The sequence below is a fragment of the Phalacrocorax aristotelis genome, chromosome 3 (assembly GCF_949628215.1).
Source record: "Phalacrocorax aristotelis chromosome 3, bGulAri2.1, whole genome shotgun sequence".
In the NCBI taxonomy this organism is placed as follows: Eukaryota; Metazoa; Chordata; class Aves; order Suliformes; family Phalacrocoracidae; genus Phalacrocorax; species Phalacrocorax aristotelis.
This window is the reverse complement of record NC_134278.1, coordinates 21,133,847-21,710,562: the sequence shown is the minus strand read 5'-3', so window position 1 is coordinate 21,710,562 and position 576,716 is coordinate 21,133,847. Positions and strand designations below refer to the sequence as shown.

The 576,716-nt window shown below is 38.4% G+C and overlaps 2 protein-coding genes across 2 annotated transcripts; both read left to right on the top strand.

Annotated features, from left to right (window-relative positions):
• Positions 1-247,638: 247,638 nt before the first annotated feature.
• On the top strand, positions 247,639-431,484 carry SNTG2 (syntrophin gamma 2). The gene is made up of 17 exons (XM_075089724.1): positions 247,639-247,710; positions 255,400-255,537; positions 275,175-275,231; positions 275,328-275,385; positions 295,089-295,132; positions 295,246-295,287; positions 321,916-322,003; positions 329,301-329,392; positions 344,838-344,965; positions 362,714-362,843; positions 371,024-371,062; positions 383,781-383,897; positions 392,822-392,893; positions 397,455-397,664; positions 414,710-414,802; positions 419,380-419,490; positions 431,280-431,484. Exons 1-17 carry the CDS (start codon positions 247,639-247,641, stop codon positions 431,409-431,411), a joined length of 1,623 nt encoding a protein of 540 aa, XP_074945825.1. The 3' UTR covers positions 431,412-431,484.
• Positions 431,485-461,653: 30,169 nt separating this feature from the next.
• TPO (thyroid peroxidase) lies at positions 461,654-504,830 on the top strand. The gene is given in 14 exon segments (XM_075089838.1): positions 461,654-461,747; positions 461,928-461,978; positions 464,176-464,257; positions 471,012-471,181; positions 472,787-472,919; positions 477,583-477,712; positions 480,311-480,517; positions 486,768-487,283; positions 493,820-494,078; positions 494,591-494,761; positions 496,299-496,536; positions 500,356-500,564; positions 501,071-501,241; positions 504,539-504,830. Coding segments are annotated over 14 exon segments (2,592 nt in total). The 3' UTR covers positions 504,700-504,830.
• Positions 504,831-576,716: the final 71,886 nt, after the last annotated feature.

Sequence of the window (576,716 nt, the reverse complement as noted above, 5' to 3'; positions counted from 1 at the left end):
TTTGCACTCCCTGGATTATAAAAGTCTCTTGGTTTTCAGTCTGGTAATACTAAATTGAGCTTAAAACACATGGGCAGAGTGCATGGCCTGTATTGATTGCCTTACTAAAGAAAACATTTTTATCCCCTGAGAATACGCCTAACCTCATTTTCTTATTCCCACATTTTTCATAGTCCCATCCCTACTCCTGTTCTTTCACAGTTTTAGATCAGTACATGCCTTCATACATTATATACATTGCCTTTATAAATTTTATACATTTTGCCTTCCCCTCCCAAATCAACAAAAATTAAGTAATTTTGGGAATATATTTTAAAGAAGACCTTCAGCTAGAGTAAATAACTGGTGTCAGTGGAACTACGCTGATTTACATGAAACAATGATCGTATCTGCTCTGGTTACTGTTCAGGCAGGGCACAGCCTGCGAAAGGCAAGCAAACCTGAGGTTCTTTCTGGGGAAACTGTGGTACAACTTGTCTTTCTGCTAACTAAGCATTTCCCATTTCCATTCCAACCATCCCTAAAAAGTAAAGAAAATCAAAGTTATATACATAAAATGGAAAAGTTGCTCATAAGAGCACAGCATGAAGTAACTGGCTGGTTAGTAATGTGCTTTGATGTGAGGAGTTACTTTGGTTTTCTTTTAGGAGAAATCAGTATATTTGGGAGAAAAAATGGTATGAATTCTTCTTAAACAGGAATGTAGGAGGTTCTGTCTGCATAAAAGGGAAAACTTTTTACTGTGAGGCTGACTGAGCACTGGTATGGGTTGCCCAGAGAGGTTGTGGAGTCTTTATCCTTGGAGATATTCAGAAGGTCCTGGCACATGGTCCTGGACAACCACCATGAGCAGGGGGCTGGACAAGATGACCTCCAGAGGTCCCTTCCAACCTCAACCGTTCTGTGTTTCTGTGTAAAGTTTATGATCTGAAACAAAAGTAGAATTTGTTTTGATTTAGAATGGGTAATTTTTAATTGACATATTGTTTTTTTATTCCATGTAACTATTTTTTTTCTATCCAAACTAAATTTTTACAGGAGGACCTGTTCTTTAAAACAAAGTGAATTAATATCTTTCATATTAATTTTCCTAGAAGTCAAGAAAGTCAATAATTAAGTCCCTCTGGCTTCTGTAAACTTGTATTTTTTCTCACCTACTAAAGTCTGTAAGATGGCAAGCACCAAACCACTCTGTTCAGTGTAGTCTGCATTAGCAAATACGCTATTCAAACACAATACCCAGTAGACAGAAGTTCCCTTTGTATACAAAAAAAAAAAAGGTGTGAAATATAAACAAAGTGGGAGTTCTGAAACATATTAAATTGAATGAAACTGACAAATCAATCATCTATAGCAATTCTAATTGCTTTGTCTGAGACAGTTGAAAATACTTCTTACATATCTGGTTCATAGTCAAGGGAATCTTTTAGCTTTTTGTCAGACAGTAAGAAGTGAGCAACTCAAGAGCCATGAAGATTAATTTTTCATCACATTCTGATGCTGGGACAAAATGTGTACCTTGCAGTGAAATTCTGTGCACTCAGTGGACTTAGAATGCCAGCTCCTCAACTTTGGCTAAGTGGTGTAAATGAGGTAAGGACCATCTTGTTCATTAGCAGAAGAAAATGTCTTAGGTCTAAGTTAAAATACAATTTATCTACATCGAAAAGACATTAAATGTGTCCCTGTGGCACCTGAGAAGAAAATTCCTCTGCACTCTCAAATGCTGCTCTTAGCAATGATGTCATTAAGAAAATGCATTTAAGAAAAAAAAATCCTTTTTTTACAGTGATTCTCCAAGACAGCTCTTAGAATCAGTAGTAATATCAGTGGCTGAATGTCATGTTTTGGTTTTGCTGCAAATATTCAAGATAAAGCAAGACGGGTGGGAAGAAATAAATGACAATGAAATGACAAAAATAGGGAGAACTTACCATGTAGATTACTTTGATTCATTCCACCACAATGGCAGCAGAGGTTATTCAGAGATGCCATTTTGAATCCATTTATGAAGGCTTTTCAGTACTTATCTAAATCATAAACAACTTAATATGCTTCATATGGTTCATTGCTTAAAATATGAATACTCTAACAAATCCTCAATTCCTTTTTGTAAAACTCTTTAAATCTTATTATCATGGTACACACATATTGAATGCCATTCTGAAGTTTTATATCAAACTTCTTCTCATGGTATTTAAGTGCTTTCCAGCAATGATTGTTGCTAATATTGTCACAATAACAATTCTTTTAGCCATTCCCCGTAACATATATGAACATTATAGAATTGCTGATGCTAGTCAAAATATTATAAAAGCTTTGTAAGGATAATATTTTCCAGAATTTTCAGGAACAGTATGTTCATATTTGGTTCTTTTTTAAAGTTAGCTAAAAAAAAGCTATCGTGTATCTCTCCTTAAAAATGATGTTGCTTTATTCCAGATATTACTCCTGCCTTGTCAGAAGAAAGAAGGTCCCAAATACAAGTTATTTTATCATAAAATACAATTATATGCCCCATATCTGTCTTAAAAATAGCAAATTGAGATAAGGCAATAAAGTCAATCTGATAAAATACCAAGTTGTGACCAACTTGCTGCTGATACTGTATTTCATGGCATACAGTTATCAATACCCAGGCCCTCTGCAGTAATATGACATTCAGAATTATGCATCTAACAAGGTTGTGCTCTGTCAGTGAATAGCTGTAAACCATGCTGAGATTCAGTGTTATGTTTTGATGTTTATGAATCAGGTTCTCCTCAGAGATATCACCAGAATACATCTCAGACAGGGACCTAGAAAACAAATTATGAAAACCTAACTGACTGAAAGCAGTTATTTCTTCATCACAGTGATAGTAAGACACAGCTGTTCTTGTATTAAGCAGAGTTGAAATTTAAGAGTTCTAAACCAATAGTTAAAACATGTTGCAGTCCCTTGCACAAAACATATAAGCTGTCTAAAAATACAGCAGGCAAATAACAATACACTTTGGTAAAACAAGATAGTGACCAAAGAAAAAGACTGAACTGTGCTGTTATGTGGAATGCTAGTTTTAATTTAGTAAGTTTTAATATTGAAGCTGTCATTTAATAGGAGAATTGTCCATTGCATTTGACACAGAAAAAAATTTCTGATTTATTAATATGAATTACATACTGAGGTTCATCTTACCATATCTGATATGCCATGTATTTATAGGTTATGAAACAACTTTACCCTTAAAAAAAGCTGAAGAAGAAAATGTCATAGACACATGAAAAATACCACAAGTGCAGTAGCATAACCAATGAATATTCCATCTGTCATCAGTGATGATGAACTTCTAGTGGTTGAACACTTTACTGTCTCTACAGATATGATACTTAAGTCACAACCGTTAGAGCTACTTGCCCTTAATAGCAGAACACTTGAAAGCTCTGCATGCTGTACTGGTACAGCATAAACACTGAGAAGAACCAAATTTAACTACAGAAAAATAAACATTCCCAAAAATACAATGATTACCAAACCTGGAAACGTATAGGCAAATAGAAGTAGACCCAGACTGATTGGTAATATAGGCAGCTCTACCCAATACAATCAACACCTTTTGAAACACATATAAACGGATTTCAGTCATTAAAAATATTGTGAGGACTTAATCAGCTGTCAAAATGTCTGTTTACAGTTACTTCTTCAGGAGTCTGTGGAGTTAATGCAATTATGTTTTATCAACAAGTATGCAGTGCTCATTTCATTTGCAAAATCCACAATGCCACATTGTGCTACAAAAATGTCACCGTGGACTTCATTTATATCTTATAAATACTCCTGGGCTGTGTATGATATAAAAACACACAAAACATCCTTCATGGTAGCAACTGAAATTGTATATGCAAGTGCATGCATATGTAAATATATAATAGTTTGAAAATATTTCAGAAGTTCACAATGGCTGTAAGTATACATAGTCATTTTATGTGTCGCTTATCCAGTTAATATGGGAATTATTTTAACCGAATTTTTTAAATTATAGAGCTTGCTTTAGAGTTATTTTTTAAGGAAGAAATCCTCAAACTTTGATGATATAATTGTACAATCATGATGCCATTTTGTGTCATTCTAAAAGGCTTATAAGTGGTAAATCTATTAAGGCATGTGACTCTATGAGATTTAAAGCTTCATAATTTTAACATGAAACCTATATAATGCTGACATAAATCTTCTCCACTGCTTTGTGGAGGTGGATTAATTTTGTTCAAATATATTCAGAAGACAACATTGAAATTTAAACTAAGATTTCATTTCAGTCCTACTGAGTAGGAAGAAGACTGCAAAAGGAATCTTCAAGACCCAAAAAATGCTTTCCTCTGTATTCTGAAGTCTAATGTTTCAAACAGTTTCTGTAAAATACTTTTTATTTTGGACTTTTGGTTTTGGATGTGGTCCAATTCTGGGACTTTTTTGGAATTTTTTGTGAGGGAATCCAGCATTACCAACTTTAAGACTTCAAAAATGAGTTCAAAGGATTTCAAAAACCAATCATGCCTAAGAAAATCACAAAATTTGCCACTGGGGAAACGGGGAGGTTCCATTTTCAAGTTTGCCTCCCTGGCATTACCAAGCAGCATTCTGTTCTTAACCGATACTCTGTCTAAGAGCTGAGATCCTAGTCCCTGGGAGTTTAACAAAAACAAGCAGTTCTATGAGGTGGAGCCTGCATTCACAAGGAAAAGCAATGTTGTTTTCAAAAATAACACAGACATCTTGGAAATGTTGAAACTTCTTCTGTAAGACCTGAGGCTCTAATACCAAAAAGTATAATTGTAAAATGTAAGCTTAAAACTCATAAAAAGTCTATAAAACCCACAGGTTTGCAGAGTTCTTGAAATTCTTTAGTTTTACATAAATCAACGGAACTTGAAATTATGAAATCCCTGTCTCTTGCTGCCACTGTCCACCTCTGTTTATCCACACCCTTTAACAAAGAACTGTCGAAGACCACACTATTAAGAAGGGCTATTTAATGGTTTTTGGTATTTTCGTTTGTGCAGGATGGGAGCTGAATGTTTCATACAAAGATATTCACATGATAAATTATATTAAAAAGTTGTCATATGTTTTTTTTTCCTGAGGACTGATGAATATCTAAGCAGTGCATATAAAAATACTGATACAGGTGGAACACATTGTGATAAGCAAAAAATGTATGGGGAGTGAAGAATATTTACAATTTCATAACTTAAAAGAGAGAGGAGCTTTCCAGTTACATCTTTGCTGTATAAATTTTACTGTCCATTTAGATCCAAAGAGGAGTAGGTTTTTAGGAATGAGCTAAAGAGAACAAAGGGATAGAAAATACTATTTAATACAATGAAGTGAGAAGAATGGAATTTGGGAACTGAGGACATACAGTTGGTCTTCCATTCACAGAAAGTGAAGAAGAACATGTCCAGTCACTAATGAGTGGTGTTACTGCCCTTTAAATATGAAATAAAAGAAATTATGGAGGTGTCAATTCCATGAGGCACTGCATATTATGTTTCACAGACAGATGCGAAGATACTATCAAGTCTTTACTTAGAAGGACTCTGTCACTGTTCTAGACCCACAGTACAAAAGCAGTTTTAGAAGAAGCTGGCAGGAAAACAGCAAATAGATTTCTAGGGAGCCTGAAATAAAATGTGACTTCCCACTCACAGGTCATTGGCACACATTACATACAATTAAGACTACAGCATATCTGGCATAAAGAGCTGCAGGCATCCCAGAGAAAGAAATATGACTGGATCACAGTTGTATCTTGGCTACGGCAAAGAAGGGTCAGTTTCAGAAGGCGATAAATTCGAACCAGGCTTGGGACTAAAAGTGGCATAGTAAGAATTAATTTGGTCCATTTTGTGGAATTCAAAGGAAGGTAGGTGGATCATACAGCCAATTCTTCCCCTGCAGAGATACATTCATACTTGGAATCCAAGCCTAGTCCATAATCAACATATTTTTTTGCTGACTCGGTGACAAATTTTATTATAAATATGCAAAAACTTTACACAGTTTCGTCTCTATCCTTATAGCACCTTATAGAATGCTAAATGAATAAACAATGTTTAATCAAGCTATTTGCGTTATCTCAAGATTTAGCCAAAAAGTACTTCTTCTTTTTATGAGATTGGTTATGCTCATTTCCCAGCACAGATGTTTTTGAAGATATTTAGAATTGGATTGTGAGGCATGCATAGTTCTACAGTAATACTTAAAAAATATTTTTCAGTGCTAGGTATTATTGTATAAAAATACTTTTTTCTTTTCCAGAAATATAGAACGCTTGAGAAAAGAAATGATTCATAGCTTTCAAGAGGAACACTTTGCATTCCTTCACAGGCAACTTTAAGAAAGATACCAGAGTTCTACACTCTATGGGGAAAAATTCCAAAATAGCTCCGTCAGTGGGAGTAACAGATGAAAAATGTTTTTGAAGCATCCATGCCTGCCATCGTAAAACCCTGGCAGCAAATACTGCTTAAGCCATTGACCACTGAAAAGAAAACCATGGATTTAGACCATGGCTGAACTACTAAGCATCAGAACCAGTGCAGATAAGGAAGACATCCGTTCAGCTTCAGACAGACATCTTGCAACTTATAGACACCTAGAGCAGTTCTTAATACCATTTACATATGAAAGGACAATGTAAAAGATACTTGTTTTACTAAATCTCTCCCCTTTTGCAGTCCACCCCTTGAGATAAATTGACTAAATAAATGAACAATTAGACAAAACAGAAAAAACCCAGACTTCTTCAGTCTGGGCTTTGGGAGCTGGATTATTTCTCCCCCCTGCCCCAACCCTGCATTTTAACAGAAAAATGGTCTACAATAACTGGATGAGATCAAAGTCTTTATTTTGGATTATAAGACCCTCAAGAATACTGCTGTCTTCCTGTCTAATATGATCTAAATCTGAATTGAAAAAGTGGGATTTAGGCTGATAAATAAAGAGAGGCAGATGTGTGTTCTGAAGGATTGGTTATGCACCTGTAAAATCAGTAGATTTTTTTTTTCTAAAACTCATTTTAATTTTCTTTCTTGCTTTCTTGCTTTCTTGCTTTCTTCCTCTCTTTCTCTCTTTCTCTTTTTCTCTCTTTCACTCTTTCTCTCTCTTTGTCTCTCTCTATCTTTCTTTCACATTTTTAAAGGTGCCTTGAAATCCCTTTTCTCTTCTTACTTTCTCCTAGCATCTTCAGTGCTGCATTCTCTCTCTAGGAGACAATATATTCATGAAGGTAATACTGGATTACTGCAGCACTCACACTGATACTTCTGTAAACTCCACGTGGGTGGAAATCTAATTCTGCCTAGAGCACCACTGACTTCATGGGACGACAAAGCTGTAATATTCTAAGCAAAACAGAAGCATTGCCAATGATGTGCAGCATTTCCTTAGGCTTTCTGAAAAATGAGGACAAAACCTGGTGTCTGAGCTTCATTTGGAATAAGTGAGGCTCATAAGCTTTCTTTTCTGGATCTGTGTTGATGGAGGATAAGATGCATAGAATCACCCTTGCATTTGTTTATTGCGTGGCATTTCTAGCCCCAGGCTGCCATAATTTTATACAGGGTTGTATGAAATAGGTGCTTTCAGTTCTTTGAAGCTCTGAGGACCAAATAAAGCAAATGAAGCAAACTGTATGATGGCTTAGAAACATCCAGATTCTTCAAAAGGTTATCAGTTCATGGCATAGAGTAATATATTTTTACTGTGCTAATTTTTCATCAAATACGACAAGCTCTTTTACACTGTCTTTTACACTCAGCCCCCTGCAAAAATGTAATCTTGCAGGAACAGTAAATTATTTGAAAATTAATTTGCAAAGCACCTGCTAGTAGAAGTATTTATGTTCTAGATGCTCTTACACTGCTGTAATTATCAGTTGTCTTTAAAGGGGAATATAACATTACTTCTTCCGGGCATTTTTTTTCTAGAATTGAATTTGATATTAAATCTCATCCAAAGAAACAGTAGATCTTAAGTCATTTTCTTAAAATCTGGAAAGGGGTATATGCAGGGTTTTTTTTTAAATGAATCCACAAAAATCATAATAGGCCACATCAGTAAGAAAATTACCAGTTTTGAAAAAAAAAATATTGATAGAATCACATTTTAGACCACTGTCTGTGTTCCTGTGGTGTAGCACAAACTTTTCTATACAAAGGAACCTGTAATAAAGAGCTCCACATACCAGGAAAGGAAAGCTCCAATTCAAATAGAAAAATGGCTTAATAGCTTTCCTGGTTATAATTAAAAGGAGTATTGTTCAACTCACTGTCCACAGTCCATGTAATTATCACCTGAAATAACATTTCAATAAAGTGAACTACATAATAAAGCTCCTTTACCCTGATAATTAGCAAGGTTAAAAGTCATTTCTGTGGCACAGAAAAATTATTGTTTAAATATATCCCTAGTGAGATTTAATCAAACCAGGAGAAATAATCAGCAATAGAAGCATTTATTTTATGCGTTCTAATTTCCATGTAAAACAAAAAACAAAAAGCTTCCACATATTTCATAAGGATTTTCATAATCATATGTACTTAAAAAAAAAAGTGTTAATATAGAAAAATAAAAACAATAAATATTTTTCAATAACAAGATTTTTTTTTTTCTCTGTGCTGTATTTAACACTATATACAAGTTAATTTCAAATAAAAATGAAAAATGCTGATGCTATGGCAGATAAACTGTGAATAAAGTTTGCTTTTCCTCTTACAGTACAGTATTACGGTATCAAATGAGTTCACATTATTCTTTTACTTCAGATCTTAACAGTCTTTGATGACTCCCGTTACAGTCCTTTTAGACATCCTCTGGTTGCATGAATAACTTCTACTTTGAGGAGGAACTATTTTCCCAAAAATTAAAATTGTGTCCCAGTACCACTGCTGCTTTCTCATTCCCACATCTATTTATTAACCATTCATCTTTTTTAGAATCTGGGTCAAAAAATAACCCTGGTCCTCTGTGATATATCATTAAAGCTATCTTTAATTAGTTTTTATATGGAAATTTTTTTAAGTTATGTAACAATTTGACAAATAAAAATAAGGTTTGATTTTACTAGGATATTATGGCTTAGCCTTCAAAATACAGGCAAATGAATAGTCCTAAATGTTTGATTACAACTGTTTGTATACGGATAAACATACCCACAGGTTATTCCCTGGATCAAGGTCAGTTCCTCAATATTTTACAGAATTAAATGCAAATTTCTAAATGAGGGGTTTTAATCTGTAAAACCTAAAAATTCACATGAACTGCGGGACAGTGTGTATGTTTTCATGCATTGTGGGATGTTTATGTATATGCATGAACAACAGGCATGATTTTAAAAAAATCACCTTTGGATTAAATTCCATTATTTATATAGTAGTATATAGTAGTATATTTCTGAGAAGAAACCAAAGACTTTTTTCCAAAGCCTAGGTTGGAAACCAAAGTCCTGAGTGAGGAACTCTAAGGGGAAACCTAATAGGCCAAATGAACTTTGAGAAGGGACAATTTCCAGAAGTCAAATTCCTGAAAAATGAGGATTCCTCTATCCAATCTACACATCCACTTGCTGAGGTGATTGATAATAAAAATTCCCTTTTAGATTTGAAGAACTCTGTATTGCATGGCTGACCTTTCCAAAAGTGGGGAAGTCGTCTAGGTTAAAACTACTAAGGCCACCCTTTCCCTTACCCTGGAAGAGCAGTGGCTTTAATCTTGGCTTGCAGACACCTAAGAAATTCTGAGTTTGGTCAAGCCACAGAATGTTAAAAACATAAAACTGATGCTAGTGTCACTGAGGAGGTGTAAAGTCTGATCAAAACATGAGGTCATCTAAGGACTGCTACCTCCACAGTGTTATTGCTGGTGGCCAGAGGATCGCTGACGTGGAGAAATGAGGGGTGAAACCTCACAAAGCAATCCTGGAAACAGTTAGTAGCCCAGCCAGACACTCTGTGCTACTTTAGCCATTAAATGAATTAAATATTCATTTTCAATGATAGTATACACCCATCTTCCTTCCTGTAACAGAAGAAACTTGGTGACAGCTAAGATATGGAAGAAATTCAGGTTCTCACTAGAAATTTTAAGTGAAAATTGAAATTTAGTATTTGTGGAGGTAAGGGCTTCCTGAAAGGTGGCAGGCATTTTTTAGCAATTTCCATTGTGTAATAAGTGTCAATATATTGGAATGTGATGTACATGTATTCCAACGTATGGAACACATGATAATTCAGATGTATTTTTAGCCATTTTAATAATCTATCTATACTTGGGGTCCAAAGAAGAACAAAAAAATATTAATAGTATTGAATAATCGAGTTCAGCACCTCTGTAAAAAGAATCTCTTTTAACCAACACTAAAAAAGTAATTAGCAAAAATGTAAGCACTTTCAAATGAGGCACATCAAAGACACAGCAGTATTTCTTCAAGTAAACCAAAAAAAGACTGCTCTTAACTATGGAAGTAGCTGTTATTTTAGGGACTAGGCCTGGAAGATGCTGTGTACCATGAGTTTGGTGATAGGCCTCTTCAGCAGAGGAGTCCTCCTCTACTGACACTGTGTTAATTACAGCATGTTTGTCAGATTTGATGAAAGCAAATAGCAGTATAGGAATGAGTTGAAAAGTCAGAGCTTCTGCCTTCTTATAATTACAGTCTAACAAAAGCATTTCTGTGTTCCAACCACATCTTTACAATCCTTTTAAATTTAGTTTGCGCTACTAGACAGACAGCTTTTCATGTAAACATTATGTGCAAATGAAATGAAAATGGTAAATAATGCAAAAAGTAAATTTGGTAAGCTTGGGGAAAAGTCTATTTATGTCAGACTGCAATAACAGAGTGTGATATATTGTTTTATCAATGTTCTTCCAAAAATGAAAAAATGTATGCTGTCAGCATATGTGCTTTCAACAACGATGGTGGCAGCTGGGAATAAGTTAGCCTATACTACCATGTTTAAAAAATATATTAATTTAGCTATATTGTCTGCCAGATGTGTCCTATGCTAGAATGTGTTGTGTATTAGGTCAGTTATTATTAGGTCAGTTATTTAAGGGTTTTAATTTTGACATATTACTTAGCAAGCTAATGCAGAGCTAAACTTTTAATTAAAACTTACACAATATCTCTGTCACACCATGACCCAGGCACTGGCTACCATCTGTGATATCATGAAGTGGTCTGAAGAATTAGATAAGAATGCCAGCACTATGAATCGAAAACTACTGTAAAAACTGGCTGATCTTTAAAAAAAAAAAGGTTTTTTTTACACTATTTGTGTACTTTTAAAATAGACAGTTTGCCTAAGGAAACCTGTGTCCTTTTTCATTCTCCAGAGATATCTGTTGTATCTTTTTCTACTCTTCTTGCTAGATTTTTTATGAGAACATAATCAAAATAAAATGTCTCATCTGTTTGGGTTTGGTGATTTTTTTTCCAACACTTCTAGACAGAGCTGAGCTAGCTCTGACTAGAAACAAGAGTTTAAGCTATTTGTTGTTTATCACACACATTATTTATAAGACACTCATCTATGGTGCAGATACAGAAGGTAGGCATGTCTCGTATCTTGTCAAAATGCCACATTCACTGTCAGTTGCATGAGCTCTCATACCTTTTGTGAAGGAATGGATCACATACCTGAAACCAGGACACCCTGATCCTGACAGTTCAGCTGGGAACATTTATATTCACTGATTGCTGCTATCACAGCATCTGCTTTAAAGACATGCACACAACAGACACAGAAAAAGCTGTAAGACTAACCTACAGGCATGACCTGAGCCATATGATGACTTATGCCTGCTTATCCAGCTAATGGCCTGACCTGAAATAGCAATCAAAGAATATTTGTTCCAGGGATTGACAGCTTATAAAATGTTCTAAAAATGTTCTATATTTTTAGCCTGTACAATTGATCAGACGTTTAGAGAATTAGCAACATGGAGCATTTGAAAACTGGGAGTTATTCCTTGAAATATCAGGTGTTAAACTAATTTTAAGCAAAATGCTCCTTTTTGTCATATGATAAATTAGGATATCTTAAGCTCTTCAAGATTCCTCTTGCAGCAACAAGGGAATGGGAAATCTGCTTTATCTTAATATTTTAAGAGAGAGCTGAGATTATGACATCATTGTATGATTTCAGGAGCGAGGGATTTAAATGAGATTCCCCAAACTGTAAGAAAATTGGACAGTTATAAAAATAGACAGACAGTGAAAAGGTAGAATGAAGAAAAATCTATCTCTTTTCATTATTAGTAGAACCAGTTGAGGAAGTTAAAAAGGGGATGAATTTTTCTTATCAGAGGAGGAAGCAGAAGGTGTGAGTTCAAGCTAAGGAGGCAGTGCCAATGAAAAGCTGCACAAAATAAAATTATGAGAGACAAATAAGTTGTCATCCCTATCATAGACTTATAGAATCATGGGTTCATTTAAGTTAGAAAAGACCTTTAAAATCATCAAGAGCAACTGTTAATCTAGCACTGCCAAGTCCACCACATAGGCACTAAAATCCTGCAAGAGGGTGCTATGGGGCACATTTCTCTCTCTCTCTGCGACATCATCACTGTGCTGAGCTGCCCTGCTTGTTAGGGGACAGCAAAGGCACTGTAGCAGAGCCTAGCCCTTCAAGCCTTACACTGCTACCATCACACCATCACCCAGGACACCCAAAACACACAATGTCATTCCGTCCCCAACCAGTCATGGTCCCTTGGGACATCTCCAGACTGTTTAATATAATTGTCTGCTCAGCAATTACGAATGTTTTCTGAACCTCCATGCCCTTCAGGGGGTGGCAAGTAGAGAGAGAGGCCAAAGAGAGCTCTCCATGAGCTGTACAGGCACCCACCTGAGTGTGCAAAGTTACTGGCCTTTGAAATGCATTCAAGAAATTAATGAAGAGTGCTTTTAATTTATTAGACATATTCATAAATAAAAGGTTCCCATTAGCTAGATGGTCAGTCAGCTAACCTTCGAAAAATAGGAGATGCCTGTAATCCTACAATAGTGTCCCCACTTCAAGACCTTGTGAGAGACATGCTCTAAAATCCCACATGGCAATTACTTCCAGGTCAGCTGCAGGGACAGGGTGCATCAGGAGGCAGCTGGAGAGGTGCAGTGGCAGTTTGGAGCAGGATGAGGATGGGTTGCAAGTTTCCCTCCCATGGCCCCCCTGTAACTAAGCTGTTAATGGCAGTTTGGTTGCCACTGAGCAGAGAACCTTCTGGAGGGGCAGGCTGGAGCGCCCCACGGCAATAGCCAATCACCAGGTGCCACAGAAATTTCAGCCAATCAGAACCTGGGTATTGGGTGTTCTCTGCCCAATCACAAAAGCAATAGGGTCTTGGGTTGCTGGGGGACCCCAGCAGAGATCCCGCAGGAAGTGGCCTCAGTGTCCAAGGGCTCATGGCAGAGGAGGCCAGAAGGCCACAGCCCTGCCTGCGGGCCACGACCCCTGTGCTGACTGTACTGGCACCCTCCTGGGCTGTCCCATCCCCATGACAGGGAGGTTGCGTGGGAATGCCTGTGCTGGCTTCTCTCCTGGAGTCAGCATCTCCCCCAGTGTAGGACCTGGATGTTGAGTCCGTTGTCAACATTAAACATATCCATGACTAAGCGTGCTTCGGTACCTGAGCCCATCTAGTCCCCACACTGTCAGTTCAGTCTCAAACCACAACAGATGCCAACGTCACAAGGCTTGGAACAGGCACTGCCACAGTGATGCCAGGGTGCTTGTTCCTGCCATGCCAGCAGTTCCCTTGCTGGGCAGGGAAGCACCCTGTCCCGTGGCACTATCTGTAAATTCTGTCAGTTTCTTGCATGGTTAATGTGTCACGTCTGGCAATTTCTTGTGTCATTCCTCATTGTATCTTATGCCCTGTTCGTTTAGCTTAACCTTAGACCAGAGACTAGTCAGTGTCTTAGTCACCTCCCTGCAGGCCTAACAGTACACATATCCTAGTTTTCGCATAAGAAAAAAAAGGTGGGAAACTGAATTACACTAGAGGTTCAGGAAGACTCTTGACATAAAAAAATATTGCAATGATTTCTATCAAGAAATTATGTCTATCAAGGCATGGAATTATGTATATTTGAGTCACCAGTCTTGAAAACTAAAATAAAAAAATATTTTATCCATTGCACTTGAGTGAGTGTGTGAAACTGACATTTAAATGACAAATAGATACCTTAGTGCAGTTGTGGAAATTTGTCTGTTTATTTAAGATGCGTTCTCTTATAGATCCTGAATCTTACAGTATAGGCAGAACTTTTTCCATCTCTACCATAAAACTGCCTTTCTTTAATATTTTTAAAGCCATTTTTAAATATTCACTTTCATAATTAAGCATAATTGTTGGCCTGCTGCCTTCTATCGAACCACTTACCATGTATTGCACCTTCACGTTTATTTTTTCAGCATGGGCAGACTGACAGAGGTGAGCTGTTCTCTAGCAAAGGTTTTATACTGATGCCAAATAGCCTCTCATTTTGACATTAAATTTTCCTATATTTTTCCTTATCAACAGCTTTTTTTCAGTTTGCCTGCCCTTTATTACTCTAACCCCAAATCACTCATCTCTTTTACTATATATTATTCTGTCTTATATATGGTTGGATATATTTTATTTAAATTGATAAAAGAGTGGATGTTTCTGAAAGTTACTAGTTGTTTTTTTCCCAAGGTGCTGAGTTAAAATTCCTCACATTTATTCTAAAACCAGTGTTCCCTACTAAAAAGAAACTAAATAAAGGGAATTTGTACTGTATTTTTAAAACAATTTCATTCATTAAACTGAGTGGGAAGGGATCTACTAACATGGATAGAGGCTTGTAATTGGAGTGGAAGCATGTTCTGACAAAAAAGTGCCCATCTTTGCTGGAGGAATATGGTCAGGCAGAGGTCTATTTAACCATTAAGACAGAAAAATCATTGAGTTACAGGGCCTTGGCAAGTTACTACACTTATAAAATGAGTTACAGTGACTCCAAAGTCATCTGAGAGCCAATAATTGTGTGCAAACTCTTATCCTGTCCGATAGATATTATTGCCCTTCACCACAAAACTTGAGTAGCTGACACATGAAATTGATGAGAATAGGACTTTCTTGCAGCCTCTTATTTTCCATAGGTGAGGCTCTACCAGGGCTAGTATTTTTAAATGTAAAATGCTTTTTTAGATTTCTTTAAGGCTTTTTTTTTTACTTTTCTTTCACATACGTTGCTACTAACTGTTTACTGAGTAGAACTAGATAGCAATGGAGAAGCAGAAAGACCTTTCTCAGCTAGTTTTACAAAGAAGTCCTTCAGAGGCTGGTCTGGCTCTGATCTTGAATTATCTTAAGAGACTTCATCTTCAGTTTTGTTCCATTTTTTATAAAAGTAAAGTACAAAGTAAATTTCTTGTTTATCTCGGAGTAGCACTCTACCTAGAGATGGGTAACAACTAGAATTTCTCTGGGGTCCATCCTGGGACCTGTCCTATTTAATGTCATCAGTGACCTACAATGGAGTGGGCAATGGCACTGGAGTGCACTCTGATCAGGCTGGCAGAGGACAACAGCCTGGGGCACGCTAGTGGCACTCTGGAGGGCCGGGCTGTCAACCAGACAGCCCTGGAGAGGCTGGAGGAACGGGGCAATGGAAACCACATGAAATTCAGCAAGGACAAATGCCAGGTGCTGCACCTGGGAAGGAAGAGCTGCTGGCAACGATGCAGACTGGGGCCTGCCTGCCTGGGGAGCAGCTCTGCTGAACAGGCCCTGGGGGTCCTGCTGGGAGAGAACAGAGCATGAGCCAGCAGTGAGCCCTGGCAGCAGGGATGCCCAACAGCATTCTGGGCTGTGCTAACAGAAGCATGGCCAGTAGCTTGAGACCATGTGTATAATACTACAGCCAGTTTAGGCCACACAGTTCAAGAAGAAAGAACGTTGATAAACAGGAGACAGTTCAGTACAGGGCCACCAGGATGGTCAGATCCTGGAGTACTTGCCCTTTAAGAAGAGGCTGAGGGATTTGGATGTGTTCAGCCTGAAGAAGAGATAGCTCTGGGTGCAGCCGCCCAGTACCTACAAGTAGGTTATCAAGAAGACAGAGCCAGACCTTTCACAGTGGTGCATGGCAGCAAGCACAAATTGCCACAGTAGAGTTTCCGACAGGACAAAAGGAGAAACATTTTCTCCATGTTAACACTGCAGCAGTGGAGCAGGTTGCTCAGAGCAGTTGTGCTGAGTCATTCCTTGGAGGTTTTCAAAATGAGACTGGACAAAGGCCTGAGCAACCCAGTCTCATCTCATAGCTAGCCCTGCTTTGCACAGCAAGCTGGACTAGACACCTTCTACAGCCACTTTTACCCTGAACTATCTTATGATTCTGTGATGTTCTTGTGAATAAAACAGAAACCCTTAAAATTGCCAAAAGCAAAAATTAAAATGGTACAGGCATAGTCAAAGCGCAGTTCAGTGTTAATCATATACATCCCTTGGAGGATATTTTATTTTACTTATCCAAGTAGTATTCTTGACTATCATCCTTTGTGGCTACATTAGAAATACCGTAAAATCCCTACTGGGTCTACTTACCATTTAAATACAGGATAAAATATATGTAACTGTCTTGGTACTGGTATGTTCCTTGGCTGCTTTCCAGTGCTGAATTCAGTGCTTATCACAATTTTGGCTTTGTGCAGCTCAGAGACCACCCATATAACGAGAGAGCCCGATGAGCCAACCTTGACGGTTGAAGCAGCCATGAAAGGCATCAGCCTGATCTTCTAGAACAAGAAATATTAGGCTGAGTGAGATCAGTTTATCCTTCTGGTTACCTTGCTCATTTCAATGAGCAGAATAAGGCTTTAATAGTCTCAGCATTAGACAAGACAAAAGATTTGTAAGTGGAGGTTACACCTACTTACAGAGGTAGCCAAACCACCTGTTACATACAGAAAAAAAGAAAAGCTTTTGCGCATATATCCTTTTAATACAAAAAAAGAAATCTCATCTTTCCCTACAAGGTGTCTTTTGCTATCTTCAAAGCCCATCATGCTTACAGAAATGTACTACTGCTTAAGTATTATTCCATTTTGGAAATAAAAAAAGAAATATTATCTACTAATCCAAAATACAGTGTTTTGGAATAAAATGCCATTTCTCTAAGGTTTGTAAAACAAATCCTGAAAGGATTTATTCTACATGTGAATTATTAGAAAGAGCAAATCTTTTGTTCCCTGAATTTTCTCAGAGATTTGTAAACTTAGCACTGAGACGTTAAGACAGCACTGAATTTTTAACAGAAGTTTTACATAAATTCTCCATAAATGCAGTGTGAAGCCCCGCACAGGTACAGTCTCTCTGGGACTGAGATCTAAAGACACAGCAACTGCATCAAAATGCAGGCTGGAGACCTCAAGAGCTGGGTAGGAAGGTAAAGGGCAAGTATTTGTGGTTTGCCAACGCACACCAACAAGCCAGTGCTGGTTTGCATTTTACCTGAGTATGGGCAATCATACTACATCACTATTAAAAAACAACACTCTTTCCTGGGGAACAACTGAAAAATGCTTTGTGCCACAAAGCCACCTCTATTATAATCTTAAACATACAAAAATATGGCAAAACACAGGCATTGGTGTTTTTATAGTGTGTAGATAAGGAGACCGATTAACACGTTTGTATTTCAGTTCTTGCCTGAAGTTTTGAAAGCACTAAGCTGCATATTTTTTGCAAGCTATGAGGTCTTGAACGTTGCCTGTTCCTTTTGCACTAACTGTAAAATCTTATTTATAAAAAAATTTAAAATTAAAATGAAAATTAAACCAGATAAATTATTGCTTTGTAGTTAGGCCTTTTGTCTATCAACAGCAGTAAAAGCATCTCAGGAAAATTAAAGATGTAATTTTGCCTAGAGTTATTGTTAATGGCAGAGGGAGAGAGTTGAACCAATAGAAATAAATACTGTATTTTTTCAAGCAATACAAACATAATTTCTTTCTCCCCTCCCCCCCTCACAGCTAAATATTTCTAAACACGTATGTATAAAATGTGTCCATTCTTAATAGAATAAATATACACTCACATGGCAGCATCTTTCATCACTTTATTTTCACCCTTCTTTTTGAACACCTAGAATGTAACAAAACTTTCTCAAAAAATTAATTGCAGAAATTTTTTGAAAGCAACAAGCTCTACGTATTTTACCATGAAAAAAGAAGACTTTTTTCAAGAATATTAAGAAGACAAAAACATTTTTGAAATTTTGAATCTTAGAGGTACACAAAGGAAAAAATCTTTAGATATGAAATGTAGTGGTTATGCAGCTAGAGGCTGAACTAAGCAGTACATATTCCCTCAGGAAATATAAAGAGGCTTTTAAAATTTCTGTATATAAATGGATTTCCTATCACATTTTTCAACATTAAAAAAAAAGCTTTTTTTAGCACAAATTAAGTAGAACTATACAGAAAATCTATTTAATGCTATTTTCTGTCCACAGAGGCATACAGAAAGAAAACCAAACTGTAGAAAATCCTTTGTCATAACCTGCTCTGTGCTTGATTTCTAAAGGTCATCTGCATAAGTGAGAAAAATCAGAATTTTCTGTGCCTGTTGAATCATTTTTCTAAGAAAGAAAATCTATCTCATAATGCAAATGACAGCACGTGACTTTTTTTTTTAAATATCTTGGCCAGTCAGAAATGGAATAATATTACAAATTCGATTGTATATAAATGACACTACTATGATCAGAGAGTAAATGCTGTTAATATATACTGACCAGAAGGGGTTTTGACCTCTTGCTGAAAAGTTCTATAAATCCTTGCCCTTCCCCAGGCTCTCTTTATTCCTTTTTAGTTTTCCAATGGCAGTGTAAAAATGAAAACCAGCATATTAATAAAGTTCATCTTTTTCTTCCTCTGTACACTTATGCAAATATACATTTTTTAAATTAGTGGTAAAGCAGAGGTGGAAAAGTATGTGATCATATTTTGAGGCATCTCAATTCAAGTGTCCATCTAATGCAAGAAGTATTTGGAAACAAAATTAGGTTTGGCTGGTAAACTGCGATGGAGACGTTTCTAGCTGAAACTACAGAAATGGGATAAAGTCACTAGTAGCAGTTATGTCAAAGCTCATATAGGCCAGCAAAGGAAGCAAAGGTCAAGAAAGTCAATATCAGAGACAAAATGTTTAGTTGACACTGCCTCTTTTACTTAGAAATGCCTTACCATTTTAATGACATGTTGGCATGTTAGCACTCTCTTGCTTTACTAAGGTTTAGGTTTTCATCTGTCTTCAGTGACCACTAGTACAGTTATAAGCAGGAAAACTCACCTCTTTCTCATCACAGAATCTATGCTCATAAATTGTAAAGTATGACTTAACATGTGCCGTATTGAGACTTTGGGTCCAAATCTATTGTGACTAAATGACCTGCTGGAATACTGCATATCCTAAACTTCCATATTAACAGCTAAGGTTTCTGGCATACTGCAAGCAGCACCCTTCAGATCAAAGTTTTACAACAAAATACTACCTACAGAGTGAGCAGATGATACGCAGAAGGTTCATAGGTGAGATCTGTCCAGAAGGAAGTATCTTTTCTCTCAACTTGAGAAGAAAAAACCTTGACTTTTGCAGCCTTTTACTACTGATGCTTAGAGATAAATCGCCTTTGGTGTGATGGTTCTTCTGAATCCTCTCCTGAATTGTAATTAGTTCTCTAAAGCTGCAGAGATCACAGCAAGGTACATGCGAGTCTAATGGAATCTGTGGCAGAACTCACATTATCTTCCACAGATCCTGACAGCCATATTCTTACTCTGTTACAGGCGTGGTCATTAGTTCTCCCTCTGATCTTACTGGAGTCTGAATTTGGCCCTTGGACTTTAAACTGTATGAGGATGTGTGTGACAAATATTTACTTTATTTCTAATGAACTAAGAAATAAGAAAAAAACTATACCCTTGGTCTAGTATTTTTAACTGCACTGCAGAAAGGCCAGAGCTCTGTGTCCTTGGGAGCCTTCTTCAGGAAATGTTATAGCTCCTTGTCAAAGGTATGTTGGGCTCCATTCACCATGTGAAGAAGATGCATTGAGGATATGCTGTCCCTAAGAAGCTTAGCCATCTTTTCTATAACAACCTTTGCCAAGCTAAATTCTGCCACATTGTTGGCAAAGTAATAAGAGGAGATTCTGAGCAAAAGGCAAGATGCCCAAAAGCAAGAGTATGTCAGATGAGCAAAGATTATTTGGCCTCAGAGGCAATCACATTAGCAACTGCCAGAATAGATATACTATTCCGAGTTAAATGAGCTGGGATACTGGATTGTTGTGTTTTAATTTGAGAAATGCACACAAGAGTCACCAGCCAGAGCTTGTCCACTGGCACGTCTGTCTCCTCTCTTATCTCATTCAGTTGTGACAAATTAGACAAAACCATTGGCAGGGACAGCTATAGAGTCATCCAGATTTTTAATATGAGTCTGACTTCATCTGGGTTCAAGTGGTTTAACTTTAAATCATTTTTGAACTAAATAGGTGTAAAACACATATTTAGACACTTTCATTCCGTATCAAGAGTAATGTATTCTGATTCATTTAAAAACTTTCTTAAATGTTCTAAGATAAACTAAAGGAGCCTTAAAAAAAAAAAAAAGAAAAAAAGAAAGTGAAAAAATCTACTTGTTCCAGGCACAGACTTACTGCAGGATTGAAAGATTATGAGGAAGGTGTATTAGAGTGGCTTAGTCTCTATTTTAGCATTGCTGGTAACTGATAGTCACACAATGAGACTAGTCACTCACGATACTGTGCTCTTTGGGCATTAACGTCAAGGCTACGTCCACACAAAAGGATTTCTGTTAAATGTGTTTGCAGCCTGTGTTCCTAATGGAGAGATATGAGAATACATGCTATTCCTCCCTCCCCCACCCTGCCTCCACTATTCCCCCCACACTTTTAAAAGATGGGCATTCATCCCGTAACTTTTTCAGAAGTGAATACTTAGATTCCCTCCCTGCAGGAACATTGCAGGTTGTCTCTTTCCTCTTCACAGTGAATGGCTCCCACACAGCAATTCCCAGTTCGTGCTGAATTCAGCAGGAGCCATAAGAGCTCAGGGAGGCAGTAATAAAGTTCAAAACTCAGCAGGAGTCTTGGACTCTCACAGAGTCAAACAGACTCTTCAAAATGCAGCCCTTCCTGGTTTCCAACTCCTGCTGAGTGCCATGAAAGCCCACCTCTTGCTAAGCTGGAAGCCATTACCCCATCTTTTTGTTATCTCAAGCTTGGCTTAGAGGTATTTCAATACTTACCTTCACTTCAGCTATAGCACATTTCTTGTGGTTAGATTTCTCCAGGTAGGAATGGGAACAAGGCTTGCAAAATACTGCATACATTGGTCTTTGCACTCATATTTAACAATAACTTTCTCATTTATACAGCTTTAAAGCCAGTAACTGATCCCAAAGTATGAAGCATAATATAATTGCATATAAAACTGAGAGAGGGGAGAAAAAAAAAAACAACCCAGAGCAGAATTTCCCTTAATGTGCATCTGTCATTCTCCAATTCACAGTAGAATTTGTCTTTTAGTGTTTATACATTCCAGTCAGGGTTTGAAATAAACAGTGTTATGTGTTCTGGTGGTGGATCTAATATAACATTCTAATCTCAACTAGAAATGAATTTAAGAGAAAAGAGCAAATCTCTTTTTTGAGACAGAGGAAGGGGATTTCAAAACTAATTTTATTCCTATGTTACCAATGTTGGGAGAAATTGTATGGCACCACAGTAGCAGATACTCCCAGATCTTTGTTAGTATCTTTCTAGCCTCAGAAGGAAATGTTCAGCCACTAGGTTGAAGGAAAAGGATGTCTTTTAATGTCATTTTGAAGTAATGAATAATAGGATGGAATCCCTCACTCTAAAAGGCTCAGAGCTACTTTAAAAAGGTACGATAGAATCATGATCTTCTCATGAACTGCATGCAAATTCACTCACATGAATAATCCATCTCCTGCTGATGTCACTTTGACAGGATCTGTACATAGTAGTTTCACCAAACTATCACATGCAATGTTCAACAAGATCAGAGACATTGAAATGCTAAGTGTGATTTGTAAATCAAATCCAGATGGTATGATGACATGATACAAATGTTTTTTTCTATCCTGAAATTCTATCATGTCTTCTATAATCCATCTGGCATAGAGACAAGTTTTTGATAACCAAATCTGATGCCACACATTTAAGATCAGACTAAGCTCCAAGTTTTTCACACGGATCCATTTCATTGTTACCAGAGCTCTGTGGAATTTTACTTCAACAGGTGGCTTACGGTGAAACACTGGAAAAGATTGTCTATTCCATTCTTAACAACCTCCAGAATCTCCAGAAACACATCTGTCAGAAGTAGCATCATTGACACTGTGCTGAAACAGAATTAGGATCCAGACCAAGCATTAGGTAACCTTCTGAGAGCCCTTCAGCTCTCCAGTTCTCTTCTTATATCTAAGGCAAATTCTTATACCTAAAGGAACTGATGTAACAGTCAGGACCTTCATATGTGATCTATAACAGCTGTGCAAAGTATTTTCTGCCAAGTAAAAGCAAGAATTCTTTATTGTGTGTATGAGACAGGGACATAGAATCACGCTTCATAGTAAGAACTCAAGTTCATGGTTGAATTTTTTTTTATGCCCCTTCAAAACCTCTTTCCCAAGATTTTTCCCTTTCCAGGAGCTTCTCTACTTTCCTTTCTTTATTCAACAGAAGCTCATGTTTTCTAAGAACCATATCCAGTACCTGGAAGTTAGAAAACCCTTTGTTTCTACTGTTCAGCAGTTGTTTTCTTGCAAGCCGTTCAGCTTCAATGCCCAATCCATTCAAATACGTTCTCAGTGGGATTCTAGAGTACAAAGCAAATTCTACATTTCGAAGTTGTAAACTAGGATGTTTTTCTTGCAAGATCATATTAGCACCAGAAAAATTGAAAACTTGTTTCTTAATAACTAACTAAAAAAAGGTTTCCCAATCATACCAGTAATATTATCCCCTTCCAAGAACAGAAGGTAGTTTTAGATTTATGCCTCTACTATCTGTCTTCTGCAACAAACATTAAATTAAATTAAAAATTTCCACCCAAAGTCTTACTCAAAGCAGAGCATAATAGACCAATCTAAAAAGTAACACTAAGCTGGGCTGACTGATTTGACAGTTGGACTTGATGATTTTAGAGGTCTTTTCCAACCTTAATGATTCTATGATTCTATGATTTCACAGTAAAATGACTTACGTTAGTCAACGTTTTTCTTTCAGAACATAATATGTTTAACAATTCCAGGGAAATTCAAGTCATCCTGTCAATAAGACACAACTGTTTTGTTATAAGCTCCTTTCTATTATGACATATTAAGGAGAATAGCCATTGCTCTGTGATAAAAAGTTCTCTTATTTCATTAATACCTAGACGATTAACATATGATTCACGTGAAAGGGATTTAGATAAACCCCTGTGCGTCTACAGGAAAACATTTCTTATAGCCATGATTCTGCCAGTAGCTCAGCATAATTTTATTTCAGGTATGTGAAAAGTTTCGCAGACCATGGTGCAAGATCAAGAACTAAATGACTAACAGCCAAAGATAAACTCATTTGATCATAAAAATTAAAATGAATTATTAAAATACTTTCTAATTAAATTATTTTTCGTCAAGCAAAATGAGGAGGAAGACCTAAACTTATCTCATTTTTATTAATATGAAATATAAAACATTGAATGTCCAGGTTAAAATGCACATAGAAATATTTTCAGCTTTTAAAGTATTCACAAAATAGCACACTTGCAATTAGATTACCTCATATTGAAGTATTTTAAGAAAATATTTGAATGAAAGATCATTCTTACCTCCAAGCTGTATTGCTGTGGCAGGGTAATCCCCACTTTCATACCTTAAACAGCCAGTGAGAAAGCTGTATTTTTAAAATGTTGGTTTACATTATTTTTAATGGTGTGTCTTTAATTAAATATTTTTCTTTGATGTTATTTGAAAATTTGTACTACTGTCTGGCCATGTTTCTGGACAACAGACAAAAGCATCACCATATAAAAAGAAAATTAATTTGTATCTCATTGTGACTGTAACTTCACTACTGCCTGAAAAGCAGTAAAATTATTCTGATTTTTGTAAAAGAACCACAGACTAGCACAAAGCTACTGAAAAGATTGAATTCAATGTATGGCTTACTGAATTCACTTATATAAATCTTACTTGCACTTTTTTAAATACTCAGAGTATCAATTCCTAAAATTTAGTGGCCACTGCTAGCTCTTCCTAACACCACCATCTCTTTTCTGCACATTTATGTCTACCTCAACAGTGTCAAATCCACTTTACCAAAATATACAAGGACTGATGAATGTTGATTAAGTACAGTTCCTGGGCTACAGAGGTAATAGAAATAAGAGAAATAAGGAAGGTGTTCCAAAGACAGTAAAGACTTATTGATGCCCACAAACCTGTTTTACTAGACATTACACATATAGATTAAAAAATAATCCAGGTTATTCCCATTTACATATGTTAGCAAGGTAGGGGGAAGCATTGTATTGTAACACCACAGAGCTGCACAATAATGTGTAAATTCAAAATCAGTGAAACTAATATGTGCATACACTTGTGCAACTGAGAAGAATAAGACCCTGCAAAAAACAATAAGCAGTTTACCATAATCTGTTGATCAAAGACAGTGCAGCCACAAAAATTAATTTCACTGTGATTCATGAATTTCTGTTCAAATCTGACTCTTAACATGCCCTGCTTGTTTGTGTTGTTATTCCGTCATCACAGATGGCTTCAAAAGGTTACTCCTTATCCTACTGTTCCTGCCTGGACAGTCCCTGTCAGGTGTTAGCACTCAGCACAAGCATCATGCTAATGCTTCCTGCTCCCTCTGGACCCACGTGCTGTTGAGAGGAATATTGTAACTTCTAAATAGAGTATTTACCAGAACAAAAGTGAGAGATTGTTGCCAATAATTTTTATATTTTCCTTGGTGCGGAGCTGGGTTTTTTTAGGAAAAAGCTGCAAAGTGAAGAAACTGAAAAATTGTGTGCCAGCATCTAGGCAACTGAAGATGTAAGAGAGATGTGGCTTCAGCCAACTTTACCTAGAATGACAAGAGGTTACGGCTGAACCCTCTACCTACCATCAGCTATGCTCCCTACACTGGCTGATATAAAATCCTCTCTGTCTTCAGTTCCATCAGGAGGATTTAAAAGCTACGTGAAATGAGGCATTCAGGTTTTGCAGCTTTTTTGCCCTGCATTGAACTCTTTCCTCCCCCTTCCAAAGAAAAAATAAAACAAAAACCCAACATGAAACAGAAAAAAGACCCATTATTCTATCCCACTGAAAAAGACCAGTCAAAAATATATTATCACCTCTGAGTGAAGGGTTACTAGTCCCACTGAGGGGACATAGTAATTCTGTAGATGTAGTAGTCTGTAGGTACCAAATGTTTGGGTAGGAATTCAGGTCCCGATCAGAAACTGTACTCTAGAAACAAATTATTGCCAGCATTAAACGTAAATCAATGAAATAGCAAAGGAGTTCTGCTTCCGTGTTGTATATCTGAGTCAAAAATCTTCCCATGCTAGTCTTGCCTCTGTATAGCACATGTACAACCCCTTCCTCACAGCTGTACTTAGAAAGCATTCTAGCCAACAGTTTTATGACTTGTCCTAGTCCACATTCAAGTATCTGTTCAATCCTCATCACCACCTGCACGCAGCCTGTCAGAGGCATTTTTTGATTATAAGTGGAAAATTGAACTCATTAAAAAAAAAAAGAGCAAAGGCCAATAAGATGTATGCAATGTCCTTTGGAAGGGTGTTGTTATGAAGATCATGTTGTCAGTATTCCTTAAGCTACATCTCTTCCGTATTGTTTGAAAGTCCAGATGGTGCCTGTTTGAAGCATCTGACACCTAGAAAAATGGAGGGATAGCATCTCTTTTGGTATGCCCTTCTAGCACTAACACTGTCTTAATCAGACCATGCTGAACTGCTTATTGTTCATTGCAGGGTCTTACTCTTCACAGATGCACAGGGGTATGTATGTATGTACTAGTTTCATTGATACTAAATTTACAGAGGTGCAGGAGAGCAATGTAGAGCTTAGCCTTTAAAAGTTTTTCCTTCTCTGAAACCTGTAACCAAATTAGAAGCAGGCATTTTCCTGTTTTCTGGAGATAATATCTCACCCCTCATTTCTGCAGTTCAAGTCAAATGGAAGCTTAAATAAATGTCAATAAAATTTGGAAAAGTGCTATGTAGTTTCTAATTAATGAATGTGGTTTGCACTAAAATACCTTAAGACTGCTGAGGGTATAATTCAATTATTGTCTGTTCAGTATAATTTTCTGCCTCTACATGATTTGAAGGTTTTTCCCTCTTTAATATAAAGTATAATATTTTAGGCAATGAATTTTAAAATCCAAAAGTCCTACCTGTTTTTTCAAATGCGTACCCTAAACCAGCAATAAGGACAAAATTTTATTTCTTGGCAAAAGCAAGTATTCTCATTCCCTGTAGCTAAAAGATAGGTAACAGGGATTATAAAACTTCAGCATCTTTTCTGTCTTATTCTGGAAGTAACAGAGCATCTGTTACAGCTGAAACTATCTTCTGGCATGCCCTGTGATATACAGCTCTGTGAAAGAGTAGAACACTGTCTAATGGCCTTACTGACAAATATACATTCCAAAACTTTATTGCCTACTAAGGAAAACACTGGCTAGGATTTAATTACATCAATACACCCTATTCAACATGGAAAATAAATCTTAAAGAACTGTCTTTTTAAGGACACGATTGTACTGACACATACTAATGGAAATACTTACAAATTTTAAGAATCATCCATCTCATGGGATTAGTGCAGTGGCCTCTACGTTCTGGAAAACTGAATACCAATCACAGGTAAAAATAGGTTTGGTTCCATACATTTGCTGCTTACTTCAACAAGCTACTGTTGGACTGTATTCCCAGAGCACTATCACTATTAGTACCATTGACAATACTGATTGGTGAGTGCCTATACATTTCGTCCGCAGATGACTGCTGATGAGGCAGTCTGAAGCACACTTTCACCCACTGCAGTGGTCGGTGGCAGGGCAGTGGTGTATACAAGCAGTAGGCAAGAGCACAGCTCTCATGCTACAGAAACCAGAGGTACAGCTGGGATGAGATGGGACAGCTCACTTTACTGCAGTGCTGGATGGATGGATGGATGGATGGATGGATGGATGGATGGATGGATGGATGGATGGATGGATGGATGGATGGATACAAGCTCTTCAGAAAGGACAGGATGGGAAGACAAGGATGGGGCAGTGGTTGCCCTCTATGTGAAGGAGTAGCTCAGACTTATGGACATCTTATATGGGACTAGCTGAGCAATAGCTTGTGGGTCAAATCAGAGGAGGCACAGGTGAGGGTGATATCTAAGAAAGTACATTACAGACCACCCAATCAGTGTGGGGAAGTGCATGAAGTCTTTTTTAAGGAACTCAGCCTGGAGAAGAGAAGGCTTTGGAGACTCCTTATAGCAGCCCTCCAGTACCTATAAGGTGGTCATCATGAAGATGGAGTCGGACTCTTCACAGAGCCTGTTGTATGTGCTGGAAGGATGTGTGACAATGGGTGCAAGCTGAAACAAGAGTTTCAGACTGAATATAAGGAGAAAGTTTTCTCCCATAAGGACAGTCCACCAGTTGAGCAGGTTGCTTGGAAAGGTTTTGCAGTCTCCATTTTGAGGTCTTCAGGAACAAACTGGATGAGGCCCTACCCTGAGCAACCTGCTCTGATCTCATAACTGACCTTGCTGTGAACAGGAGATGGGACTAGAAACCTCCTGAGGTCTTTTTCACCCTGAATTACTCTATGATACTGTTTCTACAGCTCCATCTACTTCACAATTGTGGAAGCCTTTGCAGTAATGATCAATAGGAATATGACACATATGATACTTTTTATACACCTTCTGTATCATACTTGTCAACATAGGAGACTAGATAATAGAAAACTGTAGCTTCAAAGACACAATTACTACAGATGTTATTCCTAGGGAGACTAGAAAACTTTTTACAGGATACAGAAAAGAATACATGAACGATATACAGTGGTCCAGAGCACCAGGGTTTGCAGTGTTTACCCCAAATGTCAGAAAAAAGAGCTAGTCTGAATGTTGTGTAGTGTTATGCTTTCCTGTAAGGTACCTGTGTTTACTGAAAGGCCTATTATTGGCACAGAAAGATCAAAACCGTTTTTGGGGATGTAGAAACTGCAAAACAAATCAAAGTCATTGCCTTTTCTTTTTTTCTGGTTTCTCCACACTTGCTATTTATCTGCCTGCAAAGAAAATGCAACTCAGAAATACAAAAAGAATTCGTCTGTTCCCATAGAGGGTTTCAAAAGAAAAATTTCTTTTAAAATGTAAATCAACTACTGTGTTATTATGAAGTGAAAAACAGGTGGGAGGAGGCAAACACACACACACACACAAGATTAAAATAAAATAAAATAAAATAAAATAAAATAAAATAAAATAAAATAAAATAAAATAAAATATCTCTTATCATTAGCTAAGATAGAATGCAAAGGGATCAATAGATACGTAAATATGCGGTATACAAATTCTCCAGCAGGTTCTGATCCTCTGGTGAATAGAAAGCTATGCCTGGTATTTCTGAAAAACGTATGAATAAATCAGATGTCTCAAGTTATGTAAAAGTAATTTATGAATCTGGGAACCTGTTGATTGATACACAAATAATGTATGCAGTAAAACAATCTGCCTATTATTTATGGCTGTAATTGGGGACAGAAAGAGGGAAGCAATGTTTATTCAGACCATAGCACAAAGCAGTTCTGGGTAATGAACCTTAAAAGTACATATGGTTGTGATTTTCAGAAATGACTGTAATAGAGGCATAACTACTATTAATTTTAATGAGTACTGAATGTCTTAATGATCCTAGACAGGTTTTAAACTCTTACATATCTTTCTCCTCTCATCTCTGACAGTTCATAACAAGGCCACACAGGTAACTTTAAGAGTTTGCAAGTAAGAAAGTATCCTCAATGAAATTGTGTTCCCCTCTTTCCCCTGATGTTTTTTAAATACATCAATCAGATGAGGTGTTTCGATATTTGAGGATTTAGGGGAAACTCTCCTATTTAGCAGCATGAACAAGAACGTGACAGAGGCAGTGAGAATCTTGAAAAAGAACAAGTGAAAGCATGAAACCTGCGGCAGCAACAGAAACTTTGTCAAATGGCTAATATCAACTAGCCAACACAGATGTAGGTGCCTTCAAGTCCATGACCAGATCACGCCTTATTCTAACATTGCAAATGATTGAGAAAAAGATATCTGAACACTCGGAGTACCCACAGAAAAGCTAAAAACACTCCCAGTGCTCCATGGGCTAGAGCTGCTGTTCATGTGAATTAGCAGAACACCACTGAACCCAACAGAGTTACCCCAGTTTACTCAGCAAAACAGCATCAGTATAAAACCAGGAGTCAATAACTAGGAAGGCCATGGTACCCACAAGACCCACAAATAACCTGTGCCTGTAGCACATGACACATAGATATAGAAAGCAGCCCACATGTTCTCTTAAGGAGCATTAACACTACCTGTATTTTGCCATCTATCCTTTGTGCCTAAGGCAAATCTCCCACTGTGGTCAGCAGAGAGCAATTAGCTCCTCCAGAAGGCAATTCAGGTAATGTAAGAGGTCTTCTGCCCTAAACTGGACTTTCGAGGTGCAGCCTCCTCCTCTGTGTGGCTACACACTGGTGTTACTGCAGTCTCCTGCCCTGGGTTCCCAAAGTTATATTCTGTCACTCCTCACCTTTCCCTGCTGGAGTGCACAGATGGCGTCATAAGAAACTGTTGCCCAGCATGATTTTCCTTAAACTCACAAGCTATTCTTCACCCTAATCCTTCAGAGCACTACTGCACAGTATTCAGCTGAGAAAATTCCACAGAGTCAGCAATCTCCTTTTGTCCTTCCTCACACAGATTTTAAGCCATACTAATAGGTCTTTCCTATTTTTTTAATACTACACAAAAAGCCAAAACAGACTAAATTCACTGAAGGTTTCTTGAAGAAGGATGTAAGTTTTATATTTGGAAAAAAAAAAAAAAAAAAGGTTGGAGAAGAGTAAATGGAAGGTATGTGTGGGAGGGATAAAGAAAAGGGAAGACTATTAAAAGGTTTGCATAAGTCTGAATGAGTATGTGAATCTGTTGATGCTAATTCAAACAGAACTGCTTAAAGTTTGTCCCAGTGCAGCTGGGATGGGATATGGTGGTTGTCAGCAAATTTGTGATCAGAATGTTACAGGCTTCTTTGAATGACAAAGAAGAGAGAAAGGGAACAATAAGGAGATAATCCAAAGTGTAGTATGGGATAAACCATGTCGGCTGCTGCTGAAAAGAAAATAAAAGGTCTGGTCAATTGAAAGCTATAAAGTAAAAGGACTTTTGCTTATTCCTATTAAAAACTTATTCAGGTGAAAAATGCACATATTTTTCTCAAATCTGAAAGAATCTAATGTTTCAGAAGAATCACTATTGGCAGTGGTGCATATTGTAAATACTTATCTGTTTATTTATTAATTCCTTGAGTAGCAAGAGGAATGTGCTAGCCTATTTAAAATGGCAAGATTTTGGAGAATCACTGTCTTAGGGATACAGGACAAAGAAAATACTTTTATTTTTATTTTCTTTTTCTTTTCCATTTTCATGGCACTGTCACAGTTCCCACTAAAATTACACTTAAAAGTGACCCCCTCCCCCTAACTGTGCAAGAAAGAGGTAATTATTGGTTAAAAAAATACTCCTGAACACTCATACTGTACATAATCCATTGATTTGCTAATGAGATATTTTGCCAACACCCATGCTTTTTTTTCCAAATCCTTACAAAAAATTATTTCTGCTTTTGCTTCTCCTTCATATAAAGCGAAACTACCCCCCCTTATTTTTTCCCAAACAGACAATGACATGAACCTGTAAATTTCCAGTATTAGGTCCCTCAATCAAGTTTTAATTTCTTCTTCCATCCTGCAAATATAAACTACCTGCAACCAGAGATGGATAAGCAGCTGATCCCTGTGCCACTGTGGATATATTTATGTTAGTTTTCAGATTAAATCATGAGAACTGTGTGTTTACCTTTACTTTTAAAAACAGTTAAAAGAAATTCTTCATAGCAAGCTACCCAAGAAACACCTTTCTGTTGTCCTTGATGAGTCTCAAGGTCAGTATCACCAAGTAAGTTCTCTGTTCACCCATGCAATTAATTTAATATGAACAATTCTCATTGCTCCTGTACAAAAACAACTTTCATGCATCACTAAAGTTTTTTCTCAGCTTTCATGTATTATATCAAACCTTCATACTCAGATTTTAGTCAGAGACTGTTCCAAATAGTAATTTGCACAATTTTGCATACTTGTGTAAAACTGTATGCCAGGCTTCATTTCAGATTTTGTAAGGGTTGTTCAAAGTCAGTCTCTAAGGTATAGAAAAATGAATTTACTAACAATCTCTACCATCCACCATTCTATGATGATCTGAGTTTATGAAACTCAATCACAATTTTTAGGCAGATCTTCCTGTACTTTTTTCTTAAAGTAAGAACACTTGCAACAGCACAGGAAGCCTTTAATACTGAAAGTAGGTGTGATTAAAGCAGTAACAAGAGCAAGTTTTCTGTAACACAAAAAGCCCTCAGAGTCAGATACAACAGAAAAAAAACCCAATGTGGATATATTGCTTCCTTGTAGGTGAAATATTTTCTGGGACATTTACATTCAGAATTTCAATATTCTGGTTGCTCTTAATCATCAATATTTCAAAATAAAGCGGTCAGCTACCTCTACTAAAAGAAGTCTCGAGTCAAACTTAGCAGATGTTGGATTTCTCTTCATTTCCACTGTTTCTTAGAGCCTTTCAGAAGATGTTCCGTCTGGGTAGAGCTGAGTAAACAGGTAAGTAAACATTGCCTAGACAAATAATTCTGAACATATTTTCCTTTTAAAAGCATCCTTTGAAATCTGTGAGTCTTTTATATTTTTAGTGCTTCTGAGATAAGGAGCGCTTTTTATATCAGAAACTTTCGTGTCAGTGTCCACCAAGCAATTATTTGAAGAATATCTCATACTGTGAATATTAATATTCACATGACTGGTAAAGAAAATTTGTAGATTCTCTAGGGCATTCCCTAAGTGTGTGAGTCTCAGCTTCACAACCCTAAGTCAAATATTTGGCATCATGCCATCCCTGATCATCCTGCTGTTGTACAGTACGAATTTCATCCAATTTTCACTGAATTTGTCTTTTATTTTTCTAATCTTTCCAACCCACAGTTTTTGAAGTCTCATCTATGTACTTGTGTGTGTGCAGTAGCCTGAAGTTGAAATACCCATCCAGAACAGGCAATATGGACTGCAGTGGTAGGTCAGTGTTATCCTCCTAGCCTGAAAGAGTCACAGCTTTGAAACTCATGTTTCTTGGATGGCAGTATGATAATAATGGAGGAAAAGTACTAAATACCTTCCTCCTTCTCATACAGTTTTTGATCATTTGTAAACAACAAAAGATCACCTTTGTGTGTTATTACTTTTTACTTTGCAGTTGACTGCTTCTGTGCATCTTCTGATGTTCTTGAAGAGAACGGTTCTTTTACGAGTTCTCAGAGATCTCATAAAACCATTGAGCTTGCAAAGGAGCAATGTCACTTTTCCTAAGTTTCTGGAAACAGACCATTTTTGCAAATAAAAGTAAAGTCCTGATAGCTTTTCTATCTCACTGTCATCTTAATTTCCTTGGAGCGCTTGAAAGACCTCATCTCACCTAAAACAGACTTTAGCTATTTAAAAGTTACATTTATAGTCTAAACTAAGCTTAGGGAGTGGTGTGTGTGCGTGTCTTTCAGCAACCAAGACATATTTTTTTGGTGAAATTAGTTGCCTGATGGATGAGTCTATTTCTAAAGTGAGCACAGGAAGTACGGTTAAGTATGACTAACTTAGACAAGATGCTTAACCTTAGGTGCTGAAATTAATATTACAAGCAACCCAATAATGCAGTCAGACAGCATGTACTGAATATTAAATATTGTCTTTGGAGCATTATGCTCTATAGCATCTTTGAAAAAGAGAGAGTTGACCAACACAGATGTATCTCAGAAGGAAATTCTAGAATCCGGGCTCTGACATGTCACTATCATGCCAAACCCTTTTGGTCCTTTGGAAAGCAGCACAAGTAACCACCAAACTGAGTTTGACCAGAAACTCCAAAATAATATGGTGAGTCTTGAAGAGGAACTAAATGTACAGTACCTACTAAGCGAAAACTGAAGTCTGCTGCTTTCTGATGAGGCCAGTAAAAGCTTGGAGGGAGGGCAGTACTATAACCGCTTTGATGATACTCACAGGAAATTGACTAGAGAGAGAATTAAAAAATGAATGCTACATTTGTCCTCTACCCAAAGTGAATCTTTCTGCTGGCATAGGTACTGCAGCATGTTTGGGGAACTCTGTTTCTGTTTTTCTGGTCAAATAAGCCCAATTTCTTTTAATTTTAGATTGCAAAACTCAAGCTGAACTGTGATGAGAATTTCACAAATGTCTGACTGTTTTGAAAACACATCTCATTGTCATTTTAGTGTATCTGTTTGTATATAAGTTTATAAATAAAATATTTAAATACAAGTAGTTTCCAGGCTGAATAGCCTGTGCAGTAGACACACAAATGCTTTGTCATTGATAATGCTTAGTAATGACAATAGAAGGCAAATGGGGATTTAGACATGCAGCTCCTGTTACTGTCACTGAGAAATGTATATCAAATTGTAACACACTGTGCTGAAGGATAATCTCCAAGAATCAGATGTTCTCCCTCCAGATAAGTTTATAATAGAATTGACTTTCATACCTAGCTTGAACAAAAAAGAAAACTTGCCAATGAGAAAAATTGCATTAAAATTATTAGCAGCGTCACTCAGGTTAATTTGATTACATTTGTTATCCAACTTTTTCTGTCATTTTTACTTTTCATTTCTCTTTTTCCACTACACCCCCAGTATTCTGTTGTATGATGTTGTTACCATCCATATAAGTACAATAGATAACACCCAAAAATAATCGTTTTCTCCTGGCATCTGTCTGTCTAAGAAGTTTATATTATGAAAAGTTCAGAGAAGGGCAGGCATGGTTTTAGGAAGTTTAAGTAACAGACCTGATAAGAAATAACAGAAAAGAGGCAATACACACAAAAACTAAGAGTATTTTACAAATATTTAACCTCATGAAATTCAACAACAACAAGTGCAGGGTCCTGCACCTGGTGAGAAACAACCCCAAGCACCTGTACAGGCTGGGGGCTGAGCTGCTGGAAAGCGGCTCTGTTGAGAAGCACCTGGGGGTGCTGGTGGACAACAAGCTGACCATGAGGCAGCAATGTGCCCTTGAGGCCAAGAAGGCCAATGGTATCCTGGGGTGCATTAAAAGGAGTGTGGCCAGCAGGTCGAGAGAGGTTATCCTCCCCTTCTACTCTGCCCTCATGAGACCACATTTGGAGTGCTGTGTCCAGTTTTGGGCTCCCCAGTTTAAGAAGGACAGGGAACTGCTTGAGCAAGTCCAGCAGAGAGCTATGAAGATGATCAGGGACTGGAGCATCTCCCATATGAGGAAAGGCAGAGAGACTTGGGTTTGTTCAGCCTGGAGGAGAGAAGACTGAGGGGGGATCTTATCAATACCTATGAATATCAAAAGTGTGGGTGTCAGGATGATGGGACTAGACTCTTTTCAAGAGGCCAAGGGGCAATAGGCACAAGTTGGAACACAGGAAATTCCAGCTAAACATGAGAAAAAGCTTCTTTCCTGTGAGGGTGACAGAGCAGTGGAACAGGCTGCCCAGGGAGGTTGTGGAGTCTCCTTACCTGGAGACATTCAAACCCACCGGGACATGTTCCTGTGCCCCCTGCTCTAGGTGTGCCTGCTCAAGCCGGGGGGTTGGACAAGATGATCTCCAGAGGTCCCTTCCAACCCCTACCATTCTGTGATTCTGTGATTCTGATAGAAATGACCAGATAACAGAAGAAGCATTTAAGGTATTTGATGATGATGAGCCACATCAGGGTTTGATAGTCAATAACTTAGATATTTTCATAAAGCTTTTTTATTTATATCTTGTAAGTTACAAAAAAGACAACAGAACCAATAGACTCAAAAAGTCTAGATGTCATTAGTGTAAATGTGTAATCTTCTCTACTTTGACCTTCTTGCATGTTTGAGACCTATAATAGACTGCTGAGCCATTATTCACTTCTACTACATTACCTGTAAATTCCTGATAAATACTTTTATAGCATTAGAAATGTTAAGCCTGTTGGCAGTGGACTAAATTTGTCATTTTCTCATCCCATTTTTGTCCTATACAACATGTATCTCTTTCTTTTTCAAATCCTAGACCTTTCTGTTTTTCTTAGATGTCACAGTAGACTTTCCTGATTTTGAAGTCTACCCATCTTTGAAATGTAGAAAAATACTAAATTTAAAATATCTATGTATATACATTAGTACTAAATGTAAGATTAACATTAATATTTTTACTCAAAGTGTGACTTTTCAGTTGATAACGTCATGCTAAAAGTTATTTTAAGAAAACATTAGTTGTGAAGTAAATGAAAAAAAATATTGCACATTGCATATTTTAAGAAAAAATATGTCATGACTTTTTAAATGTAGATGAGATTGGTTACGCAAATATAATGTGGAAACCAGCAAGAGCACCTTTTGACCTAGTCCTTTAAGTAACGACCTGTTTTCAAAGGCTGACACACAATTCTTTTCTCATCCCAGAGCTTCCTTAAGCTGCTTGTGGAATGATAGATTAATATTGGAGGATTCTGTCTCATAAACATTGAAAGCTAAAAATGTTTGTGTAGTAAAACATGTAGGGATTGTCTTTGGTATAAGTATTAGCCTGGATTCAGTATATTTGAGTGACTACAGCCTTTGTGTGTGCAAACTCCACAAAAAAAAAAAAAGAAAAGAAGATGGACGAATCTGAAAGCAGGGTAAGAAGATAAATTAATTCCATTAAGGTTATTAAAGCCAATTAAATTTAATTTGATATAATTATAGGCAAAAACATTTAGCACATTGTAAAACTGATTCATCAGTTACAAGAAACACAAAATTTAGACAAAGTTTAGACAAAAGGTTAGTGCAGTAAATTAATAAAGTGAATGTAAAGTAACCGTGAAATAGACAAGTCAGGGCCCTCAGGGTACCACCAATCCTGACTGCCCCTGGCCCCGGCATGGGGCTCCCTCCACCCTACCCATGGCCAAGGACAGCATTTCAGCCCCCTGGGGCTGCCAGCCCCTGCCCCAGCAACACCACAGCAGAACTGGTCTCCAGCTCCCCACAGCCTGGCCCTGCCTGGCTATGAGCCCCACTGAGCTGGGCCCATCTATAGGCCCACCTCGTCCCATCACTAGTCCCCAGGGAGGTACCCAGAGCCTGGGGCTGGAGCTGCCCCAGTGCCCCCGCCTGCCCCACTCCTGGCTGGGGTGGTGGGACAGGTCCTGGCACCCAGGCCCTGCCCTGCTGCCCCAGGGAGCCTCCACTGCCCCCTGAACACTGACCTTGGGGAGCTGCCAACCTGCGCTGCTCCCTGAAAATACATACAGGGAGAAAACTGCAGTGTAAAACTTTAGAACCAAATAAATAGTGTGGGAGCTAGGAGCTCACGCTCTTGCATTACAACCTTATAAGAATTTGCACGTGTTCCTTATATCATTCACCCAGAGAAATATGAGAGCATGTCGCAGAAATAAATACCAGACCTTCCACCACAGTCACATACTGTTGCCAAAGTGCATGCAGACTCTCTCATCATCCATAAATTCTTATGGAATTTCAATCTACAGCTGTCAGCACAGTGGTAAACAGCTCCATTTTACTAAGAATTCTGGGAATGACAGAGATTACTGGCTTCTTAAATACTTGCATCTTTCAATAAGCTTTTGCATTTCTTCTGTTATTAGAGGGTGCGAATGTGGGAAAAGGCTTTAAATTCTGTGTTTAGGAGAATACAGTACAATTTTACAATACAATACAAAAAATTTTATTGTTTCATACAATAGAAATACAGCAGTTTCAGAAAACTTAATGATCGACTTGAGCTGTAGAGCTGTTGTTCTTTATCATAAAGTTTTAATGAGTCAACACCAAGGATTCATTAGCTGTTGGTATTCAAAGATGGCTGTACTATGACAATGTAAGTTTTTCATTACAACAGCTATTCTGTCAACATATTGCTGATGTTTGTAGTTAGAAGCACTATCGTGTGTTTCTAATCAGTATTCTCATACCCTTTTATACACCAAAGGGCTTCTGCAGGTTGCTTGTCAAGACTGGACCAACTTCACTGAAAGTCTACTTGCACTGGAAATAGTGATAAATAGCCATCTACTACAATCACTTATTTCTGTGGGTGGACATTTGGGTGCTTTTCATCTAACCTATCTTTAGATATCTACTGCAGAGATACCTACCTGTGACCTTCCCCCTCTATGATCCCTTCATAACTAGTAGAAAGAAACAGACACTGTAGGGCATGATTCATATGACCTACTTTAAGCATCTACTTCAAGGGGAGATGAATCACACCCTAGAGGTGTCAATCTCTCCTTTGGTTATAAAGAGAGTTTTAGATCGCTAGCCACATGTACAAAGAGAAGTTTAAATTTGGCCAGATGAATCTCACCCACAGTGACATGACTGAATAGGGTCTGAGCCAGGCAAGCTTTCTCTGAACGCAGCATAGACTTGGCAGTAGCAGAACTGTAAACCATTAATGACCTTGAGACATGCTGTTATTCTAGTCCAGTGTAAAAAAAAAAAGGATGTTTGTATTTTTGCAGTACTGTGTGCATTTTAAACCTTTTCTGCCAGATTAAAAAATGTATACGAGAGTTATTGCAGAGTATAACCCACCTTTTTTCTTTGATCATATTTTCAAAAGAGCTGCACTCATAAATCATATAGATCTTGTATTATGTACTGGTTTAATATAGTAATTATTTGTATTCCTGTCAACTTATTTTTTTTCTTTAGAGTGAGTGTGGCAAAGGTTTTTTGATGTTGTTTATGGTATCTTGTGGTTCTACATGTCATTTCACCAGTTACAAACTTTCTACTGACTAATACTTTGTTGAATGCAAAATACATTTTATTCTGTACAATTGCAGTTTCCACTGAGTACATATTACAGCCAATTATTCCTCATTACAGTGTAGCTGTCTACTTATGTCAGACCTCATTACTGTGTCTTAGAGTCAGAATACTGGTACCCAGGAGTTTAAAATATTTGAATACGAAGTAAGAAGCCCACAGATCAACAATTGTTTGTTTATTTTTAGTATGTCATTTTCATTAGTCTGACATTTTAAAAGAACTTGACTCCAGGACCTTGACTTCCTCACTCTTTGATAGTTGGATGCTAGTGTCATGAAAGAAAGTATAATGTTTACTGATATTTTTTGCAATTAATTTGGTGTGTCAGGAAAGTCATTCATCAGATTAAGTCAAATGAGACTTTTATAGGTTAAAGAATAAGAACAAAAATCATCCTGATCATGTTAAAAAAATACTACTTTGTGTCTTACACTTCATGACTACATAAAAATACTGCAGTAAAATGTATCCCGGGAACTGAGACTGAATTATTCTTGAACAGTACAGATCCAAATATCATGTAGGTACTTATGTAACTAACAGGTTAGGGAACCAAGTTCAAAAATTCCTTTTAACCTAACCTACCTTCTTTCCTGAAGAGGTGTCCTGGTTTCAGCTGGGATAGAGTTAATTTTCTTCGCAGTAGCTAGTATGGGGCTGTGTTTCGGATTTTTGCTCGAAACAGTGGTGGTAATGCGGCGATGTTTGTTGTTAAGTAGCGCTTACACTGGTCAAGGACTTTTTCAGCTCCCCATGCTCTGCCGGGTGCACAAGAAGCTGGGAGGGGGCACAGCCGGGACAGCTGAGCCCAACTGACCAATGGGATATTCCATGCCATATGACGTCATGCTCAGTATATAAAGCTGGGGAAGAAGAAGGAAGGGGGGAACGTTTGGAGTGATGGTGCTTGTCTTCCCAAGTAACGGTTACGTGTGATGGAGCCCTGCTTTCCTGGAGATGGCTGAACACCTGCCTGCCCATGGGAAACAGTGAATGAATTCCTTGTTTTGCTTTGCTTGCATGCACAGCTTTTGCTTTACCTATTAAACTGTCTTTATTTCAACCCATGAGTTTCTTCACTTTCTCTCTTCTGATTCTCTCCCCCGTCCCACCATGGGAGAGTGAGCAAGTGGCTGTGTGGTGCTTGGTTGCTGACTGGGGCTAAAACACAACAAGAGGTAACCTTCTTTCTCTCTTGAAGGAGAGATTCTTGAGATCTCTGAGTGTTCCCATTTTCAACACTCTTGGTTTCAAAGTACCTCAAAGTCTGCTTCTGGTCATGCCCAAGAGTACCACAGAGTACTGCTGTGCAATTAGTCAGCTAGGAAAGGACCCACGCAAAGCATAAGGGTATTAGCAGTAGCACTTAGAGTGATTTTAGGATGTGAATCAAAGGATTAATCCAAATAAAACTGGGATTTCACCAGAAAACTAAATTGCACTAACGTCTGTAGCTTCCTAAGAAGTCTGAGATTCACAAAGACGACATCCTTTCACCTAAATTTTCTGAGAGATCTTCCAGTAGATGTTCTCAGGGAATGCATAGAATGGTGTTGGCATCCTTCTGATCTGTACAACACACATTGACTCAAAAACAGGACTGGAAGATATAATACTGACTTCAAGCTTTTGCTATGGAACTAGTTAAAGCATTTACCCAAGAAGGAAAAGTTATCTTGCAATTTATCTTTAAATGCATGTCTCATATTCCAGGACAGCGTCAGGTTGTACAGTTCAGGTTAAGCAGAAGGCACAGCACCTCTCCTACTGAAACTGGGCAAAACCACAAAATTCATAATATGGGAGGGAAATCAGGCAAAAAAAACCATCTGGTTTTTATGGTCAAATATGTTTAGTCTACTGTGACAGAAGGAACCAGGGCTGGGTTCATTAACTATTCATTAGCTGAGTACCACATAACACAAAGATACTTATTTTATAACTTCATCTATTTTGACTGCAACAGAGGTTTCTTTAGTTTTAGGCACCACCCTATGTTGGTTAGATTAACAATTCTTTAAAAGCTTCCTTTTCATTTACAGCTGTGAAGTACAAGTTACAGCAAGATCACTTGACATTGCTTTCTCTGCTAAAATTTAAACTGTAATCTCAAAGCCTGCTTACTGAATACATGACATACACAAATGGAATTGCAGTGTGTAACTCCTAAGTATGATAAAATATAGCAGTGGTAAAGATGGGCAATGATAATGGCTTTGCTGTTCCTGAAATGCTGTGCTGCCACGGAAAGCCAGTATGTATTGTAAGATCCAGAGCATCCTCTGTTCTGGGGAAGAAACTGTGGTGATGATGATGGTTTTTCAGTACAATAAAATGAAGTGATTTCTTAGCCCTATTTAATTAATTAAACCTCATTAATACTTTTGTCCTAATTCAAGTTTATAATTTGAGAAAAGAAAGGAGAGAAAGAGGAACTGAAATATTAAAAGTAACTATGGAATGTGGGCAGAAACTTTTATACCATGCAGCTTTAGCCTCACTTCTAACTATCCAGAGACAGCTTTCCTCTGGGCTTTCTCATTGCTCCTGCTGTATGCTTCAAAGGCCCAGTTGAAAATTCAGCTCTTTTAACAAATCAAAGCATGCTGTCAATCCCACCATGAGTCAGTAGATTCTCAACTTGGTCAAATCTTTTCATTATCATACAAAACTGGTGCTGACAGACCTGTTTTTATTTACATAGGTTAAGTGTATCTGCTGATGAATTTCCTAAAAGAAACCTGAAGGCAATTACAGATATTTAATAACTCAGTCCTTAACAAATCACCATGATACCAAAGTACCTTGAATAGTCTAAAGAATTAATCAGTTCCACTATTAATTGTAATGAAAATTATCTTTTATTTCACTTTTTTATGATGTAGAATTACTTTAATCAGCTCTTTCACTTTTGTTTCTTACTTCTTTGGTCTGCTTTTGAGGTTTTTTGTTGTTACTATTTATAAAGAAGAAAGACAAGATAGCTTTCAATTTAAATATAAATGCTTAATAGATTAATCACAGTATCGATATGAATATTTAATTTTAGTTTAATGCTTTCTTCTGAATGCATACAGTAACTTTGCAAAATAATTGCTGTATATCAAGAAGCCCAAATGAATAATAAATTTTAATATAATATATGTATTAACACATACAGTTATTCTAACATTCATTCCTCATATGTCACTGAAAATAAGTTTGCATTAGTATATTGATCATTTTCAGGGCAACTCAGTTCAAAGATGCATATTTATACTTAAGACTACTTAATTTCTAGCTGTCTAGCTACCTACTACTATCAAGCTTACTACAAACCAGATTTTGTTTTGGCTTTCTGGGTATTTTCTGCCTTGCTTTAATTTGTAGGTGTAGAAAAAGAAATAGCTTGTTTCAATTCCTGTTAGGGTTAGCACACAGCTGAAAAAACAGATGTATAGACACCAGCATATGCATTGAGCTAAAGCTACAGAAATTATGTAAAAAAAGGTTTCAAAATTTAATTTTAGTGACCGCTTATGCTTATGACTATGTGTGGATGTGTAGATGTTTATACACATGTGTATGTACATATGATATAGGTATTATACAGAGAGATATAAGTTAAGGAAGAAATTAATGTTTGTGGAGATCTAAACCACAGAATCTCAGTGCAGTCACTGTGCATTGATTAGCTCGTTATTGATTACTGCACTTTGCCAGGGTGATCCTGGCAGTGTTCCATCTGGAGGAAAAACGTTCCTCCACATTACTCACTGGTGGAAGGGAATAGATGTTTACTTCATTACCTACCCTGTGAATAAAAGCCATGGATATAAAATATTAGCTCTTCACAAATTGTTGCAACAAATTATTTATCTCTAAAGCTCAGTTTTAACACTCAAAATCAGCAGCTTGTGATGATATAAGCTAACGAGGTCAGACTAAAATCTTGAAAAAACACAAGCTGCACCAAGCACAGGAGCCTGATGCTGCCATAACTAAAACCACATGGATCACACTAACAGCTGGAAAATGCTGGAACAAGGATTTGTAACTTTCTGAACTTTGTTTTCTGTGATAGCTAAAGGGATCTGTGGGAAGATGCCCCCTTCCCTCCTGCTCACAACAGGAGCTCTGTAGGTGTTTGTGGTGTAAAGTCTATCTCACCCTGAGGTACCTCAGCAAAATAGCAGCTAAAGGAAGCATTAGTTGTTTGCTTCAAAATACTAAAAATAGCACTTTTAAGTGTCAAAAGAAAAAGAAGCTGCAGAAGATAAGAGAAGAAACAAGCACTGAATATATCAGTCACAGTGTACAGTCAAGAGTACATGCTTGTTCAGTGAAACACTTTGAATGGAAAGCAAGGATGTAATCGTATATTACAATACTGTCACTCAGCTGGATGTTGTACACCTACGAGTAGTAACACACCTGACTTCTTGATGGTTTTGGTGCTTTCCTTTCTCCTTTTATTTTCCTTTTAAGTTTTCGTTTTCACAGCTGATTTCATTTTTATACTCTGTCTCTACATTTCTCATTGTATGTTTATTTGCAGGTTTTCCCTGGTCTTCCCTAGTTAATCTCTCAGATGCTCTGCATCCAGCTATCTTCAGAAAGGATGGAGGTGCTGCATCTCCCAGGAGCCAGTAAACAGAACGTTAATAGCTGTCTCAGGCAATGCTGCATGTTCCATATTTTCACTCAGAATAACAATTTTACACTCGCTGCTCCACTTAAAGCCATATCACTGAGACAGATCTGACATCTCTCCAGCAAAAAACGCACAAGCTTACAACAACAAGAAGATGCATAGCACTATTGTCCTTAATATTAATAAGTTTAGTGTGCTGGGAGTGCACAAAGCACCTGTCTCTGGGCAGATGGGTAGAGTGTACTGCTACCCTGGAGTGCCAATATGAGTGGATGGGGAGAGGAACCAGACAAAGCTCTGAGCAGAAGAGTTAGATGAAAGTAAAAATAAAAAAAAAGGGGGGGGGGGGAGGGGGAGGGAATGGAAAAAAATATTGTTCTGGTAAGCTCCCTGGTTCAGTTTCAGATTAAAAAAAAAACCCAAACAAAACCTCCAGTGGTGGTGGTGTATCATGCACACCTTGCGGAGCCATTGCCCAAGTTACTTGCTTCCTTTGGAGTCACTTCTGTCTCCTTTGCTCAGAATGCAGAAAGGATTTTAGGTGAGCTATTCCCCTCGGGCTAAAAAAGAAAAAAAAATACTCAGAAAAACAGGGTGCCTGAAAATCATTGCTGATATGTTGTTAGTTTCATTACAAAACATTTTAGCACAGTTTTAAACTATTTTGTCTGATTATTTCATATTGTACAAACAAAAAGGAACCCATGTTTTCACTTAGCAGTGTGAACATTAATCCTGCCGTTTCCTACTTTGTTTTATTTTGGCAAGTTCTTACCACTTCCACTATTTGCCTGGAGGCTCAGTATACTGTTAACAAAAAAAAAAACCCTCATTTTTTAACTGCTTACATTTATGGTGATTAACAAGTTCAGCGAAATATTATTTTTTTTAATAGAAGAACTTCTTGCTTTACGACAAAGATTATAAAACTCTTAATGCTATGAACCCACTCTCAAGATAGAAGAAATATGGACTATTACCCTTTTATATTTTTCTAAGGATGGATTTTGCTACTGAAACATAGAAGTGTTTATATTTATATATGTAAAAAGTACTTTAAAATGAAAATCACATTTGTTTTAATCTAAGCCACAACAGGATCAAAATTAGTGTATAGTTGTTAAAACACTCCCCTAGGTGTCAGAATGGTTTTTCAGTCACAGACTGAGCTTTTTTATGCTGGTATGGCTAAGGCAAGAACCACTATATTTAATTTACACTAACTACTTCTCAGAAGTAAAATATTTTCCTTCAGACAAAGTGGGAGACACTCCCCCTTCCCCTCATGTCTTTACAGAACAATCTATCAAGTGAACATCAGAGCACTTTCTGCATTTTTTTCTTCCATAAATTTGGGGTCTTCACTTCTCTCTCCATTTAGCTCATATGACAATGAAGTTCCAAAAGATTTCCACAGTATAATCATATCTATGCTCTTGTACAGTCATGATTACTGATATCATTATATTTTGCTGATTCCTGACCCTGAGCACAGTATGACTCTATAAAAATTAAGGTTGAGGCTTTTAGTTTTGGTTCCTCCTCTTTTTGGTTCCTTACAAGAGGAGAATGGGAAGAAGAAAAAGATCTCCCATGGTGGTCTTTTGCTAAAGTAGACAAGCTCCTTTGACAAAGTGAATGTATTCCAAAGAAAATCCAGACTCTCAGATTGACAGTGACCAGTTTAAATCCTTCTGAAGACAACTTGACATGCTCAGTATGCTGTCACTCTTACATACCCTAACTTTACTCTGCATCTTTAAGTGCTAATACACATTTTCACCTTTTTGACCAACAAACGCTTTTTTCCTTCCCTTGTCTTCCTTTCCCTTGCATTCCTTTGCTTTGCCTTGCCTCCTAAGAATTTTGTACTCAAACCCAACAAAAAGTATTGGCAAAACCCTCCTGGAAAACATGCTTTATTTTATAAGATTCTGTGTGCATGCATAAAGTTTATGCCATTCTTGTAACAAGATTTCCAAACAAATGCTAGTATCACATTTTTTCCCCAGTGTTTGAATTCAAAGGATATGTTAAAAATAGTGTGAAAATATGCATGTGAAAATCTTCACATAAATATCTCATTAGGAGGAAATTGGTATCCAACCAGTTACAGAATTTGTACTGATAAAATATTAATACTAACAGCATTGTCTACAGGTAGATCAGTTAGCAAGGGGTAAATCTTTATGGGCCAAATACTAAAACCATATTACCTATTATCTGAAAATCTTATAGCAGCATGTTTTTTACTTCTGCAAGTTGTCGTGGCTTAGCCGGCAGCTCAGCCCCACACAGCCGCTTGCTCACTCCCCACCGGTAGATGGGGGAGAGCATCAGAAGAGTAACGCTCGTGGGTTGGGATAAGAACAGTTTAATAATTAAAAATAAAAGAAACAACAACAGAAGTGCGATGTAAAGGAGAACAATGAGAGGCGCAAAGCCCCGGGGTGGGGGGGAAGGGGGGGGAGGAAACGAACCGCCGGAACAAACCGCACGCGCCACAGCCACCCGCCGACCCGACGCCGCGCCGCAACCGCCCCCCCTTCATCTACTGGTCATGGTGTCACGTGGTACGGAATGAACCTGCCATTGGCCAGTCGGGGTCAGCCGCCCCCACCATGGCCCCGCCCCTCCCAGCCCCCCCCCGCCACGCGGCAGAGCGAGGGAAGCTGGAAAGGTAGCCGACCCCCTCCCCCACGGTGAGGGGAATTAACCCCTTCTCAGCCAAAACCAGCACACAAGTATTTTAGCAAGTATTTCACTTATGCTAATGCCTAATTACTCTCATTTTACCTATTGTAACACACTTGGTATTCTCATATACATTGAGTTCTGCTGAGACTAATTTACTGTTCACTTCTACTGAATAAGACATATCATCCTCATGAGAAGATAGTGTCTTTGTTACACTTAGTGTTATTTCATAATTTTCATACAAATAACAATACAATTCATAAAATAATTTTCATACAAACTGTGTGTATTAACATCTATGGTGTTACTCATTTATCATAGAATCATCGTAGAATCATAGAATGGTTTGGGTTGGAAGGCACCTTTAGAGGTCATCTAGTCCAACCCCTCTGCAATGAGAAGGGACATCTCCAACTAGACAAGGTTGCTCAAAGCCCCATCCAACCTGACCTTGAATGCTTCCAGGGATGGGGCATCCACAACCTCTCTGATCAGTTATGAAGACCATGAACTTACTACAACAGAGAATATTATACGATAAAGAGAGTGAACTTCAATCTCTTGAAGAGCTCAAAATATGAGATAAAAATTCCATCTTTTAATCACTGAGTTTGCTGATAATTTTGATAAAATATAAGCAATAAGTTACTTCTTTGTTCTCTTAAAATACTTGCAATGCAAATACAATGATAAGACTGACTTGCAAAATGGTCTTGAAGATCCATAATCAAGGAAAATAGTCCTACAGGTATACCTTTGCAACAATATCATACACTGAATACCAGAAAAACCAGAGGCAGTTTATTTTCTAGGCCAGATATTGCAAAGGCCTTCATTTTACACAGAAATTGTTATCCACGCAATTAATAATTTCCATGGGCCCTTAACACAAGACGGGAGGTTAATATATGAATTGTATGTTAACAAATCCCTTATCAGCAGGTTTCTTTGTTTAGAACTTTTACCATGGAAATAGCTTTAGCTGAATTGAAAAATTATATACAGTTCTTTGAAAACAGTTTGGGAAACAAAAAGAATGCAGCAAGTTTTACAGAATTACAACTTTCAATGTTGGAGGTACCACAAAGATTCTTCTTCTCACACATGTTTTAAAGAGATAATGTTGACAACATTTATTATGGAAACTGAAGTGTCTGATGTTACTAAGAGCCATTTATAGTGCAATCACATGTCTAGTTTAAAGAAAAGTCATCTTCATTCTCCACTGCAAGAGAAGAATATTAATCATGTCATAGAGTAGCCTAACAAGATGAGAGAAAAATAAATACATAAAATGCCAGTTTGAGCTCCTCACTTAAATCATGACCATCAGAAATTATGTTAGATCCATCAGAAAAATGGACACAATATACTGACTTTATAATTCAAAGTGCTGTTTTTGTAGAGCTTGTCAGGTGCTTGTTATCATAACAGGGAATTAGAACAAAACCAAGTTACAATAGGTTTTTCATAGCATGTTCACTGAGTGTAATGAATCAACCTTTGCAACAGATGTGATAAATATAAACTCAGTATAGGTCAGTGACCCCACTTTTACTATTTCCATAAAACATGATAAAAAGCTTAATGATATATCAGAAAAATAGTCTCTCTTCAGTGTTTGAACAAAAAGTGGAATAATCCTACAGTATGAGAAGTAAAATCTTCCAGACTAGATTACCTAAAATAAATCTCTTAAAGGAACTAATATTTCAGAGAAGAGGGAACTGTTCCAGTGTTTTATTTCAAAGATCACATATATGTTTTTAAAATAAGTTTTACAGATAACAGTGAAGGAAAATGTGCATAGATAATATACATGACATTTCAAGGGAGCTATTGCTATAGATAAGATACATATAAATATTCTGTAAAACTGTCTTACGCAACATTCCATAGATAGTTTTAATTCAAAATAGCCTATCTACTTAGCAAAGAATTATAGGTGGACTACTACGACTACTATAACCAGTAACGATATACAGTAGGAGGAAGAAATGCAAGTTTAAGATAGAAGGGAAAATTGCTAAATTATTTAAATACGGTATAATTAACCAAAATATGACAAACCATGGTGATCTTGAAGGAACATTTTGGAAGATTTATGCAAGAACAATTTTGAGGAGCCAAGAGCATGAGTAGATAAGTCATTAAATATTCAGGGCTCAGGCTGAATTTCAGTAATGGGAAGAAAGACCTTATTCTAGTTGCGTAACACTTATAAATTGAGGCATACCTTGGATGACTGATCAAGGGAGGTGGATAAACACAAAATCAGGTCAATGTAAGAATTTTGAATTTAAGGTTATGCCGGTATTGTTCATTCTAACAGTATATATAAAAGATTTTGAGGGAAAGAACAAGAATTTAGTAATAGGCAGTATGAACTTCACTAGACTAAGCCCAAATTATGCACAAATTAGAAACTCACTTCTTACTGCATGCATTGTTGTAAATGTTCGTTGATGTGACCAGATGGGATCTACCCGAGGATACTGAGGGAGCTGGCAGAGGAGCTCGCCAAGCCACTCTCCATCATTTATCAGCAGTCATGGTCAACCAGGGAGGCCCCAGACGACTGGAAACTAGAGAATATGACGCCCCTCTACAAGAAGGGTCAGAAGGAGGATCCGGGTAACTACAGGCCTGTCAGCCTGACCTCGGTGCCGGGAAAGGTCATGGAGCAGATCATCTTGAATGCCATTACAGAGTGCATGCGGGACAACCAGGGGATTGGGCTCAGCCAGCATAGGTTTATGAAAGGGAGGTTCTACCTCACTAACCTGGTCTCCTTCTATGATAAGGTGACCTGCTTAATGGATGAGGGGAAGGCTGTGGACATTGTCTACTTGGACTTTAGTAAGGCCTTTGACACTGTCTCCCACAGCATTCTCCTGGAGAAGCTGGCTGCTCACGGCTTGGACAAGCGCACTCTGCGCTGGGTTAAAAACTGGCTGGACGGCCAAGCCCAAAGAGTTGTGGTGAATGGAGTCAAATCCAGTTGGCGGCCAGTCACGAGTGGTGTTCCCCAGGGCTCAGTGCTGGGGCTGGTCCTGTTCAATATCTTCACTGATGATCTGGATGAGGGGATTGAGTGCACCCTCAGTAAATTTGCAGATGACGCCAGATTGGGTGGCAGTGTCAATCTTCTGGAGGGCAGGAAGGCCCTACAGAGGGACCTGGACAGGCTGGATCACTGAGCCAGAGCCAACGGTATGAGATTCAACAAGGCCAAGTGCTGGGTCCTGCACTTCAGTCACAACAACCCCATGCAACGCTACAGGCTTGGGGAGGAGTGGCTGGAAAGCTGCCTGGAGGAAAAGGACCTGGGGGTGTTGGTTGACAGCCGCCTGAACATGAGCCAGCAGTGTGCTCAGGTGGCCAAGAAGGCCAATGGCATCCTGGCTTGTATCAGGAAGAGTGCGGCCAGCAGGAGCAGGGAGGTGATTGTGCCCCTGTACTTGGCACTGGTGAGGCCGCACCTCGAGTACTGTGTTCAGTCTTGAGCCCCTCAGTACAAGAAGGACATCGAGGTGCTGGAGCGTGTCCAGAGAAGGGCAATGAAGCTGGTGAAGGGTCTAGAGAACAAGTCTTATGAGGAGCGGCTGAGGGAGCTGGGGTTCTTTAGTCTGGAGAAGAGGAGGTTGAGGGGAGACCTTATCGCTCTCTACAACTACATGAAAGGAGGATGTAGTGAGGCGGGTGTTCTCCCTAGTAACAAGCGATAGGACGAGAGGAAATGGCCTCAAGCTGTGCCAGGGGAAGTTTAGGTTGGATATTAGGAAAAACTTCTTCACCGAAAGGGTTGTCAGGCATTGGAACAGGCTGCCCAGGGAGGTGGTTGAGTCTCCATCCCTGGAGGTATTTAAAAGAAGGGTAGATGTGGTGCTTGAGGATATGGTTTAGTTGTGGACTTGGCAGTGATAGGTTAGCGGTTGGACTTGATGATCTTAAGGGTCTTTTCCAACCTTAATGATTCTATGATTCTATAATTCTAAATTCTTATTTTAATTTGTAACTGTTATTTTCTATTTATAGCTTTCATGTTAATGACCTGGTTGGTTTGATCAAGTTCAGCTTTTGGGGGAAGTATTAAATCTGAATTGTGTCCTCTTCCACATCACATGCAATATCATTTTGTTATTATGAAATCCTAATTTAAATATAATTAAATCTTAAAAACCACACTTACAAAATGCAGGGGACAATTATGCTGTAAATTTTAGATATTAAAACGACTAAACTAAAAAGTAAAGAATTTTTAATATTTCCTAGTGCACTCTCTGAGGGTCCATTTCATTCACATGAATATGGAGAGTAGTACAACCAGACCACAGAGATGTTCTAAATTTTCACTTGAAACTTTAAAAAGGGTTTGTCTTCACAGTTCATTTTATTTAGATTTGCTTTCTTCACATGGAAGAGAATGGTAGATTTGTCAGACTGATTTTAAAAGCTAGTTAAGCTTAAAATGAAAATATGTTTTGACTGAGAAGGAAGAGGTTAAGTTTCTGAACATTTTATAAGATTATAAAATTTGGAAAATTAGAAAAAGGAAATATAAAACAAAAATTATATTGATTTTTTTTTAATCCTTAGCCTTTGGATTTCTCTCTAGTTGTTCCAACTTTCCACAAACATAAACTAATGTGGAGTGCTGTCTGTTCAACAGCACTCTTACCCCCATAGCACTTGACCTTTCTTGACTCTAGGGCAGATAAACTTGGGGAGCATTCCCTCATCTTACACCTTGTACTCCCTTTCTCCAAGGCAGAACTCTTGCTGTCTTCAGGCCTGTCTTCCTGGTCCCTTTATCATAAATTAGTGCAGGTTCACTAACACAGAGCACTATTAACACCCCTCTTTCTTCATTCTTTCTGGTGCATGACAAACTGCTGGTTTAGCAAGCAGAACTTTTTGTTCTTCTTGTGGGCTTCTCAGTTCCCTCTCGTGTCTAGTAATTACTACATTCCTTTCAACTTTAATGAGCATAAGATTTGATCTCTGTGCGTATCTCTTTCCGAATTCATAGTTTCTGGCTTACGTTGAGATTTTTACAAAGACCATAAATGATGTGTCAGTAAGAAAGTTGTACATTGAGGGTATTTTTTCCAGTTCTACTTTGTACGTTTTGAAAATTTTAGGAATTCCTAATATCAGGGTTATCTACATAAAATGTATCAGTGGCTACCCTGAATCCCAGCTTTATCAGTTCTCGTCAGGCTAAGTGATATTTAATGAATAGAAATGCAAAAATTAATTAAAAAAAATTACACTGCAAACTGTTTCAGATTTCCTGAATTAATAATAATACATTTTTAAAGTGACTAAATGTTTTTATCAATTTTGTGTATTCTGATATTTGACCTAAAAATAATCCCTAACTTTCAAATTACAACATTAGGAAACTCAGAAAGCTGAAGCAGAAACCAGAATAACTAGGGAAAAAAGTTAAAACATGGTTATTTTCAGCTTCTCTGTTGCCTGTTGTTTCAGATGGCAGTGGAAAATCACATACTGCTACAATAAAACATTAGGTGACCCTAAAGAAGGCATTGGATCTCTTTTTTAATGAATTTCTCATTAAAATTAATAGAAGAAAAGAAATGTTCTTTGAACCCAAGCTATTACATCTGTCCAAAAAGGCACAGAACAAACAGCTCACCTTGATACAAAAGCGTCAGCAAAGCAACGTGCACTCTGCTGGAGCTCTGAGGTAAAAGAAGCTGTAAAAGCAGGCTTGATTCCAGAGGGCAGAGCATCACTAATTTTAAAAATTCCCTTGAATGAAAAAGTTATCCTTTATATGCTAATTAATCCAGTTCAAAGAGCAACTCAGTTGTTAAAAGTATGAATAAAAAAAGAAAATCGGGGGTGGGGGGAATCATAACTGGCTTTGTAGAAAGGAAGAATAAAAAAACTGTCAAGGAAAATGCTACTCAATTCTCATTAGAAAACCCTTCTCTCAGCTACTTTGGCTTGAGGGAGGGTATCCAATGGAAGAAAAGAAGATTAGTTTTTGTCACCTCACTGATCATGTCTGACAGACTAGTTTGTCAACACAAAATGTGAAACAGTAAACATTTTAAGGCTTATAAACAACTTATACATGGCTGCTGCAAACAATCTTTCACTCTGAGGGAGCTGGGAGTTTAATTTCTTGTTGTGCCCATGCTTCTATTTTCATTCAATATCAGAATTTAAGTTACCTATACTCTATCTGTTGTTGTGGCAAACAAACAAGCCCAGTTAGGGTTGGGCAGCCTTTCAAGTGTTAGTAAGTATATTGACATACACTTTCACGGGCATTGTAATGTATACTATCCCATGGATGTGGGAAGTTTTCCCATCCCAGGAAGTATTGAAAGAACTCACCTTATGGCAGTGCTGCTTTTGTTACTCCTCTGGGATGTGGGAAATCCCAGACCAAGTCCTCTCTCTGTCACTCTCCAGCATCATGGTACCATCTGGTCTCACTGACAGTCTCTCACACTGCAGTTTCTCTGTTCTCCATTCAAAAGTAAAAGGAGGCAGGGATGTAGATACCATCACTTTTATCAGAGGCAGAGTGAGCTTCTGTGTGCCACTGAATATCTAACTATTATGTTTATACAACAGAACATTTCCAAAATGAGAGAGAGAAAGGGAGGGAGAGAAGGAGAGTGCCTCTTGTACAAGGAATATGTTGCTTAAATATTATTGACTTGATCTTATTTGCATCCTGAACATGCCTCTCCCATTTGCTGGATGGGGAGCCTACTATTAAGCTAGTAATTACTGGAGTGCTATGCTTTGCCATTTGGATGAGAAAAATCTATCCTGAACCTGAGAAATCTTTCTTTACTTGATTGCTGGTGAAACTGTCATATTTGGAAAAAAAAAAATGTTTTCATTATGTCAGCTTGGCATTTTATCACAGAAACTGGCTGGGCAAAAAATTCTTGACAAGCTTTAAATGGAATTCGACATAGTGCAAAAGTTCAATATTTTCTGACTAGCATTGCTCTAATAATGAAGGTTTAAAAGCTCCCTAAAACATTTTAATACCCTTCATTTTTTGATATAGTAAGAGGAAAAATCTACGCGAGCTAATGCAAAAGAGGAGTATTAGATACTGCACTTATTCAGTGTACCCATCTTGCTCCTGATCCTTGGACTGTCCTTATATGAGATGATAGAGGTGGAAGGGTAACACTGGGCAGATTTAAGGGCTGGATCTTCTAAGCATTTGATCACTAATGGCATTTGTGGGAGGGGAGGCACTCAGCATTGTTCAGGATGAAGACTTTTGAAACATGGGATGTTCAGAAGAAAGATAGGGCACAGGTTACCCAAACTGGTATTGTTCCACTGACATCAGCAGAGCCATGATAACTGGCAGAATAAAAACATGACCCAGACCTAGCATGAGCTTTCTATTGTATGAACTTGAGATCAGATCTATGCATGACAACAGAGTGGTCCCATGCAATGGGTAGGCTGGGGAGAGCATACCAGGTATGTCACTGGAGTATCAACCCTCCTTTCCTCTAAAAGGCTCAGGACGCTGCCTCCGCATGCCTCCCAGTAGCATCCCCCTCTCCCACAGTTGCTTCTGCTCCCAAGCACCTGGGGTTCCTCACTTGTCACTGATTACCCTTCACCAGGAACATCACTGCTGGATGATGCTGAACACACAAAAGAAGCAGAAAAACTACATAAGACTTCTTCCATAGTCAATTCAAACGTTGTACATCAGGAAAGGCTTTTTTGATGGTTTGCTGGAGTACACTAGACAATTCTGAACAGGGATAGCTGTCAGAAGTTTGATTGGGCAGGTACAGGTGAAAATGTTTGCAATTACTGCAATGGCATTCAAAGACTACAAGCAGCTATCCTGGCAATGACAGAAAATAGGATGGGTGTCCGTTAATGAATCACTTGGAACAGACAGCTGATGTGTAAACACTGGTCTCATCTTCTGACATGGGAAAGTGATCTTTAGCTTATGTACTATCAGCTTTTTGTTATAAAGTTGGAGTTTCTTAGACTCATTTGGCAGAACGAAACCGTGCTGTTCCCCAAATCCAGACAAAAAAGAGTTTTGTTGCATTATCACCAACATGCATGAAGAAACTGCAACATGAACAGTATTTATAGCCTCAGATCCCTGAAATCAGAGACCAGATGAAACATGCAATTTAAGAAAGGTGAATTATCATCTTTATGACTACAGAAAAATGGCTGAAACTTCCCTTCCTTTAAGTCTTTGCAGCAGAGGTTAACTAAAGGCATTGAAATGAATTATATATTAAAATGTCAATATCCATAAGCAAGCCTTATATATTAAAAACTGTAGTTCTTTTTTTTTTTTTTACTGGAACCAGTGTTACTGACTTTTATACTTTAAAGACACTCAAAAAAATACCTGTCATGGTAAATTATAATTTGCTTTTAACAAAAAGAATTTGTTTATTACCAAGATATTTCTTATAAGGGGAGAGCTGTAAAAATATCTCAGACAATTAACTCCTGCCTAATTATAATTAATTATTGTATTACAGTAGAGTAGATATGCAAAAGCACCTCAGCGATCCATTGTACTGGGCATTCAATTCACACACTGGCCCAGAGCAAGAAACAGCCCGTGTCAGGCAGAGATTATGATCTGAACAACACAGAGAAACAGAGGGTCAGAGAGATGAGGAGTTTGTAAAAGTCACATAGCAAATAGGCACTGGACCAGCAACCTGAATCCCAGTTCCTCTTCCATGCAGCCTTATCATTTATGTACAATAATTTATAAGGACTTTTCTCTGGACATGAATATTTCCATTATAAATAGATCAGTAAATGCTGGTCCATTAGTATAGACGAATGGAAAAAATGTAAAACCATGAATGTCTTTTTTTACCTACATCTTTTTGTGCATGCTATTTACCAGTTTAAAGGACAGGAAATGAGGCTGTAGTGAGCAAAGTAATCATTACACTTTTATACAGTGTCGTGTTGAAAAGGTGTATCATATCAATGGCTTTCAATAAGGGTTATACAGGCAACTTTGAAGACTCTATTGCAAAATCAGACCCATCACAGGACAGTAAGAAAAAAACCAGGGTTCTGTTAGGAGAAACTGAAATGCTGACTTGCTGTAGTTTTCAAGTGAAAAAATATTTCATATATACAGAGTTTCAAAGTTCTTGTGTGAAGGAATTTATTCAAGGGAATCATATAATTTTGCTATCAAAATTGTAGCACCTTTCTTATAAAGAAAAACAGTAACATTTATCATTTGCCTTAACGTTACATTGATGTAAACTCCAGGAGGATCATCAATCTCTAGAGGAAAAAAGACTGATTTATCAGGTGGGAAATAATAAATGTCAACACAAAAAATAACAAGGCAATTATATTTAACAGTCTGCTGACACTGATTGGCAGAAATAGTGACAGAGATTCTTATTTCGTAATGACTTAAGGGTTCATTTTAGAAAGCACCATTTCAAAAACTCAGGGTTTTTGTCTCATCAATTTATAGCAGTAGGAATAATGAAGTTCTTGTTCCTTGTAATAGAAATACATTCAATCCATGTTCAATGATGTGTGGCCACTGTATCTTTCCCCTTGGAGAAAGGCAACTTCAGCGATGTGAAAACTTCTATTTGTTGCTTTCTCACCACAAAGAGCATTTTCTGTGTGTATTTACAGCAGGGCTTGTGGGTCCAAGGTGATTGTTAATAACACCTCTTTCTGCTTAGTGATTCTTAACTGGTAATGCTAAGAGACAAATTATTTGCTATGGTAAGAGGGGCGATTTTCACTTCTCTTATAAATATCTATAGGTATCTCACAGCAGGGCCAGCTACAGGATGGAGACCAGGCACCCACATCTGTAAAGAAATTGCTGTATTCTATATAGTTCACAGGAAGTTAAGAAGAACAAAATATGCAGCCCTTACATGAACCTCTCAGAGAACCTCTACATTATTTTCCAGAGCTTAATGTCTGGTTTGGCAGACTACATCTTTTGTCAATATTTTAATGGATTATTTATTATGTACTTCACATTCATGCTATAGTTTCTATTGATTGCAAAACATTTTGTCTGTTCTTCCTTCCCTCAGGATGATTTTGAGAAAGTTTTCATTTTTTCCAACAAAAGTATAAGACAAACTTTTACATAATAATTTTAAAATAATTTTATTCATTATATATATGCATATATATTCTGTTAGATTTCTAATGACTTTTTTTTCCTTTGAAGGCATTACGTATATTTCCCAGAAAGGGTATAATAAAATTTACTTCTGAAACAAGTTTCAGTGAAACTTTTCAAGGTTCCTAATTTGAACATGCTATTTTTAAAATTGCAAAGAGTAAATACATGTATTTTTTTAAAAAATGAGGTGTGAGCCATCTGTTAGACTGGGAATAACTTATGAATAAAGCAGAAGAATTGTAAAAGATCAGAATTCCCCTCCTCATTATTTCTCTTTAATAAGAAATGTAAGCAAGCAAATGCTGCAGCGTTTCTCAACTGAGACCGTAAAATTTATGGCTTTGAAAACCCCTGAGAACCATTTATCTATGAGCAAAAACAATATCAAAATACCAGCTTCAGACCTATTGTGAAGTTCAAAGCCTTTTGAGGCCTTTTATTGAGAGATATAAAGCATTATTATTCACATATATTATTAGCAAACATATGTTATTGCTTTAAACTGTTTTTACTTTAAATGATCAGAGCAGGTAAGCATATGTCTACTAAAATGAATGTTTCTCACACGACCCGCCTTTTTCTTTGTCAGACAGCTCTGCACTATAGCATGAAAAATACCTATCAAGATACAATGCCACTACATCTGACAAATGCGAACACACCATGTTTTCCAACACACCACTGTTCTTCTGCATTCTAAACTTGATCTGGAAACTATTTATTTTACTTAAAATCTGAAAGAAGACATTAGAAAATACACTAAAAAGGGTCAGATTGACTTAAGTTGTCACGACTCTACAGTAGGTATTTACTGAAATAGAGTTGGTATTTACTGCAAAGAAGCCTTCTTTCCTACCTACGCGTCTATGTGTACAGAGGTATTTTCTCATCGTGTTGGATTATTTAACTCTCTTACCCTTCTATTACCTGAAAAGCAAGAAAATATTTCTATTTTGCATAGATGGTAAAGGCACCCTAGGTAAGCCAGGTCATTTGCCCTAAACCACTGAAAAACAGGGTGAAAGTGCTTCTGTGATCAGGGAACTATTGTGCTCAGAGCACAAAACGAGAACTTGCCTTGGGGAATGTACAGAACTTATCCTAGATGTAAGCTAGATAGAGGAGATGAGTCTCCAGAGACCTGGAGCACATTATGCCAGACAGCAAGCTAGTGGCAGAGAGAGATTTCTTGTATTCCTGCTTCATTTCAATCGACATCTTATTTTCCTACTATATTTCACTGGACTGTCACCTTGTAGACTTCCTGCACTGTTCCTTTCTGCTCCTGTACGGCACCCCTGGCTGCTGCCGTCTCCTCCACACCTCCCAGCAAAACCAATGCATTGCCTAGCAGAGTTTATTTGGTTTGGCTCATCTCAATGGTACACCTATCATTCAAGTTGATTTGCTTCATCAGAAAATAATTACTGAATTAACACTTTTCCAACCTTACTTACTTGTATACAGGCTATTTGTCCATTTTTATTGACCCCATGGGAAAACAGGAAAAGTGGTTGGAGACTGCTACCTTACCGATGCTAACCTGACAGTTGTTTTTACCAACTCTTCCTGGAAGATGCACATACACCACCTAACTTGGAAATATACTTAGTGTAGGAAACAGTTCTGGATTTAATAAAAATGCTATTGTCTTTCTTTCAATATTGGAGTGGAAAAAGTAGGCTTGTTATTTTTAAAACACCATATATAACCATATGGGACAGTAGGCTTTGAAAGAAGAGCAAATTTTGTTGAAAAGATCAAACATAATATCAAACTACAAATGTTTTAAACTGTTCACTTCTACTATTTCATACACGTAGTTTTATTTTATGAGGTAGAATTTACTAACTCCTATTACTTTTCTTTCCACACCTCAGGCTACTGGATAGTATAAATAAAGTTAACTAGCATTTTTTAAGAAAGCATATTTCTATGTTACAATTTGTATTATTTCAGAAATAAATTGCATAGTAGTGGAAAATGCTGTGTTCCTCCTTTCCTCCTCCTTCTTTTGATTTATAGTACCAGAATGGTTTTTTTTTCTGAAAGTCCTTGATCTTAAAGCATGGAAAACCAGACAATGCTTCCTGCAAATCAGTTTACCGGGTTTGTCTTCTTACCTCACCGTAGAGAATAGATTCTTCCCTTTCCAACATTGTCATGCTCAGAAGGAATATAACAAATATATGTAATTTGTTATTTTTCATCATATTTTGACTAACATCAATTTTATTCTTAAACTGGTTGAAAAGAGAAACTTCCTTGGTTAGGTACATTGTATTGAATAAATAGTTGCTCATCACTTTGTCTGCAGAGCAGTTAAGCTCCTGGATTCACAGAATATTGTGTGAAAACTTGTTAAGTCATTATGGCTTTGAGTTTCCTTCAACATTACTTGGAATTACTGTTTTTAATTATTATTGTAATTATTAATTTTACTCTAGAGAAGACCTTTCTGGAAGTTTTGTAGACCTAGCTAAGTGAACAGGACTTGGTGATTCCCTTGTGACATGAATTCCGAGATATCACTCACAGAGTGTATCTGAATGACACAGAAGGGGACAATGGGTGTAAATAATTGCTTTTTGATGGCAAATATGCATGGGAAGAGTCTGAGCAGGAAGGAGAGACATGCAAACACGTTTTTTTTCAGATTATTTAATGGTCAAACAACATTACAAAAGTCTACTATTTTTTTATCTCTTCCTTCCTATGGGAAGCTACACAGGTTCCCACTGACAGGTCTTGCATTGCAAAGCTTGTATGGCAGGAGCAGGTATGCTTAGATTTCCCAAGCTATGTCTTCCTTCTAGGATTTTAAACTAACAGAATTCACATCTTCATGGCCGCGTCAGTATTGTAAGACAAAGGGCTACTCTAGATAACTGAAGTTTTTCATCTCTAACCTTGGAGCCAGATTTACAGTGCCCTCCAAAGTTCATCGTATTACTTCAGAACAATACCACACAAAACAAAATTTTTTTAAAAAAACTTCTTGCATACAGCAAATATTTTCAAAATCCTTTCTTCTGCAAGTGTTTATGACTTAAGGTTCTTATCAGAGAGGTATTCAACAAACTTAAAGCTTACTCAGGTATGGTATTTTAACTTTACTTTCTATAATAGCTGACTCTTCAATTTGCTCTGCTGTAGTTCGGGGCTCATTAACGTTTTCATTATAAACCTTGATTAATCCAGGTAAGAATATCAGCTGTTACTAGCAGCATATCTGAAAATGAAGCAGATTTTCAGCCTTGAGTGTATTTTAATGGATTATTAGGAAATTTTAAATGGTTGATTGGTGAGAAAAAGTATTTTATCCAAGAACAAGATGCACTGATTCAGGTTCAGTGAAATGTCTAAACTGCTTTTCATAGTATAAAAGCATTCTTTTTAATCATTTCTAACTAAACAAAGTTGGACTGTGTAGATAAGTATGACCGAACACTATAAGGAAAATATTAAGTGGCCCTTAAAATTTGTAAGAACACAAGAAAGGCCAGAATAAATGTTCATGTGATCCAGGATTCTGCCACTGATGAAGGCCAAAAGATGCTATGTGGATCTATGTGGCACATATATGTGGATACGCTCCATTTCATCACTGCTGGAAACCACTGCAAACATTCAGTATCAGGGATACTTAAATAATTTCCTTGTAAAAAGACATATTTTTTAAATCCTCATAAATCTTAAGTAATTGCTTTGTCAGGCATGATAAAAACATGGACTTATGAAGGGGAAAATCATGCTTGACCAATCTGATAGACTTCTATGATGAGGTGAATAGATTGGTGGATGAGGGGAGAGCAGTGCACGTTGTTTACCTTGAGTTTGGTAAAGCCTTTGAGACTGCCTCCAGTCATTTTGCACGGCCTCCCTTAAATAACATCATAGACAAACTGAGAAAGTATGGGTTACATAAGTGGACGGTTAGGTGGACTGAAAACTGGCTGAACAACCAGGCCCAGAGGGTTGTGATCAGTGGTACAAAGTAAAGTTGGTGGCAAGTCAAAAGTGGTGTACCCAAGCAGTTGATACTGGATCCAGTACAGTTTAATATCTTTATTAATGACCTGTGCTATGGGACAGACTACACCCTCAGCAAGATTGCACAATACGAAACTGGGAAGAGCACCACATGGTTGTGCAAAGGGACCTGGACAGGCTGGAGAACTGGGAAGAGAGGAATCTTATGAAGTTCAATAAGGGCAAATGAAAAGTCATGAACCTGGGGCGTAATAAGCCCATGTATCTATACACACTGGGGGCTGACTGTCTGGAAAGCACCTCTGCAGAAGACCTGGGCATCCTGGTGGACAACCGGCCATAAGACAGCAATGCACCCTGTGGCAAAAAAAGGTCAACAGCCTTCTGGGTTTCATTAGGCAGAGTGTTGCCAGCAGGTCAACATTGTTGTAGGTCAGGATTCTGACCTACAAAGGTTTAGAGGTCACAATTTTCAGAAGTGTCTGAATTTGCCAAAATGAGTTTTATTATTTTATTATTTTAATAAAAAGCACTTTAAGCTATTTACAAAGGTCTGGACCAGCAATTTTAATCAGGCAGCTGGTCTTCAGAGTCATTCTGGGTATTAGTCCTTAGAGTGCATTAAAGCTGCAATTTAGATGGAGATTTTCTACGCTTTTTTTTTTTAAGTTTTGTGTCTCAGCATGCCACCTCTTTAATATTGTAATGCTTAAAATTTAAAACTCCAATACAATTCTTTGCTGGTGTTTCCAAGTCAGCAAATTAGCAGTACAACACATGTTTTATAGGGAATAGCTCAGCAACACAATCAAAGCCCCTCAGCATCCTCCTTTTTTAGATTTATTCTGGCTTACTCTGCTGGGTGTGAACCAAATGACACATCACACACCTCAGAGAATCTTTTGCAGCTTCTGCTCAGACTGGATATTTCCATCTGTTCCATTAAGGATCATTAACAACCAGGAAAGTGTTTCAAACAGTTTCTGTAAAACCTAAAAGCCAAAATTACAACATTATTATAATTAGTTGTGTTTTTCTCATTCAACCAGAATAGCTTTAATCAGCAACTGGCTGAGGAAAACTCCATGGGACCCAGAGGCAGAGGACCTCATTAAATCATATAAGGAGGATTCTGCACGTTCAGCTGATGGTGAAAGGTATATGCTGCTATAGCAGTGAATTATCTTTGGCATCACAGTATAAATTGTTACATATTGCATTTTGAAGAAGTAAGTTTTTCCTATGAGGAGAAAAGTGAAAAGCAGAAGGAGACTGTATAAATTAGGCCTGAAGAACTAGCAAACATACCCACAGAGCATTCAAAATCACACATTATAATAATGATTTATAACTGTAGGACCTGAATGTAAAAAGCTCGTATTTACCTGTTCTGAATATGTCTCCACTTCCTCTCCTATCCCAAGCTAAATTCTGTAACGAGCTCCATACCACCTTCCAATTGCACACACTCAGCTTTTCACATGGAAGTCACATACACTTTTTTCGAACACATTTGAAGTTAATATATTTCAGATGGTGTAATATTATTACCTGAATACAGTGTTGTCAACACTTTATCATCTCAAAGCTGGGAGACTCAATCTTTAAAATTCTAACACAGTATTTATGCTTCCTTTTAGTGCAAACCTACAGACCCACTCCTACAGAATATATTAAACAAGTCGGTATCTCTGAAAATGGACTGCATGGCCAAGATCCTCCTTTCCAACACCAGTAGCCATTTGTTAAGTCTCTTAAGATGCAAGACTGAGTCAGGAGGAAGCAGGATAAGGAATATTGTGCTGTTTATGTACACCACATAGTTTATGTTAGGTAAGTTAACAGTTTATAATTTTATTTATTTGCCAAACAAGTATGCAACTTCCTCCATGCTATCTTGTGAATAGCATATACTTCAAGAATTAGAAAATATTTGAATCATAAATAGTACTTCAGAGTAAAAGGAGCAGCATAATTAGTGTTATCAGTTTAGTTATGGTCAACTTACTGGTAAAACTTATCATTTCAGCATGAATTTTTAATTATTTATTAACTTCAAAAGAGGCTGCAATTCAGTAAATCTCAGCAGGGTTTATCACTCAAGTAATTCTAAGTCTGTACAATAATACATCTGATTAACATTAAATATCTTACCCTCCTCATCCTCAAAAACTATGAAGAACAGATTTGTAGCTGTGACTTGTGAAGGAATCATAAATATATAGTGATGCTTACATGTCTCTTTTGGTTGTACTGATAGATGTCGATTAATTTTTCAGTGATGATGGATTTGTAAGATTTTCAGTAGAGAAAAATTCCAGGGTTTTAGGAAGAGTGTAATAGCAAATGGTGGTGAATGCACTCTCTTGCTTTCACTAACATGAAAGTGATTAATCCATAATTGTCCTAGAGTTATTCTTGTTTATACTTACCTAAGTGTCTGTATCTCAAAAAAAACCACAAACCACTAACTTAGAACACTATTATATTGTCCTACCGTTCTCTACCATATGCAATCACTTGTTTACATCTCTATATCTAAAGAGTTGATAGTTTTTCCATATATGTTTAGGGATGTAGCCACCTGAGACGAAAAGGAAAGGAAAGGAAAGGAAAGGAAAGGAAAGGAAAGGAAAGGAAAGGAAAGGAAAGGAAAGGAAAGGAAAGGAAAGGAAAGGAAAGAAGGAAAGGAAAGGAAAGGAAAGGAAAGGAAAAGGAAAGGAAAGGAAAGGAAAGGAAAGGAAAGGAAAGGAAAGGAAAGGAAAGGAAAGGAAAAGGAAAGGAAAGGAAAGGAAAGAAAGGAAAGGAAAGGAAAGGAAAGGAAAGGAAAGGAAAGGAAAGGGAAAGGAAAGGAAAGGAAAGGAAAGGAAAGGAAAGGAAAGGAAAGGAAAGGAAAGGAAAGGAAAGGAAAGGAAAGGAAAGGAAAGGAAAGGAAAGGAAAGGAAAGGAAAGGAAAGGAAAGGAAAGGAAAGGAAAGGAAAGGAAAGGAAAGGAAAGGAAAGGAAAGGAAAGGAAAGGAAAGGAAAGGAAAGGAAAGGAAAGGAAAGAAAGGAAAGAAAAGAAAAGAAAAGGAAAGGAAAGGAAAGGAAAGAAAAGAAAAGAAAAGAAAAGAAAAGAAAAGAAAAGAAAAGAAAAGAAAAGAAAAGAAAAGAAAAGAAAGAAAGAAAAGAAAAGAAAAGAAAAGAAAAGAAAAGAAAAGAAAAGAAAAGAAAAGAAAAGAAAAGAAAAGAAAAGAAAAGAAAAGAAAAGAAAAGAAAAGAAAAGAAAAGAAAAGAAAAGAAAAGAAAAGAAAAGAAAAGAAAAGAAAAGAAAAGGAGAGGAGCTTAGTAATAAGATGTAGGCTATCTGTTATTACCAAACATAAACAATGAAATAAGACTTGGTCTTCTAGAAAAGCTAAAATTTCCTGGAAGTTTTACTATCTAAATTGCATAATTCTAAATTTCAAAATTTACTAATTTTAGAAGTATACAATAGATAAAATTGCCTGATAATTCATTTACATTTAGATTTCAGAATGTCCTATGCAAATTCCACAGAAATTTGGAAAATGTCCAAATGGAGAATACTTTCAGATTTGGTCCTGTTTATAATGAAATTAAAGCCAGGTTTACATGATGAGCTATGACTATTAGATAAGGACAGTCTAAAATACAATGTATTCAAACCTACGGGGCAGCCAGCTAAAAATTAACTAGGAGCATCGTGAGGGAAGCTTTTCATGCCATCTTTAGATTCAAGGTATTGAAGGAGAGCTGTAACAGAAATAAAATGACCGAACTTCACTGACCAAAATCGGACATTGTTTATGCTGACTGTAAGCTCACATCTTCAGCATTTTCTCTACTCAGCGGACTGAGTCCATTCCCTCAAAGAAACTCACCCTGCTTAAGCAGGCTGGGGATTCTTGTAAAAAGCAATCAAGACCCAAGAGACAAGCTTGACAGTTTTCCATCTCTACTTCCTGGAGACAATTCAAGTTATAGATCAATCTAAGGACTCCCATCAAGTTACTACGTAAAATATGACAGGTTTCTCAGTTGGCATTGATAAGCAGTAACCCTCTGCTAAAAGTCTCCTCTTTCTGCTCTGACCTAAAGGACTATTAGCAATCTCCTAGGAATGTCCTTTACATTGTTTCTGCCCAGGTGCTGTGGCTCAAGAATACCCTTTCTCTGCAGCTGGTTTGAGAGCAACGGGCCCTGAGCTCCCATCAGAGAGCTGCAGCTCTATGCCTCATGCCACAGTGGGAAATGCTGTCAACAGGGGTTTGTCTGGGCTTCTCGGTAGCTACATCTCTGATAGTAATCTGCAGAGAGCTAGGACAGAGATTGAAGCTATGATAAGCTGTTGTCCATGGCAAGTCGGTATTGCTTTGGAGGAAAAAAGCAGTTGGCTGTATTCTATAAACCTTCATGAGCAGGGAATCATGCAAGGTCCATTTTATTTACTAGTCTAAGCTCATGTTGTTTACAAATACAGCACAGCTGGTGTTCATGCTGTAGGTCCAGCACCTGGTCCAACCCAGCTGATGTCTGTCTGGAGCCCTGGCATCACAGCAGGAAGATTGGGAGCTGAAGCACAGCTGTACCATCTGAGCCCCCCCAGTTTTGCAGTCACACTGGCAAACCTATCCTGGAGGCATAAATCCTGATGTGCCATCACCAGATGCACTGTTTCCATTGCAGGGCTAAGGTGGTTATGGGGTTCCTCATCTTCGTGCGTTTGGCCAGGGAGTCTGGGCAATTCTGTCAGAAGCCCATCTGCCCCTCAGCTGAAGTGTGTCAGACCCCAAAGGCTCAGACACAGCTGACATTTCTAGGACAAAACTTCTTTTCCTGGAAATTTTTCAGTCAGTTCTGTTCAGGACAATTCTCTAATTCTCTACTAGACCACTGATCACTGCAGCCCATGGGCCCTTATGGGGTATCAAGAAGAGAGAATGCCTGAAGGCATCATCGTTTGGGTGGGATGCCTTCTGCTGTCCCACTGCTACCTTCTGTCCCTTGGTGACACAATATGCTCCTGCACATTCAGAGCAATGGCCCTGTCCCTTCGCACTGGCTAGCAAGTCACAAAGGTGACTCAAAACTGATTTTGATTTAGTCTCCATTACAAATAGAGTGTCTTTAACAGAGACTTAAAAACAAGTATAGTTTGTGGCATAATGGATTAAAAATAAAGGTGGGGGTTTTTTTGGTTTTCAAATAAACAAAACATATTCAAAGATCCACTGGTCCATATAATTAGTTCTATGCCCCTTGTTTTGTGATATAGAAAACAGTATACTGTAATACTGAGATTGACAATACTGAGATTGATTATTTGTGATGCTGGACAGCCACAGCCTACATTCACTTGATATATAATTGATAATGCTCACTGCTTCAGGAAGCCAGATATAAAGTGAATAAGCCTGTGGGGCCATGTCAGTTTTTGATTTTCAGTCATGTTGAAGAGTGTATGCATATCACCTCTTCATTAATTAACTGAAATGTTTACTGTGGAAAAGTTTAATTATACTTTTTAAAAATTATTTTATCACACTGAATTACAAAACAAATTAACAGAAGACACTGAATAGTATAAAGCATAGAACAATTCTCAGTAACAATATTTGATTAAAATTAATAAAACTTCACATACTGATCCAAATGAATGCCTGTTGGTCATTCATTATATTAAGAAAAGGGATGCACACACATCTCTTTTCTTCTTACACATGCAAAACTTTATGAACTCCTGATGTATAAAACTATAATTGTAATTCAAAAAGAATTCTTTCCAAGTGGGAATAGGAACTCACCTAGGTTAAATAAACAAACTAGTTTGAATCAAATGGTCGTCATTTGACCACATCCAGTCAGGTTCTGAATACCTCCAATGATGAAGACTCCACAACCACTCTGCACAACCTGTGCCAGTGTTTGACCTTCTCACAAATCAAAGGAAAAGGAAAAGGAAAAGGAAAAAGGAAAAGGAAAAGGCAAGGGAATTTCAGATGGAATTTAATGTGTTTTCATTTGTGTCTATTGCCTCTTGTTTTGCCAGTGGACACCACTGAGAAGAGTCTGGTTTCCTCTTCTTCATTCCCTCATATCAGGTATTTATACACATTGATGAGATTCCTCTGACTTCTTTTATCAAGGCCAAACAAGTCCCAGCTCTTTCAGCCTCTCCTCACACAACAGGTGCTCCAGTTTCTTCACCACCTTTGTGGCTCTATGCTGGACACACTTCATTAAGTTCGTATGTTTCTTGTACTGTAGAGCCTAGGACCAGACACAACACTCCAGATCTGAAGGTGGTGGATGTCTGTGCATGTACAATTTCAGGTTTTTAACATATCACTGGGAACTGGGTCACCATCACAGTGGCATATCACTATGTTTTGTCCATGTTTCATGTGCATCAATTTATATAATTAGGACTGACATTACTTTTCAATACAAAACATAATCTTCAATGAATTTATTTCTGTCAACCTGTTAATAATGTCAGTGTGCTATAACATGGGCCATGTAGAGTGAGCCCTTTTAAAGTAATACAATACACTTACGCAATAGAGCTTTGTACCCATAATATATGTTGTGATTCAGCCCCAGTCAGCAACTAAACACCACGCACCCGTATGCTCACTTCCCCCACCCCTGTGGGATGAGAGAGAGAATCAGAAGAGCAAAAGGAAAAAAACTTGTGAGTTGAGATAAGAACAGTTTAATAATTAAAATAAAACAATAATTATAACAATAATTATTATTATATTAATAACAATAATGATAAGGCAATAAAAAGGAAAAGGGAAAAAGAAATCACAAGCAATACAACTGCACACCACCCGCCGACCGACGCTGCCCGTCCCTGAGCCACGACTGCTGCCTCCCTCCCCCAGCCAGCTCCTCCCAGTTAACATACTGGGCATGACGTTACATGATATGGAATATCCCTTTGGCCAGTTTGAGTTTGTTCTCTTAGCTGGGCCCCCTCCCCTCCCGGCTTCTTGTGCACCCGGCAGAGCATGGGAAGCTAAAAAAGTCCTTGACTAGTGTAAGCACTACCTAGCAACAACAACACTGGTGTGTTATCAACGTTGTTTTCATACTAAGTCCAAAGCACAGCACTATGCCAGCTGCAGTGAAGAAAATTAACTCTATCCCAGCTAAAACCATGACAACATATTACATACCCACTGATTTCATTAACACCTTCATCAGTTCCACTAATTAGCTTCTTTCTATATATATTGAGTCTTTTCATTGACCTTCGCAGAATGCTACAAACTCATTCAGTTTCTTAATAGACCATATAGCCAATAGCTCAGTAATTTCTTCAACCTGTAAGGCATTGCTCCTTGACATTATTGCCCAGTTTATGTACTCAACATAACAAATTCTCTTTACTTATAATAAACACTAATCAAATAGAAAGGCATTCTGGCAGTCTGCTCTGAATATTTAAGATTTATGTCAACAAGATTAACTTTTATAATCCTTGCTTGCATGGTATTTAGACATTGTGTAGATTAATGGATCTCACTCCTACAGCTGTAGATCTCTGAAGTTCCTTCACAATGAACTTTATTTCCCTTTGGCTTTAACTAATTGATGATAACTGCTCTACATAACTGCTCGTGGAATTAGCTGTGAAAACTACCAGAGTCAGACAAGGGGACAGTCCTTGTTTGTCAGGGACTTGTGTGATTTACCTCAATGATGTAATTGGTAGATATGAACTAAACCCACAATTTTATGAAAACACATTACAAAGTTGAAATGTACTGTCAGAACAAAACACAAAACAAAGCAGTACTTTCCCAGATTTACTGCAACACTTAACAGCTAGAGCATATGTCACTGAGGACATCTCATTGGTGAAGATACATGACATGAAGACAAAGACCATTATAGAGCTGAATAAAAAAAGCTTTAAGGACAAAGTACTTTGTTAAAAAAAGTTCCTTTCTTCAATACTAAGGATTAAACGAAGCAGGAGAAAGCACATTTTTTCTAACAAGCGTGTTCTATTATCCTATCCAACCTAATATAGTTCCCTGTGTGCTCCATCAAAGTTATCCACATCTAATCAAAGAAAAACTTACTTATCTACTGGGTGAGAGTGTTGATCTGCTCAAGGGTAGGAAGGCTCTGCAGAGGTTGGATCGATGAGTTGAGGCCATTGTATGAGGTTCAACAAGGCCAAGTGCTGGGTCCTGCACTTCAGTCACAACAACCCCATGCAACGCTACAGCCTTGGGGAGGAGTGGCTGGAGAGCTGCCTGGAGGAAAAGGACCTGTGGGTGCTGGCTGACAGCCGCCTGAACATGAGCCAGCAGTGTGCTCAGGCAGCCAAGAAGGCCAATGGCATCCGGGCTTGTATCAGGAAGAGTGTGGCCAGCAGGAGTAGGGAAGTGATCGTGCCCCTGTACTTGGCACTGGTGGGGCCATGCTTTGAATATTGTGTTCAGTCTTGAGCCCCTCACTACAAGAAGGAAATTGAGGTGCTGGAGCGCGTCTAGAGAAGGGCAACAAAACTGGTGAAGGATCTGGAGAGCAGGTCTTATGAGGAGCGGCTGAGGGAGCTGGGGTTATTTAGCCTGGAGAAGAGGAGGCTGATGGGAGACCTTATTGTTCTCTACAATTACCTGAAAGGAGGTTGTAGTGAGGTGGGTGTTGGTCTCCTTTCCCAAGTTACTAGCAATAGGATGAGAGGAAATGGCCTCAAGCTGCATCAGGGGAAGTTTATATTGGATATTAGGAAAAATTTCTTTGCTGAAAGAGTGGTCAGGCACTGGAACAGGCTGCCCAGAGAGGTGGTGGAGTCTCCATCCCTGGAGATATTTAAAAGATGTGTAGACGTGGCAGTTTAGGGCATGGTTTAGGAGGCACGGTGTTGGGCTGAAGGTTGGACTTGATGACCCTAGAGGTCCTTTCCAACCTTAATTACTCTATTCTATGATTATTAACACAGCAAAGCAGAAATAGGAAAGATCAACTTCCTTTCATTTGTCACAGTCTAAAAGAATACACATGAACTTTTTGTCATAGTTATCTTAAAGAATGATCTTTTTTATAGATGATTGCAACTTGATTGCTGGGTTACAGTTTCATAAGTTCATTAATTTTTAATTGCTATAAAATGAATCTCTATGTAATCTCCCATGTAGGTCAAGATATGTTTATCATCATCACTATTAGAAACTATGCCTTATTTTTTTTAGTACTGCCTTGGTTTACCATTCTACTATTATCCCCTGTGGAAGGCCTTTTTCCAGATTAAAGAACATGTAAACACAAGAAATGCTATACTGCCTTATGACAGCTGTCCTTCTAGCTCAGTAGTCTGTCCATGGCAGAGGCAACAGGGGATGTTGCTTAAGGAGGACCTTGCCAGTATCTGTGGTCTATTCCTGTCTTATTCTTCTAACATCCATTTTTAGATTCCTGCCCAAACATTTTGATTTCTGACTATTCTATTTAGTGACATGATGATATGTTATCAAAAGGCCCTTTTTATGTGGAATATATTGTCCATAAAAAGCCACATATTAGATTTTGAACTGAGCATCTTAAGACTGTCTCTGGCCTTCCCCACTTTTTTCTCATACTCTTTCTTCTACCTGTTTTGAACCCTTTTGAATTTTTCCGAAATCTCTCCAACTTTAGCCTTCAGAACTGTATGAAATAACAGTTGCACTGATGTAACTGAAAAAGGCAACATTACCTATTTCTTCCTGGTGTTCTTCTGTTTACTTAGTTAATTCTCCTGTTCAGTCTAGCACCATAAGGGATATCATGTTCAACTGGTGTCTACTACTAACTCCCAGCTATCCCTTCGCAATGGAATGGCATGCCAGCCTTCATTCATTGGCATCTATGTACTGCTATACCACAGTGGGATGCAGACTAAACCGATTTTGCTATGTGAGGTGTACTTTTTATAGCATATTTCTGCTTCTTCTCTCTAAAGGGTTTATTTACTTGCATTGGGTAATTTTCTTTGTCTTTGAGATAAGATTGGTTAAGGGGTAATTGTCCTTTCCAAGCTAAACTGTCACTTTATTCTTCCAGAACCTAACTGTTAATCATATCTCATTTCTGTACTGCAGCACACTAACATAAGACAGCATAAAGGTACCTTGTCTCCAAGGCACAGGCATCTTTGCATTTGTCCCATTGATTTTTCAGTTTTCCATAAAAGACAGATATTTCCTAGGACCCTAACCAATTCAAAAAACAAATCTATCACCTTGATAACTATTGGACTTAACTGTTAATCGGTAGCTTTGTTAATTAAGGAACAAAAAAGGTTGAGGGGATGTGTACTGTTGTCTTAAATAAATTGTTTTAAAAGTAGACAAACAAATGCGCTGAGACTGGCATGAAGGTAGTGCAGGCATTCTAGGTAAAAGTAGTAATTATTGGATGTTGTATTATTGTATTCCTAAGCTTAATAAGATTCCTCTCTGTGCTAACATTGACCATTACTGAAATACCTTGTCATTGCCAGCTTGTAATCTGATAAACTCATGTAATGGTGTTATTTAGGTATGACCTTCTTCCTGATTTTCTCTTACATGATATATTGCTTTCAAATGTCCTACCATCAAAACTACCTTCTGCACAATATTTCATTGCCTCCACCCATTTTCTGCCACTTTCCAACTGCCCTTATTCACTTTGCCAAAGAACCTTTCTGCACCCTACACTTAGCACTAGCGACTTTTCCTTGTCAGTCCTTCACTACACAGATCCCCTTTCTCTGCCATTCCCAACACAAGGAATGCAATAGAGAAGGAATATGCTCAGAGGTGTTCAGAGTTCTGACATAAACCAGATCCAACATTTCTTGCAAGGGTTTACAGTAGAGGTAAGTAATGAAAAAGCCTCAGCTGGTATTTCCAGCTTCAGAAATTCTTCCTCCAGCAATTTACACCTTGTTGCCTGGAATTGTTCTAATATGGGCTTGATGTGAAACCAACAGAACTGGTACTCTCCCCTTTCTTCATTGCTTCCTTTGTCATTGTAGTGGGGAGAAACACTGGAAAGGAAGCAGATGATGAAAAAGTCAGACTCCAGCTGCTGAAAGGCACCCTTCTTTCTCCCAGTTCTTCAGTGTCTCCTCTGGCTGCATAGTGGACAGAGGAGAAGATGGCAAAGGCTACGGCAGCAGAGAGTGCGTGTGTGGTGGGGGGGAAGGGGGTGTCACTTTACCTTCCTCTCTGTGACCGGATGGGCATCCTCTGTTATGGCTTTAATTTTATCTTTGACACCAGACATTCTTCCTCTCTTCTTTTAAATCATAGTGTCATACATTTTATCATTAGTACTGTATAGCTCACTCCATGTTTAATGCTCTGTTTTGTCCTAATGGAGGAGGTGGTAGGACTGAGTCTCTGGAAAGATTAATCATGGTAAACTTGCCCTTAGTGCCCCATAAGAGCAACATCAATACCAACTGCAGGCTACTAACTCTGAAAAAGTCTTAATCCACCTGCCTTCATGGTTTCCAAAGAAGTTTACATTCCTAATTCCTTGAAATTTTTATTAACAAAAGCAAGGAAATATTTCCTTGCTTATGACACTGTCACGATCCACTGTTGGGTTGCACAATTTGGCAGAAGTTAAACCCACTTGCTTTCTAACCAACCTCAGATAATTCTGGGTGGCTAGGGGCAGCTGGGTTTAACTTTTGAGTGATTGGATGTTTTATCGTGATCAGGTTTAATGTATTCTCGGCAACAGAATTAAGACTCAAAATGGAGTCAAGTGCCAAGTCACTTTATTTGACCAGCAGGTACGCAAGAGAAAAGGAGAGAAAGAGAAAAAAAGAAAAAAGAGAGAGAGAAAGAGAGAGAGATGCAATAGCTTCCACCATGGATCTGTGGCATCCCATCAGTCCGATATATCTTCAGTCCGGTGGGGGAACGTTCCAACTGGTCTCTGCTGGTTCTGCCTTTTATACATTGCCCCGCTGCATAGTCAGTGAGCCGGTTTGCATGGCCACACCTCCCGCTCGGCAGTGGGGTGCACGCAAAGTATTGTCACTAGAGAGCGCTCGACGGTTCCAGAGGGTTCCAGGGGGTCCGAGCCCCCCTCCCATATGTTGTAAGATGACCCTGGGGCCAGGTGCATGTGCAGAGGACTGGGCCTATCTGCTCTGAGACAACAAGATATAGAGATGTTCCTGCTGGGTAGAACTTCCTCAGTTGCCATCGTGGTGAAGCCTTGGTAGTCAAGCCATTCTGCCAACAATGTTGAGACAAATTTCTAGTCCCTTACAGACACCTATCACATATTCCTCATTTTGCTGAGGACAGTAAGATCTGACATAGCACCTCTGCAAATAGGAGCAACATAAGTCAATGTATAGTAGTCGTAAAGCACTATTAGTGGTTGTATATGCCGCCTATCCTAGCTGATACTTTTCATCAATCAACTGTTCTTCCTTTCTGCCCTTTATATATGTTCTTTACAGCATGCTTGTATGATCTAGAGAAGGCTTTCCCTCTCAGGTGGAGATAATTCTATTGAGATATGAAACATCTAATACTGTGCAGCAAGAGAGGCTCATGTATCAAGGATGTCATTTCTGTCTAACCTGATCCTTAATTCTCCTTAGATTCTTATAGATAGTTGAACCAGACAAAAACATTAAGTGACATGCTGAATTTAAGCAGTATACACTTACATTCGGTTTCTTTTTGTCACCAACTTCACATTTTCACAAGCCATAACAAGATCACCTGTTACACAACACTAGCTGAACTGATAATTAGGGAGACAGAAATACTGAAGAAAGAGCAGTATAATTTTAATTGTGCAACCTGCTCTGGCTGTAGCAGTGGAATGCCTGTATAAGACAGTGTTTACTACACCATATCACATTAAAATAAAAAAAAAAGCACTTGAAGCAATTAAGATATTAATAGATTTGTTAAAAAGCTTTGTGGAAAGAAAAAATTTAAATTTTTTCACATCTCTGTTCGACAAAGGCAGAAAGTGCCAAGCATGGAAAAACATCATAGGCCTGACTACCCTGTGTAATATCTGTCTTTTGTATCCATGTGCATCTTTGGTCCTTAACAGCAAGCTTTTCTAGGCAGTCCTTTTTGGTACATATTCATTGTTTAGTAGAGGATATAAACATTATTAGTGACATTTTGTTGAAGTCTTTTGAAAAATCCACAACTTCATACAACACCTCTGTGCAAACCATAGAAGGTAAGTACTGCTTCTCTGAAGGACTGAACTTCTAACTCCTTTCACTTTAGACTGGACATCTATGGATACTGTTCAGTGGCTCCACACTTTTCTCCAATGTCCCTTTGGCCAGAAACTTTGCCTGTGTAATTGCAGTGACATAGCCAGAACTGAATTGCAGTAGAATCCGTAAGAGTTTCCCAGATAAACACTTACTGTTTCCTTAAACAGTCTGCCTAGGCCAAACACAGGGAAAATGCCTCTCAGGAAGGGTAGGTAGCCATATGCCACTGTAGTCATTGTTGCCTATATTCACCATTTGCTTTTCCACTTTTGTTTCATTTTTTTCCCCTATTTTTCACTTGATTCCTGATCTCACTATTGTAGATAGTTGAGCAGGAGAGAGCCCTTCTCGGAAACGTTTGGCTGTGAGAGAACTCTGAGATCTTGGAAAGCAGTGCCTGGGAGCAGAGGTACACATGGATCAGAACAGGGAACAGAGGTGAGATTACCTCCACAGACCCCAAAATTCTACCCCTCACAGAGAGCAGGTATTTCATATGTTGAAATATTGCACAATCTATCTGGTAGATCCCCATTTAGTCTCATATTCACTGCAGGCAGTAATTGCAATCATGGAAGTGATGAGAAAGATGTTTTAACTGCTTAGTTTGTCTTCAGTTGTTGTCTGTGCAGGGTGAGACTTTGAAAATTTCTGCTCATTAGCAGTACTGAAATTGAAGAAAGTGATCATCTTTCAACATAGCCCAAAAACCAATTAAAATAAAATAACAGCTAAGATTTGGTAATTACAGAGAGTTTTTAATCCTATCTTCAGAAAAAAAAAACCCACAACCTTTTAAATTCTCATAGTAACAATGAATTTAATTTTGATGTCTGAATTGCCTTTTTCAATAGCAGCTGATTCTTTTTTCTTTAAAAAAGTGGTGAAAAGAAACATCGCACACACCATCATAAGAAGTGCACCATCTTCCTGCATGCCCTTCATTAACTTTTACCTTCATTATCCCATTGAAGATAAAATACTACTGGATTTGAAATGAAGGTGGACACTGGACATTCTTAAAATTAATGATGAATTTTATTACATTCTCACTGAATAGAGAACATTTATACATTTTTATCCATTTTCCTCACATTTGTATTATCCCTGTCTGCGATGTGCAAGCTGGACCGTATATTAGTAGGCATTATCTATTTGTTATGAAAATAGTACAAAAATCTTTGAACTGAACTAGAAATGTAGCATTTCCTTGTTTCTGCGTGATGAGAATATATTTCTGAGAGTACAACACACTATTTGTTTTTGAAAGTTAAAAATAAAAGTCTTCCTATCTTTCTCTGAAAGTATTAATGTTGTACTGTCAGGAAAGATTACTGTCCAGAATTGAGCAGATGTGTGATTTATTCTCTGCAGATATACCGTAACATTTGGTTATTAAAGAAAGGCAGAGCTTCTGGAGATGGAGCATTATCTCTGCTTTAAATATGTTTTGTCATTCTTCTTGCTTCTTAAAGTTTATTTTTCCTTGAAAAAAATAGAAGCAGAACTGAACATTCTTAGACTTCATTTACATAGAATAAACACTATTATAAAAATAAAAGAATAACACCAATTAAATCAAATTCTGGTATAAAAGAAATAAATTTATTTCATCATTTTAGACAAAAATATATTCCAGTTTATGTAGTATGTCATGTATGAAAAAGTATATAATGAAAGTTATTTTAGTGTATTATCATGCAAGGATAGTTCATGTCTTATATCAAGTTAGTACCTTTTTTGGCAATGAAGTTCAGAATTAATATATTTTAATGGATTCACTATGTGTCCTGAAATCATTTGTAGAATCCAAATCACATTAAAAGGTCATAAATATGAAAAACTTTTTTCCCATTAGGTTTGTTTGACTTCTGTCTTTAAAGATGGTAACATAAAATGAATCATCCAACAATGTAGCAATCGTGAGATTACAGCCATATTACTAGAAAATATCATTAACAAGAAATTGTAATACTTATAATTAAAAACCATTTCCAATGACAAAGGGTAGATAGCATACTTAATACCTTTTCAAAATAATCTAGAGTACTTATTTAGATGGAATTCTTGTCTTGAAAACTGTGGAAAGAAGTCTGAAATTAAATTCTAGATAATTAATTTCAACGCAATTTTCTAAATTTCCACTGTTACTAAAATGTTCTGATTGGAGAGAAACATCTGCAAAGTTTTTCAAAATTTTTTTAAAAGTTTGGAGCAGTAGAAATTAATTCCATACAAGGTGTCTGTAAGGTGTCATGTATATGTTTCAGTCAAAATTTAAAATTACGCATTTTGAGAAATTACTAAAATATCACTTATTTCATTAATAGATGAAAATTATACATAGGCCTTATTATTTGGAGTCATTGGAATTATTAATGCAAAAGAATACATAAAATTATTTTTTGCCAACAAGCCTCTAAATTTGCTCCTAAACAACAGTTCACTTTATAGAACGGTTACTTCATTTTCCACCTGAGACCGTTCCATGAAGCTGTCACAAGCAGTAGTCACTTCCCAGACTGACCAGTTTTCCTAAGAAGAGAACAGTTTTTATATGTGCTGCAGGGTGGGTAAGCCAGAGATATTCCAAGTCTGTTTGAATTTTATTGCTGAAACTCAGATCCACAGAATCAGTCTCTTTTGGTACCTCTCATTTCTCCAGGGTTTCATAGAATACCTCTGAAGATGAGAAAAAACAATTCTTCCCATTGTCAATGTCACCATGGAACTATTCCTGGAGCTGACCCTAGAACCCTCTTCCATTATAAACTATTCAGGTAAAAGGAGGTAAAAGATCTTCTGAACACCATGAGACCATGCTGGAATCATTAGTTTTAGGTACCTTATCATTTCACATTTAAAGATAAATCCTTTGATTTCTCCCAGTCCTCCAAAATATCTCAGTAAATAGACCTGAAGTAGGTTAAAAGTAGCTCAAAGATCTAAAGGCATTCCAAAGGGGGAGGTTTGAACCAAACAGCAAAATATTTATTAATTTCTTTACTTTCTAACCAGTTGGGACAAATGACCAAGAAAAATAAAAAGCAGAAAGTATACTCGGAATATATTTGTGTACAATAAAGATCCCAGAGGGAAAAGAGCCAAAGGAAGAGACCACATTTGGAGTACTGTGTCCAGTTTTGGGCCCCCCAGTTCAAGAAGGAGAAAGTAGTATTGTAAAGCAGGATTTCTCGTCTTTGTGAAGTATGCAATATTTACTGATAGTTTGGCAAAACCGCTTTCTTAATCTTGTTCTAAAAGATGCCTCCAGAACAGCAACTTATAAAAACCCACTTCAAATGTCAGTACTCCTGTCCATACTTAAGGCTTTTTACCTCCAGAACAGTGTAAGTGCATCAGTTTTACATTGTCACTTGCCCTTCAAATTCCTGTTGCTGTCCAACAAGCCCTAATAGCTCTCCAGCTAATCCATATGTACCTCCACACTTACACTGTGATCCCTGGCTTCACTTTTCTTAGAACTGCAATCCAGCACGATCATATAGCAACCCACAGATACTGTTACACCAACATGACCACCAGAAAGCAATAAATCCCAACATAGGGGCAAAGACATGATTCCAAGTACCCTGCTCCTCTCAGAGGCCATGAAGTCTTGACAGGGACCAGATACAGACTTTAGCCAGACATCAACATCCACAAAAGTTAGACCTGAAACATCTAATATATTATTGAACAAACTGATGGAATAAAAAAACCTAGAGAGTTTAGCATCTCTGCTTTAGGGCTCCCTGAACCCCACGTCAATGGATTTTATAAAAATATCCTGGGGTGTTGTGGGTTAACCCCATAAGCAGCTCAGCCCCATGCAACTGCTTGCTCACTCCTGGCCTTCTCACTTTTATACTATTTTGGAAGGGTAAAAGTGAGAAAACACGTGGGTTGAGATGATAAGGACAGTCAAATAGGTAAAGCAAAAGCCGCGCATGCAAGCAAAGCAAAACAAGGAATTAATTAACTGCTTCCCATGGGCGGGCAGGTTCAGCCATCTCCAGGAAAGCAGGGCTCCATCACACGTAATGGTGACTCGGGAAGACAAACACCATCACTGCAAACACCTCCAGATTTAATTGCTCAGCATTAATTCATACGGTGTGGGATATCCCTTTGGTCAGCCAGGGTCAGCTGTCCCAGCTGTGTCCCCTCCCAAATTCTTGTGCAGCCCCAGCCTGCTCGCTGGCAGGGCAGTGTGAGAAACAGAAAAGGCCTTGATGCTGTGTAAGCACTGCTCAGCAATAGCTGAAACATCAGGGTGGCCACAAATCCAAAACATTGCACCATACTAGCTACTGTGAAGAAAATTAACTCTATCCAAGCAAAAAACAGTATATGGGAAAATGGTACTACATGCTTTTATACCCTTCCAATATATTTGCAACTGGCCACAGTGAAAGCTTGTAGAGATGCACTCCTGTATGACTTAGCATTGCCATTTTTATATAATGTCTTCTGACGGTTTTAAACTGTCACTACCAATACTTTTCATAGAACCAAAGAATCCTCTAAATGGAATATTCAACAGAGGATAGCCAGTTTTCATATGAACAACGTCATGAACCTACTCTAGAATCTGCCAACAAACCTGGAGTGTAGCACACACTATTCAAGCCCCTTTTATTATCCAGATACAGATTTTCAGAATCTTGCAGGTTTTAAGATTCAGAATATTATAGTTTGCAGAGACCGCCATGTACCTTCTAGACAAACAAAGTTCTTTGCTTTACTGCACCTCTTCATTTGTATTACGAAATCGACCATCTGGTTAAATTCTTCAGGACGTTAAAGCAGCCCTACATAAAGATATGCATCTTGTCAGATTTGATCCTGGCGTGCGAATGTAGATGATGACACAGTACTTTGATAATAATCACATCTCTGAAACTGTATGCAAGAGGGGATTTATTTCTTTTTATAGATTTTTTTGTAGAAATGTTAATACTTGCTATAGGATTCAGATTATTTTTCACACTTTAAGAGTGAATGAGAATTGTTTAGAAAAAGTTTAAGACTAACTTTAATACTATATAATATAATAAAAATATATAATAATATAGAATTTGCTATAATAGGTGCAGTAATGATAAAAAAAGTATCTTAAATGTATTTTAGCAAAGCACTTGGACGTATAGTCACAGAATCACAGAATCACAGAATGGTAGGGGTTGGAAGGGACCTCTGGAGATCATCTCATCCAACCCCACTGCTTGAGCAGGCACACCCAGAGCAGGGGGCACAGGAACGTGTCCAGGTGGGTTTTGAATGTCTCCAGGGAAGGAGACTCCACAACCTCCCTGGGCAGCCTCTTCCACTGCTCTGTCCCCATCAGAGTAAAGAATTTTTTTCTCATGTTTAGGTGGAACTTCCTGTGTTCCAACTTGTGCCCATTGCCCCTGGCCTGTCACTGGGCACCACTGAAAAGAGCCTAGTCCCATCGTTCTGACACCCAACCTTTAGATATTCATAGGTATTGATGTAATCACCCCTCAGTCTTCTCTTCTCCAGGCTGAACAAACCCAGGTGTCTCAGCCTTTCCTCATATGGGAGATGCTCCAGTCCTCTCATCATCTTGTTAGCTCTCCACTGGACTTCCTCAAGCAGTTCCATGTCCTTCTTAAACTGGGGAGCCCAAAACTGGACACAGTACTCCAAATGTGGTCTCACGAGGGCAGAGTAGAGGGGGAGGATAACCTCCCTCAACTTGCTGGACACACTTTTTAATGCACCCCAGGATACCATTGGCCTTCTTGGCCACAAGGGCACATTGCTGGCTTATGGTCAGCTTGCTGTCCACCAGCGCTCCCAGGTCCTTCTCAACAGAGATGCTTTCCAGCAGGTCAGCCCCCAGCCTGCACTGGTGCTTGGGGTTGTTCCTCCCCAGGTGCAGGACCTTGCACTTGCTCTTGTTGAATTTCATGAGGTTACCCTCGGCCCAGCTCTCCAGCCTGTCCAGGTCTTGTTGGATGGCAGCACAGCCTTCTGGTGTTTCAGCCACTCCTCCCAGCTTGGTATCATCAGCGAACTTGCTGAGGTTACACTCTATCTATTCCTCCAGGTCACTGCTGAATATGTTGAACAGGGCTGGAACCAGCACAGACCCCTGGGGAACACCACTAGTGACAGGCCTCCATCCAGCCTCTGCTCCGTTGATCATGACCCTCTCAGTTCTGTTGTTCAGCCAGTTCTCTGTCCACCTCACTGTCCTCTCATCCAACCCACACTTCCTTAGCTTGTCTGTGAGAAGGCTATGGGAGACAGTGTTGAATGCCTTACTGAATTCAAGATAGACAACAAGCACTGCTCTCCCTTCATCGACCCAGCCAGTCACACCATCATAGAAAGCTATCAGGTTGGTCAAGCATGATCTTCCCATGGTGAATCCATGTTGACTACTTCTGATAACCTTCTTGTCCTCTACATGCCTGGAGATGACCTCCAGGATGAACAGCTCTATCACCTTTCGGGGGGTGGAGGTGAGGCTGACTGGCCTATACTTTCCTGGGTCCTCTTTCTTGCCCTTTTTGAAGATTGGAGTGACATTTGCTGTCCTCCAGTCCTCAGGCACCTCTTCTGTCCTCCACGACCTTTCAGAGATGATGGAGAGCGGCTCAGCAAGAACATCCACCAGCTCCCTCAGCACTCGTGCATGCATCCCATTGAGGCCCATGGATTTGCAAGGATCCACTTTGCATAGGTCATCTCTGACCCAATCCTTCTCAATTGATGGTAAGTCTTCCTTTCTTCTAATTTGTCCTCTCTTCTCTGAGGGCTGGGATGCCTGAGGGCCAGCCTTAGCAGTAAAGACCAAGGCAAAGAAGGCATTCACTAACTCTGCCTTCTCTGCATCCTGCATCACCAGAGCCCCTTCCTTGTTCAGCAGTGGGCCCACTGTATCCCCAGTCTTCCTTTTACTCCTGATGTATTTAAAGGAGCCCTTGTTATCTTTGACATGCATTGCCAGATTTAATTCCAAGTGGGCCTTGGCCTTCCTGGTTGTGTCTCTGCACACCCTGACAACATTTCTATATTCCTCCCAAGTGGCCAGTTCCTTTTTCCACATACTGTGAACCTCCTTCTTCCATCTGAGTTTCTCTAGAAGCTTTTTGCTCATCCATGCAGGTCTCCTGGCTCTTCTGTCTGACTTATTCCTTCCAGGGATGCACCAATCTCAAGCTCAGAGGAAGTGGTCCTTGAATACTGTCCAGCTTTCTTGGGCCCCCCTGCCTTCCAGAGCCCTAGCTCACAGGTTTCCTCCTAGCAGGCCTTTGAAGAGGCCAAAGTTGTCCATCTTGAAGTCCAAGGTTGTAACCCAACTCGTAGCCCTGTTTCTACCTCGCGGGATCCTAAACTCCACCATCTCATGGTCACTGCAGCCAAGGGTACCCCCAACTCTCACATCCTCAACCAGTCCTTCCTTGTTTGTGAGGATAAGGTCAAGCAGCACATCTCACTTCATTGGCTCCTCCACCACTTGCATCAAAAATTTGTCCTCGATGCTCTGCAGGAACCTTCTGGATCATGCATGGCTCGCCATGTTGCTTTTGCAGCAACTCCCCCACCTCACCTGGCTGGTCTGTCTTTCCTGAAAAGCCTGTAGCCATCCATGACCACATTCCAGTCATGCGAGCCATCCCACCATGTCTCTGTGTCGACATTACTAAAGACACATTTAAGAAACTTACAGGTTCAGATACATATTAAAAAAATATCTGAGAAGATCAACTCAGACTAATATTTTTTCAACCTATCCGTATCTGTTTGACATTTCTCATTATCTTGTTACACAATATGCTATACTATTGCTATTACTGTTACTGTTCTATACTATTATACTACATATACTTGACTCATATTCTGATACCATACCTCTGAATGTATCATTTACCATCAAGGCTTGTGGATTCCAAAAAATTAAAAATGAACCAGAAAAATAGGGCTGGAGAATTTTGCCCAGTGTAAATGACCCATCATTAAATAATGATCCTATTCCTTTTCTTGATTCTGTCATATGGTTATCTGGTATAAAGATTCTTTAAGGAAGTAACTTAAGATATTTTTATTCCATCAGGATACCAGCATAACTCCAGGTGTAATCATTAAGGTCTTTTTTTGTGGTTGCAAAAATGTTGTAAGCTAGTTTATACACGGTGAAAGTTAAATTTTCATACATGTAAAAGAAATTATACTAAAAATTTTAGGTCAAAATTCAGCTTACACGGTGTATTTATGAATAATAATTTATGCAGAAATATTGAATAACTCAAGTGCACTGATTACGAGACAGCTAATGATATCTTTTGATGAGATATTGATTCCTAGTTCATCCAAAGGTCCTGCAATGTGTGCAAGATATTCCAGGAACTGTTTCTGACCCGAGATTGCTTAAGAAGAAAATTGTAGGGTATGATGACATTGTTTTGATAGTAGATGTGCACTATCTTTGTCTGTATTCAAAGCCAGGAGACAACTCTGGACTGCCAAGTATGGAGATGTGTAAGTAACGAGTCTTAATATAACCTGTTTCTCAGGGTGGATTAGTTACGCTCAGCCACTGACAAGCAGCTTCTCATTTTGAGCTGAATCTTGACTTCAAAGCACAGCAGCCTGCTTGTATTGGAGTAATTTTAGTTACATACCAGTCATAGAATCATAGAATCATTTAGGTTGGAAAAGACCCTTAAGATCTTTGAGTCCAGCCATAAACCTAACACTGCCAAGTCCACCACTAAACCATGTCCCTAAGCGCCGTGGCTACATGTCTTTTAAATAACTTCCAGCAATGGTGACTCAACCACTTCCTTGGGCAGCCTGTTCCAATGCTTGATAACCCTTTCGCTGAAGAAATTCTTCCTAATATCCAGTCTAAACCTCCCCTGGTGCAACTTGAGGCCATTTCCTCTCATCCTATCACTTGTTACTTGGGAGAAGAGACCGACACCCACCTCACTACAACCTCCTTTCAGGTAGTTGTAGAGAGCGATAAGGTCTCCCCTCAGCCTCCTTTTATCCAGGCTAAACAATTGCAGTTTCCCTCAGCGGCTCTTCATAAGACTTGTGCTCTAGACCTTGTAGCTCATAAAGCTTACCAAAGTATTATGTATGTCTGTATCATCTAACAGTCCGCTACATTTGTGAGGTGAGCTATTCAATGACCCTTGAGCAAGGATGGATGTATGATTAGAACAGCCTAATCGAACATCAGTTATGTCATCAGCAAGTCACCTCTTAAAGGCTGTATAAGGAAAAATAGGGAGTACGAAAGGGACCCCAAAATGTACAAGGACAGGATGATAGTGGTGGCCATGAAAGTACAAGTACAGGATACCACCAGAGGCCCTAAAGATGTAAGTCTAAATTGCAACTGATCAATTATTTATCACTTAAAAAAACCAAAACAAAACCTTTGATGCCTGAGTAGGACCAATTTTAGGGCATAAATTGAACATGTACAGAATTGGGTAGTAACCAACTGCTTCCCATGACTCATAGCATAGGTAGATCCATATTTAGATTGACAATAATGAAAGCTACTGGTTATGCAGGTGCCTTGTTGTGGTTTAGCCAGCAGCTCAGCCCCACACAGTCGCTCACTCACTCCCCCACCGGTAGATGGGGGAGAGAATCAGAAGGGTAACGCTCGTGGGTTGGGATAAGAACAGTTTAATAATTAAAAGAAACAACAATAGAAATGCGATGTAAAGGAGGACAACGAGAGGCGTAAAACCCGGGGTGTGGGGGGGGAGGGCAATGAACCGCCGAAACAAACCGCACGCGCCGCAGCCGCCCACCAACCCGACGCCGCGCCGCTCCCGAGCCACAACCGCCCCCCCTTCATATACTGGTCACGGTGTCACGTGGTACGGAATGAACCTGCCATTGGCCAGTCGGGGTCAGCCGCCCCCGCCATGGCCCTGCCCCTCCCAGCCCCCCCCCCCGCCACGCGGCAGAGCGCGGGAAGCTGGAAAGGCAGCCGACCCCCACAGTGAGGAGAATTAACCCCTTCTCAGCCAAAAACAGCACATGCCTTAATTCAGAACTGGCTATGCAATACTGGTCACTCTCGTATCTAGTGTTGGTACACATATAAGTATTCTTATTATCATCAAAGGGAAATATATATTCTATTGGTTCTGTTTGGCTTAGCCTTCAATTGCTTTTGTTTGATCTGACACCCTGTGTGGAGGTATGGCTGTAATTTTTATACTATATTCTACAGATAACCCTTAAAAATGGTATTATGGGAGAAGGTAATAAACTGTCAAGACAGAGTATTATGCTGAAGGTTGATGAACAAAACCACATTTACACATGAAGGAGAACAGTTTTCTTCTGTTCTAAAAGGAAAATCATATGTGGCCATTATGAAAATAATTGGTCGGTGTTCACCATATTACATAGAAAGAAAAATGTTATTTTTTTAATAGTGGATTTTGGCTTGCTGAAGAGTGAGAAAGCAAGATGAAAGTGAGATCTGCAACAGGAAATTCTGCTCAGTTTTGCCAGAAAAACTATTCATGAAAATGAGTTTCCTCTAGTGGTTCTGAGTGAGTAAAGGTCCCTAATCTAATGACAATCCATATACTAGAAGACTTAGCCTGGAGGCTGAACATGGTGAGAGCACTGTATACTAAATTTCTTTTTACTCAGTCAATTAATAAGATTAGTCCATGTCACAGATTAGATCACATGACATTACACCTGTTTCTGACTTTGTTCAAAGTAGTTTCTTCCTCCCTTTCTCTATTTAGCATTTGATTATTCAGAAACTGTAGCACATAATTTTAACTGCTTAAGAAGTCCAATGTAATTTAAAGCTGCTATACTGAAATATATTACATCAGCTTAAAAATTGTTTTAAAAACAAAGACCTCTTTTACAGTCTGGGGGGTGGGGGAAGGCATCTGGCTATGGTGTCCTGGGTCCTGGTGGCAGCAAATTGAACACGAGCCAGCTGCAAAGAAGGCTGATGGTATCCTGGGCTGCATTAGGCAAAGTAATGCCAGCAGGTCGAGAGAGATGATCCTTCCCCTTTTTTCAGCACTGGTGAGGCCACACCTGGAGTACTGTGTCCAGTTTTGGGCTCCCCAGTACAAGAGAGACATGGACATACTAGAGAGAGTCCAGTGAAGGGCCATGAAGATGATCAAGGGACTGGAGCCTCTCTCCTCTGAGCGAAGGCTGAGAGAGCTGGAACTGTTCAGCTTGGAGAAAAGAAGGCTCAGGGGGAACTCATTGATATCTATAAATACCTGAAGGGAGGGAGCCAGGCTGTTTTCAGTGGTGCTCAGTGATAGGATGAGACAATAGGCACAACCTGAAACACAGGAGGTATCATCTGACGTTTAGGACGCACTTTGTTACTGTGAGGGTGACCGAGCACTGACATAGTTTGCTCAGAAAGGCTGAGGAGTCTCTATCCTTGGAGGTGTTGAAAAGCCATCTGGACACAGTCCTGGGCAACTGGCTGTATGTGGCCCAGCTCGAGCAAGGGGGTTGGGCCAGATGACCTCTAGACATCCCTTCCAACCCCAACCATTCTGTGATTCTATGATTTTGTGTTTCTAAGAATTTTGTATCCACACTGAGACAAATACCCTTGAATAATACATTCAAATAATATTTTTCTGCAAGATCTTTCTTGATCCTGTGCTAATTTCATGAAGAGTTGCAATATAATTAGTCATAGAAATACATTTTGTATGTAAAATGTGGAAGAGATGATAAAACTCACAGGCTGAGTGACACGAGCTTTCCATTGATGGCAGAAACCCTAATTCCAGACTGAAGACTAATGTCTTTTTGAATTATTCATTTATCTTTTTTTCTTAACTGGCCCAGTAGAGAATCTGTGTGACTGAAGTAAGCTTAAGTATACAGCATCAGGAACCTTCTCTCACCTGAAAAATTAGTGATAATGCCAGAGGTGATTGCTCCTCTTTTGGAGGTGCAAACCACCTGAAAAGGTCAGTGCTTCCCAGTGTACTAACTCTCGGAAGAGGACATCTTTTATTTTCTCTTTTCAGCTGTAAGTCTTTAAGGGAAGTAATTGCAGCATGTATTCCAACATGCTTGGTATAGCAGGGCCTTCATTCCAGTAAGAATTACATTGTACTACCACAATATGAATAACAATAACAACAGTCAGTGAAGCCTTATCACATATTCCTTAAGAAAGACCCGAATGTGAGTGAAAGGCAATTTCTGGATACCAGCTATTGGTTTTACTTGCCATAAATTGCCCAAAGAAATAATGCTTTGTAAGTTGCTCAAAAGTTTGCAAGTGTGCATTCCATAGATACAGGAATAAACAAGCCAGGTGCATAATTTTCTGTAGCAATTCAAGTAAAAACTTAATTTCTGCACTATCCTGAAGGGAAAAATGAGCCAGCCTTGTGTATGAGTCAAGAACAGATTATCTAGAAAAGCATAAGGACTTGAAAACTCTAACCCTACCACAAAGATTCATGTAGCAATATACAAAGTCTGTGCCTTTGCTGTTAAAATTTTCTCAAAGGAGAAGAAAATCCTCCCTCAAAATGTGCTTCATAAAAAGTAGAGTGGCATTGCTGAAATTTCCATGTTTTTTTGAAATGCAGCACTATTTCTAGAAGAATTTTGCAAATACAGAACTAAATTCATGCTGGGATTTGTGTAGGTCTCAAATTTCAGACATGAAGTTAGTCTCAGTCAATACGTCTGTGTGTACAGAAGTCAGTAACTCTGTTATTTTGCTAAATTTGGGTCATATAACAGCAAACTAACAAGAGCCCAGGCTTCGGCAGATCTTAACTATGAGCTCTCTAAGAGTTTATACTGCTGCTACAGCTGGCAGAGACAACTTAGAAATTGAAAAGTCGTTAATTAAAAAACTTTTTTTAAAATAAAATTGAACAAAATCCCTAAGGCAGATAACTGTGGAAACCTTCACAAAACAAGGAGAGCTGAAGACATGGTTCTGTTTCATCACTAAGGACAGCAGTAAAACTAGAAGCCTTATGCTGGTATGGCGTAGCATAATATAATAAAAAGAATTCTAATGCCTTTTTCTCTTTCATCTTTTTTTCATGCTTTCAAAGATAAGCACTGTATGAGATTAATATTAGAATGATAGGGACACTGAATTGGAAATTCATCATGGGTTTAAACACCATGTTTCAGGATTTACTGAAGGCATGGGGAAAATAAAACAGGAAATGGCATATTCAGTGCAGTGGAGTGGTGAGCTGCTGATATATTGCCATTTAGGTTGAAATAATAGGCAAAACTAAATAGACGTTAATAGTAGAAAAAAAGGCCTACTAAAGGGCCTTTTAAATTTTTTATTTACTTTAGTAGTAATTCTAGGAATCTTTATACTCATAGAAAAATTAGAACAGTGGTAATAATTCAAAGAAATGGAAGAAAGGCTTACAAAGAAATCAGAAATGTAGCTCGCCTTTGAGGCGGCAAGTTTGGCTTTTTCTGTAGGTAGCCATAGTTCAGTATTGTGCAAAGTTTCTTGAACAGTTTTCATAGGAAGAGGCTATTTTAGAAACAGGAAAAAACCAAGAGCAGTGGAGGAAAAATGAATGGCGGGGGCAGATAGAGGAACATATACCTTACTGTATAAGACAGCTCTTGAAACTGACTTTGTGAGAGGCATAAGAATGCAATAATCTGAGCCATGCTCTGCTGTTTGTAGATAGTTAACCTTTTTCATTCTAATGCCTATCAGAAAACAACCAGAAACTCTGAAGGTAACTCAGCTTACAAACACCTCACCTCCTGCTCATGATCATCAATAATTTATGGCATTCTCTCTGCCCATTCTGCTGACTTACACTGTCTATAATATATATGTGTAAAAATATGCTCACATATATTCAAGAACTTTGTTATTGGAGTTTTTTAAGAACAATATTTTGTAACCAGAGCTTTGTAGGCTTTTAGATAGGAACTAGGAACTCTTTGCCAATGACAATAGGCAACAAGTAAAATGAAATATGAAATGAAAATAACAAAAGCTGAAGCGATATATATATTTCATGAATATATTCTGAAGGTATATAAACATACATATATGTGCACATATGCAAGCATATGTTTTGATAATGTTTGAACAGACAAATGTGATACTGAGGGGAACACACTTCACTGAATTACTATATACTACAATTCTTCAGGTGTCATTAGTGCTGCCAGTTGAATTATTCTCTGGAAACCAATTCTTGGCTGAACGTAAGTCTTCTTTTTTGTTCCTGTTTATAAAGATTATGCAAAACTACCCTCTCTTTCTGGCTTATGTATTAATTATTCACCCAGATAAAATGAACACTTTCTCAAAAATTTTCCAGCTATGCATTCTTTGCAAACTCTTTACATTGACTGCTCAGCAAGTGTGATGTGTCTCATAAATCAAACTATATATGCATTTTCTTTAATTAGATGACTGAAACTTCTAAAAACTAGAAAATAATAAAGGACAAGTAGTGAAGGAAAACAAAAGACAGCTAGAATGAGTTCTTGATACACCCTTGTTTATGCTTAATTTTGTAATGCTTTAAGGATTTATGAATATTTTACTGAATAAATCACCAGTCATAAATGACAAGTAATATGACCTAGCATATAACAGTAGAATGTTTCTTTAGTATAATAGTACAGAATTACTTCTTTCTGCATATGACCAATCCAATCTATACACAAAAACTGGAGCTTAAGTATCCCAAACTCTTAGGCAAAAGCTATTAAAATTGTTGACTGTGGCATCTGAGGAAAGTTTGGCATGATAAAAAAGACTACTTTTTATTTTGCAGATATTTCTACTGTAATTTTTAACGTTTTAAAACTTCACATTCAAAGTTGATAGCACAAGAAGTCTTTTCCAAGGTACTTTTAACTAGTATATCTGACCATCTTAAAATCTCCATTAAAAAGTTGACACAGTTGTCACTTTGGCTTGTTTGCTGTTTGTGATGTTCTGGGGGGGGTGGTGGTGTTTGTTTTTTTTTTTCTTTAGAATGTGAATCGCTGGACTACATAGGATGATACCTCACACCTATTTTTGAATTGCTGGGTCAAAAAATAGCACCACTTTCACAGATGGCGTAGAAGTAACAAAGGAAAAGTGTATGTTTGTACAATGCAGTTCAAAGATTGAGTTCTCCATGGACCGGTCTCTCACAACTTCAGAGATCGCTTCTCTTTCCATTCAGCTGTCATTGCTGGCACAGGTGGAGAGGTCAGCCAGTCCTGGGAGGCTCATGGGCTTCTGAGGACATTCTCATTGTGGACAGGAACTGATGCCCACTGATGCAGCAGATAAGAATCACTTAAATTTTAACATGCCCTATAATAAAAACAACTTTTATTTCTTTCACACGTTATCTCCTTGTAACTTCCTGTCACAGTAATCAGGCTGCGTCTCCTTCAGAAGGGAGATAAGAGAACAAAAGCAATTAGGTATGTTACTTTATTTAAGTATTTGGGAAGCGGTTAAATACTAAGATGATGACAGCTATATGAATGCTTACACAGATAAATAGGTGATACTCTAATGTGTACGAAAAATAACAGATTTTTTCATTAGATATGATTATTTCTTTTCTCTTTAATAATAATACTACAGCATTCCATTCTATGAGTTATAGATTGAAAGTGTGGTCTTCAGATCCTGAATCCAGGTTAGCGTAGCTTTTTGACCTCAGAGTAAAATATTAATGTAAGGTTTTCAAATTACAAGCTGTCTGCTAAGTAGGCATAAAAAATGATCAGAAAAATACTAAAAGGAGAATTAGGGACACAAAAATACGCTAATCATTGACTTGCAGAATGGTTTCCAGCTAATAATAAATTGTTCTTCAAATATATTTACAGGAGACTGAAGATAAAAAAGAAAATTTCTCCACTGAAATTATAGCTGAAAAGGGATAGAAAGGATAAAAGAACAGATTTGCTGAACTGGTACTTTACTTATGTCTTTTCAGAGGAAAATGAGGATGGAGTGCAAAGAAAGACAGGAATCGTATTTCTTGATATAGCCAAGAACAGAGGTATTAGATACAGTGCGGATAATAATAGAAATAGTGTCAGATATAAGACAGATAGCTTTGCAATTGGTAGTTTAATAGTTTTCTTTTTGTATAGGCATTATATTTGTAAATACATTTTGTCTTTTACTTGTCACCGACCGTGAAAGCCTTCATTAATTTAAATTTGATAAATATTTACACCTGGAATAACAGTTAAATTAAAAATGTTATGACAATGCTGCAAGTATCCTAATGAAATTTTACAAAAATAAGAATGGTATTAGCAAAATTCCAGTTTGTTATTTGAAAAAGTTTGCTTATATATTCTATTTGCCGGGATCAGAGTAAAAATGCACCTGCATACAGTTCAGTGTAATGCAGTGTAATCCTGGATTCTTTGTATGACTGATTTGTTGAATTTAAACTGCATCTTATTTTGTGTGCAATGCTACTATTAACTTATTTTTCTGACAGAGAGTAAAAACGTGGTTTTGCTATAAACTTAACGAATAACATGTAAAATTGAACTGGCAATAATATCTTCCTGCTAATCAGATAAACAAGGGAAACCGAGATTAGGCCTCTTCAAAGGAGTACATAGTTTCAGATACAGAAAATAATCACTGTATAATTTTTAAATATCTTTTTCACTGTCTTTGCCCATTTTTATTATTATTATTTCTTCTCTGCTAAAATGAAACATGAAAAATATGCTCTTGGTTGGGGAATAGTGTCCTAAAATTCAGTCTAGGCTTGCAGAAGAAAAACTACAAGTACACAAATAAAAGATGGTTTCAACTCCCTCATTCTCAGAGAAAAGTTTAGGAAAAGGTAACTTATTTAGACCCAAAACAGAGGAACTTGCACAGTGTAATCAGAGACATATCTACTTGTATTATGCTTACTGATAAGATAGCCTTTGATTTGTCTATGTTGTAGACATATATGGTACTATTAGACACTCTCAGAAGCAAGCACAGAACATCTGCCATTACACTTGAGTTCTGAACTTGGTCAGATCATGGGTAAGGCAAGATACTTCAGACTATATATAACTGAAACAGGACATTGACCGTGAAAACTTTTGAAAGTTTTAGTTTCAAAAGAATAAGCATTCAACAGAGGGAAAGCAAACGCCTTGAAAAGACAAAGAACAAAGTGCTCTTCAGGTAGAACTTGTACAAATGAGAAATGTCGCAACCAAGAAAATGGGTGGCAGCATCCATTCATTGTCATTGTGTGATTTTGAACTGCAGAAGCTTAGTATCAGTCACAAATAAATGCAATTATGTGGTTTCTGGTTTGTAGCTAGTTCAGATTGTGAGACCAGCTCCTCATCTACTGTTAAAGAACTGTGCCATCACACACTATAATTCACTTCTTAAGCAGTTCTCAAACAGTTCCCTGAATGTGTTTCAAAAATCCATTGTATACTTAGATTGCTATTTGTGCATTCAATGTGAAGATGACAAAATACTGCACACCAGTGCAGGTCTGGCAGCTTAGAATTTTAATTTTCAGAAATAGAAAATGCTGGATAACAAGAACTATGATCATTGAACCAAATAACCTCCCTGGAGATCTAGATGCTGTAACAAAGACTGACTTCACCACAAGACTTTTGAAACTATAAAGTCATTAACCAAAAAGCAGATCCAATGGACACAAACTAAATGGACTCAAACTTGGGAGGAACACCAGAATGCTATTAACTGTAATTACAGAGGGATATTTACTTTTTATCTGAACAAGCTGATAATGGACAGTATTGACAAAAAATATCAAATTGCAGAAAACCAGCTGAAAGCAACCAAATCACAACTTTCCACACAGTTTTGAGATTACATTAAAGTACAAAGTGTGAAATGAGCTGTGGCTTCCTCAACCCTAAAAATTCAATCAAATTTTACTATCTGTGTCTGCTTCAGTCATCTATTTTCTTCACAATGTTAACAGTAAAATATTCAATAATATGCATTTTCTCACCATTTTTTAGGAAGTCATTAATAGACTTGGCGTTTACCGGAATATTCAATATACTGGAATATTCCGGATCTTATTTATTTATATTATTTATTCTGGATCTTAGTTATTCGATACAGCCCTCTGCCTCCAAAAATTAGGTTCAGCTATACAAGGTGTTCAACCCCACCAAAAGGTTCACTTCCAGGTGCACACTTTGATAGAACAAGACAATCCTGACGTACATGACGAGAAAAAACACTGAACTTCATAAAGGGGACAGTTGTTCAGCCTTCAACCATTTGCTCCACAATCCAAAAAGTCTTTAATTAATCTTTCGGTGAGTAGAGCAGAGCATAATCAACATTATACCATTGTCAATGCCAGAATACAGTTACAGGGTTGTCCTCCAGTGTTATAGATAACAGAAAGATTTTTCCACCACTCCAGTGCTAAAGACAAAAGGAAACCTTCGTTGTTTACAGTCAAAACACTCCAGATCTGGGGCTGTTCAGCTTTCTGGTCTGCAACAGTACCTACAAGATTTGAGACTGGAACCCATTTATTGAAAACATCTGTACAAAATAAAATTCCACGGAGGCAGCTGCAATGGTCTTGACCAGAAGCCTATTGTTTATGGCTGATTTAGTGATCCACATAGCAGTTAACCTGAGTAGGTCTGTGCTGCACCTTCAGCTTGTGTTGTGCTGCACAAATCCCTTGGCTGCACAATAAACTCAGCAGACACCTTATAACAGAGGAGCCTGCGAGCAGCTCCCACTTGGTACCAGCAATTATGCCACCTCTGTAGTCCTGGCTTTATCTAGAAGTGAAGGAAGAAGTTCTCATGTGAACATTTTCTATTAATAGAGTTGTTTTGTTCTAAGAAAATCACACAACAGCCCAAATGACCAAAAAGATCGACGGACAGGATCTGCAATGTGCTGTGGGAAAATCCATCTGGGGTCCATCTGATGCTGTACGAACACCAGGTGCCCAGCATCTGAAGGGACGTAAGATTTATTTGCTATCTATATTCCTCTTGTTATTCTGCCTCAGTAGAATGGTTACCTTAAGCCATTTGTTGCTGAGCCTTTCTTACTGAGATCCAGCAGGAATCCTACACCATCTCTCTCTCTCCACTCCTGCCCCAATGCAGAAGAGCTTTATGATGTCTAATAGGTGCAGATCACGCAGGCACTAAAATTAGTAGCATAATTTGTTTGATTCATCAAGTTCCTTGTATTTAGGCAGCACAAATACTACACTGAAGTACCACAATGTGTTTCAAATACTCAGAATGAACGAATTTTGTGTAACTTTGCATCTTCTCTCTGCTCCTGGGAAACATTTCCAACATGCAGGTTTCTTTGTGTTATGTGTAGCATCTGGGAGCATTACACAAGGATCTGTCTAAAGGTTAATGGAAGAATATACATACAACCCAGCAGTCAGACTCTACAAAGTTCAATACAAGGTACTTCTTAGATTAACATAGAAAGTTTTTTCCATGGGATAATTAGACTGCTGATGTTACTGTCTTTGAAGTTGCACTTAAATAATTGTGATGACATCTGCTGGGTGCATTTTGAGACAGTCCTTTATAATTAATTACTCATTTTCATGAATCATGCATCCATCCGAAGTATACCTGTTACGAGTAAGATGGTGGTAATGGAAATTTAATAGTATTTGTAGGGTTTTTTTAGTGCATTGTGGGGTTGAGATTTTTGTCCATCTTTGGTGGACATATATATCTGAGTAATTTCAGCTAGACACCCTGCAGCCTTGATTGCCTGGGCCGTATCTATACCTGCTAAATCATTGAATGGTCAGACACTGGCAAGGCTCAAGTTGACAGAGATTCACAGGCTGCAAAGCTGTAGCAACTTCTTTTCTGGAGAAGGGATGTACTGTGTGCAAACTCACTCCTGAGTATATGTGAAAAAGGACAAGAATTACGGTACACTCTGCCAGTGTGCATAGTACTTCTAAAACAGTTTCAATTATCATATTATTTTCATAGTACAGTGTGAGTATATATATTTTTGTATATTTGTGTTTGCTTCTTATTTTTAATAAGAATCCAACCATTGGAATAATCTCCCCAGGGAAGTGGTGGACTCGGCCGTGTTGGACACCTTCAAGAGTCGGCTGGACAGGGTGCTGGGCCATATTGAATAGACTGTGCTCTTCCTAGAAAGGTTGGACTAGATGATCCCTGAGGTCCCTTCCAACCTGTGACTCTGTGATTCTGTGAATTCCTTTTAATCCATAGATATAAAAAATTTGTCTTAAAATTAATATAATGTTTGTTTTATCATGCTATAAGTATGCTTTTTCAGATAGGAGAATGATTTGTTAACAGAATTATTACTAGTGCACTATCACTACTGAGCAGCAGTATTTTATATAGAAGGTTATCATATCTAAACTAAGTCCTTAGCTATATATATCTTCAAAAAGCAACATTAGAACTTTGCACCTAAGGGGTATCAATAGGAGAAAATTCTGGCTTCGGCTGACTGACTAATAGCTATGTTTGGTGAGGTGACACTACTCTTTTTCATTTTTAAGTGGTATCTAGGTCTCCCATATTTCTCCCTTACCTCCCAGTCTAATTTTTTCTAGATGTAGCCTTCCAGAGCAGCCTACTTTTTACTTTTTGTCTTTTTGTCTTTTTGGATGTAAGTGGACTAACGGGAAAAAGGTAGTGTTCTGGCAACCCTACCCCAGAATCTTTGGCTGTCAAGAAGGAATTTGAAAGATTATTTTGCCCTCATCATTTATAGGCAGGGTAATGCCTGAACAGCAAATTCCATAGGATCTGGGGCTGAGACACACATTCTGACAAAGGCCAAGGAGCTACTTTACAAATATAAATTAAAAATCTAAGGAGTTGCAGTTATTGCAATACAACAAGGAATAAATACCTATGCAATCAGTGGTATCTTACTGTGGTTTTCATCTGCCTGATGGGAGGATAGAGAGCAAAAAGGCAGGTACTCCTTGGAAGCTTGTAGCAATGTGACAGGGGGCAATGGACACAAGCTGCAGGTAGATTTTCCCCCCACCGAGTAGTTGAGCATTGTGACAGACTGCCTAGAATTCTTGAGGGGTCTCCAACTTTGGAGATAACCAAAGCTCAACAGGACAAGGCCCTGAGCAACCTGCTCTAGCTGACCCTGCTTCAAGCAGGAGGCTGTACTATATGATCTCCAGAGGTCCCTTACAAGATAAATGATTCTATTATTCTGTGAGGCATTCTCTATCCTTTTCCTTTACCATGAAAAAATTTGGTCTGAGATTCAGGCAGTTTTCTTAAAAGCTACACAATCAGATAGTTCAATTTTAACTAAAACGACAACTCTGGGAAATATGTTAATGTTATGTTGTGTTTTAAAACACAGAATCATAGAATCATACACTCACAGAATCATAGAATCATTAAGGTTGGAAAGGACCTCTAGGATCATCAAGTCCAACTGTCAACCCAATACCACCATGCCTCCTAAACCATGCCCTAAACTGCCACGTCTACACGTCTTTTAAATACCTCCAGGGATGGCGACTCCACCACCTCTCTGGGCAGCCTCTTCCAATGCCTGGCCATGCTTTCAGCAAAGAAATTTTTCCTAATATCCAATATAAAACTCCCCTGATGCAGCTTGAGGATATTTCCTCTTGTTCTATCGCTAGTGACCTGGGAGAAGAGACCAACACCCACCTCCCTACAACCTCCTTTCAGGTAGTTGTAGAGAGCGATAAGGTCTCCCCTCAGCCTCCTCTTCTCCAGACTAAACAATCCCAGTTCTTTCAGCTGCTCCTTATAAGACCTGCTCTCCAGACCATTCTCCAGCCTCACTGCCCTTCGTTGGACACACTCCAGCAACTTGATGTTATAGTATTTTGTATTATTGTATTATTTTTGTATTATTTTAATTAACATATCCTAAAGACCTCACTATAAATACCTTGTTACTCCATAAGGAATAATGATATTTGTATAGATAGTAGTACAGATTTTACACTCCTGAAATTCTATTTTAAATTAAATCTAATGATCTGGAGACATCACTCATTTTGGTGGCATGTTGCAGATGCAGAAGATTTAATGCCATGCCTAAGCAAGTTGCAGTTGAACTGTCCAGAAATTTAATTTGGTTGCATGAAGAGGGATAGTAGCCAGATTTTGTACTGTAATTCAATTCATGTTCATTCTTTTACTGTGTTACAATTATCATCAGTAGCTAATATAAGCTTATCAACAAATCATCAGTAACTTAATTTATACACATATTTTAAGGATGTACAAGAATAAAAGTTTGATGGTGAATAAAATTTTTGTTAACAGGAGAGGTTGCACTGCCAACTGCTATGCAAATTAAAGTCACTGAAGCATTGTTCAAGGTTCTTGTGCAGATCAATTCAGTGCTGCAAACATTTAGATATTAATATTTTTTAATTAATAAATTAGTGCTGCTTTTTGTATGATTTTTTTATGTACTTCTGATGTGCACCAGAATCATAAATCCTGGCACAGCTCATAAGCGTAGGAAGATCTCCTCTAGGACCTAGTACCACTTTGGATTGAGTGCAAAATAACTGATGCCTCGATAGTGCTAATATTACCTTGACCAATTACAGTGACTTAAATAACTGTACAGATGTTACAAATTCACAGGAATCACGTGGGTAATAATATTTGAAATCAATCTGGATAAAATCCGGCAGATAAAACAGTTTAAAAGGATGGTAACTATTAAGAGTTAACTATTAACTATTCCTGTTGGTGAGCAAAAGTAATCTCAAGTAGAAAGTTAATCTTCACCAGTATGGGGTAAAATCTGTGAGAGTAAGTGGAAGTTATTTTTGGTATTGGCCAGTAGTGACAGCTGGATTCCAAATTCCTCTTAGCCAAATGACTATATGACAATGTAAGTACTCAGTGGCAGCTCACCTACGTCCAGCTGAATGAGCCTGGAAAGTATAAATTTTTAAAGCAGAAACTTGAGTCCCTCTGCTTTTGCTTCTGTTCTGAGGCAGGTGGCCCATCAGCATTTCCTCTGACTCATGTATTTCCATTATCCTTCATTTCTCAGTTCTCCTGCTACAACTGTTGGACAATGCCTTCCTTGCAACATCCTTAGTTGTAGCAGGAGCTACATGAACTTCAACAATTAGGAATTAGGGTTGTATCTGATGCAGACAATATTAGACAAATTAATATTATTTAAGTTCTAAAACCTGAAACTACTGCTGTGAAGATAATGTCAGCAAGGGTGGTCAGCACTACAGAGCAGCCTCTATATGGGGAAAGTCCATCAGTGAAGCACAACTCTGCACCTTGAAAAAAAAAAAAAAGAAACATTTTGGGACACCAGGAAAATATGGAGGAGGAAAAACATGAAGAGAATATTTATTTTTTTGTCATACAGGAAGTAGGTGGCACCTGAATAAAAGGTCATACAGTAGGTTTAAAACCTGCAATTGATATTGTGTTTGCTTGTTTTTTTGTTTTTCCGAATTGTGCATGATTAAATTGTAGAACTCATAGCCACAGGATATCAACCAAAAGTATGCACACATTTAAAATGGACAGGATGTTCATAAAAGATGGGACTTGGTCATGTCTCTGAAGTCTGGTGGTCCAGAGGAACCTCCGGATTATGTATTCACTAAAAAGCAGAACTTGTTCAAAGACACAAAGGTTTATTGAGTTCTAGATTTCACATAGCTCTTATATTCTTTCCCTAAATATCTGCTGCTGATTACTATCTGAGGTAGGATATTGAGTTATTCTGTATGGACATTTGATCTACATGTATAGGACAAAGGCTGTAGCTAGAGAATATAACTGGAGAATGTAGCTAGAGAAAGCCTAAACCAGAGAGATTTTACTTCAGTGCCACAGATATATACTGCAAATTTGTAGCCCTAGGATTCTACAAAAGCAATTAATTTTTCCCCATTTTTCTTAAAATAGAAACATATACTTCTATAAATACTGGAAACAGTGTGCTTGATTTCCATTAGAGTTGTGCCTGCTGGTTAAATCTGAACTTAGAAAAAATATTTGCCATGGTTATGGCCTTATAAGGCAGCAGATCATTGATGTCTAACTGTCCTTCACTTACAGCAGTATGGTTACTTTTCTCTATTCCATTCTAAATCTGTTCATTTTTTAAATTTTTAATTGTAATTGAGTGGCATACATAGAAATTGAAGAGGAAGTTTAACAAGGCCAGGTGTCAGGTCCTGCACTTCAGTCACAACAACCCCATGCAACACTACAGGCTTGGGGAAGAGTGGCTGGAGAGCTGCCTGGAGGAAAAGGACCTGGGGGTGCTGGCTGACAGCCACCTGAACATGAGCCAGCAGTGTGCCCAGGCGGCCAAGAAGGCCAATGGCATCCGGGCTTGTATCAGGAAGAGTGTGGCCAGCAGGAGTAGGGAAGTGATCGTGCCCCTGTACTTGGCACTGGTGGGGCCATGCCTTGAATATTGTGTTCAGTCTTGAGCCCCTCACTACAAGAAGGACATTGAGTTGCTGGAGCGTGTCCAGAGAAGGGCAATGAAGCTGGAGAAGGGTCTGGAGAGCAGGTCTTATAAGGAGCAGCTGAAAGAACTGGGATTGTTTAGTCTGGAGAAGAGGAGGCTGAGGGGAGACCTTATCGCTCTCTACAACTACCTGAAAGGAGGTTGTAGGGAGGTGGGTGTTGGTCTCTTCTCCCAGGTCACTAGCGATAGAACAAGAGGAAATATCCTCAAGCTGCATCAGGGGAGTTTTATATTGGATATTAGGAAAAATTTCTTTGCTGAAAGCATGGCCAGGCATTGGAAGAGGCTGCCCAGAGAGGTGGTGGAGTCGCCATCCCTGGAGATATTTAAAAGACGTGTAGACGTGGCAGTTTAGGGCATGGTTTAGGAGGCATGGTGGTATTGGGTTGACAGTTGGACTTGATGATCCTAGAGGTCCTTTCCAACCTTAATGATTCTATGATTCTGTGAGTGTATGATTCTAAATATAGGGAAATACTTAAATATGTGCACCAGGATTGTATAAAGTTTGCTCTTTCAAGACATGAGGCTATGGCAGTCCCTTCTATGTCCTCTGCCCTTGTTTTCCATAGTTATCTACAGCAGCTGCTTAGTGACATGTTTCTAGCCTTGTCTTCTTCCATTTGAGTGTTCACAACTACTACCAGTTCCGGCTATGATGACCTACGAAATATCAAATATTCTGAAACTATTCTACCCAAATAAAATAGAAAATGTGATCTTATCAAGCTTAAGACAAAAGAGTTCAATATTAAATGACATTGATTTAAAATTGATTTGTATGTTATATTTCATCAACTTGAAATATGCTTTGAAATTATTCTCTGCATTTAGTAATTATGCGGTTTTGATTAAATCAAACTACGTACATAAACAATACTGGCAGTGAATCTGTCACTATTTGTTTTCAGAGTTAGCACACCACTGAGATGAATACAGGAGTATCCTAACTTTCAGCTACATCTTTATTCTTATCAAAGACTCAGAAATGTTCAATTCTATTTTATGAATATCTGAACAATATATGGGGAAAAAGAAAGAAATAGTCTTATTTTTAGTGTGCTCCCAGGCAGATTTGGCTCACAGATTTTCATCCTTCAGGGATGTAATTTGTAACTTCTTTCCCTGCCTAAACCATGATGATTCTAAAATTTGTGAGAAGTTATACTTCATAAATGTAACTTATTCTACTCTTTGTGCTGGTTTGGGCTGGGATAGAGTTAATTTTCTTCACAGTACCTGGTATAGGGCTACGTTTTGGATTTGTGCTGAAAACAGTGTTGATAACACAGGGATGTTTTCATTACTGCCGAGCAGGGCTTACACAGAGTCAAGGCCTTTTCTGCTCCTCACCCCACCCCACCAGTGAGGAGGCTGGGGGTGCACAAGAAGTTGGGAGGGGGCACAGCTGGGACAGCTGACCTCAAATGACCAAAGAGATATTCCTCACCATATGACATTGTGCTCAGCATATAAAGCTATGAGAAGAAGAAGGAAGGGGGAAATCCACAGTGGTGGCACTTGTCTTCCCAAGTAACTGTTAGATGTGCTGGAGCCTGGCTTTCCTGGGGATGGCTGAACACCTGCCTGCAGACGGGAAGTAGTGAATGGATTCCTTGCTTTGCTTTGCTTCCATGCGCAGCTTGTGCTTTACTTATTAAATTGTCTTTATATTAACACACGAGTTTTCTCACTTCTACCCTTCTGACTCTCTCCCCACATCCCACCGTGGGGAGCGAGTGAGTGGCTGTGTGGGGCTGAGTAGCTGGCTGGGGTTAAACCATGACACTCTTATATTGAAGCCAAGATAAGTAAGATTGAAAGACAGCCAACAGTCTTGCTGAAAGAACTGGTTTTGGTAGAAAAATATTCCATTTTTTCTTGCAGAAAACTCTACTTGTGAATAAATGCTCAGCTAGTTTTGTACATTCTTGACATGGACACATACATTTGCATAGGCACACAAACGTGGTCAGAAGGCACTAGATGTATAAAAGATAGTAAATATTATGAACAAAATCTGCTTTCAAAGATGATCTACTTCAGTGTTAAATATATAACCTTTAATAGCCAATTTTCCTCAGCTATATTATGGTTTTGCATATTTTAATTGACTCTTCATGCTCCCCTGCTGGTCCAAATATGAGCTTCCCAGATATTTGAATCATTACTGCATGGCTTTTTAGGTACTTTCCATGGTGCCACATAAGTGGAGTCACAAAAGCAACAGTAGAAAATAATCTTCTTTTAGCCTAAGTCCACCTAGCTCTATCTGAGAAAGAACTTTCTTAGACCTCAGACTGAGAACAAGAATTTTGCTCAGAAGGCTTGCTTCATCCATATGGTTTTTAGCACCCTCTGAGTGTTTGCAGTGCAGTTGTTATACTACTAATCATTCAAGACCCATGTCTAGACCCATGAATCCCAGCTAGTGAATTAATTTGCAGTAAATCCACAGTGAGGCTAAGCTGGCATTGATATGTCCACTCACTTGTTGGCTGCTCTCCACTCACTTGAGAAGAAAGCAGAGGCAAAACTTCCACCCCACCTACTCTGACCAGCTGAGGTACAACCTTGCTTGTGGGACTCCAGACAACACAGTCAGGGCTCATAAGCACCACTGAGGCTGCTCACTCCTTTCTAGCGATCCCTGAAGGAAAGAGACTTGGGAGGAAAAGAGCACTGGGTGCCTTGGTAACCTACAGCCATCCTTGTCCAGCCAAATTCCTTTCTCCTGCAGCTTGGCACTAGCAGTACCACCTTTATTCCCTGAATCTGATCCTTCAACTCCAGCACTTCCCAATGAGATTATAATTCTTAAGGTAAAATTATAAAAAATTTGCACCTGAGGCTGGCTGTTAGACAAAAACTCATTCCCTTGGTGTGAATAGGCTGTGATAGAGACAGCTGTTTTAGACTCCAGAAATGAGTGAAGACCTCTTCCAGCATGGCTTTTTCCAGCATGGCTTCACTGCTGCCATTCTGATGGCAGCTGAGTAGGTCATGCGCACCTCAAGGAAGCTGAAGAGCAGAGACAAGGTCAAGCTTTAATTTCCCCAGACCTTTTGGTTCCTTTGCTGTTACTGGGCCTTATCAGCCCTCCATCATCTTCTTATGTGCTGGTTTTGGCTGAGAAGGGGTTAATTCTCCTCACCGTGGGGGGTGGCTACCTTTCCAGCTTCCCACGCTCTGCCTCGTGGTGGTGGGGGCTGGGAGGGGCGGGGCCATGGCGGGGGCGGCTGACCCCGACTGGCCAATGGCAGGTTCATTCCGTACCACGTGACACCATGACCAGTATATGAAGGGGGGGCGGTTGCGGCCCGGGAGCAGCGCGGCAGTGGGTCGGCGGGAGGGTGCGGCACGTGTGGTTTGTTCCAGTGGTTCGTTCCCCCTCTCTCCTCCCTTCCCCTCCCCCCCCTCCTGGGGGCTTTGTGCCTCTCGTCATTCTCCTTTACATTGCATTTCTATTGTTGTTTCTTCTATTTTTAATTATTAAACTGTTCTTATCCCAACCCACTAGCGTTACCCTTCTGATTCTCTCCCCCATCTACCGGTGGGGCAGTGAGCGAGCGGCTGTGTGGGGCTGAGCTGCCGGCTAAGCCAGGACATCTCATCACAGTACTTGGCATAGCAAGATCAAAATAAATCTATTAAAAATGCATATAGACTAGAAAAAAATTATCCTGAATGATCACTGGAAAAATAGCACCAATATATGCAAGATGGAGCCATAGATGATTACATTAAAGCAGTTGTTTCTGTAGACACAATGCAACTTTAATTAAGATTTTTTTTTCAGTCTTAGACTATATGTTCAGAGAGGTAACTATTTCTATATCTGACCTCTGAGATTTTTAATAAGAGGTGGTGGAGAAAATGTTTTGTAAAAACCCTGGAATATGTAGTTTGCACTTTTAAAATTGAAATTCTAGAATTTTAAACAATTTTGCATTAAAATGGTTGTTGGGTAACTATGGTAGTCATAGTCCACCACAGAAAAGAAAAGTTGTAAGGTTTAAGAATAAAGTCCTTCTTCAAGTCTGAAGCTAAATGGGTCCAAGTTCAGATTTGTTTTGTGAATTAATTCCAGAGCATGCAACTGTATTTATTATTGCAGACCACTGACATATTTGGGAACTATTTGTTTCAGTAAGAAATAAAAACTACTTTGGCATAGTTTAGCAGGTCAGCCAGTGAAGCAGCAAGCTTGTGAAAAGCCAGAACTGATGAAACCTGCAGTGATCTTGGAAAAAAGTCAGGTAAGTAATTCTCTGCACTTCACTCTGCCACTGAATTAATTATGTGGAAAAGGACAAGTTCTCCCTGACTGACTTCAATCCTTATCATGAAACTGGGACCAAATGCAGTGGGTGAAGCCTGCTGTGCTTTCTAGCCTGTGTTCCCTATGTCCATACTAGTTCCTTGCCTTGCATAAGCCCACAGCTTTTCGGAACATGTTCTAAGAAGAAACTTAGATGACTGCTTTGCTTAACACAAGGTTGTTATGCAAGCTGATCGGTTGTTCAGGATTTTTTTGTTCAGACTTCAGTTTTGCTCAATCCTGTTCCTTCGCAAAGCAGTGATGCAGCTAATTAATCCCTATTTCAACTGAGGTGCTATCGTCATTTTGGCTGTGTTTTCTTGCCATGATGAAAAGGAGGACTCCGTAAGCAATAAGATAGGAAGTTATTTATTTATCTCTAAAAACTGTCACCAAAAGTAATATTGGCATGTATAGCATACATTTATGGATTATGTTGTAGTTGAAGAGAATAAAATCAGGCTTGCTTTTAAAATGGGGACCAAAACCAGCTTTCAAACTTGCTTTTATGGAACACGAGAATGTCAGTCTTACAATGTGATCTAAAATTTAATTTCAGCTTCTTCAACTGTTCTATTTGGCTTGTTATATTGCAACAGTTTAGAAAAATAATTTTTAAAAATTCCCAGGAAAAATATAGCTTAACCATAAAACCATTTTGTACAAAAGTCATGCTACCAATCTGAATTTAATGTGGCAGCTGGACATACAACAGTGATGTAAATAGAACTGTAAGCTGGGCAGAGAGTGGGATGGCAATGGCAGTGGTCTGCAGGCAGGGAAAGGAAGGGGCAAAGCACATGGACTAGTGTGGGAGAAATGAGGAAGCAGTACATAGAACAACAGAAGGAGAAGATATCAGGTCTCAGACTTGGAGGCAGAAAGATCACAGATCACTTATTAGGAATAACGCATTCTTTTCAGCTTCTATTGAGATGTTTTCCTATTTCTTTCTATGTATTTGCTGCTTTTCTGTATTTCTGCTGCCTAAAATAAGTGTTCATAGCCATTTCTTGTGTGCTTTATTTTTAGAAAACTAGCAGTAGGTAGGAACTGCTTTACACTCACATTTCTGAGTTGCTACTTCAGGTTTAAGTGTTCAGCTGTGAGCTCTATAGTTTGAAAATTTGCTGCTTTCACATTGCTCTTTAAAGAAAATCCCATTACTGAAAACAGAGATGCTTGCAAAAATTAGCCAAGGGCATTAACTGAAAGAAGTTGCTGTTTAATATTTCTCTATAAATAGCATCAATCACAGTGTTTCTCTTCTCAAGAGACCAGCTGTTCTGTCTGTTTAAGAAATACACACCTATTAGACAAGAAGCTGAATAAATAAGTGTTGCTACTTATGTGAGAAATATAAAAATGCAAATATATATGTAGGTTTATATATATGTATTTGGAATATGTTCAATATATTTACTCAATTTGAGATACATATATATATTTCAAGTATATATAAAAAATATATTTGAAATATATGTGTGTGTATATATAAAAATATATAAAATATATATATTTCAAATTTGGTGTTTAAAGGATTGGACTGATGTTACCACAGCAGGGCTGTTAGCCTCTCTCAGAGTTGTACATGTTAGATAGAAGCAGTCCCCAAATACTTTATTCAGAATCATTTCTCTAGGGCTTCTTGGAGTTAGGGTAGTTTCAGACTAGATGCTTATTCTACAGCTGATCTTCCCAGAGAAACTGCTACTTAACATTAGTTTCAATGGATAAATTTAAAAATACAAATTTTTTTTTTGCTGCATGTAGAGCCCGGGCAGTCCAGGAAGTAGGCTGACCTCAGCTGTTAGACAGATGTTATTCAATGACAGTGTGCTTATTGTGGTAAAGTAAGTTGTAATGTAAGCTATGTGAGCAATTCCCACAGGTTTTGCTTGGTACTTTCCCCTACTTCCAGAACTCATTATCACTAATAATAGTGAGGCAACATCAGGGATAAAAAAGGTAGCCTAAAAGCACCACTTATTTTGTTTCCTAAGTAGAGGTTAGCTGTCTATGTCACCAGAAAATGTATTTCACTGGAACCTCCATGGCTATTTTTGTTTTTTTAAGAAACTCACTCAGACGCAGGGGCAGTTTGTATCTAGACAGAAGTGGGTCCGTCCCCACAGGAATTTCCTAACCCTCAATAAAATTTTACTGCGTTTTGTTTTTCCTCCTTGCTAAGCATGGATGGCACATGTCAGCACTGAGCCCAGCACACTGACATACCAGGACAAGACATACACGCTGCCAGTAGATAGCACTGCCCAGTGGGAATTCCCACCAGCTAAAAACTGCTGGAGCCACATTTTGAGTGATATTTGCGTCATTGTGATTAGAATTATTTCACTCTTTCAATTTAAATCCCTATTTTTACAATTTTTAATATTTGCATCTGCATTAATTCTTTGCATGTGACTAAATGAGCTGCTGAAACATCTGAGCTCACACTTTATCCTGCTAAACCAGTATTGCATGTCTGTACAACTGTTGCATATAACAGATTTCTGAAAGTAGATGCTATCCTGCCATCTATAGCTTCTTCAGAAAGCTTATAGCTGTCAAAGTGGCCTCCTGTTAGCAAGGATCAGAGGAGTTCTGGAAAGTATATCGTAAAATCTCTGAAAATACCAGATTCAGCCACAACAAAATTTCTACGTTGCACAGCCATGTGGCAGTCCTCCTAAGCAGGTGGTTAAACAGCAATGAAGAGACTGATGTGAATACTTCCTCAAAGCCAGGAAAGAGCCCAACACATTTACAGCAGAATTAATTCCTGTTTTGGGATTGTGAGGTCACCACACCAGAAAATATGCCAGGTCACTGAGTCTCTGTATAGAGTCAGTAGACAACCAGCTACCAGACTTTGGCATATTTTTTGTCCAGGTCAGGTAACAGCTCTCCCACAGAATTAATGAGTATTTGAAAGAAGAGTGCCTCTCTTGTCCCCCCTCCTACTTTTACAGCTGAACTTTTAATTGTTGCTTGCTAACAGCCTCAGTGCCAGAGAATGGTACTTGGCACATTTAATTTGCTATAACAAGTATTGTCAGAAGTAGAGCAGATTTCAGACGTCATCTGAACTACTGTGATTCTTTGAGCTTATAGGGATTGTTAATACACACAGTCAATAATTAAATGTAAGAAAACCTGAAATATGGCTTGCAAGCATTCTACTGATTTATTTTAAAATCTATATATGTTGATTAGAAACCAGAGGAACACAACTCTGAAGTAAAACAAAGTAAAGCACAGTAATTCTGCAGAGAGTTTTTTTTATAGCATTGTAAGTACATATCCCACATATCATGCTCAGGTTCTTAAAGATAAGATTCTAATGGTACTTTAGCCAATGAATTATTTCTAACACAAACGTAAAGCAATAACAAAAACTGCAATAGGCTTACCAATACTTACAGCTTTAATTTTCTGGTAAAGGAATGTAAGACCATTAGCGAGCTCAGAACACTGTCCCTCTGGAGCAAAATAAAATGGCTTAATATTTTTGGATCTGCTTAAAGCATAGAGCTACTGTATTTTCACAAATTAAAGTATTTTCATTTCATTGTGCTGAAGAAATAATCCCTCAAGTATTTATAATGCATAGATATATAACAATTGGTACTTTTGTTTAATAGTGCATAGAAAAAAAGGATAATGGATTTTTGAAAAGTAAGCTTCAGCAGCCTCAGGGACCAGAGGAGGTGATATGCAGCTGATGTGTTCAAATGGCCTCTTAAAATTAGTTTCTTGGTTTACACAAGATGTAATATGCAAAGACAAGGTCCGCCGATCTTACCTCTCCATTTTAAAATATTGCTACCCATGTCGGTAGCTTAACTGTTTGTATATTACAGTCTTTTTTCATTCATACACACCTCAAAAAACCTCAGTACCTGTGATGTTAGAGGAAAAGTGGAAAGGGCAGAACTAGAAGAAAGCGTCTTGAAATGTTGGTACAGAAGAAAAAGCAATTACAATGTGGAAGCAATTTAAAATTCAAACACAGTACTGGGAATGCAAGTGAAATGAAGACCCCCAAAAAAACCCAAACCATTGATCTCTTCATGAAGGTGAGAGGACTCACAAAAAGCAATAGCATAAATATATTTTTTTTAAATAAATTGCTGTCTCTGAAACATTTAACTACCTTTAATTAAGTCAGAAAGAACAAGTTATCAGACTGTGCCACAGGAGTTTGCAGATCATTGCATTCCTAACAAGGAGAAAGCTTCTGTAAGATCCTACTTTCATTTCATAGAGCAGGAAAAGGTAAGAAGCATTTGAAATATTTAAAACAGATTTTCGTGTTCTTGAGTTAAACATCCAGTTTTGATGAATCTTTAGGCCCCACTTGGGATCAGATATTAATGGGCCTTGCTAGCCTAAGACTAAGAGAGTGACATTGGAAGAGGTTGATGTAAGTTCACTGTGTACCACAGTGAATTAGAAGCCAGAGCAATTCACTCAGCTCGCATTGCGTGTTCTGGCATGACAAAAAGGAGGAGTATGCTGCGCAACAGAAACTCAGGCTCCCACACAGCCATTTACTCCAGTAACTGCACAAAATACTAACAGCTTAGCTTTTTCAGCAAGAGGCAATTAATACAGTAGATATGGAATAAAACACCGTTTCAGCATCCTGCCTTTAAATAGAACTGCTGTAAGGAAGATTGTTGAAATGTTCAGACTGGAACAGCATACAAAGAAGCAAAGCGTAGGTTTTCTGGAGAGAAGAAGCAGCTCCACACAGAACAGCAGCAGGCTGCATAAAGATGGCAGCAGCTGCAATCAAGGGAACTTCTGATCACTAGGAATGATTTTAGATGCGTCAGCATCAACAGCACTTCTTCACAAAAGTGTTCAGGAAACTTTCAAGGTTGGATATCTCATGTAATTTTAGGCATATACTTGCCACACTCTGAGATGGTCCCCCTCGTTACTCAGGCAGGCAGTATCAGAGAAATAGCTGATCTTAAAACATAACTCCTTTGACTCCTTCTAAATGTCTGTTTTAAGAAGAGATGAACTCCACCTTATAAATTACTTTATTTCCATCCTTGCATCAACTGCAAAAGTCCATACGAATCACTCAGATGTCGGTAAGCTGTATAACATGAAGTCAAATGTGTTCTAACTCAGGCATCACAAATGCTCGTGAAGACACAAACAAAAGACGTACCTAGAGAAAACAAAAATGTGGTTTAAGAGAACAAACTAAATGAAAGTATATTAAGTGAAAGAAATTTAAAGCCTAAAAATAGAAAGAGGGAAGACAATCCCAAAGCAAATAAGTTAGTGAGATCATACTAAAGCCCATGATAAAGAAGAAATATCAGAATCTCAGAAGTCTTTGAAAATGTATTCAAGAAATGTCACATCTATCCTGCAAGTTTTGCATCATTTTATTTATTTTATAATTACACCCTGCTTCTGGCTTATTGTTCCCTTTACCTTTTATTGTTTTAGGGAGCTGAAAAAACAGCTGTTGAACAAGCAGGCCAGTGTGTAATGTTGATACCTACTAGACATGGATTCCAACTTTGATAATGAGAGGAAATAAATCACAATTAGATTGTTAAGAATTTAACTATTTCGCAAAAGAGAACGGGTTTAAGCACAGCACAATGGTTGTGTCCGTATCAGCAAGTGGGAAGCAGACCCACAGGAAAAATTTTGGTGCTCAGGACCTGCATTCACTCTATAACCCTTCCAAAGCACTCTTACATAAAAGCATTAAAATCGCTACACAGATTTTGGAGGAAAAATGAGTTTGGGCCAGCTGAAACAGACTGTGGTTGCTGGATCATTAATCTTGCATGCTATTTATATAATATTGACTGTGAAAGATACTGTCATACATCTAGCTGTGATCAGGCATTTGTCTTGATAATAAATAGATGGTAGTACATGTATATGCTGCATATATGAATAGAAAAGTGTAGGTTTCCATCTTTCTTTCATGAGAGGCATCTTTATGATTGAGAGGTGATTTTGCATTACTAAGGCTATTTTCTGCTATCTGCTACAGAATAACTTAACTCTGTGCTTCTGAGCAGACAGCTGGGGCTGTCCTCCCTGCCGCACACCAGTGGATAACGGAGCGAGTGTGCAAGTGTGCCAGTGAAGTGTGTGAGTGAAGAAGTGCACGTGCTGTGTGAGCAGCTGCCTGCCACTAACAAGAGCAGCTTGATTTTATTAATAACACTTAACGACTAAAGGGGGTTCTAAGAAATTCTGGTTGTGTGTTTTCCCTCAGCTATCACAGAAGGGAGATTACAATGATATGTCCAACCTACCTTTACCTATCTCAGAGCAACCACCTACGGTCCCTGTGAATACCAGACAAACATAACAACATCTAAGAAGTTTCATACCTTTGGCACTCGCTGTCTTTTCCTCCTTTGACTATCGAGAAGGCTTAGGTAGGCCTGGACTAGATACCGAGGTTTTAGATGGTTGAAGCAGGATGAAACCTTGTCACAGTGGTCAGTGGTGCCAAAATAATATGTAAAACCCTTTCGGTGAAGTTACTTCCTCTATTGTGGAGACGTGTGCATATCACACATACACGCATTACATCCAAAAATTACTTCTTAGAGAGTTACATACCTTAGAAGATTTGATATTCCCTTGTGCACTGATAAAGAACAAAGGAAGTTTTGTTAAAGGCAAGTCATATTGTGAAACACTGAATGCTCTAAAATTAGAAATCCCGAGCACCCCAAACCGCTTAATTGTACATAATCCTCAGTGAATGAGTCAACTGAGAATAACATTTCTGTTATATTTAAAATTACATGATGGCATCCCTGGATTTTAAAATCTTTTTGACTAATAAGAGGCACCGTACAACCATGAGCATAGTCAAAAATATCAGGTGAAACATTCACTTTGGGTTACTCACCTTTGAATATTAAATCTGCTTTGAACCTTCAAACTTTTTACACTAATGTTGAAATTTGCATCTCTCAGTAGTTCCAGTGGAACATAACATTAAAAGGTGCCATGAAATTGCACAGCTTGACCTGTAAATCATGGCCTATTAAACCTTCACTCCATTTCTTCTCATTTAGGTCTAATAATACACATTTGAACTAAACAGCACTTGTCTTTCACTACTCAGCGCTTCTAATCTGATACTTAAAACTAAGTTTGTGACAATTTTTTTCCAGGATAAGGACCAATAGGAGATTAGAGCAAGCTGGTGGATAGAGAAGGTAGAGAGCAGCTAAACATTTTGAAAGGAATGGAAGGATAGCTCTTGTGTGTTTCTTTCAAGCCTATTAAGCTTGCTGTCATGTTCAGACTTACTGGTTTGTTTGTTTTTTTAAATAAAACTGCCTATGTCATTCTATTTACTATATCAGCTACAGCAGAAGGGAACTAAATTCAGTGACTCATGGGTCTGTTGCAGTCCTAAGAATACTATTACTAGTAATAGTAATAAAAAGCAGTCAAATTTAAAAATAAACAGACAAAAAAATATTAATGTACTCTCTGATGGGTGCATTTTTCATTGTATTTAAGAGTTCTTGAGTTCCAAATATTTAAACAGATCACCTCAAAAATATTTTTCATTTCCTAACTGTGTCCAAAGTAGTAGAAAAATAATTAATTTATAAACTCAATATCCTTAAAGTCTTTACGCTTTTCAGTCTGTTGTTTGTGATTTCTCTTACCCGTTTTCCCCAAAGGTCACCTGTGAGCCTGTTTGCTTTCATGGGATTACAAATACAGTCTGGTCACAGAGCAGCAGTAGCTACATCTCATCTTTCTTTTCTAATCCATTCTGTTTTTCTCTTCTTGGCATATTCTCTGGGGATTTCATGCTTCTTCTTGCTGCATCACTGTTATAAAACTAAAAAATGCAGGTTTTTCACAGTGCTAATCTCACCTTCCTCAATTTTTTTTCTTATCTTAAATCTTGTAGTATTCTGAACATTACTATAGTCTCCCCAGCTCTGAGTGTGAGCCAGTGTGACAAAGAGCAATAATCTCTTGCATGGCACCTATCCCAGCGTGAGTAAAGGCATCCCATTGCTGAGACACTGAGGTTAAAATGAATTCACATTGATAGTGCTTTATTATTACTCTTTTAGGTTATTTTGGTGATTTTTTAATTGTTTCTCCTTCTCTGTATCCTCAATTGATGATAGGTACCTCTACATGAAACTATTTATTTACATGAAAACTTGAAATAGTTGATCTTATATTTTTAAAAATTAATACTGTATTTAAATCACTTCCTTAAATAAAAATTTATATTAGTTTCAGATCATAATATTCTTCTTAGCTATTCAAATATTCTGTTACAGTAGGCTTTAGGGTTTTACAAGTTACAGACACTACTTAATCCATTGTCATGGTTTTGGCTGGGATAGAGTTAATTTTCTTCACTGTAGCTGGCATAGTGCTGTGCTTTGGACTTAGTATGAGAATAATGTTCTCCCCCTGACTGGGGCTAAACCACAACAGCCATTAAGAAATTATTTCATTAGCTTTCTGATGTATTTTACATAGGGAGGAGCTGATGCCTCCAAGATTAAGAGTTTCACCTTTGCCTTAAATGTGTTAGAGCTAATTTTGTAGGCAGTTTCCTCTGAGATCCAGCCCTCAGGATATCAGCACAGATGCCTGAAAAGGTTAGTGCTTGCAATCACTTCAGGTCAATAACTGATTCATATATATGCGTGTGTTATGTGTATGGAGATATAAGAAACGATATTAAGAAAATGCAAACCCCTTTGATTGTCAGTTTATTCTCCAGCAGGAAAGAAGAACTGCAAAGAGCCCCAAAGATTTTACTAACTGGCGGGCAGTCATTGTTTGCTACAGGGTCAGATTACAGGTCAGGAATATAAAGGCTGGTTTTTCTAGTCCCACTGCAGGTGTACAAAGCTGCCATAAACCCAGCTGAGTTTATGTTGAAGGATTATCTGGGAATAGTCTTCTAGTAGCTTCTGTACAAGATCTTTGTGACTTTTATAGGTCATGTGGCCATGAAAAAACGAGATAAGGATAGCACCCATTTAACTTTAGCTAATGTCATACCTATAATGCATTAAGGACAGCTTGCACCTGACAGTGAGTTTCCAGATAATATGTGAATTATATTAATAGTTTTCCAGTCTAAATTATAATTTTAATGTCTGTTGCAAAGCTTGGGTATACTTCACTACTTTTTTTATCCCTCTGTTTAACCTTAAGGAAATTGCCGCATGTGTAATTTCCAAACATGCATAAGCCTTTCACTATTAATGGACTTCTTACCCTAAGTCAATTAAAAGCTTATTGAAAGTTCTGTCTGCTAAGACTTTTCTTCCCAAGTCTGTCTGCCTTTTCTCTACATTTCAAGAGCACCATTCTTCTATATGATGTGTATTAAAACATGCCTATGTATAGCATCGGGAGCTTCTATACACCACTGTAATACAAATAATTAAAAAAAAAATCTTAATATCCAGATTGGACAAAGTTACATTGTGGAAAGTCTTTGTGCTCAGAGCTGGATAAAAGTTTATAACTCTGATTACAAAAGATAAAAATTAAACTTGTACACTTTTAATTAAAAGGGTATTAATTCCCTTACAGTAAGCATTGCCCCTAACAGGACTTTCAAAATTAGAATGATGAAACATCGTTGTAGGATTTAGCAAGTATCAGCACACTATTCAAAACTGACATGCAAAAATTTTCATTAAGTATTCAGCACAGAAGTGGTCAATGGCTTCCACATTCAAGGTCTTTCACTTACTTAATACACTTCTTAGATTCACATATGTTCTCATTCATTCCAGACCTTATTCATTAAACACTACCTGTGCTTGAAGGAGTAATAAGAACACAGCTAAAGCGGTTTGTACAAGTCACACATTCAAACAGCTACTTGAAATTTTTGTATGTTTTTGCTGAAATATTTCAACTGTCTTACAATGCCAGATGCACGCAAAAAAATTAATTCCAGTCAAGATATGTCAATGAATGAAAAGTTTTGAAATAAAAATCTTGCCGAATAACACTACTGAGAGGAAATCCTTATTAATTAAAAACTCTCATTAGTGCTGTGGTATCTATGTCATTTTCTACCCCTACCTTTGTAACAGATATAACTACAATATATTTTGAATATTGTCTCAGGACCACATTTGGTATCACAGAAGTAGCTCTGAAGGAAGCCTATGCTTAGGCAGAGCCTTCAGGTGAATTTCTTCCTGTAACAGAGGAAGAATACCTGGATTCACTCTATTTATCTGAAATAGCTGCCCAGGCTTGGTTTGTGTGGGCATGCTTGCAGACAGCTGCCAAGCTCGGAGGCATCTTCAGTGGGGGCCCAAGCTCCCGCGCCATAAGCACAGAAACTATTCCCACTGAGAGGGAACACAAGGACAGTTATCATCGATGGAACTCCCAAATTACACAAGGGTGGGGGGAGCAGAACGACAGCTCTGTGAGTTTTGAGGCTTCCTGGGAAAAAGAAAGCTTTTGACTCCGGTGCTGCAGACCTCATAGTCTGCATTGCAGTTGATGGATTTTCTTTGACAAATGCTACCAACATCTGAAGTATTTCCTCAGATCTATGCACCTGCAGAATACATTTCATTATGCAGCACAGAAGATAACCTTCATATAGTACAAACCTAGCAAAAATGTACACAGTAAACCCATTGACATAGTCAGTATGTGATTTGTGAACTCTCACAACTTGGTCAACTGAAAGCAAATGTTTACCAGAACATGCAGAGGCACTTTTCTACAGCAAGAAGTCTTTTCGTGCCAAGTTTCAGCACTTGATACCAGCAGCAGTGGAAGTAGTTCTGTTAAAAAAAGTTTAAACCAGTTTTTGTTTTATTTGTTTTCCTCTGTTTTTTAGTGTGAGAGAAACATATTTCAATCTTCTTTTTCACAGTGTTCTAAAAATTGGTTAATTTATGTTTTAAGAGGAAGAACAAGCCTGTGGGAAGAGATTAGGTCAAGGAAACTGATCCTCAAAGTTTGAAGTTTAGGAAACTGATGGGCAAGTGAAATACATGCTTTGAGACTATATTGCAGTTACAGCTTTCTGCAATGAAAAATTGAGTTTCAGCAGACCTTTCTGAAATGCATTACAAGTTCTGAAAGTGTAAGCAAATCCACGGATTTTACTTCTTTTATTTAATTTTCAAATAATCAGAGTTTATTTAAATATTTTGATCTTGATTGACTCACAGCCTATCCTTGCACTTTGAGGGATCTAAATACAAAGAGGTTGGATTTTTTGGTTTATTCAGGGCACACTGGGGAATCTGTGCACAGAAGGTCAGATATTACAGATGGTCTTTACTTGAGCCTCTGTGTACTGAAGGGGAAAAATAAACTCCCTGCAAATCTTCTCACACACAAAAATATGTATTTTTGCTACACTGGAGGGCAGGCTGAAACTAGAGAAAAACAGAAATGGTTTTTAGTTAGCTGACCACTTTTACAAGATTTTAACTAACTCTAAATCCACCAGATGAGATAGATTTTAAATGGCTGTAAGTCTGCAGATATAGAGGCCTAAAATTCTTGTCACCAACTGATACTATGTTCATCATTATGCATCTCTATTTGCAATAACACTGAGAAAAATGTTATTATGCTGCCAAAAAGATGAAGTATTATCAGCAGCAGCAGAAGCAGAGGCAACATCCCATGTAAAAAGGAAGAAGAGAAAACTCAAACATCCCGGTGTTTTCCACTGCCTTTCTCCCCTACTAAAATGACAGTGTTTTTTAAAAGGTGTTCTGACACAGTGAAAGACTGCAAGGCTTAGGGATTGCACACGCATTCTCTTTTTCAATCCCAGTTTTACTCATAGCTAAAACTATAGTTATGATTCTACCTGCATATATCAAGGTGCCATGCATTCCCCAAGGATGGAGAGGAGAAAGTCCTTGGAGGAGCTGCAATTCTCTTTGTCAAGTCCCTTGGCCAGGCAATAGCAACTAGATGGGGTACTGTCTTCATACAAAATACCTGCCTAAATAACAAAAGCAATCTCGCTTAGGGTGATTATTCAGCTATGCTAGCTAATCCAATAACAAATCATGGTGGGTTTTTTTATACCATGTAGATTGTTTTAATATTACATAATTTAGTGGCCTATTTGTAATTTTCTGTAAGACACATTATTTTCAGTTTATTCAAATTAATACACTCTTTCAGCTGAGGCAGAATACGGAAAATGGAGTAACGATGACTGGTCATTACATTTTAAATCTAAATTGTAATTCACATTGAACTGTGATAATGTCAGCAAATGAACACAGAGGCCCAAAGCTATTTTTCAAAAATAACACTGGAATTTCAAAGGAGGAGCAGCCTTTTAATACTTTTTTTTTTTTTTTTTACCATGAAAGGTCTATTTCAAGATAAGTAGTAGAGAAATCATAAGAAATTTAAATATTAATGCAAAATGCATTATCTAAAGCATTATACCTACACTGGGTTTCCAAACACAGCTCCTGGAAGGTTTTTCTGACCAACATCAGCACTTACTCAAAATAGTACTAGCACAAATTCAAACAGAGGTACTATCAATGGTACACACAAAACTGGGCTTGCAAATTAGAGACTAATTTTTAAAATTTGGCCCATTTCAAAACCTGATCATAGTGGATGAGCTTGATCAATTTTAGTAGAATGGTCTAGTATTACTGGTTTCTAGTATTGAAGGAAAATATCCGATTCCCCAAAACTTTTTAAAGTAAAGAGAATAGCAGCTGATTGTTGGCTTCAGATTTTACTTTTTACTTCTTAGTGATCTCAGTGAGGCAAAAGTTGGATCCTTTGACAAATGAGAACAGCTTCAAATAAAAAGAAGTGGGTTAGGGAAACAAAACTTAACAATTTTATTTGTAGTTTTCTTTAAAGTTCTTGGATTTAAATGATCCTGAAATACAAGCAGGGTAAAAGCTCATGAACCAGGTTACCATACTATATGTGTTGGAAATAGTGTTGAGCTCTCATTCTGTGATACAATGGAGAAATACACTTGACTCTACTAGATGTCTTTACATTAAAGGAAAAATGTTTTTTGTTGTTTTTGTTTTGTTTGGTTTGGTTTTTTTTTTTAACAAAAGCACCTGACCTTTCCATAAGAAGACTTTCTTGATGTTGTGTCTTGAACTTTCTTTAAGGATATACTGAGGCCCCTGTTATGCTATAAAGAATATATTTTTGAGATCAAAGATGTACTCAGTATTTCATAGTTTTCCTTAGTTTAAAACCAAGCAAATGCTTTTTGAGCATATCAAATCACTTGGCATACCTTGGCATCAACTCTTTTGGGTAAAATATTTACCTAATAGATTAATTATGAAAGCACTAATTATTCTATATTTCTGTAAGGCAAACTGTTCCTTTCTGGAAAAGCTTCAAAATTCTGACCTAGTGAGGCATTTCTGTCAGGCACTAGAAATTAACATACACATTTACTGAACCACCAGTGAACTTTGATGTTTTAATTCTTTCTGCTATGAAATAGGATGATCTTTTATTTCAGGAGTAATCTTTGATGTTGGCAGTTACACAAATAAATTAGGAAAATCCCAGTGACAGGAAAAGTGTTGATGAATTACTGCACTGAACTAATAGATTCTTAAAAGTGCAGATGACTGACTGACTACAAATAAATGCACGGTTCAGGTATTTTCCTGCTCAATTGACCTGGACAGATATGTTGCCTAATCAGTACCTGGCAGCTACTGCACAAATGTATGGAGAAGTAGTTTTACAGACATAGTTCTTTAGGAGGTGACTTGTCATTTCTTCAAAGTGATGATATCTGTTTCATTCAATGTGGTGTCGTATTTTTAAACTTGTATGGAAGAAAACACAGGTTGCAGATAATATAGAACAGAGTAGCAAGATTGTTCAAAATCTTTTTCTATTGGGTGACTGAAAGTCATAGCCCAACACATTGACCTGGCTTCCAGCATTTTCATTAAGTTGCCCAATATTTATAGCCCTTAAGTAACAGAATCAGTCCATTTCATTCTTCCTATGAAACACTGCAAAAGTGGAAATGGCCTATGGTCAAATGCCATAATGGTGAGAGAACAGAAGGCAGCCTCCTCTGCTCTGGAATTCTCTTCCTAGTCAGGAGGAGAGCACAAATCTGGCTTTTAGGTCATTATCCAATTTCAGACAAGCTAGGAGGTTTACTAATGTATTTTATATTTATCAAAGGTCTTTGCACTGAGATGATATTGAGCACAAACTGTTAGTTCTCACTGTTGTGCTGTTTACGACACAGAGTTGTTCTTGTGGATCTTCCTTCCCACCTCAGAGGAAAGCCCTAAGCAAACTGCAAGGTCCTTTGATACTTTCTCAGGAGATAGTTGGAAGAAAAAAAGATGTATCTACATTAGAGTTTTAGTTTGGATTGACTTCTGAAGTGAATATTCTGACTTACCATGCTTGCGTCGGCACTGTGGAGTGGTCTCAGAGTGCTTAAACTGCTTTTGGATATTCATCCAGGATGATGATGTGTTGGCTGGAAATAAATTGAAAGGTGCTCTCCAACAGCTGGAGTGTTTAGCTCAGGAGACCAGCCAAAAATAACTCTCCTTGAAATATGTATTGTGTAGGCATAAGCTCCTCACGCTGGTTTTATTACTGTGTATTACTACCTGAATTGGAGCCTTTTTTGTTGTTCTTCTTTGGAGGAGCATAGAATTGAACTTCACTTTGTTTGGCACTTTGGAAAAGTCCAACCTATGTATGGTTGGAGTGTCTGGGTAGATCTTCTTGAGCTATTTAGTAACCCAGATTGTTTCCAGAGTTCTTCAGTTCCTTAAACATAATATTATAATATTTCATTTTTAATTCAGATACCTCTTCCTTGATGCTGTTTTTCTCTGGGCATAATTAACGGTAGTGTCTTTGGGGCCAAACCACATTTGAGCTTTTGAAAACACTTTCCCTTCTATTTCCGTCACAATGATAATGCAGATAAACATACCACTGCATTCATTTTTAAATATTGCAATAGAAGACTAAAGTGGTTCCTTAATTTATAGAACCTAAAATAGAATAGTTTGCTTTCAAAGGAGAAGAAGCAAAATTAAATAGAATGAAGAATGCCAGAAGCAAGTAAACAAACAAAATAGTGCTGTCAACATTTTTGCAGCAGCTTTTTTTCTGCTTACTATACAAATAGCAATCCATACAATCCACTTTCATTCTTCAGTAGACTAAGTCAAAATGAACCTTATTTATATTAATTACCTTCAGCCCAAATGATCCTCTTGCATAAAACATTAACAACGGCTTTTGTAACATATCCTTGGTGAGCAGAGAATTCTTCAGCTCTCTGATTTCCTGTTTACAGAGTATGGTCTATACATATATACCAAATTGGATTGAATTTCAGACCCACCTAAAAACACAAATTCCAATTGGTATCAAAAGTAGAAGGAGGTTAACTATTGGTAAGAGGCCACAAAAGTAGATGATGATTAAAGAATAATTAGAAAAAAATCAAGGTCATGAGTGATCAATTAAAGTGTATATAAAACAACAGATAATAATAATATGCAGGTTATTTTAACTAAATTACTGCCCCTTGCTTAATGAAAACTACATCTGAGTGTACGGACAAGAGGGCACTGACTTGATCAGAATCTTAACAGCATTTTTACACAAAGTATGACATTTACAGCTGGATCTTCGTCTCACTGAAGCTCACTGCAACATCCCTTGGACATAAATGTTAATAAGAATTCAGAGTAAACAGCTCACCTCTGACAGAAAGTAGCAATTGAATCAGTGGCTAGTTTTATGTATTGTCATTCAGTACATTAAAACAAAATTGCTAAGAAAATCTGAAGGAACTGAATGGAACAAATCTGTTATTGAATATGTCAGTTTTGTAAAGGAAATCACAGAAAGGTGGGGGCAAAAAAGCAAGTAACAGGATTATAGACGTGGTTCTTTATATATGTTAAATTTAGAACTTCTGCTGTGATATGCACTCAAAATTGTATCTAAGCCCTTCCTCTACTGTTTAAATCCCACTTGGGATCTAGAAAACCCATACGGTTTTACATTCCTCATACAGGATATCTGTGTAGTTGCAGCATATTGGATATAGGTCTCACACTTGAAATGGTAAAAGTCTGAGAATATCATCTCATATAAAATACCTTGAATTTGAGAGGGCCCTTTCTTCCCCTGGTACTCTGTCAAAGTTGTTTCTACTTTAGTTTTGGTTGAAAAACTACCTTCACTGAGCTACTGAGAACATTGGGACCATACTGGGCCATACACTATTTTTAATGCAACTAAACCAGATGCCATCTTGCTTGCACGTAAATTTATTTTGGTAGCTCCATGCCTGCACCCCCAATTACTACTAGTACAAGACATTTTAGTGTCTTCAATTGGCACCTAGTTTTTTGGTCTTTACCTTACTTTAGAGAAAAATCCTGCTCTCCAGAACAAAAGTCTTCCCCCACCCCCCAAATCAGGACTGAACCGGGCCATCTCTATGTGCTTGTGTGAGTGTGTGTATGAGACAGAGTGAATCTCTTAGAAGCTTCTTCAGAAATACTGATCCAGCAGTGTTTTATTTCCTCTTCTATATGGTGGAAAGGGTGGTTATCCCTTTGAGGTTTATTCCCCCTGTGTACATTTTATTCCCTCTATAGACCTAAAGGGTTTCATTTCTTACCTCTTTGAGCTTCGTTGCCTCCTCTATAAATTCAGAGCTCCTCTCCTCTAAGGAAGATGCAGAAGACCCTGCTCCTTGGCCAAGGACATTTAAAAGGGGTTCTTCTGATTACTCTTCCTCATCAGCGAACCAAAGACTTCCCACAGCTCTCTCTCTGCTCTCTCACCCTCTCAAAATTTCAGCAAGTCTTTAAAAGTTTGCTGACGTTGCCTTCATACTTCATTGCATTAAACCACAAGCAATTTTTTTTGGCTTAACAGAACGCTCGTCATATGCAGAGCCATGAATTTATCAGTAGTCTAATTAGTGTCTTGGCAGCCTAATGCAACAGAGACATATATTAATCCAGTTACAATGATCCTAACACATGTATTCCAAATTATCCAATTATTGTTAATCCCCATTAATTTTACTCTTTCATTTATAGGCTGACTTTCTACAATCTAACTCTATCTCCTAGTGTTACGCTTATCCTTCCCATGACCTTCGGGATCCTAAAATCGATACTGCCAGCCTCACTTGAGAAGAGGAAGAGTTTGCATTGGGTCACCAGTGACCTGAGTTCTCTGCTGGGAAGAGTCTGTCTTGCTTTTCTCTCTACTCTTGGGTCTGCTTAGGGTTATTTTTATACAGGTCTCTTTGGCCACCCTGCCTCTTCTTGTTCCCCTGAGGTTAGTTATGCAATGACCACTTATTTTTTTTCATCGCTATACTTACTTAGACCATACATTTGCAGTCAGTGTTAAGCTAAAGCAAAACCAATCTGGGCAATAGCCTCCTAACTCTTAGGTAACTTTGCTGTTACAGACCCATAATCACCCAAGACAACTGCTGAAAAGTCCTGAAGTTAGTTATTAAGTTTATTAAAAAGCCTGTGGTCAGCTGCTCACAGTACAAAAGTGTATAAAAAACACAGGTTGCTTTTGTTTAGGTTCACTTAATCTTTGCATTTAATTATTGTGTAATGACAGGAAATAAGCTTAATCAATACTTTATTTGTCCATTCTATGACTATGACTGAATAACGTAAAAGTAAAATAAAATTACAAATAACTTGGTGAAGGAAGCTAAATGTCTTTGTAAAAGTCATTTGGTATGAATATTTGGCACATTTTTTCCTATATCTTAGAAGTATGACTCTAAACCTTAAAGCTTAAAAGGTACAGAAAAATTGGATTTTTAAAAAAATAAGAATATATTGTGGTGCCAGAGCATATTGCAAATTTTTGCACTGTTGTAGAAAGATGAGCAGGAAAGGGATATTACCACTGCAATGAACATTTTCTTTTATTTCCTATTTTATTTTGCATGGGGAGTATTAAATATAGACTCCCCTAGCACTTTTCAGGCAATAAAACCAGCAGTAAAATTCTTACTGTCTTCTAATTGTTCACTTCTACTTTTCTTTTAACAAAACACGTTTGTCTCAAATGAAGCTGCCGCCACTTCTTTGAAAATGAGCTAATTGATTCAAAAAGGTATGGTATCGTACGGTACTGTATGGTACGGTACGGTATGGTATGGTATGGTAAGGTAAAGTGAAGTAAAGTAATACAGCTACTTGAACAATTCAAGGAATGTATTGTGCCCTTGATTCTGCTCATGAATTACTCACAAATGAATCAACAAATCCATAAAAATCATGTCCATCAGTACTAAAATTATTCAACATACAAGGCTATGGAAGTAGACCATGAATTATGTAGTCGTAAGCTTCTATTTGATTTATTTATTGGTCATGCAAACCACATAACATTGCCTCTGTTCATTGATTATAACTTACCAGTGCTTTGACTTACAATCAAGTTTACTTTCTTTGTGAAACACATTTTCTTTCTTAACTAAATGAGTCTTGGCTACTTGTGTATATTCATATGATTGAACAGATTTTGGACAAATACTGTTGAAACACAAATAATGACCCTAATAAAACAAACTATGTGATATGAAAAATAGCTTGCAATTAGGCTTATACATTGGCCATCACATGTAATAAGCAGAAACCTGAGTGAAAGAGAAAGCTTAAAGGAACATCACACTCTACCACAGTGACACAGGCACTGCCCAAGCAGGAGGGTTTTCTATATCCTAGCGCCTCTTCTCAGAACTGTTAATTATTTTGGTGCCCAGCAATCATTAGATAAAACTAAGTAGTGGCAGTAGGTTTCCAAAACTCAGCTCTTCCCCACCTCACAAGCTGAGTATTTGTTTGTCCTTTCTTTGGCCACAAACTACAGTATTCCCTCTTGCATATTGGTATAGATTCCACAGAATGTCTTGGCAGGCTGCTGTCTGTAGAGAACCAGCACACACAAAATACTACAGTTTGCAGAACATTAGCTCCTCCGTTTGGTAATATAAGGCAGATTTCAAGGACAAGCAAGTAAAAAAAAAAAGTGCTTAAAAAGGAGTATTTTATCAGCAGCTTCAAGAAACAGGACTAAAATCCTGCTTGGTTCCACAGAGCCATTTAGCCACTTGTTTGCCACTTACTATTTGCTTGTTTTCCTCAGTTGGTGATGAGCAATGGAAGTCTACATTGATGTTTTCAGTGTTAACCACAAGTGTCTGATTTTGAAGTAAGAATACCTACTGATTGGTCCAATATCCCTCTATAAACACCCATTGGGAATACTTCTTTCAGACATCCAGTTGTTCAGATACCCATTTCTGATAGTCTTTCATAATAACCTGCTCAGGACAGCAGTAACAAGTTGCTCTCTTGAATAGCCTGGGATGTTGAACTCCTGATTGATGCAGTCAATACTCCTTCCTGCAATAGCGACAGCCAAAATAGTACAGGTTTGCCCTAGTCAATCCTTGACTTTGGCAGCGGGGCGCCCTGCTAAGGTGTGCCTGTGCCTGAGAAAGGGCTCAGAAGCTGGGAAGGATGGTTTGGCAAACTTCCTTACCGTCTCTCCCACCCCGCTGCTCAACCCGTCTGCCATAAAAGCATGAGGTGCTTATTTCAACCACCCTTTCTCAGTGAACAGTTGTTCAAGGAAAGTTTTTGTTTGTTTTCTTGAAGTACAGCAGCCTCCTGCTTTCCATTGATGTTACGGATATTTTTACTGCCTCTTTCCATTTTGCTATTGCAGTACATACAGCTACAGTTTCTTATCCTATGTAGTGAACTGAGGAAATTTCTGGGATAGCAAGTTACAGGGTATTTGATGCACATTAAAGATTTGTGAGAGCAGGGAAGTGTTTGTCTTTTGAAGCAAAATAACATACCTGTGACATTTTAATGATTTATCATTGTATATTTTAAGCAAACTCTGGCACATTACCGTGCTCCAATGGGTGTTGTTACTCCCTGTAATTTGCCCCTTACTCAAGAGCTATAAATACACAATAAAATAAACACGGCAAAGTGAAGAGTAGATTGAGATAGGGGTTTAATGCTGATTCTCAGTGTACTAGTGTCATCCTTACTCCTTCTCCTAAATTGGGGATGGTTAAATAGCAGCCTCCTCATCAAGACAGGCAGCAGTTTCCTTGGGACATGTGTCATTTTTACCTTGCCTTACGTGTGATTTTCAACTAAGAAACTTCTAACTTGCATTCCTTAGAAAAGCATGCTCTACTTCCCCATAGCTTTGATCTCTTCCCACAACACAAAATTAAATGAAGGAGCATTTACTTTGGTAGTGAAATATGAAGTACAATGAAGTTCACAAAGCAATTAAATTTTACAAAAGAGCCTTCTTCCTGATGAATACTGCAAATACTAACGTATAAAAACTAAAACCGGAACATCTTCAAGTTTTGGAGTTTATATTAAAAAACAACCTGACTTCAGTGGCTTTGTGAATGTTTTTGTATAGACAGAGAAATTTTTTTAAAGTCTGCATAAGACATTTCTTGCAAAATCTAATTATACTCTTTCATCCACTTCACTTTAAAAGCCTTTAACCTTGACATCTATTTGGCTTAGTAAAATAAATTATTTATTATTTTAGTCGTAATAACCCTCTGTTTCCATTCTCTAAGCCAAGTGCCATCTCTGGGCGTGTATTTGTATGTACAAATGCAAGCATATGAACGAAACCAGAAGGAAATAGACAGGTCTGTAATATGATGTCTTCCAAATTCAGCAGTTCACACCTGTTTTCAAGAATACTGAATTTATACAAGTCTTCTGCACAATTTGCAACTTCCTTATTGTCACCTAATTCAGATCTTGAAACTTTTTGGGCATTATCTAACATAACACCCGAAATCATGAGTTAGACTTAAAATCATACCCACCCAAACATAGGATTTAATGTAATCCAGAAAAATAAAACCTGTCATCACTAAAAGATCTACTTGACAGCTAGCTTCCATTTGTTACATTTTAGGAATGGTAAAAGCAAAACCTTTTGCAGGATCAGCGATGCAGTGAAACTGAAAAATTAAGAACAGAGGAAAAAGAAAAATGTTTTTCACTAGTAACAAACTGAACAAGGCATCAACTCCTAAAAAGCTCATAGGTTTCTTAAGCTATTAAACTTGAGTGTCCCTTGAAAATAAAGACTTGAAAATAAAGATGACCCTATCACAAATTGGCTTAGATCAAATCACATATGAAATAATGAATTTATTTTTCCTAATCCTCCCCCAAATCACATGTACTCACTTACTTTCAGTACAGAAACACTATAGGAGAACATAATTTCATGAAGTATAGTCATTAAAACCAAAAAGAACTACATTAGTAGTCCCTTGGGTGCCTGACGTTATCCAGTTTTCAGTGAATTCCATAAATCATTTAGGTAATTGTCAATGCTAAGATAAGCTTCTCAGGAAGTTATATATTATGGGCAAGGCTTATTATATCCAACTGACAGACTTTTAAGTTTAGAAAGTACAGCTTTGTAGATAATAGAAACATTCTGAAAAGTAAGGACTTTTATTCTACTTATCTCTGTAAGTAATTTCCCATATATGTTCCCTGTACATTATCATGCTGCTATGCTATTTATTTTGTATTTACACTAACTAGCATCTTCACTTTTTAATCCCTGCTTATGCACCATATTTATGAAAGAAGAGCATGAAGAACCATGAGAGCAGAAGCTGGATGTGATAACAAGCTTTTAATCACAGCAAAACTATTGTCCATACTAGCAAATATGCATCAGGACAGCTGCTGTTACTTGCTAGTTCCTGGCAACTCCCATCCCTTGGAGCCTGGGGCAATCCATCTCTAAACAGGTTGCAGCTCAGATGTGCGGCTTTGCTTTCCTTGTCTTTAACCTTTAGCAGAAAGACTCACACCTCCCACAGCATCAGCACACTCTGTGTTTGTACGGTCATGTTAGGCTGAGGCCCAGAATCACCTCCTCTAACACTGCACACTGCTAGTGTGTTGTCACACACTTTTCTGCAGGCATGGAGTGAGAGTGGCTTTTTTACACACAGGATGGATTGGCGCAGGTTGGCTTGAGTGCGAGCTCCACATCTTTAGGAGAATGGCACCTACATCTTGCTGCATGGCAAACTCCAAGCCTCCAGGCACGACAAAGAAAACAACTCAGGCACAGACGGAGGGCTCCAAGCACCCCTGGAGAACAACTGAAACCCCATAAACCTGCAGAGCAAACTGCCCTCTTGTCCACCTCTCCCCGTCTTCTGCAGGGCTCTGGTACGTGCAAAGATGAATCAGTAGGCAGAGATGGCAAGTGGCATTTGCTTGTGGCAAGATGTGGTTTTATGGAGAAGTCAGGTGTTTTTGGACAGAGAGACCTGAGGAGGGAGGAGTTCATACTACAGTAAAATATAGTAGTGGCAGGCAGTGTTTTGTATGGAATTACCCCCAATTAGATGACGCACGTTTCTTTCCCGCTTAATTCTTCTGCTACTTTTACAAAAGCTTTTGCAAAAAAGAAAGTAAAATTAGGTAGAGAAGATCTTTCAAATAAGCTCTGGTCAGGCCCCCTCACCCTTTTTTTGTGCTATATATTTGTGTGTAATAGCTTCTCATCTTTGCATGACAAAGCAGAGGCTTCAAAAGGGAATAGAGGCGTCTTTTCAAATTCCACTTAGATAAGAAAACAGAAGGGTATGTGCGTGAAACACTGGTCTTAAATAAACTGCTGCGCAAAGTTAAGAGCTTTCCCATTCCTCCCCTCAGAGAAGAAAAATACATCTAATAATAGAGTAGTATGCCAAGGACCAGGCTGAACCTCTTTTCCTTAGGATCGGCCTCAGCGTTGCCACCACAAACCTACCAAAAGTTCCCCCAAAACTGACGGCCCAGGCCATGGGCCGTGGTTAGTAACTTGGATGCAAGCCAAAGATCAACCGAAGAGCAAAGTCCAGTGGTAATGTTCACGGGCGGGGACTTCTCCCGCAGAAAGACAGATTGCCCTGTGTTATCCTATGTCAAGGGTACCAAGAATACTCGAGGGATGTCAAACCGCTCTCGGTTTTGATTTGGAGATCCATGAGCGAGGGCCTGGCGCCTTACTGTGGCGGAGGCTCTGTGTGTGGAAGGGTGCGGGAGGCCGGAGCTCAAACCCGCCCTTGCCTCGGGCTGCCGCCCCGTCGGGAAGCGGCGCCGGTCGGGAGCCCCGCGGGGCGGCGCGGGCGAGCCCAGCCCAGCCGTGCCGAGCCCAGCCGTGCCGTGGCGGAGCGCGGCAGCACTTGTAGCAGCACCCACAGCCCGGCTGTCGGGATGCGGCCGCAGAGGGGAGGGGAGCGAGAGCGGCGGCGCCTTCCCCTCGGAGAAGAGCGAAGTTAAATAGTCAGGCACGACTCCGCCGCCTTCCTGTCCCCTCCTGGCTCCGAGCCTCCGGCGAGTCCCCCCGCCCGAGCGGCGGGGCAGAGCGCGGAGCGGTGCAGGAGCCGGGACGCCAGCGTTGCCGGTAGGGGCGGGCGTTTGGGAGGTCGGTGCCTGAGGCGCCGCGTCCCACCGAGCCGCCCGTCTGAGAGGACTACGCCAGCTGCATGGGAGGAGATGAGCGTGGCGGGGAAACAGCCTCCTCCAGCACCGCTCGAACGCCCCGGCAGCCTCCTCGTCCCCACCTGGGCAAGTACCCGCTTTCCCCTCAGCCCGTCCCGGTACCAGCTCCCGCGGCGGGGCGGCGGGGTGGGGAGGGTCCCGCCGGCGGCGCTGTCCGGAGGGCGGGAGGGAGGTGCCTGCGTGAGGGGCGCGGGAAGCGGGGCGGTGAAGGCCGGGTCGCCGCGGCGGGCTGAGGCGGGGGTAGCGGCGGGACCACCGGTCCCCTCGCCTCAGCCTGCCGCGGCACCCGGCCCGCCGGCCCCACGCGACGCCGAGGGGCTCTCGGAGGGAGGAGGAGGCAGCTGCCGAGGCTCAGCGCGGCTACCTCGGGCGGGACGCCCCCCTTCCCGCGCTTCGCCCCCTCAGCCGGGCACCGGCCGCGGGCGTGAGGAGCCGGGCAGGCACCGAGCGCGGTCGGGTGGGATTCGTCCCCCGCGCAGTGGGGTTGTACTTCCCGCGATGGCGATTTTCAACCCTGTGTGGCAGGTTGCAGCCTAAGGGTCGAGTTTCCCGGGGGCAGCGTTGAATCGCTCGGTTTATAACCCAGCTGCAAGCCTGTGCTGACAAAAAAAAAAAAAAAAAAAAATCAGATACTTCGACGTGTTTAGCACCTCACGCACTTTTAAGAGAAGCCCGTGGGGGAGTTGGAAAACAATTTGCTACTTCACGGCAGTGCACTTGGAAAATCATTTATGAATGATGCCCTCTGACGGCGGTTCTCAGCTGTCCCTCTTTATATAAAAAAATGTAGTAGGTATGCCCTGCGTACCTTTTAAAATCATTACAGACTCTGTGGTTTAACGTGCCACTCTTTTTGGCATGTAAAGTTGTTTTCTTGAAGTGTAATCGCAGTGTTTTTCAGTCACCATTTAAAAAGTTATTAATTGCATTTATAAAAAGCAGTTTACCAGTGCTAAAATAAACATCCCTTTAATTTCTTTTGCCCTCTCCTTCGAGCTATTTCTGTGACCACAGCCTTGCAATTTTTAAAGGAAAGCTGTCTTATCTTCCTCATATCTTATCCAGAGTGCTGTTTAGGAGTCTTCTTTAAGCTGCATGAAGGATAACTTAAAAATTTGTTGCCCCTCACAGTGAATTCATAACTGCTTTGAGCCTCTGTAATAGTAAGACTGAGAGTAAATGTTTGTAGATGTAAGTGTAGGAGCAAAGGGTAGAGGATACCTGACATGGTAAGCATGTACGACAACTGCGGGGAAATCTGTGGAAACAAACTGTTGTCTTGTCCTAGCCAGCTTTTGCACTGTGTGCGTTGTGTATTTGCATCTCTCTTTTGACTGTGTGTGAAGAGATGCAAACATTTATCCTTCGGGTTTTTAGAATTTCTGTAGTTCAAAAGGAAGTAATTGAATTAAACTTACTGTAGAGTCCTCTGTGTTTTAAAGCTGTTCCGCAGATCTTAATTTGTAAGACCTGTTCCTGAACTGCAAAAATAATCTGTGCAGCAATTACCTAAAATGTTAACAGCTGAGTAGGTTGTATGGCAGTTCAGAATATTTCAGCATTAAAGGTGAGGGATAATCACTATCATTAGATGAAATTTATGACTGGTGTTCTTGTAATTGTGTTAAATGTATACATTTAAGGCCAATAGGACATGCTGTTCCTGCTCATACTTGTGGGACTTCTGCCTGGGGCTGAACTAGGTGCTGAATGAATGGTGAACTGACCTTTTGGACAAGAGCGGTAGGAACAAAAGGCATGTGGCTATGTAGTTTTCCGGGACCCTAAATGGGAAACAGTGCCATGAATCTAAAGCTTTGGCAAGCTGTCAGCTTCCAGTAAACACAGAACAACTTTGCCTCACTTTCCAGAGTATTTTAAGTAGAGGTGTATGATTGAAAGAAGGCATGTATATATAGCTTTTAAAAAAAAAGCCGTATAGACTCAAGTTCAACAGGGACATCTTATGGCAGATATTTATTTAGATGAGTTCATGACTGCCTGGCTCCCCAGTGATGCCACATACTCAACCTCTACAGAGAAGTATGCTCAAAACATCTTAAAAAATAAGGACTTGCTTTATAATTAACAGTGGTAACTGCTTGACTTACATCTTCTTGAGTTATTTAACAGTATTGGAATCTAGGTCTGTTCACCTTGCTAAAAGAAAAAACTTATGTTTTAATATCAGTGTATCGACTGTGTCGGTGCACATTTTTCTCAGAATTAAGATATAATAACTCTAGTTACCATTTAACTACTAAATATTGCATGCTGAGTCCAATTCATTGTTTGGGATTGTGGTACCTAGGCAGTCTTAATGCTTAAAGGTACGTTGTTTGTTTTTTTTTTTAATCCTTCAGAAGGATGACAAATAATATTCATCGGAAAGTAACTCAGCATACTTTTAAATTAAAGACAGCATGATAAATTTGAAATACAATACTAATATATTTTGTACGCTTGTATTTTTAACACTAAGTCTTTGAAGAAATGTTTCTTGCAATATATCTATAAACTTATTGAAGTGCAGTTATGTTCTGTTCTATAGATCTGAAGTTTCAGTCAGACCTTGTCTCTAATGTTCTGTCAGTCCTAGTCTGCCTTCCTAGTGTAATTTCTGATACTTATTTCATTTGGGATCAGACATATACTCTTACTGAGCTGATTTCAGAAAGCGCCGTATGTTCATCTGTAGTGAACTTTTTGCTCTGATTTCTCATATAATTCTTCCCCCTCTTTGCCCTTAGATATACTCAAGAGGTCAAATCCCTTAGGAATTGTTATCTTGTATGTCAGTGTGCCTGTGTCATGATTTTACATGGAGTTTATGGTCTCGTTGATCTAGTATGGATTAGGTGCTGTGGTTTGCATTATGTTGCTAGAAGTAGGGAAGGGAATGATAGCCTTATGGTCACTCGTACTGTTGATATGCCAGGATTTTAAATGAAAAAATAGAAGTATATAGCTCATTGCTATGTAGAAATAAACCTTGTCACCTTGTCACTAGTTTGTTGTTTGTCTGGTGGGGTTTGTTGTTTTTTTTTTTAGAATAGGGACTATTCTCTTAAACTTTTGTTGTGCATGTTATATGCAGTAGACCCAGTTTTCTAATAACCTCCATACACAACCACAAAAAAGCCATCAGTAGATTTTTTCTTTCAGTACAAACCCAAAGGAAAAAGACAATGTGGAACTTCTTTGGATAGTGCTCTTTTTTGGAGTTACCCAAATTGTGAACTCAAGAAGAGGAGGAAATGCAGCACGTGCAGATTTTCTGTTCCTTTCCTCCTCTTTTTCTTTCACTATGTCTGTGTAATATAGATACTTGGAGAGAGATACTAATGTAAATATTTACCTTTGTTTTTTTGAAAGCAAGTCCTGGCACATTGATGGTTTTTCAAAATTTGGCACCCACCAATACAGAAGCTTCCTGAAAGTGAACGCTAGGTGTCATGTTACCACAAACATCAGTGTCTTGCCTTTTCCCTATCTGTCTTTTCAGGGTCAACATTTAATCTTGCCATTTTCCTAAAACAGATGACCACCATTAATATTCGACACCAGTATTTTGGTAGGCTTGGACTGCATTCAGTCACTCTGTATGTGACTGTAAGAAGCTTCAACGTTCGTATGTTTTTTATTAAAAGTTGTATCAGCACTTACGTGGCATGGATTTCAAGGTTCTTTCCAAGATCTGTTTATGCCTCAATACAAATCAATAAGATATACTTATTAATTGAAGCTTTTCCTCCTACACACTCAGTTTCTGTTAAAACACTTTGCTGGGCAACAGCTGATTTCAGAAACTTTTGTAGTGAAGAGAACAGAGTTTGTCTTTTGATTTGGGGATGGAAAACACAAGAAAACAGATGGTGGGGCTTCCTGACAGGGAGGGGATGTCCATGTATTCCATTGTGTGAAGCCTGATAATTTCCAGTGTAAATTTTGTTGACTTCCCACTAATTTGGGAAGATTTTTTTTTCCCCTAAAAATCTGTGAAATTAATGGTTTCAAGATCCTATTGAAGAAATTTACCAAGCATTTACTAAAAACCAGAGTATTCAAATGTTTCATGTTTCTTCACTTGGCTTCCCTACCATCACAAACCAAATCTGAATCTTGCTTCTACCGGTACATACCTCCATGGAAACAGTTACCAAACCGTTAAAAAACATGTTCAAGATTATGACTTTAATATCTTAATGGAAATAAGTCTTGTGCCCACCTGCTGCTCTGAAAAACAATGTCTGATCTCAGAAAAAGAGCTGCGTTGGTATTCTTTTTACACCTCAGATCTGTGTTTCATATCGTAAGCAATTTTTTTTGTGATGTTTTAAACATTTTATGCAATGACTATAAATAGAGTCACTTGCACTTGGGAGTGCAGAGACTGCTGAGAATAGAAATGGTAGCAGAGCTCAGCAGAAGGAAGAGGGCATGACCGTGTTCCTACAACACTGACACCTAATATTGCTTGTCAGTGGCATAGAGACAACAAACACAAATCAGACTCATTCAGTTTGAAGGGGACCTTGGGAGGTCTGCGAGCCTAACCTTCCCCTGAAAGCAGTGACTCTGTTGAATTCAGCCTGAGTTGCTCAGGTCTTTTCCCATGGCATCCATCCTTAAAACCTCCAAGGATGGAGAATGCACAGCCGCTGTGGGCACTGTGCTCCCTGCTGGGTTGTTTTCAAAGTGAAGCAGGGGGTTGCTGTTAGCTCCCCCCCAGAGCCACTTCTTTAGGTTCAGGCAAGCCCAGGTTACTCAGCCTCTCCTCACAGGGGAAGTGCTCCAGCCCCCTGACCATTTTGGTGGGTATTGATTGGACTCTCTCCCATTTGTCAATGTCTTTCTTGTATTGCGGGGCTCAAAACTGGATGCGGTCTAATGAGTGCCAAGTAAAGGGAAATGATTACATGGATCATGTCTCTGTTGTTGCTGATGCAGTTTACCTTCGTGCCTGGCAGCGTGGACTGGTAACTCTGTATGGCTTTCTGTCCATCAGGACCGAAGGATCCCTGGTCCTTTCCAGTATTGCTCCCCATCCCTATGTCTCAGAGAAATCTTAAGATCCTAAGCAGTGAAAGATTTTAAAAAGCAGATGGCTAGTAAAAGTGCCTTTTCTTTTCCTCCATTAGTTAAGAATTAAAGTGTTACTCATGGGGAATTTATCAGGTTATTGTACTTGCTTTTTTGCGTGCTGCTTTGTGTGCTTCCATCCCCTCCCTCTCCCCCCCCAAAAAAAAAAAAGGGATAGGCTTACACTGACTTTCATCTGAAGGTAAGATTAATTTGCTCTAAAAACTGCATGTTAAAATACTTGGAACAATTTAGTGGATTTTTATCCTTCATATTACTGATGAAGCTGACAGTTAAAGCCAACAGAGGCCCAAGATGATGCTTCACTCGAGACACCCTTTGTCAGTAACTCTTGTTTAATACAGATATGATCTAAACTTTTTTTGGTCTGTTTTCTTTGAAAAAGGCAGGCTGATTGTACAGTTTTGAACTCCTCTGTACCTGCTTGTCTGAACTTTCTGTCTGAAGAACAGTGTGACTCCAGCGAGAGCTGTCATACTGGAACCCTTCTGTCACTCTTTATTTATGTATATCAGCAGGCCGATTTCTGTAATGAGATTTACAAACTCTGTAAAGGATATAACCTTGAAGAGCTGGAACCCTTTAGCACAATCTAATCAATATTATCTCATTTATCATCTCCTTGTGAAGTTCAGATTGTAGTAGGGACAAAATGCGTTTGTAGTATTTAGAGAAGTTCTGGGCAGGAAAATCAATGCAAAACCTCGGTTGTTTTGTACTGTATTTAAAGAGGCATAGTACGTGCTCATACTGTATGATACTGTAAAACCGTTAGCCTTATAATGCTTCCCTCCACGATGCCAAACTTGCATGACTGTTTTATGCGTCTTGTTTTGGGATTTTTACCTTTGCACAGTTTATATGAGACTTCTAAGTCACCAGGTGAATAAAAACTGAGGAGAAACTTCTCCCCTGAAAAGACAAGTTCTGTGTAATGCAATCTGCTGTGCAAACTGCATCCAGAGTATCTTTTTCATAGGCAGTTATCATCTGCACTGTAGACACGCTTCCCAGAGTCTGAGTAGCCAAGTCTCATAGCACTTAGTCGATCTAAAGCAGTACTGACTTCTGCACTTTGCTTTCAGAGATGTGTAGCAGAGAGGGATTAATTGATTTGTTGAGGACCGCAGAAGCAGTCTTATCCAGAGATGGAATCAAAGCCTTTCAATGTCAAACCTTTATCTTCAGCTCTTGATGGTTCTTTCTTGCCACAAAATGGAAATTTGCTGGTTGTACATTTTGATGGGAATTCCCCTTCTATGCCCAGTTTTACGTGAGGCCTGACAACAAATGGGAAGGGTTCAAATGGGACTCGGGGTAGCTCAGCCTGCGTTTTGTGATGTGGAAAAACAGTGCGTTGGCTGCACTATGCATGCTTGCATAGTGCTATTATTGTGGTTCATACTAACAGTTGTTAGCATCTGTCTGTACACTGGATAAACTGTAAATAGTAGTGTCATAGTACGCCGTGAAGTAGGTGAGCATTATGGTTCCAACTTTACCAGTGGAGAAGCTGAAGGAAAGAGGTTTGAGTTGAGGTTTTGAGGGTTTTTTTGGTAAATTTGGGTTGAGTAAATTGTCTTTCAGTATGTTACATTTTCTGAATACATGATGAAACTTCACCAAACATTATGTAGGGAAAGTTTTTCAGTTTTAAAGTTTTCTTGCATATCTCAATTAGATTTTGTTGGTGTTTCTTTGGTTTTTTGTCTTTTTTTATTTTTCTTTCTTCAGTGAATCCTGCACTATCCTGTCCTATCCAATAATGGATGCATACTTATTTGGAGAATACTTATTCATTTAACTGATGAACACAAACATACTTGCTTCTGGTGCTTGTGTAACTAAGGAGTAGTACGTTTAGAATCACCATGCATATGGATATATTGCATTATGTAGCTTATATAATAGCTAAAAAGTAGCATGAAAGAGAGCAGAACAAGCATACACATTCAAAACAGTGCTAAATGATGTGGGAGATAGTAATGAATACATTTTTTTCCTCTATAGAAACTGTCTTTATCTTCCAGGTGTATGTAAAACTATTAATTTTATTGGAGGAAAGTGTCAGTAGAATTGATCTTGTATTGGATGTCGCGAGGACGCATGCATATTTGCAAACTGTTTGTCACAAGCATGTGTTGCCATCTTCCTCTCCAGCAAAGGCTGTTCAATCAACAGGCAACGAGATAGATTTTTCATTTGTTTCACTGGCTGCAGCTGAGACATAGATACTGCAAGGAAATTCATAGGCACATATCTTCCCATACAAATCCCATCTAACAGGATTAAGTCATGTTTTTAGAAAGGCTCAAGGAATTACTCATAGATGGTGTGTGTTAATAAAATGCAAGTTTCTTCTTTGCAAAGAAAATATTCTACTTTCTCCAAGCAGGCATTACCATCTAGTTTTATATGATGTGTCTTTTCCGCTATTTTTTTCCCAACATATCCTGCTGTTTTGTGCAGCATTTTTGTAAATGTAACATTTAGATGTTCTTCTGCCACCATTCACGAGCCCTGACGGAATAGCAATATAAGGATATACAGTAATCTGTGCTGTGTGCTCATTTTCAGAATACAGTTGAAGCATAAGTAAGCATATGTTGACAGTTCAGTCTGACAGTCTTGTTTTGTGATGTAGCTAATGCTTTTTATAAAATCTTTTCCTTTTCTAGTTTTGTATTGTCTATGTAGTTATCAGTTCCATCAACACACTGTTTTATGCAACTATTTATTGTACTTTTCGTTTAAAAGATGAATTAATTACTAAGGCATCTGGTGCGCCATATGGTGCATATGCTGTATGTGCTAAACAGAATAGTAGTTTTTAAACAATAAGAGAAAAATGACATTACATAAAAGGATTAGACTTTTTAGAGTGCTTTGAAGTACAGTAACTTTACTGTTCTAATATCTCCAAGTCTGTTATTCAGGTTTTTGTGATCATTAAAGGTATCTTTGATTCTACTGGGATAGAATAGGTGCATACCTCTGTATGTCTGTACATGTAGTATGTGAAAAATAGGGGGGGGAAAGACACTGTTTTCTGGTAAGAATGTTATTATACATGGGCTAGTTACATGAGACTTCTTCCAAGTGATAATCACAGAATAGGTTATGGTTAGTGCCATTTACAACTCATATGGCAAGAAATTGTTATTCTTACTGTCTGTAGAAATTATATATCCCCCAAGGTTATCAAAGACTAAACGAAGACCACCTCAGTCTTCAGATAACTTGTAGGTAATAGATACATTTCAACCCACTGTATCTAACTCCACACAAACCACCAGTTTCCTGAGTGTACTTAAGAAAAACTTCACACTCATTTTACATTAGAAAATTACTGAAATCTACTGTAGCCAAAATTAGCAACTGACACCAGTTTAAGGTTGAAGGACTGCTTTGTTACATTGTGTCATCTCCAAGGGAAGGATGGCAGAAATTGGATATGGGCCAATTTATTCACTGTTTACAGTTATACACCTTTGCTTCCAATCAAGTGAAATTCGGTATGTATCACCCTTTTTACCCATAAAGTTTCAGAAGATGAGGCATAAATCTATCCAGTGTACCTTCCATTTAAAAAAAAAAAAATTCCTCATTGACATTAGACTTCCAGCTGGTTTTTTGGTTAAATGGGCCATTAACAAAAGCATGGCACCGTCACAACTCAGTTTAAGCAATCAAGGTTGGAGATATAGCAGGACGGTCTCAAAGGACTTTAAAAAGCAACGTGATCTTTTCAGAAAACATACTGAATCCAACAAGAAAGCAGTCTGCTTTAAGCGTATCCAGTTTAGGAATATGTGGGTATTCCTAAAAGTAGATGGTCCAGGAAGCATGTCTGAAGTCTGAATTGTCAAAATGCTACCACAGCAAGCTACTGGTGAGAATTAATGAACTGAAATTGTTTAGATCTGATTTGCATACACAACCCCGAAGAGCTTTTGGTTGTTTATGACAGTCAGCCAAAATAAATTGCAGCTTGGAAGAATGCTTTCTTCTCGTGACTTTTACTACCTGTAATTGAACCTTTAGAGTCAGAAAAAAAAAAGTTAGATTTGTATTTCTTTCCAAGGGCAAACTTGTAGCAGTTGGAACCATCTTAATACTTAATTACCTTGAGGGACTTAATACCCTCAAGAATATTTCTTTCACATGTCAGGGAGGAGGAAAGAATGGGTAGTCTTTTACTGAGTCCGAGTCAGGAAAAAACCCAAATGAACCACAATTCACAATCTGATTCAATTGGTTTTTGTCACCTCTTCATTTTTTAGTTTATTGTGTGACTAATTGTGTTTATGTACCTCTCTACTTCTGTACCTCACTTGTTTCTGCTCCTTTTTTATAATCCTCACTTTACCCCTAAAAACCAAAAAGATTTTCAGGTGTTCTTATTAGGAGAACATGTCCATTTCACAGTTTAGCACACCAGTTGACAAGAAGTAAATAAAAAGGAAGACAGGAGAAATATTTTTTTCTTTTTTTTTTTAAAGAACAGAAACCTTATAGGGTAGTTATTAAAGGGAATGGATGTGGAAGGAGTGAGTAGGCAGACAGGTGTTACCTAGGCTTCAGGGAGCACTGGGTTGTTGTGTCTGGGTGACTTGCATCTGTGTGTAGTAGGGAAAGTCAATACTTCAGTGTCTGCTCTCTCTGTTTCTTCTTTTCAGCTTTCCGCAGTTTGACAGACTTTCGTGAATATCAGTAAGGTTAACTTAATGTCTATTGGCTGTAGTTGTCATAGCTAAATATAATTAATATAGTAAACCTGCCTGAGTTGGCTCTGCAATTCTCATAATTCTAGTGTCATTTTAATCTGACCAGGGTCAATCTAATTCTGTTTCACAAAAACATCTTGCTTCATCAATTTATAGCATAAAATGAAGACTTAATCTTTTAAAATTTATAAAATTTCCCCTCTATTAGTCCAATATGTGATTCATTGCCAAGTGCCACAAAAAAAGTGTGAAGAGTTCTTCATGTGTATTTTTTCAGGGATTACTGTTAGGGCTATCTGCTCTGGGAGAACTAAAAAAATACTTTTATATTTTGTAAATTAGCTCCAGACTATGCTGCCTTACAAAAGTTATGACTTAGCCCAGCATATCTAGCAGGACTAAGATAAATAAAAGTAAAACAAACCCACCAATCTGTTGCCATGGTTTATGGCACTGAGGTGTGAGATGAACATAATGCAGTTCTAGAAGTTCCTCTTGGATGGAATTTATAAATGGTAAAAAATAGATTCTTTTGTAGGGCATCATTATTTTTCAAGAATTTCTGTGAAACTTTGGCAAACAGACGCTAGTCAAGAGAGTATTATCAATATAAATTGACAAACTCCCGTCCTAGGGAGAAGGGTGTCCTGGTTTCAGCTGGGATAGAGTTAAATTTCTTCATAGTAGCTAGTATGGGGCTATGTTTTGGAGTTTTGCTGGAAACAGCAGTGATAATGCGGAGATGTTTTAGTTGTTGCTAAGTAGCGCTCACACTGGTCAAGGACTTTTTCAGCTCCCCGTGCTCTGCCGGGTGCACAAGAAGCTGGGAGGGGGCACAGCCGGGACAGCTGACCCAAACTGACCAATGGGATATTCCATACCATATGGCGTCATGCTCAGTAGATAAAGCTGGGGAAGAAGAAGGAAGGGGGGACATTTGGAGTAATGGCGTTTGTCTCCCCAAGTAACCGTTACGTGTGATGGAGCCCTGCTTTCCTGGGGATGGCTGAACACCTGCCTGCCCATGGGAAGGGGTGAATGAATTCCTTGTTTTGCTTTGCTTCCACGCGCAGCTTTTGCTTTACCTATTAAACTGTCTTTATCTCAACCCATGAGTTGCCTCACTTTTACTCTTCTGATTCCCCCCTGCCCCATCCCACGAGGGGGGAGTGAGCGAGCAGCTGCGTGGTGCTGGGTTGCTGACTGGGGCTAAACCACGACAAAGGGATCTTTTCCATTTAAACTAAGTAATCAAAACATTCTCCAAAATGAAAGATGAAGGAACATTATTTAGGGCTAAGGATAGAGTTTCTCTGTAACTGACTTGTCTGACTGTGAGCTCTGCTTTTGTTTGTGGTGTTGATGTTTCATTAGGAGGGCTTCTGCTCACTGAAAGCTAATTCTCTATCATAGGTTTAATTGGATGTGGCTTAAAAAAGCAATCCAAGCAGTAGTCTGTGTTCTGTACATATAATCCGCAAGAAATACTAAAAAGTATTTTCTTTCTTAAATATAATGGAATATTGTTGTCTTGAACATTATGGCACAGAGTAAAAATTTAGATACCCTAATTGTAAACTGCAATCTAAATAGTGTCTCGTTAGCTTGCTTGATATTTACAGATCAAATATCTTGCGGAACTGGTTTCATGTTCTCATGTGAAATTAAGGTGCTTTTACTCATGAGCTCTGCAGATAATTTTTATGACTGTTTCAGTTAATGGGAATCCATCAACTTCTCTTAGTTTTTCAAGACTTAAAAGTCTTCCAATCTCTCCAGTGGTGGTACAGGGTAGCTGGTGATTTAGAGGTACAGCTATACCTTGAGGTTTGGGAGTTTTGTTGGATGTCGTCAAGTAACTGCTGTAGAAGCAGAATAATACTCAGTTCAGATCGTACCCTTCTGAAGATAGATTTTGGTATCTTTTACCTTCAGTAGGTGGGAATTACTGGCTACCAACTACACTAAGAAGGCCATGGCATAGCTCCAAGCATTAAAATGCATTTCATCATACTGTTAAACTGTTAGCATTTTCCTTAGCATAATTTTGTCCTAGGCTAATTAGCAGCCTTCCAGACAATATCCAGACTGTGACTTGGGACTGTTCCTGTGGGCAGCATGATTGTGTTTCATGTCTTCAGGGAGGGCAAAATCGCTTAGATTCAGTGATACATGCTGTTGCCACTGACCTCGAGGCCCTCAGCTGCTTTATTTGCTGGTATAGATGCTACTCCTCAGACTTGTCCTCTTTGCTGTAGCTGTCCCATTTGTCAGTGATACTAACCTGATGTGCTCAGAAGTATTTGAGACTTGCTGACGCTTTTATTGAGGGGGATTTACCACCAGTGAGCTGAGGAAAGGACTTGCTTTTTTCAAAACAAACAAATACTTACATACTCTTGTCACTTGCAGAACAAAGCATAAAACGGTGATGGAAAATATTCCATTACAGAGAGTCTTTATGTCATCCTAGGGCATGTGCATTAGTATTTTACTTTCGATTAGGAACATGGTTTTCAGGTGAATCTCATTATCATCCATATTTATTGCCGTCTAGTCTGTGTTGTAAGGTGATCTGGAGTGCACCAAAGGTACATTGTATGTTGGTAAGTCATCCATCTGAATACAAATAGATTTGTGGAGTAAAACTGAGGGACTGAACACTTGCGCTATATGAATCTCTGGGTTTTAATTTCAGATTAGCTCTAGCCTGATCCTGTGGACTGAACACCTGTTACTGGTTGGGATCTGTAGGTTTGCCCCTGGAGCGTACCTCCAGTTGTGTGGTCTGAAACCACGCTACAATGCAGACCACAGTGTGAGAAGTGGGAATGATTGGGGGAGATTATCTTCAAAAATCTACCTCTGCTGTGAACTGAAATGCTGATACAGATGAATCCAAGCTGAGTGTCTTCCAGGTGGAACTAAACTGAAAGGTGTTTCACAGGTGCACCTGATTAATTGTGTCCACTAATGAGGGTTCAGACCATGGGACCATGCTATAGCAAGTCAAAATTAAAACCTTCCCGGAACACCTACGGTAGGAGTGATGCGTCCTTGACAAAAGCAGTTTTACAAAGATGGTTGGACTTGACGATCCTAGAGGTTTTTTCCAACCTTAATGATTTTATGATTCTACTGTGCAGATCTACTTCTCCTGTAAGGCATTACTAGTCTGTCTGGATATAGGCTCAATAAATTCCATTCTATGTTTTCATATTCCAAATGTGATTAAAATATGTATCCTTCTTATTATCTGTGCTCTCTCTCCTCCTCCCTCTGCAGTAGTGTACAAATGAGGAGGGTACCTGTCTTTTCCTTCCCTTCCCTTCCCCTACTAAACCCCTACTTTCTTTAGAATATTTAGGCTCTAGTGTAATGCGTAGCACTGTAAGATCAGGCTAAAAGAATAAACGTTGGCAGCTCTTTCTCATCCTCCTTCTTATACTCCTTCCCAATTTTCTTACATTTGAGAGGCTGTGATTTGGAGTATTTTTCTCAGATGTGCTATGAGAAATAATATGGAAAATATTTCCTCAATTTGCAAAGTCCCTGAGTTACACAAGCTGAGGAACTCTGTAGAGGAAAGAACTTCTGTTGCTTGTTTTGTTCTTCTTCTTCATGGATTGCAGAGTACTCATCATTACTTGGTTCTTTCAAGAAGTGAGGCAGAGCAGATTAGTGAAGAATATTCCAGGCAATAGACATGGGTGATTATTGAGTGTGCAAAACACCATCTTTTTTGCTAGGGGAAATTATTCTTCCTACTAATTCATCAAGAGAAATTCAGAAATAAACTACAGGTTGGGGGGGGATTAGGGTTTAAAAAAAATATTGAAAAGACTATTTCAGGTGCTTTAATTCTGGTTTAAAACATCCTTGAGCAAGAGATAACAACCATAACCTAGCAGCAACTTAGAGCTTTTTCTGCCTACAAAAAGCAATATAGAAATATGACTGCAGTTCCCAGTGCCCTAATGACTTAATTCTCAGTTATTCTCATTTCCTGTTGCAGGTTTCCAGGTCTTGCCAGTAGCTTGATTGTTAGTCTGCAAACAAGTTGATTATAGTGGTAGTTGAGAGACGTGAGTATACGACATGAAGTTTTCTCATTATGGATCAACCGAGTGGCAGGAGAAAAAACTTTTCTGATTTGATCAAGTTTAAGGAGAATATACATGTCCCTTCTTCATGCATTACCTCTGTCTGTTTATAAATATTCCTTGCTATTTTGTCAGGTTTGAGATTGTACTTCGGCTGGCACTTTGCTCTACTTTTCTTGCTTGTGTACTGTGGGACTGCACTCCTCGTGGGTAAGGACACTACCCCTGCCTCCTCACAGCCACCCTGAGCTCCCTGCTTACCTTCCCTGGTGGAGCAGCCCACTTCTGCTGCTCCCTGCCACCTGGAGACCCAAGTTGATCAGGATCAGATTGAGTTCATTGATCTGCATTTCTTCTCTCCTTTGGTTTTACCCCTTTTTTTTTTTTTTCTGCAGTTGAAGTCTGCCGTTACTTTGTCTGGTCTTTGCAGTAGGATATTTGCTCTTTGCAGCTGCTTTCTATATATCTGAAGACTGTCAATATATCTTCTGTAGTATAAGCAGCATCAGTCCCCTCACTCTTCGAATCGTGCATTTTGTTTGCTATCGACTTTTTTCACTTGGCCCATATCTGTCTGTAAAAATTGTTCATGGGACTCCAGCTGTGGCCTGGTCAATATTCTGAATTGAGCAGGATTGCTCTAGACATATCTTATGAAGTACTCATAATTACACATCCTGGAGCATGAAATAGATGATTGACTTATGTTTGGCTTGTGATTTTCCCTAATCCTCCAATTTTTTTAATGAAAAAAAAATAGTTGCAGTGTTTTTGTAGTTACTTCTTTCTGTTGAAATGGTTTTGTGTGCTTGACTGTGCTGTTTAGCATCCAAATTTACAGCCTTTTTAATAGCAGAATCCCTTTATATGATTGCAAAGTGAACACTGTTCTGTGGATAATCACCATATTCTGGGTATTATTAACAGGTTCACAACTGAATTGATCATGAGAAAGTTTAAATACTTATTTGAACATTAATTCTTTTTTTTTGTAGCAGTGATAACCAGTTTAAATGTTTCAGTTGGAGCTACTTGTGTGATTTCTGTATAGCATGTTCTATAAAGAGTATTCAGAGCCATACACACCAACCAAGTCCACAGATCTACTACTACTCATTTGCTTGGTGCATGTCAGAGGAACAGGATTATTAATTGCTGTTCAGTTTATTTCATTAATTGTGTGTGAGAATTATTCTGCTTAAATTGCTGCATAATTTCTCTGCAGCAAAGTAAACTGGGGAATTTGTGATTCAGGAATCTGTAACCTAGATTTTTCTACTTTGCCAGACTGGAGCTAAGTTTCAGCTGGAGCTGGGAGAGTCTGCCTCTTTAAGACACCTGAAACATCTAGCTAGTATGTGAGATCATGATTCCCAGATTCGAGGTTCAAGTGTAGATTTGGTGGAATCTCCATTCTTAGAGATGCACAGTCGTCTGAGAAATCTTGCCTATGTAGCGTCATGGTGAAGGTGTTTTTCATTGATTGCAATTGTAATTCTAATAATTATTTCTAAAAAGAAAATGAAGATCCACAAGCAGACGAAAGCCACCTTTCACAAGTTGAATTATTTGTTTTACCACTCACTGTCCTCCTCTAAAGGAGAAAATCTGTAGAAGAGTACAGTTTTGAGTTTATGAAATGTTCTTAACTCTCTTCTTCTCCAGAGTTTTTTGACTATTAGAATTACTTTGTGAAGCAGAATAAAGGAAACCTCAATTACAGGCATTTTTCAAAGTATATTAAATACAGATTTGGCCATTATGTTCATCTTTTTGATCAAGGAAACTTCTGGATCTAAGTGATGTGAGGTCTTAGTATATCTTTATACTAGTAAACAAAGAGAATTGTATTCTGTCTTGCTGTGACTTATTTTGCTGCATGAGATTACTTCTGTAATGGTGAAATCTGTAGCTAGGTCCAGCCGTCTCTCCAGCCAGAGTGGAATGACGGACTAGAAACCTTCTCCATGAGCAAGAATGTTCGTCACCATACTCAGGATGTCAAGTAGACTTGGCAGATTAAAAGGTTGAGTCACCATCCCTGGCAGTATTTAAAAGACAGGTAGATGTGGCGCTTAGGGACTTGGTTTAGTGGTGTACTTGGCAGCATTAGGTTAACAGCTGGACTCGATCTTAAAGGTCTTTTCCAACTTAAATGATTCTGTGATTCTGTGATTCTACTTGATGCTTTCTTTGCCTCAGTTTTCAGCTGTCAGATGTCCCAGGCCTCTGCTTTTCGGGATAGTTGAAGGCGGAGAACTACCAGTAGCGGGTGAGGGTCAAGGCAGAGTTTCCTTGTAAGAACTCCATGGGACCTGACGGGCTATATCCAAGGGTGCTGAGACCACTGGCTGATGTCCTTGCAAGGCCACTCTCTATCATCTTTGAAAGATCATAGACATCAGGGGATGTCTCTACTCATTCCGTAAGAGTAGGGAAAGGCAGGTGTTGCACTCATTTTAAGAATGGGCCTAAAGGGTGATATGGGGAAATACAGGCTGGCAGCCTCACTTGGGCCTTCACAACATTGTGGAGTGAGTCCTCTTGAACTGTGTGAAGGAGGTTTCATGGGCGCATGAAGAAGGTGGTGATTGTGAACAGTCGGTGTGGACTTAGCAAGGGTAGATGATGCCTGACCAACAATATTGCCTTCTATGATAAAATGATGGGATTTGTGTACAAGGGGAGAACAGCAGATGTTGTTTACCTGTACTTTAGTAAGGCTTCTGAAACTGTCTTCCACAATATTCTGGTATCAAGGACACAGGTACATTATGGTCTGGATGGGTGAACAACCATGTGGGTGAGAAACAAACTGAATGGCTGGACTCTGGGGATAGTGGTTATGAGTCAAACTCTATGATCCTGCTTTGAGCAGGAGGCTGCACTAGAAACCTCCAGGGGGACCCTTCCACCTTCAGTCATACTGTGATTCGATGAGTCTGTGTGGTGCTTCCACGAAGTGAAATATGAGTAAGATAACCTGGATGGAATTACAGAATTAATGTCCAGTACTTTCTTTTCACTGATTAGTGTAATAATGTTTGATTTTTGTCAGTATAAAACAAATAATTGCCATGTTAGGTTAAGGCTCTTGCTGCTTCACAGGTGCTGGAAATAAAATGAATTAGGACAGAAGGGGATCTAATCCCCAGTCAAAACATGGGAAAGCCACACAATAAAATGGCTATTAGTCCAGAAATACCACATCAAATGGACTCTGTGTTATTAAACAACAACTAGGAATATTTTGTTTTCTAATATAAAGATTTAACTTTATGGTTATATGTATCAATGGGATGGAGAAAGTATTTTCTAGGCATCTTTTGAAAGCTAACGCTTTAATTTCCTTTTTTTATAAGGTGAGATGTATGATGCTCCTCTACAGCAATTAATTTATTAAAACTTTGAAAATGCCAGCATTCAGTAATGAATTTTTATTTTCATGTTAGTAATTCAAGGCAGGCAAAATTTATTGAAGGTGTATTATTGGGGACAGACAGCTACATTTTAAATTCAAACCCAGTTTTGCTGTTACAGTTGTTAATTACTTAATATCAGATGTTTTAAAATAGTAGCTGAGAAGGTGATATAAATGTGGTGTGCTGTTCAGGATTTTTATTATAACAGAAGTACTCAAATCATGAACTGGCTGAATAGAACTTGGAAACTCAACTTTTCTTTTTTCTTTTTTTTACCCAAACCAGGACAGAAAACAACAAACCTGGTTTGTAACAATGGAGAATAATTATATGCATTTGAAAAGATGAAAAACTAGCTAAAACGTACAGAGATGTAAAAAGAAAGAAGTGGACTGGGTGAAATGCAGAGGGGAAATAGCAGAAAAGAACAAGAAGTGAAACTTATTATTTTCACCAAAACTTTTTTTTTCTTCTGCAGCTGTGGTTGTACTGATTTCTAGATATAACTGAAATATTTTATTTATGTCAAGTGGTAAAACACTAAGCAGATCTCTTTTCAATATGAACTGCTGTGTAGAAATCCGAGTAAATAACATTTGCAGTTATTTCACAACTTACATTAACAACTAAAGCTTAATTATTTACTTTTTTCATTTTCATCCTTGTAATACCTATCACTCCACATGGGTTGTTACTTTTTTGTGGCAGTTACTTTAGATCCACTGGATCTCATTAATGTAAATGCAATTTCTATGGTATGCATTAACTTCAGTGACAGGTCACAGTATATAAATCTGTATGTTTGTAAATAAATTGTCAAAGTTAGGCCTGGGTCTTATTTTCCTTTGTGCATGAGCGTGCATACGCATAGTTTGTTTCTTTCCTGCCTGCCTCACCCCTCAGTAGATCTGGAGATTTACAGAGACAGATTGTGCTTTGCATTTATGAAGAAATTCAGAGAACATGCATTCATGTTCCATGAAACATAGATTTCATTTGTGATGCATATGAAGGCTGAATGTAAATACTTTAAAGAAATGTATGAGAACAGCTTATTTTCTGTGCTGTTTAGTCCAGGGCACAGAAGTAAACAATACCCAACAGATTCTGAAAAGTTACTTTTTTCCAAAAAATGTGCAATCCAGATTTTTTCCTCAAATTACTCATATTTTCAAAAAGGAAAAGAAATACATTTTTTACTGTTGCAAGTGATGATAATTAATGCCTAGCGTGTTTGGAAATTTTCTTTCATTGCATATGAATTTTACAAAACTCATTAGTTCCATATAGTGAAATGTATATAGTAAAAAGTTATTTGTGTGATCATTATATTCCTTTAATCTGTAAATGAAATAAATAAAAACCCTGTTCTTCCTGTTTCATGGGGGTTTTAAATGTTCTATGAAGTGCTTCTCTGTAAATCCTAGCTGAGAGGGGAATTGTGGATGATCTTAACATTTTTAGGATAATTTTAATGTTTTTCTGTACCAGGAAAAAAGATAGTGCTGTGTAGATTTGGGTAGGTACACTGAGTTTTAGAGCTTCTCATTGTAGATGTGAGCCATCAGATCAAAGATCCCGACTGACCGAGGACAGCAATGACAGTAGGTTTACTTCAGGTTCAATGACCTGTTCATTTCAATGTTGCATCATTGTAACCTGAGCTGTAAAACTGAGGATATGTACAAATGTTGTTTCTTATTATTTGGCATTCCTCTAACTTTGCATAACAGCTACTGATTTTTCTAAACTTGCTGTTCATGAGGCGGGCTAATACTCCATTAGCAGATTCATCAGCTAGTTTTTGGGTTTTTAAATATAATTTACATTTTAAAATCTGATTGAAAGTATTTAGAAAATGAAACAATTGTTGACTTACTCTCCCTCCTTCATCCGCCCTTTCAAACATTTTGTATTAGTTTACTCTTAAGATTAAATAATCTTTTTTCCCCCAACACCTGTGGTTTTGACGTTGATCCTGATCTGACATTGAAGTGCCAGATTTTTTTCATATGTTTGGGCTAGAATGTAACCAAAATAAACTATTCACTGTATTTATAAACATGAGATGAGTATTTATTGGTGTTCAAAAGCTCTGAACTGAAAACAGATTTTGAACCAGTGGAGGTAGTCAGTGACCACCAGTGTCTGTCTATATTAACTGTCCCTTTCTATGGGAACCTTTTCCTTGCTGGGGATTAGCATGCAAAGCTTTACATGCAATGGGTTCACACTCTCAAGTATTAGATGAAGTCCTTCTGTGTTGGACATCAGAAAAGGGAGCTTTACATGAATGAGTAACAGAACCCAGAGGGCCATGATCAACAGAACAGAGGTTGGATGGAGGGCTGTCACTAGTGGTGTTCCCCAGGGGTCTGTGCTGGGTCCAGTCTTGTTTAATATAATCATCAGTTACCTGGATGAAGGGATAGAGTGTAACCTCACCAAGTTCGCTGATGATACCAAGCTGGGAGGAGTGGCTGAAACACCAGAAGGCTGTGCTGCCATCCAGCGACACCTGGACAGGCTGGAGAGCTGGGCCGAGGGGAACCTCATGAAATTCAACAAGAGCAAGTGCAGGGTCCTGCACCTGGGGAGGAACAACCCCAAGCACCAGTACAGGCTGGGGGCTCAACTACTGGAAAGCATCTCTGTTGAGAAGGACCTGGGAGCGCTGGTGGACAGCAAGCTGACCATAAGCCAGCAATGTGCCCTTGTGGCCAAGAAGGCCAATGGTATCCTGGGGTGCATTAAAAAGTGTGTCCAGCAAGTTGAGGGAGGTTATCCTGCCCCTCTACTCTGCCCTAGTGAGACCACATTTGGAGTCCTGTGTCCAGTTTTGGGCTCCCCAGTTTAAGAAGGACGTGGAACTGCTTGAGGAAGTCCAGTGGAGAGCTAACAAGATGATGAGAGGACTGGAGTATCTCCCATATGAGGAAAGGCAGAGAGACTTGAGCTTGTTTAGCCTGGAGAAGACTGAGGGGCGATTTCATCAATACCTATGAATATCTAAAGGTTGGGTGTCAGGACGATGGGACTAGGCTCTTTTCAGTGGTGCCCAGTGACAGGCCAAGGGTCAAAGGGCACAAGTTGGAACAGGAAGTTCCAGCTAAACATGAGAAAAAACTTGTTTCCTGTGCAGGTGACAGAGCAGTAGAACAGGCTTCCCAGGGAGGTTGTGGAGTCTCCTTCCCTGGAGACATTCAAAACCTACCTGGACACGTTCCTGTGCCCCCTGGCTCTGGGTGTGCCTGCTCAAGCAGTGGGGTTGGACAAGGTGATTTCCAGAGGTCCCTTCCAACCCCTACCATTTTGTGATTCTGTGAGTATGTTGCTCCTGCATTCTAGGAAGTTTGTCTGGCATCCAAGTGTGTCTATTTACCAATGTCAAACGTACCACCTTCCAAACTACATTAAAAACAGATGTTAGCATTACATTCTAGATTCAATATATGTTTTGACACTTGCATTTGAAAATGGTAACTGTATATACGTTCATACAGCTTCTTATTCTGCAGCAAGTCAAATGCTTTCTGATATACATATGACGGTAAGTCAAAGCAAGTTTTGGGTTTTTTTCAGTGTGTTGCACCTAATAAGTTTCTTTTTGTCCATTAATGTTGTACAGACAATGTCACAAATCTTTTCTATTTTGGCTATTGCATGGACCTGCTCCTGCGATGTAATTTATAGTAATTGGATTATTGAATGACTATAATAGTTACCAAGAATTGAGGTAATAGATATAGGCAGAGTAATTTCATGCTTTTCAGATGAGATTATATTAAATTTAGGATAGGTCACAAATGACTCCATGATTTCACCAATACTAATTAACTTTAATATCTAAGAAGAAAAAAGAACGTTGCTAAATTTTCAATCCTTGTAGCTTTCGTTGTTATTTTACAGCTAGCAGTTTTCTGTGCAAAAGATTTTATCTTTTGATTTTTTTTACATATTTCCTTTTCATGGTCTTTTCAAAATGTTATTCTGGGCTGTCCTTGAAACTGAAGTGGGTGATCTGCTGGACCGAGATCGATTCTTCGCCAACCTGCCAATCACTTTTCTGTTTGGGACAGGACTGGAGTTGAAGCTTTGATGCATGTATTTTGCAGTTTTGTCTGTGAAAGCCTGATGTGCGACCTCATATCTCTGTAATAAAATTGCTGAGTTTTAGAGTTAAATGCCAGGCCTAATATTCCCTCTGCTAAACCATGGAAACTTGCTGATAGGCTGTTCTTGTGAAGTAGGCAGTGTGGTGCTTGTGACTGCTGTAGTACCAGTTACTGCCCTTGCTAATTTCTTTCCCCCTAAATTAACGTATGCATGCCACTAAATTTAATATTTTCACAGCTCTAACTTTTTTCCTTCTAGACTTCTGTGTCATCTACTTAAATCACTAAAGCATGCAGGAAACCTCCCAGCATGGCAGAAGTCTGCAGAGATGCTCATTTTTGAGAACGACCCAGCTCTGTACTATAATGTCTGTGCCATGCTGACAGAGGTTACCCCTGTTGTACTGAAACAGTTTAATTTTCACATTTATCAGGCCATTGTAAATAGAACTTACTTTAAAGCTGGGAGAAAGAGCAGAATGTAATATCTGAGTTACAGTATGGCATGTCACAAAGCCCTTGTGCCTTCAAAATGAGAAGCAATGCATTTTGGTGGTGGGAGTAGAGTTTCCGAACCCTGCGAGCACCACTGAGCTGCAGTGTCCCTGCCCAAAGCGCAGGAGCCCCGTCTGAGCCTGGCCTGGCGCCCCCATCCCCACCAAACCATGCACCGGCTGGCGCCAGCTTTCCTCCTGACTTGTGTTTTGGGTTTCCTGACTTGTTTTTTGGGTTTCCTGGCTTGGCCTTGGCTTGCACATTTGCCTGTTGCTTGATGGTCTGTCACCAGGACCACCCTTGCTGCTGGCTTGCTGCCCCCTCAGGAGCACACCTTCCTCATGCTGCTCCCCGACACCGAGTGCCCACTGTGCAGGAGCTGCCTGTGGCAGCTGGCTGGCCACCATTGCTTCAGTGGTTGCCCAAGGCTGCATTTAGCCTTGTACCACCTACTGTTTTTCCTCCTATAAGAGATAAAATGGGATAAATGGCAATCAAGTGGTATTGATTTTGTTTACATGTATAGAAAATATATGCAAAAAATACAACAGAAGGGATGTTATTTTCTGCCCCAAACAGCATTATATTCTCCAAAGTTATGATTTTCAAAACAGTAACAGAGTAAGTGAAGATTTATAATGAAAAGCTTTATTAAATACACTGTAAAGTAATCTTTCAGGGGGGTTGTTTGTTGTAGCAATTCTCATGTTCATTATTACTGACTATACAAAATAATGCAGATTGTAATAGCAAGTAATTTTTGTAACCTAATAAAAAAATTTCAATTTTGGAATGTGTTTCTTCTGGAATTTATGGACAACCCATTACCACTTTGGCAGGACAAATTTATTATTTCTGGCTCCTGATAGGTGTCGTGTTTCAAGTGATAATGAGTCTGTAACTTCACTTGGCAGTTTGTTTAATGATCTGGTGACTGTAATTTTTTCCTCTGGTAGGGATGCTAATGGACTCTATTGCAGCTTGAAGTGTTGCCTCTTGTTCTGTCATTAAGAACAAATGAAATTAAATTGGTTCAGATTTTCTTTCAAATCTGTAATGGTACATTATAAAATAGTTGTCAACTCTGCCGTCAGAATTTTCTTTCTAATATGTCTGTGCTGTCCAGTAAAGGGTCTGATAAAGTGACAACAGTAGTTGGATATAAGGAGTCAGATGAGGTATATTTCATCTTTGTGTTTCCATAGAGAAACAATATTCCTGATGGCAAATCTCCTGTATTCTGGAGGAAGCTTGACCAAACCATAGGAAAAAGTAGCCTGTGTGTTTTTCTGTTGGGTTTTTAAAATTTTATTTAAATAATGGAAATCGTTATTCATTGAAATTTGCAAATAATACAGCATATCTGTTTTGATTATTTCAATTAGTGTCTGTATACACTAACACTTTGAATTGAAAATTTGCAAGTTCATCATGAAGTTGGGAGATGTCAAATGCGGATGAGAAAGATTAGGGCAAATGTTTGGTTTTCATGGGAGCCCAAGGTTAGCGTTGCAACTGAGGACAGTGCTATAATGTGTAATCTTAAAATTTTTAGCAGGAAATTAATTCTGAAACATAGTAACGTTAGTGACAATCTTGTATTACTAACTACCCTCCCACTGAGATGAACAGTGATTTGAGTACATGCTTGTATGTTCTTTTCAGACTTCTTTTTTAAGTCTGTCTTGTGATTCAAAGAGCATCCACAGTTGTCCTGGACTGACAGGTGTTTCTTAGCACCGTAACAGACGTAGTGTGGAAATCTTGAATCTCAGGCCACAACTGTTCCATGCGACTGCAGTGCCTGAGTGTCAGCTAGCGGTGCAGAGCTCCCAAGAAAGTCTCACTGGGTAGTAAAATAATTATTTTATTCTATACAGTCCTTATTTTAATGTTAATTAATATTTTGAAATCTGTTATGTGTAAGTATGAATAATATTTCCTGTTATTGATAATACAACTTTATGTTACGCTGAGCTTGTTAGTGTTTTTCATAACCTTCTGTGGTCAATGAAACATGGTTGGATACTCAAATGAAGTTTTTTTTTTCCTATCTTTTGTCAGGCTCGTATGGCTTTAATATTAAAATAAAGAGAAGAAAGTAGGAAACAGCTACAATAGAGGAAAACTTGAAAAACTTGAAGCTACTGCTCAGGACTTTTGCAATAAGTGGCAAATAAAGGGATTATATCTCATTTTTGAAGGGTACACGTTATATTAGCATGGCTCTGCAGCCATTGTATTATTAAAAGTTGAAGACTACAGCCAGTGCTTCGCATGTAAGGCATCTGTAGTACAAATGAGTGTCAACTGGTGGCTCTGTGATGACACTGAGTTGAGGATTTGGGGATTACTGTCCCACATGTTGCATGTAAAAAAGACGACACAGCAAGGAGTATGGTTAAGTAGGTGCAGGTATATTGAATGCATCTGAGAGAGGTCCTGCGAAACTCCTCAAGTGAAGGTGATTAAAGAATGAGAAAGCATTCTGACTTGAGTCTTTGTGTAGACCCCTACCCTCCTTTCTTCAACTTATTTACTTCTTTTATAGCATCATAGAATCCTACTGTCTTTATTAAGTTTCAACTCAGATCAATGGTGTTATCTGTTTCCTCTTATTCAGTATAAGACAGGACGTGGTCTCTTTTGGTTGTGGAATTTTCTACACTGATATGAAGTGCAGTGGTGCAATTTTAAAATACTGCTGCCTTTTAGCTGTGTTCTAAGAGCAAAGCTGAAGTTGCTAAGTTCTTCTGTCATGTCAATGGCTGAATACTTTATAGTGTCTGTTGAGTCCAGGAAGAATTGAAATGGCTTCTCTTTGGGTGTGTTACAGAATGAGGTCTTTATATCAGAATGTTACAAAAGAATTTTACAGCATGAATGTTTCTTAGGATTTATTTTTCTTCAAGAATGACATATTTTGGGGACTAATCAGTTAGCCAGTGTCATCTTAAAATGCCTGATTCATTTGAAATGTGAATCAGTCCCTCATTTTGAGCCTTAATTCAGATTAACTGTAGGTTTGAGGATATACGCTTGAGTCTCTCATTTAAGCTTTTAAAGATCAAAGAGTTGCTGTCTAGCTTCAAAGTGTGTTACTAAAACCCTACAGAAGCAATTAAAGCTGACTCAGTGTCTTTGGAGCGAGACTCCTTAACATATGTACAACATAGTAGTTAACACAAAATTAGAGGTATCTTATGGGATGGTTGCAGTGCTTATATTTTGTACTTATTTGCAGAATAGTTGCAAGTTTTACTAACAGAATTAGGTAACAGCTACTGAAGGGGACAAAGTAAAGTTGATAAGTAAAAAATAATTTCTTAGGAATACAGTCAGGCAACTGAAGCAAGATTTCACCTTCTTCTGTTTGCTTTCTGTCCCTAGTGAGTTCCTGGGTAATTGCATATGCTGTAGGCTATCTGAAAGAAGCAGGGCATCTTTTTAAGCTGTGCTTCCTGGGAGCTGTTTTAATTTCATAATGCACATAGCTGAGTTTGACTTGATTAAATTGAGTAAATGTATATCCATAGATTAACTTTATTATTCATGTCATGGAATAGGAATGGGTTGATACAGTCATTTTGGAACTGTACTCTCGGGGGGGGTAGCATAAAAAAGAGAATAGTTTTTATTATAATGGTAACATCAGTTAAAGCAGCATTTATATAAGCCCTACATGTACTTCCTATTTAAATGTCTTGAGACACAATTATGACACTTTATTCCCTTCTGTCTCAGTCATGTAATCCTAATTTCAAAAAAAATTATATCTGATTTAAGGTGATATGCAGCAAGCTGCTTCTATTTTGCTGTCAGGTATTCCTCTGTTATTAGTGCTTATTGAAAACCTCCCATGTCAGCTATTTCCTCCTGTCCTTGCAGGACAACTCATACGCTGTCAGGACTGTCCTCACTGTTATCTCACGTTGACCATGTACAGCTGCATATTTTTCACCTGTTGTTGAAGAAATGTCCTGTAGACTGTGGTTGCATTAGGTGTCTGAAGACGCTTCTGTGAGATACAGACTATCACAGGGAGGTCCTGTTCAAGGCCGCATGAACAGCCTACGTTCTCCTGGTCTTGTGCACAGACAGTAAGAAACAACAAGGACGTAAGATGTACATGTCTCCAGAAAAGATTTCATCTGTTTGAAACACTGAAATAACTGTTAATTCACATGAATTCACATTACTTTGAGAACATCGTGAATACTGGTATAGTGATAATTGGTATTAATGCTATGAAAAACATAATTTTTGTGATACTGTGATGCTGTGAAATGACCCAAATTCAGAAATGTGTGGGGTGGTCGCCAGGAACTGTTTTGTTTACTGCAACCTGTGTGTAATGAAATGGCCTGCCACTGACTTGCATGCAGCATGTTTAAGGCACTGTCACTCAGGGATGGTTTTTCCACTAGCACAGAGTTGGTGCAGGAGAATGCCTGGCTTGTTGGGCTTCAGCCTGTATATGACAGAGGCAGCGAGAGCAAGAAGCTGCACAGGAAGCCTGGGGTGATGGCCAGGCCAGATGATGGTTTTTTTCTGACTCACTGCCAGGAACATGTACACTTTCTGTTATCGGAGAGGCTTATAAAATGATGCATTTTGGTTTTGCATTTTTCTTATCTTTCACTGAAACACTGATTAGTAGGCACGGGCTATTCTGAGATATGCACTTTTAAATTCACATGTGGTGTTAGCTCATGAGTTCAGATGGTATTTTGTTTAATATCACAGGGGCAGACTGGTAGTCACTTGAAGTTCAAGAGGAAAAACCAGAATCTTAGGAAAGTTCAATGTCTGTTTTCTCCTACTGTGAGACAGTCCAAAATGGTTGTTACAGCTTTGGAGAGAATATATATTTTCTTCAGCCTCTTATGCAATCACTGTTACAAAAGTGTGTTCCTCACTAAAAGTGCAAATACAATTAGTGCTTAAGCAGTTAGTTGTGGAAGTAAATGGTTTATGATACCTTTTTTATTTAATTTTTGTTGTCTCAATGGTAAGTTGCTTTTTCAGCCACTGTACATGTTTGGAAATAGGGTATCCACTGTGTGAAGATTACAGACGAAGATATGGTCAATGAGAAAATTTTGATAGCTAAAGCTTTTCTATGTAAAATACCATGCAGCCAGCTTAAATGAAGCTTCAAACAGATAAGAATGTCATAGGTCTGTGCACACTGACTCATGCCAATGCCTTCTGAAGAGAAACTCATACATGAGTTTTTTTTTCAGGTCATCCTGTTTCTAAATCAATTAGCTACACCACTGAATTCTCACATCCTCCCTTTGGGAGGCTCAGTTGCCATTGTTTGGATATACTGCAGATTTGGAAGACTTCTGCAGTGCCTCATGTAACTGTGCAGATCAGACAACCACATGTAAAGCTGTGCTACTGCAAGAATGCTCAGCAGAAAATGACTTCTCTTCAATCTCCATTAAAATATGTAGAATTTTCATTTCATGTCTCTGGTACTGGAAAAGCAGTTGGCAATGGAAATACCATTCCTGGGTACTGCTGTTATATTGAAAAAGAGAGTTGATTAAGGAAAGATAAGAACTTTTACTTGTGTGTCTAAGACCATGGAATGTATGAAGAAACCAAATTAACACTCTTTCTCTTTTTTTTTTTATTCTTATAAATATTAGTTAGCAGGTGTCTGAATCAAAGAAATATACTGCTTAAGAAAAAATATTACATAAGGAAAACCCCATGTTTGAAATGTTTAAGAAAGTCATATTTATCATGTTCAGGTGCCATAAGTTACTAAATATATTTGGCTACTTTAACTGTTATTTGGACACCAGATTCATTTTAAGGTTGTACAGTGTGGCTATCTGATATTTTATACAACTGCTGGTGGTGAATAAATAAGGTGAACAACCTTACTGTAGCTGAATTCCTTCCTTAATTTTAGGTAAGCTGCAATACTCTTATGATCAAACACCATATTGCAGGTGGGGATTTGCTTCTCCTTATCTCCCATACTTTTTCTGGAAAGCTGCTGTATCATTTTTTTGATTAGAAATATTAGTATTTTTAGCCCAAAACTATTTTATGCCTATTAGTTTTGTGCTGATAGTGGGGTAGAGGAGAAATAGAAGTCACCAGACATGGAGCAGATCTTTCTTGTGTATTTGTGGAGAACAGCCAATTCACTTGTTTTCCATTTCTTAGGCTAGAAAGCCAAGTCTTTTCAGATTTGTGTGAAACACTGTTCTTCCTCCTATCCAACTTCTCTATCTGTTCTAATCTGACTTCAGTTTTCTTTAATATAGCCAAAATTTTGACATGCAGATGACATTTTACCAGTGTTTATTGATCTGGCTTTCATCCTTGTCTGATATTACAGAATGATATTTGGGTATTGTAGCTTCCACTCTCATAATATTACTTTCTTGTCCAATGAGTAAACTTAGAGAAGAAATTCTTTGTCCCTGCTGTATGGCCCTGCACTGTGTCATAATGAATTGTGTAGGCTACCTTTTGTACCAGTCCCCAAGGCTGTTAGTGTCTTCCTGGAAGGCCCTAACTGGTGGTAACTGTAGATTTTACATCATCAATAGGTTCTATTAGTGCTTTTAGCATTTCTGCGGTCATCCTATTCCTCTTTCCTTTCTGATTCCTGAGATGATTTTGTGCAGATAGCTGCTTGTTTGGAGGAGGGGAAAAAAAAAAAAGAAAACAAAAGAAAAAAAGAAGCAAGTGAAAATAGAGATTTGGAATAAAAATGCCTCATCCTTTAGGATTAGCCTCTCTATAGTGATATTGACATGAAAGATTTTAAAATAATTTTTTTTTGAACAAAATTAAAGACAGAGTAAACATTAAACCTCATATCTTTTACTTAAGAAATCTTGACTTGTAAAATTGGATTTATAGCCCTCTGGAACTTGTGATCAAGATTAATGTGGAGAATAAATTTTCAGCTGCCATTACAGACATCAAAAAAAAAGGTTTGTATGGTTAACCATTGGTGCCCTCCTCTCAAGCATTTTGCCTGTCTTATCAGAACATGTGACTGAGATAAAGCAGCCATGAATATCTGATTAAGAGAGGTGAGCAGTGGGAAAAGTTTATGCACAATCTGTGCAATCTTCATTTAAGTGGAATTGAGTGAACTGATTTTTGTAGAAGGAGAATCAAAACATGCAAGTCAGTGTCTCTTGTACAGTTGAGAATTCCAGTATTCCTTGAATATAATTTCTGTCAAACTATTTGGGACAATGCATATCCAGTTATTCACACTGAACAGTTGTATCAGTCAGCTGCTTACCAATTGTATGTGTCTGAAAATCATGCAAAACAGCTTTAAAAATCAAATCTAATAATAGTTGTGCAAGGTTCATGAGTCTTTCCACTTAAAAGGAAGTGAGAGCGTTGTCTCCTTGGTGAGGGCGTAGCCTTGGGTACTTCAGAGAACTGTGAGTTAACTGCTTTATTCAGCACAGGTTATTTTTCTTAACAAAGCTAAATTTTAATGTAGATCTGTGTTAGCCCTGGCACTGAAACCATGGTTATTTTGAAGTGTGGGAATGGCTCTGAGGTTAGCTACATGTGTACCATTTTGTGCTTGGAACTTGCATGTGGTAGGTCCTTCTGGAGCAAGGCAGAGAAGGCTCCCGTCTGACTGCTTAGTAGCCGGCAGTCATGCCCATCCTTTCCTTCCTTGTCTAGGTATCTACACAGCCAGCTAACAGTGCTCTGCCTCACAAGTCTATTGTGTGTAATGCTTTCAAGACTGTAAAACACTTAAACGTTGTGTGAAAGGGGGGTTTATGAAGCACCCTACATGAGGGATTTCTGATGTGTAATGCGTTGGTACTTCACATATTAAGGGAGACAGTATCTTTCGTATTGATTTTTCTATCTCTTTTGTCCTTTTAATCAGAATTTTTTTTGATTAGTGAACTGTCCTTCTGATGTTGCATAGACAGAAAAATAACCAAGTGCTCAGGTACGCGTCTTAATCAGCTTAAAATAGAAAAATTTAAATTAATTTTTGATGGGTTAGTCTTACTTTTCCAAGAAGATGAAAAATATGAATGTTTCAATTTTTGTAGTGCTATATTATTGTGGCTGTCACTCAGACTTTTCTTGCTAATCCAATGAAAGACTAATGTGTTATGATTAAGTACAATACTTCTGGCAATCCTTTAAGGCCGTGTTATGACTAAAAGTAAATTAGTTATGAAAATATTCTGCTTTATTTTAATAAAAAAGCATTCTGTTTTATTTAGAAACAAATACCAAAATCTCTGTAGTGAGGAATACTTTAAATAGACTTTCTTTTATATTTAAATTAGTTTTTGAAAGAGAACATCACAATACTTTTTGGGAGAACAGAGCAATAAAATCTTAGTGCAACTTGTTATGTAGTTAATATGCATCTCAAAGGCTTGTGAGTTATACTATAGATGCTTGTAATAAACAGCATTTTTGTATTGTTTAATAGTGATAAAATAGAAAAATGCATGTTTTATAGAAGAAAAGTTATATTCACACTATTAATGTTTTTCATAAAGAAATATTTTGGGATAATTTGATAACAATTTGCTTTTGACAAAATAGGCAGTTAAAAAGATGCATAGCCTAATTCGTTGCTCTTCTAGTCTTCCATCAACAGAGTTTTTACAGAGATGGAAGAAAGGCAGAGTATATGAAATAATTCTTGGTTCCTGTGCTGGTTTTGGCTAAGAAGGGTTTAATTCTCTTCACTGGAGCACCTGTGGTGGACGGGGACCTTTCCAGCTTCCCATTCTCTTCCACGTGGGCGGGGGGCTGGGAGGGGCGGGACCACGGCCGGGGCAGCTGACCCCGATGGGGCAATGGGATGTTCATTCCAATCACCCTGATTACAGAAATGTTGATTTTATTTCTGAGCTTAATAGAGAGACTCTTGATTCACATTTACAGGAAGTGAGTTGTGACTGCCATGATCAGGACTAGAGGGGCCCTGCCTCCAGCCAGGTGGAGGAAAGGGACAACTGGGCTTACTGGACTGTGTGGATCCGATGGCCTGGCACATCCAACCCACAGGAGTATAAAGCTTTAGTGGGCACCGGTGCACAGTGCACCTTAATGCCATCAAACTATATAGGGGCAGAACCCATCAGCATTGCTGGAGTGACAGGGGGATCCCAAGAGCTAACTGTATTGGAGGCCGAAGTGAGCCTCACCGGGAATGAGTGGCAAAAGCACCCCATTGTGACTGGCCCAGAGGTTCCGTGCATCCTTGGCATAGACTACCTCAGGAGAGGGTATTTCAAGGACCCAAAAGGGTACAGGTGGACCTTTGGTGTAGCTGCCTTGGAGACGGAGGAAATCAAACAGCTGTCTACCTTGCCTGGCCTCTCGAAGGACCCTTCTGTTGTGGGGTTGCTGAAGGTCAAAGAACAACAGGTGCCAATCGCCACCACAACAGTGCACCGGTGGCAATATTGCACCAACAGAGACCTCTGATCCCCATCCACGGGCTCATTCATTGACTGAAGAGCCAAGGAGTCATCAGTAAGACACACTCACCCTTTAACAGTCCCATGTGGCCAGTGCAGAAATCTAATGGAGAGTGGAGACTAACAGTAGACTATCGTGGCCTGAATGAAGTCACTCCACCGTTGAGTGCTGCTGTGCCAGACATGCTAGAACTTCAATACGAACAGGAGTCAAAGGCAGCCAACTGGTATGCCACAATTGATATTGCTAATGCATTCTTCTCAATCCCTCCGGCAGCAGAGTGCAGGCCACAGTTTGCTTTCACTTGGAGGGGCATCCAGTACACCCAGAATCGATGGCGCCAGGGGTGGAAACACAGTCCTATTATTTGCCATGGACTGACCCATAATGCACTGGGACAGGGAGAAGCTCCCGAACACCTTCGATACATTGATGACATCATCATGTGCGGCAACACAACGGAAGAAGTTTTTGAGAAAGGAGAGAAAATAGTCCAAATCCTTCTGAAAGCTGGTTTTGACATAAAACAAAGTAAGGTGAAAGGACGCGCACAGGAGATCCAGTTCTTAGGAGTCAAATGGCAATATGGACATCGTCAGATCCGAATGGATGTGATCAACAAAATAGCAGCCGTGTCTCCACCAACCAGCAAAAAGGAAACACAAGCTTTCTTGGGTGTTGTGGGTTTTTGGAGAATGCATATTCCACATTACAGTCTGATCGTAAGCCCTCTCTATCAAGTGACCCGGAAAAAGAATGATTTCAAATGGGGCCCAGAGGAACAACAAGCCTTTGAACAGATTAAACAGGAGATAGTTCATGCAGTAGCTCTTGGGCCAGTCCGGGTAGGACAAGATGTAAAGAATGTGCTCTACACCGCAGCTGGGGAGAATGGCCCTACCTGGAGCCTCTGACAGAAAGTGCCAGGGGAGACCCGAGGTCGACCCCTAGGGTTTTGGAGTCGGGGATACAGAGGGTCCGAAGCCTGCTATACTCCAACTCAAAAAGAGTTATTGGCAGCATATGAAGGGGTCCGAGCTGCTTCAGAAGTGGTTGGTACTGAAGCACAGTTGCTCCTGGCACCCCGACTGCCAGTGCTGGGCTGGATGTTCAAAGGAAAGGTCCCCTCTACACATCATGCAACTGATGCTACATGGAGTAAATGAGTTGCACTGATCACCCAGCGGGCTCGAGTAGGAAACCCCAGTCACCCAGGAATCTTGCAAGTGATTATGGACTGGCCAGAAGGCAAAGATTTTGGATTATCACCAGAGGAGGAGGTGACACGTGCTGAAGAAGCCCCACTGTATAACAAACTGTCAGAAGATGAAAAGCAGTATGCCCTGTTCACTGATGGGTCCTGTCGCCTTGTGGGAAAGCACCGGAGATGGAAGGCTGCTGTATGGAGTCCTACACGACAAGTAGCAGAAACTGCTGAAGGAGAAGGTGAATCGAGCCAGTTTGCAGAGGTAAAGGCCATCCAGCTGGCCTTAGACATTGCTGAACGGGAAAAGTGGCCAGTGCTCTATCTCTATGCTGACTCCTGGATGGTGGCAAATGCCTTGTGGGGCTGCTTACAGCAGTGGAAGCAGAGCAACTGGCAGCGCAGAGGCAAACCCATTTGGGCTGCCACATTGTGGCAAGATATTGCTGCCTGAGTAGAGAACCTGGTTGTAAAGGTACGTCACGTGGATGCTCACATCCCCAAGAGCTGGGCCACTGAAGAACATCGAAACAGATCAGGCTGCCAAGATTGAAGTGGCTGAGGTGGATCTGGACTGGCAGCATAAGGGTGAACTATTTCTAGCTTGTTGGGCCCATGACACCTCAGGCCATCAAGGGAGAGATGCAACATACAGGTGGGCTCGTGATCGAGGGGTGGACTTGACCATGGACGCTACTGCACAGGCTATCCACGAACATGAAACATTAACTGCAGTCAAGCAAGCGAAGCGGGTAAAGCCTCTGTGGTGTGGGGGACGATGGCTGAAATATAAATATGGGCAGGCCTGGCAAATTGACTATATCACACTCCCACAAACCCGCCAAGGCAAGCGCCATGTGCTTACAATGGTAGAAACAACAACTGGCTGGCTGGAAACGTATTCTGTCCCCCACGCCACTGCCTGGAACACTATCCTGGGTCTTGAGAAACAAGTCCTGTGGCGACATGGCACCCCAGAGAGGATTGAGTCAGACAATGGGACTCATTTCCGAAATAGCCTCATAGACACCTGGGCCAAAGAGCATGGCATTGAGCGGGTGTATCACATCCCCTATCACACACCAGCCTCTGGGAAAATTGAATGGTACAATGGACTGTTAAAAACTACACTAAGAGCAATGGGGTTGGAACATTCAGGCACTGGGATACACATTTAGCAAAAGCCACCTGGGTAGTCAACACGAGGGGGTCTGCCAATCGAGCTGGCCCTGCCCAGTCAGAAATCCTACATACTGTGGAAGGGGATAGAGTCCCTGTAGTGCACGTAAATGTATGCTGGGCAAAACAGTGTGGATTCTTCCTGCCTCCGGCAAAGGCAAACCATTTGTGGGATTGTTTTTGCTCGAGGACCTGGGTGCACTTGGTGGGTGGTGTGGGAGGATGGAGAAATCCAGTGTGTGCCTCAAGGGGATTTGGTTTTGGGTGAAAACAGTCAATGAACTGAATGGCACAATGTGAACTGCTATATAATACTGTGTGTCACCTCTGTGTTGTATCAATATCATAGTGCAAGCTTCCCAACCCATGGAAGGTAAACTGTGAAGCAAGCAAAGTGCAGCAGTGATGGAACGATGACTGACTCGGTATGCAGCAACCCAATGCCACACACCATCTCTCCCACCCTGAAAGACTGATACGACAGATGGAGCCCAAAGTCATGGACTGGGTGAACTCAATGGACATTTTAATGGACATTTTACAGGGAAGGTCCATAGACTAAGGGAATTATGTCTGTGTATTATGTTAAAGGATGGGAAGGGGAGGGGTGGTGGTTGTTGAGGTATTGGATGGTGTGGGACCTGGGCATGGTGTAAATGGTATGGAATAACGGGTTGGAGAATGTGCTGGTTTTGGCTAAGAAGGGTTTAATTCTCTTCACTGGAGCACCTGTGGTGGTTGGGGACCTTTCCAGCTTCCCATTCTCTTTCACGTGGGTGGGAGGCTGGGAGGGGCGGGACCACGGCTGGTGCAGCTGACCCCGACTGGCCAATGGGATGTTCATTCCATACCATGTGACACCATGACCAATATATTAATGGTGGCAGTTGGCACACAGTGGGGCAGTTGCAGCTTGTGGGCTGGCTGTGTCAGGTTGGTGGGTGGCTGTGTCATGTGCAGTTTGTTTTGGTGGTTCATTCCCTTTCCCTCCTCCCTTCCCTCCCTGCCCCGGGTTTTGCGCCTCTCATTGTTTTCCTTTCCATTGCATTTTTGTTGTTGTTTTATTTTAATTATTAATCTGTTCGTATCTCAACCCATGAGCGTTACCCTTCTGATTCTCTCCCCCATCCCACTGTTGGGGGAGTGAGCGGGCGGCTGTGTGGGGCTGAGTTGCCGGCTAAAGCACGACAGTTCCTAATTGACAGAGGTCCTGGATGGCTACTCCAGAGCTAAAAAGGGAAAAAAAAATATGTGGAGAAAAGCTGATATATATGTGAGTTGTTACCTGGGAGAGATATAGTTTCACTAGGGTTAGTCTTGTTCCTCCTAATGATGAGAAGTTCTGTTCATCCCTGTAGCACACCAGCGGGGACAATCCTGAAAAATTAGTGCGGATACTCTTTCTCATAATCACTGTCAAGGGTTGGATTTGTGGTCTTCCAAGTTTGTAAACAGAGGTATTCAGCACAAGTCAAAAAGCTATTATCAAGGCCTGTATTTTATTCTAGCTGTTGGCTGTTTGCCAGAGAATTTCCTCAGTTAATGCACACCAAAATACTGCCTTATAACATGTTCTGAATGTCAGGAGTAACTTCTCATGATATTTTTGGTATAGAAACCAGTACTTTTATAATTCTTTGACAAGTTTTCTGTTTCTAAACCTACTTTAGTTCATGCCAGCAAGTAGGCTTTGAAGTTTTTGCATGCTTTTAAAAACTAAGCTTTTTCTCAAACAGTAACAAAAAAAGATTTATTTTTTTTTTAGTCCAGCTCTTTTAGGAGAATGACATGACAAACAACTTGTTGTCAGTTCTGTTCCTTTTTCCTTCTAGAAAGGAAAGGCTTTGTCAGTTTAGGGAGGGCTCTTGTCAATTTTTCTTTCTTTAATGGTGAATTAAAATTAGCTGAGGTAGCTCCTGCGTTAAGTCACATGAAACTTCCTGAAAATATTAAACTTTGAGCTAGAAGAGAAGGTATGGAGGGATTTTTGTTTGTTCTGTGTGACTGATGTATGACTTTGTCAACAAAATGCCTCTAAAGGAAAGAAATTTCAGGAGTATCTTTTTCTCATGCGAGGCAGGTTTTGGGGTTGCTTTTCTGTCCACTTGGACAATTCCAAAAGCATTTATGTTAAAGGCTGTCTAAAGAGGAGAGTTTAGTTTTATTTTTGTAGTTTCTAATAAACTTTTATTTTTATAGAAGACAGGGAAAGCATGTGTAGCAACTTTCTGCAACTTAAATACTGTAATTTTTTTAAGACTGCAGATTTATGAGAAAAACAATTTTTGCTAAGGTGCTCACTAACACCACTGAATTCGATTTCAGGGTGGGAGTTTGGATGTGCTCAGTTGTAGTTTAAAAAAACTGAAACATGCAAAATGCTGTTGCTTGATGGATATGGGGTGAATATTTTATTGGTCAGTCTGTTTTGAAAGAAAATGTTCCTTTAAATTCATTTTAAGTCCATTAAAACACAGTATTGCTGCACATTCCACTCCGCATTTTGTAGATTTAGATTAAATCTTTGAAAAATTTTACAGTTCTACCTGGCAACTTAAAATATAATATTACCAAAGTTAACATCTTCTTTTTATTGTCTCTCCCCCCCCCCCCCCCCCAATATATGCTTATTATTTTTCTGCTTCCTATAGACCAGTGGTGTTTTTCTGCATCATGAGCTACAAAGGAAAAAACAAGGTGGAACACCAAATGTTCTAATTTTCACAAATCATTACGTTTAACTTTAGGATTAGATATCTGAAATTGCTGATGCTTAACAAACTTGACATTGCAGATTTGGTCTAAAGCCAGTGTAACATCAGTATAAATCTGCCTGTTAACTCCAGTAACCATTGAATTTAGGTTTTCAGGAAGCATAGGTATATACAGGTGTTCTCAAAATGGTTTCTGACTGGGTGAAAAGGGAGGAAAGTTGGCCATCTGGCTAGATGTGGAGGTTTCAGATAGGGAACTTGACTATTCTGAATGTGCATCAGATCCACTGGAGCATTAAACCTTTCAGTGCATTTTTGTGTATCAAATGTCGGGAAGAATTCGTTAATGTATGCTGCTATGAAATCTCGAGAGGCCTGTATAAACCCATTAATGTATCATTACACATTACATGTAAAGACCCTTGTGACTTTATCAAATTCTCTAAATATAATTGTGTGGGGTTTTTTTCATATTATACTGAATAAATATGCTCAATACGCAATTGAGCAACTGATGTACTCAACTTCTATTTGTCGTTTTACTTTTTACATGCCAGTTTAGCGTATCTAAAAGTCAGCAAGAAATAAAATGCAACCAGGAAAAGTCTTTCTGCAGTGTTGGGGAAAGAGCATGTGGTCTCTGTTTAGTTTGTTAAATGATGAAAATATATGCATTTGGCAGAAACTAGTTAATTTGCATTTGTCATATTCCCACTCTATAATTCAGACACAATATTCAACATCTTCATTCTTTCTAAGAAAAGATTTCACAACAGTGCTCTGCTTTTAGGTCTTCTGTTACTGACTTTTCACTATTTTATAAGATAGATATTCACCAAAATGTGACTGCAGAATATAACCAGAGATAATTAAAACCAAGAAGTAAATTCTCATGTTACTTTACAATTTTTCAGAGTTTTTAGGTCAATCTGCAGCTATTTTAGATTGCATTTAAGCTGAGTTATTGAAATATATGCATATTAGGCAAATAAATTGTTCTAAAATGAAAGTAGGCCAGATTTCTGGAAACTCTACACTTAACTTTGAGTTCGAGTGACTTCTGATTAGAAGATTTTTTGCATCCAGATACATAATGAATGCTTATTCCTAACTATTCATTTGCTTGTATTACTTGATTTATACGCAGCATCTTCATGTTGCTTGTTCAGCAATATTTTTGTTCAGATTTTGTCTTGTTACCTTTTAAATTTTCTACATATAGTTTCTTTATATTCAGAACACATAAACATCTGATCTTCACTATCAAATTATATATTCGCAGGTTAGAATTTATATTCTAGTATGGAAAGAAAAATTGCTCATAATATAATCATGGAAATAGTTATTTTTTTTAATCTTAGTGGCCTGTAAACTAAACCTTTCAAGAAGACAAAGGTGAAAAGGATGGGGTAAAGTCGAAGGAATTAGAAATGTAGAAAGAAAAAAGACATTTGAACAGAAGCTCATTGGAGCCAATGGAGAGACAGTGCAGTGAGGTTTTTCAGGCAGGCTGTGATTGAGGTTCTGTCAGACCTTAAGAGGCACAGAACCACTGGGGTGGGAAGGGACTTCTGGAATTCTTCTAGTTCAACCCCTTGTTCAGAGCAGACTCAGCTGGAGGAGGTTGCTCAGAGCCATGGTCAGTCTGGTCTTGAATTATCTGCAAGGCTGGAAACTCCACAGCTTCTCTGGTTAACGTCTTCCAGTGCTTGACCACCCTCACAGTAAAGCTCTTGATGGTACATCTCAGCATGACCAAAAGTAGGGCCAGAGCAATTTATAACTGTACTTGCTACTTACCTTATACACAGTAAGCCTTTTCCTTACCTACTACATTCAGCTGTAGTTTAGGTAGAGGGCTAAGGTGTGGTTTTACACACTCCTGCATTTTTGTTTTTCTTTTTCTTCTAAACAGAATGATGGTTTCTCTTCCACGTGTCATTGGAATTGCTTGGCTTTATTGCAACGGTCCTTGCAAATCCTTATAGGGATGACAGTGTTTTAGATTAGCGCAGTGTCTCATGCTTGAGTTCATGTCCGCAAAGTGATTTCAGTAATGTAAAACTAGTCAAATATTCCTGGTCATCGACAGAGGAGAACAGCTGTGCCCAGAAAGCCCTTCTTGTACATGGTGGATGGTATAGGAAAATGTATGGAGACTGCTTTGTTCTGTTGGACGCAGTGTTGGACACCTTCAGGAGTCGCCTGGACAGGGTGCTGGGCCATCTTGTTTAGACTCTGCTCTTCCTAGAAAGGTTGGACTAGATGATCCCTGAGGTCCCTTCCAACCTGGGATTCTGTGATTCTGTGTGATTCTTGTTGCTGGTGCTCTGGCAGAGCAGATCAGAGCAGGAGGCTGCAAAGAAGTCTGAGTGGCTAAGTTTGTGGAAGAAAAAAAATGAGGACTGTAAAGAATAAGGACAAAATGTTTATACTTCAATGAAAAAGGAGTTTGGAAAGCTTTAATGTTACTTGGAAGTCAGAATGAAAGGAAAACAAGAACCTTTAAACGGAGCGCTTCTAACATGCTTGGGGGAAGGAAGTTGGGTGCCAAGAACCTCAAAAAGAAAGAGGGCTGCAATAATCATACTATATAATTATCATGGCTCGGATAGAAAAGACAGAAACTTGCATGCTATTTTTGTATGTTTTCAAGTATTGTTCATATCCCTGGGGCCTCCTATAAAATCTTACCCTTCTCTGCAAGAAGGATAATGGAAAATGTTTGACAGGATGGTAGTTCTTTATATTTTATTTCACAACTTTCACACTGTAAGGGACTTTCCAAAAATATCAGTTTTCAAAGCTCTGTTATTGTTAAAGAGCAGCTAATCACAAAGGCGAGTGGTATAAGAAAGAGCATACCTGTTATGTACCTACTTGTAAGCCTGCTGCCTGGTTGAAATACCGATTAAGGTGAAATTCAGCTAACCTTGCTCATACGGTGTATGTTCAGAGTTTCAGATATACAAGGTTTTTTTGAAAACCAGAATAAAACCACTTTTTTTTTTCCTTTTAGCATGGGAAAACTTTTGTGTTAAGAGGGTTGCAGTGGAGGTGGGCAAACCTGTATATTGCCTTTTACCTTTCAGTGTTATGTGGGACAGTTGTGAACGTATGTAGTATTGAAGTAGCTGGGAGAGCAGCCTCAAAGTGACACTGAACATGACTACAAGGAAAATACATTCTTGATCTGTTCTTGGGATTTGAATCTGAATCTCTGAGGATCATCTGTCTGTGTTTAAAATGTTATTTCAGTGTGACTTTGAAAGAAAGAGATGATTGAAATTTAGAAATTTTTAGTGTCAGTTGTTGAATGATATTGCCCAAAGTAATTACAGTGTTTTTGATTGACATAGTTTTTAGCTTTTTATGTGAAATATGTTCTCAGTAAGAAAGTCTGTTTGGTATTTTCTCCCACCGCTTTTATCCAAATTTCATTGTATGGCTAAGCTGTTATTCTGTGTCCAGACTTTTCAAGCAATCCTAATGAAAAATATCTTATTTAATATATAAATTTTGTTTTCATTTGCATTTCTCTTCTGAAAACAGTCAAACCTGCAGAGAGAAGAGCAAAATTAGTGTATTAGTAGTCTAGGATTTCTACATGTAACAGACTGAATGAGATACAGCAGTGTGCTATTCTTTCAACTATTCTTGGCTGCAAAGTAAGACTGAGAGTACTTAATGGGGTATGCTTAACACTGTATTGTAGTACCTAAAAGGAAGCTGTGGCTAATAAGAGACAGAGAATGTACAGAGAATGATAGTATAGATACAAATACACAGAGAGAATAAGCATAATATTATGAAGAAAGATGTTAAGCTGTTATGCTGTACTTTCCCTTTCCAAACAAAGAATTTTTATTCTCTTGTATTGTATAGACCCCTTATTTATACATACAAAGGATGTTGAAGAACATATGCAAGAAGAATAATATGCATTTAAAAAGAAATTCTAAATAGGAACTTAAATACACAATAGTATCAAATTATATACCACACAAAATCAATAGAATAGTGAATGCTGATTCCCAGAATTCTCAAAAATAAGCTCAGTCATATATAAAATTGGAAACGACGAGGATGACTGCACCATGAACAGCTGCATCATTTTGTACTGGCTGGATGAAGACCCTATTCAGTATGGCAGTTCTAAACAAGCATACAATGTGCATGGTTTTGTATGACATGGTTGGGAGTAGATATGATAATGAAATTAGTGACTTCAGGACATGTTTCTTTCTATCTGGAATACTATAAAATAGGTTAGTCCTAATAAAGGAGCTGGACTATATTTGGGTACAGCTGATTTGAGGCTGTAGTAAGTGAAAAGATTTTTGCTAGTTTGAATTGGTTTGTTTGAACAAATGATTAAAAATACACTGCAAAGTTGATTAGAAACACACACTTACTCTACGTGTGGAAGAAGGATAGAGAAAATCTTGTCAGTAAGAGAAGAGTCAGTAATTCAGTGGATAAGATTGTTATCACTGATTTGGGGGAAAGTGGTTATTTGAATTTTCGTCTGGATGTCAGATAAAAATATGAAGATCAGCATGGTGGAGAGAAAGGAAAATGATAGTGAAAAGTAGATAAGAGAAGTAACTGCGGAGAGATAGAGCTATCACTTGTTAAGTAGAAAAATGGTTGCTTCCAGGAGAAAAATTGTTTTAGCTAAATAATTTTTAGTCTGCATCTATGTGAGCATATGTTGCACGTCCATGTATTTAAGGTTAAGATTTTTATTTCCACCAATTCAGAACTGTGTGTTCGATATGTTACAGACCGAAAGCTTTCTTCTGTTTTCTTTTGGGATCAAAAGATTCAGTGTAATTGAAGATAGGAAAAGGAATTATGAAGGTTGAAAATGATCAGGCTTTAGGGGTGGAATAGTCTTTCACATTTATTTGTAAATGTTAAAAAACACCCAACATTTTCCAGCGTCTTGGTGTAGCTGAGCAAAGCTGGTCTGGACTCCACTTCTGAAGAATTTTTGATGGAAGGGAAGGCAGTTTGCTGAAGAGATACCTGGTCTAGCCAAATCAGGTATTTTAGGCCCCAAAGCAATACAGATGCATTACTGTCCTTCAACCAATTATCCCTATTGAGGAATAGGGATATTGAGGGTAGTACTTCAGCCATTTTGGAGCCACTCTAACATTATGCTGCTTCTTACAGCCAAGCTAGCTCAAGTACCTCTTTACAATTCCACTGGGAGCCTAAGCATTGACTGCCGCTCATTCCAAGGCACTGTTTTTGGCTAGAATACAAAATACCTGTTTTTAAGGGGCCTACATTCAAAACCAGGCCTTGGATGCTTAAAATGTGTATTTTGGAAATCTTTTCTCAGTTAAGCACTTATGTTACTCTCTATAATTATGAAATTAAATTGATTCCCTGGGATATATTCCAACAGAGCAGTCATTAAAATCAAACAAATCCTACTTGACTGGCATGTAGAGTTTTAACTGTTTTCTGATCTTTATGAAGATACTCAACAGAGTTTGCTTTTGAGCAAGTTTGCAGTAATAGATTATCCTGCAGAGCTTTAAGTGGGCTTTGCTGTCATTGCAGCTCGGTGAATTTTTTCCTATATATAGCAGGATTATATACATGTTTTCTGAGTTGACTTCAAAACTGAAAAAATAAGAAAACAAAATGCAAAGAAAAAATGATTTATTGAAGTATTTGTCTTCTGCTCCTTACATCCCAACACAACTGTGAGCTGTATCGTTGTTTTCATGTAGACATCCAGATACCTTGTCTGTGTCAGATGGATGCATTTTTTGTTGAGTTCACACATTAGTATGATATACTGATGGTTTTAAAAGGCATGAAGAGCGCATGTCTGCTTGGGTGTTGATGAAGGTATGGCCAAACTTGCTTTCATGACATGTTTTAGTCTGTAGAATGTGTCGGTATGGAAGACTGTCATTGGCTGTATATTTACTTTTATACTAGTGTTTTGGTTTTTTAAAATGACTAGTCACAATGATTTTGGTCTTTAAAAAACTCTGTAATAATGACTACAACTATTTTATTATTTCTAGCTAAAATACGAATAAATTATTTTTTATGGTATGTTTGAAGTTTGCCAGTTTTGGTTATTCCAAACCAATGCAAATCATTCAAGATCGTCAAACCATTTCTATGTCTGTACTTGTGACAGTATCCCTGCCTGGAGTACTGAAATAACTCTTAGCTCAAAAAACAGATTGTGATGTATTTTACAACATCTAAGATCCCAAACTGAGATCAGGTGTTATAGCTTGAATGTGTTAGTCATATACCCCCTATCATAGCAATATAAATCCTCTGTCTCTCTTAAATTACATAGTTTCATGAAAAAAATATAATGTCCCAGGAACTGTTCTGTAAGATCATTATTTCTTGTTGCTGTCTTCCAAAAACTTGATTTACTTCATTATGTATTTCAGCTGTTACCAAACATTTTTTTTCTGAAATTAATTAACAATATGTTTAAAATCAGATTTAAGATATGTTATATTTTTATTTGGAAGTTTATTCAGGATTATTACTAAAGACAAGATTTGTTGTTCCATCATGGTTTAACTTTCCTGTTTTGAACTTTGATCTCCATTGCTTGTTTGCCAAAAATATTTTTTTAATGTGTACCTTTGAGATTTGGTATTCATTGCTGTCATATAAAAATTCTAACGCACTGCAAAGTCTATCTGGCCCACCCCTGACTGTTTAATTCAACAGCTGTGTTTTCATGTAGGGACTATATTTCCAAATCAAAATTTTCCAGCACACAAACAAAGTTTACATTGCCAGAATATATGGGGTTGACTGCTGCTGTGGGACTCAGTGCTGTGGATGTAACATGAAATTGTGGCCACTCTTTGGATAAATATGAGCTGTCTTGTTCTTACACTCTCAATTTGAGATAGACTGAATATTTAGTCTGAAATGTGGTTTTGTCTTCCCACTCATTTGGCGTACCTGCTTGGTTTATTTTTTTATACTCATTATCCGTTGACTATAAGATTTAAGTAGATATGCAAATATGTATTCCATAATTCTTTACAGTTAGTTGTGTGAAACTCTTGTTAATATGCAAACCAGGACTGAGTTACAGAAAATATTTAAAAAAAGAAAAAGACACCAACTAAACACATTTTAGGAGGAAGGATTTTCACAGACAAGTGCATTGTTTGCATTTGAGCTTTATTAAAAGTGGGGTGGCGAAACCAGGTGCTTTTCAACTCTGTGGTTCATGGTGAAGTTCTCAGTGGTGCAGTTACATTAGGCAGGAGACAAGAGACCACACAGCACAGACGTGGAGGCTGAGGAGAGGACACCATTGCAACTCCAGGGTAGGCCAGGACCCAGGGATGGCGCTCCCTGAAAGTCCAGAGCTGGAGTTAGGGGCAAGTCTCTCCTTTTTGGATTCATTTGATACTGTATTTTAAATGCCCCTGTGTAAGGATCTGTGCATGCAGGAAGATCAGGACAAGCTCATGGGATTACTTAGGCTGCACATCTGCACTGGTGCCAGTTTCCATCTAAACCTGGGGCCACGGCCAGGCTGGAGAACTCTGCCTTCCCCAGCTGCCTCCTGGGAATGGCCCCTGGCCCGTGTTCACCCATTACCCTGTCCAGGGACTAGCTGCTGCCAAGGCTGACTTGTCCGGTTTGTCAGACCCTGGCTGTAATGGTGATTCCAAGTTAACCTGGACAAGTGGGGCAATGATAACCGGAATGCTAGATGATGACAAGCACAGCTAAAACAAGCTCAGATAAGCTCATGCCAAGACAAATCCAAACACTCAGAAGAGCAGAGACTCAGCACCATCAGGTCAGTGCAGACTCTGTGACCTTTTAAAGGAAAGACAAAAGCCTATTTCCTGGACTGTCCCAGAATACCTCAGCATTTTGTCATCTAAGTATCTTCTAGAAGCAGGAGACTGAAGGCTGCTTGATGGGTCTCACATGTGGGTGGACTCTGGTGCCATATCCATGGCACAGTGAGGGTCTTTTTTTTGTCCTTCTACAGCTTATGAGCTCTAAGTGCAGTGGGTCAGGACCAGAGAACAATGTTGTTCAGCTGGTGATGCCATCTTACCTGGATGTGAAGTATCCTTCTTTCCAAAGCCCTGTCTGTTTCAAGCCTTATATATGGCTAAGTGCTGCCTTTTTAGGTATTTACTTTTATTTTAATACTGACTCAGTAATAAAGGTGCCATAACCAAAGCACCAAACAGAATGACAGTCAAGGGTAAAAATGTAAGTTAGAAGCTTTGTCAAGTAAGGTCCATTTAGGCTTTTGCTTTTTTCGTGTAATAGTGTATGCAGAAGCAGCATGTTGGTATCTTGCCGAATTATACACACCTTTCTTCTCGCTCGGGTATAAAAGTACAGCATCTTGCTATAGCGGTAACCATTCCAGGGCATTGCACCTTGATAGTCTGCACTGGGATGTCATCAGTATGAAGCCTAGCCATGTTTCACCTAAACCAACTAGTGCTGACCCAAACCCTCCTCAGGCAGAGTCACAGGTTAGTAAGAGCTGGAGGAGTTTGGGTGAGGCCCCTGTGATTGAGACAGAGAGCAAGAGCTTAATAGTAGGGACACAGGCTGTGTCTGCAGGGCCCCAGGCCAGAGGACAGTCCTGGCACATTTAGTTCATGAGTCTAGACATAGTTTTTGGACTGAAGCCGTACTCGGGGCAGCAGCCAGCACAGTAGATAAGGAATGCACGGACCACAGACTTCTGCAATGTCAATCCTGTTTCAAATGAGAGCTGGCTGTGCTCTTCACCTTGTGAAGTACTTTATTTCGTTGCTGTGGAAATGGAGCAAGCGAACTCCTGCTTGCTGAACATGAGTGCTGGGCAGTGGTGCACAGCAGTCAGCCAGCTGGGAAGCCAAACACCATCCTTTTTCACACAGTAAGTTTCTCTGTAACATGTCCTGGGGGCGTGCTTATCACTGGTTAAAAACTCTTGTGTCCTCCCAGGGCAGGGGTAGAGATGCTCAGGTACCTTTCTAATGCCATAATCCTGCCCAGCTCTCCTCTCTTTGATGGTATGTCCATGAAGAGACAGGGCTGCTGACTATGTGAGGTGCTATTTTAATATCAGCTGTTGCTCATTCCAGCTCAGGGAGAAAGAGAGTTGGGCAAGATAATATATAAGGTCTGAATAAGGAGAGGCTAACTTTATCAGCTGTAGATAGTAGACTGGCTTTTCTCACAGGCTGGGGGCTCAGGCCTTCTTGTGAGGAGATGTAGCAGCTGCTGACGGTGCCAGGAAGGGGGATGGATGATGGAGCAACTTGAAGCTGGGACGAGGAAGGACTGGGAGGAGAGCCTGGAAAGAATGGTGGTGTTCTGCAGTGATCAGCTCTGACATTGATCATTCTCCAGGTCCCTTGGCCCAGCCTGGCCAGCCACCCAAGACAGGTGTAAGTGTGCCTAAGGGAGTATTTTCCCTTGAGGTCTGCATATTTCTCTTGTACGTTAGTCAGCCATTCACAATAAAAGTACACTGGGTGTAGCTTGTTCTTTGGGTAATACAGTCTTTTCTTTAAGATGATGTGGGCTAAAGGTATTTGTAGGATGTTCTTAGAGGTCCTTATGAATGTGCTCGCAAATTATTTTCTGAGGCTGGTACTAGGAACAAAAATAACATATTTCTGGGTTTTATAATCCCTGCAGCAATATGGTAAGGCTTTTCTATGTTCTGCACTTATAGTGAAGGTTTAAAGTATTAGAGAGGTCATTAAAGTGCCATTCTCTTTGCAGAGCTGAAAATTAAGGAAGATACAGCAGATGATAATGGGAAAGGGAGGAGTCCTATTGAGTTAGGTAACAGTCTATACTAGATAGTATAACATAGTGATGGGAGAATGATATATTAGAATGGCAACTCTTCAGGCATCTGTAATATACATAAACAAACATGTAGTGCTAATTAGGAGCGGCATTACAGTAAATTAAAAAGTTTGTATCTTACTTTAATGGATGCTTCATTTTATTAATTGTTTTTCTGCAGGAATAGAATCATAGTATTATTTAGGTTGGAAAAGACCTCTAAAATCATCAAGTCCAACCATCATCTGTTTCATTAATTTTCTTTATTCTTGGAAACATAATGCCTGTGCCATATGTTGCGCTGTCTTGCTCAGATAGTACATAGGCAAGGAAGATTTCTATGTTTTGCTTAGATTGCAAATTCCACTATAGTTTTATTTTCTTAATAATTGGAAGGGACTCTTTTGAAAGCCTAAGACTGATGGGGGAATTTGTAATGTATTTTGCGTTATTCAGGGTACAGAAATGGAATTCTTAGTTCCTTTGAACTAAACAACTCTAAAAGAAATGTATGGGCTTCATTAAAAGATCTTAATAAATATTTTGTAAGGACTGCCTGAAAACATCCACAGAGTCAGACTAAAGGATGACAGAATCTAGGTCTTAATTGGCAACGGGACACTGTGGATAAACTTTTGCACAGCTATTTTGCAAGCTGAATTCCTTTCTTGTCAAAATATGCCCATCTCACTTTCTTTGAGAACTAGAAAGTAATCCTTGCTTACAAACTGCTCTTAAAACGAAATGGAAGATGGGGTTTGGAATTGTCCTCAATAAACCATTAATTGCAAATGAAGCCAACACGTGCCAATGCGTTTTTCTAGCTTGACTCTTAGTTGCACTTTTGAGGCACGCATTTGCTAATTGAGTATGTTAAATGTTTAGCAGTCCAGATCTATGGTGACTTTAGAACATTTGGCATATAGTAATTAACAGGGACTGTGTTTTTGAAGAAAAATTTGGGAGCAATTAAAAATGCAAGTGAATTCTGTTTTGACTAGCATTCTGTGGTTTTTGGATTGTTTTTTTTTTTTTAGCTTTGGGTCCTGCTATGTCTCTTCAGGGCATATTGCTCGTGCTGATATTTTAAAATTGTTTGGTAAAAAGCATTGTGTTAACTTTTATAAGGTTTAAGCGTGATATACTTCCTGAATATGTTGCAATGAGATTTTATATTCTCTGATGTCATTGTTGTCTAACAAGGCCTTTTTATAAATAAGGAGCATATTGTTTGTTAACATTTAATGTATATGCTAAAATATAAATATTTAGTGAGCTATGCATCATACTAGAGATTATAGTACCAATCTACTTCCATTACTGCCTCATAGAAGGGCAGTGCTCCCAGTATTTCATAGTTGTGTTTGTTGTTTTTTGAAATAGCAGTTACTTATAAAAATTTGGGAAAAAGGGTAAATATCTCTGCAATTTATTAAATGATTAGTGCCTACTTTCAACTTAAACTTTCCATTAAAAATAAAAGATGGTACATCTAATAGTTCCCGTCTCATGCTTGGGGTTAATGCACCTGTGTGGCTGAATTTTCTAGGGTTATGAGGTGCAAGTGAGATTATGTACTGACCAAAGAAAGCAGGGAGGAAGGGGTGGAGAGTCAATGCTGTGAGGATGCTACCCAAGGACAAGTGACAGGTCACTTAAAAGCAACCAGTTTGTTTTCTGCCCCACACATAGCACCCGTTAGACCCAGTCTTTCATCAGTGCTGTTTTCTGACCTGCTGGGACGCTTGCTGAGGAATGGTAGTTAGCACAGGCCAAATGGTGCTGAGGAATAAGCTGACATGGTTCATTTATTAGAATGGATATGCTTTGAGAAAAGTAATAGATTTTTCTTAGATTTTGTCATCACTTTTAGCATGTATCTGACTCAGATTTTTTCAGACTGTCATCACTGATACTAAATCCTTGTCCATTAAAATGAAGGGCCTTCTGTAATATACTGAATTTTTGCACTTTGAACATGCTTGCTGTTTATATGTTCTTAACATGCAATCTATTTTTTCCTGAATTCCAACCAAATCTGTAAGAATTGTTTGGGGAGGTGTTTGCTGTGGGCTTGTTTTTTGCAACTCAAATTATGGCTCTTTAATAGTGTACAAGGTAAATGCTGTTCAACATGAGAAAGATCTGATAGCTATAAACAACGATGATATAACTGGAGTAGTGATGCCTGATAAGAAATTTATAATCTAGACATTTATTCACTTTATTGGTTTATACATTTATGTCCTTATTGTTTCCAGCAGATTTGCATTTAAAAATGGTTATATGCAAAAGAGCAAACTCTCTTTGCAGATATAACACTCCAACATCTTTTAAGGTCTATATAACAGAGGATTTCAAAAGCAGCAACTGTAGAGTTCATTTCTGGCATTGTGATTTTTTTCAGAAAGGCTTAGATTGCAAGTACCAGCAAAATATTTTTAATTAATAATTTATATGAAAATATTCATAGTGAATATAAGAAGTATGTGTTCCACCTCAGAATAGAGTAGGTACTGTAGTAAAAATCATGCTTCCAGGTCCAAAGAAACTACTGCTTCTAGCTTAGGCATAATAAAGTGGTAGCAGACAGAACAAACACCTACATAATTGCAACGATCACAGAACTGTTCGGGTTTGAAGAGGCTTCTGAAGGTCATCTAGTCAAACCCCTCTGCTCAAAACAGGATCAACTACAGCAGGGTGCTCAGGGCTGTGTCTGGTTGTGTTTTGAGATTCTCCCACTGTGGAGACTCCACAGCCTCCCAGGGCAATCTGCTCCAGTGTTTGTTCAACTGCCCTGTCAGTAAAATATGTTCTTTGATGTTTAAATGCAGTTTTCTGTATCTCAGTTTGTGCTCATTGACTGTTGCTTGTCTGGATGTGTCTGGCTCAGTCTTCCTTACTGTCCCCTTCAGGTATTTCTATACATGGGTAAGATCTCCCTGGAGCCTTCTCTTCTCCGGGCTGGACAGTCCCAGCTGTCTGTGTCTCCTCATGCAGTTCCCTGCGCTTGCTCCAGTATGTCCATGTTACACTTGTGTGGGGAGCACCACACTAGAGCCAGCACTCCAGATGTCTCACCAGTGCTGAGGAGAGGGAAAGCATCACTTCCCTTGACCTGCTGGGGACGATCTTCCTCATGCGGCCCAACCTTCTATACCACAGTGGCATATTGCTGGTCCATGGTCCTTGATCATGCTCAACAGGGTGTCCACCAGGACCCCCGGATCTTTTTCTGCAAAATTGCTTTCTAGCACCAGTTGCCCAAGGCCTCCATTGGTGCATGAGGTTATTCCTTCCAAGTGCAGGACTTTGCACTCTCCTATGGACTGAGGAAACTCCAATCAATATCTTTCTCCAGCCTCTCAAGGTTCATCTGAATGGCACACAAACATCATGTGTATCACCCTTCCTGCTTGTTTTATGTAGTCTGCAGGCTTGCTGAGGGTGTACTCTGTCCTGTTGCCAGGTCATAAATTACAATGTTAAACAGTACTGGTCTCAGTATCTACCTCCTGGGTATTCCACTAGTGACTGGCCTCCGGCTGGTTATCACGCTGCTCATCACCACCCTTTGAGCTCAGCAGTTCAGCTGTTTTTCAGTCCACCTTGAAGTCCACTTATCTAATCAGCATTCTTGCCTATTCTTCCTTTTGCTGCTGGTATTTCAGTATTTCAACTTGTGGTCGTTGCCTCTTGTCTGTTCTAGCTCTGTCTGGGTCAGTCTTCCTTACTGCTCCCATCAGTATTTATATATGTTGATAAGGTTCCTCTGAGCCTTTTCTTTCTGGGCTCTACGGTACCACTTCTCTCAGCATCTCTTAATGGCAGGTGTTCTGTAGAAGCCCTTTGTGTTGCTCTTCACACCCCTGACTGGATTTGGCTTCAGATGGGGTTTGGCTTTCCTAACCCCATCTCTGCACACTTGGACAGTGTCTATTCCTTCTAGATCACCTGTCCCTGCTGCCACCTGGATGCTTCCTTTTCCTGTCTCAGTCCTGTCAGGAGCACCTTGTTCACCCATGCAGGCATCTTGCCACCTTTTTTTGACTTCTTACTTGTCAGGATTGACTGTTCTTGAGCTTGGGCAATCCTTGAAAATCAATCAGCTGTCCTGGACTTCCCTTGCCAGGACTGTATCCCATGGGATTCTTTTAAGCTGATCTGTGAAGAGGCCCAAGTCTTCTTGCCTGAAGGCCAGTGTTAGCACCCTGCTTTTTGCTTTCTTCCCTCCTTTCAAGATCATGAACTCTACCACCTCATGGTCACTTCAGCAAAGGCTGCCTGTGCCCTGCGCATGCCTGACTGGAGCATGGTTTTTACAGAGAAGTTCTGAATAGAGCTATAACAGAAGTCAGTTTGAGCTAAAGCTTACTAAAAGTCAATAAAAATAATAAAAAAAAATGTTAGCATAGTTGGATGTAATTATAAATTGTATATCTCTGTAGAGATTTTACTAAGTTGTGTTTACCCAGAGATTTAATTATTTTTAGATTTTTTAAAAAATAATTTAATCCATTGTGCTGGACGCTGGTAAAAATAATACTATTTTTGACAAAGTTATTTCATTTGTTAAATGCCTGATATATAGTGAACTCTCTCATTTTGGTAGCACAAATACAATTCACAGGTAGCTGTCCTGTAACAAATTCCTTTGACACTGAAGAGGAGAAAGTATGCCTTATAGGAGAGAAGAATCTTTCCTTCACTTTATATATTTATGTGTTTTTTAATAACCAGTTAGTTCAGTGACCACTAGTGTAAGATGGACAGCAGATTCCTGTCATTACGTGACAGCAACTTCTGGTTTTGGGGAAAACATTGAAAGTCCTAGAGCCTTTGAATCTTGCTGGAAACTAAGTTCTGCTCTTACTGCTACCAGTTACAATGAAAAACTACTGAAGATGGTATTGCAGGCGATTAATGTTCATTTCAAAGAATGGGTTCTAAACAGCACTGAGTATTTTATCAAAAATGTCTCAAGTGAAGAATATGATTTCACAGGTTTCGATATATGGAAGGAAGTGGTCCTAAACTCCTTGAGAGTTGCACTTGGTAAGCAAATAGAATTTATAAAAAATGATACTACAATTACTTGTGTACTGTAAAAGAAGTTCCACATTAATTTTCTGTTACTAGTGGAAAAGATTATTTCTTACTACAAGCTTGGGACTCAGGATCTGCATGGCAAATTTAACTTCTTTTCAGTTAATATCATTGTGTGTAATTCTGCACAGCTAATCCTTTTCATTGTTGCCCCTGACCAGACCAGTTTGGGCCTTTTACCTTATACTTTAAAGGATAATGGAAATACATCGACTCAGCAATAAAATCTTCCAAAGTCCATGAAGCTCTATCCAACGATCTCTGCAGCATTTTTAATAGGCAATGGTCCATATGGATTATCTCATCTTAAATTTTCTTGCATCTTCCTCTGAAATATTTGGTTAACTTTCAGAGTAAGGATGCTAGTGCAGATAGTGTGCAGATCTGACTTAGTACGAGACACAGACACATAGTGTATTAGCATTGTTTCTGGCTATTTTTGGAGGTGAAAACATTTTGAATGGATATCTGAATGTTCTGAGCTAGGTTTCTGTGTTGCTAAAATGGCCAAAAACAGACAGTGAAATTTCTCAAATGAAGCCTTTTTTAGTTGAATGACAACACCTTTTTCAGTCAGTTTCTCAGAAGAGGATTGTAGTCTTTTAAGTCAGTTAAATGCTAGTTCCCTTACGAAGGTTTGTCTGGTTTAGCCTATGGCTCTGCAATACTGGTGATGCTCAGGCATTGATTGCAGATTTTGTAACGTAGGAACATTCTTATTTAATTCCTGATACTGTCAGGTGTCTTACATAGCACATGCTGGTGCTACATTTTGATACCTGCATCATCTAATTTGTGTCTTAATAACTGTGAGGAACTTGAGGCAACCACTGAACTCATTCCAGAGTGAGGTCAGCATATCTAAATGTCTTCATAAAATCTTCTCTTGCTTCAAACATACTTTTGAAACTTACACGTTTAAGAAATAAAATGATGTAAAATCTGTTTTAGAAGTCCCTAGATCACTTCTGAGGAGAGACATGGCAATTCTTTGAAAGATCAGATTTCAGTGTTTCACTCAAATGTTTTAGTACTCAAATTTGCTTATGAAATTAAGAAAACAATTTGAAGTACACTGGGAATACAGGTAAAGTTCTTCTAACAGCTGGCATGTTTTCTAAACAGCTTTCCTTTAGACACATTAAAACATTGATCAATTTCTGCCCAAGAGGTAATAGATTCAGAATGTTCTGAAAATTTGTGTGTAATAAAAATTCCAAACTTTCAAGTCTTCATGTTGCTCTCTTGGAGATGATAACCTCTATTTTCAGTTTGGAGATTTGTATGCATGTATATGTGTATAGGGGTTTGAAAATTGACGTAATCACAGATGTGTATTTTACTAATGTCCTGTATTTGCATCGCTGCTTATCAATACAATAGTGCAGTGACAGTCTACATTATACTAGTAAATTAAACAGTGCTGGGACTTAGACTGGAGATAATTCTGAGTTTAGGAGTCGGCATTGGCCAAAGGCTTCTACTCTTGGTGGTTTGGGTGTGCCTCTTCCATTTTGGAGGCTGAGAGGTTTTGGAGAATCAGCTCTTGCCTCACCATGCCCTCTGGTGTCCTTTTCAGAGGAAGGCCCTTGGAAGGGTTTAGTTTACTACTATAGAGATAACCTAACATTTGGTTGGCGTTCCTTAAGGAATCAGCTCTTGCTGGGAAAATATGAAAGTTTTTGTGATTTATTAAGGTAAATGATCCCGTGTTGATTTTAGCAAAGATGGGAGGGCCTAGGGTGTAAAAAGACCAATCCTGTGGGGAGCTGGAAAAGCAGCTCAGCAGGAACAAAAGATTGAACTCATGCAACAAAGTTTGTTGCATTTCTGTCAGTGAAGTCAAACCCTAGGAATACATGAGAACCTTTTGCCATGTTATGTGGGGAATGGCGCTTGCTCATAGAGAGCTGGCTTAGATGAACATTTGGGACTTTATTTGACAAAGTTTTTGCATGTGATGGGAGAAGTGAAACTTTGAGAGGATTTCTGTTTAATTAAGGGATAGCCCTAGTCTCCGTATTTGCTTTGATCTTTCCCCAGAGTCTGTCTATTGCCAAAGTCTAATTCAGTTAGAGTGTAACTGTGGACAGAAAATGCCTTTTAATATTTCTGAGTGAAAAAAGATAAAGAAGCAAGCACAGAAAAATAGGAGCGTATATGATTTAATTTCAACTGAACTCATATTCTATGGGGGAAGGTGTTTTGCTGGTGAATGATGGGTGTGGAAATACAAAGAGATCTTGCAGTAAGAGTTCAGAAGGCAGACTACTCTCTATACTGTCAGTGCTTTTCTGTTTCCAGTTGAAGAAAGGAACAAGAGACCAGGAGAGGATGAAAAGAGCTGTATTAGAGAACACTCACTTGTTATTCCAGATTTGATAGGAGGTATTTATAAATCTTAGAATCATAGAATGGTTTGAGTTGGAAGGAACATCTAAAGGTCTTGCAGTCCAACTCCCCTGCAGTGAGCAGGGACATCTTCAACTAGATCAGATTGCTCAGAGCCTCTCCCAGCCTGACTTCGAATGTTCCTAGCGATGGGCCATCTACCACCTCTCTGGGCAACCTGTGCCAGTGTTTCACCACTCTCATATAAAAAGTCTTCCTTACATGTAGTCTGAATCTACCTCCTTTAAGTTTAAAACCATTACCCCTTCTCCAATCGCTAGAGGCCCTGCTGAAGTCTGTCCCCATCTTTCTTATAAGCCCCCTCATATTGGGTTTTCCTGGCAAGGTTTTGGTAGCAGGGAGCTACAGGGGTGGCTTCTGTGAGAAACTGCTAGAAGCTTCCCCCATGTCCAATAGAGCCAATGCCAGACAGCTCCAAGACTGAGCCGCTGCTGGCCAAAGTGAAGCTGATCAGTGACAGTGGGTAGCACCTCTGGGGTAACATGTTTGAGAAGGAGAGAAGGAGGGCGGGGCAGGAAATTGCACAACTGCAGCCAGAGAGAGGAGTGAGGATATGTGAGAGGAACAGCCCTGCAGACACCAAGGTCAGTGAAGAAAGAGGGGAGGAGATGCTCCAGGCAGCGGAGCAGAGATTCCCCTGCAGCCCATGGTGAAGACCATGGAGGCCCACAGTGGAGCAGGTATCCAGATAGCAGATATCCACCTGCAGCTTATGGAGGACCCCACAGTGGAGCAAGTGGATGCCTGAAGGAGGCTCTGACTCCACGGGAAGCCTGTTCTGGAACAGGCTCCTGGCAGGACCTGGCAGGTTTGCTGGTAGGACTTGTGACCCCACTGGGGACCCGAGCTAGAGCAGTCTGTTTCTGAAGGACTGCTCCCCTGGAAGGGACCCACGCTGGATCAGTTTGTGAAGAAGTGCAGCCCGTGGGAAGGAACCGTGTTGGAGAAGTTCATGGAAGACTGTCTGTCACAGAAGGGACACCACACTGGAGCAGGGGAGGAGTGTGAGGAGCCGTCCCCATGATGAGGAAGGAGCGGCAGAGACAATGTGTGATGAACTGACCGCAATGCCCATTCCCCGTCCCCCTGCGCTGCTCGGGGGGCAGGAGGTGGAGAAATCAGGAGTGATGTTGAGCCCGGGAAGAATGGAAGGGTCAGGGGAAAGTGTTTTAAGACTTGGTTTTATTTCTCATTATCCTACTCTGATTTGATTGGTAATAAATTAAGTTAATTTCCCCAAGTTGGGTCTGTTTTGCCCGTCAAGGTAATTAGTGAGTGATTTCTCCCTGTCCTTATCTTGACCCACAAGCCTTTCATTATATTTTTTCTCCCCTGTCCAGCTGAGGAGGGACACTGATAGACCTTCTTTGGTGGGAGCCTCGTGTCCAGCCAGGGTCCATCCACCACACCCCTTTAAGTACTGGAAGGCTGCAATAAGGTCTCCCCACAGCCTTCTCTCTCCAGGCTGAACAACCTCAGCTCTCTCAGTCTGTCCTCATTCCTCATGGCAGAGGTGTTCTGGCCCTGGGATCATTTTTGTGGCCTTCCTCTGGACCTGCTCCAACAGGTCCATGTCCTTCCTCTGCTGAGGGCCCCAGAGCTGGACATAGTACTCCAGGTGGGGTCTCACCAGAGCAGAGGAGCAGAATTGCCTCCCTCGACCTGTTGGTCACGCTTCTTTTGATGCAGCCCAGGATATGGTAGGCCTTTTGGGCTGCAAGCACACATTGTCGGCTCATGTCCAGCTTTTCATCCACCAGTACCCGAGTCCTTCTCTGCAGGGCTGCTCTCAGTCCATTCATTCCTCAGACTGTACTGATACTGGGGATTGCCCTGACTCACGTGCAGGACCTTGCACTTGGTCTTGTTGGACCTCATGAGTTTCACATAGACCTGCTTCTCGAGGCTTTCGAGGTCCCTCTGGGTGACATCCTTTCCCTCAGGCGTGTCAACCGCACTACTCAGCTTGGTGTTGTCTGGAAACTTGCTGAGGGTACAGTTGACCCCTCTGTTGTTGATGAAGATATCAGACAGCACTGGTCCCAGTACAGACCCCTGAGGGAAACCACTTGTGACCGGTCTCCATCTGGACATCAAGGTGTTGACCACTACCCTCTGGATGCGACCATCGAAACACTTCCTCATGCACTGAACAGTCCACCCATCAAATCCATATCCACACAGCTTTCTCCATCTGTCATCCTGTACATGGGGCAGGAGTTCACTGGGATGGGTGCTGTTCCCAGTAGGCAACAAGTACGTTTTCTTCCTCTTCTTAGGAGTAAAATAGGTTGGCACGCTGGACCTGAGCTGTTCCCTGCCATTTGGCCTCAGTGACAGAGGATGATCGTGGGCTCCATCAAATTCATATGGTTTTTATCCCACTGTGTCTGTTAGTTTTCTATGGGAATAGTGGGGAGATCCTTGACAGCTTTTACTCTTTTTGCTTAGGGAGATGTCAGTACCACAGTATTTATGTTTAACCTGTTTTATGGTCTGTATGATCCCCCTGATGAGTATAACAAATCTTAATAGTATAACAGAAATAGAATTTTCCCATTGTTACATTGTTTGTGTTCCTGAACAGAAGAGTTGTGATATGAGAGGGTATGTGAGAGCAATACTAATTCACATTATTGCCTTCTGACAACTGTTGTATCCAACTGAAGAATTTGATTACACTGGTAAAATAACAATTATTTTCCCAGTAGGTTCTGAACTGATCTTTAGTCATAATGTTTATTGAAAATATTTGCAAGCTGTTAAAGCCTTATTTCTGTGCTAAGCAGATTTTTGCTGATACACAAGGGTGATGTATCTCTGTTCACATTAAAATCCTCAATTTAATAGCCAGAAATCTAAGAAGCCAGTTTGAATTACTGGTGCATTTGTTTTCAGAAGAAAACAATTATGAAAAAGTTGTACCCCACCCTGTGTGTGCTGCTGGCTTCTTGACAGCAGCCTTGCTCTCTAGGACAGTTTAATTGTCCAGAAAGTTTAGAGGATTACATTAACTGGTACAGGATTATTGGGTTCAAACAGAAAATACTTACATGCTTTATTTTATTCCAATCTTAATTTTAGACCCTGGCATCCCATAGCACAGCAGTAGGGGGAAAAATGTCTGCCCCTTTTGTCTTTGTGGGACTTTTTACAGACACTTAATTGGTGCTCAGGGGGGGTTCTGCGTTCATGCCAGAATGCCTTGGTCCTGGTGTTACCTTATTTTTCTGGAGAAGCAGTAAAGTCTCTTGGACTTGAGTTAATTCTGTGCTTCCACAAGGCATACAGTGTAATAGAAATGATAAGAAAATTATGTTATTTAAGAAATAGTAATATTGGAATCTCATCTATCCTTAACTCAATATAAACAACTCTTATATTCTGAATTGCATAGATGGCTGAATGCATTTAAGAATCTAAAACAGCTAAATTCAAGTATCCATAACAAGCTGGTGATGCATTTTTGCAGTCTTAAGGAAAAGTGGTGTTTGGTTAGAGAGGTTTTGACTGACTAACTGTATCAGTTAATTACCATGATTAATGCAGTAATTGGTATTGCTGAGCTACGTAGACTTTATGTAGAACTTTGTAGTAAACTAGAAAATGCGAAACAAAGCCTTGAAATAGTTCTTCCTAGAGGGGAAGTGTAGCATATCTCCTCTATGGCAATTATTCTGCTTATATGGTTTAAAGTTTCAGATGTAAACAGTATACAGGTGTCCCTTATGATGCTCTCAAATCTCATATATCACATGAATATTGTTCTGTTTGGCAACAAGATTCAGACAGTGAGTTCAGATGAATAATGTGATTGAGGATTTATCCAGTTTATGTTTTCCAGTAAAAGTAATTTAATGTCTCTACTTTTTCTCAAAGATACCAGCAACTTGTTATGTTAGTGACCCAAACTTTCTTAGTTTCACCTTCTGCTGAAGTCAGTAAAAATACACTAATACAAAAGAAAAAAAATAATATTTACTATACTTCTAATTATACACTATCAATCATGTATTGTGATTATTGCCAACTTCTATTTTGTTCTTTACAGATGAATTGGGATTAGTTTTGGTAGAATATCTGAATCTTATTTCTCCTTGTGAATTTCAGTTCTAGTTCTGTAATTTAAAAACTTCTGGTCAACAAGAAGGATGTGAAAGCATACTAATATAATAAATCCATGCCAATTTTGTGTAGGGGAATTGACTGGTGGGGATGCAGAAGATGAGAACAAATAGAACTAACTGCTAGCTAACATTTATTCCCAGCTCCTTCAGAAAGCTTCTCACCATAGAAGAGATGGCTGCAGGATCACCTCCCCCCAACTAGGAGTGGCAAAATGTCCTAGAATAGCGAATACTAGAGTCCGTGCTGTACAGATTCCAGTTTTATCTGGTGGTTCTAGACTTAGTTATAAACCATATAAATAACCTTCTCATGAAAAAGAGAACCACCGCCAAATAAAATTTAAGAAAAATCCTTTTCCCAAGCTTGTTTGTACATGCTACATAGTTGATCCCATATTAACTTGAATTACATAGCCAGCTCAGATTTGGAATTTTTATCTTTAATTAAAAACTGTTTTCAGCATAAATGGTCATTTGCAGTGAGTTTACAGAGTGTTAATTATATTACAGTAATTAATTCTACCTCACTTTGTGACAAAGACCCTGAAATATGTGCCAGCATAGCAACACATGTGCCGAGTATTTTGTTTATGCCTTGGCAGAAGTGTCCTCTCCCTCCCAAAAAAGAAATTACAGCTCTGCTTTAGATACATCTGCTACAACTACTAGTCCAACTCTGTGCTGTTGCACTCTTCGGTAAGCTTTTCTACAAAGTTTATAGTTACATTTTTTAATGTTAAGTCTGTTTATCTCAAACAATTCCTTTATTTATTTATTTACTCCTTTTTACTTCAGAAAAGCTACCAGTGACTCTAGTGGAAAAGACTGGCTGAAGGCTTTACTGTCTCTGTAAGGTACAACCTTACCCTAGCAGCAGTGAAGAGCTGCATCCTTGCAGAGGATCTCAGGAGAGGCTCTTTGCAAGGTACCGGAAATGAGCAAAAGCTTCTCCAGGGTGGAGAGAGAGCTCACCAATGGAGACGCAGCCTCTGTGGCTGGAGAAAACTGTTCCAGTAATTAACTCGGTGTGTAATCAGCTCAACCGTCCAGTATGTATACCCATCTGCTGTCATGGTTCATGTAAAGCCTCCAGTTACTCTGCTGTTTGTCATCATGTTTTCAAATGACTCTGGCACAGATCTCTTCCAAGACTGTGCAGGCTTACTGAGAGACATACATACCTTTCTTTTTTTGATTACTTTGGCTGTTAGACTCAGTGTAGAAGTTTCCAAATCTTTATAAACAACTTGTATGTTCCCAGGCTGGTACTCATTTAAGGTTCTGAAGGGTCTAAATTCAGATTTCTGGAAAATATTGGTTGTGGTGCTTTTGTACTTTTAAACAGTAGCGAAGGCAAAGCAAAAGGGTTATCTAGTAGCTGCCTACAAGTATTTGAGGGGCAATCACAAAGTTGATGGAGCCAGTACCTTAGTACTGCCAGGCACTGTAAGGGCACAAATTGCCGCTCGGGTTGAGGGCTGGGGAAAAAAATTCCCTCTGGTGGATGGGGTAGTGCAGCACTAGAGCAGGTTGCTTAAAGGCTATGAAACCTCTTTCCAGGAAGGTTTTTCAAGACTTAGCTAGACAAACCAATGGTTGAACTGGTGACTTTGTGCTGACATACTCCCACTTAAAGCTTGAGGTCAGACGAGACCTTCAAAAGGTCTTTATTATTGACATGATCCTGTATCTTAGTTCTGAAGTGGACCAGCCAGACCCCAACCACGTGGTCACTCAGTTCAGCCGACTGCACAGTGAGCTCCTGTGGGAAGGAGTAGGCCCATCATGGTCATTCTTCACCTGAGCCATGTATTACCAGGCCCTCCCATAAGACGCCTGACCTTTAGAAGCATACAATGTTTCCAGTGGAAAATAGGTGTTTTAACTATTTATTTTCAGTTTACTAATGACCTGGTCTGACTTTCCCTTGGTTGGTAATGCCTGAGCAGTAGCAGGAATGTGCAGGTAAGGCAATACTAGGCTTTTAGATTGGAAAAGTCTAGTCTTGGAAACACGATGTAATTATATGGGGGGGGAGGAGGGTATAAACACCGTTCTTAATATAACTCCCCCTGTCTCTTGGTCACTGGCAATTAAAATTTTGAGCAAAATATCCTTCACTTGCTTAGGAAAGTGTAAGTACTGAAGAATCCATTTACCTAACCAGTAGCACGCAGACATGAAGGGAAGACAGGTAAAGAGAAGGCATCAAGGAAGGACTCATGTTTATTTTATGGTTGGATGGTATATGGGCAGTGCAGTCAAATTATGGCTCCTGCTTACATCAGCAACATCCCCAAATCAGAATAGAAGACAAGATTGAAAAAGTAAATCCAGTTGGGTGAAAAATAAAAAATCTTTTACTAGGAAAATGTTTTTGGGGAACAGCAAGTTTTAATTAGTCTTGAAATCTGACAAACTATATGTGCTTTCATGGAATCCATATCTACTGGCATGCAGTACTCGCACATCACAAAATTAAGACTGTCTGCCACCCATTTACAGTTTCTTTTTATAAAGTACTGGGAAGATGCTTGTTTTGGGAGGATGTAGTTTTTCAATGATCTAAAGTCCAGGAAGGGTGATACCTGGGAGAGAAAGTGCTTTTGCTTTCGTGTGGAGTAACACACAAAGTTAAGCAAGTTTAACATCTCCCAAAGTGCCTTTTTTGTTGGAGATTATTGTAGTGTTGGGCATGGGAACTGAGAGCAGGAAGGCTGTCTTCTATGCTAGAGGAGAAGGTTATAAGGTCATCTGATCATCTGAAGAAATAGATTTCTAATACTGAAAACATTTTTCTCAAAAGAATGTAACTTTTTTTCAGACATTCTGCCTTTCCTCATCCAAATTCATGGACTGTGCACCTTCCCAGAGCCCACTTTTGTCTCACATGTGATGGTGCATACCACTGACTACTAAACAGTAACTCCTCTGAATAACAGATAAATATAGAAAGGCTTCAGGCATTCAGTAAAATACATTTCATTTTATGCTGAAGGAAAGAACTTAATCCTTGGCAAGCTGCATGGTTCTAACAGATAAAATTAAATTACTTAAATATTATTCTCCTTGTGAAAACCTGCTGCATTAAGAGCAGCCTTTAAAAATTATTTTCTGGAACAGTATTTTGTGTGGGAGTATGATCCATTTAGCAGCTGCTCATGCATGTGATTACTGACCTAGTAATTGATCGCTTAAAACTGTAAGTTTATAAACATGTGTATGTTTTAGATTCGTAAGTGTATCAGCTGGCTCTTTTGGATAGTTTTAAAAAATAATCAGGTGTGTGGATCCAGATATTTTTATTACTTTGCTTTTCTTTGAAGACAGAACACAACTACTTTAAAAATGGAGTGTGGATATTTAAATGATTCAGAACAATAATCTCTTTGAAACAAATTTTGCATTCCTTGCAGACCAATCTGTCAGTGAATTAATAAGATTTTGGCCAATTTGCTGTGTGTAGAACTAGGTTTCTGTTGGATCCCTTGTTTCCAGTTCAAATAAGTACTCATTTATTTAGAAAAAAAGGTACATTGCTTCTTTAATTGAATGATTTAAAAAAAAAAATAGAAAAAGGCCAAAATCCACACAGCAAACACTATTGGTTTTCAGCAGAGGCAGCGTGGGGAACTATGAGTTCTGGATACTTCTGTATGTAGAAGAATATGTAGGTGTCTTATCTGCACTTGAAATTTTCCATTCTTGTCTAATGGTGGCTGCAAAATAGGTATTTTAGTAATTTTTGCCACGTAAATGGCTGAAGGCAAAGAAGGGCGTTCTTGTGTTACTTTCTTTTGAAGAAACAATAGACATGTTCATCTCCCATAGCTGATTTCTTTTTCCACAAGTCTTTCCTGTTGTCAGCCCTTTCCACTGAGAATAGGGAATGAATTAGTATTATTAGTAAAGAAATGTGACGTTCTGTCTGTTTGGCAAGAAATATTTTATCACAATTGATGTGGCTGGTTTGCTCACAGTCAGGTACCTGGCTAAAAGGTGAATCAATCCAGAAGACGGAGAGGGTACAAAGGGCACAGGAAGGGACCCTTGATTATGGAAGTATTCCTATTTTAAGCATTAAAACCAAAAAGAGAACCTGATTTATAACTCCTTACTCTGGCTGCTACTGGAGATTCAAGTTGGAACTGGTTGCTAGGAGCACAATAAATAATAAAGCATAAAATAAACGGCATAGTTTATTTTTTGTTTTATTTTTTAATTGGCTGAAGAAGTGTATATGCACCCAGTGGCTATGGATTGGTATGCATCCAATTAAGTACACCTATGAGACATACAACTGCACTTCAGTGTTAAAAGTGGATAGCACTGGTTTTGGCCAAGCGGGATTGTCAAAAATCTATGGTGTTATTTTCTGTGTTTTCACTGCCTGCAGATCAGCCATTTGCAGTCCCACAGCTGCTGGTTTCAAACTAGGAACCCTACTTGGGTAGCAAACTTGTCCCTGTATCACAAGAAATATTTTCATTATCCATGATGGGCTACAGGCTTGTCTTACCTCAGTTGGCTTCCTGACAGGAGCTTGTCAGGCATACTTTGAATTTTTTCTTAGACTTGCCTGCGGCTCTGTTACAGCGTGTTGAACTGTAATAGGAATTGCATAATGACCAGGAATTTGTTTCCTTATCTGTTTTGGTTTTAGTTTAGTTTCGCGGGATTGTGTAGTGGAAAGCCTTTCTTTTGCATAGAATTTCATACAGTTCTATGACTAATGATGTAGAAAGAATAAGTTGCTACTCCACATAGGTGAACTGCCTGTGACCATAGGAGAAAGGTGTAGCTTAGAGGAGCAGAGGCATGGAATGACAGCAAGCAAATTAAATTGCAAGTAAATTGTGAGGATGATACACAGATCCCAGGGCTATAAACAGTTCACCAGTTTTCAACAGTGATCATGGAGGGACTGAACTTCTTGGGATAAAGGGGAAAAAAAAAAGGCATCCAAGATAGAAAACATAGTAAAGTGTACCATTATATTAAAGTTAAATGGTATGTGGAATTGCAGACGAAAGAAAAAGAGATTTTGGTTTTTTATCTACAGTACTTCATGATCTAAGTTTTCCTCTGTTTGAGTTGGTTGTAGTTCATTGCTTTCTCTGTGGAGAAAAGAGTAGGAAAGATGGCTGTGCAACAAGATACTTGAGCAAAATTCAAAGGCAGGAGCTCAGTCTTGGCTTAACTTCAGCAGGACTGTGTAGGTATGTGCCCAGACATAAAAATTAAGGTGAATCTGCGCATGAGAGTGTAGTCTCTCATTCTGTTTTCTTTGGCAATAAGGGGAAATTGAGTTCCTGCTGACCAGTTCTTTTCATTCTAATTTACAGCCTAGACCCATAAAGAATGGTGTTGAAGTAACTGAAGAGACTGCAGACTGGGGGATGGGAGAATTGGTTTGGATTCTTACATTGCCTTTGCCACCAAACAAGTTATGATTAAATATTGAAGTCCTGTTTACCTAAGAATGTCCCACTGTAGTGTGTAAAAAGAGTGCTTTTAAAATGAGTACGTATACACATTACTTCTTCACCAGCTTGCATTTGTATAGGGCACAACAGTACCATGTTTTTTCCAAGTGTTTTAGCTAATAATCTACCGGTTTTGCCTCTGTCTGCATTGTGTAGTAACATCAAAATAATTTCAATAAGTATTCATAAATTATAACTGTTACCCATCTGTTAGGTAAAGCTTACAGGAGGGCTTGTAAACAAAGTTCTTATGATGCTACATCTAGGCTCCCCCTTTTTTCCCCAGGTTCCTTTAGGCACCTCTATCAAAGACTGAGAAACAAAATATGAAAAGATGTTTATGATGAAAGAAATTTCATGGGAAAATGCTTCAGTTTTTCTTAAAGGCATTTTTTGGGCCAAGTCCTTGTAAAAGTCCAGTGTGTTAGGCAATCCAAAATAATGTGTGCAGCAGTTATGTCTAGTTACCTTTAAGTAATATCTGTATGACTGACCATTTCTAAATCTGCATCATGTGTTTTCTGCCATATAGTAACTGATTAAAAAGTAGTGTTGATTTTGTGCACTGTTATATGTTCCAAACAGATTTCAAGTTGGGTATAGTCCTGATCTGATTATCTCAAAAATAAAATGCTGGAATACTAGAAGGTGTTTTGATAAACAATTGAAGTCTAATATTGCAAAGTGTAACTGCTTTCACTAAATTAATTTAATTATCGGTATATATTAGAGTTTATCTAATTCCAGGTGACTGGCAGGACAGGCCAGCATGATCTTTATTTGACAGCATCTTCTCTCTTGCTACCTGAAGATACTAAGAGTAGTGCAGGCGTTTGTGATGATTCCTCTGCAAGGCAGGCGAATCTGGACAAAGTTGTCTCTAAGGACTGTACCATAAGAAAATAAATAACAGGTAGTTGAAGACATAGGAAAGGTGTGCAGTGGACATTGCAAGAGCTTGTTAGGGCATGGGATAAACTGGAAAATACAGTAAGGAGGGAGGGAATTTGAAAAAAACAAAAAGAGACAAAATGGTTATCAGATATTTAAAAGAAAAAAAAGTGGGAGTTTGCCTAAAGCTGCTGGTTTAGGACAGAGGTTATGTGCATGAAATTGTATGCCTTAGTAGCATCGTAGTTACTTACTTTGGGTTCAGTGCAGGCTATGTATTGGAGAGAAAAAAAAAATAGTAGCTTGTGTCCCTGTGAGATTCCTGAGGTTTTGTCTTGTAGCATTGTAGCATTCTGTAGCTGAAGGACAGCAGATATGTACTCCTGCCTATGTTCCATATGTCTTCCAACAGTTACGTGGCATATTGACGTTGTGATGTTAGTGACTATAGGATGTTTGATGCCATGAATGACATGTAGGATTTTTATAAGTTGTCTGCAGCTGTACTCGTTCCTGAATATTTTTGGTTGATTATGTGTGGCAAGGACTAGAAAAGAGGTACAATCGCAAAAGTTTCAAGTGAAGAGGCATCGTGTGGCAATGGTGTGCTTGCTAATAGGTCACTTGTAAGAGGGATGGAAATCCTTGCAGGCAATCTCTACATGGTATAATTAGCATTGTTTATGAAGTCAAATGTAGTGGAAAATGTTTGTTATGGGGTGTGATAGGCCTCATGGGCACTCTAGTATGGTCTTCTGTGTATTCATTATTAAATTACAATATTGAGCCAGAATGGGTATCTGCAGAAACCTCTCTGGAACCTTGTAGAGTCTTGCATTTATAACTGAGTGGAGCTTGACAGTCAGTTTTCTGACTTTTTTCTTCATCTTTAGGTTTGATCTCTGCTTCATTCCTACTGGCCTTTAACATAGCTGCTAGCTTGGTGGGGGAATGAGATATCACTTCTTGGTAGTACAGATTGAATGCTAGTGCAAGTAAAACTCCTTGTACCATAAGTATTTTATCTCTACATTTATTATACATGTTGGCCATAGTGTGCTTTACAGTAATTGGAAAAGAATAATGGATTTGGTAATGTTACTCTGAGTTAATGACACCATAAATATACTTTTAGGAGGATAATACACATAATATGCGGGGCACATAGTATGCAACTTGTCAAAGCAAACTTCAGGGAGAATAAAATGACTGCATAACATCTTTATTGCTTCAATGGAACAAACGGGGATGGGAAACAGTGTCCTCCAGGGCTGGAATATTTGCTGAGGAAGGAAAGTAATCTGTGCTCTGAACACTCTCAGAAGTTTGAATTTCTGAGAAAAAGAAGAAATAATCAATCTTCCTAATGACTTAATTGCCACAACCTGGAGTTACTGCGGAGGCTTTGCAAAATGGACTACAAATAGGAACAAAAATCTAAGTACTCATACTACCTCTAACTGAAAAAGAGAGTTTGGCATTACACTGTATCCCCCAAGCACTAACTGAAATAGTAAAAAATGAATTTTAGAGAAGGGATGGGCCATTGAAAGGTAGTGAATTCATAGTCATTGGCTCTGTCACACAGCAGTACTAGAACAATAATACATTAGCATAAGCTGCCTTTAATAAGCGCCTTTGTTATTGACTCTGTTCTTTTTCTGATGTCGTCATGCAAAAGCTCAGAAACCTTTCCTGAATAAAGTCATCTTCAATCTGCAGAGATATTTCTTTCACGAAGGGACTGTTGCAGAAAATGGTATACCTCACAGATTTTATCTAGCATACTAATAATGGCTTGAAAAATTATATTCTTCAGTGCTGAGGACAATATTCATATTTCTCTTGCATTATTGGTTGGTTTTCTGTTTGTTTGTTGGTTTTGTGTTTGTGGGTTTTTTGGGATTTTTTTCCCCCGAGGAGTCTTTGGATTGCTTTTTAGTTTAGTCAGCTCTCAGATTCATACATAGCTTTTCCAGAATAATAATCAATATGAACTCAAATGTTTTTAATGGGACCATTTTCCATACTGAATCCTTTGGAGCATAGGAGGTAATTTTTATCATTTCTTCTAAATATTTTACTTTATCTGTGTTGTACTGATCGCATCAACATTTAATTCTGTTCAACCCACAGCAGAGAAACTGGCACTTTTTGCTGTTTCCCACTGTCAGGAGGCTTTTGAATGTCATAAGCTTAGATTTTTAAAGGAATTAAGAATGTAGTGACTACATGAGCTTTTTCAAGCCTTCATCTTTGCAGAGGTTTGGACAAGAATCAGACTATTCCTATCTTCTGTTGCAATAATGCCCTAAGATAAAACCCTAGAGAGAACACTTTTCTGAGACTAAAAAGTAATCTGACAGGACAGCCTGGAGAACAGATTAAGGATCAAGATTTGATACATAGATTTCCATGTGAGGTAAGGTAAAAAAATGCATAATATGAATGTGTATACAAATAGATATTTTTCCTGGTTTTTTCCTGTTTTTCCAGCATTTTCTGCTGTTTCAGACTTTAGCCTCTGGTGCACAGGGTTCCCACACGGCTGGTGAAATGACCCCTGTGAAAATCGTTTGGAGGAGAATGCGGAGGATTCATTGTTGTGGTTTAACTTGACGGGCAGCTAAACACCACACAGCTGCTTGCTTACTGCCTGCCCCCCCAGTGGGATGGAGGAGAGAATCAGAAGGGCAAAAGTAAGAAAACTCATGGGCTGAGATAAGAACATGAATAATAATAACAAATTGTAAGGAAAACAATGAGAGAGAGAAACAAAAGCCAGGAAAAACAGTGATGCAGCTGCTCACCACCCACTGACCCATGCCCAGCCTCTCCCCGAGCAGCGATTGCTGCCCCCTGGCCAACTCGCCCCACATTATATGCTGAGCATGATGTCATACGGTATGGAATATCCCTTTGGCCAGTTTTGATCAGTTGTCTTGGATGTGCCCCCTCCCAGTTTCTTGTGCACCCGGCAGAGCATGGGAAGCTGAAAAGTCCTTGACTTGTGTAAGTACCACTTAGCAACAACTAAAACATCAATGTGTTATCAACATTATTCTCATCCTAAATCCAAAACACAGCACTATGCCAGCTCCTAGAGAGAAAATTAACTCTATCCCAGCTGAAACCGGGACATTCCTCTGAGCTGGTATAACACCACCAACAATTGCAGTTAGTTGCATCTATATGCAAGTTAGAAGATAATTTGTCACGGATCACAAAGTACATCTCTACAGTACTGAGGTGGTGTTTTTAGGCTCAGGCAAGATTGCAGATAAGATGCCAGTCTCCGCTGTGGGCTGCATAGTAGGATGAAGTCCTTCATATAGTGCTGCTCAATTCTTAAATACTGTAATAAAGTGAGTCCTGTAGGGCCTTTCTAGCAGTATCCCTACAAAGAAGGCCAGAAGTCAAGGATGGAAAAATTATTTTTGTGTACTTAAGATTTGCAGTACCTATAAGTATGCTTCAAACATAAAATTAGAAAATAGAAGTTAAGACTAGAAACAGAAGAAGCTTCTTACTGGGGTCGGAACAGCAGTCTATTGTAGTCCACCAGTCTGTTTCAGGCAGTGGCAGTACAAGGTGGTGTTCCATATTCTAAACAGTTTCTTTGGAAACTGTTTTCCTTTAAATTATCTAATTCCTGTTTTTGCCCTGATAATGCTGTCTGCCTGGAGAACCCTTGTGATGACAGATTCCCCAAGTTCACTACCCACTGTTGAAATGAGGTATTTTTGTTTGTTTTAAAAGTGATCTAGTTGATGCTGAGTTCTGGTATTGCACAGGGCTTGGCAAAAAGCACTGCTTTCATGATCTTATAAACCTTGCTCATATTCTCCCCAGACTTTCACTTTTGAGAGTTCCAAATTCTTTAACTTCTTTGAAGGGCAGCTGCTCCACTCCCTTGGCTCTACACTTCTAACCTCTGTGTCTTCCCTGAGGTAGAGGCTGGAACTACACATAGGACTTGTGGTATGGATGCACGGAATTTTATCATTAGAAGTTGAAACGATTGGTGTAGTTTGTTGTGCACCTTATGGTATAGATACCCAGCAAATAGGGGCCAGAGGATGATGTTAAGTTTGGTATTCAAAAGTACTGTTTCTCTATTTGAGAAATAAAACACTTCAGATTATGTAGTAGAGACTGTTTTCGCATGCATTAATTTCAGAACAAGCCCAAAATCAGAGGACGTGGTACACCAGTTCATTCCCAGCTCAATAGATACAACTTCATGAAGGAGTAAGTGTAGAACCTTATACATGCTTTTTGGCAAAACTAATTTTATTAATTTCTGTTGAGAACTCATCCGGGGACTTCTTACAAGACAATCACTCGTGTATGGTAGTTTCATATCTGTTACTTTCATATTTTCAGCAGAGAAAATCAATGTAAAGACAAATACACTTTTCATTGTAATGCTGTGGAATTATTGCAATATAAATTAAAAGTTTGTTTCAGTGACAACTAAGGTGTTAAAGGTTTTGAGGCAGTATGTATGCAAAGTTGAATTAAATAATTTTGGAGTGAAGTATAGCTGAAAACACTACTTTTTAAAAAGACTGTTATATTCAAGAAAGATATCAATGCAAACAATATACAAAAGCATAGTTGTTGTCTAACTAATTGTATTAATTAAATTTATTTAACTAAATATTTTTTGAAATTGCCAGGCAAAATATTTCTCTTTTCTATTACAATAACAACCTATTGTATATTGTACTTTATTTAGGTTTACTATGTTTGATTCTTTGGGGTTTTCTCATCTTTTTAGGGGTGTTAGTACCTTACAATAAATTAAGCTGAGTTTATATGAAGCCACAATTTGGAAACTTGAAATGGTTGTTTGCATCTAGGTTTAGTAGCTTAAAGAACTGAGGCTTTTTGTCTTGTAGAGACAAGTGATGTCGGCTCAGTAGACAGCAGTTGCCAATGGAAGCACAGCAATTTCAGTGTATTTATACCTCTGAATATTATCTCTTTCTATATCTTGGAACAGCTATTTCATTTACACATCTCTCTACCAGCATCTCTGTCATTTGATTATGCATATTCATATGTCATAAACAAAGGTGCTGTGAACGTTTAAAATATATGTGTGTGTGAGTGTGTATATATATATATATATATGCGCATGCATGCCGACGACTATATCTCCGTATGGCTGAGCAGAGGAGGAAAATTTTATCCTTCATTTCATGTACTGAAATGAGTCTGTTAGGTACTTGTTGCAATCATATAAATAATACATGTAATACTAAAACATAGATTTTTTTTTTTTTTGATAATCAGTCTGACCAAAGTACTTAGAAATTTAGTCCCACCTTTTATATTGTTAAAAGAATAATCTGAATTTATTTCTTACCTTTCAAGTATTGTTTTCTATGCAGGCAAAAATATTCAGCATTTTTAAGTTCAAGTTGCACAACATGGCCTTTTAATTCAGAGTTTCTCTCTGTATTTGTATTTTTATTTTTTTAAGTGAGAAGGATTTAATTTGTAAATAAACATTTCTCAAAAATACACTTCAGTGAATGAGTTCAGAAAAAATGGAAGTTGAGATTTGAAGCATTTGAATTACTACGGTACCAAATTTCAAAAGAGAAGTTCTAAAAGGTGGAACAAGCCTGTAAGTTCCCCTGTCTGAACAAGGTAAGACTTTGATACATGAAAATTTTCCATTTTGCAACATTATCTTATTAGTTTTGATTGTTCTTTGACTTCTCTGGACAACGTTTTGCCACAATTTTTCACAAGAAAAATCCTTTACCATTCCTTATCTCTCCACTTCATATTCCACTTTCAGTCACTTCTTCCTGTTCTGCCCAAGGGGTTCTGGAAATCAGTGTCGAGTTTGAAATCTGGAAGTATCTGAAAGATAGTAAAGTTTTTACTGGGTTAGTGAAGATTGGTGACTGGTAAGGGAGGGAGAATAAAGTTAATTGTCTTCTGCTTGGATGGCAGGAAGACCTAAAGACTTTTCTTCATGCTGCTTGAGAAAATCTGACGGAGCAATCATTTAGTTTTTTAAAAAAACCTCTTTTTTTGAGTAGAATGACAGATGGTGAAATAAAGGCGAGAAGTGGCAAGGTAATGAAGAAGGATCTGGGTTTATGGTAAAAAAGTAATAAAAAAGGCAGGTAATGAAGGAGGATCTGGTCTGCTTTCCTGAAGACCAGGTCCTTTGGCCTGCTCAGGGACCTGCTGCTGAGGTCCGGAGTCAACATGGGGTGATCCGTCCCATGGAATGCCATTTCTGGAGAGAGGAGGGATTCAGGAGAGCTGGTTGCTTTTCAGGGATCACCTTCTCCAAGCTCAAGAATGGTCTGTCTTGACACAGAAAATAAAGCAAAGATTACAGGAGGCTGTTGGCAGAGTTGCTTCTCACTAAACTCAAACATAAAAAGGAGTTGTATGAAAGGTGGGAGTGGGGGCAGGTGACCTGAGAAGAGTATAGGAACACTGAATATGTAGGGACAGGGTTAGGAAATGCAAAGCTTATTTGGAGTTGAATCCAACAATGGCCATGAAGGGCAACAGGAAGGACTTCTACAGCTACATAGAATCATAGATTGGTTTAGGTTGGAAGGGACCTTTAGAGATCATCTAGTCCAACCCCCCTGCAGTGGGCAGGGACATCTTCAACTAGATCAGGTTGCTCAGAGCCCCGTCCAACCTGACCTTGAATGTTTCCAGGGATGGGGCATCTACCACTTCTCTGGGCAACCTGTTGCAGTGTTCTGCCACTCTCATTGTAAAAAATTTCTTCAGCAAAAGGAAGACTAGGGAGAATGTGGGCCCAGTGCTGAATGGGGCCAGGAACCTGGTGATGCAGGGCATGGCAAGGGCTAAAGTAGTCAGTGCCATCTTCACATCGGTCTTCCCTGGTAAGGGTAATCCCAGGTCCCTGAGACAAGAGAAAAAGACTGGAGCAAGGAGGATTTTCCCTTGGCTGAGGAGGAACAGGTTAGGGAAAACTTAAACAAACCGGGTATATGCAAGTACATGGGACCTGTTGGGATGTACCCACTAGTTCCTGTGAGGGACATGGCCAGTGTTATTATGGAGCTACTCTTTTTCTTTGAAAGGTTAGAGCTAGTAGGGGAGGTTCTTTTGAACTGAAAGAAAGCAAATGCCACCCCTGCCTTCAGGAAGGGCAAGCAGGTGAATCTGGGAAACTACAGGACAGTCAAGTTCATATCCTTTCCTGGGAAGGTGATGGAGTGAAAAATCCTGGAACCACTACCAAACATATGATGGACAGGAAGGCGACTGGGAGTACTCAGCATTCATTTATGAAGGGTCTGTCCTTGGGTTGGTCTGGCCTTAAAAACCTCATAGCCATGACTGTCTCAGTGGGTGTGCGGTTAGGACTGGTGTTTTGGGTTTTCCTGGCAAGGTTTTGGTAGCAGGGAGCTACAGGGGTGGCTTCTGTGAGAAGCTGCTAGAAGCTTCCCCCATGTCCAATAGAGCCAATGCCAGACAGCTCCAAGACTGAGCCGCTGCTGGCCAAAGTGAAGCTCATCAGTGACAGTGGGTAGCACCTCTGGGGTAACATGTTTGAGAAGGAGAGAAGGAGGGCGGGGCAGGAAATTGCACAACTGCAGCCAGAGAGAGGAGTGAGGATATGTGAGAGGAACAGCCCTGCAGACACCAAGGTCAGTGAAGAAAGAGGGGAGGAGATGCTCCAGGCAGCGGAGCAGAGATTCCCCTGCAGCCCATGGTGAAGACCATGGAGGCCCACGGTGGAGCAGGTATCCAGATAGCAGATATCTACCTGCAGCTTATGGAGGACCCCACAGTGGAGCAAGTGGATGCCTGGAGGAGGCTCTGACTCCACGGGAAGCCTGTTCTGGAACAGGCTCCTGGCAGGACCTGGCAGGTTTGCTGGTAGGACTTGTGACCCCACTGGGGACCCGAGCTAGAGCAGTCTGTTTCTGAAGGACTGCTCCCCTGGAAGGGACCCACGCTGGATCAGTTTGTGAAGAAGTGCAGCCCGTGGGAAGGAACCATGTTGGAGAAGTTCATGGAAGACTGTCTGTCACAGAAGGGACGCCACACTGGAGCAGGGGAGGAGTGTGAGGAGCCGTCCCCATGATGAGGAAGGAGCGGCAGAGACAATGTGTGATGAACTGACCGCAATGCCCATTCCCCGTCCCCCTGCGCTGCTCGGGGGGCAGGAGGTGGAGAAATCAGGAGTGATGTTGAGCCCGGGAAGAATGGAAGGGTCAGGGGAAAGTGTTTTAAGACTTGGTTTTGTTTCTCATTATCCTACTCTGATTTGATTGGTAATAAATTAAGTTAATTTCCCCAAGTTGGGTCTGTTTTGCCCGTCAAGGTAATTAGTGAGTGATTTCTCCCTGTCCTTATCTTGACCCACAAGCCTTTCATTATATTTTTTCTCCCCTGTCCAGCTGAGGAGGGGGAGTGATGGAGCAGCTTGGGTGGGCACGTGGCACTCAGCCAGGGCCAATCCACCACAAGTGGGTGGTGTTTATATTGGCTTTAGGAAGTCTTTACCCACTGTCTCCCATCAGATTGTCGTACCCAAACTGATAGATATGGATTAGATAAGTGGACAGGGAGTTGGGATGAAAACTGGATGAACTGCTGGGCTCAGGGGGTTGTGATGAGTGGAAAGAAGTTGAACTGGAGAGAGTAATTGACTGCATTAGGAGCAGTGTTGCCAGCAGATTGAGGGAGCTGAACCTTCCCCTCTGTTCAGCACTGATGAGACTGCACCTGGAGTCCTGTTCCAGGCTCTCCAGTACAAGAGACACAGGCATACTGGAGAGGAAGGACACAGACATACCAGAGTCTAATGAAGGGCTACAGAGATGCTGAAAGGAATGGAGCATCTCTCATATGCGGAAAGGCTGATTGAGTTGGGACTGTTCAGCCTGGAGAAGACCTGGGGGGTTCTTATCAATCTGTATAAATACCTGATGATCATAGGGTATCTCAAGTTGGAAGGGACCCATAAAAATCATTGAGTCCAACTCCTTGCTCCTTGCAGGCAGGGCTACCTCAAACTAAATCATACGACTAAGAACATCACCCAGATGCTCCTTGAACTCTGACAGGCTTAGCGCCGTGTCTATTTCCCTGGGGAGCCTTTTCCAGTGAGTCTTAGTGGAGAACCTTTTCTTAATGTCCAATCTGAATTTCCCCTGACACAAGTTCATTCCGTTTCCATATGTTCTGTCAGTGGTCAGGGAAGGCAGAACTGGGCTCTCTGCAGTGGTGCCCACTGACGGGCAACGGGCACAAGCTGGACCACAGTATATTCTGTTTAAATATAAGAAACATTTTACTGTGAAGTTGGTCAAACCTTGGAACTGGTCACGCAGAGAGGTTGTGGAGTCTCCATCCTTGGACATATTAAAAAGCTGTCTGGAAATGATACTGTGCATCCTGCTCTAGTTTTATCCTCCTGTGAGTAGGCTGAACTAGGCAGTCCTCAGAGGTCCCTTCCAACCTTTGAGCTCTGGCTAGGTTTTCTTTTTCCTTACCAAGCCTAACAACCTCTCCTGACCCCATCCTGCACTGCCTTGTTCTCTTGCCTGCTTTCTCAGCTGCTTTCCACATCCTTTTAACTTGTCCTACTCTGTGTCTGAGATATGTCTGAGCACATTGCTGCTTGGAAAAGTGGGCAAAAATTGCTGTCTGTGAGCCACTCAATGCTAACTGCCACAGTCCTCCAGATGCTTGTCAAGATTTAAGAAACGCTGCTGAAGTACAAAGAGAACGGAAGCTCTCTGGGAGAATTTCAGTAGTAGTGGATTCTTCACCATGTGAAAGGCAGTCAGTGTTAATTTTCTTCTGTCTGAAATGAAAAATGGCAGTACATGGTTTGATACAGTTAAAAATGTCTCTGTCTTTCATAGTACGTTTAGCCTGTAGTCCGTTTCTATTTTATTTTCTTGTCAGTTAAGCTTTCATTTTCAAAAATAACATCTAAAATTTCCTAAGGGGTGTTGACTTTAATGTCATTTTAATCCACTGTTCTGATTGGCAATAACTTGCACAAATAAAATAGATGGGTTTTTTTCCCCTGATTGAGTAGGAGCATGGATTTTATTGGAGAAAGAAATGGTGTAAATGATTGCTATCCTTTCAAGTTTAGTAGTTATGAAAAAAACATGTTGACCCTTTAAATCACAGTTTGTATACTAGCTACTTTATTGTTTTCTCTTAAGTTATTTTTTAGCATTCTAAAATGGCTTCAGTCACACGTTGCTATAATTTCCAGTGCAGAAATCATAGCAAAAATAAAATAATAATTAAAAAAACAACTTTATTTTTTGTTTTTATTGTTTCATATCAGTTCAGTATGTCTACAAGCAAAAAAGAAATGTAAAACTATTTATTTGTGGAACAATGAGCTTTATTCTTTCTAGTTACTAGTAGTAAATCCTAATTTCATCTTTCCAAGTTTACTTCAATGGTGTGGCTGTGTGCTTTTAATATACTGAAGTAGGGTTTTGTTAATAGAAGGAAAAAAATCAGTTTAGAAATTTGAATGATGTTGCGTTGCTCTAAAAGCCTTCTCAGTTTTGGAAGAAAACCCTAGTTTTCTTGAGGTCAGGTGGGTTTTTTCTTTCTTTTCTTGGACTTTACTGTAAGTTTGTGCTTTTCTTAGTTTTAGTATGGAGATTAAATACCTTGCTCTTGGGAGTATATTTGCATAAGAAGCATTGATAGTAGTATAATATCAGATGTTTTAAAGTACTATAATATATTGAATGTATAGAATTGAAGCAATTTTCAAAGCAAGGTGGTAATATTTTGTTAACTAAACTTAAATATTGATGATCAGGAAATGCTTGAAGAACACAGGAGTGAAGCTTGGAGCTTCTGTTTTATTTTGTCATTTCTAGCATCCACGAATATGTACTTAAATTTTCTCTCTATTTTTTTCTTAAGCTCAAAATACGGACTAATAAATTATACTTGATTTATAAATTGTTGGTAAATAGTTTCCAGTTATTCTGTATAATGTTTTATTTTTAAAATTGGTGTATTTGGTGTTGCCTACTGTTGCATCTATTCAATGTCCATATATACTAGTTCATTAAAATGTTGCTATCAAATGTTTTCTGTCAAAAAATGAAACTTCTGTCTATTAACAGATGTTGCTTCTTCCTGTTAAATAGTAACTGCCTAAGAATGTTTACATTGTGGTTGTACTTAAGTCAGAGAAGATGGTGGAAGTAGGAATATATATTTTTGTTCATTTGGGATCAGTTCTCGTTGTTCACATGAGGAGAATACTGGTGAAACTGAAGAACTCCAAAAACAAGTTTTGTTAGAATAAAACCTTAAACGAATCCCTTAAAGCCCTCAGTCCCACATACTGCTCTGCTTGGCTCCCAGACAGCTAGTGGAATTGTTGAGATACTTCTGTGTACTAGAGGCAGATCCGTTCCCTGCCAGGGCTTATAAAAACTGCAAGGAAGTTGACAGTTACAGTTTGTGTTTGAATAGGTAGGAACATCAAACACAAGGAAACTTTTTGGGTCCTCTTCTGTTGCTGCTACTTATGAGTTGGACAGTGTTGGTAGGTTGTTTATTTTTTTAGAAATAGGGTGGGCTGCTTAATTTTGCTTTTTTGAAATCACTTGTTCTGATGAAAATGCTGCCTTCAGTTCTTGCATGTTCCCTCAACCTGAGCAGTGTGTGACATCAATCCTATTGTTTTTCCTCTCCCCTCTTCTTACTGTGCAAAACAAATTATTTCCTTGTAATGGTCTTATATTTAATTCAGTCCTCCTTGAACAAGAATGACTAGAATTAAGCACAGTATTTCAGTGTTGAATCTTTGTGCTTCAGTTGAAATCTCCTTGTGACATTTGTCTGTGCTCTGGCTATGCTACTTTGATGGGTCAAAGCAACTCTGTGCAACATTCCTTCTCTTCCAGCCATGGAGATCTTAATGTTTCTAGTCTTGACATTCATACCCTTAACCATGCTACCAAATCTTAATTATTTCCTTAAGGAAGTATAGTCCCTGCTCTTCATATTTTAAGCCTTTCTTGTACTGACAGTATCTCCTACCCTTGTGCCATTATCTTTCTTTTAACAGACTCCTATAATACATTATAAATGCAGCATTAGGTACATTTGGATGGAACAGTATCCTTTGGGGAATCCCCCAGGTAGCCTCCCTCCAGTTTCATTCCTTTTCCCTTCAGTGCAGTGGATCATTATTTTCTTTACTTGTTTCCTGCTTTCTATTTTCTTGATTTACTGACATCTAGGCAGGTTAGATCTATCAAAGACTAGAGGTAAAATGCTACCATCTAGAATGACAGAGTAGATATTAAATTAAGTTGTATAAGGTAGTTTTTGTTATAATGGTAATGTGTCTTATCATGTTCTGTGTTACAGTGTCCTTTAATTATTTTAATTTATGCTTTTATGAATTATACTGTCTCCTTGCATCATAAGTGAAGTCAGAGCAAGATGTCATCCTTGCCCATTACCTTCCTTCCAAAGGTAATATAGATTCTTTACATACATGGTAGTCTCCCCAGTCTTTTTATAAAAGAAATAAGCTTGCATGGGTACCTGTAACAGCTAAGCTCTGTCTGTACAAAGAGAGAGGAGTATAAAAGATTCATATGGTAACATAATTTGTGTTGCTTGTAATTATTTTTTATAACTGAAACATCCCACAATAATGCAAACTTGCATGCCAAAAGAGCTGTTGATTATCACCTATCTAGCCTTGGGAAGGTGCAGGTGGAGTATAAGTAGTAAAGAGAGTTGGATAGTCTTTTCAAATTTCTTGGATAGTCTTTTCAAATTTCTTGACATGGAACTTAATTTACATTACACTGTACTGACTGAGCAAACATAACTAGAAAAACCTCAACCCTTCTGCTTATTAACACTGCCATATATATATATGCATACATACATATATATTTGTGTGCATATGTAAATATATGATAGATGTGCCTAGAAATACATGGATACCAATTATCTGAATTGTGTCCTTTTATTTTTTTTTTCTTACCTCACCCCCTTTTAAAGTTACCGGGGAGAAAACATAAGCCTTATACTGCTCTGTAGGAAAGTATTCCCCAGAGCTATGCCTTTAGTAAATAAAAGGGATGTGTAAGGACCCATTGCAAGACTGGGAAAGCAACATTCTGTTCCACTAAGTAGAAACAGAAATTTTGTCCTTCAGCACTCCCTGACTGTTCCAATCACTGCCCAGTTCATCTTCCTCAAGGCTTGGAGCCTCACTGGAGTACGAAACAGGAAGATGACGCACGTGTAGGGAGAGAATTGAATACACTCGATAGGAAACAAGCTTTTACCTACATGAGTGCAAAAAAGGAAGCATTAGAATAAAAGAAGTCAGATTTGCATCTGAAGTGTGGTTTTACGCCTTGACCTTACTGGCTTTGTCTGCCCTGAGGATGAGTAGGTACTGCGAAAGTAACGTTGTATTGGAAAACATATTTATTTGCTTAATGCCTTTTCTAATTAACTCTTTGGCTACTTCAACAGGTTACAGTACTGAACTAAGCTCAATATCTGATTCTTCTTCCTCATTCAGAACACTGTTATGAAACATGGAGCCAGGAGGCAGTTTGTATATTGGGCTCCAATAGGGTGCACTGTTAGAAAAAATACATAAATAAAATTGAGAGGTGACACAGCTAAAATCAAGCTCTCTAAATCACTTACTGTGTGCACACAGGCCAATGATTTTATAAAGTCACATTTAGCAGATAGGTATAAATGTGTGTTGCTATTATCTGTAGTCTGTGCCACCAAGAGAGAGTCCAGCTTTGTTGTGCAAGCAGTACAGCTTTGTTAGCAAGGAACAGTTTCCAGTTGGCTGAAAGGTTTTGAGTACAGTACTTTAGTAAAATAGCCAAATGCCCTCCTCAGCCAAGGTTGGCTGCTGTCTGGCTGTCTTGGCAGATGAGCAGAAAAATAACCCTTTGTGCTTGTAGAAAAATCCTAACTCTCTTGAGTGTAATTAAAGGGAACACTAGGACTGGACAAGTAAGTGCTTCATCAATTATGATGATGTTCTTGTAATAAAGGCCATTTCTTTTAGCAGTTTTGTAGCAATAGAACAGTCATTTACATTGATTCAGAAGCACGGGTAGTGAGTCCCTAACGTGGAACACTAGCTTCCTGTAACAGAAGTTTGATTTGCATTCACAAGTAGAAGTTACCTGATACTCTGCCGAACTGCCAGCCATTAAAGTTCCTGTGCTATAGACTAGTAATTTAGGAGTGTATCATGTATTGATTTACTGCCTGACTCCTGTCTAGGAACATAATACGGCTGATGTATAATGGGGATTTTTAGTGATCAAATTATAGCAGGTGAATATCCTTATAATAATGTTCAAGAACTATGTTGTAGGTTATGATAACATGAGTGAAAGCTGAGTTTGATAATTCACACGAGGAAATCCATAAGATGGAGTAGGAATGTTACAGGGAAAATAAGAAGTAAGTAAGAGTACGCAGAAACAACATGACTCAGGATAATTGATATTAAATATACTGTGAATTAAGTGAAGTTCATAAGCAAGTTGAAGAGGTAAGTTGATTGTGGTTACCTGCTTCAATTTTATTTGTCATTTATAATTGAAGTTCAGTATTGAGCAAAATTTGAGTGCTGAAGTATCTGAGGCTTTTTAGGTGAAGAATTAAGTGATGGATTATCTTCCAGTGCATATATGGGTACAGGTCTAACTGCATATGATGTTTTAAGAGCATAGGACTGATTCTGTACGGAACTTGGGATTGTAAAAGTACTCTCATCTTTCTTAGATAAAACTTGCAAGTTCAGAGGTATGTGTTTTGACAATGTTTTTACTGAATTACCTCACAGGTGATTGTATAAAAACCAATGCGTATGTCTAATTACCGGACAGGAGTTAGATGTTAAATCAACCTATATACCGAGGTATTTCTTCTGTCTATTAGAATCTCTGTGTAAATATACTTCAGCAGAAAGCTTCTTGGGGCAGAATGTTTGTACTTCAAAATAGGTTATTTATAGTAAGCCATTCCTGCTGCAAGTATATATCTAGTGAAGAAATGTTGCATGTCTGACAGTAAGCAATAATAAGAATTGTTTGCAATCCTTCATTACGTTGAAGAATTATTTCCAGGGTTTCATAAATGTTCTGTGGAATTGTATCAATTTATTTACTTAGACAGCATGACTTAGAGATAAAAAATAAAGTGAGACATGTTGCTGATGCTGAGTATTTTGATTTTAAAAACAGGGAAAGACGATTGTTACATTTTGGCCAGTACTCTCTTGAAACAATGCCAAAAAATATTTAAGTCCTAGAAGACTTAAAGAACAAATGTTTCAAAATGGAGTTCCATTAAATATCCCGTTACTAACAACACAAGAAAATAATCCATGAAAAATAATTCTCTGTGTTTTGAGAAGTTTCTTATTGTTTCATTCGAACATGATGCTACCTCTTGAACTGAAAATCTTTCAGACTGAGCGTGAACTAGAGGTACCAGTTTTCTATTCCATGTCCTTTGGGAAAATTGTGTGGGACTAAACAGAGGAAAGTAATGCCTCATTTTGCTCCAAATAAATTTGTTTGTAATTCTGATTCAGGCATCTAAATGTGCTTTTTCTACAGCTAAACGAATCATCCTGTATACCTTTGGAAGATGCATTGCCATCTGTGAAAACAGATGATCTGCCATCTCATCCTGCAGTAGGAATATGAGTCTCATTTTGTATTGGTTGTGTTAGCAGCTGTAGATATTAGGATATGGGATACATTCCTGTCCTGCATAAATTCATGTAATTTTTCCTTAATTTTTATTTCTTAAAGCAATTGAATTGTTTTAAAAGAAAAAAAAATGACACTATGATAACTTTAATCTAGATTCCGAGAATATCATATCTCATTCAATGAAGGTACTCCCTATTTTCAGAGATCACTATTGCAGTCAAGCTGTACAACTTCTTGTTGACCCAGTCTAGGGCATTTGTCTGGGTGAAAATTAAACCTAGAAAAGCATACAAGTGTTCTTTCATCAGTCTGATGCCAAAGCAGTAGTGTTAGTGTGAACGAGGGTGTGGAATAGGCAAGTGGAAGTGGAATGCTTTAGATATATTTAAGCTGTTATAGAGCCACAGTTGAGTGTTCTGAGATGCATTTTCTAAATAATACAGTCAAAAGACTAGTTTTAAAGAAGCTCTTTATTTCTAGAGCATTGAGAAACCGGAGGAGGCCAGGTAAATACAGTTAGTTCAAATTCAGAGGAAGATGTCAGCCTGTAGGCAGAGGACAAGGGCATCTTCGGGATGAACTGCTGCCTTCTTCTGGTGGGGAGAAACTCTAGCTTCTTAGCTAATTGTTGATTGGGGTGTCTTAGGCTGTGCTGTGTGTGGTGCTCTAGGATAAGAGCCTAATTTATAAAACATGTTTAGTATGTTACAGCTTTCATAAGTTCACTGCCTCTTTGGTCATTGGCACTTTGGCTCTTGTGTCTGCCTCAGAAGCAGTTGAAAACTTTGAGGCTGTAGCATTAGTGGAAATTACAGGAAAACACACATTTTATAAAGTTAAATTGTTCGCTATTCTTCTTATATTTAAAAGTAAAATTATAAGCTGCATGCAATTTGAATATTTATAGTTCATGCTCTTGCTTCTTTTGCCATAGTTGAGCAGTTGCCATGGTTCCTATTATACTGTCTGCTTTAGAGGCAAACTTCATAAACAGACAGTAAATGGAGCTGGGCTTCTGAAGTGTACTACATTTGTAGTGCCCTCAGCTGCATCTGGAATTGATCTGTATTTTCCACTGGCTCCCCTCAACAGCGTGGAATAAGAGGTCAGGTCTCACAAGAATTACAGATATTAATACAGAATATTAATCCCCTTCATCTGTCTTTTACCAATAAAGAGCAACAAATTACTTGATTAGACCGTTAGGGTGTGTATTAAGAAGTAATTAATTAAAAAAAATACTGAGGTTCAGTTAAATGTGGGTGACAACATACTCGATAGACATAATATTTCAACCTACTCTGCTTTGTGCAGGGCCTACTCTTCTTTCCAAAGGGAAGTGAATGGGGTAGAGAGTTAACATAAATCTGTTTTGCAAGGGTGAGAAGACTGGGGCAATTTGCAAGAAAACTTGGAAAAGGAGCAGATCTATTTGTCCTGTTACTGTGTTTACATCCTGTGTAAATGGTAGGTACGTGGAAGTATCCACATACCCACTCAACTTCTCACAGAGAAATTAATGGAAATGCAATATTCCTGTGAACTCCTGAACCAGTACACACCTCAAGACCGGGCTATGACATGAGGGAGTGACTCTATAAAGACAACAGACACATTGAATCCGGGATCAAAAAGCAGAATCTTTCAACATAGTTTCTCAATGGCTAGTATAGTAGCTGATTTTTTAGTGATTTAATTTCACATTAGTTGCAGTGATTTTTCTTTTCTGTTTCACTGCATTTTTGGCCGCAGTCAACTTGATCAGCTGTCCATTTCTGACTGGAATATATTACTAAGTTTAAGTGCTGGAATTCTTAACAAAAAAGACTGTTAGATGCTGAAGGTAAATGAATTTAAATAAGAAATAAGTTGCAAATGGTTTCTTTATACGTCTTTGTATGAAAGGGGTTAATGATGACTAACCCTCTTGGATTTGTTATAACTTCCAGTGTTTTTAATTTGAACTGAATTGTCTTCATATAGTATGCTTCAAAAATTGCTCAGGGAAGTTGGTGATTTTCATAAAAGGCTGCTTTTCAAACAACTACATGCATGTGAATGTGTTTTGGAATTAAATAGTATGGTCTGTGTTATTCAGAGAAAGCTAATTAGTATAATGGCTTTGTTTTGCATCTGTAAGAATTTATGATGAAAAGAGCAGTGTACTTTTTTTTTTTACTATCAGATGCTTGATATTTGCCTATGTGTTTCTGTGTGAGGATTTCAAGGAGACTGCTTCAGTCTGTGTGTTTGAAACAAGTAGTTAGGAACAGGATTGAATATGGCTACTACAATCCAGGAAACACCAAGGGGCTTGAGAAAACAGTGGAGAAGTAACTGGTAGGGGAATCCTTCTGGCCTTGCTCAGCCAGGCTGGTGAGGTTTGTTCTCTCTAGGTTTGTTCCAGGACCAAAGAGGACAATGAAATCTTTAACATCGGTGATACAGAAATGAGACTAAGCAGAGTGTTGCCATGAGGGAAACAATGAAAGACGTGGAAGTAGGAGTGCTCCGTTGAGCTGTACTACCATAACACTAAAGGTTGGGTGCCAGAGATAGATGTAGCTGGGCTGAATAACATTTGGCAACAATTCATACTTTTCCACTCTTTTAGATGACTGTGATGCTTTGTTTGAGGGAATTATTTTTTCCTTAATATATTCATTTTTATTAACAGCTGATGTAGAACGTTATATGGATATTAAGTGCATCTGGGCCTGTCCTGTTAATGCAGTTAACTTGTTCCTAGAGTTGATGAATTATGCTCCAGCCCCTGTTCTCTCTTCCTCACCCTTGGGAGTTGAAGACAACCAGGCTTGTTGCCTTAGGGATGCACTTGACAAGTGATTGGTTTAAGCTTACTTCACTAATTAAAATATAATTACTCTCTCATTTTCAGAAGTGCAATAATTAAATGAAATAGCCACAGAGGGATCTGGTACGACACTGCTAACACCATTAGAGGAGCAGTCTTTATACAATAAGGTTTTGAGTTTCTTTGATGAGGCTTTATAATGATCAGTAGGTGAAGTGCATGAATTACTGTGCAGAACACAAATATGCCTTTGTCAGTCCTCTCCTTTGTGATTTGAGTTCATGGTGATGTCTTGTGATACCCATAATATCTTGTTAGTGTTTTGCTTGTATTTTGTATTTTTGAATTCATATTGAGCTGCTGCAGGAAAAATGATCTAAGTTTCTGAACTACTTGTTTATAGCAGTGGTTACTGTCTTCAGTAGTGTGTGTGTATATAAATAATGCACAAAGTCTGAAGTCAAAGATGGATTTTTAGAGAAATGAGAATCAGGTGGGCTGGGGGAGTAAAATAATTTTGCTTAGAGAAGTCAAGTGAATTTGAGACTATAAAAAAACCAAATTCCTATTTTTAATGTTTTATTCAATATATTGAATAGCTCATAAATTATTTTGCTAATTACATTAAGGAAAAGGTATTTAATACTGGACCAATCATTTAAAACCCCTTTGCAATCAGATGTCATATATCACCTATTTTCTAACCTTCTCATAGCTTTAAAAGAATAAAATATCTTTCCCTTGGTAGGATAACATAAAGTATTGCAGCCACTTTTTTACCATTAATAATTTCATTTAAAGCACTGAGGAAATTCTTTTAATAAATATTTGAGATTCACACATGGAAGCTATTAGTGAGTCTCAATTGCAAGTTTTACTTTCTGTTCAACTACATTATCTATTTGTATGTAATGTGAAATAAGCATTAGGCTACCATCTGTAGGCTCTTCAAAAACTTTGACAATGCCATTGTATTTCTCTTAATTATCTATTTTCTGATTTTCATGTTAGTGTAAGTTAAAAATTCATGTCACACTTAGAAGTACGGACTCTGGATCATTTTGTCCTTTTTATATTTGAAATAGCATTATGGTTACAGCTGCAGAGCAGGTTCTGTTCATCACATTATTTAACAAATCATTAACCTGTGTATTGAAATTTTTATAACAATATTGCAATTACTGGTTTTAATATTTGGGAATACCAACATTATCCCCTTTGGAAATCATCTGGAATAGAGAAAATCTTCAAATGTTTAGTAAAAATCATAAATTAGACTTATGAGATTAGGAAACTTCCTGCTACCTTTTTAGCCATACAGACTCTGTTCCCTATACATGTATGATAAAACCTGGAATAATTTTCACTTTCCAGTTAAAGAATTATTATAAAAGGCTTCAAATGAAGCTGGCTGGGAAGAATATTATATTTATGAAATGCCACTGATCACTGCTTCTGTGATTGCTTTTATTCCCCATTACTTACTTCCCTTCAGTAACAATGGGACACTTCTGAATGTGTTGTTAGGGTGGGAGTTTGGTAGAATGTCATGTGCTCTGCAAGTCCTGACCTAATTTTTATACCAACACTTCATTTTCATTAGAAGAGCCTTCAAGTTGTTCTGAGTGGGATTTAAGGCCAAAATATTTCCTGCCAAGAAAGAAGATAAGTTAAAAGAGAGAAATTGAGAGGTAGTTTGAAAATGTGTAAATCCAGTTCTCTCTTCCTGGCTTGTGAGCAGTATAATCTAATCATCCCCAAGAAACCGTTCTTTCTGTGAGTTACAAGAGGTGTGGCAAGAAAACATGTACTATGCATGCTCAGGATCATCAAGTGCTTATTAAATGTCATAAATAATTGCCCCATTCTTCCTGTTCTTATAACCAGCCAGTCCTTTGAGCAGTGTTTTTGTCTCTTCTAATCCCACTGCAAGCACACACTTCAAAACACAGTTGAAGACCTGGACTATGCTGAGCTGTCTTTTGCTGCAGTGAATAATTCACACATAGAAGTGATGCTTCTTTTTCAGGGTAGCAAAAATTAAATTAGCATGGAATAGAATAGTTCCTGTTAGAAGAGTCCTACAATGATCATCTAGTCCAACTGCCTGACCGCTTCAGGGCTGACCAAAAGTTAAAGTATGTTGTTAAGGGCATCGACCACCTCTCTAGGAAGCCTGTTCCTATGTTTCACCCCTGTCTTGGTAAAGAAGTGCTTCCTAAAGTGCAGTTTGAATCTCCACTGGTGCAGCTTTGAACCATTCCCACGCATCCTATGGTGGATCCCAGGGAGAACTCAGCACGTCCCTTTCCACTTCCCCTCCTCAGGAAGCCATACAGAGCAATGAGGTCACCCCTCAGCCTCCTTTTCTCCAAACTAGACAAGCCCAGAGTCCTTAGCTGCTCCCCATAGGACATTCCTTCCAGCCCTTTTACCAGCTTTGTTGCCCTCCTCTGGATGCATTCAAGGACCTTCTCATCCTTCTTAAATTATGGAGCCCAGAACTGCACAGAGTACTTGAGGTGAGGCTGCACCAATGCTGAATACAGCAGGATAATCACCTCTTTTGACCGGCTGGTTATGCTGTGTTTGCACCCCAGGATGCGGTTTGTGCTCTTGGCTGCCAGGGCACACTGCTGGCTCACACTGGTCCTGCTGTTGACAAGCATCCCCAGATCCCTTTCTGCAGAACTGCTCTTCAGCCACTCCTGTCCCAATTTATACTTGTGCCTGGCATTACTGTTTCAAGGGGCAGTATCTGGCATTTGGGCTTGTTAAATTTCATGCCATTATTGCATGTGAAGAACTGTTCTCCGTGCACAGGGTGGAGTGGAGAAGAGAGTTGATTTTTTTTTTTAAGCTCGCTCATTCACTACCTTATAAGAAAGGTTTGTGTGGGTACATTGGTCAGAAAAGGAAGATTAAAGAAAATGTACCCCACTGATAAATAGGACAGGAGAACTAGTGGCAGCCAGCCTGAAGGTACAACAATTCTTTTTTTTTTGCCTTAGTTTTCACTGATAGTCGCACTCTTCCTACATCTGTCAGGTCCCTCAACCTCAAGGCAGGGACTTGGGGGATCGAAGTCCATCCCAATGTAAGTGAAGGTCATGTTAGAGATCATCTGAGGAACCTAAAAATGCACAAGTCCACAGGACCTGATGAGATGCATCCCAGGGTCCTGAGGGAGTTGGCAGACATAGTTGCTAAGCCACTCTCCAACATATTTGAAAAGTCATGGCAGTCAGGAGAAGTCCCTGCTGGCTGGAAAAAGAGAAACATTACACCCATTTTAAAAAGGGTAAAAAGGAGGACCCCGGGAACCACCAAACAGCCAGCCTCACCTCAGTGCCCAGTAAAGTCATGGAGTAGATCCTTCTGGAATATATGCTGAAAAATATGGAAGACAGGGAGGTGATTAGGGAGAGCCAGCATGGCTTCACCAAGAGCAAATTGTGCTTGGCTAATCTAGTGACCTTCTACAATGGAGTAACCACATCAGTGGACAAAGGAAGAGCAACAGATGTCATCTACTGAGACTTCAGTAAGGCCTTTGATATGGTCCCTCCACAACATTCTCATCTCTAAATTGGAGAGATCTGGGTTTGATGGATGGACTGTTAAAAGGATAATGAATCAGCTAGATGGCCACATCCAAAGAGTTACAGTCAATAGCTGAATGTCCAAGTGGAAACCAGTAACAAGTGGCGTCACTCAGGGGTCCACACTGGGACCAATGCTATTTAATATCTCACCAATGACATAGACAGTGGGATTGAGCGCACCCTCAGCAAGTTTGTGAATGGCACCAAGCTGAGTGGTGCAGTTGATTTGCTAGAGGAAAGGGATGTTGTCGAAAAGGACCTTGACTGGCTTGAGGAGTTGGCCTGTGCAAAGCTCATGAAGTTCAACAAGGCCAAGTGCAAAGTTCTGTCCTTGGGTTGGGGCAATCCTCAGTATCAATACATTCTGGATGGTGAATGGAGTGAGAGCAGCCCTGCAGAGAAGGACTTGGGGATACTGGTGGATGAAAATTTGGACGTGAGCTGGCAATGTGCATTCACAGCCCAGAAAGCCAATGGTATCCTGGGCTGCATTAAAAGAAGCGTGGCCAGCAGGTTGAGGGAGGTGATTGTCCCCCTTTAATCTGCTCTGGTGAGACCCCACCTGGAGTACTAAATGATCTTTGAAGGTCCCTTTCAAGCCAAACCATTCTATGACTGGATGAAATAACATTGAAAATAATTCCTTGACAACTATAGAGTTTCCACAGATAGACAATTACACTTGTGTAAAATAGATTAAGAGGAAAAACAGAATGAATAAAGATGAGTTGAATTGATGCACTGAAATTTGTAGCTGGCCTTAAAAAGGTTTCTGCTAATAGCACTGGTGGAAGTATATTTTCCCTCTAACAGACTGTATTTTTGCTTCAGTGTGAAAATATGCAGGGAGTTTAGGATGAAGTTAAATTGGAACAATCAGAGACCAGCAATCAGTAAAAATAAAATCTGAGTTATGGGGTTTGATATGACCACATAATTTTTTTCCTTAACTTTCTTTAGGGCATATTTTTAGTTGTTACTTATGGGAAGTGATACATTAGACGAGTTCCTATTTAGAATTTGAGGGGAAAATTTAACAACCATGATTTTTTATATTGTAGTTAAACAGTATTGCACATCTCGAGTCTTTTCTATCTTAAAGAAAGGAAACATTTTTGGTTTTCTTGTGTTTTTTTTCTTTTTTGGCCAGGTCTCTTCATCATCCAAATATCTTTAAATTTGATTAAATGAATGCTCAAATGATGGGCTGCTTGTAAAGGAACATCTTTTGATGTAGAATTAACAGGTTAGAAGTAGGTAAAAAAAAGAAGACATCACTGATTATGGCTTAGGTTCTTTGCCCTGTGACAGCTGAAACCCAAGAGACGCTTCCCTGGCTGAGCTTCAAAAATGAAACAATTCATAATATCAGAATTCTCAGTATACAAAATAAAAGTGAAATGAGACTCTATCTTACTAGAAACTGGTTTGTGGGAGACTTCAGTCAGCTACCTCTGACAAATCTTTGAAGAACACATTGTTTCCATAGTGGTCTGCGTGGCATAGGTGTGCATCATTAGCAAGCCAAGAAGCAAGCTTGCTTTCTTGTCAGAAAAACATGTGTAGTGAACTATCTCAGCTGCTGGCCCTGTTCTTCTCCCACTCAAATGAAGGCTTGCATTGTGCTTAACTATACCAAATTGTCTTAATGTACAGTAAAATGATGCTGTTTCTCTGTGTCTTCTGTTCTTAGGTTAATGCGGTTAGGTACATTTCAGTCCATAAATGAACATGAACATGAATTTTTGTGCTGTTCTACTCTGAAAGCTCTGCTGGGTTGGTTATCTGTCTGACGGAGAGAGTGAATAGAGTCAGAGCAGATGGATGGATGGGCCCACAGAGTTGTGGTGAATGAAGTTAAATCCAGTTGGTGGATAGTCACGAGTGGTGTTCCCCAGGGCTCAGTATTGGGGTCAGTTCTGTTTAATATCTTTATCAAGCATCTGGATGAGGGGATCGAGTGCACTCTCAGTAAGTTTGCAAATGACACCAAATTGGGCGGGAGTGTTGATCTGCTCGAGGGTAGGAAGTCTCTGCAGAGGGACCTGAACAGGCTGGATCAATGGGCCGAAGCCAATTGTATGAGGTTCAACAAGGCCTGTTAAACCTCATACCTGACATAAACCTGTTGGGTCCTGCACTTGGGTCACAACCCCGTGCGACGCTACAGGCTTCGGGAGGAGTGGCTGGAGAGCTGCCTGGCGGAGAAGGACCTGGGGGGTGTTGGTTGACAGCTGCCTGAACATGAGCCAGCAGTGTGCCCAGGTGGCCAAGAAGGCCAACAGCATCCTGGCTTGTACCAGGAAGAGTGTGGCCAGCAGGAGCAGGGCAGTGATCGTGCCCCTGTACTTGGCACTGGTGTGGCCATGCCTTGAATATTGTGTTCAGTTTTGAGCCCCTCATTACAAGAACTTTGAGTTGCTGGAGCGTGTCCAGAGAAAGGCAACGAAACTGGTGAAGGGTCTTGTGCTGGTTTTGGCTGAGAAGGGGTTAATTCTCCTCACTGTGGGGGTCAGCTACCTTTCCAGCTTCCCGCGCTCTGCCGCGTGGCGTGGCAGGGGGGGCTGGGAGGGGCAGGGCCATGGTGGGGGCGGCTGACCCCGACTGGCCAATGGCAGGTTCATTCCATACCATGTGACACCATGACCAGTATATTGAGGGGGGGCAGTGGCAGCGCGCGGGCGGCGCGGCGTCGGGTCGGCGGGCGGCGAGCGGCTGCGGCGCGTGCGGTTTGTTCCGGCGGTTCGTTCCCCCTCTCCCCTCCCCTCCCTTCCCCCCTCCCCCGGGGCTTTGCGCCTCTCATTGTTCTCCTTCACATTGCATTTCTACTGTTGTTTCTTTTAATTTTCATTATTAAACTGTTCTTATCCCAACCCACGAGCGTTACCCTTCTGATTCTCTCCCCCATCTACCGGTGGGGGAGTGAGCGAGCGACTGTGTGGGGCTGAGCTGCCGCTAAACCACGACAGTCTTTTTGGCGCCCAACGTGGGGCACGAGGGTTGGAGATAACAACAGCTGCTGGTCACAGCACCATGTTGTCCTTTTTGCAGTGGGTGTTAAAAATCGGTGTTGGTTGTTTGAGTCTGCTGTGTTCTGCTGTGATTAGTAATGTTTTGCCTACGAGATTTGTTATACAAACACTCGTTTTCAGCTTTACCTGGTATTTGGGGTTTTTGCTGAAACCGTTACTGTACTTCGGATACCACCTTGTTGAGGCAATTAGCAATTATACCTCCTCCTCTGAGAGATTTTATATGGAGGAAATACAGAATAATACCTTTGCAACTTTGTTCTATGATGTCTGTGCCTTTGTTACAACAACGTTTTTGTATCTTGAACATCCTTGGGTGGTTAAGGTGCAGTCATTGTTAGTTTTTGGGCATGTTGTTTTGGTTTTGACTAAGCAACTTAAGAATATCACCCAGAAATCTGCCCCGAGGCTTGATAGTTACGAGTGGCAGGGCATGTGGGATAGCATGGGCAAATACCTAGGGCAGTGGGCACCCCCAGTGTTTTGGAGTTTCACCCCCGAGCAAGTGCAGAATCCTAAAAAACTAGTAGAATATTTGGAAAAAGTATGTTGTTACGCTGGGAACTCCAGAGAGACACAGATAACTGCAACGTGCTGGGGTCTGGCCCATGCATACCGAGCCCTGCTCAACAGTATTCAGTGCCCCCAGGGGGAAGAGAATGTCTCTGGATTGAAATGCAAAGTGACTGGCACTGTAGACAATCCAGCCCTGACAACAGGCACTGCAGCCACTCAAACCCCCACAACAAGTACCGGAGCTAGCTCAGAAAATAAACCCGTACCAGTATCAGTTGCCCCCATACATAAGACGAAATATTGGAAGCGGACATCAACTCGTTTAGAACGGGATGATGAAGAACCAGGGCCATCGCGGGGAGAGGAGGGAGAAGTAATAAATGAAATAGAGACCACCCGATCCCTGTCCTTAAGCGAGTTGCGAGATATGCGAAAAGATTATAGCCGTCGTTCAGGTGAGCACATTGCCACCTGGCTGCTCCGATGCTGGGATAATGGGGCCAGTAGCCTGGAACTAGAGGGAAAAGAAGCCAAACAATTGGGATCCCTTTCTGGGGAAGGGGGCGTTGACAAAGCAATTGGAAAAAAACCGCAAGCCCTCAGCCTCTGGAGGCGACTCCTGTCTGGAGTGAAGGAAAGGTATCCCTTTAAAGAAGATGTTACATATCGCCCAGGAAAATGGACAACTATGGAGAAAGGCATCCAGTATCTCAGGGAATTAGCTGTGTTTGAGGTGATTTATGGTGACCTGGATGATCAACGGTCATCCAAAGATCCAGATGAAGCCGAGTGCACACGACCCATGTGGCGGAAGTTTGTACGGAGCGCACCATCTTCGCATGCAAACTCATTGGCAGTGATGTCCTGGAAAGATGACGAGACACCAACGGTGGCAGAGGTGATAGATAGGCTCCGGGATTATGACACAAATATCTCTTCCTCGCTTGTCTCTGCTGTGGAGAAACTATCCCAAGAGGTCCAGCAACTCAAAGAAGATCTGTCCTACTCCCCACCTCGACAGAGCAGTGTCTCAGCTGTTAGGAATAAGCGTCCTTTGGCTCAAAGAAGGGGATACACACCACGGGCCACCCTATGGTTCTACCTGCGTGACCACGGAGAGGACATGATGAGGTGGGATGGCAAGCCTACTTCGACCCTACAGGCACGAGTACATGAACTGCAAGGAAGAACAGTCACTCAGGGAGGCTCTTCCAGGAAAGCTGCTGCTCCAGTTTCCAGCGAGCAAGTCCCCAGACAGAGGAGTAGAAGCGCAGATTTTATTTCTAAGTGTAATAGAGGGACTCCTGATTCACATTTACAGGAAGTGAGTTGTGACTGCCATGATCAGGACTAGAGGGGCCCTGCCTCCAGCCGGGTGGAGGAAAGGGATAACCGGGCTTACTGGACTGTGTGGATCCGATGGCCTGGCACGTCCGACCCACAGGAGTATAAAGCTTTAGTGGACACCGGCGCACAGTGCACCTTAATGCCATCAAACTATATAGGGGCAGAACCCATCAGCATTGCTGGAGTGACAGGGGGATCCCAAGAGCTAACTGTATTGGAGGCCGAAGTGAGCCTAACTGGCAATGAGTGGCAGAAGCACCCCATTGTGACTGGCCCAGAGGCTCCGTGCATCCTTGGTATAGACTACCTCAGGAGAGGGTATTTCAAGGACCCAAAAGGTTACAAGTGGGCTTTTGGTGTAGCTGCCTTGGAGACGGAGGAAACTGAACAGCTGTCTACCTTGCCCGGTCTCTCAAAGGACCCTTCTGTGGTGGGGTTGCTGAAGGTCAAAGAACAACAGGTGCCAATCGCCACCACAACAGTGCACCGGCGGCAATATCGCACCAACAGAGACTCTCTGATCCCCATCCATAAACTCATTCACCAACTGAGGAGCCAAGGAGTCATCAGTAAGACCCACTCACCCTTTAACAGTCCCATATGGCCAGTCCGGAAGTCTAATGGAGAGTGGAGACTAACAGTAGACTATCGTGGCCTGAATGAAGTCACTCCACCATTGAGTGCTGCTGTGCCAGACATGCTAGAACTTCAATACGAACTGGAGTCAAAGGCGGCCAAGTGGTATGCCACAATTGATATTGCTAATGCATTCTTCTCAATCCCTCTGGCAGCAGAGTGCAGGCCACAGTTTGCTTTCACATGGAGGGGCGTCCAGTACACCTGGAATCGACTGCCCCAGGGGTGGAAACACAGTCCTACCATTTGCCATGGACTGATTCAGACTGTACTGGAACAGGGAGAAGCTCCAGAACACCTTCAATACATTGATGACATCATTGTGTGGGGCAGCACAGCAGAAGAAGTTTTTGAGAAAGGTGAGAAAATAGTCCAAATCCTTCTGAAAGCTGGTTTTGCCATAAAACAAAGTAAGGTGAAGGGACCTGCACGAGAAATCCAGTTCTTAGGAATTAAATGGCAAGACGGTCGTCGTCAGATTCCAATGGATGTGATCAACAAAATAGCAGCCATGTCTCCACCAACTAGCAAAAAGGAAACACAAGCTTTCTTGGGCGTTGTGGGTTTTTGGAGAATGCATATTCCAAATTACAGTCTGATCGTGAGCCCTCTCTATCAAGTGACCCGGAAAAAGAATGATTTCAAATGGGGCCCTGAGCAACGACAAGCCTTTGAACAGATTAAACGAGAAATAGTCCATGCAGTAGCTCTTGGGCCAGTCCGGGCAGGACAAGATGTAAAAAATGTGCTCTACACTGCAGCCGGGGAGAATGGCCCTACCTGGAGTCTCTGGCAGAAAGCACCTGGGGAGACCCGGGGTCGACCCCTAGGGTTTTGGAGTCGGGGATACAGAGGGTCTGAAGCCCGCTATACTCCAACTGAAAAAGAGATATTGGCAGCATATGAAGGGGTTCGAGCTGCTTCAGAAGTGGTTGGTACTGAAGCACAGTTGCTCCTGGCACCCCGACTGCCAGTGCTGGGCTGGATGTTCAAAGGAAACATCCCCTCTACACACCATGCAACTGATGCTACGTGGAGTAAATGGGTTGCACTGATCACCCAGCGGGCTCGAGTAGGAAACCCCAGTCGCCCAGGAATCTTGGAAGTGATTATGGACTGGCCAGAAGGCAAAGATTTTGGATTATCACCAGAGGAGGAGGTGACACGTGCTGAAGAAGCCCCACTGTATAACAAACTGCCAGAAGATGAGAAGCAATATGCCCTGTTCACTGATGGGTCCTGTCGCCTTGTGGGAAAGCACCGGAGATGGAAGGCTGCTGTATGGAGTCCTACACGACAAGTAGCAGAAACTGCTGAAGGAGAAGGTGAATCGAGCCAGTTTGCAGAGGTAAAGGCCATCCAGCTGGCCTTAGACATCGCTGAACGGGAAAAGTGGCCAGTGCTCTATCTCTATACTGACTCCTGGATGGTGGCAAATGCCCTGTGGGGCTGGCTGCAGCAATGGAAGCAAAGCAACTGGCAGCGCAGAGGCAAACCCATCTGGGCTGCCACATTGTGGCAAGATATTGCTGCCCGGGTAGAGAAACTGGTTGTAAAGGTACGGCATGTGGATGCTCACGTCCCCAAGAGTCGGGCCACTGAAGAACATCGAAACAACCAGCAGGTAGATCGGGCTGCCAAGATTGAAGTGGCTGAGGTGGATCTGGACTGGCAGCATAAGGGTGAACTATTTCTAGCTCGGTGGGCCCATGACACCTCAGGCCATCAAGGGAGAGATGCAACATACAGGTGGGCTCGTGATCGAGGGGTGGACTTGACCATGGGTATTATTGCACAGGTTATCCACGAATGTGACACATGCGCTGCAATCAAGCAAGCGAAGCGGGTAAAGCCTCTGTGGTATGGGGGACGATGGCTGAAATATAAATATGGGGAGGCCTGGCAAATTGACTATATCACACTCCCACAGACCCGCCAAGGCAAGCGCCATGTGCTTACAATGGTAGAAACAACGACTGGCTGGCTGGAAACATATCCTGTCCCCCATGCCACTGCCCGGAACACTATCCTGGGTCTTGAGAAACAAGTCCTGTGGCGACATGGCACCCCAGAGAGGATTGAGTCAGACAATGGGACTCATTTCCGAAATAGCCTCATAGACACCTGGGCCAAAGAGCACGGCATTGAGTGGGTGTATCACATCCCCTATCACGCACCAGCCTCTGGGAAAATTGAAAGGTACAATGGACTGTTAAAAACCACACTGAGAGCAATGGGGGGTGGGACATTCAAGCACTGGGATACACATTTAGCAAAAGCCACGTGGTTAGTCAACACGAGGGGATCTGCCAACCGAGCTGGCCCTGCCCAGTCAGAAATCCTACATACTGTGGAAGGGGATAGAGTCCCTGTAGTGCACACAAAAAGTATGCTGGGCAAAACAGTCTGGGTTCTTCCTGCCTCTGGCAAAGGCAAACCCATTCGTGGGATTGTTTTTGCTCGAGGACCTGGGTGCACTTGGTGGGTGATGCGGGAGGATGGAGAAATCCGATGTGTGCCTCAAGGGGATTTGATTTTGGGTGAAAACAGTCAATGAACTGAATGGCACAATGTGAACTGCTATATAATATTGTGTGTCACCTCTGTGTTGTATCAATGATATCAGAGTACGAGCCTCCCAACCCATGGAAGATCAACTATGAAACAAGCCGTGCAGCAGTGATGGAACGATGACTGACTCGGTATGCAGCAACCCAACGCCACACACCATCTCTCCCACCCGGAAAGACTGATACAACAGATGGAGCCCAGAGTCATGGACTGGGTGAACTCAATGGACATTTTAATGGACATTTTACAGGGAAGATCCATGAACTAAGGGAATGATGTCTGTGTATTATGTTAAAGGATGGGAAGGGGAGGGGTGGTGGTTGGTACGGTTGTATTGCATCATATGGGACCTGGGCATGGTGTAAGTGGTATGGAATAAGGGGTGGAGAATGTGCTGGTTTTGGCTGAGAAGGGGTTAATTCTCCTCACTGTGGGGGTCAGCTACCTTTCCAGCTTCCCGCGCTCTGCCGCGTGGCGTGGCAGGGGGGGCTGGGAGGGGCAGGGCCATGGTGGGGGCGGCTGACCCCGACTGGCCAATGGCAGGTTCATTCCATACCATGTGACACCATGACCAGTATATTGAGGGGGGGCAGTGGCAGCGCGCGGGCGGCGCGGCGTCGGGTCGGCGGGCGGCGAGCGGCGAGCGGCTGCGGCGCGTGCGGTTTGTTCCGGCGGTTCGTTCCCCCTCTCCCCTCCCCTCCCTTCCCCCCTCCCCCGGGGCTTTGCGCCTCTCATTGTTCTCCTTCACATTGCATTTCTACTGTTGTTTCTTTTAATTTTCATTATTAAACTGTTCTTATCCCAACCCACGAGCGTTACCCTTCTGATTCTCTCCCCCATCTACCGGTGGGGGAGTGAGCGAGCGACTGTGTGGGGCTGAGCTGCCGCTAAACCACGACAGGTCTGGAGTGCAGGTCTTCTGAGAAGTGCCTGAGGGAGCTGGGGTTGTTTAGTCTGGAGGAGGAGGCTGAGGGGAGGCCTTATCACTCTCTACAACTACCTGAAAGGATGTTGTAGTGAGATGGGTGTCGGTCTTTTCTCCAATGTAACAAGCAATAGGATAAAAGGAAATGGCCTCAAGTGGTGACAGAGAAGTTTCAAATTGGATAGTAGGAAAAATTTCTTCACTGAAAGGGTTGTCAAGCATTGGAACAGGCTGCCCAGAGGGGTGATGGAGTCGCCATCCCTGGAGGTATGTAAAAAATGTGGTGCCTGGGGACATGGTTTAGTGGTGGTCTTGGCAGTGGTAAATTGGTAACTTGGCGGTTAATGGTTGGACTTGATGATCTTAATGGTCTTTTCCAACCTAAACGATTCTATGATTCGATGATTAGCCATTAGGTTACAAATGGATTCTGACTCAGTGGACCTCAGGGATTCTATAAAGACTTTCTTTGGCTTCTGTTCTTTGGCTGTGTAAATTGTGAGATCATAATCCCAAAGCTGTGATGATTAACAAGACAAAAACCGTTTGAAATTGTTAGGAAACTACCCAGGAAAAACCAGTTCAGCGGTGTTCTTAAAATAGAAAATAATTTATGTTTTAATTGGATTTGATGTTGTCTAATACAGTGCCAGGTGCCTGGCCAGAGGAGTAGATTTAGTTTTTTGAGGTCTGCTATAAGGTGTTGGTATTATGTAGGTTATCCTGCTTCCTGACAAAGCCCTTGTACAGGTTGAGTTATGGAAGTTGTGTATCAGCTCTACAAGAGTGCTTTTGATAATATGCTAGATGTAAAAATTAGGGTGAAAATTTTGTAATTAAATTTGTAATTGAGAAGAACTGTAAAAATCTTTGCTGTGCAGAGGACACCAGTGGGTTAAGTACTCTGCCAGGGAAAAGTATTTGTACTATTTATCTTGACAATAATGTTTTCATTAATGACCTAAGAAGGAGAACTTTGGAATCTGTGGTGAAATCAGCAGAGTTACTGATGTTTCAAAGTTAGATGGTATTAAATCTGTATATGGGAAAATAAGAATAATGTGAACATCCTTGATGACTAAGACACTGAATGAAAAAGGGTGGAATTTAATGCTGAAAAAGTGCAAAGTCATTAATGAAATTTAAGGGGAAAAAAGGTATCTATGTATACATTAATATAAGCTTGAAACTCAGAAATTGCAAATGCAGAGGTGAAGAAGGAGTTTATATTAGCAATTGCAGGATATTTGTAGAAATCACGTACTGTGCTGTTTTAACCATGTGTTTTGGTAAGACTAATTCCAAACAGAATAGTTACTGGATGAGCTCCTACAATTATTAACATAAAGAGCAGCTATCTAGTGAGGTGACTAAGTCTCACGTTACTTTTTTGCTCAGCAAAAAGTCTGAGGCAGGAGGTAATGGTTCTCTATACACTAGCTGCTGGGCTTGGATAAAAAATAGCTCTTCAGAGAGGGTCTTCAGAAACTAAAAGCACCTATAGTAGCTGGGGTGAACTGTTCATATCACTATTAGAATGAGCACATCCTGTGGTGAACCGGGGTACTCTGAATTTCAACAAAGAAATGGATCGCAGATCCCTACTTCCTGCTGGATAGTGGTTTGTGCTTGCTTCCTACAGGAATTAAGGAAGATAAAGCAGTAGAACTTAGTAGAAAACTTATTTCAAAAAGCTGGGGCTAATTGCAGAGGAGTAGGTACTGATTCAGGATTCTTTTAAGGCTCTGAAAAATAGATTAGACCACTTTTTGCTCTGGTAAGTTTAACTGTGCTTCTCTGAAGTGCTGTAGTCTGAAGGCAAACAGTTTTTAGCAGGTTCATTTGGTAAGCAGCTGTGTATCTTCATCCCCTGCCACAGATCCAGTGAGGGCATTGGGACTTGAGTTTAAGAAGAAAGTGAGAAACATGCTTTGAACTTCATTCTTTAGAGGCGATAGGAATGAGGGGCTGGACTGGGCTCTCCGGCGATGCTTACAGTGATATGAAGGGTTGCCCACAAATAACACGGCAGGGGATAATGAAGCAGTGCCCTGCTTTTGTAGTGGTTTCTGCATGCTCATCAGCTCCCACTGTCACATGCCTAGTGTGAAGCAGCAGTGCTGTTGGGTCTGCTTGGTATCAGATGGTAGTTAACTGTACAGTTAGTTGCTCTCATCTTTAGTGCTCAGTTGCAGAAGAGCTGCCATGAAAATTAAATTAAGGACCCTCTATGTGAACAGCTCAATGTGGTGAGGTTGTGCTTGACTAATTTATTTTCTGAAGAAAAATACCAAAATTCTGTATGTCAGAGGCATCAATTTACTAGTAGGTTAGTTTCAGGATGTGTAGATAAAATAACTCTTAGGCACCAGAATATAAAACACTCAACAAAATTTGCAGGTCACTTGAATATTAAACAGATTTCTCTGCGTTTTGATTGTTTCTTTTAGTATATTTTCACAGAAACATCTGAAAAAGTGCTTTCTCAATTTTTGCAGGTTGATAGGGTAATTCAAGGTGAAGGGATCTCAGGGAGGGCTCTAGTCCAAACTCCTGTTTGAAACAGGGTCACCTCGGAAATTAGACCAGATTTCTAAGGTCAATTCTTCAGTCAGTTCTGAAAAACCTCTGATGGTGGAGACCCCACAACATCTGTGGGCAGCCTGCTCCACTGCTGGACTGTTCTCGGGAAAAGTGTTTCTCTGTGTCCTGTCTTATCTGGTCTGTTTCTTCTTGTCCTTCCCCTGTGTCCAACTTGAGAGCCTGGCTTAGTTTATGCACTAATCTTCCGTAGGCACTGGGTGGCTGTTTTTAGGTGCATTGAAGTCCCCTCTGCTCCGGGCTGCACAAGACCAGCTCCCTCAGCCTCTCCCCACAGGGCCCACCTCGACCGTTGAAGTGGCCTTTGCTGAATTCATGTGCTAACTGAGCCTCCTCAAGAGCAATGAAGTAAAAGGTCAGTTTCCACAAAGAAAAAGACTGTCTCTTCATGAAATGGTATGTTAAAATATTAAAAAGTTACCAAAAGTATTTGAGAAAAAAGAATGTTCTTTACTTAATAACAAAAAAACCCCCCACCCTTAAATTCCTTGCAGGTCTTGAGAACACAACTTGAATCACTCCATAGTGCCACTATTGGCCATGTAAGTTAGTCAGACATTACAGCATAAACCTGTCAAAACAGCACTTTCCTCTTTTCTAAATGGAAGACTTGACAGGCTTTTTTTAGTAAATGGCACAGTTTTGCAGAAAGTACTAGCTATATATTATTGAGTCATATTTTCATCAGGAAATAATAAAATCTAGTGAGTTCTTTGGGAGATCCAACTTACACCTCTAAATTAAAAAAAGAACACTTTCCAAATCATACGTCCTACTTAATTACCTCTTTACAGTGTCTTCTTAAATAAGAAGCACCACTGAGATCATCAAAGTATGGAAATACAATCTTTTGTATTTCATACTCTGCAAAGACTACAGATAAACATTGTGTGAAAACTTTGCGGTTCCTGTAATTATAGAAATAAATTTGTTAGGTGCCTTGCCATCTAGCTACTACCTCAATCTTACTAGTTTCACCAATTTAAATACCCCAGTAGAGAAGTAGGGATCTGGACCTAATATTCTTTTTATGCAGAAAAACTTACGTTGACTGAAGTAGGACTTAAATTTCTTCACAGTAGACCACACAGTTACACAGCCAATAGTGTGCTAAGCTGGAACAGGCAGAGGCCACTGCTATTTCAGAACAGTGGCTAATTTCTGTATAGTAAATTCTACTCTTTAATGCTTGTTTGCTTAATACTTGTCGTCATGGTTTCACTTTGGTAGGTGGTCCCATACTACCAGTTTGTAATTTCTGTGTTTGTTTTTTGGTTCATTTTCTCCTGTTGCCAGAAGAAGAGGGCAGAAAAGTGACAAAACTGGAAAAACAGTTATTATGTAGAAGCCACCTAGCAGTGACACCAAGTACAAGTGTAGCCTGTTGTGAACTGCGATCCCAAAAGCACGCCAGGTATAGACGACTTAATACAATCCCTTTAAGCAGTCATCTGTACTGCAACTCCGGTGTAACTCCCTTGAATTTTAGTTAATTTCCCCCTAGACCCACCAAAGATTTCTTTCACATTTGGTGAAGATAACTAGAGAGAAAGTTATTTAGTTGGCAAATTCCTCCTCCTGCGTGATCGTGAATGGTAAAAGATCATGAATGTAACAGATGTGCTAGAATACAGATACTGAGGTATACTGGCACCAAAGTAATTTACTTTTGTTTAATTGCTGGTGTAGAAGTTAATAGTGCACCCCAAACTAAGTCACACTTAAATAAATCGGGGGTCGGGGGGATTTGTGCCGTGGACTTCAGCTTATTTTTCAGATACGATCTTCTACTAGAATTCCCTTTAAATCCCTTCAAAAAATCCCCCACACCAATTCTGTTCCACATTTCCTAGCAAATATGAAAAGTCAGGATTTTATTGATTGCAGTTTTCAGATAAAGCTAATGGCTAATACTTCCAATGGACAGTACCCTCTGGGAAATGGTAGTGGTGGGGGTGGGAGTGGGGGGGAAGGCAAAAAAGAAAGAGCAAGGCAAAAGATGGGGAAAATGATAGCCTGAAGCAAAACAGGTGGAAAGTCTGACTGATATAACTCAGAAAAAAGGAGTTCTGTAATACAGGGGTATGAAACTGGGAAGTAGTAGGAAAAAAAGGAAACTAGGAATGCAAGACAACGCAATCAAGAGCCCATGAATAGGCACGGCTGCAGTTCACCCCTAGCAGCGTGGCAAGCTGGCTTTGCCCCTGTTAGAGTAAGCAGACTAAAGCATAAAATGAGAACAGGACAGAACCACCTCATCTCGAATCAGGGCAATTGGGAAGGAAAATGGGATAACAGACTACAAAAAGACCAGTCCTTGCTTGATTTGATGCTTTTGGCACAGCACCTGTTCACAGGTTCCAGAAGATTTAGCTTGCTTAAACATACATTCCCCCAGAGTCTCTGTTTTAACTTCTCTGCTATATCTTTATTTGAGTTAAACATGTTCTGAATCTCAAAAGGCAGAGAGGTTTGCTGCACACAAGCATGTAGAAAGATCACTTTCTGGTCCAAAGTTTTTCATTAATTCACTTCGACTTCTTCAGGAAAGATACTCTGTTGGGGATATGCATGCATATACACATAAATATGTAAATAAATATAGATACATATATAAACACTGGGTGATCTTGTAAAATTTTAGGTACTTGCTGGTTCATTCAGGAATGCCAAAACAGGCATCTGTTGTGTCGGACGCCTCCATCTGTAACTGAAATTTTTAATTCGGGGTTTGTTTTTTTTTCACTTTACAAGCCTTTACATATTTACCTTTGCAATACTTGATTCTTATGTATTAGGGGTTTGAAACTTAATTGAAATCAGAGCCTGGCTCGGGGGCAACAATTTATTAGGTACTTATTAGGTCTTCTTTTATAAAATGAACGGCAAAACAGACTCATCCGTTTATAGCCAATAAAACCGAATACCAAAGAGCTCCCCCAAAGGCAAAACCTTAACTCTAGCAAAATAAGTACTAAAAGCGAGATCATGACTCAGTGAGAATGTTGCCATTGACAATACTGGTACCAATATTTCACAGACGTGAGAGATAAAAGTTCAAAAAATCTAATATTTCTGTAACAGCTAAACTACTCGCCACATACAGGTCCCTTAGCCCTCAGTGTACACTCAACAAAATTTCTACATGTTATTTCCTTCAAGAGTGTGACTACATGTTGGTTGACTAATGAAACACAAGGTATTGTAAGACTGGTCTTTGAAGTGAAACTTCATATTTGTATTGTGGTGTTCATGAGGCTCTGCAATAGTCAGTTACCAGAAATAAGATTAAAGATACTTCTTAGTCCATTTTAGTATGGACAGGGAGCATAGAGATAGATCGTGCTTATTCAGAAGAACCTCTGCATATTTTATATTTTATTGGGTAACCAAAAGTAATTCTTAAAGCTTTACCGTTATGCATGCTTTGGATAAATTAGTGGTGCAGAACCACTCTGCAGCTTCAGTGTGTGTAGGAGATGCTCCCATCCGAACTTGAGCTGCTCTCTCAACCTTGAAACATGCTGATTTCCCCCACCTGTTGGGCTGCTCTGCGGCTGCTCTCATTCTCTTTTGTCAATCAGCTTCTCACTGATACTAATTTGGTTGATAGAGCCTCACATTATTAGGTCTAAATTAGATACCTTGCTGGCAAATCCAGCAAATGCTGAATAATGCATTTCTGTCTGGGTTGTGTACACTTTTGGAGGCTGTATGAATATCTGCTATGGGAGAGGGGCTTCACAGAATGCATACACCTGTATTCACATCTATGTCAGAAATAGGTCTGCTTCGTGGAGATGTCAGATATAAAGAAAGAGCTGTTTTGTTCATAAATTATTTTAAAATAGTGCCTATTATAGCATTGCTACTTTTGCAAAGGGTAGTTAGAGTTGGAATGATAAAAGGCTTAAATAATATTTGAGACCAGAATCATTGGTTGTTTCTGCTATGTACCTGTAAACTCAGAAATATTGTTTTCAGTATTATTTCCTATGGGAGTATTAACTGTTGTTATACAACCAGCTGTTTACAGTTGAATATACTTTTTTTTTTAAAATCCTGAAGGTGCATACAGGATGTGAATGTAAAATGGATTATTTATTCCACAGTAACTGCCGCCTCATCATTCTGCTCTATGATGAGTATATGGTAGTTTATCTCTTTTCATAATATATCTCTGTTTACTTAGGGATAATAGTATACCACAGTGAGCAAACTGCTGTGGAGGAGCTGCCAAACTGTAGACTCCTATCTAGACTTTCTCATGTTTTCACATGCTGAGAATAGCAGCTCTCAGGTCGTGACTGCAAGGGGACCATTTTAAAGTAATTTTTTTTTCTACTGAAATAAAAAGCATTAGAGTCAAAGGGGATACCTAATGTGGTAGTAGCAGAGTGAGATTTTACAATGGGTTGTAATGTTTAATCCTTTCTTCCTGAGGAAGAAGACTTTTAAAGGCTGTGGCTGAACTCTCTCTGTTGCTTCTCAGGCTCTCTGTGGCCATTTTCACCCTACTATTATTTTTTTCGGTAGGACTGCAGTATATTTAAATTGTGCTTTCTCATTCAGTAGGTTTCAATTTATTAATATGGATGACCAGATTAAAGACTTCTGATGTCCTCATTCCAGTAATGAAAATGGTGGTGTGTTTGGAAGGGGTGGTATAATTTAGGAGATGTTCTTGAAGCTTGTGACAGAAAATTAGCAATTTATAAATTGGTTATTGTTTGTTATTTTTCTGTCATTCAACTTTAATGCTGTTGCAGTAGTATGTTTTCCAGAACTGTAACACAGTAAAACCTCAAACTTTTTCAGGCATACTGTAAAACACACAGACGCAGGTGCAGAATGATCTTTTTGGTGGGGCATACAGTGCTCACACTATACTGTGTTTTCTGTGTGTGCAGCATTATATTGCTGCATTTGTGTATTATTAGTGCTAGTGCTAAGTTTTTAACCTTAGCTGGAAAAACACTTTGAAAAGTTTGTGATACAATCTAATATAATTAGTGCTTCTGACATCATTTGAAGAATGCAGCATTAACTACATTTTAAAAAAAACATGTTTGACCGTAGAAAATATTAGTACCAACAGTTTAGAAAAAAACGATATAAAGAATCTGCTGGTATCTGGTTTTATTGTTGTATTGTGACATAGCACATAGCTCTGTTTTGCAGATGGAAGGGGTTTTTCATTATAGGCTTATATCAGATAATATGGTCTTTTAGATCCTTTGTGGTGTATTTAATAGAAGAGTGGTTTGGTCGGATTTAGTACATTTTACAAAGTACACAATTCTCTTTTCAGTGTATACTTTTTATTGTAATTTCTTTTTATAGTGCTAAAAAAATCTTATTTATGTGAAAATGCTTTTCTTATTTGAATCGTTAATTTAGCATTGGAGGCACTCAAGATCAGTGTATTAGAGTAGTACAGGTGAGTTTTTCCATATGTGTGACAAAATAATTCCTTCTCATTGTAGAAGTTAATTTTAAAACAATCAGACAATACCATCTATTCGTGCTATCTTGATAGTGCAGTTTTATCAGACACATCTTTTCCTGTTTTGAGGGAGTGTGCTGGATGTTATTTACAGTGGCCCAGCGGAGGACTGTTTTGGGAAGGGCTGTGAAGCCCAGTGTTGTGGCAGTGCCGCGGCCCCTGGAGGAGGAAGAGCACCGTCCCGCTGCAGTGCAGCTCCGGCTGTAGTGCTTCCAGTGGTACTTTCCAAACTTTGCTCTAGTCAGATGGGAGATCATGGAAGCATCTTGCCCTTTAAAGTGTTTTCAATTGAAAGTTGGATTATACAAGTGAAAACCATAAGGCTAATTATCATTGATCTTAATGGGTAAGAGATTCTTTGGTTTCATCCCACACTGGCAGTAATACAAGCACAGGAGGATGAGATGACAATGTTTTGTGCCCAAACAAGGTGACAGCTAGCTCATAGTAACATTTTCATTGAATAACTCCATTACAACTTCCTAATGCAGCTTCTAAACAAAGTGCAAATGTTTGTGCAAATACAGAAGTCACCATGCATGGGCATAAAACGGGGGAATCCAAGTGTTTCGTTTTGGAAGGAGAAAGATTAATGAAGTGTGCTAATCATTATAGTGCTCTTAAAATGTCAATGAAGTATTGATTTTCTTTTCTCTGCTGCAATGTCTTCATTATATTTTTGTGGATAATTTTTTGATTCAGTTTGAACTTTTACAAATTGATCAAGTGATAGAAATACAATATCCAATTATTTCCCACTGTTTACATACCAAGAGTTCTTTCCTGACCATGTTGTTAATAATCTCTAATTGCTCTCATGCTGAGATGTTAAGTTACACTGTTAATATTTTTGTTTATGTGCATAAAGGTAAAGAAGAACTGAAAAATCCCTCAATGCACACTGGGTTGCTATCTTCCTTTTTTTTTTTTTTTTTAATGATTCTTTTTATGTATGGCAAGCTACTTGTTGAAAAGACAATTTTAAATTAAAGTATAAAGCAAATTCTTCCAGACAAAATGCCTTCAATGCAGAAAACAACTTACTAGTTCTTTCGGTAACAGCTGATCTGTCTTTTCTTAATGTATTTATTGTAATTTACTCGGTCATCCAGCAAATACCTTGTGAATAAAAATACGAGGTAGATGTGAAACGAGAAAGGATAGAATTAAGTCCAGAGCGATTAACTCTTTTTCCTGACCAGTGATGGATCTCAGATTATACCTGACTCATTGAAAAAGACTTTCACTAAAACTTTTCAGAGTTTAAAGCCCTGTGAAGCTAATGGATGTGATCTAGGAACATCTACAGTTAAACCCAGTGCTGTGCCTTCTGTCCTCAGGCAGACTTCAAAAGCTGAGGAAGGAATGGTGATACATCACCTTGGCACACCTGCCTTTGCTCCTCCTGCACTTAAAGGATCTCCAGAAAAGCCCTGTTTTTAAAGGCTAGTGATGGGAGTAGCAGCCATCAGACAACTGAAGTGCAGATAAGTGAGAATGGCACAAAGGTTTTCAGGGGATTTGGGGGACAAGAAAGGGGCTTGTTCCTCAACTTCTGTCCTTTCCCAGAAAATTGTTGGGTTTGGCTTCAGATATTGACTCTTGCCATCCTGGAGATCACGAGTGGAAAATGTCAGTGTTTTATTTGCAGATTAGAAAATTATTAAGTAGTTTCCTTTTCCTGCAGTCGTAGGATAATACTGGTTGTGCAATTGAAATGATGGAAAAGAGTAACATCAGTCCTCCTTCCACTTTGACATACGTTGTCTGCCCTGGTAGGAGAAGCGGTGGACACAATCCTTCCAAGTGCCTAACTCTTTTTTTTTTTTTTTGCGTTTTATTGTCCTGCTCAGTTGCAGGGTTCCTTCGTCTGTATTCACTATAATGACCTTTCAGGGTGAACAAAACTTCTATGAAATGTAAACGACTAGATATTCAATGTGACTTTTGAGCAACTTCTGGTGCGTTTTGGCTGTTCTGTAAAAACATAATATCCATGAAGACATATTTTTCCCAGTTTCTTTTCATACTTTGTCAAAATATATGTACATAAATCATAATAACACTTAGATTCTTTGACAAAGCAGTGTTCTTACTATTTTCTTCTTCCTAAGGCAAGATCTTCAGTAAAAGTTTACTTGAATTTAAAGGAAACTAATAATTTTCTAAGAGATCTCAATAATGTTAAATAGTGTGGTACAGCCATATTTCGTTTCCCATCTGTCTTGCAAATAATAGTGAATAGGCAGGTGTTTCTCGAAATATGTGTCTGTTCCATTCAGTCCCTGAATATGTGTTGTGGCTACAGTACTGCATTTTACCTATCACTTGAAATTTAAAAATTCCATCTTTATTTCAGATTTAGTTTCTAAATCTGCAGCTTATATTTTCAACACCTTGTCCAAGTAATATATGTTTCAAATAGCTGTTACTGAAAATGACACTTGTTGACCTTGTCAAGGTTTGACTTTTATTAGAATTGACACCTGCTAGTGAGGAATATCCTCCAAATTGGAGATGTCCTCAGTCTGAAAATTTGTCAACAAAATTTAGTCTTTATTTCCAAGTTAGATAAGAATAAATAAGATTTAATGGACTCCTTTTTATTATTTCAAACATCAACTTATTTTCTATTTTTAATAGAAACAATAAAGATGAGTTCAAACAAATGGAAAAGATAAAGATTAGAAAATAAAGAAAGGCAAAATTCATTACAAAAATTATTTGTTTGTGTAAGGAATTCAGAAAACATAAAATATAGCAATGGTAAATCACTTCATAGAGGTATTCATTGAAGTATTGCCAACATACTGACAAGCTAAGCTTTCAATTATTTACTCCTGAGCTCTTGAATGTGTGGGTTGTTGGTTTTTCTTTTTTTTGTTTCTTTTTTTTTTAAGCTGTGCCGTCTTTTTCCTTTAATGTTAGTCACTATGGTTTCCCAAGATGGTATCATTGCATCTCTGCAGTCATTGGAAAAAATGCTGACATAAAGTCCTCATTAAAAAAAAAAACAACAAAAAACCACTAAGCAATTCCATTGCCTGTGTTACAGGAGGAGAGGATGAATTTCCTAAAGAAGGCTGCTGTTGTACCACCTTGCTTCAAGTGGTTTCTGCTTTTAAATATTCAGTATTGTTTGGATCTTAAAAGAAGGCATTTACTTTCCTTGTTCTCATTAAATAGGACATGCCTACAGTACATAAGAATATCTATTTTCAATCTCCAATTAAAGTAAGAAGGTGTTTCTGAAAGTTCAGAGCTGGTGTCTGCAGTGACTGCCGTGTAAGCCCAGTGGATGAGCTAATAAACCTTTTGAAGTAAAACCAAATTGGGCTCAAAAGAGGGAAAATAATGATCCTGCTTTGTCAGCAATATGTATAGGCAGAACTGAACTAATGAAATCAAATTGAATTAATCCTTAAAACATAACGCTCTTCAGTTTTACACAGTGCTAGCAAATAAGTGCTGTGGGATAATTAAGAGACAACTTAGGTTTTCTAGTCTTTCCTTTGACCAATTTATTTTGGAAAGAGATGGTTTGAGGTAATTAAATAAAAAAAACCCCAGATTCCTGAATTTTCTATTATAAAGGAAGATTCTTGCTAGTGGATTAATTACAGTTAGGGAACTTGTCCAAACATGCGTTTTGGTGGTATGTCCAACCGATCAAGTAATGTGTAATTTCAAAGCATCTAGAAGTAAAAGTGATTTCAAAGCAGGAAATTTTTATTTTTTACTGCTTAGGTTGCTTTTTAGTGTGACTAATGTAATGCTTTATTAAGCAGAAGCTTCATGCAACAGTTTTTGAGGGCTTTATATTAAATTCAGTCTTCCTTAATATTTTTAGTCTTGCATACACGATTGCAAAAATCTTGTCCTACAATGCAATATAAACATGCATAGGTTTATTATCTATTGTAATCGAGTTTCTTTTCTTTTTTAAATATACTTTTTTTCTGCTGTTTATTGTACCTATTTGTGTCTGGTGCTTTCAGTTGCACAGTGGTCGCTACAAATTACTATTTTTTTGCATTCATACTGAAATCACTTTCACCATCATTCTTCCACAGATTTATGAACTTTTGTAGTGTTTCCTTCTTAGAGAAACCATCTCTTTTCTTGATTCAGTTTTGGAGCAGAAAAATTTGCAGAGCTTTGCAAAGTAGAAGGTGCAAACAGGAAAAAAATTAGTAGATTCTGGAAAAATTCTGGTCATGAAATTAGACATCTGACATTTTTCAGGTGAGTGTCAGGAATGAGGAAAGGACCTACAGAATTTTCACATAAATGCTGAAAAAATGAGACACATCCATTTTGGAAGTTAAACCCTAGCTACTTATCTCAGCTTCTCGATGGGAGTATGACTTACTGTGACTTAGAACTTGAATTGATGAATCTCTGATCTTCCAAAAATTTTATGAGAGAGTGCATTTATATAGAAAGTCAAAGAAAAAGTGGAAATATATCTGAAAAGTTTTCTGAAATACCATCTCTCAAATTTATTAAATTGAAATCTTTAGTGGTTACTAAGCCACTAAATTGAGTCTTTAATGGCACTGGACTACATATTTAAGACACATATGAAGGCTGCCCAGGAGCTTCTATTTGACATGTTTCATGTAGCCAGAATGAGGTTAGAGAGCCCTGGAATGCACCTACTTTGCAACGTGATAGCTCTCTAAAGAAATCAGTAAGATGCTTTATACCTGGGAATTATAGCTGAAAGAATGAGGTATACTTGAGAGAGCATGGCTTTAAAAAAAAAAAAAGTCATTGTAGTGACTTAAGGATGTTATTAGAAAAACATTGTGGCACCAAAGTGAAATTGTTTGTATTAAATTCTGCTTACAAGGCACCACCATAAATCTGGACAGTAGTACATTATAGTGGTGTAGTTCATGTATTCCCATGAATAATCTATATAACCACTGTTTCATCATATCTGTCTGAATCATAACCTTGGTAGTGTGTTAAAAATACTATTATATAGATACTATTATTAAAAAAAACCTGAGTCAAGTCACTTGGCCATGTTGTTAAGCAGAGCAGTAACAGTCCTCTATTTATCATAAGTGCAATTCTAAATGCAAATTTTGATATTAAAAGTTAAAGTAATATCTTCTTTGCTCGTCTCTCCAGTATAAATTATAAGAATTTTAAGGAAAGAGATAACTATGGAATAGTGTGTAGTGATTTATTTGTTTTTTCTGTAGTTTTTCTAGATTAAAACTACTAGTAGAAAATTAACACAAGAGACACTAGTTACTTTCGGAATTTTGTAGCATTTAGGTATAAAGAACAATCAGTCACTAATTCTGATCTTACATATATGACAGCATTTAACTTTACCCACTTACTTCTGTATTAAACTTATTATTTGTTTTGTGGTTGTGTACAAGACAATCCCTGGAAGAAAAATCTGTCTGCAGATTTCAGTTATGTTATTGTCAAACGTTCATTAACTTACTTTTAAATGCCACCCATTGATCTGCTATTCCTCTCACCTTTAAAGATACTTATGCAAAATAGTCAAGATCTCTAAACATCTTTTAATTAATAGACTAAGATTAAACACCAGAAGTTTCTCATGTTTTCCTCATTCTTGAGTTCTTGAAGGAATGCAATTTTTATAGCCTTTTCCTGTTTTTTCTAATTTTAATTTTTGTAGCACGTAACACCATAAATTATTGGAGTGTTTTAGGCTTTACAGGTGCTATGGAGAGATACTATGTGGTTATTTGCTGTCACTCATTATATCAAAGATTTCTTTTAGGTGCATTGCATCGGATGTTCATTTTGAGTTGTATAACCATTATAACTTGCTTCTTCCCAAAGTAGCTTCTCAAATGTGCTATACATGTACTCACAATACATAACTTTACATATCCTCAGAACTTATTCAAAACTACATTATTCAATTATAATTCCCAAATAAAGGTTTTTTTTATTAATCATTCAATAAATTATGTTTCATTTCATCCAAGCTGTTTTAGTAGCCTTTATTTTTAACCTAAATATTAGGTGTGTGTGAACTTGCCGATTTTCAGTCCATTGATCTAACTGTCCCTTAATCGACCTTCTCCCTTTCATTTGGTTTCCCTTCATGACTGTTTAATAGTTAATTTCAAACAGATACAGAACATATTAAATTTAACTTGTTAGAGAAAGCTAAACTAGTTACTTTACTAGGGGAAGTAGAGTGCCTTCTTTGCATGACTGTTAGCGTGATGGTGTGCATGGTGGCACTTACTCTCATGGACACCCTGATGCATATATTCGTGTCCAGCTGCTCACCCAGCCTAAAGCAAGGGGTGGGACCCAAGGAATGCTGGGGGATAGTGGGAAGGGAGAGTAGTGTGAACTGGGAACATAAAGAAAAGGCTGTTTATGAGGATATTGGATGGAAATCAATGTAAAACCAACGGACATCAGTTTTGCTGCTATGGAACCACTTGCTTCACAAGGCCGCTGCAGATTTTCAAGTATACCAGCATATATAGGGTAAGTAAATTCCATCATGCACTCAACTTTATCAAGCTAACTTGGGAATTTTTCTGAGAAATAAAGTTTTGGGTTTTTTTTGAGAAGTTGGTTTTCCTTTAACCTTGGTGACTGACATTTTTTGTTTTCTGGTGTGTTAATGTCAGAGGATGGTGATTATTTTACCTCTATATAATATCTGCTAATCAGTTTATAGTTACTTGGGGTATCCTACTTGCTTATCTAAGGGTGATGCTGTGCCTTTTATAGTAATTTGGAATTTTCCTGCTATTCCCTGCTTTGTTAACATCAGTGGCCTGAGCTGTTGTGAATCGTACTGTATTACTATCTGATGGCTACTGTCATAATTTTAAAAGCTTATCTTCATTATGGTTTTATTTTTCTTTCTCAGATTTTTGTAATTTATACAATCTGATTTCTAATGGTTTTCCTATTTGTTAGATTTTTAAAAATTTATCTTTAGTAGCTACTTTGACAAGATAGATTATAATCTTACTTTCTTCCTTATGTTGGTGTTTTTTCATTCTTTTGGTCTCTTGACGTCTCACATCTGCCCTCGTTAGGCTGGTGTTTGTTGTCCTCTTTACTCAGTCTTCACAATTAGGAGTGTTGAGCCATGGCAGACCCAGGTTAGATGCATGCTATGTAAAGAGGACACAAAGTGATTCAGCTAAGGAGGCCTGTGATTTATGAACAGGCTGTGAGACGCCGTTGCTTTCTTCCCTTTTCTATTCTTTGCTGTTTCTGCCTCTTTGTACCCTGTCAAACGCAGACCACATTTCTCTTCCTTCAGTGCCTGTTGCTGTCTTACCTGTTTCCTCTTGCTTGGTAATGAGGCTGGCCTTTGCCTACCACCAGATCATAATGCCAACTTCTGTTTTCCTCACAACTGTATATTTTCAAATTATATTTTCTGAAGTTTTATTTTGGAATGGAATCATTTAAAAAAAGAGCTTCCCAGAAGTTCAGCTCTTCAATGTTAGGGAAGTGTTTGCCCAAAATTTCTATTCAGCAATCTCTGTTGCGTTACTGGTTTGGGATCTATCTTTAGCTGAATGAGAGGCACCTTCAGAGGGTGATTAATCTCTGAGTCCTTTGGAGATCACTGTCTTCGTTCACTGAAACTCAGGGAGGTTAGTATAAATATGTTCTTACCTCAGGGATTTTAGCAAAATATCTAGAATTTGATATGATGAATTTGGACTATGTTATCTTAGGTGCTTTCTGTACAGACAGAACAAGGGCTTTTGGTCCATAGTTAAGGTTCCAGTTACTGCATGCAATGTACAATCAGTAAACCCACTTAGCAGGATGATTATTAACTCCTTTTCTAACTCCATAACTTTAAAAGATTTGTTCATATTGCTTTTGAGTGTAAAAGGTTTTTGAAGCTGTTCAAAAACATTAACTGTTCCAGTCCTAAGATATGTTAAACACATATAATGGAAAATGAAAAATTAATTTTGCAACTGCAATTCAATAATGTCTTATTTAACTAAGAACTGCATTTTATAAGATATATACTTATGAAAATGTTTCTAGATCCTTTTAATAATTTCTAACTCTTATCACAGTTCCCATCTTTAGTCAAATACTCATTTATGCTGAAAGCCCTTTTTAAAAAGTGTAAATAAATGTCTGTCAGAAGAGCAAATAGTTCATCAGGTAGATGCCACTGACACTTTGAATGCCATTTTGGTACCTCTTTGTAGTCTGGGATCCTGCAATTTTATCTGTCAGCTGTTTTAAAGCTGCTGCCTAACAGTAAATAAGATGTTCTAAGTTCTCCCTCAAGCCAGAGTTTCCAAAACCTGATTTTTAATGGGTGAGAGGATACCATTATGCGAGAGGGCTTGTTTCCATACATTCTGTGCTCATACTTTATATAGACACACCTGCTGAAAAGCTGAGAATAGACTTGCCAGTTTTTACTAGTGTGTCAGAGCAACTAGGAAATCTGTGTCTCCTTGCAGGTTTATTTCAGAATTTTACCCTAACTTGAACAGGTTTCTATTACCTGACTCCTGAAAGTCCTCTTTTATCCACTTACTTATTTGCATACTCTGTATGAAAAAATCTGTGTCTGGTCTAGAGTGTTTTCCTTCTGCCAGTGAAGTAGGGAAATGGTGAATAGGAGTTAGGCTGCTTAGCACAAACCAAGACTCCACCTGGATCTTTTAGGATTTAACTGTTGGGTCCAATCTACTCTTAACTGAGTAATATCTTAGTCTCAACTGCTGTATCCTTCACTTTACCTGACAGTCCTAACTATAAGTTAATGTAAAAAAGACTCTTCAGGCTCCTGTTTTGCCAGTTGGTTTATCCTTCACCTCATAGGACCATAGACTGAGCCATTTCAGAGAGGGCCAATTATCCATCATATTGATTGTCTTCTGTATGATGGGAGCCAATTTTATGACCCTTAGAAGAAAGCAAGAATTCTGCACAATTGTACAGTAGTATAACATGGAGGAAAACCTGCCTTTCACTTACAGACTGTCAGGCAATTTATGACCTTAGAAGTGGCTTTCAGAAATAAAACTGAAAACAAATATTTTTACAGCTATGCCGTGTTTTGCATATTTTTGAGTAATTTCAAGATTATGTAAAACAATTCTCTAACATATGCATTGTCTTCATGTAAGAACATGGAAACTGAAACATAACGTATTTAAAAAAATACACAGGAGTCCACAGTACTGATTTCAAACATGGGAATTCCTGTCCTCTTATGCAGTTAGACAAAAGCCCCTACATGAAGAGCTGAAGTGTTTGACCTAGTCTAGTCAGCAGTATGGTGCTGTCAGTGGACAAAATTTTTAACAGAGTAAACTGGTCTGTGCAACTGATCATCTTATAAGAGCTAATCTTTTTTTTTTTTCCACTATCCTAGCAAGAACACACAAAGCTCAGCTACTTTACCCTATGTATATCCCATATATGTGTATTCTTGTGTGGGAAAAAAGTAGATAAACACGTGTGTGTGTGTCTATGCCTGTACTGGAAATGTTATAGTCTCTTTTATTGAAACAGTAGGACTACACATATCAGTATGCTCAGTGCTTATTTCCTGAAGGAGGATGGCAATAGCTGGTGCTTATTTTGACTTTGTAGATACTGGTACTTCAAAATTCTGGTGTAACCAAAGTAGTTAGGAACTGCTTTGAGGCTTCAGCAGGGAAATGAATTAATTCTATGCAGACTTTTTTCCCTCTTTTTCTTTTTGTAACTAGGACTGCAGTATGTCTAGTTTCTCTTCCATAATGATATAAATGACGTGGTAAGATGATCTCACAAGTCATGTATTTGCATCCACAATTGTAGCATTCTCCCATTTCGACTTAACATGACTGACTTGTTCCTTTGTAGGAAGACCCATTGCCATAGATCCTTAAATTTTGACCAGAGTGGAAAACACCATTTTCACAGACAACCTTTGGAGGAAGGATTTTCCCCCAAAATGCGAGTATGCATTACGTGATGGATCGGACCTTGGAATATTATACTTTATTTTCCACTCTGCTGCCCGTATATTTGCATGTCCCTATACCACTGTTATGATGTAGGTGATTCTTTAAATTAGACCATTAAACCTCTAAAAGAATAAATATTTTTTCACAGCCTTTCATGTGGCTGTTTCAGTTTAATAGATTGTTTTGGATTTATTAATTCAGCTGCATCATTTCACTTGATTTACCTTGTCAGCCATAACAGTGAATAATATAAATAACTTGAAGTTTGAATTTAAACTTAAAATGTTAGATCATAGTTCTTTGAAGTGCAAGAACTTCTGTCAATTCTTCATCAGCTGCCTGTTTCCAGATAAGAATCAACATTTACCTTTAAATTTTAAGATAGTTTTAAGAAACATTTATAGTATCTTCATATCTGATGATGATACTCTCTAGTCATTTTGTTTTCTCTTACTTAACCACAAGATGATGGGAGTTCAATCTTCTCAGAGTAGAGAAGGCAGCAAATAGCAGGATCCTAACTTCAGGCACTTCAGGACATGGCTGAGGAGGCGTGGTGGCGTTGGGTTGACGATTGGACTTGATGATCTTAGAGGTCTTTTCCAACCTTAATGATTCGATGACTCTATACCAGTGGGAAAACCTGGAGCAAGAAGGATTTTCCCTTGGTGGAGGAAGATCAGGTTATGGAACACTTAAACAAACCAGACATATGCAAGTGCATGGGGCCTCATGGGATGTATTCACAAGTGCCAAGGGAGCTAGGTGATGTTAGTGCAAGCCTCTGTAATTTTTGAAAGGTCATGGCAGTTGGGAGAGGCGCTTGCAGACTGGAGGAAAGCCTATCTTCAAGAAGGGCAAAAAACTTGGATCTTTGGGAAGGTGATAGAGCAAATTAATGTGGAATCTATTTTGAAACATATGATGGACAAGAAGGTGATTGGGACTACTCAGCATTGATTTATGAAAGGGAAATTTTGCCTGACCAACCTCATAGCCTTCCAGAATGAAGTCATTGGCTTGGTGAATGGGGGTTTATGAGTGGATGTTGTTTCTCTTGACTATAGCAAGGCTTTTGGCACTGTCTCCCATCATACCCTTGTTGACAAATCAATGGAGCACGGACTAGATGAATGGAGAGGTGGATTGAAAACTGGCTGAAATGCTGCACAGAAAGAGTTGTGATCAGTGGCATGAAGTCCAGTTTGAGACTGGTCACTAGTGGTCTATTGAGTGAATTAGTAATGGGTCCAGTGCTCTTTACCATCTTCATTAATGACCTGGATGGTGGGACAGAGAAAACCCTCAGCAAGTTTGCGGATGATATAAAACTGGGAGGAGTGGCTGATAACACTGTATGGCTGTACTGCCTTTCAGAGGGAGCTGCACTGGCTTGAAAGTGGTCTGACGTGAAGTTCAAGAAAGGGAAATGCAAAGCCCTGCACCTGGGGAGGAATAACTCCAGGCACTAACAGAAGCTAATAGAGAGGATAATAATAGAGGATTTTTTTTTTTTACAGTGAGGGTGGTCAAACATTGGAACAGGTAACAGATAGGTAGTGGAGCCTCCATCCTTGGAAATACTCAAAACCTGACTGCACGTGATCCTGAGCAACCTGCTGTAGTTGACCATGGTTTGTGCAGGGGTTTGGACTAGATGATGTCCAGAAGCCACGTCCAACCTTAACCCTTCTGTGATTCTGCCCTAGTGTTTTCCTGTAAGTTTTTTAAAAATTATTATTAAGTTTACATTCTCAAACAGACAAAGCACTTGAGAGAGCAGAAAACCGAACATGATTAGCATTTTCATGCTTCTAATAATCAGATTTTGGAAAATAAAAATCCACATTTCATTTGTTTTATTAATTGATCATTTGCAAAAAAGTAGCACAATCAGGAAAACAGCAATGAATTGGGCTACTAACATGGATTTTCTGCATATCTTAACATAGATTACTTAGTATGCTTAGTGGTTTTTTTTTTTTTCTTGGTTGATTTTTTTTTCCTTGTTTCTCTTTCATAACTTTGTTTGGAACATCTCCATAGAAATCTATTCTGTATCTCAGCTATAACTTTTTAAAAGTTTCCTGTAATGTCTGGTATAGTTTTCATTCTTATGTTAAATTTTCACCTTTTTTTTACAAAATTGCTAGAGCTACTTTTTTGTGTGATTGTTTCTTCATTGTTTTTTAGCAAATATTTTGATTATTCTAACCTGAAATATTTAGTATTTAATTTGGCCCTTGGTATTCTGAGACTGTCTTGAAAATAGTCAAATTTAAAATTATACAACTTAGATTTTTTAAATATTATTTTCATTTCTAAAGTATGAGGTTGCATATGTTTATAATTTGATAATGTACCCTTTACTTGTTCAGGAACGTGAAAGAATTGTTAATGAGATATGAAAACCAGCATAGTTTATGGAGTCTTGATATCAGTTGACGAAGTGGTTCACATGGATTTAATCTAAAAAACTTTGCAGAATCCTGAAAGGTGTCCTTTTGCATGAATTTTTATAGTTATGGTAATAACTGTGCTATGAATGTTACAACTTGAAAAGCTGTCAACATTTGTGACAAAATTCAAACTAATTATTTTCACAATGAAAGCCTGACTTGACTGAGAATTTTCTATTGACTTCAATTTCATTGGGACTGAAATTAAATCCCTGGGACTTTTTGGAGGATTTGTGCTAGAACACTGTTTCTCTTTCATAAGAGGAAAACAATAGCTTCGTTTCAGGTACAAGGAAAGGAGAGAGATTGTTTAAGATTACTCCCAGGATTTTTAATGGCCCATTAACATCAGTACAAATCATCTGAATACAGAAAACATGTATCCCTCTAGCACAGAAATCAAAGGAGGCTAACGAAGGCCAAAGTAAGCCTTTGACATTTATGAAATGAGGAAAACCTAAGCAGGAACAGGGGAGGTGCCCTGTACGGCCTGTTCTAATCAAAACATCCTTATACGCAGACCAGACAATCCTTACATGCAATGCCTTATGTGCAAAGGCACTGCAAAAAAACATAGGAAGTTTTCAGTTGTAGGAATAGTTAGGTATGTTTCACCTCTTAAAATTTGTATAGAAAAGTACATTGTTTTTCTACTGTGCAGAATAGGGGTAATAGAAAGTACGACAGTATGTAAAAGGGGTATAAACCACACATGTAAATAGTATAGTTGTGGCAGGGGTGAATGGGGTTAAATAATCCATGATCAGCTGTAACAATGATCCTTACGGTGGCTCGCCCATCTGTATGCTGACACGTTGAGAAGGAAGTAGTAGAAAGCAGTGGCACAGTTTACATTAATGGTCATCCGAATGAGCCTTCTGACAGAGGGAGAAGCAGTGGTAAACCATGGGCAGGATCCTGTTTACCACCAGCTGTGTTTTATAGGCTTGTTATTTAGCTGTGCTTTCAATTGTTTTGGATAGCACTTCTCCTAAGCACAGCTTCCCTAAATTCTGTTTCCATTTTTCACACAGATTTTTAATACTCTGAGCAGAGTTAATATGGCAAATTCTTTTATGGGTTAGTAACCCGTGGTGGTTGTTCCTGCAAAAGATGTATGTGTTTGTCTATGGGCAGCTACTCTTTCTCTTAAGCATGTGATTTTAAAAAATTGCCTTTTTTAATTTTTTCCCAGTATTCCTTTTCTCTCATTTTTATCTTTTCCCATTATTACTGTTAATTCCTCTTAATGTTTTCCTGTTCTTATTTTAAATGTTCTCTTCCTCTTCTCTAGCAATGCTTTATGCCAAGGGCCATTCCCCTGTCTTTCCACACCCATACATCTGGTTTTCTGGTTTCCTTCACAAAGTACAATCAATCTTGTCTCTTGCCCTGCAAATCTGACTTTTATACTTGCACAGAAATGTAAAACTGTTGACAGTGTGTTTAAGATCATGTACCTTTTTCCAGCACAGGCCTTTCATAAATATGCTTCAAATATACATGATACAGGATTTCACTTTCACACTCTCCTGTTACCAAAATACTTGTGCACACGTGGATGTTATCTCCTTTGGCATTTCCGCTAGGAAGTATCATTAGGCTAATTTGGCGGTAGCTCAGCTATAGTACTGGAGTGACTACATGATGCTGCTGATGTTGTCAGGAGAGGAGTGGTTAAAATATCTGCTTTCTCTCTAACTGTAGTTTCTTTGTTTCTGACTCTGTTTTAGTTCTTTGCTTCCATGTTATTGTTTTTAAAATTAGAGATGAACATACATCTCCGCTTGCCACCTCTGATTACATGTTTTTATTGTCTTTGAAGAGTGGTTTGGAATACATATTTTTCATCTTAAGAAGTCTAATTCAGAGAAATCGATTTTCAGTACTTACAGTACCTGCAATTTTTCTTCAGTTACTGGGTATTCCAGAAAACCTTCAGTTGTTCCCAGCTTTCCTGTTTCTTTTCTGATATTTTCTTTACAATCGTTCAGTTTCTTAAGGATACCTGTTTAAAATCTTTAATCTGGTTATATCTTCATTTTTTTTTTAGTTTTTGTCCCCAACAGTAAACTTCAGTACTTTTTTGTCCTAGTTGGAGTTGCATTTTATTTTCCATCTCTGACATTTGCAGGTATTTTTCCAGCTTCTGCATTTTGTGAACATCTATGTACTTATTTATAGTTGATTCTCAATATTACTTTTTAGTTTAGGCTTGATTCTGAAAGATTATGACTGTGACTGACATTTAGCAGTGGTTTAATATAATACTTGCTTGTTTAAAGACTCTCTTGTTACAGGAGATTCTGGTTACACTAGCCCATCTTTGTGTGCTTTAACAAATTCAATAAATTCAGTAAGTACAATGCAGAAGTCCCAGCAAGCTCAAAAACTAATTGGTTGAAATTTTTTATATCCATTTGAAAAATTCCATTCTTTGTAAAGTTTATGACACACTAATCAACTATATACAAATTGTGTATGCATGTATACATGGATTCCATGTATGCACTCATAGAGATAGATTTTTTCTATTGACATTATTCCTCAGGAACCTCCATTAAGAACAGAGTAACTGTAGGTGTTCATCAGTAATGTACTCTTGTTACAGGACATTTTAGTTTTGAAGTTTAGGTGTAAACAGGCTATTTCATCTTTTTTCATGGCATGACATGCAATCAGTTTATAAATGAGACTCTTCACCTTCTAAATTACTATCTAGCTGCTGCTCTGATTTTTGCTTTTGACTATGAGATTGCCATCTAAAGTGTAACTTCTTAGAAACTTACCATCATCCTGTCTGGCTCCTGTATTACTTGGGCATTCTCTGCCAATTCCGCTACTTTTTGTAGAGGTTCATAAATTTAATCCGCTTTTATTTTTCATCGTGTTATGTAGCTTATGCATTTCTCCTCTATAATACCTCTAAATTCTGTTTTTCTTTATTAATTTCAGTAATTAAAATGGTTGTTTTCTTATTGATGTGTTTCAGCCAGCTTGATGTACTTCAGGAATGTTCTGTTCATTAAATATAGAAAGTACTAAGAAGTCACTGATCATCCCAGTTACATTTGAGAATTTCAGCCAAGACTAGAAGAAGAAAGTTTGAGAGGTTACACTTAAACATGCCATTAAGGCATTTAGATAAAGTATTAAACCGGGCTGTCTCATTTCTTTCCAAGCTAGCAGCCACGTGCATGGCTAAAAGGATTTTAACTTCCAACCTCTGGGTTTATCTGGGCAACTGGACTGTAAAAACAATAACTACAGATCTACAGATGTAAGTAAAAGTTATAGGGATTTTTTTTCCTAGGTTTACTTTAATGATTAAGAACTCTATTTTAAATGGTGTTTTATTCCTGTGCTTAGTCTTTGCCTAGCAGTCTTGCTATGTCCAGTAGCACTAGAAACCAATGCAGTGTGATAAGGTCTTACTCTAATGGTGACACAGATCTCTTTGCCATTGCAGAATTCACATTAGGGTGATGAAACCATAGATTTTAATTTTGCCACTTTAAATTTAGAAAGAGGCTAGAAAAGTTTATTCAGAAATTAAGCAGTTAGAATGGCTTTGCTTAGCTGGTTTTGGCAGAACAACACAGTTTAATAAAATAGAAAAAAAAATTTACACAAAAACTTGAAAAAGAATGAATGTGGTGGAGCTGTATCAGTGTAAAGGGGAAGGACAGCAAGAGTGGGATGAATCAAAACCTGCTATTCCATTACAAAAAACATAATGCCTTTATACAGGCCATATTTGGTTATTCTAGATTGAGAAAATGGGTGGGTTTTTTTAAAATTATACTCCCAGTTCTTCATTTAACTTTTGATATATGAAAAGGAAGATTTATTAATCAGCTGAAGTCCTACCAGGGTAAACTGCATGGTAACGGTAATAGAAACGATCACATTAATTTTCTGATAATCTCTTAGCTGTTTCTTAAATAATCTCCAAAGAGAATGTTCTTGCAGTCTTTTTTGTCTATTGTTAAGTGGTTTAGTTTGAAGTGTGAAATTTATGCTTTCTTTTTTAACTGGTACGAGTCTGCTGTAAGCATGGGAGCATCTTTATATTATGAGGCAATTTAATTCTGTGCTAATGTCCAGTTGCCTGAAAAATGAGGTGTAGTAATAAGCAAGCAATTCACTGAAAGATATTACCTACATCAAAATAAAACTAGGCAATTTTTCTAATAGTTTCTGCCTTGGATTGTTTTCTGGGGTAGTATCTGTATTCTAACATATTCAATTATGTGGCAATATTATTTAGCATTGATTAGAATTTTTAAGCAGGCAATTTTTATTCACCATGACATTCTGAAAGATCATTTTCCAAACATGCATTACAGGATTCAAATATTTGTGTCTGATGTTTTGAGAGGTGCATGAGGATGACAATAATCAATCATATCTAATTAGCTCATGACACACTGAGCATGCAGTAATTAAACAAGACACTACTGCTTACTTTCTAATGATTAAGATCACACAGATTGGGAGCCAGCTGTTAATCACTTCTTTTGCAAGGCTAAAGTCATTAACAGAAAATCCCAACAATCTACCCCTAAGGCTATTTTTAACAGAGCTTTTGGTGGACAGGCTCTGATGTAAGCAACAAAACAGACTTAAATTTTGTATTTTGAGAGCATCTTTTCAAATTTCTGTTGCCTTGGGTTGATATTCTTGCTTGTAGATGAGTTCTATGTGCTGCTTCAAAATTTAGGAAAAACTGTTCTGAATTGCTAGAAAGTGATACTGTCATGCTGCAGTTAAAAATCTTCTAAGAACTTGTAATGCTAATATACCTTTTACAACTGTATGCAGTGAAATGTCAATCTATAGTATTGTCATTAATAAATGCAGACATAAAATTATAAGACCAATCTTTATGAAAATAATAATTTCCAAGGTGCATATTTCAGATATAATCTGTACTTTAGGGAAAATGCACTCAAATGTTTCTTAAACATCTGTTCTTGACCGTCTTTTTTTCTGATTCATCTATCCTGCTTTGAAGATCTACAATATCTTGTAATTCAGTATCTTTAGTCTTGATTGACCAAACCGGGAATCAGAGATGTCCATCAGGTATATTCCACTGGCTTTGTTGTGAATGCGAATCATCTCTTTTAAATGGGTTATTAGGAATTTGTGATCTTCTTCACTGACAACAGCGATTGTGAACACTATGAAACTATGGAATGGGGTTACAGCTCTAATAAAAATGCACAATCTAATGTCAGTCTGGAGATGCTCAAGAGCATTAAAAAAGTAGTAAGACAAAGATAAGTACTTTTACTAACTCCTTATTCACTGAGGCTACAAAGCAGTTGGGATTTTTTTTTTTTTTCTCCCCGTAATTTCTGGTAGGTTTGGCTTGAGGGTTTGCTTGTTTTAACAGGAGCTGAAAGAAGATGCGTATGTTCCAAGTACATCTTAAATGTTAGGCAGTTGTGGATTTGATTGTATATTACCTAGATTAAAATGGGGTTTATTTGTTGATTTTGTGATACTGAAAATAATCCACTGTTAAAAATTAACATTGGCAGTTGCTTTCCAACTGGAAAGAAATTCAGAATTAACTTAGTTTTTACTTTAATTTGAAATATTTCCCTTCAAGCTACTTTAAAATACTTCCCTTCAGACACAGACGAAAGCTGAAGGGCTGGACCACTGGGGCAGCCACAAGTTTCATCAGCTGCAACGGTGCAGCAAGATGTTGGTGCTGTGGTCCCCGTTGCAGTTCTCCTTGTTGGGAAGGGAGGTGGAAGGAGCTGGTGGTGGGCTACGTGTCTGTGTGCATGTGTAGGGCGTGAAATGGGGGTTGTGGCCCCTGCCACAACAGTAGGTGTGTCCATCATAGCCCTGGCCCCTGGGCTCTGCGATGGGGTACGGCAGGACTGCTGGGCCTAATGGATGTAATGGCATTGCTGCATGGGAACTGGATGGTGCTTATACTGGTGGGCAGTAGTACTTTAGAGCAGAAAATTGTCTGATCTAAAGCACTGATCTCATCCAAATAATTTCTATATCATTTTCTGGTGTTTTTACCTGTAGTGAATTTAGTGACTATAAGTAGTGATAATGATATTTCTCCAGATCTTTTTTTTTTGTCAGATTACCATGTTCTTTATACATTCATGTGTCCAACAAACAAAAACCATGTGAGTTTTGTTATTAACATTATTATTGGTTTTATTATTGCTTTGACATAAGGAAATAAATATACCCGTTTGCTACTCTATTGCTGTGTGGGGTGGGTGGACAATTGCTTGGATGCTCAAGCTGAGGGTAGTGGTTAACGGGTTGTCCTCTACGTGGATTCCTGTGGCAAGTGATGTTCTTCAGGAGTCTGTCCTGTGACCCGTCCTCTTTAACATCTTTGTCAGTGACCTGGAGGAGGTCATGGAGAACTTGATAACCAAGTTTGCTGATGACACCAAATTGGAGGCTGTATTCAGTACAGAGAACTGGGCAGGCTAAGAAATGGACTGCCAGGAAATTAAAGAAATTAATGAACTAAACTCATGAAGTTCAACAAAGTCAAATGCCAAGTCCTGCACCTGGTGAGGAAGAGCACCAGGCAATGATACAGGCTGGGGCCATCCTGTCTGGGGAGCAGCTCTGCTGAAGAGGCCCTGGGGTCCTGGTGGGCAGGGAGTGGTACTTGAGCTAGCAGTGAGTCCTGGCAGCAGAGATGTCAACAGCATCCTGGACTGTATTAGGAGGAGAACAACCAGGAGATCAAGGGAAGGCATTATCCCTCTACTCAACACTTACTAGACTGCATCTAGAGTACTGCATGCAGTTTTGTGCCCCTAATACAAAAAAGACACTGATAACCTGGAGAAAGTTCATTGCAGAGCCACCAGGCTGATTGGGGCTGAGAGCACTTGCCCTGTGAGGGGGCTGGGCTTGTTCAGCCTGGAGAAGGCTTCAGTAGGACCTAAAGGCAGCCTTTACATGTCAGCAAGGAGGATATCAAGAAGGTGGAGCCAGGCTTTTCTCAATGATGCATGGGAGGGCAGGAGACAAGAAGGAGAACTAGAAATCAGATACAAGGAAAAGCTTTTCCTCATGAGGGCAGTGAAGCAGGGGAGCTGGTTGCCCAGCAAGTCTGAGCAGTCTCCGTCCTTAGAGGAGCCTTGCTTTGAGGTTGGGCTTCAGAACTCTCAAGATCCCTTCCTACCTGTGGTGGTAAAACGATGTTTTCTCCCCTGATCTACAGGAGTCTTGAACTGCTCGGGGATATGGGACAAACCCATACCATATTGTCTTTCACAGCATTTTTACAGATGGTTCTTCTGACTTGTTTGTAGAACCCCTCACCCGCCTAGTACCGGAGAATCGTAACCTATCCAAATAGTCTGTTCAAGGGCTTAATTATCTTTATAGTCAGAATTTCTTAACGGAAAGAGTATTAAGGGTAAGGATTTTTATCTCGGCAGTTGTGAGACAGTGTCAGCAGGTGTAAAAGTCATAGCATGCTAAAGCTGAGAGAAAGGACAACTCTGTGTGTATTTACAGGAAAAACATGCTCTGTAAGGGAAGGTCTGTATAACTAATTTCAGGAAGGTATAATTAATCTCTGTCTGTATCTGCTTTTGGTTGTACTGAGTAGTTCTTTGTGTTCTTACGGTACTAATGGAATCATTAATTTTCTGCATTCCACAGCTGTATTAACTGCTCTCTCTAAATATCTGCTGTCCTTACATACATTTGTCCCATGTTGGTCCATTGAAACGCTTGTATTTGTGTTCTCACTCAGGGCTTAAGAGCCTGGAGTTATCTTCGCATCATCACAAAGGTGCATTTCTTCTTAGGGTACAGACCTCCTTCAGATTAAGTGCTATAAAAATTATGTTTATCAAGAAATTTTATTGTAAATGTCACTCATCCATTAAGGACGCTAAATGATAAACTTCTTCAGGTCTTAATAGTAATTTTTAATCTTTCCAGTGTCAGTTGCAAGTTGTTCAGTACAGGTGTCCTTCCAAAGCCAGTCTGGCTTTCTCCTGGATGCAAAGGTTGAGTCATATGCAAGAAGTCATGTAATTCTGAATATTAGCATCAGAGGCAAATAGATCTGAAGGAAATTGTCTTTTCTGGGATTTTGCCCTGTGAGAGGATTAGTACCTGTGCCATTTGGGTAGATATTTGTTCAGTTTTCTCTTAGAATCCCTTAGAGATGGATGTCCATAATCTGTCCCACCAATCTGTTCACGGACTTTAGTGTCCTTGTGGCTGGCTGGAACACGTTAAAAGGAGGTAATTTCTGAATTGTTTTCAGGTCTGGTCATTCCATTTGTCTTTGCAATAGATTTTGAAATACTTAAAACTGTCATTATGTCCTCTTGTATTCTGTCTTTAAACTAAACAACCCAAATTTGTGCAGAATTACTTAAAGGTCCTATTTTCCAGATCTCTGATCACTTTTAGTTTTTTGTTGTATTTTTTTTTTCTCATGACCCTTTTCAGTTCATTACCTCTACTATGTAGTGTAGCCATGGATCAGTGCTGACATAATACTGTATAAAAGGAAACAATATACCGGGGTGTATTAAATGCAACACTGGTGATGGATTACTTCATGGGCATGAAATTATTCCTCCCTCACATTCATCAGTGTTTAAGGGACCTTCTGTACTACCCAGCTGAAGAACTGAGTTTACTTTTGGGCACTACCTTGTGAGAGTGCGAAAAAGTAAATCAGTAAGAAAGAATCCAAAGGAGAGCAGTCAAAATATCTGTTTCTCTTTATTGCAACAAGATACTGATGCCAATGTTTTGTTGTCAACCCTCACTGCTGCCTGTTTCCTTTCCTTAAGAAATGGTGAAGAAATCAGAATTCAACAGAGTTGTTTCCATGAAAAAAAAAAAGAAATTGGATTAGAGAATTGTATCACTAGACCTCTGAGGTGTAAATATTGCTGATAAAATATTTGGAAATACGTTGTGGAACTTCAGTTGGAAAAAAAATGTTCAAATATTGTGCTTAAAGAATTTAATTTATAAATTAAGAAAGGTCATTTATAAATGCATTTTAGCAGTTAAAAATTGAACTGCCGTGCCATTGAAGTTATGGGTATATTTATTAAGGATGAAGATCAGCAAATGGTGATTTCTGCTGGAGAACCAATGTAACTCCATGCAAAGGAATTTTAGATAAAGTAGGGGAAACTCCAGATGATCCATTTTTATAAGGGTCCAAGACACTAATACTGCATTTACTTGGCAACAATAGTGATCACAATTGCTAAAATACACTTAGGCAGAGGGAATAAGAGAGAGGTTTGGAGTTACTGAAAACTTCACCGTTTAAATCATAGTAGTACAACTACACTGCATGTGCTCTGACATCTACTCTGAATGCATACAAATGTATTATATGCTTTTATTATGAATCTCATCTGAATTTTCTGATCAGCTGTGTAAGAGTCCTGAAAATTTTTTGCCTCTCTCCAAACAGTTGCTAGCATGAAAAGTCTGACGAATATTACTCTGATACATTTGAGAAATACATGGATATGCTCTAGAAAAATTGATGGGGATGGAAGGGATAATGAAGGAACGATGTTGATCCAGAGAAACACAAATTATCAAAACCTTACTGTTGTTCTGGTGGTGGCGGTGGGAGACACCAAAACCCCAATTCGTAGGTTTTTCTTTCCAGATTCTTTAGCAGTAATCTGGATATAATTGTTGCTACAGGGAATGCGATAATCTGTCTGATTCAGAAACTGTTTGGATTTTGGATACAATGGCGACGAATGGTGCCTGTCAAAGGCACAGAATGCCTTGATGTCCAGTAAGAAGTAGGCTGTTGGATGGTGCTTGAAGTATCTACTTCTGTCTGTGCAGACACAAGTGTCTTGGTATCATCCAGCTGAGACAGCTTCTTTAGGCAGGCCGTCAGATTTGACAGGGACTCTTCAGATACTTCCTACCACTTCAGAGAGACTGGCTTTGTGAGGGGGCCTCCCATGCTGAGGCAAGCTTCTTCATAACTATCAGCTCAAGGTGCTGATGAAGGCACATCAGCCTGCTTAGGCAGAGAAGATGGTTTTGAAGGCGATAACAGTATTTTATTTTGCTTGTTTTTTCATCGGGGGCAGATCTTAAACTTTCAATATGATTGTCTTTCCATTTCTTGTGTTAATTTGAAAGAAAGAATATAGATTGCATCACACATCATTTTATATGTAAAGGGGGCTTATAAGAAATACAGAGAAATACTTTTTACCAAGGCCTGTAGTAGCAGCGCAAGGGGCAATGATTTTAAACTGAAAGAGGGTAGGTTTAGATTGGACACAAGGAAGAAATTTTTTACAATGAGAGTGGTGAGACACTGGAAGAAAAGAAGTTGTGGAAGTGTTCAAAGTCAGGTTGGATGGGGCTTTGAGCAACCTGATTGAGTGAAAGTTGTCCCTGCCCATGGCAGGCAGGTTGAACTAGATGATCTTCGAAGGTCCCTTCGAACTGAAACCATTCTATGATTCTATAAACAAGTAAATAGTTTCTATAGGAAAGTTAGTACACCTCAACAACACTTTTAAACTCTGCCTCATTGTTTTCAAGGTTTTTCAAATTAAAACTACAGCAGTGAAGACAAGTATTTTATGCTAGTAAGACCGAAGTTTGGTGTAAAGTTGCCTACTTTGAAGCAGAATTTGCAGCTGTGAGCTTTAGGCTACAGACACAGTGCATAGAAAGAGTTATGGTATTTTAAGTAGGGTCCCAAAACATGATGCTGAATGGGGAGTGCTTTAAAGTAAGTACACTGGCTAGGGACCTGATTTAAGTAGTCAACAATAAAACTGATAAAGGATTCATCTGCATTTCTATCTCCCTCTAGAGTGATGTTTTCTTCTCTGTGGTATTGACAGTGTTGAGCTTCTTGATGTACATGTACATGCAAAGGCTAAGTTCTCACTAAAAGATCCTTGTTCGAAGAAGCATTTTGGGCAGGGATTGCCCTGTAGAGTTACATATGCCATCTCTTCAGACAAAGAGAGAACAAGGGAATGTACTGAACTCTGATTCAAAGCCATTTATAATGGTCTAAAAAAAGCCAACTTGAAAGGCTGAGACAAATCTAGATTAATCTTATTGATTCTGAACGCAAATAAGGTATTGCTGCATGTCATTTTGGATCACATCAGGAGTTAGGTGGAGTGTGAGGTAGGTATTGGATTTTAATAGGAATAGATGAGCTTCAGTGAGACTTTAAGTAGTGTGATGGAAAATGCTAAGCTATTAAATCGGTCACTCTACATATTTCATTTGTTACTTGATCATCTGTTACAAATGAAAGTTCAGTTTTGTTTTGTTTTTTTTTTCCGTTGTGTTACTTCTAAACATATATAATGATTACTAGCCAGAGAAGTGTTCTGGGTTTAAGCTGTACAAAAAGCTGTTTTCTCTCAGTGTTTCTGTAAAGCATGGTCTGGCACACAAAGGTAACAGCAGTTGCCAGTCCGGGTGGGACAGTGATGCGCAACCTCTGAACAGCAGCAAAATGGGGGGACAGTGTTTTTTCAAGGCAGTTCTACTGTTTGAAAATACTTGCTTTTATGCAGCATGGCTTTTAAGCGGGTGATGTTGGCACGGTTTTCATATGCTGTCATTCACAAAATTATATTGATAAACCATCCACACATGCTGGAAGCTAAAAAAATTTCAAAACCTTGGGAAAATGAAGAAATGTTCGCTTCCAAACAAGTGAGAATGATTAAGGCTTTACACCCTCGCTGAACTTTGTTTCCTTTAGGCATTCCCAGCAAACATTAAGGACAAGTTTTATCTGCCCAAAATTAGAGTTGTTATTTATATTTGTTTTTTAAGTTATACTTTGTTTAAGTATACTTGTTTTTTAAGTCAAATTAGAGAGCTATGATGCAGTTTTCTCCCTTCGAGATGGATGTATAAAAAAGATCAGGTATATCATGCTTCAGAGGTGTCTGTTGCTCACCACTGGCTTGACAGCATCCAAAAGGCTGTCTTAGATATGGATTTCTGCACTGTAAACCTTTGGCAAGATCCATTTCAGGCTCAAGGTACCTACATGTGGGTGTCTGCTGACATGGCTGATGTCTGTATCCCATCATAATCGTGGAAATCTGGTCTCGCCTGCAGCTAGAGAAGGACCTGGATGTCCTAAAAAGCCTGTGTTAGCCTTACAACTGTGGAGGTCTTGGATATCCTAAAGTGTCTTAAGGGGCAGCAGTGGCCTACATGGGGACATATGCTTTGAGCCCAGGGACAGCAGAACCACATGAGCAATTCAGCTGAGCAACTGCTGTGTATACACTTCAGGGTAAACTGAATTGCTCTGTAGGCTGCATTTTCCATTTTTACTCTAAGGGAGGCTTTGACACTCGGTTGCTGTGTAGAGCTACACCACGTCTAAATATAAGTGCCTTAAGCTTAAGTTGATCCTGCCTTTAAAGGCCAAAAGGTTTTATTGACAATCACCACAGACCTTCCTCCCTTATTATATAGAAATGAAATTATTATGAGGATAATGTTCCATGTTTAATTTTATTTTAAAACCCCTCAAGTATTCATTCAGTGCACAGGACATGTTTCTTCTTTAATTCCATGACTCTGTTCTTTACACAGTCTACTGTTTAACAAAACATAGATGAAGAACTTGTTTATAAATCATCTTTTAAAAACAAATGCTACAGCTAAACTTTAAATTACGCTTGATTATTCTTCACTTGCATAGAGGAAAGTGCAGTGTTGTGGTGATACTGTAATATACATTACAAATTAATAAAAATATTACTTTTAAATGTGATCATCCATTTCAGAACAGGTGTTTTGCTGCTTTTTTTTCTGTGCAATGACTGTAAAGCTCTGAAATCGCATTAGTCTGCTTGTTTTATCAAATAGCTTTAAGCAGTCCTAATTCCACAGGTTTTGCTTAAGGAAATATCTGACTGATTATTAGTGGGAAATTTGCACCTAAGTAAATAAAACAAAAATTAAAATAGAATTTCTTTTCTACTGCTCATGGAGAAAACATTGTTTATACCAAATACTTGACCATCGTATAGCATTTCCCAGTTATCACTCCAGCAATGATGTAACTTCAGAAATGTATGTCCATCTTGACCTAAACAAAAAGAAATTCTGTAACACCTGTATTTGTTTATATGTTTTACAATGTGAAAACCTAGTTTTCTACTGTAATACAACTCTATATCTTAAAGGCAACATACATTTGTACATACCTGCCTGCTTCTAACACAGTTTCATAATAAGTCGTACAATTAAAAACAAATAGGACAGCATTCAATGGCAACAATTCTTTGTGGAACAGTACATTTTTTTAATATCATTTTTTACATAGTAATGTCTACTTCAAAGACCATTTAGTCTGTATTTTACAGTACAGAAGAGGCTTTCTATGTCTAATCCATTTGAAGACTAAAAAGCAGATCAGTTTTCCACTTTCTGTAAGCACTGCTTATTTATAAGCATTTTATGTATTGAATGGGATAGAGGTTGTTATTTATCATTGTGAAATGTTCACATTCTTAAATTTTTTGTTTCTGTGCCTTGCTTTCGCAGACTAAAACTGGTATTGCATTGTTGTATGATGAAGTATCTGAAAATGCTTATGACATCCGACTGAAGCTTACAAAAGAGGTATTAACAATTCAAAAACAAGATGTCGTCTGTGTTAGTGGAAGTGATCACAGTGCAAATGTAAGTGCTTCTATATCTCTGTGTTTTCGACTGTGCGCTTTAATGTCTTCTGCAGAGATTTGTTTATGGTATTAAGTGCAAAAGATTTTTATTGGGTAAAAGAAATACATGTAATGATTAGTTGTTCGGGGTTTTTTGTGCATACTTACATTTTTGCATATAAAGACTTCTCTTTTTAGGCCAGTGCATTATATGTCCTTTGTTCTGACATATGTAACCTTAGCAGGAGAGAATATGTCTAAAAATACTAAAAATTCTTCCACCAAATATTGTTAGGCCATTAAATGAAGGGAAAAAAAGTATTTTTCCATTGAAAGCATTTTGAGAGGAAACAAATATGCCAGAGTTTTCTTGATTTGTGTATCAAATATTGACAGGGTGTCTGCTCAAGGGCACAGAGCTGGCTGAGAGAACACTTGACAGACAGTTATTTCACTTTAATTCTCTGTCAGGCACAGATGGGGCTTAATCAGTGCCAGCATGTATGTGGTGCTTTTTTTCCCCAAAATTCAGTTATGCTGCTTTTTCAAAACCTATGGTGCCCCTAAGCTGTAGAGGAATCTTCTGTATCACCATTTAATAATGTCACTAGAAAAACTGGTGGCATTTTGCATAAGCAGTACAGCAGTGATGTCTAGGTTATGGATGTCCCCAAATGGTGTGTTTTATTTCCTCATATAAACAGTGTTCATCTTAAAACTAAGTGGGGGTATCCCAAATTTTACTGAGTAAAAGAAATTTCATGAACTGTGCTGCTGTTTGTTAGAGTGAACAATTAATGGCAACCTCCTCAGAGAGGGCCAAGGGGGAGCCTTTCTGTCTGCTTGCTGTATTGTGCATGTCATGTAAACACAAAATCTGGCACTTGGGGACATCAAGTGAGTTTGTGATATTCTGCTAAGAATTAGGAGCCAAAGAAGTATATAGCGGTTACCTGTATATGCATATGTGAGTGTCTCAGAGAGCGAGAGTCTGCCTATATGACACAAAAGCATGTTTCATTCCTGCCGTAGTAAATATTTATAGAAATTGTTTAATATCACACAAACAGTAATTTGAAATAGCTTTTCGTAGTTATAAACATTCTGTAGTGGTTTCAAAACTTGTCCATGGAATTCTGTGGAGCATGACTTGCTCTTAAAATTGTTCAAAAAGGTTGCATCAGTTGCCAACTAGTGGGAGGCTACTCAGTGAAGTGAAAGGTATGTCCATTTCTGGTTGGTTTGCTGAAATAAATATAAACCTCAATCAAAAATCATCAGCCTGCATATACTTGCTACTTCACTGAGAGGAATGAAAAACTGCAGCTTTTAACTGCAGACATTTCTGGTAGTGCTGATAAGTTGTATGCAAATTTAAGTTGCAAGAGTCATTAAAATATGTGACTGCAATATATGGTGTCTGTGCATATAAGTATACGTGATTGCTCCAGACTCAGTGATATTTAAATGCCTTGTGTATAAACTTTCATAGAAAAAGAATCTAAATTCTGTCCTACCTTGTCCCAGATTGCTTCCTGATTGAATCAACACAGGCTGGCTGCATCTGGTTGTATCAAATCTGTATATGTATTGATCATCACTCTCTGGTCACTCAAGAAAGATCAAAAAAAAAAAAAAAGTTCCAAAAGCAAACCAAAAAACCAAAACCCTAAACCCCACCCCCCTGCCCCCAACCCTATAACTAAATCAGTACAAAAAACCCCCAAACAACCTAACAGGTCTGCCTCTTCCTTTTAAATTCAATATTTGGGTTGATTTTTATTTTGTTGGGTTTCACTCCTACATTTTAAGGGTACCCTAAACAGTACTTCTTGGTGGAAGATGGGACAGGAAGACAAGCTCTGATAATACTTGAGGAGCTAGATTTTGAAAGAAATTCTGGAAAGTAAGAGTCCCTGGAGAGGAGACAGAACTGGGATATGCAGCCACTGCGTACTAAATAAGCTGAAGTTCCTTGGTTGTATTGCATGACTAGTAATGATTACACATGGGCAGTCCTGCCAAGCTCACCTTTCCTGGAAAATGTTGTTAACGTCCTTACTTTCCTTAAGTTTTCTTGCTGAAGACTCTGAAAACTAGATTTTAAGGCTCTGATCTCTTGTTTTTCCATGTCCCTTGAAAGATCTCCCCTGGATGTTGCTTTCTGAAAGTGTTATCTCCAATCCTCATGGGCTTCTGTTTTCAAACTCTAATGAGAAGAATGGACTAAACTGTGGCTTCATGGCAATATTTGCTTTTTCAATAGTATACTTTGAACCAAATAAAAACTTCTGGAACAGTACCGTTTAATATAAAGGCCAAACAAGTGTAACACGAAGATGAATACTGTATTTTTTACAGTATATAAATTGCTAGTATATAGGAGCTCAAAAACAGGATTTGAAATCAAGCTGAGCTAGCTGGTAGTTCTCTAGCACTGTTTCTGGTAGTTCTGAAGTTTTACATTTCCAGCTACACAAGATAAATTCCAGAGAGATAAATGCTTTACTTTTCAAGTGGTTCAAGAAACTGATTTTCATTGCTGTGCTGTATGACTCAAAATACTAATAGAAAATAGTAAACTGGAAGTCAATCCTATAGCAGTCATAAACAGTCACATTGTCCTACTGATTTATTCTGCCTCCTTTCTATACTTTTTCTTTCTCAGGTATTCCTAGTTAATCTTTATTTTACACATGCCCATTCATCAAACTAGTTCATTTGCAACAAAAATAGAAATAACTCGTTTGCCTTTTTTCTGTAGTCAGAAAGATGTAGGAGGGGAAAAAAATATTTTGTTTTTAGAGTAACTTTTCTTCTTAGGTGAGGTATGTGTATGGAAAATTATTGAAAAAGATAGTTCTGTGTCTACTTGTGGTAATACTTTGTTCTCCAGCCAGTTCTGTGGGAGAGCATTCATAGGATGCATTTGCTTTGAACCTCTTTTCTGGTGACAAGTTCATTGATTTTGAGGAATACTGAGGACAGGATTTGCAGCCGTGCATAATTAGTTCTGCTAGTCCTGTCCAGCTCTGAATGCTACACGAGGACTGGCAAGGACATCAGTGATTGCTACTGCTACTGCCAGTGGTTGTACTTTCAGCAATAGAGATTATTCCCAAGGATAAGAGGCTCTCACTATAAAATACCTTTTACTACCATCATCAAGACCTCTTCTTGTTTCATATTTTGCCATCTGCCATTCATTTAGGTGCTATTTTTAAGCACTCAGAAAGCTTCACCTTTGCTGAGAAATTGTAGAGCTGGCTTTCTGTAATATAATGGCAGTTCAGCCCTTTTCACTAGTTCTTGCTTTCTTGGACTTGGATGTAGAGTAATGAGGGAGAAGAGCATGGTTTGTGAAATTCAAGTTGTGTGTAGAAGAAATAATGTAAAAGCAACTGTTTCTTTTCCTTAGTTTTCACATTTTTCACAGCAGACAAGATGGCTTTTAAATATCTGTAAAAATCCTTCTGGAAGTGGAAACATTGTGGGAAACAATATTTTCCAGTGTTTCATGATATACTGTTACATTTATAAAAATAGTATAGATATAACGATGTATAATATTTTTATATATATATTTATGTGATTAAACATGCAATCTTTCCACCAAGATGTATTTCAGAACTTCAGACTTGGTAAATCCAAGTATTCTAAGCAAGTCTTCATGATATTTGGGATGTTCAAATTCATAGGAGAGAGGAGAATGTATGGATGCATCAGAATTGATGTGTGCTCGTAGAAGCCAAGCACGAAGGTATTGACAGAAATGGTGTATTGAAAATAAACAGACATTTTTCACTATCTTCTAGGTATTTTTAATGGAAGTTTGTTTGTTTGGTTTTGGGTTCTTTTACACAGATTTGAAGTTTAACAGTACTCACAGAAGGGCATTACTTGTGTGACAGACAGAGAGAGATCCATTTTTGGTTAAAGGAGAAACAGGGATATATTCATTTTCATACTCCATGCTTCACTGAGAGATGATTTGGCTTTAACTTTTTGTCATTCCACATGCTAAAATTAATTTCTTACACAGTGCCTCACTCCCGTAATATTCTTAGTTTTTCTTCCATGTGTATTGCTATCATCCTTCTCCTGTTGTCAGCCCACAGTTTTATGCCTCTCCTCTTTTCATAAGCAAGTTTTTTTTTCTTTTACTTTGTATTATTTTTCTGTATCTTTTCTTCCTGCTAATTGCACTTGCAAAGTAAGTAAAAGAGAAGAAATGAGTCTGGCTTTATATCAAAGTCAGTCCTCAGAGCTGAATTGTCTCTGACTTGGTCAGTGGCCGGGCAAATAGGTTTCTAATGCAGGCTCCTGGCATCTTGATTGGAAGACGACTCCTCAGAGGCTTATGTGAGTCTAATAGAATTAGAATAACAAAAACCTTTGCATCCTGGGTACCCAGTTGTCCAGCTTCACAAGCTGTGTCTTAGCTGGACTTTATCAGAATAAAGCAAGGTAGGTGAATAGGGAAGAAAAATGGCAAGATTAGTTGTTTTGTTGATCAAAAAAATAGAAACAGTGCCTGAAAGTCCTGTTTAAATCCCTGATGAGACTGCTATGACTTTTTCTTTATAATTCACATGCTAATAAGGACAGAGAAGAATGTTATTTTGTAGCAAACCTCTAGGGAAAGGTCTGCATTAAAGCCTGAAAGTTAATTTTTTTTAACCCAAGGAATTTTCTATCTAGACAACTACTAATACTAATGCTTACTTAGTGCCTGTTCTACCATCTCTGGGGTGGTATTTTAGTCCAAAATTACTTTTAAAGAAAGCTAATGGTGAACATTTTCTGTCTTTTTGGAAATTTCAAGTGGGTGATTAAAGAAAGAGTTCTCCTTTTGAAACTAAGATCACTTGTTTGGAGAAAATACATTATTTAACCATTTGTTGTTTGTTTTCCATGCTCTGGAAAACTGATCTAGATATTTAGAAGATAGCTATCAAGTAATTCCTTAGGATCTTCATTGTGAAAGATTGTAAGCTTGTGTTGCTGTCACTTTGAGAACAGTTAAAAGTTTGTATCACTAAATAAATAATAAATATAAGTATTCATCATCATGACAAAAAAAAGCTTCATTATTAAAGTTAAAGAGAGTAATGAGCTTAGGTAGAAAGGATAATATATGTAACAGAACAGAAGAATGCAAAGGACACTATGGATATCCCTTAAAACATAATCTCTCACTGAGACATGGGAAGAGTCCAGCTGAGGGTATGCCTTCATACCAACAAGATAGAAAAGAAAGGCAGCACAACATTGGTGTTACTACCTGGTAAATGAGGCCTATGTACAAACTTGTGTCCTTTATTAAAATTGTAATTAATCTATTATATATGGGGCCATGACAGACTGTCAGGATTGGTAAATTGGAACTGTGTATATTGTAGGAACTTCTGTAGCTGTTTAAAATCTTCAATGTTAGGGGCAAAATATCTGACTGTGGTGGCAGCCTAAGCCTTTCCAGTTGCGGTATGTGGGATATTGATGGGTGCAACCACTACTCTTTGTCTTCACACCAGCCAATATGTGAAATGTTGCACCAACTGAATGCGAATAAAATTACTCAAATAAAAAACAGCTGTGTTCTGGCAGGATTTAGCGATAATTAGTTGTTATAGGATGCCTTTTTACTTGAAAGGAATCATCTTATTTTGAATGGGAAGGAAAGAAGTAGATCCATATCTTGCCACAGGGTCTTATATATGTTGTTAGGAACTCTGGACATCCATATTTGTAGATGATCTTCATAGACTTGATCTATAACATCAGTCTGAGAACAGTCTGAGTCCCGGGTTCTCTCATACTACTTGCCAAAAAACCTCCTGTCCCAAATAAAACATCTTACAACTCAGCGGAGAAGTTCCTGGGGATTCTTGTGAACTCGTATCATGTGTTTCATTCAGACATATTTAATATGATCACCACACCCTGGAGAATACATACATTGGGGTTTTTCACAGTCATCTTTGCTAGAATAGATCATGGAATAATTTAGAGTGAAAGGGACCTCTCAAGGTCATCTAAGTCAGCCCACTGCTCAAAGCGGGGATACCTTCCAAGCTTGGGCAAGTTGCTGAGAGCTTTGTCCATTCACGTTTAGAATACCTCCAAGGATGGAGATGCTACCACCTCTCTGGGCAGCCTTTTCTAATGCTTAACCACTTTCACTGTGTAATTATTCACGTTGTTATGCTCAGTTGGAATTTCCTTTGCTGCACTTTTTGACTGTTGCCTCTCATCTTGTTTTGGTGGATCCATGAGAACAATCTGGTTCTGTCTTTTTTTTTTTTATTTTTCCTTTGGATTGGCAGGCTTTGAAAATAAAATGAGTAACTTCTTTTTATTCTCTTTAAAAATAGGAAAAAAAAAAACCAACAAAACAAACCCCTCCAAAAAACTTTGATCTATGGTAAAGGAAAGTTATAATAAGATGAACCAATAAAAATATCTTGTTATGCCATATTTAGTAAGGATTCTATGCAGCTGTCCCAGATATTCACCAGCGTGTGAAAAGATCTGCTTTGTCTCTATACAAAACTCAACAGTGACTGGCACATCTCAGTTGATTTTTGTAGCTAAATTCTTCCTGTTCCTACTGGGAAAAGGTGAGATCCTGTGCAATGCAAGGAGTTAAGTTTCAAAACTTAATCATTCATAATAATCTTTTCCGTTCTGTCTGCATGTTACCTACTACAGCTTGCTTCCCCTTCATGGAAGTGAAGAATTGAGGCATCACGTGATGCCATGGAGGACTAATTTGTGTCTTTCCTTCCCTTTCTTGAGGTTTCTTGACTTATATTTCGATTGTCTTCATAATTTGTTCCACTTCCTGATTTACACTGTCTTTTTGAGCAATGCAACTATTTCTAGGAATATAAAACAGTCTACTAAAAATTACAGAGGCTTAGGACTAAAGTTTACACAGGCACCCGTTGAGCAAAAAGCTTTCCCTGAAGGCCAGACTTGTTATAACCAACAGTAGAGCAAATCTTAGGTGTAATAAGGTTCTTTGATTGACACCCACCTCAATGTAGTTTGATGAAAAAGCTGTTACATTATTTTTCAATGCATTCTTTGATTCTTTACCTGGTTAATTATAAGATTCTGGTGGTTACAGTTCCTGAGAGGGCAGTATTACTTACTTGTGGAAATGCACAAGTGTGGGACATCCAGTCTGACCGAAGTAACTCTGTAAAATTTACATTTTCCTCATGGTCTGCTCATTTCTTAAGATTTGTGTATACTCACTGTTTGTAATAAAGGCTGTGGGACATATTTAAGTCGTAACAATAGTGAGTAAGGAAGCAATCAAAACTCAGTGCCTTCTGGCTTCTAGTTCTTTGACCTTGGATCGCCACGTACTGGAAGAAGGAATCTCCGTGTCCCAGTACTAGGGGATGGCACTGCAGTTCATCTGACATGCTGCATGATACATCATATGGTGTCTTTAGGTACTAGCATAAGGCTGCATGGTTCTAGCCCTATCATGTAGATGCTTATATTGTTAGACTTGGTGATTAATCATAATCCAGCACCATCTCTCATTAGGGCTGCTGCATGCACTCTCTCACCTCTGTATGATGTTTCTTCTGAATTCCATATGGAAATAATTTTGGCAAGAGCAGCCCCTGCTGTAGTTTAAAATCCATGTTTCTAGGAAGACAGTCAGGCAAAAGGTGGACTGCAGCCCGCAGCCACTGGGAGAGCGGAAGCATGCTGCTGGTGAGAAGAGAGGGTTGTGTGAGCAGACGTGGAAAACTCTGTACTTGGTGGATTGTTAAATACATGCTGAACAATTAGCTGAGCAAGCTCTGAGGCTGGAGCAGTGGGGGGTGTGAGCTGAGAAAATCTTTGTCATGGGAACTCCCCATCTTGAGGAGAAAACTTCCAGAAGGATTTCACATATCCTTATTCTCCACCACATCCTCTTTTCTTCTTTTTGGACATGTAACAACCAGCAGCATGTCTGCATTTCATGATATGTTTCTGGGTCTCACATTCTCATAGATCTGTTTCTTCAATCATTTTTTATCTCATAACTTCCTTGTTGTAGCTTTAAGTGTTGCTGAAGAAAAGGAAGATAAGATATGGTTGGTATGTTAAGTACACATATTTATCTTCTTACTCCTTCTGGTATCAGACCGTTTCTTCCCTTGCGTCCATGCAGGACATGTTGCAGGCTTCTCTTTTAACTCTTCATATTGCACTTTCTTGTTTTGCTTCTTTCTTTCCCCTGCATGTTTCCCAAGGGGCTGGATAGCAACCTCTGCCATCATTGCCTAAGAATGGCTCTTATTTGCTGTTGTTCACCTGCCATGTAGTACCTGTAGTAAATTTGACATCTTTCTTTCAACAAGTAAGGAGGCCTTTTGAGACTACTCTTCCCAATAAATGACAGATGCAACTCTAGTGGTGGGAATAAAGTTTGTCTAACAAGAAAAAAAAGTACCCTGAACTACTGTGATGCAGCAATGAATGTTTTCTTTGCTCACATTTTCATGTCTTCCTGTTTAGCCACTTACTTTGCCTAAGGTATAGTCTGTTGTGGTTTGAGCATGGGGACTAGGTTGGCTCAGGTACCAAGACATGTTTAGTCACAGCTATGTTTAATGTTGACAAGTCACTCAGCATCCAAGTCCCACAGCAGGGGAGATGCCCACCCAGGAGAGATGCCAGTGCAGTGGTTCCCTGCACAACCTCCCAGCCCCATGGCAGGAGGGCACTGCCAGAGTCAGCACAGTGGTCTTACACTTACTGATTAAGTAGAAGGAAAAAGAATGAAAATAAATCAAAGCGTTGGCAATCTTTGTCTCCCAGACTATTCTAGCCATTGTGAGTTGTCTTGTTTCTTTGAATAGTTTTAACAAAATCTGAAGAAGATGAGCTATTTCAAGTGTTCCAGCATTTTCTACCATGTGCTTCAGTCTGGTGTTTGGAAATAATATATGCATTCATTAATATTTTCATGTAGACTGGCACAGAAAAGTCTAGACTGGTTACATACAGAATCTTTTCCCAAATATATGTATTTATATTAATGAGCAGGGAGTGCTTTGAGCAGAATCTCCCTCCTTCTGAAATCCCTTTAGTAGTACTCGGTTCATTAAGAGAGAGAGAGAGAGAGAGAGAGAGACAGAGAATATCTTTCCTAATGAAAGATCCTTTACCACAAGTGCCAGTCCTATGTGTTAGCAACCTGGTAATAATGACATAATGGGTAGGCACTGACAGGTGGATATAAAATCTCACTAAAAAACAGTACCAAAATTAGGGACTGTAATTGCCTCCTCACATCTTCGCATGGAGCCATTAAGCTCCAGTCACGTTACTTCATGTGAATGAATACCAAGACATAAAAGACTTTTCCAGAGATAAGCTTTTCTGTTGAGTCATTGTGTTTTAAAAGAATCTAGAGAGTTTTCTGTGTCAAGAGCTATCTCATACCAAAAGGATGGGTATTTGGCCATATAATTTCAAAATGAATAATACTTTCAAATGTAATTTAGAGAACTACTAAAACTACAGCTTTTTTTTTCAGCTACATCATTCTTAGTAGCTGTTATAAGCAGCATTACAGCTCCTGTTACCAACTAGTCTCTTCTCTGTACAGTTGTTGGCGTGGTATTCTTTTGTATGATGTCTGCATCTTATATCTTTTACAATTTATATTTTATCTGTTTGGCAGTATATTCTTGCCTGGCATAATTTTTGGAGTTCTTGAAAGTTTCTGCCTCACTGATCTTTATTTCAATATTGATGACTGAGACCTTTCAAGGCCTTCCTCCCCTATATTTGTATGTGCTGTTTCAGTCCAGAGCTTTCTGGAATTGGCTTTCCCTGGGTTTCTAACACCTTTTGGAACTACACGTAAGCAAAAGATACAGGCTGAATTTAAGAATATATTACTTGCACTGCTTTCAGCTGTGGACTATGGCTATCAGCATCTGAAGTTGGGGCAAAATCTTTTCTGCTTGTTCCCATTTTTAACAACTTGTTCTGCAGTGCAGTTGTTTTCCCTAGTGCACAGACCGTGATATTGCTTTGAAATAAAGCCCCTGTCTCCGAGCTATATGCTGTGACAGGATACAAAACCACAGGTCATGCTCTGGCCCTCCTGCAGTGAAGTAAATGTTATTCCACGAGGGTGATAGTGGTGGAGAGGAAGACAGACTGATCACATCTAAATATTGCTTCTAACACAAAATTTAAATTCTATTCTTCCACTGTTGCAGCTATGCAGATTTCATCCCTAAAAGTTGCTTTTGATTTTGTACCTAGCTAGCGTCTCAGTGGCTGTAAGTCTTTCACAAAGTGTAGGCTGGTTTCTTAAATGCAGTTTGGTTGCCTTTGAACATATGCAAGCTTGTTCTGTCAACACCTATATGCTCCAAAGTTCTAATGCATCAGAACAAGACAAAAGTTTTACTCAGACATTTGCAGTTAGGCAATATGAACTTCCTTTAACACTTAAAGCACTAAAAAAGTGAAAATTTTAGTGGCCTTCTCAGGTTTACAGTTTGTTCAAAGAGAAAGTACATTTCCAAAATACATATTCTTCTACCATAGACTAAGTCCAAATGCAACAGCCGTCCTACCCACTCAAAGAACTGCTTGACATACAAGCAGATCAAACCGCCTGTCAAACACTTTTAGTGGGTAAACTTGCCTTCTCTTTGTGTTGCTGGTACGTTTGACACTGGTCAATGCATTTGTTTCTCAAAATTGATCTGCTAGAGAATGTCATGGCCAAATTGTTACCCCATTCTTAAACGTAGTGGTAGGTATTACAGAGCTAGTATCGCTTTGAGAAACAGATAATAAAAACCTTGACAACTTGCAAAAATAAAAGGTCTTAGAAAGATAGGAATATTTCATGATGGTATCCTGGCCAATTATAGTTTTAATAATTACAGTCTGTCTATTTAAATGTATCCCGAAGTTTCATGCAGGGCACTTATTCTTTCTCTAATCTAGAAACAGAAAACAAAACAAATCAGGCCTCCTGTGTGGTGTGCTATGAGAGGTATAGAATTACTTCTGCTTTGTAGCACAACTGGAATGAGTGATTTTTACAGTATATGCGTGAAGTACTTTGGAAGTCTTCAAAATGAAGAGTTTTAATAAACTGTAGATACTATTAAAGGATATAATTAGCAAAACAAAATGCTAGTTAAAAAGCAATAAAAGTATTACTGTCAGCTTTCCTGTTCAGATTGATAATTAGTAACACTTACTGAGGAGTTTTCCTTGCCTATAATGAAATAAAATTACACAGCCATCATACAGTCGACTGTGGCTCTGTGTAGGGATTTTTAAGATTTTTTTTTTTTTTAAGACTGATACAGATGTCTGCCTCACTTCAGCCTCAAACCATAAATAAATTGGTCTGAAAAGAAAAATTATATATAGCCTGCAGATAACTGAAGAGTAAAATAAGTTGTTTGTATGTTTGCCTAAGACATAAACACTGGGTTTTCAGCTGCATATGTGCATTACATTACCATTAATTCCACAAAATTGGTATAATTCCACGAAGAGATAGGGGTTTTTTCCACAAATATTGCAATTCAGTTTTGGCAAGAGGTTCTGGAGTAGGATTTTCTTTCATAGTTACTTGCAAAGCTAGTGTGGGTTTCTGTCCAAATTTTGTAGTCGTGAAATTTTGTTGTTGCATAAGACATTCAGAACTGAGTCAGACCTGAAAGTTACTTAGCCCACTGTCCTTTTTCTAACAGCAGCCAATAATGTTCCCCTAGAAAAGCCAAACAGGGCAAGAATATGTGATGCTTCTCTTGACCCATTCCCTACCACAAGTTATTCAGTGTCTTCTTGATCAAAATGTAGTTTTATATCGGCTCTTAACAGATTTATTTTTGGGGTAGTTGTCCAATATCCCCTTGAACACATGTAGACTTTCAACATCAGAATTTTTTTCTCACCAGACTCTAGAATCTACTACACATCGCACAAAGAATCACCTCTTTTTATTTGTTCTGATCCTAGTTCCTCATAGCATCATTTGATGCCTCCTAGTTTTTGTACCAGAAAAGGCTATAAAAACTGATTCCCTTTCACTGTCCTCTATGGAACTTACTGTATTTTAAGAGCCTCCTGATCCCTAGCCTGTCTCTTTTCCTGGATGAGGAGTTATAACCTCTTCTGTTATTCCTTGTACAGGAGCAGTTTTGTGCTTCCATCATCCTTATCGTCTTTTTCTGAACCTTTTCTAGCAGTTTTAGGTATGAAAGGACCAAATGGTATATGGTTTTCAAGGTGGGGTGAACTTTGGATTTCTACAGTGGTATAATGATGTTCGTCTCTATTATTTTGCTAAGACTTCCAAAAATTTGATCTGTATTCATCAGTATTGATCTACTGAACACTGCACTGATGATGTCATGGAACCAACTACTTTAACCCCAGGGTCTTGCTCCTTAATCAAAATGACTGATTCAGAATCAATCCTAATTCCTTATCTACATAATGTACGTGGGAAAATAATCTCTCTTAGTAGCTTTGATCTGCTGTAGTGTTTCATATTCTGTTTTGTTGCCTGGTAACTCTTTTGTAAGTTGTTCCACAAATATTTTCAGTTCATTTACTCTTCCTCTCTCAATAAGCAGCAAAGTTAATCTTACTGCTTCTGCCTTTTTTTTTTTTTTAATTCTTCGTGAGCATTTTAAATAATACAGGATGAAACACAGGCAACAGTGGAACTTCACTGGTGACCTTCCTCCATTGTGAGAATTACACATTTAATCCATCCCCCTGTTTTCTCTCTATTTTCTAACTAATTTTAATTAGCATATCTGTACAAGACTGTTCCCTCATGTTTCCTGTGTTTCCATAACTCACCTTTAAAAAATATGTGGTCTCTTCCAAGATAGATCGAGTTCATCAAAGTGTCTGCCAATTCTATCCTTTGTTATAGTTTCTCTCACTGTCTAGAGATTCCTGCCCCTCCGCCCTCCCCCCCCCACAGTTTGTTCTAATTTGTTTAGTTCCAGCCTTCAGTTTCCTACACCTTAACTAGAACCTTTTTTAAAAAATGGGATTTTATTTTCAGTGTTGTAGTCTTCATGTATCAAGGCTTTATTGGGAAGCGTCACTCCAGTGCTCCTGCTTTGATTCATCCCTGCGTTCCTTTCAGACTAGGGTGGATGCTATCTGACCCTGGTGATTTGCTACTGTTATTTAGTCAATTTGCTTCTAAAGTGGTTTCAGATACAGACAGATCCATACATCTTTTGTACTACAGAGAACTTCGGAGGATCATCTCTAGTTTCTTTCACACTAATGAAAAGTGTTCATTTATCTTCCTTTCAGCAGCATTATTTTCTCTGAGTATGCCTTTTATATCTTGATCATAAATTGGCCCTGCAGAGTTTCTTTGGCAGACCTCCTGCTCCTGATAGATTTGAAGATTATTATTAATTTTGATTCTTTTTGGCAGTTGTTGGAACTCTCTTTACTGCCTAATTCTGGTTTTCAATTATATTTGCTTATGTTCCTTTTTCTTGTCTTCATTTGAATATGATGTCCATCAGTCTTTAGATGTAATAACCTCTCTTAACCTCCTCTTTAGCCATGCAGTTTTCCCTTTTCTCTTAATTAAGGTACTTCTAATGAGTGTCATTCATTGGTTCTATGCTTCTTGCGATCCCAGTTGCATAAATGTTGAATGCAAAGTATGTAACAGTTGCTATTACAGAGTACCTTTTCAGATGTAAAAATTTTAACTAAATCCTGCACGCTATACTCAAGACTAGGGCAAGTATTGAGTCTAATCTTGTGAGCTCCGTGAAGTAGTGACTGATAGAGACCTGCTTTTTGTTGACCACGACAGCGCCAGCAAACAGTGAACATTTGCCAGGCTTTTCCCAACTAACACTTTCTCTGGACAGCCAGACATCTGCTTCTGTCATTGCCTTTGCCTCCTTGCTTTCCAGCCATGGCTGGGCGTTGGCAGTCTTACCGATTTCTGTTCCCTATAGATCATTTTATGAACATCTTGGATTAATTTCAAGGTGTGTGCCTTCAGTCAAATACATGATGGAAACTTTATTCTGTCACCAGTATAAATGAGCATCAGTTCTCTATTTTAGACTGCATTTGAAACATACTGTATGCGCACACAGTTGTGTTTTCACAGGGGTGGTCTTAACCATGCTGAAACCTGTCTGTTGGGTATTCAGTCTAGATTTGTTTAGGAGATTAGGTTTTAATGCAAAAGGTTCTTGATAAAATATCATGTTAGTCTCATACTTCCAACTCTGCACAGCTGACAGCCTGAAGGAAAAAGCAGAGGCAAGAAGACAGAATTACCAGTAAAGTAGTCCACATTCAGGACTGGTGTTACCAGTAGCCACTCAAGGGCACAACCAGCAAATTCTGCTTTGGCAGGTAGGGTTGTTAGTTGGATTTACTTTCCTGAAACCTGAGTTTGGCTAAACTTTTGACTCACAATTATAAGAATATGTTTGTACCAGTAGTAGTATGTTTATTATATATCTTATAAAAAGATTTATTAGGGGGATGCTATCAGAATTTTATCTACAGAACCAGCTATAGAAGCTTCATCATTTAGAGTACATTAAGTGAATATTTTTAATGTTCTTTGGACAAAGAACTTCGTGTTACTCTGTGACAACTCTCTGAATGTTACATGCTTCTCTGTCAGCATTTAAATAAAATCTAATACAAAGAAGTATGTTCTTTTATATGTATGTTTTTATTGTACATGACTACAAATGCTACCAGTACTTCTAGGGATAATTAGAAATACTGTAATTTAAATTGGTGCATGGAGTTAATGTATATTGGTGTCCTTTTTCTTTCTGTTTATTTATTTATTGTGGGATCCATCATACACAGGTTTATGGGATTTTGTCTCATCTACAAAACATAACACAACTGTAGCACATGTTCAACATTGGCCACAGTCCTCTATACTGTTTGTGAGTGTGCCGCCTGGCTACGTTTTGACTTGTGCCAAATTGTCTGTACTGGGTGTCAGGGTACTCTGTCACAGTTTTGGCCAATGTCACTTACAACTCTCTTAAACAACGCCTCAGACCAAATCAGGAGATGGCATGTGTCATGTAGTCTCCCAGTTAGGCAGTTTGGACGGTAGTCATGTTTTCAAGGAAAGAAAATTTAGTAGTGTGGATGGGAGTTTTACTGTATTGCTTTGCTGGAGAAAATCCTCCAGTCCGCTTTATTTTAGCGTAGGCATGACTTGTGAGTCTGGAATTGTAAGAGAAATAGTCTGTTCTTTTGTTTAAAGGAGAAGTGAAAAATACCTTCCAGAATTTTGAGTTATGAGATGGACAAGAACAAAAGCGAAGAAAGGCCCTGAGAAGAGAACGGGACCACAACAGGATAAGTTAGAGGGGACAGAGAAATCAAATAAAAGGGAATAATTACTGTTTAGTACATTGCCCTACAAAACCTGGAACTGAATTCAGTAGTGTCCTGCTTTCAGCAGGTATCTAATGTTGAATCTCCTCTAAATGACCCACAGATTTATTTTTTTTTTTTTTTGCTCAAGTAGTGAGCATCTATAATTATGAATGTAAGGGTCCAAATGAAGGGCTAAATGGAAACTAGCCTATGGCGAACCATGTGAATTTGTGTTTTTTTTCCCCAAAATTATTTTTTAATTTCCTCTTTTAAAATACAGTTGCAAAGTCAAATATTAGAAAGTTAGAAATACACAGCCTATTGTCTTTCGAATATTAGTTTTATGTTCTCTGTTATGTTGGAAGATATGCTGGGAATGAGTTGAGGGGTAACAGGAAGAAAAGGGTAGTCTCAATATCTACTGGTGAATGATCCTTACCCTGGAACAGAGGTGCAATGTAATCATAGACGTGTCACATCCGTAAACTAACAACAAATTAACACTGTTGATCAGGAATTAGCTGCATATTATCTTCTAATCTGAAATTACAATGTGTTAAGATGCTGAACATTCAAAGCTAAGGCTGAAGATAGTCAACAAGATACTTTGAACAGATAAATTTCATACAAATGTTTAGAAAAAGCATTTAGGTATTTCCAATTACTGAAACAGAATTAATTGTCTCTAAATCTTTGTGTGCCTCCATTCTTGCTCTATAGAATGAGGATACTTTTGTGAAACGGATTTCATTTATGTGGATGTACCTAAATATTGTACTGCTTACTACCATAATAAAGCCCAAGAGTATTTTAGTAGTACTAAATTTAGAACTAAATTAAGTTCATGTTCATGAAATAACATGACAGATCATGCTTTAAATAAAGATTAAAAATATCTGTACACTGTAAGGTCTTAAAGCCAATATTACTGTTTTTAAACGTTTTCTTAAAAAATCCAGTTATGCTATGTCATACTACAAAACTTCAAAATGTTGCCTTGTGTCTGTAGTCTGAATGTGTATGTTTTCCATTTCAAGTCACTGAAATTTTCACTGTATCTGTCTGTAAGATTTGGTTGTCTTCTGCCAGGGAAGATACTTTAAAACTGCTTGATCGTCCCTGAAAAGTGCTTAAAAAAAGCTAAGTATACTTAACTCCTGGCATCTGTTTCACTACTACACAAATCTCCCAAGCTATTTGGCATTCCTTTGGCCTTTGCCTGCTACCTTTTCAATTTCTTTGCATCTCTTTCAAAATGAGCGTATCAGAACTAGCTGTATTATTTAAAGTGTGTGGATCGCTGCCAGATACTGAAATAATTTATAGTCTCTCTGTTCCTTCTTAATAGTCTCCTGATGATGTAGGATTACGCTAGCCATTTTGGCCATGGCATTATGCAGGAACATGTTTTTTTTCTCGTACTCAGCATGAGTCATATGTTTGGGTTTTTCACAAGACCACCTTTTGCCAGACAGAGTGCTTTTCTCTATTTGTTTGAGCTGTTTTCCTTGTTACAAGGGTGATCTTAAATGACCTTGGCTTTGAATTGCTGTATGTTTAAAACCTGTCCTGTTCATCATTACTTTATCACAAGTGCTGTCCCTTACAAGAATTACTGCAATTAATATAGATTTTTTTAAGATCACTTTTTTTTTAAATAACCCAGGTACTGTCACTGTCCCACAAGAAGCATATCCACTACACAGTAGCTTTATCTCAGTTACATTTTGACTTGGAATCTTTAGCTGGAAAATGTATATGTGCTTGAAATGCACCATATTATTTTGAATATTTTTATGTATTTAATCAGGTTTTTGTGGGGTGTCAGATCACTGCCTTACAAGGGTTATTACAACACTGGTACTCTGTCACTGATGTTGGAAATTTCATAGCAAGTTTCATGTCATTTGAGAAGGTATTTTCCATAAAACTTTTACCCTTTAAAATTACTAAATTATTCTTCTTTAATTACTTATGAACTGGTTTTACTGTTATTCCATAACGGAGTGGTTGGTTCAATGCCAGATTTACCATCATCTGACCTTAAAGCACTGCAATATAATGAAGATCCATGGCTCTATTTACATGTTTTCAATATTGACCCAGTATTAGCTTTTTTCTAATCTTCTGGAATTGTACACTGTTCAATTTTTTAACATTCAAAAACAATGACAAAAATCTATCTATAGAAAATGAAATGTGATGTTTGGTCTTGTATGCGCTATTCATAGTCATAGCAAATGACATATGATCATAGGATTGAAATAAGTTTATGTAAATGATCTTGATTATGACACTTGTTTATGCTCAGCTTTTGGCATTTTATTTTGCAATTTGAACATCTTTAAAAGTAAGGAGTTTTTTGCATTTTTAAAATGTAGCTCTAATTATAAAAGCTGTTATGTAGGAAATGTTAAGGTACATGTTTAATACCTTCTTTCAAAGTGACCTTTAATAGGAATATTTGAAACTCTGTAATAAGCAACTCTATGAACAATGAAAATATAAATATCAAGATTGCTTCGCAGGGCTACAAACTCAATTATATCATCAGTATTATCATTTGAAACGTACCTATCAAACATATAAAAATACACATTAATTAGAGTTGAATATATAAGATGCTAATAATACCTTGCTTGACTTTTATAAAAAGTCTAAAGCTATCCATGTAGTATATTTGTATTTGTTGTCCAACAATGCTAAAGCAGTCTAAACTGTCAAAATATTTATTCCCTCATCCCTATATAATGAGATATGCTGGGATAATTTGTTTAGAAGGTATAAGTATAGGTGGAGAGAAACATTAATTAAATAAGCAGAGAGGATTTATGTCATAGAAAATTACTCTTGGGAATGAGTCACTGAATTTAAAGGTAGAGATGTATTCTAATTCTGATTCAACCTGAACTTTCCAGTGTGTATGATAATTTTAATCAGATTTGATGAAGTTCAAAATGAAGAAAAGAACCTGTGAAACAGTTTGAATTAGCACAGATTTCAATAAAGCTGAATTGTATAATCTGAAATTGAATCATATGAACCTTTTGATATAAATCAGGTACCATAGGTCATAATATAATAGTTTTCCATTTTTAGCACAGACTGATATAGTATAATGTTGATGGGAACAGAAGAGAGAAATTTTGAAAATGCATTAAAGTATTCTTAATTTTTTTTTTTAACCATCTGCATTAGTTCTACCCTCCTAAAATGAGACTGAAATTTATCATTTATTGTATTCCCCTTTCCCCTGAGTCAATATGAATATATGACTAGTAAGGTGAGTGTTAGAAAACAAGCTAAAAATAACTCGTTAATGTAAGATTGTGGGCTTGAATATTGAAATAAAAACTTACATTTATCTGAATTAGTGAAATTATAAAATACCCAGTCAGGAAGTATACATATAGGAGTAATCTCATATATAATTTATGATGTACAGAAAAAGAAAATTATCTTACATGTTCAGGAATTACTGTTCTAGGTAGTGAAAGATGGCATTCTGTGCAGTACTGTTCAGCATGTTGCAAAAAAGTTCCCCTCAACTCTATAATTATTGTCAACAGATGAAGTGCTATCATTATATTGTCAGGCACCAAGATTTACACGTTAATGAAATGTCAAACTCAGCATACTATTAAACATATGATAGGTTGCTGTAGAAAAATATTGATAAATGTTTATCTTCTTTCTGCACTTAGACACGAAATGCAAGAAAATAACCAGTTGAAGCAGACGATCACTAGAAGTCTTTTGGCATATGCTGCAAAAGATTGGTTGAGGTCTGAGGACATGGATTAGAAAACGTTGGTATTTGTGATTGAAAAATGAGAATAAATATTGTGTGCATACATGACAGCAGTTAAAGAAGGTAAATCAGCTATGAAAATGCACACCTCAAAGCTCTTCGTATAGTTTTCTCATGAAAACCTTTGTCAAAACAAAGCAAAAGCATGTAAATTCTGTTTAGGAAGAGTATCACTTCAGTGATAGAAAAACATACTAAAAGTCTGCGTGCACAATTCACACACAGGTTCTGCTCTCTGTGGTAAGAAATTTTAAAAGTGCCTTAAGTAAGAATTGAATGATACTTCAGAACTGAACTTGATGGCTCAGATTCTAGGGTACCCTTGAGAATTAGTTTTTAAAAAGTAAAATATAGTTTAGAAGCATCTTCTATGGTTACTCAGATATTGTGTTTTCACCTAAATTTATTTTTTCTACAATTTTTTAAAGCACAGAACTGTTACGCTTCGTAGACAACCAGTTGGAGGCTTGGGCTTAAGCATAAAGGTATGCATAACTTCTCGTTTCTTCTTTTAATTTTCAGTATGATTAGTTCACTTCAGTCTTGACTGAGATCTCACGGTTAATACACATCTTTTACAGGGTGGTGCTGAGCACAAAGTGCCTGTCGTTGTATCAAAAATATTTAAAGACCAAGCAGGTAACATATATTTATGTTATTTACTTATATAGTACTGTAGTATATGTGGGTTTATTTTTAAAATTAAATGTTCTTTAAACTGAGAGTTGAAACATATGTATCCTCATTCATTCAGCTTCACACTATCTTTAGGCCTTTCTGCAAATGTCCAAACGGTCCATGTGCCTTTTTGTTGAATTTAAAATCTGTAACCTTTTCAGGCCTTTAGGACTGGTACTTGAAATTTTACTGGTAAGTAATAGTTTCAGAAAACATATTTTCTACTGCAGTAAGACAGCTCTGTTGTAAACAAAATATTTAAAGTTACTTGTGAAAACAAAACTGTGACATAGGAAATCTATTGATGTACTTAACTTTAATAACCCAGAGGATAAAAAAATATAAACCGCACATATTTTTTTCCCCACACAATATTTCACTGCTCTGTGGTATGACTAACTGCCTAGTTGCAAACTAGAGAGTGATTTGTAATGTTTATTATGGTGATGATAAGACAAGATCTAAATCAGCGTAGTCTAACCCAGTTAAGTATTACATTGACATTTATCTAGCAGAAGGAACATTTAGGGGACCGTGTCAGACCTTGGACTGATCTTGGCAAATGGGAGAACTGCTCTGGAAAACAAAGGGGCCCTTCAGTAAGGAAAAGAACTGTTGCACGTGAGTGGGCAGTGCTTTGCAAGGTAACTAAGGGTCTTCGCTGAGCAAAAACGAAGTCACATTTCCTCTGGTGGACATGGACATAAGGTCTAGTTTGTTCTTTTCTTTGCTGAGGCATTCTTTTACCGGTTTGAAGATTTGCCATGTTTTTATGATAAGCTTCTATGTGTTTCCTCTCTTCTCTAGAACAAATCTACCCATTTCATGTAACCTTTCCTGCAAGAAAGGTTGCAATGTGACCTTCACTGCATGTCCTGCTCCTTAGAGGACTCAGAGCCACTGACGAGATCTTTTGAACCTAGCAGCCTCCCTTCCTGCTTTGCTGCAGTGAAGATGAAGCACATTTGCTTGGCACCCACCATGTTCAGCCTTGTGCTTTACTAGATTGCAGGATGTGCTCATTTTAATCCTCTGCATTTTCTTCAGTGGGTCTTATTTTACTTGAAATGAAATACCCAAATTGGTAACTCATTTTCAGCTGATATCTAGTGAATATTGAATGGATTCACTGTGCCAGTATCCTGTCAGAAAGACTACTTCATGTTTCCTGTGTACAATACTTGTGTATATTTCAGTATGATAGTTCTTTTTATGATATTGCTTCTGCAGTAAGGAAGAGAAAGTGTTTTTATACCAATTCTGTTATTTTATGTGGAACACTAATAGGATCCTTGAATATACAGCATAACAAAACATACTAAGAAAATAAATACATAATAATAAAAAAAAGAATGTAAGCATTCAGGTCTAAGGAAGGTAATTCAGGAAATTAATAACCAACAAGGAAAGCTATCTCCTGCCCTCTTAGGACATAGTACTTTTAATCAAGGTTAGTAGTGAGTTTGGATATAAAATACTTATATGCAGAGTTTTGTAAATTGCAGGTAGTTTTTCATGAACTGCATTTAGTTGTAGAGTAACAAGTGCAATAACAGTTTTATGGGGTCAGCTGTTTACCTCAAATCTCAAAATCTCTCCTCAGAAGATACTTGTTTTGAGATCTTGTAACCTTTTGTCCAAGGAAACTCTGAAGTGAGTAGCGGTTATAACCAGAGTCAGCCCACATGTGATGTTCCTTGCTGAATCAGTGAATGGCACACCTGGCAAGGTATGAAGAAAGTGGTCTGTATAGTATCAGTTGCGCCACTGGCATGAAGAGAATCTCAGCCCTGCTTTCAGCACATATCGGGGTTGGGTCAGGTGAACTGCTGAAGTCCCTTCCAGCCTGAGTGATTCTGCCATTCATTTAGCGCTGCACGTGCTAAAGATCAGAGATAGGTGATTAAGTGCTTTTTTGTGGCACGTTGCTTTCTGCAGTCCCATTCGGGCTACTGAATGTCTCTGCAACAGAAAACAGTGTGGATTTTTTTGTTTATTTCTTTCTTTTGGAAAGTGGATATTTCTAAAAAGCATCAAAAGATTTCGAGAAAAATTTTAGAAGTCCTGGACCTGCTTATACTGCAAATCTTTTTCTTTGGATATGATCTCAAAAAATCTCAAAGTGTTGCTGTTATTTGGTATAGGAAAAAGATAATAGCAAAGGCTATTCACAGCATTACTCCAGTAGTATCATATTTAATTGATAAGTAATAGTAAAGAAGAGAATATGTCCAAATTCAGCTCACGGATGACGTTGAGGGAATATTTCTGTTTTAAAATTCTAGTGCTTTAATATTAGAGGAAACAATCTGGGGATATTATTTAAGGGAAAATAACAACAATGTTCTAAAACTTTGTGCATTCTTTCTCCCAACAGAGATACATATATATAGATAGATATGAATGCACACATATGCATACTTAAATATATATATTTATGTATACAAGGATATCTGGAAAAATATTTGTGTTGGATATAATGAGAGGAAATGTTAAGCATGAGAGAGATGAGATTCATACAGACCTATATAAAACTAAATTTTGTACTGAACATCTGTATGTTCGTAATGTGAATAAATCACCAGTGGACGTTCATTATACAAGGTACTGATAATAGTGAATCTGATAGGCTAGCTTCAAAGGTGGCTTTGAGTTAAGCAGTTAGATTAGTTTCTCCTTCAAGCAAATGTACTCAATTTTAAAAAAAACCAAACCAAACAGACACTTGTATCATGCAGTAGCATATGAAAATACATCAGCTACCTGATAAAAACATGATTTCTTGCCAGGAATTTTGCTATGAGGGATTTTACTATTTTGGGTCCTTGAGTAAAATATCTGAACTTATATGAGTACAATTCTGCTTACTGACTAAATTACTGATTTCCTAAAATGTCTGATAACTTGTGATACTTTTTGTGAAGTTTAATGCCCGTTATATGAGAACACTACAAACTCATATTTCCAACCTTATTTAGTTTGGATGAAGTACTATTTTATAGTTCCAAAGCTAGAAGTATAATAGGGTAAAGCAGTTGCTTCTTTTTTTATCTCTGTCCCACCTTTGTGCTGTCTTAAATAATGTAATTAGTAAACTATCTTTGTACTCTTTAAATTTTTCAAATATGGTAGAAACGATTTTGTTGGTATTGACCTAAGCAGCAGCTGAAGGCATTTGCAGTTCAGTTGTTGAGGTAGGGTGTATATTATAATTGTGTTTGATTTTATTATTCAACACAAGCACTTTTGTAGCAACACTGGTAATAAATACTATTCTTACAGTTTTGACTGTCTTAGAGACCTCACAGCTGTGATCACTGTGTTTATAACTTCCAAATTAAGTTACCCTGGATCACTCTATTCAATACAATTTTCCTGAACAAGTTCGCTGAAACATACACAGAAACTCAATTCAAGAGCATAGCTTTACATTTGAAGGACAAGATTAAGTGGTCATTCGGTGCTGGAGACTAATGACCAATGTATTACAAATCACAGTAAAGAATGTCCTGAGTTTTTCCTGAGTACATGCCCTCCTCAAGAGTATTAAGAGCAAGTTTTGCTAATGCCAATGACATCACCAAGTTTAGGCCTTTTATATTTTTCTGTGGATTCTGTCTTCGATTCTGACAAAGGTTAAATTTTTTTTCATACCACTAAAGTTTCTGCTAAAGTTGATTTCAGAGGGACAAAAGTTCTGTGCCAGACAGAATGGGAGCAGGTAAATGCAAACACATTTAGCAACCTGGTGTAGTGGAAGATGTCCCTGCTCATGGCAGGGGGTTGGAACTAGGTGATCTTTAAGGTCCCTTCCAACCCAAACCATTCTGTGATTCTATGATTTCTAAGTTCAAAAGTAAATTGATATAATTAGCTACAGAGTAATTTTAATCCCATAGGTAATTATTTCACTTCCAAAGCAAGTTTTTTTAGTCCTATCCATATATTGATTCATCTGGATGACTCAGCATATTAGCAACATTGCTAATAATATCCCAGGTTATGAAGAGATACTATTGATGTTGAAGCTTCCCAATAAGATTTTTCTGAGACTGATTCATGCTTTCTCTAGGGGATTTTTAAATGTAATTTAATACAGTATTGCTTTTCTTACATTTTCCTTTTGAAACTGGCTTCAGATAGATCATTGTACAATAGCTGGTCATTTACTAATAGCTTCTATGTTTGTATTATTTTTACATATGTGTTATAATTAGCATTAACAATTTATTTATGGTAAAGACTGCAGTAGATTTACAGTCAAATAGAGGTAGAGTCCTCTTCTCAGAGATGTGTAACTGAATATCCTGAACTTTGAAAGGAATCAGATCATTCAGGCTTACTTGTTGTACAGTGAATCTGTAAAATACTTTGTCAGATCCATTACATATACTTTAAGGAATCCTTATACACAATATATAGGTAAAGTGTACAAGCTTTCATGTGTTTACATCTTTCTGTTGTCTGTTATTCCCTTTTTTAATTACTAAAGAGTCTATGAACTTGTGGAATAAGTTATTCCACTTGTGGAATTCTACTTGTGGAATAAGATATGAACTTGTGGAATAAGTTATTGTGGAATAAGGGTGGAGACTGTAACGAATGGACTTTGAAAACTAGTATCATACATACAAGTGACACTGCATATAGTATTGGAAATTTTAATTGTATAAACATCAAGCAAACAATTTTCTTTTTTGCATTGCAGAATTATCGTTAGCAATCACGTTCTGTTACCTTAATGCAACTTTCTACTTTTGTGAGACTTGCTGTAATAATCTGGCTGCTGCTGAGCTCTGCTCATATCTCATATAACATGTGGAGTCAGACAAGCAGTCTGAGGCATGATAAAAATAGTTAAATAAAATTAAATAAAACATGGTAGAACATGGATAGTTTGCATTTTGACATTTTCAAAAAAGGTCCTCTCTTGAGAGCCAAAATTGGTTAAAACCTTGATTTGAAAGCATTTCCCACCTTCTGTAATAAAAAGTGACTTATAACTCAAAATTCTGCAGTATTGAAAAATCTTCTATTTTGCATATTTTGTCCACTTCTGACCAGGGGTGCTGTGTACCCTGGCAGGATTGGAACAAATTCGGGACATTCAGCCACTGAAACATTCTTGGCATAAAGTTGTGTACTTTGCAAACACAGACGGTGTCCAGATATCACAGCCTGGCTGCCTGCATTCAGGACCATCTGGTTGGAGGACATGGTGTCAGTTTGATGAGGGCTTTTAACAGTTTCACTTATACATATATGCCAGGTAAAGATGGTTTAGTATGGAAGCATATGTGATACTTTCCCCATAGGTATTTTTTTCTGATTGACTCCAGCCATTCATAAGGGTGGTAGAACTAGGGTACCAAGCCTAGTCTGAACAAGTTGGTGGGCATGATGTGAGATTACAGTTAAGCTGCACAGCTTGGTTTAAATTCACAGCTGATGTTCTTCAGCCCTACAGCTGTATTCACCTTTGCTTCATCAGCCTTGGAGATTCATTCCACTGAGCCAACAAGGTCAAGATTAAGGATGAGTTAAACCCAAATAGAGGTATTTGCATTTATAAGGAAGTCAGAATGGATCAAAAATTTGCATTATGCCTTATGCTAATGAAGGTTAAGACTGAGCACAAGGCCATCTTTGAATATAAGAAAGGCCTCATTTGAACATAAAGACACTTGAAGCTGGATGGTATTTAATATTTGTACACTGTTTCATAATATCACTTAGAAATTTCTTCAGTTATTTTTTCAGGATTATTCATGCTTTCTATAATTAATTTTTAATTATCTTTGCCAGTGTTATTTTTATTTATTACTGGAAAGCTAATGATATCTGAAGATAGCATCTACTCACTGTTCTCTCTCGGACCTGTGCCTCCAACTCTAAATTTACTTTCAGGTGGCATAAAAGAACATTCTTAGCATTTTGGATTTATTTTTTTTAGTGTCTCCTTGAGACTAGGTGGGCTGCAAAAGGCAGTACCTCTTAATAGAAAGGACATCTTAATGAATGTAAAAGATCAGTCAACAAATAAAAGGAAGGCACTTTGATCCCAAATTCAGGAAAGTATTTTTATTCAAACTAATAGTTAAGAACATATTTCTTCAGGTCCAATGATACAAATGGTAGTCATTGTATATTTAGTGAGAAGCATATAGGTAGATGAACTCTTGAGTTGAGGTTCTAGAACAATTTATGCTACAGGGGTCTGTTTTGACGTTTAAACACTGAAGCAAGAGACTAAAATTACAGACCTAAATCTTTGGGTATGTCATGATTTAACCACAGCCAGCAACTAAAGCACCACCCAGCCGCTTGCTCACTCCCGTCAGGTGGGATGGAGGAGAGAATCAGAAGGGTAAAAGTGAGAAAACTCATGGGTTGAGAAAAAGACAATTTAAAGTTTAATAAGTAAAGAAAAAACCACGCCCACAAGCAAAGCAAAACAAGGAATCCATTCACTGCTTCCCATGGGCAGGCAGGTTCAGCCATCCCCAGGAAAGCAGGGCTCCATCACGCGTAACAGTTATTTGGGAAGACAAACACCGTCACTGCAAATTACCCACTTCCTCCTTCTTCCCCCAGCTTTATATGCTGAGCATGAATTCATATGGTGTGGGATATCCCTTGGGTCAGTTGTGGTCAATTTTGGTCACTTTGGTCGGCTGTGCCCCCTCCCAGCTTCCGGTGCACCCCCAGCCTCCTCACTGGTGGGGTGGGGTGAGAAACAGAAAAGCCCTTGGCTGTGTCTAAGCCTTGCTCAGCAGTAACAAAAACATCTCTGTATTATCAACACTCTTTTGGTCACAAATCCAAAACATAGCCCTGTACTAGCTACTATGAAGAAAATTTACTATCTGATCCAAAACCAGCAAAGGGTTGATGGATGTAAAGAGTTGCTTTTTAAGTGTTTATTTGACTGAACAGGCATATACTTAAGATAAGATCTAGTAAATGGTTTTATGATGGTAATGTTTTGATTGTTACAATGAAATGCATATTTTATGCATTAAAATTATTCATAATTCCTGAACAGCAGAAAGTTTGGAATGAAATCTTCATAAGTTTCACTTAGAAATGTTGGGGTTTTGTAGAATTTGTGTTTGTTTTTATTTTTTTAAATAGGATTTAAGAGCTTAATGAATCCAGAACTCATATTTAGAGGGAAAACCAAAGCATTCCCATTTTGAAATTTGTTTTCATTCCTTTGGTTTGGCTAAAAAAATGAAACAGTGAATTAGCTGTCCAGCTCTAGATTTAGGCAGTTGCTTATGTACTTTCCCAAAATGAGGCTTTCTATAAGTATGCACATATACAGCCAGCATGGGTTTATGAAAGGGACGTCCTGCCTCACTAACCTGGTCTCCTTCTATGATAAGGTGACCCGCTTAGTGGATGAAGGGAAGGCTGTGGACATTGTCTACTTGGACTTTAGTAAGGCCTTTGACACTGTCTCCCACAGCATTCTCCTGGAGAAGCTGGCTGCTCACGGCTTGGACAAGCGCACTCTGCCTGGGTTAAAAACTGGCTGGACGGCCAAGCCCAGAGAGTGGTGGTGAATGGAGTCAAATCCAGTTGGCGGCCAGTCACGAGTGGTGTTCCCCAGGGCTCAGTGCTGGGGCTGGTCCTGTTCAATATCTTCACTGATGATCTGGATGAGGGGATTGAGTGCACCCTCAGTAAGTTTGCAGATGACACCAAGCTGGGTGGAAGTGTTGATCTGCTGGAGGGCAGGAAGGCCCTACAGAGGGACCTGGACAGGCTGGATCGCTGAGCCAGAGCCAACAGTATGAGATTCAACAAGGCTCAGTGCTGGGTCCTGCACTTGGGTCACAACAACCCCAGGCAACGCTACAAGCTTGGGGAGGAGTGGCTGGAGAGCTGCCTGGAGGAAAAGGACCTGTGGGTGCTGGCTGACAGCTGCCTGAGCATGAGCCAGCAGTGTGCTCAGGTGGCCAAGAAGGCCAATGGCATCCTGGCTTGTATCAGGAAGAGTGTGGCCAGCAGGAGCAGGGAGGTGATCGTGCCCCTGTACTCGGCACTGGTGAGGCTGCACCTCGAGTACTGTGTTCAGTTTTGGGCCCCTCACTACAAGAAGGACATCGAGGTGCTGGAGCGTGTCCAGAGAAGGGCAATGAAGCTGGTGAAGGGTCTAAAGAACAAGTCTTATGAGAGCGGCTGAGGGAATTGGGGTTGTTTAGCCTGGAGAAGAGGAGGCTGAGGGGAGACCTTATCGCTCTCTACAACTACCTGAAAGGAGGTTGTAGCAAGGCAGGGGTCAGTCTCTTCTCCCTAGTAACAAGTGATAGGACAAGAGGAAATGGCCTCAAGCGGTGTCAGGGGAGGTTTAGATTGGATATTAGGAAAAACTTCTTCACCGAAAGGGTTGTCAGGCATTGGAACAGGCTGCCCAGGGAGGTGGTTGAGTCTCCATGCCTGGAGGTATTTAAAAGAAGGGTAGATGTGGTGCTTGAGGATATGGTTTAGTGGTGGACTTGGCAGTGATAGGTTAGCGGTTGGACTTGATGATCTTAAGGGTCTTTTCCAACCTTAATGATTCTATGATTCTATGATATGTATATGTGTTTGTGTCTAAAAATGTGTGCATTAAGTTCTGGAAATTGTATTTCAGTTCTATAGGGGTTTAAGATTAATATTCTCTTTGTAAGGTGCATTTTGCAGTTTATGAAACAGAAAGGTATATATAAAATCTGAAAAAACGTTGTTTATAATTTCAGTGGACCTATAATATTATGGTTAGCTTTCTTGTATTCTAAACTAAATAGAGAAAGGTATGAAAAATACATTATATTGTTTTAGTTGTCGTCTCTTCCAGGTAGCAGTTGAGTGAACAAACTTTGGCCTTAGGATGCCACTGACATGTACAGTTTCTGTTTTCTTCTATTCACTTACCTCTGATTGACAAGGTAGTTCTTTATGAACTGCAGAAATCTAATTAAATAGCTCTTAAAGTTGCTATTTGAATTTGTTATTACTCAGTCCAGTTTGAAGAAAAAGTTTAATGATAATTATTCTGTGCAGAGAAATTAGAGAACTATATAGTGTGCTGGTTTTGGCTGATAATATGTTCAGCAGTGAACTGCCTGCAGTCCCTCTGAGGAAGGATGGTGTTTTGGACTTTGATTTAGAGCTTGCTTTTACCACAGTGCTTTGGTACAGGAGCTGGAGAAGCAAGACCAAAAATATCTTTTAACTGTAACAGAGATTCTCCTTGCATTGAAAGACACTAATTAAAATCAGAGTAAAACTCAATCAGAAGCAGTCAAGGATCATACAGAATATCTGATGGAAAGAGCAAATTTAACAACCCTTCTGCTTGGAGGTAATGTCACATGGAATAATATGAGAAATTTATTAACATTGTTTGGCAATTTCAGAAAGGTTCTATTTTTGGTCATTTCACTGTTCTTATCTTTCCTTTAGTGGTTTCTGAACTAAAGACTATTTGGGCTATTTTAGGAACTACATCTCTTCTTTTCTTGTAACTCTAAAGCATGTATTTCTGCTGCTTTTGGCATTCTCCTTTAGTCTCCAGGATTGTTTACCAGTTACCACATCTACAGCATTTAAAACTTTTTGTCATACTATAATAGAATTTAATGGAAACTTAGTTACATATTTTGGAATGAAAGACTGAGTAAGCCAGATTATAATTTATTTCCTTATATAATGTTTGTATTATTAGACATTCATAACTTGTCTAACTTTTATGTTATTCATCTCAGAAAGCCTTTCACATGTGATACTAATTATATGTTTATTAGAGTTAACCTTATGCCTTAGAATATTGCAATTGTGTGATCAGATTCATCTTCCTTTACATTGTACTACCTTCCTTTGTCAATTTATTCACATAGTGATGCATTAATTTTAAATTGCACAAACTATTTTTCCCTGAAAATTACTGCAGTAATTCTGAAAATATTATCGAGTTTAGATTGATTATACATATAGAGTACCTAGAGCTTCTATCACGAATAACCGTATTGCTAGAAATACCACATTTTTGCAATTTTAAATAGCTTTTCGCTGACTCTTAATGGAGTATTATCTATGCTTGGTTGGTAAAACTTCATTTAAAAAAAAACAAAAAAACAAAGTGTAAGTCATTCATAGTTATAACTATTGCTTTTGCTTCTTAATTATTGCTGCTTATTTTGAGTTCTGTCCACATAAGATGCACGAGTTGATTTGCAGGAAATTCAGTCAATTCGAAATCTTGAAAATTCAAGATTTACTTTTATTTTCAAACTCAAGGGACTTACTAGCTGTGGTTAGGCAAATGTCCCGAGTAATAAATGACAGTAGTAATGTAGCACTTTCAAATTTTCTGAAGATACAACAAAAAAAAAATCTACTTTGCTTTTCTAATAGTCACATCTTTAGTTGTCATGACTGTTATGACTTTTCTTAAAAAGCCAAAATTTTAAAGTACTTATGCTATTAATGTTCCAATTTTGTTTCCATACTTTGAGAATTGGTATTTTTCTATAAAGGAAAAATCAAATTATGAAGAACTGATTTACTAAATGCATGTAAAACGGGAACTATTTTTCTCTTGTAAGAATTTATCATTATAATAATTCATGTGGGTGCTCTCTGCTGCAACGTCTACAAGCTAATCTCAGCTACAGTAGGACTCTTTCCTTAATTAAAGAACTAACCTGTTGAGTCTAGGATTTCTTCACTCAGTTCATACTGTAATGTTACTTTTTGGAAATGCCTGCAAGAATCGCATTGCCATTTGGTTTGGCTTAAGGATCTTGCATTGAGACATAGAAATACCTGGACTTCTGCAGGAAACTCAGACCATCTGGATTTTTCTCCTCTTGTTTCCTAAAGCAGGTCTAAAGTCTATTTAATCACAGTTTATGCTGGGACTTTTTACACATCAGGTGATAAACTGACAATGCAGCTCATGTCACAAACCTGTTTGCAGTCAGAAAACCATCAAAAAGCCTTTTAATAATTTCTGCTTTAGTTACTGCTAAGAGTTAGATGGGTAGAAATTAAACAACTTCAAAACTTTTTTCCATACTGTCTTTCAAAGCACATGTAATTAAAAATAGTATAAAACCCAGGACTTTGCCAGATCTAGTCTTCTCAATTTTGGTATACATGCAACCATTCTGTAAAAAAAAAAAAAAAAAAAGCAGATTTTGGCTGTAACATAGGTTCTCTGAATTACTAGGCAATAGTAACAAAATGGTATTTTGAAATTGGCCTCAGAAGACAGTTATAATTTCATCTGCCTTCTAAAAGTCATGGCAGGGAATAAAATGATTTGTTTTTATAAGGTTAAGGTTCCTGTATGCCCGCTGGTATCCTTTTGGGATTACTATTTGCCCTTATACATATTCCTCATTTTACTTTTTGGCATCTATAAAATATAAAGCAATATTTGTTTGTAATAAAGCTAAGATTATCTCATTAATAGTTTGCAGTGACAAATATTAGAAATTTTTTGTTAAAATAGCTTTCCTTTCAAGTTGTATTCAGTGCTAACCATTGAGAGAAAAATGGTTTTATCAGTAAAACCGCAATACAGTCTGAAAACCTATTTTTTGCTGAGGTCATGTAAAAGGAGAAGGTGAAGGAGCAAAGCCAGTTTCAAGCACCTGACCTCAAAACAAATTCAGCTCTGTAATGTTCTTCCTGTTCAATATTTTCTGATTTCTTTAGAATTAAATGATTTCATTTGAAAAAAAGGTAACATTTTTAGCAATTCGTGTCTTGTGTTTTCAGTGTGCTTTATTACTACTGTAAAATCTCCATTTTAAGTTAATTCTGTTTAAAAAAAAATCTCATGAGATGGTCATAATTCCAGAAATAATTACATAGTTGCTGATCGTTCAAGATTAGAGTGGAGAATGAGGTGAGAGAACTGCCCTTAAGGGACACTGACACTGAAAATTAATAGGGAAGGAGAGATGGGAAGTCACAAAGATAAACAGATGCAGACAGATAAAGGGGAAGAGAAGAAAAAAAAGACAGCAATGGAACAGAGGAAATAATGTTTTGTTACTGCACAATACTAGATATGACACTAAAAATCATATCTATATGGCTAGAAATGTCTATCATTTCAGGTTTTTTTGCAGTGGAACCCAGCTTGGTTACCTTTTCCCAGATGGGATTCTGCTATCCATGTATAATTTTGGGGGATGATTCTGTTAAATTTCCCTGGCACAATTTACTCAAAACTTCAAAGGAAATCCACCTGCTCCTATCTGTGATTCTTTGCTCCTCATGATGCTTATTCTTTTCTATTAGTGCAGTTCCTGTATCACTGTTGCTGGTGAAGCAATGCAGATTAGGAAAACAAAGCCCAGGTTTCTCTTAGCAAAAAGATCCAGCAACTGAGATAGGTTGCACAGAGTGTGAAAGATAATTCTCATGAGAAGAGTCAACATCTGAGGATTAAACTAAATCCTGTTTTCATTCAGAATATCTTTAGTTACAACAAATACTTCCTTAATTGGTTAACGTTATTTCATATTAGTGGTATTTTGAAAAAATATGCTAAAATATATAAGCATATTAAATATATTCCTGTATGCACCTCTGCAAATCACAGAGTTACTAAGGTTGGGAGAGACCTCTGGAGGTCATCTGGCCCAACCCCTCTGCTCAAGCAGGGCCACCCAGAGCCAGTTGCCCAGGAGCATGTTCAGGTGTCTTTTGAATATCTCCAAGGATGGAGGCACCACAACCTCTGTGCACAACCTGTGCCAGTGCTTGGTCACCCTCACTGTAAAAAAGTGTTTTTTTGTGTTCAGATGGAATTTTATGTGTTTCAACTAGTGCCTATTGCTTCCTGTCCTGTCAGTGGGCACCACTGAGAAGGGTCTAGTTCCCTCTTCTTTGTCCCCTCCTGTCAGGTCTTTATAAACATTGAGAAATTCCTCCTGACCCTTTCCTCCTCCATGTTCAGCAGTCCCAGCTCTCTCAGCCTCTCCTCTCAGGAAAGGTGGTCCAGTCCCTTCAGTAAGTCCCATACTGGACTGCTCTGGTAAGACAACATCTTTCTTGTACTGGGGAGTCCAGAACTGGACACAACACTCCAGGTGTGTCGCACCAGTGCTGAGTAGAGGGGAAGGACCACCTCCCTCCACCTGCTGACAACATTCCTCCTTATGCAGACCAGGATGCTCTTTATGAGAGCACATTGCTGACTCATGGCCAGCACGCTGTCCACCAGGACCCCCAGATCCTTTTCGATGTCGTCTTGATAATAACAGCAGTACTCATGTATACCCAAAATATGAAGGAGTCTACAGTACGTGTTGTAAACCGGTCTTTTCCAGGAACATGTGCAGTTGTTATGAATTAAGTTCCTTTCTCAAAGCAAAAGCCATTTCCTTTCCAGTAAATAATATCAATGTATTTAACAGTAGTTTCTAAGAAATTACAAAAACCACAATAATGGTATTTTCTATGAAATAAAGCCAGAAATTAATGTCACAAGCTAGCATGGAATTTGGCTAAGCTATTGAGACAAATATTTCTATCACTGTAAAAAGTAATAAATCATCTCTCATTCTTCATAACTTACTCAAATCTCAAATAGCAGAGTGTCTTCTGGAAGTTTACTTTTGCTTACACTCATGGTAAGGCATTGGTTTAACGATGAATTAATGTCTTACTGACTCAGAAAACATCACTTATTGCAGCAGCAGTTGTTATATGGGTTTCTTATCCAAGTATTCAGCCAAACCAATCCTGTTAAGTTTTTTTGAATCTGATGCAACTACATATCATGATATGGTAAAAGGTTAGTACCCCGGTTGATTTTATAGCAGTGTAAGACCAGAACTTACAGTGTTTAGATACAATTTTTTTCTCTTAGCAATATTGTAGCAATATTGTCAGGTAATGTCTTTTGATTTTACGGATTTATATGTTTATCCTCTAGTTGCCACTCTATATTTAGCTTCTGTCTATGTAGCTTCTTAGTACAGTAGTAATCTTGGGGCAGTAAATAAATAAGAGCTATAAAACTATTTTGAATTACATGCCAGTGGGGAGGAGAAGGAAAGCAGAAAGTCAAATTAGGCAATGCCTAGTTAAAATACAAAGTGCAGATTTTGCTCTCAGCTTTACTGTCACCACAGAGCAGCAAGAAATCACATTTAATTAATTGTGTCCATTTCTTTAAAGGATTATTATTTTGTATGCTCCCCCTGATTTTCCCATTCTAATAACTGCAAGGTTTTTATAAGGAACAAAATAATAATTTTCACTTTTGAACAAGAGTGCCAATTTCTTGCTATAAATTGTGGTTTCCCAAATTCTCCCATCTTAGGCTTCTAAGAACAGCAGCAAAAGTCATTGCCTTTTGACCAATTTACCTGTTTGGTCACTATCCCATCCACTTGCACATGTCAGCTTTCCACCTAGGATCCCTGCCTGTGACTTTACAAACCATTCCAGTGTTACAAGAAAGACACAGCCTTATGTAGCCTACAGGACCCTACCTGGTGCAGTTGATGGAAAGAGACCAGGTTTCTTAGTATTTCTTCTACGGAACAAAATCAGAAGAAATTTGCAGTTGCTAGCATGTACATTGTCCTAGACAATTCTTGGTATCAGTTGCGTGCACATGTTGCCATATGCCAAACTGCAATGAAAACTATGTCCAGACTGATCAGTTCTTGCTCAGATGCATGGATGAAAGGTAGAGTCTTTCCTGGTGATCCCTGTGGTACCTGTGCACTGTTATAGTTCATGTTGTTCTTCATATAGTTCAAGTCGAAGAGAGGACAGTCTGACTTCCCAGGCCAAAACAGTTTTATCTTGTGTTAACTTTGCAGATAAAATGCTGTATTCTATGCAGCTGTGCAAAGTGCCAGCTAAAATACTGTTCTGCAGGGTGGCCTCGGCTTTTCAACAGTCCCATAACCTATTCCCAGAGTAGCATTTTTATTCACTGATATCCTGTGAGTCAGTAGGAGATTCATTCTGCCATTAAGGTGTTCCTGATCAGGGTATTGAGGCGGATCAATGGCAATTTCTGTAGCATTGCTGAATGTCCTACTCCTTTATTCACATAAGGCCCATTATTATCCCTCCAAACCCGTGCTCCCTGCTACATCCAGTCTTTGCCTACTCCTGTGTCCAGTACCTGCCTCACCTCTCTCATCCTGTACATCTCACATTGAATTGGTTCTTACAGTGTGTTCCCCATCTGCCACTTAACTCACAGTGGGGAACCTGGCACATTAGAGTAATGGCATGGGTGTTTGGTGAAACGCATTTTATTAGTGAGTGACTTACAGCTTTTCCTTACATGATAAACTGGACACGTATAAAGAGGAAGAAAACTAAACTAAAGAAACATCATGGTTAGAAACAGAAATTTGGAAAGTTGTGGGTTTTTTATTATTTAAACAAAGAAATGAAGTTTAACCAAGTCCTGTGAAGAGTTTGTTCACTTTTAAAAACTTACCTAACAAGGCAGTTTTCAATGTTTGAGTTATTGTAGTTATGTTTTAAAGCATAGATTAAAAATGTCAAACTTCTTGTCTTAAAAAAAAAAAGAATAAAGCAAACTGCAGCAAGTGTAGCTTTACAGTCATGATTGAGTTATGTCTAATTCATAGGGGAGGAGGGAAAAATGCATCTAGATAACTTTGAGCAGTCTCTTGCATACTATATACCAACTTCTGTAGCCTTTTCTTTTTATTTTGTATAGTTTCTTAACTGTTCCTTTAGATTTTCTTTATGCAGTGAAATACTCATATATTTAAAGTTAAGCTTATGAGTTGAGAGGTCCATGAAGTCAAAGCAACTCATGCATGCTTTAAGGAGCATGTTTTTGTGCCTCAGTAGTAATGTTGGAGGACATAGTACCTGGTATGTTTCCTGTGTGATTCAGGAATTCAACAAAAATTGAGTGGAAAAGTGTATTGTGATCAATCTTGAAAAATATAAAGACATCAGATTATTTACAGACTCAAATATGCATAGAGTTGTGCATCAATTAACGTGTGGCAAGTCAGAATTTCCTGAGAGTCTGTTCAGTGAACTTATCATTTCACAATCTTGCAAATTTTGGAAAATTTAATACAGCCCTTCTTCAGCCCTAATGGATAGGGAATGAAAAGGAAACAAGGCAAAGCTAGAAAGAATTACTGTCTCTTTTTTCCGTAGTTCATGGCTCGCTCTGAATTTTTTTTTAATGACTCAAATGGTGGGTCATTTGCTTTTGGGAAAGTTTCTCAAGTCTAATATTCTCAAAAATAAGGGTTTTTTTAAATGCTACTTTTCATATAATTCCTTCCACATAAGCCCCTGTGTGTTTCCCTGATGCTTTTGTTCTACTTTAGTATCACTTGTGAATTTAAAACAAGACTGCCTTTTTGTCTCTTTCCAAGGAGGTTTTCTAATCACTTTATTTCTACTGTACTTGTAAACTATAGTATAGCTTCTCCATTAAAGTGACATGTCCTCTACAATTTGATTTGTGGAAATATTTCTGTCAGAAATCATCACTGATTTTAAATTACAGACAATTGGCTAAAACCAAAGTGTTTCATCACAGACTTGCAAGCATAGTTTGCCAGAGTACTGTCACTGGCCATCACGCCAGCAGCTGTGGAGGTGTCTGCTTTATTGGGTTAGTTTGCAACATAATGTGCTTTTGGAGAAAATGCCCTGATTGTCCCCATTTTCTGTGCTTCGTTTCAGTTCATAGAGCATTTGGTATCGACCACATAATGCTCCTTCTCTCATTTACTTATCTGGACAGCTTTGACTGTGTGTAGAGACTGTGCAAGCAGGATATAATTGCTTTGTGCTCTTAAACTATAAAATTTATTGGCTAACGCACACAGTAGTTAGCTGGGGATGTTGCAGGACTTGTCACCCCTGTGGAATGACCGATGAGTCTTTGCTGAGTTGGTAGTCAACAGTCGGGGGGAAATGTTCAGCCTTCATTGCTCCCTGGAAGGCCTTTGTCTTTGGTGCTGCTGAGTTACCATCCTGCAGCTACCTGGTTTTCTTCCTTGAGATTTTATACCTTTTCATGTCAGTGTTTTTCCTCTTCAAGCCTTGAGCTGTTAAATAGCCCTATCTCAAGTATTTTACCTGTGTCTGGAATTTTGTCTTTCCTATTTTGCATGGACCCTAGCCTGCATGTTTTGTTATAAGTTTTGTTAGAACTAAGCAGTTTTCTCAGAAGACTTAGACAAGATTACACCACTGTGCTGTTGTGCCATTATGCTGCGAGTCATGGATAGATGAATATCCAGGAGGACGGTCATACCTATGTGCCTGCAAGTCTTTGTGACGTGCTCTTCCATCATGATCTCACCTTTCACCCATTTGCTGGCTCAGTATGCTTTCCTTTTTTACCAGCTCTACATTTTTCTGTTTTCACATCTTACAGAAATTCTTCCCAAACTCATCTCTCGCATCCCAGCCCCTCTTTCTTTCATTGTGCTGCTTTGTCAATATTGCTGTTTCGAACTGATCCATTTCCCAGTGGCAACAGGTGCTTTGGCCTCCCAGAAGAGCCAACAAGACAGGGCCTCAGGAAAACAATGCTGCCTGCTGCGGACATGTGCCATCCTCATCACATCTGTGGCCTGCAGATCAACTGACTGGTACTTGTTGAAGTACAAACACAGACATCTGCCTTGCTGCAGTGAGTTGAAGTGCAAGTCCTGCTATGATCTCTGCACAGAGAGAATAATATTCCAGGATTGGCTTATTAGTGGTGTCCTCCTGAAGCAGGCTGGAAACCCCCTGTCCCTGTGTTACACCTTGTTCAGCTGATGTCCAGGCTCTGCATTGATTCAAGTTGGAGGGACAATTGCACTACTTCTAAGCAAGGTCCGCTTCCGCCTATTGCGGCCTTTTGCGGCTATTACTGGCAGCAGGAGTGCATCACTGCGTGGCACTGGTGTGCCTTAGGATGGGCTGCTTCGGGGCCCAGAAAACAGAAAGTTTTGTGCACTCGCTTTCCTTGGGCAGCTTCACATCACCTGGGAGCATTCAGACTGGGAAGCCAGTCTAACTGACCTGAATTAAAATCCCTGAAACCCATACAGTGTGGGCACAAGAAGCCTCAGCACCAACTGCTTTGATTCCTGATCTGTCTCTGTTTTGCCTCATTGCTTACTAATACAGACATACTCAAAATTTCTCCTCTCAGCTCTGAGTCAAACACACATAGTGGACAAGGCATGCACCCTTTGACTCTATCTTTTTTTACTTTCCCGCAGCTGGAACTTCAAACACATGTTCTTTCTTCTATTTCCAATTCAAGTATGCTCCCACCTTCCTAAAGCAGCCCAATGGCTCTAATAGAAGCATTGAATTAAAAATGATTCACATGTTTTTCACTGTTGGTATATGTATTACTAGCATCTTGAACAGAAGTTTAGTATAGAGTTGCCCAAGCAAATGTTCATTCCTGTTCCTCTAGCAATGTATGTACCCAATATCGGCTACTTCACATTGCTTCATGGTGTTTTTGAACTGCTTTAATTCAGTTGCATTTCTCTACATAGATATCTCTTTTCTATACCAGCTATTACAAATTGTGTGCATGTTTTTAAATACAAAGTAGGATGAGAAGTGGGGTAAAGACCTTCAGTACAATTTGCAGTGTGGCATTTAAAATAAATAGTGAAATCTTTCCTAAGTACTCATAAAAGTATGAGTAATGAACTGTTATCTTTTATCTGCCAAAAGAGTGATGAAAAATCTATTAGAAACAAAAATTTTGTATAAAAAAGCTATTTTGTACCAAAGGTACATTTGTAGTGGCAACAGCTATATTGCGGAAATGCTGAGAATATTCTATGCAGTTTTTTCCTTCTTTTTTTACCTCTATTTCTGTCTCTCAAAATACTGTCTTCAGTACATTCTTCAAAGCCTCAAGCTGTGACCCTATACAATCATATATAAGACTAATATGCCTTATTTAAGCATATCAATCTTTTCAGGATCAGAGCTTTACTTTCAGTTAAGTAATACATTCCAAGAGATAAACGTCCTTAAATTCCACTAAAAAGTAAAAAATTTAAAAGTTATAGAATTCACCTCAAAAATGCCATTGTTTGTATCTGTGCAGAATTGTTTGCAGTTTCATTGCATTGTTCCCATTAACTCTCTAAGGCAGGAAACATGCAAATTACAGACTGGAGTAATGTATTTTGTTATTCTCAGGAACAAAGCTAACGCAAACTTCATGTTAAAGAGACGTATTAAATTCTAGGCACAACCTCTTTAATTATAGCATCCCTGTAAATTTGTTCAGGGGGAAAGGAATTGCTAAGTAGTTTCAGAAATTCCTATTTCCCTTTTGTGGAAGAATAATGAAAAGTGTGAATCACACTTTCCACATAATTTAATGAAATCCTTCATTAGTGAGAAATGACATTTGTATTCCATATTAAATAAGTTCTTTGTGCATGGAAAGTTACTTTCTTAATTTGTTTAAAATTGCTGGGAAGCAATTACCTTTGTAAGATGAATACTGATTGCTATGCCATTGGTATTTTCGCAACCAAATCAGTTTCAAATGAAGGTTACAAACAGCATGCTAAACCGATTTCTGAAGAGAATATAGCATTCGTTTTCAGTACTACTTTCAATTAAAATGTGCTCCTTCTGTAATCCCACAGCTGACCAAACAGGAATGTTATTTATAGGAGATGCAATAATACAGGTCAGTAAACATTCACTTTTTCCACAGACATTTGTTTCATACTTGCCTTTGTGTTTCTTTCATTAACTAACTTACACATTGCAAATAATTTTCTCCCTGTCGTATGTTTTTAGGTTAATGGTATAAATGTAGAAAGTGCTACCCATGAAGAAGTGGTAAGTCGCTCCGCTTTGATTTTTTTAAAAGATACAGAATATCCTGTGTCCTGTTCTGTCTCTAGCCTTGCTTCATATGAGTTTACTCTTTTTTTACTATAAAGACAGTGTGATAGTCAGGTTTGTCATTTATGTGATTATCAAAAGTGAACCTGCTCAAGTATTTAAAAACTTTGGTTCCCGCTGCCTTCAGAGGGATTGAAAGGGATTCGACTTTTGTAGGTCTTACCCCTGCATGCACTGAAAAACAGAAAATCTAATAAATGTTTTGCTACCTATTTCTAAACGTGCACTTGTGTGAGAACATGGGGATTCTTGATGGGAAATGTATAAAGGAATATGGTTATTTTATTTAGTGAAATGATATAACAATTTCACTTGTACCCTGTTTATATTCATGTACCATATACATTGTTGTTGTGGCTGTTGTGCCCTGCACAGTGCTCCTGTTTCATGTCAAGAATTCTCAGGTGTTACGGAAGTATAGATAGTAATGACAATAGCATATGGTGTTATACTTAAACAGTTCCTAAATGCTGGGACAAGAATGGGAGGAATTAAGAAAGCAGTGGTGTTACATATTTTGAAATTTCATGTCATTCTGTAAAAGTCATTTTAAGATGCTATTTATCAGATTTTGTGGAAGTTTTTTTTTTTTTTAATTAAGAAGCAAGAAATATGCTTAAACGTTGGGTCTTTTTGGTGTTATCCATAGGACTAAGATGCACTTTCTGTCCTCAAGCCTGAGTGCAAATACTGGATTCATCCTAATTCCTAGCTGGTACTTCCAGAGATTTTAAGGCTGTAGATAATAAATAGCCGTAATAAAGAAATGTTGTACCTAATAAGCCTGTACCCACATGCAAGAAAGAGAAGAATATAGAAAACATACAAAGATCTCAACTGCAAGCTTGGAGGAGATTAAGGCGCACATCTCTGTATCTTGCTTTCCATGGGAAAACCAGGTGTGTGGCTGCTGTGACACACTGAAACGGTGCCTTGCCCAGGATTGTACAGCACACCATGGAATGCAGTGGCAGTTTTTGCATAGCTTTTGAATCTGGTGATGTTCAGTTTAGAGGAGCCTTGAGATTGAAGAATGGAATTACAATGACTAGTTTTAGCACAATATGCTGACTCTGTCACTGGTGCATTCATTTTCCTGGTAATATTCAAGAAACAGACCAACGTCTTCCAGTGAGTTTTTTATTTGCTTAGAAGGAAAATTATTTAAATGTTTTTTACATTGCTTTATAGAATTAAGATGGCAAGGACTTCTGGGAAAAAAATAAAATAAGGAACTACTTTCTTCTTCTAAAGAATGCTACTTCTGTAGCATTTTCAGTGCTTAGATGCTTCCAGCCAAACCTCAAATAAAAAAGCACATATCAATAGTTACTCTATATTACCTACCAGAGCTTAGACAAGGGGTAAGCCAGAAGTTGCTGGCTCCATTTCCAGAATATTTTTGCCATCACATGTTCTCCAGTGGGCCTAAGATGAATATCTTAGACCAATGTTCTGGAAGCGTTTCTTGCACTTTCCCCTCCACTTCATACTCTACCCCAGCTGGAAAATCGCTTCCTGAGCAACACTCAGACTAATGCATTGAAAAGCACAGAAGATGGGAGATGGCGGGGAACCTGTCAGGTTTGGAAGCCACTGAAACAAATCACCAGCTCTTGAGCAGGTATATCCCAAAGGCTCCTAGCAATAACATGTTTCATAGCTCCTGTTACCTGTGCTGCCTACTCTCACCCGAACCACTGACAACTCAGCCCCATCCTTCTCCCATACATCATTTCCAATGGTTCTATACCATAGAGCTTTGATAGGCCACTGCCTCTGCTGCAGCGATGAATGCTGGTTTGGTTATGGATGGGCAAAGGTTTAGCAGCTTCAGGCTGTTTTGTAAGGATACTTCCCTAGTCTTATAACTATGAAAATTTTATCAGATTTAATTTGAAAATGTATTGGGCACTTGCCATTCTCATCAACTTGAAGAAAAGCAGCAGTCAATAATATGCTTATTTTTTTCTCTTTTACTCTTCCAGTTATTTCGTGTGGTTTTGAACCACAGTTTACCACAATGTTTGGTCTAAACTGAAACAAAATAATTTATTGAATAATGGTTACTTTTTAAATGGTTTATTTGATTTATCAGATTGCCTGTATGCAGATAAAGCCAGTTCACATTCACTCCATGTGCAGCACTTTTCCAGTCTGCAGTGCAAGAGTGTATAGATAAAAATTGTTACCCCCTGTTGCCTGTTTATTGACAGTTATCAGTGACAACTGTATCTCAGAACAGCATCTATAGCAACCATAAATGACACGGGTTTTGACAGTCTTATCAGCAAGGCAGAAATTACATGGGCAAAGGAACTAAACTTGCTTTTATTACTTGGAGGTGATCTCTCTAGGTCAAGATAAAGTGCAGCTGCATGATCTTGCAGTCCCTTTCTTTGTGTTGATTAATACCATCAGGCCGAATCTCTAGAATAATTACAGACAATCTCAGTAAAGCACAGAGTCAGGTCTATTGTGTATTGGTGAACTGCCCTCCTGCTGCTTGTATTGTTATTGCACGTACAAAACGCTAAACTTCCTGAAAGTTATTCCCCACAAAACATTAAGTTACATCCCTTAAGGGTTGTTTTTCAGTACCAAGAAGCACTCCAGAACTGTCGATGTAACACAGCTGTGCTGCAGTGATGAGAAATGACAGAGAAATGCATGTTGCTCTTTGCCCTGTACCTGGGAATTCAGTAAAAGCATTAAACAAAACTTCCTGGAACAACTGGAGGCTGTATGGCTGGAGGAAGCTCCAGCAGCAAGAGAGGTCTCAGTGGGCCAGGAGATAGATCTGCAAAGAGACTCTTCTACTACCACAACCTGCTATCATAATCAGGGTGGGGTTAGATAGATGGGTCGGGTGGTATAAGAACGGGCCGATTCTATGAGATTTGAGATGAGGTAGGCTATTGCCAGAGTTCCTGAGAGAATGGAAGGTGTTTTATTTCTTACTTTTATTAAAATTACATCATTGCATTTTTATAAAATAATCATTGAGATTTCTCATCCAAAATAAGAATCTCCTTATCTGAATATTGCGTTTTATCAATTGAAAAGAAATGCTTCAAAAAGAGGGGTTCATTTAATGTCCTTAAGCTTTCAGCTTGTAGGAGTCAGTTGTTTGTCAGTGACTGCTATTTGTAGATGGAACAGGTCAACAATGATGCGCTTGTCTGCTACCTGTAAGGAGAGAAACATTTCTCATCTCATTTTTGTTGGATTACAGAGGCCCAGAGTGTGTGCACTTGCACACAAACATGGCACATAAACTTCTGAAGTGAAATTGATACTGAATTTAGGAATAAGCCTGAGTGATGCATTTAATTAAAAAAAAAAAAAAAAGGAAGCCTTCAGCTTATATTTTTGAGGGTCCATGGATCCCTATTCTTTTTCTTTGTTCAGAGTGGATGTGTTTAAACTTCTGGTACGGCACAGATCCGGAACTGCAATGTTTGCTTCAAAAAGGGCTTCTTTCATATGTAGGGTTTTTAAGGTATGCAAAATAGGCTGTCCCACCCATAAGTTCCATTTAGGGTTCAGAAACCACATAAAACATCAACATTGAGTTTTATCTACAATGCAGTAGGTTTGGGCACCTAGAAACACCGCTGAAGAAGGTAGTGTTACAATGTATTAAGTTGTGAATATAGTAGATGAGTGATTAAGGGTACTTGTCCAGAAAGCAGAAGGTTAAGGATGGAGGACTCATCTCACTTTCAGGAAGTGATATCTGCATCTTCTACCTCTATAAAGAGCGTGCTATTTTCTAAGTGTGTCAGTCAAGTGAGGTGAGAGGCACTCCAGCAATTTTGTTCAAAAGACATTCAGCAATGAGGCTTGGGTAGTCTCAGCTGATGCTGCGCTGCATTTAATACTTAACGTTGCTAATATTGTACAAAGTATTTAATCAATGGCAACCTGTCAGAGGTTATTAATTCTTTTGGCTTGCTTTATTTTCATCTGGCACCATGATCCTTACATATTCACTCATCTACTTCAACGTGGGACTTCCGAAATATCATCCTCCCATTACAGTTTGAACACACTTTGTGCTGCTTGCATTCTAGGTGGTGAAGACCCGTTTTGTAAATACCTAACTCAAGATTATGAATTGTACTGTGTGATCCAAGGGACTATGTACTGGGCCTTACTGGGGTAGAGTTAATTTTCTTCATAGCAGTCAGTATGGCGCTGTATTTCGGTTTGTGACTAAAACGATGTTAATAACACACCAGTGCTTTCGTTATTGCTGAGCAGTGCTTGCAAACCATCAAGGCTTTCTCTTTTCCCCACTCTTCCCCATCTCAAAGAGTAGGCTGGGAATGGGCAAGCAGTTGGAAGGGGACACAGCCAGGACAGCTGACCTGAACTGACCAAAAGGATTTTTCATGCCATATAACATCATGCTCAGCAATAAAAATTGTGGGGAGGGTTTTCTGGGGGAAGCAGCCATTGCTCGGAGACTGGCTGGGCATCAGTCTACTTGTAGGAGGTGGTTAGTGATTGCATTTACATCACTTGATTTGTTTTTACCTTTGTCTTTGATTCACTTATTAAGCTGGCTTTATCTCAAAGGTTTTGTTGCTCTTATTCTTCCTATTCTCTCCCCTGTCCTGCTGGTGGGGGGAGTGAGTGGGCAGCTGCGTGGGTGCTTAGCTGCCGGCTGGGGTCAACCCACCACAGACTACTAAAAGGGATGCTGGTGACAAAGGTAGATATACTGAATTACTTCACTAGTGCCAGCCATAGTGGTAAGCCATTAAGGGACAAAAGCAACATGCTTCTTGGGTTTTTTAGTGTTGGGGTGTTGTTTTCTTCCTCTTTGTTTGTTTTTAGGTTTTTTGTTTTGTCTTATTTTTAAACTGTCGCTCTAACAGATGTTTTCAAGAATTTTCTTGGGTTTTTTTGTTTTATTTTGTTTCACAATGGCATGTTTGGATTCCTTGTTGTTTAGACTTTTCCCCTTTTGTTCTTAATTTCTACCATTTTAAAATATCTGCTGGCTCACAGTTATAGCATGTGAAGAGGTATGCTGAACAGGCACAAAATCAGATAATCTGCATTTTACTAAATGGAAGATTTTGTCTCATTGTTTGTCAGTTTGGCTCACAGATGTTAAAGACTTAAGACCCACTGGGGTAAATACGTGGGAGAGAAGGCTACAAGATCTGGGAATGGTAGGGAAGGAGACCAATTTGTTCTGTCTGCTACCTACCATCTTCACAACTGACAGTCTGCAGATTCTTATGTAAATAGCTGATCCTGCTTGTACCACATACATAGTTTTGTTTCTCGACCCTTGAACTTCCAGGAAGGTTAAAAGGTGATTACTTCTGTGCAAGCCAAACAACTAGCTGGTCTGTCAGCAACAGTTTCACAACAAATTGGCTTTCCTGTTTTTCAATTCTAATTACTAGAATTTGCTTTTCTCCACAATTCTTCAAGCTGCTACTATCACACCCTAGTTCTGGCTAAGGGTATGGATACAAACATAAATAACTCAAAATCAGGGCTGAGGAAAATCCTGCTTCTACAGTGAATAATACAATAGACTATGGAAAATTGAAAATAATTTATTTTCCTTGAAAAATGTGTTTATTTTTAGAAATAATATATTGGTGTGGAGTGACTTTGAACACAGAAAATTGAAAATCCGAGATTAATACAGTTTCTGTATTGCTCATCTGAGAGGAAAATTAATTTTGTTTCCCTGGTGGCTAATCAGGTTTTCACCCTGTGCAACACAAAAGGAACAGTCAGTTCTCCTGAGGGGAGAGAGAAGGGAAAGCAGAGGGGAAGGGTAATTTGGTTGAAATTCTCAGTGAAGGGATACCACCTGGTATCCACATAGCTTCAGTCATCAAGATATTCACAATAAACTGTGAAAGGAAGTGAAACACGAGGTGACAATTTTCTGATTTGACAGAATTTTTCAGGATCATAGAATCGTAGAATGCTTTGGGTCAGAAGGGACCTTAAAGATCATCTAGTCCATCCCCTCTGCCACAGGCAGGGACACCTTCCATTAGATCAGGTTGTTCAAAGTCCCATCCAACCTGGCCTTGAACACTTCCAGAGATGAGGCATCCACAACTTCTCCGGGAAACCTGTTCCAGTGCCTCACCATCCTTGCAGTAAAGATTGTTCCTACCTGATCTGAATCTACCTTCTCTCAGTTTAAAACCATTACCCCTTGTCCTGTCACTAAACTGCCTGATAAAGAGTGCCTGTAGGTCCTGTTTAAATACTGGAAGGCCGCTGTAAGGTCTCCCTGCAGCCTTCTCTTCTCCAGGCTAAACAACCCCACTCTGTCAGCCTGGACTCATGTGGGAGGTTCTCCAGCCCCCGATTGTCTTTGTGGCCCTCCTCTGGACCTGCTTAAGCAGGTGAATGATAAGGGAGAGCTGTGAAGGCTGACAGTAGGGCTCAGCGATTCGGTGGCAGTACAGTAGAAGCGATCTCCTGTAAAGATGGAAGGATAGAAAGGTTGTCTGGATCATCTTTCTTCTGCGTACCACATTCTGTGAACAGCCCTCTTGTCCACAGTGTTCTCTGCAACAGTATTTGAGGGAAACCCAGGGAAGTCCCTAATAAAGGCAACTCCTTGTCTGGTATTTTGTGGTGCATCCTGGATGCTTCTCTCTCTGTACTTAGTGGAAGAGGGAAATAAGATTTAGAATGATTTTAATGAGTCCCCAAGGTGAACACTGCCCTATGAAAAAATGCACTGAAGTGCCTATTTGTAGCCACTGTAAGCAAAACGTAGATGACGTGATGGTTTTTCATCACTGGAACTTTTCAAGGCTCGATTGTACAGGGTGCTAGATAATCTCATTTAAGCTCCCTTTCCCACAAAAGGTTGGGCCAGGTGATCTTTTGAGGTCCTTCCCTTCCCAACCTGGGCTGTTTTATGATTCTATGATAGTTCAAATGTAAGTTTGAATGAAATCAATCCCATTTCAAGATAACGGTTTATTTCCATTAGCTAGAAAAGGCAGAAATGAGGGTTTAGGTATAGAAAATGAAGAACTAGGTACTACATGATATTTTTTCTTACTATGTCTTACTTATATATGTTTATAGTAAATTTGTGTGTTTCACACATTTTTAGTATTTCACACAAATGTAAATGTAATTGTAGTTTTATTCACTGACCGAGGAAAGTACTTAGAAACATTTATTTCTTTTTGTTTATGAGTAGTCTCACAGAAAGAAATCACTAAATAAACAATATCCATTAAAATGGAGAATCCGTTTAATGGGGATTGTTTTAGATTTTCAGAATTTGAACTGCTTTTAGCCAGTAGATATCAAGCGGTTTTGCCAGATCTTTGATAACATCAGATGTTTGTGTTAATACTGTTTAATGTGTTATTGGCATGTTTGGCAGGGAGTGATGAACTTGGACTTCAACAGGCTGATTCACTGAGACACAAGGCATAAATATGAAAATTGTTTAGCTTCCTTGAGATATTGAAATTTTATTTTCATTCATACCTTAATCCATCATCCGTTCTGTGTTAGCTATTTTAGAATTAAAGTTCTCTGCGTAGTCTTGTGGAATTCAGTTACAAGTGGTGGAACATAGATTATGAATTTTATCCATATAATATCAGAAAGAAAATGATCAAATAGAAAAAATTGGAGAGACATGCCTGAAAAGGTATGTAATGCCTAACTGCTCAGTGAATATCTCATATCAAATTCTATAAGATAATAAAAACATAGAATTATAGTGAACAACTAATAAAATCATAAAAATTATACCTTGTAAAATTGATAGATGCTTATGAAATAGCAAAAATAAATTCTTGTGATTTACTAATTTCTGTGTAGTAATGTCATAGTCTATACCCTAATGAGTAGAATTTATTGATTTATGCTGTTATTAAAATAATTAATGCACTTCTATCTTTAAACAACTTAAGATACAGTTTTACAATGTGAAAACCGCAGCGTTATGTTCTATAGCTCTAACTAGATGGTAATATTTCAATATGTAATTCACTAATACATGAGGGAACAACCTTGTGACATTTGGAGAAAGTAAAAATAAAGTTTTCATTTAATATCCATAGAGAGTTTAATACCTTAGCATTCCTGCCAGAAATAATCAGCAGTACAGGTCAAAGTTCAAGAGAAAAGCTTGCTGTTTTGCTAGATTGCCCAGGTAGTTGCTACATTAAAACGTATAGATACCCTTACAGACATACAGACATTTCTGACCCAAAGCTGTCACTTAACTTCAGGTTATTCCCTGAAGTTTTAGTTTTTCCTCCAGGAAGCTTTTCAGTTTGAACATGTGTTTCACCCAACAAAGAAAACATTATGAAGTCAAAAAGAACAGTGTAAGCGAAATATGACAAGTATGAAATGAGAGCTTCTCCTTGAATGAAGGAGAAGACAAATATTTTTCTCCACAGAAAGACTGCACGTTTCAATTCTTGGAGATCTATCTTAATGCTGCAAAGATGAATATTCTCAGTACTTCCAGCAATACTCTGCATGGTTCACTTGAATATTTAGTCCTTTGTACTGAAATTTTGTTGTTCTGTCAACATAGAGGAAATATTCTTCTAATATTGGAATGGTAATTCTACCAGATCCAGAAGAACCAGTAACTGTTTTACTCACATCACATGAAGACTGTCTGATTCCTTTGAATGTTATGGAACTCCGATTTTTTTTCTTCAGCTGCATGGCTCTCCCATTTTCTCAGTACTTTGCAAAATTTGCTTTTAGATTTCTTCATTTTAGTAAATTATTTCTGTTAAGAGTTTAAAAGTGATGTTATAAGTGGTTTTCATCTAAATGAAGTTGTGCTTCCGTATTCCCTATCCCTTGCTGCCTCACTCGCACACCCGAACAAAGGCAATCATTTCCTCCCGTTCATTCTTTTTTTAAAGACACGCTGGAAGAACTGGATGCTACTAGAGAGCATTTTAAAGATGAACAGTTGCCAACAAAAAGAAAGAGACAATAAAATTGCACACACTTTCTGAAATAGTCTGTATACATTACTGCAAAGTTTAGCTGGAATTACATCTTACTGTATGAAAGCAAGTTCTAAAAAAGTAGGTGGACATTGCACAGAAACAGCAATAGTGGCTTAAACCACCTCAACGTCACACTCTATTTCCAGGAGTTGCAGTGTGTTCAAGTAATGCAGATGCAGTAGAGTGGAAATAAGAAAACAATCTCTGTAAAAATTATATTGAACATGTAGAGAAGTGTGTGTGCATTTTTGTGACAGTGTATGTTTTATCTTGGGGAACCTAAAGAAATACGAAGTAGAATAATCAAACAAGCAGCCGTTGCACTTCTAGAGAGATGACAAGCAAGTCTCAGGAAAATGTCAGAGAGGAGAGAAAAGGAACAGCAGTAGGAAAGCAAGGAATATCTGTTCCAGTGACTTTCTGAAAGCGCTTTTGCTGGTGCTTTCCCTTATCTCACTTAAGTAACTATTAAATATTTTTTTAAAAAAAAGTAAATCCTTAAAATATGCAGTTTCCTTCTCATATATATGTTTTTAGAGAGCTTAATTAATCAAAATTTGTAGAGGAAATAAAATCAAGGTACATACTTTCAGAACCTTGACGTTAGTACTTCCTGTCTCCAGATCCTCTCTGTTCATGAAAGCGGAAGAGGGAGGAAGGGGAAAATTCTGGAGATTTCTCTAGAACAACTTGGCAGGGCAATGGTGCGAAATAACTTAGGGAGATCCATCCTTATGGATACCCACTGAGTCTCCCTTTATTTTTCCCTAAATATTTTTATGTGAAATGCTTTTAATCTCTTTAAGACGGTTTGAGCATTTTCTGAATTTTCTTCTTAGATAGTTTCACTGTTACTTCCTCAAAAAAAAGTTAAAAAGGTGTTTGAAAAGAACAAAGCCAAAACCTTTAGCATACTGTACTTTTCTTACTCTAGCTGATTTCCAACACTGTCATTGGATGTTGGAAAAAGAAATGTAGAGGTTTTTACCTATCAACCTTTCTATTACTAGTCTCTGTGTATGAAATATGGTTTATTTTATTTTGTGATTAGGTGTATTGTCTTCCCAATATGTTCCTGTTACCATTATTTTTTTGCATGGGCAATCTGGGTCATGGAGTAAAAGGGGTTGTATCTGAACTGGCATAAGGTTTCAGTGTGCTCCAGGCTAAGCAGCTATCTCCAGTTACACACAGACATATGAACAGAAACAACACTGATAGACTCCATCAGGCCTAAATATTATTGAGAGGGAGCTTGCTGGAATGATCTCAGACTCTAACTGCTTGTTTTCCCCGTTATTAGGAGATTTACATTTGGGTTCAGCTAAAGCAGCATGGAGATTTGTAAGTCACCTTTAAACACAATGCAGTTTTGAGATACAGCTGTATGAGAAGCTGCAACATTTCCATAAGTAAGTTTCCATGAATAAACTCTTTAACCATGAAACATTCAATAAGTTTCTGTTTAGTTAAAGCATTTTAATATATTTTTTAGGACTAGATAGACAAAGAAAAAAAAAAAGATATCAAGCTCCTGAAGATTTTGCTTTCTTAACTTGGTCTTGGTAGTTCTCACAGAGTTCCTTTGTCTTTGCCTCTGTCAGTCTCAAAAGAATGATTTAATCTTCTATTAGGTGGACAGCAAATACCTGTTATGGTGAGTAGGTAGCTGCAGAACAGCTGCATGCAACAAAGAGCTGAAGCAGGAACTGAAAATGAACACACTTTTATTGGGGAGCATTTATTAATGGGTTTAACATAGTTGCTTTCATTAGTTAAGACTTACCATGTATTTTAGAAAACTTGCTGCTGCTGTGTAGGTGGGCAGTAACATAAAGAGAGAAAAAAAAACATATTAATAGCAAGAATGCTAATTTGTAATATTAGACTGCAGAAGGAAGTTCTACTGTTCATGGTTTTCTTATTCTCTCAGTTACTCTATAAAATTTTCCTGAGCTTTTTTCTTGGGGATTTGGTCATAGTAGAATAACAGTCCTGTTATGATGACAGTGAGACAAATAATTAAAAAGTGTTTTTCACCTTGATTAGATGAAAAAGATCTGAGTTTCATTTCCTTTCTGTAGGGGCTAATTCACCATAAGTATTCTCTATGCCAGCATTGCATAAAAATAAAGCTACATAAAATCAGAAAATTATACTATAACTAAAATTCTGTGGGTTGTACAATTCAACTTCACTTTTTCCAGATGCTCTAAGAAATGCAATTGTTTCATCACTGAACGCATCTGGCAGCATTCCTCATTAAGAAGCAAGTTACAGTTTGGTCTCTATTGTCTTTTGCATGCAAATGATAAAACTCACATGCTTTAAAACACGTTTTTGCCATTTAAATTTGCACCCTTTTGCACCTTTACTGTCCACATCATACCACATTATGGTACCTGCGTTAAATGTATACTTAAAAATATTACATAATTTCTGTAATTCACTTGTGGAAATTGACTTCCTTTCAAGCTCTAAACCTGTTAAGAAAGCATCCACAATGAAGTAGTTCCTATTTCAGTACTATTATTTTACCCCCATCTATTTCACAATCACTTAATTCCCTGGGTTAGAGAAGCAGCAAGTAGTCTGGCATTATGAGCATTTACAATGTGCATAATCTTTGAGCACAAAAGCAGAATTACTCTAATTAAAACTGATGGAAGAATTCAGCTACCTGGCACAAAGGAGCTGTAGGAAGAATTGAAGTCTTTGTTAAGCTATAGATACAAAATGTAGCACTTAGATAAAGCACACAGAGAGTGTGGCTGGACAGCTACAGTTTTAAGCAGTACTTCCTAAGGGTCAAAGGAGTTAAGATTTTTTTAAGAAAAGAAATTTGTGTCTCTTTCTAACCCTTTTTGTTGTATATATATTTCATATATAAATGTTCAAAGACCTAAAAAGGATTTATAACAAATTACACTAGCCTTTTTAGTCATAAATAAAGGGGGTCTTTCTTTTGTCTCCTCCTCCCACCTGTATAAAACTGAGCACCATGGAGGGAGACCAAATATTTAAGCTAAAGGAGAACACTGGAATAAGAACAAAAGGGTGTAAACTATCTGTGGATAAGACTGGGGGGCTCTTTGAAAGGGCTGGTAGGAAAAAAAATTACCTGTTTTTGAAACAGGACTGGATAGATTCAGGAACAGTGCTGTATCGCATCCCTTGTTATCCCTGACAGTCGCTAGGAAGAACTGTCCACTCCTGCTTCCTTCGATCCTTATATCCTGTGCACAAACTAGCCTGTGTCTTCATTTTTGGTCACTCTGCTGGGTTTCCACTATGATTGAGCAAGCTTCTGTGAAGCAGTATCCTCTTTTTCTCATTTCTCCCTCCCCCACATTCCTTTGCCTATCTAAACAATGTTTCGTGCTCTTGACTAATTCACTGCCTTATATTGGGTGACCCTCAGTATTTCATCAGGGTATAGAGAGCTACAGAGTGCTAGATACTCTAGTTCAATGCTATTGAGAGGACCAAGCTGCAAGCTAATAAAGAGTTAGTGTATGCCCTTGTGATATTGAATAGATTAATTAAATAAATGTGTTTGTAAAAGATTAGACTTATGCTGTTTACATAAGTGAAACTCAATTATTTTGCATTTTATACATTTCCTGAAATAGTAAGGAAAATATAAGTTACGTAGAGGACTTACACCCACATAAAATTAACTCATTAATAAAGTTGTATTTCACATCACAAGGAAGATTAACAAACTCCTCTGAGATCACTGTATGAGCTGTACATAAGTATTGTTTCTCTTCAAAAAGTCATTGACTTAATAGGAGTGTGATTGAACAAAGGGAATGGGTCTTATAGCTGTCCCTAATATTTCAGGCACATTTGTTCGGCCACTGAATTGGGGCTGGATAGTGGTACCTGCTCTTGTTCTTTATTGTAGACAGCAGACAAAACACTTACTCATAGAGTAGGAGTGCATTCATGCACTTCAGATGGCAAATAAGCGAGCACATTGCATCAAAACTATTAAAGAACTGGATCAGTAAATCAAAAGGATTTTTGCTGTTGTTATTTTTTGTCTAATATGGTATTAGACAGCAAAAAGTCTAAGAGAAATAAGTGTAGCCTTGTATTTAAACAAATATGGCTCTAGCTATAATCAGTACTCTGGAGGAAGAGAAACTAATTCTTCAAAAGACTAACATGTCTATGAGATTTGCATGAGGTTGCCCTCATCAGTTAGAATGTACAGGAAATGTTTAGCTTTGAATAAAAGAATGTACGTTATGGTGACGTGTGCTGAGTAAATATTGGCCTGTAGAGTAGCACAGTTGCAAGGAATCATGGACTGGGGTCCTGAGATAATGTGCAGAAGGTTCAGGTATGTGACTTTGCCCAACACAAATTTCTTTCTGATGCATACTGAATATTGCAGATGATCTACCGGTTTATGGTGATAGTTGCATTTTCATGCTTGGGGAATTGTGGAAACAAAAGGGTTAAAGACTGACGTACAGGGGTACTATTACTATGAAACAGAGCTGATTTTTGCCCGTAGGTATTCCTATTATCCTATTATGGTCTTCTATGTGCTTTAAGGATTTCAGTGTAAAAGAGGAATGTTTTTATTTTTCTGGGTGCCCCAGTTCTTTAAGCCTGAAACGATGAACATATGGATGATTATAAATAAATTCTATGCTTGATCCAAAGTGAAGGGCAGTCTGTTGAGCTGATCAGTCCATAGGTCTAGGATGTGCATCTTCTACTTCAACAATTAATATGTAGACAAAAGCGGTTCTTGGTGCTTTTTACGTTTACTCCTGTATTAACTACAAAGATGATGGAGACTCCCTCCCTTTTTACATGGAGTCCCATGGAGAGGACAAAGGGGAATGGACACAATTTGCTCTTGGGGAGATTCTGATTGGACACCAGAGGAAAATTTTTCACAGTGAGGACAGTCACCCATTGGAATAATCTCCCCAGGGAAGTGCCACGTTGGATACCTTCAAGAGTCGTCTGGACAGGGTGCTGGGCCGTCTTGTCTAGACTGTGCTCTTCCTAGAAAGGTTGGACTAGATGATCCCTGAGGTCCCTTCCAACCTGGGATTCTGTGATTCTCGGAACTCTGGAAGTCTGTGAACTGTCTATTAGACTAGGAAGACATAATACAAAAGGATCATTGTGGAAAACTTTGTTGTAAGTAAAGGAAGCAGTGCCCAAATTATCAACAATTTCTAAGTCAGAGAATGCAGCCTATGACCTACTGGGTTTGATAACTTCAAAAGCTTCTGGTTTAGCTTTTGTACTCAGTAGCACAAGACAGCCTTCGTTAAATATTGTCTATCATTCAACTGAAATTACCTTGATCGTCATTTCATACCATTGCCAGTGGACGATGGCAGTTTTCTGACTGATATCTCTCTCCCCAGAGGCTCTTCTAGTCAAACAAAATCCTTTCCTGAGAAGTCTGGAAGTATGTTATAAATGCAAGCAAACACTGACAAAGCAAATTGGAACAGTAACAGCTATGCGAAAACCTGCATTTAGTCGTCTTAGCTCAATCTGTGCCAACTGGAGTTTGTATAAATACAGCCACTTAACTATCATCTAGAAATATTTTCAAATAAATTTGAAGCATATGAACCTGCAGAGTTAGACTACTCCAATTTGGTTTCTTAAAAAGGCCTGCGCTTGGGGTGGAAATGTTTGCATTTCTACAGATTCTTGATTCCACTTAAACATACACATTTCCAGTCACTCTTAGTCAGATATGTGTATGCGCATTTGAACTGGAAGTGGCACTTGATACTATAGTGTGTTGCTGACCTACCAGATATGTCGGTGATGGTTTAATAAAATTTCAACCTAAGAATTTTATGTTTGTTTTCTAGTAATTTAGCCATTTCTGACTGTTGTGATTTTTTGATATCTGAGCCAATTCTCTCTTTTTACAAGCAACATGTAACGGTAGATGAGCAATAAAACATACTACTTATTCTAAAATTACGAGTTCTGTGGCTTTGAACTCTTTTCACTTATAGCACATTGATAACTGACCTGAATTTCCTATAATGCTCTGATATTCCAGGAATTTTTTGAAGGTTGTCAAAGTTACTTTCTCAGGGATGGGTCTTCATGCTTCAGGTAATAGTTAGCCTTAAGCGAATTTATTTAAACTTCCATAGCTTCAGGGAACAGCTGATCCGGCTCAGGATGTATGTTCCAATGCACTATATGTACCATATCTTTCATATCCCAGATGTTTGTGTAGCCATTGTTTTGAGCTGAAACTCAGACTGAAGTGTGTAATTAATTAGAAAAAAGTAATATACCAAATAATAGAAAAACATTTAAATAATTTCCTTTTTTCTCTGTACTTACTGGTAATTATACTGGGGTAGTGTTATTTGTTTACATGAATAATGAAGCTTTGTGGTTAAAAACATCTTTTACTGTATTTGTAGGCAGAAATAAAAGTGCTAATTGAGTGAACTAAGCAAAATTACAGTTTAATTTAAATCTGTGAAGATTTCCATAAGCTGTATTTTCTTGATAGGTAAGTAATGGGGAGGGGTCATTTTCTAAGTGATCATAAGTAAGACTTATTTTCTCAGAGAATAGTACTTTATTTTTGAATTGGAAGACGCAGATTCTCTGTGGTTTCAGTGCCCAGTCTGGGACATACATAGTAACTGCTGTTACATATGCACCATGACAGGGACTCCTCAGATATTCAACCAGCCAAAGGGACTGATTGGCAACATGGGAATGGTAGCAAATCCATGTGAATATCATAGGAGAAAAAAAAATCAAGCACAAGGAGAAACAAGAAAAGCACCAGTCCTTCTTCTGCTTTATTTTCCTGTGTGTTTTGTCTCCAGTTAATACTTCTTCTGTCTCTGAATTTATATCTGGTTCTTTGACAAACAAAAACTTCATGCTTCTCTTAGTGTATAGTGCAGTTGTATTGTACTCGGTGGCTTTTTATATATCTATAGCCGTAGAGGGAGTTGTGCCTTATGAGCTGTGGTGAAAGCTTGCTGTGAACATTAGTTCCTGCTGAAGCACAAGAATGTCATGAGAAAGCTCCTAGATTACAGCAAGGAGTGGAGCAGCGGTGTGATTTGGGTACAGAGCTCACGGTGCTCTAGAAATCTCATTCATCGAGGTCTAAGTGTTTCACCTACTCACTGACTTCTGTCCCAAGATATATCTGACAAAATACATGTGCAGCCCCAAGTTGGAGAATTGCTGCCTGCCTACCTGAGATCTTTTTTTTCCTGTCTTCCTGTAGTTTCTTCTGAAGTATAAAATCTCTGTATTTTATTCAAGGAAACTGATCACTTCAGCAAGATTTTCCAGTCTCTTCTACCTGTGATCAGTAACTGCATAGCAAGCCCAGTTCAGTGGTATGCAAGTCCTGTTTTTAACTACGAACTTTGCGTGGGACTCATAATTTAATAATCTGTATTACTCATTCATAGTAATATAAAATATATATTTATCAGCTTGTTGAAAAAAAACGTTCCCAATAAGGACCATCTTTCCCTTTGTAACTGTAACCTTGCAGTTAACTTTACTGTGTCTGCAGTCATGACATCTGAATGTAATTCATTTCACTTTGGAAGTGAGCATTATTAGCATCCTTGCTAAATTCAACATTATTCTCTCTGTTTTTCTGGGCATTTAGAAAATTTTGGAGATGTTCATATATGTATGATGCTGGTCAGCTCTGTCTGGTTTTTTTTGTTGTTTGTTTTTTTCTTTTGCTTGAGGGCCCTGCATTTCAGTAGAGGGATGAGAGTAGAATGCTTTTATATATAGGTGGTATCAGTAACAGTGCAGTACTGTGTTGTTGTAGCTATGTTGTAGCAGTAGCAACATTCTGGATGGAAACAACTTCATAAAAATGATATTTTATTTCACTTTTCTCCCATGCTTTGTCTCATCTTTTTAAATTTTAGTTCGTTAAAATAGAGACTATATATTTGCAAAATGACAGGTAAAATACAATTTCTCAACATTTTAGTAATATAAGCAGAATAAACAACAGAGGAAAGTGACCACTAATAAATCAGTCATGGTAGTGATTACCTACTTCACAGCTTTTCTTATATGTATCTGTATGTTTAGGTGTGTGCATATATTCTGCAGGCTACTGGTGGCTTTCTGAAATTGTTAATTACAATATTCTAAGGCTCAGTTTGCAGAAAAGAAAGAGAAGACAATCCACTTATAAAGACAGATTACAGAACATTACAATAAGGATCTGTCACAAAACTAATACCCTGAATCTTTCATATCGTAACAGGAAGAGGCCAGAGCGAAATAGGAATATATTCTACTTTTAAATATCACAGAATCACAGGACCCCAGGTTGGAAGGGACCTCAGGGATCATTTAGTCCAACCTTAAATTACATACTTAAAGATATACTCTTACCTTAAATATATACCTTAAATATATATTGTTCTTTAAGAGAGTGTGTGTGTTGTCGTGGTTTAGCCCCAGTCAGCAACCCAGCACCACGCAGCTGCTCGCTCATTCCCCCCTCGTGGGATGGGGCAGGGGGGAATCAGAAGAGTAAAAGTGAGGTAACTCATGGTTTGAGATAAAGACAGTTTAATAGGTAAAGCAAAAGCTGTGCGCGGAAGCAAAGCAAAACAAGGAATTCATTCACCCCTTCCCATGGGCAGGCAGGTGTTCAGCCATCCCCAGGAAAGCAGGGCTCCATCACACGTAACGGTTACTTGGGAAGACAAACACCATCACTCCAAACATCCCCCCTTCCTTCTTCTTCCCCCAGCTTTATATACTGAGCATGACGTCATATGGTATGGAATATCCCGTTGGTCAGTTTGGATCAGCTGTCCTGGCTGTGCCCCCTCCCAGCTTCTTGTGCACCCGGCAGAGCACGGGGAGCTGAAAAAGTCCTTGACCAGTGTAAGCGCTACTTAGCAACAACTAAAACATCTCCACATTATCACCACTGTTTCCAGCAAAAATCCAAAACACAGCCCCATACTAGCTACTACAAAGAAATTTAACTCTATCCCAGCCGAAACCAGGACAGTGTGTATATGTATATATACGCACACACACACATATATATATGGATATCTTCCAGTAGCTGTATAGAAAGCTAATTATTTAAGCTAATTATTCATAAAAATCTGAGGAAATAACACCATAAGGTGCTACTACCACTTATGGCATGGACAGATTTTCAAAAGCAGAGTGTGTTGACTCATTAGCAATATTATACCGAGTTGTATAATTCATTCTGTGATTTGCTCGATGACTATGAAAGCTACAAGTCTCTTCAGGCACATACACAAATGTCAGAGAATAGTATTGGTAAAGTAGAGAAGTACAAAAGTTATCAGTCATGGTGTATAATTATGCTGGATATCTATGATAGATTTCTGTGAAAATAATTTTAGTTCCAATTATAGCATAAGATACCTAAGAGAAAATGGAAGGACTGGAAGAGTGTTGCAAGTCACTTCAGAGTTAATAAATGGATTGTCATTTTCCTTGCATATTTGTAGAAATTGTTCAGACACAAATGCTTGTTTTGCCAATTAAGCATTAAGGCAGAGGGTATTGCTCATTGAATACTGCAAAGCTAAGGAAGGTAAGAAACAGAAGTATTTATTTGAAACCTCTTTATAATTGACCAGTGGAAGAGAGACAAGTGTCAAGAAATCGTTATCTATTGAACTAACTTAATTCTGCTTTATTCCTTTCCAATACTGCTTACAATCCAATTTTAATTGTATAAACATTTTTTTTTGAAGCCTCTTTGCTTCCACTGTCATTTTAAAGAGTACTTGTACTGTGAGGTCTCTGTTTTCATGCATTTTCCTTGCCTACTCATAGACATAAAAGCACAATATCAGATTTTTCAGTTCTATTCATATGGGTTGAGCTGAAATGCCAAATTAAAAAAAAAACTTCGAAACATGCTTTAGTCTAGGAGGCATTTTAAGTATGAAGTCCTATTCTTCCTTTCCATTCTCAGGGTTTAAGAATTTTTTAAAACTTTTAGTTGTCTGGATTTGATTGGGTTTTTTACTATTATATGTTATGATCTAATTCTCTTCCTATGTTTTACCACAACTTCTTGGTTGTTTGCCTACTGCATTACAGGCTTGTACATAATCTTCCCCCCAGATACTTCTCAAGCCCAAGACTTGCACTTTTTGTGAATTTCAAGTGTTTGTGAAATGTGTGTACTGCAAGATCGGACATGCATCAGGAGATTCAATTCCTTTTATTTCAGAATTTTTGCTTCAGACTTTTAGTCTGAGTTAGGTGTGTAATCTTAAATTTTCGTCTATAGATGCAGGATAGGATTCATTTCATCTAACTTCAGATGTTTTAAGTGTAAGGTTATCATCCAGACTCTCCTCATTTAGGGATAGACACCTGTGGGTGATGATTCCTTTTTATCCTAACAACTGTACTGATCTCTAGGAAAAATATTGACAACTACTTTAGAGTTGAATCTTCTAAATCGCCAAAGTTAAATGATGTGACTTCTGTTCTCGGAATAGATCTTAGCTAAAAGGCCATGTGGGTGAATTCATTCTTCAAAGACATGCTCCTTTTCAATTTTAATTGCTGTTACAGTTCTGGTCTATAGTAAGGCAGAACCTGATTCAAACAGCCAAAATCCTGTCTGAATTTCTGAGCAGTGTGATTATTAATTATCAGGTATGTTTGAAGGTTTAGAGCAAGCCGTGGTAAACATAAGGCACGAGAATGCACATCTATGAATTGTGCAATGCACAGCCATGAATTGTGCCAGTGACTTGTCTGCCTGAGTTAGATATGTAGGATTTCCCTAAAATGGGTGTTGACAATAAAAATGAGGCAAAAAAGTTCATTTGGTTTTCCTAAAATACGAGTCTTGTTTTTCTTTCCAGGCTCTGGACTGTAGTTAGCTAAGTGACATCTAGAAACACCTATTTATATTTTTAACATGCTCTCTTACATTCCCGAGAAATGCATGTGAAAAAGAGAAGCAAATAAACCCTGGCTTGATGAATGCACTTAGAGATATGCAAAATCTGCAAATCAGAGCCAGCATGAAAAGCAAGCATTTCCTTTGATGCCCTTTTCTCGTTCATATATATGAACACACAAGTAAGTGCATACACATACACAGTTAGCTGCAGTAAGTGTACTTAATCAAATATTAAAAAAAGAAACCAAACCACTCACTTTTACAATTCTCCTTTTATATTAATACTACAGTAATGCAACAGTGCAACAGTGAATGTTACTCCAATGTTACTGGATTTGTCTTTTTGGACTTACTGGACTGGTGCAAGGGCCTCAGCACCACAGAGCAGTGTGTTATTTAGTGACCTTCTGAACTGTTAATACCTTCTTGTAAGCACTGTAACTGATTTTTGTTTTTCTTAGCATGTGTGTGGTTCAATACTACCACCTCTTCAGACGCTGCCTAAGAATGCAAAGTAGCTCCAGGAGGGTATGATACAGTAGGAGTGTCTTTTAAGGTATTATTCCTTGGTAGTTTTAAACCAAAGCATTAATATTAAAGTTCCTTCCTTTTCAAAATACCATTTGAAATATAAGTCAAATTTCATCCTCTGCAGCAGTTTTTAATCTACTGTTTTGTTTTATTCCATACACGTTTTGGATTGAATGTATCTTCATAATATTTGACTAAGATCTTCCAAAAGTACATTAGGCAGTATGTCTGTCATACTGTCTCATCTCTTGACGAATATAAATGTTTGTGTGCAAACATTCTTTGCTTCATTCAGAGGAAACATAGTTCTTATGCTGTGTTTGAAAGTTTTCTTCAAAATGTTTTATTAGGAAGCTAAAATTCTTCCTTGTTATTCCAAAGTCAGAGAATTAAAATGGTTCACATTTGTGGCTTTTCTAAAAAGCCAATTGTAAATAAGAAAGTGAGTTCTCAGTATTAAATTTATTTGGTTTATGTTTCTTCCCATTATGGTTTTTGTGTACAGTATTGTGACTATATTATAGATTTGTTGGTTCTAAAATAATCTATTGGACTTTATGAAATACTGATGATGCTACACTGATTGTAAGCTAAAGTCAGTATTACTATTATATTTACCATATAATGACACGTAAAATGTTATCACAAGGTACAGGAGCATTTGTTGACAGGATCTTGCATTTTTTGCCAATGTTCACCTCCTCCTACCCCAAAACTGACATTCTGACATTTTTTCTCTGGAAGGCAATGCAGTTGGTGTCCTTTTCTCTTCCTACCGTATCACCTTTTTGACATTGTTGCACCCAGGCGGGATTCACTGAACCTAGACTATGTGGATCACATTGCTGCACTTCTTTAACTTTTTTCTTTTTCTTGGTGAAACTGTCTTGAACCCAGGGTCCTGGGTGAGTCTTAGCCAGCAGCCAAATCCCCACCCAGCTGCTTCCTCACTCCTCCCTCTCAACAGGATAGGGGGAGAAAATAGGATGAAAAAGTTCATGGGTCAAGATAAAGACAGGGAAATCGGTTACATATTACCATCACTGGCAAAACAGGCTCACCTTGGGGAAAATTAACCAATTCTATTGCCAATTAAAATAGATTTGGGTAGTGAGAAACAGAGACAAAAAAACTGAACCAACAGCTTCCCCCCATCCCTCTTCTGAGGCTCAACTTCACTCCTTCATTCCTGATATATTCATCAATGACCTGGATGATGGGATAGAGTGTAACCTCAGCAAGTTCGCTGATGATACCGAGCTGGGAGAACTGGCTGATACACCAGAAGGCTGTACTGCCATCCAGCGAGGAGTGGACAGGCTGGAGAGCTGGGCCGAGGGGAACCTGATGAAATTCAACAAGAGCAAGTGCAAGGTCCTGCACCTGGGGAGGAACAACCCCAAGCACCAGTACAGGTTGGGGGCTGAACTACTGGAAAGCGGCTCTGTTGAGAAGGACGTGAGAGTGCTGGTGGACAAGTTGACCATAGGCCAGCAATGTGCCCTTGAGGCCAAGAAGGCCAACAATATCCTGGGGTGCATTAAAAGGAGTGTGGCCAGCAGATCGAGAGAGGTTATCCTCCCCCTCTACTCTGCCCTGGTGAGACCACATTTGGAGTTCTGTGTCCAGTTCTGGACCCCCCATTTTAAGAAGGACAGGGAACTGCTTGAGCAAGTCCAGTGGAGAGCTACCAAGATGATGAGGGAACTGGAGCATCTCCCTTATGAGGAAAGGCTGATAGACTTGGGTTTGTTCAGCCTGGAGAAGAGAGGACTGAGGGGGGATTTCATAAATATCTATAAATATCTAAAGGATGGGTATCAAGAGGATGGGACCAGACTCTTTTCAGTGGTGCCCAATGACAGGCCAAGAGGAAATGGGCACAAGTTGGAACACAAGAAGTTCCACCTGAATATGAGAAAAAACTTGTTTCCTGTGAGGGTGACAGAGCAGTGGAACAGGCTGCCCAGGGAGGTTGTGGAGTCCCTGCCTGGAGACATTCAAAACCCACCTGGACCCTGTGCCCCCTGCTCTGGGTGTGCCTGCTCAAGCAGGGGGTTGGACAAGATAATTTCCAGAGGTCCCTTCCAACCCCTACCATTCTGTGATTCTGTGACTCCTCTGCCTCCCCGGCCCGAGCTGTGCCCTGTGGTGGGTGGGTTGGACCCGGCTGGAACCGGTGGTGTCCAGCATGGAGTAACCCCAACCTTCCCTCACAGAGGCCGCCCTGCAGCCCCCAGGGCACCTGCACCCCGTACACATACAGGTAATGTGCGTTACCCTCCTAATTACAAGTCAAAGCATTTGTTTCCCCCTATATGCTGCAGATGTCAGCGTGGCTGCCTGCAGGATATTTACTTGTTGAATTTTTTGCAGCCATACACACTTGGCCTGAGCTTGGATTTTTATTCAACTATCAGGCCAAAAGTCTTTCCACTTCTGGGCCCAAGTCAACTTTCATATAGGGGTCAGGAATTTAAACATCTGTTTTTTTATATAATTATAATAATATTCACTGCCTGATTATGTGCAAGATTATGAAGTCAAGCACATCTGCTGATTCAAGTCCTTATGTGCAATTTCATAACTAATTACTCTTTTTAAAGAGAATAAGGTAATTAATTATTTGTTAACTTTATACATCCACTCATAGAAAATATTTGCAATTAAGCTTTATTGGTCAACGGCTCCAAAATTCAGTGGTTCTATCAGTACAATGTGGCAAAAAAAAAAGAATTATTTACTGTCTTTTGTAAACATTTTGGTCACATTTAGAAGCATTTGGTGTGGTTGTGAAGGCTCCGTTGCAATGTAGTTTAGCATAAATAGTGCAAAGTCATTAGGTGGTGTGGCTGGGCTAGGAGAAGAACATCAATTCATTTCAAGGCCTAATGCGGATATTAATGAAGTTTTGGAAGACAGATTCATCAGCCGAAGACTGAAAAGTGACTGCAGTCTAATTTAAACATATACAAGGATATACTGACAGTTTCTTCAATTTTATCACAGGCATTTTTCATCTCTCCCCCAGTTTACACAGGGACACACGTATATATGAAATACATACAAAGTTTTGTACGTATGTCTGAACTGTGTTTTCACAAATGGTCCAATATGACTATTGTAAGAGTCTGTTTCAGCTTTTGAATAAAGTAACCATAACCTGTATATGTTTGTGTGTGTGTATATATATGTGCAGCTCAGCTATATATGTCAGAATGATAGCAAAGGTCTCCAAGACGTTCACTCTTTTAGCTCCATTCAACTCATCATGGATGATGTATTCCAAAACAGAACTATATCGAGGAATATCCATTTTGAATCTTGCTGGTGCATCCAAATATTATGTGATGATAGATCTATATAAATACCCTAATATTAAACATTCCTTTTGAGGGACGGTTTATATGAGTTGGCATAGGTTTCATGAGTTTCTCAGCATTTTGTGTAAAGTAGCTGGCCTAAATCCACAAAATGAACATTCTATTTTAATATTCTAGTGCAATTCTAGTTTATTTTAGTTTAATTAAATTTAAACTATTGAGCTTTACCTCACTTAAAGGTAATCTAGAACTTATGGTTAAAGATAATGTAGAAATCCAGAATCTTTGAATCAGGTGCTAAATTTAAAACAAAGCATCCAGTTACTGCAGAATTTCAGAAGTATTTAAGAGTAATGGGATAGCTGAATCTAGCCTCAAAATTTTGCATATGTGTATATATGTATTAGTCTATTTTAATACATATAAAATAGGCCTTTATATATTTAAAAGCAACTGTTATATATATATCCTATATATTTTTTTTCTATGTATAATAGTCTGCAAATAAAGGGAAAAACTATCTTTGTAACGGTAGTGTAGGAGTACCAGAGGTACCAATCATCTTCAGTCCTTAGTAAGTAATAAGCAATGTCTATAATATTGCAGGAAATAAGGGGCAGAGAATTTCACGAGACATAGCTGCTTTTATACATTGGAACTGAAGAGACAATGGTTTGCTTTGCACTCCTGACATACTCTTGTATGACCTTAAAAAAACATTCTAATTTTGCTGTGCTTCAGTTCCTGGTTATTCCTACTGTGATCATCTTGAGAGGGTTTAGTTAGAAATCAATGATGATAATGTTTTTTTCCACAATGAGACCTCAGGTTCTATTGTAGTCAATTGTCCACAAAATCTTTGACTTGAGTAGAACACCTCATTTCAGAGTACGGGGGGGAGTAAGGAGCACTAGCTGTTGTATTTTTGGTAGTAAATAATTTAAATGTGGATTGAGCTTGTGAAAAAAAAAAAAAGTAAAAATGCTTGAGCAGAGAACAAGAAAAGCAGAGAAATGGGGCCCTGAGGGAGAGAGGATTCTGTCCTTCAGGAAGGAAGAACTTGAAAGGAAATGCAGGTCCTTTCTGGGAAACTTGCTTAAGCTCCAGACACTTTTCTTTTTCTTTTTCTTCTTCTTGTCTTTTTAATCTCTTTCTGTTTTGCATCCCCTACCCCTTTGCTTCTGGACCCTCGTTCTTCAAGCTCTCTAATCTGATCGGACTGCCTGTTCTGTGCTTTCTCTGAGCTTACTGAGCTCTTGCTTCTCCCCTGCAGAGCTGGATTTCCTAACTTAATGAGTGCAAAACATTATCATTCCCTCCCAGGGACTGATCTGTGGTCACTAGCGCTACTGCAGGTTGTTAGTAATGGAAGTCACTGTTTGGTGAACTGAAAGATGGGTGGGGAGGATGGAGGCAGACAGTGTAAGTCTTTATTAAATATATGGATTTTACAGGTACAGCAAACAGTAAGCTTTTAGCAGCAGTACTTTATATGGGTGATTCATATGCCTGCTCACTTAATCAACCAAATCAGAACATGTCCCTGTCCGGACAATGTGTTCTTCAGTGTTAGCGCTGGGGGTTTTATAAGCCCTTGCGCACTCTTTTCCAGAGTATATTTATAGCCTAAAATTCTTAGCCTGCATGACTGCTTACTTGATTTCTTCCCCTGTCCTGGGTTTTCATATCCATCAGGCATAAGCTTGATGTTTTCATGTAGATGAATACATCAGTCACTGGTGGAAGCATTATTTCAGGTGCACAAGAGGAAGAGTTATGGTGTTTGAGGTAATCCCGTCTCTCATGATGTTGGCCAGTGTGGCATTGTGCTAAACTAGTGGTCTGAAGCCACACAAGCACCAGCTTCCTCCAACTACAACATTAGGACCAGTAAATACATCTATAGGAGTTAGTTTGCTGTGGTTAGTTACTTTTGTGCTTGGTACATGCATGCTCTGGTTGTGCTCAGGTTGGAGGACACAGGCAGTAGCATCCATTTCTTACAAACAGGATGAGGGCTGCAGACCCTGTGTGCAGGCCACATACAAACCAAATGCAGTACCTGTTTCTTGAGTGTCATGGGTATGAAACTGGTGAATACTTCTGCCCTGTAATAGGAATTGAGTTCCATCAAAGACATTATTTGAAGTTCTGCATTTAAAAAAGGTCATTACGCAGTAATGTACTATGCCTTTAATTAAATTCTGATGTTTTAATACATGTGCCTATACACATATGTGTGTGTATACGTGTTCCCTTCTGGTTAGCACATACATACAGACAATGAAGACAGTCACAAAAATCAAGACTATATTTGAAACAAAGTGCTTAATGTGCCACCTAAATGAATCAAACCAAATACTTAAGATATAGATACGTATGATGTATTAATATATATTTATGTGTCTGTTTATGTGTATACACACACAGTTAATGTGTAACATCTACATAAACACATATTTCCCTACTTCCCTGTGCCAGTTTTGTAAAATGAATTTGTTTGTAGAAGTTGTGTTCAGCTGGTATATAAAATCAGGTTGCCCACCAAATTTTTTATTCAGATTATTCCATTGGTCTTGCCTACTCTTATCCATTGTTGGTGTGGCTTGACCCTCAAGATATTCTTCATTCCCAGTCAGAAATGTTCATACTGAGTTTCTTATAGATCAACAGAGATGTTGATTTCATTGTAAATAATGTGCTTTCCATGACTGGTGGTTCTTTGGTTTAAAGTAGCTGTTATTTGTCACACTGACAGGTACACCTACTGCGAAATGCTGGCGATGAAGTTACCATCACTGTTCAGTACCTCAGGGAAGCTCCATCATTTTTAAAGCTCCCATTAGGTAAGAGGAAATTAACAGATAGGAGTAATTTGTTTTCCTCTTTTCAGTATTCTCATAATAAGATGACAGTGACAGAAATAGGAATTCAGTCCTTCAGTGTTTTACAGGAAGAAATAGAAAATTGTGTGTGTACTTTATTGCTTAACATATAAGAATCTAATGCATACTGCATGACTGCTTCTGTTTAGTTTATTCAAAATAAAACTGAAACCTCATTACAATGCAGTACAATCATGAGTGATAGCTGAAAGTTTTTCTCCAGAAGCGTGCCTGAATACAGTAAAATAGTGATTAGAAACATTTGAATCATACAGTCACACTGAGAGGTATTTTCAGGACACTTACCAAACAAATGCATAACATTAATTGTGCATATTTCATCAATTACTTTGATATTTTGATAATTTTTGCCAGAGAGCAGAATTACGATGTGACATCTGAGTAGCAATAGTAGAATTTTATGAACAATGCAGATGAGGGAAATTTTTGGTTCTTCTGGTTAGCAAATACAAATATTCAAGATACTCACTTGAAATCAGTGTTGCAAGTAGAAGAGTGTACATAATGTTTCAGCTAACTTAATCAGACCAAATAATTTTACACCAGTTTATCTTACATATGATTCTCTTTTCAAATTAAGCAGAATACATTTAAAGTATGTCTTGTTTGGGGGATTTAGGTAAGTTGGGTTCAACTATGTACTTGTTTTTTCTTGATTTCAACAGAATCTTAGGTCTCATAGGTCTAGCTGTTGTTAGAAGAGTGTCTGTCATTTCATCTAGATTCTTACACCTGTTAAAAGCAAACTTGATGGACCTCTACTAAGCTGAACTATAAATGTCATACTAAAACCCTTATTTCAGTTTTTGCTGCCTATCATTTCCATTTAAAAATGGAATCTATTTTCAAATAAATCTTTTCTTTACATTTGGAGATCTCTGGTCAGTGTTCCTTATAATGAAGCTTCGGGTTTTCTAGCCTAAGTCATCAGAGAACTATAGACTAATACCTATCATGCCTTGGATAGCTGTGTCCAAGCTTCGATATGACTTTGGCAAGCTAGCAGGGTATTGCCAGTAGTTTGTGTTGTAGACTACATTCATTTGTGGTTAAGACATTCCTACCAGCAATTTTATCTCATCGTACTGACTGACATCACATACACACTTGGACTCTTATCACTTGTGGTCGGTTAACCTTGGCCAAAAGCCAAACTCCCACCCAGCTGCTCTTTCACTCCCCCTCCTTAAACAGAAAATGGGGAGAAAATAGAATGAAAAAGCTCTTGGGACAAGATAGAGACAGGGAGATCACTTATTAATTACCATCATGGGCAAAATAGACTCCTCTTACTACATGTTAAAATAGATTCAGGCAGTGAGAAACAAAGACAAATAAATTGAAGCACCTTCTCCCACCCATGTTCCCAGGCTCAGTTTCATTCCTGACTCCTCTACCTCCCCTGCAAGTGGTGCAAGGGGATGGTGAATAAGGGGTTGGGGTCAGTGCACAGCGTTCCTCTCTGCCACCCCTTCCTTCTCACACTTTTACCTTGCTCCAGTGTGGGTCCTTCCCACCAGCTGCAGTCCTTTGCAAACTGCTCTAGCGAAGCTCTTCAGGAAAAATCTGCTCCAGCATGTGTCCCCTACAGGGGATTTTAACTTATGCTTTTTTCCTCACTGGTCTCTCTGCTGTTCAGCATTTTTCCATTTCTTAAATAGTTTCCCAGAGGTACTACCAGCTTGGCTGAGGGGCTCAGCTGTGCCCTGTAGTGGGTCCATTGGAGCTGGCTGGAACCAGCTGTGTCCAGCACAGGGAAGCCCCTGACCATCTCCCACCCCTGGAGCCACCTTGCCTCCCAAAACCTTGCCACTTACTCCCATTACACACTCTTATGTGAGAGAGCTGCCACCTTCTCAAGGAGTTCATGCAGGTCCAGGAATACTGGTGCCCTCTTGGTACGCCAGGGGAGAGAAGAGGGACTTAGCTGACTCCTTCATTGCCTTTCTCACCAGGAGGCACTGCAGCCGTTCCTGTCTGGGAAGCTGAGATCATAGCACTGCTTCCATAACATGCTGTTTCTGGAAGGAGAAAGCAGTGATTAGCAGAGAGACCATCTTCTATCTCCATGTGACCAGAGGTGCGTGCAAAACTTCTGTAGGAAATAACCTCCATAAACACTTGAACCAGGAACTTTCACCTTACAAAAACCTCCATTCTCTTTCAAAAGGCCTGTTCCATGGTCTGTGGCCAGCTAGCACCATTTGGAGACTGTCCCTGATTGCTGTTGTTCAAAGAAAACCTGTTTGGAATAGGGAAGACAGTGCCATTTTAGACAAACTATCAGAGACTATCAACAAGCACAGCAGAGATGCAATGCTTCTTAAATGAGAGAGACATCTTGGATACAAACTGCACATTTTGGGCAGCTTGTTAGACTTGTCTTCTTTACTCAGAGCATGAGGAAATCTTTGGCAAGCATTATACTACCCTGTCTAGTCCCATGTATGATCCCGTGTGTTCAGTCCTATAGCACATGGTCAACAAAAGGACTTGCTAAGTGTGATCAGACAGGTGAGGAATTAAGAACTGACCCTTATTCTGACCTGAACCTGGACCTCAGCATAGAGCTCACCTGCTCCTCTCCAGGATGTTCTGTGCAGCATCCAACACAGGCTGAAACCAAGTTCAGTGAGTGAGATGATCTTTGGTGATTGACTTGACAGAAATACTCGTTCTTGTGGTAAGGAAATAACCAAATAAGGTGTAGAAAACTATGGAAAATAGGGTTATACACTGAAGTTAAGGAGAATAGTGGTGGTGGGACAAAGCACCCCATTTCAAGAAGAGCTTTCCACAAGCCTATACACAAAAGGGAATTTCAGTCACGAAGTATCAGTGACACATATAACAAGCTAGGTAGCAATTGGGCTATGCAAGAACTTCCCAACTCATACTGCAGGCAAGATTTAAGTGCATACATGCATAAATCTGAAGTATCTTGGCCTTTCCTAGCATCCCAGAAGACTCAGGTACATGGTCCGCTACCTTCAAGCATTCAGTTAGAGTGGCTGCTATGCTGGCAGTTTTAGTCTGTGGTGCGTACACTTTAAATGCAACCATACTGTCTCTTCCTGTTAACCAATATTATTACTGTTTCTTGTAAGTTCACGATCAAGATCACCATCTGCCTCCTCTGCTTCCTTCTGATACCTGTTCCTTCCCTGCACTATCTCATGCCATGGCTAGCAAATGTACAAGAAGGCACAACAGGGAAATATCTGCCTGTAGTTCTCACCACATTTTTTTCACTCTTCACTTTGCTTCTTCACTCTTTCATGGGTCATGAACAACAAATATGGAACTTGGCATGTTTTTGGACATGGATACAGATTTACTGGCGCTTAAGGATGAGACAAGGACTTCTTGCTTCTGGGTTTGGAGGAAGCTGTAACCCAGGGGGGTATACCAGTATTGATTATTGTCTCTTTCACAACTGCCTTGGACTCTTGGCCCTTACTAGACCATTGAGACTGTCCATAATAGTAAATTAAATTATGCCAGCAAATATTCACTGCCACAGGAAACTGATCAGCAATTTTATAAAATATTACAGAATGATTGACATAATTTTGCATGGGGCAAATACTTATGTCTCAAAAACATTCAGGTCTGGATCGGAGGTTAGCATGGGCCAGTAGGGTCAGCAACTGTCTGGCTCCATGGCTAGGATGATTCCTCATCCCATGACCTGTGGATTGCTCAAAGGTCACTGACAGCTAGAGAGAGAATAGATCTGTGTTTCTGGAACCGGAAGGAAGGAATTTTGTTTTTTGGAGCTGGTTCTGGAAGTTATTAGTGGCTGTGAGGGTTTTTTGTTAGCCTGTTACAGAATAATTCTCTGGAGCTAACTGGATTACCCATCCCAGAGTTGAGCAAGGTATGTAGGACCCTTTTAGATAAGATTCACTGCTGCTGGGAAGACGGGACATTTTCTCTGTGGCTCTTCAGGACATTTTATGCTAAAACAGGCTCTCTTCAGAATTTCTCTTTGGTAGTTATATCAAATTATTAGAATATTCTGAAGCTGCAAAGCTTACAGTGTAGTTAAAAATCACCAGGAGTGTTTCCTTTGATTTTAATACTGTGGTGGTTCTGGAATAGGCTTTTCGTCTATTGGAGGTTGTCTGTGACAGAATTAGCAAATTGGATGAATGAGATTTTATTTTTATACAAGAGGTCTCCAGTATCATTCAACAATGTTGATCGTAAAACAAATTGTTGTAAGGAATAAAGTCTTGCTAACTACTTGCTGTACAATGATCTGCTGCATTTTGGGGGTTTTGTTTGTTATTTAGAGGTGTAGTGTAATTCACTGGCTGAAATAAACAACCATCTGTTGATGGGACTCTACCAGAACTTTAACTGAGACCTTTCTAGGTCTAGAAAACTTACAGCTTTTAAAGTTAAAAATAAAACCCAGGCTTTATTAAAGTAAGTAGTAGAATACCTAACTTTTTAAATTGAAAAATCTAAGTGATTCTGTCAAAAAGAGTATGAAAGGATTTATAAACAACCCCTACCTGTAGCACTGCAAATGAGTTCTTGCTTTAAGTTTACTGTCAGTTAGCTTGTGATTTCCTGAGTTACTGCTAGGTCTGCAAAATCCCCTGTGATCCTTACAAAGTTTCTTTCCCTCACCTTGGAGTTCTACCTGTCTTTTTCCTGCTACACCCAGGGGCATCTCAGTCTCTTCTGTGAACTGCAGATTCCTATATCTTTGCTCGCTCTCGCTCTCTCTCTGACCCCTCTCACCTTACAGGCTAGGTTTTTTTTCTTTTCTACTCTGAGCATACTCAGCTATTGCTCAGGTAAAGATCAAGCAAAGATCTTCTCCTCCCCCACAGGATCCTTCCTGACCCAGCCTTCTCAAGAGACTAAAAGTGCCACAGCTGAGAATAAGCAAATTAAACAGATGAAACCTGTCATAGTGTAGGTTTGCATTTCTCATAGGCTGGCTCTCTGACTGTGATTTGGGTGGGATAAGAGGACAGCTAGGCAATAATGATTGCTGGAAATCTCATAACAAACCAAATTCCTTTTTTTCTGGCATCAGTACCCATCACAATACTGTGTTGTGGTCATGGTAGGGTGAGTCACCTGTAGCATGTTTTATTTTACATAAACACTTTGTTTTGATTTTCTTTCTCAAACTAATGTTCCAGAGTTTGGACTGGTACCTTGATTTGGAGTCTTACTTACTTGGGCAAGGGCTACAGTAGCAGTAGTACAAGATTTACTTTGTGTTAATGTATTCTGTATCATGTATATCGTGTGTGTACATACTGTGTTTTGTTCAAAGAACAGGGAGACTACACGATTGCTCTAGGGCTGCCATGTGGGGAGGCAAACAGAGCTCCTTGGAGAGAGGAGAGCACTGCAGCTTCCATGAAAGCAGTTGAGCATATACAGTGGGAGCTTCTAAAATGTTGAATGAGGCCACGAAGGAGTAGTCCATGACTGAGTGAGGCAGAATAGGCAGGGAGCAGACTAAAATGCTTGTGAACTTGTTTGCAGTCAAGTGGTGGAGGTGGCAGAGCCTGAGAGAGGCTGTGTAGTTTGTTGTGACTCAGAAGACCAAAGAAAGTTGCTGAACTGAAAAGCAAATCTGCAGGGACACTCTGGGAGGAGGGAAATTTGTTCCCTAACCTTTTATGCTTAGCTTTCCCACATAATGGATGTCAGTTTTTTCTACCTAAAAAAAAATCATTCTAATGGAGTATTTTGTATAATGGTAAACCCAGGATTTAGATAGTTGAAAATACGTAATTCATGTCTTTTGATATGCTCAAATGGCCGAAGAGGTGGAATAATTCCACTTTAAGAATCTGTTTGACTCATGAACCTGTCATAGTTGTCTGCTGCCGGCGACAGTGGGATTCCCCAACAGGCAGACTCTTCAGTGGAGAATTTAATGCCAATTTTTTTAGTTTATTAAATACGAAAATGTTCCGCTTAGTCACTGTGTTCATCTATGAGCCTGAACATAGATTTTTATCGTCTACTGTACGTACATAGCAGCTACAAAATGTCGTAGCTAGCTACTAAAGTCAGCGCTTGAGTTAGACCCGTACAGGCAAAGCATAACAGTTCCTTCTGCTGACATTATCTAACATTGTACAGAAAGGACTGCAACAGAAAACACGCTGAAACTTCAGAACTCAGGGTATAATTCTGAGACCTCAGCACCAAACTGACAGAGATTTGTTGTGGAGAAAATGAGCCTTTGTTGAATTAAGTTCCATTTTCCTAAATCTTTTGGATATGTGGAGTAGATACATACAAAATTATATGACTAAGAATGACTTTTTGACTTTTGTGATGTTAGACTTGACAGACCTATTAATGTGAAATGATTTACAGGCGATTTCAGGTGACTTCTTCAGATGGAAAAATGAGTTTTCAGTGATGATGAATATAATGCCATGAAATTGATTTGATGGGCTTTATTGATAAGACCAACTGCTGTCTGACAGTAATTGTATATTATTGGCGTTACGTTAACATCTTACGTTTAAGTAAGAATGCTGTGACTTTGTGCTGTTTCCGTTGTTGCATGTTATGAAAGTATTAAGCTTTCCTGGAATAACTTTAACTACTAAAGCAGGATCATGTGTGTAACTGCTAAAGGAAGAGATACCTTGAAGAATGTAACTGTGTAATCTTAACATATTAACATAGTATCAACATTTCATGATGTTTACTTTTAATTTCTCAGTTTGAGAAGGTGGATCATTCTTGAAAGTAATTGGCATTTTAAGAAAAAAGTATATCCATTAATGAAGTATATGTATATGTACAGTTAGTACTTGCCTGAGAGCTTCTTCTTAGCTTTGTTTATAAATGCAGTCCATGGATATACTCTAAGGTGAGGCTTTCAACGCTCAATAGGAAATTTATTCCTTAAATTAGTGGGATTTGTGTAACTGAATGTCTTACTTGGTTTTGAATCTCATTTGTAGTGAAAAAAAAAAGGCTAAATCCAGTAAACCATTAAGCATACAAGTAGTTCCCATGAGCACAGCCTCTGTAAAATGACATCTAGCTACCTTTTTTCTTTCTAGATGTAACGTGGACATTTTATTGGCTGTCATTCTAAAATGCAAGTAGTACTTCTGGCTTGGTTTGGTGATATACAATAACAATTCTTCCTGTGTTTTACAGCTGGAATAGATATTGCCTGATATGTACATATATTTTTAACATAAGCAATTATTTCTCATGATCTGATTCCCAGGTTCCCCTGGACCATCCAGTGATCACAGCAGTGGAGCTTCATCACCTCTCTTTGACAGTGGCTTACATTTAAATGGAAACTCAACTAACACTGTAAGTAAATTAATAATAACAACGGTGTAAGCTATGTAAGCTCTCTTCCCATTCTGTGCTTCAGAATGATAGTATAGGATTGAAGACTACCCTAATTTTTTCATTGCTGCTGTTTGCTTGATTGATTTTTAAATGCATATACTGTGAAATTCTTCCTGACAAAGTAGCAAACATGGGTCCCTGGCCTGCTAGGTTCTGACTCTGAGGCAACTGAGAAGCTTGTAGGAGTGGGCACAGTAAGATTTAATCATTGTTTAAGAATGAATTCATGTGAACTTTTGTCATACTTTGTTAAATTGTAGTATTGTGTTATTGAATTGAGTCCAGCTCATGTACATGGAATTCAGAGAATAATGGTGAATTATTGAAGCAAACTTTCATGATAGGAGAGGGAGAAAAAGAGAAAGAAATAAAATGGAAAGGCAGCCTTAGGGGGGAAGAAGGTCTGTTTCTTTAATCCAGAGGTTATTCAGTTCTTTTTTCTGCTGTGAACAGCTATGATTGAACTAATTGCAACATTGGGGGGGGGGGGGGAAATTCCTTTCCCCAGGAAAAATGCTAGTCGCTAAAGCCAAAGAAGATAGGATGTCACAGCAGGTGACAATGTTGGTCTTTTAAAAATGAAGATTGAAGATGTAAATACTAGCTGTACAAGGACACGGACCTTCATCTCAAAAATTCTTTAGCTGCTAACAAATTGAAGCTGTAGTCTTTCTGTTGGATATTAAATTTCACAGAAGGAATGTCCAGTGAATGGAGTGAAGGCTTCTCTTTTTCCTTTTCTTTTCCTACTCAGTCAGAGATGTCCATGTCTCCTGCTTAGTGTACTTCTCCCAAGCTTTGCACTTTTTTGAGCACTGTCTCTCTAAATTAATCCTTAAGGCTTGTTTTCATCTGAAAAAATATATATATGAGATAATATAAATATGTTATATACATATGATAAATAAATAAATAGAAATATGCTTTTCTGCGCTGATACCTGTACCTTAGTGCTTGGGGTCAAAACTGAGCACAGATAATAGAAGGTTTCATGTTTATTGGCTTTTAATTATCCAGATAATTATTACGTTTATTTACTTTGTATTGTTTTTTTACTGAAGAACCCCAGTCTGTCCTCAGGGTCCAGCATTTTGCAATGCCTGTCTACCAGGGGCTCTGCAGACAAAAGTCCTTTCTGCAAAGAGCTTACGTTATAAGAAGAGGGCTGTGGTCAGATTGCATTGGCATGTTTTAGTAAATTAATGCCTATTAAGTGATGGAATGAGTGTGCCATAATAACTTTCAGTAATCACTATGACTGTACTGTAGGAATTACACAGTTTGAATTCTCCACATTATAAAAACATACATAAGTGGCTGGAGTTTTGTAGTCTTGCAACAGAGTAATTTAGAGTTAGTTTCCAACATAACACACAAAAAACTGTGCATAAGCTTGAAATGTAAGCGGAAAAACAGAAAGTAAAAAACAGGAATACTAAGGTACTAGCTCGTTTGTATACAGCACTTAATTTTTCTGAAGCTTGACATAAAGTCACGTGAGGAGCTATGTATGCACCAGACACTATGACCTAGAAGTGAAATAAAGCAAAACAATCTGCCTTATATCTAGCCTAGTAAAAAAGTCACGATCTCCCTTCATAGGAAGCAAAATGAAAAATTGCCGGATTCTTATTGTGAAATGCAAAAGCAACGTTCTAAGTATTCTGAGCAGGAATGACTGGCTTTTGAGATGGTCTGCTGGAGGTGTGTGGTCAAACTTCTATCAAACGAAGCTGTGACTGTAACTGAGCTATGATCAGATCTTCAAAAGTGGGTGTAAATGTGTTTTAAATACCAGCTAGTGAGTGCTTCTGCTTTTTTTAATTAAATATTTTTATGGTAAAAGAAGAGCAGAACTGACATTTCCTATAATGGTATTGCCCAGTAAGGATAAGGATATTTAAAAACCTTTTTAATGTCACCTTGGTAGGGGAGATCTGGCTCACTTTGAATATTGCATCTTCTAAGTTTGTGTGGCAGTTGTAGGTACCTTCCTAAATATGGCCAGATCCATGCCATATTAGACAATGCATGTATATTTATGAGTGGAAACGCTGCTCCAAAAAGCACACAATGTAAAGGAAAGGGCAGGAATGAGAGGTAAGGAATTACTGTTATGCCAGTTTTACAACGCTGTCATTCACCATGTCTGTTCTGAAAAACAATAATATAGAGAGACATTTGAGCTAATGCTGTATTCAGGCCGTAACATTCACATGACACAATAGAACATGTTGTGGTGTACTGGCTTACATCATATAGGCAGTGGTTTAGCCATGTTAACATCAAGCTGCTTCTGCCTAATACAATTATACCATTTTCAGTTCTGGTGCTAGCTTGCCTCTGTTAGATACATCTTTATCACCTCCTATCTACTGTGAAGCATCTGTTGTATGTGATGTGATATCATCTTCAGGATTTATGTACATCCTCCCTATAGTATCAGCAGTTTGCAGAATAGCACTTCAACAGGGTTTTCTGGAACAAAGAGAAATGAGCTGAAGCACTCTCTTCACACCTAGTTATTTTGTGCTTGGGCACTGCGACGAATACTGTAGAGTTTGGTAGTAGCAGATGCATTCATGTGTGTCTTATAAGTGGTTTATTAAGCACAATGTGAAGTTTCAGAGGGGAACACAAAATGTTCAGAGGAGGTGGTCTCTAGGCTAGTGATTACAGGCTGTTTACCTGAAGGATTCCTTACTATAAAACAAGGAAGAAAATACTGTAGAGATATTCTCCTAGATATCCAAATATCCTAGATGTCCAGGCCAGCTCTCTGGAGAAATTTGGGGTGAAAAATTCCTGTTTAAGACGCCATTGAATAATATGTTAGTTACAATGCAAAAGTAGAATGTAGAAGGTTTTCATTTGTTTGAAAAGCATCCAGCTTCCCTGAACTGTCCAAAAGTGATGCTCTTCTAAGTGAAGTGAGACCAGAGTAAATCATGATTTTCTGTGTGTTCACGTGATTTAAGAACTCTAATTTAATTTTGATAGTGTATGTTTAGTTTAGTTCAGTAAATGAAACTTAAAATTTTCTAAATTGCTTTGAAGTATTTTTTTCCTTGGTGGCTTTGTTTCATCTGTTAAGTTAAAAAGTTTTGCTTTAAAAAAAGACATTGCCTACTTCATCACCAAGTACAGTTTTTTAAAAAGAAAAAATACAGATGCTCAACTCTTGGTGGGACCAGTAGGATGCTAAATTTCTAATGTCTATAGTAGTCCTGAGTGAGAGAATGATAAGACTCCCAAGCGCGTAAAGGGAAAAGAAGGTCCAAGAAAGGGGAGTGGACACCCTCCTAGTGAGAGTAAAAGCTATTCTGATGGATACTTCAGTGGAGTGTGTGACCAGACCATTAAATTGAGATTGAATTGATGCCCTACATCTGAAAGCTTCACTAGTTTTTTAATGTTCCTGTAGTGTCTTCCAATTCAGTATAAACACACTTTCTTAAGTTTTATTTTAGTCTTCATTTGTATCATCCTGTAGCTCACTTTAAAGAAGAAGTTTCAGGATTCCAGATCAGTACCTTTTCTATTAGAATGGTTTAGTGTGTGATAATGATAGCCTCTGCCAACTCTTGGTCTGAAAATCCATTATTTTCCAACTGAATATGAAAGCAATGTAACTTTAAATTGACTTCCAATTCACAGTGTATCATCTGGTAATGTACATGCATAAAAAGTAATGAATGTAATAAATAAAAAAATAGCTCAGAGGTATAGCCCTGGTTACTCTCATGAAAGTAATCATCACCTTGTCTTCAATTTATTTGCTGAAGAGAAACTTAAAATAGATGAGCACAGATAGCTACACTTAAATATTTTGGACTGCTGCTGTGCTGAGGACCTTTAAGAAATGAGATAAACACACTGCAAATAAGTGTGCTCCTTTTTCTCAATTAATTAAATATGAAGTGAGTGTCCCCTTTCTGCCTACAGGAAAAAATATTCCAAATTTTCTGTTTCTGATTGCAGCTCTCAGAAATTATAGTAGTAAAAGCTGGAAAAAGCCTAATAAATAGCACTTTTCTACTCCACTACTATAGAATTGTTACGGAAATGCTTTTGATATTGAGTACTGAAATTGTTTAATTTAGATTTAGCTGTTCAAAAGTGCCGTGTTTTTCTAATTCTGATTAGAGTTGACTAGGACTTTCACGATGACATTAATGAAGTGAATAAAGGTATCTTTAAAAGTCTTATCCTTTAGTTGTATTGATCCCCACTGTCACTGCTAATCCTTTCAGCAGAGTTATTTCTTTAGTATTTAACATCTGATGGATCAGATTGGTCATTTCTTCTGCACAGAAATTAAACACTTGTTAATTTCCCAGTAAAGTTTAAGTCAAATACGGTTCTAGGATTTATTTTTTTAACTTAGAGCATTAACAAAAGCTGGTGAGAGGAAATAGGGCATTGAAACTATAAAGAAAGCCTTACTCTCTGCTAAATAAATGAACACAACAATATTTGCTGCTTTATGACATCTAATACTAGTTTAAAAAGTATTCACTTACAACACTGAAAATTAATCTGATATTCACACACTGTCAAAGAAGGCAGCTTCAGTTTTTTAAGTGGGGCTGGCCTAAATCCAAGTCTGCTTTCACTGGAAAAGAAGTAAAAGGCCAAGAAAGGTCAGATAGAAGATTGTGGCTTTGTTATTTATATTTCAGAAAAAAATGCAGCAGGATCACAATGGAATTAATATCCCAAGTAGGAGACAGTAACTTGCATTTGATAGGTATCTGGTTCTATTTTTTAATTTTACATACTTTCCCCATACACAGGCCTTTCATTGTTTCTTACAGTTCTTACGAGTTTGTTCATTTTAGAGTGCAGCAGCAGCGAAAAGAAAACGGCTTAGGAGGTTAAGGCCAATTCATTAGTTTTTTTATAATTTCTGATAGAAATTGGATCATTTTCTTTATCCTGATTAATTCCATTATTTTTTTTTTTAATTACACTTGCAGATGAAATATTTTGAGTGCCTTTGCTTACTTGATGGATCATAGGGAGCAATTCATCTGAGTAGTCACCAGGAATATGCTTTAAGGAGGAGAGTTGTATTGCTCTGTAGGTTGCACTGAGTGCATTGGGTACCTTTCATTTGCACAGATAGACAAAGGAGTTTTGGGGAGCAGTGTTATTTAGCAATGAATGATGCTCTTCTGTTTGGCCTATGATATTCAGGAGTGCAAAATGAGAGCTGTGGAGGAATTAAATTTGCATTTGATTCCTCAACAAAATCACCTCTCTTTTTTCTTGTATTATCTGTTCTTCTGCCTATGATTACAGAGGTGCAAAACAGACCGCTTCAGGTCAAAGCTAGATTATAAAGAGAAGTTAGAAATTTGAAACTCTATTCTATGAGTAAACAAAATCAGGACCACTTCTCACCTGTTGCCAACACGGCCAATGCATTAGCAGCCGACTTTCGTGTGTATTAGTAGGGGTGTCAGAAGTGCTTGGTTAGAGGGACACGTGGTAGTGTTCATGAGATTGAAGACTAAATGAGGAAGCCAAACTGTTAGAAGAAATTAAAGCAAGCTTTTTCTTTCTTTTTTTTTTTTTTTTTTTTAAAACTAGAAGGATCCATCTACCGTTGTCTGTTTCTAGATCTGATGTTAACGTAGATGAACTCCAGCAGTTCAGGTACATGCTATAAATGTCTTGTAGTGAAAAATGATAGTAAAATTGAGGCAACAAGTTCTCCCACAGAGTCGCATCCAGCGTCATTCTACAAGTTCCTGCAATAAATTGACACTTATGAGGTCCTAATTAGTGATACAATTAAGAGTCAAGCCTCAGATTTATCCTGAGGGGTGTGCAGACTGTGTGGAATTCAAAGAATTTCCCTACCCTTGAGATAATTTTTCTAAGCAAGGACCACACGCCCCATTTGGGAATATCAAAGGCTGCCAAAAGCTGTCTGTAACAGCTGAAGTTTGGGTATGCTTGCATTTACAGTGTAATGCCATAATAATCTCGACATTATATTTTGTTCTATTCTTTTCCTTGTATACATTTAATGTTGGGTTTTGATTTCTGACTGCTGTTACAGTTTGAGAAGAGTCATAATTACTTCCTGCTTTTTGTGCTGAGATTTAATATAAGCTACTCTGGCCCCTGGCCTCTACCCACCAAAGGAAGAATATATCTGAAAAGGTGTTCCAGGCAAGGTTGTTGAGGTTACTCAGGAACCAATTACATACTAGCCCGAGGGTAACAAATTAAAGAAAAAGGTGCGAGATTCTGTCAAATAGTCCATATATATTCTCTAATCTTAGTCAGGCTTGTACCTTATTGGTTCATTAAAAAAAAAAAATAATGTAATAACACCTAGCAGCACAGCTGTAATGAAATATTCATTAGTATTTCCATTGTAAATCACTTCTAGAGAAACTTCTATAATTGAACGGTTTTTAATTTGTTCCTCACCGGTAGAACAGTAATCCCGTTGATTTAAATGCACAGCTACTGCAGTGAATAGGGCAGTGTAAGTCCCTAACACATACTGCTATACAGACTCTCCATGTAAACACCACATATACGTGCTCACTGTCTGCAAAACCATCCATTAATTAAAAAGCATTAAATGTCTTCAAGAGCAGTCATTAAATTTCAAAAGCATGCATATGATGCAGCATTAGAATTAAAACAGTGTTTCTTTTCTGTGACAGAAAGGGAGGGGTAGTATCATTGTTTCACATGCTGTTTTGCCTTCCTCCCATTTAATTAAACAACGTCTGTCAATTAAAATAATGTAGAATAGAGCTGTATAATTAAAAGTTGCTGCTTTCACTGAATTTTAAAGACATCAAATTACTTCTCCAAATTGTTACTTCGTCTGGAAGAGCTTGTTTCCTGTATAGAGGCCTTTATCTATTAAATGATTTAGTGATGCATACTTTACCAGATAATTACTGTCTTCTTAAAGCTGTCACAGAATTGTGCATCTGCATCTAAGAATTCCATTAAATATAAACACAGACCCTCTCCTGAACTGATGCTGCATCAAAGGAATGCACAGGTATTTTGATATCGTCGTTAAATCCCTCTGAATTCTGAGACAAGCTGAATGCTCTAATTGACTACTCTTTACAGTAGATATCTCAACGATGTGTTTCTTTAGCTGGGCATCACAAGAGTTTCATGCATGTCTCTACTCCCAGCTGAGCACTTCTTAATTGTGTTGTTCCACAATTAAAATAAGCTAATGTAAGACTCTCTTACTGCTAATTGGATCGGTCTTGTTTTCCTCTCCAGCCAGTCTACAGCCTTTGTTTCCTGTCTGTCCCTGGAATAAGTATTAGCAAATACTCAGCCATACATTGGTCAGATCAGTTCATTGATCGAGTGAAGAACTAATCCTACATATACATATAAATATATATAATATGTGTATACACAATATATATCTATTTCCATCACAGACCTGACTGAAAACTATAGAGTTCATCCAATTCACTGTGAATTGAATAGTTGTTGGTGGTGATGCAAGAAATTGTATAACTCTAATTCTCTTCCTCCAGAATAAGTGTAATACAAATCTGCCTGCTTTGAAAAGCATATTATATTGAGGGCTTTCTTTTGAGTATGCTGTAATATTTTTAGTAATAGGGTTTTGACAAGATGCACTCCAGTTTGCACCAAAAAGGTGCAAGACAGTATTTACTAATACAGAAGTTTTTACCAAAATCCATAAAACTTAGTGGCCAATGTTTGCAGTTATAACTTAACGAAATGAAGCTACGCCAAGCCATTTTTTAGCAGTTTAGAGTTCAAGGACAACCTGGACGATGCTCTTAGTCATATGATTTAGTTTTAGGTAGTCCTGCCATGAGATGGGGTTGGACTTGATGATCCTCATGGGTCCCTTCCAACTTGAGATATTCTGTGATCTATGATTCTATGATTTCAACCTCAGAGCTGTTTTAACTAGGAAAATATTTCAATAAATAAATATGGAGTGTATTAGCGTTGCTATCATTTTCATATACATATTTTACATATGTACATATGTACATATTTACATATTTTCTTAGCAAGGCTTACTAAAGCAGAAATAGCAAAAATACCTCAAGAGATAAATAATAGCATCATCATAATCATCTCTTTTTGAACCAATATCAACAAAGACAGTAATCTAGAATGTCATGCCTTTTACATATACATGTACTTGGTAGAAATACCAGTTTACAGAACAGGCTCAAGCCTTTAATGCTACATTTTGAAAAAATAAATCCTTTAAAGCAAAAAAAATGCATAAATTCCAAATTATCAGTAAAAGGTTATATTTTTTCCTAATGGATATCACTTTTGATTCTTATTTCATAGAATCATAGAATCATTTAGGTTGCAAAAGACCTTTAAGATCATCAAGTCAAACTGTAAACCTAACACTACCAAATCCACCACTAAACCATGTCCGTAAGCACCACATCTACATCTCTTTCAAATACATCCAGGGATGATGGCTCAACCATGTCTCTGGGCAGTCTGTTCCAATTCTTGATAACTATTTTGGTGAAGAAATTTTTCCTAATATCCAATCTAAACCTTCCCTGGTGCAGCTTGAGGCCATTTCCTCTTGTCTTATCACTTGTTACGTGGGAAAAGAGACCATCACCCACCTCACTACAACCTCCTTTCAGGTACTGGTAGGGAGTGATAAGGTCTCCCCTCAGCCTCCTCTTCTCCAGACTAAACAACCCCAGCTCCCTCAGCTGCTCCTCATAAGACTTGTTCTCCAGACCCTTCACCAGCTCCGCTGCCCTTCTTTGGACACACTCCAGCACCTCAAAGTCTTTCTTGCAGTGAGGAGCCCAAAACTGAACACAGTATTTGAGGTGTGTTCTCATCACTGCCAAGTACAAAGGGACAATCACTTTCCTAGTCCCACAAGCCACACTATTCCTGGTACAAGCCAGGATGCTATTGGCCACCTGGGCACACTGCTGGCTCATGTTCAGCCAGCTGTCGACCAGCACCCCCAGGTCCTTCTCCACATGCATCTTTCCAGCCAGTCTTCCCCAAGCCTGCAGCGTTGCATGGGGTTGTTGTGACCCAAGTGCAGGACCCGGCACTTGGCCTTGTTGAACCCTGTACAGCTGGCCTTGGCCCATCGATCCAGCCTGTCCAGATCCCTCTGCAGAGCCTTCCTACCCTCAAATTCATCGACACTCCCGCAAAACTTAGTGTCATCTGCAAACTTACTGAAGATGCACTTGATCCCCTTGTCCATATCATTGATAAAGATGTTAAAGGGAACCAGCCCCAGTACTGAGCCCTGGGGAACAGCACTTGTGACCATCTACCAATGGATTTAACCCTATTCACCACAACTCTTTGGGCTCAGCCATCCAGCCAGTTTTTTATCCAGCGAAGAGTATGTCCGTCCAATCCGTGAGCAGGCAGTTTCTCCAGGAGAACGCTGTGGGAAATAGAGTCAAAGGCTTTACTACAGTCTAGGTAGACAACATCCACGGCCTTTCTCTCGTCCACTATGCAGGTCATCTTGTCATAGAAGTCAAGTCTTAGTCAAGCAGGACGTTCCTTTCCTAAACCCATGCTGACTGGGCGTGATCACCTGATTTTCCTGCACATGCAGGATGGCAGTCCAGACGATCTGCTCCATAACATTCCCCAGCGCTGAGGTCAGGCTGACAGGCCGGTAGTTCCCCAAGTCCTCCTTCTGTCCCTTCTTGTAGATGGGTGTCACATTTGCTAACCTTTTATTTCCTTTTAGATTGTTTCACCTTTCAATCTTCACCAGAATAACAATTTATTAAGTTTATTATTTCATATAAATGAAAATAAATTCATTGAAAATTAAATTTACAAGTATATATCTTGCTGGTCTTTTGAAACCTTCAAACATGCAATGTTTGAACTGCAAAAATGTTTAACTGCAAAAATTAAAGAGTTTTGATAGAAAATCAAACTCTTATAGAACAGAAATAAGTCTTTCATTAAATCATTTGCACTGGTTACAGTTTCAGTTGAAAGCTCAGATATTCCTGAGAAGTTCTCCTGTCCTCTCTTTATTTCTCAATGCTGGTGACAACAGCAAGGCATTGTGGCAGCAAAGGAAAAAAGTAGCTGTTTCAAGGGAAGAAATCACTGATGCTAATTAATTTAGTCCTTTAAGAATAAACTGTACCAATTATTGTTCCCTCTTTCCTTAATTGTGGCATGAGAAAGTTTGCAATAGATACATTACTGCTCCAGGTGTAGTCCATCCTCCTCCACTATGAAGACTTTGTAAGACTTGCCTTTTTGCAAACCAGATAGTATTTGTAATATGAGATCAAAAGTATATTTAAAAGCAATCTTAAGCATGCTGAGTAATGACCCTGAGTATTTCTGACTCCAAAAGCAAATTAACCCTGCTTCAAACTGCCTGAAATCCGTGTTTAACAGAAGAGCAATATGTCAACCTAAAATATCACTGTGACTGCTTTCAAGGTCACAGAAATTGCAAATTTAGTTACTAGGGAGGATTCAGAAACATTTCCTTATGGGGATTTTACATTTTTTTGTGCAGAGATTTAGAATCGATTACAGTTAAAAAAAAAACACAAAACACTGAGGTAAAATAACTGACTTTCCCAAGGACTGCAAGTCACGTCACAAAAAGATGAAAAATTGACAATCCCAGCCAACTGTGATCTTTTGCTTTCCTTCCTATGTTCTTAGTGGAAACTTAATTATACATGTCTGATTAGGTCTCTAGTGGAGGACTTCCTGGGCTTATTCTGCTTATGGGAAGATCTCTTGGTTGCCCCATGATGAGTTGTTATACAGTTTAAAAAAGCAAGAAAGCACTTGCCTACATTGTCCTTCATAGGTCAATGATTGCTAATGGGATACAGAGTCAGACACTCCTCCAGGTCAACAGTACACAGCTGTCCCAGGTGGGTAGTGATTACATGTCATTACAACTTGATTCTTGTTCAGTGTTCTGTCAAAAATGAGATTTTTGTGTTCAATCCATTTCTTAATGGACAGGTGTTACAAACAAATCGGCTTTAATTGGCAACATTGTTAGCGGTCTCAGCAGAAAGCCAAAGGTGTGAAGTGAACCAGAGGATAAAAGCTGTGATTGCAGAGATAATCTCTAAACAGCCAATTTTTTTAGTGGTTTGGAGGAGTGGTGCAGAGAGTTTTCAACATGAGCAACAGAAGCCGTTTAGTAGACAAGAGGCTTGAAGGTCAGCCAGCTCAGTACATCGGGTCAGACCAAAGGACCATCTAACCAAATAACTTGCCCTCGAGAGAATACAAGGACAGAGGAAATATGTAAATTATTTATAGGGTGTATTTCCTGCACCTCCAATGATTTCTGGCATAGGGGCTTCCTGAGCCAGAGTTTGTTACATAGAGAAATACATTCTTTCTTTGTTTTTATTCTACTGTATTTTACCCCTAATCAATACTTCTTCTCATATGAAAAGGGCAAGTGAACCACTGTTTCCTTATCCCTTTCTCTCTTATTTATGTTTTTACGTACCTTAGTCATACAGTTCCCTCAGCTGCTTCTTTTCCAGTCTAATGAAGCTTTGTTTACTTAATCATTATTTGAATGAAGCCATTGCATTCCTTTCAACTTCTGCTTTTCCCACAACAGCAGGATCTTTTTTTTTGAGTGCTCATCACCTGTTCATATCCCATTACAGTATGGGGAAAGTTAATATTGTCTTTCCTCGTGTACATTACTATACATTTATCTGCTATATTTTTAGCAGTCCTTTTATCTCGCAGTCATTCTGAACCATGAGCAGCTTCTGCAGCTCTTTGCTGTTTGGTTTTCCTTTTATTGTTCCTTGTTACCTGTTTTGCACTGTAAACTTGGTCAGCTGGTGTTCACCATCTTGTCCAGATCATTAATATGCTGAACAGCATATGTAATTGTGGGAGTCCACTGATGGTGGCCCTCCGCAGTGAAAACAGGTTCTAAACTGCTGTGTTTTGCTTGCTGTATATTAGATAATTATTTATTTGTGGGAGGATTTTGCCTTATTTCACAGCTAATTAGTTAAGAAACTTTTGTGAGGGACAAAAGGTTTTTGGAAACCCAAGTACACCTTAGCAATTTGTTATATTAATTAACAGTTTTGGTCAACTCTAAAAGATTTGTGAGGTATAACATCTGTTTGCAAAAGTTGCATTGACTTGCTTCTTCCCCAGTTTGTTATTTTTATCCATGTATTTAGAAGGGGATACATCAAAGTGTTAATACATTGAGGACAAACAGAACAAAATGAACTGCTGGTCTTATTATATGATTTTGTTTCTATGCAATGGTCTTACGGCCATATGTATGTCCTCTTTTGCCCTTAAGAAGATTAAGAGGGATCACTCCAACTTTCTGCTCTACCATAAACTGGTTAGTAGAATATGGCTTAGTAAGAAACAGACATTTGAAACTTGGACCAGTTTGACCACTTTGTATCCTTTCCCTGTTCTTGATCGTTAACGTTCAGATCATGCAGCAGGGTTTCGGCAGGTATAAGAAGTCCAGAACTGGGAGGAGGGGGGGAGGGGGAAACCAACCTCTAAGTAGTGTGGTGAAATTGTCTGGAGAAGCCACATTTTCTTTAGGAGTTTACATCAGTTGTAGGAGTTTAGTATTTTGGCAGGAATATTTCTGTACTGTACTATCATAAGTTTGGGGTTAATAGATTTTTACCAAGTGGTTTTGGCCATTTTCCCATTCAGTTCATGAATCTAATGAATAGATGTGATGTAAATTTCCTAAAATTCTGATCTTTACTTACATTGATATGTTCTTTCATTACACTGGTATCCTACTAAAGCATTTGACTGAAGTGTAAGGGACCAAGTGGAAACATTAAATTGCCAGTGATCCACCTATGAATTTTTTGCTGCCAAATGCTCTTAAATTGCCTAGAATATTACTAATTATTGTTCAACAGCCTGCTAAAAGAAGTACAGCTAACTGTTCACAAGAAAAAGACAGGGTTTTATATTTAAATTGTCTAGATGTTTTCTGTGTCTTGAGAGTTGAGAGTATGGGAGCAACAGATGAAGGTGTTTCAGGAATTTTTATGTTCCTTTATTTCCTGATTATTGGGTTAAATTCAGTGATTATATTCAAGCATTTATCTTTGACTGCAATAAGCTACTACCTTCTGCTTTATTCTTAGACATTTCAGTTTCCAGATGGGAATGTTAGATTATGTTGATCATTTTCAACTTCAGATTGTGTGTGGTTCTGTCAATTATTTTAATTTGTACAGAATTCTAAAATATGCATCGTATTCTTCACTATGATGCTATTAAATTTGTATTAGGCTTTGGAGACACCTTAGCCTTTTGTGGCTAATTCTATGAAATAGAGCTAGTCTATTGACTTGATTATGAAATATTCATACTGCAACAACACCAGATCTCAATCGAATGAAAGTTGGATTGTTCTAGGGATTGCAAATACTCTAAATGAAATTCTTTTCCCCAAAGAAATTGCAGTCTAAAAGACCCTTCAGTGTTACCAACTCTGGCAATTTCATTACAAATTTTTTGTTTACTAGAGAAGTGCCCCACAGTCACTAACTCTCAGTTGTCCTATTAGAATGTGACACTCACTATTTTGATTTATTTAAAGGCATAAATAGAAAGATCGGCCCTTGCTGACTGTAAGAAAGAGCTTTAGGGAAAAAGAATTAACCCTAAGAGTAAGAAAAAGAAGTAGAAATAGAACAATTCCCAGAATGCACTTTATTTTGAGTAAGTTTGATGGCTTTTGAACACCTGGGCATGACAGAGCTGCAGCTGGGTCAGTCTGTGTTTTATTTGCTTTGATAGGTACTATTCAATGCGTATTTACAGCTCGTATAAAAATAACCAGCTTTCAACTCCCTTCTCTGCTGGGAAGTTCTTTGTACAACCTGGAACAAATAATTTTGGTTCAGAGACAGCACAAACACCTAACTTTGATCTAAATATCTATGTCTGTGAATCCTCAGCTGCTTTTCTGTAAATAGTACTGCTATCTTTATAAAAGAGTGAAATACGCAACTCTCATGGTAGTGCAGAGATATAAGTACCAATAAAACTTTTCAATTTATCATTTTTCTGCATTCTATAAGAAACTCCTAGCTCATTCTATTGTTTATTGAATAAGGGGTTTTTTTAAGCTCATAATCATCCTCATAAATCTGGGTTGGTACACTGAGCAGTGGTTTCCATAATTTTCTAATCTGTATCTAATTTAATTTTTTTGCCTGTAAACACTGTTTTGAAATCATTTTCAAACAAAACGAGTTACCATCTTTTTTTTGACAATTTGGGCATAGTTCTGTAGTTTTAGTCATTGATACAGTGATGTAAACCTGTGGATATTATTTCACAAGGAACAAACTGCATATTCTGCAAGTGTATATCAACTAAGACATATATCTCTCTGCAGTTTCCTGAATGTTTTAGTGCTAGTGGTTCTGTGACAACTTTTAAAATTCCATAAATGTTTTCTTTTTATCATGTTTCATTCTTGGTGCACTATTTAGTCATGATACATAAGATGCTACGTATGTGAGCAGGCTGAACAGTCTACGTATAAGCTGTAGTTTGGGTTTGAGTAGACCCTTTTGTCAAGAGCTATATATCCAAACTAATTCCCCTACCTCAATTTGCGTTTGCACACACTTGATTTAAGGTTGTTTTCTTTTGTATGCCGTAGTTACATGAAATGACTAGATTGTAAAATTATGTATTTTCACTATTCTGATACCTGGACATCCTTTATTGCTTAGATAGTATCAAAAATCTTGCCTTTCTAGTAGAAGCATTTGAAGAAGAACTTCAAAGATGAAATTTCAAGATTCATCAATCTGCCTATGGATAGTGATAACACAGAAATCAGAATTTTAAATCTACTATTAAATAACATTATGGATAAAAGTCACAACACACAAATAAGAAACCAGTATTCTGTAATGTGGTCTTTACATTAGGATATTATTTATGTTTTTTTCTCTGATGATTGTTTGAGCCATGTAGAATTGTTGCACAGCCCAGATTAATTTAAACCAAAAATTTATTTTATGTTGCATTTAGGGAAAATTCAGAAAAATTTGTAACTAAAACTTATTTCCTTTTTATTGGCAGTTACAAATATTAACAAAAATATAAATATATTTAATGTTTAGGCAATACTGAAGTTAAGTCACAAGCCTAATATCAAGATAGCGAGCATTGCTTTCTACATGAATGCTTCTTTTTATTTCTGTACTAAATCCTGAGTTTCTTGAATAGTTTTATTACTATGATTATTCACTTCGGAGGCAAGCAGAGCCAAAGATGCATATTCATGGTTTTTTTCAGTATATTGTCTGATAAACTGCACTTACTGATTCTCGTTTATCCTATACAGGCTCCATCATCACCTTCTTCACCCATAGCTAATGAACCAAAATATGAGAAGCGCTGGCTAGACACCTTATCAGTTCCTCTGTCAATGGCTCGAATCTCGAGGTACAAAGCTGGAACAGATAAATTAAGGTTTGTAATCTAAGAGGGGGAGCACTGGGTTAGATAGCTGTACCTAATATTTTGCTGTAGAGTGTTGGCTATATAAGAACTCTTTGAGTTGAGATCTGAAAGTTGGCTTATTAAAAACTATGCAGTCCATCTTCTCTCAAGATTAATGGTGATTACCAAAGATAAAGCAAAAAAGGACAATAAATATAGCTCCTACAAATACATTTCTATAATCTGTTGTATCTTGGGAATTCAGTTAGCATCATCAGCTAGTACAAAGGTTAGGGTTGGCATTACTTGAATTAATTTTTAAGGTACTACATTTCATTCCATGTCTGTAATAGAATACTTCTATATTCCTAAATTCTAATATTGTCGATTAACTCTCCCTTGACTTTACAAATTATAACAGAGTGCACAATCATCATGACTATGCTACATATCATTGTCATATAGAAATTCATATTAACAGATTTTGGCAAAATACATGGTACAAAATGCTGTATTTTTGAACGTAGAACCTTTTTGCATCTCAGAGACCTAAGTAATGCTTCATGAAGAAGCTGTGGAATAGGATGTCAGAGATGATTGTTCTGGGCTTCAGGAAAGATTAAAGCAAAAGTGAAGTTTAATAAAGCTTCAATAAATAATGTGCTTGAGAAAGATTTAACACATCGCAGCATGCATCAGCTTTTTTCTGCGAGCCATTCCCTGTGGTAGGACTGCCTCAAATCTACCAGTACCAGTGGTCCAAGCACTCCACAGTTCTCCGTATGTATGAGAACAGGAGTTCATTCACTGTTGTTGTTTTCGATTTTCTTCATGTGTTGCCCTATATTTGTTTGCTGCTAATTCTTGTTAGTGAGAGAAATGGAATCTCTGTTGAAGTATCAACTATACACATCACCTGCTACCAGGAGGTACCAGAAATTCATGTGTATACCTCTCTTGATATATGCCAGATTTGTTACCTGTTTCCTGAAAATTACCTGAAATACGTTATTCTTCTAGTAGGACAGTTGTGCTGCCTTTAACTTACAGCAATTAGTCTCCTAAGTCAGTTGGCAAGTCCTCTCACAGACTGTCCAGAGAAGTTTTAGTTTATTCCACAGTCTTTGTCTGAACTCTTCTATTTTATTTTGTCTCTCATAATTTCCTCCCACCACTTCCTCCCTTCCTACTTCAGCTGACCAGTTCATGTGATCCAACCCTTCCCAATCTATCACAGGCCTCCAACCATTCAAGGCTTAGAAGTTGTCCTGTGAATTAAGAAAGCAGATATCTGTATGCACATTTAGACATCAACCCATCATCAACTTATCATCGATGTTCTTAAATCTAAAGGGTAAATGTAAGAAGATAGAACATTTAAACCCTGATTCAGTTATCACTGTGCTAGCTTGAAAAGGTTTCACTCCTGTTCTGTGTACTTTATGCATTAGATGGAGCAATCCAAAGGGATTCCACTTCCCTAAAGAGCAGCATATGCATTTTTAGAATTCTTTGAAGTAAAACACCTTCTGTTGTTGTACTGGGTCTGGCTGAGATGGAGTTAATTTTCTTCATAGCAGCCCATATGGCACTGTGTTTTTGTTTGTGACTAAAACAACATTAATAACACACCAGTGTTTTGGCTGTTGCTGAGCGGTGCTTTCACACCATCAAGGCTGTCTCTTTTTCCTGCTGTGCTCCCACTCAACCACAAGGCTGGCAGTAGCTGAGAAGTTGGGAGGGGACACAACCTGGGCAGCTGACCCGAACTGACCAACAGGATATTCCATGCCATGTAACATCATGCTCAGCAATAAAAACAGAGTGTTTGAGGGGAGCTAGTCGTTGCTTGGAGACTGGCTGACAATCATTCTGCCTGTGGGAGATGGTGAGTGGTTGCCTTTGCAGGACTTGTTGTGGGTTGGTTTGTTTTTTTTTTCTTCCTCTTCCGTTTGCTTATTGAGCTATCTTTATTTTAACCCACCAGTTTTCTTGCTCTTCCTATTCTCTCTGGAGAGGGGCAGGGGAGTAAGTGGCAGTTTGGATGCTTAGCTGCTGGCCGAAGATCAACACATCACAGATATATTTTTCTTGTAAGGATTGAGGTGCTTAGTGCTTTCAGTTTCAGTCTGTAGAGGCATATTCTCTTGTGATGCATCTCATTCCTACATATATTTAGTGTACACAGCACTTCTTTATTCCTAGGGTGTTTTTATTTTCCTTTTTGTTGTAAACAGTCTAAAGGAGAAAGAAATTGGTCCATAAAGCCCATCACCATCCCATGATACTTCAGTTCTGCTAAATGCTCCTTGCTTGTTTTGGTAAACCAAAAAGAATATCTATATGAGCATTAAAGGAATACCACCTTGAGGTTAACTGCAGATGAGGTGTTTCCCATGTTCTTACTAAAGGTGTTTATTTTTGCCCAATGGATACCAGACTGCTCTTACCTTATTTTTTTCCTCCTCTGAAATACATGTACATATTCTTGCTGTTATCCCACTTGTATCCTTTCTTTTACACTTCCCTGTGTTCATAAAAGCACAAATTCCAACATTTGTCTTCAGTAATTGTTCTCTAAAATCATGTCTGCTTTGCATGGAATAAAACCTACAAGCAATTACAAGTATAAATGCTGACATCAGTCTAGATAATAATCCTCCTTTCAACCATATCTACACATTTCCACTCCCTTTCACATTTCAGCCATCAGTCTAAAGTCATTTGAATGCATCCATGACAATTCCCGTGAATGTATCATGGCTCCTGCTGACTAACTTACTAATTTTGCCATTCTCTGAGTATTTATTTGAATCACAGAACCACAGAATACCAGGTCGGAAGGGACCTCCAGGATCAGCTGGTCCAACCTTTCTTGGCAAAAGCATGGTCTAGACAAGGTGGCCCAGCACCCTGTCCAGCCAAACCTTAAAACTATCCAATGTTGGGGAATCCACCACTTCCCTGGGGAGATTATTCCAATGGCTGAGTGTTTGCATTGTAAAAATTTTCCTCTTGCATCCAATAGGAAACTCCCCAGGAGTAATTTGTACTCACTACCCCTCATCTTTCCTATGTGACTCTTTGTAAAAAGGGAATCTCAATTTTCTCTGTAGCCACCCTTTAAATACTGGAACATGGTGGTAAGGTCTCCCCTAAGCCTTTTTTTCTCAAGGCTGAACAAACCCAGTTCTCGCAGCCTATCCTTGTATGGCAGGCTTCCCAGTCCTTTGATCATCTTGGTGGCCCTTCTCTGGACCCCTTCCAGCCTGTCCACATCCTTTTTGCATAGCAGGGACCAGAACTGTACACAGTACTCCAGGTGTGGCCTGACAAGCACCAGTAGAGTGCGATAATGGCTTCTTTCTCTCTGCTGGTGATGCCCTTTCTGATGCAACCCGGCATCTTGTTGACCTTCTTGGCCGCAGCAGCACACTGTTTGCTCATGTTGAGCTTCTGGTCCACCAGGATCCCCAGGTCCCTTTCCACAGAGCTGCTCTCCAGCCAGGTGGATCCCAGCCTGTGCTGCACTCCTGAATTATGTTTTTCCAGGTGCAGGACCTCACATTTGTCTTGTTGAACTTCATAAAGTTCTTGTTAGCCCTCTTTACCTGCCTATCCATGTCTTCCTGCAGGGTGTCTCTCCCTTCCCAAGTGTCCACTTCCCCACTCAGTTTAGTATCATCAGCGAACTTCATCAGAGTACACTTGATCCCATCATATCCAGATCACTTACGAAGATACTAAACAGCGTTGGGCCCAATATCGATCCCTGAGGGACCCCACTTGTGACAGGTTGCCAATTTGAAAAGGAGCTATTCACCACCACCCTCTGGGTGCAGCCCATCAGCCAGTTCCCCACCCACCACAAGGACCACTTGTCTAGACTGTTATACATCAGTTTCACTAGGAGGAGGCTGTGGGAAACCGTATCAAAAGCCTTGGAGAAATCCAGGTAGACAATATCCACCACTTGTGTTCCATCAATCAAGCAGGTTACTTTGTTGTAGCAGGCAATCAGGTTTCTCAAGCACAATTTGCTCTTGGTGAATCCGTTCTGGCTTTTCCCCATCATGTGCTTCGTCTGACTTGTAGCCCCCAGGAAAAATCACTCCATAACTCTCCCAGGGACTGAAGTAAGACTGATGGGCCTATAATTTCCTGGATCCTCCTTTAAGCCCTTATCTTCTGTAGATGGGGGTGACATTAGCTTTCTTCCATTCTCTGGGATGCCTCATGATCTCCATGACTTCTTAAACATTATGGAGATCAGCCTCACAATGATGCCAGCCAGCTCTCTTTACACCCTTGGGTAGACATCGTTAGGCCCCATTGATCTGCAGGGGACAAGATCCTGTGCCAGTTCACATACCAACTCTTCCTTCACTGATGGTGGGTCTGTGTTTGCATCACCCTGAGTTTTTATTCCCAAGGCCTGGGGCTGAATTTTGCTGGTAGAGACAGAGATGAAGAAAGTATTGAGAAACTCTGCCTTTTCAGCATTGTTGGTAACTAATTAACCTCTCCTGTTTAGCAGTGGGCCAGTATTTTCCTTCTGTTTTTGCTTGTGGTTTATATGCCTGAAGAACCCTTTCTTGAGTTTTTGACATCTCTGGATAATTTCAAACCAAACTCAGCTTTTGCTTTTCTAACTGCATCTCTGCACACCCTGGCAATGCCCTTGTAGTTCTCAATGGGTATTCATCTGCTTTTCCATCTCTTGTACACTACTTCTTTTATTTTGAGCAGATGTAGAAGTTCGCGGTTAAGCCAAAGGGTTCTCTTGCTCTGCCTGCTTCCCTTACCTTTAAAGGGAATGAACTGGTTTAGTGCTCATGAAAAACTGCCAGCACTCACTGGCTCCTTTATCCTCCATGGAAGCTTCCTGTGGAATGCCTCCCAGATGAGCTCTGAGTGAGCTACAGTTTGGTCTTCTAAAATCTGAAACCTTTGTCTTAAACTACTAACCTTCAGCACGCACAGCAGGATCCCAAACTCCATAATATTGTGATCACTGCAGCCAAGGCTATCACTAACCGAGATATTACAAAGCAGGTTTTCTTTGTTTGTGAGTAGCAGGTCCAGCAGTGCCTCATTCCTGGTTGACACACCTAACATTTGTATGAGGAAGCAGTCCTCTACACAGTTGATGACATGTGAGCTGCCATATTGGTCTTCCAACAAATGTCTGGGTAGTTGAGGTAATCCATAGGAACCAGGTTCTGTTGACCCAGAGCTTGCTTAAGTGACCTAAATGTTGATTCATTGGCCTTGTCATCTTGGAGCCTATCTGTACGTTGGTAGACAGCATGCCTGCTTTTTCAGTGTTAGAGTCCATGAGTCTATGTCATGCTTGTAACTTTTTGTCTCTCTCATGTTCTTCATCATAACTTTCTTTTGTTGCAATGCTTTATTATATATTATCCTCTGAGTTATCTCTGTAGGTCTTGAGAAGGTGCACTGGCACCAGAACAGCCAGATTAATTTTTAAGTCTGTGTTCTTGAAGTATTGGAACTATCTTCTGGAAGATAGTTTGGAACATACACAGCTGTGTGCCTTCTCTTCAGCTGGATGGCCTCTATGAAAGGCCTTTTCCCTTACTCCCTACCTGAATTAAGTTCAGATAGGTCTGTATCCTTCTTTCAAAATTATCTGTATCCCTTTGGCTTTTGACATTCCCTTGTATCTATGCAAAATGTTACGGCTTGGGAAAGGATATTGAAGCCTGTATGACTATTTTGCTGTCTGTCCACTCACAGGTAATGCACACTCTGCTTTCTTCAATCCTTCTTTTCCCTAATAGAAAAACAGCTTTTTCACCTGTGAAATTCTTGCAGTTGGCTACCACAGAATTAGCATACTTTTGTTACTAAAGTAAATCACAGACTGACTGTTTTAATATATAGTACTTTATAGTCTACGTATAGTATGTGTGGCAAAAGTCCAGCTACTCTTGCTGTTCTGATGTGGTAAGCTGCTGTCAGCCAGTCTGGGTGGCCCTTCTGACCTCATTCGCTGTTGTTCTCCATCATATTCAAGATTGTTTCATATTTTCAGCAGTCTCCTTCTGGTGGTGTAAGTAAGCTCTGACTTTCAGATAACCTTAGAAACAACAAAAAGATTGTTTGTCATAAGGTCGAACAGAATCTCATATGTTACCAAAGGACATCTTTTTGTTGCCTTTATTTTAAAAAATATAGAGTATGACAATGTATGGCATGTCAGCATCTTGCTCAATATTTTTGACCATTTTTCAGTTAGAAACATGTTATATAGCTAGAGTTGTCTGTTAGACTGTGGTATACTTTTAATGCGGTTTAGATCAAATCTAGTCTAATCTAATCAGATTGGGCTATATTACTTCGTTTGTGGTTAAACTATGCAGTTTAAATTCCTCAGTTACTCATTTGAGTTTTCCAGTAACTTTGGCAAGAAGGAGCATACTTTTAGCTCTTGTGTCATGAGATGGCCAGGAACACCTGTATCTGTTTGGTTGTGACTCTTCTTTCATTATACAAGAAAGGAGTTACCTTTGACTTTTCATTATGTTTTACTTTTCATTTTGTTTTTCCCAGGAAGTGTTAAGACTGGTGACTTAGTGACACAAGAGTATATTTTGCATATACTTTAGATTTTGTCTGCACCATAGATATTAACAGAAACAAGAAAGAGTAGGATAGATTTTTTCCTTCCTTATACCTTATATAAATGAATGAAAATACAGCAGAGTGTGACTGTGAAATGTGTTCATATCACAAAACAAAACCAAAAAAATTCCCCAGAATATTTTAAAGGAAAGATAAGAAATGTAGTACATGTTCTTCCTCTTCTCTATGCAGGATCTTTCCAGTTATATCTTCAGAAGGCATGAATGTGGAAGAGAAACACTGTATTAGCTACCGAAATCACCTTTAATCAGTGTATTTCATATTGTTGATACGATTGGAGTCTGTCTGAATATTTCTATGCAGCATGCTGATTAGTCTTTTTGATTATTTATTAATTCAGTACATTTTTTTATTCACTTGCCTTTATAATATAGCACCACTACTTCCATCATTCTACACATCTCACCATCCATCAATGTAATTTTTCTCTGTAAGGGTAGGGTAATACATACAGTGACAACTCTGTTCCTTTAAATACTCTTAATTGCTAGCTGGTGATGGAAACATTTTTTTACTGTTGAGGATAGAGTTGGTCACTAAATATGATGTAAGTGTAACAGAAATAATGAGATCACTAAGTCTCATGCAAAGGAATTTGTAGTTCATGGCATAGTTTGGAGTGTTACTGTTTTTAAGATAGAAAAGTAAAAATAGGTAGTCTTACAAAGTCGGAGGACATCGTTTGGTCATTTATAATCTTCCATTTTTCCTACAGAATGACTAAAACCTTTTTGGAAAAATGGGTAGATAAGTATTTTCAGTCCTTACAGCAGATACTGAAAGAACTATATAATCATTTTTGTTTGCCTTGTTGACTGGAGCTTTAAGTGATATAACCTCTTGAACATTATGAGTTTAGAGACTGAAAAAAAATTTGCTTATTTGGAATATGGAAACTAAATTGAAGAAATGAGTGGACTGGAAATAATTCAGGCCCAGTAGCTATGAGCCCATGTAGCTATGATCCCAATTACAAAACAACTTAATTAGATATAGGCATTATTTTCTATTTCTTGGTATTCTGGCCATTGCAATTACTACAGCATATTTTGTGATTTTTTTCAAATGGGGTTTTGGGGGGTTTTGTTTTGTTTTGTTTTTTAAATTGTCTTACTGGTTTCTTAAACAGAGTCTCTCTGAAGGATTCTATTTTCCATTTTAACATCTCCGTAAGTTAAAAAAATGCCTTTCATTAGACAAATAAATTGGAAAGCAAGAAATGGAATAAAACATTTTGAGAAAGGTACAGGAATTAAACAAAATCTCTCTGAGTTACAAAACTGAATTACTGTTTGCTCACAGTTTTCAGTAACAATTATGTTGAACATGAGGGTAAGAAGAATGAGTATGTACCTGAAAGATATCACAATGAAACTGATTTGGAGCTTTAGGATGGGAGATAGTGGCAGAGAGATTAACATCTGATAAAAGGTAAGATGAAAAAGAAAGTATAGGTTTGGAGGGTTATTATTAATCGGGTGTCTTAAGGGCTATTTGACTGATGGTGCAGTAAAAACAGTACTCTAATTAAAATCATTGGTGACACAGAATCAGCATCATCAGTACAGAAGAGACACACAATATGTTATGAAAGGATGGAACTATGGGAAATGGGATGCCACACAACAGTACAAAGTGCAGGGGATGGCATTAACTATTGTTACTACAACAAAGAAACCTATGACATAGTGTTTCATGGGAGACTAGTGGAGCCTTTTGGTAGATGGCCACAGAGGAAGGCAAAGACTGTGTACAGTAGTTAGGCAGAGAATAGCTCTGAAACACCACTGTCCTGCAGAGGTAAGAAGCATTAAAACCATTATAGAAACACTGCTAAGGCCCCATCTAGAATGTATGTACAATTCTGGTTATTCAAATTAAAACATAAAATTTTCTATGGTAAATTCTCTTTTCTCAAAAGGTATTGTACTGACACTTGCTGTTCCTAATTTGAGTTATAGTATTTTAGGATTTGGCAACTGCGGTTTCCTTTGGCACTTAAGAAATTTCAGCTGGTCTTTTTTTCCGTTCTGCATAGAGTTGGAAAATGACATCCATTTTTCAATGACTTTTAGACCCGATAGCCTTGTAATAAAATGGATACATTTCACTGTGGGCAATGATTTGTGATTCCTACCATGCATACTGATTTTTTGACTAAGTTACAAAGTACTAAAACTAGCTTAGCATCTGCCTCTATGGGAGTCCATTCTGTAACCTTTGTCCTGAATTTGTCAAGCTTTGGAGCACTCCAGAAAGCACTTTATTATATCTTTAGGAATATGAGACACAGGAATTTATTGGTTTTTACTACATTGTTCAGGTGATATCTAAAAAGTATAAGCCATGAAGTCAGTGGATTTTTTAAAAGATTGTGCTATGTACAGTTTTTTTTAGGGACTGCCTGAAGACTACTGTGTGTGTTTATCTTTAAAAACATCGTTAAAATAAATGTTTCCAGTACATTTGTCACAATTCCTCTCAAGCAGCAAGACATTCTGGAAATCAGATGCAAGGGATCAGGTAAATGCAGGCTACAGAATAAGATCTGCTAAAAAGAATGTGAGCAGAAAGATGATACCTGAGAAGCAACCAGGCATTCTGTAGATCTCTCCACAGTAAGAGGCTAACTTACCCTTGGCTAGAATAAGCTGCTAAAGCAGAGGAAAATCAAGGTATAGGCAGGAAAAAAGAAGCTAGACAGGAGCTTATACCACACAGTTAGAATAAAAGATTGGCACTGAATATTGATTTTTAGAGACTGGGACCACTTTAGTACGTTACTTATGTGAGAAGTGATGTAAAATATTTTGGCCGGAAATTAAACATACTTTTGGATGCAATATACTTGCAGTCTAAAAGTGTATCAGAAATCAGTGAAATGAAAACTAAGGAAATTGCTGTGTCTTTGTGCTCTAGGGCAATATATTCACATGCTTAAATACATCCTTTTAATTCTGTTCAGTAGTGTGAAGCCAACATAAGGAGAGTGATCTCATTTCTTTTTTGAATCTTCATCCTCATGATATTTAGCTTCAAGTTTTAAAATCTGTACTGCAACTAAGTGCACATGCAAAAACGAAGCACTTTCACAGAATCACAGAATGGTAGGGGTTGGAAGGCAGCTTTGGAGATCATCTTGTCCAACCCCCCTGCTTGAGCAGGGGCACCTTGCTTGAGTAGGGCCCCTTGTCCTTGTCCTTTCATTCTTTTCAGGATGCATGTACTGAGGAACCATTTCCACTTTCCCCCAGAGATGATGTGTTGCTCTGGAAAATTGATGTGACACCTCTTCACTCTTGTTTGTTCTAGTAAATATCATCCCTTAGAAGACACAATGGCAGATCACACCATGGCATATTGCCAGCAAGCAGAAGAGAAGGCAAAAAAAATGCTGTCCACCCAAAAAGTTAAAGGGATTATTACTCTAAAGGGAATTGTTCATATTAATATTACCACTGAGTTCAAAGAATTATTACTTTATGGTTTTTTGTTTCAGGAGAAGTTGAGACTTATTTTGTCTTTTCTGCTGCTTGCTGACAAAATACTAAATTCTAATGCACCAGGATTAGCTCAGCAAGGCTCTACCCCCAGATGTCTTCAATAAAGGCCTCAGGATAAATAGCCTTGAGTTTCAGCAGCAGACCTGCTTACTTCCCACTAACTTTGACACCAAAAAAGAAAAAAAAAATCTGGAGCAAGCAGAATTTCTTGAAGTCTGTGATCATAGAATCATAGAATCGTTAAGGTTGGAAAAGACCCGTAAGACCATCAAGTCCAACTGCTAACCTATCACTGCCAAGTCCACCACTAAACCATATCCTCAAGCACCCCATCTACCCTTCTTTTAAATACCTCCAGGGATGGAGACTCAACCACCTCCCTGGGCAGCCTCTTCCAATGCCTGACAGCCCTTTCGGTGAAGAAGTTTTTCCTAATATCCAACCTAAACATCCCCTGGCGCAGCTTGAGGCCATTGCCTCTCGTCCTATCGCATTACTTAGCTTTATTGCTGTTTTTTTACAAAATACCTCTTTGTTCAAGAAATACATGTTTTCAGAGGAGTGTAATGGAAAAAAAAAAACCTATTTGCATTGTGTTATCAATAATAATAATAATAATAATAATAATAATAATAATAATAAAGCAATCTTGCTCTTTCTTCTGAAAGCAGTGGCTATTTAGATTTCAAAGGAATCCACCACATTACTAAGGGTAAGTCATGCATATGGACATCTGTTTCCCTAACAAACATGTCTGAATTTCATAGACATTATAAACTGGATATTTAAATCACGAGGACAATTGAACATCTTGAAGAAGTAATCTTTTGTGTATAATTTAAATATAATGACACTGATGATCTCTGTAGTCGTGACAGAGATTTGTTGTCATGACCTAAAGGATCTCCTCATGCCAAAAGACTTGTAAAGCTTGAACCTGAACATGAAGAGGCATTACAGTGGCAGGTAGTCCAGTAACTATTATCCAAACATAGATTTTGTTAGCCATCTTATGTGTGTCCAAAAAATCCTAGAGGCATTTATATATTATATTGGAGATTGAAGCCATTGACATATCAAATCAACTCTGATGATATTAAGATAAATCTAGTCTTCCTCAAATGGATACTGTGAAATACAGTTGGGTGATGATTTATTTAAAATTTTAACCTCTCCAGCACATTTCCATTGTGGTTAAGGAGCAATTCGAAAATAACATGCTTCTTTATTATCCTAGTGATTAAAATAAATTGTAAATACTTGCATTAAAGTTTTTTAAAAATACAGCTGGAGGGTTTTTAACTTTAATAATTATTTTGCCAATGCCTTCAATAAGATAGTGAAACTAATCTGCTTTCATTTGCTAATTTATGTTTTCTAATATTTTCTTGTACTTCCTGAGTAGAATTAACATGTCACTTATGCTCTGAATCTAAAAAGACATCTGCATGTCAGTAACAAGGCAAAATTACATTCCACCTAAATTCTGTGGGACCATTCATATGCTTAAAGTCCTGTGAGATTGGAGTTTAATGGACGAGATTCATTCCACCTGTCTGTAGACCTCTAATAGTCATTAACCTATGAATGTGCTAAATCCCTGGACTCACCTTGGAGTCAAGGCAGAGAGATAAGCATCTCCAGAGAATGATCCAGCTCACCTATCTTGTGCCCTTGCTTATGATAAAACAAAATAGTTCCCGAGTGTAGCATGACTCACAGAATCATTGAATAATTCAGGCTGGAAGGGATCCTGGAATTCACCTAGTCCAGCTTCCTGCTCAAAGCATGTCTAATGAGATCATATTGCTCAGGGCCACCTCCTGTCAATTCCTGAACAACTCCCAGGGTGGAGATTCCACAACCTCATTGTGCAGCATGTGCCAGTATTTGATTATCTTTGTGGGGGAAAAACCAAACCAAAAATCTAATGTTGAACAGAAATTTCCTGTGTTCCAGTTTGTGTCTGCTGCCTGTCATCCGTATACTTAGGCAACAGAACTTTATATGCCTGAATGGGGTGAAATCCAGCTCACTTGAACTAGCACTAACTGATAGTTGTGCTGGAATTATAAAACACATATTAATAAGTATTTATACACTCATTCTCCAGCCCACCACAGTGACTGGTACTACTACACATTCTGCACTCAGGAGAGGACAGTAGTACACCGATACTGCATATAGCTTTCAGTCATTCAAGCTGCTCCTATTACCCTGCAAGACTCCTCCACCTCTTTCTTCCAAACACATAAAGCATGCTGAGACTGTAATTCTGTCTGCAGCAAAGCCAAATACCTCACACCTGCATCCTACCCTCTCTTCTCCTTCAGCTGGCAGTATTACCCTCGTTCTTTCTCATCAGCAGTGCCTGTTACTATTTGTGTGACTTCATGGGGAACAGGACAAGAGGTCTCATAAATGCTAAAACTGTCCCCTCTCCCGCTAACCTTTTCTTCTGCACAAGTTATTACAAATCTAATGGAATACAGCTGCTTCTACTGCCACATCAGTTAAGAAAATATCTGTAGAAGCATAATGTCTGTGTTACGTCAGTTATCTTACTTCATTATTCAAAGTTTAATACAAAATAAACCAAAGTTACAATAGCGGAAGCAAAACGTTCACAAAAAAAACCCCAAACATGAAATGCAATCCAAGTTTGTGTTTAATATTTTGATATCTTTTTAGCTACGTAGTTTCTCTTAATATTCCAATTATAGATACAAATTTGAGTATTTTTTAAGACATGAGGCCATATGTCATTTACAGTACAAAACCCCATTATTTTTAAGACAGAATTTCAATGAGAATAAGTAATTCAGAGAATTATTTTTTGGGAGTTTCCATTCAGATCCACCCATAGTCCACAAAATTTCAGGCTAAATAGAAATTCTAGCAAGAAGGCCATAAACTGTAAACAAGCCACTAGAAAATGCTGTAAGAAGAGCAATAAAAACTCAAGTCAGACATCAAAAAATCATACAGACAGGAAGGAAGACTGATTTAGGACCTGGAAAGATGCAAAGCTGATCAAATCTGTCTGTTTGTATCAACATGGTAGAAAACTTCAGGGAAAGCAGCTGCTGTCAGACAAGCATCTAGGTTTTTACTAAGGAAATACAATAAAACATTGAGATGAGTCTAGTGGAAAGATGGTTTAACATGCCACAGATCCTGGAAATCTTAAAATATATTTTACCAAAATTCTTAGCCTCCAATAAAGTAAAAATTCAGCTTTTCCCGTTTCAGCTGGCACTGAAAATACATTTTCTCTTAGGAAAGCTTTTGAATTTAACTCCTCTATATTAGCTAACTGCTCATACAACAAAATATGCTTTATTAATATTGATTAATATTTTTTAAAAGTGTCGATGTCAGGCAGAGAACTTAAGTCTACCAATGCCCATCTGTTATTCTGACTGCCATTCTCACAAAGACAGTATTTATTTTATTAAAAGAAATTAATGCAGTAAACAAAACCCAAGAGATCAGGAATGCAGGTCCATTCATCATTGCACCATGAAAGTGAGGTAGAAAGAAGTTGAGTATAGAAAACAGTACCTCATGCTCCTTAGTGGAAATGCTTGCAGGAAACAGAGTTACAGACTGGGAGACATATCTGAAATTAAGAAGAAATATGGGGGTAATTCAGCCCAAATTTCTAGAATTTAGGAAAAGCAAAGATTCATTTCTGGTTCTACTGGCAACAGTCAGTATAGTAACAGCAGGAGTAGAAAAGATGGGCATTTCCACTAACTGTTTTATAATGGGCTTGCAGCCTCAGAGAAAAAAAAAAAAAGCCAAGACGTGTCATCTTATTTTGTGGCAATGAGATGACTTCATAGCATCTTGAGACCTCTCAGACTTACTATTTGTTATTAACTGGAAAGCTCATCCTTGTCAGCTAACAGGAATATGTGCTTGGTTGTGCCTCTCTATTTTTTTCTTTTCTGTGTTTTGAGGATATGGAGAAGGCATGGTATTTAAGCCTCTGGAATTTATTTTCCTCTGAAATCCTGTGCTGTCTTGGTGTTTCCACTGATTGTTTCACTTAAAAACAAAAGCCTCAGCATTCATTTTGGTAAGCTGTTATTTTTAGTTTGGGTATTTGTTTTTACTTGTAGCCTTATATACACTATGTTTTCAGACCACAGTGTGATACATGTTACAATATATTACAAGATCTGTAGAGGGAAACTATTGTAACTGAAGTCAGGAAATAATCATAATAAAGCTGAGTAAGGTTGAGAGCAAAATCACTGCGTTACTAGCACAGACTTCGTGGCTGGCATCTGTAAACTTTCAAAAACCCTGGCTCGCTCTTCTCCTGTTTCATTTAATGAACTGAACTGCTTTCTGGTAAAACTAGCTTACCGCCTGGGTCAGCACAGTGGGGACAGTGGTGCCGCAAAGGCCCCAGTCCCCTGTGCCAGGCAGTGTGACCACCTCTGGCACATCAGGAGCCTTGGACCAGACAGACCTCCTGGGAAAGGATGTCCTGGTGTCACTCTGCAGGAAAGGGCTTGGGGATCTTGTTGGACACCACATTGAGCGTGAGTCGGCTGTACGCACTTTCAGTGGTGAAGGGTAACCACACATCGGCTGCATTAATAATAATATAGTCAGCAGGTCAAGGGAAGCGATTGTTCTCCTCTGCTTTGCATTCCTGAGGCCAGATCTGAAATACCTGCATCTAAAATACTGTGTCTAGTTTTGGTCTTCCTGTGGAAAAGAAATTTTTATTTTAAACCTGTAGCGAGGAGGCTGAACTAGAGGACTTGCAGGATCCCTCACACCCTAACTGATTCTGTGCAAATATCCTGTCAGTGAAGCGTTCAGATCTCTAGATGCATTTGTTTGAATCTTGGTAACTGTCTTTTATAACTGATCACCATATTTTAATACGGTAAAGGACAACAGGAGTTTTAGTGTAATCTGCGGTATTGCCAGCACCATGTTTCAAATTTTAAGAGATTGGTTAATTTTGTATAATAAAACTTGTTATTTTTCAATCTTGATTGCCTGTGTTGGTTGCATTAGTTGTTAGCTGAGGAGTTCCCTTCTGTGATCTTTCATCAGCCACTTGAATAACTGTGCGCCATTTGGATAAGGCATTCACACTGCGTGCCTTTATGCATCTACAGAAGCTGGGTTAGTATCTAGGCACCCTGTGGAGTCGGTGGAGAGCACATATTATTTCTTGGCTCTCTTAAATGCTCTGGATTGTCCTCTCTGTCTGTGTAAAGATTCTAGAATCTTAGCTTTGATATTTGAATTTGATATCTGAGTTAGGCATTGTGAATGGCTTCTCTTCACGGCACCAAAGTAAGTTTGTTTCCATGCGCCACTGTGTATCGATGCACAGGGGATGACAGATCTTCACTGCCTCAGCGGGATGTTGAAGAGATCGTACTGTGAGTCACTCCATTACTGCCCTGTTGGGATCTTTGTCAGAGCCTTAGGTAAAAGGAACAGTATTATTGAGAGGTGATTATTTCACTCAGTTTACTTGAAGACAATAAAAGGATTAGTTTTGATCTTTTCTTTCTGAAGAGGTGAAACAGATTTACTGAAATTAAAGTGACACAGAATTGTGCCATTGCCATCAGGCTTTAGTAGTTCCAATGATAATTCAATCATAAAAGGAAAACGAGGGAATCAGGCGATACATGTTTAAGTCTTCAGACCAAGAATGTTATTTTTGCAAACAGCAAGTATAACTCTTTAACAGTAAAGCATATCAGTTAATGTGTATATATCTATTAGGATACTTTGTCTTGTTAATATTGTGTGTGATGGGTATTTTATATGACCTTTTTTAGCAAGTATATAGAGTTCAGTATTAATATTCACCATCAAATTCTCTGCAAATGACAAATGTTAGGTTAATAACTTTTTCACTAAGTCGTGAGTGAATAACTGCCTATTAACCTCTATGTGTCATTTTGAATGCTCATGTTGACATATATCATAAATTAAGCAGCAGAGGACTTTGCTTTAGATCAGAGAATCCCAGGAAAACCCAGTAACTTCATAGAGCAGTATTCTTGATTCAGTAGTTTGCTTTCGTCTAGGTTAGTGCCAAAAAGGAAGCAATATAGCATATAAATATCTAATCTGTAAATGTAGAAGGTAGCAGTGATATTCTCCATATTATATATAAAACAAACATATGCACAATAATTCAGATAATTATAATTGTCTTTCACAATAGTATATGACTAAAATCTACTTCTCCTGACTCTCATGGGCACTTAAATAATCTGTGTAGCTTTCTAAAGTTTAATTGCTGAAACTATTGCATGTCCCATCTGTGCTGGTTTTGGCTGAGAAGGGGTTAATTCTCCTCACCGTGGGGGGTGGCTACCTTTCCAGCTTCCCGCGCTCTGCCGCGTGGCGGGGGTGGGGGCTGGGAGGGGCGGGGCCATGGCGGGGGCGGCTGACCCCGACTGGCCAATGGCAGGTTCATTCCGTACCACGTGACACCGTGACCAGTATACGAAGGGGGGGCGGTTGCGGCTCGGGAGCGGCGCGGCGTCGGGTTGGTGGGCGGCTGCGGCGCGTGCGGTTTGTTTCGGCAGTTCGTTACCTTCCCACCCACCCCCCCCCGGGGCTTTGCGCCTCTCGTTGTTCTCCTTTACATCGCATTTCTGTTGTTGTTTCTTTTAATTTTAATTATTAAACTGTTCTTATCCCAACCCACTAGCGTTACCCTTCTGATTCTCTCCCCCATCTACCGGTGGGGGAGTGAGCGAGCGGCTGTGTGGGGCTGAGCTGCCGGCTAAGCCACGACACCATGTTTTAAATTTAGCCCAGTGTACTTCCATGCCACTACTTAATGAACTTTGCTCCTATTGAAAAATCTCATAGTTAAAAAAAGCATATCCCACCAACATCCTCATGTGGGGGGTTTTAGAGGTACATGCACCGTGCTTAACTTACTGCAGAGAGTAAGGAAAGCATTGGCATGTGCAGAATAAAGTTGCTATAAGCGTGTAAAAGATGCATAAAAATGAATAAAATGCAATTGCACATGAGCATGTGTCAATGCTGTTTTGAGAAAGGGCCCTGCATTCAAAAATTATTTAAAGAATGTCTAAAGTAGTTTTCAAATTCCTATATCATAAAAGAGCTCAAAGGAAACATTAGGTAGAAAGTTATCTAGAAAAGTATAGGAATCCAAGAAATCAAAGCTAGGGAAGGCAGTTCTTTGCAACTCTAATATGGTTCTAGTAAATGAAACCAAAATGCAATAAAGAAAATGGTCATTTTGGTTTAAAAAACTTTTATGCTTGTTCAGAAAGACCTAATGCATACTTCCAGAATATACTACCTGAAGTCCAATAATTATGAACATAGTATGTATACTCAAGGGAAGTAAATTATCAGCACATATGTCTGCTGGTACAGAGAAAGTACTTATTGTATGTGTTGCTCCTGGTACTGCCCATTATTATCCTTTTTGTTGCCTTTCTTTTGATCTGTAAAGTTAAGACTCAAAACTTGCAATAAGAAATAAAAATCCCTTGAACACTGAGAAATATTGGGCAGTTTCAGAAAATTGACTTATCTTCCTTTATGGATATATTTCTTCTTACTGCAGATCTAATGCATTTGAAGTGCTGGCACTCGATGGAGTTAGTACTGGGATACTTCAGTTTTATACAGCCCAGGAGAGTGCTGACTGGCTGAGAGCAATATCAACTAACATCAGTGATTTGACACTTCAAAATGTATGTTACTTTCTGCATATTTTCTTGTCTATGCTATTGTAAAATTATTTCTAATTCTCCAAGGGTAGAAAATTATTCACATTTAAGATACAATATATAAAACACATGTATGGGGAGGAAAAGGAGGAAGGAAAGAGCAGGGAGATGTTGTCTGGTCAATCATAAGTATCAAGAAGTTTTCAAGACTCACAGTGTTGTTATAGAACAAAGAGTAGTAGAAAATCAGATTGCATTTATTATTTTTAAGTCTTCTTAAGGCAAAATATTTATCTTTTCTGGACATTTCACAAAACTTTATATATGACCAAATATTTTGGTTTTACATTTTTGTAATGAAAATGTGCTTGAAATTAGTATTTGTTGATTTTTGAAGTAAGCATGTGGAAATTCTGTAGCTAGTGAAGTGTGACTTATAGAGGCTTATTGGGAGACAGTATTTTTACCTCTCTAAGTTGTCTAGGAGTTTATTTATTTAAGGTCATATTTTGCCCTCTTTCTCCCAGAAGTATAAATGCACTTATGCTGTTTTAAGTTATTCCTGTAAATTCATAAGCAGTATTTGCTGTTGCAAGCAGAAGTATTAAATAATCCCTGGAGAAACCGAACATTATTATTTGGAGAGCACATTATTATTCCAAGAAAGAACAGCTGAAAACTATTGAAGATTCTGGAATGAATCATGAAGTTAAATAGGAAACTTGATAATGTACAATATTGAAAATATATTTCAGTCTTTTAGAAAATGGTAAATCAATGAAGAAAACATAAGAGCACAACTGTCCCTAGAAGAATTGCCTGTGCAGGTTTTTAAGATTTTTTTTTTCAGATGTGTTCAACTATAACTTCTTTTGTAAATTATGATTTAGTAGCATGTCTTTAATTTATACCTTATACTATAGGTTAATTGTTGCTTAGTTCTTCAGATTATATTGTGTATAATTTGTATTGGATTTCAACATAAATCTTTGGTCAAAACAAATTATAAATTGAATTTAGTTTTCTGGTCTTCAAAAGTTACTTGGATTCACATTTGATCATAACAGTTCATTTATTATATTAATCCTTTTTAAATATTTAAGTGCTTAAGTAATGTCTGACAAAACTGAACATTTTTTCTTATGATGTATTCTTTATAAATATTCTCTGTTCTTTATTTAGTGATTTACATCATTTACAGGGTATTACTATTTGATGATACTAAGAAAGCAATGTAAATTATTAATGAAATTTCATAATTCCTTCTGTGTGAATAGCAAAAAGAAGTGTATAGCAACATTTTTAGAGCAATTCCAGTTCAGTACTGAGCCCAATTCTTTAGCTTTCTAAAGAAATCAACTGAATAAAAAAGCCACTTCAAGGATATAGATGAATAAGACAATAAAAAGTGGCTATAAATGCAAGCAGGTTTTATTAGTTGTAGATTTCTAGTCTGGATTTTTCAAAAGCATTATGTTTACTAGGATATGTCTTGACATAATACCTTCACTGTGTTGTGACCTGTCTGCAGCAATATTTTATTATATACTGAGTATTTGCATTGGTCTTCTCCATTATTTACCACAATAATGAATTCAGTAAACAAAGTAGTCTATCTGGTGTTCATATAAGTGGCTGTTCCGGGGAACGGTCTAAGAAACAACAGCCATGATAAATTTATATTTTTTTGTTTTCTTGGTGGGATACAGAGTAAACTCTATACAGACTATATGAGAAGCAAGTAAACTTTTTCCTTGGACTTAATGCTTTATGGGTTTTGGCAGGTGTGCAGCCTGTGGTACAACTGGAGAGGTCTGGCCAGAGCATTAGCTTAATTACTGATCATCAGAACAGGAGATGTAATAGTCAGTGAGGATCCCTTTTGTTGCAAACCATTTTTTAAGACCAGGACTGTGAGGCTGGAGTGCGACTGAATGGTACAGCAAAAGAAGGCTGGAAAGCTCTCACTGCCCCTGGGCAGCCAGAGGAAACAGACTGTTTTACATCCACAGTGCTTAGGACAAGGCCTTTGGATCAGGCTTCTTGAAAACCCATTTTGAATGCTTTTTATTACTTTAATACTATCATTTCACAAAAGAATTCTTATCATACTTCTGAAACTGACGTTAGGGAATGGATCTATAATTCCTCAGCTTTTCCCTGTTTCTGTGTTTCTCCACTTCTGTAGGGTGTCTCCCTCGTTCTCCAGGAGTCCCTGAAAATAATCACTACCGGTTCAGAGATTATTTCAGATAATTCCTTATCTACTTACAGGTTAATTTCTTCGGTCCTTGCTGACTCTAAGTTCAATTACTTCTCCAAATATTTAAACTATTAATTTCCTATTCTGTCCTGTGCCATCATCTCTCTACATAGATTAATTGCTAGGTACGTGGTCACAGTGGACTTTCTTTCTGATCTTGGCATAAAGAATGTCAGCATTCTTCCATGACCTATTACTAAGTATTTAACAATACTTTCCACAGTTCACTTTTCACTTCCACAAATTTTGAGATTTTGTTGGTGCTGATACTTGTTTCTTGACTTTAGCAACTCTTTCTGCACCTTAGTCATTCTTCCTTCATCTGTGCTTATTCATGCTACTCTTATATTCATCCTTTGTCATACATGTTTGCATACCATTTTGAATAATTTCTTTTAGAATTTTAGTTCTTAAAAAGGTCCTGATACAGACTGATTTTTCCTTACAGTGCACCCTATCTTTCATGTATCACTTTACCCTAGTATACTTTATTTTGCTATTTTACCCTAATACAGTCTTGCTCAGCAACTAGCAGCTCTTTGTCAGATCTACTGCTGATGCCAGAAGACAATCCTAATGTGGGCAGTACAAAAATAGCTCTGCCACAATGTGACACTTCTGCTAATGTCAGAGTACTCTTCTGAAGTACTGAAACTTCTAACTTTTATGCGAAGGCAAGCTGTCTCGGGATCAAGTGTAAAGGAGGAGTCATCTTTCAGTAATGAAGATGTGAGAAGTCATCACTGCGTAAGGATGCTACCCCTAGATGTTAGCATATCTAGAAGGTGTTACATGGTAGATGAAAAATAATGATTCTGGTACTAGCCTGGAGAGAGTTAGTTCTTCTAAGACAGAGGAGCATGGGGAGGTACTGCAACATGGAGAAGGATGTCAGAATATCTTTTCAGCCCTCCTTACAGATATACGCCTTGTATGCTTAGCTTGGAAAATCTCCTAGTAACTACAAGCAGTATGGATTACTTATTTTCCTAAGGACCCTTGCTCCAAATTATTCATCATTCTGTTCATACTCTTGTTTTTTACATACTTTTCTACCAGTGTGAAACTTCCCTATCATCTTCCTTTGTGATTCAATCTCCAATCTTAATGTTCTCAGAGCTCTTCACATTTACCTTTGGCAGAAGAAAAGAGAGGTGAATCAGCACCTCACATTTATTTCTTCATACGCCTCTTTTCTCAGAGAAGGAGGTACAGCTCAAGAAACTGAGAGGAGAAAGGGAACAGAAACTGGGAGTGAAGCTGCCACGATGAAACAAGAAGCACAGGAAACAAGTTGATCTGCATGTGCCTCTCACTGCTCCTGTTCTTAATTAGTTTAGCTAGAGGGTTCTATGTAGGCTGAAGTGGCAATGCTGTGCTGGAGATGGCTTTTTAGGAGAGCGTTCTTTGGAATAATTTATCTTTCTCTCTCTGTTTTGCACCGTTCCGGTAACGAGCTGTTAAATATGTGCAGCTTTTCTCATGGATCTTAATTGTTTTCTTTGAAACATAACACTAAACATTAATGTAGTCATAATCAGTAGAAACACCTAAAGGTAATGCTGGCAGTTCATTTACATTATAGAGACTTGTTTCTTATATTTATAATTTTCTCAAGGTTCTAATGGTGTTATTTAAAAAAAAAATCACAAATAAATGAGTAGTTATAAGCAGATAGGAGAACGAGTTAAGATGCAGTTGTTCCACTTCAAACATTATTTATGATTTTTATAAATCATCCCAGTAGTTTCATTGGAGGATGGTAGAAGCGTAAAATTTGGCTTCAAAACAGGATTGTTTATCCGGATCGTATTTATGCCTTTGACAGCTTTTTTAATCGTGTATGCCATAGTGTGTAAACCTTTTCTTTTACACCCTCATGTACACATATACCTAAGTGATACTCCATGTCGCAGTGGAGTGAAATTTCTGTTTGAATAGGGAAACATTTATGATATATGAGCTTTGAAAATGCATACAAAAAAAGAAAGAGGATTGAGAAGGTCTTATTTTCTTTACACAGCAGAATGTGGGATACATGTAGATGAAAAAAAAATCCTTGTGTGTAGGAGGCAGTATACAAATTTGACTGCCTCAATGATTATACAAACAAGGCTATTCCCAGGGTGAAAACACATGATAATATTTCTTTGCTGCTTCTTTTTTGTTGTTGTTGTTTTTAAACTCAAAAACTTCCATTTGGAAGTACCACAGTTCAAATCATTGAGGTTGTAAACGCAAGTCAGTAATGGTAGGGATCACATCACCTAAATTTAGCCAAGCAAGAAGCAGTTCCATAGGATCCTCTTCCAGCCAGTAAAAAAAAAAATGTGCCTGTCAAGATCCTTCTCTCTCTCTCTGCTGTGTGGAAAGAGAATATAGGTATATTAGATGTATAACTCTTTCCTTTTTTTGGCTTGCAAAAGTTAAGTGAGATAAACCCCAGCCTGGGAGATATTTAGATATAGTTATATGGTTCTGAATCACTTAATCCCCATTCTGTTCCCATGTGTATTCATTTAGAACATGGTATAAGAGTTACAATTGCTTGATAGTTCCCTTTCCAAGTTGCCTGCAGTCTTTGCAGATCCAGGTTCTTGGTTTTAGTTCTTCTGCTGTCTCCAGCTCCTGGAGCACTGTACGGCAGTGCTGATAGCTTGTGCGCTGCCTGCAAGGTGTAGCATATCCCATTTGTGTTCCTGTCTCTCTGCACCAGCTGTGGAGGCATGTAGAGGATATGTGATGCCAAGTGAAGTGGAGAGTGCATACTTTTTCCTCAGCCCCATGACATAGGGACATAATGTGATGCAGAAGGAGATCTTTCCTTTCCCCACAGTTATGTCAGGGCTGCAGCTGTCCCTGCTTTGCATGGGGAATGAGCTAAGGCTGTGCAGTGAATAGCTGTGGAGTCCAAAGCATTCCTCCCTATTGCCCTTACCAATGTTTATGAGGATGTTCTTCAAATACTCTAGCCTCACTCTGCAGAAAAACTGCGTGGCCGGTCTCACACACGTTTCCAGGCACATCTGAATACCATAAAATAAAAAGTGGGATAACAAAATTTCTTCCTAACATATAGGGAGCTTAAGTAGTTTGACTGAACCAAAAATGAGGGTGAAAGGAGGCAGGATCCCTTCTAGCCCTGTTTATTTGCACTGTTTTATGCTATAGTAATCTTATTATTCAGCATGTCTTTGGCCACCTGTAAGGAAATAATATTTTCTTTATGTATAACATGGCTACTGTAGAGTTACTTTTGATGTGTATTGGTCTCTGAAGCACTGGAGAAAGGTTGGAGCTGAATATGAGCAGGGTATGATGGCATTCCTACTGACAAAGTATTCCAGGTGCCTTTTCATTATGTCCTGCACAACTGCTTAGGGTTAAGCCCATTACTAAATCAGACTGGTGAGGTCCACTTCCTCCTGCAACATTGGGCATGTCACCATTTTAGTTTATCCAAGTTACAGAGTGGGGTCCTTGAGTTCTCATTGGTTTGTTATTGTCAGGGCCCGGAGAGCACCAAGAAGCTCCGCCACCTCTTCCACCTCCCAGGGTTCTACAGGCCACCTCTGGTATGGTGCAGCCATGCAGCCTGGGGTCAGGCTGCTGTAGGCAGAGCTGTGCTCCAGAGCTGTGAGGAATCTTGCTGGGGGCCCCCACCTCCATTTGGCAGCTGCATGTCAGCTCCATATTCACCATCGGTCTTCATCTGATATGGGCCAGGTGCCTGCACCTGCAGGCTGTGACCCACCTCTGTTGTGGTGGTCCCCATTCCTCCTCTGGGGTAGCAGGGAGGTGAAAGGGAGCATGGCAGGGCCCCTCCAAGAGGCTGTCAGGCTCTCCTGGCGCTCTACCCAAGGTCACAGACAGGCCTGGTGGATGCCCCAGGCTCACAGGAGCTCTGGCCACCTCATCCCCAGAGCCTCAGTCACTCACACCCTCCAGCACACCTGCACTATTTGACCACACAATTCAATTCAAACAGGCTGAAAAACATCATATGGGGCAGAAAAGAGCCCTGATGGCCCACGATGGGTTAGGACTGCCTAGTGAGCTTCTACAGCCCTGAGCCTTGGTATCACCCTGTGTCTGTACAGTCAAGGCTCCTGCTGTCATCCTGTACTCCTCCGCACTACATTTTGTCCTAGGGACATTTTGTGTACAGTCATAGATAATTCACTTTATTACCTGTAGCTTTTGTATATATTTATGTATCATTACATCACACAGCTGTACTTTGCTAAAACTATGTAGGCAACAGTCTCAGGGCCACTGGATGTTTAGGTTATGGCTAAACAAGCTGTAATACAGCTGCAGGCAGTCCAAGATAAGTCCAAACAAACCCTGACACATCCTGAGGCCTGTGTCATTAGCATAACCCAAAGCCATCTGGCCTCTTACAGGTGTCCTGGGTCTGGCTGGGATGGAGGTAACTTTCTTCATAGCAGCCTTATGGTGCTGTGGTTTGTATTTGTGGCTAAAACAGTGTTAATAACGCACCCGTGTTTTTGCTATTGCTGATCAGTGCTTGCACAGCATCAAGACACTAACTCTTTCTCACTCTGACACACCACACCTCACACAGTGAGGGATGGTAAAGGAACTGGGAAGGGACATAGCTGGAACAGCTGACCCAAATCATCCAAAAAGATATTCCATACCATATGACATTGCGCTCAGCAGTCGAAGTGTCATGGCAGACAAAGAAGGTGGGGGTTTGTCTTCCAAGGTGGCTGTTGCTTGAGACTAGTTGGGCATCAGTCTGCTTGTGGGAGGCAGTTGGTGACTGCCTTTATATCACTTGGGTTTTTTCCGGTTTCCTTCACTTATTAAGCTCTCTTTATGTTGACGCACAAGTTTTCTTTCTTTTGCTCTTCCTAGTCTCTCACCCTTCCTGCTGGAAGGGGGAAGGGAGTGAGTGGCTGTGTGGGTGCTCTGCTGCTGGCCAGAGTCAAGCCACCACAACAGGCAATGACACCACCATATCTACTGAGCTACATGGCTGCAGACATGCTCTGTTTCCAAAGGTTATCCACAGATTTGATCTTACAAATCTGGTATGACCAGGATACAAGTGATAGCCCTGGATTTCTTCTGCTCTTTTCCTGTGGCAATTGTAGTTTTCCTTGTGCTTAGCTATAGCTTTTGGTCTTCTACCACAAGTCTTTCATTTGTTATAAAACAGGCTTTTTGACAACACAATCCTTTGGAAGTAGTCATCAGCTATAGGGCAGTTTGCAGCTTATATCCTTGCACATAGGGGAGTCTGTCTTTCCAGTCATTTAATCTTTTCTGTCTAGATTCTATATCATTACTATACTTACTAATATTGCATTTTAAAGAAGTGTTTCACTTCAGAGAAGGCAATATCTGTCAGGGTTTGCCCACCACTCGTCTGTGTAAACTATGAATGCCAAAGAAAAGCCAAAATCAACAAAACTCTTCATTATCTGAACAGAGAGGAAAAAGAAAGATATGTAACTTTATCCTGAAGAGCAAACTCAAAGGAAAGCCTAAATGATATTCCCTTCATCTTTAAACATGTCTTACACTCTGTGGCCTTCATTTCACAAGTACTTAATCATATGCCTCATTTATAGATCTGCTTAAGCAATTGTTTAACTGAGACCTAAGTGAGATGTCTACAGTACAGTATTATATTTTCACTCAGATTGGCAAAGTTAAATTCACAAATGCAAATATTTATGAAGGATTTAATGAAATCTGATAAAAGGATTCCTATCTTTTGAGTCCTTGGTTTTGTAAATTTAGTGTAATAGTAAAAATCTAGTAGTTATGCACTGAATGATTTAATTTCTTATAAATATAATTTGGAAGCATTAATAAAGTATTCAATAACTAAGGCAATGCTAATTGCATCACAGAAACTCTTCAGCATATTAATAACTCAGTGTATTCTTCCATCTCTCTTTCATAGATGAAAATGGCAAATAAATGCTGTTCTCCCTCAGACCAGGTATGACTTTCATTATATTATCCAATTTTTTAAATTCTTGTAATTGTGTTAAGTTGCAAAATTTGTAGAGCTTACATACACAGATTTAGTCAGTTTTAAAATTCTAAAACCAAGTCTTCTATGGTTTGAAGTTCTGAAATACCTACTTAATACAGCAGATTCTTACTAATCCACAGTAATGAGTGGAATCCTCTACTGTAGAACTAAAAAGTGGATTAGATGGAGCCATTAAATAAATGAGAAGGGGACAACGGAACTCACAGCCAGGTCTTGGAAAGCATAGTGAATGTATGCATGCAATATCGCAGCAGTGAGTCTAACAAGTTAACTCTGTATTTATATCACATATGGTGCACAGATAACCAAGGAGTGTACCAATCTGTTTTGCATGTGTCATGCTTTGTAGGCTACATTTGCCATGACTGTTTGTCTGGGACTTTTGGAGCTCAGGAGCCTGATGATTTCTTCTGCTCCAAGTAGCCAAATGTCCTGAAGACCCAGATGAATTTACTGCATTGGGTAGTATTCTTACTTCTTGTAGCATTGCAAGGAATGTTTTAATTAATTTTGTAAAATATAAAAGTAGCATTTTCCAGGATAATTCTGTAATTCTGGGAAGTACTTTGAAGCTTGTATTATAAAATTAATGAGTTTCAGTTACATGTCCTTTCATTGCATCAATCTGGCATTGAATAATTACTCAGGAACAAAAAGCCCAATCCCTGCTGTTTCCAAAAATGCTGGGTCTGTAGATTATAAAAGTGAAAATTAGGCAAGGTGTCTTTTATACTGTTCTACTGCAGAGATTTATTATGGAATTTTATTACAGAAGTCAAAGACTGAGTGAAAAATTTCTTCATATCAGGATCAAACAAATACTAGTTTGACAGCTTGTATATTCCTCCATGTGTCACCATTTCATCATCTTATTTGTAAAATGTACTTGGACATTGATAGACTCTTCTAGAAGTTATTAAAAAATATTTAACCATTGACGTTTTCTTACACAGGAAACTGTTTTCTTATATTTGGGTCAGTACTTGGAAAAAAAAATACTCCTCAAAAACCACTACAGAGTTTAATTCTATGTATAGTAGATAATCAAGCTACCCCAAAACTCAAAATAAATACCTATTCTGTACAAGAAGGGAGCATTTAATTATTCTTTCTGCCATGGCTTTAAATTATTAATTAAATGAGATTAAAAACAGGTGATTATGAATGCCAGGGAAAAGGTGTTGAATTTGGATATCTTTTGTTGGATCAACACTCTTCTACAAGTACTCCACCAACTATTTAAAGTTTATTCATATCAGTTTGGGCACACATAATGGGTTTCGTTGAAAAAAGGAAGGCATACTCTTACTCAATTTTAAAAAAATATTGGGAACAGTCATACAACCTGTCACTAACAACCTAATTTGGTTTCCTAAATAAACGGACTAGTCTCCATAAACTGCCGAGATAGCCAGTGCAGAAAAGTATTCTTTTCCATAGAGTTGTTCAAATGTGGAACTTGATATCAATGCTTTAAATTATCCTTTATAGGAGCCTCTTTTTCTGTCTTGACTGTACTGAGGTCCTAAGAAGAGTATCCTTTTAGCGTATCATCTAAAGTAGGTACCTAAAGTTAGGCAGTACAAATCTATCCCACTTTTTCCATTCTAATTACAGAAAGAAGGGAAGATACCATTAGGACCTTAATTTCAGGAGCTGAAAATTTAAGGTGGGACTGACAGCTACAAACATTGGATTGTTCTCTGCCAAAAAGTGAGAAAAAATAAAGTTTATAATAAATTTGGGTGGATCTATTAAATAAAACTAGCAAACATAAAAATTGTGAAAAATTCAGACTTTAAAATGTCCTATGAAAATTTGCTTAAAAAGCAACCAAAATGTGAATCTTTCACACACCCACACATATATATATCTTACAGGGGAATAAAATGAAGCTTTGCAGTGAACACTAAAAACAGAAGCGGACTTGATCTGCCGTAGATTAATGGAGCCTATTAATGTCAGTTACCTAATGTTTGTACAAAGCTGAATAGCTCGTGTTAATGCAATTGATTTAAAATTTTGAGAAAGGATAAGCTTAAGAAACTGAAGGTCACTTGAAGAGCTGCCTTGAAGTAAAATTGGCGATAGCTGCAAATTCATCTTTGCTTTTGAGTATGGACATGCCTGAAGGATTAAATAGGTCCTTAGAATTTCATTATTGTGTTGCCTGCAGTGAGTTTTCTTCATTGCCTTTAGAGTCCAACTTAATGTTTCATAAACGGATGAGGTTGGATCAGGACAGATTTCACTCAGCTTCTGTTTTTCATAGGTCATTAACAAACTGGGATTCAGGGTCAAGAATGTAAAAAATTACTTTTTCTAAACCTGGCTTTCTTCCTTGTCTTTCATATAGCCCCTGACAGGTTTCACTGGAAACTGAATCTCCAGAAAATTATGAATTCCATGGGCATACAACTAAGCAAACTGGAAAGTGAAAGGACTAAGATATTGATTCCTAGGTATAACCAGCTGTATTTATGGGTCTCTTTGCCAATTGAAGATGTCAAAGAGTTTGGACTTTGCCCTGTGTCTATAATCCAAAGTTAGAAAGAGGTAGTAGGAAAGGTAGTAGTAGTTGTAGTTATTATGAATATACTTGTACTGTTAACATAAACAGTACCAGGTCTTGAAGCTAATTGGCACGGTCTGGCTACTTCCGCACTTTTAAATTCGCTTCTCCCACCAAAGTAGTGTGTCTGCATTTAAACTGCTGATTGGAAATGATTCCCACCAATACTTAAATCTCAGACTGTCCTTGGGAATTGTTTGGAGAGTTCCAGTTATCCCAGGGCACATTATGCTAGTTAGTATATGTCAAGGACTACAAGGTTTTAACAAATACACAGGGATTACACAAATTTGAAAGGTATTAACTAAGTACCACTGCTGAAGCTCTGGCTCTAAATGTGTATATAACCTGTGTAGATGATGAAGCACACAGCATCTATGCACTGGATACTTCTAGAGCATATTGGTGCTCCACAAGCAGAGAGGGGGATTGAGCCCATTTGTACATTATTTTATTGAGTGTGGAGGATGTTTACAGCCACCATTCTCCAAATGTTATAACTTTTGATTCTGCTTGATATAATTTATTACAGTGCTCTAGAGACTTGAAAGCACTTGATTCTGTGTTATCAGTAGGCAGTCAGATTTGGGACTCAGTTTTCAAAAAGATACGCACTGCTGGATTGCTCTATATTTCTTATGAAACAATAAATTAGGCAGTTCTCTCTCCGTACAGAAAATCTACTTGCAAGGTTTTTATTTTGTTAGCTGTGTGGTTTTTTATGTTTTTAAGACTGTGATAATTTCCTGTCATCCACTAAAACAATACAGTTTCTCCTCAGTAGAAATAGGAAAGTATTGATCAGGTTTAATTAAGACTATGTATTTGTTCTTGTGATGCTGTAAAACAAGTTTTCACTACTTCCTAGGATGTCTTTTCCCTTGTTTGTTCTCATTTTTTGCAGTGACCTCTTCTTTGACCTCCAGAGGAAACCATACAGAAAACGAAATCTAGAGACAATGATTGTAAAAGCATAGCATGTGATAGTACCAGGAAGGCAAGGACACAGATCAACCAGCAAGGGATAGATGGGTAACAAAAAATTACCCTCTATGTGCATTAACAGCAAGAAAACGAAGGAAAATATTTGTCTTCTACTCAGTATATCAGAGGTCAGCCTTCACTAAAAACGTCAACTGCAAAAGATGTTTATTGCAAATAATACTAGCCAAAACCAGTAAAATCTCAGATTACAATACAAAGGGAAGTTTCAGTGGTATGTATGCTTTTAATGCCTGGTGATACTTGAAAAACTGGTCAAAGTAATCTCAGAGCTATTATCAAGATATTTCAGGGAATTTGTGTCTGCCAGGTGACATACCAAAAGATTAGGAAAGGGCAAACATCATGGCTGAAAAAGAAAACAGTTGGAGAATTAGAGACTATTCAATTTAACTTCAATCTTGAGAAATTTGAAATAAATAAACTAAATATTTGTATGCAGCTGCAAGATAACAAATGAATGACCACACTGAAGGATTTGTCAAGAATAAATAGTGACAACCAATCTAATTTCCTCCTGTGATAGTATAACACATCTTGTGGAGGGGTGACAGGCAGTTGCTGCAATGTATCTTGATTCCAGTAAGGTTTATGACATTTCTTGACATTACAATATTTTAAACAAGTATTATATGGATTTTGTTGTACAGACTTTGTTAGATAATCTAATAATAGGTATAAATGTTTCACTTTCAAAACAGACATACTGTGTAGAAGTCCTGAAAAGGTCTGTTCTTGAGCCAGTTACTTTGAATACTTGCCTTATGGTGCATTAGCAAAACTAAGCCTACTAGTTTTGCAGACAAGAAGCTTTAAAACAGAGTGTTAAACATAAGAATGATCTTGACATATTGAAGAAAGAGTCTGAAAAACAGGGTGGAAGCCAATTAGGATACAGCACATAGGCAAGAATAACCAAGTATATGTGAGAGGCTGTGGAAACAACTGGAGAGGTTGTTCCTAGAAAATACTTGAAAAGTATCTGGCGATGTAAATTATTTTAGGAAAGTTTGGTCCATCCTTCATTGCCTTGCTAGCACTCAGGGGGGGCATCTGAGATGCTCATGACTGCAGAAGCCATTCAGATAGAGATCATAAGAAAAACAAGTTTATTGTTATGATTTATTATTACGGTTTATTATTACATCAGCGTGTGGTAATCAGGTTCAGAGCTGATCAACAGAGACCTCTAAAAGCCCTGTTCATATGGTTTACCTTATATTCCTTTTTACCGCAATTTTTCCCCCTCCCAAACAAGGAACCCACCCACATTTTAGTCCTTCTCCATTGGCCCTTGCTTTTTTTGATTTTTACTTGCTATTTGGTAATTTCAGCCTTAATCTGTGCTACCACCACCACTGTCTGTAAGTCAGCAGCCCTTTTGGATTATCTTTTGACATAATAACTTTATATAATAACTTCCTTGGTAATTGATTTAACTTTATTTTTTATGGGAGGTCAGTTACGAATTCCTAATGGAATTCTTTTGGTCTGCTTCAGAGATTTTTTTCTGGGACCTCAGGTCTTCCACTGAAAAAACTTACTCTAATGGAATAAGTACCACGTTAAAGCACTTAAACTTTTTAACCCCTACTCAAGTTAGCTAATATGTAGTGCCTCTGTGCGGTAAATAAGTATCACTACTATACTGATTTTAAAGATACGCAAACTGAAAAAAAAAGTCAAGAGATTTGCCAAACTCAACAAAACAAATCTATGCATAATAGAATTCTCAAAACTGTGGTTGCATTTCTGAACATATTCCATGAAATCCCACTATGTATAACACAAATATATTCACAGTATGTTCATGGTATTTGTATGTTCCATTTTTCTGTGTTAATGAAATAGTTTATGTTAGCTTACTCTTTGAAGTTGTAACACTTAAAAATATTGGATTCTAGAAACTATAGAATGTGTCAGACAAAGCAAACCTATTCCTATTTAAGGTAAAATGTATGAAAGTATATTTAAGCTTTATTTCTGACCCTAATATGTTGGCCACATCTTCCAGCGTTCAGCTGGGTCTATGGTGTCTCTGGCAGTGAGTGGCAGAAGGAATTCTGTCTTTGGTGAAAAATCATGGTCACTGATTAAACTGTCTTCCTGAGTTCCCTTAGCTGTTAGAATATTAAAAAACAAAAAATGAACAACTCTTCTTTATTCTCCTTTTCTTTGTATATTTCTGCCTTGTGGACTGTGAGAAAGATTTTAGAGTATAAAATTTTCTGCACAAGCATCTGCTTTTCACAGCTTTTAGAACCCATTGCTTTTCCATTCAATGTCACAGAACTGTTATTTCACTGGCTGTTGTGGTTTAGCCGGCAGCTCAGCCCCACACAGCCGCTCGCTCACTCCCCCACTGGCAGGACAGGGGAGAGAATCAGAAGGGTAACGCCCGTGGGTTGAGATAAGAACAGTTTAATAATAAAAATAAAAGAATAATAACAACAATAATAAAGCAGTGAAAAGGAAAACAATGAGAGAGGTGCAAAACCCACGGGTGGGGGGGAATGAATAACCAACACAAACAGCCCGTAACGCAGCCGCCCACAGTCCCGACATCACCAGTCCCCAAGCTGCAACCAAGCTGTACTGGTCATGGTGTCACATGGTGTGGGGTGAACATCCCATTGGCCGGTCGGGGTCAGCTGTCTTGGCCGTGGCCCCGCCCCTCCCAGCCCCCGCCCACGCGGCAGAGCGCGGGAAGCTGGAAAGGTCCCTGACTGCTACAGGTGCTACTGAGCGACACCGAGCCACTGCTTAACAGCAACTAAAGCATCAGTGTGCCATCAGCACTTTACCAGCTACAGTGAAGAAAATTAACTCTATCCCAGCCAAAACCAGCACAGTAAATTACTACTATGATATCAGACCTTCTTCAGGATTATTCTCCAATTAAAATTCTGTTAACACATTTTTGAGAAGAATTACCATTTTATCAGTTGGGGAATAACATGTAGAAGGAAACTGAGAGTGAATTTTCAGACTGAGTTTTCTTCTTTGAGGACTGTCTTGCAACAGCTATAGCTGTATAGTTTGAAATGTTTGAAATGTTTTCATTTTCCCAAACGGCAGATGAAACAATTTGAGTCTTTATTTGGTGAGGAGGATAATAGCTTGTTAGGTGTATTTTATTGTTGTTATAATATTACTAAAAAATAAAGTAGACATATAAGACAAAAAAATTGTGAAACACCTGAGTTTTCCGCTTTTTATTTAGTTTGCTTAGTTCCTGCTGCACAAATAGTGCTACTGATTTAGTATAATATAAGAATCCATAACCAGTAGGGCAACTAACTGGTACCTGTCTTCAAGAGTGAGTTTTATGGTTTGGATCCTAACTTGAACAAAAAGGCTATAATGAGAAAAAGTGAGTGATATCAGCCCCAATTTTCCTAGCCTCCTTTTTAAAACAAGCAAAGAAAGAGGAGAAACAATTGTCACTACCCAAAAGGAATTGTAAATTTTGCAAAGCCAATTACTGTGCGGATACGCAAATTCAGATGAATACCTGTCGTCATAGTTCCCTTCAGGTTAGTACAGACATGTAGTAACATTCAAACTGTGCTCAGCTTGGACTTATAAATTTCATACTTGAGCTGAAGCACATGAAACACTTGAGTTCCTCTGTAGTTTCATCTCTAAATCATTATGTATTGAATAGTAGCCATTTGGACATAACTGAATGCAATTGATGTACAATGGAAACCATTAATGTAATGCATCAAAACTTCTAGCATTCTAAATTTTTTTTAAAAAAATTTTTTTTATAGTCACTATGTATGTGAAAGGACTGCCTTTTCCCCCCCAGTATCTACTTTTCAAAAAAAACAGTCTACCTTGCTTTGGAAAAGACCAACAAAAAATTACTTAAGCTATCTCAAGATGTACTTCTCTTTGCTTTCTTAATTTTGTATTGTTCCATTGTGCTTCGTGGTACAACACTGGTTCTTAACTTGCAGGCCAGGCTGGCATCTGTTGTAGATTCTCATCCCATTTTAATTAAATAAGTGTACTCATCTGTTCTGACACGTCATACATCAGAGAACTACTTGCTTTTCTTCCTTCATTTACCTCTGGAGTGTTTTGCATCATTTATTTTTCAAAACTATTTAACTAAAAGTACTATATGCAAAATGTACTGATCGTTTTATTAAGTGTAACACATGTTAAGTTTCCAATCATTGCAGTATCTAGATGCTTTATTGATCTAGGAAAACAATAAGTGCAAATAAGAACTTTCATTTATCTGCTATGATTGGATTACATTTTGTTAGTGACTTGTTTTATCTCCTCATAATGAGTGCCATCGCTCATTTTGTTCCTACAGGAACTTTTGGAAAGTGTATTAGAACATGTTAGTAACTTAATACATCGGTGATGTATGGGTAATTTTCCAGATGTATGGGTCATTTTCCACACAGTTTCAAATAGCAGTATCAAACTGATTATGCAGTATGGGAATAAAGTGGTGAAAGCAATGCTGAGAATGAGACAGTTTGTAGTGTTATGCCTTATAAGCACTCCTTAAAACTTCAAATGGCAGGTTTCAGTCAAAATGACAGAACACTTTTTATCCCAGAACTAATATTCCCATCCACGTTCTGAGACCCAGTTAAAATCTTAGTAGCCTACTTACGAACCACAAACAGCTTGTTATTGAGTACCAACACTTGGTTGCTTTTGTTCTGTACAGACTTTTGTTTACCTGAATAATTATTCTTTTTCCATTTTTGTGGTCTAAATGACTGTTAAATCAACCACTCAATAAGAAAGATGTGTGGAAAGTAAAAAATATATTAGACTTTTTAATATCTCTATAAAAAGATGCATAATTTTATTATTTTTTTCAATACAATCAAACACTGATTCTGATAAAGGAAGTTCTATTTTCCTTCTTTACTTTTTTAAGGCCTTTCTGTCTTTAGAGGGAAGTATACATTTGGAATCCTCTTTTGCTTACAGTTTTTCCTCCCAAATATTTTTTATTGATTTTTCCCCTTTATATATTTGCATACTGTCCTTCCTTTTGTTCTTTTCATTTTGATTTCATATTTCTCCTGTTTCTTTATTTTTGGTCATACTAAATTGATTTCTTTTGCTTTGTTTTTTCATCTTTGTCTTTTATATACGTTAGTACTTTTTAGCTTGCCACCCTGTTATCCCCAACCAATGCAAATGACAGTAATGCAGCTTTTAACCCACTGAGCTCATCACCTATCTTCCAGTAGCAATCCTTCTTCAGCTACCTAATCTGATTATTGCTTCTTCCCCAAGAAAGGATCTCATTCTGTCTTTCATATCTGGTGAAGCAATCTGTATTTAAATCAACTCAACCCTTGCTTTTCTCCTAAATATACAAAAATTCTAGAACAAACAACAAAAAGCTTGTGTGTCTTCTAACTGTACTATATTTCTCTTCCTAAATGTATATATGTACTGAGACCAGTCAGTATTCTGCAGAGATACTCTTCTCCAAATTTTAAGTTGGCCTATAAATGTGCTACGTGTTGAATTTTTTCACATCTTCATTTAAAAAAATGGAACAAGTTGATGTAGGCATTCATTTTATAGGTGTCTTTTAGAAAGTTCAGGAAATGCTGCAACATTTTCTTTATTAACACCTTTAATACTTAGGTAAGTATTTTATGGTGCTAACACACAAACCATGATCTTGGGATTTAAAAGACTTTTGGAAGGGTTTTTACTTTTTTTTATTTTTTAATGACATTGAACTATGATCTACTAGCTAGTTTTTCCAGATAAGTTTTTATTTTCTTTTGTACGATAGAAATCAGCAGCCAATTTTTTCTTATTTCTACTGTGAGGTATACAATTGTTTCCTTGTTCCACAAATCATGTTGACAATGCAAAGCTAAGTAATGTTTTTAAAGAAAATGAAAAATTGAAAAACTTTTAATCAGTTTCTGATATCTCTTGGGAATTATAATCAAATTTAGAATCCAAAATGGTCTTTTTATATTTTTAAGGGTTCTAAGACTTTCTCTTTGCTTTTATGATCTATTATTAGTTTTTTTTCTGATTTAATTTCTTTTTTCCTGGAATTGGAGTTTTTGTTAGTCATTTCAATCAAGCAGGGGAATATTCAGTGCAATGTATTCAAAATGTAACTGAATTATTGCTGTTTAGTTTTGTGTAGACTTTGATGAAATGGAATAAATAGGTGACCTTATCAAGATCCACATAGATCAACAGTGATATTACAATGTTGTAATAATTCAGTGTGTCCTAAAATCTAGTCCAGTGAATGTGTTTTTGTATCATTCTTTTTTTTGTCTGAGGTTGAAAGAGATTTCAGCATACAGAACAGCTTAACATTGAACTTATAGCTGTTAATAATTACAAAAATCTGTCTTGTCAAGAAGGGTGTACTTCAAACCAAGTATCTTCATTCTGATCTACCGCAGGCAGGCTGGTCACAGTATTGTGTGACTGCAATAAAAATAATAATACTACAGTTCAATTTCAGTAAAACACTTAGAACACATACCAAAATAATATATCTGCAGCTAATTAGAAAATGCAGTCTTGTGTTTGTAGCTAAATACATACTCAAGAGGATTATCCAGGAGATTAAGTGCTACATTAAATTGAGGCTGTAACATTTGGCACTCCTGTCACAACTTGCAGCCGCAGACAAGAATACAACAGTGACAGGGCCTTCACACAAATTCCATAAAACAACTAAAGGAAATTATGACCATTTCAAGACGGAAAACTTTGACATAAAGCACATTTCGTTTTAAAAAAATCTCATTTTACTTCAGTTAGTGAAATTCAGTGCCCTTTTTCTAAATTTAGAATTTTATTCAAAGAAAGTACGGTTGTCTTTGCACTACTGTTTATACTTAGGCCCAGTGTTTACAGGCCAACCTGTGGTTTATGTCAACTAGATAAATTAACTTTTTCCTGTCAATCACAGGAAATCACATGTATTTTGAAGTGAAAACGCAATCTTGACAAGCAGAACTCCAGTCTTCTGATATCATCCTGGCCTGAGTTTCAACTAAGAACTTCACATTTTCCTTCTTTTAATATACTGAATTAACATCTTTGGTTTGCAACAAGATATATAGCTACATTTCTCAGAATGTGTCATGTTTGCTTTAATATATGATGTTTGATGAATGACCTGGCAAGTTGCAGACTTTATCTGTAACTCAGTTTTGCCATTTGACATTGTGGATAATTCCAAAATTATATGGTGAGTGCTGCTGTAAGAATAAATGGTGATGGTAATGGTGATGAACGAAGAACATAATGGAGAGCCATATCCTTTGCTTATTGATTTATCAATTAAACCAGTAAATTACATTTTAGTAAAGATTTTAATACTGTTACAGGTTAATAAATGGTTTCCATTTGCAAGCCAGCAACATGACTTTATTAATGTAAAAAATATAATATTGTTTGTGCCCTGTGTTTTGGTCGTTATTCTTTTTGTCTGTATTATTTGATATTCTGTTGCCACACTGATAAATGCAATATATAATACAGTTTGTAGTAGATTATTAACAATACTGCACTATATTTTGTTAAAGTAACGAAGTGTCTGAACATCCTGTTTCTAAATCCTTGCTGACTACTACAGAAACAATGATTTGGTGAGAGTTATTAAATGTACACAATGGCAAAGTGAGAATGGGAAAAGCTACTGTATTTATTGTGGCATTTCTTAGATCTCCTTAAACTGTTAATGCTAGAGCTTGGTAAAAGAGTATAGAGAAGGATTGTCTGGTTCAACATATTGATTTATTATTTAATTCTGAATAAGTTGATTGATAAGAGACATAATCGATACATTAAATAACAAAATTATAAAACAATGTGTGATTTTCATGATATAGGAGTATGAGCATGCATGAATACGGATAGCTGCTCCCTGTACATTCTTTCCACCTTTGTGCTCTGTTGGTAATAACTACAAGTACGTACATGGGGCTTTCAGTAGAAAAGTGTTCCTGAGATCATCATGTTCTTTCCAAACCTATCCGTAGGACAAATGCTGAAGTTTTCATGCAAATTAATTAATGCCTTCTTCAGGCTGTTTCCACTGACTTCCAGCAAACCTCTGTGGTCTCAGATATTCACAAGTGCTATGACATTTCTGCCGCTGTGTAACTCAATATTTTCCATAAGTGTAGCCTTAATTGAAAATGAGCAAGCTTATCAGCAACAGGTGCAAATTCAGATTGGTGGATCACTCCAGATTTGAGGACCTGTTTCAAGGGCAATATGTTCCTCTTAAGATATGCAAAATGAAGCCTAAAATGTTTATGTTTGTTATTTTTGGTGGGTGACGACATTCATGATATTCTGCTACCACACTATGGCATTATTCCTTTATAAATTTGCATTTACCTCAAAAAGGAAGCATGCAGTCTTCTTAAATTTATTTTTTCTTAAAATTAATTTATCTGAAATATAAAGACATGTATTGTAATTCTGTTAGAGCAAAGTTGTGTAACAACTGAATTTGACATTTAATTCTACGAGAACATAAATTGTTGTTATGAGATAAAGTGTATATTAAAAAAAGTATATTAACTCTGAAAGACAATCATAGTGACAGACACTTTGCTAATAGTGGCAAACATAAGCATACAGAAAGCTGCTTTTTTTCAGATAAATCTAGTGATTTGTTTAGATGTATTTCTTTAGAGGTACATGTAACAGAAATTTCAGTATGTCCAAGACTTGACTGTGCTACAGATAATGTTTTTTGTAAAGTGCTGGCTGAACTATTTCAGTAACACCTAGGTTTTCTGCTGGCTTAAGTGAGAGTCTGCTGAGACATATCTAAGGTGGCTTTTACCATGGTGTTTATTTCAGGCAAGATTCAACCTGTACTGTAAGTTTAAGCCTCTTAAGGATTCTGACACACTGACATGATATCGAACGCTTCAAGAGTATAGTAGTGGTGGGAAGACAAATATGAAGAAGGGGATGATCCCTCTTATTCTAATATGATCACTCTTCCTTGTGGAAAGACTTGACCTATTCAGATATATCTTAGTTCTGCTGAAATATAGAGCTTTAATTTTCAATTATTTTCTTTTACAGGTCATACATATGGGATGGGTAAATGAGAGACTTGAAGTAACTGATTCATCTCAGCTTTACAAATTCAAGTTTCTGGCACTGAAGGGTTCATCCTTCTACATTTTCAGCACTCCACCGGTAAAAAAATAATATTTTTTGACAGTTTCGTTGTACATGGAAACCTCTTTGTTATGTATGGGTTTGTTCTTCCTTACCAAGTGAAGTTGTCCACTGATACTTCAAAAGAAGCTAAAGCCACAGATGCCACTGAGTTTCAATAAGCTTTAGATATTTAACCTCTTTCAGGGTCCTCTGGAAATCTTACCATACCTGGATAGTTCAAAGAACTCCTAATAGGGAGTAAGCATTTTACGTTTTAAAGTTAAGTTCAGATTTTTCTCTGGTTGTTAGGCCTGATATTCCTCACCTTATTTATTCTAAAGTATTTTGTAGATGTAATGAGTTGATAGTTACTTTGTTCTCCTAAAGACGATACATCATGAAATATACTGTCAGTACTATTAGTAGATAGTAGTAATGAGTAGATAGTACTAATAGTAATACACAGACAAGGGATTGAACTGTTAAGAGAATCCAATGCTAATTGTACAGTTTGAACAAATAACATAATCTTGCTTTGATAATTTACATAGCTAGTAACAAGAATTCTATTTCACAACAGATGACTTATCTAATATTTCTCTTAAAAAACCCTAATAAAATTAGTTTAAAAGAATGAAACTGTAACGAGCTGTAGAATTTTAAACTCTTAAAAAGCATCCCATACTTACCACAAGGTATTGTTTTATCCTTTTTCTGTCTCCAGAGAGCCTTTGCTTTAAACAAATAAAAGAGAGTCAAATGTGGAATTAGAATGCAATTTTAATTATACAGTTTCCTTACAGTTCTGCTCAGAAGGTGGTCAGTCCCCCGGTTTCTTCAGCTGATCCAAAGAAAATCTGACCCTTTACCTGTGCACCGTCTGCAGTACCTTTGGGAAGTACATGCTCTTTCAAACTTATTTATGAACATCAGTGAGAAGCAATCAGTAACATTTTTTCTCTCTCTAGATTGAAATTCTAAATCCAATGATTCCTATTAACTTCAAGCATTTTTAAATGGCCAGTATCTTCTTTTTAAAAATGAGACAATACATCTGGGGAAAGGAGGTTTTTTATCTCTGTTAGGTCAAGGAACTAAAACCTGATTCAATTACTACAATCCAATTAAAATGCAAAACCATACAAAAATATTAAACAAATAACACACCACATGAATGCTTTTCCTTTATAAATTTTAATTATTTTTTTCAGACCTGTTTTCAAAGAAACGTGATATAATTAAAACTATCCATCTACATGATACTAATTGGGGATAAACTACTTCATTTATCATGTTCAGCACTCTACTGAGAACAGACAAGTTAGGATGAATGTTTGGTAGTATTCACACCATGTTACTTGTCAGTATGTACTACACTCTATTGTGTTTTTGCACACCAGTAAGTGTGACAGAGCCTATAAATCATAAAACCTGCTGACCAGTTTTCTTGCTATTTAATCATTCCACAGATGTATATGAGGGGAAAAAAAAAAACCAACTGTTTCCAGCAATGACCCACCTGGAGAATTCAAACCTGGATCTAAAGCCACACTTCAGAGATGATTACCAGTGTCCTGAGGGCACTTCCAGCCCTGCCTGTCCCTGACCCTCTTTTCCTGGGGCTCCTCCCACCCTTCCCTCAGCCCAGTACCCCATTGCAGCCCACCATGGCCATCAGCCCCTGCCCCAGCAACACAGCAGGGCCAGTCTCCAGCTCCCCACAGCCCTGTCCTGCCCAGCCATGGGACCCAACAAGTCCAGCCCACCTATGGGCCCATGTCCAGGCCCAGCCTCAGCCCACCCCTGTCCCCAGGGAGGTGCCTGGTGCCCGGAGCTGGGGCTGCCCCCAGTCCCCGTGGCTGCCCTGCTCCTGGCTGTGGGCATGTACTGGGCCTGGCTGGGATGGAGGTAGCTTTCTTCATAGTAGCCTGTATAGCAGCAGGTTTTGTATTTGTGACTAAAACAACACATAACAGTGATTTGGCTGTTGCTGAGCTTTGCTTGCACAGAGTTTCTCTGTTTCTCACACTGCTCACACTGAGGGTGGGCAAGAGGTTGGGAGGGGACAGCACCAGGACAGCTGACCCAAATAGGCTAAAAAGGATAGTACATACCATAAAACATCAGCCTTAGCAATAAAAAAGGATTTGGTCTTCAAAAGCAGCCGCTGCTTGGCGACTGGCTGGGCATCGGTCTGCTTAGGGCCGGCCGGCAGGGTGCGATCACCTTTGTGTCACTTGTTTTTTCCTCTTTCCATCACTTATTAAACGGTCCTTATTTTGACCTACAAGTTTTCTTGATTTTGCTCTTCCTTTTCTCTCCCATCCCACTGCAGGGGGACGGGGAATTAGCAAGTGGCTGTCTGGGTGCTTAGCTGTTGGGCAGGGTCAACCCCCTACAAGGTGATGGGATGGGTCCTGGCTGGCAAGGACCCTGCCCTGCCAGACCCTGGGGCTCCCATGACACCCAGGGAGCCACCAACCCACGCTGTGCCCTGACACTGGTTATGTGTCTCATGTCCCAGCTCTGCAGCTGGAAACACAGGTCCCCACACAAGGCTGTGCATAGAGATGTTTCACTCTTTTTAGAGGTATTTAATGGTACTGCTCTTACCATTATTCCCACTTTTTTCTTCTATGTTAAGTGAAACATTAAAAATGGATTGTTCTATCACAAAAATACAGATGTTTTAACTTGCTTGATCTTTAGAAGATAAAACTTTATGTTTTATTTCAGAGGTGTTTCTATGATGGTATTGCTATTTCCATACTGAATCGATGTAGTGTATCAGTGTATCAATGTCATGTGCACAGAGTAGATTACCTAAAAGTCGTACAGTTATCTTCCGTTGCAATGACCTTACCCATAATTTTACAACTGCTTGTAAAAGGATCTGGTGCAATTGCTACTCTTTTTCTACTTCACTGTGTGTAAAAGATGACATGAATGTAAATACAGCTGCTAACTTTCATAAGAATGGAAAACATAGTTATCCATGGGCAAAAATAAAGTTGTGGAAAAAAGTGGATATTTTTGTATGAAAGAAATTACTATGGCAAGTAATATTCTATTTATACTCCATCTCAACAATATCTCAGATGGTGTTTCCAAAAATGTAGAAATTTCACCATAGAAGTAAATATCAAGAACCGTCTAACAGATAATGGTCTTTCTGCATCCCTAAAGTGGCTTCTCTGACTGTATTTAAGAAATTCACAGATTTCATTTACAGATTGCTACATTAGAATTGTGACACATTTCTGAAAACTGCACATGTGAAAAACACCATTGAACAAATGGAAATTATTCTTGTGTCAATGTTAATATGCAAGCAGTATTTTATTAAATGATGAAAGCTTCTAATAAATATCTGCCAATTTTCAGATCTTGAAAAGGTTCTGAATTCATATCATAGGAGAAATTGGAGACTTTATTCAAAATTGTAATTCAAGAATCAAACTATTTTTTATGTCATTGAAATTATCCATAAAAATGGGATATTTTGGTTTTATGGTATATGGGCTTTATGTAGGGGAGGATTGTAGTGTTTGATTTTTTATGTCTTCCTTGTAGTTCAATATGTTTTTTAAATTCAGATCTCAAAGTAGCCATATCTTTGGAGCTGTTGTATTATCCTTAATTACAAAAATGTCTTTTTCAACATGATTAAATAAATCATGTTTATAGTTTTAAGAAAAGGAATAAATCTAGGAATAATGTGAAAGTCACCAAAATAGTTCCACCTTTGAAAAACATTGCAGAGAAAGAAAGCTTGCATAATGTAATTAGCACATGAGCCATGAGCAGTGCTTTGAATGTTAGAGAGTACTGCTATGTAAATTCTAAATACTTGTATTTGTAATTTACATTATACATAATGTCAGTGTAACATAGTAAGAAAGAGGTGGCAATGAGTTTGAGGGCATAGACTTGACCATGAATGCTTTTGGTAAACTTTCTAACAACTCTACACACAAGTCTTTATTTTTTTTCTATTTGTTTTATTTATTTTGACTGCTCTTTAGTGTGTGTTTTGTACTGAGCTTGAGTTGTTCGGGACATCTTTAGGCTTCTTATACTGATATATTATAGTTCATCTCAAGAACACTTCTTGATTTTTTTTCCTTTTTAATATCTTTTAATTTTTTTAAATTATACTTGGCTCATTTTTTCCACTGAAGAGTGAAGAGACCAATGGAATTAATTACTCTTGGCCTAAAAGAATTTCATCTTTTGCCTATACCTGCTTAGTCCTTCTAGGTGGGTTGGATGCTTCTCCTTAATTGTCAGATCATGCTGCATTCTCTGTATTCCAGTAATAAGTATTACAGCCACTTTGATATTTTTTCTTAAATTTAAATGTATTCAGATTTTCTTTCGTATTTTGGGGGCACTTGAGATTTCTGGATGCTGTGAATCAGATTCAGTGTTCATAGAAGGTCAGAAAGTATGTTATGTTCTCTTGAATTTGATGAGTTTTGAAGTGTAATTCTCTTTTACATGAATTCTATGCTTATTTCTTATGTCTAGTCAATCCTTCAGTGCTGACCTCTGAATAGGCATGAAAGTCTTTTATGTCTGTTTTATAATTGCAGAATTCTCTTCTAGGGAGTAACTTTTCCAGTTTGTTTACTACATGTCTGTGTCAAAATGAATTTAACTTTACTGTTTTCTCCCTATTTTAAATCATAATTTTTTAAAGAAAAATCAGTTAACACCCACATTTAAAGCTGAGTGTATTTGGAATATGAGCCGGAACTGATACTGAGATCACTTGGTCTAACTAAGTAAAACTAGATTTTAGTAGTTTGTTTATTTTCAGAAATCCACTGTAATGCCTAAACATGAGGAACTTACAGAAACTCACACTGCTAAAGTAAAAAGTACTTCTGCAACACTTAGCACTTTTGTAACTCTACATACTTATTTCAGTCTCTCATTATGGACTTAAAACCACAACTTCAAGTTCCTATTTTTCTATCTGTAATCAGGTCAGTGTTATCTCTGAGTTTACAAATGTATTATTTTACAATCTTTCTGAAAGGATTAATAGAGCCAAATATCTACAAAACCAGGTATTCAGTACATCACATAATGCATTGAGTTAGCTAAGGAGTTGGTCTTCCAATAATAATAGCATTCAGCTACTGTTGGTCATAAACTCATGTATTAGACAAACAGGAATTAAATTGGAAGCCCAGTATTTTGATGCTATTTTTGATACTTTGTCAGAACTGAATTCATAGGAATGAAATTATGTCCCATTAAGTGACCCATTCTGAATATACCTTTCTTGAAACATTTTATCAAATACTTTACTAAAAAATAATTATCTTGTCATGCTAAAATAAATCCAAGAAATTGCAAAGAATACCTACAGGAACAATTCCAAAGGGAAATAACAAGAAAAACTTTTTTATTGCCTAAGGAATCAATTTCAGTATCTCATTTATCTTAGTTACCAATCATTACCCAGTTATAAAATGTGTGATGATGGATAAGCCTGCAATAAACTGAAACATCCTTTAAAGCAAATGAAGGAGATTGCACTTTTTGTGAACTTCTCTGATTCTTTCCAGCTTTTCTCATTGACTAGAAGCAGTTTTGAAGCAAAGCAGTCTATAAAAATAACATTTTAAACTTAGACATACTATGATAGTTCTGAGAAAACTACAAATCATGTCAGCTGTCTCTTTGAATTCTAGTAACCTTTGTATCTAGTATGTTTCCCCTCCTTAAAATCTCTATCAACATGTCATTCATTTTCTCTTGATGACCTTGCGCACTATGATATTCAGACTGTTTCGCTCTGGCTTCAAGTATGGTAGCCTTTTTCAGGCATCCGCAGTAAAAGAAAAACTTGGCTTATATAGGTGCCGACAGTTATCATCATCACTATCTATCTGCTGAAAAAGCCATGAGAGGTTACATACAGTCAAAGGATGAAAGAGGTGTACAGGATAATGGGGAGCAGGCTAGAGTATTCAGAGTGAATTTAATGGCACAGCAGAGTCACTATTGTCCATGGTAGCATCATTAATAGCAGCAAAGAACCCCAACAGTTTAAATTATTTTCTGGAATCAAAACAAACAATATGAGCATATGAAAGTTCAGTCATGTCTCAACAGCTTTTAGGTTACAGCCTGTGTCACTAAATTCGTTTTCATAAGCAGCAGATTAAGTTGGTGCTTAAGCTTTTGTATCTTGTCTAGCCCCTAACAGGGATGAAGGATTCTCCTGCTTTTAAATGAGACTGAAAAGAATCATTCCCTTTGAGAAATTCAAGACCAAATAATGAACTAGCCACCATTCTACACTGTAAATCTATTTTGCCTATATCCTTATCCCTCTTGAGGATCAACAGTAATGGGCCAAACCCTGTATTATTTAATTATTTTCTTTTCAAAACAGCCATCAAAGTAAAAAAGATTTCCCTGTAAATAAGGATTAAGCAAAGACCTGCAGTACTTGCTCTATGTGAGCATGTTTAAATGTATAACATTTCTTTATGAATCAATCAGCTTTATAATCCCTCAGTTGCAGTTGCTTCTAAACTTGTGTTATGGCTTACTCACCAATAACTAAAAAGCAAAAGCAAAACTCAAAGAAAATATTGGATGGACTATACGGAAAAGAGAAATGGAAACTTAAAATTAGAAATGTATGACTCTAAAACTTGCTACATTTTATGAAGTGATGGGAGGGCAAGTATATCTAAAATTGCTTTAAATTCATTTTCAGAAAAAAGCTAACATTAGATTTAAATTTGACAAAGTTCCTTTAAAGTAGTACTAAGTACTTTTAAAGGTAGCAATATGTAATGTTTTGAGCTTTAATTTGTGATAAGAAATTGCTCATAGTAAAACAGGAAGAGAAAGTATATAACATGCTTTTACATATGCTACTGCATGCATTGTATTCCAGTGAAGTTTGTCATTTGGTTGTTGAAATATAAAAACTGTCAAATGGAGAACCCTAGAATATAAGTGCCTTTATATCCTGAAAAGAGGTGGTGGTGGTGGTAGAACTTCCTCTTCTACTGACAATAGGTCCCGTTTGCAATAGGTGATTCATCTCATCTAAATGTAGTCATCTAGAAGTTAAAGATGTAATCTAAAGTTAGAGAAACTGGGAGAAAGCACTGCCTTTTTTCCTTTTTTTTTTTTTTTAATCTTTCCCAATATGGTGAAATTAAGATTAGATTATTGCATGTGTGGAATTGCTTCACTTACTAAACTGTCTATATCCCAACCCACGTGTTTTCTCACTTTTACTCTTCCGATTCTCTCCCCCATCCCCACTGGTGGGGGAGTGAGCAAGTGGCTGTGTGGGGCTGAGTTGCCAGCTGGGGTTATACCACGACAGTTGTTAAGGTTAGATACTTCTGATGTCTACATTTAGGTGGGATGCTTTCCACGCTAAGAAAGAATTCAGGTGAGTTCTGAAACTGCTTTGAAACACACAGTGAGGTTTGCTTGATAATAATGTTCATTAATTTCGCTTGGAGTGGACATAAGAGCATGTAAGATTAGAAAGAAACTAACACCAAGTTCACATTACTCCTCCAACAGCACTCTGAAATAACATTTAATAACCAGTAGAAGTCACATCAGTCTGCTCCTAATTGTTCTAGTGGTTTGGATTTTCACCATTTTATTACTATTTTGCTTAGAGGTTTAGAATTTATGAAGACCTGGAAATTCAACTTAAAAATAAATTTTAAATTTTAAAAAATCATGTTGGCCTTCATGCAAAATATCAGGAACAAGACTGATTATTATAGTTGAACTACGTGCTACTGTGAATACAGAGAAAAAGAATCTGTTATTAAATTTCATAGCTTTTTCCTAGTTACATTTCATCCACAGAGGCCAGATGTTTTACAGCCAAATTTTGCTTTATAATAATTATATATAATGCATATAATTGTAATATTGTAATAAATAATTTAATTTAATTTTTCTGCTTTCTTCTTTTTGGGAGGGGGACGGGAACAGGACAAAGCTGCATCTGCCCTCATATTTTAAAGTATATCTAATTTGCTATTAGAGTCACCAAAACAATTATTTCAATATGCTAAAGCATCAGAGTTGCAATTTAGTCAAATTACTCATATATCTGTGCAGCCATTTCTGTGCATTCGCCAAGAGCTAGGATTTTGCTCCAAAATATGTAATTAAAATAATGTGTATTCCCCTTGTATTTTTTCTATTTATAGGTTTTGTTTTTTTTTTCTTGAACTACGTAGGCTAGGTACTGGTTTTAAAAGAAAACAGATTATCACGTTATACCATGAACTAGAATTTAGGGAAAAACTTCAAGTATCATTGAAACTGTAAAATTTTAACAGCCTGTCATCTCAACAGGATAAAGAAATAAAATCAAAAGAAACAAAAAATATGTCTTTTGATATTCATTAGTAAGCACACAGTTGACATTCTGCTTAATTTCAGATATTGCAGTTGCATAGTTCTTTTCAGTGTTTAATATAAATATAAAGATATTGGTGCCCTAGTGTATGTAAATTCAAGTCTGAATGTAGGAACACATCTTGGTCTGTTGATTGTAAGATTTTTCTTAAATTGAGTCATGAAGCTGAATGACTCCAGGTTTGAGACTTTGGGTTCTCTGTGTTAGCACCTTGGAAAATAAATATGCCTATGTAACTCACCACAGAGGTTACAAAGAGGTTTCCATCATACTGTAATAATAATGGGGAAAAAAGGAATGAAATTATTTAATACCTTTTAATTATAGTAAGACTCCTGTAGATGCTGTTTCTGTAAGAATTGAATGCTATTTGACAGCCTTTTCTAAATGCTGGATATTAAATGTACTAATGTGCCTATATTTGGAGCATCTAGTAGAATATTGATGGGTGAAAGCTTTTTAATTTTTTCATCTGTACATGATTTTAGAAAAAAGAATGTGTTGTTAATATTTTCTTTTGATATTATAGGTAAGCACGCTAGACTGGGTACGAGCTGAAAAAATCTATAACCTCTGTGAGGTTCTATTTAAAATTCACAAGGTAGGTTTCCTAATGATTACAATGACATTATTTAGTAAAGAAAGCTTGCCTTTTCCTGTTATTGATAAGCTCAAGTTAATCTAACTAGGAGTAGCTAACATTCAAATAGTTTATCTTTAAATAAAAAAAAAACTATTTGTAACGACTAGTGCATTGGTATAAGAGAATATGAAAAATGAGTTAAGCTCCAAGTGCGCAAGTTACTAAAATCCTTCCGTATTGAAGAAATTTTTCCATATTGGAGCTGGTTATACGAAGTGCTGGTGAGACACACAGCTAAGCATAATGAAGCTGGATATGGCTTTTTTCTTAGTGGCTCAGGTTTTTAAGTCAGTGTGATGAAGAATGCTTTTGCAGTAGTTCCTGATCTGTATAAACATAGTCTTACTTAATTCCAGTAGTTAGAAGTGTAAAATTATGTCCTTTTTAGATCATGTGTTATTTGCAAATATTATAGTAGGGTTTACTTTACCAAGGGCAGCATGGTGCATTTATGTACCACAGAATTCTTCATATTTTTTTCTACCACCTAGGGACAGCATCACGTTTTCTGTTTAGCTTGTCCCAAGGAAAGAGTTTGGGCAAAACCTTAGCAATCTGTTTAAATAATTGACTTACAGAAGATATTTTCTAATAAGTTGCATCAGATAATTTAGTTGTCTACCAGCTAATCAAAACCTGCTTTGCAGGTGAGGTGAGGCTAGATAAGAGCCTACTTGCCTAAGAGGGTAAAAACAAACATATTATCAGGGGGAGGGGACGACACCAACAACAGAAGGATGTGTCTTTTCAGATAAAATGCTGTTTCACTGTCCTTCTCTCTGCTGTTCCTCACTTGACTATGTGCTAACGTTGTGGAGAAGGAAGGTTGTTGCTCTATTACCTGTACAGAACCCAACTTAACATTGCACTGAAGGAGAACTGCTTAAGGATTTTTTTGGTCAATTTGGGTTTTTTTTTCTGATGCAAGGCAGTTATTCAGGACAATTTACAGAAGGAAAAGTAAAAAGAGAAAAAAAGTTCATAGACCTTACAATGACACTCCATTCCCCTTTACTGCCCTGTTCTGCATAGAGGGGGGTTTGCTGTAGAGCTGGATGACCAAATTCTTCAAAGAATGGGGTGGCAGGGAGTTTCCATGTCCTGACTGCTCAAACTACTTGTCCCAAACTAACTTTCAACAACATAGACATGTTTCCTACACCAATTTCGTTGACTATGATTTAAAAAAAAACCTATAAATTGAAAACATTATGAAGTTACAACCAACAGAGCAAGGAGCACACAGAACGTGACAGAAATCTAGAAAAAAATAGCTCTGAAACATGGGCCAACGTCTGCATTTTACAGAGGTGTCAGTTCCATTAAGTGGCTGTTAAAAGAGCTTCTGCTGATGTCAGCTGTCAGTTTTGCATCCCATCACTGCCTGTTTTTTCTCTGTTGTAAACCTGCTGTCACTGGGCAGAGGAGGAAGGTTCCCTTCTCTGGCAGAAGTGGGGAGAGGGGAAAACAGCAATCCTGGAGTTCAGGACTTGAGCTCAGCTCTGGAGCACAGGCTGCAGGAGCACAGCTGTATTTTTGTGGGCACAGCATTACTTTAATGTGACCATGTCTCCAGCTGGGTACGTGTGGGCAATTTCAAGTCCTGCCCATCACTGAGACAGCAGCAAAGAGTAGAAGCTCTGTCCCAGATTATTTGTTCTGTCTCCTTAATCTTTTTTAAAAGTTACTTTTTCCTGATAAATAAGGTAGGCAGCAGTGAAATATATACTCATTATTCCTTTTGAAAAGGTTTTGCTATACTTCATATAGGTTTTCATATATATATATAGTTTATATACATTTTGGTTTTTCCTCCTTGAAATGTTACTACTGATTTGAAATTCAGTCCTTCCTTGAATATTTTAGTAATTTCAAGGGCAATCTATCCTTAAAGCAATTTCTGTGGTACTTTTTCATTAAGAAAAAGAAGTGTGAAATAAACTACCCAAGATTGAACTCTTTAATGTTCTTGACATTTTAATAAATTAATGCTTAATTGCCAGTCTTCATGAATACATTAGCTAAAGTGCAAAAGCTCAAATTCAACACTTTAACCTCTTTTCTGTTGATTCTTTGGTGAAAATGACAATGAGGCAAAATGAGCAAATCCAAAAAGATTAAAAAATCTTAAGAGATTAAGGTTTCTACATTGGAGACTGAAAGATGGTGTTTATGTTGTAAAAACTGCCTTTGGGGAGGGTGTTCTTAAGGATTTTCAGAAGCTGGTTAGAACTAGTGCAAAACTGTGCTGGAGAGTGCTATCGGATCTTCTCACGAAAGATGGGTTTTAAGGTGAGGTGCACTTGTTACCTAACTGTGTCTCATCTATGTATATTATGACACAAGAGTTAAACATGGAAAATAAGAACACAACATGAAAATTGCATTTTACAACAAAATGTTTGCTATTATTTTAGATTTTTGCGTGTGTATACATGCATACATATAAATACCCCCTTGAATACACAAGCATGCATATGCATGTGAATGAAAATTAATCAGTATACCACATACTTGCATATTCATGGACATTTAGTGGTAACAACCAGATTGAAAATGTGATCTCTTTTATCTCATGTATACCTTGCCTCATACTCCATGTTTACTGGAACTGTTACTGAAAATCTGTATTTTTCAGGGGTGAGAGTATTAGACACATTTTTAAAAGCCACCTGTCTTAAAAACATTTTATTTTCTTCTATTGCCTGGTATTTTCACACTTCACATTTTCACATACAAGGTAAAAAATTTTAATATAGTAGTCTGTGAGCCAAAATGAGAAGTACTGAGTCTTGAAGCAGATGTAGATGTAATACCTGACGCTCCATGGCTGCTGAACACCAGATGATATGCAGGTATTTTGTTCAGCTTCCTTTTCACCAGTCCAAAGGAGCATTGTAAGATAACTTTGAACTTCTTCAAGACTGTTCTCTCCTTGGGTAGCTGCAGGCCCATTTTTGACAACAAAGTGCTGTGTACCCTGGTGGCATTATATGCTGCTTCTGAGGTGCCCCACAAAACATCCATAGCTTAACAGACTAGACTTGAGTAAATTGCATAAGGTTCCATTTGCCAGCTTTATGTTATTCAGTAATTCACCAGCAGAAACAAAATTTTCTGTTCCCATCCAAGTATTTTCATCCTATTTGTGAATATGAGAGCAGTAGACAGAGGAGGGTGTGCTAGCAGAGCATTTATTTCCTTTGCTTTTCATTACTATAAAGTGGATCTTCACTGCTGTCCTGGAGAGCAGTTGTGTGTGCTCCTAGAACAGGAGGGACAGAAGACCCCGAACATTTAAGCATTTCTTTTACATGTATCAGAATATTTTACATTACATTTGGATGCTCAGATTCCAGTTGTTTGTTTGCTTCCATGTGCATGGACTTTCAACAATAGGCTATGATGGACTATTAGAGGATCTGGGAAAAAAAATTCTAAATCTTTAGAGAAGGCTTATCCTGACTACAAGATTTTAGGACTTGGGTATCACTGCAAAGCTGCATTCTGGTCTTTTCAAAGCCACCTAGGTCCAGTCAAAGATGACTGCTTTTACCTCAGGTCTGTCTGACTAGAGTCAAGTCTCCTAAACCTAACTTGGAGTGCTAGAGAAAGAAAATTCTGTTTGCAGGTGAGCTTAAAAAAAATAAGAAATAACATTCTCTTTGCAAGTTACTTTTTTTGTTCATTCATTCTTTTCTGCCCCATGCCTTTATAGAGAGATAGCTAAATAGATGCTAAATAGACATTTTAAAAAATGCATAATTTGGAAATTCAGTCAGTGAAAGTACTCAGATGCATAAGCGGTAGCTTTTTTATTTTGTTTTCTTTTTCTCTATATTTATGCTAAGCAATGAAGTCTTCAAAGGTTAGGGAGGTTTCTTGTAAGAGTTTGTTTTCATTTACAAAACATTCTGTTACAGGGATATTTTTTATTATGAAAGACTAATAAGTTTCTCTTCTTTATCTTGAAGGTGGTGGCAGGATCTCACTTCACTCCCCTTGTAATTACAGAGCAGCATTGGCAGCTATTAGGAGACATTTGAAAGCTCACATTTTCATTGCCAGAATGAGCCCATGGGTGCTTGATAAATCACTGCATTCCTTGGTGTTTAGCATATTGGAACCCAATTAGAACAGAGTAACTATATTCTCCTGTAAAGCTGGTACAGAGCACTGGAATTGTATTCAAAAAATTCAGGCATTTACTTCCTTTTCACTGTGAACAATGTATTATTACAAACTCCTTTTAAATTATGTATGTATTGCTTAGGTAACTTTGACGGTATTTTGGAACTGCAGAAGTAGCTTGGATTACATGATACAGAGTAAAGTGAGTAAGAAGCAAAGAGAGAAGTTGTCTTTGAAATTATTACTTAATTCTCAGAACATTTCTTCAAAGTAGTTATTAACATAATGATATAACATATCCAAGTACCCATCACTTACAGAAGACAACACCGATTTAACTGTTTGTTTTTGCGAGATGAAGAATCACATACTGAAACATGTCTTTCAGCTCTGGCTTGCTGATGATTGCTGGCTACAAGCAAACTTGTATTTAGGTATTCATCAGGACATTGATCTTGAAGACCAGAGGCCATATTGTTTCAGTGTTATGGTTGGACATGGCAAGAGTCATTATTTCAACGTAGAGCTGGGCAACGAGTTGGCAGTGTGGGAGAGAGCATTTCAAAGAGCGATTTTCTTGGAAGTTCAGAGAACAGGGGTAAGTAATGAATGATTTAAATCCTGGAGGCATTTTGTCAGTAAAATCAGTCTAACAAATATTTAAATAATTTGTGTGTTTAATAATTGCATCAGATTGGTGTGCTCCATGACTAAGGATCTGAGTACACTTCAGTACACCAAAGGCTTTTGAAAACTTCATCATCACATCAATATTTGTATGTCAATGACTTTGTAAAAACTGCGTGTGTTATGACACGTTGAAAATTGGAAGTTGACCTTGATTATAACAAACTGGAAGTTAATACATTTTACCACTGGAAGACAATTTCTCTGCAGATTCTTTAGTCCGCCTTGAACAGTTTCTTCCAGAAAGCTTATTTTCCACTCACATAAGGTAAATTTGTTATGTCTGACATAATGGTTCCATTTTCAAAGAAGAAATATTTTGCTTTTGCATTGTTATTTGTAAATTAGGATTGTCCTTGCTAACATTGAAGAGTATGAAGAGAGCGTAAAAGTGAAAGTTTATGATAGTCTTAAATTCTCAAAATTAAACACCAGATTATCACTTTTTACCGGCTAGTAAAATTCTCTCAAGTCAGTTATTTTCTCAGATCTGAGAGTGCATTTCCCATTAGGTGGTTTTAAATTTAAGACCAAGATTCCTGCTATAGTTGTCTAAATGTGGGTGTCTATTAGCATTGAGGTGGGAGGCTCCCATTAGAATCAGTCAGTGGAGTCCAAAGAATGATTGTGCTTATTCTAAAGCAGATACTTTCCTCTAAAGGGGATAATTTTGTGGTGTGAAGACCGAGAAGATAAATTTATTTTGATTTAAGATGCAACTTAAAGAAAGAACCTCTATACTGTTAGATAAACAAGTTATTTGCTGAATATCTAGATCCATACTCCTAAGTGAACTGAACCAGTGGTATGGGAATATATAGACTAAAAGTATAGGCCTTCTCCAATTAAAAACATATTTATATTGTTTAGCACAAATGCAAGCTTGATCTGATACGTTCAGGTTTGCAGAAACCTCCTAAAGACATTTACAGTAGTGAGAGCACGGCATCACCGCATTAGCACAGCTTGCAAGGAGCAGGAGTCCTAGCACAGGTGTTGAATCAGCTTTTCTAAATTTCCAAATCTCTGAGATCCTAACAAGGTTTGCAGGTGCTTGCTTAGAACCCTTCCAATTGGCTCTTCAGACTGATGAGGTAACAAAAAAGATTTTGTAATGGTATTGCTGTTGCATCACACTTCTGACAAGGAATGCAGTACTTCAGAAAAGAAATTATTCTTCCTGAAATATTGCTGGTCATCAGGGAGGGATTAATAATTCATATTGAGTATGAATAAAGTATTTTCTCACATGAACTCTTCAAGAAATTATGATATGACTGTTTGACCAACCATTCGATGATCCTACTTATTGTCCATAAAAAATGCAGATAATATATAGTTAAAATTAAGCACAACAAGGGTGGAGATCAGCTGGTCTGTAGATGATTTGATTTCCAAAGTATTTATTGTTAAGTCTCAAAACTTGTTGTTCTTTTACAACCTAACAGTCTTAAAATTAAGGGATGGTTCTTTGCTTGTGCAATGATTTTTTGTCATTTGAATACAACAATCCTCTAGACTGATATAAGACAAAAGACAGTAATATTGTTTCCAGCTGTGGTTTAACCTATCTGAAACCTCCAGGAGAGGCATCCAATTAAAAGTCCTAACTGCAGGGCATAAGTCTCCATATGTGTGCTCTCATACCTTAATTTTCTTTCACTCAGTTGCAGATATTCAGGTTTGTTGCAGACCACTATGTCAGTAGGATGCAAAGCACTGCCGTCACTTTCCAGCAGTGAAAAATCTTTTGACTCTACTATTTTCTTTCTTCCTTCAAAACAAAAATGCTGCTTTGAATGTCCTTCTTTTCAGAACGATATCAAGAGTAGCATGAATGAGGTGCAACTTAACATTATATAGATTATTTCAAGCCATAGAAAAAGAACTGGCATTTCAGTATCCAGAAAATTGAAGGTTGTCAATGGTAGGTGAGATTGTCCATAAAAATTCTTTCTTTCAGAGAAGGACCATAATTGCAGTTGGAAATTCATTTTTATTCATAAATGATTCGACAAGATTCATGGCAGGTGTTGGATTGCACTGTGACATTTCAGCCATTCTTATTTAAATGTGTCTTGGTTCTGTTCACTGTTGAGGGTCATTAGGATCTTGTCTTTGACAGAGTTGTTGTTAACCTTACCCTGTACTCATTTTGTATGTGTGGTGTTTCTAAAACAGTTGTATTTTTGAGAAGATTCTGTCCTTGGAGTTTGTGAAAAGAAATGTTAAGATGCAACAGTATGTTCAAAAGGGCTTTTGAATTTTATATTGTCCAGGTTTTGTGATTTTTTAATACATTTCTTCTGAAAATGGCAGCAGTGTTAAACGACAGAAAGAAAGCAATAAAGCAGGAAGAAATCCCTCTCACAATATTGTTCCCTTATCAGTTATCTTATAGCCACATTTCAAGCTGCAAATGCTTACAAAAAAGAGTCTACTGAGAAACTGTGAAATTAAATCATCCTGATATAAAGAATCTATTTACAAACAATTATAGTAAACAAACTTATGTTAACTCCATGTGCTAGAAATATCTATATTTTCTGCCTATAAAAATACTGTAGTTGCTGATGGTGTAGTTTGGACAGATGGGGGCAATAAAAATGCAATAGAAGTGGGACAGCAAGGCAGTTGAAAGGCAGAAAAAGTGCTGCTAAAAAATATTTCCATGAGGTTGGTAATAAAAGTCAGCATTGCAATGGAGGAAGATGGACTGTGAAGTCCTCTCAATCATAACTAGAAGTTCGGTCATTTCCCACAAATCCCAGCAAGCCTCTCTGTCTCACCTGGAACATCCTAAACAGTACAAGGCGAATTAATGATGATCAGATGAAGTAATTTTTCTTTTTTAAAATTTTTTTTCAGTGTAGACAGTCTTCAAAAATAAAAAGCTAGCACTTTTTCCATATCTCTTACTAATTCTTTGACCCTTCAGGGTAGTCTTGTCAGTACTATGGAATTTTATTCCATGTTTTGTCAATGCTGGTTTTTTTAAGTCACTTTCTCAGTATTCTTCCCTCTCTTCAAACTGTTCTTTCCAAAGGGAATTATCTTGACTCATCTGAGTCTTGGATATTATGGTTAAATTAATGCAGAAACTTCTTGATAGGTTGATTTGGATCTCTGGGGTTTTCCGTCTTCTTCCACAGAAGGACAGAGAAGGATATCGCAATAGTATTTGGTAGCGGACAGAGGAGAGACATTTTACTGTCAGCTGTAGAAAAGTTGGGCTAACTCTTTTGGCATCTTAAAACTTTGTACTTGTTACATGGATGGTGGAAGACAGAGGGGAGGAATCTGCTTCATAAGACGGAAGAGCTTGCAGGAGACTGAAAAAAACATGCAGTGGGAAAATCATCTACTGCAGTGTCACTGAAATACCTGCAGTTGGTGTACATAGTGAGGAGACACGGTTACGTGCTCTCCTCATTTATCTAGCAACTTCTAAACATGAAAGAAAGTTTTCCCTTCATGCTTCCAGCTGTGATGCAGATGCTGCAAGCTCTTTCGAATCCTCATACAGCTGAATAACCTAGTTTCATGAAACCATTTACTTTGCTGGGACAAAAAAAAGTTGTTTAATATGAGTTACTGCAAAAATTAAAAGAGGTTAGAAGTTGGAGACTCCACTCAATCATAACAGAATAATCAAGAAGGTTTGCTGCATAGTTATTTTCTGTGCTTAAAGGTAGGTACTTATAGCAAACTTCTTTCCATTTTGTTCCATAACTCAATGGCTGATCTTGACAAACAATAAACCCTGGAAATAAAAATATAATATATTTTTGTTGAGGACAGGGATATGAATGTATTGTGCTAAGAGAAATGTTAGTAAGAAATCATGCTTCTGAAATGATACCAATTCCTCCTGTGAGGAGTATACATAAAAATAATAATTAAAAAATCACAAATGTTGTAATAATATTTCACTTAAATCCATGTCATGTGAACATTATTGGAAATCCAAAAACAGTTTATAATGAACATAAATGTATGATGCAATTATCTCATGTTTTCCTTCTTTGTATTTCCGTTAACATGTATCTGTTTCTGTGGATGTTTTATCTTCTGTATGCATTTTTAACATTTACTTATGTCCTTCAGAATTAACAACAAACCATTCTCTATAGTGAGATTCTTGATGCTGAACATGTAAGCCAGACTGGCTCATTGTGGCTCAGAATTGCTTGCTGATTATGTCTATTTCTGGATAAATACAAAAATAATTATTGGGAGTAATTGTGCATGCAAACCTGGAGCTTTGTTTCTATAGGATTCCCATTTCAACTTTCTTTCCACAAATATTTTGCTGCTAAAATACCATGATTAAAATTCCTTAAAAAGAAACACCAGTTAAAACAAATGCAACTAATCAATTCATTTTCTGTTTTGTAAACAACAGTTAATTCCTTTTCAATATCGGTTGGTCTGGCCAGTTTCTGTTTTCATCTCTGTGCATGAGCAGTGTTCCACACTTACGAAAGATGACAGATGTGAGAGTAACGTATCTTACAGTATCCTTGGTTCAGCAGCTTCCTGGTCCAGACTTTAACATTTCTCTCTGTACACTGTATGTTCTTCTGAACGATCTATATGAAATGCCTACAACCACGTTATTGATGATTCAAACAAAAAAAAACCCACGTAATTATTTTGAAGAAGTGGTTTACACAATATCTTTTCCTCACCTTTGCATCTCTTTCCATTTTTGCTTTATGGACTATCTCTGAATAAGTGTCTGGTCCTGGTTACTTTTTTATATCCTCACTTCATCTTTTTTAATTTCCTTGTAATATCTTGTCATAGATTTTACCAGTTCATCAGTTTTAATTAATTTTTAACCCATTCATAATATTCTCATCTGAGAAAGATGAAGTTGCTTTCCATGAAACATACGTTGTTTATTGTACAAATCCTTTTGGAATCCTTAATGTTGACAGATTTTGGTTTTCACCTCTTGTTTTTCCAGTAATGATTTATGGATTTAAAGTTTTCTTTATAAAACGTATCCATGTATTGCTTCCCTCTCATCCCTCCTCTGCAGCTCATTCATTCCTACAACCTCTTGCTGTTTGTTCTGGACTGTTAAACTAGAACTAACTGAAGTGAATAAGTGAATAGGTTGTTTCCAACTGATTTCAATAACCTCTCCAAGAAAGCACTATTTTCTCATAATTTCCCTTAAAAGCATTCAGTTGACTCTGTTGTTTAAAATATCAATATATTCATGACTGTATGCATATGTACTACTTCCTAACCTGTCATATGCCATAAGCAATAATTGGTTTATAAAATGACAAGTCATGCTTATATTTCAAATCACCTACTTGCTTCTACCATGTGTAAAATGATGAGAGATCAGAAAGAAAGAACTGCACAGAACTGCACTGGTGTTTTAAAAACCTACATTTTCACCAAATTAAGTGGATAAATAGCTCCCGTATTTTGAGCAGCTCCAGAAAGAGACAAAATTATTTTATGTATTGGGACTTTTATTCTCAGTCCACTGGAGGTAACAATAAACTCCTCATGATATCAGAATCAGGAACCAGCTGGAGAAATTCCTTTACGTAAGAGCTAAAATGGCTTCTAAACAATTTTTTTTTTTGGCACTGAACATCAATGCATATTTTAGCAACATTCCTTTGTATAAGTGTTCAACAAGCCACTGAGAATGTTAAGAGTGATGTGCACTGGTCAGTGATGTGTATTCCTTGCATTCCCACTGTATGGTGGCTAAGCTGCAAGGAAGTGTGCAATTAGCCCCATCTGAAACTATTTTTAGCGTGAAAGGTACAAGCCCTGTTGAAGATTATGGATTTAGAGAAAACTGAATAAAAGATTTGGTGATGTTCAGATCCATGCAGCCTAAAAGAAGTTTAGTTCCTGGGTCTTCGTCCTGGAGCCTTACACAGAAGGTGTTCTCTAGTCATTCCCCAGTGGCATTTTGAATTGATCTTACTACAGCTCAACTTAGATATAATCAGAGTAGATCTTAGAGACTGTGTCCCCACTGTGACTTGAGCAGAGATTAAGTATCTTTCCACTCATCTTCCTATCACAGCTAACCTAATTTTTCCAACTCCCTGATTTCTGAGATGCTCAGAAGACTTTGGGTGTTGTCGTGGTTCAGCCTCAGCTGGCAACTGAACACCACGCAGCCGCTCGCTCACCCCCCCCCCACCCCTGTGGGATGGGGAAGAGAATCGGACGAGCAAAAGAACTTGTGGGTTGAGATAAGCACAGTTTAATGATTACAATAAAATGATGATGATAAATGATTATGATAATAATGACAATAATGTTAATATAATAAAAGGGAAAAGGAAGGGAAAGGGAAAACAGGAAAAAAAACGCAGAAACACGAACGATACAGCCGCTCACCACCCGCCGACCGACGCTGCCGGTCCCCGAGCCGCGATTGCTCCCTCCCTCCCCCAGCCAGCCCCTCCCAGGTAGCATACTGGGCATGATGTTACATGATATGGAATATCCCTTTGGCCAGTTTGAATCCGCTCTCTTAGCTGGGCCCCCTCCCCTCCCGGCTTCTTGTGCACCCGGCAGAGCATGGGAGGCTAGACATGTCCTTGACTAGTATAAGCGCTACCCAGCAACAGCCTAAACATCTGTGTGTTATCTCAACAGGTTTTTTTTTCCATGCTAATTTCAAAGCACAGCACTATACCAGCTAGAGTGAAGAAAATTAACTCTATCCCAGCTGAAACCATGACAGGTGTCTGAGTAACTCTGTGGTCAAAACAAACACACTCAGGCATCTTTTGGATTTAAGTGATGTTTGAGAAATGGTAGTCTAAATCACCCCCTCTGAGACTGAGCAAAAGAGGGCCACCTAAATAAACAAATCTGTGAGAAATTAGGCTGTCTGTATAAGAAGAAATTGCCATTTCTATCTTATGAATCTGTTTATTCTTCATGGTAAACTGACAGGATGAGTGTACCAGGATTGGTTGATCACAGTGTAATCCTTGTGAGCTCCAAATAATATATTTAAAATGCAAAAAGGTTAAATAAAGTTGGCAATGCTATCTTAATTTTATATGCAATGATGATGAAAAACCATATATGAAACAGAATTTTATATAGGCATCCCTTTAAAAATGGAAACACCACCATATGCTAATTTCAGAACTAATTTCTGAAACAAACAAGCATAGTGAAAACCCTCCTTAAATTCACGTGAGATATTAAATAGCAGTTAGATTAGGTTAGATTTATCGGGTCATTAAAGGATACTTATCAGTTTGTTACCAGAAGCACTCAGTTTAATTATGCAATTAAGTTTTAGATTATTTTCATTATGTACAGAAAGCTTATTACAATTGCAATTTAACTGGTCATCTTTAGAAAAGCTATTAGATTCTAATTCATTTTCACACTGATGCAAAAAACTCGCCATTATCCAACCCAAAGAAAGATGCTGAGAACCATATGGATTAATTGTAAATACATTTGTAAGAATAAGAATTAATTCAACAATTTGTATGCCAGATGAAATGCAAACAATGGACTTATAATTTCAGAAAAAAGCAAGAGAATATACCAATTTACAAGGCTATTGAATAAAATCTTGTTTACATATTCTGTATTATAAACATGATTAATGTTGATTTTCATTAAGCTAAACCAATAGTTCTAAAAATGGCAGTATATTCTGAAAATTACAAATTATTCATATTGAAAGGGTAAATCCAAAGACTTTTTTATGTCTATCTTAATATATTTGTATTTATTTATAAATACAAAGATTTAGAGAACTGTGTGGTGTGAGTCTAGTTTTGTTATTATTTTTCAGGGGGTCTTACAGACTTGAATAAGGATGAAACTGATAAGCTGTCAAGAAGTTACTGTCATGGAATTTCAAATTTATAGAGTAATGTTACCTTAGAATTTTGATATTTTATGTTTTCAAAAGTTGGTGTTCCCTACTATTCTCCACCCATGATTCCTTTATAAGAATAAGGTGGAAAACCAAAATTCTAGTCCAAACATCATTGATTCCAGACTGGATTTTGTACTCAGTAACGTCTCTTGACATTTCTAATTAAAATCCTTTTTCAGCAGCAAATTTACAGATTTTATAGATCACCAGAAAAGAACAAACCTTTATTATATAATAACAAACAAACAGAGAATCTGTCTCAGGTATGTGAAATTATACTTGGGACAAGCTACAGGTAGGAAACTGTTAAACAGTCAAGTCACTGTTGTATCTTGCTTTTCTTTATGGAGAAATGAGTTGCTACGAAAAGTTGAAGCTGTTGCTCAGGCACAGAGATGAGGAAGCACAATCTATTGCTGACATAAGCCATGGCTAAAGAATGCACTTTGAATTTTCACTGCTAGAGGATCACCACTGCTAAGCTGCTGGCCTTTGATATTGTCCTCCTACCTCCATTTCTCTCACTGCCTTCTCCTACAGCCAATTTAAGCCATAGGCTGCCTGTTCAGCAGAGGAGGTAGCAAGTCCTCTCTCTTCTGTCAGATTTACATTAGCCATAGGTTCATATTACAGACAGGATGCCATGGCCTCGAGCAGGCATCCATAACTGCATTACCTGCTCATCTGCCAAGTAATAGCTGAATCTGCAACGGTTTAGGAGAAATTAGTTAACCTATCGGTCTTCCTAAGGGAACACAGTTCCCTGCAGAGGACAATTTGCTTCAGGCCACATGTGCATGTAGTCCTAGTCTCTCTGTGTTAGTGGTTTAATGCTTAATCCCAGGTATGCTGAAGTTTTCTGAAAAGGCTGTCTGTCCAATGAGAGCTCTACTAAGAAAACCATTTTTGCAGTTAGCTGCGATAATGTCACAAGCATTACAAATTACAGATAGATTAGATCAGCTAGATATTTATTTCAGTTAGAACAACTGTTGTGTGACAGGAATTTTACTTATGAGTATGGCTCAGATTGTAATAGATGACCTAAAGGCAAAAGTTTCAAGCATAGCAGTATCCTGAGAAAGCCAGCATTTAAAACATGAACATATTAAGCATAGGTGTTATTTTCTAAAGTACTAAGCACTGAGCTAGCCCTGCTTCTAGTGAAATAGAAGCTTTCTTTGAAGTACAGTGAAAGTATAATGAGCCATTATTTGAGTCCTTTGAAAAAAATCTTACTTTTAGTGCCAGTGTGTCTCTTGCATACATATATGCTGAACCACAGGCATGCATCGATGTTTAAATCAACTATAATGTCTTCTTGAAATCATCAGATTACAGTGCCTTCTTTTACAAGAGAATGTACTTTTTTATACTAATACCCAGCAACCGCAGATCTTCAAGAAACGTACAAGATTTTTAATGAGATCGGTGTTATTTCAGTAAAGTGGTTTTAATTGTATCGATCCATAATTACTACAGTTCTGTAACCTTTTAATTGTGACATGATGAATTCCTTAAAGGTCTGGCCAAATGAGTGGATCTGCCACATTTTTTAAGTGAAGATGGTCACTTGCAGAGAAATTATTTCACTGATACTTTTGCACTGTTATCTGGAACAGGAATCCACCTGCGCTTCAGGAGTCAGTGCTGGAAGAAACTTCTGAAAACGCTCATGCTTGTGATGAATGTCAGATTTCGTTGCCGTTTAACTTTCTGATTTGTAATGTGGATTCAGAGTGAGAGTGCTTTCAATGTACTTTATAAATGTCGTCTGAAGGTTTTGCTTTAAAAAAAAAAGTATATATGGTATATAATGGTATATATATGTATATATATGGTATATAATATAAAATTTTATTTTATCCTGAAATAGTAATCAGAAATTTAAAATATGAGAAAGCCAAAGAATGTGCATTTTTAATTCAACTAATTTGGAATTTCAAAGTGTTTAAAAAGCACTTCCGTTTAGCACAAGTAATTCTATGCAAAAAGACTGTGAAGAAGATCTTGCAGGGTGTCTTCAGAATTAAGGGGTTTAATTTTGTATGCCTCCTAGTACACTCTCTATATGTGGGCTGAAATATGTATTTCTCAGTACAACCATAACAATTCTGTTTGCTCTTACCATCATCTCCACATCCTACTCAGAGGTTTTTTTTATGCTAAAAGTGGAATTTTCAAAAAAACTCATTCTTGACCTACCCGGTGCCATATTAAGGCTTTTACCAACCTCTGTTTTGGTAAATACATTGGATGCATTAAGAAACCTTACTCCTGTCACTCCTGTATGATTTAATAGCTTGTAAAAAGCTTCTGCATTGAAGTCTTAATGCAAGAATTTCTGTTCCAGATTGTCTGCTATTGGTATTTTTTTTTTCCCTTACCCTCAATGTTTTTAAAATGCTTTTGTGCATTATTTTATTTCTAACGCATAATAAAAGAGCACATCCTTTAGGTCCTTCTCTGTTTCAGGCCTTTAACTTCTAACAAGTCCTATAAACTTCCATTTTCCACAGATGCCTGTACTGACAGAAAGACTAAAAAAAAAATTAAATGTAATATGAGATGGGATTTGGTCTCAGAAATAAGAAGAAACAAGTAGCAGTGATATTTGGATTATATTAAAATTTTATCAGTTGAAATTGGCAACCCTGGAGTCTTCTGTTAATATGATTGAAATGTTGACCAGTAATTGATTTCTAGGGAAAAACTCTTAAAATTAAATTCAGTTATTATGTTAATCTCCAGTTTAATAGAGAATGACAAACAAATCGCCCTATATACATGTAGCCCTTTAGGATTCCATTCTCCTCCTCATCTGTATACAATTCATTTTCTTAAGTCTTTCAGGGATCGTGGACTTTGTTGAAAAGTCAACTCTTAATAGAGAAAAGGGCTCAGTTTGGGGTATTTCTAGTTGTTCTGCTTGAGATATTTAGTCACTTAATTTTGATCTGCATATGTCTAAGCTTTAATTTTTTCCTTTTTTTTAAGATGAAATAACAACAGATGAATCTTGAATAGCTCAAAAGAGCTTTGCTATTAACTTTAAATAGATTCTGGGGTCATCACTAAATTAAACATGCTAAATGCATGCCCTATTGTTATTGGCATGTATCTATATTTATTGATAGTTAACTATAAAAAAGGAAAAAGACCAGAACCAGATAATGATGGCTGTTTTATAACACATGAAGTAGGTACTGTTTTTACTGAACAAGTAAAACCGTGTTCCCATCAATTGTGTTATTTTACATGTGAAAGGTATGTCTTGTGTCTGGAAAACAATACTCCAAAAATATATTTATTAGATTAATAAAATAATGTTTAATTCAGTTTAAAATTTAATTTTGATGGACATAATCCCTTGTTCCAAGCAATGTCAAAGTTTTATTAAGGTTTTAACATGAAGTATAGTGATGGCATATTATGTCCACACAGAGGCATAGCACATATTTGGACAATGTGAATAAGTGAAAAATATGAATACAGTGTGCAGTAGGTATACTGTATGCATATGGTTCTTGCCCAAATGCTTTGTTGTCTGGTTGTTTTCATCTCTTATTTTTAGAAAGTATGTTCTGAATTTTATAACATTAATATAGGGAAAAATGGTGTCTGTGTTCCCACTTGCATGTAATAAATCTTTACAGCCCATCTTAGAGCAAATGTGTATGTACATCTATAAAGCAGTTGACAGAGTATCAGGGGAAATGTGTAGTTTAAGCAGTAAAGTGTAATGGTATTGCCTACTTCCCAGCTGCTTTTCGGAAAATAAACAACCAAAATCATGTACATGCCAAATTTGTATTCATTTGGAACAGATGACTGGTATTTATTTCTGTATTTTGGCTGATCAAAAATACTAGAATTCCTGCTCAACAGGACATAGCTGAGTCCAAAATGAATTACTATATTGCGAATGAATGCTGTAGTTAAAGCAAAAGTGAGGTTTTTTTCTTCACACAAGACAAAAATTAACCACAATGTAGCCAGGCATCAGCTGAATTTTTGAAACTGTAAGCTTGATGAGGCATTATGAACAACAGCACTAGGTTTATAAAAGTAAACTCCATTAAAAGGAATGTACACTATGTCATTTTTCTGTGTTGCCCTTACATGAGCAACATCACTGAATCTCATTTGTTACTTAGAAACTTAATTTACCAAGGAGGTAAAGGAAATCTTAGGAAAAGGAATACTGACTGAAAAGGTTGGTAACTGACCACCCTGATTCTCTAAAAATTATATAAAATGGTATTTTTTTACTATGAATCTTTGTTGATGATCTCGGAATATAACTTCTCCACTGACAGGCGTTATTAGTAATCATGATTTTAAAGAATTTTACTGAAAAACATAAACAAGTGGAACCTCTTTTTCTTGGACAGAATACAATCCCACATCAGAGTAATATTAAAAGATTTTATGTCTTCAAAAAATCCAGAGATACTACATTGGACATCTGTGACAGAACTTAGGCAAATTTAGGCCCCCTGGCTGAAGCATTTCAATAAGCTTATCTTCCAGCAACCACAAAAATCTATTGCATGTCCAGATGTATTTGGAAGCGTTTGGACTGCAAATCCTTGCAGTCCCTGAAACAACCAAACTTACTTATGGCTTCAACCTACCCAGGAGACCCACATGTCTGTGCTGAAATCAGAAGGCCTCTAATCTGGCAGGCATGCTCACTTCCTTCTGACTTCATACTATGGCTCTATGTGGGCAAGGACACTACACATAGAAGGCAGCTCAAGAAGAGGAGGGGTCCTCTTTTCTTCTTCCTTGTCTCTCCTTTCTAAGAAGCCTGTGATGGACAGGCTGCTATGGTGCCTATTACCCACCAAGTCTTTGCTTCCAACCATGTCATAGGGCAGTGACTACACATGAAACAGTTCCTTTTTCTGTTTGTTGCTCAAGCTCTGTCTTTGACTGTAAGGATATTTGAGGTATATTTATGCCCTCCTCTCTAAGTGGAAATAAAGAATTCCCTCCTGTAGTCCTTTCCCATACATTCATTCCCCAGTTTTAGCATCAACTCACCTCTTTACTTGGGTACCTAACACCCATGAATGAAGTCTAAAGCCCTTGTTAGGTTAGCCAAGCTGTTCACAAACACTTTCCCCTTCCAAGGGAAAGAGTCATCATAACTGATAATCATTAAAACTGGTTTTGAAATTAATTGGCCTGTCATTGAGAAAGTTGTAAAAGCCTCTTCTTGTTAGACAGAATCCTACATCAGTCTTTGTTTTAGAGTACTGAAGCAACCTGTCCCTTGTCCTCTCCCTGTTGTAAAAACTGATGGAGGATAAGCATGAAAGAAGCCTTTCTGGTTTTCCATTTAGATGTAATTAACCCCAAGCCTTCAATGATAATTGCCTTTTGCGGATTCCAAGATGTGTGCGTAGTCATGGAAGATGTTAATTCATATGGAGAGCAACAACAACAACAAAAAAAGAGTACTAAGGTCCTCAAGCTTCACAATATTAGTTAATTGTAGATCATGCTGAGATGGAAGTGTCAAGATTTTTGTAGATGGGAGTGAGAGACAAACTACCAACCAGCTTATGTGACCTTGTTAAAGGGCTGAAATCCTGCCCTAGGGTGAATGTAGGGACTTAATTTCATTCTGAAGGCTGCAGTAAAGAGGTACTTACACACTCTCACCAACATCTGCTTCTAGATGCCAGTCCTCTTTTCCTGTCTACCAGCTACTCTGGTGAAACGGACCCAGTGTGGAGGACATGTACATGTGCTCAGGACTACTTAAGACTAGTACTGCCAATATGTGATATAATGCTAATTAGTGCATAATGATGTTAGTATTGTGTGATACTGCCTACGTTTAGAGTGCAGCGCTAGCATCATAGTGTCATGCTGACCAGCACAGTTCTGCTCGAAGCAGCTGGAACAACCTTTGGTTCTGCAGAATACCTCCAATGGAACCTGCCATTGGGAAGGCAGGCGCTCCGGCATCCTGGGACAGTCTGCTAAATGAGGAGGATACATCAAAGCTGAATTATTTCTGGGAAATCTCTATGTCTATGGAAAGATAGCATATGTCTGTAGTCATTGTAACTATTAAGCCCTCTCAGGGTCTGGAAGGACAGATACCAGTGCCGAAGACAGAGCAGTGACATGCTTCTGAATAGGGACAGGTCTGAGAAGTTCCTTCTATGAATGAGTCAGGAACACTGTTCTTCCGCTATTTGGACAGTGATGTTATCAAGTTAACGATCTCTTCATGAGTTAAAGGTATATGCATTGAGATACCGATACCTGAACGATTACATAGATAAGGGTTTTGTAATTGTCTTTTATTACAAGTAATTATTCTGCAGATCATTTCACCATTGCTTGGAAAACATTAAATAATTGATCTAGGATGTATACTACAATTTTCTTAGCTGTTGCAGTTCAGGCATGAGACCTTCCTTTTAACAGCTAAATGCTTAATACTTTGACTAAAGAATTTCATCAGGCTTAAACTCCCCATCTACATGCTCATAACGTTCAGAATCACCAAGATTAGAGCTGGTAAAACTTTTACATCTTGTCTGGAGCAGTGCAAGCCAAAGATGGGCGCTATACCACATTTGCTAATGTTTTGAATTTTCCTACATGTACGAGCTATGTAAATTAATGTGGCTATTAGGGGATAGCTGTATGATTGGAAAATATTTTAAGGTATATCTTAAGGCTGATGATAACCTTATAGATTCTCACCTACCTCTGCTTACAATTCCTAACTGTTTTGTGATATGCTAGTATTAGACCTAAGCCCAGAAAAATCTCATTCCCTTTTGTTAAGGAATGTTTCATAAATAACCTATTCTTTTCCTCTCTGTTGCTTAAACTGTGAGCTCTCAAGCTGGCTGACATGCAGTGCTGTTTTATTTTCTGCAAAATTCACTACAAAACAGCTAAGACTAAATTCTTATGTTAAACTTCTATGTAAACAATTGTGGTAGATAACCAAGGGTCATCACAAGAATGGAAAGGGATAGTGCTCTGTACTAGGGTTAATGAGTGGAGATGGGTGTCTTTATCACAGAGCTGTTCAAAGACAGCCTGTTCAAAGTCATTGAGGAAATGCCATAGGCAGGCTTTTAAATTTAAATCCGAACTACTGCTGTTGTTAAAGAAAACACTATTAGTGTATTTTGTAAGTATAAACCTTATATATCTATTTGTAATGTTTATCACAGTGACAATGCAGCATATTCTGTTTGTCTCTAGTATTCGTCTGGGAATAATTTCCAAGCCAGTTCCATTATTTGCAAATATTGAATATTTGTAAAATACTCCAGGCTAATTATTTGTGCATAGTTCATTTTAGTATTCACCATTTGTGGCTGAGCAATTAGATGCTTACCCATTGGGGGAATCTAATTTAATATGTTTTAAAAATTGCTTTGCTGAGTCAGACCTCAGCTAGTATAACCTTTTTAATTGGAAAATAATGGAGAATAAGTTATGACTGGTGCTTAATGCCACCTTATAATTACTGACTAAAATGTAGGGATATTTAAATGTCATTCTAATTGAATATCAATCACTGAAATCTTTTTAAATGCTAAATAATATGATCTTGGAACACCAATGAGCAAAATAATTTATTCAGAAATAATATACATCTCTGTCATTGTTGAGCTGATTATAATACTAATCTGTACTAATAAATTAATTTCATTCCCAGCCCTCTCAAAATCCTTATAAAATGTTATATCTGTAACTCAGAAATGCTCATTTTAGTATAATTATAAATATTTTTATTAATAATGGAAAAAGAAAACCTTTACAATTACTAAATAGAGAAGTTTTAGATTATATGAAAAATTTTTTAAAACAGTTAAAAGGACAATCTTCAACTTAAGCAAGTTTATTAATGCTTTCAATCTTCTCTAGGCCATTCTTGTGTTAAAACCATTTATTGAAGTTAAAGAAACTATCCAGATACAAAAATTTCATGTAAACAAATGTCTAAGCGTGGGGCAACATTGCAGTTTATGAAATATCAATGAGAGCAAAGTAAAGCTCCCTTGGAAGAAAAAAAATCAAAGATTTCTTAAGGCACAAGGGCATAATTTTTAAAATGGCTGTTAAGGTGAGGTGAGGAAAGGCTGGAGGCAGGGTCTGATCTCTACTCATGCTGAAGGCACTGGGCCTTTTGCCATTAACTGTGAATGGTAGATGTCATCAAGCTGGTTCATATTACATCAGCAGCAGAAGCTTTATCATGTGCTTTCAGAATCCGTCATAAACCCGAGTTAGCTAGCCTTAAAAACACATGTAAAGAAGAATGTTAGCTGACATTTTACTATAACGCTTATTCAGAAGTTTAAACAGAACTTCTAGGTTTTGTTAATAAAACAGATTTTTTTTTCTTTCTAACCTGGAAGATGATCGAACAATTGGTGTTTATATAGCACTGACTAGCAAGTATCAGTGCTAACTAATGAGTGATAGTTATTAGTTCTTCTTATTAAATTACATTAACTAACATAAACTAACATAGTGATGCACTGGCGTGTCACCCATTTTGCAAATGAAAAAACGTTGCAAAATAAAAAAGGCTGTCCACAAAGTTTAGATCAGATGGAGAGGTCAAGTAGACAGATAGCCTTTTTCATAATTAGATTGCAATGACTAAACTTTTAGTCACTGTTACCTGCATATTTGCTGAAAATGATGTCAGAAGTCATTAATAGGTCAGGTCTAAGCAGTTTTCCAAAAGTTTGAAATAGTCAGATTTGGCTTTGTTTGTTCTGTGTTGCATTTTGTAAGGGATGGTTTCCAAGAATGCGGTACTTATTTTGTAGAAGACTGACTTGAAATACAAAAGCACTCCAGTTAATGTCTAGCTGACAGCTGATACTGACTTACAGTCAGAATTTTTTGACAATTTTACAATGTAATAAAATAAAGCAGTACCAGTGTTGCCAGCTGAGTGTCTTCCCACACACACAAAAAATGCATAAAATATTATTTTTATACGATAAATGATGAAGATGGTTTTCTCTCAAAAGTTATACTTTTTTTTCCAGTCTAAAACATACATGTGCAGTTGGCAAGGGGATACTCTGTGTTTCACAGTCGACTTTGCTCTGGGATTTACCTGTTTTGACAGTAAAACAAAGGTAAGAGGAAAAAGAAAAGAAAACATAACTTTTATTTTACTGTTATTGAAGTTATCAGTAATGGTAATTTTTGATGTGGATCAGTAATGGTAATTTTTTATGTCGATGTTGAGTATTTCTTCCTCAAACATACTGTACTTTTTATTTAGGTAGCACTGCTGAAATACAGTCAGTTTGGGACTTGAAAGGGACAATTATGGTTGTGCCTTAGCATGTAAAGATAAATTTTGGAGACAGGTATCAAAAAAGTAATTTCCTTTTCAAGTAATAATAGCAAAGGAAGGTTATATTTAGCAGAGAACTTGGTTTCTTATAATGAAGAAACGTCAAGATTTTTAAAAGATTACCAGTCATGAAAAAAATGAAGTGTTGCCTGATTCTATTTGTTTTGAAGCTACAGACATAAAATAAGATTAATTATTCTTCCATCATAAGAAATTTAGGCCATGTCTAAAATAAACAGAACAAGGGCAAATGCATTTCAAAGTCATAGTCTATAAGATTAAATTCACTTATCTTGCAAAAGAGTGGCTATATATAAAATGCCTACAGGGGATGGTTTATGATACATGCCAACTTTGAAGCCCTGTTTATAATTCTACTATTTTATATATAATTTAGTGATACTTTAATTTAAATTCTTCTAAACGGATTTATACATTTGTTTGCCATTAGAAGTAAACATATATACAAAATATATTTCTACATTAAGAGAGCTCTACGGTAGAAGGTCTGTCCTCTGAAATATGGTCTTCAACTCAAAACTGAAAAGATTTTTTAAATGTTTGTTACAGAAATTCAGTCAGTCATTGTGAGTTAAGAGGAAACATACTGCGTATTGAAATACCGACACAGGATCTAGTTCTTCTGTGTTGGTATTTTGGGGGTTTGGGGTCAAAATGCACAGCTTTATTGAAATCTTTGTGCAGAGAATGACCAAGATCGTTGTTATTTGAAAATTTAGACTAATTGCACTAAGTGTGCTGTCCTATAGGGTAGCATAAAATTTCAGGAAATACATTTACATACCTTTCTCTGCCTCAGGTGATACTGCATTCTGAAATCGTGCTTTTTGCACAATTGTACACATTTTGCATGCAGCCACAAATTAACTGTAGACAGTAATGCCATCAGTTTGGACTATAGAAAATATTTATTTTAAATGTGAAGACTGATCGGGGTGTACTCCCACCTTTAAAATTATAAACTTCTCTACTGATAGAACTTTGAGCCACCGTACCTACCTTCAGTATTGATGATAAGGCGGTTTTAGATCAATGATCAACCATTGTTGCTTACCTAAGGAGGACTACAGAATGCCATCAGATAGATTGATTCTGTTGTTAAACTGTAAAAACTCTGGCGAGCTCCAGTACATTTATTGTTCATCTGTGTGAGAGATGGGGATGTCCTCTCCAGCCTCAAGCTTGAGTGAGGCACTAATGGGTGGCTTCTACAGTTCCTCTTACTTCCCATAATTTTCAGCTGGAGATCACTGTGTTGCCCCATACTCATAGCTTTTTCCGAATATTTCCTACCAACACTGAATAGATTGTTGAAGTGGTCAAGCAATTAACAGTTCATTAGGAACACAGCAATTTTGCTGAAAAAATTTACTTTTTCTTTGAGATAATGAATTTCAAATTGAAGTCACCTACTGATGCAAAGAATGTTCTTATACCACAGCAGGTGTTCCTACAGGCTTATTAAAATAAAGGCAAGTCCCCTGTCTGCTCTACAAGTCTAAGCCTGGATCTCAAATTTTGGGCAACCAGCTAATGTACTCATTAAAAAATTTTCTTTTTTACAGTCTGGAAAGTAATGTAAAAAGGGCCTGCTTATTACAAATGATGAAATGAAAAGCACAAGAGCTTTTGCTTAGGAGTGTGGTGGGTTGACCCTGGCTGAACACCACGTGCACACAAAAGCCACTCTATTACTCCCTCTCCTCAGCTGGACGGGGGAGAGGAAATATAACAACGGCTCGTGGGTCAAGATAAGGACAGGGAGAGATCACTCACCTATTACCTTCACGAGCAAAACAGACCCAACTTGGGGAAATTAGCTTAATTTATTACCAATCAACTCAGAATAGAATAATGAGAAATAAAACCAAATCTTAAGACACCTTCCTCCCACCCCATTCTTCCCAGGCTCAACATCACTCCTGATTTTCTCTACCTACTTCCCCCTGGCAGCGCAGGGGAACGGGGAATGGGGGTTTTGATCAGTTCATCACACATTGTCTCTGCCACTCCTTTCTCCTCATGGGGAGGGCTCCTCACACTCTTCCTCTGCTCCAGCAATGGGGTCCCTCCCACAGGAGACAGTCCTCCACAAACTTCTACAACATGGGTCCTTCCCACAGGCAACAGTTCTTCACCAACGCTCCAGCGTGGGTCCCCCACAGGGTCACAAGTCCTGCCAGCAAACCTGCTCCAGTGTGGGCTCCTCTTTCTACAGGGCCACAGGTCCTGCCAGGAGTCTGCTCCAGTGCGGGCTTCCCATGGGGTCACAGCTTCCTTTGGGCATCCACCTGCTCTGGCGTGAGGTCCTCCACTGGCTGCAGGTGGGTATCTGCTCCACCGTGGGCCTCCATGGGCAGCACGGGAACAGCCCACCTCACCATGGTCTTCACCATGGGCTGCAGGGGAATCTCTGCTCCAGCACCTGGAGCACCTCCTCCCCCTCTTTCTTTACTGACCTTGGTGTCTGCAGGGTAGTTCCTCTCATATATTCTCACTCCTCTCTCTGGCTGCCTTCTTAATTATGTTATCCCATAGGCGCTACCACCATCACTGATGGGCTCAGCCTTGGCCAACAGCAGGTCCCTCTTGGAGCCGGCTGGCATTGGCTCTATAGGACATAGAGAAAGCTTCTATCAGCTTCTCAAAAAAACCATGTCTGTAGCCCCCCCACTACCAAAACCTTGCCATAGAAACCCAATTCAAGGAGTTTAACTATCTTTTAGATAACTTTTCTAGAACAGTTTTGGGGGATTCTTAAAGTTATTTGAAAGAATTACTTAATTTCGTACATATTCTGTTCCAGGATCATCATGGGCTTAACTTATTCAGCTTTTACCATTTTGGGCCCATCACAGAGATACTTTTGTGGGCTGAAGCTGCTAATTCAAGATAAAGACATCCCAAAGTGTGCATTTTCTTCCACCTTCCAGAACCATCTACTTTTCTTTTCCATTCAGTGTCAACTGTTGAAGAGATGATGACTCCAGCAATGCCTATTATTGCTAAATTATTCCTAAGTTGTTGTTTCATCTCCACCCTAGCAGTTATATAGTGAACATTCATCTATCCCATTTAGATCCGAAATCATTTAAGCTTTGAATACTTTTCAGGTGGTCTAATTAGGCCCTCTGGACCCAGTTAAAATCTGTTCATGAATGCAGAGTTTAAGCACCGTCACAATGCTGTGGCATAGTTGGGTTTTTCTTCATCTGTTGTGCTTGTCTAAGAAGTCAATGACATTTATGTCTGCAGGGAACCAGGAGATGGAGTCAGGTTTTTTGTGCCTTCTGTAAACACTTTTTTATTTAAAGGGCATTTCCTTTCAAACTACAAGTAGGGTTCTGAAGGCTGCTGGTAGCACTGGTCTACATGAGAAAAATATTTTGCAATGATGTATATTGGAAAATGGAATAAAGCAAACTTTTTTCTGTGTGTGTGCTTTTGAAATAGCCTTCAAAGTATTTAAATTGTGCTTCCTCTGCAGTGTCCAGGGACTGAATCACATTTCAACATGTGCATAAAATTTTCATTAAGATTAAAGGCATTAAGGAAACATCAGCAGGAAGTCCAGATGCAAGTTGTTACCTTTTGTTTTTTTAAACTTACACATTTTCAGGTGATCAATAGAAAACATTCAAACAAACAGAGAAAATGACATTGGGTTCAAAAAAATTTCCCAATATTTGTCTTTCATAAGTATTTCCATAATTATTAAAACATACCTGTTAGTCTAGGATTTCCCAACAGTAGATGGGAATGCCATGCATAACCCTGCAGAAGGCCAAGAAGCCTAGAATTCTAATATAGTTTACAAACAATTACATAATGTAGAACATATTTTTGTGGTTTGTGAGACTACATTCAATAGTAACTTATTTTATCTGAGGATTTCAAACCACATTACTCACATCAGTAAATTCAGCTTTGCCACATCTGTGTAAGACATTATTATTTACATTATGCAGATGAGCCATCTGAAATAGAAAAAATTGAAATAGAGTAAAGAATTGTGTTCTTAGTGAAACTGATACAAATATCCTCATGGATCTTTTTAGGATTAAGCTTCTCCCATGGATTTTTAAATTATGTAGGCAACTGAAACATTTACATTTCAGAGAATTTCTAAATAATTTAGTGAATAATAATATTGCATCTTTGCTTTCACATACGATACAGAGCTGGTCATTTTATTTGCTCTGCAACCAGCCTGTTACCATGCACTATGTTCACTGCCCCAATGCTTCATCGTAATACATAAACACTGATCATCAATCTGTAGTTCCAGGTAAGAGTGTGTAACAGTCCTTAATCAAATTTCCTTCTTTATAGAACGTGCTATGGAGGTTTAAATTCTCTCAGCTCAAAGGCTCTTCAGATGATGGGAAAACAAGAGTAAAGCTGCTTTTCCAGAATCTAGACACCAAACAAATTGAGACAAAGGTAAGCAACATCCTCTTTCTTAGTTTAGTAAAAAATGAAATGGAATTACTGTCAAGGCATCAGAAATTCCCTTTACTACTGCATATGCGTATCTTTTTTCTCCTGTTCTCTAGAAACTCTACAATAAATGGAAATATGTAGTATCTATAGATTTATTACACTATTTGTACAAGCCTGTTACTGAGTTGTGTTATGATGGTATTTTACTGTTACAGAAAGATGATTTCTGTGAAGTTTAGTAAACTTGTAATAGCTATAATATCTAAAAACTGCTTTAAAAAAGGATAAAGGAAGAATAAAACTATTTAAATGCTAAATACATTTTTAAGCTGCTATATAGTAGACAAATTTCTAAGCAAATATGTGCTTAAGGTTTATCAATAAAATAAAAGATTGTGTAACATTTGTTAACTTTAAAAAGGGAATATTCTTGCAAGAGACCAAACAATTCCTGAAACCTATTGGTTCTGTTGTGAATTAAGAGCACTCAGTGCTTTGCAGGATCTGGAATTAAGGTGTGAAGACATCCAGTCACTACTGTAGAGGAGATATTACTGGGTCTTTTTTCTTTTCCTCTAGTAATCATCAAATAAAATCGTGAAACTTAGAATTCAGATTACCAAATGAACTTCAGCAGTTTCTAATTCAGGACTGTAGTTTGATTCATCATCTGGAGGTTTGGCTGTAATTCCTTAATCTGTGCTGATTCTGCCCTTTGATCCAAAGCTTGATGCTGAATGAATATATAAAAAGATAATTTTTCAATCATGCAATTTTTAACAGAATGAGGAGGACTTTGATGTGATAAGACAGAGAACAGGAAGGTAAAAGTGAGGTTCAACTGGGATTTAGCAGACAAAAGCCAATGAAAATAGCAGAAAAATATCTGAAGATCTGTGAACATTCTCAAATACTCTTAACTGGGGCTGTACAGGTTAAAGTCAATCATAAAGTGATACTTTTCTATAGTGACTATACACAAAGGTTATATGTGACCTATCCTTCTAATGTTTAAAAGAAGCTATAAGAAGAAAATCTCTAACCTTTCTTGTTTATCATGAAGTTACAACAAATGCAATATGTCTGTATATTAGTAAATTATTCGGTATTTCATCAGCAAGCTTAACCTGAGTTGTCTGTTGTCTCTACTGTAAAAAATATTATAATATCTGTTGCAAAAGATACAATACTATGATAGCAGGTCATTTCCACAGTACAGTTTCATTTCTCACAGTACTACTTGGAGACAGAAAAGGACTACTATTATCATTTTATACATGATCGTCTGTTGCAGAGAGCTTACATACCTTGTTTGGGGTCAGACAGGAAGATTGTACTGGTGCAAAAACCGTAATCTGAATCTCAGAATCTGTGTATTAAATCATTAGATAACCCATGTGTGCGATTGGCCAAGGACTCCAGTTCCATTACTTGCAATGGAATTCCATTGCTTTAATACTGGATCATTCTTCCGTCTTTTGTGGTAAACTGATTTTTTAAAATCTTATTTTATTTTTATTTCTGTGCTCACTTCAATTGTTTTCAATTGGTTTTACTTGTATTTGACTCTTTAAATAGAAAAATTGTAAATCTTAGCATTTTTATGAAAATTTGATTGTTTGTAAAATAATGATAAAAGTTAGTTGTAATGATAATTTTACAGCAAATTGTGTCCAAGAGACAGATTTGTTAAAACATTAAAAATTATTCTTTTGCATAGCTCTAATAAAAACACCTTCTAACGGGCAAAGTTTTCATGAATAATTGTGAGGTACCTTGAAATTATCAGATGGAAGATGATATGTGATCAATTCATACAGAATTCTAAGTACGTATGTACCTAAATGTACATATGTGTTATAAATGTTGGAAGAGCCCAGGAAACGCTCATTAAAGGCCAGAGGAAAGGCTGATACTAAGTAGCTGAGGATTTATCAGGGTTTCCATGACTACCCCTTTTACCACAGCCTCTGCACAGGGCAGTGTACCCGCTAGGATTTCACATTAAATGGGACTGGGATACAGCTGTGCAGCCTCTCCACTTCAGATAAGTGGCATATACATTCAGGTATATGCCCACCACCCAAATCCTTTTCTTTCTTAGACTTCAGAATTACTGACTAGTCAGGAAATAATCAGCACTAATACCCATAGTATAGTACAGTATCTGCCTCAGCTTATTGTACTGAAAGAGATTTCATAAAGCCAGATGGTGCTGTGTGGTGAGATGTGGCCAATAATGACAAGCAGAAAATGTCATCACATAATATAAATTTCATTATTCCTTGAGTAAATGAGCCACTACGTGTGAAATAAAGCTTGATACAGATGACTTATGTTCAGTTGGCAGTAAACAGTGGAGTTAAGGTTGCAGAAGGATTTTCCGGATTATGTCTAATTTTATCTGTTTATAAATTATTGGGGGAAAAAAAATCACATTTGGGAATTCTATTTTTGCATCTTGGTGACTAGTTAGAGATTATGGGTTTTTTCTCCTTCTATAAATATTAAGCCAGGTGCTTTTTCCTGTACACATCAGTTTTAGGTGAAGAACAATGCATTTTTCCATTTACAATTTTTCTGTTTGAAGGAGCTAATAAGGTAGATTCCTGTCAGTTGTTTCTCCTTCAGGTCCTTCATATTCCCTACAACTTCCCTTAATAGTTTCCCACTTCAGTACTTCCCTGCTTTTAATACTTCCAATAATAACTCCATTTCGACTCCCTGAAATCCCCCAAAAGTCATTGCTATGCATTCATATTACTCTAAAGTCCCAGCATACTTTTTATCCAGCCTGACAATGTAGAAAAAGCTGTTGCAGCTGGTTTGTAGGTATGTGTGTGCTACCTGGTTAGAGAACCCATGTATAACGGGTGGCCAAGGGACCCCTGCCCTGGCTGCTGCTCATGGCAGGAAAGGACGATGCTCTCACTGCCTTTCCTGCAGGGTGGTAACACGACCTCCCAGACCCTGCCAACAACTTGTGCCATACTTCTAGAAATTCACCCTCTTTAAGGTGTCCACCTCTTTGACAAATAAGGCAAAAATTGCACACGTGATTTTATCACTTCATTTCTGAGGGACATCAGACTTACTTTTATAGAAGAGAGACTCAATAATTCTGAAATTGCAGCATAGCATATAAATGGATCTGTATAAAGGAGTAGCTCTGCAACTATTTTGAAAGAGGGAAAGGAGTGTTTGACTAAGATGTATTCCTGGACTATGGCATTAATGTGCAGTTTGCACCTCAATTCTTCCTTGGCTCAGCAGTTTGGAATTCTTTGAACTGGAGATGCCTTTTCATTTCCCTTTGGTGGAGGGCTCTTAAACCTGTGTGTTCTTCAGTCAGATGGAGCACGTTGACTACACATGCACCTCTTACACATAAGAAGTTCATATGCAAAAAGATACTTGCTTTTGTCTTTTCTTAACAGTTAAAACTAAAAAAAGAAAAGACATGAAAACAAGAAGAAAAAATATCTCTGAATAGTAGTAACAGAGAGCTGAAGGCACGAAGGCAAGTAATAGTTCGTAGTTTAGAAACTGACCAAATAGTGAATGAGAAGGATAGGTTACGTGTTGTTTGTTTGCTGGTTATCGAAAAAGAAGAAAATTGCATCCCACATTACAAGATCAAAGGGTTATAAACACAAACCAGAGTATGGAAGGAAGGTGGTTGAAATATTTTAAAGTGTTAATTTTTGCAGTATTCAGGAACTAGTGAAGGTTAAACATAGCTTTCTCAAACATGAGAAGTCCAGGTAGATGGGTAAGATTAAAGAGGGAGAAAACATAGCAGCTTTTTGGGGGGGGTGTTTGGTTTTTTTTTTTTAAAAAAAAGGGTTCAAGGGAAGACATAGAGACTTACAGACCAGTCAGCCTAATTTGGATAGCAGAAAAATTATAAGTTTATTAAATGAACACCAAGATTATTAAATAAACTATTTGTAATTCTAGAGAGAATAATAAAGTGATAGGAAACTATCAGGGTGGATTTTTGAGAAAAGACTATAGCAAAATTGCCTCAATTCCATTTTATGACAGGCTAACTACTCTAGAGGGAAACCACGCGTGATCTGTCTTCACTTTATTAAGGCTTAAACATAGTCCCACATGATGTTCTCATAAATAATTTTGGTAAATAGTACCTAAGTCAAGTTACCATAAAAATGTTACAAGTGATTGAAAAAGAAATTCTAAAAGTAGATTCCATTATTTGCTTGCAAAATGGAAGAGTATAACATACACAAATTTGCCTGAACCAGAATCTTACCTCTTTAATTTCCTACCTGGTGGAAGTCTGAAGCTGGAGCTGCTCAGTGAAAATTATATCTTTGTATAATATAAATTTTCCAAGTAATTTTTCCAATGAACAAATGTGAGCAGATTTCACAGGAATAGTAAAAAGCAGCCCCCTGATGCAGAACTAATCTTCCTGCCAAATTTCAGAGGCTCAGAAATTAGTAAATCATTCTGGCTAAAATTTTCTTCTGAAAAGTAATCTGTTGCGGAAAATTGGTGTGGTAAATATCAGCCAAAACCTTTTATATTTGGCAAAGTTGTATATAGCTTATGTACCCGACCACAGAATCAAGTACTGGGATATTACAGCGAGTCTTAATAGTAGTAGATATCCTTAGCTTACATGACATGTACCCTGAATTTTCAAGGCTGCTTTCAAAAAAATAAAAATTGAGATTAATACTTCCAGGATTGTATAGATGATTTATCTCCCTTAGCTAAACTGTAGCTGCCTGGAAGATAAGACTTTTTTTTTCAAGCATATATTAATTAAACATTTCCCTTTTCTTCTCATCTTATTTTTTTGTTATTTTTATACTATGTGGAAAAGATGGAATTATATTTTAACAATTAATTCACCCTACGAACAGAAAGAAAGTTTATTTGTCTTTCTTCGCTACATTTGCTCTTTTACCTACTTGGTCTCAAATATTTCACTGAAGAAAGAAAATAAATCATTGTGTCACTAGACTGTTCTGAGCCATATTGAAACTTCAGCTAAATGTTGCAGGTCTCGTACCTTTCTTGTCTGTTACACATACAACTTAAAAGCCCTGCATATTTATCTGAGTGCACTCAGTATTCTTTCTTCACTGACTTCAAGCCTCAATTATTCTGTAATTTCACAGTGGTACAGTGATACAATGTGATCTGATTTTGCAATTAGACTCTGCAGCAGTTTTGCAGCAGAACCTATTCTCTTTAAAACAGGTCAGCTTCAGGAGAGCAATCAAGGACAGGTCAGCAGCCGTATTTCTTTCTTTAGATTTACTGTATTCATTTGAGAGGATATTTATTCCATATTAGAACTGTTGCGTGATATGGCAAATTAAGGAGAGTGCAAGCAAAGCTCTCTCTTTATAGCAACATTAATCTCTAGCATCGATATAAAGCATAATATAGGACTCAAACCCTTCTGTGTTTTTATTAACATGGGTCTTTTGTTGCTGAAGTCTAGCAATTTACTACTGAACATCTTGAGAGCTTGAAAAACATTTGCAAGATGGTGGTAGCTGATTTAATATTTTGCCTGTGTGACAGTATTGTACAGTCTGATTGCTGTTGGAAATGTATTTTAATATTTGCTGGAATGGGTGAATTTAGTTGGCTGCTCCTAGACAAGCATCTCCAGAACAACTTTTCAGATGGGTTTCTTGTGCATTAGCAAGTTTGCGTCTGCCAGTGCAACATTTAAAAGTGTTCCAGATTTAGCAGTAGACAGTGGCATTTGGAATCACTCAAGCTGAAAGCGAAAAGCCATCTGACTCTTCTAGATCCCTGTAGGACACTGTTAAGAGACTTAAGTATAATTGATAGATAGAGTTGCAATTCATCTGGCACTGAATGTTGGTGTCATCGAACTGGTTCTTATGCCTCCAGGGAAAGAGCACCATTTTGGCTTATGCTTCTGCTCTTTGTGCAAATGACAGTCACAAAGAGGAGGCCAAATGAGAGTTTAATGCAAAAGAAGCTTTCATACCATAGCTGAAACGGTATCAGGAATAGTGTGGCCAGCAGGACTAAGGAAGTGATCACCCCCTGCACTTGGTACTGGTGAGGCTGCACCTCAAATACTGTGTTCAGTTTTGGGCCCCTCACTATAAGAAAGACATTGAGGTGCTGGAGCATGTCCAAAGAAGGGCAACGGAGCTGGTGAAAGGTCTAGAGCACTAGTCTTTTGAGGAGCAGCTGAGAGAGCTGGGGTTGTTTAGTCTGGAGAAAAGGAGGCTCATGGAAGACCTTATTGCGCTCTACAACTACCTGAAAGGAGGTTGTAGCTGGGTGAGTGTCAGTCTCTTCTCCCAAGTAATGAGTGAGAGGACGAGAAGAAATGGCCTCAAGTTGCACCAGGGGAGGTTTAGATTGATATTAGGAAAAATTTCTTCACCAAAAGGATTGTCAAACACTGGAACAGGCTGCCCACGGCAGGGGTTGAGTCACCATCCCTGGAGGTATTTAAAAGATGAGGTGCTTAGGGTCATGATTTAGTGGTGGGCTTGGCAGTGCTAGGTTAATGGTTGGACTTGGCGATCTTAAACATCTTTTCCAACCAACCTGAACAATTCTATGATAATTTATCTTTGCGTATTTATATCAGTCTTAATGAGCTGTGCAATACTAATATGTTTGTTCTTCTCAACCATGATATGGCAACCAAGCTCTGGTATACTTGCTGAGATATAGAACTGAATTTAGAATTTCCTCTCCTGTTTTGGCTTCCATGTGCACTGGATCTAAAACCTAGACATCTTTATCTGTTCTTTTTTTACAAAATATACGGTTATCATTTCAGTCTGATTGAAAGAATATGCTGAAGAATACAGTAGTAATAGTTGTGCTTTTGTCAACAACTAATAAACACTAAGGCTTACCAATGTCCTTAAAGAAGTCATGAAATGCACAGGGCACCATAACACTATCTGTCAGTGTCTCTGTTATCTGCCTTTTATGTGATACAGGCTCATGTCTTGTTCAAATAGTGATTCAACAGCTCTCAGAAGTAATCAATAAAATTAAGTGTGTGCGTGGAAATGATGCAACAGGCCTGTCAAGCTCTTTATGATATGTAATAAATCCAACTCTCATAGGTGGGTGGGCAAAACAAGAACATATCTTTTCCTTACTTGGCTGTGCACATATAGTGAGCAAGGTCAGTCCAGTGCGCACATTTTTTATATTCTCAGTACCAGCAGGCAGTTTTGCAGTCTTGTCCTCCCACTGTTTTAATCCAATCTTTTATGTTCTTCCTTTGCTGTCTTCCTTCTAGTGTCTTTGTTGTACTTAATCCACTTATTAGGATACATAGAGTAAACGGAAATCACTTTGGTTATTGAAATATTAGACATGCACTCATTCTTCTAAATATACCTAAAATAAATTGACAATTAAAGAAAAAGCAGCAATCACAGACAAGACAAGCAAGCAGAAGGGTGGTGTTAGATTATATAGATCAAATAAAATGATCAGTTACTGAGTTATCTGTCTGTCTGGGTATGGAGAGAAATGTTTGAAAAAAAGAAAAATAAATTAGCAGTGCAACACATTTGTGTGAAAGAAGTGACATTGGTGTTATTTTCTAGGAAAAATTCACATTAGATTCTAAACCTGAAGAGGCCAATTTCCACCCTAAAAGCCATATTCCAGATGGTCTTTTGCTAAGAGACATGTTGTCTCCATGTCGTCTGACTGTGCAACAACTACATTTCCCCAAGCCTGAAGGCCATCCTTATCTTTTACCCAATCCATATTTCCAAACTAACCCCCAGTTCCTCTTCCCCTTTCCCTGTTGTAATCTGCATGCAAGCCATATCCACCACCAGAACACCAGTTCTCTGAGCAACCTCTGTCCTGAACCTGCACAAAACTGTACCCCAATTTCTGCTTTGGATATACATGACTATTCCACGTCTGCACCTGACTAGTTAACTTCAGGATTGTGAAGGCAGCCAACACAGACATCAAACACAAAGCACTGCAGCCTCATCTCCATTTGTGGTCTCTTGTGTCAAATACTACTGTGATCAGCTACATTTCTGGGAGCTTCTGGTGCAAGAGGACACCTCCAGAGCTCTGCTCCTATTTTATGATCCCAAATGATGGCACAACCCCACAGATAACATAAAATAGGGAAGACATGAGAGAGCACAAGGGAAGCAAACAGCCAGTAAACTGCATGAGGAGTGCTTACATGCCACCTATTTGGCTACCCAGCCCTGTAACAACTTTCAAAACGAGGACCTCCCTAGAAAATAATACCCGAGTGAGGCACCTGCAGTATTAGCTGGAGAAAATAGAGTTGTCTTAACGTAAAACAGGTTTAGCAATACTGCTCCTCTTTCAATTCTATGTAGATTATCTTTTATAGAAATAAGAGCATATTGTTAGTACTCAAAAGGTTACTCACAACAGATTAGACAACTTCTCTCAAATAAACAAGAGGGACTACCGCAGTTTGATCCATACTCTGAACTCTGATAGAAACAGAGGACTCTGCAGTAGGGGCCTTAGGAAGGACTGACTCTCAGTGATGAGACATTCCTGTCTCTGCTCTTTTCTTATCCCAAAACTCTACACATGAAGTTGCTAGAGCAATCTGAAATCCTGCCGACAATCTCTGTTAGGTTACCTCTCATTGCTTGTCTTGATAAACATGTATAGATTGCAAGTGCATAAAGCCAGAGTAGAGAAATGGAAAGCTTTGTGAAGGGCTCTTTCCTCTCAGTTCTTTTGGCTCCATTCAGTCAGTGTTGAATACCAGAACCTGAGGTTAAATTGTTGGACGATTTCAGTTGATTTTGGAGAAAATCTGAGATTAATGTGAGTGGTTTATATTTTAGAATTTATTGGGTTTAAGATGGTAATTCAGAAGATTTAAACCTTTAACTTGAGCCGAGAACTGAAATACTGAGGACTGTATTATTTCATATTGAGTTGTATTTCATCAGTAATCACGAGTGTGTACTTCAGTTTAGTTTTATAAAACTTACATGATGAGAGTTAAATAATGGCACTATTTTTTTTTCTGAAAGTGTTTATATCGATTTCATGAAGTTATTCGTTTATGTATTATTTATTAATTTTTACAGTAGATATCTACTGTCAATAAAATATATTTTAAGAAATTTATTCCCATACTTGCTCCATGACTATCAGTCACAATAGAAAAAGCAGGGACTTTATACCAAAAAAAAATCAGAATAAAGATTACACGGACTTAAATTCCTGAAGGGATTTTAACCAACATTCATGCTTCATTTTTCTTTCAGAACAAGATCTAATTTTGAGTGTAAGGCCCAAATGATTACTTCAGCAACCAAATGCCAGTTATTAAGATTTACCTAAGTGCTTCGTTTGATACAAGTTCTCAAGAGATTTCTCTCCTTTTAGGATAATTATTTCTTAATTTGTTGACTCACAAGTATGCAAAAGCAGAAGTTTGAGTTTTGCCTCTTCCCTCAATGTTACCTAATTTTCTCCTTATTTAACTAGGTATGAACAATAATAAATAGCACATTCTGCTTATCAGTTATATTGGTTTATGCCCCTATTTTTTTTAATTACGAGTGGTTTTTTTTTTGCTGTTCTTCTGTAATCTCAGAGTCATCAGTTTGTAGTTCGTATTAAATATCAAACTATAATAATCTGTTTTAATTTGCTTATTATTTCAACTGTTGGAGTCAAAAATGACTATGCGGTGTTTCTGAATTCAGCTATTTTTTCTTGAAAGGTTGTGGGAAAACCAGTGAGTAATTTCAGAGAATAATTTTTTAAGGAAGGGGAGAGTTATTTCATTTATGTTAACACATTCTTAAAGCTGTTTAATTGAGAAGTTCTTGTGTTTCCAGGTTCTGGAAGGAGTTAAAATTTGTTTTTCTGAAAATGACCCACCCAAGACAAATTACTATAAGCATCTAAAAATCTCTGCATATTCTTTGCAGGACAGCTTGCTGCCAAAACTTTCTCTGTTCCAAGGCTATCATATTGGAGAAGGTCTTTCCCTGTAAATTTTGTGGGTGTTTCATAGAGGGCAAAGGCATTTGTAAGGCCTGTTACACCATGGGAAGAGCATACCTCGGGACCTTGTTGGATATCATTCTATTACTCTTATTGTCCAGTAATATTGATTGTTGTCACCTTATGGTGGAGAGAGTAAATAGTAACAGCAAATTACATTTTTTAGGGAATAACAAATTTGTTTAGTGGGGAATACAATCCCTGAGAAAATAAACTATATGTGCCTTAGGTTCTAAAGAAAATGTACACCTTTTATTTTTTTTAAAATCAGTAGGATCTCATCATCATGAAGAAGAGCTCTCCAATATTGTCAAGGTGTAATGGTTCCTTTCTGCTGCTCTTGTTTCTCTTTTCCTTTGCTGCTCCTTGCTTCTTACCCGTTTCCTCTGCTCCAATGTGGCTCCTCCATCAGTTGCAGTCCCTTTGGGGGTGTTACTTGGTCTGCCATGGAGCACCTCCTACTCCACTGGCCTTGTTGCCTTTCTGGGGAATTTACTGCCCTTTCTTAATTAAACTATCCCTGAGGCACCACCACTGTGGCTGTGGGGCTCGGCCGTGCCCTGGGGTGGGTGGGTTGGAGCCGGCTGGAACCGGCTGTGACTGGCACGGGGCAGCCCCGGCCGCTCCTCACAGAGCCCGCCCTGCAGCTTCCCTCACTACCAAAAATTTTCCAGTTATGCCCAATATATGGTCACAAAATCACTCCCCACAAATACTAGCAAACAATTTAAGACATTTCATTAGTAGTAAACCTGCTTCTGCCTAGTAAATACAAGGCCTTTTATAGCAAAATTGTGTGAAGGTGAGCTTTTCTGCAGCAGTAACCTTGAATTCCAGATATTCTGTTTTGGGGCAATTTTGTTGAGAAGATACCTTAAAATACTCTAAGAAAAGCAGAATTCCAGTGCTTTGCTTTTTGTTTAAAGGCAAGCATATGGAGTGTGCCTTGATAAACTGCTGTGTAGCCAACACGTTGTTGAAAACAAATGTCTTCTCCCCAAACCAAAAACTGTCCCAAGTGTCCCCACAATATATTTACCAGATGCATTTCAATAACCAACATTACAAATCGTAGTATCATGTATATTGAACATGTTTATTATGTTTGTTGTCATTGTGTCAGAATATCAATCCATTTCTGGCTGGGGAAATTGGGAAAAAGAAATTCAACTTGTGCACAGAAGGTGAAATATGTTATAAAAAGTCAAGGGAACTAGTTAGGAGTAACTCTGCCTTTCTTTGTGAACTAGGGCATATGAATTTCAAACCCAGCCATTTTTCTATACTCAGGCTGTGGTGTGACTTTAACTTCGCTTCCACGCTGCCTCCCAGCTTGCTTACCTGACTCTCCTTCAGAGGCTGCCTAAGTATGTGTCCTCCTCATCCTCTGCAGCTGTGACTTGACACCACATGATCCCCAAACATCCTTAACTTATCAAATATTTTAAAATATGTTGTGATATTTGAATGTTCTTGCAAGTTGAACACTTTCATTGTCGAATGTTAACAATAAAGGAGCACGGAGTGGAAACTAAATTGACATGCGACACTGCCAGTGAACAAGGCACGGATGTACATCTTTTATTCTTAACACTTCTAACTTTTCAGTTCTCTGAATAGATTCAAATTTTCATTTGAAGTCCATTGTTGTTTGCTGACTAGTCTGTTCTGTATTTATGTAAAATGTTTATAAACCTGAATATGAATTCATATTTTCTCTTCCTTTTTTTTTCTTCTACTTCCCCTTCCAGGAACTTGAATTTCAGGATCTGACAGCAGTCTTACACTGTATTCACTCCTTTATAGCAGCAAAAGTGGCATCTGTGGATCCAGTATTCATAGACAGTCAGAGCATTGCAAGAAAGTATATGTACAGTAACTGATATCAGATTATATGTTGTGACTATGGAAAATAAATTATTTTCTTAAAGAAAGTAGTTATTTCATGCACAATATTGCAACTTTGTGATTTTATAAGAAGTCTGTAGTTGTGTTATCTTTAATGTTAAGAGTTTTCACAATTCATTAAACATTTTGAATCTATGAGTTAACAAATATTAAGTCAAACTGAATCAGTTTGTCATTTTCAGCATTAATATAAAATTATGAGCAAATATTCATTCAATAATATTTGTGATGTCATTTTGATTTCTGCTGTCATGGTCATACATACCCCTCCATACTGCATAAAAATGTGGAATAACATTTGAAAAGTGTGTGTCGAAAATTTGGCCTCTAAGTCTGTTTTGAAAGGTGCTGGGCATACAGACAATTTCTACAGCCTTCAATGTAGAAAAGAACTAATTATTGAAGACAACTGCCATAGGAATTGGACTTTTATCGCGCTTTGATGTGTTTGAAAAACAATAGCTCCATGTCCAGTTCTTTCAAGGCCTGAGAGTTTAGCACTGGCAAAACCCAAACTACTCTATTTCAAATCGAGGAAGAGTTATGCACATGCTTGACTCTAAGCATATTAAGTAGCCCCAGTGTGCACAAGGTAATGTTAAGTATATATTTAAATATCATGGTAGACCAATTGAAGAGCTTTAGAGTCTGCTAAGGAGCCTAACTATAGGCACTCAGTTTTAGAAAACTTGCCATAGACTTTTCTTATCTATTAATAAAGCTTCCATGAATCATTCATTTATTCATTCATAGATTGCCGTGATGCTATCCTTTGATGTGATGCTCTGTATAGTTGAGAACAGCTTCTTTAATAACGGTTTTGTTTGGGGGAGGATGCTCCCAGTATAGGGTGAACATAAAAAAACATAAAGATTTTTCTGGGCCATCTATGCTTTTCTTGCAACAGCTCTAATCCTGACTTATACACAAGCAAAGTGACTTTTGTCCTTGCTAAGGAAATAATACAGTTCTACTTTTGACATATTCCTAACCTTCCTTCTGACATCATCTTCTTCTATGCACAGATAATACTTCCTGCTATTGAAAAATTATATAAAATGAAGACATTTTAATCTTAGGACATACTCCCTGTAAGTTATACCAAATATAACTGTGGGTTTCTGTGATAGAAGTCTCAGTTGTTCTCAAGTGCCATTTTGAGGCAGCATCAGGCAATTTTTTTTTTCTCAAGAAAATAAAACAATCAAAAAATCAAGCAAGAATAATATCCCAAATAGACACAGTGGATACGGAGTGAATTTAACAAAGTTATTCCTAAATTTTAGGAGTCTAGTAAAGTGTCCTGCTAAAGTAAAAGCCTAAAGCTACTGTATCCTAAGGAAAAGAGGTAGGTGCCTTTAAAAGCGCTCAGGTGAGGAGTGTTTTTACAAAACTTCAGTGTTTAGTCAGAGAAGTTCCCTCTCTCAGGTCTTAAGGTAGTTAGCTGTCTTGGCAAACTTCGATGGAGCCTCAGCTCAGGCATTTACTTGAAATGGATGCTTCTGTGTCCACCTAAACATTAGGCACAAATATAGTGCCTAAAGTAGGTGATTTGATCCTACCATAAGGATTACCTGTTGCCAAGTGTTATCCATAAAGAAATTCATTTGAACAGTAGGGACTCTGCAATTTCTGTGTTGTTTACAGTTCTAATGTTATTTGGAAGGAGGCATAGTAGGAGCACAAATTCCTGTTAAAACCATATTTAGAAAAGATAATAAATATTTTTATTAATTGTGAATAAACATTTATAGCCATTATCATAAATTTTAACAAATATAATCTCAATTTTGTATTACTTTTTTTTAAAAAAATCGATCAAAAAATTGTCTTTCTCAAACATGCTTTTATTCAAAATGTTGCATTTAATTTTCAGCTTTCCATTTTATTTTCAGCTTTGTATTTACTGAGATGTTAACATTCAGAAATTGTAGCATTAAAATTAGAATAGCTTTCTTACAATCAATTCTCAGTTATTAGCATGAACTATTATAAATTACAGAGTGTCTGTAGGATGAAGAATGATGGAATTCCTTCAGTTTTGTTTTTCTGCTGTTTTCTCATATAAAAAGTTCAACACTAACTTGGAACAGTAGAAAACTGTGCCAGCTAGTACTGAACTGTTCTACAGTCAGGCCAAAGATTTAATGTTTTAAATATCATGTGATTAAAACCACAGCATATCTCTTCAAATACTGTAAATAAAAACTTAAAAGAAATTAAGCTTAGTTTATTAAAAAAACTTTTATTTCTACCAAAAAGTTCTGCAATTCAAAATGAGCTTTTTTTTTTTTTTTTTTTTGCAAGAGCAGCTGGATATTGCACATTTGCATTCGCCACCTTCAGAATTTTTATATGAAGGATATTATTTTATCATTGCCTTCAGAGTGTGTGTCATCTAACATGCATATATTTTTCCCAGTGAAAGGTCTCAAGTATTTGGACCACTTTTCAGCTCACTAAAGACCTCAAAATAGTAGGACTCAAAAATGGTAAATAGATCTGCTGGTGAGTAGATACCTTCCACAGTCACCCCTCGGGAATTGCACACTGAGGCAGAGGACAGTTGTTTTATGGTGACTGGGCAGCTGGAATGTCAAATACTTAATTGCTAATCAGAACAGAAAACAAATTTTAGTATGCTTTGTTACATACTTGTGATTTATTAAGCTTTAGTCTTACTACCTCATTATTCATTTGTGAATAGTTTTCCTTTATTTTTTCTAGGCAAACGAAGTGGTACCCGAATTGAATCAGGGGTAGGAGAAGAGGGCATTTGCTACAGCACAGCCATAAACAGCCGGCTGAAAGAAGCATACAAATGTAGAGTTAGGAAATTCTGCACCATCGCAGAATCAAGATGGACACTCGTGACTAGAAACAGTAAAAAAAGGATAATTTCTAAATGTCCAGATTATCTTTATGTCTTTAATTTAAACTCAAAACCTGGTTAAAAGACCAAAAATAATCCTATTTGCAAACATGATTTTCAGCAAATGAGTAGTACCATTGATATAAATCGGAGCAAGGGTCATCAGTGGCATATAAATTAAGGATTTGTGTGGCAGGGACTTGAGCACTGGAATTGAATCATTCTGTTGATTTGTTAAAATAGTTTCTGGCATTCTTTGCTCTACAGTGATTAAAATCTGCAGAAAAAAATACTGTGCGTAGTCAAGCTACAGTCAGCTCAGGTCTGTTCCCGGTGAGTGGCTTGGTTGTGCTACCCTGTTTAAAACACCAGAGCGTTCAATAGAGGGGACATGGCCAGACCCTGCCAGATGGCCTCAGGGATAGAAGACAGGCCCTGACAATTTTAGTTATAAATTTAGATGTTGCCAGAGAGTCTCATTGACTTCAGCAGGGGCAGGGCCTCACCCACTCAATCTGACCTATATTATTTAATTTTATTTTTGCCTATAATTATAAAGCCTAGAATTATAATACTGAGACTGTGCTGATCCAAAGCTCAAGTTCTGGAAATCTGACTTAATTCTTTTCACACTAGGATCTTAGAAAAAGTATTTCAAAGTGATTTCCACCCTTAGGCCAGTAGGCCTGAAGCTTAAACAAGAGTGTTTTTTGGGAGTAGGGCTAAGCTCTGACAAATTTTGCAACCATAAATCTAAAATCCTGTCATATCTGAACTACATTAATTCATAAGTAACTTCAGAAAAGGCATGCCTTTTCCACAAAACCTTTAATGTGTAGTCTGCTCTTTGTAGTGGTATAAGCAGTATTTAAAAATGCCTGAATTACTTTTAAAGTAGATTTCCATTAATGCTGCTTCTAAAATACTGTCATTATTTTATATCACCTCCCCACCCACCTCAATATCTCCTCCTGTCACAGTGTTCAAAGTGGGGCGTGTGTAATGGTAATGTAACTTTTCTGCTTTTTGTTGACCACCATGCTAGATTTTTGGTTTAATATAGTTTCTCCATTTCCTCCAGTAGGCTTCTAAGGGCAGAGAGGGTGACTGTTAGAAAGGAAACCCTTTCCTCCATGCTCTCATGAGAGGCGAAGAGAAGTCAGTGGTGGTATCTGTCCCTCTTTCCAATACATGGGAAATGGACCAAACCACTGCAAAAATGGAAGCAGGGGAGAGATGGAAAGACGGACAGGCTATGCAATCTTTAAAGCCTCCTTTACTTAGGCATGCAAGCTAAAAGTACCTATCACTCTTGGAATTTAATAGATAAATTCTTCCCTCAGTGTAGTTCTCTTAGTTTAATTTGCTGTTCATTGACTTATGGCTGCTGAATAGAAAAATATTTCAAAGAAAATAATGTAAAATATATAATGTAATCATGTATTTTGTTTCTTAACCTATGCTCCGAAAATATTTAGGTACTTATGTGTTGAAGCATGTAGAGAAGAGATTATCTTATGTGAAGTAAAAGACCTTGTAGTAAATTTATTAGAAAGTACAAAAGGGATTTGGGTAGCATGCAAGATGAAATTGAAGATGTATTTTAATCTGGTTCAGCCAGAAAAACTCTACAAGTCAAGTCTTTTCATTAAATTTGAAGCTATTAAATTCCATGGACTTGAGCCAAAATCTACTGCTGTTGTAAGTCCCAGTGACTTAAATGGGACTTAACACTAGAAATTACAAAAAGATATACAATTTTAAATAATCCACAGGGGAAGAAAAACTCTTTTCTAATATTCCCTTGGTGCACAGTTGCCTACATTGTCAGTAAAAGGATTCATTCCTACAGAAAAACTTGCTAACTTTTCAGTAAGGAATCAAACAAACTATTTGGACTGAAAGATGTAATCTTTTATTTTGAAAGGCTGCCATGGTGCCCTGTAAGAGTTGCAGTTATGCGGGTATTCAGATGTCTAGTCTAGATGTATCGCAGACTCTTTTCTTCAATGCAAAAACATGATCTAGTGTGCAAGTCTACACTACATCAGGAGCTGTGAGTGGCAGAAGGGTCTCAGGTGCATAGATCTGCGGGATTGCCAGACGACCAAGCAGGGCAAGGAAGTTAAATGTAAAAAGAACTTTATTTTTGTTTCTTGGTTACAAATTATTCTTGGAACATTATTTCCATTTTATTTCTAGGCTAGGTAGCTGCCAGTTTTTAACATATCTCTAAATTGTCAAATATGATGGAAACATCATACCCGATGCTTAGTAATGAATTAATGTAGAAATTAGGTGTACACTCTGCTGGTCTCAACTCTGATGGGTGGAAAGAGACTGGTAGTTCCAGGGAGTGCTTTACTCCCTCTTGCAATAGATGCTAGTGGAATGAATCAAGTTCGGGAAAGGCAGTCATCTTTCTCCATCAACTAGCCTAGATTTTGCTGTGCTAGAGCATAGTTTTTTGACAGCTCAATTTCCTATAGATAACATTAGTGTCAGATTTATATACTAATACAATGAAAAGTAGCAATCATGAGCAACATTGGAGGATTAGGAGAATAAAATAAACCAATCATGAACTGAATAGAGTGTAAATCAGAAGTTTGTCATCCCCTTAAACAGGCAGAGCAGGGAAGAAAAAGCCTTAGCCTATTTTTCCAGTTAGCAGTTACTACCTAGTGCTTAGTAGAAAATATTTCTAAAATGAGGCAGTAGAAATTGTATTAATTTGTAGACACATTGTGTGTCCCAGGGGATACGCTGACTCTTGGAGCATCAAGCTACTCATTAAAAAAATATAAGAGACATTCTACTGTGTCTTTAAGCGCTTTGTTCAATTAACATTCAGAACCGAGCTAAATCACTGCCCTACAACATCCATAAGCAGAGTACATAATCAGCTCACTGTTTTCTTTTTGCACAGAAACTAGACAAATATTTCCCAGCTGAGTTAATATGAATATTTAATTGCCTTTAGGGATAAAATTTTCCCTGACTTTTAAAGTAGAAGTGCTTCACTGAACCAATGTGTTTAGTCAGATTATTTTATTGTTCGAGAAAACTGGAAAAATCCCTGTTCCTTAAATGTTTCACACCAAGACTTGGAGAAGTGCTATGATTTGCATTTGTCTTGTACTCTAGCTATATTCAATACTATGAAGACTTTTCAGAGTCAAGGTAGCAGTTTTCCCCATCTGCCTGCTACTAAAAGCCCAGCCACTTCCACACAAGCCCCAGCACTTACTAGCACACATAGCATCTTGGTGTTCAAGACACACTAGTGCTTTCACAGAACTCAAATGGGGAAATGTATGCAGTCACAGAGAAGTAGGAAACTTAGTAACATCAAAACAGCAGCTGGGTTGAATGTCAAAGAAATTTCTGGGCTTCATTTCTTTGTGGCAGTCAGTGATGTTTTTATCAGCATTTTTAGAATTACTACAGAAATATTTCTCCCCATCACAGGGATATTCATAGCAGGATGAAAGGAAAAGGAATTAGACACAACCAAACTTATATTTAATTTGCCCTTCACCTTCCTTTGAATGAAGGCACTGAGGAGTTTCAATCAACTCACCCCATATGGTAGGTGAGAATCCTGTTATGACAGTGCCAAATTCTGCGTTTACGGTTATTTTAACTTATACAGAGTTAACTTCTTCCCAGGCCGGTTATTAAGCTCCCTGATTTTATATGCTTGTTGCTTTGTTTTGCACTCTAATCTTTTAGACTTTTACTAAGATCTCAGAATACTCTTAAATGTCCTTTTGCTTCAACACAATAATTTCATCCTAATTCTATAAAGCCAAGTACTTCTAATGTCTTTTGTGGCCACATTAACCATTTCTATTCCCTCAATATTTTTTACATTTCCTTTTAATCTCTTAATAATTTTCTCACACAGTGTTTTTATATCCTGTGGAGAAAGATCTGCCATTGCAATCAGGAGATGACCCCACAAACCCTAGTATTTGAATGCTCATATGAAAAATATGAAAAGGATGTAAACAAGCGTTCTCTGCTTTAATCATTAAGATCTTTTACAGATTTTCCTCTTGGTAAAACTTTCACCATACTTCATTCTAGCCTGGTATAGTCTAGTAGGCACAGCAGTGCCGTACATCTTTTCCCTTGCTCATTAGTATACATCCCTCAACAAGCCTTTTCATCATTAGTAAATCCATTTATATGGCATGCTCTCTTATGATTTTACTTAATCTAGCTAAGAGGCATGTAAGTTTCCTGGGGTTTTTTTTGCTTTCTCTATCTAAATAGCTTTGTGAACCATCATCAAGTGGTTCTTAGCACTCAGAATTGCTTAGCTCCCTTGCCTTCATGTTCTCCTAGTTTGACATGACTGATAGTTTGTTTCCTAAAAATACAGGCAAGTAAGTAGGGAACGTATAGGTGTTACTTTTTAAAAATTATTTTCAACATTGTTTTTAATAATCACAGTATTTTCACTACCATCACAGCTGCACAACTTTTCCAACAGTTTTTGCAAAAGCATGTTGGCTGAAAGTGCATGTGCGTTAAACTGTGTAATAGTGGGTCCCATTTTTCCTTAATGCCTGCTAATAAACTGCTTCAATTTTGTTGGTGTATCTTTATCTGTGATATACACTACCCTTTGATTTATCATGCCACTTCACATTTTTTTTCAAGGTCATTTTTCTGAAAGATTATATGTTGTGTTCATTTGCCATAGCGCTTTCAAAAAACTCAGTCAACCTGTGTTCTTTTATAGTTACATTCTCATTTCTTGGTCTGAAAAATTTAAAATGCCTGAAAAAAAAAAAATATCTGTGTAATTGTTCTCAAACAATTTCCTTCATTGATGTTATTTTTAGTTTATCTTCTTTTTTTTGTTTTTGATTAAAAAGAAAGTTAAGATTTGGAATTTTTAGTGTATGCTCCATCCTACTCTTTTTTCCCACATTCCTTTTTTTAATTTGACATTCAAAGCAGACCCAGCATTTTCTAGAAGAAAAATTGGGCTAATTATGTCTCTGTGGCATGAGAATGTCCCTTCCAAAATCAAATGTTAGGAGTCCAAACTGTATGAAAAAACCCCACAAGTATTTACATAGGGCAGGTCAGTGTTCACTACTCTTCAGCATCAGAGAGTTTGGAAACCGCCAGAAATGTGTGCAGGTGTACTATAATTAGTTCAATCTCCAAATAAAATTGAAACTGAGGGAATGGGCATTTCATTAAATATTGCAAAAACTAGGAACATTTTTAGAGCATAAGGTAGAGAGAATATCTCGGTATCAGACACGTGATTTTGTTATATTAAGATGTTATCCAAACCATATGGACATAAGAACTACGATTTTGTGTCTAAGATTTGCATAACCTAGAAAAGCCAGGGACCAGTATCAAATATTCAGGATGGGGTTTCCCAGACTGGTGCAACTCTTCAAAAAAATCTATTGTGGAGACAGAGCTCTTGTCTCCATCATTTTAAAGCACCTTACACAAGATTTCTAAAAGCTGAACTCTAGCACCTGACAGTATAACTCACTGTGCCCTCTTTGCAGTTGGTTTGGAGGCTGCCTGTAGGATTTCCCAACAGAGAGCAACCACCAGCTAACAAAAACCAAGATGATCATGTATTTAAAACACCCACAAAAAGGTTACATACCTCGGGTCAGTGGAAGGTATCAATGAAATTGTAGTTCCTCTGTGAACTGTAGATAGTGACAACACAGGAAACCTGACTCCAGGCTGTTAAATGTCCAAGAGGCTACTTGGGAGACAGACCCATAACTAGCTTTCCCACTGCACATCTTGCAGTGGGAAAAAGATCTAGCTGTTCTATTATTACTTGTAAGTGATTCTTTAGATTCCCCCAAATGGACCCAATAATTAAAATTGCTAAATATGCAACCATCTACTCACTACAGACACTCACTTTGAATTCCTAGACCTTTGCAGTTGTTTACTGAGCGTGTTTCATTTAATATCCTCAACAGGCTGGGAGTATGCATATAAACGATTACTGTGCCTCAGCTGATGAGTGGAAGTCATTAAGCTGTAACAGCTTGTTTACCTACGGTTGTTTATCTATGAATTTATCCTTTGACTTTTCAGGTCAAATAGATTAGCCCCATAAGAAGTGTGCTCCAGTGGTGAGATTGAAACTAAGTTAAGAATACAGAAAAATATCTGAAAATATTCTTGATATTACAAGAGCAAGCAGAAATAGTTACATTATGGGTAGAAGAAGAATCAGAAAAGAAGCACACTTGATGTGCTTGAGAAGTCTACTAAAAGCTATCCCTTTTTTATTTTTTAAATTCTAATAATTTCTAATCATATCGAACTAAGTAATTTATTTTGTACTCATGGCAGCATACTTAGCAGAGTGGAAAGTCAGACTTCAAATTGTAATACGGTAGCATTTTCAAATGTGAGAGGTCATTTGGAGCATCGGCCTGTTCAGTTGCATTATTGCTTAATGTTTCTCTCTTTAAATGCATGCCTAACTCCTTTGTGGCCTTATCCAAAGCCGCTCTTACTGCTGGAGGCCCTGCACCCTGCACGTTCTCTATGCGGTGTCACAAAGCAAAGATTGATTATGTCTTATATGCGTTTTGTCTCAGATTTTTGTTTGAGAATGAGGAACAGTTTTACGTTTAGACCCAGAAAAAAAAAGCTTTCCTTCTTTGAATTAAAAATGAAACAAAATGGGGCAAATCTTCTGAAAAGCTGTCTTTAAGGGGAAAAAAACCCTTTCATTTAGCACAGAGTTCCTAAATCTTTTCTACACCCCGCAAGCCTCCATTAGTTGAACAGGATTACAAGCAGTTTACATCAGCAAGGTGCTAGCAAGCAAGCATGGCCTCAGCCCCAGCCTTCTACACACACAGAGTCGTTTCACCACCCAGCAGTGAAACGTGTTCAGCAGACTGTTGAGTCCCTTGTTCTGTGTCATAAAATGATTCACTTCAGTAAATACCATTCTGGCGAAATTCAGTGAGGAATAGGAAACTTGATGTCACTGTAATAGCTTTAAAGGGCAAATTCAATTGTCCCTGCACAAATATAAGTAGTGGAAGGCTGAGCATAAGACGAACAAAAAATGATTTGATTAACAGATCATTTAAAGTGGAAAAGGCACAATGACTTATTCAGTGTCTTTGTGTAGCACAAACAAGATTGCCAAGGGGCAGAAATATTGTTGACGATAGAAGCAGCATTAAAGCACAGACCTTCTGCAGGAAAGACCCTTTCTCTATTCTATTTTTCTATAGCATCTAGATCCTGAAGGATTCAGTAAAAGTTCGAGTTAGTTGGTAACATATTACAGTACTGCTGGAGAGGTAGTGCAAGGTGGGAAAGGATGGGAGACCAGGAACTGTATTTAAATCTCTGAAACAAAGATATGATTCTAACAACTGCTAGCAGGAAAAGGGGGATGAATCTTGGTAGGGAAGCATACATAATTTGATTTTTTTTTTACTTTTTTTGGTTGTCTGTACTTAACTTTTGTTGCTGGCTTTTTTTTCCTGGTTGAACGGATCTGCCTCCACGAACAAAACTTTTTCTGACACCCTAACATGAATTATAAGCTGGATTTGGAAGTGTGCTTACTGGGATGAATTAATGAAGTAGATTTCCGTGCATCCCAGCACAACTGTTGTGCATCTGGCAATTCCTCCCATCCAGCAATCGATCTGCCTGAGCCCAGACAGCAGATACTTGAGGCTCTGGGATCCAGCACTTGAGGTATTCTCAGCCTGGCAGTTTTCCTGCTACCATGCTTCATTTCAGAAAACAGGCCCTAAATTATAAAGATGTTTCCAGGTTCTTCCATTTTAATAATAGCAGAGCTTTCAAGCTGACCAGCCAAGCATGGAGAAATACACTCGTCTCGTTAAAAATTCCCATGCTGCAGATCAGAGCAGAAACTAATTCACTGTCAGGAGGTACTGAAAATGAGAGGTGTCTGATTCTCTTCTTTCTCTCTGTGTTCCCTAATCAGCTTGGTTCCATATTACTCCACTATTTTAGCTGTGCTTCCTCAGCTTGTTCGTCACCGTGATGATCAAAGCACCCACCACTGTTTTCTCCTCTTTGAAAATGATGCCGAACACAGAAGGCTTCTGGAGTGAAGCAACTTGGGTTGATTCACTGCCTAAAATTTGTGCAGTTGTCTCTTGTTCACCATGTACAGGCAAAAATATGCTAATTTGAAGCTCATAATGAGACACAAGTGTACTTCATCTGGAATGACTTATCATTCTGTTTCAAACATTTACCATTTACATTCTTAATTTTTTTGTGAGAAAACAATATTCACAATACAACGTGTGGCTACAGTCAGAATGACAAAACTTAAGTAAAGCCATCTTGTAAATGAGATATAACTGCATTCAGAAAGCTCTTGTCTATAGACCATATATCTTTGCAAAAGCGTACTTCTAACCTCCTCTTATATATGGGGTAACTTATTTCTGTTGAACCATATGCCATAGCTGTGTGTCATGTTTGTAATAAAGAGCAGGACTGCATATTCTGCTCCATAAACAGTCAGCTAAACCACTGATAGAAGACATTTTAAATATTAATTCAGGGGTGGGAAAGAATATGATTTTTAAACTGTAAAAGCACTGTCTCAAATGAAAAACATGGGACATGAACAGGAAAAAAGGCAAACTAGTGAGCTGCACGGGAACAGCATACAGCCAGGTGCTGTGTCCTAAAAAGCTGTTATGCAGCCTGAAGTAGGCAGTGTACATGATTACAAACCTGTGAAGAGTGTAAAAAGAGAATTAGTCAACAATTCCTTACATAGCATGAGAAGAAATACTGCTCAGTTATTAAGTAACACTGGTCCTATCAGAGAGAATGAAATCTTGTTTGTTTTGGATTTTTAAGATCTTTTTGTTCTAGTGAGTAATTTTGCAAATGCAAGTACTTTATTTCTTCTTAAAACGTAAATTTCTATCTCACTATGCTGCTCCCCAGATTATAATGTCATCCATCCCTTTAGGGATCCTCTCTCAGAGGATGAACTTCCAGTCTCCAAGAGGCCGGCTCACTGCTGGTCACCGAAAGTTTTCTCACCTCGTTCCTTTGTGTTCGCTCATCCCACAGCAGGTGCCTGTTCACTAGTCATTTTTCTGCTATTGACTGCATTTATTCAGCATCCTTGGGGTGTTGGGGGCTTTCTTCATATATGGTCTAGTGCCTCTGTTCATTCCCTCTGGAAACCAAACATTCTGTTCTGTTAAACAATTTATTCAAAATTTCTTATTTCCAGCTCATATTTTGGAGTACTTAAATCTCTCAAAGACAGAGGGAGATAGGCGTTTAGCCCCTTTTTGAGCTTTCTGATAGCTCACTGCATTGACATACAAAATGTCAGTTATTTGAAAATTTTACTTTGACATGATACCATCTGATGTACGTAAATTACTTATGCTTATTGCACTATCTTTATTCAATTACATTAAAAAATTGAGTGTTTGTCATACAAGCAGGAATAATAATTTATCATGTCAGATGCTCAAATCTGTATTTCCCTTTTATCCACTGGAAAATCCAAGGAAATTAATGAAATCTTATTTTTAAAAATGGGGTTTTTTATTTTAATTCAAGTATTTTGGCTTCTTTCATAGTACACTAGTCTAATATTATTCCTGTTTCACCAGAAACATGACCAATGTCTTAGATAACATTCCATAAATTACTTACGATTTCAAATTAAGGGGATTGAAATTTCTCAGAATGTGCTCAAGTTTCACTTAGCTGTAAAAAAATGGAGACAAGACATTATTCTTTGTGGAAATGCTGAGTAAAAACAAGGAAAAGCTAACTCACTTCTATGTATTTGAGGAAAGTAGTTGTATGTGCCCTTGAAATTTGTATTGGTAGCATTCCTGCATGTGCTTTTGTATCAAGATTTCCAGGGCTTTCTATCTCAACTACCATAGTAAATTTGTCCTCTGTGGGTGGCAAACACCATTAGTAACAGAGCCACACACTACAGCTGTCGGAATTTCCATCCCAAAATGTTCAGTTTGAAGTATGCAGCCACTGCTTCTCCTCCCCTCCATCGTGCAATCTTGTTTGCAAAGTAAAAGGCAATTGCAACTTTTGGGTGAACACTTGCAAAAATACATTATGGACATGAAGTGTGGAGGTTTTCAAGGGAATCAGTGCTTTTCTCCTGTGTGGGAGTGTCACCAAGAATGATGTCTGGAGTTGGTTCACATTCTGATCAGCAGCCCACAATACAGCAAAAGGCTGATTGCTGCATACCATTGTTTGTTGGAAAAAGTGATACTCCAGATATTCTTTTTAATGTCCTCTTTTTCTTACCCAAAGAAGAAAAAGATCTGTAAATATCCAGTGGACACTTTTAAACCACTTCCAGACATGCCTTTGAAAGTCAGTGGGTGTCAGTGGAATTCCCTAAGAACTCAAGGCTTCTAGGAGTAAATCATCAGTGGTGACATTAACACTCAGGTTTTCCACTCTAATTGCCATTTCTTCTTATTTCCACCCTGTAAATCTTTCTTTGTTGAAATGGAAAGAACATCTTTCCTTCAGTAATTGACATAAATTTTGGAAGATCAAGTATATTGAAGTCTCTGGCAAGGGGAAAAAAAAAAATCAGTGAGCTGCTATACCAGGTAATTAGCACAAGATTTTCAGTTTTAAAGCTTTACACAACATAAATTCAGAAGCTCTTTTTTAGGAAGAAAAAACATTTGAATCAATACTGTCTATTGCAGCCAATAACTGTATCTTATTAAATGTTTCCTGACAGCCCACTAGCCCAGTCCTAAAAATGCATTAGTTCAGCAGTTCATAGTAGAGCCAGACCTAAACAGGTATCACAATTCTATACAGGCACACAGAGATTCGTTGAATGTTGTTCATCTTGGCCATGTGGCAATTAAATGTTTGTTGATTTTCTATGAGTTTTTGTATATTGCAGGTTTCTTCCCCTTTCGGTGGAAGGTTGTATTGAGGGCCAAAATATTGTGAAACATAAATGTGATCATCTTAGCATAGGGAACCACATACAGGTAATTCCATAATTAGCAAACAAAGGAAAATTAATGTTGTTTTTCATACTCATAATGTTTCACATCTGAATGGTATTCATTATAGATTTTGTTACACATTTTATGTATTTCGGTTGGCAAATTTAAAAAGGCATCTGAAATGCAGTATTTTTTGTGTGTGTAGCTTTGCTTTTGTTCTTTTTTGTATTGGAAATGCAGCCTTGCAACATGTGCATGATTGTAGATTTACATAGTGTAAAATTACTGTAATTTTATCTGTTCAGTTCAGGAAGCTAGAAAGGGATTTAATAAGTAGTAAAGATTAAACTAGGAAGTAATATAAAGGCAGAGTGTATATATTTTGCACTTTTAAATAATCTTTTATAACAAGAGGACCTATTATCGTATGGTATACTGTAATTCCACTTTCTAGTGATACTCTTGCTATTGTCACAGTGTTGTCTTTACATCTGGATATGAATAGTTTGTAAATGTACACACTTCCAGAGTGATTTCTATAATGGAATATGTACTCCCTGTCACAGTTAGTAACATCCAACTGGAAAAAATATTCACCAAATATTTTTTTTATAAATTATGAATGTACAGTGTAAATTAGCAAATCAAATATTGTAGCAATGAAGAGATGCACTTTAAAAATGTAAAAGTGTTTATCTCCAAGAGTGTTATTTTGTATAGATGTTTTTGAATAAATAATTTATTGCTCATTGGTGGTTTTGTCTCATTTATGAAATTAATATGAGGGATTTGTTAACATCTATTTGAGGTTTATATTTTATCACCAGGGATTTGGTGGGTTTCTTACTTGCAAAAATGAAAGTTTTTTAACTGGATCAGTAAAGGGACTTAGTCACATTTTACTTTTCATTTAATAAATCATAGTTGGCTTGATCTAGTTCCTATGACAAAGCCTAGGTGTGACCCATGATGCAGCCCTCAGTCCTTGTCATGATCAACCAGTGAGGGGGACCCGGCCACAGCAGCTTCCTTCAGCCACAAAGACCAGGTTTGGCCCTGGAAATCAAGGTATGGAGAGAGGGATACATAACAAGTGCTCTCAGTCTCAGTCAGGAAAAGATTACAGCCTTCAAAACTGGGCGTAATTCAGATTTGTAATTTGAGATTTCCTGTATGCTTGTTCATTGCTTTGCTAACAGAGGAAAAATGTGACACGTTAGGATCACTGTCAACTCTACTGGGCAGATATTTGGAAAGAGGGTTTTCAGAAAAGTTTTATAAACAAATATTTTTTAAAGTCTTCTAGTATATCTAACCTCTAAGAAGAAAGACGTTTACCACGATATAGGTGATACTCTTATTGTTAATAGTGGAATCATCCACCTGCAGGGACTGTTGATTGTAGAAAGAAATCCTTCCTAAAGGAAATAACAGTATTTCAAGAAGAACAGAATATATTCTGAATGAAAAATAAATCCTGACTTTAAACCTAAGAGAAAAACAGTATGTGCTACTAATTGTGCTGAGCCAGCGTAATCAAAGACAACCTACAAGTAGTTAACAGATTTCAGCCACCCCGTCCCTTAGATTTTGAATCAAGTGGTATCCTAGTATCTCAAAAGTGTATCTGAAGTGAGACTTGGGCAACTAAACTGAAAGTAGATTGAAAAAGCAACCACAGAAAAAGTGTTCTGTTTGTCACCAAATCTGAAGGTTGTAAATCTTCGTATGTCCTTAATATCCCAAATTTCCATGTATGCTGATGTGCTCTCCATGTAGGCAGAGGGCAAACAATCGGGAGGAAGGCTGCTTGGTCCAGGGAAAGGCTTGATTCTATAGTGCATTTTGAGAGCACATTCAGACCAGTCTCTCCACAAAATGACATGGCAGCTGCCATTTCTATTAAAATATGTACATCCAGGTGGAGAGAGTGACCCCCTTATTTAACTGCCTTTTGATTATAGCAGTGGATGCAGAGGGGGAAATATTCTTTTAACAAGCAACCTCCTAGAGCAGCTAGGTATCGTTTTTGCCTGTGCCCTTTCTCTGCTCAGGGCTACGCACTAAGATGAAGAAGCAGAGGAGAATATGTGCCTGCATTGTAGGTGACAGTGTGGCATTTTAACTCCAGCAGCCCCTGAAAGGAGCTTAGTTTAGTATGCCAGCCTTTGAGAAGCAGCAATGCAGGAAGGACAGCAGGGGCAGGGCAGATAGCCAGGAGGGCTGCACGCTCTTTAAGCAACTACTCCTCTTTGCCTTGGCATGTGCTGTGGCCCTTGGGTACAGTGTCAAAGCCGCCGCCTTCATCCCAAGAGGCTGCTGTGAATGGCAGCACTTTTTGGCCTCCTGCTGAGGTTGTGTTTCTGTTGAGGGGAGAAGGCAGATCTGCTGAGCAGGGAGAGTAAGCGCAGATTAAGGTGCAAGCTTCGGTAACCCAGCAGGCAGGGCACTCATCTGGGGAGGTGTAATCCTGAGCTCTGGTCCCCTTTCCAAAGAGAAAAATGCAGAGATGTGAGGAAGGTCTCTTTTATGTGCAGCTTAAATTGCATTTTACTATGACATATTGGACTTCACTTCTCTGTGGTAGTAAATTGTGCTTCTCATGGCAATAGATGTAATTGCTTTGCACTAAATTATATTAACTATTTCAGATTGTTTGTTCTACTTCATGCTTGGAATGACAGAGCTGAATTATTTTCTGCAGTACATAGCTCAAAAGAGAAGAAACTTCCTGCTGATTGAGAAAAAAAAAATATGGGTTCTTTTCAACTGCAGAAAAAATTTTAGACAGTGGCTAATTTTAAAGTAATAACACTTCTTTTGTTCTTATGATTTTTAATAACGGTTGCTGTTAGTTGTAAACTTCCTGACTTTTTCCAAAATTGGGAGCTGTTCTTCACAGTTCACTTTTTTTTGGACTAGGTCATACTCAGTCTTCACTGCAGCCCATGAACTTAGGGCTGGTAGCATTGCACCTGACACAGAAATGGGTAGGTTAATTTTTAAATAGTCAAAGAGAAGAAACTGTCTTCCTTTTTTTTCTTCTGAGAGCTGGACTCTGTTGTTCATATGCAGCCGTGTTTAATGATTCAGGTGCAGCTTTTGTGCATCTGAAGGGGGAATTTTATGGTATCGAAAGTGGAGCAAGAAGAGCTTAATGCTACTTGTTCGGTATCTATGCCATCTGTGAAACTCCCATTGCATGAAATACTTATTGCCTAGCCAGCACAGAGGCAGCTGGTCTAAGAGGCCACCCTCTCTTACCTAAGAAGCTGCAACAAGCTCAGATTTGCAGAACAGTCTTTTCTTGTGCTCCCAGAGTGGGCAGTTCCCAATCCGGCAGCAGCCCCAGGTCCGTTCTGCAGACAAACACCAGTCTGACAGTTTGGTAGGGAGCACTACAAAATCAAAGGATTTTACTTAAAGGATATTTGTCTAACTAGCATGAAGTATTACTTCTTTATGGTTTTTAAAGCATGTAAGACCTTCCCTGTTAGATACAAAATTATGATGGAAATCAGAAGAATGGTTAAGTGACAATTAAGAAACCCAGGACAGAAGAAGTAGGGTAAGGAACAAAGAATATGAAAGAAAATAGAGAGCGGGGGGGTCGGAGAAAGGAGTAGAAAAAGGAAGGTAGAGGCATAGGAAAGGGGTGGAAAACTGGAAATAGAATTATGAGATTGACAAGAGGGACCTGCATGAAGACAGTGAGAGAGGTAAAGGCAAGGTGAGGGAAGGGATAAAGGGAGTGTGTCCTGGCCTGGAAAAATGGCAAATGCCTGTACCTTTGACTGAGAATTGGAGTGGCATTCCCTTTCAGATGTTAACATTGAGCACACTAAGGTGTGCACTGGGGTGAGGGGGCAGGAAGCAGGATGGAAAAAACACTGAATAGGGCTGGGTTAAAGAGGTGTAAGGTAAGACATTTCCTGGTCATGCAGGTGAGTTGACAGTTTGTACCAACCATAAAATTACTGAAAATTGCTAGACAAAGATGAAGACTGAAAGGAAAGACCTCAAAAGGAGAGGGCCTTGTATTTGAAAATCTTAACACAGAATATTTAAATCTTATCTATTTTCAGAGCTATTTTGTTGTAATTTGTGCTCTTATCTAACTCACTTTAGAGATTAGGTGTACTCACTTTAAGGAAATGGTGAGACAGTTATACCTCAAAGCTTTGGCCAAAGTGGGGAACATGGAGAAAAAGTGAAACTTCAGGTGATAAATGAGCTCAAGGTAAAATACAGCTGAAAAGAAAAGAGATGAAAGTAATTGGGGGTTTGAACAGAGACTAGTAAGGGAAAGCAGAGTCAGAGTGCTCTGTAAAGGGTGCAGAGACACCTATTTCCTATTTCATTCTCTGAGCAACCTTTTTATTCTTGAGAGCTGTTGGAGCTGATCAGTACAAGATATTGTGAAATATGAAAAAAAAATATTAGCCATAGGGTGTTACTAAAAATACTTTTAATGGAGGACCCTTTACATTTCTGTAAGAGGGCCTATGTAACTAAGGCACATCATGCCCATGCCTGTTTAACTTTCCAGCATCTTCTAAAACAGTGTCTGGACTCCAGATCTCAGATCCAAATTCTCCTGCCCAAAAAAACGAGCACACCTGTCAGTTCACTGTTTAAGATGATCCATAAAATACTGGGCTCTAAAGGGAAGAGATGAGCCCACTGTCTTCTACACCTTCCTTCTCCTTTAACTCCCATTCTCAGGACAAAAGGAGCATATGTGCACCTGTACAAAATTGTACATACTGGAACACCCATAGCTTCTCGAACGTCTCCTTCCTGGCTCTCAGAGAAACTTTCCTGCATCTGCTGTCCTGAAACCAAGATGAGCATCTGTTAAACCATTATGCAGACCTGGCACATGCACTATTTTAAAAAGAAAGTTATGGCACAGGCAGTGGAGTGCAAAAGTCATCGCAAACTATGGTCCCTGTGGGGCTCTAGCCATCTGCTTGCTAATTACATATACCACAGCCTGGCTGTTTCACGAAAACAAACATTGCTGCTGGCAGCTTCGTCCTGCCATATAATTACTGCAACTGGTGCAGGCAGAATTCCAGGAAAGTTATGCCTTTTCTGCCCATTACTGTTGCCACTTTTTGCATGTTCCCCCTTTAAAAGATACACCTGCTCTTTCTGCCACCTTCTACCTTGTTATAACCTACTTACATCTGCCTTTCCCAACCTGTGCTAATCTCTCTCTGACAGCAAAAGTACATCACATTACCCAAGATGTGCTTACTGTGCCACAAGAACTTTGCTAATGTTGATATGGCAATGGAGTATTTAACATCTTTTATGCAACCTTGCATAAAAGTCACCTTTTTGATAAGGCAGATATATTCACTGCCTTGGACAATAAAACTGTTTGTCTTAGATGAGATCTCAAAAGGTGACGGTTAATACAGGGCAGTCAGGGCATACTCCTCTGGTGGCCAAATCTCTAGGAAATACAAGATCTGCACTCATCAGCATCTTCCTTTCCTCCCTACTGCTTTCCGCTATGTGTGAATAGCTCTCCCCTGTGCCCAAATAGTTGACAACAGGGAACAGTAGTCCACTGTGTTCATTTGTTACAGACAGACTTGAGAAAAAACAACCTATGAGAATGAGCATTGCCTCCCCTAGATCAGAGGCTGTTTGGGCCCTGTGTTGCACTGCTGGATCGTTATGCTGTTGCACAGGCTCACCAATGTGATGAGTTTTTATGAATGCAAATTCAGGTTCTTAGATGCTATTGCAGTTAGGCAGCAACTAAAAAGAAGTTGAGGATCTGAACTTCTCTGTGCCTCAGAGGGAAGAGGATATGGACATAATTTCTAGATTTATGTATATGAAGAAAGCTACCTGGTTCATAATATTATTTGGTTTTAAATGATATATGAAGATTATAAACATATCTGTATGAGTTACACACACAACTTCAGACTCTGCTTAATAATTCCTGCAAGTAGAGGAGTGATTTCTTATTCATGGTCCTTCAAAGGTATTACATTATATTTGTCACATCCCAAAGCTTCTACTGGTCCTCTTGTATAGTGTGTCCTTATTTATGGATGAATATCCACACCAAATTGATTAATTGCGTCCTCCTGCTAGAGCTCTAGGAAGTTCATTTTATCCTACAGAGTGGCCAACAGCAGAGCTTGGGCATGTTATTAGGTCTATTCCATCACACAGTGAAGAGTCCGAGATACTTCTGTATTCCATGCTGCCTACATTCAATCACCTTGAAAAATTGATTAGAGAACACCCTTTTTTCCCTGCAGCTGTTTCTCTAGTGAAGATACTTTCAGGACTTCAATACCAGTAAATTAAACTATATCAGGAGAAGTTCAGGATCTGAGTTATGATTATCCCTGAGGTAAAATTGTGAAAATTGTCTCTGATACGATTTGCCCCAGGCCAGCCACAGCCTCTAGGCATTGCTGAGGAATTAGCATGGGCCAGGCACTGTTTGTTACAGGCAGTTAACTACACTCATCTGGATTTGGATAGAAGATTTCCAATAGTACAGATGAAAGCTGTAGTGTCTCACATGCATTTAATTTACTCTACAAAACAACTTTCCATTCCAGAGACTTCAGTCCACCATACGGCATTGGCACCTTGTACCAGAGAAAGGCACCCATGTCTTCGTGTGCCTTCTGGATGAGAAGTTGTTATTTGATCTTTAATAACATTACTGGAAACTAGAAAGAAAGCTGGATATCAAAATGCTGTAAAATTACACAGTACAAAGCATGGTATGAAATTACTGCACTTATATTACAGTAACATTGACATGTATTTTGAGTGAGTTCAGTGGTGCACAAAACCATAAGGTTAGAGCTCATTTTGCGGGGCACATTTTGCCAGTGTTATACCAAAAAAGCTGCTTCCCACCAAAGGACATTTCTCCCAAGCATTTATTTCTCATTAATACAAATTTCATTATTTCTGATGGGAACTGTGATCCTTTCAGAAGGCAAATAATTCTGCTGTCAAATACCATGGATCTTACTAGTGCACAGATTTGTTTTTCTGTCAGCCAAGAAAGTGCGTCAGGGATCAACTGCATAACTGAAGCAATAAGGGGTACATTGTTAAGAAAAACATATTTTCTAACCCATAGCAATATGCAAAAATGTCCAGGTAATTTACAACAATATACACATGAGCAGATATCAGCTGATGTGCCAAGCAAGACCTCATCCCAGACTGCCCATAATTAACTGCCCACGTAACATTATATACCCTGCACTAAGCTGGTGTTTAAAAAATCAGCCAGCCAGGTGGTCATCGATGGTAGGCTGCCCAGCCGGACCTCCTCGCTGCCCACAGCACAGAGTTTCTGGCCAGGAAGCTGGGCAGGAGCATGGGCTGGGGAGGATAGAAGGGCACTGTGTAAGTGTTAGCTACCAGTCTGCAGGAGGAGTGATGAGAACACAGGGGGAGGCACAAAGCTGGTGTTCTTTCTGTCAGTTCTTGCGTTTGTGCTCCTTCTTGCACAGAGCTGGTACCACAGTACCAGTCACTGGTACTCAGGGAAATTATATGTGAAAGCCCTGAACTAAGGCATGCCCAGGGGGCCAGGGGCCTCTGCAGAAAGCTTTCCTTCTCTTTTTCTTCCTCACTGCACACCCTTACAACCTCTTCCAATATTTAATTGATTTTTTTGCTACTTGCAAGTTATGTTTTATTTCACGGTCAAAATTATTTAACACCAGTACAGCTCACAGGTACTGTAGGTTGTTATACCTTTTTCTGCAGAATTGAAAACTTGCTCCCTATAGGGATTTTTTTTTTTCCCAACAGTAAATGCTCAACTACATCAGATGTCACTCCTCAGAATTTTCTAACCAAACCAAGCACCTTCACTGTTTTCAGCCTCACATTGTTAAAGCTTACTCACAGTCTCCAGACCTCAGAAGTGGACATGATGAACTTGTAATAGTGTCATCAATTCCATACATTGACACCAGATTAATTATTTCTTTTTTAATTCTCCTTTTCTATCTCAGGGGCACACATTAGGTTCTCTTGCCAGAGAATTAACCTGAAGGTCTGTTGAGAAACTTATCAGTAATGATTCCTTTATATGTTTGGGTTTTTTTTTTTCCTGAGCCACAGCTTTTTAAGATTCTCATCGTATGTATGTTATCTGCACAATTTATTTCCAAAGTCAATGCCTTATATGTAGCTGCATTACAATAATATTGTTATATTTGTCAGTCTACCACAGTATCTATTATTAATTTTGCCTCAATTCAGATACGAAGACTTCAGTGACAAGATTATTTCTTTTGTTGTGTCTATCTCTATGTGATTTCACATATATATACACCTACAAAGAAATACACACATTCACACACATACTCTTCCCTGTTCCTTCAGCTACTTGGTAACCTATACAACCTATACTTAACTGTTTACAAAGTGCTGATTCTCATTAATATTTATTTAAATATGATGGGTTTTGTTCTTGTTATTAGTTGCTATTTAATGCTGCATGCTTGATAATTCTCGTGTGCCTTTTTCAGCTGGATGTTTCAACGAAAAATGAGAAAGCTGTAACATCTCTTGTTTGTTCAGTCTGAGATTTTTCTAAAACATACTTTATCTAGCTACAGAATGCTTCAAACTCAGCAGGGCATTAAAAATAACAGCTCAAGTTTTGTGGAGCCTTGACATGACGTCAAATAGCCAAGATGTTTTTATTACTCAGTCATAAGGCTCACTTGAACACTAAATGTCCCAGAGAGTAGTGCTGTGTGACCTCTTAATATTGGCACTCATGAGGAATGTTTCATTTAACTTCTTCAGATCATTTACTTTCCTGATTTGTGACAGACTAATGGAAATTTGGAGATTAATTCAGAAGCACACTCGTTTGCTTGAGTGAATATGAACTTGAATGAAAACAGTTCAAGAGTGTCTCATTTGATTTAAAATGTGTTTTTCAATTAACAAAATGTGTTTATGATGTAGGATGTGTCTAGTGAACAATCCATCTAATGAGCTGGTGGCCATCTTGAGAGATTCTTTTACTACTTGATTTACTGAATAGAAGTCTAATTTTTCACTGGCTGTTTGTTTCCCTTTATTACCTCTTTCTCCACACTGTTTGACAATTCCACCTCTGAAATGATTTCTTACTGTGTTAGTATCTACCATTGCCTTTATCTTTGGATTAATCAAACAATTAATTAAAAAATGAAATAATAAATTTGGAAAGTCAATGCCACTCTTGGGAAAATGCAATCTACCAGGCAATTCACTAAAGCAGACCAGCAGAAGACATTTAAGTGTGAGGAGGAATTCAAGCACTGCTACTCCACGTTATTGGAACTTTTGTGCCCACAAAGAGGCTTCCACATCAGAACCTTGGCAGCTGTAATGCCTAATTTTGGGAAAGGTATCCTGCCTAGAAAAACACAAGCTTCTGGACAGTGTGCAGAGAGAATAAGGCTCTTCAGAATGGGCTGTACCAATGCTGTCATACTGAGACACTTGACCAGGCTAGTAACAATAGCTGAGAACACACAACTACCATAAAACGTGCTTCATGGTATAGCATTTTAAGTGCTCACTGCAAGGCAGTGTCTCTCTCCAGTCATGATTCTCTCTTCTCTCAACAAAAATCACAAAAATGATCAGAGGGCTGGAGCACCTCTCCTATGAAGAAAGGCTGAGAGAGTTGGGGTTGTTCAGCCTGGAGAAGAGAAGGTTGCAGGGAGACCTTATTGTGGCCTTCCAGTACTTTAAAGGGGGACTATAGAAAAGATGGGGGCAATCTCTTTAGTAAGGCCTCTTGTGACAGGACAAGGGGGAATGGTTTTAGACTAAAAGAGAGTAGATTTAGACTGGATATAAGGAAGAAACTTTTTACAATGAGGCTGGTGAATCACTGGCACAGGTTGCCCAGAGAGGTAGTGCAGGCCCCCTCCCTGAAAACCTTCAACATCAGGTTGGACAAGGCTCTGAGAAACCTGACCTAGTTGAAGATGTCCCTGCTCACTGCAGGGGGGTTGGACTAGATGACCTCTAAAGGTCCCTTCCAGTCCAAAGCATTCTATGATTCTATGATTCTCTCCTTTTACAGGGGTCTATGTCCTTTTCTTGAGCACTTTGACTACTCCACCTCTTTTCTTACTTTCATGTGATGAGTGCAAAATGAAAACATGTTGCCACTGCCTGGATTTTTACAGTAACTTGGTGTTGGGAGGCAGGAAGTGAAAGACATTGGTCCAGTTCCTACTGCTGTCCAAGGAGCTTCTGATGTAAGAGATCAATGCATCATGGCTCGCACCATGGTTCCCACCACCGAATTATTCACAGAATATTTCACTTGTTGCAAAGCACTGCAAAAGGAAGGCAGGAACATTTCCTATCTGTGGATACTCTGAGTATGGTGATGAATCACTCTTAGTAGTGGCACCTCCCAGTTTTCTTTCTGGGATCTTAAATCCTCTTGTGGATTTGTCACTGACCGTGCTGAAAGCCTCATTCACAGCAGGCAGAATACTAAAATTGGTCCCTCATAATTGTATTAGGTGGTCATTGTTTTATTTTTGTAAAACAATTTCTGTTTACTGTTAAGTTACAAAAGATCATTCTTGTTCGTCAACTTTAGTCAGTTTTATGGCTACATGACATATGCTGTATCTACCCACCATCCTTAAATCCAAGACATAAACTTCATTATATGATGCCTCCGTGGTCTCTGCAAGAAGGCCATGCACTGTAAGAAGGCAGATATCTCACCATTAAGCTTACCATTAAAATTATCTGTCTGAAAGAGATAGAGTTTGGTCTGAAATCAGTGCTTTATCAAGATGAAAGGTTAATCTTCTGTCTCATTTTAAAAAGAAAAGTTTTTGTGATTCAAAGCACTGAATTTCAGACCTTCTGAAGACCTTAAAAATTGTTCATCCCCTCCACATTCTTCCACATAAATCATAATTTGCTCTTCAGTTAAGGCAGAATTTTCAAACAGTGATATGCAGGGTTGGCATGAATTCAGACACAAGAAATTGAGTGGCCTCTCCTCTGCAGCTAAAGTTACCTTTGAAGAGTCTTGTTCTGCGTGTATTACAAAGTATAATAAACCACAGCACATTTAAAAACAAAATCTTAGGAACAATTCCTGTAACTTGAGTTTTAAATAATTCTTTCTTGCATGAGATATCATGTCAATTCAGGTTTAAGTCAACATTTTAACAGGACAATGTCACTGTCTATAGATTTATTCAGTTGATCTTCATTGAATTTCGGTAGTCCCAGTTATTCACATATTATATTCCACCTGTTTCTGAGAAAAATAATTTATCTGAGAAGAAAAATAATTTATCTGAGGACAAATATCTAAAGGATGGATGTCAAGAGGATGGGGCCAGTCTCTTTTCAGTGGTGCCCAATGACAGGGCAAGGGCAATGCGCACAAGTTAGAACACAGGAAATTCCACATGAATATGAGGGAAAACTTCCTTCCTGTGAGTGTGACAGAGCAGTGGAGCAGGCTGCCCAGGGAGGTTGTGGAGTCTCCTTCCCTGGAGACATTCAAAACCCGCCTGGACACAGTCTTGTGTCCCCTGCTCTGGGTGTCCCTGCTCAAGCAAAGGGGTTGGACAAAATGATCTCCAGAGGTCCCTTCCAACCCCTGCCATTCTGTGATTCTGTGATTCTGTGATAACTAATCTGCAAAGGCAGAGACATTACTTTAGAGAAAAAGCATAGCATTTGGAAAACCAGGCACCAAGTCATCCAGATGGATAAATAGTTTATTCAGCCACAGAACATCGCACTCTTCCAGATCAGCAAGCTGCTTGTTCCTTCTTCAAGCTCACTTATTGCAGCAGTAAAGGTTCAAAGGTCTTCTCTTCCTTCTTTGCTAATAGTACTTACTGCAAATCTGGATGCTGTTAGATACTACAGACAACTATTTGGTTATTTACTGGCCTACTTCTGTTTATTTTCTGATCTTTTTAGCTATTTGTTAATTATGTGATAACAATTTAATCACAGACCCTGAGGAAAATTTAATTACTCCCCCCCCCCGGCCCCAATCTGTTACTCACTGTCTTGTAAAAAGACTGAAATAATACCTGAACTATTTAGTTACTATATAACTATTTGGCCACTGTATGTAACTGTATTTTTTTGCTTATTATTTATCCTTTAATTTAAGACAGCTACATATACCAGTTAAACTGGGCTTCGAGTCTAAACATAAGCCATAGAAATTAGACCAAAGAACCATTTAGCTTTGTATTTTGCATTTGACAGCAAGCAACTGTTAGTTCTGAGAGAAGCCTATAAAAGAAGAAAAATTCCAGCCATAGTCCATTTGTGATTCAGGGGTTTCTTGATGCAAATCTTGAATCTCATAGGCCTTGATATATTTTTATTCCACAAAATTCTCAAAACATTTCTATGAACTCATTCAAACTTTTTTTACCACACCTTCTCAACACAAGCTGTTCCAGAGTGTAACTATGTGTTGTCTAAATAATTGCCTTGTTTTGTTTGTTCTCAACCTGCCACCTACTTGACCCCTAGTTCTTTACTGGAATTGACAGTGAATGATCATTACCTATTCACCCTCTTCATCTGATTTCTGGCTTCAGAGACCTCTGCAAGGTATTCTCTAACTAAAGTGAAGAGCAAAAAAATGTTTCTAATGAAACTAAATTAATTCTAGAAAAAAAAATCAAAGTTCTTAAAATTACTAGAAGTCATGGTGTTGATGAAACCCAGCTAAATTGATCTCTCCTTGTAAACTACTTTTCTTTCACTTTTTCTTGCATTTTTTGACTTGGTGACATTTGCTGAACTAACTAGAATGAGACTAATTACTGTTGTTTGTATGACGTTAAGCTGGAACTTCAGCAAAATTGCTTCTGTTGGAGTATTGTATAGTTCTATGCACTTTTTGCCTCTCCTCTTGCAAAACAGAATTCTTGGAATTTTAATAGCCAGAACTGATCAGAGACTATTTTTTTCTATTATTGATTAGACATCCATATTAACAGAATGTCCTTCATGCCATGCTAGACCCCAGGATTGCCACTAGATACTACAAAACAATGTAAACTGCTATAAAAAATAGCTCCTGCACCTGCACAGATTTATCTTGGAGGTCTCTCATTCTAATCCAATCCTTGTAAGAACTGATGATGCCTCAGAGATCCTGGTAGGGCTGCAGGCTGTTACAGTGCAACTGTAAGAGTTGTTCTAAGGTTAGAGAAATTTGTTCCCTGTATCAAACATCAGTCAAAATTGCATAACATTTTACGTAAGGGCTCATTTTTCTGAATACCATAGTAGGTCTGCAGAAATCCATATGTGTGAATAATCTGAAATTTTATTGCTTTGGTGTATTTCCTTGAACAGAATTTATCTTTTTATCAACAACTCAAAGATTTACTTTATACATCTTAAACTTTTAAGAACACAGATACAGTACTGTTCTTCATGTACACATACAAATCTTGGGAATACAACAAATTGAATGAGTCAGCCTAAAACTTAATATTAATATAGTTAACTGTTAAGGTTCACTGATGCTTTTCTTATGAGTGGTGTTTAGCATAAGGACGGTTTTATACTTGTCATGTACTCCATGTTTGGACAGTCGTTGATCTGTGCAGTTTCACTGCTATGCAGAAAGGTCTGACACCCTTTCTGCGGAAAGAATAGCTGAAGACAGGCAGCCAACAGAAGATCCAGAACAAAGGGGATACATTCAGCAAGATATTAATCCAAATCATCTGCACTGGCATGTAGGCAGTATATGAATCTTGGATTCAAAATACTACTGTTGTTCCTGAGCCACTAAACTTTGCCCTCTTAATTCTTTTTCAGCAGATTTCAATAACAGGATTTGGAATGAGCTCCACTAAGAATGGGATACAAAGACATCTGTCTATATCAGTCCAGTTTAATTAAGATTTCCCACACCTTCTAACTAAACTTGTGTTTGAGGTTTAGTGGGGATTTAAACATTTAGGCTCTTAAATTAAAATCAGGAAAACACAAAACAGATACCGTCATTCAAATTTTTCATCACAGGTCCATCATGTAACCAATTAAAGCCCACTGTTGGCAAATACTTCAACTGCAACCAATGAGCAAAGAGGTACTCATTTAAACAAACTTTGATGTAGGTAAGCTCTTTTTGAACTAAATAGGGAAGCTTTGATTTCTGACTGTGAAAGTGCAAAGAAAATCAGACCTGGTTTTCATTTTAAGAAAGCCCCTCAACTCTCAGAAATGAAACCTGTGATACATGCAAAGTGTATGAAAGGATGTAGGTGAAAGCTCCTTATTCTGTTAGGTGTTTGGACTGGATCTGCCTTTCTCAATGCTTTGCTGTGCCACGGAAGAAGTCAGTCTTCTTTGTGTTTTCTTATGTAAGGAAACAACCTTAAAATATTTGCAAGGGGTTTAAAGGGGGATTGTAAGTTTGACTTCTTGTCTGCAATCTTAAAGCCCCCAACCAAGAATCATAAACCTGCTTTTCCAATAGAAGTCTGTTTCCCTTTATTCTCTGCTTACTTCTTGCTCATATCCACTCATCGTTGCAGGGAACAGGGTTATGGATGATATTTGTGAGCTAAAGTTCGCTATAATAACAACCTTGAATTTTGCCTCCAGTCAGTTCACATGTTTGTAGGTTTTCTTTCACCACCATATACCACAGCCACCAGCTTCAGGATGCTCCCTGCTACCCAGTCCCTGCTCTACTTATCACCCATGGCAGAAATCAAAGCACTGATCTTTGGCTCTACCTGGTGATCTCCCTGTCAAGACTAGCAAAGATGAATTGAGGGAATCCTCAATCTTGATTCTGGCCCTAATTTTGTTCTCTCTGTCTATATAGGAAATTGAAAAGACCAGCCAGTTAGATTCTTTAGGTCAAATATGGGCTTTAGAAGAAGCAATAGGATTGAAAAATATGTAACTAAATAAAAATAGGTAGGCTCAGAAATGTGAAATAAATTATCCAAGAGAACAAAACAAGATCAAAAGTGCTGCAAGGTAGTGGGAAATCTGGAGCTTATCTGAGTTTAAAAAGGTCAGTTTGGTAAACCACCAATGCTAGAACACAAAATAGAACACAAAGTTGCTTTCTTTGTCAAATACATCGACAAAGAGAACTAGTGAAAAGTGTACCCAGAATTTAGTTTATGGCATAACATGGAAATTATTTTTTTTTCATCTGAAGATTTGTCTTTCACATTGCCATGAAAACAACTCTAATAGCAGAACTGTCTGCACAGGTAGCTCTTCATGCCTAGCAGGACAAAAATAAACAAGTCAAGCATTAACGTCAGTTTCCGCTTTGTGGGAACATACTGTGGACAAAAAGATTTTGAAATCATTTGCATTTTTAAAGCTTGAGTGAGTACCAGTGCATAAAGCTGATAGCCTAAGCTGGGCCCCTGGAAAGTACTTCACTTTCATATTTCAGAACAGTTACTGCCACCGATAAAGTATAGAACTGTGGAAGATAATCTCCTCAGCAGACAAAAGGTCAGACTATAAAACTTTTGTTTGCCATTTCCAGAAGAAATTTGTCATATTAACACATGAAATGTGAAAAGAAGGGGTGTTTTCACATTGAGTTTCTATGGGAAATATTGCTTTCCTGAACTTTTTTTAATTTTTTAATATTGATAGAATATAAAACTAAAAATATTTTAAATCTTTCAATCTCCAATCAACATAGCACATGTGAAAAATGTTACTTCTTGGATAGTTTACAGATTTGTACAGCTGTAATAACTACCAGAAAACCAATCCAGTTAAATGCAGAATGTAGCTCATATTTGCCATGTGAGCATATTCACTGTGCTGCCATGTGGATCACATGGTTATACGTGGATAGGAGTACAGAGGAGTCTGATCAATGTTATTATTAGCTTGGCCAGTTTCACGGTGTTATGTGTAAGGATTAATTTACAATCAAATCATGTTAGTGCACAGAGAAGTTCAAAATGAGTGGTAAGTATTGCTGAATTTCTGATACGTAGGCTAAGTGTTGCTGATATTGTCAGAATATATTTTGTTATAAAATGAAGAGATGTACTTCCTTGTACTAGAAGTTTCTCAAGATGGAAAAAAAGTGGTTAGGAAGGAAGGAAAAAGAGAAAGTGAATTACAGGTATTTCTAAAAATTAGTATTTTTAACATCAAAAAGATAGCCAAACATGTGGCTACAAATCAATTTAAAAGTAAAATTTACCATATGCGGGAAATTATCTATAGTATGGCTTATAATTACAAGATGAAGGTATATATTTTGTCAACAATTATCACTTCTTTCTTCTAGATGAAAGTGTTCCTTATTCTGGGTATTTCAGCAGCTATAGCCTTCACAGCTGTTTTCTTTTCTTTCCTTCAGATAGGCAAAGATATCCTCTTTGGTAAGTAACAGAAAAAATACATGCTCTTTTCTTTTGCTGGCGATTACTCTGAAGCTGAAAATACACTGGAACTGCAGACAGTTTAGTAATGGCAGTTTAGCTTAATCTCTTTTTATGTGCAAAATACGCTATCTGATTTCTGTGAGAATTATTCCACCGGTGTTTCATTTTAAAATGCAGCTTCATAAATTCACAGAGGAAAACTTTGTATGTGTAATGTATCTCAATTATGTTTTCTTTGACTAGGAGTGATTTTACTTCCTTAGTGACATTCATATGTCAGGTGACATGTTTACAAGCATGGTTGCTGGATTTCTTTCCCAGACTGCCAATCACTATGTGTAGTCATTCTAGGCTAGAGGCAGTCGCTGTAGGGCATCCCGCCTGGCACCCTGCTGCTGGCCCATGAGGGTGCACATCTCCTGCTGGGCCTTTCTCTGCTAGCACCCTGCAGGTACTGGGCAGATTTTAGAGCATCTCAGATTGCAGTGGTGTCAATGTTCTAACAGTATAATCTTGCCATTTTAAACATCAGCGCTATTTTATTTGCATCTATTCAATCTAAAGCAGTTAGATCTAGTAGACTAGTAATATAGCAGACACTAGGTTGAATTTCAAGAGTATTCTGTAGAGACCAATTTTACATTAAAGTAGGGCAGAGGTGATGAAGAAACAGGATTTCAATCTTTACATTCTCTTAAACTATACAGCTGCACATATGATTCATAAAGGATGGTGATATGATTCCTTAGGAAAGTTTTCACCTGAATTTAGTGTAGATTCACAAGTAAAATAAAATTGTATCCAAAATAAGCTAAACAAAAAGCCATTACTTCCGATGGGAAATCTTTTTTGGACCACCACTGTGAAACAAGTGGATCCGATTTATTTTCCATATTGGATTCTCCAGCTGGAGCTTCCATATTAACTGTTTCGAAAGATGTGGTCTAGGATGAGGTTACATTGTACATTAGTTAATACAGAATGAATATATATGAACTGTAAATAAATTAAATAGATGGACTGCATATGATTCTTTTTTTTAGTAAGTGTCCTTTGGTCTGATGGGGACAATACAAAACAATGCTTAAGAATCACATTTCTTAAAACACTGCATTTTACCAAAATTATACTTCTCAGTAGTAAAAAGGAAGAGAGACAGTGGAATTCAAGTATAGCAGGTAGATCTGCTCTTCTAGATCAAAGTCTGAATCACTACTGCATGAAGAACAATATTTTGAGCAGAATATATTTCTTGAAGGTAAACCCCCTAAAGGTAATTTAAAATCATGCAATACTAAATTCTAAAAGAAATAGTTGTTGTGTGGCCTATAAAGGTCAGTCTTAATTTTTTACATAGACCCAAAACCATTTTCAGACATGACAGAAATCTGAATAACTGTAAACAAATCGTCTGAATATTTTATCATGCATAGGTGAAACGGAAAAATAACTACTGCTATACTTAGATGCTGAGATCTTCAGTAGAGTGGAGTTGAATTTTGCCTAGGAAAGATTACTTCTCATCACACATTATTTTCCCTTGAGCTGAGTGCCCTGTTTGAAAAATAGATCACAGAAATAGCACAACATAGACTACAGATAAAATATGTCACCTAAAACTACACTGTACATAAATGATGAGCATTTGTACATAAATGATTGTTAGCTATCTATTATTATTGATTATTTGTTTTCTAAGAAAAAATAGGTGATCCCACAAGATACAAATGAGAATTAAACCACCGGACTTAAAATATGACTGATACATTTAATATAAAGCTAGATGTACACAAAAAAGGAAAAATCTATGTTTCACGATATCAATATTCAAACTAGTACAGCTGAAGTATTATTAGGTTCATATATATCTTTCTATCAAACATAGGTAGAGAAATGAGAATAAGGCTTTCATGTGTCAGATCCCAGAAGGTCTTGAAGTTTGTTAATTATGCTTGAACATGGATTTGAATTCTTCGTGTGGCTCTGACCAGCTCATAGTACTTGCGAGGGAGGCTCAGATTTGTCCTGTCAATCCAAGGACAGTATAATGCAAAACACATATGAAGCCGAAGGAACATAACTGCATACACAGAGCACAACATATTTCAGCTGGACCTGTTACCATCGTACTACATAACATGTGCACAGACAGATTTATAGTGGAAGAAACAGAAAGAAAGTCTAACTGTCCAGGCCTTATACATTAGGGAAGAATTGATTTACTACCCTTACCTTACCTTTCAGAAAGGTCAGAAGCCACATTAGTTTCAGGAGCACTAAAATATGGAGATCATTTAATGGGGAAAAATTAAGCATACCTCAATATTACAAACCTGTATACTTTGTAAATGTAATTATTTTAATAAATACGTTAATTAATAATCTATCAATTTTTCTTTCTTTTTATTTTTCCCCTGGGGAGAAGAAATTGAAGATAACTGCATTACTGAGGCTATCCAGGAGGGCTCCAGTCTGGTGGATTATGCTGCACATTATACACTGAAAAGGTAAAAGAAAACATTAATGAAGGATCTGTTCAGCAAAAAAATTTCATAACAGAGAAGTTCGAGATCAGCCTGTTTCTTTGAGAAAGCATATAATGATACATTGTATTTATGATCACCTGAACCAATATAACCTTGTGCATTGTGACCACAGAAGCTGCTCTCTTAAAATGTGAGAAGAGTAAGAAATACAAAAACAAATAGGAAGGTTTTTCTGATCTAAGTAGCACACCACATTCCATTAACATGTGGCTCAAAAAATTGTAATTTTATGGACATTATGTGTTTTTGAACATCAGTTATGTTTTTTCCAGTGCAGAGAGAGATGGGAACTCCTATCGCTTCAGTGTCAAAACACTATTGCCTTAAATGGGACTGCTGAAGTGAATTTCACATTTTCCTTTCCATCTAAAACAGATGTAATGAAATGATAAGGGAAAGGAAATTAAACATTTGTCTTGAATGGTGGGCAGTGAACAACTTAAGGAAAGCTGCTCTGTGTTTGAGTGAGAGTGATCTCCTTCTGGGAATGATGAAAGTGCCTCAGGATGACTTGCCATGAGGCTAAAATATTAAACCATTTTCTGTGGAGCTCTGACTAGATTTCTATACAAAATCAATTTCCCTCCAATATTTGGGGCACATCAGCTAAGTTTTACAGGGTGCAATCACCATCATTTTGCTTAGACTTTTCTAAAGGACTTATCTCTGTGTTTTGAAAATGAGTCACAATTTGCAGAGCTCTGGAAGAGATGACTGTCTATATGGACAGAACTTGTCAAGAACTCTGGCTGCTCAGTACATGGAGACTGAGGTCACTTTTGTTTTGTACTGTTAGTACTTCGGTGACAATTCTGAGGCATTCAAATTTAAAGACACAGGTCTCAACTTTTCAGTGGCTGAGCTACCTCATGAACCAAATGAAGATACTGATGTTTAACTGTCTCGCAGGATATTGTGGCAATTATTTGGTCAATATTTGTCCAATATCTTAAAGATGATAAATGCTAAAAGATGCTAGAAGAGAAATGCTTAAAGATAATTGTTCCAATTCTATTAAGAATAAATCTGAGACCACTTGCTCACCCTAGATGAATCACCAGACTGTTAGGTTTCCTTCAAAATATTGTGTATGTGGATATATATAGACTCTAAAGAGCACTGTTATTCAGAAGGCCTATTATTGGGTTTCCTTTAAAATACTTCATAAGAATTGGAGATTCACAGCATGGCTGAGGTTGGAAGGGATGTCTGGAGGTCATCTGGTCCAACCCCCCTGCTTAAGCAGGGCCAACCAGAGTTGGTTTCCCAGGACCGTGTCCGGATGGCTTTTGAGTAGCTCCAAAGAGGGAGACGCCACAACTTCTCTGGGCAACCTCTGTCAGTTCTCCATCACCCTCCCAGTAAAAAAATTGTTTCCTGATGTTCAGACAGCATCTTCTGTGTTTCAGTTTGTGCCCGTGGCCTCTGGTCCTGTCAATGGGCACTGTTGAAAAGAGTCTGGCTTCATCCTCTTTGCAGCCTCCCTTCAGGTGATTGTATACGATGATTAGATCTCCCCTGAGCCTTCTCTTCTCCAGGCTGAACAGCTGTCTCAACCTTTCCTCATATGAGAGATGCTCCAGTAATAATTATAGATATATTGATATATAAATATTACAGAGAAGGCAAACAAATAGAATGTTTTCTCTTCTACTCCCTTCTCATCCCTTCCCTTGACATTCCATCCCTTCTTTTCACTTTCTTTCCCTTCCCCTTTTCCTTCCTCTTTTAACAGCAGCAGTTGAAAATTAGATCAGTGATTTAAAACTGTTAAATTAAGTATTTGATCTGATAGACATTGTTGTTAACCTTTGAATTTTTTAGAACGCTGCTAGTAACAGCGCTCTGAGAACTGGTTATGTCTTTTGCATAAGTTTGGGGTTAAGCCTGTAAGCAGCCAAAGGCTTGCACTTTCAGCAGAGCATTGAATGATGTGCATTAGTATTACCACTAAGGCACAGGCTTTCCTGTTTTGTGGAATGAGAGCCATGAGTGTCTGACACCTGCTTTAGGAGTTTAAGTCTCATAAGACTATCACTTGTTCTACTGTTAACTGGTATAAAATACTTGGTCCTTCAATTAAGAAATTATCGTTACCAGAAGTGAAAATTGTATTTCTATTGTGTGCTTTTATATAATTAAATTAATTGTAGCCCAATTAAGCAGGCCAGTGAGAATTATAAACACAAAAACACCTCCTGTAAATGCGCTGTACACCTACCTCTTGACATTAGTCCTGGCCATTTGCAAAGTACAGAGGACTGAACTATTGTCTAATCTGATCATTATATTGAGGAGTGAATGTGTTTAGTTGAATACTTTTGCATTTTCATGTCAGTTTAAAGCTATTAAGGCTTCTTTCCTTTGTAAGTTTAAGAAAATTGTATACTTGAATTAAAGCTTTGGTCAGCATATAGGCTGAAAACAAGAAAGGAATGCATGTGTCTACATATTTGAGCTTCTGGAAGTTATGGAGGTCACAGTACTGTGAAAACTCATTTTACTTTGGCTTACAAGTAATTGAAGGAAACTACAATGCAATATAGATGGGCTCAGTGCTTTCTTTGAGACTGAAAAGCCAGTTCTGAGATGAAAAGGCAGCTCCTTTTTCAGGTTAGAATAGGAAAACTCTTAGTTGTTCCATGCACAATAGTCCAACCTGATGTTTGCTGAATTCATGATCTAAGTGTCTGAACTGAAAACTGAGTCAAAATAACTGGATTTCTCCTGAGACCTCAGTTTGACCTTGAATTGTGATTAAAGTGGGCAAGTACATTTCTCCACGTCAGCTGTTTAATATCATCACTTAAATTCTTGAATTGTTGTTTGTGTTTTAGAAATTTAGTTGTGTTAGAAATTACTAGTTGTGTTAGAAATTACTTCCCAGGTTTTAAGGTCACATAGGTCCTGGTATGGTCCTTATAGTCTGCTGAGCTGTTCATGATTGTCTCCCCTTGCCCAGTGCAAGGGGACTCACACCCTCCTCCACAGGTGTCATGACTGTTTGCTAGTACCTGCCTGCTATTCCAATTAGCTTCTGGGTTTGTTAGTCTGTAAGAGTAGGTGTTCATGTTTGTCATTTGAATATAAACAGTCATAATATTATTAGCATAGCATAGATGGAACACAACGGCATCAGCATTAAAATGTATTATTTGTATTACAGAGGCAATGCCAATGGGAATCTAGGCAGTTTGGGTAAGGCTTTCAGAGCCATATGTCACCTGTGAGGATGTGACGCCCAGTGCTTTGTGCAAATACATTGTTAATTTACCACCAGGTGCATTATAAAATACATTTTGAAAGTAGTAGTTGGCTTGCAGGAGTAAACAGTAGTTACAGTAAATCTTATAATAACAACCAGTACCAATGATGAAACTTGTACTAGCCTTCCAACCTGTGATTCTGTGATTTTGTGTGTGATTTAACTAGTGAATCTCAGCACTGCTGGAAAATCTCACAATTCCAACAGTACATTCTTCTTATACTGTGCTGAGTCTTTGCTTTTTCCGGGTTTTAAGGTGTAGAAGAAACTAAAGATAACTCCAGAACGGTCAAGCTGTGCAAAGTAATAATTTCTTAGGCCTGTCATACACAGCTGCAAATGATCTTATATCTCTCCTGATAGAACTTGGTAATCAACTCAAAAGGCCTGATGAACTAGTTATATATGAGAGAGAATTATGAATTATGTTGGTAGGTCAGGTGGTGCTAGATATTTGATTTGAGCAAGTCTCAGAAAAGACATAATTTTAGATTCCTATTTGAACTTACTCCAATAGATTGAAAGTAAGTACAATTCTAATACAAACACAAGCAGTTTTCTCAGCCTATTTAAAGAAATTATTGACATTTCTGAGCATATTTTAACACATATTTTAGCTAAAGGGAGAGTGTTCTTAGACTAAAAAGTATAGATGAGAACCCTAAAAAAATTCAAGCCTTAACAGCAGATTAAAGATATTTCTCACCATGTTCCTTCTGGTAAAATTACTTTTATTTAGTGTATACTACGTTTGAACTGGTTTGTTTCATGTTTTTTAGGAATCTAAATTGTAAACCCCACAATTTAAGATGCTTTTTCTATTGTCCCCTATCTATGCCAACTCAGAAGGGCCATCTACAGAAGGGGCCATCATGGGATCATCTGTATGCCCAGGGAAGAAGAAAATAATTGTCAGTGTTCCAGATAAGAACTTACAGTTGCAGAAACTCACTAAGCATGATCAGTTAGTCTGTGCCTGTCTGGTCTTAAAGCACACTGGCCATGTAGACCATTACAGGAAAGAAGAAAATACATTCCTTATAATTTTATAACTTTATCACTTTATATTCTTCACATTGTCACTGTCTGGAGAGATCTCCTGAATGATGACAAATATCTAACGCATTAATTCAGGCTAGAAATCTCTAAACAAGGTATTCTATAAATATATTAATTTAAGACAGAAAGAAATCTCGTACTCAAAATATCTGAAGCTGAAAGAGAAAGTGTGGCTTATACTCCGGAGAACTTTTTTAGAGTTTGGTGGGGTTTTTAATGTATATATGGTTTTAATTATGATCTGGAATGAGACTCAGTAACTGAGAGTCTGGCAAGCATAAAGAACCTGCTGTACAAACACCATGGTCTGCAGTAGGACTTATATTCTTAAACATATATGAAGCACACTTCTTGTCTGATTTCATGTTCCTAATAATGATGCTATCATGGCTACTAGATTTATGGTGCTGTTTCTCCATTACAAAATATTGAGACACTTTGTAACTTACACAGTGTTCAGCCTTAGGAGTTGGTGAGAAGTAGAAGGGACTAGCATGAGTACATTGAATAAGGGCAAGGGGTGGAACAGGCAGGAAATATGGCAAACTAATAACTGCTGTGATAATCTTACAGTATCTGTGAGATTAGAAAAAAGATAGAAAATGTCTCAAAATGGAACATATCTTGCCTTTAAGGTGGTTCAGTCCTGGGCGGTTTTTTGGGTTGTAGGTTATTTTTGATTCTTAGCTCTTAGCTAATTTGTACAAATGTTCTTATTTAGCTCATTTGTACAGACATGTTTGCCTGTTCATATAAAGTTTTTTTAAATGATGCATGACCAATATTATCCTTATGTGGATATTAAAATATTAAACCTGAGTTCCTGCATTTAGTTATATAATTTTTGTTTTTTTTTGTTTTCACTGGGACACAGTTCAGGGCTTTTCATACTCCGGATTCCCTGCCAAATTCCTAACTGTCTATGGAAAACCTGAAAAACATGGTGCCGAGGAGCAAGATAGCTCTATTTCATAGCTGCAAGAGTCCTTGAACTCGGCTCTTGAAAGAAAGGGAATGATATCTCTATAAAGAACATATAAGCAGGCTAAGGCTCTTTTGGATCAATTAAGGACAAATTTAGAATCTAGAAAAACCTTCAGAGTTGTATTTTCTTACTAAATGCTTTTTATGTAAGCATGTTTCTAATTTTGCAAACAGAAACTTGTTTGCTTTCACCAAAATAAAGTTGTTTCTTTCCTTTTTCAACTTGTCTCGTGCTTTAAACAAACCTAAGTGAATATGACAGCACAATATTTTCATGAAAATTGCATATCCAAATAAATCTGTGCTGCAGAGAAGCCCATGGGGATGTCTGCAACTTATGACCAAGACTGGAAATGGAATAGATTAGAGTGTTTTTTACTAAGCTGTAGGAGTCAGTTTAGGACTTGAGACTTCCAGCTAAAAAGGAAGTTCTCCCTGATGCGCTTTTCTCATTGCCCCTCTGCCAATAAAAGGACAGTGGTAAGACAGTCCATGTCAAGTAAAAAATAAATCTTGCAGTGAATCACAGAAAAGTTGAGAGAGATCTGGAGACCATCTAGGCCCCTGCTGTGCTCAGAGCAGAGTCAGCTAGAGCCAGTTGCTCAGTGCACTGTCCATTTGGGCTTTGAATATCACCAAAGATGGAGACTTCACAACCTTTCTGGGCAGCCTGTTGCAGTGTCTGACTACCCTCACAGTAAAAAGGATTTTTCATATGTTTAAGTGTTTAACTTTGTGTTACAGAAGTTATACCATCAAACCTGATCTCCTTAAAGTTAGAGGTAAGGGCAGGCTGTAAACTAACATATATATATAGCTGTATAGCTGTCTAATGAAGCCCTACTAAACTAATGGCTGAAACTCCATATATAACTAGTCAGTGCAAGGCAGGTGGTCTCGTCTCTGAGAGGAGACATGTCTCTATCATCAAATGCACATGGCATCTAGACAACCGTGGGGCAGTTGCTAGACTCCCAGGTGCTAAGACATATATGAATCCACCTGCAACGATTGAGATGGTTTTTAATATTAAATGTAGCATGAAAGCAAAGTCTACTCACTTAGGTGTGTCGGTAGTGAGAGTCCTATATTGTGACTCTCCTGCACAAGGTCTTCCCAGACACTTTGTGCTGCAGACTCTGTCCATCCCAAGAGTTTCTGTCTCATCCTGAAGTCTCCTCACAAGCTTAATCCTGTTGTCCTGTGGAAGGGCACTTTCCCTTTCTTTCCAGAATTTTCCTTGCAGAACAAGGTCACAAAGTAGTCTTCCTCTCTGCTTTCCCAGCATACTCTTCAATCAAAATATACCTTAAACTGGGAACATATCCAACATAGACAAATACAGCTATGACTAAGTTCTAAAAGGTTATACATCAAAAAAACTTCTGTATTTTATCTCAATTATAGAAATATCCAAGGAAGGGGAACAGCAACTCCTACCTTGCTGCTGGCTTTCTCAAAATTTCCTGAACAAGAGAGTCAAGATATTTCACAAGCAGCTGAACGAATGGAAATGTCAATTCAAGTGCTGAAACAAAAAGTTTGCCAGAAGCACAAACGTTCATTGCATCCAACCGGTAAATATAGTATATTAATTTTGGCAAAACACCCTGTTGATTTCTTGAATGTTGTCTTTTAGATTAAAGTTGGGTTAGCTTCACTTTTGTTTTACCTTTGGCAGGAGTATGTATCTTGTCCACACCCTGGGGCCAGGATGCCATCTCTTTTGTTCTTAAAAGCACCTCACAGCCATTGTTTTACGATTTTCCTTGCCGGAGTGTGAGCTGTGTTCCTGTAGTTAAGGAGAGCAGGTCTTTGCTATTGGCATCCTGTGAACTCATGACTGTGTATTCGTATTGCCTATAAATCAGCTTGCATATACATGGTGTTCCAAGCTTCTTGTTTACAGTGAAATATCTATCTTCCACAGCACTTTGGGTTTAGTGCTTCCGGGGCCTCAAGTCTACAGCAAAAATAACACAATTTCTATCACTCTATGGCACTGACATTTTCAAATACACTTCCTCCGGACATTGATGGCCTGATTAGTTTCCCTCTTTTAAGAAAATACTTTCTTATTTCCAAAATGAACTTTATCATGCATTGCTGTTACACATTTATTTCCACTTTGTTTCTATTTTAACTGTTTTTTATAATGTTATATGGAGAAAGAAAAAAAAAAAGAGAGATAGTCCAGAAAGTTCAATGATGTATAATTGTCTAAATAAAATAAAATTCTTGTTGCCATTAATTAGGCATGATTTTCAAGATGCCTGCATGGTTTCTGGAAGGCACAAAAATTCAGAAACGTTTACCTTTTTTTTTCCCTGTAATTTAATCCTGTCACTTAGAGCAGCATGAACTGGAGAGTTATAATTTGTAATCTCTGTCTTAGTATTAAAACATGACATTATTTTTCAAGATATGGAAGCATTAGAGTGCTGTAGACAAACATAAAGGTCCACATTATTAATGTTTTACTTGCTGAAACATCTGGCTTACTAAACTAATGGGACAATTGTAGAACTAAATATATATCTATGTGTGTATGTGTGTGGCTGAGAGAGGGTGCCAGCTCTCTGGAGCTCACACAACAACACAACTTTGTCCCTCATCAGCTGAATCCTCACTGGGAGACCTGTCTGGGATCACATTACAAAGATATTAACAACATGCTGTCTACTGGTATACAGCTCCCTGATTTTACCTAGCTTCCAAATTTCAGCTCAGAAATGTGAGCCTCTTCCACTCCATATTTAATTATTTAGTCAGCTGTAGTGTCTTTAAATCTCTGCGTCTTTCCAGTCACGCAGTTTTCCTTCTTGGTATATACTTCTGGTTTTGGCTGGTATTTTTCACACCATTGTCATAAGCACAGGGACTGGACAAGCAATGTGACTACAATACAGGGAAACAAGAAAATGGAGTCAACCTCACTTTTCAGTTATGGCTGGACTACTTCCTTCTCATTCTCTATGCATCAGATAATAAAACCAGCTCTTTTGTTTCACCCTCTATCTCCTCTAAGTCCCTGAGACTGCCTTCTGCAACACTTCTAACTAAGTGCTCTTTCCTAGGAAGAAGAGAGGGGATGCTGCAGTTGTAGCTGACAGTGATACCTTTTCTCCTGTAGCAGCTCTATAGCATTACAGCAAATTGCTTGTTTGGGTTTTTCCTTTCAGATCTTTTATCAGCTGATCTGCTCACTATGATTGCTAACATTTCTGGATGTCTGCCTTATATGTTGCCACCAAAATGCCCAAACAATTGCTTAGCTAATAAATATCGACTTATCACTGGTGCCTGCAATAACAGGTATGTATGATAAGAGTTGTGACCTGAAAAATCCTTTTTTCTTATTCTTCGAACTCAAGAGCTATGTTTACTTTTTCCTAGAAAAATGGGAGGGAAGGTGTGGAGGGGTGTGACCTCCATCAGCTAACTTTGGCACCAACATGCCTCTAAATGAGGGAGGTGCCTCTAAAACCTTCCAGGGGAAGAACCTCTTCATCTAAACTTTGGGACACTAATTTTTGTGGACAGACTCTACCTATGAAGGCTTCAAATATTATGTAAGGAACTTTAAATTTAGGGAGCACTGATTCAGTAGATGCCTTTTTCTACATAAATTAAACAGACTGATTTCTAACCCAGCATTCTTTTTTTATTGAACTGGATAAAATTATATGGATCAGGAAAATATAATTGCTTCACTAGGAACAATAAGAAGATCAAGTAGATTCTCATTTTTGCATTTTTGTATTTTCCCACAACATTAACATTTAGCAAGAACACATCTAAAATTCTGGGTGATATATTTATTTTTATATCTATTTCTATAAATATATGCTTATTGGCTATCTATGACTATTATTTACTACTCTTATCTACTTGTTACCTAATGCATGTGTCAATTGTTTTCTGCGAACCCCAACATAAGTTATGTAACTGTATTTTCAGAATCCCCCAATGCAATAGGGTGTAAAACTGCAAATAAGAGCCCTTTTTTGAGTACAAGGGTAAATAATATTTATACCCAGCAGCCTTTGGATACATAGGCATAAGGTCGCAAACTGAAAGGCACACTGTAAAGTTACAGGTGAAGGGCTACAGAGCTGTAAATGGAAGGCCATTAGTGTTACACAGGTTAAGGCACTCTGCAACATGGTGAATGAACAGCAGTAAAATTCTGCAGTTTTATTATTCAGTCATTCTGTTTTTATGAGATTAATCTGTTTTGCTACACCACAAGTCATTTGCAAGGAACATGCCTGATAGGCTCTTAGTTGAAAGGACACAACCTGATATGCATCAATGTTATAAATCTAACTATGTGGATATCCATATTTTTCCCCAGGCACTTGCAGAGTTGCTTAGAATCTGAACTAACAGCTAGTATAATAATTACACTGACAACTCCATCAGGGCTTGAACACATTGGCCAAGATTCATGCAGCTGAACATAGGCACGTGGCTGAAGCCCTTAGTTTGTAGACACGGCTGCTGTAGTCTTTCTCTCCAGAGATGGAGAGAAACACACTCTGCAGTGGGTTAGGTAAAACATCTTTTTCTCTTCAGTGACTCTGGTAATACTAGGATGTGCATAGGCATTTCAGTCTGGTTGCTAAAGTAGGTAGGGTAAAAAAAATAAAAGAAATAAAGACTTTGATATCAGTGAGTTAGATCTTAACTTAGTCTAAAACTTTGTGAGCCCCTTGAAATACCTCAAGCTTTACTGAAATACATCAACATGAAAGATCCATTATACTATAATGTAAAGAATATACTCTACCATGTAAGCCAGCTTCAAAGATTTCAAACATTAAACGAAGTACCAGTCCGTACTTTTCCTTTCTTTACAGCTGCCACTTTCAGGCAGAAAATATATCAGGATGTATGTTGTATTTGTAATTTTAGTCACCTAGTAGGAATGTGCAGCTGTGCTGTAGGTCAGTAAATACTGCGTTTCATAGGTGAAATTTAAAAACAAAATTCGCAGTAGAATTGTTTACCTATAAGAAAAATCTGTTTAAATCTATTTAAAAGTGAACATGGACTTTCTTTACAGATGTTTTACTTAATCAGTTCACATGTCTGGGACAAATCAGGTAGATTACAAAGTCTTTATCCCACAGCACTGAGATTACTTTGGTTTAGTGTGACCTTCCTAGAACAGTGGCGTAACAAAATAGCATAAACATGGCCTTCTATGGAGAGTATCAACATAACATCAGACATTCCCGGCAGTGTCATTATCCACATTTACTAGTAACAGATATCAACAGATTTTACTTTTCTTTCTGCCTGAAGGCATATATGTGGATAATAAGCAAAATAAATCTGCAGCATTATTTTTTAATGAAGAATAAGGGAGACAGGGCACGTCCAAATAGCTATTTTCTTTCCCCCATTTTTTTATCCCAACTAACTAGGATTGATCTGTGTAGTTTTTAGTGTTTAGTGCAGTCAGGAGGATTCAAAGGTGAAGGAATTACAGGTACTAAAAGAACTGAATCTCACAGTGCAATTAACCTCACCTAATCTTAGCTTTCTGAGGTAGTTATATGCCTACTGCAGGGCTGCATCTACAGCTGTTCCTAATAGTGAGAGATAGGATGGGATGACAGGATGGTACCCAGGAGTTGTCTGTCTCTCAGGCTTGATGGACAGGTGCTTGGATGACTAGATTACATTTTGTATGCCTAATATTTGGGCACCTAGGAGGAATTTTATCTGCAGCATTTCTATTTCATTGCTGTGTCATTAACCATTTCATCAGGCAAGGACCTTAGTCTGAAGCTCTGATAGAGTTCAGGCTCACCTAGTGGAAAGAATGAGCAGTCCCAACTTTGCAGAATCAGTAATTGAGAGGTTTTCTTCAGGATAGCTGCTTCACTTCAATGCAAACTAAGTGTTCAGTTTAGTGGCAGGCTTATTTTTCAGAAGTTTTCCATGTTTGGCAGAAGTTATGTCCATTGTAGCTCAGAGCAATGTAAAACATGACAAAATCCAATTATTAAATTGTGATATAGCATTCATTCTTTCTACGTGAAACTAGACAGGACATTAAAATAACATTCAAAGGACTAAAATCTGGATAGCGAACGGCATCTTAAAACTCCAGGTTCCTTCTAAGGGAACCAAAACAAAATCCAAACTGTGCAATTCCAGTATTTCACAAGTTAATTAAAAGTCCCACTTCCCATAAAGGAAAAGTATAGTAATCAAATTTGACTACTCTATAAAGCTATATGGTACCAAATCTCATTATTTCAGCTGCCCTGGATAAAGACATTTTTAACTCAAGCAAGATTCCAAGACATTAATATGTTTAATGTAATAATAAAAAGGCATGTGAGAACAGTTTTACTAAAGTAACATTCCAGTGATCTGCTAAAATATAAAAGCAATCAGGAGAAGAATCACTGGTTAAGCAGTTAAATTAACATTTCATTATTTTTAATTGAGTGAAATAGCACTACACTATGTGCAGTATTTTATGCAATTTCAATAAAGGCAAATCAACTGTAACTAATTTGAATGCTTTATTAAAGCATACTTCAACCTTCAAGTGTGAATTATTGTTGATAATTAAACATATTACTGTACCGCATAGCTTGGCAAATTGAGCCACTTCAGTGTGCTGGAGATCACTGAAGTATTAATAAAATAATTGTTCCCTCTTTAGCGTCCCAATAGACATATAAATGTATGTTTTAACACTGTGTAGTTCTACTAACTGTCTGGGAATATTTCTGGTTCTTTGCAGCTTAGTTTAAAATTTTGCTCAACTGGCTACATAGCAAAATTTTTTTCTTCATTTTAATGTCTACATATATTTAACAATTATGAAATATATTGAACATGACATGTTAAAAAAAAACAACCAACCAAAAAAAAAAAAACCCACTAAAGTATTCCCTTAGAAAAAACGCGTTAGAAATGTTCATGATAGGAGGAAAATGAAGTGCTCAAGCCCAAGACTCACTGACTATACTAATAAATAAAAGTCACCAGGAATCATTTCCTGGCCCTCAAATTAAGTATGACCTGACTCTTGCTGCCTTTTTACTCTTAGGCTTTTGTCTAAAATTTTTTACTCCCCCTCCCTCTTCCAGGCAGGCTGTCTGCAGGATGGCAAACTGGCATGTGCTAATCCCAGGGTGCACTCAGCCAGTCATTCAGAGAAACGCTGGCTGGCGTAACTGCAGTTAGTGTTAGCTACTTAAAAGCATAGCTGAATGCATACCGGTGCCTGGGCTTGTGCATAAGCCCTCCCAAAGCTCTGCCCAAGTAATTAGTAGAGATGCAACCAGAGGAAGCATTGCCCCTGGATTCAGCAACTTCAGCTATCTTTCTCCTTTCCTCGGTCCTTTCTGCTTAGGTCTTGCTAAATGATTACTTCTGTATGACTAGTATCCATTTTTCTTTTAAGCTTTCTTCACCCTTATTCTAGGGCTTTGTTATATTTTCCTAAATATTTATTTCCTAGCTATTGTTCTAAAGAAACATATTTTAAAAGATGTCAGCAAAGGCACTTGAGAGTATATCTGACTTTATAGGGAATGAGGACCCTCTCAGGAAAACATCATCAGGGAAAGTATTTCAAAGATGTAAAAGAGTAAACAACGTACATGACAAACAAGTAATGTAGTAATATTTCATTAGTAATTTAATTTGTCTTTATTTTCCTTTTGAGTCAAACTGACATTGATATACATGAAGATAAGTATTTGATCCCTTTTCAAAGACTATTACATGAACATCTTATTGCAATGGAATATTGCTTTGTGGCTGACCATTATTTTATATTATTTTATATTTATATTATTTTATATTAACAATATAACTGTATTATAAATGTATTTTAAAATGTATAACAATTTTATATTCAGAATATACTCAGAGGTGAAGGATTTTTTTAGTTTTGCTGCTGCTGTTGTTTTTTGGGGTTTTGTTTGTTTTTTTCTTTTTGCAGGGAACATCCTAGGTGGGGAGCATCCAACACAGCCTTGGCTAGGTGGCTTCCACCAGCCTATGAAGATGGACTCAGCCAGCCTCGAGGGTGGGATCCCAGTGTCCTATACAATGGCATCCAGCTACCCTTGGTTAGAAAGTGCACCATGAGATCACCTGAAACACTTACTCTGGGCCATAACCATACCCACCACCACAGACCTCCTTTTACATCAGTAAATCAAAGAGCAAAAAAAGCCAATGAGCTCAGTTAAGGACCTGCTAGCTTCGCTAAAGCATAAGTTCCATCAGCCAGGTAGTGCGAGGTCCCCTGCACCTGGGCTGGGGTAAGCCCAAGGAGCAGTGCCGGGGGCACTGATCGCATGGGGGGCAGCACCGTGGTGGAGAGCAGGCAGGGCATGAGCCAGCCGCCTGCCTGGCCTGGCTTGCACCAGGTACAGGGCAGCCAGCAGACCCAGGGAGGTGGTTGCTCAGCCTAGAGAAAAGGCAGTGCAAGGTGGATCTAATCCTGAAAAGGCCATTACAAAGAAGAGGGAGGTCTTCACAAGGATGCACATGGCATGAAGCAACGGTCACAAGTTGCTCCAGGGGAAATTTTGACTTGATATATAAAAAAAATATGTTGTGAGAGCAATTAAATGTCAGAATAGGCTGCCTAGACAACTGCTGGAATATTTCTCATGGGAAATAGCCATGACCTGGCTTGATGGGGCTCTGAATAACCTAATCCCTTCTTCAACAGAAAGCTGCACCATGCAGTCTCTAGAGATTCCTTCCAGCCTAGATTTTACAGTGATTTTTATGAATCTTTTTTTCAGTAACGGTGCCTTTATTCATGGCAGGAGAAGGGGGAAAAGAGGGTATAAATAAATATAAAGCACATAGATGTGCTAGCACATGTATGTGTGTACACACGTATACCATTTCTCCTAGGTTAGCGTACCTCAACTGAACAAGCATTGCTGTCAAATCATAACTTCATGTTTTAGATAGACCAAGTTACTGAGCTAAGAAGGCACTGCTATATTTATTGATTTTTAGCAGTTTATATACTTTAAAAATAGCAGAGCTGCTGTAGAGGGAAGATTAAACAAAAAACTATTTGCATAGAGGACTGGGTGAAAAATTCCCCAGTGCAGCGTGCAATGATTTGGGCTGGATTTACTATTCCTGGTTTGTCATCATCGCTTTGAAACCTGACTTTTAATGGACTCAAGGTCTTGTTATTTTAACCACTGTATGTTTAATAAGGATGAGCAAGAGAATTTAGTGTTAATGTCACCTGCAACTCATTTTATTAATTAAATAACATTGCCTCTAAGCTGCACAATTTAGCACTTAAAGATGAAAATCTGACATTTACACAGGTAAATTTCCAGTAGAGGGTACAACCTGCCTTTTTCTAGATTCATTAGGGTACATGCTTGTGAAGTAAAACACACTAAAACAAAGCTACATGACTGCATCAAACTTGATCATATGTGACCATCAGCCACATTCTCTGCTTTATTTTGAAGTAAGATAGGATACAAGTAGTGCCATAGATGTTTTCACTCATTTACATAATTAAGTCTTTTTGTGTACTTTTAGCTATCCAACTATATCCTTTAAAAAGCAACATGCAAATAATGTGAAGGTGAGAGGTAAGTGTGAGGATTACTATAAAGCAACATTAGAACACAGTGTGGATGTGCAAGTTAACAGTGATAAGAAAACCTTGCTAACTTCAAGAAAAAAAGTTTGTGCTTTGTGGCCACCGAAGCTATTAAAATACTGATATAAGGACTTGTATTCCTGATGAGCATTATGTATCTCTGCTCTTGACTATTTCAATATAAAGCCTGATGCTCCTAACAAGTCCCATGCTGCCTCTTGTCCTTACCAATTCTGTTTAGCTGCACCTGCCTTATACATTAATTATATAGCCCTTGTATTTATTACAGACACTGTGACTCTATTTTGCTTGACAACATACAACATGAGGGAGGAATTTGTGAAGAATAATGATACCCTAGTCGTCACAAACTGACTGCTGATTTTGCTCTAATGGTTTTGCTTGATACAGGCTGGACATGTAGCATAGATGTCTCCATGTGTTCCCCTCAGAGCATCTGTATCTCTATCCAGCTTTCACAGAAGTGCCTCAGAAATATGTTTTAGCTTCCCCCGCCTGTGAAAATGAAGCAGAGCTTTCAGATACTGTGTATTTGCAACCTAGCTTGTCTCCTGGGCTGCATAAGCTGCTCCATTTATGTACAGAGCAGCCCAGAGCCTCTGTGTATCCACAGTGATTTGAGGTTGCCCAGCAAAAAGAATCCATTTGTTAAAGGAGCAGGAAACAGAATAAATAGAAAGAAAACTTTTAGACAGTCTAAAAGAAATGTGTGGTTTTCGAAATTCTCTGGAAAGGAGCAGATCAAAGATGCGCTGCTCATTTGGCAAATATGTATAAAAACTCAGCTGAAACATCTTTGAATCTGCTTCTGGCACTGGTATCTCAGCTCCTGAACAGAAATAAGTCTGTCATATGTTGGATTTTTTGTTGGTTTTTTTTTGTTTGTTTTGTTTTGTTTTTTTTAAGCAAACCATTAAAAGTACTCTACAACATAAAGAATTCTAAGGGAAAAAAAGATACCTTTTGTCACTGTTCCCCCTGCTTTTTAGTGTTTTATCATTTTGTGAGAAGTAAGTACTGCTTGGCACTCAAGGTAAATTAGTTCTTTTCCCAGGTTCGTGAAGTGACAAAAAAAATTATTCATGCATCTAATGAGGCTGTTACTGAAGACAACCTGTATTCTGATATTATTATGGTGTGGGGACAGTACATAGACCATGACATTGCATTCACACCCCAGAGCACGAGCAGGACCGCCTTCCTAACTGGAACAGAGTGCCAGATGACATGTGAAAAACAAAATCCATGTTTTCCCATAAAGGTAAGATTCTAAATTGATTTCTGCAAGAGAAATTCCAGGCTCTAAACAGGTGAATAAAGTAAAGCACTTTAGTGGTACGCATACATAATTATAAAGCAAATTGATAGATCATCTGGAAATATTAGAGTGGACCATGATAGAAAAATTAAAACCCAATGCAACTATTAAATGAAACAGGTGGATATTCAAATTGTTTTGTAGAGATAACAAACTATAGCTAACATACTTAGTATAAGTATCAAATTTTTCTACCTCCCAGGTTTACGTTGCAGAGAAACCTTACTAGTCCCCCTGCAATGTTATTGTTCTCATGCTTCAAGGTTTTGAGTTCCATTGGGGAAAACAGGGAAGTAGTCATAAATAATTCTGTTTTTAAATTGCCAGCCAGATAAAGTGAAACGATCCTAACTTTACTCAGTGAAAGCAAAAATATTTCCAGCAGCTAATGCAAATTTTTGAAGAGAACTATCTTTTCAACATAGGTATAAAATGATCTTCAGGGAGTTGCTGAAACTTACATACATCACCTCTTTGCTTTGAGCAGACAGAAAACCTGAATTCAAAGCTTGTTAGAGGGTTAGAAGAAACATAAATTGGTATAAATAGAGGATCTTGTATTCTTGTCTGATTATTTTAAAAGTATACTCATTCTTTCTCTCAAAAAAGTAAGTAACAAAGTCAAACCACTCTTTTGTTTCTCAAAGCACAGCCTGTCCATCTCATGCTACAGGAGAGCCCCATGCCCATTACAGCCCTTGGACGGATGCCCCCATCTCTATCCAAAGCAACCTACATTACTTTCCTTAGGCTTGGAACTTATTACTGACCACCTTCTCTATGCACTGAAACTGGTGTAGTGAATAAGTTCCATCAGAATAGAAAAACTCTTTTCCCTAGCAAACTGTAATTGATAAGTGTGCCACAGTCTCCTCTTACCTTAAATACCTCATTCCGCTTCCATTAAATATAAAGGGAAATATTCTGTTAGCTGTAATGGGAACTGAACCAGATCTTGGGTCAAAAGATGGCTCATCTTCCATTTGGTGAGAGAATCTAAAACACAAGGAAGGCTAAGTGAAATGAATGATTGCCTGCAATTTTACCATAGTTAGGTACCTTTATCCCACCCAGCAGATACAGCCTTTTGAAAATTTGCAAGCACAGCTTGAGAGAATTCAGTAAGAGCACAGACTTCTTCAAGAGCCACATTCTCAGGACACATCTGAAGTATCACATGTCTGAGTGTCTGGGTAACCTGGGTTGGCCACAACAGTGATTCTTCCATAGTTCTGACAAAAATCTCAAATTTCTGTCTGGTGCAAGAAAATATTTACTCTGTTTATGCTGTTAAGTAATAGCCTTAGAAATGTTCCCATTCCCAAAGTCTTATCAGGAGAGGCTAGGGCAAAAGTCCAGTCCCTGACCAGCAGCGCTTCACATGATTTGTGAAGGAGGGGGAGTGTGTCTCCACCATATGACACAAGGTGGCTATGTATTGACTCCCATTTTTAAAGTCAGTTTGCTGTAGATATAAAACTGCAAGTCTTATAAAGCTTATGTTTTCTGTTTATGACATATTCTTTGAAGCAGTGCAATTAGTATTGATCTTTAAGTGCAAACCCCCACATTTTTTATTACTAAATAGACTTTGAAATTGAGAACAGACTCATACTGTAGCCCATAACTTGAATCAGATGTGGATCACAGGGACCATAGACATCTAACCACTGAACCCTGAATAGTTCAAGCCTACCAATTCCATCTGCTTAAAAATAAGGCAATTTAAGGGATCTTTTAAAAAGGATGCCAAGGCTAAAATTATTCATGTGGCAGTGGCATTACAGTGCAGAGAGAAAGAAGCTGCACAGATTACCATTGCATACCCACGAGTGCATCCTTCAGTGCTCTAAACAAGGGACATATTCTGGATTTCTGTCTTGGAGCTGTGAATAGATTAATAACAGAGCATGTTTCAAGGATGCTTCTGAAAGCAAGTTACTTGTACTAAATCTAGCACTGAATCTAGCCTAGGAGCTGCTCCTGCTCAGCAGTATAACCTAGCAGGGTAACAGGGTCAAGGCATACCCATGGCTACCTTTGGGAGTTACTGTTACTCAGAATGGTCATGGGGGGGGAGGGGGTGGAGGGGGGCAGGGGGGCAGATGGATGGATGTTAAGTTGTGGATTCATTACTTGACCACAGTCCCATGAATCTTTCATCTCCATTTTGTTCTTTTTCTGCTATTCACAGCTTAAAGAGGGACAGACACTAAGATGGTCGTTCTTTTGCTATGCTATGTCTAGTATTTTATGACCATTTGTATCAAAGGCAAAAAATAGACACTGTATTGAAAAAAGAAAAAAAAAGGAGGGGGCTTCTACTTATCAGTGTGACCAGAAGAACTGCTTTTTGAACACTAAAACAAAATGCTATTTCTCCATAGAACTGATTTTCCTCCTGAAATCTTAAATAAAGCTAATCTCCACCTATTAAATATTTGGAAAACAGCCACAGTTAGTTTTATATGTTCGTTTTGTGTATGAAGAAACTGTGGCTGGTTTCCAAAGACAGTGAAATCAATAGCATATTATCCAACAATGCACTCTTCCTGTGTTCCTCAAACAGCAGCACCCAAGGGAGAATCCACCCACAGAAAAGGACAACTGTGCTTAGAGCTACGTGCCCTCTCTGTGGGTTTCACTGGGGAAAGGGAGCTCCTGACTGTGCAGGTTAGGGAAGCTGTCTGGAAAGTGTTCTGAGTAAGTGCAATTCAATGAAGGATTGAAAGCTGCAATAGTGTATTAATATTAATAACAAGTGTAGGTAAATGATTCATAGGTTAACAGGAACCGTTATGATTTTCTATTCTGGACATTTTAATAATAAAGGCTATAGAATTTCACCCAGTGATTCTCACATTGAGCCTTTAGCTTCTGGTGAAGCCTGAACGTCCTTTTTCTGTATCTTTTCAGATTCCATAATGTGAAAAAAAAAAAAAGTCAGCAGCTTTAGTTTATTCTTCTTTTACAGCAGCCTGACACATGGAACAGGATTACAGAGATAATCTGTCATTCCTCAGTGATTATTCCAGGTTAGTGCTGAGACATAATGAAGCATTAGAAAGACTTTCATAGGACAGCTGCTGACTTTATTCAGTGTTAATTACATTGCTGACAGTAAGTTAGGCATGGCTTATACACATGGTAAGATACAACACTGAAAAGCTTTCAGAGAGTTAGTTCAGAGACAAAAACATGTAAAAGAAACAAAGACCAGAAAAGTGAGGTGATTTGCAAAAGGTGACATGTAACATGACAGGTTACTGTCTCGGCTACAAGTGGTTCAGTCTGTATGTGCTCAACAACCAGCAAAGTGAGCCCCGACCTTTTTCTGATGTGATTCAGAGGTAGCAGCTCACCGTCAGATGGGGTCATTGACTGTCTTCCAGGTTTCATGTCCACAAATAAACATTCATGTTTTCCGTATTGACAAAGTCTCATAGACCATAAGCTAGGTTTTCTTTTAAGTCTACAGCAAAAATCCTTTTACAAGGTCATTTCCCACAGAAAAAAAGAAAAGTAATTAAACAGACTTTCCTTTAACTGAAATAACAGTTTAGACATCACAGTACACCGAAACAATAAGTGCCTTTCATTTTCCTACACATAAAAGAACTTCACCATAAACAGATTTGACCAGGCATATATATTAACAGTTTAAATCAACGTGCAGCTATACTAGGAAAACTATTGTGGCAGAGGGTGTTTTGTTATGAGTTTTTTCCTCTATAATTATGCAAGGCAGAGGAAAAATTGATATGGATATTCTTCATTAGTTTTGGAGAAAAACGTTATTCTGTACCCATTTCAGCAGAAAAGGGTTTTTTTCTCTGATATTATTTTTGATGTCATTTGAATACTATCATAAGGAACCTCTCATTCGCACATTCAGCTGCGGGCTGCACACTGCTTATCCCATGAAAAGAGAAAGGACAGCATTATGCAGTTCTGCCAGCCCCTTAATGTTCATTGCTGCTGTTTGTCTCCGCTGGGGCACAGAACGGCTTGAATTGAAACTGTAGAGACAGTTAACTAAAGATTATTCAGTATGAACTTCATTCGCTGTTGATATTTATTGTGAGCCTCGCTGTTTAACAACTTAAAGGCAGTTCATACATTTTTGCACAGTGATATCTGAATTCTTCCAGGCTTTCCTGGTAACTAGAAGCAGGAGGCACTTAAACACATACAATGCTGTGGCAGGTATGTGTAGTATGAGATGAGCTTCTTGCTTACATTACCAGCTGAATGGAGAAAGAAGCCACAGTAATAGCAAGAGACTTTATAATAGAGACAAATAATAAATAGAAAACCCAAGGCAGAGAAATTACTGATTTCAGTGAAATCAGTGAAAGAATGAAAAAGGAAAAGAGATTACATACTTCCTTCAAAAAATAGCCTACTTTGATTTGCTAAAACTTAACTAATAAAGAAATATGGGTAGAATTTCTTTACGAAATAAAACTTGAAAACCAATGAAACCCTTTTTAAGTGCCTTACTGGTATCAATTCCTACTGCCATGAGTTTTCAGTAGTAAGAAAATTTTACTTGGTATAACAAATGAGGTAACAGTGTTATAATATGAAGGTCTCCAAAGTTGCCTTGTTACTTTTACCCCCAATTTAATGACTATTTTATCTTCACAGACTAGTCTCTGTATTATTAGAAGTATGAAGAAATTATAACACTTTATATAATACCTGTCATATTCACTGTCTTCTGCCAAAGAGTTTTCAGCAATGAAAAGGAAGGAGATAAAATGCAAATTAAAAAGCTTAGCTCAGATGTCTGGACAAAACATTTATTTTCTCTTAGTAAAACACTATTTTTTTTTCTGGGATATTTCAGCAGCTCTAGTAAGTGATATCTGTTCCTATTTCATGTTGATCAATTAATAAGAAAACCCCAACATTATATTGCATGATTTTTATAATCTTTTTAATGGAGGTTATTCTTTTTTAAACTCTTGGAACTGACATGCTGTTATGGCTAGTTGATGGTACACAATGCAGTCCAGTTAGAATTTGGAAATAATGTGCGTTTCAGAAGAATGGAGTTCATAAAGCTAAATGTGCATTGGACAACAAAGATAGATTTTAGTTGTTTTGAAACCTGACAGTTTTTTGTTTAATGATGAACTTTTTTCTTTGAAATAGAATTGAAATTCTGAGCTTTCCTACAATGCGAATAAAACCTTTCTCCCTCTTCTTTTCTATCCTTCTCCAAGATCTTTGCTGCCCTCCCCACATCTGTTAAGTTATTCATGCACCATTTTCAGTGATCTCCTGTAGCAATACTTCCAGCTGTCTGGTTTGGGCTGTATTTTCCCCTAAGACCCTTACCTATACCCCAAGATTCAGTCTGATAATTCCCATATGTTTCTCCCATGCCTTTTACCTATATTTGGAGTAGCTGACTCTGCGACAGGTTGGTTTAGAATATATGAATGCTGACTATGCAGCATCCACACAAATGCTGGATCACCATTTGACCTCAGTGTCTCGCTTGTGTGGGGGTCAAACTGACAAAGGTCTGGGAAGTTTTTCATTTGGCAAAAGCTATGTTCAGCCTTTGCTTTTTATAGAGACAGTCAGAATTTAATACTTGTAAGACAGTTGTCACTGTAAAATAGTGTGAGGGAAGGATTTTAAGGGACTGGCAGAAAGCAGAGTGAATAATCACATATGCCTTTCTTAGGAAACTGGATTGAAATTAGGTATCGAAACAAAGCTTTTACAGCATGCTGCTGCAGGCATTGAAACTTTGTTATGTTTTTATGTATACATACAAACCTGCTGTTTCACTTGGTGTTCAGTAGAACATAATTTGGCCAGATGTTCACTTCTTCACTGTGATACAGTTCATGATGAACTTTGATTGTGAAACTAGGTTAATTTAGTTGTAGATCTATGTAAAAGTAGATCTGCACCTAAATCAGTAGCTTGCTCTAATGACAGAGTAAAGGTTTGGGGGTTTATTTCTGTCTTTGCTTAAAAAGGGTTAAATCATCTTTTTTTGCTTAAATCTAAAAGAAAGCAATCTCTACAAGTTTAGAATATGTTACTCCAGTAGATGAGATCTGAACAACTGAAAACTGAGACAGAAGACGGAAGTATTTACAGAAGCCTTAATTCAACATCCACAGCTGCTATCTTCACTTCAGAAAATACATGGGGTTTTTTTATGCAGGTGACCACCAATGATACATTAACTTCAGGGATGGATTGCCTACCCTTCTACCGCTCATCTCCTGCATGCGGCACTGGTGATCATGGTATTCTCTTTGGAAATCTATCAGTGCTAAATCCAAGACAACAGATCAATGGCTTAACTTCTTTCCTTGATGCTTCTACTGTCTATGGCAGTACCCCTGCTGTTGAAAACAAACTGAGGAATTTAACAAGCAAAGAAGGCCTTCTTAGAGTAAATGTTAAATATTATGATAACCATCGGGAATACCTGCCTTTTACAGACCGGATCCCATCACCTTGTGCACAGGACTCGAATGCAAGTGAAGGTGAGAGAATTGAATGCTTTATGGCTGGGGACAGCCGCTCCAGTGAGGTGACATCTCTGGCAGCTATGCACACTCTGTGGCTGAGAGAGCACAACCGCCTGGCCAGAGCCCTTAAAAAGATCAATGGCCACTGGACCGCTGAGACAGTCTACCAAGAAGCACGAAAAATTGTTGGTGCTCTGCATCAGGTTGGCTGCTTATTTGTTTATCTACATTTTGCAGTAAATATCTTAGAACAGAATCGATCACAAAACTTAAGATATATTTCTGTGAGTGGCTTTGGAGATGATGTTACCTTTTCTTTGCCACCTATTTCTGTGTTTCAAATTTGGCATGGTCAAAGTTTGCTCTGTTTTCCACTTTCCTGAATGCAATGTCCTTGCCCTTAGTTTTTTCCAGAACCCTCAGCACTCCGATTTTCATGGCATTTTCTACTTTGCTTCATCTTTCTGCTGGCTTTTCCAGTGTTTATTTTGTCTGTTGAAGAGGCCTTTTCAAATGCATTTCTTTGTAGGGTTTTTTCTTTTGGTAAAGAAAACAATTAAAAAATAATGTTTCTGTATTTACATAGTGTTCAAAATGCTTACTTTATCACAGGAATTATATATATTAACAACTTCCCTGTGTAAAAATGTCCGTGAAGTTCTCAATGTTGCATTAATGCATAAACTTCAAGGGCTACTGTTGATAGGGGATAGCAGAAGAAATGAATATTAGAAAACACAGTAGAAAAGAGTGCCTAAGAATGTTTATATTAGACCTGAAAATAGGAAAATCTATTGCTACTCAGTATTTTACCTTTTTAAACCCCCTCCCTGTTGTGGTTTTGGTTGGGATAGAGTTAATTTTCTTTACAGTAGCTAGTATGGGACTATGTTTTGGATTGGTGCTGAAAACAATGTTGATTATGTGGAGATGTTTTGATTGTTGCCTAGTAGTGCTTACACTAGTCAAGGACTTTTCCAGCCTCTCATGCTGTGCTGGGTGCACAAGAAGCCATGAGGGGAGGGGGCACAGCCAAGACAGCTGATCCAAACTGTCCAGAGGGATATTCTGTATCATATAACATCATGCCCAGTACACTAACTGGGGAAAGTTGGTTGGGGGAGGCAGCGGTTGCAGCTTGGGGACTGGCAGCGTTGGTTGGCAGGTGGTGAGCAGTTGCATTACTTGGGTTTTTTTTTCCCCCCATGTTTCATTTCTCTCTCTCCCTTGTTATTTTCCTTTTATTTCCTTATTATTGATATTAATATAATCATAATAATAGTTATTATCATTAACATTATTACTATTACTATTTTATTTTAATTATTAAACTGTTCTTATCTCAACCCATGAGTTTTCTTGCTTTTGCTCTTCCAATTCTCTCCCCCATCCCACCGGGGTAAGGCGAGTGAGCCAGTGGATATGTGGTGTTTTGTTGCTGCTAAACCATCATAGTCCCCTCTGCCCCCAAAGAAGCTACTAGGCTTTAACTTCTTTTTTTCCTCACAGTTCTGGTACTCCATGTGGACAGCTTCTGGTTCTGCAGACTGTCACATGACCCTATCATACGTGAAACAGATTTAAAACATTCAACAGGATTTCCCTTGCACAAAATATAATCTGCTTATGGTGTTAGAAGCATTCAAATCTGGATGGCATCAGGACCCAGATGGATTCCTCCAGTGCTAGCCTGATAGATGGGAGGATGTTGTGGCTCCCTGTCCTCAGGTCCAGCCAGTACAAGGCCAAGCACTTATGCCCAGTAGGCATGCATGTGGGTGCTGCACGCATGAGCACACATACACACACACGGCAGGCCACACCATCCAGCACACATCAAAAGCGGGCCCTTCACTGGCACTCACACAAACATGAACAGCATGGATGGCCTGACCCATGTTCTCTGTGGCTGCTCAGTATTGAAGCCCATTAGTGAAGTACACATGCAGGCAACACGAGCTCTTCTGGACAGCCTGCAGAGTGGCTGGCCCCAGAGCTGGTCCAGCTCACAGTACCTGGACCCACAAGCCCCTGAGGCTCAGGGTCCCACTCACTCTCTTTGCAGGTCCTCAAGTTTCTTATACTGCTCGTTATCTCTGGTCTGGCTAGAAACTCACTTGTGATCACACACGGACACTCAGAGTAGAGACTGCAGCCACAAAGGATGTAGTGGAAAAAATGGATTTTGGAAGAATATAGCTTAAACTGCAGAGATCAAGTGGAGAGCTCATCAGACAAGCACACTGACCCGCTAACTGTTCACAGTCAGACACCCCCTTTTGTCCCCTTTTCCCTTTCCCCATGCTTTTTCCAGTCCACCTTGACCCCTCCTCTTCCCCACCTTTAGTCCTTTCTGTGAGTACTCCATAGTGTTTCAAACATTCCCACGATCCCCTTAAAACATTGCAAATGAAGTTCTTACACAATCCCCCCAAGTCCTCTCCTCCCTGCACCTCAGGGTGACTCCTACCCCTGCAGGCAACCACCCCTTTAGTTTGCATGACATCCAGGGGACAGTTTGGGGCAGTTTCTTTTGTTGGCTCATCTTGGTGGGTTTCACACCTGGGCTCAGGGTCTGGCCACTCCCTCTGGTGGCCTCGGGGAACGGACGATCCTGCCAGGAGTCCATTTTCAATGGTTTGATTACTCAGGTTACTCGGCCTGACCTTGCTCCTCCAAGTCTCCTTTGTGTTTGTGAAGATTCACCTTTAATCAGACAATCTAAGACACAGAGATTCAGCTTGTCTGTCATAATCCATAATACTGGATAAACAATATCAGGACCAGAATAATCTGAAGGCTAGGGGACTTTCATAGACTTTCTGATTCTTACAAACAGATTTTTTTTAGTACCAAAAAGAGACTTTTTTGAAGATAATTGTGTAAGGAGGGAGGAAAATTTCACTATTCTGATAAAACACTATTCCTTTCTTCTGCCACAATTTTTAGCCAGCAGAATATGCAGAATATTTCTTTTAAGAAACCATCTGCATTTTCTAGCATGTTATTATTTGCACTTAAAGCCAGATAACTTCAGAAAATAACATACTGACATTTAGTCAGGCTTTTTGAAAAGTTTGGCTTTTTTGTATATATATTTTTTTGGTTACATTAACCATGTCAGCTCCTCTGCTGTAAATGTGCTGTTTGCATTAAAATAATGGCACTGACAAGTCAGAATGGTTGTTAATACTTGTTAGAAGAAAACTGCAGATCCAAAAGTAGGGCTCTGTGCGTTCATACACTTCTGATTTCTGTCCAGTAACATTATGGCCTGAAAGAAAATACTTTGTGCAAAGCAATATGCTGCATGAATCTGGGCTACTCATTATCTCTACCAGTATCACAGACTAATGAGATTTGCCTATGGCTCATTAGAAATGTGTTTGTGCTATATCTAGCTGGTTCAGAGACATTCCTTCAAGAGAGATAATTGGAGTATCTCTGTTAATGTGGTATGCTAACCGGAACACTAATGACAGCTCTGGTTGAAGATACCTTGAGATTTCCACTCTAAAATTTAGTTTCAGTTGCTACACATTTCTGAAATTCTCTCTTTTTGGAATGAATACTGTCAAGTGTAATTTTTGCCTGTGGGTGTGCAATTATAGAGAATTGAACAAAAAGCCTTCCCTTCTCTCTAGAATGAGGAGAATGGAAAAACTCTCTCTCTAGACCATACTTTTCCTCCTAGATGCTTTTTTGGCATAATACCTCTAGTGACAAGTGTTTAATAATAGAAACTTGACAAAGCTACCAAAGATAACAATTGCCTGTTGATATCCTGGACAAAACAGATTTTTTTGATTTTGTAGGCATGTTTCACTGAGAAGTAGCAGTTTATATAAGACACAACAGTGGTTAACTCTCCCCTTATATTTTAAAGGAATGACACATGCTTAACTCTAAGGTATTAATGATGCAGTATATTGTGGTAAAAATACATACCTTGATTTCCCTAGTGTTTTGTGAAAAAGACATTTTTTCATTATCATTTACTAAATTAAATGAAACTCCTTGTTTTGCTTTTCCTGTTTTGACCTGAGAAAACAGAATAAGGAGAATTAGGATTCCTACTCTTAAGCTATTTGTAAGAAAAGAGTTTAAATTTGTTTTCCTTTAAACAAAATGCATAGACAAATCACGTTTCAGTTCTTTTCTATAAACAGTGCACATGTGATTCATGATACGATGTAAAATCTGTACAAATCCTTTTCTGACAGTCTTGTAATCACTCAGATTCTGTTTCTGACTGAGTACTTACCAAGTGATTGGATGAATTGCTAGGAAATCAGAATTTTATTTTCTCTGATATGACTAAATGAATAACATTTAAATACTCTCAATCCCTCTGTTACAATCTGGTCATATATACTACTCGGCTGAGTATATGGACTTCTGTTTAAAAGACAGTGCCCACTTGTCTTCATTTTTCACTAAATTGTACCACCGTAAAAAGGACTGCCTTGAGACAGTAAAAATATTGACATTATTGATTGGAATTGATTTCTTCTTGAGACTTCTATGGAGAAAGGAGTTGATGCTATGAGTTGCTGAATGTCTCCTAAGAAGAACTTGGTTTACCACTAATCTCATAAATGTCAGAAGGAGTTAAGACCACCCAGTACCTTGCAGGTTCAAACTCATTATATCCACATAAATCCCTTATGCTGCTGCAAACACCTGAAAGTTAGTTTATTATTCATAAATAGACTCTAAGTAAGTAATAAATGGAGAGCAGTTCATTGTACTTGTTTACAATTTATTTTCTATATAGACCCTTTCTGGTTCTGATTTTATTGATGTATTTTTAGACCAGAATACTCCTTTGTTTCCACAGGAGAATCTCAGATGTTGAAGGAACACTGTATCGAAGGAAAGTATTATGCTTATTTATGCCAAATAAGAAAGGAAATAAATCTCTCAGATAGTTTTCTTGGAACAGGGAGTGCATGCAAAACAATTTTAACAAAAATTTTGATGTTTGTCAGCTGTTTACACCGTCTTTAAAAATTATATATGTGTCAGTTATGAAAACTTGTAGCAAGCCTCTCCTTGACTTCACGCAGAGAAATTCAGACAAGGTATGTTCAGAGACTACACAAAGACCAGACGCTACATGCTGATGTACTTTAGATATGGTTCTCTATCACACTCCAGATTTTTTCTGGCAGTATCTTCTTATGTTGGATTAGTAACATCTTCTTAGCCTGTATTTCTAAAAATCACCTCCACTTGATGGAGCCTTATTTAGCCATTGAAAGTTTCCATCAAGCAGATGGTTGTCCTAGCTCAACACAGGCATAAGACCCCTTTTTACTTTAGCCTTTTAATTTTCATGTCTTGAAACAGTAAGCCTTCTTCCCCCACCAAGGAAACAAGAAATTAAGTTCTTACCTCTGGAGCAAAGGAGAAATCAGCATTGCCCTTTCCTTTGGGGAATCTGGCCTTTATGAACAGCTTAGGTTAGGATTTCATTTACAATGAACCAAAAAATGACAGTCATATCAGGATGTTTCTGTCCATGGCTAACCTAGTCCTATTTAAAGTCTTTGCTTGTAAAAACTAACTCTAAATCTAAAAATAGAAAGAACCGTTGTCTTGCAAAAGCTTTGTGAATGTAGCAAAAGGTTTAGTTCTCAAATGACAGTGTCAGTATTAATTTCTAGCAATTATTTTATTTTCTTCATATGTATTATTAAAGGAACTGTAAAAATAATTCTAACCTACCGTCTTTCAAATATTTTGTTCACTGTGTGACCTAAACTGAAAACGTTACTTCTGCTTTTTGAGAAAAGTAAGTGAACTCTGAAAGGGTTTCCTGGTCTCTGTGCCTTGCCTAAAATAAAGATACAAGGTTTTCATAGGGTCATTTTATGCCAACTAGCTTTTCAATATGCACTATATCAAGCTCAAAGTGCATTTGTCTGTATATTTTATTGCACACTATGTTGAATCTATAAGGTATTTTATTGAGTTAATTATGCCTCATATTCATCCCATTATGCCTCATATTCATCCCATTATGCTTTACTGAGTTCACCATAATCTTTAACCTATAACGCACTTTCATTTTATTTGGTACATTAGATCGTTTTCCCCTTTTCTTTTGGTCATGATTACTCATATGCTTTTTTCATGCAACTGTAATTCTATTACATTATAAAAGCATTTGACGGAAGGTGTTTATCAGCATTTTCATTTTTGAAGTGTGTTTTTTAGGAGTCTATAAATTGGCTTGGGTTTAGCATAAAATGTCTACCAAGAGATTCTGGACACCAGTATTTTAAAGCCTGGTCATTTCAGGTATTCAACAAAGAGGATTTGAGTCACAAATACATGTCTGAAAATAGAATTGGTTCATATCAACAACCATTCTTGAAAGATGTTATAGTAATTCATGTTATCATTGCCATTTTTAAGGGCATTATAATTTACACCACCACAATCAGAGCTTTAAAGCTCAGCACACCTCCTGTGAGCTGGATTACCCCCATGGATTGAAAGTGAGCAACAGTGGTAATCTCTCCTCAGGAGACTTTGGTCTAGCATTTATGGTAGGAGCCAACAGGGGCCTAGCTGTCATAGTGCACTAAGCCATGCCAGCTAATACTGCTCTTAACCATGCCAAATGCTTGGGGATATATGAGTGAAGAAAAAGGCATTTAGCGTGTGGGAATCTTCACTATTCATCTATAAAAACACTGAATGATAAATGTTTCTTTTTCTTTTCTTTCAGATTATTACTTTAAGAGATTACGTTCCCAAAATCATTGGTCCAGATGCTTTTAATCTGTATATTGGCCTTTATACAGGTTATGATCCCACAATGAATCCTACAGTTTCTAATGTATTTTCAACAGCTGCTTTTCGTTTTGGTCATGCAACAATCCAACCAATAGTAAGGCGACTGAATGCACAGTATTTAGATGATCCAGAACTCCCAAATCTCCATTTGCATGAAGTTTTCTTTAGTCCCTGGAGGCTCATTAAAGAAGGTATGGTTTTGTTTAAACTGTTTGGGTTGGTTTTTTTTCCAGATTATTGTAACTTCTTTCAAAGATACTTGTCTTGAATTAGGAATAGGAATATTTCCTTATTTGCATCACTCATTTAAATTGTTAAACTGGTTCCAGAGCATTAACATGAACTGGAACAATTATTTTGAGTTAAATAGTTCTTTGAATTAGGCAAAAGTTATTCTCCATATTAAACCAGTCTGGTAGGTTGACAACAGATTGATAATTGATGATGAAGACTTTTTTTTTTATTATTAATTTATTCTCAGGTTGCGAATTTTCTTACACCTGAAGAAGCAGGCGGAGCCTCGGAGCCTTTTCATAGCACTATTACTTCTATTTCAACCTGAAGCACATTTTTGCATATGTTTGATTGTAAAAGCCTGGGCCAACGTTTAAAAACACAGAAGCACACACGCATTTGTATTTGTTAAGAAAGTTATAATGGTTTATATATACACCATAACATTATATTATTTTTGTGTTTAAAGGAGGCTTGGATCCTTTACTAAGGGGTCTTCTCGCACATTCAGCAAAACTACAGGTGCAAGATCAACTACTGAACGAGGAATTAACAGAAAAACTGTTTGTGTTGTCCAATAATGGTTCACTTGATTTAGCATCGTTAAATTTACAGCGTGGCCGTGATCATGGACTCCCAGGTCTATTGATTTTTCTTGAATTTTCTCCCAACTGGCAACTGAACTATAACTGCTTATATTTGGATGTGATTGTAAGCTTTTAAATAATAGCTTTGGTAATCAGAAAAGTAACTTAAGTCTCTTTTAAAATGTAAGTGCTAATATTTTTAACTTTGATGGAAACAAAACATTCCCCAGCATTTGAAATCAAAATAACCTGGTAAGTCTGGAATCTGGAAGGACAGTTCTAGTGAGTGAATCTGGGTGTGCTTGGTGTAGGTACCTGAGGCTTTTTCTTGCTGGAACCAGCTCTAGAGGAGTGGGGTTTCTGCCTGCAGCAGCTTCTTACCTTACCTTACCTTACCTTACCGGCTGAGCCCAGCCTGTGGGACGGGTCAACTTAGACACAACCTCATTGGCTCTACCAACCATAGAAGGTGTTGAGATATCTCCAGGAGTCGTGTAGATGGCTTATTTAGGTGTGCACCTCATTTTGAGAAATATTACATGTTTGTGCCTGTGTTTTGCACTAGATTTCTTACTCCAGTCAGCCCAGGGTAAGATTGAACTAACAGTCAAAGAGTGTTAGCCCATCAGGCCATGGGTGTACTAGCCTAGAGGAAGACTGCTGGAGCTTAGTTGAGTTTGATTGCATTAGCTGTTAAAATATACAGTAGTCCCCAGTCCTGTATAAAAACCTCTTACAAGCATGCCACAGCTTCTGAGAACAGAGGCAGCATGATAGACAGGGCCTCTTTCTTTTTCATTTTTAAAACTGTGTCCTGCCCCCATGCATGATCAGATAACTTTTGTGCACGAATAAGGAACAAACATGGCTGCCCTTCTATGCTCTGAGCCCAACGTCCCACCCATGGAGGTAGGACTGACTGTCAAAGGGCATTGTGTCTCTGGGTGACAACCCTCTCCATTTCTCCTGTGCAACTCTCCAGCTAAGAATACACATGTTGTTGGCCCTGGACAGTAGAAATTAAGTCTGACTTCAGCCTGGAGTTTAAAGCTCGCAGCTACACAAGAGTAGAAATGGAGGTTTGATCTCCCAGATCAGAAATTAAAGTTCTGTTGGGAAATGGGGGGTGAGAGAGGGGAGGTGTTAATTCCAATCATGTAAAACATGTAAAACAGAAAGCTGGACATGTGCCGTAGGACACTCTCATTAGCAGAGCACTTTAGTTACTAACTTCATTCAGGTTACTTCTTGAGCACGCTTCACCTAACTCCTCTATTCCTAGTCTGGAAATCTCAAGACACTGTGCATGCTCTCATTATCTATTATCATGTTTCCATTGCTTAAATATGGGAGAATTGGTTTAAACCTGTTTTTCTTCATGAAAATGATGTAGCAATTGTATATCCTGTAGTTTCAGATTCTACTATCATTCCCCTCATCAATTTAAACAATAAGAATAGGCTTATTTTTAGACATAATGGTCTATGACTATGATTTAGGTTGTCAGAATCCAGTGTGTATACATTTATTAATTTCATATGCCATACTTAACAGCCAATTCTAATCTTCCTTTTAACATAATGTTTACAGGTTATAATGACTGGAGAGAATTCTGTGGCTTACCAAAACTGGAAACTCAGACTGACCTGAATACAGTAATAACCAATCACAATGTCACTGAAAAAATAATGGAATTGTACCATAATCCTAGCAATATCGATGTTTGGCTTGGTGGTCTCGTAGAAGACTTTCTTCCAGGCGCTAGAACTGGTCCCCTGTTTGCGTGTGTAATTGGAAAGCAAATGAAAGCGCTAAGGGATGGTGACCGGTGAGTTTGTTCATGCTGCTGAATCATTTGTGCAATATGCAGAAGCAATGGAGATTTTACAGATATGTGAGGATACTTCCCAGAACATAAGACAACATGATACTTAAACAGGCTTTAAACAAATTATTCCCTGCCACTTCCACGTTTTCAACTTTGATCCTTCAGTTTTGTTGGGTGGGCTTCTGCTTATTCTTCTTTGGTTTGTATATAATTTCAATTCCAGATGATGTGGAGATTGTTTCTGTGGTATTGAGATCCCCAGCTTTGCACTCCTGGTGGAAATGCAAGGTGTCACCAGCAGTTAACTGTGCTGGGGCAGCTAACTTCTGTGTGGAAGCTTTAGCTATCCAGTCCCCAAGGGCTGCACTGGGCTTAGGGTTCCTAACTGGGAGAACCTCAACATTTTCCATGGTAACCACAGCAAAATGAGAAGGGATAAGCAGAGAGCTGTAATTCAGGCTTCCTAGAAGAGATAATAAAAACACCATGTACCTAGTCTTATGTGAACTGGGAATGCAGAGTGCTCCCAGAATTGCCTCATCAGACACAGCATAGTATGTCCCTTCACCCAACCCTGCACAAACACCACCAGGATCTTGTGCCAGTTCAACCCTCCACACCAGCAAGGCAGAAGAAATGCAGCTTCAGGTCACAAAGGGGTGCAAGATGCTGTTTATATCTTGCTCCTGTTCCTGAAGCAATTATAAAACCAACCTTTTTTTCATTTCCATCAGGTACTGTGGCAGTAATTTTGAATCTCATGAGAAAATTAATTTTAAATAGCTCATACGATGCTGGCAGCGGTGTTTTAAGTACATCTGGTCCTTACGCTCACCTTTATGCTCCTCTCATAAGTCACTGCTGTGGAAAGAAACTATTATGTAAATAAGCATCCGAGGCAGAATTTAAATCTGAACTTTAAAAAATGTTAATTAATTAACTCACAGGAAAAAGCGATGTTAATCATAAAGGTGGTATCTTATTAGCACAAACTGTATAGACAACAAACATTTCACTCAGCTATGTTAAAAACAAGGTTGAAAGTGCTCTAAATCGTATAGATATACTTGACCCTATCTGAGCCCTTCCAGCCTTGTTTCCATTATTTAGTGCCTTACAATATTCAGTGTCTTATGATACTACCGGTGTTAATTATGCATAATTTAATGTTAACTTCAAATTGAGAAAAAGAGAGTTCTCATAATAAAATAATTCCCAAGGTTTCTGCCACAAAGTTTGTGTCAGACAACTTAAATGTGAAATTATATTGTCATTAATATTATAAGGAGCTATCTAAGAGAAGTTAGAAGTACATAAAAACATGTTAAGGGTGTTACACAGTAAGTATAAGAATGGACAAGTCTAACATTCGTTGCAGCGACTTGTCAGATAAAGTATAGGGTATAATCCGTATCTGCACTAGTAACACTACATGCTCACAAGATACCCTAACTGACGTGTTGGTGAGTCGGGATTTCAAAACATCTCTTCTAATGTACTCGTTTAAGTTCAGAAATAACGACTAAGTGGAATTTTTGACTGATTGAACTCCATCCTGATAGCCTTAAAATCTTTTGTCAGTAATCTGACAAAACATGAAGGGATTTCTTTTTCCAATGTACTAAACTCAATCTCTGTCTTAACCTCAGCCTAATCACCTGGAACAAACTGTTTCTGTTCCATCAGCCTTGACTTTCTTTTTCTTTCCTTTCCAAATCTTTTTGTGATCTCAGGATTTGCAATAGTTGGGCAGAAATCCTAAGCTGACTTTGTCATTCTTTGCATAGGAGGGCTTGTGCTTCTGTTGTTTTGTTTTGGGGGTTTTTTGGTTGTTTTTTCTTTGTTTTGGTTTTTTTTTTTTCTTTTATTTCTGTCTTTTTTTACTCTAGCCCTGTAAAATTAACCTGTAAAATTTTGGTCACCCAATACAGATCTGCTGGAGCAACCTTTGTTAGAGGAAACAGCTATCTGCTGGGTAGATTAAAAAGTAATTTTCTGCTCAAGCCTTCTCAGCAGTGTAGATAAAACAGAATTTCATGATGAAAGTAGAATATGTTTTAACATACATGAAAGGGGAAGTGACAGGTGTAGAAGAGCTGAGTGAAGCAAGGTCTCTGTTGGCTTTGATTATGGGAGGGGGTCTGGGAACAGTCACTGAGGTTTCAGGATGCTCTGAGAAGTTTGGGGACAATGTGCAGGGGAAAGGTAAGAGGCATCTTTCTTTTTTTTTTTCTCCAGCCCCTCCATCCCTCCTGCACTTCTTGTCATAGTGCTGCTGAGGTGTGTGACATTTACTCCATCCCTGGTCCTGTAGATGGCCTCCTCCTCCAATATGGGCAAAGTGGGGCAGGTTTATCCCCAAATTGTCCTGCTGTTGGTAACTATTAGCCTATAAAGCCAGTTTTCCGAAATTGCACACACACTTACCTTACTTAAGCAGGTCACTCCTGTTGGCAGCAGGGTCCAGTTTGCTCCGAAAAGCCCTCCCCCAGGGCACACTAGCAGCCCTCATGTTCCCCAGAACACAAACAGGACTATCAGGCTTCTCATTTGCATGGTACCATTTCAGGGGGCTCATAAAAAACCTAACGAGCTGCCCATGTGCCAGGTTTGCACAGGGTCCACAGTCAACACTGCTGTTCCCTTCTGATCAGAAAAATGTAAGCACAAACCCACAGACTTTTCTAGAAATCCCAGCCTTGTTCCCCCAGTATTATGTACGCCCAAGTCCTGTGCTAAATCTGAGGTTAATTTCTACAGTGTGATCACATGCATACTCTACTGCTAATAGTCCTAGGACGTGTTGCTGCAAATCCTGCCTAGCATTTGGGAAAATCCTAATTGGCCTGAGTACCACAGGGAACTACCTTAGCAGTTTTACAGTGCTTAACGCTGTTTAACTTGCTAATGCAGATGTGCTATTAAACTCTACAGAAATAGATTTTTGCCATTCATGACATGCTTTTATGTACAAAATATTTATCTTCCCCCCCCCAGTGTTTTTTTCCCTTTCTTTTCATCTTTAAACACAGATGTATGTGTGTACACACATATATATTATATAATATATCTCATTTAATAGCTGCACCTTTGTAGCACCAACCGGTTCTTCTGTCCTACCACTGCACTCCTGATCTGACAAAATGGAAAAAGCAGCTCCTCTCTCTTCCACCCAGTCCTCTTAGCTTACCCTTTGGCATGATAAAAAGCACAATTACTGTCTTACAATTTCCTGCTATAATTAATCTGCATATCTACAGCTTTCTTAGCAAATGAAGAACTCCATATTAATCAGAGGAGCATTCAGCATACCTGTTTTCATAGCAAACATTCAGTAATGGCAAGGAGAATTCAAAAGCTATGGTATGAGGAAATCTATTATGGCTACTCCTGTAATTCTCCTGTAATTTATGCTTAAAACAATTTATGAGTGCACAGCGGATGCTGGTGTGCATAAGTGCATAAGCATCCAGTTTAAACAAATTTGTTCCAAGTTTTTCTCTCAGGATTGTAACATTTTTTTGTGCCCCTGTATCATCAATGAAAAGCATTCTACATATGTCAATTGTTAATAGTTTCAACCAGCTGACTTTAACACATCATCTGAGTTGACCAGTTATCAGACTCATACTGCCTTTTCATGACTTTCAAGCTGGACATGTAAGTCTGCAGATGATGGTGTTTATTTTTCTTATTGTTGTATCCGCATATATTTTGCTGTAATTCTTATTTTCAGTCCTTTCATAAGGTACTATGAAAGTAAGAATAATAGGCTATCTGAATTTGATCTTTTCAAAATGTTTCTATTGATCTTTCCAGATTTTGGTGGGAAAATGATAATGTTTTCAATGAAGCTCAAAAGCATGAACTCAAAAAACACTCATTGTCCCGTGTGATTTGTGACAATACGGGGATTTCTGAAGTGCCAGCAGATGCCTTTCAGCTTGGAAAATTTCCACAGGATTTTAAGCATTGTGACAATATACCTGGGATGAATTTAGAAGCTTGGCAAGAATTCTATCAGGAAGGTACTCTGGCAATTACCAGTCTTTTCTGATGGGAGGGGAGAACAATCAGCAGTAAGAGCACTGACCTTGGTTGTGGCAGGTCTTAAGTTACTGGTCTGATGCAGATCTTTAGTATTTCTACCACTTAGAAATGGGATCTAGGCCTTACTCTCTTCTTTCTCCACTTCCTCTGTGAAAAAGGTAGTGTTTGACGACTTCACTCTGATAACATGAATGGCTTGTGATATATTCAGACATATAAAATATAGAAATGTAGAAAATATTAACTAAGAACTCTGCAGAACATAGTTAGAAGATAACACTAATTTTACAAGGATTATAGGTCAAACCTGAAGTAGTCCATATAAATTCTTGTCCAGAAATGAACAATTAAATTCTCGGTCACGTTAAAATGTGTGAGTAATTTCACTGAAGCTAACTGATAGCAGCAATGGAGAATAATGCCCATTTTCAAGTGTAAGGTGGTAATTTCTTAAAAGCTTGTAATACAGTCTTTTTACTTGTAGAGGAAATATGTGGAACACCAAAAAGTGTGGCAAATGGTGATTTTGTATACTGCTCAGAATTTGGAAGAACTACAGTGACTTATTCATGTCAATATGGATTTAAATTACAAGGAGAAGAGCAATTAACCTGCACAAGTGAAGGATGGAACTTTGAGGCTCCTGTTTGTATAGGTATCTATTTTTTTTGTTGTTGTTTCTGAATTTTCTAAAAGCTAAAGTCCAGTACAGCTCATCAGAAGTTTAATCCCTCCTATGCTCTCTTGTAGTCAACCTTCTGGTTTTATAGGTACAATAACATAATAATGTGAAACTCTCCTTGCTCCAGGATTGCTATCTCAGTCTCTACCCGTCCTGATTCAGCAATCAGGTTGATGACAGGAAAATGTCACTAAAAATCACCTAATTAAGCAAAAATGAACCAATTAACAACCTGTAGAAAAAAAAAAAAAGCAGCAAATCAGAATTATACATTGCTTCTTCTGACATTCAGCATAACAGAAAGACAGACAGTTGTCATTTTCCTAGCATTGTTTCAATGGATGCTCTAGATACAAAATGAGCTCAGCACTAGTAGGTCGTGTATCATCCTAATAAGTTAAGCAAAAGTGACAAAGAAAAAAATACTGTGAATAAATGAAATTAAACAAATTAATTATCACTTCAGTTCCAACCCCCATCCCCCAAATAGCTGTGAAAAGAACTGAATTACTTCTGCAGGTACAAAAGTAGAGCAGGTGAAAAATCAGTAAAAAGATATTGTCTTTTGACATTTCATGCACATTTTCAGGGGAATATTTTTCTGTTACTTCAGTTATTCTTTTATCTTCTCTCTTCCTTTTGCTTCATTTTTAGTGTTGAATAGAAAAGGATAAAAAGAAAGAGAATGTGGCAAATATTTAATTACAAGACCTTCACTCTTCACAGCTATGAAGGATGAATTATCTTTCTGCACATTTCAAATATGTGTGCTTATAATGGGATGTGTGTGTATATATACTTATTTTTGTATATTTATTTTTACATATTTGTATATATAAGTATATATGTATACACACACTCAGACTGCTCAGCTTTGTAATAACATGAGAAAAAATGAAACCTGAAAAGTCCACGTTTAGGAATATGTTATGGATGGTGGTAAATTAATTTGAATGCAAGTGTTGCAGCTGATCTGCAATGAAGTCTGCTTATCAGTATTTCTGTGACAGCAGAATAGAAAGCTATTCATTCTAATTGTATACCTGGTATGGAAAAAAGTCAGATGAAATTTACAGCTCTTTCCTTTATTCAAATCCTCTTTATCCACTGAATTCCACCCACATAAATACCATATAAAGAAATAAAGCTGTTAAATGAATTATAATAAAATCTTTTCAATAGATTAGTGTTCTGGCAGCAAACTGAATAAATAAGTTATATGAATGAATCATTCCTTGTCCTAGTTTCTTTTAATATGTTCAGTAATGTAAACAAAAGACTGTATATCTGCTATAGGAAAACAAGCTGCTGCATATATTAAGTAAGCAATGCCTTTATTAAAAGAAAACCATCAAAACCCACTCATGCAGATGCTACTTGAGTTTTACAGTAGAAAGCACTTTGTTCCATGCATGTCTGTGCAATGTGTTCTCATTCTTTTAAATGTTCAGCAAATTAGGAATAAGTCAAGCAATATAATGAGGAGGATAGAGCTTAGCATTTCTGCAGATGGTTTCAAAATTATATGCTGCTCTGGAAAAGACAGAGTGGCCTGCTGGCAAAAGCAAAGGAATCTGAGAGCTGTTAATTCCTGCTTACTAACTTTGGCTTTGACAGAAATCATTTCTATTGATTTAGGAATTCATTTAGTGCTTGACTACGCTACCTTCCTTTATATTAAGTGTTATCTTACTCTTGATAGATAACTCTGTTTGCTTTAATAAAGTACTTCTCTTTTTGAGTAGCAGGGTATGCTGGTAAGATCTGACATGCACTATTTGGTGATGGAAAAAAAGAGTTAGATAGTTAACACATAGCATGCGTATGGATCTACAAAAGCTGAAATAGCACATTTGAATTATAGTGCAGGCAAAGTCTGTACAGATTTTCCTTCCCAGGCAATGACGAAGCTGGTGGGAGTTAACTCAAGATGTAGTCCTGAAGGGAGTAATGCTTATTCAGGAATCTTCATCCTGAACAACAGATAATTTTCCTGCTTTGGAGAGGTGTTAAGAAAGTTACTGTTTCTTAAGGGTTCTGAAGTTTAAGGTTATTCCTTGCATGATTAGTCTTTTGACTGTCTTAGTTGATGCTTAGTTTTGGGCACAGCTATTTATTTGTATTAAAATTAAAAAGAGCACCAGTCTTGATCCTGTTTCCAATGACAGAATTCCCTAAGTGATCTGAGTGACAAGCTAAGCTAAATCAGTAAATCATTCCTACAGGGTCAGTTTCTAACAATGATCAAAAAGAGCTACTTAGCCTGAAGTAGCAGGTCAAACCCTGTAGTAGGGAAGGAAAGGAAAGGAATATAACCAAAAAGAGAAGACACTGAAGGCTCAGATAGTTCCCCAAATACGGACTTGCAGTACTTCTCAGGACCACGGGTCAGAGACATTGAACAAACTTGGCTAATACTATACAGAACTAATGGGAAACTATCTAAAACAGTGCTGGACCCCTATCTTTAGGCAACTGAATCAAGTTCTGCAAGTAAATATTACACAGAAAGAAGAAAGAACCAGAAATATGGAAAAGACTACATTCTTTCTCTCACTGAGTACTTTCTTTCCTGCACCCCACAGTGACTCCCATTTCATCACATAATCAGAATGTGAGAGTGAAAGGTCTTGAATGGCCTCAGGAACAATATGTTTATATACATTTTCCAATGGATAATTGTTCATCTGCTTATCATTCTGTCAGGACATAGTTATTTCACAGAATTTATGTAGCATATAGAAAGAACCATCTTTGCAGTAATATCACAGATTACTGTTGTAGATTCTGTATCCAAAGCTACCCTGAATCCTTGGCTCCTCAAAATCATGCCTAGAAGTGTGCAGAACTGCGTCAGTGTTACTACTTTCACTACCTCTATAGAGCACATTATGGAAAAAGTTTATAGAAGAACTCAAAGTCTTAGCACATAAACATGTGTGAGAAGAGCTCTCAAGTTTACAGTCTGCATTTTTAAAAAGCCAGCCAATTGCCATTTGTAACTTTTGGTGGATTACCAAAACCACATTTTCTTTTTTCATCGTTTCCAGCATAAAACCAAACAAAAAACTCCAAAATCAAAACAAACCAAACAAACCCAACTTTGTGCTTTAAACAGTAACAATGAGGATCCTTGGCAGTATCTATGTGACATTGAAAGTGTACAATACCTTTCATTTTACTTTTACTTGTAAAAGGTGTGTATGAGAAGGTAGTATTCCCCCTCTCTAATTTCTAATGATTATTGATCAGTGTGTATTCCTTTTGCAGACATAAATGAATGTGAAAACGAAATTAATCCACCATGCTCTCCTTCTGCTAAATGCATCAACACTAAAGGCAGCTACAAATGTCTCTGCACCAATCCTTACAAGTTGGCAGAAGATGGAAGAACATGTATTGGTAATGCTTTTGAACCTACTGTCCATTAAAAATTTCTTGCTTCTGTTTTAAAATGCTGTAAAGATCATAAAACTGAGATTTATTGAAAAGCTGTTAACATACATAAAAAACCTCTACACAGACATGGGCATAAAGATACAGTCAGATCCTGTAAAGTAAATAAAGGTATTGAATAAATGATACAGACACAGAATTAAGCTTTTCATTTTCCATTCCTACTGTATACAAACCACTACTTCCTGACAGTGCATATGAAAGGGAAATCAAATCTGTCTCAGTTTCTCCTAGTTAGAGTCTAAATTCAGCATCTGAATCTTAACTAAGTTCCACCTATTACATTCCAAAACTGTCAACCCCTTTAGGGCTAGCATAAATTATGCACTTTCTTGTTTTTCACATTTTCAGCATGCGTGGAAGCTGTATTGGGTCTTAAGGTTTAGGTGGGGAGTATGAATGTAGTTGCCCACCGATGCAAAGCAATACTTGCTCTGGGGAAAGAGTGCCTAGATCGGTCAAAAGCTCCATGAAAATCTGCAATCCAAACTCCAGTGGATGGATATCTATTTTACTCAAGTGCCCAAGGGAGCCCAGAAAGTTTAGAGTGCTCAAATCTTGCATATTCAGTGCATTATGCCATGCAATCATAAGTAGACTGAATCTCACTGGTGGCACGTTTCTTGCTTCATGTTTCAGCAAACACCTTGGTTTGTTATGACTTGTGGGATTACACTGGCCCTTATTATTAACTGCATAAAGAAAATGCAGGATGATAATTCCCCAGAAAAAAAAAAAAAAAAAAAAGATTTACCTCTTGCAAACAAAGAGGTGTCTTCTATCATATGATGTACATCCAGTCAGTTTTCCAGCTGTGGGTCAGGACCACATGAGCATATTCCTCAAGTGAGACCATCCCTTAAATGAAACTTTAAGTGAGACCATGTGAGATCACTAAAGGCCCAGGAGTGAAGGACAGTGGGAGACTGCACTAACACAGCAGCACTTGGCATCCCGCTGGGCAGGCACACCAACAGAAGTACATTCTCAACAGTGAATATTGCCAGAAGTACCTCTCTCTCGCTCTAGCAAATACAAATGCAAATCCTCAGGGTCAACTCTTTCTGCAATAAACCTAAAAACGAATGGTGCTAGTCAGTCACTAATAGTTTCTCCTCTGTGACACACATTACTTCCTCTTACAGCTTAAAGCTATGGAAGAAAACATCCATTGGCAAATGACTGGCAAAATTTGGCAAGTGATTACCTGGGTCTCTCTTACATTCTCTTACAGAAATAATGAGACTTGCTTTACAGTATCTCTGCCATAACTGCATTTTAAACAGATTGGTTATTTTGAAATTGTGGCATTAATCAGTCAACAACTCTTTAAGCCACTGCAAATTGTCAGCCATTATGTATTAGTTATAATTTATACTGACAAACTTTTAAAAGACATCATCCCTCTTCTTAGATTCAAAGATGTAATTGCAGCTATTCTTTACCTCAGTACTGGTCCACTGGGAGCCCAAAGCTAAGTACCATGGGCAAGGGACAATGTTCAAAGATGAAACCTTATAGAAAAGTGGTGTCCAGGGCATACATACTCAAGAATTAAAGCTAAGTCCAAGTTTCAGTGTTATCATTAAGTAAACTGTAACCCAGATATGCATTCCTGGGGAACAACCTGGAGGAATGAGAAGTCTGTGTGCAGTTATAATGCTATAACCTCACTGGGATCACAGGAACATGGTGGGATAGCTCGTACAGCTGGAGTGCTGCAGTGGATGGATACTGGCTCTTTGGGAAGGACAGGTTGGGAAAGTGATGAGGGCATGTTGCACTTTTTGCAAGAGAGCAGCAGGAATGCACAGGGCTTTGCCCTGGGATGAGTCAGGAGTCAGTGGAGAATTTACAGGTCAAGATTAGTGGGCAGAACAATAGGGCTCCTATAGTAGTGGGTATGGGCTATGGACTTCCTGATCAGGAAGCTGAAGTAGGTGAGGCCTTCTTCAAACAGTCGGAAGAATCCTCATATTCACAGGCCCTGGTCTTCATGGGAAACTTTAACCACACTTTAATCTGGAAGGACAACACAGCAGGGCACAAGCAGTCTAGGAGATTTCTGGAGATCATTGACAGCTTCCTGACACAGGTGATCAAAAAGACAACAATGAAAGGTGCTTTGTGGGACCTGGTACTTACAAATGGAAACACAGAATGGTTGAGGTTGGAAAGGACCTCTGGAGGTCATCTTGCCCAATCCCTCTGTTCAGGCAGGGCCACCTAAAGCCAGTTTCCCAGGACCATGTCCAGATGGCTTTTGAATATCTCCAAGGATACCTCTCTGGGCAAACTGTACCAGGGCTCAGTTGCCCTCCCAGTAACAAAGTATTTCCTGATTTTCAGATAACACCTCCTGTGTATCGGCTTCTGCCCATTGCCTCTTGTCCTGTCACTGGACACCACTGAAAAGTGCCTGGCTCTTTTTGCACCCTCCTTTCAGATATTTATGTACTTTGATAAGTTCCCCCCTGAACCTTCTCTTCTCAAGGCTAAAGAGTCCCACCTTTCTCAGCCTTTCCTCATAGCAGAGGTGCTTTGAACTCTTATTGTCTTCATGGCCCTTCAGTGGACCCTCTCCAGTGTGACCATATGTGTCATGCACTTAGGAGCCCAGAACTGGACACAGCACTCTAGATAATGGAATGGGTTTTTTGAGATCAACTAGTCAAACATCCCTGTTTAAGCAGGATCACCTACAGCAGGTTGCCCAGAACCATATCAAGTCAGGTTTTGAATATCTCCAAGAATGGAGACTCCAGAACCTCTCTGGCAAAATTGTTCCCATGTTTGACCACCTTCACAGTATAAAAGTATCTTTTGTGTTTCATGCTTTTTAGTTTGTGCCGTTGCCTCTTTTCCTGTCAGGAGGTACTACTGAGAAAAGTCTGCCTCTCTCATCTCAATTCCAGTTCAGCTCAATTGTCCACCTAGATTTTGGTAAGGCTTTTGGCAGTGTCTCCTATAAGTTCCTCATAGACAAGCCATTGATGTATGGTTGGATGAGCAGACAGTGAGGTGGAATGAAAACTGGGTGATGGCTGGGCCCAGAGGGTGGTGATCTGTGGAACAGTCTAGCTGGAGATGAGGAACTAGTGGTGCACCACAGGGGTCAATACTGGGTCCACTCCTGTTTAACATCTAGTTAACAACATGAATGATGGGGCAGAGTCTACCCTCAGAATCTTTGCAGATGGCACAAAACTGGAAGGTGTGGCTGATATGCCAGAAGGTTGAGTTGCCATCCAGAGGCATCTTGACAGGCTGGACAAAATGGCCTGACAGGCACCTCATAAAGTTCAACAAATCCGCTGTAGCTGATCCTGCTTAAACAGGGAGGTTCGACTAGTTGATATCAAAAGGTCCCTGCCAACCTCAATGATTCTTTGATTCTGTGATTAGGTACGGAGAAAAAGAACAGGTTTCTAGCAATATTTCACATGGTAAACTGTGGTTCTTGACGTGCACGTGTGCATTTCTCACTGTCATTGCTCATGCTGCTTCCACTGAGAAAAAAAGTAATTTATTAGCTACTTGACAGTAGATTGCTCCCAAAAATATTTGTTTTAGCAAGTGAAAGGAGAATGTTACTAATGGTCAACTGTGTTCTAGTTTAATTTCCATATTTTAAAAAAAGTAGGACAAATTTATTTAAAACAACTTTTCTGTGCTTTTACTTCAGCTGATATAATAAGTTTTTATCAAGGTCGTTGGTTGGCTTGGTTTGTTGGTCTGTTTTTGCATTTTTAAAGACATCACTCATAAGGCACAATGAATTTCACTGCATATTTAGAATAAGGTTTTGAGCTTTGGAAAATAAGGCAGTGTAACACTTTTCTAAACCAACATGTTGATTATAATAAATGAGCAGCTGAAATTTAGCAGTAATAAGAATTTTGGGATCTGCAGTATAGAGTGATTTAAAATTATGAGAGCACTTCACATTATTATGAGCATTTCAATCTCCAAAACTAACGTGCTCTTAAAATTTTGAAGAGCTCTAGTACAGCTAACTATTCAATACTGCAAATCTATATAACCTTCAATCCTGTTTTTATTGATGGAATTCATCAGTAGACTCAAGGCTTTCTTTTCTAAGGTTGGATAATATTTTTGACTCATATGGAAACTTGTATAGGGTAACTTTATTCAGGAAGTTAATTCATGGAGTTGCCTCAAATCGAAGTTGCTCAGCCCTTACCACATTGGTCAATGGTTTGTATAAGTGTTAGAAGTAAAAAAATATTATGAGCAGAGAAGTTCGAACTTTCCATCCATGCATTCTCTAACCATGAGAAGACTCTCATATTGCCTCACAATGAAGATATTTAAAATGTGTATGTTTTGCCTCCTAGGTGAAGTAGGCTAAAGCTTATCATTTATGAAGGTTTAGCCAATGGGCGGAACCCTTTTTAGGTTGAAGTGTGTCATATGATTAAATAATTATGTGTGCCTACCCTCAGGACAATAGAAATAAGCTTGCTTTTATAAATCCTATTTGATCCTATGTGTTCTCAAATTAAAAAGAATCTAGATGTATTTAGCCATGATTTTTTTAAAAATACAGCAAATATAAAATACTTTAAAAACTTGAAAAAGCTGTATTAAAAGTACTTTCGACCAGCAAACTAGCATATATTTACATCATTGATGTATGAGGATTATCTAAAATGCTCATGGGAAACTTCTGTCTAATTCAATGAGTAATACAGTCTGGAAAAATCTATCCAATATGTTAAATTTCTGAAACTTTAATGGGACCTTTGAGTGTCACTAAAATGAGAATACATTATGCATTAAAGAGATAAGAGCATATTTTGTAAGTGCCTTCAGTCTTCCTCCTGTCCATGTTGTGGGCAAAAAATGAACAATATTGTGCTCTTACCTGGTAAATGGAGTAGAAGTTTAATTCTGTCATTACAGGTGTCACAATGTAGTCCAAAGGAATTAACATGAACAAGTGAATACGTTTAAAATTAACGATCAGTATAAGTAAGCATGAAGGAGGATCATCTTCATTTCTGAAGCCTCGGGGAGCAGGTTAATATTGCCTCTAACACTGCATACTGCAGCAAATGTAACTTCAAACTGGCAAGAAATTAATTCATTTTACCATGCTGTTTCCCTCAGTGCTAACAGCTGCCTGCCTTTTGCAACATATTCATATATTTTTAAAGATATGAAGTCCAACTCACTAGGAAATGAAGTTATTTCACTTCTAAATTCTCCATTTATTCTGAAGCCCATTAGTCTCAATATTCTGGAAACCTTGCTCTGGAAAAACTTGGGTTTCCTCCCACTCAGTTTAATTCAGCTGGTGATACTGCATTTACCATTGGTACTTCAGTAGCTTTCAGCTTGTGTCTTCATGACAAATTTTAGCTTTGAGATTATACTGCATCTGTTTTTCTCTTCAGATGATGTTTAAATTGATTGATGGCTTTTTAATATTACAACTTGAGAACCGACCATAAATCTTTTCTATAGCCAGTTTTACCAGTTTGTATGGTATATATGAAAAAAAGCCCAAACAATTTAGCTCCTATTGGCTTGATCAGAGGAAAACTCCCGCTAAGGAATTATCCTTAACTGTTAATCTCAAAGACCAAATAACAAGAGAAGATTAGAGCCAGCAGTGGCATTTCAGGTTTATCTGTAATACTCTTCTAATAGGTCTCTGAAAGACCAAACAAACTGAAAATTAACAGGTAGTTCCCTCTACTACTGAAATAAGATCTAGCTGCCAAGAAATAAGGGTGTTGTTTCACTTAAAATATTTTCAGTGTAAATCTGAATGAAAATGAGACATTTTTGTTCATTTGGTTAAAAAAAAGGAGTGATGGTGAGACGCTGCAGTCTGTTGTTCTGCGTATGGACTTTATGGTTTCTTGTGAATATGTGTTGCAAATGCTCTGTTCTGGGAAAAGGTGCTCACAAATACTTTCAATCAACTGACATTTACCTAGTCTATTTGAAATGTCTGGTAAAATTGTCAACAAAAGTGACAGTATGTTGGTACATGCTCTCACCTTTCCTTTCTCTCACTCTAAATATGTATCTTAGAAAAGTAGTATATAAGAAACTCAGCTGCCAAACAGCTTTAAAAATGCAATTCATTACCGTGTTGACTCATTGTAAGGAATGAAGTTCTGAAAACGATAAGAAGTTTGCTTTCTGCACTGAATAAAACCTGAATAAGGACTCAAGTATTTGAGACACCTCTCTCCCTTCTTTGCCATAGCAGGCCAGATTCCATTGTGATTTTTGTTTCCACAGGTGCACCACACACAGTGGAAGGTTTCTCCTAAGCTGACAAGCTACGGCTGCACTGTAACCCAGCTGAAGTTACACTTCCAAAGCCTGCTACTGGGAATGTGTGCTTTTATTTCTACATGTTCCGTGCAAAGTTCAGTTCAGGCTTCCTATAAACTTTAAACACCTTGCTGTAAGCTTTGCCTTGAATCTGGAATGTCTCCTTTCCTTTCCTTTTTTTTTTTTGCCGTTGCTACAAACATGGGTGAAATGGGCAAAGAGAGCAGAGACCTGGCCACACCTCAAGATCCCTCAGCAAGAATGCTCTCTGAGATAGGGCATGCAAGACTAATAGTTGCTCTTGCCAAAAAGTAATCTAGAGAGGCAGCAAATTTTGTCACTAACCAAATCTGAGAGCACTACTGAGCACTAATGTCTATTTGGGCTTTGAGTTCTCTCTCATTCTTCTACCTGGGTACCTATGTGAGCCTAAGGCAGAACCTGTTATCTCAATTGTTATATAAATATGATTCATTTAGAGGATGTCATTTCTACGTCTAATACTGATTTGCACTGGGATAGTGACAAGAGGCCCCTGTCCAATTATAGCAGGATTTGCACCAGTTCCTCATTCAGTTAATTCTTTAGAAACCTTACAGTTTAGACAGAAGATAAAAGAAAAGATGCAGATATAACAAATATGATGGGAAAAATTACAAAATAATGGTAAGCCTGTAACACTCAGGCTTTTTGATCTTTCTAAGGAAACACAATGCATCTTTATTTTCAAATTTGAAATGATTGTATATGCAGTATAGTTTCTGTGTGTTGCCATATATATAGCATACTTTTTGTTGTTGCAGATGCTGGATCACTTCCTAAAGACTCTTCAGTTTCCATCATTTTGGGGGTCATTATGATCAATTTTTTTACAATATTGAGTTGGAAAGTACTGCACCACTCCTAAGTTTACCCATTTTTTTATCTTGTTAATATGCAAATATTTCTTTTCTTCTGTGTAGAATTTCTGCCCTTTTTTTTTTTTCTCTGCATAGTCAGGTAGTAGCAGACATAAAGTTCCCAACTTTTGACCTTTTGAGTTATTCTTTTCAGAGTATGATGGTTAGACTGTGTAAAGCTTTACAAAGGTCCTTTGGGATGGAGAGGTCCTCTAGGCAGCCTACCTACTGCACCACAACCACTCATGCTGAGAGAGGATAGTTGTTGTAGGTGACTCTCTTCTGACGGGAATGGAGAGTCTGATATGCTGACCAGACCCAACCCACAGGGAAGTCTGCTGCCTTCCTGAGGCCAGGATAAGAGACATCACTAGAAAACTCCCTAGTCTGGTAAGATCCTCAGGCTTTTACCCACTATTGGTTCTTCATGTCAGCAGAGAAGAGGTAGCAAAGAGAAGTCCAAAGGCAATCAAAAGGGATTTCAGAGCCTTGGGGCAGTTAGTTGAAGGATCAGGTGCTCAGGTAGTATTTTCTTCGATCCTTTCAGCATCAGGGAAGAATATTGACCAGAACTGGAAGACCCAGCTGACCAACACGTGTCTCAAAGGTTGGTGTCATCAGCAGAACTTTGGATTTTTTGATCATGGGATGGTCTATTTATTCATCACCAGCTCCACTGACATCAATTGGGATGTACCTTTCTCAGAAGGGGAAAAGGGGTTTTGCTCAGGAGCTAGCAGGAGTCATTGATAGAGCTTTAAACTAGATTGGAAGGGGGACAAGGACATTACCAGGCTAGTCAGTGATGCGCAACAGGATGGCACACCAACATTTGAGGAGTTGCATGCTAGTGAGATTCTTCAGACTGCTCCACGTGGCAATGGGCACAATGAACCGCACTTGAAGTGTTCCTACACAAATGCGCACAGCATGAGGAACAAGCAAGAGGAGCTGGAAGCCTTGGCCCAGTCCCAGAGATATGACATCATCAGCATAAGTGAAACCTGGTGGGATGAGTCCTGTGACTGGTGTGCCATGATGGATGGTTACAGGCTCTTCAGAAAGGATAGGCAGGGCAGGAGAGGCAGGGAGTTGGCATTGTATGTAGTGGAGGATCTGGAATGCATGGAGCTTGCAGTTGGCAACAGCACAGTTGAGAGCCTCTGGGTAAAGGATTAAGGGACAGACAAATGAAGTGGATGTTGTCTTGGGAGTCTACTATAGGCCACCCAGCCAGGACAATGACACTGACAAGTTATTCTTTAAGGAACTAAGGGATTCCTCTAAGTCATCTGCCTTTGTCCTTATGGGGGACTTCAACTTGCCAGATGTCCACGGGAATACCACACAACTGGGACAAACAGGTCCAGAAGGTTCCTAAAACATCTGGATAACTTCTTGGCACAGGTACTAAGGGAACCTACCAGGAAAGACACCACAAAGCAGTCAAGTTTAAAATCTACGGTAACAGAAGGAAAACTGCCAGCAAGACCTCAACTCTGGATATGAGGAGAGCAGACTTCAGGTTGCTCGAGGAACTGCTTAGTGAGGTCTGCTGGGAAAAAGCTTTTGAAGGTGCTGGGGTCTATCTGTGCTGGTCACTTCTTAAGTACCACCTCCTAAAGGGCACAGGAGCAGGTAATTCCAAAATGTAGGAAGTCAAGCAGGCAAGGCAGAAGGCCGTCGTGTCTGAGCAGGGATCTTCTTCTAGAAATAAGGTGTAAAAAGAAAGCATATGGCCAGTGGAAGCAAGGTCAGGTGACATGGGAGGACTATAGTGATGCTGTTCGCCACTGCAGGGAGGAAATTCATGCACCCAAAGCTCAGTTAGAATTGAAGCTGGCCAGTACTGTGAGGGACAATAAAAAGGGCTGTTTAAAATATGTTAATGACAAAGGCAGGCCAGAAATAACATTGGCCCGTTACTTGATAAGCATGGTAATCTCACGAACAGGGACATAGACAAAGCAGAGTCAATTAATGCTTTCTTTGCCTTGATCTTCAACACTGATCTCGGTCTTCAACAATTTCTCTGGGCTAGAGAACCATGACTGTGGGAATGATAAACTCCCAATTAACCCTGAACTTGTGCAGGACATGCTGCTCCAGCTGGATCCCTATAAGTTGATGGGGCCTGATGAGATCCATCTGAGGATACTTAAAGAGCTGGCTGATGTCATAACAAGACCTCTCAATGTTTTTTCAGTGCTCTTGGGAATCTGAAGAGGTCCCAGTTGACTGAAACCTGGCAAAAGTTGTCCCAGTCTTCAAGAAGGGCGACAGGGATGACCCCAGTATCTATAGGCCTGTCAGTCTCACTTCTGTGCCTCGCAAAATTATGGAGCAGATTATCCTGGGAGTTATTGAAAAATACCTGAAAGACAATGCAGTCATTGACCCCAGACAGCATGGGGTCATGAGGGGAAAGTCCTGCTTAACAAACTTAATTTCTTTCTATAACAAGGTTACCCACCTGGTTGACCAAGTGAAGCCAGTCGATGTAATCTTTTTGGATTTCAGTTAAGCTTTCGATTCTGTTTCTCACAGTATCCTCCCAGACAAAATGTCCAGTATAGAGCTGGATAAACACATAATGCAATGGGTGAGCAATTGGCTGATGGGTCGGGCTCAAAGGGTTATAGTAAATGGGGTTACATTGGGCTGGTGGCTGATCACTAGTGGGTTTCCACAGGGATCCATCTTAGTGCCAGTACTCTTTAATCTCTTCATAAATGACTTGGGAGCAGGACTTGAAGGAACACTAATTAAGTTTGCTGATGACACAAAACTGGGAGGACCTGTTGGCACTCTCAAGGGCAGAGTGGCCCCGCAGAGGGATCTGGACAGACTGGAGAGCTGGGCAATCACCAGCTATATGAAGTTTAACATGGGTAAGTTCTGGATTTTGCACCAGGGGCACAGCAACCCTGGATGTACACACAGACAGGGGAACAAGAGGCTGGAGAGCAGCTCTGTGGAGTGGGACCTACGGGTTCTGGTTGACGACAAGTTGAACATTAGCCAACAGCATGCCCTGGCAGCCAAGAGGGCCAACCGTGTCCTGGGGTGCATCAAGCCCTGCATTGCAGCCAGTCGAGGGAGGTGATTGTCCTGCTCTGCTCTGTGCTGGTGCGGCCTCAGCTCAAGTACTGTGTGCAGTTTTGGGCACCAGAGTACATTAAGGATATAAAGCTACTAGAGAGTGCCCAGAGGACGGCCACAATGTTGATGAAGGTTTTAGAGGGGAAACTGTATGAGAGCAGCTAAAAAGTCACTTGGTTTATTCAGCCTGGAGAAGAGGAGGCTGAGGGGAGACCTCATCGTGGTCTGCAGCTTCCCCACAAGGGGAGGAGGAGGGGCAGGCGCTGATCTCTTCTCTCTGGTGACCAATGACAGGACCTGAGGGAATGGCAGGAAGATGTGCCAGGGGAAATTTAAGTTGATTATTAGGAAAAGGTTCTTCCCCCAGAGGGTGGTGGAGCACTGGAACAGGCTCCCCAGGGAGGCAGTCACAGCACCAAGCCTGATGCTATTCAAGAAGCACTTGGACAATGCCCTCAGAGACATGGTGTGAATTTGGGGTTGTCCTGTGCAGGGACAGGAGTTGGACTTGATGATCGTTGTGTGTCCCTTCCAACTCAGGACATTCTATGATTCTATGATTTGCTTATTGTAGAATGCAACAGAGAACATTCAATATATTTTCAGTTTTAATTGAACGTAATTAAACTGAAATTGCATTGAAAACTGGCAGAAACAATGGCAGTTCGAGTTCAAGGAAAGGAAATAATTTCTTTTGATAATTAAATTCTGTCTACTTGTTGCTGTTTTTACACTTCTACCTGAGTAATGGTGACAGAATATAAATTTGGGATTTAATGGATTAGACCTTGGTATCCCTCCCCAACCATGCTTTTCCAGTTACTTTCTGACCCATTGCAATCTAAAAGAATGAAGTTATTGAAGTCTGTAGATAAGATCATTTTACTTGACACTATACGGACAGAGAGATTCTTTTGGGGATCCTTGGCAGAATGATGACAGCACTAAGTTGTGGTTACAATGAAAACTTTATTTTTTCAATAGAATGTTATGATAAGCATGGCGTAGAATTTTATGATCAGGGTAGCACAGGATTTTTATAAGCAGTTTTATAAGTAGTGTAGCACAAAATTTTATAGCACAGCTTAGTTTATGGTTCCTAGTCACCTGGACCCCTGCAGACCAGGTCAAATCTTAATACTTGCTGCATCAATGTAACAATCATAATCTAGACTCAAAAACAGGTAGATGAATATGAGCGAGTCAGTCCTTGGAGGAAACAGACAATGGTGGAGGCTTCCCTGACCAATGGGGGACCACACGTTTTGCCATCCGGCAGCAGCTCCAGTCCAGGTCCCACCTGGGAGTTATAACTGCGGTGTGCTGTTACACTTCCTTGTTCTGTGACAGGGTCATCACAACTGGCTGGCCAGGTGCCTGGGACCTTCAAGGCTAATAATGAGGAAGAAGTCAGTGTGACACCCAGGAACCTTGAGGTCGATAGGGAAGGGGAGAAGAAATCTGCCTGGTGCACAGGACCTTCAGGGCCTGATGAGGAGGGGAAAGGTGAATGACATGTGACCACCTCGGTCACAGAATGGCCGTTTGCCTTATAAAATGTCTTTACTTATGCTAACCTTATTACCAGGGGTCAGGATCAGGGGGTACCAGTCACAGATCAGGAGAAATAACCATGGCAATAACATTTGTGACACTGAATCATCTCTCATGAAGTAGCAGTTATCTGTACAACTCTGGTCAACACTATCTAAATACTCTACGATCATTTGAAATTATTGTGCGTTTTCCCAATGGGGACTTGGAAACTGAGCTCTGATTTTTCGAAGCCAACCTCCATAGTTAGGGAAAATAAAAGTATTTCAGAATTTAATTTTGGTGGAAATGTTAATGTTTAACACCATTCAACTGAGTATACAGCTTAGTTTACATTAATCCCTTCTTTCAGTATGTAGTTATCTTTAAATATTATCAGAACAACCTATCTTTTAAAGTGCATTTTACCTCAGCACAAAAGAATTTAGTCTCAGGATTCCTCACAGTCATTCAACCCAAAACATTGTCATTGGCCTCCTGATTTTAATTGGCTTTAATTTTTGTTCTGAATTTTATGATGGTGGCATATTGTAACCTTTGGCTAAATGTTCTTACCTTTTTGCTTGCTTTTAGTGCTATGTCAAAGGAACGTAAATCCTGAAAATTGTACTTCTTTAAACTTTGCTGGAATGATAATATCGGACAAACTTTCTTCTCTGTGCTGCAAAATGCAGAATGCTCTAAGTAGTGACTCATAACAGCAGGTGCTTTAGTCTGCAAAGTCACTTGGTACTCTCAGCACTGCACCCTGCAGGGGTGAGAAAATCAGCTAGCTTCAGGTGACAAAAACCATGACTTTTGACACTTTTGTGGAAACTATAAGAAAAATACTGCCTTTATTTAAGAAAATTTTGCTACAGGATCCCTAGATTCTGTGCTATTCAGATATTTCAAATAGTAATCTTTGAACATTCTGAATTTTTTATTTTCCTGTGGACGGATTCATGTCTGTAAATATTTAACTGAGAAACTAAGACAAATATTGAGCTGTATTCAAGGGAAGGTAAAGAGAGTAGACTGAAGTGAAAAGTGCAGCACTTCGAATTAACTGTGTACTAAACTCAAACCACAATTTTATTCCACTAATGACTGAGATGTGTAAAAGCAAAATGAAAATTAAAGCAGATTAGGAGGTGGTTTTTAGAATGTTTCGCAGCTAATATATTCTTTTGCGACATGTCCCCTTCTATTGGATTGTTTCAATGAAAAATATTACAACTGTATTATGATTTCTATGATTATTCATGGCAATTGCTTTTGGCATTTCAGCATACATAAGAAAAGTTTTGTACATTTATAGTAACTTAAGAGCATTGACAATGACAAAGCTAAGTTACCAGCATTGTCAAATTTTAAAATCTTCTGTCGGGCTTTTGGTCAAAAGCTAATGAGGAATTAACATTCTCCTATTATTCTTCCCATCCTGGCTCACAACCTGCAAATGAACTTCTCTTCAGAAGTCTGTCGGTCACATGATTACATCCCTTGAATACTGAAATTCAAGATGAACTAACAATCAGATTTCCCAGGTTGGAAGGTCACCTCTATTTTACATGGTGTGCTACATGGCACTGGAAGCATACACATCTGCTGTGCTGATGGATGTCTGCCCACTCCTAAGATAGCAACCCAATTTTGCTAGGATACAGATGGCAGCTGAAGATGCATTGCATACCCATCACTGCAGGGGCACAAATTCCACCCTCCAGGAAAGCTTTGTCACTTTATCACCACGTGCCTGTTTGTACTTGATCATACTTCTGTTTGCATCAGAAAGACAAGGTAGAGTGAAAAAGGCAAAACATAGTGCAAAAGAAATTTATTGTGATGAGCTTCTGGAATGCCAGTCAGCCCACGTGCTGGAGCCTATGTAAATATGAATCCCAAGACTCTGCATACAGCATAGACAGCCAACCTCAAGCAGACCTTGTTATCCCAGGGTTAACTCAGAGGCAAGCACTTCAAGGGAAACAAGTCCAAATCACAGGGCTGAACTTGTGCTGAAAGGCCAGTGAAAAGCCAAATGTGTGCGTGCTGGCCAGTCCCCCAGGGTAATGTTTGCAGTCTATTACATGGAGTAAGAGCTATGATTTTAGAGACCGTGTCTTTGCAAAGCTACGTTGTCAAGCGGCCTGTGCAGTGCTTGAAAAAGGGTAGGCAGCCATTGCTCTGTCAGGATTATCATGTTCTTCCCATTCTCCTTTTGGGTATTTCATGCACCTGCCTTCCTATCATATACATGGCCTGCATGTTCTTTCTCTGCCTTTTTATCATAAAACTGTAGAGTGCTTATCCTTTATTTCCACTCATGGTTTCTTGGGGTTACTATATTAATTGTAATTAATTATCACTTTGCTGCTTTGGTTGCTGAATGAGATTTGGCCACAAGGGAAAGGATGAACAATATATTTTGAAGAACACAAGAAATGTTAATATTGGATCAGCCCCATGAAGGTGACAAGAGAGACTTCAGCAAGTGCTCAAAATGAACAGCAATTTTCCCAGTTATTTCTTGCCAGCATTTGTCTGTCGTTCAGCTTGGTTGAGCACTATACAAGTGCTGGGTTTCACATCTTCAATAATCTTTGATGTGACTGAAATAAGAATCTTGTATTTCCTTTCTTTCCTGAGCTCCTAAAATGAAGAATAATCGGCATTACCACTCTCTGTATAGCCAAATAACAGTAAAGGTAAACAAGCACAGGCTGAGGTTAGTGCCCCAGTAGGTGACCTATAAATCAAAGGTACTGACCCATTTGGGTCATTAAAATCCCATGATCCTTTGTGTGAATGGAGAGATTTAGAGCTATGGTTCAAAGTTTATATATTCCACAATGCTTCAGGGAATTCCTGACATTTTTCACTAAGATGACAAGTAACCAAGATGTCAGCTGGAAAGTATTTAAAGAACACTAACTTCTTTGACAAAAACAAAATATCAGCATTCATAACTTTTTTTCTTTTATCATTTTCCATTCTGTGAGCGAATTTGCAGGATTTTTCTGCCTTCTGTTATTAATTTTAGGAAAAAGGCAAAGCTCTCAACTGCTTTAGGTTATTTTCCATCTAGAACAGCTCTAGTGATATCCTTAGTTTTTTGACTCTGCCATGTCAAAACTTACATCAGGGATTCTGATCTGCCACAAATGGTCTCTGAATGGCAGAGAGTAGATGGTTGGCCACCCCAAGAACTTGTGAGCTTTGGAGGCAGAGTTGATGGTAAAATAGCCAAGATGTTGCTGGCTACAAAGGACCTGCTGACTATATACCTGAATAATTGTTGATGCTTACCTCTATGCTACAGATTCAAATGTGAATCTTAATTTCAACTAAAATATAAGAAATATGATAAAATAACAATGACAGTCACATAAGATTTTATCAGAAGGAATTTAAATAATTTTTATGTTTTAGAATGATGCTTTTCATAATCAGTTCTAACCTATCTCTGGCTATTTCTGAATTAATTTTTCCATTATAACCCTCTGACATATTCAAATAAACTCATTAAATGAAGGTATTTCTTATCGAACACAAACAAGTCCTTACACTGTAAAATTCTGCCATTTTCTTGCATGGGACAGAAAATTTTATATATATAAAAGTATGTTCAGTTAGACACTTCCCTTTCTGTGAATCTGATCCGTCAGTCTGGTTAATTCACAGGTGTTGTATTCTGGCAACATAATCTTGCAAGCTAGGATATACTTTACTACATGTTGCTATTCCACACGCCAGATCAGCATGGAGAATGGGATTTACACTACTTGATTTCAGATTTCTGCCGAAGCTGAAGTTAGGGTCCCTTTATGGGGTTCTGGGGAAAATGGGCTTTTTTTGGGTACAGCTCTTCTGATACACTTCTTCTGACTTACTTTAGCTGTCTAACATGAGGGTGAAGTTAATACTCCATAAGCTCACAGCATCACAAATGTAGATGTATAAAACACAGATATCTATATTCAACTTAATGAATTATGCCAGTGCAGGGTGGGGGCTGGGGGCTCCCTGAGGTTGGTTGCAGAGGGCAGTGGAGGCTCCCCAGGACAGCAGGGCAGGGCCTGGGGGCCAGGGCCTATCCCCCTGCTCCAGCCAAGAACAGGGCAGCCAGGGGGCACCGGGGCAGCCCCAGCCCCGGGCACTGGGTACCTCCCTGGGGACAGGGGATGGGACAAGGTGTGCTGGGACTTGGGCCCACAGCTGGGGTTCATGTTCCACATCAACAGAGGATGTGGTCTGGCATGGGCATTGCTGTGCAGCATCTGCAGCAGAGCTCAGGAGGTGGACAAGTAGGGGAGCCCCAACCTAAAAACAGATTCCAAGCAAAAGCAGTTTCAAAATGTATGCAAATGATAAAGCCTGATTAATACTTTATTTTTCTGGAACAAATGTGGGTTTTCTGGTTACTTTATGGAGTCTTCTTTATCTTTTCAACCTGAGGTTTCTCTCTGTTAAAATAAAGACTGCATAAAATTTAACAGCTGAGACTCTTCCTATGAAAAGTGTTTGCAGCTGAAGTTAATTTCTGATGTGTCTTAAATAGGTAGAAATTTTTGTTTAAAAGAATTTGTTATTTAATTAGCCTGTCACTACAAAAATCCTAATAGGCAAGACTGAAATTTATTTAACAAAAGGAATAATGATTAATTATATGTCGGCAAAGAATTTCTTCTCCTTGAGGTTCTGGAAACACTTTGGAGACTGCTAGCCTAGTCTGAACTAGCAGTAGGACTCTTTTACATCACTATGTATATAGGCAATTACAGCAGTCTTTCTTCACTAGCAAAGCTACAAATGAGATTTTGTTTGTTTGTTTTAGAAAACAAAAGAACTACAACTTTTTCAGTTTTAACAGCAGGGAGGAATTTCATTTTCAGTAAACCAGAAATTTAAGAGCAACAATAGGCTTAATACTTTCAAAAGTATTACTGAAGCATATGTAGATTGTTAATAAGAATTTGTGATGAGGAAACTGAAAGTTTATTAAATATGTGAAATAGAATCCTTCATCTGTTCGTGGTGGATGTTCATGGATGGAAACATCCAGTTTAGAAACATCATGTTCATGGGACTGTTGAACATGTGGAAATCTGGCTTTGTTTCCCTGATTTTGACACCCAAACTGCTTTCTTGCCTCCACCCGTATCAGATCTACTCTTTATTCTTCATAACCATGACACACTGAGCTGTGTTCTTACATTCTTGCACACACCCCTCTTCTCATTTACAGAATCACTTAATATTGATAACAACGCTATTCTGATATCCACAAGGAAAATAACAAAACAAATAAGACATATATATGTGTATATATATATTAAACAGCTTTCTGGTCTCTGCAGCAACTCTGGTTTTTGAAATGATAGCTAAAACATTAGTAGTGTTAATAAAGCACAATAGGAAGAGTACTGGAACGTGACTTAGTGGTAGCTACAGCCTGGATTTACCTTTCCTCTCCTGCCCTGAATCAAGTGTCTTTTTTTGTGGTGGGCTGACCCTGGCTGGACACCAGGTGCCCACTGAAGCATCCCTATCACTGCCCCTCCTCAGCTGGACAGGGGAGAGAAAATATAATGAAGGCTCCCAGGTCGAGATAAAGGACAGGGAGAGATCACTCACCAATTACCAACATGGGCAAAACAGACTCAGCCTGGGGAAATTAGCTTACTTTATTATCAATCAAATCAGAGCAGGGTAATAAGAAATAAAACCAAATCTTAAAAGATATTCACCTGCCCCTCCATTCTTCCTGGTCTTAACTTCACTCCCAATTTCTCTACCACCTCCTCTGCAGCAGCACAGGGGGCTGGGGAATGGTGGTTGTGATCAGTTCATCACGTGCTGTCTCTGCCACTCCTTCCTCCTCAGGGGGAGGGCTCCTCACACTCTTCTTCTGCTCCAGCGGGGGGTCCCTCCCACAGGAGACAGTCCTCCATGAACTTCTCCAACATAAGTCCTTCCCACAGGCTGCAGTCCTTCAGGAACAGACTGCTCCAGCATGGGTCCTGCCAGGAGCATGCTCCAGTATGAGCTTCCCATGGGGTTGCAGCCTCCTTTGGGCACATCCACCTGCTCTGGCGTGGGGTCCTCCATGGCTGCAGGTGGATATCTGCTCCACTATTAATCTCCATGGGCTGCAGGGGCACAGCCTGCCTCACTGTTGTCTTCAGCACGGGCTGCAGGGGAATCTCTGCTCCAGCACCTGGAGCACCTCCTCCCCCTCCTTCTTCACTGACCTTGGTGTCTGCAGGGCTGTTCCTCTCACATATTCTCACTCCCTTCTCTGGCTGCAATTGTGCAGATTGTTTTTTTATTCCCTTCTTAAATATGTTATCCCAGAGGTGCTACCACCATCACTGATGGGCTCGGCCTTGGCCAGCAGCTAGTCCATCTTGAAGCCATCTGGCATTGGCTGTGTTGGACATGGGGGAAGTTTCTGGCGTCTTCTCACAGAAGCCACCCCTGTAGCCTCCCACGACGAAAACCTTGCCACGCAAATCCAATATATTGTTTCACCTCTCTGCCCTCATTCTCCTGAGAATGTTATCAGCAGCATTCTTTCAAGTACTGTCCAGAAGAGCAAAAATACCTTGTTTTAAAATTGATTTCTTGCACAGCTCTAGGCCATTTATGGGTAAGTCATTTTTTGAATAAAATTTTATCTCCTAGCTTGCCTTTCACACAATACAGAAATTTATGCAACCTTTTGGGATTTCCTGTGGTTGTTCCCACAGTGAAGCTATGTTTACTATTGATCATTTTTACAGAAACACTTGGTTTATTTTCTTAAAACAATGTTTATAACAGCACATAGTAGCCCAGGGGCTAGATCAAGTACAGCAAAGGATCAGCGAGGCTTCCTCTACAATGAATGAGTTGCATCAGAATGACATTTAGGTACCCTTACCAAATACACACACGCACAGAGAACTGTCTAAAATTAGACAGTTTGGAAATACCAAGCGTGAAGCATGTCTAGGCAAGCCTAAAACTTCAGTTCCTGGCTGAAGGCAAATGCATTTGGCACACAAGGTCCAAAACCTAGATTATGTCCTTGACATGAGTTTTCTTGAATGAATGGCTGGGGCCTGTCTTTTGCGGTCCAGATAGACCCTTCCCCCATAGTAGCTTACAGGTTAGAGAAAACAAGATTTTAAAGGGACTCACAGATACATCCAGCACATCCCAGGTGATTGCACTAATCAGGAGACCAGGCTTTTGTGCCATGACATCCAGTGAAGCTGAGTTAGTGGTATAAGGAGGTGTCTTAGACTTGATCATGTTTATGATTTTAGTTCTGTTCTGGTTAATACATGGAATTAATTGCTTACATGGCACCTATTTTAAAAGTGTCTTTTTGTCATTTTCCCATAAGCATGCTATGCCTGATAGGGTTTGTTGCATTATCTTCCCTTTAAAAAACAAAAGTGGTGATAAAGAATGGACTCTTTATGGAATTAAACCTTCAGGTGGCCCTGTATGGAATACTGAGCATATCTCCATTAGGTGAGTCAGAGGAAAGGAACAATGTAACATCAGTACTGAGCTAATTTGCATGTTTGACCCACTTCTACGAGCAGTGTGTTTAATAGCCAACCTGCTGCAGGAGAACTGTACAGATGAAGAATTAACAATGCCCTGTCAGCATTCTCTAATAATATTGTGTTAAATCCCTGCCCTAAATTCACACTGCATGAGATAAATGCCACTGCCACCATCTTTTTTATATTTAATAATTATTCTGCCACTGTAGGTACAGATATGTGCAGGATTTAAACTCTCCTTTTTTCAGGTTGGTTTGTTTGGGTTTTTTTTCCAAATAGTTACTGAGGAGACATTGTGATTGAAGGACCCTATCTGAACTACGTAAGTGTCAGTAATAATGAAATTTATGTTTACCAGTTCTATGTTTTTTTGCTTGTTTGTTTTACAGTAAATGACTTTGAAAAGAACAACTGCAAAGTGTTAAAGCTGATCTGTGTGTCCTTGTCTGTGCATGTGTGTGTGTTTGCCTGTGTGTACACATGCTCTTTGGCAAAATAATTGTCAATTAGCTGAAGGGAGACGAAAAACAGAAAAATTCTCAGGATTAGAACTTTAAGAAGCGTATTTTAAAAGCATCTCCTCTGCCCTACTTAACTGATAAAAAAATATTCAGAAGTGGTTTTAAAGAGCTAAGGCTGAACATCCACCAGCACTGACATTCAACTCTCACAGAAGTTTCACAAAAGTGCAGAGAACCCTTTGTGCACATTCAACTTGCTGGCTTGGAAAAGCATAAATAAATATGTATAAAATGAGGGTAAACTAAACCTGCAAATTGCATTGTAAAGTCTGCAGCTTTCAACAAAATTTCTATTGTATTTTCTGTGACTAAGTTATGGTAGATTGCAGCTGGAGAAAAATCTATAGAGACGTGGTGTATGTGTCTGTGAGTGCCTGTGTATGTGTACATATTTATGTCCAGTCTTTGAAAAAATTCTGCTTTTTAAAAAAGTCTCAAATTGGGAGTCATTTCTGGCCGGTAACATTTTATTTCAAATTAGACGTTTCATAACACCTTTAAACTTACTGAAAACTAAAAAGACCTGGAGTATAGCTACCCCTTTAACTGTTCTGTTTGACCCTCCAACCTTGGAAGTTCATGGGTGTCCCAAAATGTTACACTGGTAGCTGTGTGTTAGCCTAGAAAATATGAAAACTGAAGCAACCTTCAACCTTTGGGGTTGTCTTTTATTGTCAACCTGTGGGCTGTAATCTATAGTTGAGAAACAGAAAACTTCAGTGCTTGTTATAGGATGATGAAGGCAGAAACTGAATCTCCAGGCACTGATTCAGAGAAGCATACTACTAGATGGCATAGGCATTCAGCATGTGTTTATATTCTGGGGTCTTAACACAGAAATATTCCAGTTACTGTGTGTAATTTTTCCTTTTTTCTTAGTGTTTGAAAGCTGATCTAAATAACATATTTATTTTCTTTCCAAATTTTGGTCAATATTTTCTTTAGGTTTTACTTCATGATTTGTTGTACGACCCAGAATATGTGTTGTGAGTCATGCTGAATTGCTCACTTTATTGGCCATCTGAAATGTTCAGCATGTTTCCTTGTTCGTTTTAAACTGGGCATATTCAGTTAGCACATCAGGTCAGTTGAACATAGAAGGAAGCTGCAAAAAACCCACCATGAGATGAAGTAATCTCACTCTACCGTTTTGGCTGATCCAGCCGGTAAGAGGTAATGTCCCCTACAACCAAAACATAATAGAAAATATTTATGAAGTTAAATCCTACATCTGGTCCAAGTTATTCTTACAGGAAGGTTTTTTAGTGGAAGTCCAGCAATACTTCAACAAAAGTGTGGGCAGTTTTACAGACTGGTTTATATATACAGAATGATCCCATTTCCAAATCTAGGGGGAGAGTGTAGAAAATGGATGCAGTAGAAACATTGGAATTTGTTATACAAAGCCCTGCAGATGCACTGGGACTTTCTTACATGTTTTACTAATATTTTTTCTGTCATTTTGGGAAAATTATTGATTTTTCATTTTAATATACCTTTGAAAATACATCAAATACTTGAACCATTGTCAGAGACAACCTGGCACATACCAATAAAACAAAATTTGCTCTTGCCCAGGAAATTGACATCAAGTGAATTCTTTCCTTCCTCATGAGGTACCACAGAAAGGAAGATTACAGATAAGCCTTGGAGACTAAGGGTGTCAGCAGAACACTACATGCAGACTGAGGTACAAGTCTCCTCACAGACTGCTTTCTCAGTTGAATCCCAAAGTAAGCAGTGGACTAGTGAAACTGTATTAGATAGAATGTAGGTGGTTTTTAGCACAGATACAAAAGAGCAGATGGCAGCTCTACTCTGCACAATTATGGAACGTGGACTTTGGGAGACACAGAAAATAATTTTTTAAAAGTCAAGGCAAGAAAAGATGAGTCAGTGCAGGGATATATTAGCAAGTTGCAGAAAGAGCCATTGTTGCACCGTGGCTGCTGAGAGAGGTGCACAAAAATTTACAAGCGGAGCTCATAGTTCATGGCATATATTAGCGCTAACAGTGAAAGTTACTTTGGGAAAAAAATAAATCAAAAGGAGACAGATGGACAGAGAGAAAAGGAAAGGGAAAACTCTTCTCAGTGGCCAGGGGGCAGAGAAGTGATGGGGGTCCCCAGGTAAGCAGCTCCCCTCCAATGCAACAGGGGTCCCCTGTAACAGTGTCCTGCAGAAACAAGGCAGGTTTCATCAGAAGCTGCTCAAACTCCTGTTGGTGGTTCCTGATTGTTGCTCTTATCTCTGACTGGCACCTGCAGTGTGCTGCATCCTCACCAACTGCTACACTCAGTGAAAGTGTATTATTGGATCTCTAATGTCCCCCAAAATCCCAGCCAAGGGGAAAGGGGGCAAAGACGGAGTGTTTCTCCTGCCTGCCACAGTTGCTTCCTATGAGAACCTGCTACAACCACATTACAGGCTTCACCCAGGCAACACAACAACAGCCTGAGAGCAAAACCTTGAGAACAAGGAGGGGAAAGTTCTGCCCCAGGGCACTGGGAGACCCTGCCCGAGCTGCTGGAGTGACAGGAAACACCCCCCCACACCCCCCGATGGGGGAAGGTAGGCTGCCCACCTGCAAACAGGAGGCTCTCAGGAGCTCAAAGGCTAAGGCATCCAAAGCACTCTGCAGCAGTGTGCATACAGCAAATTAGCACCAAATATCACCATTTTCTGATGAGGCTGTGAAGTATGAAAATCCTTTACTGAGCTGTGAGTCATGAAACAATTTTGTTGGTGCAGCCATTCATCAGCCTCAGCTCTCTAAAATTAGATACTTGGGATCCAAATCAGCAGAACGTTTTCTACATGTGCATGGAATTCAGGGAAAGCTTTAGATGCAAAATTTAGTTATTCTTTTTCTTGTCTTTAGGACCATCATAATTTACTCAGCTTGTGAAAGTCTTTGAACATCTTGGAAGACAATGGAAAACTTCAGAAAAAAAAAATCATTTTTTTGAGAGCATTCAGTATCCAGATGCTTTTGAACTTCTTTCAACAATGAGCTTCCATAGTTAATATCTACTTACTTTTACTCTTTATCCAGAGTAATCTTCAGGAATAAGAAAATCAAACAAAACAAAACAAAAAACCCGTAAGCTGACATACTCCCTCAAATTCATTTATTTGCATTTCATTCACATAAATGCTTCATTCTCAGCCATTAGCACGTCCACTTGAAATATAGCTTTCTTGCTCTCTATTAATCCAAATTACCACTTTTACATGCTAGCTATTTAAAATCTTTAGAGATTCTAGGTTTTGGCAATCTTTGTCCAAAAACCATATTAGGAACACATAAGCAAGATAGATGCATATGCTAAGAAAAGCAGATTAAAACAAGACAGTTCTGTTTACACCAGTGTATAGCAGTATTTCAGACTGTCATTTTTGCTGATATTTATATCCACAATGATCTCTGCACGACTCATAGTTAACACACTGTGTCTTGATACCAGTTATCTTTTTATGCAAGTTTGAAGGTGACTTTTTAGCTTTCCCATGTGCAGAGCTACCTATAAAAATGTCTACCATTTTTTTTACATTTATGATAAATTTCACTGCATTTTCAGAAAAGAGATCTCATTTTTATTGCTGTTAGGTGAGCTACTTTTGAACATGGTCTTACTGCCTTCTAATAAAACTTTGTCTTCTTTTGCTACTTCTCCTTTCTGAGCTTTTTGGATTTTCAGGCACCAATAGAATATGTTTTTTGTTTCTACATTAATTTCTCATTTGAAAGAGGACATGAGAAAAAAAAGATATTTTAATTGGTTTGGTATTTAGTATCTGTAGAAGTCAGACAACAAATCTGTAAATACATATACAAAAATCTATAACTGTCTCTTGTGAAACCAGCAATTGAAAAAACTAAATGAATGAATGAAAAATATTTTTTCTAAGGCTTGTGAATAGTTGCAAACATGAAAGCATGCACAAAGCAGAAAAAAAATGCCTGTAATGCTACCTAGACCACAGATTCAACAAGGATTTAGTCACAAAGATTGATGAAATATTTGAGTTGTTGTCACTGCCAATGGATATAAAAAAACTGTTTAAAGTAGTAGCATTGAGATTTTCCCAGCTGTGCCTTTGTGCCTTCAGAGGTTTTCCTTGCTTTCTGTCTTCAAATTCACATTGCGTTTTCAAAAAGATGGTTGAACAATGCCCCATTTCTGCATTGTAGGGCAGAACAGCAATGTACTGTGGTACAATACAGATTTACTGTAAGGCATTATAAGATAACGGGGAACTTCTAATGAGCTCCATTTATCACTTTGAAGTGAAAAATTCACCCTCAGCACAGGGAGAGAAAATATTAAACACTTGCTATAATATTTAAAAAAAAAAAAAGAAGAAAACTCAATTGGTCTTGAACTCTTGTCTCTAGCAGTAAGAAGAATCAATTACATGTTCTACAGTCTACAGTTTAAATGCAGAACCACAAAAAAATACTCAGCTTGACTCCAAATGAGTTGGTATTTCTACACAGCACAATGTAGAGACAGTGTCTAGTACTCCTGGATATATGACACAGGAACCAGCTTTGGGGGTTTTTTTCTGCCAAAAGCTGCATACTATGTACAGATACACTCATAAGCTTCTACACATTTGCTGAGTTTGCTACAAGACTGACAAGTCAACAGCTACTTCATATTACCCCCAAAAGCCAAGAGTCAATACCAGGGCTGACATTGTTCATTATCATCAACATGGATCACACAAAGTAAACCATCAGCAAATGTGCAGATGATATCAAATTAGGGATGACACAAGAAAAGGCAGAGCTTAGTCCAGAAGAACCTTGATAAATTTGAAGACTAAACCAACAGAAAGTTCCTGACATTTGACAAAGAGTGTGAAGTACTATGCCCAAGGGTGCAATAACACCCTCCGTAGGCACAGACTGCGGGGCACCTGGCTGAGCAGCAGCCCTGCTGAAGGACCATAAGATTGGGGAGTACAGCTGGTACCTAGTGAGAGATGAACAAACACTGCACCCTCACCACAATTATTGCAAGCCACATAGTGGGCTACATTGGAAAAACTGGGAAAAGTTACTATCGTTCTTTACTTGATACTGGTGAAGCTGCACCTGGAGTATGGTGCCTTGTTTTGGGCCCCCATGTAAAGAGGGGTATGGAGAGGCTAGAGAAGATCCAGCCAAAGCGTCCCCAGAGGACAAGGGCCCTTGACCTATAAGGAGAGGTTGGGAGAATTGAACTTGTTTAGTTTGACTAAGACAGGGTAAAGATGTGATCTCCTAACAAAGCCACAACCCATTGAAAGGGAGTTACAAAGAAAAGGGAGCCAAACTCTTGCCAGACAACAAGTAGCAAAGGGTACAAGCTGCAGCTTGGAAGGTTTTATTGGATTTAGAGGAACAATTTTTTTTCCTAGGGGAATAGTTCATCATTTGAACAGGTGACACAGACATGTCATGGATCTCCATCGTTGGAGGTCTTCAAGACTCTGAAGGGTCTGAACTTCTTGTTTCAAATTTTTCACCTAAAAGAGTTGTCTTTTTCAAAAGGAAAACTAAGGTGAAAGTCAATCATTCCTTTTCCCAAGTAAAGAAAGAAATGCTGATAGCAGTTTTTTTAAGCTATCTATGTTTTGGAGCACAGATACGAAAATGATAGCAGGATGCATATTTTAAGAATATTTTTTAAAAAATATACCTGAATTAATCCATATTGTTAGCTTTTGCCAGACACAAAAGCCAGACACAAAAGAGATTTGGTAAGCTAAAAACTCAGGTGGTATTATCTGCAACAGAACAAGTACCATCTCAGATCTGTAGCTAACAAGCAGTTGTAGCTCCAGGACTGCTGTGGACAAGACTGGTCAGGACAAAGATCCATTTTATCTTTGTATACAGGCTATATCTGTATTAGCAAACAAAGCCAGGCTTAGGGTTGATCCTTCTCTCACAATCATCCTTGTGTTTTTTTGACCCATATCTGTTAACATTCTCCTATATACTGCTGGGGCTCTGGGCACCATTTCCAACACCCAGTATGAAACAGATTGTGCCAAGCCTGACTCCTGAGATGAACATCTTCGCATGAAATACACAAAGAAATGAATCATTCTGATTGAGAGCTGAATTTAATGGTCTGCAGTAAGTATGGCATGGGGCCACATATGAACAAGACAAGAAAATGTTGAAGAGCATAGATACGCTGTTCACAAATGAGCTGTGCTGGTTCGTGTGGAAAAGAAGATAATATATGAGCATATAGCTAAGGAAGTGAAGCATAAACACAAGGGACCGAAGTATCACAGAAATCTTCAAACTGGCATCCTGAGTTGAATTTGCAGTCTTAATTCAGTTTTTTTTTCTTTCTTATTCTGTCCTGGTTTCTTTTTACCTCCCTGCTGCAAAACTTTGAGATGTGAGGATATAAAATTCACAAAAGAAAAGCCCCCAGAAGCAGGAAATTAGCTTCCAAGAGTTAGAATCTATCCAGCACTATGAAGTTTTCTTAAAGACTGAAACAAGGAGAAAAGTCAGAACATGCTTTCACATTGCAGTCCTGTCCTAGACTGAGTTGGTTCCACTTATTTTTTCTATTTCCTGCATGAGCAGTGCCTTCCCTTCCTCCCACACTTGTGTATGAATCAGGTTGTCATATGTTGTTGATGCTGAAATCCATCTCAAGTTCACAACTACCTTCTTCTGCCCCTACCTCCTTACCAGCCTATCTAGCTTTGATCATATCAACGTTGCAGTACATAGGTCCCCAGTATATTGAAAAGCAAAAGTGTAAATTTAATGTTTTAAAACCTCTGTGGCCACTGGAAATTCTACTCCTGGTGTCAGTGAGACTGATATGTCCTCCTGAATAAGGCAGTCTGGCCAGATGATTCTAATAATCCTTTTCATAATCAATCCATTATAGTTTTCTAAAAGATAGTTTAAGCGGTCGCAGAATTTCCAGTTTGCTGCATCACATGGGCACTGCAAACGGAAAGTCTTACACTGATCGTGTAAAGATGTTTTTAATACTTGTTTATTAAGCCAACATAGTTTATAATTGATATTTACAAAGTATTTCCTTGGCAGAAATTACATCTAGATTGCCATGAGACACATAAAACAGGTTTCTGTCATGAACCATCCTTGGCTCTCTCTGCACATATTTAATCAGCAGACACACAGATTTAGGCTGGCCTGGCTTATAGCCACATAACATTGGAGTAGGGCCCAGTGTTGGAAACCAAACTTTCTGACCAAAGTCAGCTTGAGTGAGAAATCATTAGTTTGTGACTCCTGGCAGACTAATTGGTGTGTATGGAGCTCCATAATAATTTGTCTATATTGATCCTGTCTATGCTGTGTGAATTTCTTATCTAATATCTTGGGAATCCCTGTGTTGTGCTCTATTTAGCTGTGTAGGTGTGCTTGCTATTTGCTGCAGAGCTTTTGCAGTGATGGTTGTTCTTCATAGTTTCAGGCAATGGTATTGGGGAGCAAGAATAAATAGGGGCTCTAGGGACGATACACCTGTGATCAGCTGGCTCTATCAAAATTTCCAGGCAGCAGTACATATGAGAACTTCAACTGTTTGTCTAAGTTATGTGAGTTATTTTCATTGTGCAGTAAATCTTCAGTATCAGTGTTAAGTTTTGTAAGATCTGTAAGAAACCTCTTTATATCACTACCTTATTAATACTTCATTGTATGCAGTTGCATTGATTTGGACAACATCCTGGGGTGGCTGCATGGAAGACATTTGTAAATATTTACATAAATTACTGTATTTGCTTAATGAACACAAGTCAGGAAACGTAATCACCATCATAATTTTATACCATTCTCCTTAGCATGGCAGAGACAACTGTTTCTCCATCAAAGGAGAAATACTGAGCATAAGAAGGAGATACAGGTACTTAAGCCAGAAACAAAGCTGGTAGTTAGGAGTGCTGTTGTGAAAGGGTCTGTAAGGAACTGTGGCAGTTTTAGAGACATGCTAAAAAATAGAAAGAACGAGGAGGCTTTCAACTACCCCCAGTGATTTCTAACACATGCCACGTAAAGACTGTACTGAATAACGAGAGATAGACAGTGATTTAGAGGCCAGATGTTTTTATGAATGAGCTTGATCATGTCACAGCAGTTGAAGAACATAACTTCTGTGACTCCGCTGAAATGTGGAAAATAAAGAAGAGAGAGGAGAGACTGAGGGGAAGGAGGATATCTTAATAGAGATTTATATTGTCACAAGTTGTAGCAATATTGAAATAAAAAGCAGAAGCAGATTCTTTGACCCTAAATAAAAGGCACAGCAAGTGGGAAAGGAAGCAAAGTAATTCATGCAAGAAAAATAGCTAGCATTGTTAGAAATAAGTTTAGGCAGGCGTGTTAATCTATAGAGCACTTCTGCTTAATTTTCAAAGCAAAACCTACCTAGCACCATAATAATTTATCTGGCTTTGTAGCATCACAGAGTCATACAATCATTCAGGCTGGAAGGGAACTCACAAAGCCTCTACTGCAATCTCCTGCTCAAAACAGGGTCTACACCAAGTTCAGACTGGGTTTCTGAGGACTTTGGCCAAGCAGGTCTGTAAAACCTGCAAGGGAAGGGGTTATGAAATCTCTCGGTAACCTGCTCCAATTTTTCATACTGAATTTTTTTCCTCCCAGCATGCACCTCGGTAGACACCCTGGCTCCATCTTCTCAGTAACTTCCATGCAGGTGTTGCAAGGCTGCTGTCAGGTTCCCTCAAGGCCACCTCTGCTCCAGGCTTGTACAAGCCCAGCTCCCTCAGTCTCTCCTCTCAGGACAAGTGCTCCAGCTCCCTGAGCATGTTGGTGCTCTCCACTGACCTCACTCCAGTTTATCCTGGAGTCTCTCCTGGACAGAGTATAACTAAGAGAATAGCTGTCTAACATGTGCTGAGTAAAGGAGAACAATCCTTTCCCTATTAGCGCAGCCCAGAACGATATTGTCTGTCACTGGTGCCAGGGCTCACCGGCAGCTCAGCTCAGATCACTACCCACAAACTTGATGAGGGTTTATCCCACCTCCTCCTGTTCACTAACAAAGGTATTATACAAAGCAGGTCCCAGGATAGCATCCTGAGGTGCTTCACCTGTTTCAGTCATTCAGGTAAAGCACAATACATTGACCACTACTGCATGGGCTCGACAGCTCAGCCAGTTTCTCACTCAGCTGGTAGTCTCCCAGTCTAGACAGTGATACGTGTTCAGGTGCTTGACTTGCACACGTGAGAATTGATGTTTAATGCACCTGTCAGAGAGCATCTGATGAGCAACGAGCAGTGCACCTCATGCTAAGAACAGTTAGTGCTAAATGTAAAGACTCAACAGGGAGTTGTAGATTTTGAGGCAGATGTGAGTAAAGTAAGCCTCTTCACTGATCCTAATGATTTCATGGGAGTTTTGATTGCCCACAGAAGGCCATAAATTAGCCCAAACCAAAGCACCTTGATCTTTTTAAGTAACTATGAGAAGCTGTCAGTCACTGCAGTCCATCTATGGGGCTTCTTAGTCATAAAATGGTAAATGGCCAAATATATCTGTTCTTTTATAATTAGTTCCAGTATTTTTCATGTCAATATTGACATGCAAATGGAAGTGAATGCTATTGCAAGTTCTACTACATTTGAAAACTAAGTGAATATACCTTGGATGGCATGGCACATCATGGGAGCCACTCTAACTGAAGAGGCTGTTAGGGGAAATGTTACTGCATGCAGTCAAGATGTGCTGTTGCTGAGCTCTGCCCGAAAATACGACTGCATCTGTCAAGTGGAGCTGAGAGAAAGTCCCCAAAGCCAGCACAGACATTTTCTTCCTTCAAATCTTTCCCATGACGTCTTCATTTCACTATATGACTCTAAATGTAAGAGGGGAAATAAAAAAAGTCTCTGGTCTTATATACTCAGTCTTAGACCCCTACTTCATAATTGACTTCACTTGGTTAGAATGACATTTAAAGTGTTTGAATCAAAGCCTATATTACACTACTTATCTGTAGAGTTTCTGGGAGCAGAAACATCCTAAAGACAGAAATGGTTTAAATCTATCTCAGATTTACCTCTGCTGATATTACTATAGGTACACCAGCCATTGAAGGCTGGCTAGGAGTTTGGCTAGGAGTTTCCTACCTGTAATATTTTGCATTCCTTTTTTATCATTTAGATGTGCTTGTCTAAGTGAAAAGCACGATACGCAGCAAAATGTTCCCATTGCTTTTTCTCTCAACTTCAATCTTTGAAAATACAAAATAAGGAAATCTTTCTTAGTTTTCCTTTTTCTCCTGCACATGAAGTTAATATTCACAAAATTGAGTCACACAGTATACAAGTCACTAAGATAGTCCAAGGATGCAAAGTACTTCCTAAAGCAAGTAGAGCATCTCAGAGTCTTGTGAAGTTGTAGGAATTTATAATATCACTTTGAGTTAGTGTATTTAGTGTTTTTTCAAATAATTTTTAGGATCACAGCTTAGCTATGTGATGTTTCATATAATCTGTAAACATGTGTTTGAAAGAAAATTATTCCAACATGGCTCCATCCTAAGGACTCTGGCATGCAGGAAGTGAAATGGTGCATTTTGGTGAAAAACTCATGAATATTTAAACACTGTGGAAAAAATATGTTATAAAAATCAAACTTTAAATTGTATTAATGAATTAAGGGACATAAGTATGAATTGTTTCAGATAATATTTATTCTAAAAATATAAGCCTCTGGATACTCTGTATTTGAACTTAATTTGAATACTTCCACAGTGCTGACTTTTTCATTCAGTCTTTCTCAGCTCTTCAGATTTGCAGAAATAATTGTTGAGGACTTGTACCTACTCCTTCTAATCCAGTAAAAATAAAAATGATGCATGAATTGGTGAATCTTTGTCCTTGTGAAGATGGGATTTTCATATTTACTATTGAATTTCATTTGTTTCCAACCTGATTATGTACACTTTTGGAAAGACTTGTATTTTGTTTCATATTGTAAGTTAAGAGTCTAGGACCCCTATTAAACCAAGTACTACTGTTTTAAATAGAATTCAGATAAAAATACACGTTATATAAATGCACATTAAGAAGAGAAAACCTACAATAAATTATAAATAACAGTGGAATTAATGAATGAAAAATCAAACTGGGAAAATTCAACAAAATTTCACTTTTGAATCAAAATCCTAACGCAGTGCTATTCTGGACAGATATATTTTAGGCTAACTGCATTTCGTTCACCTTAATTACAACCCTCATACTTCTGTTATGGCTAAAAATATAGAGAACAGATCAATGTTATACTATGAAACAGATAAGGTATCTTATCAGAGGCAGGAACTATTTAAATTCACTAGCCTTTATCTGTGCTATTAATTTTTGTCTTAATTAATGATCTGCTAAAAATACTACATAGTTCTTTTATGGTAATGATGCTAATTTGTATTCAGTGTCCTTTTGTAGTAGAAGATACTTTTTGCTTTTTCCAGCAGTTGCAGTAAAGCATACAAACGAAAATACTGTGTCTTTATCTGAACATATGGGAGAAATGACATAGCTGCATTTCTCAGGACTGTATTTGGTGTGCTGGAAGTTACATTATACTTGATTTATTAGTTGCATTAAATAAGTGGCCATTAAAAGGTCAGATCCCTAAATGCAGTACTTTGGCATTGAGGACAGCGCAGCTAGTTTGACCTACCTTAGCTAGGGACCTGGCCCGTGGCTTAGAAGGCAGAATACTCCAGGGACCTCCATTTATTCAAGGTTATGAGTAGAGGTCAAATTCACCTTTAAAAGACAAAACCATGTAGAAGGGGAACGGCTGAGTAGAAAGGGGGAGAGGAAATTTAAACGATGAGCCAGATGTGTATAAGCATTTGCAACTTAATAATGCAGACATGTACTCAATGGGATTTTAAAAGCATCAGGAACCAAGAATTCAGTGTTCAAACTATCATCTAAGCACCTACCCATATCTTGAGCTATTTCCTTATTTAAATTCAGTCATTGAGATAAACTGTATATAATTGAGCCAGTTGCGTACATCGTTGAACATTGAACATTTACAAGGGTATTGGAGTGGTCAAGCTACTCTAAACATGCGTCAGGGAAAAAAATTATGGTAAAGCTAAAGCAGATATACACACTGGTAAAGTAATGGTACCGCTTCAGCAACACAACTGGGAAAAAGAATTCCCTTAGAAAGGGAGTGTTCTTTCCTTTTTAGTGGTCACTCAAAGTAATGCTTTGTTGCTGTTGTTGTTGTTGTTGTTTTAAAATATGTTATTGTTCTTGATATGCATTAACTATTGTACATAGATCTAAGACAATTAACAGAAGTCTGACTGTAAATTCAGGAGCAAAAAGGTCAAATCAATTATTTCTCAGAAATAGCTTATGACTAGCTCATGTTTACCATGACTTTTTTTTTATTGACACAAGCACTTCATCAATGATAAACAGTTTTGTCAAATAATTTCAAGGAGATATCATAACTGACAATTTCTGCTACCAAATTTACATCTTAATGAACTTTCTGATGATGTAGCCCAGTGCTATTCCAGTGCCTTACTGGAAGTGACATATTTTATGTTTACAGCTCAGCTCTGTCCTGTAAAACACTGTGGGGAAGGAACGGGCTGCAAGAGACAGCAGCTAGGCTCAGAAAACAAAAAGCTGAGGGCAGAAAAACACAGCTGACCTCTCAGCTTTTAAATCAGGGGCTTAATAAAAGTGCCTGGCAGGTGCCTCCAGGGTTTGTCCCTCCCCTTGGCACCCAGCCTGCCTGTTCCCCTGGCGGGCAGGGGGCTCCGGGGACAGCTGGCTGTCCAGGCACCAAAGACAAGACTGAATCCTGCCTTCTTCAGTGAAACTGCTCAGAGGCTGACCACAGCTCACTACTCCAATCTCTTCTTTCAATCCTGCATCTTTTGCAGACCAGACTCCCTTGCATGGCCCAGTCATGCAACTCAGCTTGACAGTAACTCTGTTGCCTGGTGCCTTTACTCAGGGCATCACTGTAGCAGTGTTAGCTTCTCGCTGCTTATCAGTCATACTACCAAGCTCCTACTTACTCTCTCTGGTTTTAGGCCATCATATCACTGCTTTTAACGTCTTCTGTCCACATGTGAAAGAAGAGAGCCAGAGGAGGCACATGCATGAACATCCTTCTCAAAGCAGTGCGCAGAAGCACAGTTAGACTTTGCTTCTGATTCCCTGTGTCTGTGAAGGCAAAATGGGTCAGGATCAGACACACACACTCTCTGGCAACTGCCTCTGCTCTGCTTCTTCCAGCATCACCCAGAAGATTAAGGGCAGGAGTTTTCCCTGAGTAAATAATTTAAGAGCTGTGACTGACAATTATAGGAAAGTAGGGAAAAAAATACCTGGACAGCAGGTATAAGCTGGTGATAAACAACTCAAATGGTATTTTACCAGAGTATTCATTCTAATGTGAAGCTTCTTATACAGTTTCTCTTTCTGTGCATTTCTTCCCTCATCTCCCCTTTTAACATATTTCTTCCTTGGCTTCAGAAGCAGTCTGTGTTGCAGGACTAGAGGCGCCTCCATAGCTAAAAGGGGTGGACTGGAGTATACAGTAATGTGGAAGAGCTTGCTAAAATAGGCTGCAGGCTAGTCTAGGAGGCTCAAGAGGCAGCTGCTGCCTCCAACAAAACGATTAGCAGATATTGTACTATAAGCACTACAGTGCAGCAAAAGCTTTTTTTTCCTAGAAGCGTGACATTGAGATGAGAAGGTAAGCAAGACTGGGCCTCCTTTCTAAAAACGAAAGGATCAGTCAAAGGTGTGCAAGAAAATTACTTAGAGACATTATCAATCTGATAACTTCAGAAATCTTGCTATATTAGAGAAAATTTGCATTTGAAACTTAGCATGAAATGAAAAGCCAGACTAGGTTTTGTGGTGTGTTTGAAGACCCGCCCCTTGCAGACTTGTTCCTGGCCAGACTAGCAAGCTCCTTGCTCCGTGCGCTCTGCAGACACCTTCTTAAACATTTGTCTTTCATCAGACAAATGGCTGCCAAACCAGTCCAGAAAGTGGAGCTGCAGGCTCCATTTGACAGCAGGACACTCAAAGCCTCAATGTGCATCAGGGAGCTGAAGCCTCCTTAACTGCTGTAATACCAGTTAGCTTGTAAGAAAGAAAAGCTCTTTTCTTACACAGTGACATGCAGAAAGGATGTCTCAATTCACACACATATATCTGGATGAGAGCATAACTTTCTGAATTTTTCTCAGTCTTAGTATTCCACTAAACACGTTATATTTTGCATTAAAGGAACACACAAGACTTGCATAAAACTCAAGTTATTATCAGCTTGTATTAGTATAATCTGATGCTGAACAAAATACAGAATGAAAATCCAGTGCATAGTCTTTGGCTATTCCATGTTCAGTTATTTTGATTTAATTTCTGAGGAGTTGAACAATATCACCTGCTTTTGCCAAGGGAAATTAATTTATTTGCTTAATTTTCATTGCTGCATTTACCCTGCGTTTATTGTGTTCAGTAAACTTGATCCGACATTGGTGTATGTTGACATAGCTCCAGGTATTTTCAAGAAAAGTGTTTTTTCATGTCCATGTGATAGATATTTGTGTGCAAGGCAGAAACATGGGGCTTTCTTAGCACTCTCAGCAGAAATGCTAAACAGTGGAATGGCACAGAAATTTCATTCTGCTCATTCTCGATTTGTGCAAGGTGATGCATCACCCCTGGGAACTGGAAGAGTTTGCTGCCGAGGGCAGTCAGCTTACATGGGGAAATTTGGATGACCCATGGCAGCTGGAGAACGAGCTTCAGGGTTTATACAAGGGCTCGTGGCCCAGACCACTTGCAGGAGTCATTCAGACTGCTGTTACCGGTGTTGCAGGGAGCCTCCCTTCTATTTTATGGCTAAATAAGGTGGCTTCTGCTGCCATCAGGAGAGGGAGCAGCAATTAGCTAACAAGCAGCTTTCCAGGATGGGCTTACCTGACCATTTGAGTTACTACTGAGACAAAAGAGAGGAGGGGGAAGACGGAGGGGATTTTTTTCCTACAGCACACTATAAGCGTGAGCATTTACCTCCCAAAAAAAAGAGACAAGCAAAGTGTTTTAACTCCAAAACAGGTAGCACAGGCAATATGCAATAAAATCACAAACAGGTGAGCAGGATGACGCGGCAGGGGAATGGTCAAGGAGAGGACAGCACTCTGTCCCTCTCCATTCCAGCCATTCTCCTGGGGTCACTCCCGTCCCTGAGGTCGGCTTTAGCTTGCAGCACGCAGCTATCTCAGTGAGACACTCATTTCTCCTCTGCAAACACCATTTATCTTCAGCTTCAAGCAGGGCATCATAACTGGATGTCATCTGAGACTTCTCTGGAATAAGAATTCCTTGTGCCATGTGCATTGAACTTTTTTTTTAACCAATGCTCTGTACTTGTCCTGCATAGAGCAAATTAATTTACATTGATTCCCAATGAAGTAAGAAGTCAGTATGAAACAAAGGCTGGAAATATCTGAGATATTCTCTCAGAAAAATACCCTGAGTCTGAAATATTCTCACTTGCTATGTCCCAGGCAGAGCAACCAAACCAAACCAAGTGATTTATTCTTCTCAGCAAGTGTATTCCAGGAACCTTGCTATGGCCTAGCATACACTACGTTACAGCAGCATATTAGTATTATGGCAAAGAATTCAACCTTTTTTTTTTTTTACTAATTTGTGCTCATATATAAACCACACACATTGCAACATGTTTACATGACACCTCACAACAATTTGTAGATTAATCCTGTGCACAGTAACTTGTGTGCCAGTCATAGCTAGATGGTTTAAAATCAGTAGTGCATATTCTATGCTACAGCACCATCTACAGTAAGGACTGAGATATTTTGTGATAACATTTGTATTTTATCAGATGTTAAATCTCACAATAGGCTTGAATTTACATTTGTCTGTGGATTTATGTTATTCCCAACAACCTTCATTTGTAGTACTGAAACTGCTTATTTTCTGATTAGTGGATAAGAACTTTTGCTAGCTTTTCCTCGTTCTAAGTCTGCTTCTCTTGTTTATCTTTTATATGCTAAATTTTCTACTTTTTAATTGGGCAATATTGTAGTCTGTGGTAACTCTTTCTAATTGTGTAAAACCTAGGAAGTGTTTAGGTTACATCAGACATTACAAAAGAAACAGAGATCTGCAATTTAAATCCTGAATTATGTCACACATATTATGTTTCAAGCCCAGGTCTCCCTGCTTTCTCCCTATGTCACGATAGGTAGGTATTTGCTGCCAGACAAACTAGCTGTCTCTCTGTGCTTGGATCTTGGTCCACTTGTCATCCACGTACATGTTCACTTCCAAGTTGTTGCTTAAAAGAACTGATCAGCTTCATACGAGTGCAATCCCCAGGTGCTTTTTCTTGTTCATTATTCTGAGAAGGAGAACAGAAAAAAAGAATGGTTTTCTTCCATACCATTCAAGTTTCTGGAAATATCTTCTCTCTAGAGGGCACTATCATACAAAATATCTTTCTGTCTGGTTGACCATATTTATCCCCCCACTTCCCTCAAACCTTTGTAATGACATAACAACACTGTATTCCTCATTGTATACATTTAAATTTAGAATTTCTGCTAAATGTGCAAATTCTGCTGAAAGTGTCTGTAGTTTAGTAGGGCACTTTTAGTTGCCCATTACTTATAATCGCTTCCTTTATTTTTCTTTTTCTCTAAATTTTACCTAAGGTATAACAAATAATCTCCCTAAATGTTAGTAATTTTTTTGTTACTGATCTATACCCATTTACACTGTGGAATCCAGGGAATCTACTTTCCCTCCCAAATGCTCCAAACTTTAAGATTATATTAGGTGACCAAAAGAAACTTATTCTAAACCTGCAATTCTTTATTGCTTACTTTCAAAGTGGCAGAAAAGGTAACACTTGTGCAAATCAGACGAGACATTGGAGTGCATAAGATAAAGTGCCTTTTTTTCTTTTTCCTGTACTATTATTACCCCTTTAATTCTACTCTGGAAAGAAAAAGTTGTTGCAGGTTAAAAAAAGGTAGGACAAGGCAGGAAGCAGGAGGTATGGGAAATCCCAGGGCAGGAGTTTATAAATATCTCCCTTGTGTCCCTCAGTAAAACACCTGCACCCAATTCTTATTAACAGTGCTGGCAAATTATTTTTCTTCTGACAATTTAGCATAGTCTTAGATGATTCATTTCATACTTTCTCCTGTGACAGCACAGGAGTTTGACTGAAGAAACAGGTGGAACTGGAATTACAATCTTATTTCATTTAAGAGAGGAGCTCTATGTATGGAAAGACTCTATTGTAAGTTGGAATAATGGCTCCTTGCAAGCAGACTTCACAGTTAATAACTTTACCTCCTGAGTGTCAGAGAAGTATTGGCAGAGCTAATGAGAAGCTGCTGTAAGAGCTGTACTGGTGGCCTAATGCAGATTCATAAGTGGAATAATTCCTGAAGGTATGTGTAATGTAACACACATCTGAAACGATAAAGCAGCTGCTCCAAGGTTTGCTCCATTTTTGCAATAACCTTAGCAGAAAGCCCGAGGGTTCATGAATTAAGAAGCCAGCTAACATTTTCTGTAAACTGTGCAGAGCAACAGGGACATCTAAAATTTCCCAAAATGTCTACAATTTGTAATTACAAGTGAATGAATGTGGTGTTTATTTAACTTTTTCGGGTTTTTTGGTTTTTTTTTAAACAAATGCTGAATCAGTTTCAATACTTTTCTCGATCATAAAGTCTTCCTGAGAGTACTATTTTGTCTTTGTATCTCTTCCAGATCTAAAGAAATGGTAGCCTTTTGTACGCTAAGAGTGAGAGGAGTTTATTATACATAGTCTATTCCCTTCAAGTCATCAGGTTTGAGACTATTGAAAAGCGTTAGACTGTCTGGTCTGATTTCCCATGTCTGACACACCATTCATTTTTTTGCAATTATCCTTGCATTAGATCTTATGATTGCTGATAAGTCCCATGATTTATGCTTAAACAAAATTTAAGCAAGTTTTTCTGATGTTCACAGCTGGACATCATATAAGAAAACAACAAGGACTCTATGCATGACTGGATTAAGCCATCGGTCTGTCCTAATCTCAGATGGTGCTGCCCTTTCTGTTTTTACACTCCATGGTTGCTGCCATATTCCTATGTAAATTGCCTTCAGTTCTTCCCCTGTCTCTAAATGTGGATGAGATGTCACTTTAGCTTGATTTCCATTTAATACCTCATTTGTAACATGACTCTGCCTCTCCGGCTGGGAATCAGTCATGATTTGGAGACAGTGGGAAAGGAAGTATCCATCACTTGGTGGGTAGTCAGCACCAGCTGTAGTGCCTCTTGTTTTTAATGCAAATTCTCTGGCTTCAGGTTTCACTAGCTGCTTCTTGTTGCTTTTCTCTGCAGCATATATATTTCTTCCTCATGGGGATATTAAGGTTCTGTTACAAAGTCATGTGTCAGACTTTTTTTTTTTATTAAATAAACTGTAGTTTTTAATAATCACTAAGTTATTTTCTTTAGCCCTCAACTGATATTTGTGACTCTTTTTCCACCTCTCCAAATTTTTTGGTGTTTTTTAAATACTGGATGTGCTGAGTATAGATAGAAAGTAATTTCACTTCTGCTATTCACTGTTCTCCTATTAAATTTTAACCAGGATCACATCATCTATTTTTGAAACAGTGGTATCTTGAAAGCTTCTGTTGAATTACTTCTCCTCAAGACCTTTCTGAGATGCTGTTTTGCAGAACAGAATCCTTTCTTCATTAGGAACATATTGCATATTGAGATAATGTCATAATTTTTAATGAAAAAAACATTATACAGAGTTTAATTTTATTAAAACTTTCTTTCTGTTCTACCAGTTATAAGAAGTCTGGGCTCATAATACCTCCAGAGAGGCACAAGACTTGTGACTCCTGTTGAATGTGGAACTCAAAGGAAACTGGTTGCTGAAAGTCATAGCCGTGGGATCTCTCTCAGTACCATCTGGACCCTGGCCCTGGCCCAGATACTTTCATGCCATTGAAAATCTTTCTGCATGCCAATTTCTGTATCAACAGCTCTATAGGCTTGTGGTCCTCATTTTACATATAATACCTACTTGTATGAACAAATCAGCCCAGTTCCTTTTGATGAGTGATGAGCTGGAGTCTGTTCATTGACTTCCAAGAGTTTTGAATCATGACTTGCAATTTGCAACAAAGATAATTGAATTTCCCTTACATACAAGTGCTTGCAACTCCTTTTCATCACTGTTCACTGTTGTAATGACTAAACATTACCAGCCATAAATATAAGCAGCCCTTTAACATGTTCCTGCAATTCCAAAAGCCAATTGTTTCCAGACTTTGAACAAAACTTCCCAACATGTGTCAAAGCTGCATTCTCATTTTGGTTTAGTAAATGCACAGATTCCATGCACGCATTTTGTTGTTTCAATCTTCTTCCACCATATCTGTTATAGCATCATTCGTAATGTTTCTCACAGTTTTGAAGTATTGTATTTAGCTGAGGAAGTTACTGGTTTCATCACCCCCTCACAGCCTTTCCCAGTAGAATGTGTTCACCAGCAACCATATCGTGGATTAGACCAGCATGAGAGTTTTGGACACAGATAGCCAGTTCATGGGTCAACAGGTCTTTGGAAATGACATAAACATTAAGACATATAGAAAAATAAAATTTTCTAAGATTTAAGCCAAAATTGTCAACAAGAAAAACAAACATTACCGAGAAGGAGAGTATCAGCTTTTTGGAATGCTGCCAGAGGCCTTGGTGATGAAAAATATACGGGCAGCGTTGTTCACATCTCAAAACAAGAAGATGATGTGGGGTAAGAAACCCTGGCAACATCCCACCTGATGCTCTTTTACCTTATTTTCATCTCCTAAAGGTTTCATATTTTAATTCAAAGACGAATTATTATTTTTATCACTAAAAGTTCATTTTATTGACCAACATGCAACAATAAATATGTGAAGATGTCCATCCAAGAAAAGGACTCAGACTTCTCTAACCAAGTAAGTTTTGGGGTTGGGACAGGTAATTAAGTGTATGCATGTGTGGGGTTGTACAAAGGAATTACTTAAGTTACATAGTCAAGCACTTAGAGACAAAAATAATGCAAAACACTCCTTTTGAGTTTTTAATCAGTTTTATTTCAGGTGCTAAACAATCAGTTGTGAGAACTTGAAATCAGTGGTGAACAAATCTATTGATTCTTATTTCAGTGTAGAAAACCATATTCAGTTTGTTTTCTATCAGATACTTTTGTGATAATGCTCATCTGTTGTGCATGGGTCCTAAAGTTTTCCTTTTCCTCAGTGGCTTCTCCACTATTGGCAAAACATACAGATTTATACGAAGGAGAGAAGAGGTTTCAAAGTAAAATAAGCAGGGGTACCACTGATAAGAGACTGAGGCAGGGGAAATGGAAGGGGTCTGTGAGCACTGTGAAAAGGGCTTTGACACCACAACTGCAGAGACCAGCCTCAGTTATCCTACCACCTGAGGTACAGACTTGCTAATGTAGAAAAGCAAGTGAAGGGCAGCCTGCTAAATTTTGCTGAATGCTGTGATGAGCAAGGAAACCAGGGATGGTGCTGTACTTTAACACAGGCCAGAGAATTACTGAAAATCACAGTAACATGGTGGCAGTGGCTCAGTTTTTCAAGGACTGCTGCAAATATTGTGCTCAGGCATGGCTCTAACCTTAAAGTGCCCTGAAGCTAGGGCTGTATTACCTTATTTTCAGGGTGGTGCCATGGGCTTCTACTGTTCCCTATTCCCTGATGACAGGCTTAGCTGCATTGGGAGCCCATGACCTGCCCCTGCTCTGCTACGTGACCTGCTGGTTGCTGCTGCTCCATCCCATGACCAGTGCCTTGGGTTTCACACCATGTGGAAGAAGGAACTTGAAAGGTGTGTTTTGTTCCCCCAGCTGATGAACATTTTGATGTTACTTCTCTATGTATGATATGATGCAACGTGTATATTTCTGTATAAATTACTTTTTGTGTTTTCTCACCTGTTATTGTCGCAAGAAGAAACACCAGGCAACACCAGGCTAACACCAGGCTAAACTCATTTTTTTAAGTGCTCCAAGCAAGGGATGAGCTGTATCAGAAAAAGCGTTGCCCGGACACAAACACACAGACAGACACACAAAGAGTCACCAAGCCAGTGAGTCATCACAGCCCAAGCTGGGGTAAGATGGCACTTGCCCCAGCTGTCTCAGCATTGGGCTCTGGACAGCAGCACAGCTCCAACACAGCAGTCCCACCCCTGGTCCTCTGCTTCCATAATGACTTCAAAGTCTACTACAATGCTTCCCCCAGTCTCTGTTACTGGGCAGGGGTGTACAGCCAGATGGTGGCACAAGCTGTTAGTCAGATGGGACCATGATGAAATTAAGGTATGCCTTTCTAGCAGTTTCAGGTATAGCTATATATATGCCGTTATAATTGAATTGAACAAAGAGTAAATCATCATTGTCTTCCAATACAGTTATGATTAATAACTGTCTCATCGTAACTCATAAATCTCATCTTTATAATAAAGTATTACTTTGGTGTATTTGAAGATATGTCATTGTATTTCTGCCATAATATTTTCTCTCATTAATATGGATTTTCACAAAAACACCTTAGTGTTTACTGCTTGAGCCCTAACTTCTGCTGAGCAACAGCACTGGACAGACTGTTAAGCTTGGTGTGACTTCAAGACTTGAGGTCAGATAGGAGTGGACTCGTTTTACCTTGCAAGTTGTGTAAATAGATTGTATTCCCAGTATAGTGTTTATACCTTATTTTATTCTGAAATTGTTTAGTTTTAGCTGACAGTCACTGGACATTTTTATGCCTTTGTTTGCAGGATTAGTGATCCATATACTCTCAGAAATCACTTTCCCATGTAGATACTTATAGACTTTGATTCAGTTACTTCCTAGACTTAGATTAGAGATTGATATCAGCTGCCCTACCATTGCAGTACGTTATAAATTTATGTCCAGTTCTTTATCCACCACGATCAGGCTAATTCCCTTTGTAAGTTAGTAATGTCCAGATCATATTCCCCAACGTGTTAGTCTCTAGAATACAGCCTCAAATTTGCTGCATTAAAATACATATTATTCAAATGTGCTCAGCTGGCTGCCCAATCAAGTTTTTTTGTTCTGGAAAACTTATTTCCTTTACTATTATTTTTAACTCTGGCAATTTTTTTTATTATATACAACTATGCCAGCAAGGTTTTATATTGCTGATAGTTTTCTTCAGGGTAGTAAAAGGCCAGTAATATATTATTGAAGAATCCCACTTGAAATGTGCCTACCGGATAATGATTAACCATCTACCCTTATCTTTTAAGGATCTGTAAGATAATTATTTTAGTGTAGACTTGAAATTACAGTGTTAAACTATTTTATCCAACTACTATGCAATGCTACATCAACTGATTTCTAGTAGTCTAAACATATTCCATTAAACCCTTCATAAGTAAAATCTGTAATCAAACAATGAAAATTTTATTTACCTGGGATGATCTAATAGCTGTACAGAAATATTGAGTGGTATTAATTACTTTACAATCCTTTAATACTTTCTGAAGCATCATGCATCAACAATTTCATAAGAACTGCATAAATACAGATAGAAAACGCAGGGAGTGGAGATCATGTCAAGATATGTCAACTGTTTTAATGAATATTTTTCTACTTGCTTAATTTCATTAAAAGGCAATGTAAAGAGGAAGACACAATTTGGAGGAATATGGTTTAGAGGAACTGCAGTTCCTAGGAAGTATAGAGTGGGGGTTATCCAGTCCGACCAAGTCAACATGAGTTTTAGTTTTGCAAAGACAGTCCTTTTTCATTCCTGAAAATCTTGTCATAGCAAAATATTCACTCATTATTTGTTCAGGATTTCTAGACATCTCTCAGCCCAGCAGGAGTTCTGGCCATAATGTCTGTAGATGAGATATGCCCGCTGGGAAACCTCAGACCGTCATCACAGGATCAAAATGTCCAGTTTAAGACATCTGATCCTGATCTTCTGAACACGTATCACATCAAAATATCTGAACATGCTAGAATTACTAGAGATTAAAAAAATGGTACAGTATATGTAGAGTATGTCTCATGCTTCCTGGACATGTTTGACTCTCTGATGTGCAATACATAGCACACTCACACATACTTCTTGGCAGGAAATTTAAGCAGAACTTTGGACTTCCTGTTGTCAGCCATGTGGTCTGAATATTCCTTTGTGGGCAAGCATTGTATAAAAACATTACGAGAAGATTTTGCTTGCAAATTCCCAGGAGGCAGTTGCAATATGATACACTCCAGTGATCCTGGACAAAAGAACAGATCTTGAGAGCCATGACTTGTCAATTCAAGAGAGCAGCCCTGAAGCTTTAATTTGGATCAGCAAATTACCAGACACCCCATTCTCTGTGGACAGAAAGATCACAATTTCATTTTCACATAAGAGACATGCTAATGAAATATACTCATGATACAAAGGTAGAAACCATAACACAAAGCCAATGTGACTAACTGAGACACCTAATTTTGGTGCAAATGGATCTGAATATTGGGTATACAGCACCAGTAGGGAAACACAATCCACTCTTCTGAAGGGACATGCTTAAATTCTCTCTGCCGTCAGCTGAGAAAGAGCTGTAGCTTTGAAGGCTTCTAGAGAGCTATAAAGTAAAATTACACTAAGATGCTTACCTCTCTTACTGAACTGATTGATAATACCTACATTGACTGGCAACCCAAACAGATGGTCTCAATTAAAGGACACAGCAAAGTGGTCAGCACAGGACAGCCGGCTGTGAAACTCTTCTCTTCCAGGGTTTCAGCCCACTCTTCCGAAGAAGTGCCCTAACCACTAGCTTTTGGGGTTCTTTTCATTCCTTTTAATAGTCATGGAGCCAAAAGTGCAGGAGTTGAAAGTGGTGAGACATGGAGAGCAGAGAAGAGGGAGTCCAACTCTCATTTGCAGGGGAAAGACTTGCTCTGTCACACTAACAGAGGTCTGTCATGCAGGATGGAAAATAAAAGGTACTTGTGGGTGAGAAAAGAAATATTTTTAATTATTAATATTGAATAAGAAACAAATCAGTGCTGACAGTGGCCCATGCTGTAGAAGACATTCGTGTCCTCAGAAGTTAAAATCACTGAAGTCCATATAGCAGAGCAAAGCAGTGCTGCAGTGTTTGAAAGGCACCTGTCAGACAAACTGTCAGTTATTCCATTAATTTTATTCAACGTCTATAGAAAGCCGGATGACTTTATTGAGAAAGTGAGATATCTTTCAATTAATTTATACTGCTGTTAGCAAAATCCTCTGGGGATTAGTCCTGAAAATGAGTTATATGAAGAAGTTCTATAAAGAAGGTATATGAAAACTCAAGCAAATTTAGCGTTTAATTACCACTCATAACATAATGTTTCAAGGAGGTGAAATTATATTGCTTGCTGTCGTAGTGCAAGGCTTTGTTCTTGCCCTCAGCACAGGTGTAAAATCAACGTAATTCTTGATAAGTACAAAGAGTTGTTAAAACCCTCAGGTCACAGCTACTCTTTTCTGCTCTACTCCTTTTAGATCACTTAATTTCCATATTTTGCACTTCTGATTCTGTTTCTGTAACAAAGAGTGAGGAAAATGAGCTTGTGACATAAGCATGAGGTCTGCAATGAGAACAAATCCCTAGGCAGCATTCAGTGATGCCACACAGAGCATACATAAAAGCATAGCCTCGAAAAAGAACTTTAGTACATCAGCTTATTATCAGTACTACGTAGATCTAAGTCATTGCCTGGTTTATCCACATACATACAAAAATCCTAGAGCCTAAAATATTTCATGTGATACCAGTTTGCCTAAAAACACATCCAGTAACCTTCTAAAAGCAGTGGCATTACAGTTGATGCCTGACTGAACTAAACAAAACATCAAGTATATTACGAGTCCTTTGGCTGAACTTTTTCAGTAGAAAATGGTGACTCACTCAAATTGAAACTTTGTAAAGGAATGTCCAGCTCTAGCGAGATGTTCTCCTGGTGGGGAATCTGATGTCCAGGGCAGCACCTCTGTGCTAGGAAGCTTGATCCTGAAACAGCAGCTGGGACACTCGCTGGGTCTCAGGACACAGGAGGCGAAAGACATGTTAATAGAGTAGTGCAAGAAAAACTGCTCCTTTCTCATGGTCTGAATCAAATCAGGATCAAGGCAGTTTACAGATTTGTTAATGACACAGACATTACTGGCAATCAGTAATTTGGGATCATTATCAGCAATATAAGTGATAAGCCACAATACTCGACACATGCAAAGTGTCGAATTTCTGAACTCTCTGATACAAGAAGTTCCAAAAAGTTCTAATTGTACCCCAACAAACACACACAGAGACAGAGTGGCATGCACACACATGCCCTCTCTGTCGCTGTGTGGGGTTATACATGCACGTCCTACCCTGAGACTGGGGGTTCTCCCCTTTGCATACTATACTTTTCCATCTCCCACTGAGATATGGGTGCTCCAGCTCTACATGTGCCCCTGCAGCTCCCCACAGCCTGAGGGGGCTGGTGTAAAATCCCCACCGAGGTCCCACAGGCATACTGAGGCATGGGTCACCATGTGTGTCCCTCCTCCCCAGGCTGGTCACAGGCGGCTCATGGTGGCCCATGGGAAGGCTGTGACAATGCAGGGCAGCTCCTGGCAGTGCCACACCAGGCTTTGCTTCACATGGTTGTCTCCCAAGTAAAAAAATTCAAGGAGTCTTTTACACTTCTTTTCAAGCTGACACTTTTTATGACTGAATTGTTCCCCTGGCAAATGCCTGGTTACTGTTTAACTTGTTCATCTTCCTCTGCAGCAGTACCAGTCTGTGAGCAAACACCCTCGCAGGCATTTTGGGGTAGTCCCTTCACACGTCCAGTTTTCAAGTACTTGGTCTTGTTGGCTTTTGTTTTTTTTATTGTTTGGTTTGGTTTGGTTTTGGTTTTGGTTTTCTTTTGGGGGTTGGTTGGTTGGTTGGTTGGTTGGTTTGTTTTATCATTCCCCAGCTGCAATCTATGATTTAATCTGTTTGGATCTTTTAAGAGATTTGATGGATGGGTTGAAAGTTGTAATCAAAAGTCTGAAAAGGGATCTGAAACTAGGTACTTAATTTTTATATTTCTGAAATGAGGTACCTTAACAAAACCTGTTTTGAAAGATGTCCTAGAAGGGGGGAGAGATAAAGAGTACCTGATATCTGCCTAATACAAGGTTATAGGGAAGGCAGAGCCAGACTCTTCTCAGGGGTACTCAACAAAGGGTCAGGAAGCAACAGTTATAAGTTGCAGCAAGGGAAACTTCAATTTTTATTTACTTATAGGAATTCCCCATGAAAGTGGTTAAGCACAGGTTGCCAGAGGGCTTGTGGTATCTCCATCATTGGAAATTTTCAGAAATTGACTGGACAAGGCTATGAGTAACCAGAACTAACCTGGAAGGCAATGTTTCTTGGGGAAGGAGTTGGATTATATGACCTTTGGTAATCTCTTTCAACCTAAATAATCTAGCGCTTCTACCTTTCACATACTTAGTGTCCTCCTAAGGATAAATGCCTGGTTACTGTAAGCAAGTCTGCAGTCTAGTTTGGCAATTAAAGCACTCATGAGGAACACTGCATCTAAAGTAGAGAACTATTTATTGCACAAGCATTAAATTGGCAGAGTCAGGACAAGTCATTCTCTTAAACTCCCTTAAACACCAAAACAGATGGGTGCATTGATTTTAGGACCCTGAAAAATGTAGAAAGGTGAGCTTAACACAAGAAAGGGTGAGGTACTATAAAATGTGTGTATAACTGTGCTAATTGCATCGCTATTGGTAGCCTGAATGTAAATGTAACTGGCCTAATAGTAATATCACCAACTAGATTAATAACATATAGAAGGTGTGTTTCCTTAGCCCCCTTTAGTCACACGGGGTGCAGCCTGGTAACCCACCCTTGAGAACCAGTTGCTGAAATTTGGATGTAACAATTGATGGAGAATGTGAGCAACAAAGGGTGTAACAGGGGATGCATCAGCTGATCAGGGCAAACAGCTGGTTTGAAACCAGGATTATCTGGAAAAGTCCAAGACAGCCTGGGTTACAGGCATACATTGGAAAAAAATTAACCATAGAGGCCATTAAGTTGCAGTGTCCTTGCTAGCTAGCACAGGCATGTGCCTCTCTCCTCTAGGGACATTCAGACCTACACTCTCCACTTCCTTTGTGCCACAACCAGTGCCTAAGGAAGTGGTTGGTAGAATAAGTACATCTTCAGCTCTGTTTTTTAAAAATTGTTAGGAAGCCATGAATGTCAGAGCCATGAAAGCATACTGAGGTCAAATTCAAGGTGTAACACTGTCACGTAGTGATCCGGGTGCTTTGTTTGATGAGTAAGGACAGACTTGCACATGCTTTCCCCAGATCAATTATGCATTCTTCATTATATTCACTCTGAGAGTAAAACAAAACCCAGAAATTATCTGGAGAATAAACACCCTACATGAGGACCTCCAGTCACCTCTCCCAAGGGAGTGCCCTAGCTGTTAATCTGTTCTGTGGACATGGTGCACTAGTCCCCTTTCTTAGATGATAGATATCATCTATGGTTTTTTTGCTGTCTGCTGAACTCTGTGCTTACTCTGTGGCAATCAGTGTACAAAGATCACACCTAACAGACCCCGCTTTCCCAAGGGATTTAGTCAGCACTTTGTCTCAGCTCTTAATCACAACATAGATGAGGCAGGAACTAAAAAGACCTCTTTGTACATTGGCATGCCAGGGGAACTTTGCAGTGCCAAACGCAGAGGCTAATTACAAGAATATTCTGGAGTTTAGATTTTCCAAATTGCTCTTCTTGACTGTGGGTCTGAAGCTGATAGAATTTTTTGAAAGCACTCCATGTCTGAAAGTCAGACAAGAAACAACTTATATTAAAAAAAATCTGGTAATCATGTTCAGGCTCTCAGAAGGTGTATGTAGTCAGGGAAAAAAAAAAGAAAGAAAAAAGAAGGGATCTGTTGCCTAAGCAGGAAACTGTCTTGAGAAAATGTATCTGTAGGAACCAGAACCAGAAGCTGCTTGCACATTTAAGAGACATTGGCGACGGCCAACACCAGGAGCAGGAAAACTAGGAACGTCTCTCTAAAATCCCCTTCTCACAGGATTTAGGCTTGCTTTAGCTTATTTTCTTGCTTTGTTTGCAGTTTCTGCTGTAAAAGGTCCAGGTTCAACAGAAAAAGCTCAAAAAAGAATTAGACCTGACTTTTCTTCCAGTTTTTTGGCTACAGAGTAGTAGAAATTGTAGTGCAAACATCCTCAAGCTAGTGTAAACCTAGAGCCTTTTCCTGATTTCTTGGCAACTGCTCTACTACTGTGTACAATAAGCCTCTTCCTTGTATCTCCTTCTGCAGTAAGTGCCTGTTTCCAAAAGAGTAACCAGTGTCTGGATATTAATCTTTCAGAAGTGCCTTTTATGAATCCTAAATTGGTGACCTAATCATTCACCCACTGGGGACTTTCAGGTAATGGAGAGGTGAGTTCCTAAACAAGGGTCTCTGAAATCACAGCCTGGAGACTTCATGGCCAGGTAGGAAGCTTAGGACCAGGTTAGGTTGCCTGAATCAGTTTATGAAAGCCTGGAGTCTGCTTTTTAAGCACTGAAGCATCTGAGTTAACTGTGTCAAGTGGGTAGCATAAATGATAGTTTTCTTTTATCTTTGAAGAGAGTAGGAGTTCTGCAATGTTTTGTTCCAGTGCAGAACAAGAAAAATAATTTTTCACCTATATGAAGTTAAAGCCATAATGTTTTCTTTAAAAGCTCAAATTTAGTTCTGCTAGAGTACATTTTGAATGTATTTTGTGCTGATAGTATTCTGCTACACATGGACTCCTTTATTGCTACATGGATACAGGGGGGGAAAAATCACTTCTAGAAGTAAAACAGAACTTCCTTGTATAACAGTACAAAAACCCTTCACTGATACATATTTTAGAAGGTGTTTCATACTTTCCAATAAAGAACACTTTTAGTTTTTTAGGACCTAGAGTACTTCAGTGGTGTTACAGTAACAGATAAGGAAATATGTTTTCACCTTTCTCTGTAAAAAAATATCTCTGGAAATAAGCATTAAAACCTTTGTATTGGCTGTTACTAACATTGAAAATTATCCAAAAGTATTAGGAAAGTCTAGAGTTAAGTTTCCAATTCTCATGCTAAATCTTAAGTATCATTTTTATATTACAGCCTTTAATAACATAAGCATACACTATTTTTTCCACAGGATACTACATCATTCAGTGCACAGGACAGACTGTTAGGCTTGTAGTGAATGAAACTGTTGTCTGTACAAACCCTCACTTATGTTTGATAGAGTTTGGAAGTTATATAGAAAACAAAAAAGAACAGCGACTTAAGGAGGAGAAAGGATGGTCTTGTTCATCAGTTGGTGTAGTACAGGCTGGGTATATTTCAGTCTCTGCCAGAAGTCCATCTTCTCACAAAAGCCTAATTTCAATGTTTTCTATGAAAATGAGAGTTGGAGAAAGCAAAATTGCTGGAAACGCTGTGCAATGTGGCACTCAAATATATTTATCCATTATTTATATATATATAAAAACATTATTTTATAACACAAACACATTAAAAATTATAAATTTTAAATATCTATAGAAATCAAGGGCTTAAATCATAATGTCTGTAATTAGCTGCACAAGTTGTGCAAAGTTTACAGAGCTGACATGTGTCGTGGTTTAGCCCCAGTCAGCAACCCAGCACCACGCAGCTGCTCGCTCACTCCCCCTTGGTGGGATGGGGGAGAGAATCGGAAGAGTAAAAGTGAGGCAACTCATGGGTTGAGATAAAGACAGTTTAGTAGGTAAAGCAAAAGCTGCTCACAGAAGCAAAGCAAAACAAGGAATTCATTCACTCCTTCCCATGGGCAGGCAGGTGTTCAGCCATCCCCAGGGAAGCAGGGCTCCATCACACGTAACGGTTACTTGGGAAGACAGACGCCATCACTCTGAACATCCCCCCCGTTCCTTCTTCCTCCCCCAGGTTTATATGCTGAGCGTGATGTGATATGGTGTGGGATATCCCTGGGGTCAGTTGGGGTCAGCTGTCCTGGCTGTGTCTCCTCCCAGCTTCTTGTGCACCTGGCAGAGCACGGGGAGCTGAAAGAGTCCTTGACCAGTGTAAGCGCTACTTAGCACAACTAAAACATCTCCGCATTATCACTGCTGTTTACAGCAAAAATCCGAAACACAGCCCCATACTAGCTACTGCGAAGAAAATTAACTCTATCCCAGCTGAAACCAGGACAACATTAAGCACAAATCAGAAGAAAAATCCATCCATTGCAATACCTTGTTATTTTTAATACTAATTACATTCTATTAGAATAAATGTTTTGTTTCTAATTTCAGCAACACTGATTATGTATTGGGTTTGGCTCTCTTTACTGAGTACATGGGTGCTCCAGGAATATTCACAGACATGACAATGCTTGTACATGCTGGGAGACATTTCTTCCCCACAAGGTGGTGATATTACTATGCCATATAGTATTTTTTGCTTCAGACGAACTGAAGCAGTTTTATTTCCAAAAGGAAGAAAATGTCATGCCATTTCATGCAATGAGCAGTACAATTTAAGCTCGCATTTATCTAGTTAAAAGGTTAAATGATTCCACCCTCTTCAGCTTTTAGGATTAAAATATCTTTTCGTAGATATCTTTACCTAGAATTGCCTAGACAGTAATTTTATCTTTAGAACACACGGACTGAGATGCAGAGGAATCAGCTTCTCTGTGTGGTTAGAGGTGTGGGATCTTTTCAGTTAGATAGACAACTAACATGTTTCTGAGTGTATTCAGCTGCTCACAATGGGGCTTTTGGGATGCCTAGATGTGTGGCAGAGAGGGTTGGCTAAACTGGGCTGTGGAATGTGAAATTTCTTTCTTTTATGTAACTGATTAAAAACCCATGTACTACATTAAAGATTCAAAATTGCTAAATACCTGGATAAATTAACAATGAAATAAGTTTTAGAGTAGTATCTCCTAGCTATGTGTCCTTACTGAAGAAACACTCACTGTTGTAGTGCTCTTGAAGTGAAGCACTTGTAGTGCCCTTGAAGAAGGGTGGAAGCTGGCAAGCTGAAACTGCTTCTCTAGCCACACCAAGAAATGGAATAGAGAATTGCATATATCAGTGTGGTCATTAAGACAATAAGTCTGTCCCATCTTAAATATATTTTGGGAAGAGAGACAAGTGAATAACTGTGAGCATCACAGCATTGCTAATATTCCTTATGCACCAAAAACTATCTTCACTGAAGCAGCTGAAATGCTATTAATTAGAAACATCTTTACACTTGAGATGTAAAAGGCCATCTTTGACTATTTGCCCAGTGCTTATCAGACAATGTTGCAACTGGCTTTTTACAGATAGGATCAGTATACCAGTGTTATGCAGTACAACACATTAGGTCAGAAGTGGTGTCTGAAGACACCAGTCTCAAAGAATCATAAAACAGCCCAGGTTGGAAGAGACCTTTAAAGATCATCTGGTCCAACCTTTCATGGGAAAGGGAGCCTTGATGAAGTTTTCTAGCACCCTGTCCAATCCCATCTTGAAAACCTCCAGTGATGGGGACTCTACCACATGCCTGGGGAGGTTGTTCCAGCACCCAAAGCACTGTTACTAGTAAAAGCAAGACATTACTAAGGGAAAGGTGTTTTATAGATGCAAATATCAATAGCTTTAGATCACTCCTCTTTTTCTTGCTATATAAGAACATTAAACCTGCTAAAAATTCAATGGAAGAGTTTATTGTTCTGAAGCACCACATTTCTCCTTTAATCAGAGCAATACCTAAAGTGAGAGAACATATCAGGTTTTAAGATCCTCACTGGTGAAAGTACGGGAATGAACTGTATCAGACTATGTTTACGAAAATTTCTTTCAAAATCTTCGATGAAGCCCTGAACTGTCCTAATATACAGGAAATGAGTACAACTTCAGGGGAAATAAACTTTTCAAAGCCAATGGTAAAAGAGCCAAAATCTGCCTTCAAAAACACACATGTAATTCACATTGGGGAAATTATGTTCTTAATTACTCTTTTACAACCTGGTTCTTTGGCCACTGGCATATATAACAGCAGAATTTAACATTCACATAAATGCAAGCAGACTTTGGCACTGAGTGCTTTCTTCAGGAAGCTTGGTGGTCTGGGAACATTACTGATGCATCTGCAATCATGTGAGAGAAATAAATTTAAACACAGTTCACAGGAAGTATTTTTACTCCAAGCTATGAAATGGACTGATCATATCAGTCATTTCTAGGATAAAATTATCTACTGTGAGGAGTGACCTGCTCTGAATAGCATTGCTTCAGATAACAGCTTACAAGTGTAGAAAATCAACCAAAAATGGAGCAATAATTGACTGCAGGTAGCTAAGAGGAGACTCCCATCAAAACTGAGGATTTTGCATTTAATCTGAGACAAATGGAGACATTCTTTGTAAACAGGATGCTTTATATTAAAATCCTTAGCAACCAATTAATTTTTGGTTTGCCCTTGAACCACATTAAGGAGAGGTTAGAGGAGAAAATAATTAACATGCTTATAGTATGTTCTGAAGCTCTTTGTGATTCACCCACAGGATCTCAGGACTCTTCCCTTCTACTAGCATTTCTAGTGACTAAGTTACCAAGACATGTTGCCCTGCTCTGGTTACTTCTTGCATTGTTTCCTTCATCTGGCAAACCTTGATTGAAGCAACAGCAATACTTCCCATTCCACTTCAGTCTCACATCTGAGCTGCTCTTTGACAAGGAGAGAATTTGAGCATTATATTCCTCCTTTAGCTGAGGCACTAAATAAACCTAAATGGCCCTAAGTGACCTCCTTCCCCAGGTAAGTGCTTTAATGAACAAGATAGTTATACAAAAGATGGGCATTTTACTCTACCTATATAATCCATTTCCGTAGTCTTCCTTTGAAAGCATTATACTTTTGTTGCCAATCAAGCATAGGCACAGAACATGGAATCACTGAGGTCTGGCATGAATTCCTAAACATACTAATGCCTGGAAGTTGCACATAACCAGCTACAATTTTTGACATCAGTGCTTGAGCATCATGGGAATCCAGTTTGTAACATGACCTAGAAAGAGGTCTTAATTATTCTTAGATAATTAAGGTAACTCTAAACCATATTTTAATTAGTCAATATGCCTGCCTGAAGTCTTGACTCTATGCTTAATCTTGAGGGAGCAGAAAAATTTCTGCCATAATCCATCTTTGGCAATTTCTGTTGGCTAGACTTCTCCTTTCAGTGCACAGGGGTTTGGGACTACCATTTTGAGTTACACAACCCTTCCCATGCCCTGAGGACTGTAGCTCTTGATTCTGGATTGCATTCCAGGGAAAAGTGCTTAAAATATAGCTGCTACACTGCCTAACTTCAATGCCCCTAAATCCTCTTTTGGCTTTAACCTAACTTCCCATTGAAGATCTATCTTTTAACATCTAGGAAGTCTATGAAACTGAGAATTTCAGATTGTTTGCTAAAAATAAGGTAGAACAAATACTTAAGTCTGAATACACTGTGTACATTTTTATGTCTTCTCTTCCAGCAGGAGATTAAATAAAGTAATGCAAAATTGTTGCAGTAAAATCTGACACTGGGAACCACATGAGATAATTGCATGTACAGAGCTGAAATCAAGTCCATTTAAAGATTGCCTAAACTTCATGAGCCTTTTCATATTCACCCAGACCACTTTGGGGTTTTATTCTGAAATTATGTCAGCTTGGGGTTTTGTCATGACACCAAGTGAAATTTTGTTTCAATTTTTAGTTCCACTTAAAGACCCCCCAAAAAGTGGACTGTAACCATATTTCCTGTAAACCAACATCTCCACATTACTTTCAATATGGCTGCATAAGTTTACAACTGAAGAGCTAATTCTAGTGAAGTAAAGCCATGTGGTGAATTGAAGCAAAGAAAATGTTCAAATGAGTAAGGCCAGCTGTATAGCACAGGCAGACTCTGCAGATGGGCACTGTGCCAGGCGTCCCCATTAATTGCCTCCCTATGCTTCATTGAAGGAAGTTTGAAGCCAGTCCAAATCTCCTAAGCTCCCCAGCACCATCCCTCTGTTTCTACTCCAGCTGTGACTTCCAGACACTGCTCTTGCTGGCAAGAAAAATGGGAATACACACAAGGAAGTTTTCTAAACAGTACTTCGCGTGAGCTGCAGAAATGCGGCTTAGTCATGGGTAACTCTAATTCCTGGAGCAGCAGTGTTGTAGGGGCTAATGATGGGGACCCAAGTAGAGGAAATGAGGTAGGAGGAGAAGCTGGTGCTGGAGAAAAAAGGGAAAAAAATGCGTATGGGAAAGTTAGAGATCATCTGAGCTGTTTTCAAATGGGGAAGAGGCAGCTCAGAAAGCATAAAGACTTTTGGAAAAGAACGGGAAAGAGAAGGCCAAAAGGAAGCGTATGGGATAAGGTTCATGAGTGAGGAGATGTTTGCAAAGCAGTTCTGTCTGGAAAGGAAACTGAGTGGGGTGACGTGGTAAAGGATTGAAGCGCTCTTCCAGGACAAACAGTCAAGGAAGGTTGACTGGGCCAGGAGAGTATGGTGGGAGACACCAAGAGACACTGGGAAAATAGAGCTGAGAGCTGGAGTGGGAAGAGATTTGATTGGATAAAAGGCTCAGAGACAAAAACATGGATTGACTGAAAAAAAGTCTGGAAACAGGATGTGTGAGGGGAACATCTCACTGGGGAGCTTGGCACGAGCATGGTGGTGGGGACATCAGCAAAAAGGCTTGCCTTGGGAAAAGCAATGGCCTGACATGTCTTTATGCAGTAAAATGCAGTCTCCTTAAAACTGAACCGCAGATTCTCATTTCTGAGCATCAACATTTCCAGTGGCAGCACATAACTGTGAAAGCCAGAGATAATTTTATGCTGGAATGATCAAAAATAGCGGGTATTGGAACAGTTCTGCCCATTGGCTATCTGTGCTGTTCACTATTAGTGTTCTGGCACTTTACTTCACTCCTTCTAAAATAGCACTGCTGAAGCCTATTGGCAAGCAGTCTCAACTCCCTCTCATGGCTATTGCAGAGATGATAGCAGCTTATTACTGCTATCAATTAATCACTGAGTTCAAGTGGGGCTTGAAGAGGAAATGAGAACTGAGTGAAAGTCATTTTGTGGAACTGATGAATGAAAGTGCACAGGCCAGAAGGGCTGTTTGGAAACATTTAAATTTTTTTTTGCTCCAAAGTAAAAAAAACAAAACAAACAAAAAAAAAACCCACAAAAACCCAAACAAAAACCACTTCAAGACTTAAAAAATTTCATTAAGAAAATGTCATAGTTTCGCTATCAGTAGGGCTTCTGCCTGATGTCTTTCAGAAGAGAGAAGACTTACAATGAATGAGAGAGGGAGAAAAGGAATGGACAATTCCTGGAAAAATGCAGTTCTATCTACCACCAAGTCCCTTTGCTGTGCTGGGAAATCAAGCCTGTCAGCCAGGGCACAAAGTCTGTATTTCCCATTTGCTGGTGCCTGGTTTGGAGGACTGAAACAAAGACTATTTGCTTCTTGCCTTCTCACTTCAACTATGTTCTCTGATGAAAAGTGTTCAGCTTCAGTACTTGAGCATTCTATAAAGATTCTTGAATTGGAAGGGTCGATGCCTTTAGCTAGTGCTCTCTCTGCTCCTTACAGTTACTACCCTGGTTCTGTTACAGAATCAAGCATAGAATACACATGATAAATACTCAGAAGATAGTTTACTAAATGCTTTACCAAGTGTTATACATAATCAGTAGCTAGTAAGCCAGAGTTTCTTCTTCCTTTTTCAGTCTCCAGAGCACATATGATCCCTCAGTCCCCTCATCACGGCCTGTGTGAGCTGCCAGGAGGTCCCTGAGGAAGTGCCAGCTGCTGGCTGCTGGAGCATAGCACAGACTGGGACCACTCCCTCCCTCTCCTCCCTGCCAAGTCCAAATCGTCCTCCAAGCATGCGTGTTATAACTCTCTCTAAACAGGGAAGCCTTCAACTGGTGAGACAGAGTCAATTTTAATTCTCTCTACAATGCCAAAGGAGAGCCCTGAAGCATGAATGGAGTTTTACATTTTCTCCAAGATACTTGCTAGCACAACACTGACTGCAAACATCATTCCTTTGCCTTCTGCTCTGATTAAGCCAGACTTTAGGCCAAACATTGCTGTCAGCTGCAATGATGTAGACTTCATGCAATTGTATTTTACAATTTTACTTTATAATTTTTTCAAAGGTACAATAGTGTAAGTATTATCTGTATTTACAACAGATTAAATTCCCACTTCTTCTGCACCATTCTGTGTAACTACATTCTGCCTTGTTTCCTTTTAATTGGGCCTTCCCTTAGCTTATTGTTATGTCTGACAATAGCAAAGATAGTTTTGTGTCATCTATAGTCTCTAGCTTTTACGGAGTTTAGGTTGCTTTGATGAGCTACCCACCCACCCCCTAATCTCCTGTTATAAAGTTAGCATTGGTGGGGTGGAGGAGGGGGGACACAGTATATTACATAGGGATTTTCCTTCTTTCAAGTAGTTGCATTTGTTAGAGTCCATGCTCTTTTTCCCAGAACAACAACAACAAAAAAGAGGTTGTATGAAGAGGCTTGAAAAGCATGTGGATGGCATGTACTGGATTTATTGCCACTCTGTAAATTCCCATAAAAGTTTGACTTGCTTTGTTTTTAATCACCAGCAATGAAACTGTTCACAGTACGCTGCAAACACAGAGCCAGCTTTTTGTTTGAGACAGTTGGAGAGGAGGGGGAAAGAGAGGGGAAAGGCTCATGAGAAACATGAATGAGTAGGTTTTGCTGACTCTTCTAACTACAGGGCCTGACAAAGTGCCTATAAGCACATTTCCCATGCTGTTAATAGCAGAGCAGGAGCTTTGTTGTATGATAAGTGCATATTTTGAAGCTTGTCAAACCTAGACAAGTGGAAGGAAATTGCAATTAACATCTCTAAATAGCGCAACTTATTAAAAAGTTAATCTGTAGTATAAAACATATCTTAACTTTGGCATGTATCTCATAAAAAATGCATTTTCTTTACTGATCGTGTTTTCAAGTTACCCCTTTCATTTTTACCAGTCTTTTACTATATACAATCTCCTAGTCTATCTAATCCAAATCACAAACATCAATCATAAATATTGGTTTTGGTTATTAAGTACAACTGTCCATTCATGGCATACTGCACAAATGCAATTACTGATCATGTAAGGTTACATGATCACAAATAATGTGAAAATAAAGAATTTATGAGAATGTATGTCACAGCATGTACCTGAAAGGACTGAAATTTCCCCTGATTATCCTTCACTTGCCTTTAGGGATATTTGTTTCCTGAAAACCTGTTTCAGTCAAAAACTGATAAAAAAACCATTGTAGTAAACTCTCAGAAAAAATATTAGCAGACATAAGCATGAATCAGTTTCTACTAAAAAGAAATTCTAAAAAATTTATAAATACTAAACAGAGAGACTAAAAACATTTTAAAAATTATTTTAACATGTCAAAATTTCACAAGACACAGATTTTCAATCTCCATGACTGAGGTCTTGCAAAAATAGGAATTTTCATTGGGCACTGAATTTTTAGAATTACATGAGACCCAACACTCAGACTCAGGATCTTGTGGTGTCCCTAGTTATACTGTTTTCAATTTCCTTCAGAATAGGCCATAAAGTTTCACTCAGCTCAGGTGTTCATTGTGATTTACTGTGTCATTTCTATCAGCACTAAGTATTTTACAAGTTTGCTCTTTTTGGTTGTACTTAGCCAAATCCACTGTAATAGTTTATTTCAAGAAATCAATTTACCACTTTATTAGAAGAAGAAGCTACTTGTAGTTCATCCCAATCATACCAATATTTCTGAAAAATATTCTGTTGATCCATGGTGCATTTCCTATTGGAACTGCTCATAATTTCTAAGCGGTATTTTTGCTCCCTATTTGCACAAGGTCTGAGAGATGTTTCTTTGCTGTTTTCAGTGGAACAAATTACAGAAACACACTAATGCAATCTGGTGTCTGTAGTTGGAAACCAGATGATCTTCAAAACAGGCTGAGATTTCAGTGCAAACTCAGGTCTATAATATACCCCCTGTAGTTGTACTCTGGAGTTCACATCGCATTTTCTCTACAAAAAAGCTGCAAAAAAAAGCATTATGCGTTTGCTCAGTGACATTTTCCATGTGTTTCAGTGTGTATTTCTCTATTCATTCCCCCCATTCCCATCGCCATATGCCTTCTTCCATGATACCTGTGTGATACACGCAATTGGACTCCTATGCACAAACACATTTGAATATTGCCCATAGACACACATGTTTTAGCAATATTTTCCTTCATACTGCAAAACTATAGATCACAGTCCAGCACCACTTCCTCCAAAACTTCAAAGCTCACTCCTAGTGAGCCTAATGAGTAAAGCTGCTTCCTAGCCGCCTTCATCCATTGCCTCACCTCAGTTGCCTCTGCGAACAATCTCTTTACGTGTTTAAATATATGTTTATACACACATACTCTTTCACCTAAAGGTCTCAGCTCTTCATCTTTTTCCATAGGTGAACTCCTTTGCGAGGAACACAAAATTGCAAAATGAAAGCCGCAGGAGGCAATCACCATCCAGTTTACTGCTCTTGGCTTAGTGTATCTCTGCCTTTGGGATAATACCTTAATCCAAACTACATCAATTTATTCCAGTCACTCATGGTCTCTACCGTGCCTTCTCTTGTTCATAAAACATAGCTTCCCATATGACATTTTTCACCAGTAAGGAAACAATCATCTATTTTTTTACTCTAGCCAGAGAAAAGGACATATAGGGAGTCACAAATCTATCACTTGGAGCTTTTAAAAGCAGAGAGTGATGGCATGGCTGACCAGATGTGGAGACGTGAAGAAAACGGTGAGGGTAATGACGTTACTGGAAGAAGTCAAGTGGAAAAGGAAGGGCGAAGACTGTACATAAAAATGGATGAAAACTTGAGAGGCCAGGTATTTTCAGTGTATTAACTAAAACTTCACTGCCCTTCAGCTCACCATCCTTACCCTGGGAGAGCTTCTGGTGCTGCCCCCTCCTTCTGGCTCTGGCAGCCAGAACACTGCTGGCAGGGTGTGAGAGGGGCAACATGAGGTACAGCTGCAAAAAACAAAGCTCAAACCCTACATGGAAGGTGGAGCTTTGAAGTAAAAGGAATTGGGCTGTGGCAGAGCAGGCTCTGGGGCTTTGTTGCCATGTCAGACTTGTGCAGTAGTTGAACAAGAAGAACTCCAATACAGCTTTCCAAGATTTCGAAATGTGTTCTTCCTGGGGTGTGGTTAAAACTATACAGGTTATATCCAAATAGCGATTCTGGAGGCTTCAATTACATGCATAGAAGCAGCATGAATTGGCAATCTGAAAACACATGTGAAAGAAGATTTTGGGCAATGTTAAAATGAGAAAAAATGGATTAAAACCTTTTGTACTGGTTTTGGTTGAGATAATTTTCTTCCTTGTAGCTAGTATGGTGCTATGTTTTGAATCTGTGAAATCAGTGAAAACAATGTTGAAAGATGTTTTAGCTATTGCTGAGCAGTGCTTAACACTGTCAAGGCCTTTTCTGCCTCTCACCCCACCCCACCAGCGAGCAGGCTGGCAGGGGACAAGAAACTGGGAGGGGACACAGCTGGGACAGCTGACCCCAGCTGACCCAAGGGAAATTCCATACCATATGACATTGTTCTCAGCAATAAAATCTGGGGAAGAAGAAGAAGGAAGCCAGGACATTCAGCGTTATGTCATTTGTCTTCCCAAGTAGCTGTTACGTATGACAGAGCCCTGCTTTCCTGGAGAGGGCTGAACACCTGCCTGCCCATGGGAAGCTGTGAATGGATTCCTTGTTTTGCTTTATTTACGCAGAGTTTTTGCTTTACCTAGTAAACTGTTCTTAACTCATCTCATGAGTTTTTTCATTTTTACCCTTCTGATTCCTTCTGCCATCCTGCTGGTGGGGAGTGAATGAAGGGCTGTGTGGGGCTGAGCTGCCGACTGGGGTTAAGCCACTACACTTTTCAAACAAGGCTTTTGTTGGTTTTAACTCCAGGAGATACAGTAAAATGAACAGTCTGAGGAAAATGGCCTCACTAACAATAGTCAGTGGCGCAGTCTTAAGTGCATGTAATTATTTTACTTCTGGATTTGTATGAATTGATATCTCAGCACGAATATTAGACACTAAGAATGAGTGAACTTAGTAAAAGAGCACAAAAGGTCAGAAGTACTGGAGAGGATGCTGAAAACATGCTAACTAAAGGAGTATTGCAAATCTAGGATCTCAAGAGATTTCATGATTAAAAAACTACTGGCAGCCTGCTTAGACAGAAACACATTTAAATTGCGGATTTTGTTCCTGAGCCAAGAAAGGCTGCCTGGGGCTGCAACACCTGACGTTTCATTGCTGGTTGAAAGCATTGAGTTCACAGTGCAGGCTCAGGTACTCCGATCCTTATACCATGAATACAGGGAGAGTGAGAGACTTACTTACACATGAAATTCCCAGCAGCCAGCACTAGACCTGGGCTACCCAGGTGAGATCTCATGGGAGTGGTTTTACAGAAAGGCAATTCCCTGGAGCCTAATTTGGGATTACACTTAAGGTCCTTGATGCATGTCAGATTCACAGGTAAGGATTACAGGCAAGAATCACATTAACATTTCACTTCAAATCAGAATGACATTTTTGAAGGGGGTCTCCCAGTCATCCCTTTTTACCATGCTTTGGTCTTAGACCACCCAAACTGGACTGGTTTTGTATGAAACCTAACAAGAAAGCATGCTCCAACCACTAGGAGACATTCAACCTATGGGACCAGATGGGGGGTCGGCTAAAACCTGCCCCAAATATGTGAAGTGTGGACACCAAGTGCCTAGCACCAACTCCCTCCCTACAAAGCTGTTCTTAATACGTCATACAATATGTCACACTGCTCACATAGGCATAGCCATAGCTTCAGGCTACTTCTTATGCTGAAGTTTTGGGTCCAGATTACTAGATCACTTTTTTCTCTCAAAGCACAACAAATGCCCTGCCATTCAGTACTTGGACTGCAGTTAGAACCCCAAGCTCCAGACCTAGGTCATACCTGATCGGGGACATGCCCAAGTGACACGTCAGAGGCCAGGGAAGGTTGTCACACTGACTGTGGGATCCCCACCACTGCAAAGGCTCTCAGACGTGGGATTAATAGTTGGGCATTCCTGAAGCTCAGAATAGCAATCAGTCATCATCCAGAGGCTAATGGAGCTTAAAAGGGCATGAAACCCAGTGACTGGATCCAGTCAAAACAAGCAAAACTCTGAGCAGCGAGCGAGACAAGTTGCAACAGGTATTAAGCACAGCTATCTGAAGGTGCTCCATCTTTCTCATTTTCTCACTTTTCCCTATTTCTTTGGAGCCACAGCATGGAGAAGCTGGAGGGAAACTGGAGAAATCTTTAAAAAAAATCATTAAACTCACAGGTTCAGAAAAAAAATGCATTGTTTACACTAAATAAATAATGCAGAAAACGGCTCTGTCAGACAAGATGTTCCTCACCTGATTATGATTTGAAAGAAATAAATAGAAAGAACTAGTCATAAAATAAATGGCAACTGAAAACACATGCATTTAGGCCCTTGGATCCAGAATAAATTAAGTACAAATGTAGATTTTTCATATATCTGCCAGAAGTCAGATATGTATTATTATTTTAGTGTATTTAACAGGTTGCTTGTATGAGAAGTTTTTTCTGAAGCTGAAATACTCATTGTGAAAGAGCTTTAAAGATTTTGTTACTGATAGAGTTAAAATGAAAGGGTTTTTTCCTGCTTTTCTGTGCCTGCACAGCTACCATAAATGCCAGTTAAGCTTCCACATACATGCTGATAGCAAAATAGACCCTAAGGTCTATTACATCATTAGATCCATCTACTTCCTGAAGTCTCTAACTGTCAATAAACTCTGGTCTTCATGGCTTATGTGATAGATGTATTTATTTAATTAAACCAAATTGCTTAAAAAGCCCCCAAATATTGGAATTTAATGGGCCATGTTCAAGAATAAATAGCTGTATTCAATTCACAGGTAATACAAAGTGACTACCAACATTCAAAGAAATACTCTTGATTCAACCAGTAGGCAATTTTGATGTCAGCCTTGAACTACATAAGCTAATGTTCAGATCATTCTCCTGTAATACAGTTCCCTTGAGGTTTGGTCAGATGTCTTTAAATTACATATTTTCAAAAGTGCTTAGACACTGAGATCAGTTAAATCCATTTCAATGTAAGCTAGGTGCTTTGTCAATACAGGACTTGCTCTCCTTGTTTTTCAGTTTCTGATCTGTAACATGGAAACTTCCAAACATCACCAGCTGTTCAAATGTCATTTTGAACAATAAATTTTCACATCAGAAAGGGCAAACAGAACCAGAATACTGCAGAGCAGAGGCAGACATAGGTGTAAGTAGTTCATGTTCTGCAGTTACTCCAAGTTGTCATTTTATTTGTAGAACAGCTCTATCGTTATCTCAAGACCTTAAAGAAGCAGAGTACACTGACATTTGGGGCTCACTGTCATTCTACACAACATGTCACCCTCCCTCAGAAGTATCATTTAACACCTCTATATACCACTCATCTTTTTTAATGTCTAATTCTATCTGCATTACTAAAAAAACATTTAACATAAATGTCTTAAGGCTGCATAGCCAAGAATAACTCTGTGACTGTGACTCTCTGCTTTTTCATAGCCTTTAACTACTTTATTATTAGGATTAGAATATTAGGATTAGGATGGTATTCAGAAGCCTCAGTCATGTTAGACAAATACTCACAGCAGTAGTCAATCCCTGCTCTGAATAAGGCTCTCAATAAGTATGAGAGACAAAAGAATACTGTTTTCCTGACATTACAGATCTACCATCTGTAATACAACTTAATGCTTCTTCTCTGAGCAATTATCACACGCTGGAAAGCAGAAAGTACATCATAATTACCGAGAGCCACTCTTTTCTGTTCAGGCAGTAAGTGGCAGCATTGCAACAGTCTTTGCTTCCTTACCTTCTTTGTTGTCTTTCAAGGGAGTCCTGCTTTTCTGCAGAAGCACACAAACCCTCTCCTGCCATTTCTACATCTCTAAAATCCAATTTCACATTGCATAACAATATACTATATTTAGTATAAATAATTTTATATGAGGTGAAATTATGGAAAGAAGAAATTTGCAGATTTGGAGTCTTTTTTGTGAATGGAGACTATGTACACCAAAACCAAACCATCATTTCTATGCTCTCAGTCAGGGAGCATTCTGGATCCTTACCAACATTTCTGAAATGTGTATTTTAAAAAACAAGGATAAGGACAGCAGGAGTCTTTTCTTTCTGCTCCTGAAGCAGAGGGTGTAAATGGGATGCCTATAATGTAGATCCTTATTCTTGAACTTTAGATTTGCTAGCTGTTAAAAAGTAAGCCTTCAAAATCAGCATCAGATCATTACATACTAATTGACTTGCCAGTGGTATAATATTGGATTTACCCTGTTTTAAAAAGGCCTTTGGAACAACAGCTGTGATTTTTCCCTGGCCCATAATCATCAGCAGCCATAAGGAAACTGCAATCAGAATATAGGAGACAGATCTGCTGATGAAGCACAAGCCTGCCTGGTATCTAACTCCCTCTCACAGACCCCTTTGTTCACTCTGCAGTGCTAAAAGGAACAATATACAGCAAGAATTCAGCATTGTCACTTGCATGAGGCTAAATATTAATTACACCCTATACAAAGTCTGCAGAAGTCAATGGCAATTTTCCAGCTGCGGGGTAGGACTAAAGAGTGATCTGTTCAGGAAGAGATTCCCAGGATAATTGCTTTTCTGGGTAGACCTGCGGTGATTTGTTTGTGTAGACTTCAGTTCTTAACCTGGTTTTACACTATCTGGTTGCTTGCATACCATGATCCTGGATGTTACTTGTCAAAGGTTACTGCTTTCTCTTGTGTGGCATTTGTGCAACTGGCCCTTGCAGAGGAATGAAACGTGTACGTTCTGCCTCTTGTGGAAGTGCATCTTTATAAAGATCCACTTTCCTCATAAAGGCACAGCAAAGTATGTTATGCAGCTTTTCATTGAGAAACTCTGCTTATTAGCTGTCAAGGTTAACAGGTGAAAGAGGAGACTCATTTATTCTTCAGGGCAAAAGAGAACATTATTAGTGAAAGAATCTTGGAAAAACTTGCAAGAAAAAGAGAAAGGCTTCATAATAACTTGCACCGTGCCTATGTCAAAAAAAATCACTATTTTTACAAATTTCTGAATCCCTATTTTAATTAGTGACATATTAACTTAGGCCTGACTTGCTGCCTCAGCTTTTCTGTCATGTTTGGGAGAACCAGTCATAATAATATTTTAGTGGAAACTTTAAAAATAATAGCTACAATGATAGTACACTGCATGGTCTGGCAAATTATTCCAAATTCACTTTCAGTGATATTTATGTTTTTCTGCAACAAACCACACCGAGTACAAATGGTTTTATTCACCATGTTTTTAATATACTTTGGAATAGAGAATAAAAGTGCTTTATAAATGTACACCATTACTATTAATTATTACTACAGAATTTTTCCTTCATTGTCTCCCTGACCTTTAAGGAACATTAATGAGAAAGTTTACTCGTTGTGAGTGTGAGCTGGTTTTAATAAATGTCTTTCACTGAGACTATATGACTGCTACAATAAAAACTCTAAAATGTTAATGCACTTGAGGTTTATAATGTCTAATGTTAATGTCATAGGACATAGGTCAGGGAAGTGAACTGGGAGTGATTGTGCATAATAAACCATCTGCATGTTATTGTGCAGCAACAAAACAGGGTAAACTAAGTCCCAGGACATGTCTACTGAGTTATAAAGTTATTGCAGGACTTCACCTAGCATTAATGAGGCCTCATTTGAACAAATGATAAATTCTTGAAATAGGATATCACAGAACTAACTTGTGAAGCGCTCAAGGGAACAAATTTTGAGAAAAGGCTAACTAGATTTGGCCTTTAATGATGCATAGGGAAAAAAAGAGGAGGAACTTCTCACATTTCACATCCAGTGTTAGGCTACAGAAACTGCCCTGTGTCCCCCAGAGAAATAAAGAAGGATTTTTTGCAGAATTTTTTTCCTTTGTTTTCTTCTCCTTTCTTCTGTGTTATTGTAGAGCTCAAGATTTCAGATTACATGTTCACACACAGAACAGTGAAAAAAATCTTTAAGCTGGATGTGTACATTCACAGCTATAAGGCATAAAAATTTTCTAAAGTCACTGCCCCTACTGTGCTCTGAACTACATTTTGCCTGTTAGTATCCGGCTACAAATGATAGGTTTCAGGCTAAGCTGTTATGTCAGCTAGATAATGATTCACATGTGCTTTTATTTTATGGTCTGGTTTATATTCTACTTAGCTTTGCACTGTTATTTCTTGGGGACAAAAACTACATACGGTGGAGAAGGAGTAGAGAAACTAAATCTCTCTTTTAAATTTTGTCTCTTTGAAACTGATTTTAATTTTGAGCTACACAACTTGGAAGTGTTTAAGTCTGCAAATGTTTTGAGACCACTAGTTTCAAGTGTTAAATTGCTTTTTATTGCTACAAGTTACAACTTCAGAAAATATAATGGAAGCTGCCCTTAAAATGGTAATGTGGAATATGCAAGGGTTATATTATCCAATTGAAGGCATGTGCATCCTGCTAACATTTAAGAGAACAAACACACAGCTAGTTCTCTTAGAAGAGATGCATTTATTTCCCCCTGTGCTCTCAAGCTCACAGAAGCAAGGGTTATATCAATTTTCCACCCAGCTTCTTATGCTCTTCCTGTGGGATAGCTAAATCCTTATACAACAAAGTGACAAACTCACTTGTACTCAAATTTGTTCTTAGAGGATTCCCTGGAGGCCAGTTGATGGGAGTGAATGGGGTTAATTCCAGCAGAGAATTTGGACTATTTGTTGTTAAGTGGGAAAACAGCATAAACTACCATTGTCATAACTCTCTTCTGCAAACTTTATAAGAAATTAGAGATATGTAAATAAGGTACAGAAAATTATTTTCCTTTCCAGAGAATTAGGCTGCTTGATTACAGCATGTTTTGGTTATTTAATAACATCTGGAGAGGCAATTTCAACTGTCTTCAAGATAAAAATTAGATAAAAATCTTGGAACATACCATTTGTGTACTAGGAAGGCATGGAAATATTTCTGTGTATGAATCAGGAAAATAAATAACAACCCCATGTATTCATGTTATTAGACAGTGCATAACACACTTTTTTCTATGAAATTCTTTTTTCTTTTAGCTTATGTCAGTCATTTCTGACAAGTAACCTCTTTAGAATATGTTGTCCCTTGCAACAGAAGAGGACTTTTAAAAGCAATTAAGGTACTTTTGGCAACGACCAAAGTTCTGTCATCTAGTAGTAGGAATGCTAAGTTAAAAACTTTTATGGTGCAATAGGCCTCCAGAGCTTTCTGCTGAGCACACATAGGACCTTTGGACAGGCATTCTTCTTCATTCTGGTCAGGGAAGATATGAAGTGTGTTAAAATTACATGCTTATGTCATCGGTCTTTAAATATAGGCAGATACCCCCCAGCCTTTCCCTCAGGACTAAAGATTGTCAATGGAGAGAAAGAAGTATATAAGAACATATTCCTGACTTATTATCGATGTCTCTTCCAGGTTGAGATGAATTACACCCGAGGATGAAGGGCACCTCAATGACTAGTATAAACATTTACCTTGACATCCTCATTATGGCCAATGAATCCAACCCACAGAGATATGTTTTCTCAGCAGCAAAATGGAACTGAGAGAAAGGAATCTGGGGTTCATTGATAAGCTTAGGCCAATCTTCAGAGAACAGATAGCCCAAGCAGCCCAAAGTACACTAAAGTGTAAAATGAGATGAGAAATCATTTCTTCTCAGTTTTTGTCATTCTCATAAAGACTAGCTGGGTGGTTCGAAAAAATGGCCCCAAGCAGTGTCCCAGATTGGAGAAAATTAATCCAGGAAGGTTGGTCAGCTTGTATCTAAGCTTGGCTTTTGTCTCGTAATCAGTAGGATGATTCCAGGACACCTCAGTTTGTTCAGACCAGCAACATTAGGGAAAATGTAGTTGGAGTCATTCAAATCACACTTGGGTTTTACTCTTTTGAGCCCTTTATATTTTATCTATAATAAAATAATTCTTTTTAGCTGTTGGGCTTAGGGACCTGGGCACAAGGTTTTCCTCTGAGTTTCCTTGTCTTGCAGCTGAGGGACTGTACTTACTTATCTGCTTACTCTTTAGTATTTATTATAAACTATATAAATAATGAATACTAAAACTGCATATTAGAGATGTATTCAATAAATTAGTGAACTGTTAGATAAAGTAGGTTGCAGATGACATTCCATGCAGTGAAAGAAAGGAAGAAACTTCTGCAGAACAGAAACTGCAAGGGTTTTCCAGGTTAGCATTGCCAGATGAACAGCAGTTAGAAACACTACCTGAACTTAATGGTCTTGAATGACTATATCCTTTACCCAGCTGTGACTACACAGAGTGTGTTGGCACTCTGTAGGTACCATGGCTATTCTCACACATCCTCCTTCTTTGCTGCTATGGAAAGTATTTTGAAGCAGAAAAGTATTTTTAAACACCTCTTAACTGCTAACCCTTCACTGGGACACTGCAAAAACAAAATGGCACAAGGCATGTATTAGTTGTCTGCTCACAAAGGACAACCACGGTGAGAGTCATTTCATTTAACCTCAGATACCTGCAAGGTATAGGTTTACATTCAGGCTTATCATTCTTGGCTCCTTCTGCAGGCAATGGAGAGAATGAGCGATGTCTAGGACAGGATTCACCTCAGCATAGACATTCATAATGTTAATCCTATCAAACTGTAAAAGTGCTGATTTTTCTTCATTGATGGTGAAGTGAAATAAGCCTGACTAGTCTGAGCACATATCCTAACACTATAGATGTCTAAAGTGAGGTAGAAGGAATCCAGTCAGGTCATGGCTGTTCTTTGAAAATCGCCTATCACCTGCCATTTTGTTTTGCAATGATTTTAGTGTAGTTGAGACCATCGTATAGCTTTTCAGAAAGTTGGCAGACTTCCACGAAATATACAAAAAGATGGAATATCTTTAAGGGGCAACAGGGAGGAAAAGGAGTGATGAAAAAGGGAGAAGTTACAAATTATGTGAGTTACACTCTAGCTTACATACTGCTCCTCTGGCTGATGCTCTAATAGCATATACACAAATAACATCCTGGTGCTTTTGCCACACTGCTCTGTCCCGCATGCATCATCCTCCCTGTTACTACAGCAGAGCAAGCAGAATAGTCTCTCCTTTCTGCCTCTTGATTGCTGGCAGTCAGTGCTCTGCAGGGGCAGATGCTAAGCTCCACCTTGCAAAATGTCCTGCAATTTGTCATGTTATTTTTGCTCAGATACTTTTTAGGGGCTTAAATTTTCCTGTGGCTGCCTCTCTGGGGCAGAAGTGTCTATCTCACAGGCTAGTTCTTTTTATATTTCCTTCTCTGCCTCACTGATTTTTCAAATCAGATACACAGAAAATTCATGTTAAATAAAAAATATCAACATTTCCTTTCCAGCAGTAGTTACTATATATACCAGAAATGCTCAGTAGAGAAATTGCAATGTTTATTTCCAGTCAGGAACAATAAAGATTTCAGACTCAAAAATGTATGTGAAAGTCATGATTCTTTTTCATTAATTTTTTTCCTCTTAAAATTCAGTTTTCTTCAATTTTCTTATTCTCAATATCAAAGACTGATTATATTCTTTCCTTTTCCAGATATTCGCAACATTTTAATTTCTTTTTGACATTTTGCATTGTTCAGGAAAATAAATTACTATATTTCTCAAGGACTCTGCTCAAGAACATTTCCTCAGGGAAGTTTAACAAGGTTCCTCTTCTTCCCGTAGGCAGCAGTGTGCATACACTGCTCCAAGGAATGAACTCTCTTCCCACAGCAAATCAGCCCAAGACGTGTCTCAGTAGTGTCCTAGCACTGTCCAGTTTGCTAGCTGCTCATTATTATTCTGTTCCTTAGAGTTTATCCTATTAATAAAGGCAAAACTTTCCAGGGGCCTTTCTGAGCACTGATGAACTAGCATCAGTAAGGTAATCTACACTATTTAATCATGTAACTGCGCCCAGTGAGGGGCCTTCGCTTTGTGGACTTTTCTTTCTGTTGTAACTGAAATTTTGAACCCTCTTTTTTGATGTGTATTAATTCTTTTTAGGTATGGCAGCTTTCCAGAAAATCACTTATATGTAACAATATCAAGAGTACTTCATATTTTCCATGTATATGACATTAAGTGAATTGAAGTTACACATTCAAATTGATTAAAGTATGACAGGTATTCCTGTGCTGGCACAATCACAGTCTAAAACACAGATTTCTGTCACAAAACAAGATGCAATGTCTGAGTAAATTCAGATATATCCTTTACATACTTACCTTAATAAAGGCTGTGTCAGTGCCAAGTTTGCAGAGATGCTATATCTGTTATAGCCAGCCAGATTTAAAATTATGCAGTGGAAGAAGTATGCACCATTCACCAGGTAATTAATTCACCAGTCAACTTACTCCACATTTCTTAGTGGTATTTTATGCTGAAAAACCCAAGTCATGCTGAGACACAGAAGCTGATAACTGTCTTATAACGGTCTGTACAGGAGCACCTTCCAGTAAATCAGAGCTCACTCCTCAAGGATTGCACGGGGCTAAAGGACTGCAATGCAGTAACTTCCATGCAGGGTGATTAGTGATCGCTCCCTATATCTCCAGCAGCAGTGTACGGAGACAAAGTAGGAGAGCAGCTGTTAGTTCCTGTATTTGATAAATAATTGAAAGCTTCCCTTTGCCTAGATTGTCACTCTATTCATGCTAAGATTATTGCAGCCTTTCTAAGGATCTCCTGATTTCAAATGAGGATCTTAAAGGAAAGCCAGCACAGGTAGCTAAATAAGCCAGCCCTTTCTTTGAAAGGGATATAATTTTCAATGAAAAAATCAGAATATAACATTTGCTGTTGTTGAGTCTCCCTGAAGAATATATTTCTGCCTGACATGCTCATTTTGTAATTTTGAATTCTAAGTACCGTGGTTATTTTTATAAACATAAACATTTTATTTTTTAATTCCTGTTTGATGGGGAAAAAGAGAAGAGGTTCATGAGTGTTTACTTTCAAATAGCTAAGGGAAAAATGTAAGAACTGGCTGTGCTAATTGCTGTGTGGTGTCTTCAAACACAGTTCACATCCATTTACAAAATAAACGTCTGTGTAGTTGTGGATTACCAGTGGACTATGAGGTTTCATGTCTGGTTAGGCCAAGATAGAAAAGGTCTTACCACTGGCACGTGACTAAGGTCACCTCCTGTGTAGGCTCCAGACTCCCACTGCACCCTGGTCATATCTACCGCATGTTGCTGCAGGCTCTCTCTTTGTCCTCGTCCTTGCAGGCAGGAGTTTGATTACTACACAGCAACACTCCTGTTAATGCTTCTATATTGCATTAATCTCCCTGTGCTGCTCATTCATGTTGACATGGTACTTCTACACATTAATTCACACAGCAGAGCTGGGAAGGTCTGAAGCATGAATATCAGCCTCCGGCAAATCTTCATTTAGCATTGTGTCTCCTGAGGAACTGAGGTTCGGGCATCAGGCCTTGAGCCCTTATATCTAATCTTGAATGGGTTCATAATTAAAAATCTAAGTTTCTGGACTCCATTTGATTTGCAGAAAGCACATCTGGACACAATATTGTCCAAACAAAGTTTCTAGACCCACAGCCTACACTTGCTCTCAGGATGCTAGCCCGTGAAAAAGAGTTTTGTGACTAAATCTAAACTGAAATTCATTTCTTTACAAAACTGATTGGTGTCCAGGGAGACTTCTGGGTTTGTTTATTTCACTTACTTACCCTGGTTTTTTTTTTATTTATCAGTCACCACATGTCTTAAACCAGAATTTCCATTAAAATTCCTTTGAGACGTGACTACAAATATGTAAGCAAGCTGAATATGGATAAAATTGTGGAGTTTTGTTTGTGACTTTCTTGGATGCTACAGCTAGCCCCTTCTAAATTCTTACACCCATATTTCAGATCTAAATACTCTTTTTTTTTTCCCTTAGTATTTGGGACTTGACATGAAATATTTTAAGAGTCTGCTTTTCAGAAGGTGGAAGCTATCTGCTTTAAAATTTAAGCTTATTACAGTTGGGCAGCATGTTCATTTTAATGCTTAAATATTTTGTCCCACTTATCAACAAAGCAAATTGAATCTAATTTTGCATCTTCCCATATTTACTATAAATACACTTGCTTGCTGAGAAACATCCTGTGAGAACAAAGCAACAGCAAGTTCCCTGCTTGAGAGCTCAGAAGATTAGACCAATTGCAAAGTTTCTTTTCCTGAAAGAAAATTGAGCCCAGGAAAACATAGCAGTTTGCCCCAGGCTTAACTAACTAGAAGAATCAAATCTCCTGCCAGACATCTTAGCTATGGGTTAATGCTGTTTTACTGTAAATTGCAGATATCTGTATTTACTAGCTCCAATGATGCACTGAGATTCTTGCAAAGAGGTCAGTGGCACATAGGTGAAACCCATACTGAATACAATAGGAGAGTCAGAGAAAGGTTTTATATAATTGTGCTGGAGATTTAAAAAGTTAACCAACATGCTGTGTTGTGGGGTGGAGAATGCCCCTGAGAAAATTCAGGAGTTTCCATACACTTCT

Coding starts and splice junctions, on each gene's coding strand:
- SNTG2 (XM_075089724.1), top strand. CDS start 247,639: ATGGGGGTTGTGGCCCCTGCCACAACAGTAGGTGTGTCCATCATAGCC. Junction 362,844..371,023: donor GTGATTTGACACTTCAAAAT/GTATGTTACTTT, acceptor TCTCTTTCATAG/ATGAAAATGGCAAATAAATG. Junction 414,803..419,379: donor GTTTTGACAGTAAAACAAAG/GTAAGAGGAAAA, acceptor CCTTCTTTATAG/AACGTGCTATGGAGGTTTAA.